The sequence below is a fragment of the Bubalus kerabau genome, chromosome 2 (assembly GCF_029407905.1).
Source record: "Bubalus kerabau isolate K-KA32 ecotype Philippines breed swamp buffalo chromosome 2, PCC_UOA_SB_1v2, whole genome shotgun sequence".
Lineage (NCBI taxonomy): Eukaryota > Metazoa > Chordata > Mammalia > Artiodactyla > Bovidae > Bubalus > Bubalus kerabau.
In genome coordinates this window covers 25,807,923-26,240,629 of record NC_073625.1, presented here as the reverse complement: position 1 = coordinate 26,240,629, position 432,707 = coordinate 25,807,923, and the positions used below count along the sequence as shown (strand labels likewise).

Here is a 432,707-nt window from a genome sequence, read left to right as displayed (position 1 = left end):
GGATCTTTCTGACCAAGGGCTCAAGCCCATATCTCTTGCATTGGCAGGCAGACCACTGAGCCACCAGGAAAGCCCAGGCATTATTATCCCCACTTAACAGAGCTGAGAACTTATGGATCTAAGATGGTTTGATTGCTTAACAATTACAAAACTAATAAGTAGGGGAACAAGGACTCAAATCCAAGTCTTCTGATGCAAAATCAAATACTTTGCATCCAGGCTACAGCTTCTGCCAGCCTGTGTCAGACACAGAAGATACACTTCAAGTCCACATGAAGCTCAGTTTTTTAGCTAAAGATATACACTAACCATAGATCTTCCCTGTACCTCAGATGGTAAAGAAGCTGCCTGCAATGCAGGAGATCTGAGTTCGATCCCTAGGTCAGGAAGATCCTCTGGAGAAGGGAATGGCGATCCACTCCAGTATTCTTGCCTGGAGAATCCCATGGACAGAGGAGTTTGTTGGCCTACAGCTCGTGGGGTCACAAAGAGTTGGACTCGACTGAGCAACTAACACTGCTACTGCTATCCACCAGCCATACAATCACAGAAATGTAAATAATTCTAAAAGCTGATAAGTAAGAAGGAAAAAATGTGTGACTGGGAGATGTGTAATAGGGAACCTGACCTGGTTCGGAGGAGAGGGGCCAGAGAAGTTTCCTGGAGGAATGAACTTTTTAAACTGAGAGCTTTTTTTGTTTCCTTTAATATGTTTTCATTTCTTTGGCTGTGTCGGGTCTTCGTTGCGGCATGCGGGATCTTCACTGTGGCATGGGCTCTAGAGCACAGGCTCAGTAGTTGTGGTGCAAGGGCTTTGTCACCCCTTGGCATGTGGAATCTTAGTTCCTCAACCAGGGATCAAATCCGAGTCCGCTGCATTAAAAGGTGGATTCTTAACCATTGGACCACCAGGGAAGTCCCTGAGATCTTTTCACTAGGTGTGTGTGGGGGAGATCATTGTAGGAAGAAAGAAATCCTTGTGTAAATTACACAAAGCAAGAAAGTACATGGAAACAGAGAGAGTATATTTGCTGCTGCTAAGTCGCTTCAGTCGTGTCCGACTCTGTGCGACCCCATAGACCGCAGCCCACCAGGCTCTCCCGTCCCTGGGATTCTCCAGGCAAGAATACTGGATGTGGGTTGCCATTTCCTTCTCTAATGCATGAAAGTGAAAAGTGAAAGTGAAGTCGCTCAGTCGTGTCCGACTCTTAGCGACCCCATGGACTGCAGCCCATCAGGCTCCTCCATCCATGGGATTTTCCAGGCAAGAGTACTGGAGTGGGGTGCCATTGCCTTTTGGTGATCCTTAATTCCTTAAACCAAGGTTTCTGCCGCCTAATATCTGTGTGAACTTGGATAGGCTACTTAACTCCGCTGAGCCTCAATAATCTCATCCATAAAGTGAAGATTATAACAGTGCCTGCCTCTTTGGATTGGGTTGAGGATTACATAAGTACTTAGAATAGTGCCTTGCACAAAACAGTCAGAAAGAAGTAGGTGTGATTATTAGTGAAATAGGCATTAGGGGACAATAACAATAGATGTCTTGAAATAATGAGTCACGTAAAGACGTTAAAATTAGTCGTACTTTCTCCTCTAAACGGTGTTTCCCAAAACAGTGTTTCTCAAACTTTAATGTCACACCAGCCACCTGGGCATCTTGTTAAAGTGATTCTGGGGCGGGGCCTAAGATGTGAGTTTAACAAGTTTCCAGGTGATGAATATTGAGGAATCTGGTCTAGGGATCACACTTTGAACCGTAAGTGTATACAGAACCATGGGCTTGCTTGGTGGCTCAGTGGCAAAAAATCTGCCTGCCAATGCAGGAGATTCGGGTTCAGTTCCTGAGTTGGAAAGATCCCCTGAAGTAGGAAATGGCAACCCACTCCAGTATTCTTGCCTTGGAAATCCCGTGGACAGAGGAGCCAGGAGGGTCCTGGGTCCATGGCACCGCAAGAGAGTCGGACGCGACTTAGCGACTAAACAACAAAAACAAGGAACTATAGTTCTGTGAGATAGTAATAGTTAATATAAGAAGAAAAGGGCTCTATCAAATGTATTTAGGAGATGATATAGTAAACAAAATTCAACAGATTTCTTCTCTTGAGTATTTCTCGGGTCCTGTAATACTCTTAAGTACATGCTAAAGTTCCAACAGGAACATACAGTCCTCCTCCTCTTCCCTTTCCAAGGTTTCAGTTACCCACAGTCAATCATGGTATGACCATTTTAAACAGAAAATTTCAGAAATAAGCTACATGTTATTGATAAATTATATAACTTCTGAGTAACGTGATGAAATCTCACACCGATCTGCTCTGTCCCTTGCAGGAGGTAAACCTTCCCTTTATCTGGAGTCTCTTACCTGTTACTTAGTAGCCACCTCAGTATCAGATCTACTGGGTATCACGATACTTTTGTTCAAGCGACCCTTCCTTTACTTCGTAATGACACCCTAAGTGCAAGGGTGGTGATGCTTGCAATTCGGATTTGCCAAAGAGGAGTTATGAAGTGCGTCCTTTAACTGAAAGGTGAAAATTCTCAATCAGAAAGCAAAAGAAGTCATATGCTAGAGTCGCTAAAGTCTACGGTAAGACCTCATCTCCTGTGAAATTGTGAACAAGGAAAAAGAAATTTGTGCTAGTTTTGCTGTTGCATCTCAAACTGCAAAAGTCATAGCCACAGAGTGTGGTAAGTGCTTAGTTAAAATGGAAAAGGCAGTAAATTTATACAATAAAATATTTGCAGGGAGAGGGAGAAAAGAGACCACGCTCACATAACCTTTATTAGTGTTCAGTTCAGTTCAGTTGCTCAGTCGTGTCTGACTCTTTGCGACCCCATGAATCGCAGCACGCCAGGCCTCCCTGTCCATCACCAACTCCCGGACTTCACTCAGACTCACGTCCATCGAGTCAGTGATGCCATCCAGCCATCTCATCCTCTGTCGTCCCCTTCTCCTCCTGCCCCCAATCCCTCCCAGCATCAGAGTCTTTTCCAATGAGTCAACTCTTCGCATCAGGTGGCCAAAGTACTGGAGTTTCAGCTTTAGCATCATTCCTTCCAAAGAAATCCCAGGGCTGATCTCCTTCAGAATGGACTGGTTGGATCTCCTTGCAGTCCAAGGGACTCTCAAGAGTCTTCTCCAACACCACAGTTCAAAAGCATCAATTCTTCGGCGCTCAGCCTTCTTCACAGTCCAACTCTCACATCCATACATGACCACAGGAAAAACCATAGCCTTGACTAGATGAACCTTTGTTGGCAAAGTAATGTCTCTACTTTTGAATATGCTATCTAGGTTGGTCATAACTTTCCTTCCAAGGAGTAAGCATCTTTTAATTTCATGGCTGCAGTCACCATCTGTAGTGATTTTGGAGCTCAGAAAAATAAAGTCTGACACTGTTTCCACTGTTTGCCCATCTATTTCCCATGAAGTGGTGGGACCAGATGCCATGATCTTTGTTTTCTGAATGTTGAGCTTTAAGCCAACTTTTTCACTCTCCACTTTGACTTTCATCAAGAGGCTTTTTAGTTCCTCTTCACTGTCTGCCATAAGGGTGGTGTCATCTGCATATCTGAGGTTATTGATATTTCTCCCGGCAATCTTGATTCCAGCTTGTGCTTCTTCCAGTCCAGCGTTTCTCATGATGTACTCTGCATATAAGTTAAATAAACAGGGTGACAATATACAGCCTTGATGAACTCCTTTTCCTATTTGGAACCAGTCTGTTGTTCCATGTCCAGTTCTAACTGTTGCTTCCTGACCTGCATACAAATTTCTCAGGAGGCAGATCAGGTGGTCTGGTATTCCCATCTCTTTCAGAATTTTCCACAGTTTATTGTGATCCACACAGTCAAAGGCTTTGGCATAGTCAATAAAGCAGAAATAGATGTTTTTCTGGAACTCTCTTGCTTTTTCCATGATCCAGCAGATGCTGGCAATTTGATCTCTGGTTCCTCTGCCTTTTCTAAAACCAGCTTGAACATCAGGAAGTTCACGGTTCACATATTGCTGAAGCCTAGCTTGGAGAATTTTGAGCATTACTTTACTAGCGTGTGAGATGAGTGCAATTGTGTGGTAGTTTGAGCATTCTTTGGCATTGCCTTTCTTTAGGATTGGAATGAAAACTGACCTTTTCCAGTCCTGTGGCCATTGCTGAGTTTTCCAAATTTGCTGGCATATTGAGTGCAGCACTTTCACAGCATCGTCTTTCAGGATTTGAAATAGCTCAACTGGAATCCCATCCCCTCCACTAGCTTTGTTCGTAGTGATGCTTTCTAAGGCCCACTTGACTTCACATTCCAGGATGTCTGGCTCTAGGTCAGTGATCACACCATTGTGATTATTAGTGTATCATTATTTTATTGTTTGTTGTTGTTTAGTCACTCAGTCATGTATGATGCTTTGTGACCCCATGGACTGCAGGACACCAGGCTTCCCTGTCTTTCACTATCTCCCAGAGTTTACTCAAACTCATGTCCATTAAATCGGTGATGCAATACAACCATCTCAACCTCTGTTGTCCCCTTCTTCTGTCCTCAATCTTTCCCAACATCAGGGTCTTTTCCAATGAATCGACTCTTTGCATCAGGTGGCCAAACTATTGGAGCTTCAGCTTCAGTGGCAGTCCTTCCAATGAATATTTAGGGTTGATTTCCTTTAGGATTGACTGGTTTGATCTCCTTGCAGTCCAAAGGACTCTTCAAGAGTCTTCTCCAGCACCACAATTTGAAGGCATCAATTCTTTGGTGCTCAGCCCTCTGTGTGGTCCAACTCTCACATCTACACATGACTACTGGAAAAACCATAGCTGTGATCTATACTGATCTTTGTCAGCAAAGTGATATCTCTGCTTTTTAATATTCTGTCTAGATTTGTTGTAGCTTTCCTGCCAAGAGGCAAATGTCTTAATTTCATGGCTGCAGTTACCATCTGCAGTGATTGTGGAGTCCAAGAAAGTAAAATCTGTCACTGTTTTCACTTTTTCCCCTTCTATCTGCTATGAAGTGATGGGACTGGATGCCATGATCTTAGTTTTTGAATGTTGAGTTTTAAGGCAGTTTTTTCACTTGCCTCTTTGACCCTCATCAAGAGGCTCTTTAGTTCCTCTTTGCTTTCTGCCATTAGAGTGGTATCATCTGTATATCTGAGGTTGTTGATATTTCTCCTGGCAATCTTGATTCCAGCCTGTGATTCATCCAGCCTGGCATTGTGCATGATGTACTCTGCACAGAAGTTAAATAAGCAGGGTGACAATATACAGCTTTGACGTAATCCTTTCCCAATTTAGAACCAATCTGTTGTTCCATGTCTGGTTTTAGCTGTTGCTTCTTGACCTGCATACAGGATTCTCAGGAGACAGGTGAGGTGGTCTGGTATTCCCATCTCTTTAAGAATTTTCCACAGTTTGTTGTGATCCATACATAAGTTTTAGCATAGTCAACAAAGCAGAAGTAGATGTTTTCCTGGAATTCCCTTGCTTTCTCTATGATCCAACGAATGTTGTTATTAATCTCTTAGTGAAGTGAAAGTGAAGACGCTCAGTCATGTCCGACTCTTTGCGACCCCCGTGGACTGTAGCCTACCAGGCTTCTCTGTCCCTGGGATTTTTCAGGAAAGAATACTGGAGTGGGTTTCCATTTCCTTCTCCAGGGGATCTTCCTGACTCAGTGATTGAACCCGGGTCTCCTGCATTGTAGGCAGACACTTTACCCTCTGAGCCACCAGGGAAGCCCGTTAATCTCTTACTATGCCTCATTTATAAATTAAACTTAATCATCAATATGTATGTATAAGAAAAAAAAAACACATAGAGTTCAGTATTATCCATGGTTTTAGGCATCCACGAGGGTCTTTGAACATATTCCCTGCAGATAAGCAGGGGAAACCACTTTTGTGTTTTTAGATCCAGTTAGGAGTGTGTTCCAACTGAGCGACTTCACTTTCACTTTTCACTTTCATGCATTGGAGAAGGAAATGGCAACCCACTCCAGTGTTCTTGCTTGGAGAATCCTAGGGACAGGGGAGCCTGGTGGGCTGCCGTCTATGGGGTCGCACAGAGTCAGACACGATTGAAGCGACTTAGCAGCAGCAGCAGCGAGCGTGTTCAGCTGCAAGATGTTAATCGCTTGATTATGGAAGTCCAGACAAACAGGGACATGTCCCTCTTATGTAACAAGAACTCAGGAGGTAGGAGGTTGCTGGCCTTCGTTCAGTGCTCTGCAGTGTGGAAGCTGATATCTCTGCCACTCACTTTGCCCTTCCTTCAGAATCTCAGGTTTTCTACTGCAGTTTCTGCTTTGAGTCCCTGTTGAAAGCAGGAAGAAGGGAGGATTTATTTATCTTCTTATTTATGCCTTATTGGCTTAATAAAGCATAAATAGACCTCAGTTTATGCCTTATTAGCCAGATTTGTGTCATGTAGTTATTCTCTCTGGAAGTAAGATCATGAGGGAGATTCTTTAATTTTATAGTTACTAGAATGTACAGGCAAGAGAAGTATCTGCCATGGTTCCTGAACTTTTTAAAACTAATTTTATTATAGTTGATTTACAGTGTTGTGTTAATTTCTGCCATGCAGCAAAGTAATTCAAAGTTATGCATATAGATACATTCTTTTTCATATTCTTTTCCATGATGGTTTATCACAGAGTATTGAATATAGTTTCCTGGGCTATATAATAGGACCTTGTTTATCCATTCTGTATATGAGTTTGCATCTTCTAATCCTAAACTCCTACATCCTTCCCCCATCCCACCCTTCCCTTTGGCAACCACAAGTCTGCTCTTTCTGTGAGTCTCTTTCATAGATTACTGAACTTTTTTTTTTTTTTTTAATGCAGTCTTGAGGGAACAGTGTTCCATAGATCATACTTTGCGAAGGTATAAATAATGGGGCACCAGTGGCAATTTAAAATATGGGTATTATTTGCTCAAGTAATGCATGAAGACCTCATGCAATTAGGAGATCAAAAGAAGAAAAGCTTTTAAAGGAGAGAAAAATGATTTTACAGATAAGTGGGAGGGGAGCTAAACAAGTGTCGTGTTACATAAATCTCAGTGTAATAATTTTTCAATGCAGAGGGAATGAAAAACAATTTTAATGCCATAAAAAGATGGAAGAGAAAGAGTTCTAATGAAAAATCTTTGGATATAGTGATAATGTTATTTAAACTTAAGTGTCCTTAGGCCCATTTCAATGGACTAGTCTGGGAGAATAGCCAGAGGGCGGAAATAAAAGCAGTTAGAGAAGGTAGGCCATTTGAGTTTAGATGTGAGAGAGGGAAATTGGACTAATTTACCTGAAGTCAGACGGTAAAAGCATCTGCCTACAGTATGGGAGAACTGGGTTCGACCCCTGGGTCGGGAAGATCCCCTGGAGAAGGAAATGGCACCCCACTCCAGTATTCTTGCCTGGAAAATCCCATGGATGGAGGAGCCTGGTGGGCTGCAGTCCACGGGGTCGCACAGAGTCAGACACGACTGAGCAACTTCACTACTACTACTACCTGAAGTCAAAACCCAAGAAATACCCCAGTCTAAAACCAATTCCTCAAAAAATTTACCATTAGAGAGTTATTTGCTAGACTTTACCACTTTTTAAAAATGTTTATTAATTTTTTAATTGAAGGATAATTGCTTTACAGAATTTTGTTGTTTTCTATCAAACTTCAACATGAATCAGCCATAGATATACATATATCTCCTCCCTTTTGAACCTCCCTCCCATCTCCCTCCCCATCCTAAAATTGCAAATATATTTTAATTTACATCAGGTGATTGTATTATGGCCAAGAGTTGTTTTGTTTTTTTAAATAAAGCAAAGTAGAAATAAAATGCAAGAATACTGAATACCTGACATCATTGTAGAAGAGTTTTCCACCAGAAGATGAATGATACTTTTAAGAAAAGGAGGGTAGGGAGGTGTTCCTTAAAGTACCAACTTCACAAGTTTGCCCAAGATCTATAATTTCAACAAGGATGTAAATAATAAAATTAAGATCCCTCCATACAGCCCATAATCTATGGTTCGGCCAGCACGAAATTAATCGGGAAGAAAGACAAGTCAACACACAGGCAGTTAGTCTACTCCAAGCGATAATCAAGATGGCTTAATGTTAAGCTGTTGTCCCAAAAGATTGCAATGTGACTGTCTGGAGTTTAAATTTTATCTTTGCTTTTTTCTATGACAAATTACATCTCTGTGCTGAGTGTTCTCATCTCTAAAGTATTAATAACAATATAGCTACCCTATAGTAGTGTTGTGAGGATTAAATGAGGTATGCTAAGTGAAGAGGAACTCAAAAGCCTCTTGATGAAAGTGAAAGAGGAGAGTGAAAAAGTTGGCTTAAAGCTCAACATTCAGAAAACAAAGATCATGGCATCTGGTCCCATCACTTCATGGGAAATAGATGGGCAAACAGTGGAAACAGTGTCAGACTTTATTTTTCTGGGCTCCAAAATCACTGCAGATGGTGACTGCAGCCATGAAAATAAAAGATGCTTACTCCTTGGAAGGAAAGTTATGACCAACCTAGATAGCATATTCAAAAGCAGAGACATTTTTACTTTGCCAACAAAGGTTCGTCTAGTCAAGGCTATGGTTTTTCCTGTGGTCATGTATGGATGTGAGAGTTGGACTGTGAAGAAGGCTGAGTGCCAAAGAATTGATGCTTTTGAACTGTGGTGTTGGAGAAGACTCTTGAGAGTACCTTGGACTGCAAGGAGATCCAACCAGTCCATTCTGAAGGAGATCAGCCCTGGGATTTCTTTGGAAGGAATGATGCTAAAGCTGAAACTCCAGTACTTTGGCCACCTGATGCGAAGAGTTGACTCATTGGAAAAGACTCTGATGCTGGGAGGGATTGGGGGCAGGAGGAGAAGGGGACGACAGAGGATGAGATGGCTGGATGGCATCACTGACTCGATGGACGTGAGTCTGAGTGAAGTCCGGGAGTTGGTGATGGACAGGGAGGCCTGGCGTGCTGCGATTCATGGGGTCGCAAAGAGTCGGACACGACTGAGCGACTAATCTGATCTGATCTGATCTGATGCTGGGCACATACTAAGTGGGCCATAAATATTTACTATGATAACAGTGGTGATGCTAGTGAAGACAAGGAAGATAAAAAAGGAATATGGGAATTTCCCTGGCTGTCTAGTGGTTAATACTCTGCACTCCCAATGCAGAGGACACAGACTTGATCCCTGGTCAGGGAACTAAGATCCTGCCTGCTCCACTGCATGCCCAAAAATAAAAAAATAAATAATGTATTTTTTAAAAGATAATTGGCAAAGTAATCAAAAGTTTTTTTTAAAAAAAGGAATGTGGTATTGGTGAACTAGAGTCCTGTGTGACCTTCACCTAAAGTTGAAGGTGTGAGAAGATAGAGGTTCTCCAGACAGGGTGTAGATAAAGTGAGTTATGTCCCTGGGTAAGTTGTATCTTTTTTTAAAAGCTCTGCAGTCCAGGTTCTTAATAGAATTTAAAATACTAAAAAGTGAGAGAATGAAACCTGGTTTACAGATTATCTGATCCAGTGGTCTCTACAGAGGGCTGGGGTGGGGAATGGTCTTTGATTTTGACAGTGTGCCTTGGGGTCACTTCAGAGAACAGGAGGTTTTCGTCTTTCATTTTTCATTCGACACAGCTGTTTTTTTTTTGTTTGTTTTTGTTTTTACTCTAGTCTCTGTATTTGGGTTCCACATAACACTTGGCTATATTTTATGTGGTTTTGTTTGTTTTCCCTGGGTCGGGAAGATCCCCTGGAGAAGGAAATGGCAACCCACTCCAGTATTCTTGACTGGAGAATCCCATGGATGGAGGAGCCTGGTGGGCTACAGTCCACAGGGTTGCAAAGAGTTGGACACAACTGAGCAACCTCACTTCACTTTGTTTGTTTGGAAAGGAAAGAAAGCTTATTGTCTCTCAAGCAAGGTTTAGATCTGTTCCTTTTTTTCAGATTCAGATGAAGAAGTTTACTGCATTTTGCAGAGGACAGGTCTTTCTGGGGAAGGACTTTGTTACTCCCTGGATTCAGATGAGTTAACAAGTATTATAATCCCAAGACTGCACCCTGTGTTCTAATGAATATCAGTGCTTCCTTTAGAACACTGCCTTCTAAAGCCTGTGCATTCAGTAAATACTACACTCTATGGTGGGCAAGTTCATGACAAGCTGCCACCTTTACAAGAGGATAAAAGAGCAAATTAGGCATTCAGTCATGCCAACTTGGTCTCAGGGAGAAAATGACACCGGGTATTGTCTTTTTAGCTTCACTCCTTGGGTGTTGGCACCGTTTGCAGTTTCTAGGCCTTTCTAATTATAGATGTGCTTCATAACATTGCCCCCACCTGCACCTCTAACAACAGTATTCAGCACTTTAACATTATCAAAGATCAATCCAGCTTGAGCTAATTAATTCATATAATCCAACCATCTGGGACAGATAGTACTGTTATCCAGGTTTTATAGACACAGAAAACTTCAAAAGAGGTTTATGCAAGGTCATATAGTAACTGGAATGAGGCCAGGAGTATATCTTAAAAGAACTAGTTTTGTAGTTCATTCAAAGACGACCTTACGCAGTTGGATTTAGGGGTAGTGTGATTTTTTTTTCTTCTTCAGGGTGTTGAACAGATACTCCTTTGTTGGATACTAGCTCACTCTCTGGTTTCTGCTGTGGCTTCTCTCCCAGAAGGAATGATTAAACCCTTAGGAATGATCATGCACGTCATAATTCTTTGGAATACCAGGTAGTTTGGGAGCTCTTAAAGGTGGCTAACACATGCCAGCTGTTTCATCTCTTTTGCTCTTCTCCTTTAATTACACCCACTCTATCTCTTCAGTTGAGGGATACTGAAACTTGGAGCTCTTGAAATGTAAAATGAAACCTCAGAAAAGTCAGCTAGTTATGAAGGCTTCTCTTTCCTTTTCTGGTGACCAGCTAACTAACTGAGATCCTTAGGAGTCTCACACTCTTCAAAGAAGGCCCTCAAGAGATAATACCATCTTTTTAATCATGAGTTTTTAAAAAAAGATAAAAATAACTTATGTTTTCCAAGTTAGGAGAAAGTTAACTGTGAAACAATACTAAGTAGTTCGCTGGTGGAAAATGATCATTCTCTTGCAACTTTTGTCTGATTCTGATGGCTGTGGTTTGAAAGAGTATTATATCCTCATGTATTCACTCATGTTGAAGAGGCAGGAAATAATATACTCAAAAGGAAAAACAGAAAAAAGTCTATTAGCTTTTGGCTGAAAAGTCAAAAGCTGATAGACTTCTATCTAGGCAATGATTATGCAAAATAATGTGTCAAATTAAAATAGAGCCCTACATGGAGTTCAGTGTTGCCTCAGAGACCAGTAGGACCAGAAAAATAATTACTCTGCAAACTTTCAGAATATGTAAGGAATTTGGTGAATATGAAGAAGAGCTTTTTCTCAATAAGGATCTTTGAAAGGTGGATTCAGAGAACATCTGCATACTGTTTGTATGTGAGTCACAGGTAGCAGGATGAGTAACTCAGAGGAACTAGACATTTGGAAGGACCATGTGTCTTATTTTCAAGGCTGTTTTTAAATATCAAGCTGTCATCCAGGGCCACTTACTTTTGAACAAGTTGCTTAAACAAATCTGATTCATCCTTCAGGGTGAATTTAAAGATCCTTGGAGTCTTTCCTCTACACTCTTCTCATTCAGAGAAGTTGAACTGTCTGACATCTTAGTCTTACTTCAAGGATAGTCTTCCAGGATGAACCTGAAAGCGATAAACTTCACTTTCCTGGAGAAAAGGAGAAAAGGAAAGTGATAGTATTTTATGTGAAAACCGGATCTATCATCTAGCACGGTTTTCTGAAACAGTGCAAGAAGGAAACCCCTCAGTGATGGTTACAGCGTGCTGATGGCTATCCGGTATGCTCTCCCAGTCCTTCAGGTACCGCTGGAGGATCAGATGCCCCAAAGGAGGATGCTTAGACAGCTGGAGAGCACTCCGCATTCATTCCTTCAGTCAATAAGCCCAGGCTGGCCAAGGCGGCGTGAATGTCAGCTGTCTCTCTCCTCATTTCATAATCTAATGAAAGACTGGTCCCTGAAGTCCGTCGGTCACTCTAGTTTTTTAATAAGAAAATATTCATCAAAGCCAAAGTTAGGGTGCCATAAGTCTTCTCTTTATACCATCCTTCGCCATCACCCACAACTTCCTGAAAGAGTCTATTTAGAGACTAAAACTTTTCCACACTGGATGCAAGCCCAGAGCAATTTTTTTTTTTTTTTTGGTAAAGTGTGGGGGCAGTCTATTTGACCAGTTTCAGTGACTCGTTTTTTCCTATATCCATAAATAAAACCCACCAAAACACAGCCTTCCATCTAAGATGCGACAAGTCCTCAGGACAGAATACTTTCTGGGCCAGAGAGTGCTTTAAAATGTAAAAATTTAAATATTTTATAATAAATACTTGCGTACGTTACCTGAAAAACAGAAAGAAAATGTAGGAGGGAATTTTGTGCAATAGTTTATTAAAAAAAAAAAGGCCCAGCAGTGGTGGGACATGAACACACTCTTGTTAGCTTTTTCTTTTTGCTGTTTATGAATTTGGCGGGAGAGGTGTAAAACAGACAGACCCGAGGCCCTTCATTGGGTGTGACCTGAGTTCCATCCTTCGGTGAGACACTGTGGCCGCTGTCTGAAGAATTGGCTGCAGTGTAGGCCGGGCCTCCCTGCCCAGACCATGTGGGCTCTGACAGAGTGACTGCCTCTGTCTGATTGCTCATAGGCTGCTTTGTGCGTCTGCTCCTGCTACTTCCCAGGCGGAATTGTACTGTTGATTCAGAACATGGCTTGCTCACCCTGCAAAGTGATAGTGACAAAGGATGCCTCCCAGAGACAACTTTCTTTGCAGATTAAATCCTAGGTGAAGCCAGGCTTTTCCTTCTCCTGTCTTTAGGCCTTCCTCCCTAAGGAACTGGCCCAGTGGGCTCCCTAGACATTGGCTGAGGCCTTCACGCCTCACCACTGCTTGGCATTCTCTGCCTCGGGCTCCTCAGGGTCTTCAGAGAGGCTCTGTGTATGGGCCTGGAAACAAACAGTCAATGGGAATTGACTGTCCATTCTTGCTCGTATCTTCTCAGGTGTTGCTTCACCAATGCCTCCTGAGATGTTAATAAGGAAGGGCTAGAATGTCTTCCCTTCTTCTCAAGTAATGGAAATGCCTTTCAGTAAGCAAGCAGCAGCTTTATTTATTTTGGTTGTAACTTTTCTGTTGGGAATTTCTGGACAGAAAGGAAAGGAAGTGACTGGATGCAGCCTGAGTCACATCAAAGACAGGGACAGCCACGTTTTCAGTGTCCCACATCGCCCCAGTGCACACAGGACTGCACTGAGGGAAAACCGACCTCATCATTTTCTACTAATTGTCACTTGGAACCATTGCTATCAATGCTAATCCGGAAATTGTATATCAAGTTTGCAAAATCCAGTAGAATTTAAGGTCTCGAGGTAGCTGTTCCTCTGTGTGTAGTACAGCAGCTGTTACCGAAGAAAGTATATTAACCAAAGGGCAAATAACAAAGGATAAGAAGGACATAAAAACCCAAACAGCAGAAATAGAACCATAGTCTTTCCGGCTCCCATATTTAGTTTAAGGTCAGAGTCATTGCAATCTCCTGAAAGGCATGCTGTTCTCTAAGTTTTCTTGGTCCAGATTGTGGGATGTCAAGTAACTGCCGATGCCGCAGAATTCACTGGAAGTTTCCAGCATCGGGTTTCCTTGGAACAGGTTTGCTCATGGCGTTAGTTTTCTAAAATTGATAACTTTGCCATGGTGGGTGCTGACTCTGCATGGTAATCCATTCATATCTCACATGATGTTTTCAATGGTTACACAGTGGGAGGCATGCACAGGGCATACACTTGGCTAAGCTACTAGGTTTAATAATCCCTTATCTTGATATTCAGTAGATTCAGGTTATACAACTCTTTATCTAGATGGTTTGGAACGCAAGCTTCTAGAAAAGGAGATGGGTTTTTTCATCTCTGTGGCCCCCTTCTATCAAAATTTTCATGTGACTTTATGGTACAATGATCTTTGTTAACTACAATGACCTTTAAAAAGCACTATAATGATTAATATAACATTTATTGAACAGACATGTTTATGTAGTAGATAAGTTGTTAGTCACTATAACAAATGATGAAAAATTCACCTAGGTAGAGTTCATAGTCAAATGCAAAATCACAATAAAATAATTAGAAATTAGAATCAAAGCACAATAAAATGATTAAAATACCTTTGTACTTTGGTAATAGCAGTCTATATACCAATGCCATGGAACCACCAAAGAATGAGCTGCTAATTAGACCTGTGTGGGGACAGTCACTTGGACAAAATTAATACAATATTATTCACAAAGATGATGTAGATACCAAAAAATAAGTTAGTTTGATCTTGGGAACTATTAGTATAAGTATAACATCTAGAATATAGAATAGTAAATATCAGTAGTAACTACTTTGAACTTTACCAGCTAGATATAGAATACTGGGTTCAATCTGGACCAAAATTAAAAGGATATTAAGAAACTGTAAGTTCACTGAGGAAAGACTGTCTACGATGGACAAAATTAGTAATACTTAGCTCAACTGGGGTACCCAGAGAAACTCATGGAGAAATATGAACAGTCAGTAAATGTCTGAAGTGTTTCTGTGGAAAGATGTTGTATTGTATTTATCCCCCCAAACTCAAGAGTAAAACAAGTAAATTAAATGCATGATGGATGCAAACTTCAAGTATGCTAATGTTGATTAAGTTAGGAGAAATCTCCTAAGAATCAAAGCTACCTAAAAGATAATATAAGCTGCCTCTTGTGTTGATACAATTATCATCACAGGATTTAACCAAAGCTGGAATTTTGGTAGAGGATATGGCTGTATATTGTCACTCTGCTTATTTAACTTATATGCAGAGTACATCATGAAAAACGCTGGGCTGGATGAAGCACAATCTAGAATCAAGATTGCCGGGGGAAATATCAATAACCTCAGATGTACAGATGACACCACCCTTATGGCAGAAAGTGAAGAGGAACTCAAAAGCCTCTTGATGAAAGTGAAACAGGAGAGTGAAAAAGTTGGCTTAAAGCTCAACATTTAGAAAACGAAGATCATGGCATCTGGTCCCATCACTTCATGGCAAATAGATAGGGAAACAGTGGAAAGAGTAAAAGCCTTTATTTTGGGGGGCTTCAAAATCACTGCAGATGGTGACTGCAGCCTTTAAATTAAAAGACACTTACTCCTAGGAAGGAAAATTATGACCAACCTAGACAGCATATTAAAAAGCAGAGACATTACTTTGCCAACAAAGATCTGTCTAGTCAAGGCTATGGTTTTTCCAGTAGTCATGTATGGACATGAGAGTTGGACTATAAAGAAAGCTGAGCACTGAAGAATTGATGCTTTTGAACTGTGTTGTTGGAGAAGACTCTTGAGAGTCCCTTGGACTACAACGAGATCCAACCAGTCCAACCTAAAGGAGATCAGTCCTGAGTGTTCATTGGAAGGACTGATGTTGAAGCTGAAACTCCAATATTTTGGCCACCTGATGCTAAGAGCTGACTCATCTGAAAAGACCCTGATGCTGGGAAAGATTGAGGGCAGGAGGAGAAGGGGACGACAGAGGATGAGATGGCTGGATGGAATCACTGACTCGATTGACATGAGTTTGGTAAACTCTGGGAGTTGGTGATGGACAGGGAGGCCTGGCGTGCTGTAGTCCATGGGGTCTCAAAGAGTCAGACACAACTCAGCGACTGAACTGAACTGAACTGAACTGAATTGTAAATACACACATGCATCAGCTGAGTAATAAGTGGAGTGATCTTTTTGGTTTCTCCTGATGCTAAGAGCTGACTCATTGGAAAAGACTCTGATGCTGGGAGGGATTGGGGGCAGGAGGAGAAGGGGACGACAGAGGATGAGATGGCTGGATGGCATCACTGACTCGATGGACGTGAGTCTGAGTGAACTCTGGGAGTTGGTGATGGACAGGGAGGCCTGGCGTGCTGATTCATGGGGTCACAAAGAGTCGGACATGACTGAGCGACTGAACTGAACTGAACTGACAGGGACAGAGGGAAGAAAGCACCTCTTTTTAATTGTTATTTCTGTAACAAAGCCCAAACTCAGGCACGATGAGTGAGGATTCAGGCATCCTCAGACTCAGTAATTAGAAAATAGTATGTCTTTCATTGGTCTTCCCTGGTGGCTCAGACGGTAAAGAATCAGCCTGCAATGCAGGAGACCTGGGTTCGAACTCTGGATTGGGAAGATCCCCTGATGGCAACCCACTCCAGTATTCTTACCTGGAGAATCCCCATGGACAGAGAAGCCTGGGGCGGGGTGGGGAGGGGGAGGGTGGAGGCTACAATCCATGGGGTCACAAAGAGTTGGACACGACTGAGCGACTAAGCACACAGCACGCATGTTTTTCATCTGGTTGATGGAGGTAAGTAGTGGAAGAATACTTATATACAATCTCAAAATGATGATCCATCACAGAAGCCTTCTTCTGCCCCTGATGCTGGAGGCCAAGATCATCTCTTGCTCAGTCCTTTCTCTGGATCCTAGAAATTTCTCCCTAATTTGGTACAATCAGAGTTGATTGGGGGAAGATCTTACTAATATTCTTATATATATATATAATTTTATTTATTAAAAGTTTTGACTGTGCTGGGTCTTCATTGCTGTGCTGGCTTTCTCTAGTTGTGGCGAGCGGGAGCTATTCTCTAGTCGCAGTGCACAGGCTTCTCATTGAGGTGGCTTCTCTTATTTTGGAGTACAGGCTCTAGGGAGCATGGGCTTAAATAGTTGAAGTTCCTGGGCTGTAGAACACAGGCTCAATAATTGCGGTGAAAAGGCTTCGTTGCTACACGCATGTGGAATCTTCCCAGATCAGGGATTGAACTCATGTCTCCAGTATTGACAGGTGGATTCTTTACCACTGAGCCACCAGGGAAGTCCACTAATATTCTTTATTATGTTGTTGTTGTTCAGTCGCTAAGTTGTGTCTGACTCTTTGCGACCCCATGGACTGCAGCGTGCCAGGCTTCCCTGTCCACCGTCTCCCAGACCTTGCTCAAACTCATGTCCATTGAGTCGGTGATGCCACCCAACCATCTTGTCCTCTCTCACCCCCTTCTCCTCCTGCCCTCAATCTTTCCCAGCATCAGGGTCTTTTCCAGTGAGTTGGCTATTAATACCTTATTCCCCATTGCTCCGTGGAAACTTCTGATTCTCCCTTCTGCCTACTTGGTAGGATGTATCCTTGAACCTGAGGGTAGGAGCTAACTGAATGAACCCTACCTTTACCAGTTGTCTGTGATACACTTCAGGTTAGTTTTACAGAATGAAGCACATGATACACTAACATATTGTCAATATTCACAGAGACATCACAAAAATTTTTACTTTGATAGATGAGAACTTTCCAAAAATTGTTAAAAGTGGGTTCACTAAAATCCTATATACCCTAATCAAACACCAGCCAGGGCCACTGCAGCAACGGGCAAGTGAAAGTCCAGGGCTGAAACCCAATTATTGCTGGCTACTTCCAGTCCAAATGCCCAATCTGTGTTACATTATGAAGGAAGGTGGAGAACTAGCCCATAGGGAATCTCAAAAATATCTAAAGGCATCTGTGGGCCTGAAGCATGTGTCATTTATTTATACAACTTGTATTTTAGAATGTGGAAAACCATAAAATCTGACAGAAAACCCCTAATAAGAGTCAAAGCCAAGAATCTGTGGTCAGCAAGGGGCGCCGTGTGGGAGAACAGGGGATGGGGGTGGGAGGAGAGGGGAAGGATTCCACACCCTCCTCCTCCAGATTCTGACTCACAAATTCAAAACAATCAATCAGAGTCAAGCCTTCCCCAACAAAAGGCATATTCATTGCATTTTAGTTTTTTCAGTATTCTCCCCCGAAATGTTCCACTGTTGCACTGCACACAATTTGGTGGGTAAAGTGTAATATTACCATGTCAATTCTATATTTAGCCAAGGTATTCTAATGCATGCTAAAGTTTGGGGAAAACATGCTTCAGAAGGGTTACTCTTATCTGTCTGACTATAGAATGTAAGCTGTTTCACTTATTAATTCACTGAACATCAAATCTTCAGAAACCATGTCAAAGATACCTGTCTTCTTTGCAGGCACTTGATTTGTCTGTTTATCGGACTACATAATGAACGGGAGTCAGATTTTAAAAATATAAATGGGTACCACAGGAGTAGAGATGCAGATGTAGACAACGGACTTGTGGACACAGGGAGGAGGGTGGGACAAATTGAGAAAGTAGCTTTGATATATATACGCCACCATGTGTAAAACAGATAGCGTGGGAAGCTGCTGTGTAGCACAGGGAGCCGAGCTCAGTGCTCTGTTATGAACTAGAGTTGGGGGTGGGGTTGGAGGGAGGCTCAAGAGAGAGGAGCTATACATATACTTATGGCTGATTCACCTTGTTGTACAGCAGAAACTCACACAACATTGTAAAACAATTATACTCCAATTTAAAAAATAAAAAAGGGCACACAAAGAAATTTCTCCTCTTTACTCCTGTCTCCTGGAGGCAAAGCAAGATGAATAGCTTGTTTTGTATCCTTCCAGGCTTATTTTATGCATACACCAGCAAATAGGTATATTCTTTTTTCTATACAAAATGTGGTACACCCTACTCACTGTTCAGATGTACTCAATGTATATGATGCCAACATTAAGTTCTATGGCCTTTTCTAATTTTGCATAAGAAGGTGTGGTTTATAGAAATTTCTTCAAATAGGGATTTGTTTTGCACTTACATGCTTCCATTAAACACAAATTCTCATGCTGTGTACTGCTGCTGCTGCTGCTAAGTCGCTTCAGTTGTGTCTGACTCTGTGCGACCCCATAGACGGCAGCCCGCCAGGCTCCCCTGTCCCTGGGATTCTCCAGGCAAGAACACTGGAGTGGAGTGCCATTGCCTTCTAGGGCTGTGTACTAGCAATGGCTTTTCTTTTTATTTAATTTTCAAATATCCCATTTAAATGATCAGATAGAGGTGTCATCATCACCAGGTACCATTTCCCCTAAAAATCGCATGCCCCCAAAGCTCCGCCTTCTACAAATGTCAGGGTTTCATCACATGTAACTGATGGAGTTTTCAGATATAGATTTGAACCATGTGTTATTCATTCAATAGTGCTGAGATGTATTCCAAATTATTCTAGAGGCCATTTGCTTCTAGCCTCCCATCAAGAGTTATATTGAAACTCCTTTTTGAATTTACTTCTATTTTGTTCTGTCTCACTTGGCATAATGCCAACTCACTTTTGGCTAGAAAAAACAACCATGTTCTCCTTCTTTATTCTTTTAGCCATATTGCAATCCTGACACTTGATCTCTGCAAACAATTATCTGGTTTCTTCAATTCTCCTTTTACTATTCTTTAAAGGGATTGAAACATTTTAAATAGTTCTTTGGTCTGTGTGAAAACATTCCCAGCTGTCTCAAAATATGGACCAAATTATTCCAACTTTATCTTTTCAAAATAAAGTTTACAGGAGTGATTCTACACTCCCTAACTTAGAGTTCACGACCAGCAATATTCTGCTTTGTTCAGACATATATTCCTTAATTGAGCTTTCAGCTCAATAAAGATTATGTTTTTTTAGTTTCCGGTGCCTTTGTGATGTATTTCTCCTTCCATGACCTCATGAAGACCATTGCCCATACTCGCCTTTCCACTTGACTGCAACCCATACGTCAAGTTTCCACCATGCTACGGAATGCCCGGATCTCTTAATGATGTTATTTTTTATTTGTAAGTGGGCATATTTTACCTTCTTGAACTTTACAACCACCCTCTGAGATAAAAGGTGTGAGCATGGTTATCCCGTGTTACAAATGAGGAAATGGAGGCTTAGAGGGCTTAATTCTTCTTCTGCACTGTTCTGTGCTAACAAGATTCTTCAGTCACTTGGCACCAGTCTGCACTACCTTGTAATACTATCTTTTTACATATTTATGACTTGTCATGACAGCTCAACCTTCTTAAAAGCAGATGGTTTGTCTGCTTCTTGTATTCTCCCCCTGTGACTTGAACAGGAAAGGAACTTGGTAAATAGTAGTTGTTTGACTAGTTATAATTAGAGAATCATAAAATTCTGAGCTAAAAGGGACCCTTATAGATCACTTCATGAGTGCTTGTGTTTCTCAGAAGTTTTGAGGTTTGTATAGCCCAGCCGGTAGTAGGTACAATGTCATTCATTTTCACTAGAAGAATTGAGATTAAAAATTACTTTAGTTTTAAATAAATACTGATATATAGTGGTGTAAAATTTAAGTACATTTTAAAGTGAAACATGAAACAGGTTTTTAAGATGAAACACGAGGGACTTCCCTGGTAGTCTGGTGGTTAAGACGCCACACTTCCAATGCAGGGGGCATGGGTTAGATCCCTGTTTAGCGAACAAAGATCCCATATGCCATGTGGCCAAAAGAAGCTGAAATCTGAAACTGTTACCAAACTAGGGCTCGCTTGCCTGCTGCACAGCAAAACCAATCTGCGCACACCAGGTTGTGGTAAAGGAAAGTACAGCACTTATTTGCAAGCCACCAAGCCTTTTGTGTGTGTGTGGGGGGGGGGGGGCGGTCATGTAGGGGATGCAGCACATGACGTGTGGAGTCCTAATTCCTGGACCAGGGCTCAAATCTGTGCCACCTGCAGTGGAAGTTCAGCATCTTGATCATTGGACTGCCAGGGAAGCCACTCAATGACTTTTAGGGAAGGGTTTTAAAAGGCAAATGTTTGGGGTGAGGGTTGCAACACACGGACTTTCTTCTGTTTGGTTGCTGGTGAGAGGAGGTGGTGTTTCAGGAACCTTCATCAACCTTTTGGTTCCAACCTGTCTGGGGTCTACATGCTTGTTGTCAGCGGGTAGTCATCATCCTCAGCCTGGGCTGGGGTCTTAGTTTCTGCCAGATAACTCAAAGATATGTGTCAGATTGTTATGTATCATTTCTTGAGGAGGAACTATCAATAGAACTCTGTTTTAGCTGCTGACTATTGTTTAAGCTGTCATTATTTTTCCTGCTTCTTTTCCTCTGTTTCTACATCCACTCACTTTCCTAATTAGTAACTGTTGAGTCTCTTCTTTGGACTCAGCTAAGGCCTATTTCTCGGAGAAGGCAATGGCACCCGACTCCAGTACTTTGCCTGGAAAATCCCATGGATGGAGGAGCCTGGTGGGCTGCAGTCCATGAGGTGGCTAAGAGTCAGACACGACTGAGCGACTTCACTTTGACTTTTCACTTTCATGCATTGGAGAAGGAAATGGCAACCCACTCCAGTGTTCTTGCCTGGAGAATACCAGGGACAGGGGAGCCTGGTGGCTGCCGTCTCTGGGGTCACACAGAGTCGGACACGACTGAAGTGACTTAGCAGCAGCAGCAGCAAAGCCTATTTCTACAACAAGAAATGGGGACACGGAAGGGCTTTTGTACTTGGGAGGGCCCCTCAGGGTCTTGCTTGATTTCAAAACTTGAAAGAAACTCCAGAGAAATATCAGAACTGTAATGGGATGTTTCAGGCAACCCTAGGCTTCTAGGGGTAATTTTTTTTTTTATCTTCTGCAGCTGGTTCTGTCTATTGAAAAATTTGAGAAACATGAAGTTGCAATACTAGTTAAGGCCTGGAGAGACTAAGCAAATTGCCTCAAATCACACATTAATTCAACCAATATTGATTCAGCATCTGCTACTAATTGTGCAAACACCAGAGCTAAAACAATGAGCAAAGCACACAAGGCTACTGACCTTATAAAGTTTGTATGCAAGTAGGGGTGAGAGGTGGGGAGTCGTTAAGTTAATATTCAATATGTGTAACCTATATAAACCAGCCACCCTCTTGGTTAGTCCAGCAGAACATATTAAATAAAAGCAACTCGAATCTTTATTGCAGGCTCTGCAGAAAATACCCGAGGGTGAGTCCATTCTTATTGCACAATAAAATATCTTTTATTTCCTTTATCTTAAATTCTCAATATGGCTCCCAGCCAGTGGTAAGCTGATGAAACTGATTTTCCCAAAGTTCTTCCTTACTCTTAGCCTGAAGAACTACCTCCTTGATCTCCCACCCTCTCTCTTTTTTCATCTAGTCTAGCCTCAATACCGGAGAAGGCAATGGCACCCCACTCCAGTACTTTTGCCTGGAAAATCCCATGGACGGAGAAGCCTGGTAGGCTGCAGTCCATGGGGTTGCTGAGTCAGACACGACTGAGTGACTTCACTTTCACTTTTCACTTTCATGCATTGGAGAAGGAAATGGCAACCCACTCCAGTGTTCTTGCCTGGAGAATCCCAGGGACGGAGGAGCCTGGTGGGCTGCTGTCTATGGGGTCCCACAGAGTCGGACACGACTGAAGTGACTTAGCAGCAGTAGCAGCAGCCTCAATACAAATGAAGTTAGCTTCTGGCAAGAAATTTCCATGCTAATGGTAGGGGAAAAAAAAGTAAAATCTTATTAATAGGTTTTTGTACCTTTTTTTTTTTTTTCCTCACAGTGTGGTAAATGTTAGTGCAGAGTACTTGATCTAGGCTGGGGGATTAAGGAAGATTTCTCTGAGAAAGGGAACTATTAAGCTAAGATCCAACTGTTAAATAAGCGTTAACCAAGAAAAGAAGGTCTGACTGAAAAAAAAGCACAACCTAAAAGTTCAGAATTATATTTTTATTCAAAGCATTGCTGAGGACTGTAGCCTGGGAAGGCAGCCTCTCATACAGATCTGAGGGTCTAATCAAAGAAATAAGGGAAGAACTAGGATATGTGGGAGCTTTCACTTGAAAAAAAAAAAAACAACCAACAACAGAGAAAACAACAAAAAAACCCCAAACTGCACAGCACATGTAACTGAACATCAAAAGATTACTTCTAACTACAAAAATCTAGACACCTCAAGTTAATGATTTTAGTGCTTGTCTACGTATAGGAAGAGTCGAGGCTTGTTGAAATTATTTCTTTAATATGTGTCTTCACTATCTTGGACCAATAGTCTGTTTTTCTTCACCCTGGATTCCCCTCGGGGCATACTGTGCAACGTTGGTTTTCTAGTGCAAAGAAAAGTAATATTTACACTAAAGCTCAGCTGGTAAAGAATCTGCCTGCAATGCAATAGATCCCAGTTCGAGTCCAGTTTTCATGGGCTTCCCTGGTAGCTCAGTCAGTAAAGACAGTGCCTGCAATGTGGAAGACCTGGGTTCGATCCTTGGGTTGGGGCGATCCACTGGAGAAGAATATGGCAACCCACTCCAGTATTCTTGCCTGGAGAATCCAATAGACAGAGAAGTCTGGCAGGCTACAGTCCACAGGGTCGCAAAGAGTCAGACAAGACTGAGTGACTAAGCACACACACACCCACAGGTGTGAGAGATTTGGAGAGAGCTTCTTGGTAGATGTCTGTTGAACTGAGATAGGGTCAGAGGAGATGGAAAAAAGAGTGAAAATTCAGAAGCTGTTTGGTAAGAAATGGTCAGAACTTAGTGCTTTCTTGGATATGGGTGCTGAAGGAAAGTGAGGTAAAGGATAAGGCCCAAACTTCTGGCTTAAGCAACTGAGTAGATGAGAATGACAGACTTTAAGACAGGAAATATAAGAAGACCAGATTTTGTGGAGGAATTTTGAGGGTTAAAATGGCTTGAAAATGAGACTGGGGAAAAAAAAAAAAGAATAGTGATTTTGGCCCACTTATTAATGAGCACTTGGGTTATTTTCAGTTTTTGATGCCTGTGAATGTTCTCGTTCATGCATTTTGGTGGATGTATGTTTTCTCTCCTCTTTGGTAAACATTTATGAATAAAATTTCTGAGTCATAAGGTAGATGTATGTCTATAAGAAATTGCCAAATGAATGAGGTTGGTTGCTGTTATTGTTGAGTTGCTAAGTCACGTCTAACTCTTTTCGACCCCATGGACTGCAGCACGTGAGGCTTCCCTGTCCTTCGCCCTCTCCCAGAGCTTGCTCAAACTCATGTGCATTAAGTCAGTGATGCCATCCAACCATCTCATCCTCTGTTGTCCCCTTCTCTTGTCCTCAATCTTTCCCAACATCAGGGTCTTTTCCAATGAGTCTGCTCTTGGCATCAGGTGACCCAAAGTATTGGAGCTTCTTCAACTTCAAGCTTCAGCATCAGTCCTTCCAATGAATATTCAGGGTTGATTTCCTTTTGGATTGGATTGACTGGTTTGATCTCCTTGCTGTCCAAGGGATTCTCAAGAGGGCATGTGGTTGTACTATTTTGCATCTCATCAGTAATATGTGGGAGTTTCACTTCTTCCACCTCTTGGCCTATATTTGGTATCTTCAGTGTATTTAATTTTAGCCATTCTAGTTGAGTATGGAGTAATATCTCATCATATTTGTATTTTTTTGCTTGTTTGTTTTTTGGCACTACCTTGTGAGATATTAGTTCCCTGACCAGGGATCAAACCTGAGCCCACAGCAGTGAAAGTTCTGAGTCCTGAGTCCTAACCACTGGCCTGAAGGCAATTCTCTCAGTGTAGTTTAATTTGTGTTTCCCTGATTATTAACAATACTGAGTTATTTATTGTGTACTTATTAGATGTTCACAAAGCTTCTTTTGCCATGTGTCTCAAAGTTTGTTTGTTTGTTTTTTAACTCCTTTTCTTTTGGGATTGGGCTTTCATTATTGAGATACAGCAGTTATTTTTCTATTCTGGGCACAAGTCCATCTTCCAGTCTGTGGGTTCCTATTCACTCTCTTAATTGACTTTTAAAAAGAAGATTTTTTAATTTTGAGAAAGCTTAATTTGTTAATTTTTTTCTTCTATGATTGCCTTTTCCTACGTTGTGCCAATATACTGATATTTTTACTTTAAACTCTCTATAGCTGTATCCTTTACGTTTAGGTCCATGATTTATCTTGAATTAAAGAGGTAGAAGTCATAGTTCTTTTGTTTCCATGTGAATATCCAGTTTTCCAGCATAATTTATTAAAGACTTTCTTTCCTCATTGAATTGCTTTGGTACCTTTTGTTACCTTTGTTTGAAATCTGGAATTGAGATAACGCCAGCTTTGTTGTTATATCTTAGGATTACTTTTATTTTTCCAGGTCTTTTCTGGTTCCACAGAAATCTTAGGATTGTTTCTTCTATTTCTGTGAGTTGGCATCTTTACCCAAAATGAAATAAACATATAGGTGCTGGCCTATTTCTGCTCTTCGTTCTGTTCTGCTGATCTATGTGTCTCTTCTTTTGCCAATTTCACCCATCTTGATTACTATAACTTTATATTTTAGGTCAGGAACTACATTTTATACTTTTTTTATACTCTGTACAGTGGATCTTTTAGAGTAGCTGCACATGGTACAACATATAGAGAACATAGCATCCATTTAGTAAATATCTTTGGATTAGCTATAATAAACAGCAAATGACACACCTTGAACTTGTACAGTGTTTTATATTAATTATATCTCCATAAAGCTGGGGAAGAAAAGAAAATGACTATTATTACATACATCCATATATTTTTTTCCATTATAACTGGCCCCTCAAATATTTACCACAGCAAATATGTAATAACATAAAACTATTTTGTTTAAATCCACTTTATGGAAGATAACACATCATCCACTCAAACCACAGAGGGGTCTCATAAGAACCTGGATAAATATGTGATAAGTATCTTGTAAAAAAAGCACTGATGCTTCATGAAAGGATTCTATAAATCACAAGTTCAAGTTTAAGCCAGTTGTATGTAAGTCTTGATAAAGAGCCTTCTTAGTTAAATAAAACTATTGAGTTCTTCCCCATAGAAGTCAGAAATATACCTGAAGCCCGTAAGTAACTTCAGCCTTCCTAAAGGCTCTTTTCTTCACTGTACAACTTCCTTTGAAAACAGTTGAACTCATGTCTGGAAGCATGCAAAGTGTCCCTGTTTCCTCTAATACTCTCGTAAGCAGATAGAGTTCATTTACAGTTCAGTACCATTTAGGGTCTTCACTGTTAATGAGAGTACAGACTAGATGGAAAAAATAAAGATCTAAGTTCTAAGATTCCATTTTTGAAGTAAGAAGAAAGAAATATATTTGCCAATCATGGAGTAAACCTAAATATATTTCAAAACTATTGAACCTACTGAAACCTTTTCCTAAAGACAACCCAGGCAGGAATCAATATAAAACAATAAAGTGACTGCTTTGTCTGCCTTCCAAAAAGCATGGCAGAAAATGAATATTTAATGATAGACGAGCCAGAATGCTGAATGGAATGAATAATGGCTTGGACAGAAGGATATTGTTACAGTGGAGTATCAAGTGAATTACAATTAGTCTAATGATGAAAATTTTAAGTCTTTGCTTTATGGCTTTTGTCTTGAAATACCAGTCATAGGTCTGTTATAAATCCTCCTTTCATGGGCCACAGAGCTTTACCACATGCATGCAGATAATTCATCCTTATAATTACCCATAAAGGGTCCTTGAAACTAAAATTGAATTTGCCTACTTCTTTTCTTTGGCTTAGCATTTCTACCTGGGGTACAAAACAGAAGACATATCAACAGTCTACAATGTTTTTTAAAAGCCTTTTCGTCTCCCAGTTTCCAGTTCACCTTGGTCTCTGAAAGATAAGGAATAATTCCATCAAGCAGTGACAAAAAAGTCTAACAGGTCAGGCTTACCTGGGAAGAGTCAACCTATAAGAAAGTTTGAAATCAAACTAGTTGGGAATATTTCCCCCTTTGAAAGTGATGAATTTGTTGTGGTTATTGACTTATACAATCATTGATTTCCTCATATATTTTGGGGAGAAATCTATAATCAGATTAGTGAATTTTATATTCTGTTGCATGAAAATTAAAAGTTTTAAAAGCATATTCAATTACTCTATTTTATTCCAGATAACAACCTTCATTTCTCCAGGGATTAGAAGAACATGTTCTCTCCACATCTGGGATAAATAAGCTATTCTTCAGTTTTTAAAAAATTCTTTTACTTTTTGATGCAGCTGGAATTTATTGTAGTGTGTGGTTCTCCTGTGTTTATCTAAAGTTGATTCTTTCCAAGTCATTAGCTAACTATTTGAAAGACAATGAATTAAGTGGTTATCCCTTGCCCTATATTTGTTTTGTCTCTATTATAGGTCAGGCTCATATTTCAAACTCCAATAACTCAATACCGTATGATTTTAATCACTGTCACAGTGAGTTTAGTTTTCCACATCTGCTAGGCTGAATCTATCCTTATTGCCTATGAAAATGTTTTGATGTTGTTGTTCATTTATTTTTCACCATTAGTTCTTGCAGGAACTAAGTAAGTTCTTCTTACTTGTACTGCAATAAATCTATATATTAAAATAAAAAAATATTGATGTCTTTAGTTTCTCTGAAAAAACATGCCCAATTCTTTAGTTATGTTATTTTTTCCCTCTTAGGATTTAATCATAAAAAGCATGTTTTAATTAAATTTACTTCCAGATACTTAATGCATTTGTTGATATGATGAATTCTGCTTTCTAGTTGTCTATAATAACTAATTCTTATTGAACTCCATTGAAATTTTCAGCATGCAACCAGGTAATATGCAAATTTGTTTACATTCTATATTTAGTGATGTGGTAAGGAATTACCTCATTATGTTTCTGTAAGTAAACTGACTACTGTGTGATCTGAATCTAGTATTTCTAAGAGATCCTTAACAACAGAGTATACAATTGTTCCTGATTCTTTTCATTTAAAACTTACCTTTAGTTTTAATGTAATGCATTATTTTTGAGCTATACATCTGCTGCTGGAATGCAACAGTAAATCTAATGAAGAATTATGAAGAGTTTGGTGCTTGGAGGTCAAACTGACCTGGGTTTCCATCCTATGTCCTGTTAATTATTAGCTATGTGACACTGGGTAGTATTTCTAGCCAGACTGGGTTTCAATTTTTAATTTATAAAATGGATAAAATAATACCTACTTAATAGGGTTGTTATGAGTAATTATACAACACATGTAAAATATAAAATGCTTATACTAGTGCATGGCACACATCAAACTTTGATATTATTATTTTTATAATCATAATTATAATATAGCTTCAGCAATATGTGAACCGTGAACTTCCTGATGTTCAAGCTGGTTTTAGAAAAGGCAGAGGAACCAGAAATCAAATTGCCAACATCCGCTGGATCATGGAAAAAGCAAGAGAGTTCCAGAAAAACATCTATTTCTGCTTTATTGACTATGCCAACGTCTTTGACTGTGTGGATCACAATAAACTGTGGAAAATTCTGAAAGAGATGGGAATACCAGACCACCTGATCTGCCTCTTGAGAAATTTGTATGCGGGTCAGGAAGCAACAGTTCGAACAGGACATGGAACAACAGACTGGTTCCAAATAGGAAAAGGAGTTCGTCAAGGCTGTATATTGTCACCCTGTTTATTTAACCTATATGCAGAGTAGTACATCATGAGAAACGCTGGACTGGAAGAAACACCAGCTGGAATCAAGATTGCCGGGAGAAATATCAATAACCTCAGATATGCAGATGACACCACCCTTATGGCAGACAGTGAAGAGGAACTCAAAAGCCTCTTGATGAAAGTCAAAGTGGAGAGTGAAAAAGTTGGCTTAAAGCTCAACATTCAGAAAACGAAGATCACGGCATCCGGTCCCATCACGCACGGGAAATAGATGGGGAAACAGTGGAAACAGTGTCAGACTTTATTTTTGGGGGCTCCAAAATCACTGCAGATGGTAACTGCAGCCATGAAATTAAAAGACGCTTACTCCTTGGAAGGAAAGTTATGACCAACCTAGATAGCATATTCAAAAACAGAGACATTACTTTGCCAACAAAGGTTCGTCTAGTCAAGGCTATGGTTTTTCCTGTGGTCATGTATGGATGAGAGAGTTGGACTGTGAAGAAGGCTGAGCGCCAAAATATTGATGCTTTTGAACTGTGGTGTTGGAGAAGACTCTTGAGAGTCCCTTGGACTGCAAGGAGATCCAACCAGTCCATTCTGAAGGAGATCAGCCCTGGGATTTCTTTGGAAGGAATGATGCTAAAGCTGAAACTCCAGTACTTTGGCCACCTGATGCGAAGAGTTGACTCATTGGAAAAGACTCTGATGCTGGGAGGGATTGGGGGCAGGAGGAGAAGGGGACGACAGAGGATGAGATGGCTGGATGGCATCACTGACTCGATGGACGTGAGTCTGAGTGAAGTCCGGGAGTTGGTGATGGACAGGGAGGCCTGGCGTGCTGCAATTCATGGGGTCGCAAAGAGTTGGACATGACTGAGCGACTGATCTGATTTGAATCATAATTAATTTTAATGACAGAATTTTAACCAAAAAACTCTTGAATCTATGCTCCCTATCAAGCTATGTGCTGCTGTTTAACTTTTCAAGACTATGTTTCTATATTTTCTTTTTACATTTTTTTATTGAATTATAGTTGATTTACAGTGTTGTGCCAATGTGTCTATATTTTCTGAATTGCCTGCTTTGATAGGATCTCTGTTATTAAATCCACTCCTTTTACATCTTAGAATGATATTTTCCTATGCTTTTTAAGTTTAGCTATGTCATCCTTTGTGTTTAAAAGATGTTCATAACCTTACTTTAAGATTCCAACCAAGTTTGACTAAAACAAAAGGACCTCACAAGGTTCTGTAATGCTGAGGCAGCTATCTGTACTCTGTCACATTTTTATCAATTTCTATTCCTTCAGAGAGATTAAGTTTCTCATAATTACAAGTGAAGTGAACATAGGGCTTATGCAGACCTGGGTTTAAATTCTATTTCAGAAAATTGTGGTGATGATTCAGTTCAGTTCAGTGGCTCAGTCGTGTCCGACTCTTTGCGACCCCATGAATCGCAGCACGCCAGGCCTCCCTGTCCAACACCAACTCCTGGAGTTCACCGAGACTCACGTCCATCGAGTCAGTGATGCCATCCAGCCATCTCATCCTCTGTCGTCCCCTTCTCCTCCTGCCCCCAATCCCTCCCAGCATCAGAGTCTTTTCCAATGAGTCAACTTTCGCATGAAGAGTGGCCAAAGTACTGGAGTTTCAGCTTTAGCATCATTCCTTCCAAAGAAATCCCGATTAGATTAATGCAAATGGAAATGACAGATATGGAAACTCCTAGCAAAATATCGCAGAGAAGGCAATGGCACCCCACTCCAGTACCCTTGCCTGGAAAATCCCATGGACAGAGGAGCCTGGTGGGCTGCAGTCCATGGGGTCACGAAGAGTCGGACACGACTGGGCAACTTCCCTTCCACTTTTCACTTTCATGCATTGGAGAAGGAAATGGCAACCCACTCCAGTGTTCTTGCCTGGAGAATCCCAGGGACAGGGGAGCCTGGTGGGCTGCCGTCCATTGGGTCGCACAGAGTCGGACACGACTGAAGCAACTTAGCAGCAGCAGCAGCAGCAAAATATCGAGCACATAGTCGACTTCAAGTAAAAGCTGGTTGCCTTCTGCTATGTTCTTTTTTTTTCTCTGTGGATCTCTTTAAGCATCCACAGAAGGCATCTGTCAGCCTGTATGAACATTTCATTCTCTGTGCTGTCAAGAAGTGCCTACCAAACAGGTTTTGTGGTGACCAAAATTTTTCATCTGATAGTCACTGTGTCTGGAAGATGGAGGGTCACCAATCTCTCCATAAAAACAGAGAATCACAGCACTGTATTACACACATCATGAAATGATTGTCACAATGTTAGTGAACATCTCACATAAATACAAAAGAAAAAAAAATTTTTTTTCCTTGTAATGAGAACTCAGGATTTACCTTTCATATATAACATGCAGCAGTGTTAATTATATTTATCATGTTGGCCATTACAGCCCTTGTTGTTATTCAGTAGCTAAGTCATGTCTGACTCTTTGAGACTCCATGGACTGCAGCACACCAAGCTTCCCTGTCCCTCATTATCTTGCGGAGTCTGTACTTTTGATCATCTTCATCCAGTTCCTACTCCCCCTCTACTTCTTAAGTGAAGAAGTGGCTTTAAAGGATGTTTATTTTATAAAATTTATTAGGTTACAAATTTGTTTCATGAAGTTTTGTGTCTGTTATGTTTTAAAATTAGACTGTGGTGTAACAAAAAATGTGTTAGGTCTTTGCCCCAGTTAAAGGCACAAAGATCCTAAAACCCTTGAAATTTCTCCAGTGATAGGTAGATCTTTCCTCATTGGTGGCTTCCCTGGTGGCTCAGATGGTAAAGCATCTGTCTGCAATGCAGGAGACCTGGGTTCGATCCCTGGGTTGGGAAGATCCCCTGGAGAAGGAAATGGCAACCCACTCCAGTATTCTTGCCTAGGGAATTCCATGGACAGAGGCACCTGGTGGGCAGTCCATGGGGTCACAAAGAGAGGGACATGACTAACACTTCCCTTGACTTAGAGATGCAGGAGACCTGGTTTGATCCCTGGATCCGGAAGGGAGGGGGAAATGGCAACCCACTCCAGTATTCTTGTCTGGGAAATTCCGTGGACAGAGGAGCCTGGTGGGCTACAGTCCATAGGGTAGCAAAGAGTGGGACATGACTGAGCATGCACATACACACACAAGGTCAGAAGCTCAGGTAACAACCTGGAATGGGGTGTGTCATCTGAAGTAAAGAGGTCTTGTGAGACTGAGCCCTCATCCTGTGGGATCTGATGCTATCAAAGAAGTAAGTTAAATTTGTAAGGCAACCTGTCAGTGTTCTCTGAGAATTGATATGTGTGTGTTGGAAAAAAACACAATGGAGAAGTTTAAAAAATTCACCCATATCTTTCTGGATAGAAGATAAATTAATTAAATTTATAGATAGACGTTAAATTAATATTTAAAGGGTTGCATCCAGGTACATTCATTTTAATGGAAACCTGTTGGTGTTTACCTAGAATGGCCAACTGTTAAAAGATGCGACTTTGGGTATTTACACTAAAAGTGGCGCTTACTTTTGCCTTTTAACTTGTCACCAGTGGAAAAGTCTTCTACATTAAAGACTGCTTAGGGAATTCCCTGGCAGTCAAGTGGTTAGGACTCTGTGCTTTCACTGCTGAGAGCCTGAGTTCAATCCCTGGTTGGGGAACTCAGATCCCACAAGCTGTGCAGCGTGATGAAAAAAAATTTTAATAAATAAATAAATAAAGGCTCTTAAGAGGAATGAGATTGTTTCTTGTCCCCAGAGGGTATACATTGGGGTGTGGGAAGAAAATATGAGAACTTTAGTTATCTATTTTAAAATCTGATCCGTTTCTATTTTTGTGTGTAGTTTATTGTGTACATAGCATCAGTACTCTGATGCTATACACAATGTATAAATAAGCAGATGTGGGCATGCACACTTAATTTTTTTTATAGATGGGGTGTATGGGGGAGTGGTTTGGAGGTCACTGGTCTGCTCATTTGAATATTTCAGGTGTGAAATGAAAGGCTAAGTGAGGAGGAATGTGGCAGGCCTCAGTAGACTGGAGGGGATGGTGTTGGGGCAGGTAAGCCTTTCCTTAGCTCAAGTTCACAGACCAATGGGAAGGGAAATGAGTGATATCAGTAATTCCAAACATACTTTGTCCTCACAAAACCCCCATGAGATCTAAAGAAGTAATTTTATAGAAGAGACCCTAAGATCTAAACCCGATCAAATCAATTAAAACATATCTATTAATAGGTATCAAAACTAAGTCTTATTTGTGTCCTTGATTTTGGAGTGATAATGTTTTATGGGGTTTTTTTGGTCTTGTGTTCTTTGGTCAAGCTGCACAGCATGTGGGATCTTAGTTCCCTAACCATGGATTGAACCCACGTCCTCTGCAGTGGAAGCAGAGTCTGAACCACTGGATCACCAGGGAAGTCCCAATCGTATTTGTTTGCTGGTTGTAGTGGATTTATTCTTCTATTTAAAATTTGCAGACAATGAAATTTTTTTACTGGATTAGATAACAAATATATATATGTACATATACACATATGTACGTATGTATATGGCAATTGGTAATTGTGTTGTAAATTATGAAAAACTAACCATAATTTTGTAGATACTCAAAAAAAGATAAAAAGTAGACTTATCCAAAACAGATAAATCTTGGTAGTGTTAAATAGCTATCATGGATTATCAATCTGACTTCTCAGTGTTCTAGAAACCCAGAGTTAAGACCACCCTGCTTTCCGGTAACTAACCAGGCACACTGACTTGACAGTGTTGTCGAAGAGCAGTGTGCAGTTTAGGCCCTTAGTGTGGGTCCTATTCACTGTATGAAGAGAATAACGAGGGTAGCATTTCCAGTGGCTCTATCCTGAATTGTCAGTCCATGTTTAGAGGAGCGGTTCTATTTTGAGGAATGCTTATGTAACAGCATGAGAGCTAATTGCTGTCATTGATTTAGTCTAGGGCTCTTCCTACATCATTATATTTTGGAACATTTGTTAGAACTTAGAACACTAGGCCTGCTGGACTGCATATCCTATGCAAGGCCAGAGGATCTCCAGGTCAAGTACGGATCAGGAACTCTGATCCCAAACCAAAAGCTGTAAAAGTTCAGTCGCTCAGTTGTGTCTGGCTCTTTGCGACCCCATGGACTGCAGCAAACCAGGCCTCCCTGTCCATCACCATCTCCCGGAGCCTACTGAAACTCATGTCCATCGTGTCGGTGATGCCATACAACCATCTCATCCTCCTTCATCCCCTTCTCCCACCTTCAGTCTTTCCCAGCATCAGGATCTTTTCCAGTGAGTTGGTTCTTCGCATCGGGTGGCCAAAGTATTGAACCAAAAATCAATCAGTAGATGAGGCCTGGACACAGGGTATAGGTCACCATGGAGCAACACTGAACCCACTGAACTCCACAGTGTGCACTCTTTTTTAGGAGATAACTGATCAATTATCAAGGCCTGAGGGAAATGGAGGCTAGTTGGAAGGTATCCCCCAGCCCTTTCAGGGCTTGTGTTTGGCCAGGAGCATAAGGCCAGAGGCATAAATTAAAAGCGTATTCAAAAAGTCTAAATCGAGACTATGATAGTCTCAAAGGTATGGGATTTCAGAGTCACAAACTTGTTATTATATTTTTCAGGAAGCAATAAATAGTTTGCAATTGGAAAGACATCCACTTTTTAAGAAAAGACTGTCAGATCAGAGCAAAGGCTAACCAAGTCCAACTGTGACACAGTTATGATTCACTGTCAAGAGTGGATTACGCACAACAGTAGTTTCTTTAGTCATGACATTTAAAAGAGTCCAAGTAAACATTTTCAAAGTGGTTTCATAACAAAGTGGTAGTGCTATATATTTTTTAATTTTTTCCTAATATGAAGTGGTCAAAAGCACAATTACAGAACAACTTGTTTGTACGTGAGCTAAAATAATTTTGGCATCATGCTATAAGAATGATTCCTTCTACCGAGTCTATAAATGGAATAAAAGGACTGTTGAAGATGCTTTCCATTTTATTAGAGGATGGAGAAGTTTCTTAGATGTTCTCAAGTCATTTTGATAAGAGAAAGCTATATTTCCTTATAACTGCTACAGCTCTGAACTCACAAGAAACTCTTTTCTTTCTTGAGATACTTTACTTATTAATCTGCAGACTTCTACAGTAGAACATCCCTAATCTGATCTCACCCTTTTGGAACACAGAGAGGGGAGTCCACTTGAGTCTCCAAGCCCACTGAAAAGAAGAATGGATAATTAGGAACCTAAGAATTATTTGTAAATAAATCAAGATCATGCACTGCTGTGATGATGTTTTCTTGCTCTGCAGTCATTGCTACAGTTGGTCAGTGTACACATTTGACTTTGCATGTCTCATGATCTTGGGATACAAGTAACAAAAGTCATATGGCAATTTGTAATGTACATCTTTCTGTTAACAAAAATAGGAAAAAAGTCATCTACAGCATTATGAAATTCCAGCATTCTGGGTCTCTATCACATCTAAGGGCTTTCCAGGTGGAACTAGTGATAAAGAATCCACCTACAATGTAGGAGACTCAAGAGATGCAGGTGTGATCCTTGGGTCAGGAAGATCCCCTGGAGAAGGAAATGGCAACCTACTCCAGTATTCTTGCCTGGAGAATTCCATGGACAGAGGAACCTGGCGGACTACAGTCCATAGGGTCAGACATGACTAAACCAACTGAGTATCACTTCTAATAATAATCAGATGACTGGCCGACTAGACAATTTCTGGAATGTTGTATAAACAAACATCTATCTCTAAGGTGAGGGATGTGTGGAGACATTAAAAATCTGGCTGTGAGTATGTTTGATTTTCTGAAGAATATAGTAAGGAACTGCAGTCCAGTTTGACACTGACCTGGTACCCAATTGGGTGAATACCTTTGTTGAGTTTCATTATAATACTTTGAGTTTTATTCAAAATGACTACAAAAATAACCACATAAAAGGTTCTTACAGTATTATCAACAATATATTATTGTTTTCCATTCAGTAGTCTTGACTGGAAATATGAGTGAAATTTTTTTTTCTTTGAATTCAGTGCTAGGAAACTCAGAGCTTCCACTGAGGAACTATCAGCCCCTTTTGAAAAATGGCTGTTATGTAAGTGGTTGGGACACTTGGCTACCAACAAGCTCACTGGCTTAATTTGTTACTCAGGGATATGTTTACTCTTAGCTGTTTGCTTTTCCTTGGATTCTATTTTACATTTGTAAATATTTATTTTAAAGTTTTACTGTGCCTGTCTTTGTGAGTTGTTCAGATCCCTTGTTCAATGAAGTGATGGTATGGTGTGTGTATTAGTTGCTCAGTCATATCTGACTCTTTGCGACCCCGTGGACTGTAGTAGCCCCCCAGGCTTCTTTGTCCACGGAATTCTCCAGGCAAGAATACTGGGATGGGTTTCCATTTCCTCCTCCAAAGTGGTGGAGGTCACTAGTCGTGTCTGACTTGTTTGCAGCCCTATAGACTGTATAGCACACTGGGCTTCTCTGTCCTCCACTATCTTCCGGAGTTTGCTCAAATTCATGTCCAATGAATCGATAATGCTATCTAACCATCTCGTCCTCTGCCACCCCCTTCTCCTTTCAGTCTTTCCCAGCATCAGGATCTTTTCCAAATTAAAAAACAAAAAGATATCAAACTTGAGAGTAAAATAAATGACTCCATGGAATTCCCACGGAATTATTTCCTCCGCAGTCAAATCAATGGTACTAGAATATCCCTCTTGGGAACTAGCCTGAGCTCCTTCTTTCATTTCTGATTGAATGTGACTTTGGGAAAATTAGCTGGAAGCTCTGCCCCAGGGAGATGTCACTGTTAATAAAATTCTGAGGAATTTGCTAGCTCATCATCTTCACCATAATCACAGCATGTTCGAATTTTATGTACGAAAGCCTTTCTCTTTAGATAAACTAGAGAACAAATAGTTTGAAAGCATCTATGAGAATTTTGCTGTTGCCCCATTAATGCATGAGAAATTTGATTATTTATTTTATCTGTAAGTTAAATTAGTAAGGAGGGAATCTGAGCCATTCCTGATGGCCAACTTCAAGTGGTGAAAAATTTTAAGTTTTGAAATGGGTACTATTATTTACATCATTCAAAATTCAAAAAGTACAAAATTATATCTCGTGCAGTTTATCTTCTTCAAATTTTCTGCAAATCCTGCCCTTCAGACACCCAGCTCCCTTCCCAAAAAGGAACCAATTTTACCAGTTTCTGGTATATCTTTTCAGAGACATATTATGCTTCTACAAACAAACAACGGTATGCAATTTCCCCTTTTTAATAGAAAATACACTATTACATAATCATTTTGCATTTTAAAATTTGTGCACATAATGGATCTTAGAGATCATTTCATAGAAATTTAAAGAGATCTCTTATTCTTTTTTTTTAAGCTTTCATAGTGTGTTAACCACTCAGTTGTGTCTGACTGTTTGCTATCCCATGGACTGTAGACCACCAAGCTCCTCTGTCCATGAAATTCTCCAGGCAAGAACACTGGAGTGGGTTGCCATTTCTTTCTCCAGGGGATCTTCCCGACCCAGGGATCAAACTTGGGTCTCTCGCATTGCAGGCAGATTCTTTTTACCATCTGAACCACCAGGGAAGCCCCCAGATGTCATTTTATGGCTGTATCAGTAATTTACCAGTCTTGTATTAATGAATGTACTTAAAAAATCTTTTGTTATAAAAAATGCTGAATTGGACAAGCTTATATACACCTGCCATTTCTCACGTGTGTTGTAAGATGAATTCTTACAAGTAGACTTACAGGCTCAAAGATTATGTGTCTTTATAATTTTGTTGCTAAGTCACTTCAGTCGTGTCCAACTCTGTGCAACCCCATAGACGGCAGCCCACCAGGCTCCCCCATCCCTGGGATTCTCCAGGCAAGAACACTGGAATGGATTGCCATTTCCTTCTCCAGTGCATGAAAGTGAAAAGTGAAAGTGAAGTCGCTCAGTCGTGTCCGACTCTTAGCGACCCCATGGACTGCAGCCAACCAGGCTCCTCTGTCCATGGGATTTTCCAGGCAGGAGTACTGGAGTGGGATGCCATTGTTGTGAATGGCCCTTGATGGAAATCATTCTAATTTACATTCATAATCTGCACTGCAACTGTGTTTCTCCACACTTCCACCAACACACAGAGGTTATCAAACTTTCTAATCTTTGTCAATGTCAATCTGATAAGTGAAAAGTGATTTTTCAGTGTAGTTTTAATTTGCATCTTTCTAATGGAGAAAAAAAAATGCTAATCTTTTTTTAGGACAAAGGACCACAAAGTCATGTGGTATTATCACCCTTTGTATTGTTCCTGGAGTCTATATTAGAGTTCAGAGATCAAGACCGTGGCAACATGCCCAGAACCAAGAAGGAAAGAAAAGGCAGCAGGCCCCAATTGAAGCATGTTTGCCTTGACAGAGACCCAGATGATGTCCCTAGAAGGTAACTTCTGTTTTTATGTGAATGCAATTAGAAGCTAAGTTTCAGATTCCTCAGTGGCCATAAAAGTTGCTTCTAAATACTTAGGAGTTTTTGTTTTGTTTTTTCCCTTCAATCTATACCACAGAAAAATGAAGTAAAACAGGTTCTATATTTACAGATATAACTAAGCCACACAATAGAACTGTAGGAGGTTGGACCAAGTCATCTGGGTCACATGAGGGTTATAAAGATTAAATAATATGTTTAACACTAGGAGTAGTCTGCTTAGGCAGGAGGCATGTTGCTAATTAGCATATTTGCCTCATGACCTGCAGAAACAAATGTTAGTGCTTTGTTTTAATTTGTGTTGTTTTTTGGTGCTTTTGAATAAGGAAGAACTATTCAATGGTGTTTAATGCTGTATCTCTAAAATAATCTCAAAGAACTGTCCTCCAGGTAATGGAATAAAAAGATTAGGAGTTAGGTCAGCTTAGTTTGTGCTAGCCCCTCCCTCACTAGCTGTGTGACCTTGAGCAAATCGCTTGACCTTTCTGAGCTTCCATTTCCTCACTTGAAAAATGGAGGTAATAATCTGACCTATTTATTACTTGATCTTGTTGAAGAACTAATGGAATACTGTATAATGAAAGGCTTTACAACAGTAAATGGCAATATACCTATTAGTTGATCTGATATTGACAGTATAGAAAACTTTGTCAATTACAGTATTATCAGCTTAATTTAAAAAAAAAAAAAAAAACCCAAACAAAAAACTCACTTCTCTTGAAAAGCTTTTGGGAAATCCAAACCAGGTAATTTAACATTTCAAAGAAATTTGGAGTCAAGTTGTCTGACATTTAATAATTCAATAACGTTATTAATACATCTCTTGTAGGTGGACTAGCCTCTTTGGAAAAGCTTTGTATTTAAAATAGGCCGATAAGGAAAATATTTTACGGGTCTAATAGCTATGGATGACATTTGTTCAGTTTAGTAAAAGGGACTTAATTTGTGTTTTGAGAGAAGTGGGTTGGGCCTCGTCTTCCCCCACCCCCGCCCCGCCGCGGGTCCTTAGGAACTCTTTTGGGTTTAACCTGTACTAGGTGTTAGCTAGTTAACCGCTTAGAAGCACAAAGATAATACCGATCTAGAGTCGGGACCCTCTGAAGACAAAATCACTGCTGCTTGCTCGCACACCTCCGCTCAGACAATTCTGCCTGCTTGCCTCTCCCACCCGCAGCCCGTCCCGCCCCCGCGGCCCTGCCCCAGGGCTAGCGGGAAGCCCGCGAGCTCGCACGGAAAACTCAGGTGACTGGAGGGGAGTAGGAGGTAAGATCCGCTCGGCAGCCGGCCAGGTTTAGGGGCGCGGCCGAGCTCGGGTCGCCCGCCGTGGACCGCTGTGGTCCCGGACCCGCGGTTCCGCCAGGTGCGCGGGCAGCAGCCGCGGGTCCCGCGTCGCACGTGGCAACAGGTGCATCTCGGCCGGAGCGAGCGCCGCGGGCGCGGGGTGGGTAGATACTCAGCTCGGGAGCGAGAGCCGGAAGCCAGCCCGTCCGCGGAGCCGAGCGCCTGGAGCCTGCGGGGCCGACGTCTTGAGGTTCTGCCTCGCGCGTCTTTCAGGTTTCTTGGGGAGGTGGGGGGCGCAGCCCCCTCGGCGGCCGCCCGGCCTTTGTCTCCTGCAGCGAGGCGCAGGCTGGGGCCGCCGGGAGGGGGCGGCGGGCGGGCGAGCGGGGCACAGGCGGCCGCGCTCGCCTATTTACAAGTTTCCCCAACTCCCCGCCCTGGCTCCACCCCCGGCGGCCCGGGAGGAGGCGGGGAGGCTGGGGGCGCCCCGGACTCGGGGTTCCCGCCTGGCAGCTGCAGCGGCGGCCGGCGTGCGGCCGGGGGCAGGGGTGGGGGACGAGCCCCGGGGTGCCCAGGTGCAAGCCCGGCCCTGAGTGCACGCGGGCCTCGCTGGTGGGCCTGGGGCGCCTCTGCCGGGGGTCCGAGGGGCGCCCAGGCTCGGCGTCTGGGTTGCGCAGCGCGGGGTCGGCTAGGCGGCGCTGCGGGTGAGTGCGGAGTTGGTGCCGATGCGCGGGGGTGCGGAGGGGATCTGGGCCGGGTGGTGGGGGGCGTCTTGGGACCTCGGGTGCAGGAGTTGGGGGAGAGCTGCGGAGGCTGCGGACGGCTGGTCTCACGTGGGGGCAGCGCGGCACCGAGGGAGGGACGGATGCGGATCTCCTAGCTGTCACCTTGAAAGTGACCGAAGGAGCTCCCAGGGGAGTCAGTTTCGCAGACTGACAAGTCCTCCGCCGGAAGCCGCCCACAGGACACTTGACCCTACTGGGCCGCTGGTCTCAGCCGTCCCGCTGGGCGGTTCACTGGGGCCCATTCTCAGCTTGGTCGATCCGGGCTGGAAATAGGGCATTCTTGGGGTTGCGGCAGTTCTCAAGGCCCTTCGCCTGGGTCTCATTACTTCCTGAGGTTCGCACGTGCTTCCCTAGCTATTTAGAAAAATCCAACTCTCAACTAAGGTCACCTGATTAACTGGAGTCATTGGTGGACTGAGGTGTTTACCTACCTTCAAGAAACCTTTCCCCTCTTCTTTTTCAGACTTGCTCTTTTATACTAAGTTATTTATTGATTTTTGGCTTGGACTCATTTATTTTGGACTAGGAATGAAGAGATTAATTCTTCACTTAGCCTACATAAAGTTTCACATTCTATTAACTATTTGTTTTAAGGACTCGGTGTACTAGGAAATCTGGTGTGGTTTTTTTTTTTTTTTTCCCCTTTGTTTGAATCAAGTCTTAGGCAAAACAGGGAAGATGAAAGTATTTGTGTTTAGCCAGGTGATAGGAATTCAATCATTGTCACATTAAACCTCGAGCCCTTGGGCTGAAGGGTGAGCCTGGTGTGTTAGGCCTGGAGGGAAGATGGGAGGGCAATCTAAGAGGCAGGAGAATTTAAAAAAAAAAGTCTCTCCTTCCTGGGAACCTTTGACCTTCTTAAGCAGTGTAGATAGCCCAGATAAGAGTGTGTGGTTAACCCTGAAAGGAATTACATAGTTGAAATTGCTATTCTGTAGACAAACTTCTTCTTCAGGGATAATTAGGGCAGGAAATGATAGGCAATTTAAGTTGATACAATGATGCCCTGTTTGAACAGTGCTTTACAATGTATAAAATGTTTTATTTTTTTTCCTTAAGTACAGTATTCCATAAGTTATGCAAAGAAATGATTAGATAGATGTACTCTTAAAAAATACTTAGGAATGGAATTTTGTTTATATAATATTTAACATGCACCAACTTTTCTACCTGTTTTTAAGATTAGCATTATATATATGGACAAATAATGCTGTAGAAGAACTGCATCTTTTAATTATGTATCAATAATTCAGAGGATTATACAGTGCTGGAGTTCTTTGAGTATTTCTTGGAAGTGAAGCTGCAGTTATTAGCCTTGAACATTTAAAAAGTGTGTCACTTAATAGCCCTGTTCTGTTGGCCTGGTTTGCTATGATTTCCAAGTAATGCATGCTTGCAGTATAAAAACGGTAGATTCAGAAAAAGGGTAAGGATTAAATAATTCCAGCATCCAAAGATAATTACAGTATTTTCTTTATACTTGTTAACATGTAACAGATTTATTTATTACAGTTTTATAGTTTATACAAAACTGTGTAACTGTAGTTAATAACTGTTGCATGATTTTTTTTTCTCTGCTTAACATGTGACAAGATTTCCATGTCGTTACAGTTCTATATATTATTACTGGCTACATAATATTACATTGTATAGATGTAACAATTTATGTAACCATTTCCTTATAGTTGAACTTTTCATTTATTTCCAGTTACTATTATTAAATATATACTGATGCAACAAATGCATGTATGCTCAGTCACTCAGTCATGTCAGACTCTTTGCCACCCCATGGACAGCCAGCCAGTCTCCTCTGTCCATGGAATTTTCCAGGCAAGAATACTGGAGTGGGTTGCCGTTTCCTCCTCCAGGGGATCTTTCTGACACAGGGATGGATCTCCTGTACTGGCAGGCAGATTCTTTACCACTGTGCCACCTGGGAACCCTGGTGCAACAAATAACTTTTGTAAAACTTTGTTTGTGTCTCCTGTGTTTCCTTAGAATAGAGTCCTCTGGAAGATAGTTGATAGCCCAAAGATCTATCAATACAGAGTGATCATTGCTTTCCAAAAAAAAAAAGTTTTACCAAAGTTTGTTCCCACCAGTTCCCACTATATGAGAGTATCTGTGTTACTATATTTTTGTTAATGTGGAAACTTATCCTGCAAAGGAAAAATAATTCTTGCCAGTCTTATAGGTGAACAGTGCTATCTCAGTATTTAAATTTAATTTCTTTGATTCCAAATGATGTTGAATATTAAAAAAATCTAGTTGTCTTCCATTTTTATTCCCTTTTAATTGAATGTAGTGACAATTTTCTTTCCTGGAGATATTAGTATTTTTCTGTGAATTCATAAGAGCCTTTTATGGCACCCCACTCCAGTACTCTTGCCTGGAAAATCCCATGGATGGAGGAGCCTGGAAGGCTGAAGTCCATAGGGTCGCTGAGGGTCGGACACGACTGAGCGAATTCACTTCCACTTTTCACTTTCATGCATTGGAGAAGGAGATGGCAACCCACTCCAGTGTTCTTGCCTGGAGAATCCCAGGGACAGGGGAGCCTGGTGGGCTGTCGTCTATGGGGTCGCACAGAGTCGGACACGACTGAAGCGACTTAGCAGCAGCAGCAGCAGTAAACTTTTGCCTTTCATAGTGCAAATATCTCTCCCCCCGTTTTGTCTTTGTCTTATAAAGACAAACAGCACACGTGTATAGTGGTTCTGACTTATAGTTCTTTCTGTACTTTAATATAGGCAAACCAGTTGACTTACTCAAAAACAAAAACGTTTAACGCTTCTGAATCATAGGCTAAGCATTATGTATGACACTGGCACAAGATGACTCTTGAGAGAATTCTCCAGAATTTTCAAATGTATTAGAATCTCCATGTCTTGGAGTAGAGACTGTTGCAGAACAGAGTGGACTGTTGATGAGGGAGAGTTGTGCATGGTATGTAACATTCAGAACAGCATCCTTTGAAATCAGAGAGGAAAGTTTTCAATTGCAGGGAATGAGCCTTTCAGATCTGTTCTATGATTATGTAAACTGGGGTCACAGCCTTATCTTCACTAACCCATTGATAGTAGTATTTTGCCAGAATTCTTCTTTTCATATCCATTTTGTTTTTTTATACCGAGTTATTGATTTGAGTCATTTCTTGATGTCTGATAAGATGTATATGTAATTCGAAAAATTTTCCAAGTTAATTTTTAACACCACTCATAGATTAAACTATTTATTCGAAGGTGGGGGGATAAAACCCTTCTGATTTCTGAAACTTGAGTTATCTTTCCCTACTATAGAAGCTTTAATATACCCTGAGGGTGTTAAAAGACCTCACTCAGACTGCTGTCCATAAAAGCCTGAGTTTCTACCTTTCATTTCCCATCTTTTCCAGCCTAACAATAAACCATAGGGCCATATATGAGTGTGAGGGGTGAGGTTGGTATGCGGTGTGTGTGGAAATGGGCCCAGACCTGGAGGTACGTGAGTCTAGAAGGAAGCGACTACTGCCCCTTAGCTGGCAGGTACTTGGGCAGCAGTGGCTTGTGGCCTCCACAGGAGATAAAGAGGGACCAAGGATGAGTGATCTTGCCTTGCAGGAAGAGAAGGATTGAATGGTTTGGTGTGACATTAGCCAGCCTGAAACGTGGTTCAGAAAAGCCTGCTTTGATTGGACTTCTCCAGAGTTGGCTTAGGATATCCAGTATAACCAGGAACTCAGTTTGACTGGCAACCTCTAAAAATTTGTTTCTAAGCAAGTTTTATGAAAGACTGCTCTCATGGTAGTTTCCTTTTTAAAATGACTTCAATGTTCTTTGAAATCAGCAGGTACTACTACTTATGTGGGTAGTTATTCTTGATCTTAATGCATGACTTTTTCTTGTTCATTTGGCTCAAGATGAAAAAGACTTTTCCATTTTGGGGATGACAGATTTGGGGGCTACTCTTGACTATGTACAATGAAGCTTCATTTTGTATACCATAAGTAATTTTGCAACTTGTGACTGTCCTGATGTCTAACTTTTATACAATCAAGGGGAAAAAAAGGGTTTGTTCCTCAACCTTACAGTGTAAACAAGGTTAAACCTAGTGGTATTTTGCTTAAGTAAATAGCATTCAAGCATTGTAGAAGTACATATTTGTATATAAATCTTTGATTCCAAAGTAACTTTGTTCATTAAAACTAGTAGGTTTTCCTTAGCCTTCAGTTTAAGCCCCACATCGAAGAGAAGCAAATGTGTATTAACTTAAAGATAGCCAATAGGCCCAGATCTAAATTAATAAATGTTCTTGTGTACACATTACTTACATGAGTAAAAGAAAAATCACACATCCTACCTTTAGTCTAACCTAAGAAAGTTTGTTTCACTTTGAAGTTATTAAACTATGTACTGGTAGTTTTAAAGGCAGTTAAAAGTTTCTTTTAAGGAGACGTTGACGTCTTCAGGGTTGATTCCATTCTTTGTGAGCAGTGAAGGAAGATGTAAAGTGAGTCCTGAGTTTCTCAAGTGGGAAAGGGCAGACGGTCGCGAAAAATTATTGGGTCAGCCAGAATGTTCGCTTGGCTTTTTCCATACTACCTTACAGAAAAACCTGAGTGAACTTTTCAGCTGACCCAATGCTTCCAGATGGTGTCATTTCGTCTGAAACTGTACAGGTTTTGTGTTTCAGTAAGAACTGCTGAGTGGAAGGGCAGGCCTGGCCAGGCCCCCCGACTGTGTGCACACAGCATAAGGAAGAGAGGACTGGGAACAAAACAGCGGGGAATGGGTCAGCCCTGAGTTAAGGAGTCCCGTTCTTTTGTTTTTAACTTTTATTTATTTTTGACTGCATGGGTCTTTGTTGCGGTGAGCCGGGGGTTTCTCTAGTTGAGGAGTACAGGCGCTATGTGTATGGGCTTTAGTAGTTGTGGCACAAGGGCTCAGTTGCTCTGAGGCATGGGGAATCTTCCCGGACCAGGGATCGAACCCGTGTCCCCTGCATTGGCAAGCGGACTCCTAACACGTGGAGTACCAGGAAAAGTCCCGGGGAGAGGATTTTTAAAGCCATTAAATTACCTTATCATTCTTTTAAGTTGTGCCTTGTCAACTTATATTTAAATTAAATGCCAAGAAAACATGAGTGTTGAGTTTGAGGGCCATTCATAATTACCCAAATCTTCTGCAATGAATCAACACATTTTGGGGCATTTTGTGTCCTCATTTGGCACTGAGAAAGGAACCCCTCTAGGAGAGAGTCATATATCAAAAGAGGAAGGAGGAGAGGTGAAGAAATATATATTCTTGTGTAAATTAACCTATAGCTTAACTCATGTTTATGGCAATGTTCATGGTTGGCTGTTGGTTGTTAGCTTGTCTTCCATGCTTTTTCTGCACTGGTGACTTGCTAATATTTAACTCAGACATTATTTACATACATCACAATTCTGAAGGAAAAACCAATATTTCTTCATCTTATTTCTGATAAGCAGGTCATATGATGTGTTTCTTATTGTTCAGTGACAAATGAGAAATTCTCTTTTATGTTTATCTCATAGATTTTCTTGATAGTTGGCAACAATTAATGATATCAAGTTGAAACTGCATCTTTTAAAAACATATTTCCCTTGGCTAGCTTCATGGAACAAAAATAGAAGCCGATACAGATACAGGCAGTCTAAGAGGCAACGTTCACATATGGACTTACCCTCCCTTTCCCAACCTCTGTCAAGTTGATTGAGTTATTTACCAGAATAAGTCCCAGTTAAATCTCCTTGTGCTATAAAAGGTCTGTTTTTTCTTGTACAGTAAACTGCTACACTGTAGTCATTTCATTCCTAGGTAGACTATTGATTTGGACCTTATTTGTACATTTCTCCTAACTAAATTGCCCATAATTCAGATGAGAACTTCAGACATCTTCCTTGGTGGTAAGAAATCAAGAAAGATGGGAGAGGGACTTCCTGGCAGTTTAGGACTGAGAACTCCCAATGAGGGGTTGAGAGTTTGATCCCTTGTCAGAGAACTGAGATCCCACATGGGGCTAGGCATGGTTAAAATTAAACAAAAAAAATGAGAGAGGGACTTCCCTGGTGGTATAGTGGATGGGAATCCACCTGCCAGTGCAGGAGACACAGGTTCGATCCCTGGGGCAGGAGGATGCCACATGCTGTGGAGCAACTAAGCCCGAGTGCCACAAGCTCAAGAGACTGCTCTGCAACAAGAGAAGTCACTGCAATCAGAAGCCCCCACATGACAACAGAGACCCAGCGCAACCCCAAATAAATAATAAGTTTCAAAAAATGGGAGAAATGGGTTACAAAGGGTAAATTTTTCTATTTACCAAGAAAAAATGCACCTGTTTTATTGGATCCTCTAGTTAGACTCTATATAGAATCAGGCCATCTATACATAGTGTATTGGAGAAGGCAGTGGCACCCCACTCCAGTACTCCTGCCTGGAAAATCCCATGGACGGAGGAGCCTGGTAGGCTGCAGTCCATGGGGTCGCTAAGAGTCGGACACGACTGACCGACTTCCCTTTCACTTTTCACTTTCCTGCATTGGAGAAGGAAATGGCAACCCACTCCAGTACTCTTGCCTAGAGAATCCCAGGGGCAGGGGAGCTTAGTAGGCTGCCATCTATGGGATCGCACAGAGTCGGACACGACAGAAGCGACTTAGCATGCATGCATGCATACATAGTGTATAGTTAGCATTATATTTCGATGTTAAGTGGTGGAAAAAAGACATGAATAACAATCCTTACTGTTGGAATCTTAAGTTTGATTTTCTTCTGCCTCAAACCATCTATTGAGAACTTTCTATGGGCCAAATATTGTATAGGGTAGATATGGAAAAAACAAAACTGGCTGCAGTTCTCATAGGAGTCAGTTCAAGAAAGCTTCCACCATTGTGAAAAGGGCTGTTTTGGAAATGTTAGTAAGTGTTCAGGTTCTCAGATGTGTTCTCTCGGGTCTCGAAAATTCTGCTTACTACCTTGACCAAATTTTGGTAGACATAAAGCTTCTTTGACATTTTTAATTACCTAACAACTCCTGATCCTTACTCACTCATTCTTTTCCTTCTTACCAAAAGATACTTAGCACTACAGTCTGTGGTTTCATTCACTTCCTCTGGATAATCTTTTTAGTGACCTTTTCCTGTATCTTTTTATTACATCTTGTGATGAACTTCTTGAAGATAGGGGCTAAACCTTATGATGCTGGGTAAAATTGTATTTTTAATAGTTATCTGTATCAGATGTAGCCTGGAGTAAATCATCCAGAGCTCTGAACTCTGATGGCATGGGAGTTTGAAATTCTTTCTTCAGTTAGTCATAGCTACTAGAGGATCTTTTAAGCCCAAGATATTAATCTCCTCACTGCTTTTCTTGACTTTCCTCCTTGTCTTCTCCTGGTGCTCCGTCCCCTCCATTCACTGTAATACACTCAGCCCAGCTCAACCTGTGGCTTTGTGACCCTCTGGAAGACTGTACCGTTAGGTTGTTGGTGTTCAGTCGCTATGTCTGTGATTCTTTGCAACCCCATAGACCGCAGCATGCCAGGTCCCCTTCACTATCCTGTATCCCCTGTCCTCCACTATCTCCTGGAGTTTGCTCAGATTCATGGCCATTGAGTCAGTGATGCTATCTGACCATCTCATCTTCTGCTGCCCCTTTCTCCTTTCGCCTTCAGTCTTTCCCGGCATCAGGGTCTTTTCGAATGAGTAGGCTCTTCGCATCAGGTGACCAAAGTATTGGAGTTTCAGCATCAGTCCTTCCAATGAATATTCAGGATTGATGGGTAAAATAGAGCGGAAGGTGTGTGGCTTCTGCTCCTTTGGAGTTGTAATTCTGTCTTATTATGTTCTCAGAACATCTGGCACACCCACGTGCAAATACTTGCACAGAGTTAATGCCTCCTGTGATCCTTTTTATTCCATTCTCCATTTGGGCAGACAGCCCCAAGTTGACAGTTTCTCATGAATAGACACTTGGACTGTTTCTTGTCTGGAGAAATACATATTTACATTTTGAAGAGGGATTTAGATGAATTTTCAGTCTGGGATTGTTTCTCTTACTATATTTAATAAGATTTGTTGCAGAGTAGTTTTGCATTTCTGTGGAACTTTTTGATCATTCACTAGAATTGCTGCTTATTGAACTTAATACTCTCAACTATTTAATTTTTTAATGCTTAATGTTCTGATGTTACTTTATGGAGATACTAAATATGACAACTATGCAGAAGGATTCACTAATTTGTTTTTACTGCAGTATGAGAAGAGTGGGTCTAGTCAATAAAAAGGGAATGGAGATAGGAAAAATCCTGCGTTTCTCTTTTTATGAAACACTTTAAGTGATTTTATATTGAAGATGTGACTACTGTGTTTGAAAATGTTGGTTATATCTTGTTACACTGACTATTTAAAGTTTATAACTTTATAGGTATATAATCAGGTGAAAAATATTTTCTACTTGTAGAAGCCTCCAGGCCAGGGTACTGCTTTTCTCTGCTTCCTTGTGTTTTTATTAAAATTGGGAAAATAAAACAAATAGAGGCATTTCAACCTCAAGCTACATTTTGTTCACCCTGACGTCCTTTATGAAACCTTGGGGGCATACTTTGTTATAGAACTGGAAAAAATGTTACTGATACCCAGAACATTTGGTACAGGGATGTAATAGAGAGGGTGCAGACTTGACCAAGTAGGGTTTGTGCCTGAGCTGCGAGGCTGTGGGTAAGTTATTCAATCGCCTTTTCACCCCAGCTGCCTTCTCCGGACGGTGGGGATAATACTCGCCACAGGGCCTGATACGTGGAAGGTATAAAGAAATGCTAACAATCTTCCTTTGCTTCTTATTTTAAACCTCTTCTAATTCATGACTAGGGAGTTTCATTCATTTTCTCCACTCAGCTTTGGGGGTGTTGCTTGCATCCTCTGGGGCTCTCTGTAGAGAATTAAATTCCAGGAACAGGAGCCTGAGGTAGCTTTCCCTCTTCCTTAAAAGAAATCCATTTGTACCGGTACCATCTGAGACAACTTATCCTTCAACACCATCTTTGTCACTCCTTGGTTTCTTGGAAGTTTGCGTTGAGTCGAGTTGCTAATTTTTTTTTTTTTTTGAGATGCCTTTTTTTTAAATTAGATACTTTGATCTTTGCAAAATCTGTTCATAATGTTGCCAGTTTGTTGTCAGCACGTTCTAAAAGCGCTCAGAATTGAGTCATCACTTTGAACCAGAAAAAGCACTTGTGGATTTTAAAGTACTGCCACCCTCTGATCTTTTTAACCTGTTACTTAGTCCAACGACAGTCATGTTTAAGGGTTTTAAAATGTTAGCAATCATATATAATTACTGAGGCAATGCTAAATTTTCATCTTTCAGAAAAGTGAAATAAAATGCCATATGTTTTTGGAAAGTAGCTTGTAGGTATGATAGTAAAGACATTTTCATTCAGTTATCACATCCACCCTGTGAGGTGGACAAGGCATGTGATCGGAGCTCTGTTTTTTTTTTTTTTACAGCCTCTAGACTTTAATGAAGATGAGGGAGTCAGGATCTTGGACTCATAGGAGTTCATTGTAAGGGAGGAGATTGGGGGCTGACCAGCATTGGGAGTGCACAGAGCAGAAGCTGTCAAATCAGGCTTTGAAACACCTTCATAAAATATTTTAATTTCTGTAAGTAATCAAAATTAGAGCAGATAACTACCCAAAATGCTTTTCCCCTCCTAAGAAGACCAATAGATTAGATCTGTACCCATTTATAAAATTAAGCTGGCCATTGTATACTTTTAAAATCTTATACTAACTCTTTCATCCACAGTTTTAATTTTTTTTTTTTAAATAATAGATAACTAGGTTTTAATTTTGAATGCACCTGAGGAAATCGAGAAGCAGAACTCTTTGCATAAATGTTTTGTGTTATGATGAGTAAGTTACGGAACCAGGACTGAGACCTGGTCTTCCCTCCTGGCGCATTCCCCGCTCCGCATATGATACTGCTACTTGACCACTGCTAATGCTGTAAGGTGTAATACATTAGTGTTGCTAGCATTTTCTTCACACTGCTGCTGAGATGGGATCAAAGGCACATGGTAGTTTGGATATGTAAAATTTTAGATGACATAGCTTAGAATTAGGATTTGTTCTTCCATTTTCTAGCCACAGAACATAAAACAGAATGTTAAGTCTTGTAAGCCATTCTGATTAATAGCACAAGTGGAGAATTTACAGTTGCAGATTATTACCATACTAGATCACATTTATATAAGAATTTATAGTTTTCAGGCTGCTTTTTTCAAAAAGAACCTAATTAGATTCCTTTGAACGATCATCTGAATCATTTGACTGTTCAACAATACATTGTAAAGTATACCCATTTTACAGATAGTAATGCAAGTTCATGCATGTTGAATAGGGACTAATACTTGTTTTTTTTAAGTCATTATTGAATTTATTATAGTATTTCTTCTGGTTTTATTTTACTTTTTGGTCTCAAAGCATGAGGGATCTTAGCTTCCCAGCCAGGAACCTCCACCCCCTGCATTGAAAGGCAAAGTCTTGATCACTGGACCACTAGGGATGTCCAATATTTGTTTTTCTGAAAAGTTTTTTCCCCCCATGGAAATTTTGAATCTTATTTCCTTATTTTAAGCTGTTTGGAGGCAAGTAAATCTTGGGCAGATGGAATTAATCCCAGATAGAAATTTAACTAGGAGGTAAGGCCTGTTGTCAGTCAGAACCGGGAAGAGAATGTCCCATAAAACCACAGTTTCACCTTGGATATCAGCCAGGGTTTTTAGCCCTAAAGGTCAACAGTTCTTATTACCAAAGTGACTTCTAAAGAATGCCTGGTGTTAGGACTTGGAGAGTAGGCTCCTTCAGGGAGGCTGGCTCATCCCGGGCCGCCCCAGTGAGTTAGATGTGTACATACGGGACGTTCTGTTTAAACACTCTTATTTGCTAGTGGAAAGCTCACCACACATTATCATTCTCCAGTAAAGGCTACAGGAAGCTGATATTTCATGTAGGTTGGAAGATAGCGACTTGTAAGGTGCCGACTTGCGTAACTGTGCACACATAATGACATTTTTCAGTTGGTCTTGGCGTGATTCAGATGGAAAATTATTTCCTTTTTGCCAAGTGAACTTTGAAGAGATATGGCAAGTGTCTGAAAGATTCTAAACAAGTCCCTATTCGTGGTCATTTGATACTTAGTTTTTATTTTTTTGACTCCTTGGCATGTGGGATCTTAGGGATTGAACCTGTGCCCACTGTGATGGGAGCATGGCTTCCTAGCCACTGGACTGCCAGGAAAGTACCATTTTTAAAATTAGTTAATTTTTTTGCTGCACTGCATTGCACGTGGGATCTTAGTTCCCTGACTAGGAATTGAACCTGCGTCCCTTGCATTGAAAGTGTGGAGTCTTAACCACTGGACCATCAGGGAAGTCCCTCATTTAATACTTTGAGGAAAAGATAATTATTTTAGCTTTGAACTCTGCCCTGTGCACCTGGTCTATCTTTATTTCCCTGAAACAACCTCTGCTATTTTCTGGTGGTAATTTCTTTAAGTAGCTATACATAATTTAAAAACAAAAAGAGTGCAGAGTTTTTACATCAAATCATTTCTCAAGCCCAATTGTACAAACCTTGCCAAGTGGCCCTTGATAGGCACTGTGTATAAGAGGTGGTTTGGTTTTAGTTACTTTCGTAGAGACAGGCCTTTCTGTGCTGGCTCATTGCTCCTGTGAAATTGACGTATTGTTTTGACTCGTTTTACTGATTTGGATGAAAAGGCTCACTTTTTGATGGGATTCTGAAAGTTATCTCCACTATGATGAAATTGCCACAAACCAAGAATTTAATTTCATTTACTTCCCTTGTCAGGAATACTTAGAAGAGTGCCTTATGTTTAGTTCTGTTCAGTTCAGTTGCTCAGTCATGTCCAACTCCTTGCGACCCCATGAACTGCAGCATGCCAGGCCTCCCTCTCCATCACCAACTCCCGGAGTTTACTCAAACTCATGTCCTTTGAGTTGGTGATGCCATCCAACCATCTCATCCTCTATCGTCCCCTTCTCCTCCTGACCTCAATCTTTCCCAGCATCAGGGTCTTTTCCAGTGAGTCAGCTCTTCGCATCAGGTGGCCAAAGTATTGGAGTGTCAGCTTCAACATCGGTCCTTCCAATGAACACCCAGGACTGATCTCCTTTAGGATGGACTGGTTGGATTTCTTTGCAGTCCAAGGGACTCTCAAGAGTCTTCTCCAACACCACAGTTCAAAAGCATCAATTCTTCAGTGCTTATCTTTCTTCACAGTCCAACTCTCACATCCATACATGACCACTGGAAAGACCATAGCCTTGTCTAAATGGACCTTTGTTGGCAAAGTAATGTCTCTGCTTTTGAATATGCTGTCTAGGTTGGTCATGATTTTCCTTCCAAGGAGTAAGCATCTTTTAATTTCATGGCTGCAATCACCATCTACAGTGATTTTGGAGCCCAGAAATATAAAGTCTGACACTGTTTCCACTGTTTCCCCATCTGTTTGCCATGAAGTGATGGGACCAGATGCCATGATCTTAGTTTTCTGAATGTTGAGCTGTAAGCCAACTTTTTCACTCTCCTCTTTCACTTTCATCAAGAGGCTCTTTAGTTCCTCTTCACTTTCTGCCATAAAGGTGGTGTCATCTGCATATCTGAGGTTATTGATATTTCTCCTGGAAATCTTGATTCCAGCTTGTGCTTCTTCCAGCCCAGCATTTCTCACGATGTACTCTGCATATAAGTTAAATAAGCAGGGTGACGGTATACAGCCTTGATGTACTCCTTTTCCTATTTGGAACCAGTTCTAACTATTGCTTCCTGACCTGCATACAGATTTCTCAGGAGGCAGGTCAGGTGGTCTGGTATTCTCATCTCTTTCGGAATTTTCCACAGTTTATTGTGATCCACACAGTCAAAGACTTTGGCATAGTCAATAAAGCAGAAATAGATGTTTTTCTGGAACTCTCTCGCTTTTTCAATGATTCATCAGATGTTGGCAATTTGGTCTCTGGTTCCTCTGCCTTTTCTAAAACTAGCTTGAACATCTGAAAGTTCACAGTACATGTATTGCTGAAGCCTGGCTTGGAGAATTTTAAGCATTACTTTGCTAGCGTGTGAGATGACTTTTCCAGTCCTGTGGCCACTGCTGAGTTTTCCAAATTTGCTGGCATATTGAGTGCAGCACTTTCACAGTAGCATCTTTCAGGATTTGAAATAGCTCCACTGGAATTCCATCACCTCCACTAGCTTTGTTCGTAGTGATGCTTTCTAAGGCCCACTTGACTTCACATTCCAGGATGTCTGGCTCTAGGTGAGTGATCACACCATCGTGGTTATCTGGGTCATGAAGATCTTTTTTGTACAGTTGTGTATATTCTTACCACCTCTTCTTAATATCTTCTGCTTCTGTTAGGTCCCTACCATTTCTGTCCTTTATTGAGCCCATCTTTGCATAAAATGTTCCCTTGGTATCTCTAATTTTCTTAAAGAGATCTCTAGTCTTTCCCATTCTATTGTTTTCCTCTATTTCTTTGCATGATCAGTTGAGCCCCCAAAATGTTGAAGAAATGCTGACTTAGACTGAGAGTTGATATTTTAGATTCTTGGGGACCTGTTGATTTGGGTTGTAGGCACCTAGTACATGGGCCTGACTTGCATTTTCAAGGTGACTGTTGAGGTCTAGACCTGTAATGCCCTGTAGGGTCATTGCCAGAGACTTCCTCCTCTAGGAAGTCTATGTAATATGATGGGAAGTTAACAGTAAAATGTAAATATCAGAATAAGTATAGAGCAGATTTGATGTCCGTGAGATCAGACCAAAAGGGTAGGAGGTGTTGTCAGCATTCATTTTTTTCCCCCTCTTTTTCATTTTTTAACTTATAAAAGTATGATAACATATTTACAGAGACTTGGAAAATTCCAAACAAAGCTACATATAGTTCCACTGTATATTACAATTATTTTTTAAAGTAAATAAATTAAGATATTTAGTGGAGTTTCAATATCAAATTCAAAAATTAATAGAATGAATATGCAGAAAAGTAGAAGGATATAGTAGACCTGAAAAGCACTATAAAGCAATTCAGCATAATTAAGATTTATACAGTTTACATGAAACAGTAGGATACAAATTCTATTCAGGTAGCATTCAAGTTTTCAGTTGGATAGGAAGGGTTAATTGGAGAGTGGATTATAGAACGAGAACCAGGAAAAGCATCATTTTTCCCCCCATGGAAAAGCATTTTATTTTAAATATAGCAATGTATACATGTTGATCCCAAACTCTATCAGTTCCCCTACCCTTCTTCCCTGGTAACCTTAGGTTTGTTTTCTAAGTCTGAATTTGTTTCTGTTTTGTAAGTAAGTTTATTTGTATCTTTTTTTTTCTTTTTTAAGATTCTGCAACTATGTGATATTTGTTATATCAACTATGTGATATTTGTGATATGATATTTGTTTTTTACTGACTTACGTCACTCAGTACGATAATCTCCAGATCCATCCATATTGCTACAAATGGCATTATTTTATTCTTTCTAATGGCTGAGTAATATTCCATTGCATATAGCTACCACATCTTCTTTATTCATTCACCTGTTGATGGGCATTTAGGTTGCTTCTATGTCTTGCATATTGTAAATAGTGCTGCAGTGAAAACTGGGGTGCATGCATCCTTTTAAACCATGTTTTTCTCTGGATATATGCTCAAGAGTGAGATTGTTGGATCATATGGTAGCTCTATTTTCAGTTTTTTTTAAGGAACCTCCATACTGTTTTCTCCATAATGGCTGTACCAATTTACATTCCCACCAACAGTGAAGGAGGGTGGAAAAAAGGAATAAACAAACAGCATTTATTGTTTGCAGATTTTTTGATGATGGCCTTTCTAACTGGTGTGAGGTCATACTCTCATTGTAGTTTTGATTGCCTTTCTCTAATAGCAACGTTGAGCATCTTTTCATGTGCCTTTTGTCCACCTGTATGTCTTCTTTGGAGAAATGTCTATTTAGGTCTTCTGCCCTTTTTTTTTTTTTTTTTTTTTTAATAAGCTACATGAGATGTTTGTAAATTTTGGAGTCTAATCCCTTATCAGTCATACTGTTTGCAAATAGTTTCTCTCATTCTGTGAGTTGTCTTTTCATTTTGTTTATGGTTTTCTTTGCAGTGCAAAATATTTTGAGTATAATTAGATCTCGTTTGTTTGTTTTGGGTTTTATGTCCGTTATTCTGGGAGGTAGATCAATGATATGGCTACAATTTGTGTCAGTGTTCTGCCTGTTTTTTATTGTATCTGGTCTCACATGTAGGTCTTTAATCCATTTATTTTTGTGTATGGTGTCAAAGAATGTTCTAATTCCTTTCTTTTTCATGTAGCTGCCTAAGTAGAGCAGGTTTGATGTCCATGAGATCAAGACAGAAATGGTTGTGGGTATAGTCAGCATTCAGGTTTTCAATTGGGTAGGAAGGATTAATCGGAAAGTGTATTATAGAATAAGAACCAGGAGAACATCTCTGTTCCAACCTGAATGAATGGATGTGTTCTGGAATACTTATGCTGTTTGTTGGCCATGTGATCTGTGAAAAAATTTTTTAATTGGGATAAAATTAAGTACCCTGAAATGGATTTAGCTTCAGTGCACAATTATGAGTTTTGACAGGTACTCATTTGTGTAACCAATCAAGGTAGAAAACATGTCCATCACTCCCAGAAAGTTCTTTCAACCATGTCAACAAGTTGCTAAGCTTTGGTCACTAGTAAAGTGAGGATTATAATAATGCTTGTTTTACAAGATTGTTTAACATTATAACAATAGCAGCCAGCAATTGTGTGTGAGTTAGAAAGTTTCTAAAACTTTCACAGAATTCTTTCAACAATCCTATGGGATGGAATATTCTTGTTGCATCAGTTTTTACAGATGAGGAAAATGTAGCCAAGATTATTTTTGGCTTGCTCGAGGTAGGTAACCCAGTTACTGAGTAAATGTGGGCACTCTCCATGAATACTGCCTGCCTTCAGTTCTAGGCAGCTATGGGTCTCTAGCTGTATTTGTTCATTGTTGTTCAGTCACTCAGTTGTGTCTGACTCTTTGCGACCTCAAGGGCTTCAGCAAGCCAGGCTTCCCTGTCCTTCACCATCTCCCAGAGTTTGCTCAAACTCATGTCCGTTGAGTCAGTGATGCTATCCAGCCAGCTCATCCTCTGCCACCCCTTCTTCTCCTGCCTTCAGGCTTTCCTAGCATCAGGGTCTCTTCCAGTGAGTCAGCTCTTCGTATCAGGTGACCAAAGTACTGGACCTTCAGCATCAGTCCTTCCAATGAATATTGAGGATTGATTTCTTTTAAGGTTGATTGGTTTGATCTCTTGTCCAAAGAACTCTCAAGAACCTTCTCCAGCACCACAGTTCCAAAGTATCAGTTCTTCACCCTTCAGCCTTCTTTATAGTCCAACTTGCACATCCATAAAAGTTAGTTGATTTTATTACTGTGAAAAGGAGAGTTTGGAAAGAGATTGAGGACACATTTGAACTGGCTTTAATGTCCATTACTATTTATTAACTCTGTTTCTTGGGCAAGGTACTGGATGACTGGAAGCATCAGATTTAACATCTGAAAAGGCTCGGGTTGGGAAGGAGGTGACTGTCATGGGACCTGTCTGACCCACGGGGCTATCAGCTGGGCGGATGGCTATGAGAACACATTGAGGACTTTCAAGTGCTGTGCACTGGTGTGTTATCTTGAACCTCGGAAGAGGTAGTGCCTCTCCCCCAGCTTGGCCGCACACACTGGCTGACTGTGGGCAGACAAGAAGGACTTGACAGTGTCAGGGAGAAGCAGTCCCTGCCTGTCAGTTTCTCCGTGTGCTGAACACTGTGTTTACACAGCCTTTTCTGTCTCACGTCTTCTGACATTCAAAAGCCTCCGTTTTTCAGCTGTTAGGTCAGCCTCACTCCACAATGCTTGTCATTTTATTTGAAGGGAGTCTTTAAACAGTTCTATTTTGATTTTCTTTCTGAAAAGTGCACCCCTGATACAAAACAGTTTGCGCTGGCTTGAGGTGGGTGAGTCCCTGAGTAATCCAAACTGCGGGATGTGTACCAGCCTGAATGGAATTCTCTTGTGTGTTCTTCCGTGTTCCTGAAGATGAGCCATTCCCATCATTAGCGTAGATGCCACTGATGAAATGTAGCCCAAACTTCAGGAATTAAGTTTGATCAGTGCAGGCATTTTCTCCAGGGCTGCTTTCTCTAGGATCGTTTTCCTCCCTCCCCAGTACACCCACTTCTGGGATGGTTCCTGGTCCTAGAGGAGCGTTACAGCATCATGTCGTCATAGCAACAGGGGAGGCTGTCTGGTCCAGGTCCTCCTGCCAAGCTCTTGGTCTCTGCAGAAGCCACTCATCGTGGACAGTCTTGAGATGCCTCTGGCTGCGTGGAGCCCAGGGGGCTTTTGTGTGTGTGCCAGCTTCTTGGTCTCTGTATGGGCTTCCAGTGGAGGGCTGGGGCATCCACTGACCCTTTTCGAGGGCTCCCAGGCCTTTCTGATCCACTGGCTGTCTCTGCAGTTTCTTTTGCATGAGTCTCTCTCTCTTGTCCTCCTCTTCGGTCATCTTGGAGAGTGGGCGTCAGCTGCCTGTGGCCCAGAGGGCACCCTCCCTCTTCTTCCTCGCTGCCTTTTTCACCGGGCTCAGAGGTGCCAAGTGAGGATTTATGAACCAAGTGTGCTTGGGGACAAAATGTCTACTATGAAATGATGAAGTGGAAAAAAAAAAAAAGGGACATACTGAGATTTTCATCAAGCTAATTCATATAGTCTAAAAGAATGTTCTACAATTATGTACACCTTTCACTTTGGTGTTAAAATGTCCTTTTATAATGTTGGTAGTAGTAAAAAGTTACTTTGTCTAAAGTCTTTAGGGGCAAAATTTAAAGCTGGCTTCCCCACGTTGTCTCTCCAGATCTTCAGAGAGGAAATTTTCACTTGTCCATGAAATCTGAAAGGTCAACCAGCACTTGCTGACCTGTTCCTTATCTTCAGCTCAAGCTTCCCCTTCTCCACACTTAACCATGCCCTCCATGTCCGCAGCAGCGGAGCCCATCCTCCAGGTTCCCTCAGACGGTGTCATTTTTGTAGTTTTTAGAAAACGTTTTTACTGTTTGGCCGAGCCGTGTAACTTCTAGTTCCCCACCAGGGATCGAACCCATGCCCCTCGCAGTGGAAGCTCAGAGTCTTAACCACTGGACCATCAGGGAAGCCCCTGCAATTTTTGTAATTATTTATTTGTCCTTTGCTTCGAGAACAGGGACTGTCTTCAACATCGTGTCCCTAGCAGAGCACCTGGTGCATGGTAGGTGAGTAACGTATTTTGTTGAATAAACGACAGCTCTTTTAGTAAAAGGTCACTTGATAGCCAGGATGAGGAAACTGGCAGGATGATGCGTGAAGTAACTAACTCTCACTTAGTACTGTTCTAGTACCCTTGTATGGGTTCTTTTATTTTTTTTAGTAGCTAGTTGAAGGCTTTTGAATATAATAAAAATCACATAAGAAATATTTCATGCTTGAAAGTCTCTAATAGTAAGAAAATAGTTGTAAGGAAATTGGTTAAGGTTTAGATTGCTAACTAAAATATCTTACATTTATATAATTGTGGGAGACAGAATTACAGAATTAGTCTCAACTGTAAATGTGGATTAAGTTCAACTATACTGCCCTCACGATGGTGTGATCACTGACCTACAGCCAGACATTCTGGAATGTGAAGTCAAATAGGCCTTAGAAAGCATCACTACGAACAAAGCTAGTGGAGATGATGGAATTCCAGTTGAGTTATTTCAAATCCTGAAAGATGATGTTGTGAAAGTACTGCATTCAATATGCCAGCAAATTTGGAAAACTCAGCGGTGGCCACAGGACTGGAAAAGGTCAGTTTTCATTCCAATCCCAAAGAAAGGCAATGCCAAAGAATGCTCAAACTACCGCACAATTGCATTCATCTCACATGCTAGTAAAGTAAGGCTCAAAATTCTCCAAGCCAGGCTTCAGCAATACATGTACTGTGAACTTCCAGTTGTTCAAGCTGGTTTTAGAAAAGGCAGAGGAACCAGAGACCAAATTGCCAACATCCGCGGATCATCGAAAAAGCAAGAGAGTTTCAGAAAAACATCTATTTCTGCTTTATTGACTATGCCAAAGCCTTTGACTGTGTGGATCACAACAAACTGTGGAAAATTCTGAAGGAGATGGGAATACCAGACCACCTGACCTGCCTCTTGAGAAATCTGTATGCAGGTCAGGAAGCAACAGTTAGAACTGGACATGGAACAACAGACTGGTTCCAAATAGGAAAAGGAATACGTCAAGGCTGTATATTTGTCACCCTGCTTATTTAACCTATATGCAGAGTACATCATGAGAAACGCTGGGCTGGAAGAAGCACAAGCTGGAATCAAGACTGCCGGGAGAAATATCAATAACCTCAGATATGCAGATGACACCACCCTTATGGCAGAAAGTGAAGAGGAACTCAAGAGCCTCTTGATGAAAGTGAAAGAGGAGAATGGAAAAAGTTGGCTTACAGCTCAACATTCAGAAAACGAAGATCATGGCATCTGGTCTCATCACTTTATGGGAAATAGATGGGGAAACAGTAGAAACAGCATCAGACTTTATTTTTTGGGGCTCCAAAATCACTGCAAATGGTGACTGTAGCCATGAAATTAAAAGATGCTTACTCCTTGGAAAGAAAGTTATGACCAACCTAGATAGCATATTGAAAAGCAGAGACATTACTTTGCCAACAAAGGTTCATCTAGTCAAGGCTATGGTTTTTCCTGTGGTCATATATGGATGTGAGAGTTGGACTGTGATGAAAGCTGAGCACTGAAGAATTGATGCTTTTGAACTGTGGTGTTGGAGAAGACTCTTAAGAGTCCCTTGGACTGCAAGGAGATCCAACCAGTCCATTCTGAAGGAGATCAGCCCTGGGATTTCTTTGGAAGGAATGATGCTAAAGCTGAAACTCCAGTACTTTGGCCACCTGATGTGAAGAGTTGACTCATTGGAAAAGACTCTGATGCTGGGAGGGATTGGGGGCAGGAGGAGAAGGGGACGACAGAGGATGAGATGGCTGGATGGCATCACTGACTCGATGGATGTGAGTCTGAGTGAAGTCCGGGAGTTGGTGATGGACAGGGAGGCCTGGTGTGCTGTGATTCATGGTGTCTCAAAGAGTCGGACATGACTGAGCGACTGAACTGAACTGATACTGCCCTCTTGTTTATAACAGCTAAACTAGGAAGTTAGTATCCCAAAAGAGTGGTGTTATTTTATGTAATTCTGATTAAAATATTTTATACAGAGTTGCAGTCACTTGGAGAAAGGCATGAGTAGATACTGGAATTCTTCACTTAAATTGGAATGTTGAATTTCACAAATACTATTTAGTGGAGCAATCCTCTCCTAATTTTTTTTTTTTCTTCCTTTAACCCCGGACTTCATTGTTTGCACATTTGCACCTATTAGTCTATGCACAAATTTTAATTCCTTACAAAATCTCTATATTCCATATGCTAGGTCAACGCACTCTCCATTTTATGCCACATTTCCATCAAGAGCTATTTCCCCAAATCACAGTCTGCCTGATTGTGTGTTGTTGTTCAATTACTAAGTTGTGTCCCCAACTCTTTGTGATGCCATGGACTGTAGCCTGCCAGGTTACTCTGTCCGTGGGATTTTCCCAGGCAAGAATACTGAAGTGGGTTGCCATTTCCATCTCTAGGAATCTGCTCCTATTTTTAAGTGCAGATTTTCATTACCTCCATCTCTGCCTCTTCAACTCCGAGCCAGCCTGTCTTGCCATCACGGGTCTGTGTAAAGGGAGGCAGGGGTCTTGGCCTCAGTCAGTTTACAGCATGTTGGCCACAACTGAGTTATGGGTTGCCATTGAGGCTGGAGTTATATTATTGAATTATATCTTCTGAGAATTGATTGCTGAGGATACTTATTGAGAGGTTTCTGTCTCGATTGACTCTCATGTACTGATGATTTTAAAGGCTGTCACAATCAGTCAGGCTGTCATTCAGTTGGGAGCCAAATTTGGACCATTTTCATGGAGCTGAAGACTTGGTATTAAACAGTTTGCTTTAGAAATATAAAGCTAAACAGACCCAAATTTGTGAATTTCCAAGTACTTCTATAGGACAACAGTTTGTTGTTGTTAAGTCGCTAAGCTGTGTCTGACTCTATTGTGAGCCCATGAACTGTAACCTCCCAGGCTCCTCTGTCCATGGGATTCTCCAGGCAAGAATACTGGAGTGGGTTGCCATTTCCTTCTCCAGAGGACCTTCCCAACCCAGAGATCAAACTCCTATCTCTCACATCTCCGGCATTGACAGGTGGATTCTTTACCTCTGAGGCACTTGGGAAGCCTTTAGCGCAATAATATGCATATTCAATGTCTTTTTTTTTCAATTACACTGTTTATTTTTCCAAGTTTCTGGAGGACAGAGTCTAATAATAGGCTCCCTCTACACTCCTGTCTGAGAAATGCCAAAAGTAGCCAACTGTGGAGCAGTGAGGTTTTGTTCTGCTTATGAGGGTAAAGGAGGGGATCTGGCTGGGTTTCTCACATCCTGAGGTTCATGTTGTATTATTCCTTTGTTCTCCTGGTGAATTCCCGCATTCAGCGGTCCTGGGACTGCAGGAGGGAAGGGTGCTCACCTGCAGGGCTGGAGACCCCCAGTAAGCAGATGCTAAGTGCCATGGCCAGGACCCCCAACTGACCCTTCTTTCTTCCCTGGACCTGCAGCTCAGTGTCAGGCTGCCCTGTTGTCTTCTCAAATACTAGAGCCTAACATGCTATTCTTAACATTTTCATGAGGTCTTCATTTAATGTTATCAGTAGAAATTTGAAGAGCAAATATTTAGCACTGTGGATTCAGAAAACATTCACATTTCTTTAGAACATCCAAGTTGGGGATGAATGAAAGAGATGAATTTTGATGAGGCCTGGTGTCCTTGCAGGAGAGGTAGAAGGTAAAATACAGAAATGTATTTTCCCCTGTGTTTTTTATATGTGTTCTCCCTTGAAATTTCAGTTGTTAAAACCTTCAAGCCTAGTTTGAAGTTTTTAATGCTTCATTTTAGCAGTGAGATGGAAAAACCAACCAAACACTTAGCTTGAAACTCATATTGCCATAGCTGTCTTCTATGGTGGTGTAGTAGTAAATGGTGCAGTCTTTTATCATAAGATATATTTAGTGTTTCTGGTAACTCTGTTCCAATTACAGAAGTTTTAGTATATGGTTATGTTTATAAATAGTGCAAAGGGATATTTAACTTACTGTGTCTTGGTATGCGATTCTTTTTTTGAAAGGTGACTAAAACTTTCTTAGAATATTTTTATCAATACCTACCTATTCCCAAGGCTGTTACACAAATCTAAAATCTCCAACTTGCTGCTTGCTGGATGTGATTATTTCAGGAAAAAAAAATCGTCACTGAGTTTAAAATTTCCTGGCACAGGGACTTCCCTGGTGGTCCAGTGGTTAAGACACCATGCTTCCACTGCAGAAGGTGACAGTTCAATCGCTGGTCAGGAAACTAAGATCCCACTTGCTTCATGGCATGGGCAAAAGATGTAAAAAAAAAAAAAAAATTTTTTTTTTTCCTGGCACATGTGTTAAAATTTTCATAAGAGTAGGAGATCTTTCGGAGAAGGAAATGGCAACCCACCCCAGTACTCTTGCCTGGAAAATCCCATGGGCAGAGGAGCCTGGTAGGCTGCAGTCCATGGGGTCACTAAGAGTTGGACACGACTGAGCAACTTCCCTTTCACTTTTCACTTTCATGCATTGGAGAAGGAAATGGCAGCCCACTCCAGTGTTCTTGCCTGGAGAATCCCAGGGACGGGGGAGCCTGGTGGGCTGCGGTCTATGGGGTCGCACAGAGTCGGACACGACTGAAGCGACTTAGCAGCAGCAGCAGCAGCAGGAGATCTTTAAGCCTTTCTTCTTCTTTTTAACCTGATGAAATAGTGGGCATTATGGGTTGCATGTTTGGAAAAGGAGCTCAGCTTTGGTCAGGCCAACTGAAGGCGGTGTTAGAGAGGGTTGGACTGTAAAGGTCATGACCTCGCTATCCTTGGAGGGCATTTGCCTTTTCAGGGCCCTTAGATTCTTGCTGCGTTAGCAGAGGAGTGTCCACTAATCCTCCTGAGACTTGCCTGGCTTCTGCAGGATTTCTGTCTAAGGACTTGGCCTTGTGATGATCCAGGGCCAAGTCCAGAATCAGAGAGGGGCTGCGGCCCTAAAAATAGTCCCAATATAAAAAAGAAGAGAGTCAATGGCACAGAGCCACTGCTGCCTTCCTGCTGCCAGGAGAAGATCCTGAAAGGAGCAGTCAAGGGGGAGGGTGTGTGTCTGAAGACAGGTGTGAAAAGTGTGGGGAGGGCGAGTGTTCTCCTGTTGACTCGCGTAGGCGGAGGTAGCAGTGTTAGTGATTGACTGCTTAAAAACCCTAGAAAAAGGGAAATAACAGAGGCTATCTTTTTATGAGGCTGGGCTTGGTGAGATATATTTCTTGATGTTTCTCATTTGTAAGAAAACACTTTGTATTTAATGTTAGTCACAGTAGTTTTGAGGAATGGAAACAGTAACGGGCCTTGTTTCCTATACTGCCCCGGGAACACAAAGCCGAACATTGTCTGAAAACTTGCAGACAACAGATCATTGAGACAAAGACCTGTACATTTTAAATGGAAGTTTCTGGGAGGATTATTTAACACGTTTACTCATAACTCTTTGCATATATATGGTGTGCATTTTATGTTGAAGTCACGTGAGCTTGAAGAAACTTCAGTCTCAAAGTGAGACACAGAAGACTCTTTTCAGAGAGGCAGCTGGTTTTTGTTTCGGTATGAAATATCCAAAACTTAATAGTTATTTTAGAGACTTCTATTTTTAATTTAAGGTGAAACCTGTATCACTTGACAAACAATCAGTCGTTTAAAGGCCAAGAACACCTTTTTCCTCCCAGCCTTCAGGTAATTGTGGAGGACTGAATGGTGAAGGGGCTTCCCTGCTGGTTCAGCAGTGAATACCAGGAGACGTAAGTTTGATTCCTGAGTCAGGAAGATCCCCTGGAGAAGGAAATGGCAACCCCCTCCAGTATTCTTTGCCTGGGAAATCCATGGGGTCAGAAAGAGTTGGACATGACTTAGTGACTAAAACAATAATAATGGGTGGTGAAGAGATGGAGAATATTTTGTTTGAAGACATACCTGTTGATTTAGGCTTTATTTAATTTCTTTTTAAATCATGCCACATGGCTTGGGGATCTGGTTCTCTGACCAGGGATTGAACCTGGGCCCTTGGCAGTGAAAAGTGACAAGTTGTAGCCACTGGCCCACCAGGGAGTTCCCCATACTGATTTAGGAATGGATGGTTATTTATTTTCAAGGATTCTTCCACTCTGTCTCAGAGTTGACTTTTTGTCACTCAGTCGTGTCTGACACTTTGCAACCCCATTATTTATAGCCCTCCAGGCTCCTCTGTCCATGGAATTCTCCAGGCAAGAATACTGGAGTGGGTTGCCATTTCCTTCTCCAGGGGATCTTCCCAACCCAGGATGGAACTCACTTCTCCTGAGTCTTCCTGAATTGACAGGCGGGTTCTTCATCACTGAGCCACCAGAGAAGCCCAAGTTGACTATTTAGACTGTATCATCTTTTTGGGGGGCCACAGTGAGAGCTCCCTTGCCTTCTGAAAATACTTCTCACGTTTAGCACAAAGGCTAACCTGTTGCTAGTTGTTGTTCTAGATCAGTGCGTCTGTGTTTCCACCTAAGTGTGATGAGAGGCCATAGAGAGCTTTGGGAGAAGATTTGCATAAGGTGACACATTCAGAAGGATCATTTTGGTCACTTTGTGCAGAATGTATTGAAAGGAGGCAAGAGGCTAATGATTTGCTCATTTGGTTCAGCAGAGAGACAGTAGTGACTTGGACCTGGGATAGTAGTGAAGGTGAGAAGCAGCTATGTTTGGGATGTATTAGGTATTTTGAAGGTAGCCTCTCTCCTCTTTAGGAGTGGCTATTGGGGTGGGAGGGGGGATGAAGGCTGACAACTGGGTTTTTGGCGTAATCAGTGGGGTTGCACTGTAGTGTCTGTACAGAGACTGGGGCAAGAAGGAAGCTGGGGGGAGGTCTACAAGCCCAGAGTTGTCTTGTAAGTGTAGGAAGCTTGAGATGCTTATTAGATAAGCAAATGTAGGTGTTGACTTGACAACTGGATCTTAAAATCTGGAGCTTTAGAGAAAGATCAGGACTAGAGATATATGCTTGTGGGAGTCATTATCCAACAGAAAGTATTTACTATAATAATACCATGAGTTGGGAAGAGAAGGGGTTAAGGGGCTGAGCCCTGCCTTACTCCCAACATGGGTGGAGGTTGGGGGTGTTGGTCAGAGAAGAATCCAGAAGAGGAATTTGCCAAGAAGCAGCCTGTGAGTTTCAGAGAATGCAGACAGAGCAATGCCTCTGAGGTCACGTGAAGGAGGTGTCTTGAATTTGAACCCTAGGGTGGGTGAAGAGTTGTGTTTACCAGACAGAGAATACTGTTGTTCACTTTTTGGTTAAGTTGTGTGTTTGTGTGTGTTTAGTTGTCATTTAGAATCTTTGATAAACTTCAGCAAACCATGGTCAAATTCAGCCAAAAGTAAAAACAAATACAACAAATTACTGTAAAGCACCAGAATACATGGAATCTAGAAAAATGAACCTATTTCCAGGGTAGGAATGTCAGAGAGGTGGCATAGAGAACAGGCTTGTGGACACAGTGGGGGCGGGAGAGGGTGGGGTGAACTGGGAGAGGAGCACTGACATGGATATCCTCCCGTGTAGAATGGATTGCTAGCGGGAAGCTGTTGTATAGCACAGGGGGCTCAGCGAGCTGATGTCTGACAGCCTCGAGGGGTGGTGTGGGGGGGGTGTGTGTGAGGGAAGCTCAAAGGAGAAGGGATATAGGCATACATATAGCTGACTCGTGGTGTACAGCAGAAACTAACACAACATTATAAAGAAATTAGACTCCAAATAAAAATCAATAAAAAAAAAACAAACACCAGAATCTGAGATTTAGTTAGGCAACCTCATTTCAGAGAAATGTATGCATTCTGTTAATCATTTGTGAAATGTTGACAGTGGGTGGAGGCACCGTAATTCTCTTTGAGGGCCCTTAAGTCCCCAAACACTTCTTTATATCAACCACTGACTGCCCTTAGTGCTGTTTTAAGACCTTCCTTTGCCTGGGCTCTTTCTTCAGAGGCCCCATTCTGCATCACATTGAAATATAACCACACTTGATATATTTAAACAGTTGCGTTGCTGTTGACTGCTGATAAGACACTACATTTAAGACTTTCCTGGGGACTCCCTGGTGCTCCAGTGGCTAAGACTTGACCGTCCCAGTGCAGGGGTCCCAGGTTTGATCCCTGGTCAGGGAACTAGATCCCACATGCCACAACTAAAGATCCCGAGTGCCACAACTGAGCCCCTGTGCAACTAAATAAATCAATATTTAAATTATATATATACATATATAAAGACCCTTTTTGTTCTTTGCCTCCTTCAGTTCAGTTCAGTTCAGTCACTCAGTCGTGTCCAACTCCTTGCGACCCCATGAACCGCAGCACGCCAGGCCTCCCTGTTGATTACCATCTCCCGGAGCTCACTCAAACTCACGTCCATCCAGTCGGTGATACCATCCAGCCATCTCATCCTCTGTTGTCTCCTTCTCCTCCTGCCCCCAATCCCTCCCAGCATCAGAGTCTTTTCCAATGAGTCAACTCTTTGCATGAGGTGGCCAAAGTACTGGAGTTTCAGCTTTAGCATCATTCCTTCCAAAGAACACCCAGAGCTGATCTCCTTTAGAATGGACCGGTTGGAATTCCTTGCAGTCCAAGGGACTCTCAAGAGTCTTCTCCACAGTTCAAAAGCATCAATTCTTCAGTGCTCAGCTTTCTTCACAGTCCAACTCTCACATCCATACATGACCACTGAAAAAAACCATAGCCTTGACTAGACGGAACTTTGTAGGCAATGTACTGTCTCTGCTTTTCAATATGCTGTCTAGGTTGGTCATAACTTTCCTTCCAAGGAGTAAGCGTCTTTTAATTTCATGGCTGCAGTCACCATTTGCAGTGATTTTGCCTTCTTAACCGCTACTAACTTTTCAGGTCTCACCTACACATGTGACTTGCTCAGAGACCCCCTACTCCTGTAATAGTAACCAGAATACCAATGTCTTTCTTCACTGACAACAATTTCTGACTGCATAGTTGTGTAATGTGTTTTTTTTGTCTATTTCGTTCACCCTTTTGTCTATTTGGTTCACACACCTAGCAGCATGTTTGGCATATGATGGGCACCTGACAAATTGGATGAATGAATGTCAAGAAAAGAGCTCTCTCAGAGGTGCGACCATAGCTTTGGTTTCCAAGCTCAGTATTGTATTTACTTTAAAGATAGATTTACTGAGGTATGATTTATTTATAGCTTGCTCAGTCCTGTCCAACTCTTTGTGACCCTGTGGATGGTAGCCCATCAGGCTCCTTTGTCTATGGGATTTCTCAGACAAGAATACTGGAGTGGGTTGCCATTTCCTTCTCCAGGGGAATCTTCCCAATCCAGGGATCAAACCTAGGCCTGCATTGGTAGGTGTGTTCTTTGCCATCTGAGCTACCAGGAAGCCATGCCTTTTTTTTATTGATGAGTGCTATTTCATTATATGGATGTACTGTAGATATTTTATTCATCTATCAACATTTGTGTATATTTATAATTTGGGGAAATTATTAAATTTTTCTTCCTGGTCTTAATAATAACACAGACATGATATTAAAACAGCATTAATAGCCCATAGCCCTGTACCCCCCCACCACATCTATTCATATATTCATCTCACATATATTCATCTTCTCATGTTCTTTTACTATATATTTTATATGACTGTAATCATAAAATGCACATTTTCCCTAGTTGTTTGTACCCTGCATAGATAAAAATGGTTGTATTTCATTGAATTACTCTACTATAATTTTCTTATCAGTCCCTGTTCACATTTAGATTGCTTCTAAGTCAGTTGTGGAACATATGCTAAAAATCCTCTGGCCTCCCCTATGACAAATTCTTGGCAACAGTTAACTAAGACTCTTAATTGCAAGTGATAGAAATCAATCCAGGTGAACCAAGGCAAAACCCAGATAGGCTTCATAAGGAAAGTTGTGGGAAGTTGCTCACAACTCAAATGTCAAGGCAGCTGTTGGGAACCAAGTCAGGTCAGTTCCCTCATTGCTTTCATTTCTGCGTTTCTTGGGACAAAGCTGCTTTTTTTCCTGCAGATCCTCGCTTCCTCTGCTGCTGGGTGCAGGGAGGAAGGGGACTAACTGCAAGGCTTGGCTTGATCGGCTTCTCTGTTCTAGGGAATTCCATGATCCACTCTGCCAGTCTCTTTCAAATCCGTGTGGTGGTTTGGAAGACAGAATTTGGCCCTGTTTGAGGGTTGGTGTCTCTACCAGGGCCAGTTCATAGAGTGGGGCCACTTCAGGAAGTCAAGGGAGCTGTTGTCAAAGGGGATTGTTGTGACCTGATCCCACCCTTGAAGTTATAGATTTCAAATAAGATTACATAAAAGCCATTTTCATCACTGTTGAAGTTGAATTCCAAAGGGAACTCTGCTCAGTGTGATGTGGCAGCCTGGATGAGAGGGGAGTTTAGGGGAGAATGGATACATGTATATGTATGGTGAGTCCCTTGGCTATTCACCTGAAATAGTCACAGCATTGTTAATCGGCTATACTCCAATATAAAATAGAAAGTTTTAAAATAATCCAAAACAGTTAATTGAAAAAAAATGAGGAGGCTGGTAGAGAGTTATTATATGTATGTTTTTTGTATTTGTGTTTGCATGATTAGTTTCTCAGTGGTGTCCAACTCTTAGCGACCCTGTGGACTGTAACCCTCTAGGCTCTTCAGTCCATGGGATTCTCCAGGCAAGAATACTGGAGTGGGTTGCTATTTCCTCCTCTAGGGGATCTTCCCAACCCAAGGATCAAACTCACATCTCCTGCATTGGCAGGTGAATTCTTTACCATTGAGCCACCTGGGGTGCTTGTATTTGTGTTTAGATTTTAAAAATAGTTGTTTGCTGCTCCTTGGCTTTGATCCATCTCTCTGAGGGATATGTAATGGATAGCTGAGAAAGTCTGATTTACAGCCAACATTTATTGAATGCTTACTTTATATAAGCATTGTGCCCAAGACGTGTGTAAAATACAGGTAGTTTATTCAGAGCGATTATTCTCTCAACCATGCAATCAAGCTGAGATTTGTTTAACCCTGAAGGAGTTTCTTTTGAAGTGGGTCTTGAGTGGGAGTGTTCCATGTAGAGGTAGTCATGTCAGCTTCGATCTGGAAATAATTCAGTACTGGTGCTGGGAATTTCCTGGTGGCCCAGTGGCTAAAAATTGCGCTTTCACTGCCGTGCTCCTGGGTTCATTCCCTGGTTGGGGAATTAAGATCCCACAAGCTTTGTGATGTGGCAGAAACAAAACCAAAAGAACCAGACAGTGATGCTGAAAGGTTTGGAGGCTCAGTAAGAAGCTAAGCACCTCCATTTATGGATGCCTGCCTAGAAGCCTGTTCCTAAGCTATGTGACCAGTTGGGTTGTGTGTCTTGTGCTGTCTTTGAGCTTTAGGCCCTGGCTGGAGTCTCCTAGGCTGATCAGGCCGCTTGTCCTGGAATCCCTGCCTGATCCCTCCGGGACTTGCCCAGTTGACTAGCTGCGGGTCTAGATGCTCCTCCGGCTTCCTCCTCCTCAATCTCAGACAACCGCATCTGAAAGTCTTTGTCAGCAGCATGCCCTGGTTACTGTCATGATTTCACTCTTCTCTGAAATCACATATCTCTTTTATGACTCTGATGTTGATAGGGTGAGGATTTAAAAGATTGTGACAAAACTTGCACACTTAAGGGTATCTGTCCACATGTGCACATGGTATCTTTCTGTGCGACTGTCTAGCCCAGAAGAGCTTCTGCCTCTCAGGTGTGGTGCCACAGTTGTCAGGGTGGAGCCCTGTGTAGACCCTCCCACTGTGGATTGAACACTTGGGATCTCAAATAGTCATTTGTTCAGTCGCTAAGTCGTGTCCGACTCTTTGTGATCCCATGGATTGCAGCGCCCCAGGCTCCTCTTTCCTCCACTGTCTCCTGGAGTTTGGTCAAATTCATGCTCATTGAGTTGATGATGCCATCCAACCATGTCATCCTCTGTTGTCCCCTTCTCCTCCTGCCCTCAATCTTTCCCAGCATCAGGATCTTTTCTAGTGAGTCTGCTCTTCGCATCAGGTGGCCAAAGTACTGGAGTTTCAGCATCAGTCCTTCTAATGCATATGCAGGGTTGATTTCCTTTGGGATTGACTGGTTTGCTCTCCTTGCAGTCCAAGGGACTCTCAAGAGTCTTCTCCAGCACCACAGTTTGAAGCATCAGTTCTTCAGTGCTCACCCTTTTTTATGGTCAAACTCTCACATCTATACATGATTACTGGAAAAATCATAGCTTTGACTGTATGGACCTTGGCATCCCAAAGTTCTAAGATACATGATATAGACTTTTTCACCTGTTTTGTAGATTGGGAAAGTTGAGATAGCAGTGAAATTAAGCCATCAGTTTGTGGTGTTATCTTTTTTTTTTTAAATTGTGGTAAAATACACGTAACAATTCATCGTTTTAACCATTCTCTTTTTTTTCTTTTAACTTTTTATTTTATATTGGGGTATAGCTGATTAGCAATGGTGAACAGTGAAGGGACTCAGCCACACGTATACATGTATCCATTCTCCCCCAAACTCCCCTTCCATCCAGGCTGCCACATAACATTGAGCAGAGTTCGATGTGCTGTATAGAAGGCCCTTGTTGGCTGTCCATTTTATTTATTTTGATTTTTAAAAAAATTCACTTGTTTTTAGTTGAAGGATAATTATTTTACAGTATTATGTTGGTTTCTGCCAAACATCAGCATGAATCAGTCATCACTATACCTATTTTCCCTCCCTCTTGAACATCCCTCCTCATCCCACCCCTCTAGGTTGCTACAGAGCCCCAGTCTGAGTTCCCTGAGCCATACAGCAAATTCCCATTGGCTCTCTGTTTTACATGTGGTAATGTATGTTTCCATGTTACTGTCTCTGTTCATCCCACTTAACCATTCTTAAGTATACAATTCAGTGGCATTAAGTACATTCACAGTGTTGTATCATCATCACCCTGTCTAGTTTCAGAATTTTTCATCATCCCAAACAGAAACTTTGAAATCATTGAGGAATAATTTCTCATTCAGTTTTCTCACTAGCTCCTGGTAACCTCTCTCCTACCTTCTGCCTCTATGGATTTTCCTGTTCTAGGTACCTCATGTAAGAGGAATCATACCATGTTTATCTTTTTCTGTCCTTTTCATTTAGAATGTTTCCAAGGTCCATCTGTTTGCAGCATTATTAAAATTTCATTTCTTTCTATGGCCAAATAATATTCCATTGTATTTACCTACCACATTTAGTTTATTCACTCACCTATGTATCCTTGGGTTGCTTCCACCTTTTGGTTACTATCCATAATGCTGATGTTGACATGCGTGTACAGAGATCTGTTCAAATCCCTGCATTGGGTCCATTTCGGCGTAGGCTTTGGAGTGGAATGCGAGATTGTATGGTGATTCTGTGTTTAACTTTGGAAGAACCATCAAACTGTTTTCCACAACCACTGCGGCATTTTACCTACCCGTCAGCAATGCAGGAGGGCTTCAGTTTCTTCGCATCCTTGCTGACATTTTCATCATGGCCATGCCAGTGGGTATGATGTGTTAACAGCAAAATGAATCAGCTATACATATACATGCGTGTATGCTCGGTCGATGAGTTGCGTCTGACTCTTTGCAACCCTAGGAGAGTAGCCTGCCAGGCTCCTCTGTCTGTGGGGTTCGTCAGACAAGAACTGGAGTGGGTTGCCATTTCCTCCTCGACGAAATCTTCCCAACCCAAGGATGGAACCCGAGTCTCTTAAGTCTCCTGCATTGCAGGTGGCTCTTTACTACTAAGAGCCATCAGGGAATTTCATGCATACACATATATTTCCTGTTGTGTTTTTTTTTTCTTCCCATTTAGGTCACCACAGAGCCTTAAGTAGAACTCCCTGTACTATGCAGCAGGTTCTCATTAGTTAACATAGTTTATACATAGTAGTATGTAAATGTAAACCCCAATCTCCCAATTCATCCCATCTTTCCTTTTCCCCCTTGGTGTCCATATATTGTTCTTTATGTCTGTGTCTCTCTTTCTGCTTTGCAAATTGGTTTATCTGTGCCATTTTTCTAGATTCCACATATATGCTGATATGCATTTTTTTTCTTTCTTACTTCACTCTGTATGACAGCCTCTAGGTCTATCTACATCTCTGCAAATGGTACAACTTCATTCCTTTTTTATGACTGAGTAATATTCCATTGTATATGTGTGCCACATCTTTACCCATTCCTCTGTTGATGGACATCTCGTGGTTGTGATTTCTATTTCCCCAAAGACTCATAATGTTAAGCATCTTTTCAAGGGTCATTTGCATATCATCCTTGGAGAAATGCCTCCTTCCTTGGAATGAAATTTCCTGCTCTTTGGCTTCAGTGTTTCACAGTCCTATATTTTAGCTCTCTTGGCTATGTGTATATATGTATTCTTAAGAAGATTGGATTGAAAGTGGGAAGGTTTTCTCTGTTTTAGCAGAAGATGTTGAAATATTACAGGTTTATCCTTTGAAGTAAAAATTTGCTTTTGGGATCTTCAAGTGGGTTGTGTGCTCCCACACACACAGAGCAGGTAGGCCACTCCACCTGTCTGATTGGAGCAAGAAAGGCTTAAGGCCTTTAACCCCATTTAGGATTGTAAAAGGAGGAAGAGGAGGCAGGATGGAAAATGAGATTGCCTCCCCTCTTGTTTCTTTGTGTTTTAGAAGGGAGAAAACTTTCTCCCATTTTTATTTTCCTAGCCCCTACATCTTCAGACTCTTGAGATGAAGATGGTGATAGCCAGGGTCAAGTAGGACAAGTAACTTCTTTGATTCTCTCTTTTTTTTGACCTGGAATGCATTTTTTTCGCATTGAAACAACACCCTAGCTTGTGTTCAGCTTCTTGGTCTTTGGACATGTGTTAAGGGCTAGGTCTAGCTGACCTAATAGGACTTACGTTATAAATTAAATTTGTTTCGGTTTGGGGCCAGGCTAGAATCCTCTTCCTCATGAAGAGCATTGCTCTAGGAAAATTAGTTTTGAGTTAAAATAAATTTTCAAATGAACTGTGGGTGGTGACCTGCTTATAAACTGGGGACTGCCTATACCAGCAGAGTAGCTGAAGGGTGTGTGATGAGCTGAGTGGAGTTGTGGAGGAAGCATGTGTACAGGGGCTGCAGAGAGGGGAACAGCACCCACTTGGTGCGTCTGCATCCCACCTACTTGGGTGGTGCTCTGGAGCCAAGTTTCTACCTCAGAAATGCCAGCTGTCGATACACATGTGCCTAGGGGTAATGTCTGTGTGCTGACTGACACATACAGAAATACTGAGAGAGACAGAAGAGTGTTTTTGGGAGAAGGGGAGGATCAAGCCATTTTACTGAGGGGCTTTAGGGGAGGATCAAAGGGCTGGGAGGACAATGAGATCTGAAGTCCTTCTCCTGGCTGGAGTTTCCCCAGCTTCACAGTTACTGAACCTGCTGGGTTTTGATGCTTCATCAAAGTGTAGCATCTTACCCCAAGTCTGGCAGCCCTAGACTTTGTTTTTGGTCTTTGTTGCCTTTCACACGGACATTTAAAACTGTGTCTATTCCTTGAATTCTTTTTTTCTCCTGCCCCCCCCCCCTTTTTTTTTTAATATTGACACCCTAGACTTTCCAAATGACTTCCAGCAGCCCAGCTTCCCTGGTGCCTCAGCAGTAAGGAACCTGACTGTCAATGCAGGAGACGAGTTCAGTCAGTGGGTGGGGAAGATCCCCAGGAGTAGGAAATGGCTACCCATTCCAGTATTCCTTCATGGGGAATCCCATGGACAGAGGAGCCTGGCAGGCTACAGTCCATGGGGTTGCAGAGTCTCAGAGATGGCTGAGTATGAAAGCTCCAGCAACCTCAGAGCACCTCTGTCTCTACTGATCGTGAGCTAGCATGGCTTTTACAGACTCTTCTCCCATGGCCCAACTTGAGTTTGGACTGAGGCATCAACAGTAAGCTGTTTTAAAAGTTTGGCTCAGAGATTCTGATTTCCAGTGATGTGTAATTGATTATTTTTTCCCCTTGGGATCTGGTTTCTAATCTTTCTATATAATTTTACAAGGAGAAATAAATTTTCCTCCACCCTTCTAGATTCTTCTGGCTGGTCTCAGAAGTAAACTGACATGAGACAGACTAGCAGGAGAAAATCACACAGAAGTTTAGTAACGTGTATACTAAAAAAGAGTATACATGTCGCAAAGAGTCGGACACGACTGAGTGACTTCACTATCACTATACATGGGAGGGACCCAGGAAAACGGAGCAACTCATCAAAACAGCCGAAATCCTCACCTTAAACACCATTTCAGCTAAAGAAAAAAAAGGATGTTGGGCACAATGGTGGGGCGAGGGAGGAAGGCAGTTGACACAAAGATAGAAAAGCAAATGTTAGGTAAATAAATGTTTGCTGGGTCAGTAGAGACAATGGGACACAGAGGATTTTAACAAACAGATTGCTAGATTCCCCGTGTGCATAGCTGGCTCATACCAGATTGTCTATGATGATGGCTCCCTTCCTGGAACAAGTCCTCTGTCTACATTCTTTAGATAGTCCATGTGTGTGCGTGCGTGCTCATTTGTGTCTGACTCTTTATGACCCATGGACTGTAGCCTGCCAGGCTCCTTTGTCCATGGGGTTTCCCATGGTAAGAATACTGGAGTGGGTTGCTGTTTCCTTCTCCAGGGGATCTTCCTGACCAAGGGTTCAAACCTGTGTCTCCTGCATTGGCAGGCGGATTCTTTACCACTGAGCCACCAGGGAAGCCCAGACAGTCAGTGGGGGAAGGTCAGAGTTTCTTTCTGAGTCTTTTGGGCTTGATTGTTTCCAGCTTGAAATAATCTTCATGCCAAAGAGAGATTTTAGGGTGGCAAATTTTGTTCCCCTACAGCTATATACCTTTATTCCTCTTGGAGCCTTACTGGTGTCTCAGAGAATGAAGAGAACTAGTTCTCAGCCTAAGCTAACTTTTCAAATCAAGTAGGGGAAAGGAGGGAATATTGTGTGCATGTTTGTTGCATTTGCTTGGAACCTGACAGGATGCTTTAGTTTTGGAGATAATTTCTCTTTCTTAGGAACATATCTTTGGAGGTTTAATCTCTTGTAGATTGATTCTTTTATATGGATTAAGTAGTTTTCTTATATAATCTTCCACAAGTTCCTAAGCTGCTACTTTAAAAAATTTTATTTATTTTAAATTATAGGATAATTGCTTTACAATGTTGTGTTGGTTTCTGCTATACATGAACGTGAATCAGCCATACATATACACATGTCCCCTCCCTCTTGAACCCCCCACCCCATCCCACCCCTCTAGGTCATCACAGAGCACCAGGCTGAGCTCCCTGCTCTACAACAACTTCACTTTAGCAATCTGTTTTACACCTGATACTGTCTAATTTTCAGTGCTACTCTCTCAATTTGTCCCCCCCTCTCGTTCCCCTAGTGTGTCCACAAGTTTTTTCTCTTTGTCTAAGTCTCCATTCCTACCCTGCAAATAGGTTACTTAGTACCATTTTTCTAGATTCCGTATATATGTGTGTGTGTGTGTGAATATATGATGTTTTTCTCTTTCTGACTTAAACGTCACTCTGTATAATAGGCTCTAGGTTCATTCACCTCATTAGAACTGACTAAAATGTGCTCCTTTTTCTGCTGAGCTGCTACTTCTTTTCATAGGCTCGCGTCCATCTCATTTCCCCTACCTCGTCTCCCCCTATTTCTTTGTGAAGTATCACAGGTGGTTGTACAGTTTCAGAAACTGGAAGAACTACTTTGGTTATTCAGTGAACAATCTGAACTGTGTCTACTAGATCTCCTTTATCATTAAGTGATACTGGATCACAAAAAAGATTGAACATACAGTGTTTAGTTTTTGGCCTAGTTTCCCTTTGTAGAAAAACAATCTGTTTCGAGACCGGTACTGAATGTACTGGTTTTCTTATCTTAATTGGCATTGGCGATTGTAGCCAAAGTGCTTCCTTGGTAGGACATCAAAAGATGAAGCTGGCCTCTTGTTCTAGGAAGCAGGTCCAGATCATTTTGTTTTAGCAGCTGTGCCTGGCAGTTGTAGTAAGAGTCCCTTTATTTAGCTCCTCTTTGGTGTAGTCACTGGGAGATTGAGGACAGTAGGGACTCAGGTTTGGATAATGCAAGTGAAATATTTACCCTTGCTCATTTGTAGCTTTGAGACACAGACTGTTTATTTAATACGTTACATTGCTGTAGACAGCCTTTAATATTTTTTTTTTAGTTGTTGTATTCTTTAAGTTTGTATCTAGTTTCTGCAGGCCTGGTTTCTTTTCTTTGAAGTTATGTTTGATCTTCCTAGTGCAGGATTAGTTTGTGGTACTTGTGCCATTTCACCTAAGGTGGTTAAATGCATATTGTTAAAGAGGATAAAAATTTAAGATAGGACTTTATTCTAAACGTACCATTAAATCATACTTTTATGAGGCAAGATGGTGGTGACTCTTAAGGGGCTGGAGGCAAGAGTATTTAATCTTGGTTCTGTCTCTAAATACTTGTATGAACCTGGGAGTCGTCAGAGCTGCTACCTTGCATGGTTCTTGGGGCACCATCACCACCATCCTTAATGTAACTCTACTGTTGGTGTTTCTTTTCCACAGAATATGTGTGAATGGTGACTCGTAAAGTTATGTAATCGAAAGCAGCACTAAAAACCGTAACTTATTTTCTCTAGACCACAGTTTTCTTACATATAGAATAAGTAGATTGTAAAGAATCTGCCTGCATTGAGGGAGCCCTGGGTTCAATTGATGGGTCTAGAAGATTCCCTGCAGAAGGGAATGGCTCCCCCGTCTAGTATTCTTGTCTGGAGAATCCCATGGACAGAGGATCCTCGCAGGCTACAGTCCATGGGGTCACATAGAGTTGGACATGACTGAGCAAGCAACGCTTTCATTTTCAGATTGGATTCAGTGAATCTGGACACATGAGCCAGTCATTAGTGTTCGTCAACCCCTCTTCCATGAGTGGGCCCTGTTCACAGGAGAATAGTAAAATTACCTTCCTTCATAAGAGTAGTCTGTTTCAAGAGAAGTTCATCTGTTGTAGTCTTTGGATTCATGAGTAAACTGCTCCAAGACTTCTTGGAATATGTTTCAGGTGTCTGAATTGAATGGTTCTATTGTCGGAATTGGAAAGGCATTTATTTAGGGACTACACTGACTGTTTTGTCAAGTCCGAATGTTCCTTGACTTACGGTGGTTCGACTTGATGGTGCAAAATAGTGTTAGTGCTTTCAGTAGAAGCCATATTTTGAATTTGGAGCTTTTCCTGGGCTAGGATGCTCTCCTGATGCTGGGCAGTGTCAGGCACCATCAGCCACGTGATCACAAGGGTAAACCACCGATGCACTCACCTTTCTGAATCCAGACAGCCATTCTGTTTTTCACTGTCAGTGCGGTATTCAATCATCTACATGAGCTAGTACATTATTACAAGTTTTGTGTTAGATGGTTTTGTCCAGCTGTAGGCTAATGGAAGTGTTCTGAGCAGTTTAAGGTAAGCTAGGTAAACTGTGATGTTTGGTGGGTTAGCTGTACCAAATGCATTTTCAACTTATACTGTTTTTAACTTCCAATGTGTCTATTAGCATGTAACTCCATCATAAGTTGAGGAAGATCTATAACAGCTTCGACACTAGTTATTCATGGTTTGAAGAGCAGATATGTTGACCTAAGATGTTGAATAAAGTGAAAGTGAAAGTGAAGTTGCTCCGTCGTGTCCGACTCTTTGCGACCCCCAGGGACTGTAGCCCACCAGGCTTCTCCGTCCATGGGATTTTCTAGGCAAGAGTACTGGAGTGGGTTGCCGTTTCCTTCTTCAAAAACCACCCTCCAAAAAGCTATATAAAGATGTACCAAAAAGTTGAACAGACACTTCACCAAAGAGGATCTACAGACAGCAAACAGCACTTGGAAAGATATCCAGTATCACTAGCCATTAATATTAATGTATCAGTATCACTACCCCATGAACTGTAGCCCACCAGACTCCTCTGTCTGTGGGATTTTCCAGACAAGAATACTGGAGTGGGTTGCCATTTCCTTCTCCAACGATTCTGAATAAATGACCTCCAAATCTTTAATTTCAGTTTTTATGCGAAAACAAAACAAAACAAAACACGGTGATCAAAGAAGTACAGTTTGTAAAGAATGTATTTTATTCCACTGGAATATAGATGTATCTTTATTATCTTGGTATTTAAATAAGATTCCAAAAGTAATTATAAATATTTAATAAAATGTGTAATACAAAGGTATAATGTGGCAGTCTCTTCTACACCCCTGCTCCAACCTAAGGGGATAGTGATAAACTCTTGAAATTATATCCTTCTAGAACTTTCTCTCACACAAATGTTAAGTTGAAAATTTCTGAGTATTCACCTTAAGTTTAAAGGATATGAAATGCCTAAGAATTTATTAGTATAGGAAGTGAGAAGTGAAATTGTAGGTAAATTAATGAAGATTATACCTTAAATCTAAGTTTTATATTTTGATATAGATGCTTACTTACCATCTTTTCTTCAAATATTTTGTTTGTTTCCAAATCACTGGAATATTCTGGTTTCTTTAATCCAGATGCAGTCACCCAGCAACGGTGAGTGCTGATTTAATCTGACAAGTGAAAGTAACTCCTGTTTCAGACCTGGTCTGGATAGGCCAGGAAGTTGCTTACTTCACAGAACACTTTGTTTTTGTTTTGAGTTTTACTGTAAGGGATGTACAGTATAGCCAAGAAACATACACGTTTTCTCTCCGTAAGGCTTAAAAAAATCTGTGATGTTTTGTTGGCAGAGAGCCCAAGGGAAATTCTTTACTTTGAAAAAAAAAAATTAGTCATTATACCCAGCCGAATTACTGCTGCAAGACCGAGCTGGTCTTTGAATAACCATGGTCCCTTGAGAGGATTCACTGTATGGTCTGGTGTGCATTTCCTTCAGTGTGGCTGTAGTTTCTGCACTGCGGTATGAAGAAGACAGTCCCTAAGGTGCAGCCAAGTATGCTTTTTTTTAAACTTGAATGAGACATCACTTGCTTATATTGATAGTTGTTGATTTTGATTTCTGAGAAATATAGGTAGGTTACCTTGATATGGTTGATTTGGGGCATTTAAGCAAAAATGCTAGAGTTAATTATGTTTTAGAAGTGGTACTTTAAAAAAATGCTTTTTAAGTCAGATACCCTTTTTCATCTCCTTCTATATGTGATATTTATCTTATTAAAATACCGCTATTTCAGGATAAATTCTAGAATGTGTGAAAGCCAAAGATTATTATGAACAAATGATGATATCAAAATGATCACTTTTTTAGAGAGGAAAAGAGTTCAGCCCCTGTGATGCTGTGTTTTGTGTTTAGGTTGCTAAATAAAAATTTCACACATTGCCTTATCAGAGTTCACGTTACCCAGTCAGTTTTTTAATATAATATATAATTTTATATATTGTAAATTTTCTATATTGTCACAACATGGTCATTTTATGTTTTGTTTTGTTTTTACACCTACAATAGCAAAGAGTATGGTAGGAGATGATTCCAGATATAGTTACTCTGTCATATGAAGTGCCTAGATCCTTGGTTATTTGGTCAGCTTTGCATTGTGATTCTGGTTATAACTCTGAGTCCGTGTGTGTGTGTGTGTGTGTGTGTGTGTGTGTGTGTGTGAGAGAGAGAGAGAGAGAGAGAGAGAGAGAGAGAGAGAACAGAAGAGGGTAGGAGGAAGGGAGGGAGGTGTGGAAGAAAGCTAGAACTACTGAAATATTTATGATTTAAAATGCTCTGAGCATGTTTAACCTGGCCATTTGACTTCCACGCTATCTTAGCAACAAGATAAGAGAATTATGGAAACACAGCTTGGTTGTTTATGCTGTTTGATATGTTTAAAGAATATAGAATGTCCTGAAATGTAGATATTTGTAAAAGGAAAATATTAAAACATTCTATTTAAGAGAATTTCTGACTAAGCTTTCAGGAATGTGGTTTTAAGAGTCTGTGAGTGTGTGGGGTCTTCCACATGCTGGTTTGAGGTTTTAGGAAATTCTTCAGCCAGAAAGTCTTGGAATAAAAGTACATTTTTGGAATAAAGTCCAGAGATCCGAATTCTTGAAGCTCAGGAGGTTGTTAACGGGCTTTGTGTTGACTCTTCTAGCAGATTCTTCTTCAGTGGTGGTGTCCTTATCCTAATCAGCCAGGGCTTCACTCTCCCTGCCTCTCTTGCAAGTGTTGTTTAGTTGCTAAGTTGTGTCCAACTCTTTTGCTACCCCATGGACTGTAGCCACCAGCTCCTCTGTCCATTGGATTTCCTGTAAGTGTGGATTTATCTAAAAAGGACTAACTATGCCACAGTCCCTCCATATCTGTGGAGGCTTGGTTTCAGGACCTGAAGACACCAAATCTGTGGATGCTCCAGTCCCTTGTATAAAATGGGTTTGTATTTGCGTGTAACCTATTATTAATGCTAAGTAAATGTAATAGAAATAGAATATTAATGCTATGTAAAAAATTGCCAGTGGATGATGGCACATTCAAGTTTCGCTTTTTTGAAACTTTCTGGAATTGTTTCCCAATGTTTATCTGATGTTGATTGAATCCATGGATTTAGATCCCACAGATATGGAGGGCCAACTGTATTGTGTAGTAATAAGTATAGAATAGTCTGTTTTCAGATGTCAGTTCTCATTAAGATGTGACCATAGATTTAAAATTATTTAACCACAAGGCTCAAAGACTATCAGTTAATCGTTTAATCTTTATTTATTAGTGTAAAAATGGTTTGTTTGTTTGTTTCCCCTTGGGATACTTCTTTAATTTTTCTGGTGTGTTTTGAGTGCCATCTGTTTACTCTGTTACCTGCTGAGAGTCTTATTACTGGGGTTATTTGAGGATCTTCTCTTAGGACAGTTGGGAATACTATAAATAGATCCTTTCTATAAACATGTTCTAATCAATGAAATAGAAGATCTTAAAGATATTTTAAATACAAACATCATATGGTTTTGGGCATGGATGGGGGATGAAGTGATATATTTTTGTTGAAGTAGTTTTGTTTTATCATGGCATTGAAGTAGTTTTGTTTTATCACAGCATAAACAAAGTTTCACTGGTAGGTTTTACTGTTGAGTAGTATTTTCACTTAAAAATTCTAAAGCTGAGATGATTTAGAAAGAAATGAATTAATTTTCCTTGAGTGATTAAGCAATATGTCCTTGTGCCTAATACCTTACTCGTTGTAACTTAGATCTTTTATTCATTCTGTGAATCTCTCATTTGTTGCTTGGAATGGTTAAAAAGCCTTTTTGCAGTTAGTGCTCCCAGAATCAATATCCTAAACTCATGTCAGCTTATTTAAAGAAAAATAGAAAGAATATTCTGAAATACGTAGAAAATTTGTACTGAATGCTGAAATCTTTTTTTTGCATCTACCCAGTTTTATTTGTGCAGTTTTTCAATATATTTGCTGTGACTTCCATCTTAAAAATATTAACACAAATGAAGTAGTCTTTTAAACTCATGTGTGTGTCTGCAGTCACGTAATTGGGTGCTTACTGTGCGCCAGGCTCTCTGCTGCAGAAAGCACAGAGGTGAACCTTTTTAAGCTCCATCTGGCTTTTTGTCTCCTTTTCATCCCGACACTGCTGTGCTGGTTCAGGTCCCTCCCAATATATCCTGCTGTCGCTCTTTGCTCACCGGGACATCTTCCCCTCTCCAGCCAAACCAAAGTATTAGTGTCTTCTTAACAGCTTTGGCAGACTCACACCATTCCCAGAATAGAATTCAAACTGTGGAACATTCCCAGTGGCTGTTCTTTACCCTTTCCATCTGTAGCCACTTTGAGCTTTGTAGTCTTCGCAGTCTTTCCAGCCCTTTCCTACTTTAGAGCCAGTTGGATTCCTTCTGCTGCATTGCCTGTCTTTCCATTTATACTTGATAGTTTCCCCCAGCTTCACTAGGCAAACAGATCTCTCAGCTCTGGTCTGTTCATCCTTCTGTTGTATTGGTCTGTTGATCTTTTCTTCAGGAAGGCACTCACCTTGTTGTTACATCTCATGTCCCAGACAAACGCCCACAATCAAGTCTACAGCAGCCCCAGAACCTGACTGCCTAGTACATGGGAGACAGGAAAGGCATGTTTCAAATAATATCCCTAATTGTATTCATCTTGTGATTTTAGTGGTCTTCAACTTTGGATTGCATACAAATTTTAGTCCAGGATCCAAAAGTACAACTGCCATGAATCACACTTCAAGTGGACCATTCAAGGAGTTTGATTCACGGAAAAGCAAAACCAGACTGAAAGTAAGCTTGATAGACCATCTTTAAGAAAACAGATTAAAATTTTCAGTTACATCAGGGCAGTTCAGAGTGGTCCACAAGCTTTGCTTAAAGTCTACAAGCCCACCTCCATAGCTCATAGATCACATCTATGTCGTAACAGATGCTTCCCTGGTGGCTCAGATGGTAAAGTGTCTGCCTGCAGTGCAGGAGATCTGAGTCCGATCTCCAGGTCAGGAAGATCCCCTTGGAGAAGGAAATGGCAACCCACTCCAGTACTCTTGCCTGGAAAATTCCATGGACTGAGGAGCCTGGTAGGCTACAGCCCATGGGGTTGCAAAGAGTTGGACACTATTGAGCGATTTCGCTTTCGCTTTCATGTCCTAACGGTGAAGATCTCCCCACAAGAACTTTTCCCCAGAGTCTAGCAAGGTACTCTCAGAAAGGATCTGAGATTGAGACCTCCTGGCTTCTAGAAAACCTGATTGTCTAAATACAGATCTAGTCCCTTGGTAGTGAAGAGTGTACTCTGTGGAGTGGAGCATGGGGCCTGTGGTTAAATGTGACAGAGGTGGCTGTCCGTCACTCCACTTCTCCCCATCTTTTATGTTTATAGGATTTTTAACCAGGTGTAGGTACGCTGTATTGGTGTCCATGCCTCAGCCTGCCTTATGGGCAGGTGTGGCCGGATGGTCATGTTTTGGCCACTGGCTTCAGTATGCTGTGTTATCTGGACTTAACTTTCATGTTTATTGCCTCTGGACCCTTTTGCCCTATTCAAGGAAACACAGATAATGCCATTTGGGGCCATAGGTTGAGGTCATGCACAGGAGAGGAAGGAGAAAGGTGGATCCCTGGTCCCTAACAGGTGGATCTCTTGACCCTGGACAACCTATGCAGGCTTTTGTCTGAGACAGAAATAAACTTGTCTTTTGCCACTTATTTGAGGTTTTCTGTCTGCTATGGCTGGACTTTGAATCCTAAATCCTATTGTATACTTTATGAGTCTGGGCAGGGAGTGTTTAGACAGGGGAAGTAGGAACTGCCAGGAACCATTGTACATTCTCTGGAGGGGCAGAGATTTGGTTGATTACAGCTTAAGAGGATTTAAATGTCAGATTAGTGTTAAGATTCCACAGGTCATTTTTAAGGTCTCTTGTAACCCTGAGAGTCAGTGACTTTGAAGTGTTGAGCTTTTAAATTATAGTATTTGTTCATTTCTAAGACATATGTTTTTGCATTTTAATGTTTCTGATGCAAGGATGTGTTTTACAAGAGGGACTACTTATTTATTTGACTGCACTGGGTCTCCATTGAGTGCAGGCTTTCTCTAGATGTGCTGAGCGGGGCTCCTCTGGTTGTGGTGGCTTCTCTTGTCGCAGAGCATGGGCTGCAGACGCTCGGGCCTCAGTAATCACAGCACATGGGCTCAGGAGCTGCGGTGCACAGGCTTTAGTTGCCCTCGGTATGTGAAATCTTCCCAGACCAGGGATTGGACCCATGTTCCCTGCATTTGCAGGTGGATTCTTGGCCACTGTAGGGGAACCTACAGCATGTCTGGGACTGTAGGGAAGTCCGAGGGACTCTTGGCTTTGAAATATAGTTAGAACAGCATCTGACATTTGACCTTGATGGTCTATGGGTGTCCTTAAGAGTGGCTTGAGTTAGCAGGACAATGTTGAAACGTGACTGCTGGCTTAAGGTGAGCAAAGACACTGTCAGGATAGTGCAGCAGCGAAGAAGTCACTAGTTTTAGGTTCAGGAAGAGGCCCCTTGCAGCTCAAGTTTGGGTTTCTTCTTGGAGTCCTGTCTGTAATCTCACTGGCTTCTCCTGAGGCTCAGCCACAGAAAAGCCAAGCTGTTGAGGGTTTTAAAAGGAACTAAGACAGCAGCCTTGTTTGATAAGAGGCTTCTTAATGGAAGGAGAAAAGAAGATAAATAGAAAGGGTTCAAAATAATTCTTTTACCTAACAGAGGACGAGATGGTTGGATGGCATAACTGACTCAACAGACATGAGTTTGAGCAAGCTCCGGGAGATGGTGAAGGACTGGCATGCTGCAGTCCATGGGGTCGCAAAGAGTTGGAAACAAGTGAACAACAAATTCCTTAACTTTTTATCAAATGTTGAGAGTTGAAGAAGATAAGTAGTGCTCTGCAGAGGCTTATGTAAAAGAACAGCCCACTCTGTTCTCGGAGACAGTCATGTTTCTTCTCTCCACTGTTTCTTGTGTTTCCTTTCATCTCTTAAATCAAAATGACTATGAATAGTATTTCTGTGATCCAACTGGCATTTTAGGATGTTTCTTTTTGTTTTTTGTTTTATAAAATAAAAGTACATTTTTATAAAGAAAAAACTCAATATTGAAGGCTCAGACATTTGGGGGATACTGGAAGGGTATTTTTCCCACTTCTTCCTCCCATCATTTGTGAAGGTAGGGTGACAAGTTTCTGATCGTGGAAGGAAGAGAGGGCAGGGAGACTTTCCTGCCTGAATGTCTGTCCTTAGGGGCTGCCTGGCTGTCAGTTGGTTTGTCTCTGTGCGCCCCTTGCCTGCCTTCAGCACCCTTGCCCAAGTCCCCTGCTGTGCAGGGGGCAACAGGGCACGTCAGCTGGCAAAGAGGCAGGTGATGATGGTGGAGGCAACAATCAATGGCCACATGCTGGTGGGCCAGCCAGAGGGAGTGGGTGATGTTTCTTTTTTATTATTATTATTATTAGTTTTAATATCTGGCAGAAACAGCTCACATCCTTCAAAAGCACTCTCACATTTCTCTCAGTTCAGTTTCTCAGTTAGTGCCAACTTCCTAAAGCTGATTAGCTCTGTTTTTCCCGCAGACATCCTTGTCAGACCACTGACTTCCTGCTGCCCTAGAGGACACAGCTGGCACCTGGGCTTTTCTGGAGAGTCCTTCCTTTTTTCTCCTCTTGGACTTTCTGTTTCCTCCATGATACCCCTCTTTGGTTTAATTCCTCACGATGGCAGCATTCAGCCTCTTGTAGATTTCCTGGGAAAACATGTAGGAGAGAGAAATGTGAGGCTTTGTGTGCCTAAAGTCCCCTTTATTCTCTCAAGTTGGATTCATGGCTTGCAGGATTGGAATTCCTATTTGAACGTTTCTCTCAGAACTTTGAAGATATCACTTCATTTGTCTTCCAGCTTTCAGTATTAATATGGTAAAGTCTGCTATTCTGATACCTGGTCTTCTGTAAGTCCTTTTTAAAAAAAAATATTATTTACTTATTTTAATTGGAGAATAATTAGTTTACAATATTGTGATGTTTTTGCCATACATCGGTATGAATCAGCATGGTTTTTGCCGTACATCAATATGCACCAGCCATAGGATATACTTGTCCTCTCCATCCTGTACCTTCCCACCTTCCTCCCCATCCCATCCCTCTAGGTTCTCACAGAGCACCAGCTTTGGTTGCCCTGGGTCGTACATCAAACTCCCCCCAGCAGTTTGCATATGGTATTGTGTATGTGGCAATGCTGTTCTCATGAATCATCCCACCTTTTTCTTCTCCCACAGAGTCCAAAAGTCTGTTCTGTATGTTTGTGTCTCCTTTGCTGCCCTGCACTTAGAGTCATCGGTAACCATCTTTTTAGACTCCATATATATGTGTTAATATATGATATTTGTCATTCTTTTTCTGACTTACTTCACTCTGTATAATAGGCTCTAGGTTCATCCACCTCATTAGAACTGACTCAAATGTGTTCTGTAAGTCCTTTTCATAGCATGAAGTGAAACCACAGGCATGACCCCAGACTGTCTAGGGTTGCCTCCTTCTAACTACACGACTACGGCAAGTTATGTAACCCTCTGTGCCTCAGTTTCCTCACGTGTGAAGTGAGGATAATAGTACTTGATGCCTCTGAAAGCTTGTTTGTGGATTATACAAGAAGTATGTTTGGTGCTTGGAACTGCTGTTTGTGTGTAAGAGTCGTATAGTGGCTGCTATTTGTCGCTAATCAGTGACATGCAGTGATCAAATCTTGTTCATTTATTGTGTAGAACAAACAATGCACCTCTTCAATCTGGAGGCTTTAGTTCATCAGCTCTAGGAAGAATTTGTATTATTTAATTATATTTTACTGCAAAATTTTTCTTTTCTCTCTTATAATACTATGAGTTGAATGCTGGATCACTTGGATTAATCTTTAATTTTAAAAAAATCCTTTTTCATTTTTGTGAAAATTTCTGAGTTAGTTACCATTCTGAGCTAGTTTGTTAGTTATGTCTTCTGAAATTTTTCATTATGACTTTCACATTGCTTTCTGAGCATTCTTATATCCTTATATTTTTAAAAATAATCACAGTTTTAGCATGGATATATATTTCAGGCTATTAATTACAGATTTTCTAATTTTTCTTCTCTTGCCAGCATGGCCTCAATTTCCTCTGATAATTTTTTTTTATTATTTGTTTTTCTTTTATGTCAGAATGTCCTCAAATATCGAGTTGATGCTTGGCTTCCTTGCATCAGGTTGATCCTCTAAAAAAGCTCAGAAAACTGTCTTCGGGGCAGGGTTTACCCTGGGAGGCATGATAATGTGAAACCTTTGGTGTCAGTATCTGTGGGTCTTTTTCTCTGTTCTTTCCAAGCATTGTTCTCCTGCAAATAACCTTATCCTTTGCCTGGGCTGTTTAAGCCTGGCAATGATAAGCTTTTTATGGAGCTGCGGGCAGGAAGTGCGTTGGTAGTCCTACCATCTTATAGGAAAAATTTCACCAAATTTCCCTGTTTGCACCCACCGTGCCTTATCCGCGCCCTCTTCTGGGTCTGGTGGCTCTAAATGGGGGTGTCTTGCGTGTTTCTTCTAAGATCATATGGCTGTTGCCAGAGTCGGGACAGTTGTCTAAATGTACAGGGTAGAGGTGGGGACCTGGGCAGAGGAGGTGTTTAGTGGATCCTTACAGAGAATTAAAATTCCTTATAGCTCACTCATTGGAAAAGATCCTGATGCTGGGAGAGAGTGAAGGCAAAAGGAGAAGGGGGCGGCAGAGGATGAGATGGTTAGACAGCACCACCCACTCAATGGACACGAATGTGAGCAAACTTTGGAAGGTACTGAAGGACAGGGAAGCCTGGTGTACTGTGGTCCATGGGTTCACAAAAAGTCAGACATGACTTAGTGATTGAACAACAGAGAATTACAGATAGTCTCCCCATCACGAGCACCGCCTGCCCACCTTCTGTTGTTTGTGTGTCTGATTCTTGGGTCCCTCTGGGTTTGTGCAGCCTGTCTGCCTTGCACCCTGCAGTATGTTCTTTGCAAACTTGTTTGACTTCTTTGTACTCTACTAAGTCGTTTCTGCCCTTAGATATTGAGGTTTGTGATTATCGTGTCACATAATAGTGGATTTTTTGTTATTCTTATTTTTTCCTTTGCAAGTAAACAAATATTTTAAAAGTTGACTATAATGATTTCAGACTAGGAAAAGGGTAAGCGTGCTGTATCAAAGTCACGTGTCTTCATATGTGGAAGGATGACTTTGTATTTTAGGGAGAACGGGGGAAGGTACTACTTGTGTTCATTTTTAGTTACACAATGAAACGTTCTTGGCACTGTTGCTTTGTTCATTGGCACTTGTACCATAACTTTCTGTGTAGCTTTTGTGTAATGGTGTGTGTGCATTGCTTTTGCTACTATCATCCTCAAGGTTAAGTTTGGCATTTGACTCTTTTATATCTGCTTGTGAGTTTCAGATGAAAAGACTTTGAAACTTTGAGCTTAAATAGGAGTCTGTTCTTTTGATTTTTTTATTGTTAAATTTATGTGGATTGAAATTCTAAACTGAGGTATTAACCATCGTATTTATCATAAAAAAGGTAAATCTCTTTCCACTGTTGCTGGACTTGTTAGTTGAATTGTTAGTTGCTACCTGGGTTAACTTTCCCAAAGGTAAAGATAGTTTTGGATTAAAACCAAGATCTTTACCTCAAATCATTTCTTTTCACTGCTACTCATCCTTGAAGTGAAAGACAGTTTAAACTTTTGCTGCCTTTACAAGCAGGGGGAGAAACATCTGGAGGAGCTATAGTCTTTCTTGTCACTGGCTATGCACTTGGAGTGCAGGTGTGTGTGGAAGAGGGCAGCAAGGATAGATTGTCACCATCTGGGCAACAGGGAGCACTTTGAGTGCTCTAGAGAGAAAAGGTATACTTATCTGGAGGCTGTGGCTATGGGAGAGGATTTGTGTTGCTGGCATGGGCTTCCCTGGTGGCTCACATGGCTTGATCTCTGTGTTGGGAAGATCCCCTGGAGAAGGGAATAGCAACCCTCTCTAGTATTCTTGCCTGGAGAATCCCATGAACAGCAGAGCCTGGTGGGCTATAGTCCATGGGGTTGCAAAGAGTCGGACATGACTTAGGGCCCCATGTCCAATGCTCACTGAATTTCCCATAATTCTGGGAGATATAGCAGTACTATTGGGCTGTGCTTATGCTCCAGGAAGGGTTAAAATGCCATCCCTAGGCTGCCTGGGAACCCAGTCATCACTTATGGGTGTGTGTGTTTAAAATAATGGAAACTGTGTTCTGAATTCCATACAACCAACCTGTAAAAGGACTTGAGTGATGCACTGTTTTTCTAGAACAGAGTTGTAGTAGTTTGTAACAAAGTGACACAAACGGGTTGGCTTAAATTGACAGAAACCTATTCTCAGAGCTCTGAAGGCCAGAAATTCAAAGTCAAGGTGTCACCAGGACCTGCCCACCCCGAAGCTTTGGGGAAGGGTGCTTCCTTGCCTCTTCTAGCTCTGGGTAGCCTCGCTTACTTGTCAATGTAAGTCTATAGTCTCTGCCTCCACTTCACGTGGCTGTCTTCACCCTGTGTCTCTGTGCCTTTATATGGCATTTCTCTCTCTTTGCATGATCCTTCTCTTATACGGACACTAGTCTAATGTTGAATTAGGGCCCACGCTAATGACTTTAACTAACTTGATTGCATTCATAAAGACCCTATTTCCAAATAATGTCCATTCGTAAGTCTCCTTTTGAGACACGCAATGCAACCTGTAACACCAGTTTAATAACAGGAGTTGATGTTGGGCCTGCTCCAACAGACTAAGTCAGTCAAGCTTCCCAGAGAAAAGGAAAATATTTTTCTAAAGCATGTGATCTTAAAGAGTGGGCTAAACAACCGTAGTATCAAAAAGACCAATTGAAAAATGGTAAAGGACTTGAATAGACATTTCTCTAAAGAAAATAAACAAATGATCAGTATGCATGTGAAAAGATGCTCCACATCATGAGTCATTAGGCAAATACAATTCAGAGCCACGATGATATATCACTTCATACACAATAGGATGGCTGTTATATCTTAAAAAAAATAAAAAGAACAAAGGAATATGTTTTGGTGAAAATGTAAAGTAAATTGGAACTCTGGTACAGCCCCCAGAATTCGGTTCTCCTGGTCACTGTAGGGCTGCCCTGGAGTGGGGGGTCCTGTGATCCCCACAGGCCAGCTCACTCCCAGAAGACAGTGGGCAGAGCTCAGCCAAGCCTGCCCCATCTACTTGTCCCCATTTTTCCAGGCAGATATAGTACCGTCCATCCTCAGGGCAGGATAAAGGTAAAGGTCAGATTGACACGGAGGATAGACTGAGCTTCCATGTGCAGGGAACAGATTCTCCTCCAGCCTCTCTGCTTCTGGGTCTCTTCACACATTGTACTTAGAATCTAACCCATGGTTAACCAGGGCCTTGCTCATACCCTCAAGGGACTGCTCCCCAGTGAAACCTTTCTCCTTTTGGGTATTTTTCTAGCACATCTGGGCAGAGAGTTTGGAGGCTCTGATGCTTGCATTAATTACATTGACTCTGGCCACTCTGTGCCTGGGGCTTAATTTTACTTTCCTCTTTCTAATCTCAGATGGTATAAAGCCATGTTGTCCCACAAATTACAGTGAGTTCCCATGACAGAGTTAAATTGCCAATAACATGTGTGTGTGTATATGTGTGCTTAGTCATATCTGACTCTTTGTGACCCCATGGACTATAGCCCACTAGGCTCCCCTTTCCATGGGATTTCTCAGGCAGGAATACTGGAGTAGGTTGTCATGCCCTCCTCCAGGGGATCTTCCTGACCCAGAGATTGAACCCACGTCTCTTGTGTCTCCTACATCGCAGGCAAATTATTTACCCCTGGGCCACCTGGGAAGGCTGCCAATAATATAGTGACGATGCCTAAATTTGATTATAAACCTCTACCACTGTCATGATTCTAGGGGAAAGTTAATTGTAGAATTGCCTAACTTTGCAAGTTAAAGTTGAAATATGTTACAGAAGTGAAAGTTCAAAGTCAAATTTTCATGGCCCTTTCATATATTCATTAACTCAACAGTTTATTGAAAATCCACTTTGTGTACTCTTCCAAGTACTGGGGATATTTTGGTGAATAAACCAGACCCAAGGGAGAAGAAATCCTGTCCTTATGGACCTTACTTTCTGGAGACTTTGAATTAAAAGACCAGAATTCAGTTTCATTAAATATCCTTACCAGTATCTGGGGCTTCCTAGGCGGCTCTAGTGGTCCAGAACCCGCCTGCCAATGCTGGAGACACAGATTCAATCCCTGGGTCAGGAAGATCCCCCGGAGGAGGGCATGGCAACCCACTCCAGGGTTCTTTCCTGGAGAATCCCACGGACAGAGGAGCCTGGTGGGCTACAGTCCATGGGGTCGCAAAGAGTCAGACACAACTGAAGTAACTTAGCACACGAGTATCTTACTCAGGTTCTGTCAGGCTAAAGAGGTCTCAGAATCTAGATGGACTTCATGTTCTTCCAGAAAACACGGGCTGAGTTCTTCGTAGTCAGGGCTGTCATTACTGCCGAGTTGTTAGTTCAGCAGCCAGAGTGTGAAGGACACACAGGTGACCCCGGTATCATCTTGTCCCTTTTCCCCCTTCCCAAACTACCACATATTGAAAACAACCCAATAGCCTAACCCTAAAATAGTAATACAGGGAAAGTTTATCTGAGCTGTAGTTTCTAAAATGGTTTTTAGTGTTTCTGAAGGTCACTGCTCTGCACTAGGAAAGCCCCCACCTATGACACACCTTAACCCTCTCTTTTAAGCAAACATTTTCATGTTTGTGCTGCTAACAGCTTATTGCTTATGCCTCTTTTCTGGATTTCTTAAATATAAGAAACCTGAGTCTTATGGAGGATTTACTTCTTAGTATTTAATTATCCAGTCAAGGAGGAATTGGAAACACTTTGGGGTGTGTATGTGTGTTGGGGGGCTGGTGGTGTGATTCTTGAAACTTCTGAAATCCCACATGGATTCCTGTTCACCAAAGCCCATCCACATTCCCACATTGTCTCGGAATGTGTTTGTTTGTTGTTCAATGGCTAAATCATGTCCGACTCTATGTGACCCCAAGGACTGAAGCATTCCAGGCTCCCCTGTTCTACACCATCTCCTTGTGATTGTTCATACTCATATCCATCGAGTCGGTGATGCCATCCAACCATCTCATCCTCTCTTGTCCCCTTCTCCTCCTGCCCTCCGTGTTTCCTGGCATCAGGGTCTTTCCCAGTGAGCCGGCTGTTTGAATCATGTGGCCAAAGTATTGGAGCTTCAGCATCAGTCTTTCCAGTGAATATTCAGGGTTGATTTCCTTTAGAATTAATTGACTGGTTAGAATGGAATTGGGGGTGACTTGTCTAGCGCCACCTGCCAGATCTGTTGCTAACAGTTGAAAGCCAGAAACATTCTCGTTTTCCATGGGGCGCACAGGAATCTTCTGCTTTGCTGTCATGAGCGAGGCATGTATTCTGTAGACCACCAATGTCTGAAAGGGCCGTCACGACTCTCTTCCCTACAGTTGTAGTTGAGCCTCACCCGAGCTTCCCGCCAGCTGTCTAGTGGGTCTGTTGGAGCCTCTGCTTTCGCCCACGTCTGCCAGGCCCGGTTCGAGGTCCAGCTGGGTGCCCCGCACAGAGAGGCTGCCTGCGAACAGCCTGTCCTCAGGCTTCCACCCAAGTGGCTTTGTTTCAGACAGGGGTCCCTGGCCCGGTTCTCTTCAAGTTGCAGACTTGTGCAGCCTCCTTCCGTGGAGACAGCCACTCTCCCATGGACCCAGCTCCTGTGAGCTGCAGCTGTTCACTCAGGTCAGAAGAATGTACAGTTTTAGGCTTAAAGCCTCTCGCCCAGTCTGTGTTATTTAAAACCAACCTTCCAGCTGAAAAAGTGAGCTGGATTACAAGATTGTTGTTGTTGTGTTACTCACTCAGTCCTGTCCAGCTGATGAACTGTAACCCACCAGGCTCCCTTGTCCATGGAGTTTTCCAGATGATAATACTGGAGTGGGTTGCCATTGGATTACAGGATAGGCAGTGCCTTGAGCCTAAGCACCTTCCACTTTGGCCAGGGCAGGAGCCCCAGTTTCCCCACATGGGTTTTACCCCCGCACACTTTACCCCTTCTTAATTTCTGATGGTTTGTTGCCTAGTGTGACATATTTACAGTTTTGAGAGGGCTAAATAAATAATACCTTGTTTTTTGAGACGGCTGTTCAGACTGGCTGAGCTGATGGTTACAGTATAGACGCTCTCCTGCAGTGGTTTGTGAAAAAGCACATTCCAAAGCCCCACGAGCTTCCTTGGGTTGCCGCAGCCGCTGCAGCCCTTCCTGGGGGATTCTGTCGCTGCCCCCTCACCCCGACCTCCCGCCACCCCATCCAGCAACCGGGGGCCCGGCTTCCTGGGCTATGCTCCAAAGCGTGGCCAGCACGTGGTCAGGGTTAGCTGCTGATTCTTGGATACGCTCCTCCTTCCTCTCTCTGGTTATGAACCATCTGAGAAATAGGAAAGAGAGTAAGATGGCTAGATGATTACAGGTGAATTACAATTTTAGGTGTCCCTCCACTGTAGGGACAGGGGAACAGAATAGAGCTTGTGTTCTCTATGGGCAACGGGGCTGAGACTAGGGTGAAGAGAGTGAGGCCAGAAAAACCTCGGTGATCAAGATAAATATTTAATGCGCTATTTTAAAATATCAGAATGTTAAGAAAAAAAGCATAAACAAAATCTCAAAATTTAAAATGAAGATGGGGTCAGCATTACTGACTTTTTCCTCGCCTCAGGCTCCAGTGGGGACTGTTACTGAGTCTGTCTTAAATTTAGTGCCCGAGGCAAATGCCCCCCTATCATTACTAGTCCTCACCCAGCTGGTTCTTCTGAATTTGTGGAATCCAGTCACATTCCTGCTTCTGGATGGAATGAGTAAAAGCACAGAAGAGGGGCAGGAATGTTGCATTAACTGAACTCCCTCCATGTGAAAGGAATAAACTCAAGTAGGATTTAGAAGCAACATAAACTCTGACTATAAAAAATTTTTCCAGTTATTTTCTATAGAGGGCATATTAGCTGTCTGAGCTGCTAGTTCACTTCAGTAGTGTCTGGCCCTTTGCGACCCTATGGACTGTAGCCCCAAGACTCCTCTGTCCATGTGATTCTCCAGGCAAGAATACTGGAGTGGGTTGCCATTCCCTCCTCCAGTGGATCTTCCCAACCCAGGGATTGAACATGCGTCTCCTGCATTGGCAGGCAGGTTCTTTACCACTGGTGCCATCTGGGAAGCTGAGAGGAAAGAGCAAAAGCATAAATTAAGGGTTCAAAAGTAGGAAATGTCTGTTTTGGAGAACAAACTATAAAGTTGGATGTGAGGCTAACTGCTTCTGACCAACGAGTTCCTGTATTGATCCGATTGACTCGGTGGGCAGTCTTTGCTCAGCGCACTCTGCTACATCCCTGCTACTCCAAGGATGGTCCATGGCCCAGAAGTTTCAGCATCACTAGGGAAATGAATACAAAATGCAGACTCTCAGGCCTCACCAGTGATCTACTGACTCAGTCTGCTTTTTTTTACAAGCAGCCCAGTTGATTTGTATCTCTTTTCTAAATTATTGAAAGTTCAGTTTTGTTGTGGAACATCTACTGTTTTCATTTTTTAAAAAAACTTTTTATTTTGTACTTGAGTATAGCTGATCAACAAAGAATGTTGTGAGAGCTGCAGGTGGTCAGTCCTGTGAAGGGACTTAGTCACACGTGCTGCATGTATTCATTCTCCCCAAGAGATTCCCAGGAAGTGGCAGAGAATTTGCCAGCGATGCAGGAGAAACCAGAGAAGCTGATTTGATCCTTGGGTGGGGAAGATCCCCTGGAGGAGGAAATGGCAACCCACTCCAGTATTCTTGCCTGGAGAATCCCATGAACAGAGGAGCCTGGCGGGCTATAGTCCACAGGGTCATAGATTCAAACACGACTGAGTGTGCGCGTGCACACACTTTCTCCCACAAACTCCCCTCTCATCCAGGCAGCCACATAACATTGAGCAGAGTTCCCTGTGCTATGCAGTAGGTTGTTGGTTATCCATTTTAAATATAACAGCGTGTATGTGTCTGTCCCAAACTCCCTAACTAACCCTTCCCCCTATGCGTCTTCCCTGGCAACCATAAGTTCATTAAGTCTGTAAGTCTCTGTTTTGTAAGTAAGTTCATTTGTATCTTTCACGTATAAGGGATGTCATCCGATATTTCTCCTTCTCTGTCTGACTTACTTCACTCAGTATGATACACTCTAGGTTCATCCATGTTGCTGCAAATGGCATTATTTCATTATTTTGAATCATAGCTTTCATTTTTAAATTGACTAAACCAACTCTAGATTCCTTCTGGAGAAGGAAGAAAAGCCATTCCTTTAAATGGCTTCACTGAAAACTGTTATGCTCTTACAAAACCAGCAAGTAGTAGGTATGTTGGTACTTGATTCCTGGATGTAAAGATGTTCTTTACTAAACTCAGGGCTTGAATGCATGTGTCTTTTTTTCTTTTTGTTTACCGTAAGTTGAACATTAGGTAATACTTTGGGTTTTAAAGCTCAGAGAACTGAACTACAGTTGTAATTAGTGAGTTCTTAAAAAGTTGACTGACACAATTTTATGATTTAAAGCTGTAAATTATAGCCATATTTGTATTAAACAACTGGTATGCTGTGTGTTAACATAAATAAGTAGTAAAGTTCTTTATGGCTACAAAGCAATGTGACTTGTGGGAACATAGTATTTCATAATTATATGGGATTCAAGTTTAGCCATATTAAGTTCAAACTATTGGATTCGATATTGCAGAGTCATTGGAAAACGTAGAAGATACCTAGCGATGTGTTAGCCTCTTCTGGGTTTATAGTTCAGTTGACAAATAAAACATATAACTATTGTGTAATCTAACAGTAAACTGCCATTAGTAACTAATTTGGTCCAGCCTTGTAGTTTATTTCTTAGAAGTGGTTTCATCATTTGTAAAATGAGGAAATTTGAATTGAATCTCTAAAATGTCCTCCAGTATTAATGATAATGAATTCAACTCTATGATAATGAATTTTTATCTTTGGGGAACTAATAGCCATTTTTCTTAAGCTAAGATTTAGAGAGCAACCTTATTTTTTTTCTAAAGATGCTGAAATTGCTCACATCTTGTACCAGTGGTACTTTTCATTGAACGTTTCTTTTACGACATATCTATCAATATTTGACCTTACAGATAATTATAGAAATTGCCCCGTGCTGAGATTCATGGGGTCGCAAAGAGTTGGACACAATTGAGCGACTGAACTGAACTGAATCTTTTTTTCAAGAGGAGCTCCCCTATTATATTCCCAAATCTTAATAAGTAGAGAATTTGTTCTCTCTCATCCAAATTGTTCTCGGAAAAAGATCTCCCTATTTTCCCAGATGGCTCTCTTAGAAAGGAGAGCAAAGTTTAATCATTCTACTTTGTTCTGATAGCTAATGCTACTGAAAGACAGCTTGGGAAATTAACTGTTTGGGTGAGAATGATTTAGTCCAACCTTTTCTCTCTCTGTTTTTTTAAGCATCTTTAATTTTGCCTTAGTTAAAAAAAAAAAAGTTCCCAAGGTAGTAACTTTAAAGGCTTTACAAATCACATTGTAATCATAGAAATATAAAGACATTTCTTCATGTGTCAGGTGAGATTAAGGCAAAGAACATGAGATTAGGTCCAAGAATGAGTTCTATGTGATAGAAATTTAGGTACTATTTTTTTTTTTTTTAAGATTTACTTTTGTTTGTTTTATTTTTGGCTGTGCTGGGTCTTCATCGCTATGCACAGGCTTTCTCTAGATGGAGCGAGTGGGGCTACTCTCTTGCTGCAGAGCACAAGCTCTAGGGTGTGCAGGCTTCCTCTGTTGTGGCTCCCGGACTCTAGGGCTTGGGCTCTGGGGTTGTGGTGCCGGGGCTTAGCTGCTGCCTCGAGGCATGTAGAGTCTTCCCAGACCAGGGATTGAACCTGTGTCACCTGCTTTGACAGGCGATTCTTTAACCACTGGACCATCAGTGAAGTCCTATTCTTTTTTAAGTTGAAGTATAATTGTTTTCCAATGTTGTGTTTCTGCTGTATGTCAAAGTGAATCAGATACAAGTATGAGTATATCCCCTCCCTTTTGAGCCTCTCTCCTGCACCTGTGCCCCATCCCACCCCTCTAGGTCATCACAGAGCTGGGCTCCGTGTGCTCTGCAGCAGCTTCCCACCAGCTGTCTGTTTCACACATGGTAGTGGGTATATGTCAGTGCTGCTCTTAAGGCAGGAAGGGAATGAAACTGGCCATAATACATAATACAAGGCTAACCTTTTTTTTTTTTTTACAAAATTCCTGAGGGAAGGCTGGTCAACTTTCTCCTGCCCAGGGCTCTATCTCTGTAGTGATGATGTCTTGAAGCTATTTTTTTCTTCAGTGAATGTTGAGGTTAATCTTCCAACTAACCCTGAAGCTGATAAGCTTACTGCAGAATTCATGTGGTATTCACATCTCTGTACCTCTAATTCTTTACTCTTATCTGCTCTTATCTATTCTTATCTAAAAGTAGGAAACCTGAAGTGAAGTAAAGTTGCTCATTGACTCTTTGCGACCCCATGGACTGTAGCCTACCAGGCTCCTCTGTCCATGGAATTTTCCAGGCAAGAATACTGGAGTGGGTTGCCATTTCCTTATCCAGGGGATCTTCCCATCCCAGGGATCGAACCCAGTTCTCCTGCATTATAGGCAGGTGCTTTTACCATCTGAGCCACCAGGGAAGTCTAAAGTAGGAAAGACTTCAGTAAATTGATTTCTTACCAAAAGTTTCCTAAAGTATTTCTTCTGAATCCATTTCTTTGTGGCTTCTTTCTTAGGGAGGTGGGGTGGGTTGGATTTTTTTCCTCACTGCATGCCTTCCGGGATCTTAGCTCCTCGACCAGGAATTGAACCCAGAGCCATAGCAGTCCTAACCACTGTACAGCCAGGGAACTCCCTGTGGTATTTATTTATTTGATAGCTTTGTTCACTGAGTTTGAGATTTTTTTTTTTTGTATCTGTGAATTCAAAAAATCATAAACCCAAGTGTGCTGAACAGTCATGTGAGAATTGATGGGTTCTTTATTTTCCTATTAGTCTTTGTAATCTACTGACTTATAAATCTAAAAAATTTAATCTTACCTTTAGTGGAATTTCACAACTGTTAGAAATATTTTTGTATTCCAGTAACATGGGAAAATTTTGGGGAGACAATGGTGAGCAAAACGCACAAGCTTTAAAAGAAAACTCAGGTTACATATGCATATTAATATGTATGTTATTAATAATCTGCCTTTTTTTTTTTAATGATTTGACAGACTATATCAAGAGCCTTAAAAAGTCACATCCTTTGACTCAGTGATGCTGTTGTTTTCAGGAAGTTTTTCCAAAGGAAGCAATAACAGGTAGTCAAAGATGGCAAAAATATTTCAGTTCAGTTCAGTCACTCAGTTGTGTCTGGCTCTTTGCAACCCCATGGACCGCAGCACCCCCAGCCTCCTTGTCCATCACCAACTCCTGATGTTTACTCAAATTCATGTCCATTGAGTCGTGATGCCATCCAAACTCATGTCCATTGAGATGGTGATGCCTTCCAACCATCTCATCCTCTGTCATCCGCTTCTCCTCCTGCCTTCAGTCTTTCCCAGCATCAGGGTCTTTTCTAATGAGTCAGTTCTTCCCATCAGGTAGCCAAAGTATTGGAGTTTCAGCTTCAGCATTAGTCCTTCCAATGAATATTCAGGACTGATTTCCTTTAGGATTGACTGGTTGGATCTCCTTGCAGTCCAAGGGACTCTCGAGAGTCTTCTCCAACACCACAGTTCAAAACATCAATTCTTTGGCTCTTGGCTTTCTTTATGGTTCAACTCTCACATCCATACATGATACTGGAAAAACCATAGCTTTGATTAGATGGATCTTTGTTGGCAAAGTAATATCTCTGCTTTTTAATAAGCTATCTAGGTTGGTCATAGCTTTCCTTCCAAGGAGCAAGGGTCTTTTAATTTCATGGCTGCAGTCATCATCTGCAGTGATTTTGGAGCCCCCCCAAAATAAAGTCTGTCACTGTTTCCACTGTTTCCCATCAATTCATGGCAAACAGATGGGGAAACAGTAACAAACAGTGGAAACAGCAAAAATATTTAGTCCAGTGCTATTTATAAGTAAATAATATTTAATAATAAAACTAGAAACAACATAAGCAGAGAATGACATGTAACTCGTGTTGTCCATTGGGGCTTCCCTGGTGGCTCAGTGGTAAAGAATCCGCCTGCCAATGCAGGAGATGTAGGTTCAGTCCCTGGATCTGGAAGATTCCCCTGGAGAAAGAAGTGGCTACCCAAGCCAGTATTCTCGCCTAGGAAATCCCATGGAAAGAGAAGCCTGGTGGGGCTATAGTCCATGGGGTCGGACACGACTTAGTGACTAAACAACAAAGTGGTGTAAATTATCCTCTGTACATTTATTTTAGAAATAATTTGAGATGTTTTTGACATACAAACCATTTTCTTTATTCTTTTGCAATTTTTAAATCATATTTTATATACTTTGGAAGAGGGAGCTCAGGAAGTGAAAGCTCCATCAGTTGACTTTAATGAATCTGTTTATACAGACAAATAACTTCTATGATTTGTGTTCAATTCTTCTGTTTCTAGCACTCCCAACTGCTTATACCAGGGTTTCTTAAATGAGTATTGGCCTTCATGGAAGCATAAAGGTGTAGCATATTTAGTGCTTTGTGAAATCACCGCCTCCCCCACTCCACACACAAAACTAAAATATGAATACACGGACTTCCCTTTTCATTTAGCTTGAACCTGTTTTATACTTGAGGATTAAAAATGTTAATTTGTGTTTCATAAAATCTTTTATTAAGGTGCTGCCCCCAAATTTATTATTTCAGTAATTTATTTTCTAACTAAGGAGTTACAGTGGGCAAAAAAGATATTTACATTTTCTATTAGTATAGAAAATTCTATTTTCTATAGAATTCTATTTCTATTTCTGTTAGTATATGAGTTATATAGCACTTATTTTGAGATCAGAGTCTCTTGGTTGCATGTGTTGGTATGCATGCACATGAGTGCTATTGAGATAAACATTGAGGCCTTTCTTCGTGCCCCCAGTAAAGGCTGGTTTCAGCATTCATGGCAGGAAACACAGAGCCCTGTTAGTGGAGATACTGATCGTTTCAGTTCTTCCCTTGTTCCTATTGTCCTGGTTGTATTTAGGTCACTGAAGTATGTTTGAATACAGAGGAAAGATTGAAAGTTAGAAAAATGAGATCTACTCTTAATTTACAATTTTCTAGGTTACAGAATGTCATTGTTTTCCCTGATGGATATTTTATTTCTTCAGAACAGCACCATGATACCCAATTGACAGTACCTACCAAGATGAGCAAGTCAGTTCAAATAAATGTCTATCTGTGTGACTTATTTGCAGTCTTAGCTTAAATATTTGGGCCTTTCTTAAGCACTTCAGTTTAGCCAAAAGCATAATAAGGTTTTAGTTATTTACAAAATCCTTGAATTTGAAAGCTTTCATGGGTTGTTTTTAACGGTTTTTTTTTTTTAAGTGTACAATTGAATTGTTTTAGGGTATTTACAGCCCTTTGCGACCATTACCACAGTCTTAACGTTTGTAGTTCATTACTTTGAAAAAGAAACACGCTCCAGTTAGCAGCCACTCCTGGTTCTTTTCCCTCCTGCCCCTTCTTAGCCCTAGAGGACCACCCATCTGCTTTCTATAGATTTGCCTATTCGGGACATGTCATGGAAATAGTGTCACATCATATGTAGTCTTTTGTTACTGGCTTCTTATACTTTGTAATTTTTGCTTATACTCTTCTTTTATTTATAATATTTGAAGTCTTAACGTTGATTCCATGTTGTAGCACGTACCAATCAATACTCCTTTCTCTTGCTGAAAAATATTTCATTGCATGGATATATAACATTTTGTTATCTGTTTACCAGTTAGTAGACCTGTGTCTTGCTTTCACTTTTGGGCTATTGTGAATAATGTTTCTATTGCAAATCATGTACTATTGTGTATAAATTTTTGGACCCAAGTTTTTCTTTTTAGTAGATATGTCAGAGTAGATTTGCTGTGTCACACAGTAACTCAGTTTAACATTTTTTGGTACTTCCAGTAGAATACCACTTTAACTATGAAGAATCAATGGCTTTTGTTTTTAATTTTGAAGTGCAGTATGTTTGAGATTCACACTGAAAGCAGGGGAAAGAGAAATGCTGGTGCCCTGAGTCTTCATCAATATTCAGCCTTTTTTTCTGTGCCTGCCTAGTCTATCTGGTAATCACCCTCCAAGGAGACAGTAGGGGGCCCTTCCAAAAGTGAAAAGGGCATTCTTTATAATTATGTTGGGACGATAAGCATAAATTGGGACCATCCTAGGCAAATTAGAACCAGTGGTCAACTCTGTCAACCAAAAAGAAAGAAAAGCTATTGTCAGATTTGGGCGTCCTTCTCTACTGCAGTGAGTTAGGGAGGGGACAGTTTTAACAGCATCTTGCCTCTGTCTTCCGTTTTGCCCATTTCCTCAAATGAAAGTGTGTTTGAAAAGAGGTTGAGTCTGTAGCTAATATCTTAATTACCTATGTCCTTAGTTGCAGGTTTTAAATGTAAAAATAAGGCAATTAAAATTAATCAAATAATGACTTGTTGATTTTTCTAATGTTCACTTGAATGTGAAACATTTTGTTTCTTCCAGGAAACAACAAACCATTTCAACTGCAAAGCATCTTAGACTGAGAAACTTTCAACTGTGCTGAAAAACCGAAGACAAATTTTCCTTCCCTCTCATTTGAAAGGAGTTAAAAAAGAAATAAAACGGCGGAGGTTTAAAGTTAATACTCAGGATGAATGATGATAATTCAGATGGCAAGACAGAAGATGAACTGCAATCCTTATTTATCTGTGATAAAAATGGAAACACATATGCATGCAAACAAAAATCACCACCTACCCAAAACGCTTCAACCAATAATGTGAGCTGGCATTGTGCCAACCCAGATGGCATGGTGGTTGATTATGAAACTGGCTCTGATGTGGACATTGGCGAAAATATTTCTTTAAACCCTCAGTGTGTTGAGGTACATGATCACCAAAAGTCCTCCAGTAACTTCATCAGTAAGGAGGCACTGGAGGCGCACACGGATCCCACGTGTCCATCTTTTGCACATGTTGTAAATGCAGCGGAACCCAAACATTTGCATAGCAGTTGTCATTCCCTAGGATCGTTGAACCAGAGTGTTGAGACATCTCTAACTTTTGTATGGAAAACTAACAGTGATGATTTGAACTGTACAGACAATCCTACTGCCTTGCTGCTCAACCAGACTTTTGACATAAAAGTGGATAACGTTAACGGTACCTTCGTAACACATGATACCACTGGAAAAAGTCAGTCTTTGCCTACCACTGCAAGCCTGCAGCCAAACAACACGAGAAGCATAAATACATCTTTATCCTGTTCCATTCTTCCATCTTCCCATTCTGATAAGATCCATGTGAGAGAAACAAGTTGTGATCGAGAGAGCTTTGAAAATTCTCAAGCTGCGGCATCACAGGCCCAGGACACAACTTACACAGTATTTTCTGACATGGTGATGCAAATTGATGTTGTTGTTCCAGATACTGAAAATCAGTGTCAGTGTTCTTCAGGAAAGGTTGCCAGTGAGTACCCAGATGGAGCACAGCAAAGACGAGGCACAGGAAAGGAGATACAAGCTCTAACACAAGTTTCTGATGGCATGGATGTTCCCAGTGGGTCTGTATTACAAGAGTTCTTTTGTCCATCTAAAGATGAACCAAATAGGGAGACACATTCACAGAGCTCATATGGGCAAAAGGAAATGGGCCAAAATGTAAGAGAAACAGTGTCCAATTGTCTTATAGATGATGAATGCCCTTTACTGGTGCCAGCTGTTAATAAAAGCAAAACCCAAGTGCTGGGCCCAAAACACCAAGTCACTGTGACTACAGACACACCAACTGCCTCCAATGAAAAGCATTTGGGAACCCAAAATCATACCATAGAACTGATACCGAATAGCCTGCCAGGACAAAAGGAAGCGCCAGTACTTGAGCTGACTTGGAATGCAGATGATATGGTCATCAGTACAGATAACAGAATTTGCATGTCCACGCCAGTCCTTGAACCTATGAATACAAGCTTTTCTGTCTCACCTGTTGAAGGTGTGGAGAAATGTAGCAAAGTGCCGACGAGTAATCGAGAGCTCCGATGTTTACCAAATTTGAAGGCGGCACCAATGATTGTGTCAAAACCTAACCTAGGAAAATCAACCACCAAAGCAAATAGCCCCCTAGGCAGCAAAATTAGAAAAACCAAAATTGTAAGTTACCCAAGACCAAACTTCAAGAACGTTAAAGCAAAAGTTATATCCAGACCTGTGTTGCAGCCCAAGGACCCTGCTCTATCAAAGGCTGCACCCAGACCTCAGTTAACTGGTGCCTCGTCTCCCTCATCAGTGTCTTCCTCAAGACAGTCAACAGGTTTAAGCAAAACAACAACATATGACTTGAATGCAGACCCCAAAGCAGAAATTCCAATTAACAAGACGCATAAGCAGCAATTTAATAAACTCATTACGAGCCAGGCTGTGCATGTTACAACTCATTCTAAAAATGCTTCACACAAGAAGCATCCAAGAACAACATCTGCCATGAAATCAAATCAGGAAGATGTTGACAAAGCAAGTTCTTCCAATCCAGCATATGAGACTGGGTCCGTGGCTGCGGTTTTTCAGATCAAAGATGAGCTCCCTGTGAAAATGGAAAGCACAGAAGGCTTGGAAGTGCCCTCTACTTCCCACATCGATAGGATTCGCCCTGAAAAGAAGGGTGAAGAAGAAAATGGGACACCAGTGGCAAAACAGGAGCTAAAAAAGGAAATCCTGAGCGAGACCTCTGACTTTGGTTCTCTGTTTTTGGTAAGTGAAATTTCTTCCTGCTTCAGAAGTGGTGGTGGAAACAGCGGGATGGATTAGCAATTGGTTCCCCTTTAATAGTGAATAAAATTGTTGAACTCTGTGTGCAGATTTGCCTTCAGGTATTGCGGTATTATTCATTAATTCTTAGTACATTTTAGGGTGTTCATTGGTTATATGCATATTTGAAAAAAAAATCTCAATTTCAGTATTTTATTTTGAGCATCAATATTCCTTTTAATAGTAAGCTGAAAGGACAAGTTACTTTAATGTTTTCATGTAATTAGTTGTTTGAAATTAGATATCTGGTTGGATTTTATATTTATTAAAAAAAAAAAAAACAACCATTTTTTATTAACTTTGAACTGTATCAGACCACAGTTGAGCAATGTCTCAGCAGTGCTGGTAAACAGAGTTAATATGAAAATAGCTCCTGGGCTGCTCTGAGGAAGCCACTCCGGGCAGTGGAGCCCCCTCTGGTGAACAGGAGGATTCGGGATGCTGCCTCTCATCAGCTAATGTGACTTCGGCCAAGTAGTATTTTGAGACACAGGGATGAAAGGATTGGGCTAGTAGCTGTCTGAGATCTCTTGCTGTCCTAACACATTGGCCCCTGATACTAAAGGAAAACCCACTGTATTTCATATGGTGAAAAGGCAATATGTTTTTATGGCACTTGGCAGATATTTGGGTGTTCGATTTAAACAGGAATTCATATGCAGTTCAAAGATTATTTTTCATTAAGCATGTGTATATATATTTACTTTAAACTTTTGATTTTATATTTGAGTATAGGTGGTTAACAATGTTGTGATAGTTTCAGGTGGACAGCAAAGGGACTCAGCCATAGACATTAAACATGTATTTAATTTTATGTAATTTTTGCCCAGAGCGTGAAGAAACTGGCTTTTGGAGTTATAGAAGCATTTCAGAGGCTAGTCTTGGGCTCTGTGTGTTTGTCCTTGGTCCTGTTTTTGACAGTGGGCACTGGCATACGTTTTCAGCCCATGTAGGGCTTTTTTTGGGCTTCTGTCTTGTGGGTCAAGAGTGGACGTGGGTGCCAGGTGCCAGGGAAGGAAGGCAGCTGTGAGTCATCTGTGTGAAGGACTCCCGTCTGAAGGAATGAAACATCTATGGCTTAAAGTGTTGAAAGGCTGTTGTGTTTTCAGGGCTTCCCTACTGGCTCAGATGGAAAAGGATCTGCATGCCAACACAGGAGACCACAGGTTTGATCCCTGGGTTGGGATGATGCCCTGGAGGAGGGCGTAGCAACCCACTCCAGCATTCTTGCCTGGAGAATCCCATGGACAGAGAAGCCTGGTGTGCTGCAGTTCATGGGGTCACAAAGAACCGGACATGACTAAGCATCTAACAATTTCACTTTTCAGGGTACGTCAGGAATTCTTAGGTTCTGCTAGAGAGAGTCTTGAGCTAGGTCAGCTTAGAGATGCTTTAGCTTTTATAATAAATCTTTTTAGAAAGAATGGCACACCACAGTGATCCCTGAACTACTGAGATTGTCCATTATTTCAAAACTCAGGTGTTTATTTTTTTAACTTCTTTTGAAGTCAAACTTAGGAAACTCATTGTATCCAATTTTTAATTTGATACTTTGCTAAATTAAATGATACACTGTTGTAATGTTAAGAAACAGTTTGCTATTTCTAGATACATATACATGAAAACAATAGAATTATTCCTCCTTGATTTATGGGAGACTTTTTAATTGTGCATTGATCACCAACTGCCTCCCAAATCCTAGCATAAAGTTTCTTTAAATAACATTTGCTTTGACTATAAATTGGTGGTGTAATTTTGAAATGAAAAGCTTTTCTGATCCGTGAATCAGGTAAGTCAGCATTTTATTTCCCACGTGCAGAAGGAAATCCTATTTTTCAGGGTGATGATGTGGTATAGAAATAAGGTGATAGAATCATCTGGATCCCAGTGTATCTTGGAGAAGAAGCACTTTTCATCTTAGAAATCTTGCAGTAGAATTTCCATATTTTTAGCACTGACATGTTTACTTACTGACAAATACTACAAACTCATTTCCCCCATGGTAATGTTTTATGCGCAGTTCTCTCCAATATCCCTGTTCACTGCTTACACATTTCTATGTGTCACAGGGCAGGAGCTGGCCAAACGGCCACTGGCCACAGGCTTTGTACTTACTATAGAGAGCTGAATGAATCAGCCTTTGCCTCATGCTGTAGGCAGACCCCTGTGTTTCTTGGTCACTTCGGCAGTACCTGAAGATTCTGGATCTGCCCTGGGTCCATGCTGAGACAGTGCTGGAGGGATATGCATTTTCTCTGTGCTCTGTTGGTTTTCAGCAGAATTAGTCCTTGAGTTTACCAAATCCTTAGGTTGCCTACAGCTTCACAGCTGTTTGAGTTGAGTGAGTGTCATTCGCTCAGTCATGTCTGACTCTGTGACCCCAAGGACTGTAGCCCACCAGGCTCCTCTGTCCATGGGATTCTCCAGGCAAGAATACTGGAGTGGATTGTCATTCCAGGAGATCTTCCCGACCCAGGGATCGGTCCCTGGACTCTTGCATTGCAGGCGTATTCTTTACTATCTCAGCCACAAGGGAAGCTGCTGCTGCTGCTACTGCTAAGTTGCTTCAGTCGTGTCCGACTCTGTGACCGCAGAGACGGCAGCCCACCAGGCTCCCCCGTCCCTGGGATTCTCCAGGCAAGAACACTGGAGTGGGTTGCTATTTCCTTCTCCATAGCAAGGGAAGCTAGTCAGGGCTTATCTGAAACTTCATAAAAGTTCTGTGTCAGAAGGAACTTGATTTTAATTTGATGCATTTGAGTGTAGCTATGCATTACAGAGGTTTTGTATTGGTGATAGTGTGTTTGATGAAAGGAATGGGGAATTATCTAAAAGCAAGGAAACACATATTTCTTCAGTGACTGTGCGAAACCCTCTGCTCTAGGCTCTTACGTATATTATGCCATTTAATTTTCCAGAATGTTCAGGTGCTTTATACATTATCATTTACTCTTTCCAGTAACAACAGGCAAGTTCTTGCTACAGTTTAAGGATTCATAGAGGTCACTTAAAACACAGAGACAGCCGGTAAGTTGTAAAAGCTGAGATTCAAACTCAGGTCTCCTGATCTGAATCCTGGCCCTTTCTGTTCCACACACTGGGCTTTCAGAATTTCAAGGAATGTTGACTCTAAAAGGCAGGGCAAATCTGATTTGTTAAAGATTTACTTTGTAAGTTGGTTAGAAGTTTGGGTTACTTTTTAAATGTTGTTCTCTGGGGAGATTACCTTAGCCAGTTTCACAATGGTGGGAGAAGATTTTTTGTCCTTTGCTTGCTTTTCTTGGCCAATTTTACGTTGCTTTCCAGTGTTCTCTTAGAGTATTGCCCTATGTAAGTTAGTTTTAAATTCACGTAGTGGATGTCATCAGCATGGACTTTATATCATTCTGTGGGAAATTATCTACTTCTGACTTACTAAGCAAGGGTCCTGCTGGGGAAAAGGCAGCGCAGAGGTTCATGGCACCGATTTTGGAAATCAACATGGTTTCACATGGTAGCTCCATCCATTCATTGGCAAAGAGGCATCAGGCAAGTTTCAGCCTCTGTGAGGCTCAATTTTTCTTTATATAATGGAAGAATATAAATCATGGCTTACAGTGTTGAAATTTGTTCTTGGAGTAAACCTCAGGCTCTCAGTTCCTGTGTGTACATTTATTGGGTGCCCACTGTGTGCTTTGGGGGGCTTCCCAAGTGGCTCAGTGGTAAAAGAATCTGCCTGCCAGTGCAGAAGACTTGGTTTCATCCCTGGGTTGGGAAGATCCCTGGGAGAAGGGAATGGCAACCCACTGCAGTATTCTTGCTGGGAAAATCCCATGGGCAGAGGAGCCTGGTGGGCTATGCAGTCCATGGAGTCGCAAAGGGCTGGACACAACTGAGCGGCCAACACGCACCGTGTGCTGTATATGGTGGTGATTGTTGGGATATAGAGATGGAAAGACCCAGCCCCTGGCCAAGCCTAGAGTCTAGTGCAGCGGGCATTAGAATGTAAAGAAAGATGGGCTGTCAGGCTCTCAGTTGGGGGTGTGTATGGCTGCTGTGCTGGTGGCGGTGATGGGGAGAGAGATCCAGGAAGGACGGCTTCTAGGGGGGAGAGCGCATGGATCACCAGCTGAAGCTTAAAGATCGAGGATGAGCTGCAAGGGTATTCTGGGTGGAAGGAATAACACGTGCCAAGATGAAGGCGCATTGTCACGCGGGGGTCACAGGGTAGTGAGGATGTCTGGAGCTGGGAGCGCAGAACCACGGGCGGTAAGGAACCAGTGAGGGGGAGGGCAGGACCACCACACCCCAGAGGCCTTTTATAGAAGAGCTGACTATCTAGGAGACCGAGGGAAGCCTCCTGGCCCAGTTTGGACTTTAGAAGAGATGGCCTGAGCAGTGGAGTGGGAGATGAATTGGAGGCGGGGGAGACCAGAACATGGTTCCAGGCATCCCAGAAATGAGGCAGCCTGTGCTCAGGCAGACCGACAGGGGCTACATCTGTCAGCATTTATGGCATTTAACATTAAACTAAGACGTTTCCAGAATATATATTCATTTGAAATAAAGTTAAATCCATTGTGTGTTAATGTAACATTTTAAAAACTAACCACATTTTCCAAAACAAAAATACTTAATGAGGAGACTGGCACTGTTCTACATTTTTGTAAATTTAATGTCTGACTTAATTGAAGATGGTTGGGTTATGCCTCTGTCTGCTGTGTTCTGTGTGTGTGGTTGGAATGGTGGTACAGAAACATACAGAAGTTAAGAAAGGAGACTTCTAGAGATAGCTTTCACTGTGTAGGTCAGGTGTCTGGGCACATGGTGGTGAATATGAGAAAAGCTAAGTTTTGAGATGGGTGGGTAAAATTCACCTGATTTTTAGAAACTGCTTCATGTTCTTCGGCTGTGAAATGGAGTATGGTGAAAGCATTCCTGAAGGGTTGTTAGGATCATGAATTGACACGTACATTTTGAACTTACTTTTCATTTTAAAAGGGCTGTATGTTGATTAGTAAAATCAACAATAATATGATTATTGTCAACATTATTGGGTCAAAGCACCTGAAGTATGCTAAGTGAGGCAGATGAAGAAAGAAATGAAGTATGTGGGGAACTCGGGAGAGAGTGCCGACTCAGACGTGAGGGCTTGGTGGTGGTTGAAAGAGTGGACAAGGTCATCTGGGGAGAGTATATGGTGAGAAAGTTTCCAGGGCCAAGTTTAGGACACTTGCGATGACCAGCATTTAAAGGCAGAGAAGAACAGAACCCAGAGAAGGAATAGCCAGACGAATAGAAGGGGATCCAGGAAAGAGCTCTGTGGGAGAAACCAATGGAAGATGGCATCATGGGGGCTGGAGACCGTGGAGAGGAAATCTAGGGAAAGGACTGAAAGCTATGAATTTAACTTGTGGTACCAGTCACCTTGGGCACAGTTTCCCTGATGGGACCCAAGGCAGATCATGGTGAGTCAAAGAGTAAACTATCAAGAGCGGAAATGTCTTCATAGTAAAAATGAAAAATATCCATCAGGCGTATCTGTTTAGACAGAGATTGTTTCTTTCCCATACCTACCACCATCAGGAAGTGGTGGTGTGGGAGTGGAAGGCGTGACCTGGCCTGACGTCTTCCCTCTTTTCCCCACAGGATTCCGCTTCCAAACCTGTAGGCATCTCAGGTGGGAAACCAGCTACGAAACCAGCTACGCCCAACCCCTCCATTCTGAGGAGAACACCTGGTCCGAAAGCCAGAGTGGGGCCTTCTGTTTCCTGTTTGAGGCGGAATAGTGACAGCAGAAATCTCACCTGCGATCGGGCCGTGTCTCCCCAGAGGATCAGGCGTGTGTCCAGTTCTGGTAAGAGTCAAATAATTCAGCTGTGCTTTAGAGCAGCTCATAAATGATTCAGATTTAAATCGGTCCCATCAGGAACCTGTCTCAGAGAGATGGGTTTTGGTTCTAGAATTCCAGTGCATTGTGTCACTAAAGCGTTTAATCTTTGGTGGTCCAGCATCTTGCACAGGGAAGGTGGAAAAAGAAGTCCAAGACACAGCTCTGATCCTTGAGCAATGCTGAAGTCTGGTTGGGGAGAGAGATGTGTATAAACTGACATAAAAGCTCTCCAGAAGCAGGCATGTCTCCATATCCAAGCAGGCCCTGGTCATACAGGAATCGTTTCACTTTCAGATGTTTTACAAACAGTGAAGTGCTTAATAATACTTGTGTGATACACTCCTTTCATCATGTGCCCTCATCAAAAAATGGAGAGACTAGTGTTTTTCTTGAATTTTACTGAAAGGTGTTTTATAAAATCTTCTAGGAGGAACGTCCCTGGTGGTCCAGTGGCTAAGACTCCACGCTCCCAATGCAGGGGGCCGGGGTTTGATCCCTGGTCAGGGAACTAGGTCCCACATGCCACAACGAAGACCAAACTCAGTCAAATAAATATGTTAAAAATCTTCGGGGATATGAAGGTGACGACAGAGTTACATTTTTCTAATACAAAGGTTGTTTATATTGGTTTGCATATTAGAAGTAGTGAAGGCAGATTTATAAAATTTGAGAGCTTCCAGAGCAGCTCTTAAATGTCTTTCTAAGTTTGGCTGAGGTTAGCATTTCTCTGTGTTACAAAATCAGAACAGGAAGTGGGGAAGGCAGCCCCTTTCAAAGAGATGAAGACAAAAAGCCTGCTGGCCATTCCAGTTGACTGAGAGCACTCTCCGCAGGGGTCGCCCCTCATTTTAGCAGGTATAGCACTGAGCAAATGAAAGGCATGTCAGATAGATTTAGAAGTGAGTTCCCTTATAAAAATAATGGCTGCTGTTGAATGGTCTAAGGGAGAAGGTGCCCCAAAGTTTCTGTGTCCTCCGATGTGAGAACATTCTGCAGAAACTTAACAAAACTAGTGAAATCCCCAGGGATCTCTTTACCTGTCTACACCTTAGGATTTTGAGGTTTTATTTTCCAATCCTATTATGAAGCTGTCGAGCTTCCTATTATGAAGCTGTTAAGTGAGAAGCTTATATAACACGCAGACAGGTTGTAAGGGTGATTTATTTAGGTCCAGGCCCCAATAAATCAGGGCTTGTGCATCCAAATCTTGAGGGTTGTCGTGAGGAGCAAACCCAGGAGGAGGAGGAGGAAGGGGGCTTTGCATGCATTTCCATTTCTACCCCCAGAGGAACTCTGGGAGAACAACAGTAAGAGGCGCTCAAGACGTTGGGAGAAGCAATAAACCTTATTCGGGATGTCGCCACAGTCTGGAGGGTGGGGCAGAAGTGAGATCAAAGCTTTGGTCCTCACCGCTGCTGCCGTCCAAGGCTCACGGATTTGCAGATGGGAAGCCCCTTTCCTGTTCAGGCATCAGGGGCCCCTGTGGCCTGGCGTCCGGGAGGGCCGTAGCCGCTGGCAGCCTGGCCTGTTGAGAGGAGCGCTGCCTTATGGCAGGGCCGTGGCCCCAGGGAGCTGCCTGAGCTAGTCATGTACCTTCCCCCAGCTTCTGTGAAGTGACAGGGTTTGAGACTGTCAGGCTTTTGCAGTCCTCATCTTTCTAGGGACAATGTGGAGCTCACCTAATTTTCTGAGTAGTGGCTGCTCGTATGTAATTCTAGCACATGGTGCTCAAATCCCAGAAAACCTGAAGCACACACATTTCTACAAATTAGGCCAGTACTCAGAATATATTGTAAAAGATGAGATTCTTTAATATAGGTGATCCCACCCAGGAGTGACATATTTTTGAAGTCCCTTTATTGTATGCTACAGAATGCCATGCCTTAAAGAGAGAAAAGTAGGTCTGCCTAGTCTTCATGAAAAGACAGGACATTTCTTGAGCTTTTATTAACCTGTGTACATAAGCTTAATAACAAAGTTATGCATTCAGAGTTTTCAATCCAAGTTAAAAACTCAATTAGGCAAAAACGGAATTTCTCACTTGGTAATTTTCCATATATAAACTCAAAAAAATGACTGTAGCCAGAAATTTTGTGGGTTTGCATTTGAGTTGAACAGTTGGAAGATGAACTTGGTGATGCTATGTTTAAAATGTGTTTATTTTTTAATAAAATTAATAGCAACTATAACTTGTTTGCACGCTGACAGTAAATTGAGAGGTGTTTGTCGTGGAAAATGGGAAAGTTAATCATCACAGAGTTAGAACAGAAAATCAAGCAGCAAAACAATGTGCCTTTCGATCTTTGAGAGCATGCTGCCGTTTGCCGTACAATGAAGTGTTTGTGTCTTCAAAAATTGAAACCAAATGGACATCCTCTGTGCTCATACAAAGCTGCTCTCCTGAAAGGTAACCAGCAGGAATGTTCCAGCCCACTTGGGGTTTTCAATAAATCCTTTCAGAGAACTAAGTAGAAAGCCAGACCTGGAGCTGTGAAATAGCCATTTTCTTGAAGCTATAAAATGAGTATGAGGAAGACTTGCGATTAAACCCAATGGAACTTTTCCATTTCACTTGTCAAAACTTGGGAATTGTAATGTACAGCATGAGAACTGTAGTTAACTCTGCTATATATTAATATATAGGAAAGTTGCTAAGAGAATAAATCCTGAGAGTAAGTCTCCTAACAAGGAAAAAAGTTTTTTAATTGTATCTATGTGAGATGATGGATGTTGTGGTAATCACAATACATGTAAGTCAGACAATTACGCTGCACACCTTAAACTTACACGGTGATGTATGTCAATCACATCTCATTAAAACTAGAAATAAAAAAGTAACTTCAATCTGGAAATTTATATGAAACCAGATTAGTGATTATAACAAACCATATGCAAGTCATCTTTGCTTCTTTGGAGTATGTATGTGTTTTAACCACTCAAATAAGATGACATAAGCAAGGAAAAATATTTCTAATAATAATCATAATGCCAATGGTAGCAGCTCACGCTTGTTAACAGGCTTACCAGGTTCCAGGCTTCGTCTTTATCATCTCACCTATAAATTCCTTTACTCCTCACAATAGGTCTGTGAGGCTTATCTGCATTTTACAGAAGAGGAAACCATCACACTGAGGTTGAATCATTTGTCCAGGTTGTGCAGCTAGAAAGTCACAGAGGTAACAGATTCTGACCAGTAACAGGGCTCAGAGTCCATGCTCTTCACCTTCATGTTATCATGTTTCTTCATGAAAGAAACACTTTCAAATTAACCGTGAGTTTTGGAAAAGTTCTTAGGCTCAGCTGAATACATTAGAAACTGTGGCATGTCTCTTGTCTTCACAATCTGTATCAATTTACTGTGATGTAAATGGTTTTATGTGGGCATTGCAGATTAATGGTGTTGAATAAAACAACTGCTTAGGAAATACCTCGAGATCGAGTGCCTTCAGAAACTGCCTGCTACCCTCTTTCAGAGGTAATACCAGTTCTTGCCAGGTTTTAGATTATAAATGTGTGTGTTCCTTCATAGCCACTTGTAATTGCCCTGCCAGGGGCCAGTCTGAGGTAGGCAGGATTACAGAAATAAAGCAGAGTATGCCCCTGCCGTGGGGCACCTTTTAACTAACTACCTGGCAAGGCTGAGAGCGAGTTCCTGCAGCAATCGCAGAGCAGCTCAGAGGGATCTGTAAGCAGTGTGCAGAGGGCCCTTGAGTGCTTTAGGATTTGGAGGAAAAGAAGGATGTTCAGGGACCCGTCTGATCATACCAGAGTCTGAAGCAAGGCCTCATGAAGGAAATGGTTCTCTTTCTCCAGAAGAAAACTAAAGACCGTTTCAAAAGGGTAAAACTTTGTGTTCATTCATCTAATGTGGGTTAGTAAAATAAATTCCTCTCAGACCAGGAGTACATCCCAAACCTGTAATGACTTGCCTACCCTTCAAGGTTTCCCTTCTTTCCCACTCAGTTGTTTTTGTAAACTGGCTTCTTGTTGATTTAGTGTTAGAGTGTTTTTTAAAATTGTCTCAGCTTACTTCTGTACCGTTTTGGCCTTTTCAAGGCAAGAGTTTGACAGAGATAGCAATCAGAATTATGAGAAATGTAGTCACGCTTGCAGAAGTACTGAAAGCCAGAAAAGATCATCTAATAACCATTCTAAAAGCAAACTTGAATATGTTGCTTATAGAGATGTTGTTTATTTGTATGTAATTAAACCACTCACTCACATTTTAAAGAATGTATCTTAAGGTTTTTCTCCATAAAAAAAATAATAATAGTGGTTTTTCTCCATAAAGAAATAATAGTAGTTGTTCTCCATAAAAAAAAAAAATAATAGTAGTAAGGTGTTTTGAGTGCTAACTGTTCTAAGCTTTCTAAATGTATAATTTAGATTGTAATTTCTAAATGTGTAATTTAATTTTCACAACTCATGATGTATACATACCATGATTATTCCCATCCTGCAAATAAAGATTCTGAGATGTGGAAAGTTTAAGCAGTTTGCCCGAATTGACATGGCCAATAATTGGTGGAGACAGGAAACAGGCCTGGGAGTCCCCAGCTCCGTGCCCCCGCCCCTTGGGTACGCGCAGTCGTTCAATAAGCCTCTGAGTGCCTGCTTGTGCTGGGAACTCCTCTAAGCACCGGGCATGAACGGGTACACAGAACAGGCAAATTTTTGCCTTTGTGGAGCTTAAATGCTAGTCAGAAAACCAAGTAGTGGATAAAATGTTGTGTGTGTAAAATGATAATGGCTAAGGAGGGAAATAGGGCAGGCTAGGGAGTTAGGTGTTTAAATAAGGTGACATATTTGAGCAGACACCTGGGGGAGGAGGAGGGAAATATCTGCTTACCAGGTGGAGAGAACACAAGTGAGAAGATCAAGGCAGTGGGGGTAGGGTCTGAGAACCAGGCAGCTGTCCTAGGGGTGTGTGTGTGTGTGTGTGTGTGTGTGTGTGTGTGTGAGAGTATGAGTATGAGGGACTGGGGATGAGGCCAACTAAGGAGGGCCTTGCAGACACCTCAGAGACAGTGTCTTGTCTCTTCTTTATTCACATCATCGCTGTGAATTCTTGGTCATTCCGCACCATTCTCACTTGGCAAGTAATTCTGGGGACGATCGCTTCACGCAGTGACTCACACACCGTGCAGTCTGTCTTGATTGTCCATTCAAGAAATGTTTGGCATGCCTGCTCTGTGCTGGGCGGTCTGCTAGATTCGCAGAATATAAACATGACTTATGCGCCCTATTAATGAACTCCCTAGTTGGAGGGTGAGGTGGGAAGGGGTTACGGAAAATCATTTGAACGCCACCTCTTCCTTCTTCACACCCAAGCTGAACTGTCCTGTTTTCTGTGATAACCTGCATTTATTGTGCTGGGCTATAGTTATTTTCTTCCATCTCCATGCCACCCATAAGGATACAGTCCAGGTCTTAGTTATTTTTATCCTTTCCAGCCCTCAGCGCAGTGTACCTATTGCACAACAGGTGTTCAAATGTTATCTGGCTTGACTTGCCTGGAAACTTGTATGAGGTACCGTGTGTCCACAGTAAAGGGAACACCACTAACTTAGCCAGAGGGAAGACTGGAGAAGGGTGGCCTTGGAATGTGCCCCTGGGGGGTTTCCAGGCCTGGGAGGTTGCTGGCATTCCCAGGGGTGCAAATGTAGCCTTATGAGGGGCCTGGGGTGTTTGGGGAACATAAAAGGTGGGGTCAGCCATGCTTCGAGCAGGCCGTGTGTTGGGGTAAGTGATGAGTGAGCCCCAAGAAAGGTCAAGGCAGATCAGTCCTAATAGTTTAGGCACAGACTTGTAAGAGTCACCCTGGTGTTTGGGAGTAGAGAGCAGAGTGAAAATAATAAAAATGTTTTTTCAGGAAGAGGGTCTGGTAAGCCCCACTGGCAGTGAATGATCCAAGTGTCTGCCCAACCTTCTTGTCTGAGTGGCCTTGTGATGGGAGACTTCCCTGGTGGTCTGGGGGTTGAGATTCCATGCTTCCATTGCAGGGCTGCAGGTTCGATCCCTGGTTGGGATCTAAGATCCTGCGTGCTTTGTGATACGGCCAGAAAAAAAGAGAGAGAAAATAATGGGTTAGTTTGGGGTCATGTTGAACTTGAAGAGGCTAAAGACTGAGAAAGCACCTCGAAGGGTTGTGTGTGTGTGTGTGTGTGTGTGTGTGTATTAAGACATTAAAAATGTAAGGATGGTGAAGAAGCTGTAGGGAAAGAGCTGGTACAGAGATGAAGGATGGGATGAGTGACAGCCAGGCAGGGGAGCACCCGTTTCCAGGGCACAGGCAGGTTCGTCTCTGAAACAGAGACAGAGATGCAGAGTGTGCAGATACAGACCCACTTAGAGAGTAAAAGGTCGAGGGGTTAAGAGTGAAGATTCAGAGCCCCAGCTGTGGAGAATGGGCGGCTTCGTCTTTTACATTTTCTGGCTCACTTTTGTGAGGTTAGGTGATTTCTTTCAGGGGAGCTTGTGCAGATTTTGTTGATTGATTTGTTTTTGTCGGCTTAGGAGGGGTAGCAGATTGAAGAGGGTTTTCCATTCTGAGTCTCTGTGACCTCAGTGTTGAAAGTATAGCTCTGCTTGTGGACCTTGGTTTTCAAGGAGCCAGGAGGCTCCCTACTGTGGCCTCGGCTCTTATTAGGAATTCTCTTGTGAGTAACAGTGAGATCACTCACAACCAGGGCAGTACATTTGCTGATGAACACGTGAAGACCCTTGTTCATCTTTGTGGTACCTGGAAAGCCACGCAACATTTCTAAGCCTTTGACTTACTACACCCTTAGCTATGGGGCGTGTGTTCTCAGGCCCGTGACGCAGGAAGTTATTTTGGTTTCATCTCCACCCGAAGCAGCAGGCATCTTGTGAACTTACTTGCAGGAACAGGTACTGACAGTATCACCATAAGCACTATGCTCCTGTGTAATTGGGGTCATCGTGAGAACCTTGTTTGTGGGATGTTCTTTTTTCTCTGTCAAACTACTGCCCTCTTAAGACTTGCTGTTTTTGTTGTGACTCACCTGTACTTCCTTGACTTTATCCTTTGAGTTTACTCTTAGTTGAGTCAGTCGTGTCCAATTCTTTGTGACCCCGTGGACTGCCGTACGCCAGGCTTCCCTGTCCATAGCCAACTCCTGGAGCTTGCTCGAACTCATGTCCATAGAATTGGTGATGCCATCCAACCATCTCATCCTCTGTCGTCCCCGTCTCCTCCTGCCTTCAATCTTCCCCAGCATCAGGGTCTTTTCAAATGAGTCAGTTCTTCCCATCAGGTGGCCAAAGTATTGGAGCTTCAGCATCAGCATCAGTCCTTCCAATGAATATGCAGGACTGATTTCATTTAGGATGGACTGGTTGGATCTCCTTGCAGTCCAAGGGACTCTCAAGAGTCTTCTCCAACACTACAGTTCCAAAGCATCAATTCTTCAGTGCTCAGCTTTCATTATAGTCCAATTCTCACATCCATACGTGACTACTGGAAAAACCATAGCTTTGACTAGACAGATCTTTGTTGGCAAAGTAATGTCTCTGCTTTTTAATATGCTGTCTAGGTTGGTCATAGCTTTTCTTCCAAGGAGCAAGCATCTTTTAATTTCATGGCTGCAGTCACCACCTGCAGTGATTTTGGAGCCCAAGAAAATAAAGTCTGTCCCTGTTTCCATTGTTTCCCCATCTATTTGCCATGAAGTGATGGGACTGGATGCCATGATCTTATTTTTTTGAATGCTGAGTTTTAAGCCAACTTTTTCACTCTCCTTTTTCACTTTCATCAAGAGGTTTTTTAGCTTTTCTTCGCTTTCTGCCATAAGGGTGGTGTCTTCTGCATATATTAGGTTATTGATATTTCTTCTGGCAGTCTTGATTCCAGCTTGTGCTTCATCCAGTCTGGCATTTCACAGGATATACTCTGCATATAAGTTAAATAATCGGGGTGACAATATACAGCCTTGACATACTCCTTTCCCAATTTGGAACCAGTCTGTTGTTCCTTGTTCAGTTCTAACTGACCTGCACACAGATTTCTCAGGTGGGAGATCAGGTAGTCTGATATTCCCATCTGTTTAAGAATTTTCTACAGTTTGTTGTGATTCACATAGTCAAAGACTTTGGTGTGGTCAATAAACCAAAAGTAGATGTTTTTCTGGAACACTCCTTGCTTTTTCGATGATCCAGTGGATGTTGGCAATTTGATCTCTGGTTCCGCCGCCTTTTCTAAATCCAGCTTGAACTTCTGATATTTCTCAGTTCAGGTACTGTTGAAGCCTAGCTTGGAGAATTTTGAGCATTACTTTGCTAGCATATGAGATGAAGGCAATTGTGCAGTAATTTGAACATTCTTTGGCATTGCCTTTCTTTGGGATTGGAATGAAAACTGACCTTCTCCAGTCCTGTGGCCACTGCTGAGTTTTCCAAATTTGCTGCTATAGTGAGTGCAGCACTTACACAGCATCATCTTTCAGGATTTGGAATAGCTCAACTGGAATTCCATCACCTCCACTAGCTTTGTTCATATTGATGCTTCCTAAGGCCCACTTGACCTTGCTCTCCAAGATGTCTGGCTCTAGGTGAGTGATCACACCATCGTGGTTATCTTGGTCATGAAGATCTTTTTTGTATAGTTCTCCTGTGTATTCTTGCCACCTCTTCTTAATATCTTCTGCTTCTGTTAGGTCCATACTGTTTCTGTCCTTTATTGTGCCCATCTTTGCATGAAATATTCCCTTGGTATCTCTAATTTTCTTGAAGAGATCTCCAGTCTTTCCCATTCTGTTGTTTTCCTCTGTTTTTTTGCATTGATCACTGAGGAAGGCTTTCTTATCTCTCCTTGCTAGTCTTTGGAACTCTGCATTCAGATGGGTATATCCTTCCTCATCTTCTTTGCCTTTCACTTCTCCTCTTTTCTCATCTATTTGTAAGGCCTCCTCAGACAACCATTTTGTCTTTTTGCATTTCTTTTTCTTTGGGATGGTTTTGATCACAGCCTCCTGTACAATGTCATGAACCTCTGTCCATAGTTCTTCAGGCACTCTGTCTATCAGATCTAATCCCTTGAATCTATTTGTCACTTCCACTGTATAATCGTGAAGGATTCGATTTAGGTCATACCTGAATGGTATACCCTTGAACTTAAGGAAATAGTCGTGGTTGTACAGAGGACAGTTTCTTTTACCCTACTGATATAATATTGCCTTAGCTAATTCAAGAATGTGGAATACTAAAGTCATATTTTGCAATATATAAATGTAGAATGCTTCTGAAATTCTGGATTTTTGTAGGCAGTTTGTGGCTTAGATGGTAAAGAATCTGCCTGCAATACAGGAGACCCAGGTTCAATCCCTGGGTTGGGAAGATCCCCTGGAGAAGGAAATGGCTACCCACTCGCATATGCTTGCCTGGAGAATTCCATGGACAGAGGAGCCTAGCAGGCTACCGTCCCTGGGGTCACAAAGAGTCAGGCAGACTGAATGACTCACACTTGCACTTCACTTGTTCCCTTGGCAGAGAGTTTGAAAGTGTGCACCGTGCAACTCTTACTCCAGGGCCTGAAGAATCATGGAATGGGTAAGACGTGATTCTTGGCCCATTCTTAGAAGGCAGCAATGGCAATTCATCCCTCATCACATCTATCCTTACAGCACTGTTTAAAAAAAAAAAAAAAAAAAAAGAGCTCTAGGGATTTAGAAGGGTATAACTTTACAAATATCAAAGTTTGTTGAATTTCTTTCTTGCAGTAATAATATAGATTATTCTCTAATATAATGGAGGTATACTTTTACATACATAAGAGTCTTGGGTTAGTGTTGATGCTCTCTGCTTTTTTATTTCTGCCCCTGAAATCCCAGAATTAAAAATAAGAAGGATGCATATGAATTCAAATTTTTTTAATACTTGGCTGGTATACTAGTTGCTGTTGCTGCATCGCTTCAGTCGTGTCCGACTCTGTGCGACCCCGTGGACTGCAGCCTACCAGGCTTCTCCGTCCATGGGATTCTCCAGGCAAGAACACTGGAGTGGGTTGCCATTTCCTTCTCCATGGTATACTAGGAAGTATCAATAAATGGGACGCTAGGGTTCAGAGTATAGAATGTAAAGGTCATGGGCAGTCAGTACAGAATGTGTGGACCAATTGAGGAGGGCAGGTAAGTAATTAGAGTGCAGTGCATTGGTGTTTAGTGAAAGTCGCTCAGTCTGACTTTTTTCGATCCCATGGACTAGACAGTTCATGGAATTCTCCAAGCCAGAATACTGGAGTGGGTAGCCTTTCCCTTCTCCCTCTTCTCCAGGGGATCTTCCCAACCCAGGGATTGAACCCAGGTCTCCCAAATTGCAGGCAGATTCTTTACCAGCTGAGCCACAGGGGAAGCCCAAGAATACTGGAGTGGGTAGCCTATCCCTTCTCCAGGGGATCTTCCTGATCCAGGAATATAACCTGGGGCTCCTGCATTGCAGGCGGATTCTTAACCAACTGAGCTATCAGGGAAGCATTGGTGTTTAAGCAGTCAGCAAAGATAAGGGGTTTGGACAGAGCCCAGGTCTGTCAAGGTCAAGAAAGGAGCATGGCAGGCATTGTCCCAAGCAAGGTAAACCTTACTCTGCCCCACTGTATCATGAATTTAACCCGGTATTAATGCTTTGAATATCACATCAGATTTCCAATGCCCTCTTCCCAGCAGGCTATTTAAAAAGTACATAGCCCTTTAGAAGTGGGAAGGAAGGAGCAAGTGGTAGAGTGGGGAACATCTTAATCTAATCAATGCCAGTGTTTACTTCATAATTTATAGATATTCACTAGTTTTTCTTTTTGCATATTATCATGCCCATATGCTTACATATTTCTGATGGGGAAAAACAATTTCTGAGAAAGTGTAAGTATTGGTTACTCAGTTGTGTTCGACTCTTTGTGACCCTGTGGACTGTAGTCCGTGAGTCTCCTCTGTCCATGGAACTCTCCAGGCAAGAATACTGGAGTGGGTTGCCATTCCCTTCTCCAGGGTATCTTCCCGACACAGGAATTGAAGCCGGGTCTCTTGTATGGTAGGCAGACTCTTTAATATCTGAACCACCAAGGAAAGTGGGTAATAAACCCCAAACATAACAGTCAGTAGGCACTTACTTGATTGAAATTCTTTTTCATTTTAAAAGGTGTGGTGCCTATTTTGGTAGACTTTTGAAGTTTTCATATATTTATTTTATATATTTATTTATATTTATATATATTATTTATTTTATATATTCTTTTTAAGAAATGACTTAAAATGACTCTGTTGTAGCCTAAATGTGTTGTGATTTGTTTCTCAGACTCCTTTGAACATCACATTGTTTCCAGTGTTTTTCAGTAGATTAAACAACTCTATACTGAAGGCCTTTGTATATTAGTACTTAAGCTGATCAGATAAATTACTTAGATACATTCCTTTAAGTGGAATCAGAGGGTGTGGGCATTTGTAAGACTTTGGATACACGTTGCAAGTTGCCCTTTAGGAACAACATGCAAGTCTGTGCTCCTGCTCTGACCCTGTAAGCATTTATCCCAGCACCCTAGCCAATACATGTTTTAAAATTTTCTTTAATTGAAGTATAGTTGCTATTCAATATTGTGTAAGTTACAGGTGTATAATGATTCATAATTCTTAAAGGTTATACTCCATTTATAGTTATTATAAAATATTGGCTATATTCCCCTCATTGACAATCTTGCCAGATATTCACTCTTTAGGAAAGTAAAATGTGTTATTTTAATTGGCATATGCTTGGTGCTCAAATATTTGTCAGATGACTGTAGATACCAGGGGCAAAGTGCTCAGAAATTGAAGTGAATACAAGGTCAAAATGTGCCCTCTGTGAGGTTACATTCTGGTAGGAGAGACAGGGCCTTCATAAGTGAAATATAAAGGATGTTTGACAACCTCCAGTACTAAAGAGAGAACAAATACTAACATGGAATAAGGGGAATGTGAAATGTTGGGGTTTGTGGGGGGTGGCAGAGAGAGGGACAGAGAGCGTGGGTCGGGGGATGGAGCCGTGGCTTTTGTGTGATGGCCTGTGGACCCAGTGCCTGAACATCTGGAAGAAAACTGTACCAGTGAGAGGAAACAGCAAGTGGGAAGGCCCTGAGGTGGTGTCTAACAGCTCCAGGAGTAGCAAGGAATGAGATAAGTGAGCCAGGAGATGAGATTTGACAGGTAGTAGAGAGCCAGATCACATACAGTCTTGAAAATCATAAGGACTTTGGCCTTTAACCTAAGTGACCTTGATTTTTTAAAATTTTATATTGGAGTATAGCTGATTAACAATGTTGTGATAGTTTCAGGTGGACAGCAAGGAGAATCAGCCATACATACACATGTATCCATTCTCCCCCAGACTCTCCTCCTGTCCAGGCTGCCACATCACACAGAGCAGAGTCCCTTGTGCTATACAGTAGGCCCTTGTTGTTTATCCATTTTAAATACCATAGTGTGTACATGTCGGTCTCAGAGTCCCTAACTAACAGTTTTGCCCATCCTCCCGAAGTGACTAATTGTAACAGAGCCACTGTGACAACTGTGGAGAGGATGCACTGAGTGGGCTGAGCGCCGCATCAGAAGGCTCAGTGAGGTTGCACTGTAATCACGGCAGGAGGCTGTGGCTTACACAGGGCTATGAGGGGTTGGATAGGGTTTTAGAGGGATCCGGATTCTAGATATACGTGGTGAAAATAAAGCCAGTGGGGTTTACTGATGGGATGAGGGGCAAGAGCAAAAGAGAGGAGTCAGAGATGCTCTAGTATTCCGGTATGAGCAGTGGCGGGATGCTGAGATGGGGAAGCAGGAATGAGACACAGATGCTGGGAGGTGGGTATCAGGATCTCAGTTGTACAAACACCATGTTGAGATGAATATTAGATACGTAAGTGAAGGTGCAGCGTAGAAAGGCAGACCAATGTCTAGAGTGTGAAGGAGGAATCTGGTCGAGGGAGATTAGTTTGAGATTCACCAACAGGTAGATGGTGTTTAAAGCCACTGAACTGGATCAGAGCACAAGAACAGGTCAAGGGTCCTTTAGGGAACTCTGTGGAGTGTGTGCGAAGTGCCTCTGGGGTCCTCCTGGCTTTAAAGGGCTGGAGGGAGGAGAAGGAGTCACAATAATGAGCAGGAAGGGACTGCAGAAAGGTAGGAGGAAGGAACATGTGGTAGTTAAGACAAAAACTGTTTTAGACCGAAACCCCAGTACTTTGGCCACCTCATGCAAAGAGTTGACTCATTGGAAAAGACTCTGATGCTGGGAGGGATTGGGGGCAGGAGGAGAAGGGGACGACAGAGAATGAGATGGCTGGATGGCATCACTGACTCAATGGATGTGAGTCTGGGTGAACTCCGGGAGTTGGTGATGGACAGGGAGGCCTGGCATGCTGCGATTCATGGGGTCGCAAAGAGTCGGACACGACTGAGCGACTGATCTGATCTGATCTGATTGTGTGTTTATTTAACAGAAAGCCAGAGGCAGGCAGTTCCTGGGTTGGTGATTGAGTATTGTCACCTCTTCTGTCCTTCCCCTCGTCCTGCCTCCGCACGTTGCTCTTGTCAGGGACTTTTCAGTTAAGTATGGTCGCTAAGGGTTCCAAGGTCCTGCTGCTGCTGGGCAGAGGCTGGGAGCGGTGGGCTGAGCGGACCGGCCTTTCTCCTGACATGTCTGCCTACCTTTATCAGGAAGGAAAAGTCCTACTGAGCACCTTGCCCCTGGCACTCTTACCTTTAAGTCTTACTGGCACACACCGGATCACATGGTTACCCATAACTTGAAGAATGGTTAGGAACGCAAGTATTTGGCTTATTTGAAGCTTTCTATAAGATGAGCAATAGCAATGGAGATTAGGAGTGCCAGTTGGGGAGACAGAGATATTAGACACGATAAGGTTAAATTGAAAAAAAAAAAGAAAAAAAACAAGAGTTCTATTTTAATTTATTCTTGTTTAGACCTTTTGCTATCTTGTACTGTTTTGGGGCATATGATGCTTTGTTACTGACTTGATATTATCTGTCGTCCTTTGGCTTGTGTTCCAGTGTATAAAATTTTCTGTTTTTTTATAGTCACATCTTGTAATTTTTCGTGTTTTTATGATTCACAACTGAAAGATATATAATTATTATGGTTAATTGGAATGGTTTTAGTTTCCTTTTTAATCCAATTTTATAAATATTTGTGGTGTATGATGAGAACTAGTAGCTGCTCTTTATATGCCACTTAACTATCTGCCAGTTGCTATTCTAAGCCCTTAAAATATAAACTCATCTAAATGTCCCAAGCACCTGTGAAATGAGTCCACTATAATCACCCACATTCTTTTATGCATGAGGACACGGAATAGAGGAACTGGGTTTAAACCTAGGCAGGGAAAGATTGAGGGCAAAAGGAGAAGGGAGCAGCAGAAGATGAGGTGTTTACATAGCATCACCGACTCGATGGACATGAATTGGAGCAGACTCCGGGAGATAATGGGGGACAAAGGAGCCTGGCATGCCACAGTCCATGGGCTCGCAAAGTTGAACACAACTTAACTATTGGACAATTCTGACTCCAGATTGTCAACTTTTACTTTAACTACACCATGCTGCTTCTCACTTTTAATTGTTTTTTAATTCATATATGTTAATATCACAAATAGGTGTCTTCACTGATTTGAAGTATCTCCACTATCTTATTCTAAAATTTTGTATTTCTGAGATTGACACACCGGTTTATTAATCTGTAAATATGTTTTTGCCATTACTAGACTGTTTCACTATTTTATACTGTAATAAACTAGTAACATTCCTTCTACGCTTTTAAACTTAAAAAAAATTGTAGTAAAACAAATACTATGGAAAATTTACTGTTTTAACAACTTCAGTGTACAGCTTGGTGGTGTGACGTCCATTCCCATTGCTGTACAGCCCCCACCACCGTCCCGTCTCCAGAGCTTTTCCTCTTCTGCACCTGAAACTCTGTCCAATAAACATCAACTCCCCAGCCTCCCCTTCCCTCAACCCCTGGCAGCCCCCTTTCTGTTCTCTGTGAATTTGACTGCTCCAGGCACCTCACATAAGACAAGTCATTTGTCCTTTGGAACTAGCTTATTTCACTTAGCATAAGGTCTTTAGGTCCATCTATGTTGTAGCCTGTGTCATAATTTCCTCCCTGTTTAAAGGCTGAATAATTATTTCATAGTAATTATGTATGTGCCATATGTTCTTTATCCGGGCATCCACTGATGGACACTTGGATTGCTTCCGCCTTTTGGCTATTGTGAATAAAGTTCCCATGAACCTGGTGTACTGGTATCTACTGAAGGTCCTGCTTTCAGTTCTTTCAGATGACTACCCAGAAGAATCATAAAGCAGTTCTGTTTTTAATTTTTTTGAGAAACCCAACATCCCATTTTCAACAGCAGCTATACCATTTTACTGTCCCAGCACCAGTGTAGAGTTCTAATTTCCTCACATTCTAACTGACAATTATTTTCTGTCTTGTTTTTATAATAGCCATACGAATAGATGTGAAGTGGTATCTTACTGTAGTTTTGATTTGCATTTCCCTAATGACTAGGGATGGTGAGCAATTTCTCATGTGCTTCTTGGCCACTGTATCTTCTTTTATGCAAGTTCTATTCAAGTGCTTTGCCCATTTTAAAATCAGTTTTGTTGTTGTTGCTGTTGAGTTACAATCCTCATTTTTATGTTCTAAAAAATTCTGACTATTCTTCCTTATTCTAGTTTAAATTGCTCTTTAAAAAATTCTCCCAATTTCCTCTTTGAAAATAATGACATATGATTTATCTAGGAATGAGTCAATATGTTAATTCAGAGAAGAATGAATGTGTATGTCCCACTTATTCAAATCTTTTATGCTGCTCACTTTTGTAATTTTTCATCATACTGACACTGTTTGACAGGTTTCTTCATAGAAATAGTATGTGTGTACATGTCAGTGTGTATAATTGCTTTTTGTTGCTAAAGCAAAGGATCTTTTCCTTTCTTCCCCTGGTACATCAGAAAGCTGTTGATTGCTGTACGGTATTTTGTAAGCAGCTTATCAGGTCTGTTTAAATAATTTTTAGACAATACTCTACCTCAAAGCAAAATTTTAAATATATGCATTAGTGTCAATGAGAGAATTTGGTCATTCCAGGTTGAGAGTGAGTCTGTGGCTGCAGTTTGACGTATGTATGATTTTTCTCCCATAACTGATTGTTAATTCTTTATTCCTTTGGGTAAGCATACTTTAGTTTCATGATAATAATTCCCAGTAATAGAGAATTACTCCAAAGCTCACTTCCTCTTTATAGTAGTGTTTAAAGAGCCCAAGTTACAATTACAGCTATAAATATATTCTCTTTTCTTTTTTTTGTATTTTAACTATCTATGTTGTATATTTGGTGTTTTCCTGGCTCTAGTAGTTAATGGACCTTGCATTCCTTAATAATAATTATACTTTCTATAGTAATTTATATTTTAAATTGCACATATTAATATGTGGCGTATATATCCAGGCTGACCTCAGTGATCTCCTTTTCACTGTCGTTAAAATCCCCATTGCCTCTAGCCCTGGCCAGCTTCCTAAGTGTTCCCCTGATTTTAAACTCTTCCCTTCTGTCAGCTCTTTACAGGGCTGCCCCAGGATCAAGTTCCGATGTAAGAGCTCAGAAAGCTGCAGAGCCCCCCTCCCCCCCTTCCCCGTTCACACCCCACCCGCATAATTAAGGTCTAAAGTTCTTAGCCTGGCATTAATGCCATCTTAAACTTTAAGCTACTTAATGCCAACTGTAAACTGCCCACCACTCCAACCATGTTGTTTTTCTTCCCCATGACGCCTGTGTTCCTGCTTAGCGAAGCAAATCACAGAATCAAACATTTTCATACAATGAGAAGTTAATCATTTTTCCTGAGAACGTTTGGTAGTGATTTCTGTAGAAAGATGTTTCCAGCACCCTCTCCATCTGCAGTTACCTTACCTTGTGTAAGCAAGTACTAAATACATGTGTAACACAACCCCTCGTGTGAATCCATTGTCTAAATTTTTGTTAAGATTATCTGTGTCTTCTAATATAGGGAATACAATAGGCAAGTTTTTTTTGTCAGCCAATTTTGTCAACATCTTCAAAACCCGTAAATTTCACCAAATGTAAAGAACAGCAAGTCATTTTTTCAGTGTGGAACAGTCTTGTGAAAAATACATTAAAGCTGAATTCATTCTTATCTCATTGAGAGTTCAGAGGTGAGAACTTGCTTCAACTGGTGGATGTTTCTGTGGCTTTGGAAACTGCTCTCATTTCTTTGAAGGTGTTTTGTGAGCTGTGTGGGACCCAGATTCTTTCCCAGGCTTTTCCTTAAAGAATGGAGGAGGCCAAGTTGGAGCTGAGAGAGGACACTCCATTCTGTGAAGCCTCTGGGAGCTCCTATTGGAGAATGCATCATTTAATATGAGTGTCAGAACAAAGGAGTGCCATTCAGGAGTTCATTCTTTGTCTTTAATTTCCAGTCCAAAGGAAACATACCATTATGGTTTTGTGAAGATTTTTCCAGTAGTAAAGTGGCTTTTCATTTTGACCACATAAAAGTGTCACTTATGGCATTGACTTTTTTGTACTAAAATTTAAAGAATTAAAGAGTACCTAATACTTATAGATGTACAGGAAAAAAAAGATTATTAGAATCTACTTACTTTAATTATTGGTCCAGTTTATCCATTTTTAGTTGTTAATCTGTTTTGTCTAGAGTATCTCTTTCTGTTTAAATGTTTGAGCCCATCGACTTTAATAATATTCTTTTTATATTATAAAAATAGACTTACGGTAAGAAAAAATTCACATGGAGTGACATGTAAGTATATAAAGTATGAAGGGAAAATTCCCCATTTCTGTTACTTTCTTCTCTTTTCCCCTATGTCCCTACCCCATAAGAGGCCCATAAAAATTTTCTATATCCTTCTGGAATTTTTCAACATTTAGATAAGTACAAACTTAAGGAAACTGGGTAATATTAACGCAGTCCTATTTTCCACTTAATAAATATCTTACAGATTTTCAGGTTTATAAGATGTTTCTTAATGATTTTTTGTTGTTGAAAGGCAGTATAATTAATCAGATTTTCCAAGGTGGTTTTCAAAGTGAATTGCTTATTTGATGAAGGTATGTTTCAAAACCAGTAGAATCTGTGTTACTGTCTAAGGCAAAGTGAAGGTGTTATTCTTTCCAGGTTTTCTTGGACAAAAGATGGTTATCATGATAGAATCAGAACAAATCTGTTGTCTCTAAGTAGGCTGATGCTAACAGCATGAGCTTAAAATAAACCACTAAGGCCCATGTGATATCTCTGTAGGAAGGTCTTAAACCTTTATGGTTGACAGCCGAGATAGGTCAGACGGCGCGACATAAACTGGTAACGGTCATCTTTTCAGAACTGGAGGAGCAGTCCTGTCTTGATTTCACTGTTGAGGAATTTGGTGTTTGGGTTCCTCCGAGATGGTCAGCCTGATGTTGCCATGTCTTCCCTGTAATATTGCTTACGATGTGTATGTTTTACTGCTTCTTTATCCAAGTCCAGTTGCAGGTCCTGTCAGTCAACTTTGTATTAAGTTAAACGTTAGGACGGTGGGTGAAGCGGTGAGGTGCCTTTGCTGGCCCTGCTGCTTTTAGCGTTCTTGCAGGCTCGTCTTCGAGCAAGGGGAGGGGCTCTGGCTGGTCTCAGGTACTGAAGAGGCAGCAGCAGGCAGGTGATGGACTGACCTGCGCTCGGCCCCTTTCTGTTGCTGGTTATAGGTGTGGGACCCCTAAAACCATTTAGCCACGTAAGTAGGTTGCTAATCTATAAACTGGAGGTGGCAATAGTAACGCTCTGTCAGGATGCGTCTCAGTTTCCTTGGGGAAATCCTTTGGTGAAGTGGGCATCGTCCCGTGTCCTCAGTGCCCGCTGGTCTGGGGTGACGGTGGAATGGGGAAGACTCAGGCTGGGACCGTAAACTGCCATTAGATGGAAAGGGTGGGGCTGGATGACAGAGAGACTTGTGAAAATGGGAGGGGCTGGTTCTCCGGAATGAGAATCAGGTTTTTGCGGGTAAGTTTGCTTCTGTGCCAGGCTGTGTGTTGGAATCAGAGGGTACAGGTGTGTAGTAATTCTGAGACACATGGAGAAGTGTCTATAAACCTTTGATGCTTTCAGAAACAATGCTGTGAGACAACCTGTTCTTAAAAAAAAAGGTTAATTTTCTAAACATGCTGAGCCTTGACTGCATTTCAGCGGTGGCCCAGAAATTTTTATCTGTCACTTACCCAGCCTTGTTCATTGTTTCCAATAATAACGGCTGATTAGAATGAATTTGCTGAAGGAGCAGCAATTTGGTAAATTTATATTGTAAAATCTGTTTATCCCTCCTGAGAGCAAGTAAAATCAGTGGCCAAAAATACATTAAAAAGTCAAATGGCTACTTGAATATCTGTTATCTGCTAATTATTATAAGGAATGTAAAAAAAAGTCCCCCTTTAATTGATAGAGTGAAGAGTCTATTAACGAAGGACAGCTAAGCTGATAAAAATTGATTAAGTGTTGAATGCTTCAGTGTAGATGGTGAGAGAAGAGATTATTAAAATTTGTCCTTCACTCTTGGCCTTTAAATTTTTTTTTATTTTTGGCCACACCATGCGGTTTGTTCCCTGTACAGGGATTGAACCCAGGCCCTTGGGCAATGAGAGCATGGAGTCCTAACCACTGAACTGCCAGGGAATTCCCCCTTAAAATTTTTTTAAAACTAGCTCTATTACTGTTATCATTAAAATTCTATATGAATTTTATGGCTTCATTGAGATATAATTTGTAAGATATTTGATTTATATACATATACATTGTGAAAGGATTGCTACCATCTAGTTAAACCTCATTCCCGCATGTATTTACCATGTGTGTATGAAATGTGTGTTCTACTCTCATAGCAATTTTGCTACAGTGATAGCACTATATATCAACTCTAGTCACCTTGTCTGATGTTATCCTTGGGCCTTATGCATCTGAGAGCCAACAGTCTGTGTCCTTTCCCAACTATTTTCCCCCCACCATACTCTTGGCCTCAAAACAAAAGTTCATTCATTTAGCAAGCATTAAGACTCACTCCACGCTAGATGCTTAGCTATGTCCTGAGCGGAATTGATTTCAGTTCTCTTCCTGATCTCATGGGCCATACAGACTAGTCTGAGAGGCACATTGAAACAGATGTTGTAACAGAAGTGTGGATCTGAGTAGGAAGGTGTGGTCCTTTGCCCTCAGACGGGAGTGTCCAGGAAGGAGGTTCAGTTCAGTCCCTCAGGCGTGTCCTACTCTTTGAGACCCCATGGACTGGCCCCTCCCATTTTCACAAGTCTCTCTGTCATCCCACCCCACCCTTTCCATCTAATGGCAATTTACGGTCCCAGTGTAAGTCTTTCCCGTTCCACCATCACTGTGGACCAGCACGCACAGAGGACACAGGATGATGCCTACTTCACCAAAGCACGCCAGGCTTCCCTATCCATCACCAACTCCAGGACCTTGTTCCAACTCATGTCCATCGAGTCGGAGATACCATCCAACCATCTCATCCTCTGTTGTCCGCTTCTCCTCCCGCCTTCAGTCTTGCCCAGCATCAGGGTCTTTTCCTATGAGTCAGCTCTTTGCATCAGGTGGCCAAAGTATTGGAGCTTCAGCGTCAGCATCGGTCCTTCCAATGAATATTCAGGACTGATCTCCTTTAGGATTGACTGGTTGGATCTCCTTGCAGTCCAAGGGACTCTGAAGAGTCTTCTCCAGCACCACAGTTCAAAGGCATCAATTCTTCGGTGCTCACCTTTCTTTATGTTCCATACCTCATATCCATACATAACTACTGGGAAAACCATAGCTTTGACTAGACAGACCTTTGTTGTTAAAGTAATGTCTCTGCTTTTTAATATGTTGTCTAGGTTGGTCATAGCTTTTCTTCCAAGGAGCAAGTGTCTTTTAATTTCATGGCTGCAGTTCCCATCTGCAGTGATTTTGCAGCCCAAGAAAATATTATTGATATTTATTCCGGCAATCTTGATTCCAGCTTGTGCTTCATCCAGCCCAGCATTTCACGTGATATACTCTGCATATAAGTTAAATAAGCAGGGTGACAATATACAGCCTTGACGTACTCCTTTTCCTATTTGGAACCAGTCCATGTTCCATGTCCGGTTCTAACTGTTGCTTCTTGACTTCCATACAGGTTTCTCAGGAGGCAGGTAAGGTGGCCTGGTATTCCCATCTCTTTAAGAATTTTCCACAGTTTGTTGTGATTCACACAGTCAAATGTTTTAGCATAGTCAATGAAGCAGAAGTCGATGTTTTCCTGGAATTCTCTTGCTTTTTCGATGATACATCAGATGTTGGCAATTTGGTCTCTGGTTCCTCTTCCTTTTCTAAATCCAGCTTGAACATCTGGAATTTCTTGGTTCAGGTACTGTTGGAGCCTAGCTTGGAGAATTTTGAGCATTACTTTGCTAGCATATGAGATGAGTGCAATTGTGCAGTAGATTGAACATTCTCTGGCATTGCCCTTCTTTGGGATTGGAATGAAAACTGACCTTCTCCAGTCCTGTGGCCACTGCTGAGTTTTCCAAATTTGCTACCATACTAAGTGCAGCACTTACAGTGTCATCTTTTAGGGTTTGAAATAGCTCAGCTGGAATTCTATCACCTCCACTAGCTTTGTTCGTAGTGATTCTTCCTAAGGTATATTTGACCTCGCACTCCAGGATGTCTGGCTCTAGGTGAGTGATCGCACCATTGTGGTTGTCTGGGTTGTGAAGATCTTTTTTGTATAGTTCTTCTGTGTATTCTTGCCACCTCTTCTTAATATCTTCTGCTTCTATTAGGTCCATACCATTTCTGTCTTTTATTGTGCCCATCTTTGCACTAAATGGTCCCTTGGCATCTCTGATTTTCTTGAAGAGATCTCTAGTCTTTCCCATTCTATTGTTTTCCTCTGTTTCTTTGCATTGATCACTTAGAAAGGCTTTCTTATCTCTTCTTGCTATTCTTTGGATCTCTGCATTCAAATGGATAGATCTTTCTTTTTCTCGTTTGCCTTTTGCTTCTCTTCTTTTCTCAGCCATTTGTAAGGCCTCCTCAGACAACCATTTTGCCTTTTTGTGTTTCTTTTTTTGGGGGATCACAGCCTTCTTTTTTGATCACAGCCTCCTATACTGTGTCACAAACCTCTGTCCATAACTCTTCAGGCACTCTATCAGGTCTAGTCCCTTGAATCTATTTATCACTTCCACTGTATATCATAAGGGATTTGACTTAAGTCATAACTGAATGGTTTAGTGGTTTTCCCTACTTTCTTCAATTTAAGTCTGAATTTTGCAATAAGGAGCTCATGATCTGAGCCAGAGTCAGCTCCTGGTGGTGGTTTTGCTGACTGTATAGAGCTTCTCCATCTTTGGCTGCAAAGAATATAATCAATCTGATTTCGGCACTGACCATCTGGTGATGTCCATGTGTAGAGTCGTCTCTTGTGTTGTTGGAAGATGGTGTTTCCTATGACCAGGAAGGAAAGCCTTCACTAAGAGGTGGTGATTCTCGTCAACTCACTTTGTAAGTCACTAGGCAGAGTTTGGGGACTGGAGGGAAAGAAGCCCATTGTATTCACAGGGATGGACAGAAGAGAAGAACAGAGTGAAAAGTCCTGGAAAAATAAAAAGATGTGTGTCTATGGGTGTGTGTGTAGAGAGGTAAGCGCATGTGAAGCACTCGAGAAAGAACTGGTTAGGAATCCACCCTAGAACTGCCTCTTATGTCTTTAAATTTAAATATTAATTAAGGGGATTAAAAATAATGTCATCCTGCAGATAATGGTGCTAACACTGGGTGGTGCTAAGTTGCTTCAGTCGTGTCCAACTCTTTGTGACCTCATAGACCATAGCTGGCCAGGTTCCTCTGTCTGTGGGATTCTCCAGGCAAGAATATGAGGGTGGGTTGCCATTGCCTTCTCCAGGAGATCTTCCTGACCCAGGGATCAAACCCACATCTCTTATGTCTCCTGTATTGGCAGGCAGGTTCTTTACCACGAGCGCCACTGCTGTGGGTCGTAGATAAAGGGGAATTACAGATTATAGGTTGGGTCCTGACCTTAGTTTTCACATTCAGAAGATCAACACGATGGAGCTGAAAAGGGTGGAAGGACAGAACTTTAAAGTCTAATACAGTTATTTAGGCAACATTTAAAGGAGTGGGTAAGGATTTGTAGCATTTAGTTTGAGAGGAGGAGAACTTTTTGAGAAGAAATGATGTGCCTGATGGATTGGAATAGCACCTCCCGGTGTCAGAGGAAAAACCAGGATGCCTGGAGCAGGGCTCACGTTGATGTACGAGGTCAGCCCAGTGTTGAGGCTGCAGACAGGAGAACTTTAGATGCCAGGCCTCAAGTACTTCAGTGCTTTCTTTTCTGTTAAGGGGAGATTTTTATAAGTGAAATAATTGGGACAAAGCAGTGAGCATTACTCTTTGGAAAACCTACTTTCCTCTCTTATGGCGACATTGGTAATATGTGACTCGATAATTTTGCAGCTAAGGTCTTTTTCAGTTCTTGACATTCTTCAGTTGTATGATCCTAGTGGTATTGAGAGACTTAATGTTAGATGATGTGAGAATCTGATGGGGGAAAAAAGCTGATTCCAATGTTTTGGGGGTGGGAAAAAGGAAAATTTAGTTACGATTAATGTTAGTAGATAGGAGGTTGTCTAATTGCCCAAGTTGCAACTTTCAGCAAGAAAATGAAAATGTGAGTGCCATTGAGATTCAGGAGGACAGAGCTGCAGGTGAGAATTTGGGCTTCATCGAGATAGGGCAGTGGTTAAAGTAGATAAAATAGACTCTCCTGGAGAGGCGGATATGTAAAAAGTTGGAGCCAAGGCATGGACTTAGGAAATGCCCATGTTCAGGTGGAAGCATCAGGATAGTGTGGTTTCAAGGATGCCACAGAACGGGAAGTGTCCATACATGTCATATAAAAGTGGATGTACTTGCTACAAAAAAGAGCTAGGAGTTTGAGTGAGAACCATTTAAGTTTGGCAAATAAAGAGTAAAGATGAAAGTGAAAGTCGCTCAATTGTGTCTGACTCTTTGTGATTGCATGGACTGTATTATCCATGGAATTCTCCAGGCCAGAATACCGGAGTGGGTAGCTTTTCCCTTCTCCAGGGGATCTTCCTAACCCAGGGATCAAACCCAGGTCTCCTGCATTGGGGGAAGAGTCAGGGAAGCCCAAGAATACTGGAGTGGGTAACCTATCCCTTCTCCAGAGGATCTTCTCAACCCAGGAATTGAACCAGGGTCTCCTGCATTGCAGGCGGATTCTTCACCAACTGAACAATCAGGGAAGCCCAAGGATGAAAAGGGCAGATGGAAAAAGAGTGCCAATAATATAGCACCACCTGCTGTTAGGCATTACGTATTTTTGAATTGTTTTTCTCAAATGGACTTCTTCCTCCCTATCTTGGTTGTTTTTTAGTTTTCACCTAGTTTTTATCTCGTAGCCTAGTGTGTGAACACACTAATTTGTTTACTTTTAAATCAACAGTATTGCGGGAAGTCATATCAATTTGTTTATCCCTTGATTTCAACGTTGCCAAAAGTTTCTGTCTCAAATGACTCTGTGTCACAGAAACATGTATGTTAGTCACTCAGTCGTGTCTGACTCCTTGCGGCCCCATGGAGTGCTGTAGCTCATCAGGCTCCTCTGTCTATGGAATTCTCCAGGCAAGAATACTGGAGTGGGTAGCCATTCCCTTCTTCAGGAGATCTTCCCAACCCAGGGATGGAACCCAGGTCTCCTGAGTCTCCCATCTGAGCCACCAGGGAAGCCCATGTCACAGAAGACCCGAGTTAATTCCTTCACTGTTATAAGATCACAGGAATCCTTCCTGCGTAATTCTGAATATTCATTTTACATCTTGACTCACTTGTTCATCCCTGGACAAGGAAATGGCAACCCACTCCAGTATTCTTGCCTGGAAAATTGCATGGATTGAGGAGCCTGGCAGGCTACTATCCACCGGGTCGTAAAGAGTCAGACACGACTGAATGACTTCACTTTCACTTGTTCATGTAGGAACTCGGGTTTACAAGCTTAGAGCTTTTGGAATGAATAGCCATGGAAACTTTTTGTCTTTTTTTCAACCCCCAAGGAAAACCTGCATCCTTGAAAACAGCGCAGCCGTCTCGTGTGAATCTGCCCAGATTGCTTCCTAGACCCAAAGCATCTGTGAAAAACCCTGCGCTGCGGAGGACAGAAAGCGCCTCCTCTGTCGCCAGCGTCCATAGCGAGCTGAGCGCTTACAGCAACAACTGTAAGTCAGTCTTACGTCAGACTTTGGAGCCTGTTGAAACTGTAGTTGTGAGAGAAATCTAATGAGCTACCAATTACCAGGATTTTTGATTCTGTGATTTAGGGGAAAATACACATCCCGCTTCTCCCTTGGAATTGCTAAAAAAAAGTTTGGCAGGAGAAGAAAGTTGTCTCAATGACATTCTCTTTTGATGAATGTGCTAGGAAACACTGACATACTTATCTGTTGAAGGCATGTGGGTGTTTTTTTGTTGTTGTTATTGGTGGTGGTGGTGGGTTGTTGTTTTTTTTTTTTTTTTGGTTTGTCTAAGGAAAGAAAGTGATCTAGGAACTATTGGAACCCAACTGGAAATCAGAAAAATAGATAACTTCAGTTTCATTTGGTTTGTAAACAGCTGCATTTTGTAGAAGCATTTGTTCGTTTTGTTTGTTTTTCCTAATCTTAAACTTTGGATGCTAGATTCAATGTAATAGGAGTGAATATTTTAACTTCAAGCTTAGTTTTAAATAATTTAAACTGAGAATATTTGGGGGATTTTCAATTAGTATGAATTTTGTTTTCTGTGTATAAAATGACATAGAGTTATTTTCTTAAATAGTAAGTTGAGTTATCCTTTTCATTCAAAAGATGTATTTGGTCTTAGTGTTTATTTGCTCATTTCCTTTTTCATTTCTTTCACCAGTAGCTCATGGATTAACAAATGTGAGGAATTTTGGAGTGCCTGCTGTATATAGGCAGCACTGTAGATGCTGGGAAGGATATGAGATATCAGAGAAATTGTCCCTCTGTGAAAGATAGTTGAGGATAAAGAAGATGTTTATGTGGATAACTAGAATATCAGATAAAACAAAGAATAAGGGAGTGGTGGGGAGGAGGGGAGTTCTCTCTGCCTTAGAGGGAATCAGTTTCTTCTTTCTGTGAGAGGACAAGGTCAGATTGGAGTCATGTTATTGAACCTTCTGGGTGTGGAGCACCATATAGTGTTACTGTACATACTTTCTCTGTTTTTTTCTCAAATAACTTCCATTACCCTGATTTTACATGCGAGGTAATTGGGGCTCAGAGAGGTTGTCGCTGGTCCAAGGGCACTCAGCCAGCATGTGACAGAACTGAGAAAGTTTATGGTTAAGACTTGGAATTAATGACTGAAAGAATGAGCACATTTCCAAGAGGTTACTTAGCAGCAGGATCTGGTCTCCTATGAGAGTAAATAGCTGTATATAGGAACTTTAGGGACCCTGGGATATGTTAGTTGCAGTGAAATGGGACTGTTATCCACTTTCTACTTGAAGTTTGAAGTCATGGCAGATGAGAGGGTTTGCGTTTATCTGTTGATTCTTGATTTGAAAAGGTCATTGACACGTGTATTCCCTTAAGGTCATTGCACTTGCAGCATTCTCTGTTTGTAACAGGAAATGTTAAAAACAAAACCGCCCGAACAGAAGCACCCAGGTGCTCTCGGGGGGGCTGGAGGGTTGTGTAGTGTTAGCGCTTGTGCCCCTGGCAGGAGGCGCGTCCGTAGAGCCACTGCCCAGCGTCCCCAGCGACAGCCATGTTGCCACGGCCCCGCTCAGGACTGCGTCTGACACTCCCAAGGAGGGTGTCACAATGCTTTTGTCTGTTCCTTTTTGTCTTTTAACAAAGCGGCTTCCCGTGGACCCACAGAGCCTGTCTACTGGCTGTGGGTCCCTGTCTCAGATGAAGCGTTCAAATCAATGAGTCTCTTTCTTAGATGGATCCACTAGCCGGTTTAATCTGTTCTGTGTAGTGCCTGGGAGCTTAGTTTTTTTTTTTTTTTTTTTTTCCCCCTGCTCCATTCTAATTCACTAAGAGCAAGCATGAGGAATAGGAGCGTGAACATGGCTGCAGTTTTCCTTGCTTGAGCTTGCTGTGATCCTTTTAAATGACTATACCAGGAGGATTTCGCAGCTGTACAGAAACGGATGCGTCTTCGAAAATATTTATCAATTCTACACTCTCCGCACCGGCCGGCTCAGAGAGGCACTACGATGCTACCTTATTGACATTGCTGGTCCTGGGATCCTACACCCTTTGTATAGTTCCTTTGTTAGCCACGTTTACTGGCAAAAGAAGTAGGTCGACGATTTCTGGTTTGATTCTTTCTTTGTAAGCATGCTTAAATTTCCTTCAATAAATTGACTTAGTATCTCTCGATTGCTATCTTTATAACTCGTAATTTGTTAATTGTGGTATTTCTCAGGCATGTTTATATTGAAGTTGTGAATGGTTCTTCATAGAACCAATTTTATTGTGTATTTTGTGTTTGGGAACTTGGATTAAATATAATTCAGCAATGTTGTCGATGTTCTTGGCACATGAAATTACTTTATAAAAGACTAGTTTAATGGTCTCATTTGTGATGAAACAACTGGTAGTTTTTGTTTACCCAGTTGTTGTGTGAGTATAGGAAAAATACTTTCCTAGACTTAGAATAAAATCATCACATTTTAGTGCTTTTACTTATATGCTATCTAAAAATATTTAAAATGTGTGTTTTTTTCAGAATTACCTTCAAACGTGAAAAAAAATCATTTTGAGCTGCAGTGTTTCTGATTCCTGATAATGATCATGGAACGATCATGATTTCTGGTCATGTTAGGAAACAACCTTTCGATCTGTGTTTTAAATTCTTCTGGGGTGAAGCCTTTGGATGCTTTTAAAGAATGTTTCCTTGCTTTGTTTGCTCCTCTCTTTGTGATGTGATGCTGTCAGTGCGGTTGCTTCTGAGATGGCAAGATGCTCTTAGAAAATTCTGGTTTGCCGTGCTTAAGGATGCTAGAGAAATAACATGGCCAAGTTCTAAAGCAACTGAATCAAAATGTATAAGACAATAAACTTTTCTTTTGTGGGGGTTCCAGCAGGTGCTTTGTGTGTGTTCTTTTCAGCATAGAAAATTTTTAAAGTTACAGTGTTGATTTTTTGTTAACATATATTAGTACAAAATTTAATCTGGTAGTTTCTGTATCACATATGCTCATTTTTAGAGGTTAAATGTTGTAAGCTCTTCCAGACTCAGAGAGCTAAGGTCCAGTTTTTAAGATCATTGGATAAATATACGTTATATAGTGTAGGTCTTGTAAAGAGGGGAAGGTTTGAGGGACCTTTGTGTGAGTGTAGAAGGCGGTCTCAGGGGAGTCCAGAATTTTGCCATATTAGCAGATATGAAGCCCAAGAGCGTCTTACACCTCCCAGTTTGGCTGGAAAAGCATGATGAGCACATTTATTTTTGAGAGACAGATGGCAAGGGGAAATGAAAGGTTGCACGCCCGAGCTGTCTGCACTGTGTGGGAGACGGAACAGGCGGAGGTACAGTAAAGACATGGAGCTTTCTCTCCCCTCACCTTCACGGCCAGCCCCGGGGCACGCGGCATGGTACGGTAGAAAAGAGCATCCAAGTTGGACTCCTGCAAGCTGTCTTACTAATTCATGGAAGCTGGACAGTCTCACACCCTCTTAGCCTCAGTGTTCTCACCTGATGAATGGGCGGGGAGACCCAGATTGTCCTAAATCCTTTCAGTGGCAAAGGCTTCTGCCTACCTTTAGTTTTCTTCATGATGATAATAAAATGGTACCTAACAGCTTGGAAGAAGGGTGTTTGGAGCAGGGATCAAGGTGATGGAGAGAAGGATCTGTCTCACTCGCCTTCAGTCCCATCCTCGTTGCTGAATGGCAAGTAGGTATTGTGTCACCTGCCAATACTGGTCAGTTGGTGAGAATCACCCGGACAGCAGTGAAAGTTTTCCCAGCTGCTTCCAGGTTCAGAGCAAACCCAGCGTGGGTTTGACCGCTGAAGCCTGCCTGAGGTGAGGCAGGCAGTGAAAGGCAGGTGGGACATACGTTGGCCCCGTGTTCCAGCACATACCCAGTACTTAAGCACATCCGAATGGACGATTGAATAAGAAAATACTATCATCTAGACTGGTGTTTTGTCTTCATTCTTTTCTGGACTGTGTCTGAGACCTTCCTGTTAGTACAGGGTTGGGTGATTTTGCGTTTGGAATTTGAAAGCTTGGACGTAAGTTGTGATTTGATTTGAAGCCAGGTGGGCAGAGGATCTGGCGCAGTGGGAAGTGTTAAGCTGATTCATCAAAAGTTCGGAAAACAAGCAGAAGGTTGGCTCCGTGTGTACATACATGTTTTTTAAACAAAAACAAAAACTAACGTGGAGCAGGCGCTAGAGTGTGGTGTGAAGTGTTAGTTCGCAAATAACAGTTTGGAACGGTGGAAGCCTTTCTCTAGCAGGGAAATCTTTTTCCTTGTGCTTGGACTTCTCTGGGAATCTCTTCATTTTCTCTGTAGACTCGGTCATCTCTGTCATTTCACTTGAACCACATTCTGCGTGTGGGGAAATGAAGGATTCACGAGCATCTGTTACTCTGGCATAATCAGGGCAGCTAAGACCAGGGCTGACAACAACATAGGGGCAGTTCTAAAACGGTGTGTATTAGACCTGGCCGAGGCATGGGCGATCACTCGTGGGACCTCACACGTCGAGTCTACAAACCAGCTATCACGGAGTGGCTGTGTCTCCTGGAGCACCGTACTGGGGAGAATTTCCACTGGGTGTTTGGCCTCAGAGAGACCCCGCACCCATTAGTGGGGGTCTGCACTGTCTGCACATTAGGGGTTCAGACCCTCTCCTGTGCAGACAGGTGACACGATTCAGCACAGCTGGGCAGTGGCCCAGTCAGGAGCAGAACTCAGATAGTACAGGCTCCATTCCCTTCCTCGACACTAAGGTGCTTCCATCATTCTGTTGGAACTTGTGCCGCTGAAGGGTTTATCATTGGGACATAATAACTCTAGACGAGAGGAAATGCAGACATTCTCAGCATACCCAGCCAGCTGCCCAGCTGAAATAGAAGGCAGGAGAAATATTCTCAAGGCATTGTGCCTTGTAATAAAGGTCGTCCTTCCAGTTGGGGTTTACTGGAAAGCGACAGGCCAGCTTAGAGGAGAGCCTCAGAGAACTGAGGGATGTGTAAGTGTTGGTCACAGGTCAGCACATTAGTAACATGGGAGAAAATGAAGGGGGCATGTATAGTAGATGATCAGAGAGAGAGAGATGTGTGTGTCTGTGAGTGTGTGCATATGTGTATATGTGTGTGTGTGTTTATATATGTCATATAAAAATGGAAGTGTGTGTGTTTATGTGTGTGCATATGTGCATATATGTGTGTGTGTTTATATATGCCACATAAAAATGGAAGTGTGTGTTTATGTGAGTGTGTGCATATGTGTGTATATATATGTGTGTGTGTGTGTGTTTGTACCCCAAGTCAAGCTTATTTTTATCCTTGTCGTATGGAATGTTGACCCTCATGTGTTAACACTGATGCGATCGCATGCCGGCAGGACTGAGCCTCCAGGGTGGCAGTGAGACAGCTGGCCCCCAGCGCCTCCTGTTCTGCACATGACTGAGTTGGGAATATTGTCCCTCGTGAGAAAAGACTTTTGCTTTCATGACAAATCCTCTTACCGAGTCCTTTGGAAACCGAAGGTCTTTATGTTCAAAACTTAGAAATAAAACATGTGGATTTACTATCATATGAATTTATAATATGTCTGTAAGTTAAATTCAGTTTTTCAAAATTTGAATAGGCAACTTATTTGCTGCTGAATATAGTTTTCAAAATGTGTCAAGACAAGGCAGACTCGGATCCAGATTGTTGTAATACATGGTTGATACCAATAACGTCATTCACTTCCCTTCATAGATTTTGATTTAGTGTAGGTGGAAATGATGATTGAAACCCAATATCCATTTTATATGAAATTCTAAAAGACATGCTCTGTGACACTTTGGTTCTATTTCTTTAAGACTATGAAGTCACTCCCCATCGGTTCTTTAAAAAATTATGTTGAATTTTATAGTAGTCAGATCTTTAGTGTTTAACATTTACGTTAGCTCCCTGTCAGCTTTGGAAAACTCTATGGCACCCCACTCCAGTACTCTTGCCTGGAAAATCCCATGGACGGAGGAGCCTGGTGGGCTGCAGTCCATGGTGTCGCTGAGGGTCGGACACGACTAAGCGACTTCACTTTAACTTTTCACTCTCATGCATTGGAGAAGGAAATGGCAACCCACTCCAGTGTTCTTGCCTGGAGAATCCCAGGGACAGGGGAGCTTGGTGGGCTGCCGTCTATGGGGTCGCACAGAGTTGGACACGACTGAAGTGACTTAGCAGCAGCAGCAGTCTCCACGTTCTAGGGAAGAAGGGAATTGGAAAGGATAGGAAATAGACAGAAACTTGTCAGCGGGAGGGAAGACTATGTAGATTGGGCCTGATATTAAGCGTTACCTGGGCACAGGAAGAACAAACAGATGGCTCCCTGTAGGGGGGACTTGACATTGATCAGGGCAAAGTGATGGCAAGTCTTCACCAGGTTCAAGTGTGACATCCTTCAGGACTCTTGTAGAGCTGGACAGTTTAGCCTAGGCAAAAATTTCTGTCTTCAAATTTATAAATATTAGTTAATAGGGTTGACATCTCATCCCTTTGCAGAAGTGTGAAGTGAAGAAAGGAATCAAGATTGGTGATAAAGACCTTTGTGATTGTAAGTGTTAATAATTAGAATGGAATTGGATGGTTAGAATTGGGTGTTGAAAATTATTTTGAAACAAATGATTAATAAGTCCAGTCTGGGTTGGCAGAGGGGGAAATTAAGCCTGGAAACCAGGTTGTGAATGATCAGACCTCCAGCCCAGTAAGTATATGGTGACATAAACATGCCGGTGGTTTGTATGGAGATGGATAAAAAGGTTAACTTTTATGGGAATTGAAAAAACTATAAAACTTTCTAAGTATTTTTCTTTTGATTTCTTTTCCCCCTTCTGAGATGTGGAGAGAAAAGGGCCAAGTGCTGTGTTTACACCCTTGGGCGTTATGTATAACATGGTAACCTCTCAGCAAGGGCCAAGCCAGTGCCGTTAAAATTCCTTGTAGGAGCCGAGCTCCTGGACAGTGAACTTTTTCAAAGATTATTCATTTCTGGAGAACTAAGAGGAGAATTTCAGAATGATAAGGACATACCGATGCCCTCCCCCTCTTAATTAGGTCACTGCTGCTGCTCTTCTCTCTGTTTTTATTACCACTTACTAAAATTGGAAACGGCCTTTTTGATATATGTAATTTTATGTGTTATTTTTGGCTGCATTGGGTCTTCGTTACCGCAGGTGCTTTCTCTAGTTGGAGTGAGTGGGGTCTACTGTTTGGTTTTGGCCTCGGAGGCTTCTCAGTGCAGCGGCTTCTCTTGTTAGGAGCACAGGCTTCAAGCATGTGGGCTTCAGGAGTCGTGGCTCTCAGGCTGCGGAGCACAGGCTCAGGAGGGGTGATGCACAGACTTAGTTGCTCTGCAGAATGTGGGATCTTCCTGGATCAGGGGTCAAACCTGTGACTCCTGCCTTGGCAGGTGGACTTTTAGCACTGAGCCACCCAGGCAAGTCTCTGAAACAGCTTTTTGTGTTATCTTTACATGCCGATACTATTGTTTCCAGACCTTTCCTTTAAGGTTTTGGACACTTAGCGCAATTCTGAAATGTAGATAACACTCAGCCAGAAACAGTGCAGTAAGTGATGGGGGTGCTGTTTATGTTTCTAAAGTTTCCATAGTCCTCTCAACCGTACCAGAGCCGGGAACACTGTTTCATGGGACCTCATTAAGGGCCCAGTGCACCTTTCCCAAAAATGCAGTGTGAAAATGCATTCTTATTTTGAATTCAGAGCACAGGAAATAGACCCTGCTCCTTCATTTCGCTTGCCTCTTCCCCTGCTCCTTATAAATCTTAAGGATACAATAGAAGATTTGGGTTATTTTTTTCAATCCAGTGGGAAGCTATATATGTGAAGAGAAATTTCTCATTTAGGGAGAACCTACATAAACATACAGTCTACCCAGTTGTCTCATGTAACTGAAAGATACTTAGTTTTTCATTGCCTGGGGCTCCAGTCATTACTGTGCAAAAGAAGAAATACAAGTAAGCAAGGCATCTGTTGAAGGCTTTGTCTACAGGTTACTCTGTGGTTTCAGATTTTCATTCTGGTAGACAATCAACGAATTACAAATTATTGATTTTTTTAAAGGTGTGTTTTTGTTTCCAAATGTCACTGTCTTTTGATAATGCCAAAATTGCCTTTAGGGTCCCAGTGAAGACAGAGAAGCAAAATCAGAGACTAGCAAAATAGCAGACATCCTTACCAGGACCCATTGACATATCAGACCTAGAATAGAGTATTTGGTTGCCTTCACTCTGACCTCTTCCTGGGAAATAATGTAGGTCTGCTTCTGCGGGAGCCTCCTTTTGCTAGTTAACTGTCATGGACTCAGAATTACATCACAGTCTAAGCACAGGTGGCTAGTCTCAAATTTGCTCCAAAAGTCCTTTATTCAGTTCCTTTAGCGCCTGGAAACGTCCCCTCGCCCCCAACCCTGAGTTAATTCCTGTGTGAGTGAGAGAAGAAAGGTTTGCATGGAATACAGGAGATGCTTTTATTATTTAGGTGGAATTCCATTTTCTGTTTCAACCCTGAGGCTTAGGCATCTTTGTTCTAGGGCAGATGTTGGAGTTTTAGCTTCTTGCTGCAGCGGAGAAGGGTCAGAACCTGATCTCATCTTCACAGCTACAGATGAGCTTGTGGATAATACTCATCCCTCGCTACCATGGGGGATTGGTTCCAGAACCCCCAAGGATACCAAAACACCTCCCAGGTTTCATGTGGGATGACAGCTTCCCTGGACCTGAGGCATGAACTTGGGCTGTGCCAGGATGCATGATCACCCTGGTTACGTCTTACCCTGCATCCCCGCGAACAGGAACTACCTGTTGTCTGTCTTTGTATCCCCACCACCCAGTAACAACTGGCAGGTGGTGTAGGTGCTTAGTGAACACCTGCTAATTCAAGGGGGACAGACAGGTCACGGAAGAGTCATACTGTGGTTATCCGTCAACTGAAATGCACTTTTCTGTTCTATTCTAGCTGGTAATGCCGCTGTCATCAAATATGAGGAAAAACCTCCAAAACCAGCATTTCAAAACGGCTCCTCAGCATCCCTATATCTGAAGCCCTTGGTACCCAGAGGTCACACGCACTTTCTGAAAACTCCTCCAAAAGGTATGGGACCTCCTGGTGAAGAGAAGAGGAAGATGAGGCTTTTAAAATCCTTGGCTTGTAGGAGGTTAAAATGTTGACAGCTTCACGGTATATCAGACTTTTATTTACAAAAAGTCTGAGAAATAAAGCCATAACAGATTTTACACTGAGAAAAGCTCTTCTTGTTCTGAGAGTCTGCTGGTTCTGTAGCTAAAACTTGATATACAGAAATCAGCAGATAGAGCAAAGCTATAAAGTGATAAGAAATAAAACTTCCAGAGTTAAATTATGTGAAAGTGGCGATCTATAGTAATGGCATAGAAATGCATGGTTTACTTCATACTTTGGGTCCAACCATGTTATCCTCACCCCCGCCACCTCACCGCTTTATCTATCTCTTTTATGAATCACTCACTTTGTAATTGCTGCAGCTATGAAGGTTAATATTCAGGTTTACAACATAAGTGGTATATACTTCTGGGGTCCCCAGCCTCTGGAATCTAATGCCTGATGATCTGAGGTGGAGCTGATGTAATGATAATAGAGATAAAGAGACAATAAAAGTAATGCACTCGAATCATCCCCAAACCATCTCTCCACCCCCCAACAACCCACCACCCTGCCCCCAGGTCTATGGAAAAATTGTCTTCTATGAAACCAGTCGCTGGTGCCAGAAAGGTTGGGGGACCACTGCTTATATGGAATGTTCTCTTGCAGCTTTATCACAGTGGAGCTGAAGCACATTAACAGTTGTTATTTGGTGAACTGAAAGATTGTTTAGCTGAAAGAATAATTGTGAATGAGAAGCTTGAGCTGTCGTATGTGAGGCATATTTATATTAGAGAGATTAAAAAACACAGAAAATTACACAGTTCTCCTTCATCCCATCAACCACGAATAACCGCTCCATTTCCTCCTGTTCGTTTCTTTTGCATGTGTAATCATTTTCCTTTTGTTTCAAGAAAACTCAGAGCATGGTATGTACACTCTCTTGTGATGCGCTGTTTTTTTATTAATTTAGTAGTATGTCATGAGAGCATCTTCATTTTAAATGACTATGAAAGTGTCTCCTGTTTTCTAATTCTGTGGTTCCTGAACACAATTTCTGATTTTCACTGTGGCACCTTTTACTGGGATGAACATCTTTGAAGGTGAACATTGTTCATTGCTTCAGATTCTAATTACATCCATGAGGTTTCCCTACAAGAGGGATCACTGAGTTAAACTGTATGAATCTTTGGGAACTTGTTATTATGTCATTAAATAACGTTCCAGAAAGGTGTTAGTCTCTCAAAGCAGTGTGTCTGTTGCTCTGCATCCTTCTCAACATGTGTGTGTGTGTGTGTGTGTGTGTGAGAGAGAGAGAGAGAGAAAGAGAGAGAGAGAGAGAGAGATGTATGTATGTGAAGGTTCCTGTGGTAACTTGAGGCTGATTACCTATTAGTATTTACCAACATTTTTTCTTTTCTATTGAATTCAAGAGAGAATAGGTACAGATACTGGCAGAAAGATTCTTCCAAGTGCCAACAGGTTCTCATCTGTCCAAGGTCTTAAATTAACTTCTGAGGCATCAAAAGACCCCTTGTTGGGATGACATCAGTTTATGAAATCTGTGTTTTTTATTGATGGATGATAAAGCCCCGTGATCTGCACACACAGATCACGTACCTGGAAAGAAAATGTCTAACTTTGAGACTAAGGCCACTTGCAGAGTTAGAATAGCTTGATTCCTCGGATATCTTTACAGAACAGAGAACCTCAGTATTCTAAAATGCCCTTTTATTGAATTTATGAGCTTTTGTATCACAGAGGTTTTACTTGAGTGGAAATCAATGCTTTCCATTTACAATGGCCACATATTTTAAGAGATTATCGTCTCTGTAAAATTCCACGGATAGAATGTGGCAACTGTTCTTACTGATCTGCTGGTGCTTTGCCCTAGAAACGACTCTATAATGTCAGGAAAACGTGCTCATAATCTCCTCGTGACTGACTTTTGTAGCTCTGTGCCTGTCACCACTCCTGGTTATATTTGTTTTTCAGCTTTATGGGTGTATAATTGACAATGAAAATTATAATAAATTTTATTTAATGCATATATACATTGTGAAAGAATTCCCCTGCTAACAATTTTATATCATATCCATTTGAAGGAAGAGACTTTCTTTCATAAAATCTGGCCCTTTTCCTGCTCTGTAAGTGGTGGAATAGCATAAAGTATGTAAGACACGTGTAAATTCAGTACTGTTGAATTTGAATTTCAGCAGTTCTTGAATTGAAAAAAAACTGTGATTTGTCCTAACATATTTAATTGATGACAATGAATAATATCACCATTAAACCATTAAACTACCATTTTGATCTTATTTGGAATGTCTTTTTATACTTGAGAGGGGGAGCTTTATTTGTAAAATGGTTTATTGTGTAATATTTCCTGTAAAATGTGTATCTTACAAATATTTCTCTTATATTTTAGATCCTTCAAGAAAAAGTCTATTTACAGCCTTGAATACAGGTAAGTGACCACTTTAAATATAGATAGAGGAAAAGAATCATTTTGTACAGTTACATTATCAAGTACTTAAGTGTATTCACAGTGATTTTTCACTAGTTGCTTATAAACACACTTTGTTTTGTGGCATAAACATAACTGCTTGTGACATTGGGTGGCATAGGGTTAAGACTTGGTGAACATGGTTGCTAAGCCTTCTGATGCAGAAGGATGTTTTATTAATCACAGATAATTTGCTTTTTTAAGTAATGCTTTTTTTTTCCCAAATGTGGAGCATATTTATTATTCAACATGTGGAGATATGGAGAATATACTTTTTCTAAGAAATACGCGATTGTAAAATGGATAGTCTTTAATGGTTAAATAATCTTGTGATCAGGTTTAATAGTATCAAGCACTTAACATTTTTCTTTTCCTTTTCACACTTCTATGGAAAAAAATCAACACCTATCTCTAAGACTGTCTCTGAACCTTTGAACATCAACTGGGACTTAAAAAACTTGGTCTCTTGAAACCAGAGAAGATTTTATAAACTGTACGCATTACAGTTTCTATGTTTTATCTATAGCTGGTTAGGTCCCTGTCCACTACTTAAATTCTCCTCTTTAATATGTGGTTATAAGACAGTTTTATGGCTTCTGAGTCCATTGAGGATTACAACAGTAAATCAAACGGCAGAGGCAGAAGGGTATTACTATGACACATTGATTACAGATTATCATGCTTCATGATAGCGCTGGGGCTAAGGATATAAAGGTGAGCCACAAATGAGTAAGGGTTTTGTCTTCAGAAAGGTTCCAGGAAAGTTTAAGGATTGCACAAATAAATATACAATCACAACTGCAATAAATTTTAGGAAGGCGCATTGCTGGTTCCTAGTTAAAGGCTATGATGTAGTGAGGAAAGCCTGAATAGGAGGTATAAATTTGTGGACACCACTCACCCCAACCCACTGTATATTAAGGAAAATGGGATGGATAACCTTACATATGGAATAACTTGATGCTTGAGGTGTGCTTGGTTTCCTCAGCTTAGGCAGGCAGGCAAGTTACAAGCTTACCTGTTACAGGCTCTCACTTACTGTAGAGCTAGAGAGGACCCAGCCATGCAGAGCAGTTTAAATTCTAAAGGCTTCCAAGAGCCCAAGTTTGAACATACATGTTTACCAAACCAATTTTTAAAGCCCAAAGGAAACTCTTCTGCCCACAATGAGATTTTATTTTCTTTCATTTTAAATTTCCAGCACATCCTAGGATTTAGAAGATAAAATATTGCAGGTGAATTCTTTACCACCTGAGCCACCAGGGAAGCCCAACATGCTACAGAATGACTACATGTTAAATCAGATAACTTTTATCTGAAAGCGAGGTGATAATTCTGGGTTTAACTGGGAAACTTCCCAAGTGTCTTCCAAAGTGACCGCACTGTTCTACATTTCCATGAGCTTTTCCACATCTTTGTCAACACTTGCTTTTGTTTGTTTTTAACTCATTTTTATCAGACTACAGTTGATTCACAATGCTGTGTTAGTTTCTGCTGTACAGCAAAGTGATTCAGTTATACATATATCCACTCTGTCTTAGGTTCTGTTGCCATATAGGTGATTAACGAGTATTGAGTAGGGTTCCCTGTGCTACACAGTAGGAATGAGTTATCTCTTTTATATACAGTAGTGTGAACACATGTTTTTGTCCACTTTTTTTTTTTTTAATTTTTATTATAGCTCGTGGGTCTAGTCTAGATCTAGTGTTAGTTGCTCAGTTGTATCTGACCATTTGTGACCCCATGGACTGTAGCCCACCGGGATCCTGTCCATGGGATTCTCCAGATAAGAATACTGAAGTGCGTTGCCATTTCCTCCTCCAGGGAATCTTCCCAACCCAGGGATTGAACCTGGGTCTCCTGTGTTGCTGGCAGATTCTTTACCATCTGAGATACCAGGGAAGCCCTATTCTAGTGGGTATGAACTGGTATTTCATTGTGGTTTCAATTTGCATTTCCCTGATGGCTACTCAGATGTTGAGCATCTTTCAGAAGCTTATGAGCCATTCATATATCTTCTTTGGGGAAACACTTATTCAAGTCCTTTGCCCATTTAAAAATTATTTGTATTATTATTATTGAGGTGTAGGAGTTCTTTGTGTATCCTGAATATTAGGCTCTTATCACATAGATGAAATCTTGTGAAATCATTTTCTCCCATGCTGTAGGTTGTGTTTTCATTTTCTTTCTTTCGTCTTTCTTAATATTTATTTGGCTGTGCCAGGACTTAGTTATGATGTGTGGGAACTAGTTCTCTGTCTAGGAATTAAACCTGGACCCCCTGTGTTGGGAGTGTGGAGTCTTAACCACTGTACCACCAGGATGTCCCTGTCTTTTCATTTTCTTGATAACACCTTTTGAGGCACATTTTTAATTTTCATGAGATCCAGTTTATCTATGTTTCTTCTTATGTTGCTTATCCATTTGGTATTATGTCTAAGAAGCTATTGCTTGTACAAGGTCATGAAGACCTATACCCATGTGTTCTTCCGAGCGTTTTACACTTTCAGCTCTTATACTTTGATGCATCTTTGAGTTAATTTCTGTATATGATATGAAGTAGGGGGATCCAACTTAATTCTTTTGTATGTAGATTTCTAGCTGTCCCAGCACCTTTTGTGGAAAACGCTGCTCTTTCCTCCACTGAACTATCTTGGCACCTTTGTTGAAAACTGTTCGCTGTGAACATGAGGATTCGTTTCTGGGCTCTCTAAGCTATCCCGTAGGCTTCCGTGGCGGCCCAGATGGTAAAGAATCTGCCTGCAATGCTGGAGACCCAGGTTCGATCCCTGGGTTGGGAAGATCCCTTGGAGGAGGGCATGGCAACCCACTCCAGTATTCTTGCCTGGAGAATCCCATGGACAGAGGAGCCTGACAGGCTATAGTCCATGGGGTTGCACATGGATCTACGTGCCGATCCTTGTCAGTACCACATTGTCTTGCTTACTGTGGTGTGAAGAGTTCTGAAATCAGAAAGTGCACATCCTTCAACTTGTGCTTTTTTCAAGATTATTTTGACTGTTCTGAGTCTCTTGAATTTCCATGTGAACATTGGTGTCAGCTTGTCTATTTCAGTAAAGAAGTTGGTTAGGATTTTGATCGATATTGCATTGAATCTGTAGATGCATTTCTGGAGCATTGGCCAGCTTTACAATATTCAGTATTTTGATTCATGAATATGGGGCGGCCCCCCCTTTTAGTTACGTCTCCTTTCGTTTCTTTCAACAACTTTTTGGTAGTTTTCAAAATACAAATTTTGCAGTTCTTTTGGGAAGTATTTGTTGTGTGACATCTCTGTGCTTTGGGAGCTGCTATTGATACTGGTCACAGTGAAGGAACTAGTTAAACAAGTCTAATATGCCTGCTCTGTGCAGCTTGGAAAGGCAGTCTTAATTTACATCTCAAGTCAGTGATTACATCAAGTATTGTAGGGCTTCCCTGGTGGCTCAGTGGTACAGAATCAGGAGATTCTCAGTGGTCAGTGCAGGAGACACGGGTTCAATCCTTTGGTCGGAAAGATCCCACATGCCACGGAGCAACTAAGCCTGTGTGCCACAACTCCTGAGCCTGTGCTCTGGGAACTGCAGCTCCTGAGCTCGTGCAGCAGCAGCACTGAAGCCCGCGCTCTCTATTGCCTGTACCAAGAGAAGCCACCGCAGTGAGAAGCCCACACGCCACAAGCAGAGTAGCCCTGGCTCCCCACAACGAGAGAAAAGCCCTCACAGTAACGAAGACCCAGCACAGCCCAGAATAAATAAAAATATAAAGCATTGTAAAGGATATTTGTTTTCATAGGCATAGCAATAAAAAAAAAAACCCTTCAATATATATCTCCTTTCTATATGCAGAAAAACTATTAGCGTTAGGCATTTTCCCTTGTCACATTGTGGGAGAACTGGGATGTCTTGTTTCCAAAGCCTATCACTGACACTTAATGTAACAGTGACCCTTGATAGGGAAGGTTATCACAATGGCAGATTAACAACTGACTGAGAAAAGAAATGGACAGTATAAATCACACCATGGTTTTGTCTGGCAAAGCCTCTAAACCATGGATTAGAAATAGGGCATAGGACAGAGTTTGAGAACGCCTGCCTTCAGTTAACCCTGCTCTAATAATTGCAGTGGGAGAAGCTGTATTTTAAGGGGTCAGCACTGTGATTTAATCTAGATTTTGAGTATGAACACGTATTTTCCAAAAATCATAAACCTGACTTTTCCAGGCTTCTCTGTTGGTGGTTAGTGATTATCATTATTTAAAACTGACCGAGTATTATGGTGAGCCTGCTCAGGAAAAGGCACAGTGTGTTGGCTTTGGGAAGAGCAGCTTAGAAACTGAGAAAGTGAAGTGTTATTGCCCAGTCACATCCGACTCTTTGCAACCCCATGGACTGTAGCCCGCCAGGCCCCTCTGTCCGTGGAATTCTCCAGGCAGGAATACTGGAGTGGGTAGCCTTTCCCTTCTCCAGAGGATCTTCCCGACTCAGGAATTGAACCCAGCTCTCCCGCATTGCAGGCAGATTCTTTACCATCTAAACCACCAGGGAAGTCCAGATGCTCAGAAGTAGTGTCCTAACAGCAGTGACTTTTTTGATGGATCATGTAACCTCTTAATACTAGTTTTCTTTTCTGTGTAATTGAAATGATTGATCCCTAAGGCTTCTCCCTGCTCTCTAAGCCTGTGATGGCAAAGCACATCGTCTTTCTGTTCTGCTTACAATGTCATCTTTTACATTGTACAGAAGACATTGCCTCTGCATACAGACATGCTCCTCTGAACATTAAATCTTATGGCTCTCAGATAGTTTTCTTTTTTTAAAGCAACAAACTGTGGTAGAGATGAAAACTGAGCAACTTCATATCTTTTCATTTGTGTACAGTAATCACTTGCCTTGAATTATAGCAGTTTGTGAAGTTCTAAAATGTTTAGCCTGTAAAGGTTTAGAAATCACCTTTAGTATTTTTAAATTTGTGATTTGAAATAAAATGTAGATGACGTTACTGTCATCTAACACAAGCAATCACTTATAATGACTATTACATTTAACATATGCAGCAGCATTTAACTACTCCTCTTGTGTACTTGCAGTACTTCTATATCACATTCACAAATGATCCTGTGATGAACATCTCTACAACGAATACCTTCAGAGGTTAGGGAAGTTTTTGTGATAGATTCTTTTCTTTAGTTAATTAGTATATTGGCTGTGCTGGGTGTTCGTCGCTGCACTTGGGCTTTCTTTAGCTGCAGCGAGTGGGGCCGCTCTCTGGTTGTGGTGCACGGGTTTCTTGCTGCGGTGGCTTCTTGTTGCAGATCACGAGCTCTAGAGAGCTCAGCCTCGATGGTTGTGACATGTGAGATTGCCCTGTGGCATGTGGGATCTAAGTTCCTGGGCCAGGGATCGAACCCCTGTCCCCCTCATTGGTAGGCAGATTCTCAACCACTGGGCCACCAGGGAAGTCCCCTGTGATGGATTCTTGTAAGTAGTAAAAACAAATCAAAACACATGCATATTTGTCACCACTTCGCTCAGCAAATTGTTTTCCAAAAGCTTCGTATCCCATAACTGACAACATAAAAGAGTACCGGCTTCACCATTTTTTTTTTTTTAATTTGACTAGTTTAGTAGTTGAAAGTTTTGTGTCACTGTTTTAGTTTCAACCTTTCATCAGTTACATCAAAGACAGCTCCATCACCTCGTGGGCAAAGGAAGAGGAGCAGAAAGAGAATGAACTTGGCCGGCATTGACTGTTGATGGACACCCTGGGATTGCCGCATTCCCCTGGTGTCCTGATCTTGGGTTCATTGCTAAGCGTCTCCAAAGGCTCAGATTTCTCACTTGGGGACACGAGCATATTTCGGGAGGACTTCCCAGTATAGATGTATTTTATGTAGAGTTGTTATATAAAAAGCTCTCAAAGGATAGCTGCTCGGAGACAGTGACGAGGATAATCCTTTTCATTGTTCTTATGATTCTAGTGACTTACTATTAGAGCTCTTTTCCAGGAGAATGAATTATTTTAAGTCCTTTAAGCAAGCAGGGAAAATCACTGAAAGTCAAGAACCACCCTCCTGGGGTCTAGCTGTTGTCATTTATTTAAAGATGATGATGCTGTAAGATTCTCACCAACACTGACTCTAAATAAAACTTGGTTTGCTGTTTATAAGGATGATGCCATGCATACCAGGTACTATTATTATGTGGTTCTACCCCACATTAAAGCTGTTAGGGATGCCAGAGCACCAGAGTTGTATTTATCCTGCTCTCTGATTATTTTACACAAGATCATCACTTTCAGGTGCCGTGGAGTCTGCCCGGGAAAGTAGAAAACGCATGCTCCTTCCACCTCCCCCCTCACTAAATCCAGCTCAGGAGGATCGGGTCACTCTCTGTACCCCCTCTTGCAAGTGTAGGGAGATGGTTGAGAATCGCACGCCTCCTCGGATGAGATGACACCAGCATGGCCAGTGTTTCTTTCACTGAGAGTAGGGGTGAGGCTGTCCTCCTCTGTGGTTTTATGATTATAACTGTCCTCTCCCACTTAAAAGGCAGATGGTGTTTGAGGAACGTGTGAAGTTTGGTATTCAAATCAGGGAAAGCATGGATTGTTGGAACAAGGACCATCTGTTTATCAGGAGCTAGATTCTTAATTCACACACCACATACAAATATATTCCAGACTGAAGTTTTAAACAAACATCAGAATGCGAGCATGAAAAGTAGACTTTACAGAAAAGACCTTTCCAGGAATGTCACTACGAAAGAAAGGATTTCTAATTATGACAACAAAAGGTTTAAACCTTGCTTTTGTCAAAGAAATTTTTCTAGGCATGGAGATGGATGTTAGCTGTAACTGGACTTGTGATTGTTTCACAATATTGACAAATAACAGGCATACGTCAGCAGTACCGCAGGTTCAGTTTCAGACCACCCCAGTAAAGTAATTCTCGTTAATTTTTGGTTTTCCATTGCATAAATGTTTACATTAAAGCTCAGCTGGTAAAGAATCCGCTTGCAATGCAGGAGACCCCGGTTCAATTCCTGGGTCAGGAAGATCCCCTGGAGAAGGGATAGCTATCCACTCCAGTATTCATGGGGTTTCCTGATGGCTCAGTTGTAAAGAATCCACCTGCAGTGTGGGAGACCTGGGTTCGATCCTTGGGTTGGGAAGATCCCCTGGAGAAGGGCATGGCAACCCACTGCAGTATTCTTGCCTGGAGAATCCCATGGATAGAGGAGCCTGGTGGGCTACAGTCCATGGGGTTGCAGAGAGTCGGACACGACTGAGCGACTAAGCACACATAGTGTATTAACTGCGTGATAACCGCATTATGTCTAAAAAAGGTACGTATCTTAATTTAAAAATACAAAACAAAAAGTGTGAAATTTTGCAAAAAGTATCACACAGTGACACAGACACATAAAATACGCAAATGCTGTGGGGAAAAATGATGTCGATAGCATTGCTCAACATGGGATTGTCACAAATCTTCTGTTTGTTTTTTTTAAAAAATAGCCCCACAATATTTATGAAGAGCAAAAAACAGGATTATGCTTATACCGAATCGTTACATTGTGCTCCTAAAACCAATGTCTATTATATCTCAACCGAAAGCCACTGTAAACAGTAGTAGGGGTCACACCACAAACTGGGACAACATCAGCAACCTGTTTACTCCAGTTCAGGCCATTTCAAATCAGGGTACAGACAACTGCACGTGGGAAAGTAAACGGATCATCAGGGAAACGCAAATCAAAACCTCAGTGAGATGCCACCGTGCACCTGTCAGAGTGGCCATCCTCAAAAAGACCACAAATAGTAAACGTTGGTGAGGATGTAAAGAAAAGGGAACCCTGGTGCGCTGTCAGTGGGAATGTAGATTGGTGCAGCGCTATGAATATGGAGTATGTTTTAAAAATAGAACTATATGATTTAGCAGTCCCATTCCTAGGTATTTAGCCAAAGTGAAGTGAAGTGAAGTCTCTCAGTCGTGTCCGACTCTTTGCGACCCCATGGACTGTAGCCTACCAGGCTCCTCTGTCCTTGGGATTTTCCAGGCAATGGTACTGGAGTGGATTGCCATTACCTTCTCCAGGGGAGCTTCCCGACCCAGGGATCAAACCCAGGTCTCCCACATTGTAGACAGACGCTTTACCGCCTGAGCCACCAGGGAAGTCCCTATTTAGCCAAAGATAATGAGAACTCCAATTTGGAAAGATACATGCGCCCCAATGTTCATAGCAACACCATATACAATTGCCAAGATATAGAAGCAGCCAAAGTGTCCATCAACAGATGAATGGATAAAGAAGATGTGGGTGTGTGTGTGGGTGTGGAATATTACTTAACCATAAAAAATGAAGAACTTCCAACCACATGGGTGGACCAGGAGAATGCTGTGAAGTAAGTCAGACAAAAAAGGACATACTATGGTATCTATGGCCATACTATTCTGAACACGTCCCATATCATCTGATCTCGGAAGCTAAGTAGTGCCAGGCCTGGTTAGTACTTGGATGGGAGACCGCCTGGGAATACGGGGTGCTGTATTTAGGTCTTTCCTGGTGGCTCAGATGGTAAAGAGTCTGCCTGCAATGTGGGAGACCCAGGTTCAATCCCTGGGTCGGGAAGATCCCCTGGAGAAGGAAATAACAACCCACTCCAGCACGCTTGCCTGGAAAAATACCACGGATGGAGGAGCCTGGCGGGCTACAATCCATGGGGTTGCAAAGAGTCAGACACAACTCAACAACTTCACTATTACTATGGTATCTAAAAAATAATGAACATCACAAAACAAAACAGAAACAAGACTCACAGATACAGAGAACAAACTAGTGGTTACCAGTGGGGAGAGGGTATGGAAGAGGGGTAATACTGGGGAAGGGGATTAAGAGGTGCAAACTATTATGTATAAAGTAAGGTACCAGGATGTAATGTACAGCACAGGGAATATAGCCAATATTTTATAATAGTTTTAACTGGAGTTTATAAAAATGTGAAATCACTATGTTATGCACTTGAAACTAACATAACACTGCAGGCAAATCAACTATACTTCACTAAAAAATGGTAAAAGAATTAGACACAAAGAGGAAATACAAAGGGCTAAGAAATATTGAAAAAGTTTACAAACTTTTTTTTTTACTTTTTATTTTATATTGGAGCATAGCCAGTTAACAGTGTTGTGATAGTTTCAGGTGAACAGCAGGGGGACTCAGCCACACATGCAATGTGTCCATTCTCCCCCAAACTGCCTGAACCCTACATCCAGGCTGCCACTTAACTCTGAGCAGAGTTCCCTGTGCTATACAATAGGTCCTTGTTGGTTATCCATTTAAAATATAGCAGTGACAAATATTATATTTCTAAGAGTGCTGGTGAAATGAGTAGGGACTAATTGTCTCATTCATATCACTGTAGGGGTGGGGGGAGGTGGTATAAGTTACTGCAGCCCTTCCTGGATGGAGGCATTTTGGCGACATGTGACAAAAGCCTTCTACCTCAGCATTCCATTTATCAGAACTGATTCTAGGAAAATGATTGACTTATTTATTGCTTTTCAGAACTGTTTAAAAGGGGGAAAAATTGGAAACAGTCTGAATGATTTAAACAGTGGGTATTGTTTATGTTCGCTGGCATTTCTATAACATTTTTAAAGCCATTAAAATAGTAACATAGAGGATTATTTAATGCCATGGAGTGATAATGGCATTATCATTGCCATTATCATTTTCACATGATAATTTTAAGTTTGACATTTTAAGGTTTAAAGAATTTTAAGTTTTAAGTGAAAATTTTAAGTTTAAAAATAACTGGCTACAGAGCACTATGATGTACAGATAATTTGAGTTTTTTAAAAATTCTACATTGAACACACTTTTCCCCTTCGTTTTTAAAAACACACATTGTATGTGGATAAAACATTGTTGCTTTTATTTGGGGCGACCAGCACTAAAAGGTAATGCCGCTAATCTTGGAGAATTTACAATCTTATGGGTTGGGTGGAGATTGAATTTTATTTATCTATTTGCTTTTGGCTGTACTGGGTCTGTTACTGAGCGAGCTTTTCTCCAGCTGCAGCGATCGGGGAGCTACTCCCTGGTTGTGGTGCGCGGACTTCTCATTGTGGTGGCTCCTCTTGTTGCGGAGCAGCGGCTCTGGGGCGTGCGGGCCTCCGGAGCTCTGACACGTGGGCTCCGGAGTTGCGATGCCTGGGCTGTGGCGCATGCTCAGTAGTTGTGGCGCGCGGGCTTAGTTGTGGGATCTTCCTGATCAGAGGTCGAAGCCTTGACACCAGCACTGAGAGGCAGATTTCTTACCACTGAGCCATCAGGGAAGCCCTTCCTAATCGTTTCATGTGAATTTTCTGATAGAGTGTGCCTTATAGACCTTCTTCTTACTACTAAGCAAGAAGATATTATGGAAGGAATGGAGGATTGAACTTAAAAAGGGCCATATATAAAAATAAAGAAAATCTGGCAATTAGGGCTATGTTAGGGAAAGGAAGGAAATATAATAAATGCTAAGACTGATACTCGTGCTGGAGTTCTTGGGAAGATTGGTTGAATAGAGATGCTTGAATCCCTGGTTAAACATTAATCTCCAGATTCTTAATGATCATTAACAATAACAAATAAATCTGTCCTAGTTGGATGTATTTCATAGCATCTGAGCAACCCTGCACAGCCTATGCTGGAACCATAGCATCATTGTTTTCTAATGTCAAGTCACTAATGAAACACACACACTTCTATACAGACCGCAGTGAGATCTGTGATTCTTGATGTTTGAATCTACTGTGACAGTGTAACACATTGACTGCCAAACACTTTTATCATCCATAACATACCTTCTGTAGTTTTTAAAGTCTTGCTGCTGATAAGTCACTTCAGTCGTGTCCGACTCTGTGTGACCCCATAGACGTCAGCCCACCAGGCTCTCCTGCCCCTGGAATTCTCCAGGCAAGAACACTGGAGTGGGTTGCCATTTCCTTCTCCAATGCATGAAAGTGAAAAGTGAAAGTGAAGTCGCTCAGTCGTGTCCGACTCTTAGCGACCCCATGGACTGCAGCCTACCAGGCTCCTCCATCCATGGGATTTTCCAGGCAAGAGTACTGGAGTGGGTTACTCTATACAATTACTTATTCATTATTTTTCTTTATTTGTGTCATTAATAGAAACTCAGTTCATATCATGGGCTTTTTATAAAGCTATTCTACCACTTAAACTTTTTTTTAAAAAAAAACTTCATTTTAATGACTCTGTGATCTTACTCTTAATTTTTATAACTAATTACATTTTTCTCATGTAAGTACTAAAAGTTCCTTAGATTTTTCCTTACCTCTTCTTAAATTAAGACTTTGTATAATTAAAGATGAACACTTTCTTATCTGTCTTATATTTCTATATTTGGTATAAATTCAGAAATGACAGTGTGTGTACACGTAACTGATCAAAGAAGTAATCAAATTATTTGCTCTTTCTGAACCAGTTTTAAAATCTGTGCTTCCCCAACCCCCTAGAAGTGTGTGTGTATCTATCTATCTATATATATAAAATAAAAATTGTTGTAACCCTGCAATTATTGCTGATTGATTATTTAAAAGAGTGCATGCATAAAAAGCGTTTAGGAGTGTGCCTGGCACATAGCATATTGTATGAGTTGGCTGTTTATCAATTGTCAAGGCTGCCTTTTTGCTTTGGTGCACTTGTGCTCAACCGCCACCAGGTGGCAGACTTGTGTTTGGGAAAGAATAGAAACCCTGCTTGAGCTGTTCTTAGTCTTTCCCTTTGTGTGTGTGTGTGTGTGTACACGTTGCTGTAGAAACAGGAACTACTCCTTCTGACTTTTGACTTTTCCTTTTGACTGGCACTGCTTCTCTTTATTCTTATAGTTCCTAGCTGTGCTGTTTTTTGGCTTTGGGCTTTTTGCCTTTGAAGGAAGAGCTCCCCAGAGGATGGGAAACACCACAAGCCTCCCAGGGCCACAGGGCATCACTCACAGGGAGAAGCAGAGAGCCATGCTCTGCTGTTTAGAAAGATCATTAGCAACATAACTTTTCATATATGTGGTGTAGATTAGGGTAGTTCAAGCAGACATTGTAATAAATATAACGAATTGATGGCATGTTGCTATTTTCTTCTTTTAGAGTAGTCCGGGCTAAAAGATTTCCCTTTCAACCAGGATAGAGTTTACTATTACTTAACTAACAAAAAACTAAACAAAACAAAAAACATTGAAAGAGGGTGGTGTCATGTCTATTTTTAATAATATCAGTGTTTAGTCTTCTATTTATAATTTTAATGCTGGTTTTTAATCTTAGTTTTTACAAGTGTTTTTTTCTTGGTGGGAAGCAGGAAGAACAGTTGGTTGTGGCAAATTAATTTGCTTTTTAATAAAAACTGTGATAAAGTGAAGAAGCAATACCTAAATGTAGCTTTTCCAGACTTTAATTCCTTGGTTAACAAGACCCCTCGTCTGTTTATGAATAGGTTGTAGCTTGCCCACAGAGGCTGGGTGGGGGTTGAGGGGGCGGGTGGGGTGAGTGCAAAGGGAGAAGGAATTACTCAGAATTTCCTTTCCTGCCTGTCTCCTCCACTCGTCACACCCTGAACACTCTAGAGAATTTCTGAAAGAGTAACTGTGTCCTGAACATTCTCATAGCATCTATTAGTTATTTATGGTCAACAGCCACATTCATTTCTGTTATCAAGCCTTGGAAATCTAGGAAACATGCATAGATCATTTTTTTTTACATATTGTTTTCTTATACTTTTCAAAATTAAAATCTATCAAGAGTTTGGGCTCTTCCTGGTTTAATAATATTAGCTTCACCTAAGTGAGCATTTTGCGGGTGCAATTCTCTTTTATGTCCACGCCTTTCTCCTGCAACTTCTTTTAGTTTTTGCCATCATATTTTAATGTACTTTTTACAAAGGACTCTACTCAAGTAAACATTTGCTAGATCTCAATTCTTACTGATACACAATAATCTCACCTTCCTGGTGTTCCTAATCTGAAAACACTACTATTCTTGAGAGGTCACCTGATATTCTGTAAGTGCAATGAGTCAAGCAGTAAGTGGAATTTAGAATACTGCTTGTCAGACTAATTTTTTATTCCTCTGGAACTATTAAATTACATCTGATAGAGGTATTGCATTAAACTTTAATTGTTGGTTATTAGTGAGGTCTCCAGAATATGAGTGGTAAAGTTGAACTTTAACCTTTCCTCAATCTCTCATTAATACAGTAAAAAGATTTTGTTTTAGAAATACAATGGACCTACAGTGCTACCTTAGCATCAGATGTTATAGTAGGCATCTTATTTAAAACTGTAACTGGGAACACTTTTGTCTCAGGTATTAGGTTTCTATATAGGTTTATGTAAAATATCTGAAAAAATGCCCCGTGTTACTACTAGTGTGTGTGTGTATATATAATTACAGTTTAAATTATAGATATAATTACAATTTAAAAAATCAGAATACAGACTACTATAATGAAGTCTTAATTCTTTATAATTACTAAATAAGTATTAGGCACGCCTCGAAGTAGTTGTTTCCCCTTAAGGATCCTCCAAGCCATCACCGAACCGGTGACATTATTGGTTGTTATATAAAGCGCCTAAGACCACCCACTTTCTCCTCCCCTTCACCATCTCTGATGCAAACCATAACAACCCCATAGCATGTTCAGTGTGATGTCACTCAGAGGCTGCTGACTGCTGGGGCTGCTAGGAGGAGTTGCTTCAGAGGAAGAGCATTGTTTCTGCAACATCTGGCAGTGGAAGCGGAAGCCAGAAGCACTTGGATAGCTCTGGGGCTTTTCTTTTGTGCGGGCGCGGTAAGCAGCGTCTGGCATGTAGGCATGTTTTCTCTCGCTCTGCTTCTTGGCCTGGGAGAAGAGTGCAGGGTTGGAAAAGACAGTATGTGAGAGCCCGTGTGGGAGCTGGTTCTTCTGTGACATTTTCTTTTCCACCTGCTCTGAAGACATGTTGTTGTCTCCCAAGTTCTCCTTGTCCACCATTCACGTCCGGCTGACTGCCAAAGGGTTGCTGCGGAATCTGCGACTTCCTTCAGGGTTTCGGAAAAGCACTATTATTTTCCACACAGGTTTGTCTGGCACACGCTCTCTCTGTACTGTTACACTGGGTGGGGGGGGGCTTCTTGGTTACCTTGCAGGTGCTTATCAGAAATTTCCTAAGGGGACAGATTATTGAGGAAAGAAAGCTCTAATGGGAGAACTGGGCATAATTTGTCAAAATAAGCCGCTTTCTCTTGTGCTTCAACACATGTGCCTAGCACTTTTCCTTGTCTGCAAGCTACTGTCTGCTTGGTTTGTTCGTTGAAACCCAAACTGTTGCCTGGATGCTCCCAGCTCTTTGCTCTGACACCAGCCAGATCTGGAAAAAAAATCAGCACCTGTTCAGTTACATTTTCCTTCACATGATTTCAGAGATGGGAGACAGGTAAATCAAGACAACTAGCTCTCTTTCCTTTAAAGAAGGAGATGAAAAGAGAGGGTTCTGTAGTTTTTCGTTCTGTAGTTCCTCACTGAGGTTGTGACAGGCTGGTTTGGTATACTAAACGATGGCTGTGTTCTCAACATGCTGAAATAAAGCATCATAATGCTTGTGGACAGGTAGGAAATGAACGACAAATTAAGTTTTCCAAGCTTCATGGCGAAAATGTTTGCAAATCACAAGAGACTGCCTCTGATCTTCTTGCTTGTATCTGCTTTTTATTTTCTGTGCCTAGAGATGGAAATGAATGCAGAGTATATTTTAGGCACATGTCACCTGCCTGCCCACTTTGAGAGGATTCATTTGCCTCCCGTCGCTGCCTGTTGTTTGGACATAATTGCAACTATGGTCAATTAAGTTGATTTCATGCTATAAACACGGGAGTGCTGATCTTTTGAATCTGGGCTGGTTAGTGGTAACCGTGCTAGGATCCTCTGAGTATGTAAATATTGAGTAGATGTTGTTTTGTTCCCCATGAATGCCGGCTCTTCTGGGTCTTGTTTTCCATCTCTGTCCCCAGTGATTTTTCTCAGCTGACTGCTTATAGTTTTCCCAGGGGCATCTCCCTGCCCTGTGGGATAATTCCCGTTTTTCTCCAGCAGCTCTTCCTTGTGTTTCATAACTCCCCTTGACCTGTCACCGGAATCTGCCAGCCTTTCCCTCTCGGTCTGAGCTGACAGCTGAAGGTAAATGGAACAAGTTCCGAGGGAAACAGTGGCTGTGTCTCTCCTAGCCTATACACCACTGTCATTTTTCTCAACTTTAAAGAATAAAAAGGTGAAAAATAAAGATAAAAGGGTACCCTGTATTTGTAACAATCTGTAATCTAAAATAGCTCCCAAGTGGCTTTTAATTTTAACTTAAAAAAAAAAAATCAATCCACATTCCAAGTTAAAAAGAAAATCAGACAGTGCAGAAGGTTGTACAGTTCCAGGTGAGTCTCTTTCTTACCCAGTCCCCGTGCCCTCTCCACAGAGGCAGCCACGCTCGTGGGGGCTTGTTTATCCTTCCAGTAATTTTTTGAGTCATGTGTAAGCCCATGTAAGCTTTTTTACCCCTTTTTGTTTTACAGAAATGGAAGCATAATATACACTCTTTTATAGCTTACTTTTAAGCATGGACGTATCTTAGGTTTGCATGTTAACACACTTATCTACCACGTGCGTTTTAGCAGTCATATAACATCCCGTTGCTGACTGAGCCATGATTTAAACCAATCTTCCATTAGAAAACATTGTAGGTTGTTTCTACTGTGTTTATAAAGCAGATCAAGGCAGCTTAAAGCTTTTATTACCAGAGTTTGACTAATAGTGACACTTGGGGCACATTTTTTTGGATTTACATAAAAATATTTTGAACCATTCCTTTGATGGCCATCATAGTTTCAGTGTACTTAAAGGTGATCTAGTTTATCTGATTTTACACCAGGAGGTCGGAGGCCCAGAGAATTAACTTGCCCAAGGACACATAGCTAGTGGCAGAGATGGAACTAAAACCTGGGACCTCTTGGTTTTGTTTTTTTGTTTTTTTTAGATTTTTTTCCAGCTGTGAATCTTGCTGTAATTTTGTTAGATCTAGTGAATAGCCATGGTGGAAAAAAGAGTTTTGCATGTAGGAAGCATTTTATAATTAAGTAAAGAATATAATTCTACTTACCCCAGTAAGAATCTTTTATGAGCTTATCCATTTTATGTAACTAGAGAGTCTGAGAAATCTTCCAATAAAAAATAGATTGGAGTAGTCAGATTTCTTCCTATCCGTCTGGGTTGTAAACAGTAGAAAAAGAGGTGGTGTTGCTATTGGTTGCTGCACTCACGGTGGTATCGGCCTGGATTCCAAGAGCCCAGGGTTGTAGCCTTGGTTCTGCTGGTAACCAAGGCAGTGACCTTGATCACTTAACCAAACAGGAATACAGAATAAAGGAATCAGACGAGATGATTTCCAAGGTCCCTTCAACCTCAAATTCTGTGAATTTCCTGGCTGCAGATTTAAAAGTCCTTGATGTGTTACTGACACCTGAAAATTATTCTCACCTGAAAATTATTCTTATCTAAATGAGTTCTCTGGTTGTTTCCCAAACTCAGCGAATACTGATTTCTTTCTCTTCACACCACCATTGTTTGGCGCTTAGTATGTCCTCAAAGCCCCCATTGTTCTTTCTCATTTAACCACAATTCTCGGGTTGCAAGAATCTATGACTCTGTCTTGTAAAATCCTGTTGTTTATACCCTCTATTCTGCAGGCATGCTCAGTCACTCCAGTCGTGTCTGACTCTTTGCGACCCCAAGGACTCTAGCCCGCCAGGCTCCTCTGTCCATGGGATTCTCCAGGCAAGCATACTGGAGTGGGTAGCCATGCCCTCCTCCAGAGGAGCTTCCTGACCCATGAATCGAACCAGGATCCCCTGCATTACAGGCAGATTCTTTACCAAGCTACCAAACTACCAAGGAAGCCCAGTAATATTGGAGTGGATTGTCATGCCCTCCTCCAGGGATCTTCCCTGAGTCTCTGAAGGCTCCTCCATTGGCAGGGGGGTTCTTTACCATTGTACCACCTGGGAAGCCTTCTGCCTACTCTAGTTCAGGCTTTATTATTAGGCTGAAGTATTTGAAATTGCTCTTCTTAGAGGTAAAAAACAGTCAAATATCAACAGTTTTGTTATCACCCAGTCTAATACTTTGGAACTTTTTGAAAGATTTTATAGTTTTGGTCTTTGCCACCAACCAGCCTTTCCCCTGCTTCCAGATTATCTTTTCACATTGCAGGGTCAAGTCATTCATTTCATAAACAAGTATTTGTCAGATATGTCCTGTGTGGCAGGTACAACGCCAGATGCTGATATTGTAGCCAGGACCAAGTCACAAGTAGCCCCCTGCCTTCCCACAGCCCACAGTTTACCACGGAGTCAGGCAAAGACCATCAGACAGTTATGGTACGACATGGACTAGGTGTCCAGGCAGCTCCCGGCAGGTGAGGCTGACTCCCCAGGTCTTCCACGGGAAGAGCCATGTCAGCTGGGGCCCCAGGATAGGAGGAATTAGCCAAGAAACAGAGGTTGTTCCAGGGAGAGAAAATAGCATGTGAAAGCCTGGAGGTGAGGAAATCCTTGAAGGTGAGCTCCTTCAAGAAAATGAAAGAATTTTAACACATTGGAGCATGGACTGTGGAGGGGGAGCTGCCAGCAGTCAGGTGGTGGTTATAGGGGTCCAGATGGAATGGGCCCTTTCACCAACCCTTGTGCAGGGCACTGTGCGCTGTAATATTAATGAATTGATTGGCAAAAGTGTGCTGTCCAGTCCAGGATACAGTTTCCTCTGTTAAACAGACGAAGGAATGAATGTGAATGTGTCAGTTGTGGGTGATGTTGCAGGACGTCCAGAGTAGGTGAAGACGGTAGCATCCCAGGAGGGCCCACACCTGCTAAGAGGGCCAAAGTGGTTTCACTGACTTCACCAAAGCACCCGGTTCAGTGTAGCTCAGAATTTTGCCTCAACGTATTCATTTCCATCTTACGAGTCAGCAGAGGGAAAGGAATCGTCTCTGTAGAAATACTCCTTGCCTCCAGTTCTGTTGGAATCTGGGTTTTCTGTGCAGCTGGAGATAGATACTTGTACTCATTATTATGAAAAGTGCCAGTTTGAACCTCAGAGTTGATATTCTCATTGACCCAAGTGAAGGCAATTCACGGCACTAAGAGAATTCTTTCTGCTGAGCTAGTAAGAGTAAAAGCAATTACGCTAAGCGAAGAGGGGAGGTGTGTATTTACACATACTCTGAGGAAAGGCAGGAGGAGTATTATCAATAACACAAGATATTTTCATTTACTTGAAGCCACACTAAAGAGAACCATTTTGCCTAGGTATTTGGTAAGAGTGAGGCTGAACAAGATTAAGTGTTTAATTAAAATGAAAGTCATTGTAGTGTTCTTATGTTTGGTGTTCACTTTTCAGACCATCCAACAGAAGTGCTTTCAAAATAGTTTTATTTATTTATTTTTGGCTGTGTGTGGTCTCTGTTGCTGCAAGGGCTTCTCATTGCTGAGGCTTCTCTTGTTGCAGAGCACACGCTCTTGGGCACCCTGGCTTCAGTACTTGCAGCATGTGGACTCTGAAGATGAGCTCAAGAGTTATGGTGCACAGGGCTTAGTTGCTCGGCAGGTTGTGGGATCTTCGTGGATCAGGGATTGAACCTGTGTTTCCTGCACTGGAAACATATTTACCACTGAACCACCAGGGAAGCCCCAGAAATGCTTTTAGGTGCAGTTTGTTAAGACAGCTCGACTTAGAAGGAGTTTATTTGTCTCACATAGCAAGAAGCAGCTCTTACCTTGTTCAGAGGCTCAGCAATGTCAGGATTAACACCTATGCTATTTTCTTAGCCTTATTCTCATGAATGTTGCCTCATGATCTCACAATGGCTCCTGCAGGCAGCAGAAACCAGACCCAGGGAAGGGGCAGTGCCATATCACTCATGCTTACATCTCATTGGCTAAATCTCAGTCACATGGCTGTTTCTACCTGCAAAGGAAGCTGGGAAATTGAGTGTTTCACTTCTCCAATCTCTGTAGTGCATGCAGGTAAAGAGAGATTAGAGCCCTATTATAGCAACTGCCACAGAGAAGGCAAAACTAATTTCTCAAAAACTAATACTGATAGCTTATAAATAAGGGCAGTATATCATTTAGCAAGTTGAATCTTGCAACACACCTCATCATTTCTTCTCTTTTAGGATATGAATTTTTTTTGGTAATGATCACCTAGTTTGTAGCTATGTTAATTGGACACTTTCAAGTTATTTTATCGTTTGGACATAGAGGTTAATAGTTGATTTTGCTCTCTTAAATGAATTAATTTTCAGTTATAGTACACTGAGAAAGAATGTTCTCAACATTAAATGTGGTTTTATGTATTTAAAATGTGTTAATAAAAGATATATTTTATTAGGAACATATGGTGGGGCTCCTAGTCATACATTAAGGTGATGCTAAATTTTAATTTCTTTGTGTTTCTCTCACACATTACAAAATATAGAAGCCAGTGAAAGCATTTTAGAAAGCTTCCATAAAATAACTATATATATTTAGAATTGTTTGTAAGAAATTAAGCTATTCAGTCATTTGTATAATGCAAAAAAACATCAAAAGGATCAAATTCAAGAACAATAGAAGAGAGATATGGCCTTCCACCACCTGCTTTGTTATCGCTTCTGTGAATCCACAATTTTCTTTTCAGTTTCCTGGAAGGCAGCTTTGAAAGTTACACTGGCCTCATGCCACATTGATAAGCATTTACTAGGAACTGGTTTTGTGAATGGCATTATGTTAAAAATGTCTTGGCATAGATTGATACTGAACTCTTTGATATGGCAGTCTTATAGCTTCAGCTTTGCTATGACATTAAAATGTGCCCTTTCATAGTTATTGCAGTCTATTTAAGACAGCAGTGATATGTTAAATGAATTTTTACTCATAATAGGTAATATTTTTGATAAGTCTTTAAAAGTTAGATGTAGAAAGAAAAAGGTAAAGTTTTAGCATGCCAAATTGTGCTTTAATGTGGTATCTGTTTTCACATAAACATAGAAAATAAACCATACAGTATAGTTTGAAGTTGGATTCAGAATGGGAAGGAAAACAGTGTTTTTCATCTGGAAAAAAATGGAAGAATGTGGCATGGGAAACATATATAGTAAATGCTTATTTAATTAGAAACATTGAAATATTTAGGTTGAATTTTAGATATTAAAGAATCACCCTATACATGAAATAATACAGATTATGGTACTTTTTATTAGCTCTAAAGTATGTTTCACAGCCAGTAATAGTGTTTTATTAATAGTATATGCACATTACTATTTTCTTAGGTAAAAAGACAACAGGTGTGTTTTTAAATGTATCCAAAATTGGACATTATTTTTCTTATTTGGCTTAGGTAATACTTTGGGTTATTTCAGTACCTGAGAAAGAAAGAAAGTGTTAGTTCAGTCATGTCCGACTCTTTTGAGATCCCATGGACTGTAGCCTGCCAGGCTCCTCCATCCATGGGATTCTCCAGGCAAGAGTACTGGAGTGGGTAGCCATTCCCTTCTCCAGGGGAATCTGCTCGACCCAGGAATCAAACTTAGGGCTCCTGCACTGTGGGCGAAATTTTACAATCCGAGCCCCCAGGGAAGCCCTAGCACATGAGAGTCCTTTATAAAATCCATCAATTATGTAGCTCTGGGTACCATTAATACCAATAAAGCTTCTTTTTGTGTGAGAGACTGGGCTTTTTCCTATTGTTCCTTGTTACTTGAATTTTAGACATCTCATACTCAAATTATTTTTCCATAACTGGTTAATATTTTGAGAACAACATTCTCTTTTTATTTATTATTTATAGTATCTGTGCTGTGCTTAGTCGCTCAGTCGTGTTGGACTCTTTGCAACCGCATGGACTGTATCCCGCCAGATTCCTCTATCCTTAGGGATTCTCCAGGCAAGAATACTGGAGTGGGTTGCCATGCCCTCCTCCAGAGGATCTTCCCAACCCAGGGATCGAACCCAGATCTCCCTCATGGCAGGCGGGTTGTTTACTGTCTGAACTACCAGGGAAGCCCATTTGTATTAGACAAATTCCTAATGTTGAATGTTTTAATTGGCTATTCTAACTTTTGTTTCTACTGTCTATTAAAGGTAGTCTATCGTCTTTAATTCACAATAAGGAGATTTTTGGCCCACTTTGGGGATTTATTTTCCCCGCTCAGATCTTTTGTCTGCATGTGCCTTGTCAGCCCTGCTGCTCTGCTGGGGGCCCTGCTAGATGAAGAATGCGTGATTGCACATGGCCACGATGTTAGGGACACCGTCTGTGGCTGTGGAGCACTGACCCACGGGGCCTGGCCTCGCTGGCACAATGGTGACATCACCTAAGCTGGCTAGCTCAAGGTGGAAAAGTCCAGAAAAGACAGTTTTTAAAAATCTGACAAGGTACATGTGCTTGCAGTGGATACAGCAAGAAGGGCCATGTAGAGTTTTGTTTGTTCTTGTTTTGGAAATGGTTCCTTGTGGTGACAGAGTGTTATTCTTGGCGCTGTGTTCGTCCATGTGGTAAATTTAAAGGGACGTCTTGGCGCATGCCATCATCGCTGAAATCAACAGCACAGCTTGGCTTTGTGATGCCAGGCATCTTCTCAGGTTCCTATTATGATTCTTCAGACAAAATGATCCTTCAGACAAAAACAAAATGAAAGTTCATATGAACAGTTCGCATTTAATATTTCCCGTCATTTGCCTTAGTAACAAAGAGAAAGAGCCAGTCCCGGAGCTGCTATCCTGTGGAGTGACACCTCAGTCACATATTTATCTTCCTCCTTGTGCTCTGAGGAGAGTGAAAGTGAAGGTTGCTCAGTAGTGTCTGACTTCTCTGCAAGCCCATGGAATTCTCCAGGCCAGGATACTGGAGTGGGTGGCCTTTCCCTTCTCCAGGGCATCTTCCCAACCCAGGGATCGAAGCCAGGTCTCCCACATTGCAGGTAGATTTTTTACCAGCTGAGCCACCAGGGAAGCCCAAGGATACTGGAGTGGGTAGCCTATCTCTTCTCCAGTGGCTTTGCCCGACCCAGGAATCAAACCAGTGTCTCCTGCATTATAGGTGGCTTCTTTACCAATGAAGCTACCAGGGAAAGACCTATCCAATTTGTTCATATACATTGTAAACAAGTATAATAAGAGATGTTTGTTCCTTATTTTAAGTTGAGATAAAAATTCAGATTTTCTTCCCCTACTATAAAATTCATGTTCCAGATGAAATTTTTGCTTGTTAGATGATTAAAAATATTTTCATTTGGCATCTTTGGAATTGCTAATGTTACAGGCATGCAATTTTACTACTTGCAGGTATTTTAGTATGCTCTTCTAGTCATGAAACAAATCCAGAAGCTTAACATATTAAGGTGAATTTCTATTATTTAGAAACAAATTGATGGAAAATTAGTCAACAAATTGACGGAACTGATACTTTCTTAAAAGTATTGCTGAAAAAAAAATTTTTTTTCAAATGTAATGAATTTCTGTTAACTTTTATTTACAGTTAGTAGTCCATTTTAAGAACATGAGAAATGTGCTTTTCTTTCCCTGCCAGCCACATGGAAAACGTTTAAGATCAAGTTTGGTTGGTTTTTCAGGAAAAGTTGTCTAAGCAATAATTATCCTGAAATAAGAGTATTTAATAGGAATATGCCTTCTATCCTGTAATCTACTTTTGAAATTAAAAAGTAAAACCATTTTACATGTGATACATGGCACTGCAGCAGGTCCAACAGTCTAGTACTATAAAATTTTAATAGGTGTCTTAAGGCACTCCTCCCCATCTGCCTCCAAAAGAATTAGCTTGGGTAATTTTAAAAGTCTAAACACTGTGCTTTGTTGAGCTTGAAATGTTCCACAGTAAGCAAATGCCATACCTACCTAGAAGTAGAAAAAAGCTACGTGTGGCTTCTACATTATGATTACTAAGAACACTTCTAGAGCAAACTCATAGTGAAAGGAATATTGAAAAGGTTTATACAAATTTAAACTAATGACACTGACTTGTTTCTTAGTTTGTTTATTTAAATAATGGTTAGATGCCACAAAGCAAGAGTCAGCACCTTAACTATAATATGCATGTTGTTGGGCTTGAGGGCTTCTTCCACTCTTGTCAAGGCGGATGCTAACTTCCTCCTTTCATACAACACTGAGTAATGATTTCTTATAAAATCTTGGTAAGACCGTCTAGATTTCGTGGATCTGCAGTTCATCAGACTGGGAAAGTGTGTGTTAGTAGGCTTGCACTGTGTGTGCTGTGTTTAGTTGTGTCTGGCTCTTTGTGACCCCATGGACTGTGGACCACCAGGCTCCTCTGTCCATGGGGATTCTCCAGGCCAGAATATTGGAGTGGGTTGCTGTGCCCTCTTCCAGGGGATCTTCCCAACCCAGGGATCGAACGCAGGTCTCCCGCATTGCAGGCAGATTCTTTACCATCTGAGCCACAAGAGAAGCCCTGGCTTGTATTAGGGGCAGCATCTGGGACAAGGGGAAGTAAAGAACCGGTTTGCTCCTGGGGAAAACACCCCAGCTGACAAGTCCGTTTGGAAAGCCTTACGGGGCTGGTGAGGCTAGAATAGCATCTTTTTGGAGAATGAGGAGCAGGGTATTAGAGTGTAGGATGACTGCCCACCGGGTCCCTCGGCCCTCTCTCTGATTCTCACGTGCTAATCAGCTCCTTTGTGTGTTACCTCTGAGCTGCAAACTATGAGTTATCTGGCACTCCTCTTGATCCAGGTGCTCTGCCTCATAAACACATTCGTCATTTCCTGCTGGTTCTCACTGCCCTAGCCACGAGTCCCTCCCCGACCCTGGGCCTCCCTTTGCTCACCCCCTCAGGTCTCCCCCTTGCCCTGCGTCTCCAGGCCCTTGCTCAGCACTGCTCTGGGTCTCCTACCAGGATAAACCTTGTATGGCACTCCTGTCTGGCCCCTGTTTCTACTTCCAGCCACATCCTCCTACTTTAACCTCAGGAGTGCTTTGCTGTCAGCACCAAACGTCAGGACCTCCAGGGCTCCCATACTTCTCCGCCTTGGTGTTTTCTGCTGTCATATCTGTCTGCCAGACGTGCAAACGTCCATCCACACTGTGTCTCCAGCACCCTTTCTTGTTGGTCGCAGATCCAGGTGTTCCTCCCAATCCTCTCACTGCACTGTGTACATAATTCTCTTTCCTAATTAGCATATGGCCATCGGCAGTGGCCTGTTTCTGTCTCTGCGGCGTAAAAGTCCGGGACCAACTTGCTAGAGGCACATCCAGCAGACATTTGCTGAATGCACAGGGGTCACGTGGATCATCGTTTCAGAACTGGATGCTCCCTCTTATCAGAGCACATATTTCCAGGTAGTCCACATTTAAGACCTCGTTGTCATGGAATTTCTCCCTCAGCATAAACTGCCATCCTCAATTGCTGAGCAAACACTGACTTTCAGAAAGAGCCTGTGGAGAGACAGGTGTCCCAAGAAGTGTTTTAGACGAGGAGGTTCAGATTAAAGTAGAAAGACGGGAACCAGTTGTCTGGCCAAGCTGCTGGCCAAGCTTGTTAGCTCACTGCTTGTGTTTTATTAACCCACAAGCCTTACTTGTCAAGGCAGTAATATAGCGGAAGGCACATGCCTGCCAGTGACCATCACCTTTGCAGATAGCTGTGTGTGTGAGTTAAACAGGAAGAGCTGACTATCAGACACAAGGTGTCTTCGTGTATCTTTGTAGGGCACCGCCAATGGCACCCCACTCCAGTACTCTTGCCTGGAAAATCCCATGGACGGAGGAGCCTGGTAGGCTGCAGTCCATGGGGTCGCTAGGAGTCGGACACGACTGAGCGACTTCAGTTTCACTTTTTACTTTCACACATTGGAGAAGGAAATAGCAACCCACTCCAGTGTTCTTGCCTGGAGAATCCCAGGGACGGGGAAGCCTGGTGGGCTGCCGTCTATGGGGTTGCACAGAGTCGGACACGACTGAAGCGACTAAGCAGCAGCAGCCCTCTTATACCTGCTTCCACCACCCCCAAAACACCAGGCAGGTCCACCTGCCCACAGCAAAGCCACACGGTAGATTTTGATAAACATTTGGTGAGTAAATGAATAAGAAATCAATAGATATATGAAACAAATGTTAGTTACTGAAGGCTACGTATAGTTTTTCATTCGAGTCAAGGCAACCTCTCCTCGTAGGTCTTGTCTCTTGCTTGATTTTAATATTCAGAAAGCAAGAAGATTCTGTCAGTGGCTTGTTCTTGCCTTAGGATGGTTGTATCCTCAGCAGCTAGGTTAGTCCCTGTCTGAATAGTTATGTCTTTCTCTCAGAAATAAGTGTTTTGCCTTTAGGGTGGGGGTCCATATGCCTGAGTGACTGAGCCTGAAACATGGGCCTGTTCTTCTTCCTTCAACTATTTTCTTTAAGAGGATGATAAATAAGTTCTTTAGGCTCGTTTGAAATTTTATTACATTGAGATTTCTGAGTAGAAAGAACAAAGAGAGTAAACAGTGTTATCCAGCTATTTTTCAAGTGAGCAAATGTCCTGGACTCAGGACTTTGGTTTTCCTGATGGAGGTTTCAGTTTCATTGGAATGAAGTCCAGGAAGGTCTGATCAGACACACAGTGGTAATTATCTTGTCAACATGCATCTGAATCTATGTGAAAGTTAACATTTAGTTTTAAGATTTCTGAGTAAGTTGATTCTTTACAATTAGATAGCCTCTTAATGGAGATAATAAATGAGATTTTTTTAGTTTTAAATGGTTGTATTATCAAAATGGTAACATGTTAATAAAGGTAACACAAGGGCAAAGTTTGGTTCATATTAAGCTAACTTGCTATAATAACGAATCCAGTAGGATTTAAGGGAAACTTGATTTTTGGCATTACAAAGTACTCTGTTTATGAGCACTGGGGCTTTGAGCATCACTGGAGATTTTTGCATGGTCTCGGATCTTCCGTTGGTCCAAGGGTGAGGAGGGAGGGAAGGATGCTCAAACTGGGTCATCAGCTGTCATGTGGTACAGCTGCGTCCTCAGGGAGCACAGTATATGGAGCGGAAGATTGAGGTCACAGCGTGCTTTTCCAGCTCTAGGTAGAGGGCAGTCTGTATGCTTATTTGCTCTTAGGTTAAAACTTGAAGATATGTAAATCTATTCTGAGAATTCACATTCAATAGAAGCTGCATTATTTAGATTTCTGCCCAGATTCCCCATAGAAAAAACATGGATTGACTGTTTGCTTGATGGTTAAGTGTTAAAGATTGAAGCTCAGAATTCATTTTAACCACCTTTAAAAAATATTACATTTTAATTTTGAGTAGGTAATATATTTGTTGTAGTTGTTTTAGTCACTAAGTCATGTCTGACTCTTTTTGTGACCCCATGGACTGTAGCCTGACCTCCTATCTCCGTGGGATTTTCCAGACAAGAATACTGGAGTGGGTTGCTATTTTCTCCTCCATGGGATCTTCCCAACCTAGGGATGGAACCTGAGTCTCTCACATTGTGGGCAGATTGGTTCAGTTCAGTCACTCAGTCGTGTCAGACTCTTTGCGACCCCATGGACTGCAGCATGCCAGACTTCCCTGTCCATCACCAACTCCCAGAGCTTGCTCAAACTCATGTCCATCTAGTCCATGATGACATCCAACCATCCCATCCTCTGTCGTCCCCTTCTCCTCCCACCATCAATCCTTCCCAGCATCAGGGTCTTTTCCAATGAGTCAGTTCTTCATATCAGGTGGCCAAACTATTGGAGCTTCAGCTTCAGCATCAGTCCTTCCAACGAATATTCAGGACTGTTTTCCCTTAGGATTGACTGGTTTGATCTTCTTGCAGTTCAAGGGACTCTCAAGAGTCTTCTCCAGCACCACAGTTCAAAAGCATCAATTCTTCAGTGCTCAGCTTTCTTTATAGTCCAACTCTCATATCCATACATCTACTACTGGAAAAACCATAGCTTTGACTAGACGGACATTTGTAGGCAAGGTAATGTCTCTACTTTTTAATATGCTGTCTAGGTTGGTCATAGCTTTCCTTCCAAGGAGAAAGGGTCTTTTGATTTCATGGCTGCAGTCACCATCTGCAGTGATTTTGGAGCCCCCCAAAATAAAGTCTTTAACTGTTTCCATTGTTTCCCTATCTATTTGCTATGAAGTGATGGGACTGGATGCCATGATATTAGTTTTTGGAATGTTGAGTTTTAAGCCAACTTTTTCACTCTCTTTTTTCACTTTCATCAAGAGGCTCTTTAGTTCCTCTTCACTTTCTGCCATAAGGGTAGTGTCATCTGCATATCTGAGGTTATTGATATTTCTCCCAGCAATCTTGATTCCAGCTTATGCTTCATCCAACCCGGCATTTCGCATGATATATTCTACATATAAGTTAAATAAGCACGGTGACAATATACAGCCTTGATGTACTCCTTTCCCTATTTGGAACCAGTCTGTTGTTCCATGTCCACTTCTAACTGTTGCTTCCTGACCTGCATACAGATTTCTCAGGAGGCAGGTAAGGTGGTCTGGTATTCCCATCTCTTGAAGAATTTTCCACAGTTTGTTGTGATGCATACAGTCAAAGGCTTTGGCATAATCAATAAAGCAGAAGTAGATGTTTTTCTGGAACTCTCTTGCTTTTTCAGTGATCCAGCAAATGTTGGCAATTTGATCTCTGGTTCCTCTTCCTTTTTTAAATCCAGTTTGAACATCTGGAAGTTCACGGTTCATATACTATTGAAGTCTGGCTTGGAGAATTTTGAGCATTACTTTGCTGGTGTGTGAGACGAGTGCAATCATGTGGTAGTTTGAGCATTCTTTGGCAGATTCTTTACCACTGTGCCATTAGGGAAGCCTGCAATGTATTTGCCTTGTGTTTTCAAAGTATTTAAAAGTGCACTAGAACACCTTTATATCGATCTGGTTCCTGTTGTCTTCTCTGAAAAGGTAAACACCGTTAGTACTTTCATATATATTATATGAAAGCTTTGTTATGAATTTATAAGCAAAAAAGTACATACCTCTTGATACAATGAGACACATCATCTACATTGCTCTTGACCGTGTTTTTTTCATTTAACACAGAGAGCTTTCTATTTGTGTGTTACAGCTGTGATGTTCCGTTGTATAAATGTACCATACATTTATTTAAGCACACCTCTACTTATGGACGGGCTTCCCTAGTGGCTCAGATGGTAAAGAGTCCACCTGCAGTGTAGAAGACCTGGGTGTGATCCCTGGATTGGGAAGATCCCCTGGAGGAGAACATGGCTACCAGCTCCAGAATTCTTGCCTGGAGAATCCCTTGGACAGAGGCACCTGACGGGCTACAGTCCATGGGGTTACAAAGAGTTGGACACGACTGAGCAACTAAGCACAGCGCAGCATGGCAGGTTCTGCTTTATTTGGGCTTCCTTGGTGGCTCAGCTGGTAAAGAATCTACCTGCATTGTGGGAGACCAGAGTTCAATCCCTGGGTAGGGAAGATCCCCTGGAGAAGGAGCGGCCACCCACTCCAGTATTCTGGCCTGGTGAAATCCATGGACTATATAGTGCATGGGATCACAAAGAGTCAGACACAACTGAGTGACTTTCACTTCACTTCACTCCTTATGGACGTTGGGGCTGTTTTGTTTTTGTTTTTTTTAATCTTTTCTCTGCAAGCAAGTTTGCATTGAAGTGAAGTGAAGTGAAGTTGCTCAGTCGTTTCCGACTCTTTGCAACCCCATTGACTGTAGCCTACCAGGCTTCTCTGTCTATGGGATTTTCCAGGCAAGAATACTGGACTGGGTTGCCATTTCCTTCTCCAGGAGATCTTCCCAACCCAGGGATTGAACCCGGGTCTCCCGCATTGTAGGCAGATGGTTTACTGTCTGAGACCCCTTATTAGGTGTCATTTTAACCCCATGTAGGATTCATAAGAGAATATATTCTTCCCTACTAGCTGTGACTCCAACAGTTTGTGCTAGGATGTGTTAGAGAAGCCTTATCAGCAGGTTTTATATTCTTAAACCTCCATCTGGGGGATGACACTATGCAGGCAGACATCATCAGAGTAATTTAAATGTCTGAATGAGATTCTCCATGGTAGCATTGAAAACTGCATCATGATGTCCATGATAATTTCCAGTGATTTCTATCACTTTCTGAGGCAGAGTGGGGTTTGAATTCTAGGTGTGGCGTTTGGGGTTTTCATGGCTGGACGTTTAGGAACTGTTGTTGGTATGCGAGATTTCCAATTTGAAATTCCAGTTCTACGGCCACTAAGAAAGCCTGAGAGAAATAGAAGCTGGTACCTGGAGACCTTGAGTTTTCCTGAGGTGGTGGCTTACCTGCCCCCCACTCCAATTCTCTAGTGAGGTGGAGTTAGCACCCTGACCCTGAACTGCAGCTGAAGGTGAAGCAGGAACCAGGCAAAGCACAAACGAGAAAGCAGCCAAGAACCAGAGACTCGCATGATTGGAATGCAATCACACTTGGACAGTTGATGTTTTCCAGGGTTGTTGTTCAGTCACTAAGGCTTCCAGGCTTCCCTGCCTTTTGCTGTCTCTTGGAGTTTGTGCAAACTCATGTCCGCTGAGTCGCTGATGCCATCCAACCATCTCATCCTATGTCACCCCTGTCTCCTCCTGCCCTCAATCTTTCCCAGCATCAGGATCTTTTCCAGGGTGTACGTCAGTAAAAACTACATAAGTTCATTCACAGTGATTTTAGCAGTGTTCCAAATATAGTATCAAGTCCTAGAGAATTTTCTAAAATTTCAAAAAACAGATATGCCTTGACACAACTTAACAGCTCCAAAATGCAACAAATAGGATTTTCATTAGCACAAGTGCCATATTGTGTGTGTGTTCATTTCTGCTGTACAGCAAAGTGACTGAGTTACATATATATGTATGTTCTTTTTCATAACAAATGCCATTTTGTTACCAAAAGCTAAAGCAACTGAAATATAATAAAGGAAATGTATAGATGCCAACTCACTTGTGGATCTAAGCCGTCTGAATTCAGCAGCAAACTCAGGAGTGGCTTACACTGTTGCATGGCCAGATCTGGGAGAACAAAAAAACAAACTATTAATAAGTGTTGGTTGGGCCTGGGGAAAGGGGATCAAAAGGTACAAACTTGGAGTTTAAAATAAGTATGTCGTGGAGATGTACAGAATGGAGACTAAAATTGAAAACACTGTATTGCTTTTTTACAAGTTGCTAAGAGAGTGTATCTTAAAAATTCTCACCACAAGAAATTTTATGTATGGTGACAGATGTTAACTAGATTTATTGTGGTGATCGTTTTGCAATATATAGAAATATATTGAGATATATTTGGTGAACCATGTTGTACACCTGAAACTAATGTTATATGTCAGTTATATGGGGAAAAATGTCAAATTAGATTTCAGATGGTAAAAAAAATTTTGTCTTGGGAATTTGAAGCCTTTAACAAAATTTAGCAAGGTAAAATACAAAAAATGTTGTAATGACTTCAGAAGCTTAATTCAACTCTTTCAATATTCAACTCTCAACTTTTTCAAAATATTGACAGATGCTGAACACAATGTAAATATATTATTTCAAAATCTATGTCCATTGAGAAACACTAAAGTTAATCTCTTTGAACCAAGAAAAGAAAAGTCAATCTCCCTATGTTTGAAATAGTGTTAGAAATGGAATTAACCATTCAATGAGAAAAACAGATAAATATAAAAGAAAGTATATACATATAACAAGGAATTTAGCCAAACAATGATACTAAGAAAATAATTTCTGTAGAGTTGTAAATTGAAAGTCTTGATAATCCAGTTAAAAATGTTTAGTTTCTCAAGGAGCCAAACATAAATATTAATACTTAGCTGCTGCCCAACTTTGGCATAAGAGATAATTTGAAGAACAAAAATTTTGGTGCTACAAAAAGAGTGCCTATATTTTCATCCTGAGTATAAAAAACAGTGCTTAATAAATTAATTTATATTTCATATTTTCCCTTAGAAGTAACTTATTAGCACATGACTTGTTAATACTAAAAACTAAGTAGGCAAGCAACTTAATGTTTTCTCCAAAAATGTTAATATAAAAGCTTCATTTCTTGATTTTATAAATATAACTTAATGGTTTAAGAACTGATATTGTATTACATAATAAAATTGATTAGCATAGAAATCCTAGAAACAGAATGAAATGTTAAGGATTTAAGAAATGGTAACTTCAGAGCAGTAAATGATAAATGAGTACATATTTCAGTAAGTACTGGGAAGACATAAGCTATGATATCAGTCAGGAAAGTGAACCTGTATCTACATATGTCACAGTGGAAGTTCTGGATGGTCAAGGATTAAAAGAAGTTTTTTGCTCTTCTGTTTGTTTGTATAAAAGTGTATAAAACAGGATATAAAAGGTAGGTATTTACCAGTATATAGGTTTATTGAAAAGAAGTTAGCAGATAATGGGCTTGGGTGAATTAAGTAACATGTTGTTAAGATTTCTGCGTAAATGTTTATATTTAGTTATGTAACAATATTACATCCCCACCCCATCTCCACTTTCTGAATGGGTGGGAACAGAAGCCTAGGTTCTTGTCTTGGAGTCTGCCCTATAGATGCTGCCTACACCCAGCTTAGGCCCTTCACATCCTTGAACTTCGCTTTGCTATGGAGGGCCACTGAGAAGATTTATTAACTCTGTTTTTTTGTTTTTTTTTAATTTTAATTGGAGGCTAATTACAGTATTGTAGTGGTTTTGCCATACATTGACATGAATCCACCATGGGTGTACATGTGTTCCCCATGCTGAACCCCCTCCCAACTCCCTCCCCATCCCATTCCTCTGGGTCATCCCAGTGCACCAGCCCCAAGCACCCTGTATCATGCATTGAAACTGGACTGGCGATCTGTTTCACATATGATAATATACATGTTTCAATGCTATTCTCTCAAATCGTCCCACCCTTGCCTTCTCCCACAGAGAAAAAAACAAAAACAGTGGGGGAAAAAAAAATCTGGAAAAAAAATCTGAAACAAATACAGCAAAATTTGAACATATATTTCATCTCAATTGTAGATAAAATTGCTTATTTTATGTGTACTTTTCTTATATTTGAAATGTTTTATCTTAAAAAATAAGTAAATAAATATAGAAATAATGACTGTCCAAAAAAAAAAAAAAAATGTCTGGCTGCACTGGGTCTCAGTTGCAGCCTGTGGAATCTTAGATTTGTAAATTGAAGGTTCTGCCCAGGGATGGAACCTGGGTCCCCTGCATTGGGAACCTGGAGTCTTAGCTAGTAGACCACCTGGGAAGTCTAAGTATTTTTAGACACAATATTTTAGTCATTTTAGAAGTGAGAATTATCAAGTGTTAATACAAATACGAGTTGTTTAACCGTGGAAAGCTACCATAGAAAAGGAGAGCCCTTTTCCTGTTTGTTTAACTTAAAGAATATTAAATGTATTTTCCCACTGGTTTTTGGGACATGAATACTGAGGTTTCTTTATTTTCCTTCTAGAAATCAGTTTCCTTCCTTCTAAAAAATTAGAGAAAGTAGTTACCATCTATAAAATGGTCTCAGGTTTGTCACCACAGAATGTAGACACTGTAGGGAATGCCTGTGAGAATAAAGAAATATTTATTTTTTTTAGTTTTTTATGACTTTATTTTTTTCAGATTTACATCTGATTATTTAGACTACTCATTTTAAGAAGTTAAGCAGCTTGCTTTCCTCTGTTTCCAATTCTGTTTGATGTTTAAAGTGGCCAAGACATTTGGAATGGTTCCAAGATGGAACAGTTTTTCTGTATAAAATAGATTCCCAGGGCCCTGTGACAGAAAGTGAGCAGTCACTTAGCATCTTAGATGGATTTGGAGTATTAGCATGTGCGTCTTAAAAAAAAATTTTTTTTTAAACCATATTGCTGCTTGAAGGGGAAAAAGAAACAACAAAGCTTGTGTTTGATAGAAAACAGAATAGTATAGTCAAGAGCATTATACTCAGGGCTTTCCTGGTGGCTGAGTGGTAAAGAGTCCACCTGGCCAGTGAAGGAGACACGGGTTCGATCCCTGGTCCGGGAAGATCCCACATGCCACGCAGCAACTAAGCCAGCGCGTCACACCTACTGAGCCTGTGCTCTGCCGATGCTCTGCCACAGAAGAAGCCACCGCATGAGAAGCCTGCGCAGCACAACAAAGACCCAACATAGCCCAAAATAAAAATAGATAAAAGTATTTTATGAAGCATATGAAGCTCTCAATGAATCATTTTGCTGTACACCTGAAACTAACACACATTTTAAATCAACTACAGTTCAAAATAAAGTAAAAAAAAAATTCTTTTTTCTAAGTATAGTACACTTGGCAGTGAATTTAAAGATCAGGGGTTGAATGTGAGTAGATTTTCACTGTATATGTGGTGATTTATCAGGGATTAGGAAATGACTCATGTACAGTATAAATCTTGGGAACGCACCAGGCCATCAGCAGGGAAAGGAGAGGAAGTTGATAGGAAACGTATAGGAAGAGGGAAAGGCATTAACAGTTCAGTCGTGTGTGTGTGTGTGTGTGTGTGTGTGTGTGTGTGTGTGTGTTCAGCCAGCCTGAATCAGAGCCTCCAGTCAGGGTACTCGTCACAGCAGATTTCTGTACCACTTTACCAGAAAAGTTAGAAACCATGAAGTCAGCATTATTTTTCACACAGTTTCCATGTTTCTGGATTGGTCAATCCATCTGCTTTATACCTCTCATTCTCTGACGCGTATACATCCTTTTAAGTCAGAACTAAAGCCGCCATCTGTGGTTCTAGTTCCAGACATACAGATATCTGATTAATCCCCATTCTCATCCATATGCTTTTCTTTATAAACATAACTGAAGCGCTCTTCTGTGGCTGCTCTAGTGTTTAGGGAACCCACATGGTGTTGGTTAGGAAAATGAAGGTCATGTGTTTTCCTACCTATATCCGTTCCTTTTGCAGTTGAAAAGGGCAGACAGAAGAGTCCCCGAAGTCTGTGCATCCAGACCCAGACGTCCCCAGATGTGCTGTCCTCTGAAAAAGCACTTGAGTTGGCTCAGTATAAGAGCAAATGTACGAAGCAAAGTGGAATTATCCTGCAGCTCAAGCAGCTTCTTTCCCTGGGCAACACCAAGTTTGAGGCATTAACAGTTGTGGCTCAGCACCTGCTGTCTGAGGTAAGGACACAGACCCTCTGAACAGCTTTCTCACTAAGGCGGGGGCGGGGGCGGGGAGGGTGGACAGGATGTGCAATGCCCATGCTCCTGTCTTGGGAATATCTTTAAGTGAGTGATCAGTAAGATTGGGGCTTCCCAGGTGGTGCTGGTGAAGAACCTGCCTATTTGCAGGAGACATAAAGAGATGGTTTCAATCCCAGAGTCAGGAAGACCCCATGGAAAAGGGCATGGCAACCCACTCCAGTATTCTTGCCTGGAGAATCCCATGGACAGAGGAGCCTGGCGGGCTGCAGTCCACGGGGTCGCAAAGAGTTGGACACGACCGAAGCAACTTAGTATGCAGCCACTTATGCTTTTGCCAACTCACCTGATACCTAGAGTCACTGTAGAGTCTAGATTTCTAGAAATCTGGGCTTGAAACATTTCTGAGCTCTTCTCTTTCTCCTCTGGAGTCTCTTAGCCCCACAACAATGAAAATATAATTGCCTGTTCAACTACTGTACACCTCTAGACTATATTAGCACTGCTGATAAAAAAAAATTCATCAGCCGATCTAAGAAAGAAACAACATTGTACTTGAGCCAAACTGAGGATTTTGACCTGGGAAGAGCTTCGCGGAAAGGTCGGAGAACTGTTCCACACCTTGCAAGTCGTGTGCGTGTTTTTTGAGACATCCTTGACAGTTCACACAATCCAGGTCTGCAGGAACAAAGTGGCAGGTCACGTGAGCCCTCGGGCTCTCAGGGAATGTTATCTTTGAGGAGTTGTCTTGCTGACGCTAGAATGGTGCTCTTTATAACGGCTGAGCAGGTATTTCTGCTGATGGGGGAGGTCTGGCCGATGCATAACACAGATACGCAATACACAGTGGAGGGAGAGAGAAGGCCAAAGGACCAAGAACATTTTATGTTCAAACTTTTCTTGTCTTGCCATACAATAGGACTTTTGTTTCACAGCATTAACCTTTTTTTTCACTTCATGTTTTATCGAACTATGTGTAGCTTTCCATATCACGCAGTGAGCTTAATAGTTTGAAAATGAGAATGATTACGGGTCAAATTTTTGAGATAACTCTCAGGGTTGGTCCAAGAATTCTTCAGAAGTTTCATCCATTCCTAAGATAGTGTGTGGTACAACAAACATGAAACAGATTTTCTTTGCTTACTGACTCTTCCCCTGATACGAGGATGTCAGTTCAGGAACTAGTTAAAATTCATTGAGAAAACCAAGTTTCTATGAACATACGCTACTGGCGTAGCAACAGAAAGTTAATTATTTAAGGGGAAATACTGGGTTGGGAATGTAACTTGAGCTCTCTAGGTATTTTTAAATCACTGTTTTAAAGACAAAGATACATGACATCTCAGGAGGAAACCTGTTCAGTTTGCCTGTTCTTTAGTTCAGTTCAATCCAACAAACTAGCACTTATTCTTAGGCTACTCTGATGTGATCGCCTGTCTGGGGCAGGGGAGGCAGAGGTGAATGAGACTTGTTCTGTGCCTTTGACAAGCTTCCAGGCTAGTAGACAGTTTAGATCAGTATTTAGTGAACATTTTACAGCCTTGTTCAAATCTCTCTCTCTCTCTCTTTTTTAAAATTTTTTTGAGGGACTTGCATGGTGGTCCGGTGGTTAAGACACTGCTTCCAATGCAGGGGGCATGGGTTCGATCCCTTGTCAGGGAACTAAGATCCCACAGTGTAGCCTATACACACACACACACACACACACACACACACACATATATATACACACACACACACACACACACATATATATATATATTTATAGATATATCTCTCTACATATACTCTATGTGTGTGTGTATGTGTGTGTATACGTACACATCTTTTTTTGAGATGGAGATGTAGACATTTATCTAGTTTTAAATTACAGTAGCATACAGTATTTTTCTGGGTTTTGGTGTGTGTCTAAATATTTATTTGCACAAATTTACCCCATTAGAGTTGTCCTTCAGGAACATTATGCCACTGATTTGAACAATAAAATGTTACACAAGTAGAATAATGTATATGGACCCACTAAAATGTAATGTGAGTAATTAAGATGGGAAATTGCCTTTGTGGTAAATATGGAGTGATGACACACTGAGAACATATCTGTGTGTTTAATTTCTAAGTGTCCTTTAAAAAATTTAAAACAATGCTTTCAGGTATTTCATAAATACTCTTTTAAAAAAACAGCTTAGGCTTATATTCTGCATGTCTCTCTGTCAGTTGTCTTCCTGTGAGCTCAAAAGAGTAGATATTTTAGTCATTATTATAAGATTTGGGAACAGAGCTACATTCTTTCTCAAGGCAACTTAGCAAGTCAGTAATAGGCACACACTAGAAGAAAAATCCTATTGTTTCCCTTCTGTGATACCCATGGCATTTAGTTACTATAGTACTTCACATATTTCTTATCATGCTGATAAAACCACTGTGGTATAATCAAGACATATGATAGTTTTCTCTTAGTGGAAGAAGAAACAGTTCTAAGAACTGAATAAGCTGTTCAAAATTTGTATACATTGTAACCAGTGATGGGAGAGCATGAATTCTGATTTCTGGTTCTATGCACTTTTTACTTTACCACTCAATACTTTATGCTATTAGACAAAAAGTTTAAAATGTATAGGTTAAATTCTATTTCATCTAATGGAACTCTGTTATTGTTATTAGAATCTTGACTTAACAGTACCACATGATTTTGAGTTAAAACTCATCTATTTTCAGTACTTTTGTTTTTCTTTATTATATAAGAAAGGAATTTGAGAGTTGGTTTATATAACCAAGTAAACTAAATTGGAAAGTACATAATTATTAAATGTAGGGAACAATTTGTCTATGTAGAGATAAGCCAATTATTTACTTTACTATATCCAGCCTAACAACCCCACGTTCCACTCTTCTGGCTCCCTTATCTTCCACATGAAAGCAATCAAGTCTGATGAGCTAGTTCTCATCCCGCTGTATCTCTCCCCTTCCTTCATCCTCTCTTTTCCATTTCTACCCATGCCAACCTTGTTCAAGCCCTGGATAAACTATCTGCTAGATTACGATAATAACTTGTTAACCAGTCTTCAGGCTTGCACTCTTTCCCCTATAATCCATCTCAAGCAATGCTAGTAGATTGATTTTTCCAAAGCACTCCTTCAGTGCCTCTCCATCGTCTATATGGCTGATCTGCCCAATATGGTAACCACTAGCTTGAAAACACCATTGAGCATCTGAAGCATGTTATTGTTGTTCAGTCGCTAAATCATGTCTGACTCTTTGCAATCCCATGGACTGACTGCACCAAGCCAGGCCCCTTTGTCCTCCACTATCTCCTGGAGTTTGCTCAAATTCATGTCCGTTGAGTCAGTGATGCTATCTAACTATCTCATCCTCTGCTGCCCCCTTCTCCTTTTGCCCTCAATCTTTTCCCAGCATCAGGGTCTTTTCCAAAGAGTCAGCTCTTTGCATCAGGTGGCCAAAGTATGGAGCTTCAGCTTCAGCGTCAGTCCTTCCAATGAATACTCAGGGGTGATTTCTTTTAGGATTGACTGGTTTGGTCTTGTTTGATTTGAAGTGTAGCCTGGCTGAATTGAGATATCCAGTCAGTGTAAAATACACCTGGGTTTTGAAGACCATATGAAATATCTCACTAATAATTTTTCTATTGACTGTATGTTGAATTGATAATTTGGATATACTGAGTTAAATAAAATATATTGTCAAATTAGTTTAACTTTTAAACTTAAAAGATGTGGCTACTAGGAAATTAAAACTACCTCCATGGCTCACATACTTCTTTTGAATGACTCCAGTATGTAACAGGGAATATAAAATTCTCTCTATAATTTGGCAGAAGCTGCCCATTTCAGTCCTCCCCTCACTGCCTGTGTGCTCCAGCTGTATAATCAGGAAGGTAGAGGAGAAACAGGAAGGGTTTAACATGTGTTGAGTATTTACTAAGAACCAGACATTCTCACTTATTAATAAGATCCTCTCCAAAAACACGAGTTGGAGATTATAAATAAGAAAATTGAGCCATAGAACTGTTAAGTAACTTGACTATCATCAGATAGCTGATAAGAGGAGGACCAGGACTTGAACCAAAGACTAGGTCACTGTGAACTCAAAATCCCCTACGGGGACTTCCCTGGTGGTCCTGTGGCTAAGACTCTGAGCTACCGATGCAGGGGGACTGGTATACTGAAGCTGAAGTTCCAATACTTTGGCCACCTGATGCAAATGGTCAGGGAACTAGATCCTGTGTGCCTCAACTAAGACCCAGCACAGCCAAACAAATAAGTAGTTTTTTTTTAAAAAAAAAAAAAAAAAGAGAGAGAGAGAAAGCCTTGTTCAAATCCTCTACAAACTTCCTCCCTTTTTCATCCTTTGTTTAATATCTTTACTGGGTTACCACCCTTCTCCCTAGTACCTATGTGTTCAGATCTTTCTTGTAGTAGCAGCCCATTGCTACCTGGATTTACTTTACATGGATTTGTTATACAAATTGCAAAGTTAAAAATGCAAATTCAATGATGAGGCCGTCCTGCTTTCTGCGCCCTGGTGAGCAAAGGCACAGGAGTGCTTGTGAGGTGGACGACAGGAGTCTCCCTTCACCGGTGTCCTCGGTCCCTCTGTGCCCCATGTGGCATGCCCCTGCCGCGCTCCATGTGGTGCCAGCATTCGAAGATACTTTCCTCCCACATGACTTGGCCCCTAAACGCAAGCCAAACATTCTGTCAGTTGCTCAGCTGCAGAAGGACTAGGTCCAGTACCAGAGGAAACATTTCACTGGATCGGGCACCCTGAGAGATGCTTTCATCCACAGCAGGGCGGACTCTGAGCTTCATGGCTCCCTGTGCTGTCTGTGAATTTCATCTTACCTCCAATTTTTTAAGGTCCTAATGCCTTGTGACTCCATTGAATTTCTTAAAATTCAGCTCAAAGACACTCTTTTATGAAGACTTTCCTGGTCCTTCTAGTTCTGTTTTTGTTGTTGTTGTTGTTATTTGTTTTTTAATTAAAAATTTTTTTCAATTGAACTATAATTGCTTTACAATGTTGTGTTAGTTTCTGCTCTACACTGTGAATCAGCCATATGTATACATACATGCCCTTCGTCTTGAGCCTGCCCCCCACCCCACCCCTCATCCCACCCCTCTAGGTCATCACAGAACACCATAGCTCTGTTTTATCTACTCTCTGGATTCTAAGAGCACGTACATTTCCCTGGCACACTCTACTTATTGTTGTTGTTGTTCAGTCGCAAAGTCATGTCTTGACTCTTTGCGACCTCATGGACTGCAGCACACCACGCCTCCCTCTCCCTCACTATCGCCTGGAGTTCACCCAAGTTCGTGTCCGTTGACTCAGTGATACAGTCCAACCATCTCAGCCTCTGCCGCCCTCTTCCTTTACCTTCAATCATTCCCAGCGTGAGTCTTTTCCAATGAGTTGGCTGTTTGTATCACCATTTTGCAGCTGTTTTTACTTTTTAAGATAGGAAGCTCACTGAGAGCAGGATCTGGGTCTGCTGCTTTCTTAGGAAACCACCCTGCTGCCATGGCAGTGCCTCATGCATAATAGACACAGTGGCGCTAGTGGTTAAGAACCCGCCTGCCAATGCAGGAGACACAAGTTTGATCCCTGGGTCAGGAAGATCCCCTGGAGGAGGAAATAGCAACCCACTTCACTGTTTCTGCCTGGAGAGTCCCATGGACAGAGGAACTTGGCAGGCTACAGTCCATAGGGTCACACAGAGTGGAACACAGCTGAAGGGGCTTAGCAGGCAGGCATGTGTATCTGAATGAACAAATAGGGCAATGAAGAGGGTGGGATCCCAGATGTAAGGTGAACTTATAAAGTCTTTACACAAATGTTCTTTGCTCTTTTCTAGCTCTTTATAATCAATCAGCAAATATTTACTGATTGCCTAATGTGTACAGGGCACTGTTAAAAATATAGTTGGGAAGGAAAGATACAACAAAGGGGGAAGTTAAGCATTTTTTTTCCCAAAATTTTTACTTAACCCTTTGGTTCTCTTATACCTATTATAGAAGTGATTGTTATATAGATAGATAGAGATCTGCATATACATATTTATCTTGTCATTGCTAAGTTTTTCTAAATAGTTTCGGAGCATTAAATTATATGTAAAAGTGGTTGGAATCCTAGAACTATCACTTATCCATCTGTTGCAAGTCTATTTAATGACTATGACTTTACCACTTTGGTAGTAGACATCATTCATTAGATATCATCATCATTTCCCCTGGAGGAGGGCATGGCAACCCCCTCCAGTATTCTTGCCTGGAAAACCCCATGGACACGGAGCCTGGTGGGCCTCAGTCCATGTAGTTGCAGAGTCAGACACAACTTAGCAACTAAACAACTACAACAATCATTCATCCCAGAGTAGAAGTTCCAATGCTTGTCTCATAAACCTGGTAACCAATACCACACTTTCTGTTTCTCAAAGGACACACTGTTGTTAGTTTTAGTTTGTTCTGATTCTTGGTTTATCCTTGCATAGCTATTAAGCGTTCTGTGCATACTGGCCAAGTGAAAGACAGTGTTGATGGCACTAATCCCAATTTCTCCATAAAAGTTTCCAGGTACACCCACCCCTCCCCCCCCACCTGCCCCCAGACATCTAACCAGTATGCAGTGTGCCTCCGATATTTTTGAAAGTGGAATCTAACCCAAAGTGGCACCTAAACAAAGATGAATTTTGAATGACACTAGCGCTCTAAAAGTAAAAATGTCTGAGACCCAGAAAAGTGGACACAATTCATTGTGTAGTAGTGGGGATGGAGGAGGTCACAGAGAGCCTACATCTGAGCCATCAGACCTGGCTCTTTGCTGCAAAATCCCTTGTGCTGTTGACTGCTCCCAAGCTAGCACATTGAGGCTCACCAATGGGACGACAGCCAGACTAAGTGCCTGTGTCCTGGGGAATCCTAATTAAATTATGGTGAGTTCATTCCCCATCCCCGCTTGGAGCACTTCATATCTGTAATGCATGAGCATAAAAGAATTTTTTTCCAACCAGATTCCCACCTCCCTCTCCACCCTCCCACCACATTGTGTGAAATTCTGCATATTACAATACAAAGACAATTAAATAATCTTGTTATCTGGACCATAAAGGTCTAAGACAGAAACACTGATATATGAGCAGCTAAACAAAAAGAAACAGGCAGTCAATATCTAAGTGACAAAATGCATTTTGTCATCTACAAAGGGTAAATGTCTTAAAGGGCAAGCTCCCAGGAGAGTCAGACAGAAACGAACACTGAACCTATGCTTATCATGATACGGGCACTGTGGTCGGCGTCTCACGTAGGATCAAAAGCCCTTTGTTTTTCCATTATCCAGTACGGTGGTCCCTCGTATGAGGTCATCTGCCTTGAATTATGGAGAAGGCAATGGCACCCCACTCCAGTACTCTTGCCTGGAAAATCCCATGGATGGAGGAGCCTGGGAGGCTGCAGTCCATGGGGTCGCTAAGAGTCGGGCAGGACTGAGTGACTTCATTTTCACTTTTTGCTTTCATGCATTGGAGAAGGAAATGGCAACCCACTCCAGTGTTCTTGCCTGGAGAATCCCAGGGACGGGGGAGCCTAGTGGGCTTCCGTCTATGGGGTCGCACAGAGTCGGACACAACTGAAGCGACTTAGCAGCAGCAGCAGCAGCCTTGAATTATGGGGCCTGGATGTTTTAGCTCTACATAGCCCCCAACCTTTTTTCAGACATTATTCCCATGTCTTCAACATTTTTCTTTATTTTCCCCAGCATCTGAAATGGTACTTCGTTAATTGGTACTGAGTAATAACTTGCCAACCAATTCAGAAGGATAAATGTCCTGTCTAGGCATGTGGGGGAAGGCAGTGGTATCTATGATTGACTGTTAGTATTCCCTGAAGGCTTATAAAATGGGTCAATTACAGAAGACCAGGCATTCCAGCTTGTAGAGATGGGATGTGCATGGCAAGCCCGACTCAGAAGCGGAGTGGGTTGTCTAAACAGGAGCTGGGTGATTTGAGGTTCATGGACGTTTGTTTTTTTTTTTTTTTTTAGTGAAACAACTGAAGTGTTTACTAGAAAAAGAGTACATTTGGATAGACACATGGGCGGGCTCAGAGAGTGAGCTGCCTCTGGAAGTTTATTCTTTATACACTCAATGGAGGGCTCTCATTGAGCAAGGATACTTATATGCACCAAGAATATGGGATGAAAATCTACTAATCCTCTGCAAAACAGTGTGGAGGAAGGCTTTCCATAGTTCAGGATGGGGTTGGCAAGGATCAGGATTAGAATGGAGGCAGTATTAATAGAAAATGCAATGGATTCAAGACACATTCAGAAGAAAGAACGGACTGACTTTGGTGCAGCCCATTAAAGAAGAGTCTAAAATGACTTCATGAATTGTTCTGTTATTATCACTGGGATTGCCAGAGGTTGGAAGATACCGATGACTTCTGGGCATTGTTTTCTTAATGTGGACCATTTTTAAAGTTTTTATTGAATGTATTACAGTATTGTTTCTGTTTTACATTTTGGTGTTTTGGCTGAGAAGCATGTGGGATCTTAGCTTCCCAACCAGGGATTGAACGTGTACCCCCTACTTTGGAAGGCAAAGTCTTAAACCACTGGACCACCAGGGAGATCCCAGCTTCTGGGCATTGAGGCAGGTTGAGTGCAGTAGAGTTGGGGGAATGTCCGTATGGGTACAGTCAACCCTTGGTATCTGCGAGGTTGGTTCCCGGACAGTCCTCCATCCGTGCACACCCCAACAACAGATGCCAGAATCCATGGACACCCAGGTCCCTCATATAAAATGATGTAGTACAGCTGGTCCTCAGTACTCACAGGTTCCACATCAGGGATCCAACCAACCTTGGATTTCAACTACTTGCCCCCAAGGCCCCTTTAATAAGCAAAAAGATTGCCTGGTAGATACTTGTGATAGGATGTGAAAATTTTCACAAAATTATCCCTGGAAATTTTATACCAACTTAATTTTGTAGTATAGATATTTTTATTCATCTCCCCATTTCATCCAGCTTGATTTCCCTCAAACTTTGATTTCTACATCAGGAAACTCATTCAGTTCAGTTCAGTTCAGTAGCTCAGTCGTGTCTGACTCTTTGAGACCCCATGAATCGCAGCACGCCAGGCCTCCCTGTCCATCACCAACTCCCGGAGTTCATTCAAACTCACATCCATTGAGTCGGTGATGCCATCCAGCCATCTCATCCTCTGTCGTCCTCTTTTCCTCCTGCCCCCAATCCCTCCCAGCATCAGAGACTTTTCCAATGAGTCAACTCTTCGCATGAGGTGGCCAGAGTACTGGAGTTTCAGCTTTAGCATCATTCCTTCCAAAGAACACCCAGGGCTGATCTCCTTCAGAATGGACTGGTTGGATCTCCTTGCAGTCTAAGGGACTCTCAAGAGTCTTCTCCAACACCACAGTTCAAAAGCATCAATTCTTCGATGCTCAGCTTTCTTCACAGTCCAACTCTCACATCCATACATGACCACTGGAAAAACCGTAGCCTTGACTAGATGGACCTTTGTTGTTCACTAAAAAACCTTGGACTCATTGAATTGTGTTTTCAGAACAACCTAATACTGCATTTTAAAAATCAAGCATTTAGAATACCATTAAGACCAAAATGTACTTAAATTCCAGTCACCATTAAATGTCCACAACAGTGCTAGTGTTTCGTTAACTTCCCTACCTTTTTAGTGAGAAACGACTACACAGTAAAAAACAAAACAAAACAAAAAAAATCATAAAATAGATCTGATCGCCAACTCTCAAATCAGCAGGTCACACTTCTTAAAATGCCAGTGGACCATGTTGTAAGCATTCAAGCTAATTTTTCTGGGGAAAAGCATTCATTTTACAATGTCACGTTAAATTCTAAGTCACAACACATGCCATTTGTCTCCTCTTTCATAACTCAGCACAAAGGTTTTGAAGAACAAATTTCCTTTTTCTATTAGCAAGAATAATCATCTAATGACCTCAATTAGAGAGGGGAATAAAAAAGGCGCACACATCTGAAAATAACTCCATTATCCACTGCAGAGGAGCTTGGTTTTTCTTTCCACTGGACCAGCTGATATTTAAGTAAGTGGCAATCGATCAGCCTAAGGTCTGGCTATGGTTTCTCATAAATGAAGGGCTGTGGCTTTAAGTAATCACAGGCTGCCGGTGCCAAAGGCAGAAGCTGCAGCATCAGCTCCTGGGAGGAGAGGCGTCCGAAGCACACACGCCAACCTGCAGGACGTGAGTAAGGCCGGGCAAGGACCAATGGCGCTCCTCCTGGCGGAGCTTTGAATGTAGACGGACCGGCCCGGTGGGTGGCGTGGCCACCTGTGCGCTTCTCGGCCGGCACTGGGGGTGGGGGGAGTTGGAGACTGAAGCTGGAAAATGGGCTGCTCAGGCAGCAAAATGTGCCTGTATCCTCCATGTGCGGCAACAAGGGTAATTCGGATTTGTTTCTAGCGGTTTTCTGGAAGAATGTCAGGGAGGCAGGCAGAGGTTGTCTGATCTTAGCAGGGGGAAATGCTCTGAATGACAAGCAACTCTTCCCCTGCAAAGGCCGGTCCCGTGATCTCGGTCCGCAGCGCGGACATCTAGCCTCGGCAAGGCGGCAGGAGCTGGGTCCTGGGCGGTCCCAGCAGGGGCATTTCCAGAGAGCTGTGAATTCTGCCTTCTTCTTCCTTAACACGCCGGTGGGAGGGAGTCTGCCTCTTAAGAAACTGTATCTCATTGCCGTATTCGTACAAGGATGTGTGTCTGTGTGCTTGCTGTGAGTTGCTGGTAACTTGAAAATTGTTCTTTTTTGCAAGACTGATCATTGCTTTTTTTTTTCTTTGGATTCTGAAAGAGCAACCTGGTTTTCTTTGACATGTTTCTCTAACATCTTAGAGAGCCGATCGGACATAGCATCATCCTTAGAAAATAATGTGGAGCAGAGTAAAAATTAATTTCATTGTGTCTTTAAAGGGTTATTGTTATTATTTTGACCAGAGGTTTATAACAGACTTGTGTGTCTTCCTTTTAGAAGTAAAGTAGTGTCCTCCTCCTAAGGAAAGTTTTGTATTTGCAAATATAGGACAAAGTGCATGAAGTACATATGTTTAGAACATTAAATATTTATCTTTCACTGATGAGGCCTTCATTGCCCTTGGAGGAGGAGAGTGCATTACGTCTGAAGTACAGTATGCATCAGCAGAAAGGTTCTGGGATTGGCAATGAAGCGTGGCTCAAAGTCAATATTTTTAAAACGGGCCATTCAGTGCAGAACCTGAGAAAATACAGACTTTTTGCAATGTGAATTTCCTTAACAACTAAGGGACATCTGTGTTTTTTTAACAACACAAACTGTTTAGCCTAAATGATTCATATCTTGGCTTCTCAATTTTGAGTCTCGTTTTCCTGGTGATAACGAGTGTGTGTGCTTTACTGAAAAGGGACCCTCTTGAAAACATTAGTAACTTGATGTGTGTTTTCCACAGCGGGAGGAAGCACTGAAACAAAACAAAACCCTATCTCAAGAACTTGTCAACCTCCGGGGAGAGCTAGGTAAGAGCTTTTGTTTTTTTTCTTTAAAGTTCCAGGGTTGAGGGGGAAATCGGCCAAGTTGGTTTTCTTCTCTGCATGGTGCCTGGAGTCGCACCCTGGCTGCGTTAGCCCCTCACTCTGGTGTCTGTGCAAACACTTCCTCCTATCCATGTTTCTGGTGAATCTTGGCAGCTCGACCTCAAGTTCACAGAATTCCGGGCACTGATCTGACTAAGCCGAGCAGAGTTTCTGATGACCAAACCATTTCTCTTCCTGAAAAGAGGGGCAGACTGGTTTTTGTAATTGTGTGAATTCCTGTTAAATAATTCCATCAGGTTTTGTTTATTTTTTTTCCTGAACCATTTTTCATGACAAAGAGTGGTGAGATAGTTCCTCTCCCATAGCCGTAATTGTATCACACTTCCTTGGGGGTGGTCTGTGAGGAGAGGGCATGATGTTGTTAGAAGGTACATCCTGGGCTAATCTTCCCATTGGACTCAGTTCCACGGGGCGCCAGGTGCCTCTCAGGTCTGTGGTACTCGCCATCACCCCGGGTGCCCCCATCCCCAGGCCGAACTGTCTTCTGGTTCTTTTCTGGAAGAGTCCTGGGTTCATGAGACAGAGGCAGTACTGCCTTTCCTTCCTGAGCCTGCGGGCTGGAGTGGGCTGACTGCCATGCGAGCCCCGTCCTCTGCAGCTCTAGACAGTCTGCTGGCGGCAGTCACTTCAGACTTTGCTGGAATCTTTCACTGAAAGACTGTATTCCTGGCCCTTTGCGGTTTTCCGTGTGTGTGTGTGTGTGTGTGTGTGTGTTTAGGTACGTGTATAAATAATGCAAAGGCAACAGCCAGCGATGAAAACGGCATTCAGTCTAGTTCCGGGAGAGATGGCTCCTTTTTCTGTGGACAGCATCAGAGTTTAAACAGTGTCAATATAATTTGCTGGCACTTAAACATACTTAAGTTCGCCCCCACCCTGCCTTCCCACCACACCCGGTCAAGGAGCAAGGAGCCGTGAACTTGGGGTGAAGCCTTGCCTCTGTATTCCTCTTCTCTTTTCACCTCCTGATGCAGAGCAGCACCAGACCCCTGGCTTACCCTGATGCCTAGCCTGGAGCATCATTTTCTCCTGACCTTAGGAAGGAGGACTGTCTATGGAAGAGTAATTGTAAGACAGATGGGACTTTGGGACCCCAAAGACTTGAGAGTTCTAGGAAAACAGTTCAAGGAAACCACAGATAAGAAACAACCCAGCTCCCAGAGACACTTGAGGCTCTCTGCCAGGTCACTGAATGTGACTGTTGCCCTTTTGATTATCCAGATGACCAACTTAACTTGCTTTTGTCTGTGCCTTAAATCATGTAATGGATATAGGGTCAGCAGATCAGGAAAGAGGCCTTTTGTGTGCATTTCAGGGTTCGCTCTAACCCAGTAGAGGTGGAGAGGAGCCTCCCTGGGGGTTCACGTTTCAGCCTCCTCCCACAAGACAAGGCAGACACACCAAGGGAACGCTGTTCTCATTCAGTCAGTTTGAATGGGGGAATCCTCTTTTCACCTTTCAGTGGATGGCACAATTCTGTGATCCCAGTGGACCCAGGTACTCAGCACCTCCAGTTAGTCACTTAGCCCGACAGGAAGTAGCTGTGGCCGTTGGCATCCACTCTCCATCTGTGATAAGGACCCAGTGCCCGTGTGTGGCTTTCCTGCTGCTCTTGGAGGGTCGGGAGGCGTGGTTGGCCGGTCCATATCGTCCGGTCACCCAAGGCTGGCCTCTCAGGAAGTGTGGCAATACTGCTGGTGAATCAGATAGAACTGCTCAAGTACCAGTGCAGAGCATCTGGGGGAGGGTTTTGGTTCCATGAGAGGAGGAGAGAGAAGCCTGTAATCTTCCTTCTGATGAAACAGTCCAGGAAGACTGCTTTTGAGGCTGCCAGTTTAACTGATGGTAGCATGAGCTGCAAGAGAAAGAAGTTAACGTAGCAAAGTTTACTGCTCAGTTTCAACATGTCAGTTCAGTGTAGTTCAGTCTCTCAGTCGTGTCTGACTCTTTGCAACCCCACGAACCGCAGCGCGTCAGGCCTCCCTGTCCATCACCAACTGCTGGAGTCCACCCAAACCCATGTCCTGAGTCGGTGATGCCATCCAGCCATCTCATCCTCTGTCGTCCCCTCCTCCTCCTGCCCTCAACCTTTCCCAGCATCAGAGTCTTTTCAAATGAGTCACCTCTTCACATCAGGTGGCCAGAGTACTGGAGTTTCAGCTTCAGCATCAGTCCTTCCAAAGAACACTCAGGACTGATCTCCTGGTTGGATCTCCTTGCAGTCCAAGGGACTCTTAAGAGTCTTCTCCAACACCACAGTTCAAAACCATCAATTCTTCAGTGTTGAGCTTTCTTTACAGTCCAACTCTCACGTCCATACATGACTACTGGAAAAACTATAGCCTTGACTAGATGGGCCTTTGTTGGCAAAGTAATGTCTCTGCTTTTGAATATGCTGTCTAGGTTGGTCATAACTTTCCTTCCAAAGAGTAAGCGTCTTTTAATTTCATGGCTGCAGTCACCATCCGCAGTGATTTTGGAGCCCCCAAAAATAAAGTCTGACACTGTTTCCACTGTTTCCCCATCTGTTTGCCATGAAGTGATGGGACTGGATGCCATGATCTTCGTTTTCTGAATGTTGAGCTTTAAGACAACTTTTTCACTCTCCTCTTTAACTTTCGTCAAAGAGGCTCTTTAGTTCCTCTTCACTTTCTGCCATATGGGTGATGTCATCTGCATATCTGAGGTTATTGATATTTCTCCCGGCAATCTTGATTCCAGCTTGTACTTCTTCCAGCCCAGCATTTCTCATGATGTACTTTGCATATAAGTTAAATAAGCAGGGTGACAATATACAGCCTTGATGTACTCCTTTTCCTATTTGGAACCAGTCTGTTGTTCCATGTCCAGTTCTAATGTTGCTTCCTGACCTGCATATAGGTTTCTCAAGAGGCAGGTCAGGTGGTCTGGTATTCCCATCTCCTTCAGAACTTTCCACAGTTTATTGTGGTCCACACAGTCAAAAGCTTTGGCATAGTCAATAAAGCAGAGATAGATGTTTTTCTGGAGTTCTCTTGCTTTTTCGATGATCCAGCACATGTCGGCAATTTGATCTCTGGTTCCTCTGCCTTTTCTAAAACCAGCTTGAACATCTGGAAGTTCACGGTTCACTTATTGCTGAAGCCTGGCTTGGAGAATTTTGAGCATTAACATGTCAGGCAGTGGTATAAAGTGGCTAGACTGTGTGGGCATACTCTCCACATTCAGATCTTTGGTAGCTGGATGACCTCGGGTAGGGGAGACATAGCCCACGTCCTCTGTCCCGATTTCTTTCTCTGTAAAACAGCAGTAACCTTGTCTGCCTTTTGAAGGGTGGCTGTGAGGACTGCATGAGGTGACTTGTTGCAGAGTCACTACCACCAAGTGTTATGGAAAAATTCAGAACTTTTTGGCCAACCGAATAAATAGTGAGATGTGTGCACTTGACGGCTGTGTAGTAACCGATTTGCTGTTTTATGAGGGCAGAGACTATACTGCAAACTAACCTATATAACCCCATGGACTGCAGCCCTGCAGGCTCCTCTGTCCATGGGATTCTCCAGGCAAGAATACAGGAGTGAGTTTCCATGCCCTCCTCCAGGGATCGAACCTGCATCTCCTGCTTTGCAGGCAGATTCTTTACCCACTCAGCCACCTGGGAAGCTCATACTGCAGAAAAGAGTAGTATTAGAAATCCCTTGGGTCAGGCTATTTTTTCTCTTGACTTTCAAATGGAAAAACGAGATGTGATGGATCCCTTCCCAATACATTACAAGTGCTTGGGATACACTTTGCCATTTTGCCTCCTGGTCTTCATATGCTCATGTTTAATGACAGTGGATCTTCTCAGTGGACAGAGCCTAATTTCATTCACCCCTTAAATAATGTCATTCTAAGGCTGTTATGGTCAGTTGTTTTCCTGTCCATTCTCATGGTTTCAGCTACAACCTGTAGGGTGATGACTCGGATTTTTTTTTCTAGTCTTCTCCTTCCCAAGCTGCAGATAACATTTTTCCCAGTGAAGAGCTGCCTCTAGAAAAGTCAGTCTAGTGTAATCAGGCTTCCTGACTCCCAGCCCCTCGCTTTGTGAATACTCTGAAGTGTCTCCTTGTTCAAACCTCAGTCTGTTCATCACCTTCTTCAGTGGATTGTTATTCACTTACCACCCAAGCTACCAACTGAGGTCATGATCCTCTTCCTCCATCCTCCACACGATACCCATCTGTGTTCTAAATGTTGTTCAGACTGGCCCCTCCTGACCGTCCTGATTTAAGCCCCATAATTTCTCACCTGCAGAGTATCCTAGTGGTCACCCAGCAGATCACCTTTTCTCCAGGCCTGCTTCTCTCTTCTCCAGATGCTACCAGGACTAGACTTGTAATAAGTTTCAGGTGTGTCATCTAGCGGACACTTTTCACAAACATAAGTAGACCCCCATTTGGGTTTGGGGATGAAGTACAAACATACTAAAGCCAACATGTGTGATGTGGCCGTACGTATTGGTGCAGCTTCATGGTGTCTGACCCTCATTCCCCTCTGCACACCTCCTTTTCTCTCCCTGGGTCCCAGCCACAGGCTCATTCACACCTCTTTTGTGCTTTTTAGCGTGCACGCCAAGTCATTTCAGTCGTGTCCAACTCTGAGACCCTATGGACTGTAGCCCACCAAGCTCCTCTGTACAAGGGATTCTCCAGGCAGGAATACTGGAGTGGATTATCTTGACTTTCTCAAAGGGTTCTTCCTGACCCAGGGATTGAACCCAAGTCTCTTCACATCTCCAGCATTGGCAGGCAGGTTCTTTACCACAAGCGCCACCTGGGAAGCCCTTTTGCTTCTTGGGCACACATCATCCTCTCTGAAAGGCTCTCTTCTATCTTCCCACTATCTTTCTATTTTTTGTCCCCCGAGTCCTCCTCATTATTTATTTTTAAAGTCCCAGCTAAAATATTTTGTCTTCAATTGTGTTTCACCCAATTCTTTCAAACAGATGAATTGCATCTCCTACTGTACTCTTCATACTGTTCATAGGGTTCTCAAGGCAGAAATACTGAAGTGGTTTGCCATTCCCTTCTCCAGTGGACCACGTTTTGTCAGAACTCTCCACCATGACCCATCCTTGGGTGGCCCTACAGGGCATGGCTCATAGTTTCATTGAGTTAGACAAGGCTGTGGTCCATGTGATCAGACTGGTTAGTTTTCTGTGATGGTGGCTTTCAGTCTGTCTACCCTCTGATGGAGAAGGATAAGAGGCTTTGGAAGCTTCCTGATGGGAGAGACTGACTGAGGGGAATACTGGGTCTTGTTCTGATAGGCGGGGCCATGCTCAGTAAATCTTTAATCCAATTTTCTGTTGATGGGTGGGGCTGTGTTCCCTCCCTACTATTTCAGTTCACTCTTAACTCTTAAGGGTGTGCCATTCAGTGACTGATAAGCTTCAGTTCAGTTCAGTTCAGTCGCTCAGTCATGTTGGACTCTCTGGGACCCCATGAATTGCAGCATGCCAGGCCTTCCCTGTCCATCACCAACTCCCGGAGCTCACACAAACTCACATCCATTGAGTTGGTGATGCCATCCAGCCATCTCATCCTCTGTCATCCCCTTCTCCTCCTGCCCCCAATCCCTCCCAGCATCAGAGTCTTTTCCAATGAGTCAACTCTTCACATGAGGTGGCCAAAGTACTGGAGTTTCAGCTTTAGCATCAGTCCTTCCAAAGAACACCCAGGACTGATCTCCTTTAGGATGGACTGGTTGGGTCTTGCAGTCCAAGGGACTCTCAAGAGTCTTCTCCAACCTGGAGCCAAACTATGGTGGAGGTAATGATGATAATGGTGACCTCCCTCAAAAGATCCCCTGTATGTACTGCTACAGTCTGTGCCCCAACCCTGCAGCAGGCCAACGCTGACCCACGCCTTCGCCGGAGACTCCTGAACACACACAGGCAAGTCTCCTGTGGGGTCACTGTTCCTTTCTCCTGGGTCCTGGTGCACAAGGTTCTGTTGAGCCCTCCAAGAGTCTATTTCCCAGTCCTATGTAAGTCTGGCAGCTCTATGGTGGGGTTAATGGCAACCTCCTCCAAGAGGGCTTATGCCACACCCACACCCAGAGCCTCTGTCCCTGCGGCAGACCACTGCCGACCCGGACCTCCACAGGAAATGCTCAAACACAGTTTTGTCTCAGTCTCTGTGGGCTCCCTGGGTCCTGGTGTGCACAAGGTTTGTCTGAGCCCTCTGAGCATCTCTGGCAGGAATGGGGTTTGATTCTAAATGCAAATTTGCTCCTCCTGCCGTCTTGCTGGGGCTTCTCCTTTGCCCTTGGACGTGGGGTATTTCCTCACAGCTGCTCCAGTGCCTACCATCTTACTGGGGTTTTTCTGACCTTGGACGTTGGGTATCTCCTCTCAACCACAATGCAGGAGACCCCGGTTCAATTCCTGGGTTGGGAAGATCCGCTGGAGAAGGGATAGGCTACCCACTCCGGTATTCCTGGGCTTCCTGTGCTCAGATGGTAAAGAAGGAGGTGGAGGTGATGGAGTTCCAGCTGAGCTATTTCAAATCCTAAAAGATGATGTTGCAAAAGTGCTGCACTCAATATGCCAGCACATTTGGAAAACTCATCACTGGCCACAGGACTGGAAAAGGTCAGTTTTCATTCCAATCCCAAAGAAAGGCAATGCCAAAGAATGCTCAAACTACCTCACAATTGTACTCATCTCACATGCTAGCACAGTAACTAAAAATTCTCCAAGCCAGGCTTCAGCAATATGTGAACCATGAACTTCCAGATGTTCAAGCTGGTTTTAGAAAAGGCAGAGGAACCAGAGATCAAATTGCCAACATCTGCTGGATCATTGAAAAGACAAGAAAGTTCCAGAAAAACATGTATTTCTGCTTCATTGACTATGCCAAAGCCTTTGACTGTGTGAATCACAACAAACTGGAAGATTCTTCAAAAGATGGGAATACCAGACCACCTGACCAGCCTCTTGAAAAACCTGTATGCAGATCAGAAAGCAACAGTTAGAACTGGACATGGAACAACAGACTGGTTCCAAATAGGAAAAGGAGTACGTCAAGGCTGTATATTGTCACCCTGCTTATTTAACTTATATGCAAAGTACATCATGAGAAACGCTGGGCTGGAACAAACACAAGCTAGAATCAAGATTTCCAGGAGAAGTATCAATAACCTCAGATATGCAGATGACACCACCCTTACGGCAGAAAGCGAAAAAGAACTAGAGCCTCTTCATGTAAGTGAAAGAGGAGAATGGAAAAGTTGGCTAAAAGCTCAACATTCAGAAAACTAAGATTATGGCATCCAGTCCCATCACTTCATGGCAAATGGATGGAGAAACAGTGGAAACAGTGGCAGACTTTTTGGGGCTCCAAAATCACTGCAGATGGTGACTGCAGCCATGAAATTAAAAGACGCTTACTCCTTGGAAGGAAAGTTATGATCAAACTAGACAGCATATTAAAAAGCAGGGACATTACTTTGTCAACAAAGGTCCATCTAGTCAAGGCTATGGTTTTTCCAGTAGTTATGTATAGATGTGAGAATTGAACTATAAAGGAAGCTGAACTCCGAAGAATTGATGCTTTTGAACTGTGGTGTTGGAGCAGACTCTTGAGAGTCCCTTGGACTGCAAGGAGATCCAACCAGTCCATCCTAAAGGAAATCAGTCCTGAATATTCATAGGAAGGACTGATACTGAAGCTGAAACTCTAATATTTTGGCCACCTGATGTGAAGAGCTGACTCATTTGAAAAGACCCTGATGCTGGGAAATATTGAAGGCAGGAGGAGAAGGGGACGACAGAGGATGAGATGGTTGGATGGCATCACCAACTCAATGGGCGTGAGTTTGAGTGGACTCCGGGAGTTGGTGATGGACAGTGAAGCCTGGTGTGCTACAGTCGATGGGGTCGCAAAGAGTCAGACACGAACAAGCACCTGAACTGACTGACTGACTGTACTCTGCAGTTCAGTTCAGTTTAGTTGCTCAGTCGTGTCCGACTCTTTGCAACCCCATGAATACTCTTCAAGGTACCTCTTAAAAGTATTTATTTATAGCCAGCATAGTCTGGAGCTGTGAGCACCTCCAGGGCAAGGTCAGTATGTCCTTCGTCTGTGTAGCTCTATCAGCTAGTACCATGTGCCTGGCTCTTAGTACTTCTGATGCTTAGTACATTGACTCAGAAAATGAATGAATGACTTCATTGCTGAGAATGGGAGCTAAGGAAAGTGGGTTTTATCCTTATAATATGCTAATACTTAATGGTTTCTGTGGAGAAGGCAAATGGCACCCCACTCCAATACTCTTGCCTGGAAAATCCCATGGACGGAGGAGCCTGGTAGGCTGCAGTCCATGGGGTCACGAAGAGTCGGACACGATTGAGCGACTTCACTTTCACTTTTCACTTTCATGTATTAGAGAAGGAAATGGCAATCCACTCCAGTATTCTTGCCTGGAGAATCCCAGGGATGGGGGAGGCTGGTGGGCTGCCATCTATGGGGCCGCACAGAGTCGGACACGACTGAAGCAACTTAGCAGCGGCAGCAGCAATAGTTTCTGTACATAGATATCTTCCTATAAACTGTTAAAAATAAGTTATAATGTAAGATGAGCTGTAATTCTCTTGGAAACATTTTGCATTATGCTTGACAATCCCAGTTAATCAGGTCATTTTGAAAATGTCAGCCCTTGAAATAAATTACAGTTCAATTTAATGGTCTACATAATCCACAGCAAACATTTGGCCTCTGAGATAGGGACTAAATGTGTCATTCTGATTCTTTCCAGGGTCATGTTGGTGTAATGGGGAGCCATAATTATGATCCTCTGCGGTTCCTATTATTTTATTAACCTTATTGAATGGAATCACATTTTTAATCTAAATTAATAACGGTTAGTTTGTATTTCACAAGTATTCTTTAACCATCAGAAATAATAGCTAACTCACATCTTGTTCTGATCGTTTTTATGTCATGATACAAATGAGATTTTAACACTTAATTCACCAGAGATTCCTGGGTTCTCATAACAATGGCATAAAAGACTAGTTGACTTTGCCTTCTGTGTGTAAAAATGATAGGTTTGGCAACAGCATTTATTGAGTGCCTGCTCTTTCCTAATATCAGTGTTCATCTCTAAATCTACTGGTTTGCATTTTATAGAAAGAAAAAAAGGAGAAAGAAGAAATTGAGGTTTAACAGTTATGTAACTTTCTTAATGTAGTATTAAAAAGCAAAGCCCCTGGATAAAAACCCAGGAGGACTAGACCACCAAACACCTGTCAATCACAAAAAAGAAGCCATGGTGCAACCAAATATTTGAAAGATTGGGAAATCATTGGCTATAAACCACCAGTCTGCATTGATAATTACTTTTGGAATCTTTTTATTCAAGTCAAGAGTTCAAGAAGTATTATTAGATGAGAAAATCTTGTTATGTACTAGGGAAAAGTGACATGGCTCTGCCTAAAGCACTGTACACATTGTCTAATCAACGCTTGACTGAGTCTGTGAACTTGAGTATCCCTCACACCTTTATGGAATGTGTTAATTATTTCACTAGTTTTGTGTACAGTTCAGTTCAGTCACTTAGTTGTGTCCGACTCTTTGTGACCCCATGGACTGCGGCACGCCAGGCGTCCCTGTCCATTAGCAACTCCTGGAGCTTGCTCAAACTCATGTCCATTGAATCAGTAATGCCATCCAGCCATTTCATCCTCTGTCGTCCCCTTCTCTTCCCACCTTCAATCTTTCCCAGCATCAGGGTCTTTTCCAATGAGTCAGCTCTTCGCTGACACAGTTTTGTGTACAGTCGTGGTTTAGCAAGGTTGTATATTTAGAATAATTTTAAAACTCTTTGACAGTTAAGTCACTTTCAGTTCAGTTCAGTTGCTCAGTCGTATCCAACTCTTTGGGACCCCATGAACCGCAGCACGCCAGACCTCCCTGTTCATCACCAACTCCTGGAGTTTACCCAAACTCATGTCCATTGAGTCGGTGATGCCATCTAACCATCTCATCCTCTGCCATCCCCTTCTCCTCCTGCCCTCAATCTTTCCCAACATCAGGGTCTTTTGAAATGAGTCAGCACTTCGCATCAGGTGGCCAAAGTATTGGAGTTTCAGCTTCAGCATCAGTCCTTCCAATGAACACCTGGGACCAATTTCCCTTAGGATAGACTGGTTGGATCTCCTGCAGTCCAGGGGACTCTCAAGAGTCTTCTCCACTTTAAGTCACTTTAGAGTTGCAGAATTCCAGAAGTAATTTTTGAAGTGGGCTTTAATGAAAAATATATTAATATATATAGTGAAAACCAACAGTATGCCAAAACAGAATTCCTTTTTAAAAATTTATTTAATTGAAGGATAATTACCATATTGTGTTGGTTTCTGCCATACATCAACATGGATCAGCCGTGAGTATACATATGGCTTCTCCTTCGTGAGCCTCCCTCCCACCTCCCACCCCATCCCACTCCTTTAGATTGTTACAGGGCCCCAGTTTGAGTTCCCTGGTCATACTGCACATTCCCACTGGCTCTCTATTTTATATATGTTAGTCTGTGGTTCCATGCTAGTCTCCATTTGTCGCACCTTCTCCTTCCTACCTGCGTCCTTGTGTCCATAAGTCTGTTCTCTATGTCTGCGTTTCCATTGCTGCCCTGCAAATAGGTTCATCAGTACCATCTTCCTAGATTATTATATTTGTGTTAATATACAATGTTTTTCGACTTACTTCCCTCTGTATAATAGCCTCTAGGTTCATCTACCGCATTAGCATTGACTCAGATTCATTCCTTTTTATGGCTGAGTCTTACTCCATTGTGTATATGTACCACAGCTTCTTTATCCAGTCATCTGTCAGTAGACATCTAAGTTGCTTCCATGTCCTAGCTATTGTATATAGTGCTGCAGTGAACATTGGGGTACATGTGTCTTTTTAAATTTTGGTTTCCTGAGGGTATATGCCCAGTAGTGGGATTGTTGCAGCATATGGTGGTTTTATTCCTTATTTTTTAAGGAATCTCCATATTGTCTTCCATAATGGCTATATCAATTTTCATTCCTACCAACAGTGCACGAGGGTTCCCTTTTCTCTATACCCTCTCCAGAATTTATTGTTTCTGGATTTTTTTGATGGTGGCCATTCTGACAGATGGGAGGTGATTCCTCATTGTAGTTTTGATTCGCATTTCTCTAATAATGAGTGATCCAAAACAGAAATCTTTATCTCACTGAGTTGGTTGAAGATGGAGTGGATCCTGTCTCATTCGTGGCTTGCTCTTTTTCTACCCACGTCTGTCTGTCCTGAACTTAGACTTGGCTGGCCGTATCAGTAAATGAACGGTTATGTTCTTTCACCTGTAACAATGCACAGTATTTACCAAGCATGTCTGTTCTGAAAGCCTCTTGAGTCTTCCTCCTTGTCCTGGTCTTCTTCCTCACTTGCCCTTGTTTAGTTCTGATATGTCCAGTTTTTCCTGATTTAAATCACTTGTCTGGAACAGTGGTTCTCAAACTTCACTGTGTAATAAAATAGGCCAGGTTAAAAAGCAGATTTCCAGTTCTGACTTGGGTGACTTGGGATGGAGGAGTCCATTTGTGATGGTCATCCCGGTGACTTGATGCAAGTGCTCCCTGGACCACACTCTGACAGCGCACTAGCTTCCAGCATGTTGTTTATTTAATGGAATATATATGTAAGACTTAAGTGAGCACAGTAAGAGAAGAATACCTGAGAGCTCCAAGTGAACCGAGTTCATTCTCATATTTAGGCTTCCAAATAATTTGTAGATCAGTAACTTTGACCTGCCCCTTTGAACTTTGACCCCTGAAAATATCAGGGAGGACAGGCAGAATAGTATCAGACTCAGCTTTTTATTAACACTTATATTAATTTATTCTTTTGTTAGAATAAAAGAACCTTTATTCTTTTGATTGAAATGTGATTTCCTTAAAGTCTTAACTCACTTGCCTCGGGCCTGAAGCTTGGAACATTTATGCTGGTTATATTCAGCCAGACTTTTGACTCAGATCCACTTTTCAAGCCTAAAATGTTTTGATTGGTCCATGGAATGTTTGCTAGTGTGATGATGAGAGCATCTGTTTTGCGGCATGTTGTTGGCCAGTGAGACAGTTGAAAAACAGCAGAGTCTTTTCAAACATTTATTGGCAGTGAGAGCCCCAGGCTCCATGGAGGCCCAGCTGGCACCTCTCTACTAAGATCTATGACTGGGCCAGACTGTCATCCTGCATGCAAATCAGATTTCATCAGGACTAATCAGTGTAGTGGGGTGGGGGGGGAATGTTGTTGTTGTTGTTGTTGTTTTTTACCTACCCTACCTTGCAGACCCTCTTGCTTCCACTAGAGAATTAAGCCTTTTTCCTCTGAGGTGTCCGTTGTATGAATGAATGAACTTCTCTTTTAATGCATTTCAAGTTGAGAAAATAGCCACTGCGATCAGGTTCCGTGTTCTGTACTCCAGGACCTGCACTGAAAAGGGCTGAGTGGATTGAGTTCTAGACCCAGTCTTGCCACGTCCATTCCCTCTCTGGTCTAGTAGAGTGAAATTTCAGATAATGCCTGTGTTATTAACTCAAGACACGATTATATTACCTGAAATAAGTTTGAAAGCACTTGATAAAGGATAAACTGAGTTTTAAAGGGAAGGTGGTATTATGTATGGGAGAATGGATTTGATGGTGCAGGCAGTTTGTGAAAGGAAATTCCTAGTAAGTTGTATGTGATTTGTGGAAGCCTTTTGAAATCAGTTCTTGTCAATTCATATCATTCCAAGAGCAATCTGAAAGCTCTTTGTTAGCTAATTTTGAAATTTAGAGACAGACCTTTGTCTTTCCCACATAGCTGCCAGATTTCTTGGTCTTGTGACAAAGCAGTGCCTTTGGGGAACAAAACCTGGGGCTTTCATGAGTAGATGATCTTTCTGCAGACAGTCTGTGAAGACTCACTCTACACAACAGAACGCTCTTTCACTCTGTCCTCACCAAACTCTCAGGTTAGCAGAGCAGGGGATATTTAGTACTACCTGGCACATCAGGGAGCCGCTCTGCAGAAAACTGGACATGCCAGTTGTTGATGGGGTAGGTCCCTGCCCTTCTGTAGTTCTGTGGACACCAGCCTCTCCACTAAGTAGCATATTACTTTTTAAAAAGGGCTACTTGGTAATCTCCGATTTGAAGCAGATTAAACCCTAGGCTAAGAGACTTACCATCATTGCCACTTGTCTAGAAGGGTATCATGAGCAGATTTCCCTTCAAAGAATGATGCAATGAAATAATCGTGCTACTGTGACAGAAGCCCATGTCCCCATTGATGGTTCTGGGGCTGGGGTACAGGAAGTAGGTTAAGATAAATGTTTCTCTTCTTTTTATACACAAGTGGCAGTGTATTATACATTCTGTTCTACACCTTGTTTTCTGCTTTGCATTTCTTAAAGATCAGTACACAGCGAACTTCCTCAGTCCTTTTTTAAACAGCGGTGAAATTATTTTGAGAATTAGTCCATTATATTATAATGGAATAATTAATTCAACCAATTTCTTCATGGCGGTCATTCAGTTATTTGTCATATTTTGCTCTTATTAAAAATTGCTCTAGTAAAGAGCCTCGTATGTCCCTCATTTTGTAGGTGTGGGAGTATGTCAGTAAAATAAATTCTTATTACTGGAATTTCTGGGTCAGAGGAATATGTAGGAAAAAAATGTCAGACAAGCCCAAACTGAGGGACATTCTGTAAAATGCCTGACTCTTCAAACTTGTCAAGATGATGAAAGGCAGGGAAAGACACATTCACAGCCTGGAGATGTGACAGGTAAATGCAATGTGCTGTCTGGGGTTGGAGCCTGGAACAGAAAAAAAAGGACACAGCTTGGAGTTTAGTTAATCATGTGCCAGTGTTGGTTTCTTGTGTTAGTCACTCAGTTGTGTCCGACTCTTTGGACTGTAGCCTGCCAGGCTCCTCTGTCCCTGGAATTCTCCAGGCAAGAATACTGGAGTGGGTTGCCCTTTCCTTCTCCAGGGGATCTTCCAGATCCAGGGGTGGAACCTGGGTCTCCTGCATTGCAGGCAGATTCTTTACCATCTGAGCCACCAGGTTAGTTTTGACCAATGTCCTGTCATAATATATGACGTCAGCATTAGGGGAAACTAGGAGAGAGGTCTCTGGAAACTAGTCTATCCCTGCAGGTTCTCTTAACATCTAAAATTATTCTACAAATGTTCATTCTTAAAAACAGGGGCATTAGTGGAAAAACCGGTGAAATCAGAATAAAGTCTGTAGCAGAGTTAACAGTAATTGCTCCAATGTTAAAACCTTACATTTGATGAATGTCCCATATTTAATAAGATGGTAACATCTGGGGAAAAGCAAAAAAGCAAAATGACTGTCTGGGGAGGCCTTACAAATAGCTGTGAAAAGAAGAGAAGTGAAAAGCAAAGGAGAAAAGGAAAGATATAAGCATCTGAATGCAGAGTTCCAAAGAATAGCAAGCAGAGATAAGAAAGCCTTCCTCAGCGATCAATGCAAAGAAATAGAGGAAAACAACAGAATGGGAAAGACTAGAGATCTCTTCAAGAAAATTAGAGATACCAACGGAACATTTCATACAAAGATGGGCTCGATAAAGGACAGAAATGTTATGGACCTAACAGAAGCAGAAGATATTAAGAGGGGGCAAGAATACACAGAAGAACTGTACAGAAAAGATTTTCATGACCCAGATAATCACGATGGTGTGATCATTCACCTAGAGCCAGACATCCTGGATTGTGAAGTCAAGTGGGCCTTAGAAAGCATCACTACGAACAAAGCTAGTGGAGGTGATGGAATTCCAGTTGAGCTATTTCAAATCCTGAAAGATGATGCTGTGAAAGTGCTGCACTCAATATGCCAGCACATTTGGAAAACTCAGCAGTGGCCACAGGACTGGAAAAGGTCAGTTTTCATTCCAATCCTAAAGAAAGGCAATGCCAAAAAATGCTCAAACTACCGCCCAATTGCACTTATCTCACAGGCTAGTAAAGTAATGCTCAAAATTCTCCAAGCCAGGACTTCAGCAATACGTGAACCATGAACTTCCTGATGTTCAAGTTGGTTTTAGAAAAGGCAGAGGAACCAAAGATCAAATTGCCAACATCTGCTGGACCATCGAAAAAGCAAGAGAGTTCCAGAAAAACATCTATTGACTATGCCAAAGCCTTTGTGTGGATCACAATAAACTGTGGAAAATTCTGAAAGAGATGGGAATACCAGACCACCTGACCTGCCTCTTGATAAATCTGTATGCAGGTCAGGAAGCAACAGTTAGAACTGGACATGGAACAACAGACTGGTTCCAAATAGGAAAAGGAGTACATCAAGGCTGTATATTGTCACCCTGCTTATTTAACCTATATGCAGAGTACATCATGAGAAACGCTGGACTGGAAGAAACACAAGCTGGAATCCAGATTGCCAGGAGAAATATCAATAGCCTCAGATATGCAGATGACACCACCCTTATGGCAGAAAGTGAAGAGGAACTAAAAAGCCTCTTGATGAAAGTGAAAGTGTAGAGTGGAAAAGTTGGCTTAAAGCTCAACATTCATAAAATGAAGATCATGGCATCCGGTCCCATCACTTCATTGGAAATAGATGGGGAAACAGTGGAAACAGTGTCAGACTTTATTTTTCTGGGCTCCAAAATCACTGCAGATGGTGACTGCAGCCATGAAATTAAAAGACGCTTACTCCTTGGAAGGAAAGTTATGACCAACCTAGATAGCATATTCAAAAGCAGAGACATTACTTTGCCAACAAAGGTCTGTCTAGTCAAGGCTATGGTTTTTCCTGTGGTCATGTATGGATGTGAGAGTTGGACTGTGAAGAAGGCTGAGTGCCGAAGAATTGATGCTTTTGAACTGTGGTGTTGGAGAAGACTCTTGAGAGTCCCTTGGACTGCAAGGAGATCCAACCAGTCCATTCTGAAGGAGATCAGCCCTGGGATTTCTTTGGAGGGAATGATGCTGAAGCTGAAACTCCAGTACTTTGGCCACCTCATGCGAAGAGTTGACTCATTGGAAAAGACTCTGATGCTGGGAGGGATTGGGGGCAGGAGGAGAAGGGGACGACAGAGGATGAGATGGCTGGATGGCATCACTGACTGGATGGACGTGAGTCTGAGTGAACTCCAGGAGTTGGTGATGGACAGGGAGGCCTGGCGTGCTGTGATTCATGGGGTCGCAAAGAGTCGAACACGAGTGAGCGACTGAACTGAACTGAACATCTGGGGAAGTGAGGTGAGGGGTATACAGGAACTCTTGGTACTGTTTGCACCTTTTGTATAGATCTAACAGATGAGGTGGCCAGAGAGAGACCTGGAGGAGGCAGGAAAGGCTGGACCAAGCATCTCCTGTCCCTGCTGGGTGGGGCAGAGAGGGGAACTCAGCTCAGGGAAGGGGCAGCAGCCACAGCAGGCCTGCTGGAAGCATCTAGAGAAGGTGCGGGCCCACGGCCAGAGGGTGATGTCATCTCGTTTTCCTGTTTGTTCTTTCTGTCACGGTATCTACAGGGCATCATAAAACTGTGTGATCTTCAGAGTGACTCTACCTCCGCCCCAGTTTTCTTTCCCCTTTTTCTCTTTCATATTTTATGCCCAATTTAGATAAAATTACCTAAAAGTTGGGGAAATTCTATGGCATATAATGTCAAGAACAATCATATAAGAAAGTGAACTTCTGAAGTGGGTGCGCACCCTATCCGGGGGGTGTGGGGGATGTGTGTTTCTGTATATCTTCTTTGAATACTAGACAAGCAATGCTACTTTGTAACTATCACAGTCTGTCTGCGACCCCCCAAGAGTGCCTGTCTTTGAGGACTCTTCCAACCCATTTGAATTGGTGGGCTTTTGCAATGCTAGTAATAGTAACATTTGCTGCATGCTTACTCTAGTCAGGCACCTGGCCAGGAGCTCCCATGTATATTTTATTTAATTGTGCAGGGAACACAGGCATATTATCTCCATCTTAAAAATAAGGAAATTCAGGCTTAGAAGGCTTAAGTGTTTTGCGCAAATCACACAGGAGCTAAGCGGTATGCGTCAGGTAAGTATTTTACTCTCGTCAGTTAAGACATCTTATTTGTGTTCCTGAGAATTAAAATATTTCCAGTTGTCTCAAGATGAAGCCTGCTGCTCAGATACAAAAACTAAGAAAACCTCTGTATCATTTCCAAAGAATACTAACAATTTAGAGCCATGGTTGTGTAATGTTTTTCTCTGTAAACAGTACATTCATCAGTCACCAAAGGGCAATTGGCCTCCATGAGATGGAAATAATACAAGCCTGACCTCTTCCTCTTAGATAAGGCTTCCAGGACCAATTAGGTAACAGCTGGACTTCACCCCTCGGGGTAAAGGGCTAAAGGACCATGATGAAACCAGCTCTGTTGTCAAAGGTATTTCTGGCATTGTGCCTTTTCTAGATGGCATCCAGATAATTGAAAAGGGAAGATTTCAAGCTTTTCACCATTTCTGAAATAGTTTTCCACGTGTTAAACTGTCAGGGGAGTGTCTCTCTGTTTTTCCTGTCCTGTCATTGGCCTTGGGTTCTTCTCTGGCCTGGTTCATCTCAGGTTGAAAATGTCAACTTCCAGCTTGTAATGTGGTGACATGTTCTAGGGCCCATCTTGTGAGTGAGTCCGTTTCTTTCTTTGTTTCTTGATGCTGAAGAATTTGTTTCTCATTTTAATGAGTAGATTGCCACAGGGGCTTTCTCATTTTACCAGCATGTGCACGATTTCTCTACAGGCAGTGGTCTCGTTGGTGCCCTTCATCACACACATGCTTTTAAAACTCGCCTAATAGAATAATTATAACAGCGAGGCCAAAGTGTTAGTCGCTCAGTTGTGTCCGACTCTCTGTGACCCCATGGACTATAGCCCACCAGGCTCCTGTGTCCATGGAATTCTCTAGACAAGAATACTGCAGTGGGTTGCTGTTCCCTTCTTCATGGGATCTTCCAGACCCAGGGATCAAACCCGGGTCTCCTGCATTGCAGGCAGATTCTTTACCATCTGAGCCACCAGGAAGGACAGAAGGACCACTTTGCACTGCGTGGATTTTCTGTCCGTGCAGTAACTCCATGAAAACAGTATCACCTAAACCTGTGCAAAAACTCCTTGCTTAGTCCAGATTCTGAGAGATTTATGTTTGGTTTGACTGTGTTGGGTGATTGACATACCATGAAAGGAATCCTGGAGAATGAGCAGGGAAGGGACAGGCTCTTACAGGGGTAAGAGGCCAGGTGGCCTAGGAATTGCTCCTAACCTGCAGTAAGTACAGGGAGAAGTACAGGATGGAAGCTGGAGACCCCCACTCCCCCCACGAGTGTGCGGTGGTAGAGTGTGTGGTGGTAGAGGGGTCGCGAGAACCCTTGATGCAGTGTTGACATGCGTGTCCTTCAGAAAAGAAGTATTTCATGAATCTTTATGCCAAGTAAATGCTTCCCCAGGAGCCCCGGCCAGTTCACTCAACACAGAGCCCTTCATGTGAGAGATGGCTTTATGAACCAGCTGCTCCCCACAGCTGCAGGCTGACGTCACCTGGGGTCGGGCCTGCCCTGTAACCCCGCTCCCCAGGGGCTTTCTTCCACTCTCCCCTTCCTTCCCTCCTGTCCGCTTTCACCTCACCCACAGAGGCCAACAAAGTTAAACACTATTTAAGCTTTTTTTTTTTTGCTTTTTTTTTTTTAAAAGAGGAAACACCCTGTTCAGCCACCAATGTGAGAAGATTTCCATCTATTTTATTTTTAAGTTAAACATTCAGACTGACAGTCATCTGATGACAAGCAGATGTGTTGAAATCCAGCAGGTGTTACTGCTAACTTCCCCACAGAAGCTCTTCTAGTTTTTGGTCCACATAGACATTTTATCTCAGATACAAGCATTCAGATGAGCTAGAATTTTTGTTTTGTTTTCTTTCGTATTTTGCTGATACGTGAAATCCCAAGGGAATTAAGTCAAAAGGTTGTGTGAAATCAAGAGTTCTCCAACTAGAAAAAGCTGTTCTTGATGCCTTTGTTGACAGCTTGCAGTTTAGGTTTCTGTTTCCTACTTTCATGTGAAGAACCTGGAATTCACACAAGGAGGCTTGTGGCCCTATAATTTGATTTGTATGATTTTGGAAAGGCAGCAGAAACAAATATTGGATTGGCCAAAAAGTCTGTGTTGGTTTTTCCATAAGATCTTACCAAAAACCCAAATGAGCTTTTTGGCCAACTCAGCTTTTAGTTCTTTGGCTGACATTTGTCTCCCTGAATCACTTCTTTGTCCTTTGATAATTAGTGATCTGGGAAGGGCATTCTGTAGCAATTAGCATGACCATTATCTTTTAGTAAATTCTTTTAAAGAAAAAAACCACTCCCCAAATTTAGTCCCAAGGCGTGATTGTCAGTGAGTGATGCCAACAGTCTATATAGTCTGATCTCCGTCTACCTTTTTGACTCTTCTCTCCAACTTTTCTGCCTCGCGAATGTTCTAGCTCCCGAGGGGTAATGTGCAGTCTCTCATCACTGCTCATGTGAAATACAGTTTTCACCCTTAATATCAGTTAGTAGTTCTCACTTTGTTTTTGCTATTCCTGTTTCCTTTCCCCTTCATTAAATATTTGTGGGCTTACTTGAATTTTTAGGGTTTTCTTTAGCAGACAGTATGCCTGTCATTGAAAGGTTCCCTAGTGGCCCAGTGGTAAAGAACCCACCTGTCAATGCAGGAGATACAAGAGACATGGGTTTGATCTCTGAGTCGGGAAGATTCCTAGGAGGAGGAAATGACAACCCACTCCACTATTCTTGCCTGGAAAATTCCATGGACAGAGGAACCTGGTGAGCTACAGACCATGGGGTCGCAAAGGGTCAGACAGGACTGAGAACACACACATGCCTGTCATTATTTCAGCATGACTTATTTTACCCCGGAGGAATACTGATGTGTGGGACAAGGGCTGGAATTTCTACTGCCATGTGGCATATTCCCAAGAAAACAAGTCTACATAATTGTCCAAAATTCATCCCAGGAGCCAGCCAATTCCCTTTACTTAGGTAGAATAATCATTGATGTAAACCTCCTTTTCTCCGTGAAATAATCTTTTTCCTTCCACTACTCCAGAAATACATATTCCTTACCAAAATAGAGGTAAGGGTTACTTTATAACAGACTTATCAGTACCCATTTTGTATGAGTCCGTGGGCACTCTGGGATGTGAAGAATGTATGTCCTCTTTACGGGTACAGTAGCACACCTTTCCCCATATCTAGTAGGGAAAGGAAGGCTGGAAAAGTCTAAACTTCCCGCAAAATGATTTTTTTAACTTTTCGTTGGAGTAGAGATGACTAGTTACCTGTTTGATATATGGTAGTGTATATATGTTAATCCTAATCTCCAAATGTATCTCCTTTCCTCCAAGTAACCAAAAATTTGTTTTCTATATCTATGACTCTGCTTCTAGTTTGTAGATATTTGTACCCCTCCTGTTTTTTTTTTTTTTAGATTCCACATATAAGTGATATTAAATGATATTTGTCTTTCTGTGTCTGACTTCACTCAGTATGACAATGTCTAGGTCCATTCATGTTGCTGCACATGGTTTTGTTCTTTTTAACTGCTGAGTAATATTCCATTCTATATATATATATACCACAGCTTCTTTATCCACTCCTCTGTCAGAGGATACTTAGGCTGCTTCTGTGTGTTGGATACTGTAAATAGTGCTGCAGTGAACGCTGGGGTGTGTGTATCTTTTTGAATTATGGTTTTCCCTGGGTATATTCTGGGTCATATGGTAGTAATATTTTTAGGTTTTTTTGTTTTTTTGTTTTTGTTTTTTTTTTTTAAATGTTCATACTGTTCTGTATGGTGGTTGTACCATTTTACGTTCTCACCAACCATGTAGGAGGTTCCCTTTTCTCCACACCCTCTCTAGCATTTACTGTCTGCAGATTTTTTTGATGATGGCCATTCTGATTGCTGTGAGATGATACCTCAAGGAAAACTAAGATCATGGCATCTGGTCCCATTCCCATCACTTCATGGCAAATAGATGGGGAAACAATGGAAACAGTGAGAGACTTTATTTTGGGGGGCTCCAAAATCACTGCAGATGGTGACTGCAGCCAGGAAATTAAAAGACACTTGCTCCTTGGAAGAAAAGCTATGACCAACCTAGACAGCATATTAAAAAGCAGAGCCATTACTTTACTAACAAAGGTCCATCTAGTCAAAGCTATGGTTTTTCCAGTAGTCATGTATGGATGTGAGAGTTGGACTATGAAGAAAGCTGAGTGCCAAAAAATTGATGCTTTTGAACTGTGGTGTTGGAGAAGACTCTTGAGAGTCCCTTGAACTGCAAGGAGATCCAACCAGTCCATTCTAAAGGAAATCAGTCCTGGGTGTTCACTGGAAGGACTGATGTTGAAGCTGAAACTCCAGTACTTTGGCCACCTGATGCAAAGAGCTGATTCATTTGAAAAGACCCTGATGCTGGGAAAGATTGAAGGCAAGAGGAGAAGGGGACAACAAAGGATGAGATGGCTGGATGGCATCACCCACTCAATGGACATGAGTTTGAGTAAACTCCGGGAGTTGATGATAGACAGGGAGGCCTGGCGTGCTGCAGTCCATGGGATCACAGAGAGTCAGACACAACTGAGCAACTGAACTGAACTGAATAATTAGTGATGTTGAGCATCTGTTCATGTGTTTGTTGGCCATCTGTATGTTTTCTTTGGAGAAATGTCTATTTGATTCTTCTGCCTATATTTTGATTGGGTTCATTTGATATGGAACTGCATGAGCTGTTTGTGTATTTTGGAGATTAACCCTTTATTAGTTGCTTTGTTTGCAAGTGTTTTCTCCCATTTCTTTCAGGATTTATTATAGCATGTGTGGGTATTTATTCATGTGCAAGTTCTGCAAGGTATTGTTAATAATTCTGTTCTGGGTAGTGGTAGCGAAAGGTTAGGATGGTCTGATTTTAAATTATGTTTATAAAATTACTTTGCCTTTTTTAAATGTTAACCTTTCAATTTATTCACATTGTAGTGTAGCTTTTCAATGTGTTTTCTCTTAAGTTTTTATGTTCTGATGATTTGTGTTCCATATAATCTAATATTTTATTTTTCTTATTGTATTTTTGAAGTAATGAGTCTAAATTGGCTCCAATCAGGTACAAGCTTAAAGTCTGTTTCTTCTTTGTGGTCTTACCTTCTCTGTTTCTTCTGTCTCAGCTGCCTCCCCTAGGGGCTGGCCTGCCTTAGACACCTCAGCCAATCAGAGCCTCTTCTCCTTGAGGCCCGTGCACTGATTGGTCACCACACGTAGGGGTGCTCTTCACTTAGGAACCGGGCTCTGCTCAAGAACTTCTCTTACTGCTTGATAGACAGTTGGCCTTTTGCTGCCAGAGACCATTTCCTCGCCTTCCCTTCACTTTACCCTTCACTTCTGCACTGTTATGGTTGAGAATCTGGTCCCGAGAATTGAGTACTGCTTTCCGAGTCATCACAGCTGTGTGTGAATGTTAGGAATGTAGGCCATTTAGCAGGCTGAGTGTCATCTTCCCTTTCCTTTTTCCATCTCTTTTCAGTCACTGTTTCAACCACCTGTGAGAAGTTAGAAAAAGCCAGGAATGAGTTGCAAATAGCTTATGAAGGATTTGTCCAGAAGCTAAACCAGCAGCACCAGACTGATCTAACAGAGCTGGAGAATCGGCTTAAAGAATTTTACACCGGGGAATGTGAAAAGCTTCAGAACATCTACATAGAAGAAGCAGAGAAATACAAGACTCAATTGCAGGAGCAGGTTTGTACTTTTAGAACCTGAGCATGTGCTTGGCCATTGCTGTTAATTTGAATTCTAACTGTTGTCTGATGAGGGTCTTCCTATGATGACCTTCTCTTTGTTGGATGTCCCTTGATGAATTTCATTATGATTTAAATAAATGAAACAATTTTTAAAGTAAATTTTTATGATCAAAGCAATGTATGTATGTTGAGTGAAAGATTGAAAGAAAAAAGATAGAATTTAAACAACCCTTTAAAATTTTTTTAATTGAAATATAGCTGTATAAGATTATATAAGTCACAGGATTACAATATAGTGATTCACAATTTTTAAAGGTTGAAAGTGAAAGTTAGTCACTTAGTCATGGGTGACCCCATGGACTGTAGCCCACCAGGCTCATCCATGGGATTCTCCAGGCAATAATACTGGAGTGGGTTGCCATTTTCTTCTCCAGGGGATCTTCCCAACAACCCAGGGATCAAACCTAGGTCTCCTGCATTGTGGGCAGACTCTTTACTGACTGAGCCACCAGGGAAGCCACTATATAAGTTACAGAATTACAATATAGTGATTCACACTTTTTAAAGGTTATACTCCAGTTATAGTAGTGTTAGTCGCTCAATCGTGTCCGACTTTTTGCGACCCCATGGACTGTGGCCCACCAGGCTCCTCTATCCATGGGGTTCTCCAGGCAAGAACACTGCAGGGGATGGCCACTGCCTTCTCCACACGATCCTCCTGACCTAGGGCTCGAACCCAGAGCTCCTGTATCGCAGGCAGATTCTTTACCATATGAGCTAGAAGGAAGTCCATACTCCTGTTACAGTTAGTATAAAATCCTGGCTATACAAAAAGAGTCACAGAAGTAGACGACAAACATAGTTACCAAGAGGAGTGGGGGAAGGAGGGTGGATGAATTGGAAGATTGGGATTCACAATTTTTAAAGATTATAACTGTGTTTATAGTTATTATAAAGTAGTGACTGCATTCCCCATGTTGTATAATATATCTTTGTAGCTTATCTTATACCTCATAGTTTGTACCTCTTATTCCCCTGCTCCTATATTACCTCTCTCCCTTCCCTCTCCCCACTGGTTAACGCTAGTTTGTTTTCCATATCTGTGAGTCTTTTGTTAAAGTCCCTAGTTTACTGTAATTTTTAGATTCCACATATAAGTGATATTATATAGTATTTGTCTTTATTTCACTTAGCATAACATACCTTCCAAGGCCATTCATGTTGCTGCAAATGAAAAATTTCATTCTTTAATGCTTCCATGGTATTGCATTGTTTGTGTGTATATATACACACACAGATGTACATATACATACATACATATAATACACACACCTCACATTTTCTTGATCTATTCATCTGTTGATGCACATTTTGGTTGCTCTCATGTCTTGGCATTTATAAATATGATAAATGTTTGAACTGCTGCTATGAACATTGGGGTTCATATATCTTTTCAAATTAATGTTCTTGGAGGGTTTTTTCAGATATATTTTAAAAAAATAAAATAAAACATCCCTTTATCCTACTACATAGAAATAATCCTTTTGTAAGCATTCTGGTACTGCTAAAACATTGGTTTGCATTTCTTCTTTTCTTGTTTAGTAACTTGTGTTTTTCACTTCGTAGTACATCCTAAACCTCTCTTTAATTTCCTTGCTCCCTTTTATAAAATCAAGTTTTCATTTCAGCTTTGCATGTGCCTGGTAGCCCTTTAGACTTCAATGCAACCTAATGTGTCACATCTCCTAATGTTGCCACCTATTATTCATTCACCTTAGGACTTGATTTTATTGGTAAACTGTTGTTTTGGTTTTTTCTTACAGTTTGACAACTTAAATGCTACCCACGAAACCTCTAAGTTGAAAATTGAAGCAAGCCACTCCGAGAAAATAGAATTGCTAAAGAAGGCCTATGAAAACTCCCTTTCAGGCAAGAATGCTTTTTCTCTGTTAAAATAGAATAAGAGCTCATGGAACAGCGTGGTGTGTTTTCACACAGAAATGATTCATAACTTCCCCTCCAGAGAATGCCCTGTGGTGTTCAGTTTTGGAGGGTTTCTTGGTTTCTTTTTGCATTGTTTATTGGGAGTGGCACATGCCCTTTCCCCTAAGGAGGCAGATAAGAGTTTTGTTTTGTTTTTAATAAATGCCAGTCTTTTAGGAAAGAGAGTGAACTTTTAAGGAACTTTATGGCTTTTTTGGTAGTAGCTGTGCTTGACCACTTCAGATCCTAGGAAGGATCTGTGAGTTTACATCCTGCCCTTAGTGAAGGGCCCACACCAGGCACTTCTGTACACTGGACTGTTGGGAAAGGTAGATGGCACTTGCTGGATAAAAAAATCATTTATTTCATCATGATTAGAAGAGGTGAAGTAAAAGGAAAAGAATACATACCAAGGAAACCAGAATTGAAAGAGACACGTGTGCCCCAGTGTTCTTCGCAGCACTGTTTATTATAGCCAGGACATGGAGGCAATCTAGATATACATCAGCAGATGAATGGATAAGAAAGCTATGGTACATATACACAATGGAATATTACTCAGCCATTAAAAGAATACATTTGAATCAGTTCTAATGAGGTGGGTGAAACTGGAGCCTATTATACAGAGTGAAGTAAGCCAGAAAGAAAAACACCAATACAGTATACTAACGCATATATATGGAACTTAGAAAGACGGTAATGATGACCCTACATGCGAGACAGCAAAAGAGACACTGATGTATAGAACAGTCTTTTGGACTCTGTGGGAGAAGGCGAGGGTGGGATGATCTGAGAGAATAGCACTGAAACATGTATTTATCATATGAGAAACAGATCGCCAGTCCAGGTTCGATGCATGATACAGGATGCTTGGGGTTGGTGCACTGAGATGACCCAGAGGGATGGGATGGGGAAGGAGGTGAGAGTGGGGTTCAGGATGGGGAACACATGTACACCCATGGCTGATTCATGTCAATGTATGGCAAAACCACTACAATATTGTAAAGTAAGTAGCCTCCAATTAAAATAAATAAATTTAAAAAAAAAGAAATTATCAAAACTGAAAAAAAAAGGAAAAGAATAAGAAGCCTTTTTTTTTTTTTTTAACAGAACATAAGTGCCCATGTAGCTAAAGCTCTTGCACTGAACCTGTTGCATCTACAGAGAAACATCTGGTGGTGGGAACTGGCCCTGCAAGCTTTGTCAGGGCCTTCTCACCAGAAAAACAGATGTGTTGTGTGAGGTCGGCGATGAGAACATGTGGAGTGACTGACCCAGGGTAGATGTTAGTGAACACTGGTTTTCTTGCTTTCTGTTGGAGATGGGTTTACTCTGAGGCTTCTGTTTGGCTCATAAAGAGCAACTAGAACAGAGCACAGAGACTCAGCCCGGGAATCTGAAGGCATTCTCTACGTTCCCTCAGATCTTCTGGCCTCTCTGAGCCTCTATGTTCTCATCCATAAAATGGGAATTAGCTGCCCTACTCACCTCACGGGCTAATTTGAGACCAAGTAGCTTGATTTATACAAAAGTACCATACAAATGTAAAGTAACATAGGTACAGTGCCTCACAGTCAACTCTCATACCCACGTGCTTTAACGAATGTAGAATGCAGTGATCTCATAGGGTGGTATTGACTCAAAAATCACTTCTTTCAGAAATCAAGAAAAGCCATGAAGTGGAAAAGAAATCCCTCGAGGATCTGCTCTACGAGAAGCAGGAATCACTAGAGGTAGGTAATCTCAGCCTCTAACGCACGCACACCCGGTCATCAGCCTTGAGGCTTGTGTGGTTTCGGTATGTTTCTGTGCACACATCTGCCAGGTTTCTGGTGCCGGCTTGCTTACTCATGTTCCACATTTCATTGTTTGTGTTTCAGAAACAAATCAGTGATCTGAAGAGTGAAAATGACGCTTTAAATGAAAAGTTGAAATCAGAAGAGCAGAAAAGAATATCAAGAGAGAAAGCAAATTTAGTAAGTTGTGTATGCTCTCCTATCACTATTGAATTTTCCTTCTGTTCAACTGTCTCTTAGAGTCAATTAAGTATTCAGCAGCTAGAGAAATAGTATGGGTTTGGAGTCCTTTTCATAGCCTGCAGTATGCTGTTTCAACTGTATACAGTGGCTTCTTTGGTTACTAGTGGGTCTTTTTTTTTTTCAATTCTAAAAACTGGCATAACAGATGAAATCCAATAATTGCTAGTGATCTATGCTAACACCTTCAGGAAGATAGGAAAAGTCTCAATTAGGGTCAGAGTTCTTTATGTGAAGACTTCACTTTTTAAAAAAATTAACTTGCTATATTGGGATATAATTTATATACCACAATAGTCATTCTTTAAAAAAAAAAAAGATCAGCAGTTCACAAGTTGTGCCTTGGTCACCAGGATCTAATTCCATTTTTATCACCCCCACCAAAGAAACCCTGCAGCTATTAACTCATCCTTCCCCAACCCACCCCCCCACAAAAAAAAACAAACAAACAAACCCAAACTCCCCGGCCCTCCAGGCTCACCTGTCTCCATTCCGTCTCTATGGGTGTGCCTGCTCTGGACATTTCACTGAAATGGAATCATGCTGCATGTGGCTTTCTGTGTCTGGCCTCTTTCCCTCAGCTTTTGTTTTCAGTGTTCATGCATAGTGTAACAGGTACAGACACTTCATTCCTTTTTCTGGCTGAACAATATTTCATTGTATGGCTAATCCTCACTTTTGGAAAAACATGAATTTCTCTGGTAAACTTAACTTTCTCTTCCAACTTGTATCCTTACTTTTCTGCATCCTCCCAGCTTTTTGGGGGTCCCTCAGTGAGCTCTGTGAAGCAGTCCCCACGGGCACCTTCCCTGATTCCCCCTAAGGGTTGCCCCAGAGCATTAACTACTGTCCAGAAGGAAAGTTCTGATGATTGACACCCATCACCACTGACTGCTTGTCTGAGGAATTCCCTTATTTACTATCTGATCAGAGGACTGTGCGCGTTAACTTGTGTCGTAGGTTACCTTGTATTCAAGGTTCACCTGCATTTCCATACTTAGGGCCAAGGAGTCAGGGAATCCACCCTGGTGGTGTACTCTCACAGGCTGTTCTTCCCTTACATAGGATTTATCTTGGATAGAATTTTCACAGTGCTAGGATGTCACTCACTGATGGGGCATTATTCTGCCCTAGAAGGACAGCCAGGTCTACACATGCCTATCATGGCAAACATCCGAAAGACTCAGGACGTGATTGCCAGAGAGCCCTATAAACACACTGCCCAGCTATTCCCCCTCAGTCACTGACTTAGGTTAGAGCGAACAATCCTTCCCTGTTCTCCCTCCAAACATACTCTGCAGCCAGAATTCTGTTTTGTATTGTAAGGTATGGCTTTCCTCTTACTTCCATAAAATATTTGATGCTACCAATATTTTTTTAACATATTAAGTTACTGATGGGTGAGTGAGAATGTTTTCAAATGTGGAATGCATTATATCGTTTTTAAGACCAAAGACTTTGAGATGGAAGTCATCTTATCTTAACCCTTCTTTTTAGCTCTTTCTTTGAACCTGTAAAAGAAGGTCAATGTCTCTTGCCACTTGTTTAATTTCTAAATCTAATCAAAGACGTCGTTGTATGAAGAACATGAACCATGCAGTTGTGTTCAATTGATCAGTCAGAGCCATATCCTGCTGTGTCTTTTCCAGAAAAACCCTCAGATCATGTATCTGGAGCAAGAGTTAGAAAGCCTGAAAGCCGTGCTAGAGATCAAGAATGAGAAGCTGCGCCAACAGGACGTGAAGTTAATGAAGATGGAGAAACTGGTAAGTTTAGTGCAGAGCCTCACGGAGCGGGGTAACACCTGAGGCCTCTGAGCTAGATCTATAGGGTTGTCTTCGTGTCTAGAGATGTTTGGAAACATGGGAAAGGTAAAAGAGGTTACATTTTCTTTTCTGTGTTAGCTTAAGGCTTATTCATTGCTGCCTTCTGCAACAGTTTTTGTCCCCCCGCCCAGATCAGATCAGATCAGTCGCTTAGTCGTGTCCAACTCTTTGCGACCCCATGAATCGCAGCACGCCAGGCCTCTCTGTCCATCACCAACCCCTGGAATTCACTCAGACTCATGTCCATCGAGTCAGTGATGCCATCCAGCCATCTCATCCTCTGGCGTCCCCTTCTCCTCTTGCCCCCAATCCCTCCCAGCATCAGAGTCTTTTCCAATGAGTCAACTCTTCGCATGAGGTGGCCAAAGTACTGGAGTTTCAGCTTCAGCATCATTCCTTCCAAAGAAATCCCAGGGCTGATCTCCTTCAGAATGGACTGGTTGGATCTCCTTGCAGTCCAAGGGACTCTCAAGAGTCTTCTCCAACACCACAGTTCAAAAGCATCAATTCTTCAGCACTCAGCCTTCTTCACAGTCCAACTCTCACATCCATACATGACCACAGGAAAAACCATAGCCTTGACTAGATGAACCTTTGTTGGCAAAGTAATGTCTCTGCTTTTGAATATGCTATCTAGGTTGGTCATAACTTTCCTTCCAAGGAGTAAGCGTCTTTTAATTTCATGGCTGCAGTCACCATCTGCAGTGATTTTGGAGCCCAGAAAAATAAAGTCTGACACTGTTTCCCCATCTATTTCCCATGAAGTGGTGGGACCGGATGCCATGATCTTCGTTTTCTGAATGTTGAGCTTTAAGCCAACTTTTTCACTCTCCACTTTCACTTTCATCAAGAGGCTTTTTAGTTCCTCTTCACTTTCTGCCATAAGGGTGGTATCATCTGCATATCTGAGGTTATTGATATTTCTCCCGGCAATCTTGATTCCAGCTTGTGTTTCTTCCAGTCCAGCATTTCTCATGATGTACTCTGCATATAAGTTAAATAGGGTGACAATATACAGCCTTGACGAACTCCTTTTCCTATTTGGAACCAGTCTGTTGTTCCATGTCCAGTGGAACATGCAAACGGAGCAGTCAGTGTTTAGAAAAATAACAGCAAAGGTCATTCATATCCGTGGTCTGGGGATAGCCACCTGCATAAAAACAATGTTTAAATAATGTAAAAGTGGTTATTTAATATACCACCAGCTCAAGGGCTTTCTTATGCTCAAATCAGTTGGGTCCTTAATCCCCTCAGAGCAATTCAATCTTGCTAAATATCTCAATTCTCCATCTTGCTTCATGGGAATTAGACTGTGATAAAAGAATTGCACATTTATAAAATTAACCTGGTTGGATAAGTAGCCAGCGCTATGAAAAACAGGAATAAAGTTTATTTTGTGGCCTCCAGGACAGACAGCTGACGTCAGCGTGTGGCGAGTCCAGGGCTTTGTAGGAGGTTGTCCCTTCTCCCCCTAACTGTAGGTGACTCAGTGTTGAGTAGGTGCCTCAGTCAAACCCAAACCAGCCCTGGACAATAGGTAGCATGGAAGGCACTCGTTACTCATTATTTTGTTTGTTTGTTTTGCTGTTTGGTTTTCTTCTAGAGACTATTACCTTTCAAGGGAGGTAGGAGCTAACCCCCATGTGCATACATGGATGCTTTGAATTACCAGGAAAGTTTGCTTTTGTAAAGGAAAGAAGGAGCTCATGGTCTCTAATGGCCCCAACCTGGTATATACCAGCTTCCGCCAGAGGGATAGGCCTCCCTGTTCCATCCGGTCTTGTGGCTGCCGGTATGGCTGCCAGCACTGACTCAGATAACCCTGATAGTAGCTGCTTGTCTCTATGCTGCCGCATCAGAACTTTTCAAGCCCTCATGTGCAGTAAGATCAGACTCTGCTGTAAAATTACTCATCCATCTTAATTTTCGTTGATCCACAAGTATTTCTATCCCTTGCCATGCCCAGGAAGTACTGGTCAGCTTGGCATGGTGTATATGCAGAAGGAGGGGTTGATATGATGACAGATAAGCCCACTGTTACCTTGTTTATTTGTAACCTCCATGCCTTTGTCAAAAATTACACACTTAGAAAGCAAAGAGGCTTTCTTCATTAAAACAAAACAAAAACCTATCCCTGCTGATCATTAGCTCTGAGAACTGGTTTCCAGGGCTAGTTTCCTCTCCAGTAAAATGAGGAATTGGAAGAGATACTATTTTAAGGCCAGTCACTACCCAATATTTAATTCCAGATTTCCCCACCTTGTGTTTTTATCTTGTGTTCCTTTATACTTCCTGGAAATTCCAAGCCTACCTCTATTTTACATGTTAGTCACATTTTGGGGATATTTCACCTGGTTGGCTTGTCCTAAGTTTTTTCTGGATAATAAGATGTTGGTGGTGGAAATGTAAATTGGTACAGTCACTATGGAGAACAGTATGGAGGTTCCTTAAAAAACTAAAACTGCCATATGACCTAGCAATCCCACTCCTGGGTGTATACCCTGAAAAAAATCACAATGCAAGAAGACATGGACCCCAGGGCTTACTGCAGCACTATTCACAGCAACTAAAGATCCATCAACAGATGCACGGATAAAGAAGATGCGGTACATATATACAATGGAGTAGTACCTCAGCCATACAAAGGAACGAAATTGGGTCATTTGTAGAGATGTGGATGGACCTAGAGTCTGTCACACAGAGTGAAGTAGGTCAGAAAGAGAAAAACAAAGATCATGTATTAATGCATATATGCAGAATCTAGAAAAATGGTAACGAACTTTCCTGCAGGGCAGGAATAGAGACACAGACGTAGAGAATCGACCTGTGGACACAGGAGGGGAGGGGAGGACGAACTGAGAGAGTACAATGCCATACGTACACTACCGTGTGTGAAACAGATCACTCATAGCAAAGCTGCATGGCACAGGGAGCTCAGTGTGGTGCCCAGCGATGACCCAGAGAGCTGGAGATCGGAGGAAGGCTCAAGAGGGAGGGGATATACGTATACAGAGAGCTGATTCACACTGCTGTACAGCAGAAGTTAACAACATTGTAAAGCAATTATACTCCAATTAAAAAAAAAAAAGCTTAGTCACAGGCACCAGTGACAAGGACTTAGCACGAAGTTGGACAGAGCTGTGATGTCTCCTCCAAGAGGGTAATGAAATCTTACCTTCAGAAAGTGAGCAGGAGTGTATTCAGCTCTTCATCATTAGCTGATTCAGTGTCTTCTGGGCTTTTCTCCTTTAATCTGGCAGATCAGTTTGCTTGCCTGTTGTCCTTCCCAGGCTAAACTTTCAAGGAAAACAAACATGTCTTTAGTTTAGCTAAGGAGGGGTGCCTTTTGTCATGCATTTCTTTATTTTGAGGCTCCACAGAGCTCTGTGGATTGCACTGTGTAGCCACTCAGAGGGACATGCTGGCGAGCCAGCAGGAAACCATGATTAAGGTCGTGTTAAACACTGCCATGAACTGAGTTTTCATCAAATGTGGGATTTTTTTTTTTTTTTTCCCCAAATTGATCATAAGAAGCTGTAGTGTCTCTGATAAACGTTGGCTGCCGGGCTGCGGTTTTCTTTATCACCGTGAAACTGAAAGAGGCACAGCCTCCAAGGGCAGGGCACCAATTCTTGGGAATTCTAAAGCAGCGTGACCTTGAGCAAATCAGTAGCCCCTGGGTGTGTGTGTGTGTTCACATGCCCTGGTACACATGTGAAAAGTAATACCCGTGTGCTCTGTTTTGCTGCAGTAGGTTCTTTCTCGCAGTGCGTCAGTGTAGAGATGTTCAACATACCATTCAGCTTTGCTGAATTAAGAGTAGCCATTGACCTATATACGCTACCGTGTGTAAAACAGCCAGTGGGAAGCTGCTTTATATAGCACAGGGAGCTCAGCTCAGTGCTCTGTGATGACCTAGAGGAGTGGGATGGGGGATCCAGGGGGAGGGGATATCTCTATACATACAGCTGATTGACTTCGTTGTACAGCAGACACTAATACAACAGTGTAAAGCAATTATACTCCAATAATAAATTTTTAAAATAAAAATACTGTTAACCTTGAAAAGAATTAAAAAAAAAAAAACTTTCCTAAATTAAATCTCTGTAGCCTACACTGATATCAGGAAGGTACCTCAAGGAATAAGGGGCCTTATGTAATTTTTAACGTATGAATGTTGACACTCTCATTTATGCCAAGGTGGACAATAACACAGCACTGGTGGACAAACTGAAGCGATTCCAGCAGGAGAATGAAGAACTGAAAGCTCGGATGGACAAGCACATGGCAATTTCGAGGTAATGGTGCCACTGTCCTGTTTGCCCCGAGCCCCTCCCTGCCTCACACATGAACCCTGAGTGTTCCTTTCTTAGCACGGCCCACTCCTGTCCCTCCTGGACTGAAGCGAGTGGTTAAAGAGGTTCTGATTTCTGCCTGGGAAATGACTGCAGCCCGTGGCGCCTTCACTTACCCAAGGGGCCTGGATAAAAGCCTGAGTCCTCAGCGGGCATGCCTTCCCTTCCCAGGGAAACCTGGCTGATGGAAGTGGAGAATGCTCTCAGAGAAGGATCATCACAACAGCAAACAAACCCCAAGCAGGAAACAGCCCCCCTCCCCACCACGCCCCTACCACCTACGAGGGTCCTAAGACACACAGCCTGCCTGTGGGTGCGTTACTAGGTCTGCTATGAAATTGCCTCAACGTATGGCTTTTCCTTTGGCTCCAGCTCACACTTCCCTGTTTCTCTGCCAGCCCAGGCTGTGTACAGTAATTGCTTTCATTCCAGAGATCATCTGGGGGCTCTCAAATTTAAACCAGTAATAATTTTTTTTCAGACTCTTAAAAAAAAACAAGACTCACATGATTTCTGGCTCCTTTCTGTCTGCCAGGCAACTTTCCACGGAGCAGGCGGTCCTGCAGGAGTCGCTGGAGAAGGAGTCCAAGGTCAACAAGCGCCTCTCCATGGAGAACGAGGAGCTGCTCTGGAAGCTCCACAACGGGAACCTGTGCAGCCCCAAGAGGTCCCCCACGTCCCCCGCCGCCCCCTTCCAGTCACCTCGGAACTCCGGCTCCTTCCCCAGCCCCAGCATCTCTCACCCGGATGACCTCCCTGGGAACCAGAGACAGACTGAAGGCGTCTCTGCAGGACTGACCCCGCCTGCAACCGCGCACCACCCGCCCTAGAAGTGGGAAGCCACAGCCCAAACCGGCTCCTCCCACGTGAGACCGGGCTCCGGAGGAAGGCATCCGACCCGGTCCAAAGATGCTATGGGAACGGATCTACACGGACACTGTCGCACAAAGCACTTACAGAACGGGAAAAACCTTGGTCATTGCCTTTTTCACCTATGGGTAAAGGGGAAAACTCTCAGGGGCCTGTTAAGATAAAGATTTATATAACCTTTGTAACCTTATATAACCTTTGTAATTTATATAACCTTCACCACAGACGCCTTCTCGTGATTTTTCTTTTGGTCTGACTGGGGCTGTGTGGATGGAGCAGATGGACCCGAGTGTCGTGTGTTGGACACTGCCTCCCTTGGTGTGTGTTGAGCTGAGCATCTCTGGAGACGTGTTCGTCAAGCAGTTGTCAGTGTAGACATCTCTGCAGAAGCCATGGAAGGAAGAGCAATAGTTGCTGGAGTTAGGATTCTTTAGTTAGGATTCTTTACTACCGGCCAGCTCGGCCCTCTGCCCTGGCGGGGAAGAGGGGGCCACAGCAACAGCTCTGATTTGCCTGGGTCTGTACCTTCTCTGCATCCCTTTGAGTAACTTGTTGATAAGCAGCCTTTCAGTGTTCAGCCATGTCAGTTGAAACTAGCTAGATTTTTTTTTAACTTACCCATGTGAACGTGAAATACTACAATTCATTTTTCTCAGGCTATGAGCAAACACAGAACCCTAATTTTGCATAAAAAGAAAAGAAAGAAAGAAATCTGTATAAAGAAAGAGCAGTACCCATGGATTGCTCTCTGCCTTATTTTTAGCTTGATCTGAGCTATTCTCAGTGATTTCAACTGGCTTCTTCTCTCCCATCCCCATCCCCCCGCCCCTCTCTTCCCCATCCAGAGCCACAAAAGCAAACCTTCCACCTCCTTCCTGCTTTTCTCTGGGACAGGGAATATGCTTTGCCAAAGCCAGCTCATCTTCAAGGTGCTGACCACTTTTCCAAATAAACCAGGGCCTGGTTCCAAAAGTACAAATTTGGGGACATCCCAGAGAGATTAAAGAACAAAAAAGGGTCAATAGCTGACAGAACTGGGGAAGACAGGATTCGGTGCTTATGGATGACTAGGAGCACCTTGCTAATAGAGCAGGCTGCGGAGACAATGCTAAATTTTCACATACCTTTGAAGAATCCTCCCGTCCTGGGAACGACAGCAGAATGGCTAGCCGGTGAGAGGAAAATGTGGCCTGTCCAGCTCATCTCCAAGTTGCATTCAGTCTCTTTTCAAAACATCACTTATTACCTCCCCCAGTTCTAATATGATGGGGGAAATAGAAGGAAAAACTGTGGCGTTTTTTTCTCCCTCTCTGCATGTTTCAAGCTTGTGCTGTCAGTATTTACTAATCAGCGTAGCTTTTATTCAATGGCTTTACAAATAACCCCTATAGTAAGAACAGGTTCAGGCCACTAGAGGTGGATCTTTGAGTTGTCACTTACACACACACACTACAAAGCAGAGCTCAAATTTCTCCAAGCTAGGCTTCAACAGTACATGAACTGAGAATTGGCAGATGTTCAAGCTGGACTTAGAAAAAGCACAGGAACCAGAGATCAAATTGCCAACATCTGTTGGATCATAGAAAAAGGAAGAGAATTCCAGAAAAACATCTACTTCTGCTTCATTGACTACACTAAAGCCTTCAACTTTGTGGATCACAACAAACTATGGGAAATTCTTAAAGAGATGGGAATACCTGACTGCCTTACCTGCCTCCTAAGAAATCTGTATGCAGGTTAAGAAGCAATAGTTAGAAGTGGACATCAAACAACAGACTGGTTCCAAATCGGGAAAGGAGTATGTCAAGGCTGTATATTGTCACCCTGCTTATTTAACTTATATGCAGAGTACATCATGAGAAATGCCAAGCTGGATGAAGCACAAGCTGGAATCAAGATTGCCAGGAGAAATATCAATAACCTCAGGTATGCAGATGACACCACCCTTATGGCAGAAAGCAAAGAAGAACTAAAGAGCCTCTTGACGAACATGAAAGAGGAGAGTGAAAAAGTTGGCTTAAAACTCAACATTCAAAAAGATCATGGCATCTGGTCCCATTACTTCATGGCAAATAGATGGGGAAACAGTGACTTTATTTTGGGGGGCTCCAAAATCACTTCAGATGGTGACTGCAACCGTGAAATTAAAAGATGCTTGCTCCTTGGAGGGAAAGCTAGCCCCAACCTAGATAGCGTATTCAAAAGCAGAGCCATTACTTTGCCTACAAAGGTCCGTCTAGTCAAGGCTATGGTTTTTCTAGTAGTAGATGTATGGATGTGAGAGTTGGACTATAAAGAAAGCTGAGTGCCAAAGAATTGATGCTTTTGAACTGTGGTGTTGGAGAAGACTCTTGAAAGTCCCTTGGACTGCAAGGAGATCCAACCAGTCAATCCTAAAGGAAATCAGTCCTGAATATTCTTTGGAAGGACTGGTGCTGAAGCTGAAGCTTCAATACTTTGGCCACCTGAGCCGAAGAACTGACTCTCTGGAAAAGACCCTGATGCTGGGAAAGATTGAAGGCAGGAGGAGAAGGGGATGGCAGAGGATGAGATGGTTGGATGGCATCACCGACTCAATGGACATGAGTCTGAGCAAGCTCTGGGAGTTGGTGATAGGGAAGCCTGGCGTGCTTCAGTCCATGGGGTTGCAAAGAGTCAGACACAACTGAGCAACTGAACTGACAAAGTGGACTGATATTCATGATGCATTGTTTGTTTTGTTTTACTAGTGATTGTGTCTACAGTCTTTTATCTCTGACACTTGACTATGTATGTAACCTTTCATGTTCATTTCTGATAAATGGGAACGTAGGTTCACTGCCACCTCCTGGAATCTCTCTCTGCTTACTTTCCAAGCTGTCCTCAACATCATTAGCCAAAGTGGGTTTGCCATCCATTCCCTGCACGTGGTAAATCTTATGCTGTTCCCTGTGTCCTCCATGCCATTTAGGTTCTGGTAATCGTTCTGACACAGTTAATACAAAACGTCTTCAGAGAATAGGAGACGATGAGAGAGGAAACAAAACAGAACTTTAACATTATCTTGAAAACAAATGTTACCACTTAGGATGCAAAATGTTGGCACATCATAAAAATACGAGTGTGGAAACAACCATAGTTGTGCTCAGTTTGGAGTGATGGAAAGTATTTGACTTTAATCAAATAAATAATGCTGGAATATTCAATATAAGGGTTGTATCCTCTGACATAGTTCACTCTCCAAAGTGTTATCTAGTTTGAACCATAGTTTCCTAGGAATTTCCACTGCAACCACAAAATTGGACATGAGCTGAAGTGTAGCTCCCAGAGCTAGACCTCAAGATTTTCTAAATTCAAAGCTATGGGTATTTGAGAAATAATAAGCTTTTACTGGTCTTAACAATAATTTCTGCTGTATAACATAAGAAAATTGGAACAGCTACAGTCTATATATTTTGAAGGTGGTAAAAATAAGCCTAAAACAAGTGGAATCTTCCTCAACCTGTGCATCTATTTTATATTGAAAGTTAAACATTTAAAAACACATGCTAGGCTTCCTTGATGGCCCAGTAGTTAAGAATGCACCTTGCAATGCAAGGGACACTGTCTCGATACCTGTTTGGGGAAGATCCCACATGCCGCAGAGCAACTGAGCCCATGCAGCACAACAGCTGGGCCAGTGCTCTAGAGCCTGTGAGCTGCAAGTACTGAAGCCCACGCGCCCAGAGCCTGTGCTCCGCAGTGACAGAGAAACCACCGCAACGAGAAGTCAGTGCAGCGTGACGAACAACAGCCCCTGCTCCCCACAACCAGAGAAGGCCCGCGTGCAGCACCGAAGACCCAGGACAACCTATATAAATAATCTTTAAAAAAAAACGCTGTTGTTCGTACTGTCTAATCTAGAACTAGTAATTCTGAGTGCAGCAGTTAAAAAACAAGTTTATATAATATTTTTTGATACTTCATATCATATAATAGTTCATGTATAGTTGAACTATATATATATAAAATCACTGCATTCTTAGATTCTCTCATAGCGTGGTTATGATACCAAAGGGAATATTAGGTATTGCCTCACACATTGCTGCCAATGAGTGCTTCCGGATGTACTTCAAACCGACTTAAACAACGAGCACTTAGCCCATTTTTTTTTTTACTTTTTACAAAAACTTGCTCCTTTAATAGAAAATGATTATATAAAGTTGTTTACATATATGCCTTCTGAGTAGAAACCCTAGAAATGCATATACGTAGGTCAGCAGTCAGAATACATGCTTTCTGCTAGGAGAGTTAGCACTTGTATAATTAGACCAATGACTTCCTTTTAGTTTGGAGGTCTGGGTCTGACTCACAAGGCAGGGCCTGGGGTTTGGCCCTGGCAAAGACAAAGAACCTCGGAGCCGGCTGTGGACACCAGTGGGCTTTCCGTCCACTCATTTAGACTTCATCTTCCAAGTCAGGAAGACTCCACAGTGGTGGCTACTGTGGTCTGTCCTTGGAGATTCTGAGCAGTGCAGATGTAATAACCTGCGTCAATGGTCTCAAAGTCTTCGATGCTCAGGACACTCTGGGAGATCCTTGTGGTGTGCCCAAGTCCTCTGTGGATCAGCCGCCAGGAGTCCTGAATCGTCACGGGCCTTTCATCCTGTTGAACAACACCCACGGGGACTGGAGCACAAACCACACGCTGCTCTCAACAGCTCCCATTCATCTGACACTGCTGAGTATCCCTTTCAAAGCGCAAAAGACATGCTCCTACAGGACTATTTGGTATGCGCAGCTCATGGGAGCTCTGATACTGTCTAGTCAGTTTAGGCTGCATTTTTTTTTCCAAGCAGGGCCTTGAATTTCATTATGCTGTTTGGCTCTCCCTGCCCTTTTCTTCAAGTTTCTACTTAATATGAATTTTACTCTTTTGGAACTTCAAGAATGTGGGGCTGGTATTAGGCATAAAGATACAGATAAATTTTTCCACCGCTCTGCTGTTGGCACTGCTCACGTTCACCCCTTGGTGCAGTGGTTCTTAATCACAGAACTTAGAAGCCTGAAGCACTCACCTTGTAAATGAATATGAGCTCGCAACTGCTCAGATTTGGGGGAGGGAGACACGATTAGTCCAATGTGCCCTAGGACTGCAGTGGGCGGAAAGCTGTGCCCGGGATGGATAATATTATACCCGAGGTGACTTCACTCCCTATTTCTAGAAAGTGAGATGGTCACTTCAGAGATGCTTCCTCCAACTTCAGTGATAAGTAGTGTCTTCTGAATTAGTTTAACACAATCGTAATATTTACAGTATTACTGAATTAATACCCTTTCTGCTAATACTTAGCAATGTAAAGAAACCAAAAAACCTCACATGCAAGCTATTAATGTTTTCTAAATGGGACAACACTTTAGAAACAAGTACCTAGCACTGGGAAAGCACCATTCTCCAGGGAGAGTTATCTTCCACCAATCACAGCCCTTCGACCAGAAGCATATTGGCTGCCAAGTACATCTTAGGATGCCAGATCCAGATCTCTTCTGGCAACAAGGGGATTGTTCCATGTTGGTAGCGAGGCTGTCTATTTTAGTGAGCAGAACAGGCCCATGGCTGCATGTGCTGGAGCTGCGTTTATGGCAAGTCTATTTTAAGATAATCTCGGCCTCATGGCACCTTTTCCAAGGCCTGGGTTTACATGCTGACTTGGTGGGTGTCTGCTCAGAGTTCTCTGCCCCGGGGACCAACTTTTACATGGAAAAGGCTAAAGGACTCCAGAAGGAAGGCAGATTGGCCTCCAACTAATCCAAAGTTAAGACTGCAAATTGAGGTTGGGGTTGAAGAAAGGAGGCCCCCTCCTTTCCTATTCATGCCCTTGTCCCTTCCTTCAGGTTCATGAAGAAAAGAGGGTACATTGACTAAATTACCTAATGGAACTCAGTCACTTTTTCCTGTTCTTTAAAAAAAAAGCCATTTATTGGCTTGGCCAAAAAGTTCCTTTGGGTTTTTCTGTAACAGGAAAAAACCTGAATGAACATTTTGGGCAACCCAATATAAACATAATTGAAACATTTTAGCAGCAAACCAGCAAGTTCTTGCCCTAGCAGGGCTCCATGCGTCTCTCACACATCTTAAGTGACCGTCCTCAGCACTGACTGGGGGTGAATAGGGAACTAGACACTAGAGCAGCTGGCCAAGGCCGGGCCATGCTTACCTTCTGCCCTGGGTAGGTCCACCTGAATTCCACCTCCACGTCTGGCTCCCCCAGGACTGTACAGAGGACACTCACATCATCCCCGCCCTTGACCTTGTTCGAGGATGCCAAGATGGTCGTTGACGGAGGGCCCCTGGGAACTGGAAGTGAGCAGAGGACAGCGATGTGAGATGCCATCCATGGGCAAGGGTGGCAGACACAAACCAACAGACGTGTCCTCTTCTCTGGGCAGATATGGGACATCCCTGCCTTTCTTCAGCTGCCCAACTAGTCTCTGACCTGCTCTGTCCACTACTTGGGGTTTTATGATGCCTCTTCTCTGTCTACCTTGGTGGTCCAGAATGGGGTGGACATCCAGAGACCCCCAGACATTCCACTTGTAATGAGACAAGCCCAGAAGATCTGCGAGGAGCTTGTGTGAATGAAAAGGTGGAGAGAAGGGGTTTGGGAGCAGAACAAGGGGAAGGAAGACACGGCGGTCTGGAGAGAGGACCACCGACAGGGGAAGACAGGTGTATGGCTCGGTAGCTTTAGGAGGAAGAGGAGCGAGTCAGGATCCACCAATGGGAGAGACACTTGCAGGAAAAGCATGTGGGATCTTGCCTTCACAGCATTGCAGAGACAACATTCTTCATCAGGCTCAGTCCACTCGAGTAATTTTGAGGGCAGCATGGATCCAGGAATGTGCTGGGAGAGGAGGCTAAGGCAGGGAACCAGCCAGACATGGTCTCTGAGCCCCGGGGCCTCCATTCCAGCAGAGGAGGTGCACCCTCAACAGGCCACTGTGTGGTGGGTTTAGAACCTGAGCTGTGGGAAGAATCGAAGGAGAAACCCAGAGTGTCGCGGAAGTTCAGGATGGTCTGGAAAGCATGAAAGGTTTCCTTAAGGGATGAAGGCCTGCAGGGAAAAAGGGAGGGACCAGCAGACAGGCCCTGAGGGGAGTAGAGGGGAACCCTGGGGAGGGCAGAGGCCAGCCCTGCAAGACCTTTCAAGCCATATGGAAGATTTTGACTTTGGTTCTAGGAAAAGTTCATTAGTTCAGAGGTTCATTGGTTCAGTAGTTCATTTAGCCCACAGAATGGTTTTAACTGGACCAATAATCAGTTACTGGGTAGAAGATAGAGAAAGTGTGGGCATGGAAGAGACCAACTGTAAAGGCACTCATGTTAGACCAAGGAAGAAGTGATGATAGTTGAACTCTTTTTGCAGTAGGATGGACAGCAGAATTCACGGGCTTTGATGGAATGAGTCAAAATGACTGGGAGGAGCTGGGAGTGTTTCCGGTTCCTGTACCCTGGAACTGCAGCGCCATTGCTGGGATGAGGGCAACTGAAGAACCAGGCCTGGGAGGAAGGCCCAGAGCTCAGGAAAGGGCCTGTGAGGCACCTCAGCGCAGGTGTTAGAGAGACAGTTGGGTACACGAAGCTGGGGAGCCAGGCCACATCCATTCCCCCCGGAGTGACTGGTACACAAATATGCAGCAGCGTGTGGCTATGGTCGAGACCACCCAGGAGGACCAGGAGGACAGACAAAGAAAGTGCCTGGGGGGAACTCCAACATTTAAAAGCTAGGAGAGGCAGCTCATTCTATGAGGCCACCATCACCCTGGTACCAAAACCAGACAAAGATATCACAAAAAAGGAAAAATACAGGCTGGTATTACTGATGAACATAGACATAAAAATCCTCAACAAAATACTTGCAAACCAAATCCAAAAACACATTAAAAGGATCATACACTACGATCAAGTGGGATTTATCCCAGGGATTCAAGGATTCTTCAATGAATGCAAATTAATTTGATAATCATATTAACAAACTAAATAAAAACCAAATGATCATCTCAATAGATGCAGAAAAAGCTTTTGACAAAATTCAATGCCCATTTATGATAAAAAACTGTCCAGGAAGTGGGCACAGGTAAGTATTATATTACCTCAACATAATAAAGGCCATATGTGACAAACCCGCAACTAACATCATTCTCAGTGGTGAAAAACTGCAAGCATTTCCAATAAGGTCAGGAACAAGACAAGGGTGCTTACTCGCACCACTACTCTTCAGCATAGATTGGGAAGTCCTAGCCACAGCAGAGAAGAAAAGGAAATGAAACAAATCTAAACTGAAAGGGAGAAGAAGTAAAACTATCACTGTTTGCAGATGACAAGATACTAAACATCAAAACCCTAAAGACACTACCAGAAAACTACTAGAGCCCATCAGTGAATTTGGTAAATTTGTAGAATTATAAAAATACACAGAAATCTATTGCTTTCCCATATACTAACAATGAGAGATCAGAAAGAGAAATTAAGGAAACAATCCCATTTACCATCACATCAAAAAGAATAAAATACCTAGGAATAAACTTACCTAAGGAGGCAAAAGACCTGTATTCAGAAAACTATAAAATGCTGAAAAGTGTGAAAGTGAACGTGTTAGCTCAATCATGTCCAACTCTTTGTGATGCTATGGACTGTAGCCTGCCAGGCTCTTCTGAACTTGGGATTCTCCAGGCAAGAATACTGGAGTGGGTTGCCATGCCCTTCTCCAGGGGATCTTCCTGACCCAGGGATTGAACCCAGGTCTCCTGCATTGCAGGCAGATTCTTTACCATCTGAGCCATCAGGGAAGCCCCATAAGATGCTGATGAAAGAAATAAAAAATGACACATACAGAAGGAGAGATATACCATGTCACTGTCAAAATGACTGTACTACCCAAAGCAATCTATGGATATAAATGAAATTTCTATCAAATTACCAAAGGCATTTTTCACAGAATTAGAATTAAAAAACTTTAAAATTTGTATGGAAACACAAAAGACCTTGAATAGCCAAAGGAATTTTGAGGAAGGAAAATGGAACTGGAGGAATCGGCCTCCCTGACTTCAGACTTTACTACAAAGCCACAGTAATCAAAATCATATGATTCTGACACAAAAACAGAAATATAGATCAATGGGATAGGACAGAAAGTACAGAGATAAACCCAAGCACCTATGGTCACCTAATCCATGACAAAGGAGGCAAGACTATACAATGGAGAAGAGACTGTCTCTTCAACAAGTAGTGAGGGAAAAATGGACAGCTACATGTCAAAGAATGAAATTAGAACACCTCCTAACACCACACACAAAAATAAACTCAAAATGCATTAAAGACCTAAATGTAAGTCTGGATACTATAAAACTCTTAGAGGAAAACACAGGCAGAACACTCTCTGACATAAATTACAGCAAGATCTTTTTTGATCCACCTCTGAGAGTAACAAAAATAAAAACAAATATAAATAAATAGGGCCTAATTAAACCTAAAAACTTTTGCAAAGGAAGCCATAAACACAATGAAAAAACCCACAAAATGGGACAAAATATTTGCAAAGTGATTGACAAAGGATTAATCTCCAAAACATACAATCTGTTCATGTAACACCTTATTAAAATAACAAAGAACCCAATCAAAAATGGGCAGAAGATTTGAATATGCATGTCTCCAAGAAGACATATAGATGGCCAAAAAGTACATGAAAAGATGTTCAACATCACTGTTTACTAGAGAAATGCAAATCAAAAGTACAATGAGGTATCACTTCACACCAGTCAGAATGGCCATCAACAAAAAATCTACAAACAAGAAACGCTGGAGAGGCTGTGGAGAAGGAACCCTCCTATCCTGTTGATGGGAATGTAAGCTGTTACAACCATTATGGAGAACAGTAGGGATATTTCTTTAAAAAACTACAGAACTACCAAATGATACAGCAATCCTACTTCTGGGCATATATCCAGAGAAAACCATAATTCAAAAAGATAAATGTACCCAGTTATTCATTGCAGCACTATTTACAATAGTCAAGATATGAAAGCAACCAAAGTGTCATTGACAGAGGAATGGATAAAGAAGATGTGGAACATATATATACAATGGAATATTACTCAGCAGTAAAAAAGAATGATGCCATTTGCAGCGAAATGGATGGACTTACAGATTGTCATACCAAGTAAAGTCAGACACAGAAAGACAAATATATGATATCACTTATATGTGGAATCTAGAAAAATGTTTCAAGTGAACTTATTTACAAAACAGAAATAGAGTCACAGATGTAAAAAAATAATCTATGGTTACTAGGGGGAAAAGGCAGGGGAGGGATAAATTGGGAGATTGGAATTGACATATACACAGTACTATATATAAAAAAGATAACTAATAAGGACCTACTGTATAGCACAGGGAACTCTACTCAATACTCTGCAATGCCCTATATGGGAAAAGAATCTATCTAAAAAAGATTGGATACATGTATACCTGTAACTGATTCACTTTGCTGTACACCTGAAACTAGCACAGCATTGTAAATCAACTATACTCCAATAAAAATTAAAAAAAGAAAAAACTTGCAAGAGGCAAAGAGCTGGCAAAGATAATGAGAATGCTGTGGCTGAAAAAGTAGGGGGATATGGCACCAGGGAAGAGGGGCGTTTTATGTAGGCGAAGTAAAAATCTAGAAGGACGAAGACAGAAAGTTGTCTGCTGAACTTAATGGCCTGGGAGGCCCTTCCGCCAAGCCTGCTTTGGCTGAGCTAAGGGAGAAGACTGAGGAGCCGGGTGGGAGGGAAGCACCCCGATCGGGCCGGGGAGGGCTCTTTCAGGGAGTCTGGCTGTGATGGAGGAGAGAGATGGCTGCAGCGGAGGGTGGCGAAAGGAGGCTTGAGAGAGTTATTTGACAGCAGTGTTGGAAGCTGTGGCCTCATGAATAAGCCCCAGGGCTGAGACCCAGAGTCATGAAGGAGCCCAAATTCTCAGAGAGCAGTCAGCTCTGGAGCCACCCATCCTATCTCAATGATGCCTGGGCAGGAACAGGGCTGCAGAGCACTCTGCCTCACACGAGGACCATCAACCGGGCTCATGTCAGAGTGCTCCAAGCGAAAACAGGAGAGAGTCCCTCCTCTCCTCCCTCGCAGGGCTGGCGAGTGTGCCTTCTCTCCTGGAGGTCGGGGGAGACGCCCCCGCCCCTGGCCCCGGCAGCCAGGATGGAGAGCGCAGGATGCCGTGGGGATGTGGGCCTGCTGCTGATCACGCACGCGGAGCCTGGATCAGAGAGAGCGTTAGAAGCTGAAGAGAAGGGAGCTGGGGGTGGGGGGAAATCATAGGCAAGGAAGTAGAGCATTCTAGAAATGACAGTGCTGCAGAGGAGCCTTTAAGGACAACCATCTGTGCCTCCTACTCTCCCACCATCACTGGGGACAGCCGTACCCCACACTGACCAGCCGGAAGGGGCTCGTGTCTCGCCCCGGGGGGGCTTACCCTCGGCGTAGAGCAGCTGGTACTTGACGGAAATCTGAGACTTGCCCCCCGCCTCTGCCTTGCAGTAGACCACCCCCTGGTGGCCGGAGTGAGGCTGCAGATACACAAAGCCTCTCTTCAGGTCGTAAACGATGTCCGTTCCGTTGGCCGGGATCTCCTTGGCCGGGAACTCCCTGTGGAGGGTGACCTTGGCCGACAGGACGGTCACTCGGCAAGGAACCACAGCCTGCCTGTCTGGGTTCAGGTAGACGACATCAAAGTGACTGGGAGAAGGTACGAAGAGTTCACCTTTCTCTGCAAAGGGAAAGACACGGGCTCATTTAGTCTGGAAAAACAGGGTGAGAACACTTAAAGTTATACTTACATATTCAGGGCACAAAGATGAGAGGGGATCGGCAGTGTACTTCAAACATGGAGTCCTTAGCCATTGAAAAGGCTATTTTAACACATTAAGGGCTTCCCTGGTAGCTCAGAGGGTAAAGAATCTGCCTGCAATGCAGGAGAACTGGGTTCCATCTCTGGGTGGGGAATCTCACCTGGAGAAGGGAATGGCAACCCACTCCAGTATTCTTGCCTGGAGAATCCCATGGACGGAGGAGCCTGGCAGGCTACCATCCGTGGGGTTGCAAAGAGTCAGACAGGACTGAGCAACTAACACTTTCTTTCACTTTCATTTTAATACATTACTGACCAGGGGATTTTTGCAGAAACTAATGCCTGTGGCCATCGATGTGGGTAACAAAAGACGTATTAATATGTCTCTGGTCAGTAAGTTGTTAAAAAAAAAAATGAGTTTCCTTTTTTTGGATGAAGGATATTACTGCCTGTCTTCTTCTTCTTTTTTTTTTAATTTTATTTTATTTTTAAACTTTACATAATTGTATTAGTTTTGCCAAATATCAAAATGAATCCGCCACAGGTATACATGTGTTCCCCATCCTGAACCCTCCTCCCTCCTCCCTCCCCATTCCATCCCTCTGGGTCGTCCCAGTGCACCAGCCCCAAGCATCCAGTATCCTGCATCGAACCTGGACTGGCAACTCGTTTCATACATGATATTTTACATGTTTCAATGCCATTCTCCCAAATCTTCCCACCCTCTCCCTCTCCCACAGAGTCCATAAGACTGTTCTATACATCAGTGTCTCTTTTGCTGTCTCGTACACAGGGTTATTGTTACCATCTTTCTAAATTCCATATATATGCGTTAGTGTACTGTATTGGTGTTTTTCTTTAGGAAGCAAAATCAGTATTAACTCAAGCCCAAATCAGGCCCACTGGTTTACCCCACTGAGGAAGCAGTGAAGGAGACTGGTTTCCTTGTGCTAAGAGCAGTTTTAACACCTAGGAACCGTCTGCCGTGTCTCTAGAGAGGTCAGCCCCACAGCCCTTGCTCAGTAACTGGGAGGGACTTCCCCACTCAGCAGAGCCTCTGAGACAGGCCCAGTGTGGTGCCGGTGTCTCCACAGCCCAGAGGACCTCATTTCTGCCCAAGGTCAGTGGAAAGAGGATTAAGCAGGGACACACAAGGAGCCAGCTAGTCTCGGGTTCTGAGCTCTGTTTTGGCGGCCATTGGGCTGGGACCTTGAACCTGTTTCTTACACTCTACCTGTTTCCTGAGAGATCACCCTGCGTGTTCTTTAAGCTCTCAATGGTGGCATTTTTTTTTTTTCCAGTTAAGGCATGTGGGGTCTAGTGCCCTGAGCAGGGATTGAACCCAGGCTTGCTGCACTGGGAGCGAAGAGTCTTAGCCACTGGACCACCAGAGAAGTTCTGATGATGGCATTTTTATTTTAGAGAAATAAGAAATGGTTTCCTTGTACTTTGCTCAGCACAGTCAAGGGACTCTGAAATTGTGGGGTGTGTTTTTTTTGTTTGGGGCATGAAACATTAAATACTTTGTTTTCTGGATCATTCCATGAAAGATTATAGTGATTGCTAAGAGAAATCATTGAACTGAATCACACCCCGACCTTTGTTAAACTGTCTATGTTTTCCAGCCATATTTCTGAAACAGTTATTCTTGGCTTGCTTCACCTGCCTTTGTGCCCTAGTTGTATGACTTTGTTTTTTACATTGAGAATAGAATTCCTGGACACATAGCAAATGCCGTCACGGGCCAAGAGTTCTTTGCCTAGAAGTATTATAATATTTTTAATAATACCAGCTTCTCTAACGTGGAATCATGGCTCAGGAAATCTCCACCTTTTGTAAGACTTTCCATCAGGCCAGGCAGTTGGCACCACTTCACAATATATTGCCTTTCAGGCTTAGGCAAGGCTACCTTGGTCAACATCTTACCTAACAGCCCTGTGTTCAAATGGAGTAAGTCCATGTGGCCTTGTATGTGTCACTTCATCTCTCTGTGCTTCAGTATCCCTGTTTCTAAAGAGAAGAATCTGGAGTATTTGTATTAAAGATCTCTTTGTCAGTCAGTTCAGTTCAGTCGCTCAATCATGTCTGACTCTTTGAGACCCTATGGATTGTAGCACACCAGGCTTCCCTGTCCATCACCAACTCCTGGAGCTTGCTCAAACTCATGTCCATTGAGTCCACTGATGCCATCCAACCATCTCATCCTCTGTCATCCCCTTTCCCTCCTGCCTTCAATCTTTCCCAGCATCAGGGTCTTTTCCAGTGAATCAGTTCTTTGCATCAGGTGGCCAAAGTATTGGAGCTTCAGCTTCAGCATCAGTCCTTCCAATGAATATTAAGAGTTGATTTCCTTTAGGATTGACTGGTTTGATCTTCTTGCAATACAAGGGGCTCTCAAGAGTCTTCTCCAACACCACAGTTCAAAAACATCAATTCTTTGGCACCCAGCTTTCTTTATACTCCAACTCTCACATCCATACATGACTACTGGAAAAACCATAGATTTGAGTATACAGACCTTTAAAGGCCAAGTAACGTCTCTGCTTTTCAATATGCTATCTAGGTTGGTCATAACTTTTCTTCCAAGGAGTAAGCATCTTTTAATTTCATGGCTACAGTCACCATCTGCAGTGATTTTGGAGCCCAAGAAAGTAAGATATCTTTTTAGCAAATATTTAAGGAAGGTGTGATTGTCAGATTCAGAAAGAACTTTTGTTTTAAGGTTTTGTATAGGAATCTGACCCCTTCATGGATCACAGCCTTGTCGTGCAAAGGCGTTTGTGTAACTCAGTGAAGCTATAAGCCATGCCATGTAGGGCCACCCAAAATGGACAGGTCATGGTGGGGAGTTCTGACAAAATGTGGTGCACTGGAGCAGGGAATGGTAAACCACTCCAGTATACTTGCCGTGAGAACCCCATGAATTGTATAAAAAGGCAAAAAGATATGACACTGAAAGGTGAGCCCTCCCAGGTCGGAAGGTGTCCAGTGGGCTACTGGGAAGAGTGAAGGACAATTACTAATAGCTCCAGAAAGAATGAAGCATCTGGGCCAAAGTGGAAACAACACTCAGTTGTGGATGTGTCTGGTGATGAAAGTAAAATCTGATGCTGTAAGAACAGTATTGCATAGGAACCTGGAATGTTAGGACCATAAATCCAGGTAAATTGGACATGGTCAAGTAGGAAATGGCAAGAGTGAACATCGACATCTTAGAAATCAGTGAGCTAAAATGGACAGGAATGGGTGAATTTAATTCAGATGACCATTATCTCTACTACTGTGGACAAGAATCCCATAGAAGAAATGGAGTAGCCCTCACAATCAATACAAGAGTCCAAAATGCAGTACTTAGGTTCATCCTCAAAAAACAACAGAATGATTTCAGTTCATGTTCAAGGTAAACCATTCAACATCACAGTAATCCAAGTCTATACCCCAATCACTGATGCTGAAGAAGCTGAAGTTGATCAGTTCTGTGACGACCTAGAAGACTTTCTAGAACTAACACCAAAAAAAGAGATGTCCTGTTCATCATAGGGGACTGGAATGCAAAAGTAGGAAGTCAAGAGATACCTGGAGTAACAGGAAAGTTTGGCCTTAGAGTACAAAATGAAGCAGGGCAAAGGCTAACAGAATTCTGCCAAGATAATGCACTTGTCATAGCAAACACTCCTTTTTAACAACACAAAAAACAACTTTACACATGGACATCACCAAATAGTCAATCCTGAAATCAGACTGATTACATTCTTTGCTGCCAAAGATATAAAAACTCTATACAGTCAGCAAAAACAAGACTGGGAGCTGACTATGGCTCAGATCATCAGCTCCTCATAGCAAAAATCTGGTTTAAACTAAAGAAAGTGGGGAAAACCACTAGGCCAGTCAGGTATGACTTAAATCCCCTATGAATATACAGTGGTGGTGATGAATAGATTCAAGGGATTAGATCTAGTAAACACAGTGCCTGAAGAACTATGAATAGAGGTTTGGAATATTGTACAGGAGGCAGCGAACAAAACCATCCCAAAGAAAAAGAAATGCAAGAAGGCAAAGTGGTTGTCTGAGGAAGCTTTATAAATAGTTGAGGAAAGAAGAGAAGTGAAAAGTAAGGGAGGACAGGAAAGGTATACACAAATAAATGCAGAGTTCCAGAGAGTAGCAAGAAGAGACAAGATGGCCTTCTTCAATGAACAGTGCAAAGAAATAGAGGAAAACAGCAGAAGGGGAAAGACTAGAGATCTCCTCAAGAAAACTGGTAATATCAAAAGAACATTTCATCTAAAGATGGGCATAATAAAGGACAGAAATGGTAAAGACCTAAAAGAAGCAGAAGAGATCAAGAAGAGATGGCAAGAATACCTAGAAGAACTACACAAAAAGGATTTAATGACCCAGTTAACCATGATGGTGTGGCCACTCACCCAGAGCCAGACATTTTGCTGTGTGAAGTCAAGCAGGCCTTAGGAAGCACTGCTACCAGTAAAGTTAGTGGAGGTGATGGAATTCCAGCAGAGCTACCTAAAATCCTACAAGATGGTGCGATTAAAATGCTGCACTCAATCTGTCAGCAAATTTAGAAAACCAGCAGTGGCCACCTGACTGGAAAAGGTCAATCCTCATCCCAATTTCCAAGAAGGGCAGTACTAAAGAATGTTCAAACCAGCAGACAATTGCACTCATCTCCCATGCTAGTTAGGTTATGCTCAAAATCCTTCAAGCTAGACTTCAGCATTATGTGAACCGAGAACTTGCAGATGTTCAAGCTGGTTTTGGAAAAGGCAGAAGAACGAGAGGTCAAAGTGCCAACATCTGTTGGATCATAGAGAAAGCAAGGGAATTGCAGAAAAACATCTACCTCTGTTTCATTGACTATGTTAACGTCTTTGACTGTGTGGATCACAACAAACTGTGGAGAATTCTTAAAGACATAGGAATACCAGACCACCTTACCTGCCTCCTGAGAAATCTGTATGCAGGTCAAAAGCAAACAGTTAGAACTGGACATGGAGCAACAAACTGGTTCCACATTGGGAAAGGAGTACGTCAAGGCTGTATATTGTCAGCCTGCTTATTTAACTTCTATGCAGAGTACATCATGTGAAATGCCAGACTAGACGAAGCACAAGCTGGAATCAAGATTGTGGAGAGAAATATCTATAATCTCATATACACAGAAAACACTACCCTTATGGCAGAAAGTGAAGAGGAACCGAAGAGCCTCTTGATGAGGATGAAGGAAGAGAATGAAAAAGCTGGCTTAAAACTCAATATTAAAATAACTAAGATCATGGCAAACGAAGGAGGAAAAGTAGAAGCAGTGACAGATTTCCTCTTCTTGGGCTCTAAAATCACTGAAGATGGTGACTGTAGCCATGAAATTAGAAGACAGTTGCTTTTTGGCAAGAAAGCTATGACAAACCTAGACAGTGTGTTAAAAAGAAAAGACATCAGTTTCCTGATAAAGGTCCATATAGTCAAAGCTATGGTTTTTCCAGTGGTCATGTATGGATGTGAGAGTTGGAGCATAAAGAAAACTGAGCACTGAAGAATTGATGCTTTTGAACCATGGTGCTGGAGAAGACTCTTGAGAGTACCCTGGACTGCAAGGAGATCCAACCAGTCCATCCTAAAGGAAATCAGTCCTGGATATTCATTGGAAGGACCGATGCTGAAGCTGAAACTCCAATATTTTGGCCACCTGATACAAAGAACTGACTCATTGGAAAAGACCCTGATGCTGGGAATGATTGAAGGCAGGAGGAGAAGGGGACGGCAGAGGATGAGATGGTTGGATAGCATCACCAAATCAATGGACATGAACTTAGTCAAACTCCAGGAGATGATGAGGGATAGGGAAGCCTGGAGTGCTGCAGTCAGTGGGGTCTCAAGGAGTCAGGTAAGACTTGTCAACTGAACAACAGGAATGTGAACCAGTGTGCAAACCCAGTAGAATAAGCAAACAATTTGAATTTCAGAACACAAAAGTGAGGCCTTACTTCCTATACTGTAATCCATATTTTGAAAGAAGGAACCACACCAGTTGCTTTAACCAATAGAAAAATAAAATGTATTTGCCAAGTGAATGGAGTAAGCAAGGCTGCAGGAAGAATAATGAATGAGTAAGCAAATTATTATCTATAAATTAAATCTGTCCAGTTTTCATTTATTCATTCCTGGACATTTATTGAGCATACACATATTTTTATTAATTCAACTGAATTGCTGTAACTTGATAAATTACAAAAATTTAATTTCTTTTAAAGTAAAAAAAAAATCTGCCATTAGTAGAATCCATGTACCCAAAAAAAAGTGTGTTCAAGTTTATATTTAAAATTATGGATCACAAATGCTTCCACAAATATGCTTGGTATCTACTCAAGTGGATGACACACATTGCTTTAAAAAAACAAAACACATGGAAACTTAAGATTTTTAAAAAATTAGTTAATAGGCGATAAACTAAAATCCAAATTATAACAAACTCCACACTTGGTAAAATGCTGGTTCATATGGTTTTACCACATGTGTAAATTGGAGCCCATGTCTCTTACTATGAGGAAGCCCTACTGCTGGTAATGTTTCCCTCCACTCCCCTGCCTTGATCTGGGAGGTGGTTACATGATCTGGGAGGTGGTTACATGATCTGGGAGGTGGTTAACTTGAGGATCAGTCACTGAGCTGTGACTGAGTTGTGATTTGTGTATGTCCCACAGTATAAGTCATACTTCAATACAAAGTTAGAGCAGGGGAGAAGAAAAAGTCTCTGAGAGCCTCCTGGATGAAGATTGAATACAAATATAACTTGTTCAGTTCAGTTCAGTCGCTCAGTCATGTCCGACTCTTCGAGACCCGATGAATTGCCGCATGCCAGGCCTCCCTGTCCATCACCAACTCCCGGAGTTCACTCAGACTCACGTCCATCGAGTCAGTGATGCCATCCAGCCATCTCATCCTCTGGCGTCCCCTTCTCCTCCTGCCCTCAATCCCTCCCAGCATCGGAGTCTTTTCCAATGAGTCAACTCTTCACATGAGGTGGCCAAAGTACTGGAGTTTCAGCTTCAGCATCATTCCTTCCAAAGAAATCCCAGGGCTGATCTCCTTCAGAATGGACTGGTTGGATCTCCTTGCAGTCCAAGGGACTCTCAAGAGTCTGCTCCAACACCACAGTTCAAAAGCATCAATTCTTCGGCGTTCAGCCTTCTTCACAGTCCAACTCTCACATCCATACATGACCACAGGAAAAACCATAGCCTTGACTAGACAGACCTTTGTTGGCAAAGTAATGTCTCTGCTTTTGAATATGCTATCTAGGTTGGCCATAACTTTCCTTCCAAGGAGTAAGTGTCTTTTAATTTCATGGCTGCAGTCACCATCTGCAGTGATTTTGGAGCCCAGAAAAATAAAGTCTGACACTGTTTCCACTGTTTCCCCATCTATTTCCCATGAAGTGATGGGACCGGATGCCATGATCTTCATTTTCTGAATGTTGAGCTTTAAGCCAACTTTTTCACTCTCCTCTTTCACTTTCATCAAGAGGCTCTTTAGTTCCTCTTCACTTTCTGCCGTAAGGGTGGTGTCATCTGCATATCTGAGGTTATTGATATTTCTCCTGGCAATCTGGATTCCAGCTTGTGTTTCTTCCAGTCCAGCATTTCTCATGATGTACTCTGCATATAAGTTAAATAAGCAGGGTGACAATATACAGCCTTGACGTACTCCTTTTCCTATTTGGAACCAGTCTGTTGTTCCATGTTCAGTTCTAACTGTTGCTTCCTGACCTGCATACAGATTTCTCAAGAGACAGGTCAGGTGGTCTAGTATTCCCATCTCTTTCAGAATTTTCCAGTTTATTGTGATCCACACAGTCAAAGGCTTTGGCATGGTCAATAAAGCAGAAATCGATGTTTTTCTGGAACTCTCTTGCTTTTTCCATGATCCAGCGGATGTTGGCAATTTGATCTCTGGTTCCTCTGCCTTTTCTAAAACCAGCTTGAACATCAGGAAGTTCACGGTTCACGTATTGCTGAAGCCTTGTAGCAGTTGCTTAATCAAAAATTGCACAAATTAACAGTCAAAAGCAGCTTCACAGTGTTTACAATCAAACTCTAGGAAACACACATGCATAATGGATGCCAGACGTTTCTCTGTGTGGGTGGTGGGGAAGCACACGTTCTGAGAGACTCCAGAGCCAAGAGCCTCCATAACAGCCCATCTTGGTTCTCTAATGCCTGAAAAGACAAATTGCTAAACCCTATTCTGAAAATTCAACTGGACTCTCAGTGTTGAGGAATAAGAAAACAATACAATCCATTCAGTCACAGCTCTGATGCAGGTTTTTTTGGAAGTTCAAATGTTGATTTTTCAGCCTTCCTGTGACACCCAAAAGGGCTTCCATAAATTAAGAAAGAGGATCCACCTCCAGAACTTAGAGAACCTATTACCCAATGAGACTTTCTGCTCCAAGTTAGGTCTTCAGTTCAAAAATCTCAGTTTTAATAACCATTATTTGGGGAAGACACAATAGTGCTAATCACAACAAAGAATTTTCATTCTGCAATTTGAAACATGGTATCAGTCCTTGTCCAGAATAACAGGTCCCATGAGTCTTAATTAATCTCCTTTCCACTGCTGCTTCCTAGTGTGGTACCATTCTATGGGCATGTGGTACCATTCTATGGGCATGTGGGCACTTCTGGGTGGTGCAATCCAGAATGAGGCTCAGAAGCAATGGCCATGAACACCTGTCAGCAATTCTGACGATGCCAGTTACGCTAGCTTATGTGTGTCTGTCAATCTTTCCATCACCTTGTCTTAAAAGTAGGTTAAGGGACTTCCCTGGTGGTCCAGTGGCTAGGACTCCACGGTCCTAACACAGGGGGCCCAGGTTTGATCCCTGGTCAGGGAACTAGATCTCATATGCTGCAACTAACAATTTACTCGCTGCAACTAAGACACAGCACAGTAGTCAATCACTCAACAAGTCAGTTGATCGATCAATCAATCAATGGGTTAAGGCAGTAAGAACACTGGATCCTGGACCAGAAAAAAGGGATCTGACTCTACTCTGCCACTTGAAGTCAAGGAATGTGGAACAAGTCACCTCGCCCTGTTGTATCTTAGCATCAGCATTATTATTTCTAGTGTGCAGAGTCGCTCAGTTATGTCCCACTCTTTGCAACCCTATGGACTGTAGCCCACCAGGTGCCTCTGTCCATGGGATTTTCCAGGCAAGAATACTAGGGTGGATTTCCATTCCCTCCTCCAGAGGATCTTCCCAACCCAGGGATCGAACCTACATCTCCTGTGTCTCTTGTATCGCAGGCAGATTCTTAACCCACTGAGCCATCAGGGAAGCTTCGCTGATTATTTCTAAAAAAGAGATAATTAGCTTCTGCTAATTTCCTCAGAGCTTTGTGGAAATTAAATGAGATGCACGTGTTTCCAGAATCACAGAGCACTCTGCTGATGTATCTGCTTGCCAGAGAGGAGCTCTTTGGGCAGGATGGGAGAACATGTGAGATTTTGCTGAAGTGTTCATTAAAGGTCAGAGCCTATGGTTATCTGAACTGTAGATCTGAGTCACGGGAAATCTAGAGGTACAACAGATGGATTCAGGATGTAGACAAACCTCATGACAGAGCCTACTCAGACACTAAGGAGGCCTCCTGGCTTCACCTGAAACGCCTCAGACACCAGAAGCACCAGGGCATGGCATTTGAAAGATTCCGGAAAGCTGTCCCTGACCTCTGAGTCTTGTTGGAGAACATCTTCCCCAAATTTTAGAATATAGAGAGCTCAGCAGCAGAAAAGGCTGGCAAGCCACTCTGCAGTGCCTGCTTCTCCAAGTGCAAGTTCCGCCTGGGAAACCTGGACCTGGCCCTGCAGGGGAGGAGAGGCCCCTGACCTGCAGTCTCAAGGACTGACACTTGGGCGCAGGTGTCAGGGTTGGAGCCACTCCAGCCTGTGGAACGCTGTCCCAAACCTCAGCTCATGGTCCTCACAAGGACAAACTCAAGGAGACCGTTAGCCAGGCATTCTCTGACAGTGGCAGTTCCAGAAAGGAGGTCACCAGAGATTGTGAGAGCGCAGGGACTGGACGTGTACAGCCACACCATGCAACAGAGCTCTCTGTGCTGATGGCTCTTCTGTCTCCACTGTCCAGGAGGGTAGACACTGGCCACAGGTGCCAATGAAGCACTTGAAACATGGCAACTGTCACTGAGAAACTGAATTTTTAACTTTGTTTAATTTAAAAGAATTTTAAAATATATTTGTATAGCCTTGGCATGGGAGAGAATTTTTTTTTTTGGTTGTGCCTCATGGCATGGTGGGATCTTAGTTCCCTGACCAGGGGTTGAACCTGCATTCAAAGCACAGAGTCTTAACCACTGGGCTGCCAGAGAAGTCTCGACCTTGTTTAATTTTAACTAATCCCCAATGACATTTGAATAGTCACACACGCCTCAACTTCAAACCCATAGTCTCAAATCCATGCCCATACCATCTTCTTTCCCTTGACATCAGTCAGTTCAGTCACTCAGTCATGCCCGACTCTTTGCGACCCCATGGGCTGCAGCATGCCAGGCTCCCGTGTCCATCACCATCTCCTGGAGTTTGCTCAAACTCACATCCATTGAGGCGGTGATGCCACCCAACCTTCTTGTCCTCTGTCGTCCCCTTCTCCTCCGCCTTCGATCTTCCCCCTGACGTAGCAGATCAGTTACTAAGGTTTTTTGTTGTTGTTGTTGTTGTTGTTTTTTTTTTTAGTTACTAAGTTTTATGTGAGTGTGTGCTTAGTTGCTCAGTCACGTCCGACTCTCTATGACCCCATGGACTGTTTCCCGCCAGACTCCTCTGTCCGTGGGGATTCTCCAGGCAAGAATACTGGAGTGAGTTGCCATTTCCTTCTCCAGGGGATCTTCCCAATCCAGGGATAGAACCTGCATCTCTTAAACCTCCTGAATTGGCAGGCAGATTCTTTACCACTAGTACCACCACATGTCTGCTGGCTGCCGTACTGGACAACGCAGGTACAGACTCTGGGACCACAGAGTTCTGGGTGCAAATTCTGGTCCAGCCACTTCTTACCATCTAACCTGAAGGACTTACTTAATCTCCCTCAACCTCAACTTTCTCATTGAAAAAAAGTACATTGTAGTACTTACCCTGAAGAGTTATTCCAAGACTTACATGAAATAATTGATGTAAATTACATGATAATTGATGTAAAGCCTGATTTTTCAGAGTCTGGGAAACAGGGAGTGTTCTCATTGTCCTTATCTGATAATCAGCAGACAGAGGGAACCTTTAATATGGGCAAGTCCAGAAGCCTGGAGAGTTCTGCCAATGCAGCCAGCCTCTTACCTGTGAAGAAGATGTAGGTGGAGCCCGTCTTGGCCTCGTCCCTCCTGCAGACATAGCCGGTGCAGAGCTGTCCCCAGCAGCTGAACTCACCCGTGTCGGCTGCCGTGGAGTTGACCAGGGTCAGCTGGCCGTAGCGTTCATGCTGCTTCACACTGTCAACAAGAGCACAGCCGGTCACCAGGGCCGGGACCCGGCACCCATCTCTCTCCGCTCCATCGCCCTCACACATGAAGCCCCGAGGCTCCAGGCAGAGGGCCCTTCTCAGAGGGCGCTGATGAATAAAAGGGTGTACTGGGGGGAAAGTGTGTTGGGGGTAGGTGAGGAGGCAGAGGGGAAAGCCTTTCTTAGAAGCAGGCTAAGACAATAACATTTGACATCAATGACAATGACATTTTCTCAAGAGAAGACATTCTCTTCGACCCCAGAACTGGGGTTTCCTTAAGTAAAATCACTGGTGCGTTGCAATGCAGCCGCACACATTCAGCCACAAAGACTTGGGTGGGCGTTTTGCCTTCAGCTTTGGTTTCTAATGAGTTTATTTAACAGCAGTCAAAGTGAATGAAAGCACACAGCATTATTCAGGATGCAAAACCTCTTTACTCAGTAAGAATAAGTCTCTGAACACAAGCTTGGAATCTTTGAGATGCTGAATTACTATATTTCAGATAAGAACTGCCCCTTAAGGAAATCAAACCAGTCCATCCTAAAGGAAATCAATCCTGAATATTCATTGGAAGGACTGAAGCTGAAGCTGCAATACTTTGGCCACCTGATGCAAAGAGCCAACTCACTGGAAAAGCCCCTAATGCCAGGGAAGATTGAGAGCAGGAGGAGAAGGGGATGATAGAGGATGAGATGGTTAGATGGCATCACCAATTCAATGGACATGAGTTTGAGCAAACTCTGGGAGATAGTGAAGACAGGGAAGCCTGGCGTGTTGCAGTCTGCGGGGTCTCAAAGAGTTGGACACGACTTAGCAACTGAACAACAAGGAAAAAATGCATTGGTTGCTAAGATGTGGAGCCCCAATCATGTACCCACCTTTGGTCAAGTATTTAGAGCTTTGGGGCACTTTTCCCCTGGCCTCACACTATTATTTTCTACTTTATTTCCTCATTTTTTATCTCTTGTATTTTTCTTGTGTTGCATGTGAATATACTTGCCAACCCCTTCAGGTCCTTGTTGAAATGAGGACAGAAAGAAATATGTATTATTATTATCTCTGGGATTAGCTGATTGTTATAATTCCCTGTATTATATTATGTTAGGAACCCAGATGTATCATCCTTGGGTTTGACCCCCTCCTCTGCCTACCCTCCATGGCCTCAGCCTGGGAGGATTCCAAAATAAATGGTCCTAACTGAGGATGAATCTCCAATACCCACACGTCTCACCCCTCTGGGATCCACATACTTTTCTGACACAGTCGAGATTTTTCGGTTGTAGGTGGCAGTAACATCGGTGGTTCGGTCACCACTTTAAATTTAGCACGCAGCACCACGTCTGGCTGGTTGGTCTTCAACACAGCCTGTTCTGGCCTCTGCGGAATGGCTGCTCAGCCCACCAGCTCTGCCAAGAGGTGCCTCTGTACTCCCACTCGGCCAGTCAACTGCTTCCTTTCAACTGAACGGAAATCTCTCCTCCTTCAGGAAGCTTCTAATTAGAACCAACTCAGGAATCGCCCTGTGTTCTCCCAGTGACGTAACCGGCCCCCTCCCGCTCACCCATCCAGTACCTCTGGCTTCCAGTTACTACAATGGATGGGGACAACTTTGAGGGCAGGGATTCCGCCCTATTTGCTTTGTATTCTCCGAGCAACAAATCTGTGCACAACACAAAGCAAAAATTCTCTAGAAACAAGGAGACTGAAATGAAGTTGCACAACAGTGTTGGAACTGGAAAGAACCTTTAAAAGCAGGCGTGCAGTTCCCAATTTTGTGAATGAGGAGACCGAGTCTCAGAGAGCAAACAGGACTTTCCTGAGACCCACAGCTGGAGAACAGCTGAACAAGACTGTCTTCCTTAAATCAATTAAGTGTGTGCCCGGTACCCACTCATTAGATGATAAATGCATTTAAAGCACTTGCTGCCACACCTGGTTCATTGTGCTATCCTAATTGTATCTTAATTACATACACGGGCAGTTTAATAGTAGTCACTGTGAATACTACAGATACACACACCCAAATTGGGGATGGCCCTCGGCACAAATAAAAGTGGCCCTCGAGGATATTACAACCCAGCTGAGGAGCTAAAACTAATAGTCACGAAGAGATCAGAGAGGAGCTAAAGTGATGCCCACAGCAAGAGCAGTAGGAATTCTGAGAAGGGATTCCTCACTGTGGGTGGGAAGGTCGAAGGCAGCTTTGAGGAGGAGGTGGGACAGGCTGGACTCGGAAAGGTGGGGTGGGGGGCCCGCAGGAGGCTGAAGGCTGAACTTGCCGGGGCTGGGAGGGACCTTCTCTGTTCGTATCACTGCATGTCCCTGGTGCGTGGTGGGTAGCAGGCACTTGATGACTTGGGGATTTAATCCACTAATCACAGAAGGAGATGGAGGGAGGGGGTGGCAGTCACAGGGCATGTGGTTGAGAACACTGAGAGGGTATACATGGTGCTCAGTAGGGAGCAGGGACCACCCCAGATTTGGAGGTGGGGAGTGAGGGCCCCCCTTAGCCACTCCTAGCAAGTGGGGAGAATAGGCCATGGAGAGGAGGGAGGAGGGAGGAGGGAGGAGGAGGGGGAGGAGGGGGGAAGAGGGAGGGGAGGGAGGAGGAGGGGAAGGAGGGGGAGGAGGGAAGAGCAGGGAGGGGAGGGAGGGGAGGCAAAGGCTCTTACTGGGATGAACAGCCAGTGCTGGGGCCAGGATGGGTGTCAGCAGTGGAACAGACGTGAAAACAAGACTTGTTTTCTTAGGGAAGATTCACGACAGACTGGGTATACAAGATGGAAGAAAGACACATGGCTAAAGACCTCTCAGTTTGTATTTCCACATGATGGAAAGAATGGGGTTTTAACTAAAATGGCATAGCTGAGAAGAGAAAGGAGATGGGGGTGAGCAAGTAATACATTGCCTGTTGGAGATTCTGAATTTATGGTAGTATGTGGGTCAGGTAAGTGTGGGTGTCGTGTGAATCACTGGAAATCCAGGCCAGGCACAGAGGAGTGAAACAGCTCTAGATTTCTTTTGGGGGGCACCATCTATGGGGCTGTGAGCAGGAACTAAAGGAATGAGTGAACTCAGTGAGGAAAAGTGTGGACAGGAAAGGGAAGGCTAAGGATAAACCAGAGACAAAGCAGGGGGCCAGCAGGAAGAGAGGAGGGGGAAGGAGGGGAGGAGTAGAATCAGGAATGAAAGAAGAGTCAGGAGGGGATCACCAAGGAGAAACAGTCAAGAATTGATGGTTAAACTCATCAGACGCTTTTCATTCTGATTCATGTCCTCCCCCCTCCACACACACACATGCACATGCACAGGCACACACACACACACACACACACACACACACACACACACATGCACACACACACTTCATCGGCAGAATGAAAATCTTGGCAACCAGAAGAGTAATTTCAATTGTGGGATGGAGTTTGACTTCAGATAAAAGAGGAAAAGCTGGAGACAAAACAGAAGTGAAAGCTCCCAGGTGAACCATAATATCAGGCCACAGCGCCAATATTTTGGCAACCTGATGTGAAGAGCCAACTCACTGGAAAAGCCCCCTGATGCTGGGGAAGATTGAGAGCAGGAGGAGAAGGGGATGACAGAGGATGAGATGGTTGGATGGGATCACCGACTTGATGGACATGAGTCTGAGCAGACTCCAGGAGGTGGTGAAGGACAAGGAAGCCTGGTGTTGCTGCAGTTCATGGGGTCACAAAGAGTCAGGCACGACAGTGACTGAACAACAAGATTCCCCATAGAGCTGTCACCTGGGGTACAAAGTCAGTAGGAGATCAATCAGTGTACTGAGCACCTTCTGTACACCCAGCAGGTACTGGTACGGTAGTGACAGAAATTAGAAGATGCCATTTCTACCAGGAAAGAACCTGGGAACATAAAAACGCAGCACTTGGGACTAACCCTAGCACCACGCTGTATCTTTAGCAGGACTGGGGGTGGAAGGAAGGAAATGCACTGGAAAACATTTCTGGATTTTTCCACCCCCTCTTCTGTGTCAACAATATAAAACAGGAAACGAATTATTTAGCAGGATTACAGTTTAAATGCCTGGGTATAGAATGTCCATTTTTACTAATGGGATCACACAGCCCATGCAGCAGGACATCCAAGAGGTTAGGATGTGACCTCAGGCCTCTGGGGGCAGAGTCTGCACTGAGTCCCAAAAAGCCCACTCCAAAGAGGTTTCAGTCACAGATCCTCCCTTCCTCCTGTAACCACTTCACGACCCCTCCAAAAAATGGAAGAAGTGCAAGATGTGAAGTTTGAGTGGAGCTTTTTTTTTTTTTAAAAAAGGCGCTGTGACAAGACAGACTCACAGACACACAGAACAGACGGACATGAGTTTGAGAAAACTTTGGGAGATGGTGAAGGACAGGGAAGCCTGGCGTGCTGCGGTCCATGGGGTCACAAAGAGTCGGATATGACTTAGTGACTGAACAACAACAACAGAAGCAACTATAATAAAGCTTAATTAAAAAACAATAATTAGGTTTAAAAAAAGGTGCTGCAACAAATCACATGCCCCCCCAAAAGTATATAGTTAAGCAAAATTTACATTAATTGGAGCAGCTCTGAATATCCCAGCACGTAGGCACACCCCAGATCTTTTTATTCTGGACTTTCAGGGGCTTCCCTGGTAGCTCTGATGGTAAAGAATCTGCCTGCAATACGGGAGACCTGGGTTCGATCCCTGGGTTGGGCAGATCCCCTGGAGGAAGGCATGACAACCTACTCCAGTATTTTTACCTGGAAAATTCCATGGACAGAGGAACCTGGTAGGCTACAGTCCATGGGGTTACAAAGAGTCTGACATAGACTGAGCTACTAAGCACAGGACTTTCAGACCTGACACACGGTGAACTCTGATGGACCGCTCCAGGTTTCAGAGAGTGTCCAAAATTTAGGACTCTGTGTGTGTGTGTCTTCCAATGGGCTCCCCTGGCTTTACATATACAGACCCTGTTTGTGAGGGTGGAGGCTGGAAGCTTCATGTATGTAGCCACCCCTACTCTCTTCTGGAGGGAACCAAGTCACGGGATGACACAGAGGAGGAGGCTGACAGAGCAAAGTCAGGGCAAATGTGCATCTCACCTGGGGCAGTGATCAGATGACAAAGGTGGGGTCCTTCACACTCCTGTCCTTCCCCCAGATTCTAGAAGACAGATGTGAGAGGTGAGCCCTGGGTTCCAAGATTATCAGTTCATTGGTCATATACTCAAGTAGTGTATATCAAGTGTGAGACTTGGGAGTGGAGAGGCAGGGACACAGTGATCTCTGAAGAGTTCCCTTCTGTCAAGCTCCCCTGTGCAAAGTGCCCTGGGGATTCCCAGGAAGCTGAGCAGGACAGGCTTCAAGACTGACAGTCTTGTGTGTGTGTGCTAACTCACTTCAGTCGTGTCCAGCTCTTTGCGACCCCATGGACTGTAGCCCATCAGGCTCCTCTGTCCATGGGATTCTCCAGGCAAGAATACTGGAGTGGGTTGCCATGCCTCCTCCAGGGGATCTTCCCAACCCAGGATAGAACCCACGTCTCTTACGTCTTCTGCACTGGCAGGCAGGTTCTTTACCACTAGCATCACCTGGGAAGCCCACATGTACCAAATAGAGGGTGTGTATTCCCCAGGGAGGTGATCCCCCAAAGGAGACAAAGGGCAAGTTGGGTGCATAACAGAGTTGGGCTGGAACACAGGTGGACAGAGGACTGCAGGGATAGGCGGCAGTCACACAAGGCGTGCAGTCATGGACTCTGGAGCCACACTGATAGGATTCAAATCCCACCTCCACCATGACCTTCTGATGCCTTAGCTCAAGCTTACACCTTCCAATCTGGCTACATCCACCTCTTCAGACTCCGAGTAACAAGAACAACCATACCTCATGCTTACAGAGGGCTGGGCATCATACTAAGTTCTTCAAGTAAGTTCAACACTTGGAGCAGAATATTTAAAATGGATAACCAACAAGGACCTACTGTATAGCATATGGAACCCAACTCAATATTATGTGGCAGCTGGGATGGGAGGGGAGTTTGGGGGAGAATGGATACATGTATATGTATGACTAAGTCCCTTCACAGTTCATCTGAAACTATCACAACATTGTTAATTGGCTATACCCCCATATAAAATGTTTCTGGTGTTTAAAATAATAATGATAAAAATCTTTTTAAAAAGTAAAATGCAGAAAACCATATATAATTTGATCTCATTTTTATAAAACAATTATACATATTAAAAAAAAAGACTTAGAACCTGGCACAGAGTCAGCGCTCAGCACAGCTTCGACACTGTTACTATGACGGGTTTCACAAGCACTTAGGGAAGGAGGCCCTATTTTTCCCTTTTTCCAGAGGAAGACACTGAAACTTACAAGAGTACTTGATTCAAAGTCTCCCAACTCTAAGCGATAGAGTTTCTAATCTAGTGTCATTATAGACTTGCTGCTGCCACTGCTAAGTCGCTTCAGTCGTGTCTGACTCTGTGCGACCCCATAGACGGCAGCCCACCAGGCTCCCCCGTCCCTGGGATTCTCCAGGCAAGAACACTGGAGTGGGTTGCCATTTCCTTCTCCAATGCATGAAAAGTGAAAAGTGAAAGTGAAGTCGCTCAGTCGTGTCTGACTCTATGCGGCCCCATAGACAGCAGCCTACCAGGCTCCTCTGTCCATGGGATTTTCTTAGGTCACTGATTTTGTGTGTGTGTGTGTGTGTGTGTACCATTTTTAAAGTCTTTATTGAATTTCTTACAGTATTGCTTCTGTTTTATGTCTTTTTTTTTTTGGCCCCAGACATGTGGGAACTTAGTTCTCTGATCAGGGGTGGAACCCCCAACCCCTGTATTAGAAGGCAAAGTCTTAATCATGGGGGCACCAGGGAAGCCCCAGGTCATGAACGTTTATAAATGAAAAGGGCACAGATTTCCATCCTACCAAAGTGAATGAATGGAAGGAATTTTGACTGAGAAATGATGCCCCTAGTGAGCCTGTAAATCTTGTTAAATATGGTCAGACACCCACACTCCACTCCCCCCTCGCAAAAAAAAAACCCAAACTCAGAAGATCTGATTAAACTATCTCATTATTATTCATAATACTTAATTTTCTATTCAAATGTACAACTAGCCATTCAGCAAATGACTGAAGGAATCAAAGGCAACAAAGCAACCAATCACTACAATTATAACTGAGAGCACCCGAGGTACACATTACTCTTTCTCAATCCCATAAGATGGTGATGATGAAACTACATACTCTAAGTGGTACTTAACATGTGGCAAGTACTGTTTTAAGCCCTTTGCACACTGGACTGATTTCATCCTCATAACAATACTGAGAGGTCAGTTCAGTTCAGTCGCTCAGTCGTGTCCGACTCTTTGCAACCCCATGAATCGCAGCACACCAGGCCTCCCTGTCCATCACCAACTCCCGGAGTTCACTCAAACTCACATCCATCGAGTCAGTGATGCCATCTAGCCATCTCATCCTCTGTCGTCCCCTTCTCCTCCTGCCCCCAATCCCTCCCAGCATCAGAGTCTTTTCCAATGAGTCAACTCTTCGAATGAGGTGGCCAAAGTACTGGAGTTTCCGTTTTAGCATCAGTCCTTCCAATGAACACCCAGGACTGATCTCCTTTAGGATGGACTGGTTGGATCTCCTTGCAGTCCAAGGGAATCTCAAGAGTCTTTTCCAACATCACAGTTCAAAAGCATCAATTCTTCTGGGCTCAACTTTCTTCACAGTCCAACTCTCACATCCATACATGACCACTGGAAAAACCATAACCTTAACTAGACGGACCTTTGTTGGCAAAGTAATGTCTCTGCTTTTCAATATGCTATCTAGGTTGGTCATAACTTTCCTTCCAAGGAGTAAGCAGCTTTTAATTTCATGGCTGCAGTCACCATCTGCAGTGATTTTGGAGCCCAGAAAAATAAAGTCTGACACTGTTTCCACTGTTTCCCCATCTATTTCCCATGAAGTGATGGGACCAGATGCTATGATCTTCGATTTCTAAATGTTGCGCTTTAAGCCAACTTTTTCACTCTCCTCTTTCATTTTCATCGAGAGGCTTTTTAGTTCCTCTTCACTTTCTGCCATAAGGGTGGTGTCATCTGCATATCTGAGGTTATTGATATTTCTCCTGGCAATCTTGATTCCAGCTTGTGCTTCTTCCAGCCCCACATTTCTCATGATGTACTCTGCATATAAGTTAAATAAGCAGGGTGACAATATACATCCTTGACATACTCCTTTTCCTATTTGGAACCAGTCTGTTGTTCCATGTCCAGTTCTAACTGTTGCTTCCTGACCTGCATATAGGTTTCTCAAGAGGCAGGTCAGGTGGTCTGGTATTCCCATCTCTTTCAGAACTTTCCACAGTTTATTGTGATCCACACAGTCAAAGGCTTTGGCACAGCCAATAAAGCAGAAATAGATGTTTTTCTGGAACTCTCTTGCTTTTTCCATGATCTAGCAGATGTTGGCAATTTGATCTCTGCTTCCTCTACTATTATTATTAGTTTGGTTAAGATATTTATTTATTCGGCTGCATCAGGGCAGCACACAGGATCTTTAGCATGCGAACTCTTAGTTGCAGCACGTAGGGTCTAGTTCCCTGACCAAGGATCGAACCCAGTCTCCCTGGATTGGGAACATGGAGTCCCAGCCACTGGACCCCCAGGGAAGTCTCAAGGTGCTATTATTTACCCATATTGTAGCTGAGCAAAATCAGGTTAGGCAACTTTTCCAAGTCAGTGTTGGAGCTGTAGGAGAAGTAGTTGAAGGTCAGTTTAAGTAATTTTCCCAGGGCCAGTTAGCTGTATGATCCCAGACATTCTGCCTTGCAGACTCTGTAATGATTTCATCGCATAAAACAGAAAGGTAAGGGAAGAAGGTGAAAACATGTCATCTAATATCCTTGCTATGCAACATGCCTTTCACATTCATGAATTATTTAGCTTTACCACATAAAAAGAACAGTGCAAGGCATCAAGGGAGATAAAGATTAGTGAGTATTTGCTTCAAGTACTTCAAGTGTGTGCACAGGCCTGTGTTTACTCTAAGCCTCCTTTTAAGAAGGTGTCAGAAAAGAATTGCTTCACCATATGCTGGGAATGGAGCCATATCAACAGAGTACAAATCCTGTGTAAGACATATCAAAGCTCAACAGTTTGTGACTTTAAAAAGATGAAAATAAATATGGATGAGGAACAAGTACAGAGCCAAATATGCAAACTGAGGAACTTCAAAGTGAATCTTGTTCCAATATCAGAAATTAAGCAATCTTCTGCCTCTCTCTCTCTCTCCAAGTTTGAATACTATTCAAGGATCTAGCCAAGCCATGAAATTAAAAGATGCTTGCTCCTTGGAAGAAAAGTTATGACCAACTATTTAACATGACAGCATATTAAAAAGCAGAGACACTACTTTTCCAACAAAGGTCCGTCTAGTCAAGGCTATGGTTTTTCCAGTAGTCATGTATGGATGTGAGAGTTGGACTATAAAGAAAGCTGAGCACTGAAGAATGATGCTTTTGAACTGTGGCGTTGGAAAAGACTCTTGAGAGTCCCTTGGACTGCAAGGAGATCCAACCTGTCCATCCTAAAGGAAATCGGTCCTGAATATTCATTGGGAGGACTGATGCTGAAGCTGAAACTCCAACACTTTGGCCACCTGATGTGAAGAACTGACTCATTGGAAAAGACCCTGATGCTGGGAAAGATTGAAGGCAGAAGGAGAAGGGGACGACAGAGGGTGAGATGGTTGGATGGCATCACCAACTCTATGGACATGAGTTTGAGTAGACTCCAGGAGTTGGTGATGGACAGGGAGGCCTGGCATGCTGCAGTCCATGGGGTCGCAGAGTCGGACACCACTGAGTGACTGAACTGAACTGAACAAGGATCTATGCAAAACCCTTGCAATATAACTACAATATTTCAATCCCAAGAGTGGTTTATGTGAAGGGATGTACAATGTGACTTGGGTCTTTTCTACTACATTGACGTATGTCAGATTTTTCTGTACTATTTATAAGGAAGTCAGGGACTTCCCTAAACCTCTGCAGTGGGGTGGGGTGGGGGGGGGTGCAGGTTCAATCCCTGATTAGGGAACTATGATCTAGAATGCTGCATGGTGTGGCCAAAGAATAAATAAAATTTTAAAATATACTTTTAAAATAAATAATTAAGAAGAAGTCATAGTCGGCATTTTTCAACTCTTTCACAGGAGCACACATACAGACGTCCCTCCAGCCCTGCCAGCCTCTCTCTTTCTCCAGTGTCCTGTCCTGGACACTGACTCCACTCTGACTGCTGGACTGGAATGTTCCCTCTCTCTTCTCATCCCCATCTCTCCCAGTCTGCTAGTGGCGTCTTTTCTTTTTGTCTCGCTTGCCAAACCATCTTATTTACAAAGGAAAAGCTCCCCTCCCGCCCTCAGAAAACAAGGCACAGATATCCCTTTAACCAGAAGCCCAAACGAGGCCTGACATGCCTGAGATGGACCACACAGAAAACCCTGTCAGGCCGTCTAGAATAACGTGCATAGCAACATGCTTAAAAGATAAGGCAGGGCTTCCCTGGTGGCTCAGTGGTAAAGAATCCACCTGCCAATGCAGGAGACGCAGGTTTAATCCCTGGCCCGGGAAGATCACACATGCCATGGAGCAGCCAAGCCCGAGTGCCACAATTGTTGAGCCTGTGCTTTAGAGCCCAGGAGCCACGACTACTGAGCCCATGTGCCCTAGAGCCCATACCCAACAAGAGAAGCCACTGCAATGCGAAGACAGTGCACCACATAGCCAAAAATAAATAAATAAAATTATATATATATATATGGCAACACAATATAAAACTCATCTCCAGACTTTTAAAGTACAAACCCTAACCCATGCCTGAGTACACTTTTAGAGAGGATCCATTCTGCAGGTTTTTTAAGTAGTTTAACTCATTTTCTTTTTCTTAGTTTTTCTCATGACAAAATAATACATGCTCATTTAATTTATAAAGTTAGAAGCCCCATGGATCAATGAAAAAAAAAAAAAGGAAGAGGTCATTGAAAATCCCAAGATACATACACTGTCAACTCTGTATTGGGGAGTCTTCCAGTTCTATAAATCAATCCTTCTAGAAGAGTGTTTCAGATGCTCTATTAAAAACCATCAAAAGTACTTTCCTGCAACTTCCCTGGTGGTCCAGTGGCTAAGACTCTAAACACCCAAGGCAGGGGACCTGGGGTTCAATCCCTGGTCAGGAAACTAGATCCCACATGCCACAACTAAGATTCTGTGTAGAAAATAAGCACATTTAAAAAGTACTTTGCCAAGGACCGCCCAGCTTTACAGCATGAGCAGCTCCCAGAAGCGAATGCCTCCATCTTGGAACCCACGGCACCTACGCTCTCCCAATGCCTCCATCAGGGACCATCCTCTCCACCCACCCCACGTCTTCACCACCCCAGACACATCAGCTTGTTTCCACTCCAGCCCTCCAGCCACCTCTTTGCCTGTGAAAGTTTCTCTTCTTTTTCCAACTGACCTAAATCGGCTTATTCTTTCCTGCTCTATTCTTAGGAAGACCTTTCATGGTTGGTGGTATTTGTAAACTGGCAGTTAAGAGCATACACGCAGTCAGATTTCCTTGGTTCAATTCTGCCTCTGCCACTTACTGACTCTGTGACCATGAATAAGTGACTTAATTTTACTGTACTCAGTTTCCTCATCTGAGACAGGGAGATAATAACAGTTCTTACCTCCTGGGTAAAAACTTAATTATGAGAATTAGTTAATAAATGTACATGATCCTGGAAGGATGCTGGCACAGAATAAGTGCTCAACACACGTTAGGGGTTATTGGGGTGCCCTAGTACACCCTAATCTAAACTTCTCATGCTCAGCACCTGATGCCTTTATCACTATACGCGTGTATATGTAGACACATGGTGGGCTTCCCCTGTGGCTCAGTGGTAAGGAATCCACCTGCAATGCAGGGGCCGCAGGTTCGATCCCTGGGTCAGGAAGATCCCCTGGAGAAGGAAATGGTAGCTGACTGCAGTATTCTTCCCTGAAAAATCCCCTGGACAGAGGAACCTGGCAGGCTATAGTCTGTGGGGTTTTCATAAACGAGTCGGACACAACCGAGCAACTGAGCACACATGCATGTAGACACACACACACACACATATGTCCTACTTTGTAGTATGTAATCTTTTCAACTTCCCATTATATTTCTCTAGTGAAATGATCTCTTCCTGGGCAGGAGGCAGGAACATGTCTCACGCTTGTCTGCGTCACCCACAACCTTCTACGTGGCATAATGTGAGGCAGACTGCAGTTACAGGTGACTGCGTGCAGAATAGAATTCATCGAGTGAAACTGAGCTGAGTAACTTGCCCAAGGGTTCTAACTCCTTGGCCTCCATGTCATATAACGTGAATTAAGTACAAGTTCCAAGGGTCATTTTGGAACCAGCAGGGACCTTAGAGATCACCTGGGTAGATGGAATGGAATCCCTGGGAAGTCCTGGAAAAGCATCCACCATACTTTCTACTGCGCACGAAAAGGAAGCATGTGTCTATTGCTTCGAATACATAACCAAATCCTGAGCAAGGGAGTGACTCAAAGCACGGGTGTGGGGGATGGCAAGAGAGAACTCAACAAATGTGCACTCACCATGTAGAGAAACTCACAGAAATAACAAGTGAATCGCTGCTGTCGTGTAATTTTGATAAGGTCGTCTTTTAAATGTGGCCACCGTATGATTCTGATTCTAACTTCACTGTGTAGAATAAGCTCATCGGCACTTCTTTGGGGTAGGGGTGGGGGGGCCAGGGAATAACCATCTCCCAGCCCTGCTGGGCTGAATGCTCATGGCCATGTCTTCAGGGAAGAATAGTCAAGGGGAGGAGGAGTGACGGGAGACAATGGAGCAAGCCTCCACCAGCCCATTCAGGAAAACAAGCTGTGGCTTACTAATGGGCTGGCACTCAGCCACAATGAGTGTGTTGTGGCCAAGTCATAATAGTGAATGCAGAGGCCCCATTCGTACCTGGCACCATGGACTCACAGCCCAGAGAGGTACACCCAATCTTGCACGCTGTCAACATATTCAAGGTGCCCATTCATGCTAGGGCCACTTAGGTGGCTTATCTTCTGAGCGAACATCAGAAACTTAAGAAAGAGACACCTTTTGGGGGGTGTTGGAACTAATCTATTTTCACTAAAAGCTTTGCAAGTTTGAGAAAGCCCCTTAGCCTCTTGGCAGGGGGGTCATCTAACCTAATCCCTCATAAAATGTAGGGTCCACGTCAAATCAGTGGTCCCCAAGCTGGCTGTATGGCACAGTCCCTCCAGGAGGTCTCTACTCTGCTCCTGGCTCTTCTTTCAGCATCTCCCCACCTTATGGCCAAGGCCTGGCCTGTAGTCAGGTAACGGATCATGCAGTGACTCAACCTGCCTCTCCAGCCTGTGCTGCGAGCTGCCTTCTCCCCACCGTGGGCAATCCCTCCTCTCCAGCACTCACAGTTGACCACGAGCTGTAACTGTATGTGGTGTGCATGGCATTCATTCCGCTAGTTCATAAGCCACTGGTGGGCAGGGCCACATCTGGTTTTCCTTCACACCCACCTTTCTGACACAGTGGACAGTCTTCCTGTATAAATTAGGCCAACAATAATTTCACCTGTCAATCCCAGGCTTCCTGCAGCTGCCCCTTCTGCTTTCGTATGCACAGTCCCTGTCCTCTGCCTCTCCCTCCACAATGCACCCCCAGCTGATGCCGCATCACAAGCCAGCCCATGAGCCACCTCCCTAAACGGAATGCACGAGAGCATGTTCTTTTGTGTCAACTTTGGTTGGCACCCAGGATTCAACATCCCTGCCTTGTCTGGTGACTAAGGCAAGTTCCTAAGGAGGAGCAGGGTTGTTACAGGGAAGGGGGAGCTTGCCCAGGGTGATCTCCCTTCGGGGCAGGTGGGGCCCCAGGTGGAACCTGAGTGCTAAGCGGTGGGTGGGGTTACGAGCAGAGCTTCAGGCTGTGAACAGCATGTGCTCTGAAAGGCAGAATCTGGGGCAAAGTCTGAACAGAGAATCTGATCGGTAACCAAACAAAGGGGCCTGTCAGGATCCTGAGGCCCCAGGGCAGAGTGAACAGGTTGGAAATGTGGGGTAGGAGTCCACACCCCATGTTCAGAGTCGATTCCCAAGGGCAGTGACCTCACACCTGCCCAGGTAGGTGGTTATCACTGTCAAGAGAGCCAAGCCCAGAAACTGGAGGCAAAACTCTGACATCATAGTTTTGCTTCCCTCCCCACCCCACCAGAAAGTGCCATTCTCTACAGCTATATATTAGGGGACATCAAGTTTCCCGTTTTGTATCTTATACTTTAATCCTCTTTTCCTGCTCCCTCCTCTGACACACCTTCCAAAATGGTTTTGTTTACATTTCGCCCATTTAAATACTTGGTGGAAATTAGCATGCTACAGCAACATCCATTTTCGTTTTTTTGCACATTAAATCTCAGACCTCAGTCCCATCCGTATGCATTTTTTTTAAGGCAGAGTTTCACTTGTAAAATACATGCAATCCCTTCATGTTATACTGTAAACAATGTTCCTTTTTGCAAGTTTCCAGAATTACCATGTATGGATGTGAGAGTTGGACTATAAAGAAAGCTGAGCACCAAAGAATTGATGCTTTTGAGCTGTGATGTTGGAGAAGACTCTTGAGAGTCCCTTGGACTGCAAGGAGACCCAACTAGTCCATCCTAAAGGAAATCAGTCCTGAATATTCATTGGAAGGACTGATGTTGAAGCTGAAACTCCAATAATTTGGCCTCTTGAGGTGAAGAACTGACTCATTGGAAAAGACCCTGATGCTGGGAAAGATTGAAGGCAGGAGGAGAAGGGGACGACAGAGGATGAGGTGGTTGGATGGCATCACCAACTCAATGGATGTGAATTTGAGTAAACCCCGGGAGCTGGTGATGAACAGGGAGGACTGGCGTGCTGCAGTCCATCGGGTCGCAAAGAATTGGACATGACTGAGCGACTGAAGTGAACTGAAGAATTACCATCAAATATAGTTTATGGCATTCCTGCAGTGTTTTTGGTTTGATGCATTGATGTTGTTATCATCATCTTACTCTATTTTAATGTTGTGCAGCACATCTGGGAAAATCAAACCTGGACTTAGCCAGAATGTTCAAGAAATGAAATGTTTCAGTTCTCTTAAAATAAGATCGGAGACTTCCCTGGCAGTCAAGTGGCTAAGACTCCACACTCCCAATGCAGGGGACAGAGGTTTAATCCCTGGTCAGGGAAATTAGATCTTGCATGCCACAAGGCCCAGTCCAAAAAAAAAAAAAAAAAAAAGATTAGGGTAAGATCAGAAAACATTTCCCACCTCCTCAAACTGAATAACGTACTTCAACCCGTTTCTCCACCATGATGAGCAGGAGCCCAAGGGCAGCTGCAGTACCAGGAGACAGGGAGTCCGGGCCTGAGTACCAATCCGCGTCGTCATGGGTGTCGAGAGAGTGTATGAGATGGAAACACATGCCTGAAACAATTTTTAAAAACAAGTTTCCTGAAAACCTGGCTGTTTTCTTGTGATCCACCTCCTTCGGGTACAGTCTTGGGAATAAAAACAGCTCCTCCTTATGGAGATGGCTTAGCACGTGCGCCCCTGCCTCACGTGTGTGACCTCATTCTTTCCCGCCAACATCGAGGCTGGCTCTATAAATGCTCGCTTCTTCCCCTGCCCCCACTCCCGCCCTGAATGGAACAGGCCGTGTTTTCCTGCAGCCTGAACGCTGCTGGAACAAGGAGTACAGCCGGGGAAGTCTCGCATCCCGTCCCGCCCCACCGATGCGTCTCTGGGGAGATGCTGGCAGGCCTGGCGCTGGAGCCATCAAGTCTGAGAAGAGAGGGCTCTATCTCTAGGGCAGAGTAAGTCCTTTGTTTAAAACCCAGTGGTTTCCTGGGGGGGTGGGGCGCTAGAAATTCATCTGAAGGTAAATATCAGAGCTTGGCTGAAACACAGACTTCCGATTCCTCCACAGCAGACTGGACCCAAAGGGGGCTTCCAGACAAGCGCAAAAGCAAAGGGGAGACACCAGGATTTTCAGGGAACCTCATATTACCTCATCTGTTCTCAGAAAATGAAGTGAAACGAGCACTGAAGGAACGTGAGTTTGAACTGAAAAAGACTCATGTAAGCATATAAAACAGATAACTGACTGGAATCTGCTGTCCAGCACAGGAAACTCTACTCGGTGCTCTGTGGTGACCTAGATGGGAAGGAAATCCAGAAAAGAGGGGATGTATGTATACATATAGCTGATTCACTTTGCTGCACAGTAGGAACTAACACAGCATTGTAAAGCAACTCTATTCCAATCAAAATTTTTTAAGAACGACACCTGCATGACAGTTTGAATGTATTCACTCCCACAGAACTGCGTATGCAAAAATGGTTCAAGCGGTAGATTTTGTGTTTATCAAATATAAATGTCAAATTGTTTGGCAAACGTAGAAGAATAAAATAAAATAAATCGAAGGGGGGAAAAATCAAACCAAAATAAACTGAAGGGGAAAAACAAAAGACCTCCTCCTCAGCGCAGGCCCAGAGTAAAAAGACAACATTTACTCAAGCTTGTGCAGATTCTTTCTCAACAGTGGGCTGTTTCTGAACACTTCTTAACATCTTTCTCTTTTGAAATGCCCCCAGACCACTCCTCCAGGCTGCTGGGAGCAGGATTAGACTGGCCGGGAGCCCACAGTCCGCTTCCTAGGTCCATCCTCCCTTTTTGTTGTCTGTGGGTGGATAAACCGCTGCTGACTTTGGCCAAGCCAACACCCAGATGCCTGCCCTTCTCTCCAGAAGCTATTTATTGTTTTCAGAGGAACCAGCCATCAAAGAGATCTCCTGTTCTCCACCCACTCCTCCGAACTTACAGTCCTTGACTGAAAAATGCTAACATCCGACCAGACACCAGAGACATCCTGAAAGCTGATGCCGGGACCTGATTTTCCAGACAGCAGCCTCAGCTTGCTTTATGAGTGCCCCAGTCAGCCTGTTTTCACTGCTGTGACCTTGCTCACTGTCTAGCCTAAATCTCCAGCATCTCCCCACTCCTACCCGGCATGGATGGTATCCCAGCCATCCTCCGCGTCACTTATCCTAAGCTGCTTCTTATTTTCTTCCTTGGCTCAGTATTGTGCCAAGAATTCCCTGGCTCTAAACTCAGGGAGTGTGTTTTGACAAGATTGCAGAAATGTTTCCAGAGAAGATGGAAATGGATGGGGTTGATCGCTCAACCCGAGGTTTCATCACACAGTCCAGGACATTCTTCTGTTAATGTTCGTTATATTATCAACAAAATGGAAGCAAAAATCAAATATATATTATATATTTAATATATATATGTGCTGTGCTGTGCTTAGTTGCTCAGTCGGGTCTGACTCTCTGTGACCCCGTGGACTGTAGCCCACCAGGCTCCTCTGTCCATGGGATTTTCCAGGCAAGAATACTGGAGTGGGTTACCATGCCCTCCTCCAGGGGATCTTCCCAACCCAGGGATCAAATCCAGGTCTTCTGCATCGCAGGCAGATTCTTTACTGTCTGAGCCACCAGGGAAGCCCATATATATAACAAATACATGTGAGTTCCAAGGGTATGTCTCTAGACCCCAGTTGGTGGAAAAGAGGTACAGGGTGCCTGCAGGGTGGATGGGTCCGCCTGAGCCTGGGCAGTGATGCTGTCTTTTCCTAGAAGACCATGAGACGGAAGAGCCCACACCCCATGCTGTATACCCTTCTGTGCTTTCTAAGTGTGTCTGTTTTACAAAGGCTTTAAGTTAATGGCTCACAATGGTCCTTAGACATCACACGAAATCCTCAGCACGCCTGACAAAGCCCTCCCTGGTCTGACTGGCTCACTGGGCAGCATCCTCTCGCCTTGCTCACCTCCTTTCTCCTCCCCTGGCCAGAGTGCCCCCATCTGTGCACCCCCGTTCAGCGCTCCTGGGGCCGCATGCTTTCTCAGCTAGAGGAAGCGCCTCGTGCTGCTCCCCCATTCTGGAACTTTCTGACATTCCTCTTCTAGCCCCTTTCGTTACCCGGTGAACTCTCAACCTTCACATACGAGCCCCAGTTTTCTCCTCCTGGATCCTGTACTTCTGCAGGCAAGGCATTCACACAGCTGTATGTTAAACTTGCTTTTTCAGTTTGAGATTAGCAGATGCAAACTATTATGTATAGAATGGATAAACAGCAAGGTCCTACTGAATAGTACAAAGGACTATATTCAATATCCTATGATAAACCATCATGGAAAATATAAGAAAAGGATGTGTGTGTGTGTGTGTGTGTGTATCTGAATCACTTTGCTTTACAGCAGAAATAAATACAATGTTGTAAATCAACTATACTTCAATTAAAAAAAGACTGAAGGCAAAAAATGTAAAATTGCTTTTTTAACAGTCTGTCTTCCTAGAAGACTAAAAGCTGTGTGGGTATAGAGGTTGTCTATCTTGCTCACCATCATACCTCCAGTGTCTGCCTAGCACGGGACCTTAAGCACCACAGAGGCAAAAAAATAATCCTTGTTGGAAAGGAGGAACAGAATTAATTAAGAAAGGGAGAGGTGGGAAGATGGATGGAAAGCAGGAGAGCTGGAAAAGGGTAGGGACGAGGAATCAGGAAACAGAGCAAAATGGTAGCAACTATTGTCAAAAAATATCTTTGCTGCTTCTGATCTCAAAAGAAGAGCGGAGATCTGAGCGGCTGGGATGGACTGAGTCAGAAACTCAAGTCTGAATCGGCTTCAGCACCTGGACATGCAGACTCTTCAGCACATTCCTCAAACTCAGAAGGACTCAGAATTGTCAATGAACTTATATGGTGTGAGTTTATACTTAACAAATGCCCACCCCTTTTTGTTTGTTGGAAAATTGAATTCTTTACTGATTAACATAGAACTTGAAACCGTGACCGCTGAATTGCCTGAAAGGATGACAGAACTTGTGTAAAGGCACAAAGAGTACAATTATTTCACCTAATCCCTCATTAGATCATGGCATCCCGTCCCATCATTTCATGGCATACAGATGGGGAAACAATGGAAACAGTGAAAGACTTTATTTTCTTAGGCTCCAAAATCACTGCAGACAGTGACTGCAGCCATAAAATTAAAAGACACTTGCTCCTTGCAATAAAATCTATGACAATAAAAGCTATGACCAACCTAGACAGCGTATTAAAAAGCAGAAACACTACTTTGCTGACAAAGGTCCATTGAGTCAAAGCTATGGTTTCTCCAGTAGTCATGTATGGATGTGAGAGTTGGACTGTGTAGAAAGCTGAGCACCGAAGAATTGATGCTTTTGAACTGTGGTGCTGGAGAAGACTCTTGAGAGTCCCTTGGACTGCAAGGAGATCCAACCAGTCCATCCTAAAGGAGATCAGTCCTGAATATTCATTGGAAGGACTGATGCTGAAACTCCAATCCTTTGGCCACCTGATGCAAAGACCTGACTCATTGGGAAAGACCCTGATGCTGGGAAAGATTGAAGGCAGGAGGAGAAGGGGACAACAGAGGATGAGATGGTTCGACTCAATGGACATGAGTTTGAGCAAGCTCCAGGAGTCGGTGATGGACAGGGAGGCCTTTGCAGTCCATTGGAAGGCAAAGAGTCAGGACTGAGCGACTGAACAACAAATCCCTCATTAGAAATGTCTCTTTTACTGAAAGGAAGAAAGTTGCAGCACAGCTCAATGGTTCCATCTAGTGGCCATTCCGATGACTTGCATTTGCCGATCTGAAGGAAGCCTCTTAGGAGAGATGCTTGGCTTCATCCACTGGGATGGTCAAAGTCCACCTTTTAGGAGGAGGCATCATTTATGGTCTTCTGACAGAGTTCTCTTCCTAAACATACCAGGATAATGCTTTAACTTTCTGATATCCAGAGTTATCCTAAATCAGTGTGAAATTTCAACTACACTCAATTCGAAGCTATCCCGGCAACACTCTGTAAAAGTATATCCTTTTCACTTCTGTTTTGAATCTTAACTTTATTAACTTTATTTATCCAAATAGACTTTTTTTGTTTAAAGAGGAAGGTGGGGGAGAGAGGGAGGAAAAGAAAAGTAGACAACAAATCTATGTTCTCTGAAGCTACAACCTCATTAAGTCAAGAGTGCCCTTCGGTCCAGGTGCCTCCCACCCGGCACATTTAAGCGCAGCGGCAGCTGTATGCTAAGAACAGAGAGGCCAGGGTTTAGACTCAGGCTGCCACCCACTGCCTTGTCCCTGGACCAGCCGTTATCATCTCAGATGGACAGTTTCCTTATCTTTAACAAAGAGAGGCTCAAGCGTGATCACCACTGAGGTCCCTTCTGGTTCTAAAGTTCAGTGGACTTGTTCCCAGAGTCACAGGTCTCACGACCACAGGGGCCTGATTTTACACCCACCCTGGGCTCAGTGCCCCCGAACCATTCTCCCACTGAAATGCTCTTGGATGAACTACAGGGCGCCAGGCCCTGAAGCGGGTGCAGGGGAAGCACCAGCAGGTGATCAGTGATCAGACACCATCTCTGTCGAGCTAACAGCCTAGCGAAGGACACAGAGCACACGATCAGGGAAGCAGTGACAGCATCGCCGGTGGAAAGGGCTCCGGGGAGGACGCCGGTGGGGCCTCGGTGACGGTGGGGGCTGAGAGCAAAGAGGGCTCCCTGGGCGAGCGGCCCGCCTGGATCTGGAGGATGGTGAGCAGCTACTCCTGTGTGTGAAGTACACGCAGGAGGACCCAAATGGGCCAAGGCCTCGGGCACCTCTGGGGATCAAAAACAGTCCATGGAGCCTGGTGTGTGGGCAACAAGAGAGTGATGTGAAAGGGGAGGGATGAAGAATGGATTGCAGGGGCCAGAGTAGGCACAGGCTTGTGGGCGTGTTAGCAGTTTCAACTCGATTCCTAGAGCAACGTAACTGCCCTTCTGAAGGGGTTAAAGCAGGAAGGCAACGTGGCCAGATATGCTTCTGTAGAAGACCTTCTCAGGGTCAAGACTGGGGCCACAGAGGTCAGTTGTGTGATGGCTCCTGTAAGTGAGACTTTGGGGCCCTGCTGCTGGGGTGGGAGGAAGTGGGGGAGATTCCAAAGATAAGGAAACGGGAGCATCAGTAGGGCACAGGAGCTGACTGGATGTGGAAGTATGAGGGAGGAGCCCAGGGTCATTCCCAGCCCCCTGGTCAAGGGCAGCTAGATGGAATTAGTGCCATTCACTGAAGTGAAGGGACACAGGAGGATGACCCGGGGTGGAGCAGTTTGTGAGCTCAGTGTTAGATGGTTATGTTTCAGAAAGGCTCAGGGAAGATCTAGGCAGGTGAGCAGGCAGCTGGGGACCCAGAGCTGAGAAGAAACATTTAATCTAATATGCGATAAATGGCAGGGGGAGGGGGCTTCTGGCCGCAGGTGGTGAAAAGAGGCGCAGGACCAACATCAGGTGTCTGGGTGTGTAGAGGATGCAGAGACAGAGAAGGAAACTGCAGAAAGGGGTCCTCAAGGTGACACCAGATGGGCAGAATATGATCCCAAGAAAGCCAAGAGGAGCATGTTCTCCTTTGCTGACTGGGGGTGGGGGCCAGACACATGGAGACTGAACAAGAGAGAGGATGCAGTTCAGGAACAAAAAAGGCAAACAACCTAATCAAAAAATGGGGGAAGACCTAAATAGACACTTCTCCAAAGAAGACATACCGATGATCAAAAAGCACATGAAAAGATGCTCAAAACCATCAATTAATGCAAATACAAACTACAATGAGGTGTCACCTCAAAGCAGTCAGAATGGCCATCATCAAAAAAATCTACAAACAAATGTTGGAGAGGGGGTGGAGAAAAGGGAACCCTCCTACACTGCTGGTGGGAATGTAAATCGGTACAGCTGCTATGGAAAACAGTATGGAGGTTCCTTAAAAAACTAAAAATAGAGCTACCATATGATCCAACAGTCCCATTCCTGGGCATATGCTCAGAGAAAGCTATAATTCAAAAAGATACATATACTCCAATGTTCATAGCAGCACTATTTAAAATATCCAAGACATGAAAGCAACTTAAGTGCCCATCAACAGAGAAATGGATAAAGATGTAGAATTTTTAAATACATATACACACACATATATACACAGAATGGAATATTAGCAATAGAAAGGACAAAAAAATTACCATTTGTAGCAACATGAATGGACCTCAGTTCAGTTCAGTTCAGTCGCTCAGTCGTGTCCGACTCTTTGCAACCCCATGAATCGCAGTACACCAGGCCTCTCTGTCCATCACCAACTCCCGAGTTCACTCAAACTCACGTCCATCGAGTCAGTGATGCCATCCAGCCATCTCATCCTCTGTTGTCCCCTTCTCCTCCTGCCCCCAATTCCTCCCAGCATCAGGATCTTTTCCAATGAGTCGACTCTTCGCATGAAGTGGCCAAAGTATTGGACTTTCAGCTTTAGTATTCCTTCCAATGAACACCCAGGACTGATCTCCCTTAGAATGGACTGGTTGGATCTCCTTGCAGTCCAAGGGACTCTCAAGAGTCTTCTCCAACACCACAGTTCAAAAGCATCAATTCTTCGGCGCTCAGCTTTCTACACAGTCCAACTCTCACATCCATACATGACCACAGGAAAAACCATAGCCTTGACTAGACAGACCTTTGTTGGCAACGTAATGTCACTGCTTTTGAATATGCTATCTAAGTTGGTCATAACTTTCCTTCCAAGGAGTAAGCGTCTTTTAATTTCATGGCTGCAGTCACCATCTGCAGTGATTTTGGAGCCCCAAAAAATAAAGTCTGACACTGTTTCCACTGTTTCCCCATCTATTTCCCATGAAGTGATGGGACCAGATGCCATGATCTTAGTTTTCTGAATGTGGAGCTTTAGGCCAACTTTTTCACTTTCCTCTTTCACTTTCATCAAGAGGGTCTTTAGTTCCTCTTCACTTTCTGCCATAAGGGTGGTGTCATCTGCGTATCTGAGGTTATTGATATTTCTCCTGGCAATCTTGATTCCAGCTTGTGCTTCCTCCAGCCCAGCGTTTCTCATGATGTACTCTGCATATAAGTTAAATAAGCAGGGTGACAATGTACAGCCTTGACGTACTCCTTTTCCTATTTGGAACCAGTCTGTTGTTCCATGTCCAGTTCTAACTTGCTTCCTGACCTGCATATAGGTTTCTCAAGAGGCAGGTCAGGTGGTCTGGTATTCCCATCTCTTTCAGAACTTTCCACAGTTTATTGTGATCCATACAGTCCAAGGCTTTGGCATAGTAAATAAAGCAGAAATAGATGTTTTTCTGGAACTCTCTTGCTTTTTCCATGATCTAGCAGATGTTGGCAATTTGATCTCTGGCTCCTCTGCCTTTTCTAAAACCAGCTTGAACATCTGGAAGTTCATGGTTCATGTATTGCTGAAGCCTGGCTTGGAGACTAGTGTGTGAGATGAGTGCAATTGTGTGGTAGTTTGAGCATTCTTTGGCATTGCCTTTCTGAAAACTGACCTTTTCCAGTCCTGTGGCCACTGCTGAGTTTTCCAAATGAAAGGACCTAGAGAATGTCATACTGAGTGAAGTAAGTCAGACACAGACAACTATCATATTTTATAACTTATACGTGGAATCTAAAAAAAGGGGCACAAATGAACTTATTTACAAAATAGAAGAAGAGTCACAAATGTAGAAAATGATTTTGTGGTTACCTAGGTGGTGGGGGGAAGGGAAGAAATGATAAATTGGGAGACTGAGATTGAAATATACACACTACTATATTTAAAATAGATAACTAATGAAAACCTACTGTATAGCACAGGGACCTCAGTTCAATGCTCTGTAATGAACTATATGGGAAAAGAATCTAAAAAAGAGTAGAAATATGAAATAGTATAATGACTCACTTTGCTGTACAGCAGAAACTAACACAACACTATAAATCAATTATACTTCAGTAAAAATTTTTTTTAATAAAAGAAAGAAAAAGAACAAGATAGAAAGCCCAGAGATAAACTCACACACCTATGGGTATTTTATTTTTGACAAAGGAAGCAAGAATATACAATGGGGCAAAGAGAGCCTCTTCAATAAGTAGTGCTGGGGAAACTGGACAGCTGCATGTAAAAGAATGAAATTAGAACACTTTCTAACACCACACACAAAGATGAACTCAACATGGGTTAAAAACCCAAATGTAAGACCAGAAACTGTAAAACCCTTAGAGGAAAACATAGGAAGAACACTCTATGACATAAATCACAGCAAGATCCTCTATGACCCACCTCCTAGAGTAAGGGAAATAAAAACAAAAATAAACAAGTGGGGCCTAATTAATTAAAAGCTTTTGCACAGCAAAGGAAACTATAAGCAAGGTGAAAAGACAACCCTCAGAATGAGAGAAAATAAAAGCAAATGAAAAAACTGACAAAGGATTAATTTCCAAAATATACAAGCAGCTCATACACGTCAATACCAGAAAAACAAACAACCCAATCACAAAATTGGAAAAAGACCTAAACAGACATTTCTCCAAAGAAGACATACAAATGGCTAATAACCACATGAAAAGATGCTCAACATCACTCATTATTAGAGAAATGCAAATCAAGACTACAATGAGATATCACCTCACACGGGTCAGAGTGCTCATCATCAAAAAGTCTACAAACAGTAAATGCTGGAGAGGGTGTGGAGAAAAGGGAACCCTTTTGCACTGTTGGTGGAAATGTAAATTGATACAGCCACTATGGAAAATGGTATAGAGATTCCTTAAAATTCTAGGAATAAAACCACCATCTGACCCAGAAATTCCAGGCCTAGGCATATACCCTGAGGAAACCAAAATTGAAAAAGACACATACATCCCAGTGTTCATTGCAGTACTATTTACAATAGCTAGAACATGGAAGCAACCTAGATGTCCATCAAAGGATGGGTGGATAAAGAAGCTGTGGTACATATGTAATGGACTATTACTCAGCCATAAATAGGAATGCATTTGAGTTCTAATGAGGTGGATGAACCCAGAGCCTATTATACAGAGTAAAGTCAGAAAGAGAAAAACAGATATCATATGCTAATGCATATATATGGAATTTATAAAGATGATACTGAAGAAATTATTTGCAGGGCAGAAGTGGAGAAACAAATATAGAGAACAGACTTATGGACACGATGCGGGGGGAGAGGTGGGATGTATGCAGAGAGTAACATGGAAACATACCGTATGTAAAAAAGACAGCCAATGGGAAGTCGCTGTATGACTCAGGGAACTCAACCCCAGGCTCTGTACCAACCTAGAGGGGTGATGGGGAGGCAGGTGGGAGGGTGGGGACATATGTGTACCTATGACTGATTCACGTTGATGTCTGGCAGAAACCAACACAATACTACAAAGCAATTATCCTTCAATTAAAAATTAAAAAAGAAAGAAAAAGATAGAGGGGGTTGGCCAGAGGGCACATGAGGGCCAAAGTAGGGCTTCTTCATATGGAAACTTACAGAAAGGACCTCATTTAGGAGTGAGGGGTCGGGGTAGGGGGGGATTGAAGACTCCGAATAGGAGGCGGTAACTGTCTTAAGGCTCCTGAGAAGGTTTGTAAGGGTGAGATCCAGGTCTCAGGGGGAGCTTCAGCCTTTGTCAAGAGGAGAGATCCCCCCTCCACTATAATCGTAGGAGCAGGGAAGGGGAAAGAGTGATGAGCACAGGGAGGCAAGTCTAGGGCTCCAATCTCTCAGGGCCTTGGCGAGAGTTGCACTAGCGGAGAGTGAAAGAGATGGGGAAGATCAGAGGTTTAAGAAGAGAGAAATCGTGAGCTCTCTAGAGAAACAGACGCAGCTTTGTCGGGCGTGGGGACGTGACCGCAGACTAACAGCACCCGTGGGGCCAGCTGTGCCGTTTCCTCCAGCTGTGCTCAGGGTTCACATGTTGACGAGGGGAGGGAGGTGAACAGGTTCATCTGGGGTTGGAAATTTCCAAGTGGGGATGAAAGAAAACCAGAGGGCAAAATAACTTACTGGGGACGCGCTCAAGCGTTTAGTAGAAATGACAGGCTTTGGAACCTAAGATGAAGAGAGAAGCGGAGACAGAGGGGGCAGGTGGATAAAGAGCAGGGAGATAGAGAGGGTCACCTGACTCCTGGCTCCTGGGGTCACGGGGCTGGATCCCAGTGGCTCAGCCTCCTTGACATAAAATAATGTTCACACTTTGTCGTTCCCTCCCCAGGAATGTAGAGACAAACATTGGCACTAAGTGTAATGATCTTAAAATGTGCAGTGAATGCGTGATTGAAAACTGACTTCTGACATGACCACTAAACCCCCGGGGAACCCAAACACTGTCTCCTGACTTCTGGTGTATGTCAGGCACTCTTCAAGGTGCCGGGAATCTGAGGATGAACCCATCAGATGTGGGATTTACCCTCAGCGGGCTTAGGATTTCACGGGGGAAGAGGGACACAGGCTCAGATTTCAAAGAATTGCTCAATTAAATCAAAGTGGGAAAGGCATGTGGAAACTTACCTGGATCCTCCGTATCAGAAGCCACATCAGCGGTGCACAGTTCCCTGACTTGTACTACTCCTGGTCAGAATGAACTGTTCCAAAAGATCACTTGGATTATTGTACGTGAGAAATATGCGTTGCCTAGTAACAATTAGGTACAACTTATTGAACATTATAGAAAATGGACGGAGGAAATGAAAATGCTCCTCCTGCCATGGACAGAGGAGCCTGGTAGGCTGCAGTCCATGGGGTTGCTAAGAGTCGGACACGATTGAGCAACTTCACTTTCACTTTTCACTTTCATGCATTGGAGGAGGAAATGGCAACCCACTCCAGTGTTCTTGCCTGGAGAATCCCAGGGACGGCGGGGCCTGGTGGGCTGCCGTCTATGGGGTCGCACAGAGGTGGACACGATTGAAGCAACTTAGCAGCAGCAGCATTGAACATTTACCATTGGGCCAGGCAGCATTTGGATCTCGCAGGTGGCGCTAGTGGTAAAGAACCCACCTGCCAATGCTGGAAACACAAGAGACACAGATTCAATCCCTGGGTTGGGAAGATCTCCTGGAGGAGGGCATGGCAATCCACTTCAATATTCTGGCCTGGAGAATCCCCATGGACAAAGGAGCCTGGTAGGCTACAGTCCATGGGATCACAAACAGTTGGACACCACTGAAGCGACTTAGCACGCAGGCAGCATTTACTAAGGATAGTATTAGTTCCCCAGGGCTTCTCAGGTGGCGCTAGTGGTAAAGAATCCTCCTGCCAATGCAGGAGCCACAAGAGACGTGGGTTCAATCCCCAGGTCGGGAAGATCCCCTGGAGGAGGGTAAGGCAACCCACTCCAGTATTCTTGCCTAGAGAATCCCATGGACGGAGAAGCCTGGTGGGCTATGGTCATAGGGTCGCAAAGAGTTGGACACTATTGAGTGTGCGCACGCACACACACACACACACACAATATATATTATTTCCACATTCCAGATGAGGAAACTGAGTTCTAGGGAAATTATTGATCAAAGATCACTTTGCAGGTTAGTGGGAAAGGTGGGATTCCAATTCAGCTGTGCCTTAGCCCGATCTGTTTTCATAACAAGCTCCTGCTTCTGGTCAGAAGATTAAATGAGGGCAAATGTGGTAGCCTGCAAACTTGGTTCCAGAAAGCCACCCAAATTGGTTAAAATGACCAGGCTTTCACAAAGCCGGAAAGAGCTCACTCCACAGGGAAAGAAAACACAGGTTGAATACCTCTCTATCCAAAGGCACCATGTCCCGGGAAAGATGTCAAGAGCTGATTAGATGAATCTCTGGTGTCAAATAAATCATGATTGTGTTGTTGTTTGATACAGAGTTCTGACTCAATGTTTTTCACATTTTTCACATTTTTCCATAAAGTCCTTGGGGGCCCACATCTGTCTTTATTTTCTCATAAAGCCCTAACTGTGCTTTGAATAAATCCCATTTAATGTGAAGTCAAACTTGTTTTTTTCAGTTCCAGGATAGTTCTCTTTGATTTACATCCATATTTACTTCACTTTGAGTCCTTAAAATGTTTTCAAACACATTTTGACTAATATAACTTTGAAAATACTCTTAGAAAACATGAAATATTCAAGGGCTAAATCATTGAGGTTTAGGATAGTTTGTGTAAGTCAAAGGCTAGCTGTTCAGAAAAATTTAAATCAGCTCAATTCTGGTTTTTTAACAAAGTGTGTAAGTTTGACTTTGGTAAATTAAGTCATTTAAAAGGTATATGGTAGTAAATCTTGGCTTCCCAGGTGGTGCAGTGGTAAAGAATCCACCTGCCAATGCAGGAGATGCAAGAGACATGGGTTCGATTCCTGGGTTGGGAAAATCCCTTGAAGAAGGAAATGGCAACCCACTCCATATTCTTATCTGGGAAATCCCATGGACAGAGGAGCCCGGCAGGCTACAGTCCATGGGGTCACAAAGACTTAGACACAACTGAGTGATTGAACACATACATACACACAATAAATCTTGCCAAATCTCTTCCAAGCAACACACACACACGTGTCAATTGTGGAAATGAAAATGAGAAAAACTATCTCATTCTCTCACCCTCCACTCCTTGTCTAACCCAATAATCTTTCAGGAAAAACTCTACATGGTCATACCACGTGAAGCCAGAAGGGTATCTTCAGAATAAAATGTGAGAGACGACTTAGTCCAAAAGGTTAGACAGATGGAGAGATATTTCTTATACACATACATTATTTATTCTCCAAGATATGTGTGCGAAAAAAAGGGAAAGATTGTCATTCAGTTATTCAATAGATAAAGCTAAATGCCAAGCATGCAGCTAAGTCTCAGTGAAAAACACAGATTAAAAAAAGGAGATAAAAGTGTGAAGAGTATTGAAAAAAAAGGGCATGTCAGGGGCCATGAGGATATAAACCCAGGGAGGCCTGACATGAACTTCCCGGAGGAAATCAGCCAGGTGAAGAGGGGCCGTGAGTGGTCCAGACCATGAAAGCAGCAAGTTTTAAGCCTCCAAGAGATTGGTGCCTTTGACCACGTCACAGGAACTTGGACCAATGAAAGCAAAGACACTAATCTAGAGACAGGTGTTGGGTGGGGGGGATCAGGGAGGGTCTCAGAGTCCTGTGAGGATGTTGAACTTCCTCCCCAGTGGAGGCCCACTGAGTGTTAAGCAGGGGATTGTCACAATCAGACGTGCATTTTTTAAGCATCACTCTAGGTGCAGTGAGGAGGATGGTGGAGGACCAGCCTGGGTGTGGTTACTGCAAGACTGGTGGTGATGAAGGGTAATGTGCCTGGGACTGGGGGAGTGACACCAGAGATGGCAAGAGGACAAATTTACGGCTCCTAAGAAAGTGGTGGTATTCCAAGCATCTCCTCTGACCACAACAGCATGGAACTAGAAATCAACCACAGGAAAGGAAATTAGAAAAAAATGATCACATGGAGACTAACCAACATGCTACTACAAAACCAGTGGGTCAACGAGGAAATAAAAAAGGAAATTAAAAAAATACTCTGAGACAAACAACAGTGAAGACACCACCCAAAATCTATGGATGCGATAAAAGGGGTTCTTAGAGGGAAGGTCATAGTGATGCAGGTCTTCACGGGAGAAATCTCCAACGACCTAACCTACCACTGGAAAGGGCTCGAAAAAGAAAGACAAGCAAAACCTAGCGTCAACAGAAGGAAAGAAGTAATAAAGATCAGGGAGGAAATGAAGAAAACAGAGATTTAAAAACAGTAGAAACAAATCAATTAAACCAAGAGCTGGTTCTTTGAGAGGGTGAACACAGCTGACAGCTCTGTGATCAGACTCACCAAGAAGAAAAGAGAGAGACCCAAAGAAGCACAATGAAAATGGAGCACAGAAAAAACCATAAGAACATGCTGTGAACAAATTTGACAACCTAGAAGAAATGAAAAAACTTTCTAGAAACATACAGCCCACCAAAATTAAACCAAGAAGAAATAGATAATTTGAACAGGTCAATCACTAGAAGTAAAATAGCATCTGTAATTGTTTTCTTTTTTTTATAATTCCCTATAAACAAAAGCCCAGGGACAGATGGCTTCACAGGTGAATTCTACCAGGGATACAAAAAAGAACTTACACTGATTCTTCTCAAACTCTTCTAAAAGACTGAAGAGGAGGCAACACTCCCCAAAACATTCTACAAAGCCACTATCACCCTGATAAAGATGCCACCAAAAAAGAAAATTATGGTCAATATCTTGATGAATATAGTTGCAAAAATTCTCAACAAAATATCAGCAAACCAAATTCCACAACATATAAAAATATCATACACCATGACTGTAAGGCGCGTGCAGAGACAAAGAGAGTGAGCCGAGCTGTCAGGCAAGAAAAGGAAATTTCTTAGAGGGAAAACGAGAGGGTGACTGGCCCTTGAGAAGAACCAGTGTCCTCCCTTTCTGACGGGGTCTTTCTTATACCCCCGCCAGTGAAAAATCTCTGAAGGGGTGGTTAATTTTTAGCCTGTAGCTGAATCCTGCAATCACGTGGCTGGAGGTCTAGAATCTGGTGTGGTCACATAGCCTTGAGAAGGTAGGTGCCAGCGGGAAAATAGAATGTTGTTTGGGCAGTTTGGTCAGTTCCAAGGGTCACCGTGACTTTATTCAACATAACGAGCCATTTCAACTATGAGCCCCCACGTAGGCCCTATCAATGACCAAGTGGGATTCATCCCAAGTTCACAAGGATGGTTCAATACATGCAAATTAATCAATGTAATATACCTCATTAACAAAAGAAAAGTTAAAAAAAAACACACGATCATCTCAATAGATGCAGAAAAAGCCTGACAAAATTCAACATCCATTCATGATAAAAATTCTTACCAAAGTGGGTATAGAAGGGACATATCTCAACATAGTAACAGCCTTTTATGACACACTCACAACCAATATAATACTGAGTGGTGAAAAGCTGAAAGCCTTCTGGCTAAAATCTGGAACAAGACAAGGATGCCCATTCTCACCAGTTCTATTCAACACAGTATTGGAAGTCATAGCCACAGCAATCAGACCAAAAAAAGAAAAGAAATAAAAGGTATCCAAATTGGAAAGGAAAGAGGTAACATTGTCAGTATATTCAGATGACATGATACTAAGTATAGAAAACACTAAGGACTCCACACAAAAACTGCTAGATCTAATAAATGAATTCAGCAGAGCAGCAGGATACAAGATTACCATTCAGAATCCATTGCGTTTCTTTACACTAACAATGAAATATCAGAAAGGGAATGTAAAAAAAAAAAAACAAAAAACCTTTAAAAATCATACCAGGACTTCCCTGATGTCCAGTGGTTAAAAAGCTGCTTGCCAATGCAGTAGACTTGGGTTTGCCCCTCTTCTGGGAAGACTTCCCATGCTGCAGGGCAATGAAGACTGCACCGCCACTACCGAGCCTGCATGCTGCAACTCGCGAAACCCGCGAGCCTGGAGCCCGCGCTCCGCAACAAAAGAAGCCACGCACAAGCCCGCACATCGCATCCAGAGTAGCCCCCACCCGCCAAAGCCAGAGAAAGCCCGCATGCAGCAACGAAGACCCAGCACAGCCCCAAATAAATAATTTTCAAGTAATCATACCAAAAAATAAAATATCTAAGAATAAATCTGACCAAAGAGGTGAATGACTTGTACATGGAGAACTCTAAAACACTAGTAAAGGAAATTAAAGAGGATTCAAAGAGATGGAAAGATATCCCACGCTCTTGAATTGGAAGAATATTGTTAAAATGGCAGTACTACCCAAATCAATCTATAGATTTAACGCAATTCCTACCAAATTGCCCATGAAGTTTTTCACAGAGCTAGAACAAATAATCTCCAAATTTATATGGAACCATAAAAGACCCAGAATTGCCAAAGCAATCCTAAAAAAAAAAAGCAGGAGGCATAACTCTCCCAGACTTCAGACAATACTACAAAGTTAGAGTAATCAAAACAGTGTGCTAACTCAAAAAGACACATGTACCCCAGTGTTCATTCCAGCACTGTTTACAATAGCCAGGACATGGAAATAACCTAGATGTCCCTCAACAGATGAATGAATAAAGACGTGGTACATATATACAATAGAATATTATTCCGCTATAAAAAGGAAAGAAATGGAGTCAGTTGGAGTGATATGGATAAATCTAGAGCCTGTCACACAGAGTGAAGTCAGCAGGAAAAAAACAAATATCATATACTAAGGCATAGTTATGGAATCTAGAAAATGGTACTGGGGAAGCCATTTTCAGGGAAGTAACAGAGGTGCAGACACAGAGATCAGAGTTGTGGACACGAGTGGAGGGGGAGGACAGGGTGGGAAGACTTGAGACAGTAGCACTAACATATGCACTATCCTGTGTAAAAGAGAGAGCCAGCGAGAAGCTTCTGTATCGCAGGGAGCTCAGCCCAGGGCTGCGTGATGACCTAGAGGGTGGGATGGGGGTGGGGGTGGGGGATGGATGGGAGGGAGTCTCAAGAGGGAGGGGATATACGTATAGATATGGCTGATTCACATTTTACAGCAGGAACTAACACATTAATGTAAAGTAATTACATTCTAATTTAAAATTTTTTTTAAATAAAAACCACCATATGATATTGATACAAAAACAGACATATGCATAAAAGAAACAAAACAGAGAGCCCAGAAATAAATCCACACACCAAGTTGAATTAATCTTGACAAAGGAGGCAAGAGTATAAAATTGGAGGGGGAAAAAACACCCAGTCTCTTCAGGTGGTACTGGGAATGTTGAACAGCTGCATGTACATCAATGAAGTTAGAACATACCATCACACCATGCACAGAAATAAACTCAAAATGCCTTAAAGACTTAAACATAAGACATGACACCATAACACTTCTGGGTGAGAGCACAGGCAAAACATTCTCTGACATAAGTCACACCAATGTTTACTTAGGTCAGTCTCCCAAAGCAACAGAAATAAAAACAAAAATAAACAAATAAGATTCAATCAAACTTGCAAACTCTTCCATAGCAAAGAAAACCATTAAAAAGTGAAAACATAACCCAAGGAATGGGAGAAAATATTTGCAAGTTATACAGCCGACAAAGGCTTAATCTCCAAAATATACAAACAACTCATACAACTCAAGAACAAAAAGTAAACAACCCAATTGAAAACTGGACAGAAGATCTTAATAGACATTTCTCCAAGAAGACATACAGATGGCCAGGAGGCACATAAAAAGATGCCCAACATCACTAATTATTAGAGAAATACCAATCAAAACCACAATGAGGTACCACCTCACACTGGTCAGAATGGCCATCATTAAAATGTCTACAAATAACATGTTGATATATGACAGAAAACCACAAAATTCTGTATGGCAATTATCCTTCAGTTAAAAAAATAAAGTGGCAAAATAAGTCTACAAATAACAAACACTGGGGTGGGTGTGGAGAAAAGGGAACCCTCCTACATTGTTGGTGAAAATGTATGTTCAAAAGCAATTCATCTCCGGTCAAATTCCTCATAGCAATCTCCCCTTCATCGGTTTTTTATCACAATTACTTTAACAATAACATGAAGCATTGAGTCCATTATTTTTTCCAATATGAATTCTTAAATGTCTACCTCTATACATCACAGTTTCAACTATCTGTCATATGGCTTCCTATAACAGTTCATTGTTTAACCAGTGTTGGTAGAATTTGCAATAATTTTAATGGGGTGAAGAAATAAAATCAGTGGCTTTTGCTCACTGAGCTTCTGTTTTTATAAACCACTAACACGAAATGGTAGATGTCAGACACAATGTGATATTAAACACGAGTATGAAACCAAATCCCTAACCCCAAAACAAGTTGAAAAAATAAAAAGGCCAGCTTCCCTGGTGGTCCAGTAGTTAAGAATCCACCTGCCAATGCAGGAGACACAGGTTCGATCCCTGGTCCGGGAGGATCCCACAGGCTGTGGGGCAACTAACTCCAAGCAACACAACTAGCGAAGACCGAGCACCCCAGAACACATGCTCTGCAACAAGAGAAGCCACTGCCATGGGAATCCTGAACACAGCTAGAGAGTAACCCCCACGCGAGGCAACTAGAGAAATCCGCACACAGCAGGAAGACCAACACAGCCAAAAATAAATGAGTATATGTCTGTTTTAACTATGGCTAAAAAAAAAAAAATTAAAGCTTACCTGAGGCGGCTGTCCTTAAAGGTGTCGAGGTATGCAGGATAGCTCCATCCAATTTTATTGCCTTTACATCGAAGCTCCAGAGTTTGCCCTGCCACCAAGCTCAGGGTAGCAGCGGGTTTCTGGAAGCGACCTTTATCCATCATTTGCGTCATTATAGACTGTGTCTTTGGTGTTGGATCAGCAGAATCCCTGTCCTTTATCTTAGGAATTTTGGGCTTCACCTTTTTGTTGGTAGGCTTGATCCTGTTCTCTCCTGGCTCCTTTGGACGCTTGTTCTTGGGAGGATGTTGGCAAGTAACTGGTACAAACATGAGGAGGGAACAAATGGGCGTTGGTGGCCAACATACTGAGAGTCTTCAACCCCCCAAACAGATCACTTTTAATATCTTTCTTCTCTTATGTTAAAGTTATTTTGTGGGAATAATCATTATTTTCTTAGTTCATCCTTTAGATTTAAATCAAATAGTAAATATAGATTTCAGCTTCAAAGGTTTTGTTCAAATTCAGCAAAGTATTTCACATATGAATGAACACTCACACTTCCCAACAAAACAGCCTTCCCCTGCAGCTCACACTCAGTCTCACCGCCTCCAAGGTGCTCCCCCAAAGGGCAGACCCACAGCCTCTCAAGGTCTGTTTCTAGTCTTTGGCATCTCAGCACTGTCACTGCTCATTTTGAACCCACTCTTAAAACTCAGGAATGTATCATCTCCAGGGAGCGGAGACACAGACTGCACTCCAAGTGCACTCAGAAAATTTCAAACCATCACCAACTTTCTTCCAAATGAATTCATACAGTGGCATCTGTGTGTGTTAGGATGGTATCCATGAAGGATACAAGGCTTAGTAAGAAATACATACTAACCCTGTGCTCTTTTAAAGCATACATTATATACATTATTAAAATTCAAAGGGAACTGCAGCCATGGTTTAGAACTTAGCCAACAAAAATATATTAGGGGGAGGAGTATTTTATCACCCACATTGTTGAGAACTGCTGGCAAACGGTGGTAAACAAGAACTGACCGCCTTTGAGTCATTTTTTTTTAACTTCTTATTTTGTATTGGTGTATAGGCGATTAACAATGTTGTGATAGTTTCAGGTGGACAGTAAAGGGACTCAGCCACAGATATCCATATCCACACATCTCCCCCAAACTCCCCTCCCATCCAGGCTGCCACATAACATTAAGCAGAGTTCCCTGTGCTATACAGTAGGTATATCCACTTTAAATATAACAGTGTGTTTTGAGCCCATCTTCTCACTGCTGTTTTCCCTTCCTCTACAGACAATGCTGCCTGCCCTTGGAATGATGCTGGGTTCCAGAAATCTCACCTGTCCACCCAGCCCACCTGGCCATGGGCTGTGTCCACCCAGCAAGGAGGATGAGACTAGGTGATTTGTTTGCCCCACCGTCTGCATCAGCTCCAAGGTGACCTCGCTTTAAGTCCACAGAATTATAAAATGTCCAAACTTACAGGATCCTCAGAGATCATTTAAGGTTCTTATGTTACAAATTTTTCAAAAATAATAAAGGAGGCCTTAAAAGCTACACACATCACACAAAGCTGATTAGTGGTAGAACGTGAGAGTAAACTCAGGTCTCCTGACTCCTGTTTCACTACCTGTAGATAAAGAGTCTGTAGATATTTTGAACAGACAACTACAGAAATCTTGGCTAATTGAGGGAATTACGGGGCATTTTTATAAAATGGGGAAATGTGATAAATCAGGAGAAAAAATGTTTGCCTTCTTTGATGTTCATATTTCTTTATCTAATAGTACCTTGGTGTATAAAGGGCTTGGGGGGTCAAGAGTGCAGACAGTCAAATTGGGATTAAGAGGTGGAAAAGGCGAGAGTTGCAAGCTCTTATACCAGAGGGCCCGGCAGGTGACAAAACAGGTGAGGGGTGGGACCTGCTGAGACCACGTCCTCCTGAAGGTGTAGCTGCCAGGGAGTGAATCCAGGGTCACAGGCCGTGGTTTCTCAAAGGATGGCAGAAATGCAGGTGGCCTGACTTATAAATATCAGAAACTTGGTTCTTTAGACACTTCATATCTCTATCTGTGAGGTGGGGAGTCAGCTGGTGATCTTCCTTGGAGGGATGGGGGTGACCAGGAGGGGCCAGGAGAGGGACCCTGTCTGGATGCGGGCTGCTTACGTGGGTGTGTGCAGTTGGTGAGCGCTGCATGGAGCCATGCACTTATGAAAGGGTTCAAAGTGCTAGTCGCTCAGTCATGTCCGACTCTTTGCAACTCCATGGACTGTAGCCCTCCAGGCTCCTCTGCCCATGGAATTCTCCAGGCAAGAATACTGGAGTGGGTTGCCATGCCCTCCTCCAAGGGATCTTCCTGACCCAGGCATCAAACCTGGGTCTCCTGCATTGCAGGCAGATTCTTTACCATCTGAAACTCGGGGGATGATTTGTACCAAAAACTCAGCTGACATGGACTCAACTGTGCGATGATGAACATGGCTTTTTCAGTATGCTGCCCTTTGTAACAGGAGCCCTTTGACCTCCACTCCTGTTTCAGCTCAGCCCAGACTCTGGAACTGACCCCACTGTGAGCTTGGGCTCAACATCCCGCTCCTCGGCTCGCTGCCTTCCTTGGGCTCGGCTGCCTTGCTCTGAACCCACTGTCCCATCCATGACTCCAGGTTCACTTGCGACCTCTCCTTACCCCGGATCCGAGACTCTTCTTATTCCCCAACCTTCCTCCACTCTCGTTCCTCTGGATCATGGACCCTGCTGTGCTTTCTCCGTCTTTCCAGGGAACAGAGCTGTGCCCTTAAGCCTTCATCTCCAAGGCACACCCCAATACCAGCTGTTGAACCTGCTGTTTGTCAAGACTTCTCCAGACCCTACGCATATGTTTACCCCGGGATTCTCATGCCGGATGGCGGTGGGCAGGGCCGCCCATGTACACATTTCCACAGCCTCCCAGAAGGAAAAGTGTAATTGTTGGGAACATATTAGACCTACAGAAATACACTAATGCAGCAATAGCAATTGTGAAGCATAAGCCTCAGTGTTGCAATAGGTGAAAGTCACTGTCTTTTTCTTAAGGCAGAAAATAAAAGCTTACCATTATGCTGCCCAAGCCATCTGTGCCCTGCAGGCGTTGCCACACTATGCCTCTGAGAGTCAGGGACCTCTGTATTGATATCTGATTTGGGGTGTTTTCTTTATCATGTAACAGGAAGTCAAGGTATTAGAAATAACAATTGTGTGTAAATTCCAGAGAATTCAGGCAGCCCATGTAATCTGCCTGATTCTAAGGCTCTCAGATCCTTTGTGGTGATGCTATTCAGGAACATTTGATCAGAGTATTATTAGTATACCTTTAAATATGTGCTATCATCCCTGAAAAATCATTTGACCTCTTGACCAAAGAGCCCCATCCATCTGTCCAGCTGTCTGACTGTGGAATCGGTCCATGATTGCACAGTGATGACTCTAAGGTCAAGAAGACTAGTGGCCCCACGGAGAAGCCCTAGGACTGAGTGACTCCCAAATTCCAAGTCTAGCTTTTTTAAAGAATATGACTCTTCAGGATGACTATGTAAATATTTTCGAAAGGCCTAAAGAATATAAGAATTTACATTGTAGACATGAGACAGGCCGGGACCTGGGGCCTTCAGCGGCCGTGCTGCAATGCTGGCATCTGACACAGCTCTCCAGCAACCAAACACAAAGAAACTAACTGTACGGGACTAAAAATAACTGTGTGCATGGGCAGCTGGCACAAGTTCTGGACAAAAGATACAAAGGGAGCAAAAAGCCACTGTTGAGAACCTGGAGCCAAAGCAGGGTAGTGCACATGCCCCCTGCACACATCGCCACCTAAGGGGCGGGCAAAACACCTAAGCTACCCCTCCAGCCCAACCCCTGGATGCACTCCTACGCTCACTCCGTACAAGGAACACGCTCACCCATCCACCTCCACAGGGAGCGAGTGAGCAAGTTCTCTGCTGCTGTTCTTGCTGCCCTCTGCTGCAGCAGGGGCCTGGATAAAGCCTTGCCTGAATTTCTTGTCTGGTCTCTAGTCCATTTCTATCAACTGGGGAAGACCAAGAACCCTGCTTGGTAACAGACTTCGAGACACTCAACATGGGGTACTTGTCCCCATCTGGGAGGGGCTCTGGGCACCTCCGGGACCACTGAACACAGCTTCTCTGTCTTCCTCCCTAAGTCCTCACCCCTGTACTCCCGTCCCCTCCATCCTACAAGCTTCTAGTTTGTGTCTTTAAGTTTTATGATTGGCATCTTTGTGTGTGATGTTAATTCCAACTTCTCCTGGAATTCTTTGCTGACATTGTATTTCAAGGCTGAAGTTCTCCACTGTGCCCACAAACAGCCCACACTGCTGGAGACTCCAGCCTTAGGTGACTTGGTGGGATTTTTAAAGAACAAAAAGAAAAGACAGGAGCTTGCAATGTCCCTTCCCCTGCATTTGCAACTATTCCTGCCTGAGCTCTCAGGAACTATCTGATTCATCTGTGGTCTCCCAGACTAAGGGGAAAAAAGGCGGGGTTGGGGGGGGCACATTTTCAATTCAAGCAAGAAAACAATGAGATCTCTGGTTCTGTCTTTATGTAAAAATTAACTTGCAAATGAGCTGCATTTAATTGGCATCAAGGAAACTGCGCACTTAAATACCTTCTCAGAAACATAGAAGAGGCTCACCAGAATAATTTTGGGTTCATGTGATCTGGAAAATATTCAATATTTAATTAATATCTGGTATTAAAGCTAGCTTAAGCTTGTGGATTTCATTAATACACTCTAATGACTTTAGAGTGATCAACATTAAGTATAATACTTTTATTGTACCTAGGGCTACTGAAGGGAGAAGGCAATGGCACCCCACTCCAGTACTCTTGCCTGGAAAATCCCATGGACGGAGGAGCCTGGTGGGCCGCAGTCCATGGGGTCGCTAAGAGTCAGACACAACTGAGCGACTTCACTTTCACTTTTCACTTTCATGCATTGGAGAAGGGAATGGCAACCCACTCCAGTATTCTTGCCTGGAGAATCCCAGGGATGGGGGAACCTGGTGGGCTGCCGTCTATGGGGTCGCACAAAGTCGGACAAGACTGAAGCGACTCAGCAGCAGCAGCAGCAGTAGGGCTACTGAAAGTCAACTAAGTGCATATTGCTTTTGTTATGAAATCTGTCAACAGGGAAGTCAACCTGATACAATTAAATTTTTGAGTAAGTGTGACTGGGATAAGAACTCTTTAGTAAACTCTATAGCAATAATTATATTTTGGAAACATCCATCTAAAACAGTCTCTCCAAATTTTGGTAAGTTGAAACCAACCTAAGTTAAATGACAGGAATTCATTGAATATCCAGGCCATTTGAACTAAGATAAAATATTAGGGACATTATTGCTGAACAGGTCTAAATTTCCCCTTTCTGTCTTGTTGTGAGAGAGAAACTAAAGATGTTTGGTGCCACCATGAGGTGTCCTTTACCAACCTATAGAATACTGGTATTAGTGTAGCAGACAGTTCGTGGTTGCTTAAGCAACATAGGATGTGTGTTCTCAGAAAAGAAAGTATGCGGAATGGAAATGTATTTTGTTGAAAGAAAAAAGGATGATTTGCTGGCTATTTCTGAATGGGGAGGTCTTCCCCGATAGCTCAGTTGTTAAAGAATCCACCTGCAGTGCAGGAGACCCTAGTTCGATTCCTGGGTCAGGAAGATCCGCTGGAGAAGGGATAGGCTACCCACTCTAGGATTCTTGGCCTTCCCTTGTGACTCAGCTGGTAAAGAATCTGCCTGCAATGTGGGAGACCTGGAGACCTGGGTTCGATCCCTGGATTGGGAAGATCCCTTGGAGAAGGGGAAAGGCTACCCACTCCAGTATTCTGGCCTGGAGAATTTCATGGACTATACAGTCCATGGGGTCACAAAGAGTCGGACACAACTGAGCGACTTTCACTTTTCACTTTCTGAATGGGGAAAGAATAAGGAACAAAATACGACTACAGAAATGGCAGGAGGTTTGCAGAAGAGGAACACTGAGAAAAGAATTTTGTATGTGGTCAGAGTCTCCTAAGGTTGGATTAAATTTAATCAGGTAAACGGATTTTTCTAAGAGTAGGCTTATGCAGGACTGAATTTGGCTTCTCTTTCTCATAAGAGAACAATGTTTTCCTGACGTACTTTTGATCTCAGACTGTGTGAGTTTCTATGTCATTAAGTGATCTGTATTTACTTTTTAAAATCTTTTTCTTCCCCCATCTTAGCTCACAGAATAAGCATTGTTTCATAGATACCTATGATCCTATCTGATTGGGTGCTTTAAAACTTTTAAAAATGTCTGACAGACTAACCCAAGGTCAAATACAAAGTTCTTTTGACCTCCAGCTAACTTTGGGGTGCTTCAAAGGGCTCCTGGAACTTCCCAAACAAAGATCCTAAACTAATCGGGTTATTCTGTAAGGAGAGGTTTGCCAGCTTCTCAGAGAACCCAGACAAGCTGAGGGATGAAGCTGCCAGGCTGGGGTTGGCATTCACTCTCACCTGGCAGGCTGCTGCTGCTTAGTCACTCAGTCACGTCCGACCCTATGTGACCCCACAGCCCCGCCAGGCCCCTCTATCCTTGGGATTCTCCAGGCAAGAATACTGGAGTGGGTTGTCATGCCCTCCTCCAGGGGATCTTCCTGATCCAGGGATTGAATGCACGTCTCCTGCTTGGCAGGTGGATTCTTTACCACTGAGCCCCAACTGGGAAGCCCCCACCTGGCAGGACATCACAGTTATTCTGGCCCACTATTGTACCTCGGATAAAAAGGAGCATATACTGAGAAAGGCCAGGGAACATGCAGTTGGCCTCCTGGCCCCCAGTTCACACTGGTCACCAAATCCACTAGGCGGGTGGCGATGCCATCCCAGAGCATGATCTACACTGGGACTATGCAGATTATGCAGGCCGCGGCTAGGATGAGACATATTACTTGTCTATCGGAAGGAATGAAAAGGTGTATGTTAAAACATGTAGATTACGGTAAGGTCCAAGGGGTTGCACAGGAAAAAGACGAAAACCCAGCAGTCTTCCTGAGCCAGGCGACAAAGGCATTCAGGAAGGACACCCACACAGACCCTGAGTCCACAGAGGGGAGGACACCACTGGCCATGCATTCTATCACCCAACCTATGCCTGATACCTGGAGGGAATTACAGAAGCTTGAGGCTGGGCCCCAAGCCCTGCTGTCAACCTTGGCAGAGGAGGCAGAGTCTGCACCAACTGGGACTTAAGGGAGGAAGCCAGAAAGGGCAAGAGGCTAAGAAAGGAAACTTGGCTTCTGGCCTCTCTGATTCACCCACCACCTCCAGGAGACCCTGGAGGGCCGAGAAGGCTGGAGAGACCACCAAAAAGCCGCCTGGGCCTGAACCAGGGTGCCTTTTGTCAGCAGGAGAGGCCCTGGAGGGGGGAAGGTCCTGAGCACCCCCAGGGGGTGCCGGAGGAGCCACCCCTACCGGCCCAGCTCCAATCTCTTGGACGAGAACTCCCCACACACCAACGGGGCTGGAGCGCCTGCAGGGCTCCAGATCCCACTCCATCCATCTTCATCACTCCAGTGGAGCCTCGGGTATTGGCAGGCAGGAGAACTGAATTTCCTGCAGACACTGTTCTGTTCTGACTTGGCCGGCCGGCTTCCTCTCCAACCGTGACAGAAGTTGATGGATGGCTTAAGGGAAGGCGTCTCCTCTTGCCTGTAGGATCAGGTCTATTATTAGTAGTTACAGTTCAGTCCACAAAATGTCATGTCCGAGTCTTTGAGACCCCATGGACTGTAGCCCACCAGGTTCCTCTGTCTGAGGAATTCTCCAGGCAAGGATACTGGAGTGAGTTGCCATACCCTTCTCCAAGGTATTGTCCCGATCCGAAGATCTAACCCAGGAATCCTACTTTGGAGGCAGATTCTTTACCATCTGAGCCACCAGGAAAGCCCTTTCACACATAGGCAAAAGAGCCACAGTGGACTGCTAAAACCTTTAAAATCATTTTCCAGCTCCTTTAATGCAAGATATGAAGAAGTTTCCTATCTCACATCTCTTTTCTGTTGAAAGAAATCTGATAGAGTTTTCCATCAAGAACTATTATTCTGTCTTAGGATGATTGTTGAAGCTGGTGGCCTCCCCATTTAGTATAAAAGTGATTTGTTTAGATAAAAAATGAAGTTAAGGTGGCTGTGAGCTCAGATGTCAGACATACAGTTGTTTACCTAGCTGTGTTAAAGCATATTTTAAACTGTTCTGCATAGTATGACAGGTTACAGGCTACTCTGGTTATCATTTCTTGAATAAACTTCTAAGTCCTTTTTATGAGGCACTATTACAGTAACTGCTGGATTACACAAGGGGAATAACAGTCATATAGAACAAAGGAGCAGAACTGAAGAGTTTTAAAACCCCACATAAGAATTATATCCCTTACTTTACCAGTCAGTAGCTGAGAAAGCTTCAGGTCCTATGTAACCATCTGTGAGCCTCTGTAATCTAGACACATGGGCAATACAAGAAAGGAGGGTTAGTCCTGTTACGGTATAGTGTTCAACCTAAACTCCAGGACAGCACGATTATTAGTACTCCTTCTTATATACGCCAGAATGCCCTGTCCCCCTCCTTAGGAGAGATCTGCTGAATAAGTTAGGAGCCAGTATGTTTTTTAGGACAGGGTGAAGTCTGAGGATGTCAAGAATCCGAGCAGAGAATGCATCTATCAGTAGCCCTAGAAGACCCACCTGTTGGGCATCAAAATATTGATGGCAAGACATGAGAGAACAGATGGAGCCTGCAGTTTGGGATACCTCAGTACCAGGAAGGGCAAAATGTGACCCCCCCCAATAATATAAGGTTAAGGCCTTGGGAAAATACCTCTGGAAGCAACAATATCCCTTAAAGCCCGAAGGGCCCTGAGGGGAATCCAACTGCTGCTCAGCAGATTCCTAAAACACGGGCTCATCAGCCCCTGCCAATCCCCTGCAACACCTCAACCCTCCCTGTTCACAAGCCTAACGGGGAGAGTCGGTTTGTTCAAGACATACGAGCAGTGAGTGAAGCCGTCATCCCTATTCACCCACTGGTGCCAAAATTGCACACCTTCCTCCCCAAGGTCCAGGAAGTGCCCAGTATTTCTAGTCTGGACTTCAAAGCTGCATTAAAAAAAAATTCTCTTTATCTAGACTCTCAATATCATTGTGCCTTTGAATGGAGAGACCCTGACAGCCTGGAGGTCAAAGGACGCACTGGTTAACTGGAGGAGGGTTAACAAGATACCAGGCCCCTCCAACGGCCGCCTCCAATTTACCTTAAAGGTGTGAAAGTAAAAGTCGCTCAGTCGTGTCCAACTGTTTGTGACCCCATGGACTCTACAGTCCATGGAATTCTCCAGGCCAGAATACTGGAGTGGGTAGCCTTTCCCTTCTCCAGGGGATCTTCCCAACCCAGGGATTGAACCCAGGTTTCCTGCATTGCAGGTGGATTCTTTACCAGCTGAGCCACAAGGGAAGTCCAAGAATACTGGAGTGGATAGCCTATCCCTTCTCTAGGGGATCTTCCCAACCCAGGAATCAAACTGGGGTCTCCGGCAATGCAGGTGGATTCTTTACCAACTGAGCTATCAGGGAAGCCCACCTTAAAGATATGTGAAACCCTAAACCCAGAAACTCCCAGTGGAGAGTAGAGACTTAGCACATCAGTGTAGAGACCATAGGACAAACTTACTCCAGTAGGTCTGATCTTCTAGATGAAACTCCTCACAGCCCTGAGGTCAGATGGTTTACTGATGGTAGCAGTTTTGTAGAAATAAGAACCCAAAAGGCCACGTATGCCCCAGTTAATCTAGATGAATAGAATAGGAGCCAAGGCCCTGCCACACCACACATCAGCTCAGAAGGCTGAACTAATTGCATTAATGAGAGCTTTACAATTAGGGAAGGATAAAAAATTAAATATGTTTACTGACTCCAAATACGGGTTCCACGTGCTACATGCTCATGCTGCCATTTGGAAAGAAAGAGAAAAGTTAATTGCTAAAAATTTCCCCATAAAAGGCTCAGATGGTAAAGAATCTACCTGCAATGTGAGAGACTTCGGTTTGGTCCCTGGGTTTGGAAGGTTTCTTGGAGAAGGGAATGGCTACCACTCCAGAATTATTGCCTGGAGAATCCCAAGGACAGAGGAGCCTGGCGGGCTGTAGTCCATGGGGTCACAAAGAGTTGGACATGACTTTGACTAAGACACACATACACACACGCGCGAGCACACACACACACACACACACACACACCTTCCAACCCAGGAAACAGTAACCCACTGTGGGGGCCATCAGAGGGAGGGATCTTTGGGGGGCAATGGTAAAGCAGAGCTGATCAACTGCAAAACAGGCCACTCACCTACAGGAACCTGAACAAGTTTTGGCTCTAATGATTAGGCCCCTGAACTCCCTAGACTCCCCCAGTATCCCCCACAGGAGCAGGAACATGTTGAGAAATGGGGCTATGAGAAGGGAAGTGCAGGCTGTATAAAAAGGAGGATAAGGTTCTAATTCCCGAGGCCCAACAATGGAAACTCACCCAGAGCTTGCCTGATGCCACCCCCACGGGAGGGATGCACTACAGGCCTTGATGGAAAAGACTTTTTCAGGGAAAAAGCTTAAAAGAACACTATAACTAGTAAAACTTGCCTGTGATTTATGTGCCGCCAAGAACCCACATACCCATCCAATCCCTGCTTCGTCACTCAGGCCAATCCAACACCAAGGGACATTTCCAGGGAGAAGACTGGCAGTTAGAGTTCACCCAAATGCCCCATGATCAGGATATAAGTATTTTCAGGGTGTTCACTGATAATGTCACAGGATGGGCTGAAGCCTTCCCCATCAGATCTAAATAGGGTATGGAAGTCTGTAGGTTTCTTCTAAAAGAAATAATTCCTCAGTTTGGACTTCCAGAGTCCCTCCAGAGTGATAACGGACCTTCTTTTAGAGCCCAAATCACAGAGGGGCTCACAACAGCCCTGGGGACAGACTACAGGCTCCATATCTCTTGGCACCCCCAGTCTTCAGGGAAGGTAGGGGGAAGGAACGCTACTTTAAAGAAATCCTTAGCAAAGCTCTGCCAAGAAGCTCATGAACCCTGGACCAACTTGCTTCCTCTTGCATTCCTCATGGTCTGCGTAGCACCCAGGAATGGTCTGAGATTTTAGCCCATTTGAAATCATCTCCGGGAAGCCCTTTCTTACTGCAGACATTCTACTGGGTGGAGGCCTGAACCAGGCCCTGAGATAGACTATTAATCGAGGACAAGTCCAGAAGGCGATCCAGGACTACGTCCACAAGACAGTTCCCACTAAAACTAGAGAGGAAAGAGCAGTCCTCAGAAATTAACCTCGGGGCTAAGTTGTTCTCAAAACCTGGAAAGATGGGTCCCCTGAAGATCAACTATTGTCAGAATGGAAGGGTCCCTATAAAGTACTTGTAGCCACTCCATTGCTGTCAAACTGCAAGAGATATCGAGTTGGGTACACTCGTCCAGGCTAAAGGTTTTACCTCCAGAAACCCCACAGGTCACAACAGAAGAGCAATACACCTGTGAACCAGTGGGAGATCTGAGACACCTACTCAGAAGACAGGCACCATCAACAGATGAGTAAATGAGGCCGTGGGTGGGCTCCTATGAGAAGCCTTAATGGGACTTGGGACCTCTTGTTTCCTTAGCCGATGTGGTTCTTGACAATCATCTGGGCCTCAAGTAACTTCTGGCAGAAGAAGGCAGAGTTAATGTGGTAACTATTGCTTCCTGCTGCATTTGGATCAGTGCAACAGGACAGGTAAAAGTTAATATTAAGGAAATAGACGCCCAGGCAGATTGGCTCCATAATTTTGGCAGGCGTGATACTGCCTTCCTTGTCTGGTTAACGGTTAAGGCAGCCCAAAGTTAACTTGGTTCCTTCCCTTTCTAGGCCTTTCAATGGCTATCGTTGTTGTTCTCCTTTTAGCTCTTGTTTGTTCAACCTTCTGGTTAAACTTGTTTCTTCCAGGCTCTAAGGGTTTGAAGTTCGGCTCATGATGGCTCAAGGAGTTCAGCCCATTGCAGTGGAGGGTGGCCCAGGTCCCTAGAGGTCATTGAACTGTCAGTGAGGAACTTCTACACCTTAGGGGCAGGCTAGGGTCTGCGGCCCCATCCAGCAGGAAGCAGTTTCAAACAAGACCTTCAGCCCCTTACTCCTTAAGAATAAGGGTGTAAAGTCTCCTAGAGTTGGGGTGGGGGATGAGACAGACTGGAATCTGGAACCCTTTGTGCAGTGATACAATGCTTGAACCTGGACACACCTCTTCACTCCTTGAGCAGCAAAATACAAAGAAACTGTATGGGGCTTAAAATAACTGCATGTGTGCCCAGCTGGGACAAATTCTGGACAAAAGATACAAAGAGACCAAAGAGACCCAAATGCCACTTTTGAAGAGCAAAAGCAGAGTACTGTGCATGGCCCCTGCCCAAACACCACCTAAGGGGTGGGCAAAACACCTCAGTCACCTCCCAGGCCAACCCCTGACACACTCCTACCCTCAGCCCATGTAAGAAGCAAGCTTAACACCTTCCCTCACCACCCCCCACTCCTTCTCAGGGAACCAGTAAGCAAGGGAGCGTTGTTTGTTCTCGCTTTCCCTGCTGCAGCAGGAGCCCCAATAAAGCCCTGCCTAAATTTTCTGTCTGACCTCTACTCAATTTCTATTGCTTGGAGAAGACCAAGAACCCTGTTCGGTAACAGATACATAAAAGTGAAAGTTCATTACCATTTTATTTTTGAGATCACGGTATATTTTATAGAGTAATGAATGATAAAAGTTTTTAAAAACCATTAAATATCATTATGGACTTCAGGTCCTAAAGCCATTATTCACTTTCCAACTGTGTCACATTAGGAAGTAACCCTCCTGGTTTCCTCACCTGTAAATTGAGAATTATATGGTAATAACGACTATCTCGGGGATTGTTTGGGGCATTAAATGTTTAAATTTAATTTTAAATGCTTAAAATGCTGAGAGACTAGTGTTGGAGACTGTGTTAATCAGCGTCTGCTCACTCGGGGATTGAAATGTATGCCTTAGAAAAGCATCAGCCTTCACAGTAAGTAAGTTGCAGTGAGCAGCTGCCTGTTGTTCTGTGGTTGTCTTATAATTCTCAGGTGAACTCCATGATAAGCTTGTGATGGAGGCAGAGAAGCTCACTATTTTCCATAACTTACAGGTGAAAAAATTGAGATCACCAACGCCAAGTGGCTAACCGCAGGTTACTAAGAAGTCAGTGAAAAACCAGGTCTCGTGTCTTCTCTGGTTCGTGTTGTGGCTTTCAGTTCACTTGAAATTAGCATTTTGCTTTATTTGCATGAATCGCACGCACAGCACTGCTAAGTGGTTTCTTTGTTTGTTAGGTCCTGGGCTTTGACAAGGAGTTCCAAGTCAAACAGAACCCGATGCCCAGGATGAGGGCACAACCCTTCTGGAAGGGCTGGAGATGCTTTTCCAAGGCATACATTTCAATCCCCGAGTGAGGAGACGCTGGTCAACACAGTCTCCAAAATGAATGAGCATTGCACAGCCAGAGGGACGCAGGACAAAGGACCATAGCTCTTCAGCATTTGCCGAGGACTGATTGCCATCAAAGCTTATTCAGTGAAGGTGACCTGACTATTAACCTCTAATTCGATCAGATTGTATGAGAGGAGAAAATAAATTCTTTAGAAGAATCCCTGACATGGACTCGTGTAGACACAGCCATTCACATGAAATACCTGTCACTGTTCACTTCTCTCTCCCCACGGGCTGGAAAATCTGACCCAAGAGCAGTCTTCTACCCAAACCTCCACATGATAAATCTGCTGGGTAGCGGAGGGGCTCCCCCAACCAGCTGTATCAACTGAGTACCCCACTTTCATTCTGCCATTCCCCATGAAATACCCCATAGGCACACATATACTTTTCCAAGAACAAATCTGAGCAGTTGAGAAGGCAATGACAGTAGGGAGATGAAAATGTAGAACCGTGAGAGCCTCTTTTTCTTACTCTGTCTGGAATCCCAATCCAAAATACCCTCCGGATCATTGCTTAAAGTACCTCTTTCTTAAAAAAGCAACTTCTAAGAATTAGATACTTCTGTTTCAGGATTAAAAAAACCTTAGCTCAAAACATGTTTTCTTCAGAGCATCCATTAGAACACAGTTTATCACACCTTTAAAAATGAGATGTAATTGACAGCTCAATTGAGATATTAGTTTGAGGTGGTGGTTTAGTCACTAAGTTGTGTCTGACTTGTGACACCATGAACTGTAGCCCTCCAGATTCCTCTGTCCATGGGATTTCCCAGGCAAGAATACTGGAGTGGATTGCCATTCTGTTCTCCAGGGGATCTTCCTGACCAAGATATCAAACCCAGGTCTCCTGCACTGCAGGTGGATTCTTTACCAACTGAGTCACCAGGGAAGCCTCATTAGTTTGCAGTATACAACATAATGATCCTATATTTATATGTAATGCAAAATGAGCACTCTCTCTTGAATACTTTATTTGCTGGGCTCCCAGGACATGGCGCTGTCTTGCTTCTCTGTCTGGCAGACTCACTCATCTTCCTTTTCAGCCTGATCTGAGTCTAAAGGGCTGAACCCTCACAACTCCTCCCCATCTCTAATGACACTCCATCTCTAAGCAGCCTCACCAGGTCCCCTTGGCACTATAAGCATTCCTATGCTGAGAGCTCCCTTGTTCCTGTCCTCACTTCACCTCTAAATCCAGATCTGAATATTCCATCGCTTACTCCACACTGCCACTCGGAAGGTAGCAGGTGTCTCAAGCTGGACGTGTCTGCACTGAACTCCAGATGCCGTTTCAAATCAGTTTCTCCCCTAGTGTGCCTTTATCGGTAAATGGCAGCTCTACTCACCCAATGGTTCAGGACGTAAAACTCTGAGTCACACACGATTCTCTTCATTCTGTCCAAAGCCACTTCCAGTCCAGCAGTGAATCCTCTGGGCTTTGCCCTCAGGATAGACCCCAAACCCAGGCTCTCCTCCCTGCATCCATGGCAAGCACCCTGTTTCAAGTCACTTTCACCTAGACTATTAAAACAGCCCCCTATGCAAGTTCCTGACTTTATCTAAGCATGCTAACCTTTGGAAATATAAATTAGACCATAAATCCTCCACTGGAGACCCTCCAGTGACTTGCATCTAATTTAGAATAAAGCCCTACAAGGCGGTTTACACCTCAAGTCCTTCAGCCACACGAGCCACCAGGACACCCACTCCCTTGGCTTCAGGGCTCTTTCAGACATGCAGCCCCTGCTTCCGCCCTCTCAGCTGGCCTCTGACCCTCCTACCCACACTGCCCTCCTCATCCCTGCGCATCCTCTTCCCTCATCTTACAGGGTGAACTGTGTCCCCAGAAAGATAAAATTGAAGTCCTAACCCCCAGTACCAGTGAATGTGACCTTATTAGGCAGTAGGATCTTTGCAGACATCATCAATTAAGATGAGGTCATTAGGGCCAAAAATCTAATCCAAAATATCAGTGTTCTTAGAAGAAGAGACCCACACACAGAGGACAATGCCAGACGAAGACACGCCAAGGGACAGGATGGCCAGGTGACAACAGAAGCAGAGGTTAGGGTGACGTGGCTGCAAGCCAAGGAACGCTAAGGATCACCGGCCGCAGCCAAAGCTCAGCAGAGGCAAAGGAGGCTTTGACCCAGGGTCTCCGGGGTAGCATGGCCCTGCTGGCACCCTGATTTCAGACTTCCAGCCCCTAAAATTGGGTGAGAATGAACTTGGAGTATCTTAGTTTGTGCTCTGGTACAGCAAGTCTAGGAAGCTAAAACACCCTGATCGCTGATTCTTAACATCCACTGTCGGCTCCTGAAATGTTACCTTTTCTTCATTACCCGTCCACCCCATTAGACAATGAGCCCCACTAGGTAAAGGCTTCACAGCCTTGCCCAGGGACAGCCATCCATCCCCGAGCTCCTCCTGCTGCTCTGGCCGGCGCACTGCATGGCCCCCAAACTTCTCTCTTTCTTTTCCCTGACCTCAACGAGTTTATCACATCAGAAAAACAGATCTAAATAAACACCCAAAAGAATGATTTTAATAGAAAGGTGTACAACACACTGCTGTATTTAAAATGGATAACCAACAAGGTCCTACTGCATAGCACAGGGAACGCTGTTCAATGTTATATGGCAACCGGGCTGGGAGGGGAGTTTGGGAGAATGGATACATGGATATGTATGGCTGAGTCCCTTTGCTGTCCACCTGAAACTATCACAACATTCTTAATTGACTATACTTTAATACAAAATAAAAAGGTTTTTGTTTTTTTTTTAAAAGAAGGGTGTACAAAGTATGAGGAATGTCCATTCACTTAGAATCATGATAAAGAAAATTAAACTTATCTCTTTTTTATCTCTAAGGATCAGAGATGACTTTGGATGTTAAACATGTAGGCTAAGATCCTACATGCTTCAAAACATTCATTATTTGCACTCAAAAACAATGAGAATTTTTATGATTCTTTTTTCATTGTAAGGCTTTTTGAACTAGATTTTACTCTTTTCCCAAGGAATAAACTGAGTCACAAAAGTGATAGAGTCCTGGTTAGGTAATCATTGTCAGTGTTGGCCCCCTAACTTTCTTAGAGATCTGGCTGTACTGCCCTCACATTATAAAGAATCTCTTTAGTTTTCTCAGAAAGAGAACCTTCACAGGACCAAAAATAAACCCACGTTAGACTGAAGATCTAATTAGAATCAATCGAGGGTCTGGCATGAGATTGACAAACTGCATATTTTTAATAATATTTATACTTCATTATTTGTTCCCAACATTGGATAAAATATGCAGTATCAAAAGTTGCTAAGTACCTGTGATCTTGTACTCTTTAATGTAAAAATAGCAGCACCATATCAACAAACACTATGACATGTATTCCATACAAATACTGAAGATCGGGTGTGGTGAGCCACATCTGGCTCTCAGTAAAATCTTGGGCTGTTATCTAACTGTTTCATGCCTCACTTTCGATGTTACAAAAGTGACACACCCTTCCAGCTCCTAGTCTTCATGAGAAGAAATAATATTACTTCTAAAAATTTAAAGTGTTTAAAAAGTTTCTCATTATTTTTTAAAGTCTATTGAATTAGTTACAATATTGCTGCTGTTTTATGCTTTGGCTATTCTTTTGGCCCGAGGCATGTGGGATCTTGGCTCTCTGATCATGGATAGAACCCTCACCCCCTGCAATGGAAGGGGAGTCGCAAGCATTGGACCACCAGGGAAGTCCCTAAAGCATTTTAGAATTAGGCCAGGCCAACCTAGCTGGGTTAGAGCAGATGTACACCCACTAAACGCTTACAGGGAATCCTTTTACTATTGGAAGCCTCTCCTAGAAGTGATGAACCAGATCGAAAGGCGGTGGGAGAAGCTGAGTCTAGGGCCCGTGCCTGCAGCTTGTACTTTGGGTTGACCCAGTAATGCACCATACCCCGACCCGTCAATCGGAGGCTGGCACCAGAAGGACTGCCCGCCGAGGCTACTCTCAGGGACCTTTCCCTGGTCCCATCCAGCCTCACGATAACTCAAACTTGAGACAACATAAAGGTTTAGAGAAACTTACATACTTTACAGAAGCAGACTCACTTTTCTAATTATGTGTTCAAAATTAAAGGACCATTGCAGGAGACCTGGGTTCGACCCCTGGGTCAGGAAGATCCCCTGGAGGAAGGAATGGCAACCCACTCCAGTATTCTTGCCTGGGAAATCCCATGGACAGAGGAGCCTGGTGCGCTACAGTCCATGGGGTCACAAAAGTCAGACACGACTTAGTGACTAAAAAACAACAATGTACATATGCATTAAAATAGGGCGGAAAAGCCAAAAAAAAAAAAGAAATGATACATTTTTCTCTTCTGTGTATCTCTATGCTTTCCAGATTTTTATGATTAACAAAAATTACTCATTAACATAGAAATCACTATGTTGAAATATTTACTGACTTGTATTTTATTTTCAAGAAGTGAAATGGCACATTAATATTTTTCATGGTCCATATTTTCAGGAATTTGGTCAGTTTTTCCTTGAGCCAAAACTAATGACATTTCTATGGTGTGACAAATACTAGTACTTTAAAACAGGGATAGCTAAATGCTCCAGTCTAGAAACAGGTGAAATTCATTCAGTTCTCATGCAGGAAGATGGAAAACAAAGACACTAAACAGAAGTGAAATCATCAGATTATAAACTATTTTACATTTCCTCTTTGTATACATATATGCCTTCATATTACAAATCTAAAAATAAATCTTTCCCTGGACTCCCTAAAAATAATGTGTTCAACATTTTATTCATAAGTAGTTTATACTATATTTTTAAAAGCAAAGCCACCATGCTCTCATCACACCTAAAATCTATCAATTATTTCCTATAAAATATTCAGTCTGTGTGCCATTTTTTTTTGATTGTCTCATAAATCTATATTGTTTGTATGAGTTACATTTGACTTAAATGGGTGCTAACAGATTTAAGCAGCTATTTGTAATCATGGTCTGGGCACACCCTAGCCAGGACAGATTCAGGAACCGGTGGCTGACCCAGCCTCCTGAGCCTCTGCAGCAGGCATTTTGGGTGAACTTGTAACCCAATAAATGGGCCATTTGAAATTATTTTGTCTGACCATCTCTTGCCCTATTCAAAAAGTGATACCAAATACTGCATTCCCATCGCTTCAGGGATCACAGGCAAGGACCTGGCAGGAGCAATTTAATATTACATTTTACTCAAGCCAACTGATCTGTAGGCAAAGAGGACTTGCTCCCCCACCCCTGCCCCCCCCCCCGAAGAAAAGCTCTGCCTACTCTTTATCCAGCCAGGCTCTAGGCTTAAGGAGCTTCACATTCAACTTTAAGTCCACAACCATTTTAGACTTTGCAAACCAAAGTGTGGTATTTTCTGGCAAATGTTTCTACTGTCACGGGGAAAGAAAGGAATTGGTCTGGACTAAGTAGTGGATAAAATGTGAGCTAGGGTGAGCTGGCTCCAGCCGAAGGTTGCATAACCGTAAAAGCGGCTTTTCAACCCAAACTAGCAAAAATAGTGACTGCAGAGCAGAATTCCAAGGGAAATTTCAGGATACCAGGATGTACCAGATGCAATGAACTCCAATGAAAAAACAACAGACCTCCCAAAACAATTAAATGCCAACAGAACCATAGATAACAGATGGAGAAACAGAACAATCAGTTCAGTCTGTTCAATGCCTCAGGCCTGTCTGACTCTGCGACCCCAAGGACCGCAGCACAGCAGGCTTCCCTGTCCATCACCAACTCCTGGAGCTTGCTCAGACTCATGTCCATCAAGTCGGTGATGCCATCCAACCATCTCATTCTCTATCCTGCCCTCTCCTCTTGCCGTCAATCTTTCCCAATAATGCACACACAGTCTGGCCCTGTAGTTGTGGGTCTACACAACAGGGTGGGCTCAGAACAGGCACACATTCAAAAAAGTGCAGTGGCACAAGGGCCCCCATATTGTCCAAAACCCATTTGCTTCATCCCCTCCCCTCCAATCAGATCAAAAGCATAACAGTTGTGGGTTTTTGAGAAGTTTGGGAAAAGGTTTGATACCCAGAAATATGTTGTAAAACTTAGGCATATCTTGGAGGATTTAAGCTCCTGTTGGTATAGAAAACACATCTAGGGCTGAAGATGGGGGAGGAAGACCCTTCGATTTTTGCAAAAGGCTCAGCTTGGGTGGTACCCCGCCTCACCAGCAAAAAACCCCGGGGCGAACGCTGCGCGCGCGCGCGCGCGCGCTGGAAGCGATCAGCCGCCCTGCGCCACCTCCCAGACCGACACGTTGACACTGGGGGCTGGACCAGGCGCTGCCCGGGGATATTCGGTTTGCCCGCTGCCCGGGGCTTTTCAGCAGCGCTGGAGCCGTTCTGGCTGGGATTCTAAGGGGTCGGGCCAGCTGCCACTGTTCCAGGGGCTCCGAGGGGAGAGAGCAGAGGGAGGTAAGGGGATCCTCCTAGGAGGGGGGCAGGTGCACGGGGCAGGAAGTGACTCCTGAGCCGGGAGGAAGACCTGCAGGACGACGGGGGATAGGGGACCCGGGGAAAAGTCAGAGCATAAGCCGGGATGCCGCCCACCCAGAGCCACTCACCATCCTCCAGGGCTTCATGCATCAGCAGAAGACCCAGCAGCAACCAAATCTTCATCTTCAGGGCGAGGGGTCGCGGCGGAGGCGCTGGGGACTGCGGGTTAGAGGCGCGCGGACAGCGTAGGTTGAGGGCAGGGACGCCAGGAGACGGGCGGGCGAGGGGCGGGCGCCTGGGACGCCGCAGCTGGAGGATTCGGTTTCAGGAGGAAGAACACAAATTTTAGGGGAAAGTTTGGGGATTTTTTTTTAAAATTCTCTATCTGTGTAATGTGACCTCTTCTGCCCCCTGGTGGAGCCGTGAAGCGCCGCGCTTTTTCCCGAGGCTGAGAGCGAAATGTCAATTACAACAGTCACTCGGCCAGTTCGAGGTCCCCGCGCGTTTTACCAAGTTTACCAACTTCGAGAAGGCTCGGCGTAATCCTGCGGTGTCTCATCTAACCAGAATTGTCCAGATGTCACCAGCGCTCTCCCACCAGCTCGGTATGGCCGTGATGCTCTGTAAAAAATGCCCCCTGCATATATTTCTTCATTCCCAGCAGGTCTCTTCCGTGCGCTCACCAACAAGACCATCGCCCTCGGAAGTCCCAACTCCGCACCCAGCCCTGTACCTGCTGGACGCGAGCCTCCCTTGCAGCTGAGACCTGGCAGCCCCCTGGGGCTCCCAGTGGGGAGGCTGCTCTGCCTTCAGAGGGTCCCAAGGCAGGCCAGCTGCTTCCCTGGGGTTCTGCTGGAGGGTTTGGAGAAACTTCTCCTTCCTCTCTTACGCAGCAGAAGCCCCACTGCCCTACAGAAGACTCAACTCGGTGTTCAGGAGGAACTGCGCCAGAAAAGAGATCCAAGTAACAGCACCAGGGCCTCCCGCGGGACTCTGAGAAGTTGACCACTGGCTCATCACTCTGGGCTGGAGCCTGGGGTTCCGGCTCCACCTCCTTCCCTCACTCCACGCCCTTCCAGGCCTGCTTCATCGCCCTACTGACTGCATCAAGGCTGCCCTTCTTGGCCATCATCCCTCCTTCTCTGCCCCAGCTCACAGCGTTAGCATGTGTCACCAGAAAGTGGCCACAGCCTCCTATCTGGTCTCCCTGCCTCTCTGTCTTGCCCCTCAGTCCATACTTCCTCCAGCTATTAGACTGATCTCCAAATACAATTCTAAACACACACACACACACACACACACACACACTAACCCAACTAACCCCCTCCAAAGGCTCTCCAGACCTCTCATGCCCGGTCAGGCCTCTCCAGCTCTCTCTCTCGGCACCCACTGCTCCCTGGCCTGCTTGCCATGCAAAGAGCATGCTCCCAGCACCCTCGGGCCAGCCAGTAGGGTGGGAGGGGGGCACCAAGGCTTCTGCTGCCCCTTTGGCCCCCCAAAGTCCCCTACCTTGTTCCACCACCTGCCAGCCCTCTCACCACTCATCCTACAAGGCTCGGCTCAGACCCTACCTCCTCCTGGCTGGGCCAAGCACTTCCCCAGTGTGAATCCTTTGTGATATCATAGCAGCCAAGACAAAATGCACAATTGAGCTGTGAATCCGGCTTCACCTCTTTCACCTGCTTTTTCCTGAGTTCAAGGGCAGGAAATATGTCTTATTGAATTTTGTACTCTACCATCAATTTCTGGAAAATCATATTTATTAGGAGCACACCATGCTCCACACAGAGCATAGAAACCTCACCACACATTTCTTGTTGCTCATATCAACAACCACCCAACCAGGGACGCTGTGTGGTTAGTATCAGCCCCATTTTATAGACAAGGCAGCCCAAAGTCAAACTTGAACCTGCACTCTACCTGTTACTTACAAAGCACTGTTGAAATCACTACCTGTGAAAGCTTTTCAACAGGGCTGGCCTGCCCCCAAAGTCTCCCCTCTCAAGCTCAGAAAATTGGAGGTGAGAACTTTGTGACTTCCCTGATAGGCTTGATAGCAGACAGCTAAGGTGATGGGGAGGCAACAGATAGACAGAATTGCAACCCATTCCATGAAAAAACGGGAAAACACGGTCTGTTGGTCTGTTGTGATCCACACAGGCAAAGGCTTTGGTGTAGTCGATGAAGCAGAAGTAGATGCTTTTTCTGGAATTCTCTTGCTTTTTCTATGATCCAATGGATGTTGACAATTTGATCTCTGGTTCCTCTGCCTTTTCTAAATCCAGCTTGAACATCTGGAAGTTCTCAGTTTGGTTCATGTACTATTGAAGACTAGCTTGGTGAATTTTCAGCATTACTTTGCTAGCATGGGAAATGAGTGCAACTGTGTGGTAGTTTGAACATTATTTAGCATTGCCTTTCCTTGGAATTGGAATGAAAACTGACCATTTCCAGTCTGTGGCCACTGCTGAGTTTTCCAAACTTCCTGACAACGTATCTTCTGCTTCTCTTAGGTCCATACCATTTCTGTCCTTTATTGTGCACATCTTTGCATGAAATGTTCCCTTGGTATCTCTAATTTTCTTGAAGAGATCTCTAGTTTTTCCCATTCTATCATTTCCCTCTATTTCTTTGCATTGATCACTGAGGAAGGCTTTCTTATTTCTCCTTGCTAGTCTTTGGAACTCTGCATTCAGATGGGTATATCTTTCCTCTTCTTCTCTGCCCTTCACTTCTCTTCTTTCTCAACTATTTGTAAGGCCTCCTCAGACAACCATTTTGCCTTTCCATTTTGCCATTTTGCATTTCTTTTTCTTGGGGATGGTTTTGATCACTGCCTCCTGTACAATGTCACAAACCTCTGTCCATAGTTCTTCAGGCACTCTAACAGATCTAATCTCTTGAATCTATTTGTCACTTCCACTGTATAATCATAAGGGATTTGATTCAGACCATATCTGAATGGTCTAGTGGTTTTCCCTACTTTCTTCAGTTTAAGTCTAAATTTGGCAATAAGGAGTTCATGATCTGAGCCACAGTCAGCTCCTGGTCTTGTTTTTGTTGACTGTATAGAACTTCTCCATCTTTGGCTACAAAGAATATAATCAATCTGATTTCAGTGTTAGCCATCTGGTGATGTCCACATGTAACTTTGTCTCTTGTGTTGTTGGAAGAGGGTGTTTGCTATAACCAGTGCATTCTCTTGGCAAAACTCTGTTAGCCTTTGCCCTGCTTCATTCTGTACTCCAAGGCTAAACTTGCCTGTTATTCCAGATATCTCTTGACTTCTTACTTTTGTATTCCAATCCCCTATGATGAAAAGGACATCTTTTTTTTGGTGTTAGTTCTAGGTTTTATAGGTCCTCATAGAACCATTCAACTTGAGCTTCTTTGGCATTAGCAGTTGGGGCATAGACCTGGATTACTGTGATATTGAATGATTGCCTTGGAAATGAACAGAGATCATTATATCATTTTTGAGATTGCACCCAAGTACTGCATTTTGAACTCTTTTGCTGACTATGAGGGCTACTCCATTTCTTCTAAGGGATTCTTGTCCACAATAGTAGATATAATGGTCATCTGAGTTAAATTCACCCATTCCAGTCCATTTTAAAATGTCAGTGTTCAATCTTGCCATCTCCTTTTTGACCAGGTCCAATTTACCTTGATTCACAGACCTAACATTCACGGTTCCAATGCAATATTGTTCTTTACAGCATTGGACTTTACTTCCATCAACAGTCACATCCACAAACTGGGCACTGTTTTTGCTTTGGCTCCATCTCTTTATTCTTTCTGGAGTTATTTCTCCACTCGTCTCCAGTAGCATATTGGGCACCTACCGACCTGGGGAGTTCATCTCTCAGTGTCCTATCTTTTTGGCTTTTCCTACTGTTCATGGGGTTCTCAAGGCAAGAATACTGAAGTGGTTTGCCATTCCCTTCTCCAGTGGACCACATTTTGTTAGAATTCTCCACCATGACCTGTCTTGGGTGGTCCTACACGGCATGGCTCATAGTTTCATTGAGTTAGACAAGGCTGTGGCCCATGTGATCAGTTTGGTTAGTTTTCTGTGATTGTGGTTTTCATTCTGTCTGCCCTCTGATGGATGAGGATAAGAAGCTTGTGGCAGCTTCCTGATGGATTTATAGTATATTTTGTTATTTGTTTGGGCAAGGGATGTCCCCATCATTGATTTCATGTTAACTATGATTATACATTTTCTCTTCCAGATGGAGTTTGAAATCACCTTGTCAACTTCCATAAAAACTTTGTGTTGTGACTATGACGGCATAGAGATTTTATTTGGGAGAAGAATGCTCAAATTTACAATATTAAATCATCCTATTCCAGAATGTATCATAATGTTATATACCATTCCATTTGTTCAAGTCTATTTTTATGTTCCCATTATATTTTATAATTGTTTAATGGTGGTATTAGGACAATAATTTTGGAATTCTTATTTATAAGAAGCGGAAACTTGGACATAGACACACACACAGAGGGAAGATCACGTGAAGATTCAGGGAGAAGACGGCCATCTACAAGCTGAGGGTCTGGACCTCAGAAGACGCCAATCTTGCTGACCCTCCCTTCACATGATTCCACAGTGCCAGCACAGGGAGGGGGGGGCCTCAAAACCTATTTCCCAATGCTAATCAAGCCAACAATAAATAATAGATAAATTAGATTTTAGACTTCCATTTGGAAAATATGTTGCTGTTTTAGCTTGGTTTTCAAGGCAGGCTAAATTCATACTCAAGTTTAATTCAACATGGTGGGTGTCCCCTTCCATTTATGGAAAAAAAAAAAAAAAGAACCCAACAGGAATTAAAAGTCTATATACAATGGCATTTCAAAATTAAAGAAGATAATTTAGAAGATTTGCAATTTTAACTAACTTGAAACTATTTCAGAAAACTGACTCCTCCCTCCCCATCAAAGGGTAAAGAGGGCTGAAGTTGATAAATATTTATTCACTATACAGTACAAAATTTCTGTTAGTTATAGATAACTGATCACCAGTTACTGAAAGCTATGATTTGGTCAGGAGCATAACAAGGAGCTTCTTGCAGACAAAAGCAATGTCAAAGAGACTGGTCCAATAAATAAATGGCAGTTGAATTGGTAGGACCTCAGATGTGTGGTCCTGGGGTGGCATGCTTCAGGAGCAACTAGTGTTGGGAATGTGTCATGAAGACTGAGTACAGTGAAGGACGTCTCTTATACGACTTGGAAGTTGTACAGTAGTAGGCTGCCCCGTGAGTATTCTTAACAACATAATTGTTTCCATTTAGATTGTACTATATTTCTGAGCTCTAAACTGGCCTAAATAAAAAAGCAGTTTAAATTTGGTAAGTGTGAAATGTAAGCTTTTGGTAGGTATGATACATATGCATACAACACTATAAGTCATATTAAAATTTATTTTAAAAATACATGGTTAGAAAGCACATATTACAGTGGTAAAGCAGCAGCAGTTTTTATTTATTACAAATTCTAAAAAATAATCCAACGTTATAAGCAAAAAGGAACACTGATTATCATCAAAAACATGTAAATTTAAAATTATCTACAATCGTACACACACACAAAAAATCTCTGTATTTGAGTAAGACCAAAGTATCTTTTGGTTTTTACAGACGTAGAATTTTGGTAGAGTTTTAGGCCCTATCAACGGTTTCTATTAAGTACAATGATAACAGAAGAAAACAATGAAACCAATGGATACCAAAGATGAAGCAGAGCCTGTTAACCAGGCACGGGCCAGAGAAACCTGCCACGGGGGCAATACAAGGTTCTTAACAACAGAGCCGTGGCCCGTGTGCTTCCCCCTGCAAGGATGTTGGTGCTGGCGCAGAAAGTGCAGGGGCCAGGGCCTATGGTGCAGTTCCAGGGAGCAGCCATCCTTCCCGTGAGTCGGAGAGGGTCCTTGGTCCTTGTCCTTTACCTTGTACTCATGGGATGTTTGTAGCTGTAACGAAGGACCCCAAACTACCTTAGTTTTTCACTTCATATCCTACCCTGTCATCCAAGACTCCCCAACAAAGGCAGCTATAGACACTCACACCGTGGGTCAGCCTGCCTGACCCACGGTCCTGGCTATGATCCCCATGGAGCTGCTGCCAGGGGTCGCCAGAGATAGCGGCAGTGGCTTCAGCTAAGGGGCATAAAAGCTGAAACAGTGCTGCTCCCAGGGTTGCTGACTGGGTTGAGCCGTAACAAAATGCATTTGAAATGAACAAGACTAAACTGTGTACATAAAAACAATAACGAATGTTACAAAAACCAACCCCTAAACCAACAACCACAACAACAGTAGATCTGGCCTTTCAAAATTCATAAACCAGAAAGCCATTAAAAACTGTTTAAATATAATTATACAAGGAGATAAAAAAAGAAACTCGGCTAAACAATTAAGTCAAACAATGTTATTTTCACACATCTATGTGTCTGAAAATCAATGATCTGTGCTGGCATTAGTTCCTACGTGAACTTTGGTACTTCTTCCCTTGATAGTTTAGAACAAGCTACAAAATGTTAGGTAGAAAATGTAGAGAGAAGGCACTACTTTGGCACTAGTCAAAAATCAAAAACAAGCCCCAAAAAGCTAATAACACCCCCACAAGACATTCACACAAAGCACGTGTATATTACTATTTCCTGATGCACACTCTAAACCCAATCCTTTAAAATCAGGTGGGACATTGTATTCATATTTTTGGTTTGAATTCTACTGTCACATGAAGCATATCAGCAGATACCCAGGCACAGAACATCATGGGCAACATCACAGAGAAGGAAGAGTTGGAATCTTGGCACAATTGCGTCTGAGGTTTATAATCTCAGAATATGCTGATCTAAGAGGAAACAGAGCTCAGACTAATCTAGTCCCTCCAGCATTATCAGCATTGGTGCGCAATTACTCTTCCTTATTCTCCCTGCTAAACAGTTACATACACCTTATTCTCCCTGTTAAACAGTTAAATACATTTAGAAAATAATTTGGTGAATATAATTTCTAATTCAAAAGATTGTAACATACTCAGGACTTAAAAATATTTGAAATTTATTATTTGAAATTTTAAAGTTTAAAAAATCCTGTATTTAGAAAAATTAAAAGAAGATTAGGGTCTTGTCTTTTAAAGGAAACAGATAATTCTGAAACATATTTTCTATCGAGTGTGGCTGACAACAGAAGGTTTTATAGATACAACATTAGTTTTTCATTAATGTATATATCTCAAATGATGTTTTGGTCTTACTTTTCTAAATATTTGTCTGTGGGGAAAATTACATTAGTTAAGCAATAATCTGTATTTCAGTATATATCAAAAGTTCTAATATAAGTAGTTTAAATAGTTTCAAAATTTGGAGTTGCATAACTACCTTGTTAAATGTAGGGTCTGTATGGCCTTTGTATCGTTATTCACAAATCATTAGAGTATAAAATAAAAGTGCTATTATAAGAAGTTTCTCACTGAAAATGTTCAGAGAGCAGATTTCCTAGTGCAAAAAAAGAAAAGTAATTTAAGCTGTTTTTACTCAATCACAATTAAGAGAATGCATATGTATTTTTTTTAATTTCTGGAAAGAAGTTTATATAAGTGTGTCTGATTACTAGAAAAATCTACACAGAACATTTTTGCAATCCTAAGAAAGCAAAAACATTTTGTTCAAAAGGTTGTGAATTCAAATGTAGTAACAGAAAGACAGAAAAAGACCTGGTAGTACTGACTTTTCCTAAAAAAGCGCAAACCAAGACAGAAATGTCAGAAAAGGCATAGCAGAAAAAAGTAAACAGAAATTCCCTAATGCCCCCACCCCACCGCATTTCAGATCATAAAGCACCTAATGTACTAGACTTCAGTGATTTCATATTAGAAACATTATAAATATATCTTTCTGAAAGAATCTATCTATAGAAAATATTATACATAAAAAATTGCCATATATTTCAAAATAGTTTAAAACCTAAACATTTTGCATAAGCATACCTATCAATACAAAACATTTTTTCTCTGTCAGTTGGGTTTTTAAAATCTAGACAACAGGATCATTTCCAAAGCCCATCATAAACCCAGCTGACTTAAACACCAACATTTGAAACACACAAACACACATATATACACATGTGTATATATTAACATATACACTCACACATACATATGAACAGATATTTGAGTTGTCACAGAAAAAAAGGATAGTCACGAACAAAGCATCTTTCATAGACAATTGTGTTTGTAAAGTGTTTCAAGGTGGAAAAATTATTTTTAACTCAATTCTGCTCCTAATTGAACACAGTGGGCATAATAGTTTTAGCTGCCTGTCATGTTCTAAATAAATTTCTTGATTGTGCTACAGTAAAAGGTTTAATATTCACACATGAAATTAATTCTTCATATTCCCATGTGAAGGGCCTGATTACTGAATCAAAGTGCTTCTCAGAATGCTGCAGTAACAGCAAAGATCTAGGATTAGGCCCACAGTAATGATTACAGAAATACTTTGCCTCTTGCACAGCCAACTCTTCCTCTCCAGTAAAACATGCAGTACTGGGCCTCAGATTTTACTATGTGCACCCTGGAAATTGTGGAATGTTAGTTCTGAATTCTAGATCCGAGATGCTACAACCCTGGCACCCAGACTTTCCTACCTGTTTACTGGATTTTCCATCACAAGAAACTCCTAAACAATCAAAACTTGCTTTTTAATGATGAAAATAAAATGGCTGATCTTTTGGAAGAGCTGTCAGAAAATCGGTGTTTTCCTTGCCTTTGTATTAAGCTGGTCACCTGGGCTTGATAATGTGCTAGTCTCATCTCGTGAACCATGTAATTATTTGTGAGAAAAGTAATTCATGAGAAGCGAACCATACGAAGATAAGTAGTCCACTTATTAGATAACCCTATAAAATGAAATACAGTAATTAGAGAATCATACATTTAAAAACAAATTACTCGTATAAAGGTTATTGTGTTTCTATGGCTTTAATTCAATTAGGTTAATGTTTTTGGCTTGACGTTTTAAATAATCATGTATTTAACTAAAATATTCTATTCCTCAACCACTGATGGGTTTTTCTCAAATACTGGAATTTGTATCACTAGTTTTAGTGTGGTCACTTAAAAATAAATGAAATTAAAAGTGCTGAACAATTTATGGGATAGAGGAAGAAAAATATCCCTAAGTGTTTCCAAAAGAAACATCAGAAGCAAATTAAATCCAAACCCCTCAAATTGGGCCAAATGCCCTATAATAACTGAACAGGCACTTTAAAATCAGAACAGGGGAATTTTCTTGTATTCCTTCATCGTCCCCCCTGCCCCCCACCCCGCCCCCGCTTTTTTGCATGTAGTAAAGATAGAATTTACTACTGGCTTAGGAAAAAAAACCCTAAATAAATTGTGAACTGTGATTATTTATTAACTAATGGAAAAAGGTATAAATCATTCCACCAATTACGTGACCTGGGAGGTTCTACTGGCTTATTTTAAGTGACTTTTAAAACAGGAGTGCTTGGGGTCTTAGCCAAGCACGTAACTACTCTGATCTTCAAATGCATCCTCCTCTCTGCCACTTACACGAGCTTCCTGCCCATGGGGACCACCTTCACTTTCCAGCACAAAGGGTCCCTAGGAGCTCACACTACCTCTCTCCAGCCCGACTGGACTGGGGCGGGATGGGGGAGTGGGGAAGATATCATTCACACAAGGTGAAGGCCTCACATTTAAGGACCACTGTCTCAAAGAAGACAGCCATTCAAGGGGGTGCCTGCCACCTGCTGACACAGAAGGCCGCTCCTGCCCTGTGGGGTACTGCAGACACAAGCACTCCGATTGGCTAAACTTTCAGCAAACTGTCATACCTCACAGAAGAAAACTCTGTGCTAAACCCACCGCCGACATTTGTAAGTTACAGAAAAGGCTAATTTCCTACCCCTCCCCTTACTCCAGACTAATGACAGAGACAATGATGGGTAAATGCAATTTTAGGATGTCTAACTTGACATAAAGTCCAATAAGGAAAAGCGACAGTTATTTCCCCAACCACACCTGGCACATTCAAGATACTTTTCTATTCAGCGATCACCTCCATTTTAGTGTGTGTAGTACAGGCTACCGATCAATGACAACACTGGAAAAATGCAATGCGATATGAGTAAGACACCAACAACTTTTAACATTGATATTCCACAATATATACAAACATGCACACACATGCCCACATTCCCACTATCTGGGGGATATTTATCACGGAGGAGCGAGCTCAGAGTGGTTTCCCTAGATGGAGTCGCCATCAGAGAAGGTGCTGTTCACGTGAGTAAGTGTAAATTAGGGTGAACTGTGTCTGCAGCAAATCCATGACAACCTGGTGTGGTGATGACATCGGCACGGATCCCTCCACGCAGACCATGTACGTGAAGACTGTGGACCAGTTCTGTCCCAGCAGGCACTAGCATTCGCTCGTTTTTTCATGGAAAATGAAAGGTAAGCTCAGGTTTCTTTGGTGATGGTCACCATCTTGCATGGCAGATTTTTCTTCTGTTGCTGCGTTAATGTTGTCTGAATACATATCTTCATCATCATCTTCTTCATCCCTTGGATTACCCTCCAAGCTGTGTCTAATGCCATAAGCGAAGTAAATCAGGAAACCTTTCAGAGGAAAAAGAAATCAGCTTTTGGTGTGATAAAATGACTTTGTACAGGGAAATTTTTTTTTTTTTTTTTTTTTTTTACTGGTGGACAATTGGTCTACAATGCTGTGTTGGCCACTGCCACACGCTGACATCAATCAGCCACTGGTATATATACACACACACACACACACACACACATATATATATATATGTGCCCCCTCCTGTATGTGGAAAATTTAATATAGAACATAATAGGATATTTTGTGCCTTCTCTTTCTGTGCTATTTTAGAAGGGCAGAATGCAAGTACAGCATATCCCAGGCAAGGTCGCTGACAAATGTCTTCCCAGTAGAAAGTGCTTCTTCATTTTTAATGTGTAATCTGTATATGCAATATTGCAATCCTGGAATGTGAAGTCAAGTGGGCCTTAGGAAGCATCACTATGAACAAAGCTAGTGGAGGTGATGGAAATTCCAGTTGAGCTATTTCAAATTCCAGTTGAGCTATTTAATTTTGGGGGCTCCAAAACCACAGATGATGCTGTGAAAGTGCTGCACTCAATATGCCAGCAAATTTGGAAGAGTCAGCAGTGGCCACAGGACTGGAAAAGGCCAGTTTTCATTCCAATCCCAAAGAAAGGCAATGCCAAAGAATGCTCACACTACTGCACAACTGCACTCATCTCACATGCTAGCAAAGTAATGCTCAAAATTCTCCAAGCCAGGCTTCAGCAGTACGTGAACCGTGAACTTCCAGATGTTCAAGCTGGTTTTAGAAAAGGCAGAGGAACCAGAGATCAAATTGCCAACATCCGCTGGATCATTGAAAAGGCAAGAGAGTTCCAGATAAACATCTGTTTCTGCTTTATTGACTATGCGAAAGCCTTTGACTGTGTGGATCACAATAAACTGGAAAATTCTGAAAGAGATGGTAACACCAGACCACCTGACCTGCCTCTTGAGAGACCTGTATGCAGGTCAGGAAGCAACAGTTAGAACTGGACATGGAACAACAGACTGGTTCCAGATAGGAAAAGGAGTACGTCCAGGCTGTATATTGTCACTCTGCTTCTTTAACTTATATGCAGAGTACATCATGAGAAACGCTGGGCTGGAAGAAGCACAAGCTGGAATCCAGATTGCCGGGAGAAATATCAATAACCTCAGATATGCAGAGGACACCACCCTTATGGCAGAAAGTGAAGAACTAAAGAGTCTCTTGATGAAAGTGAAAGATGAGAGTGAAAAAGTTGGCTTAAAGCTCAACATCAGAAAACTAAGATCATGGCATTCGGTCCCATCACTTCATGGCAAATAGATGGGGAAACAGTGGCTGACTTTATCTTTGGGGGCTCCAAAATCACTGCAGATGGTGACTGGAGCCATGAAATTAAAAGACACTCCTTGGAAGGAAAGTTATGACCCAACTAGACAACATATTAAAAAGCAGAGACATTACTTTGTCCACAAAGGTCCATCTAGTCACAGCTATGGTTTTTCCAGTAGTCATGTATGGATGTGAGAGTTGGACTGTGAAGAAAGCTGAACACCGAAGAGTTGGTGCTTTGAACTGTGGTGTTGGAGAAGACTCTTGAGAGTCCCTTGGACTGCAAGGAGATCCAACCAGTCCATCCTAAAGGAGATCAGTCCTGGGTGTTCATTGGAAGGACTGATGTTGAAGCTGAAACTCCAATACTTTGGCTACTTGATGCCAAGAGCTGACTCATTTGAAAAGACCCTGATACTGGGAAAGATTGAGGGTGGGAGGATAAGGGGAAAACAGAGGATGAGATGGTTGGATGGCATCACCAACTCAATGGACATGACTTTAGGTAAACTGTGGGAGCTGGTGATGGACAGGGAGGCCTGGAATGCTGTGGTTCATGGGGTCGCAGAGTCGGACATGACTGAGAGACTGAACTGAACTGAACATGCATGTTTTTCTCAATAAATATTTTTGAAATGTTTATGTAAAAAATATTTACCTCCTCAAAAGTTAACACGATACTTTAAACAAAAGGATATATGGGGCAAAGTCTCAAATACTCCCCAAATACAAGTGCTGGATTATTAGAGACACAGTCAGATATTTTGGAAAACATGTCCTGTGTGAATGGGCTTCCCAGGTGGTTTAGTGGGTAAAGAATCTGTCTGCGATGCTGGAGACCTGGGGTTTGAGCCCTGGGTTGGGAAGATCCCCTGGAGGAGGGCATGGCAACCCACTCCAGTATTCTCACCTGGAGAAGCCCATGGGCAGAGGGGCCTGGTGGGCTATAGGCCACAGGGTTGCAAAGAGCTGGACATGACCAAAGTGACAACACAGGCACACACCGTGTGTGCCATGGGTGCGCCTTACACACGTTACTGTCACCAGGAGAGGATGAATAACTATGTGCAAAGCAACTGTTTATTAACAACCACACTGACTGAGGATCAGAGGGGAAAGATTTTAAGTATTCTCACAGGATATGTAGGCATTTTTGCTGTGTTTTAGCTATAATTTTAAAAGTTGATTGAGAGTTTTGGGTTGATGTGAAATGCATTGTAATTTTCCCATGTAAACCATGGGAAGCAGCCCACCAATGTGTATTCTGGCATGTGCAGTTGTTAGAACGGATTCTACTTCCTCTCATGTCCTTAGAGGTTTGGTGAGCTAGCTTTTCTGTCATCAAATAAAGGTAGCGATACCACCATTTTACAAAGAAACCGAGGCACTTAGAAGCAGGGGTGGAATATGACCCAGGTGACAGGGCTAACAAACAGCAGGGGAGGACTGAAACAGGGGAGTCTGGTTCTGCGGTTCCCATTCTTCACCACGGTAAGCACACGACTGAGCTTCAGGGAGCTACAGCTGAGGAAAGAGGCAGTGGTTCTCGGAAAGGCAGGAGCATGGGGAAGCTCTCCACCAGAGTACAGTCTTCTGGGCTCTGAGGAAGCGAAGGAGTTCTGCTTCCTGTGCCCCAGGGTAAGGGCTCGGCTTCCTGGCAGCCCCAGGGGAGGTGGCGAGACCGCGAAGGAATGACTCTGTGGTTCATTCCGGAGGGCACAGCCAAGTCGCAGGGGGCTCCCATCAGAATCCTGGCCCTGATAAGACAGAGCTGCCTACCAGGAGCGGCCGCAGGGACAGAATGCCCCAGTGCAACCTGTGTGGATGGATAACCTTTGATCCACCCCAATTTCCTGGCACCGTGTCAGATCTCCCCCCAGAATGGGCAAAACTAGTGCGGCTGTGGGGGGAGGGGAGAACCGACTAGGTTAAACCTCCCATTGGCTCAAGGGGGTTGGTGGCTTGAGACTGAAATGAAGTTAATTTATAGCCAAAGCAAACACACACACACACACACACACACACACATGCACACACACATGCACACACACACACACCCACCCAACTGAGTGAGACTCATTATGCCAATGGGAGGACCATCAAAAGGCACAAACTCTCAAACTCCTCAGGCCACCAGTTATGACAGTTAAACTCTGAATTTACAAGTCAGCTTTCACACAGGACACTGATGAAGTCATGATGAAAACCGACGCAGTGTAGATGTAAATCAGCTCACTCACAGTATGTAAGGTCAAATTCCACCCCAAGGGTCTAATAAAAGACATTTAGGTATCAGAAAAGAAATTTCTTGCAATTAGCTCATTCAAAATGTTGCCAGAAATTCAATGGTGCTCTGGAAGGAACTGGCTCTGTAATCAGACTTTAGGGGTGCCATTTGCAAATTAGACCCCTTGATTTTTGGTGAGGGGGGCTTCATTTTTCTTACTCAAGACATTAGAAAAAATAGGATCTACAGAGTTCTACAGGGTTACTGCAGCAATTGAATTTTAAAAAGGTATTTGGAAAACATCTGGAAATGTAGGCATTCAGGTATTCTAAAACTTGGGAAAGGAGGAAACCAAAAAAAGCTTTTGTTTCTAGGGAGGGGTGGGGTGCATTTCTCTGGAACAGCACACGACATGGGAAAGAGAGAGCCCACGTTCAGAAAGTGAAAACAGGAGAAGACCCACCAAGCGCCATCCAGACGCTAAATCGGATCCAGGTGTCTGCACTCAACTGGACCATCAGGTAAATGTTCACCAGGATGCTGAAGGCTGGCAGGAACGGTAAGAATGGAACCTAAGGAGGGAAAGTATCTTCTTAAATATATTCAAATTTTAAAACACATTCCTCACATTGTTTTGACACGGTGGCAACTAACTTGACGTCAATACTGTCACAGTGTGTCAGTATGATTCTATTCTCACAAAAAGAACAACTTGAACAAAACCCACTTATCTAGAGAATGGGCTTCCCAGGTGGCTCAATGGTAAAGAATCCACCTTAATGTGGGAGACCTGGGCTCGATCCCTGGGTCGGGAAGATTCCCCTGGAAAAGGGAATGGCAACCCACTCCAGTATTCTTGCCTAGAGAATTCCATGGACAGAGGAGCCCAGCGGGCTACAGTCCATGGGGTTGCAAAAGAGTCAGACATGACTTAGTGACTAAACAACAATGTCTAGAGACTACTAAAAGGAGCCCCGTATTTCCCATTGTTTACTGCAGCCCAAAGCTACAGAGGGTTATCCAGCTGCTGTGTAACACCTGTGTTATCACCAAGATGCAGTAGGTTTCAGGGTTTAGTTTAGGGTTTACTGGTTTCATTCTGATATCGAGAAGGCATGCCACTGGAACTCTGACCACTCTTGGGATCTCAGGAGGATTCTTCTAGGAAGCCCTCTTCAAGCTAAATTCTGCTCTTAGTTCAAATGGACAGAATAACTTCACTTCACAGTGGAAGGGCTTTGGGTGTGGGGACCTTCCTGAATTTCTAAAATATTCTAGTTATTTTTCTGATGTTTTAGAGTATTGAACAAGAAATTTGTTTACTATTACATAGAATAATGTACTAGGAACACATTCAAGTTTTTGAAAAGAACACTTAAGACAAAAAGGAACATCCCAAAGGACCGTGACACTCTTGTTCACTGGTTAACATCATTAAAGTGATGTTAACTTTTTTTTTTTTAAAAGAAACAAATCACAAAAACTAACATACAAGAGAAAACATGCATAATATTTAGGATCATGAATCCTCATGACACATACCATAAAGGCTACTTTCTGCTGATTTTTTTTTTAAAAAGAAACAAATCACAAAAACTAACATACAAGAGAAAACATGCATAATATTTAGGATCATGAATCCTCATGACACATACCATAAAGGCTACTTTCTGCTGATTCTGGGGCTGCCTCCAGATGACGAGCACGATGGCAACACAGAGAGCGAGAAACAGCACCAGGAGAGCCAGGCTCCATGCTTCCAGTCTGGCGATGGTGTGGACGCTGTGCGTGGTCAGAACACTCAGGCCCAGGATGAGGAATGCTGCGGAGATGACATGCTCGTGAAACAAAACCAGCACGTGACCTTCACTCAGACCCCTTCATTCAAAGTCTATTTTGATAGCAAGTTCTTTATATATATATTCTGCCAAATACTAAGATTCTTCATTTCTATTTTGGAAAGAAATGCCTGATTTCCATGACTTAAGAATCCCACTTCGCTTACTCGTGACTGTCTCCTCCTTAGGAGTCAGCCTCCCCTCTGGACTCTACCATCCTGCCTTCCTGCCAGTCTCAGATGAGATCACTTGGACTGATGGAACGTTGTCCAGGGTGGCTAGTGCCCTTTTTTTCCAATGGGGAAAGCAAGTCTGTTTGTGTTCAGCTGTTGTAAACACTGTTCATGTAAACAAATAATACATGATCTGCACCTTTTCTTCCTATTTCAGAGAGTGGCATCACTGCCTACCCAGAAGATCTCTGATCATCAAGTCTGAATTAGGGGTCCCTCCCATGTGCTCTCAGAGAAACTTGTACTGCCCTTAGCTCACCACCAATGAGGCTGTCCAGTGAGAGCAAAGACCATCTTTCCTGACATCCCAAGTACCCAGCAGGGTTCCTGGCACATCAATAAATGTTGCTGAAAATACGCTTGATTATGTAACTGTGGGTGAGCAAGCAGGATCTGCAGTATGGCCTCCTACGCTCCCTGGGTCCCAGTTCAGTTACGGGCAGGTGTACTTCGCGTCCCACAGGAAGAACCCTCAAGGCTCACGAAATGGACCAATTCTGTACTTCTGCCACTCTCACCTCAGGGCAGCAGTTCCCAACCTTTCTGGCATCAGAGACCAGTTTCACGGAAGATAATTTTTCCATGGACGGTAGGGGATGGTTTGTGGATGATTCAAGTGTATTGCGGTTACTGTGCACTTTATCTCTATTACTATTACATCAGCTCCCCCTCGGATCAACAGGCATTAGATCCCAGAGGTTGGGGACCCCTGCCCTAGGGAATTTCTTCCTTTCTTCTTCAATTACCAATATACCATCGATTTATCCTGCTAACATAAGGAAGATCTCAATGACCAGTGACCCCTTAGGTGAACATTTCAGGACTGAGAGCAGTGCTAACATATTCTTTCATCCTCTTTCACATCATCCTGCTCCACCCACACACACCCACTGGGTCTTCATAAGGTATACAGTGAAGGGAACTTACCCAGGAATCCTACCAGAAAGCTGACGAGAGAAGCAGACTGTTTTGTAGGCAGAAGCGAGGGGTTGAAGAGGGTTCGCAGGCTGAAGCCCTGTCCTGGCAGCATGGTGACCTGAGACTTGCTTTTGGAGGTTCTGTTGGCGCACGATCCCAGAGCTTCTTTCTCAGAACAGTACTTGGGTTGCTCGTAAGATAAGCTGGGCTGGTACCTATTCCCAAGTAAAAGTGTGTGTCTTTATTCTCAAACACTTGGTCCAAATGAAAAAAGCACCTAAAACTCTAATGGAGACATTTCCATTCACAGCTGGTGCAGTAAATGCACACGTCTTGTGGCTGCAGCCTCAGGGTTGCTGAGCCAAGTCACACACGTGCTCAGCAAAATACCTGCAGCAACTCTGAATTTCCTGATTGCCACTTGATTAGAAAGTTATATATATTAGATGCCGAAGAGAGTTACATTTTAAAGTGTGGCACCTGTGATGATAAATGATTACTCTGGAATTATCTATGTTCAAAGGAGATGCCTTTCATGAAAACAGCAACCCTGTTAACAGAAACCCTGGTTAAATATCAGCTACAGGGTAACATGGGCTTCCCCTGTGGCTCAGCAGTAAAGAGTCCAACTGCAATGTAGGAGCCGCAGGAGACGCAGCTCTGTTCCCTGGGTCAGGAAGATCCCCTGGAGGAGGGCATGGCGATCCACTCCAGTATGCTTGCCTGCAGAATCCCATGGACAGAGGAGCCTGGCGGGCTACAGTCCATAGGGTCACAAACAGTCAGACACGACTGAAGCAACTTAGCACACATGCACGCACAGGGTAATATAATATGCAGCCTTCAGTTTGGTACTGGAAGGTCTCACTGCAGCCTGCCTCCCTGGTCTCCTCTCCCTCATCAGCCACCTCCCACCCATTCTCCTTTATTACTGATCCTCTTCCTCTTTGGCTGGTATCAAGATATCAGCCGGCTTTAGCTCCCAACATCTGCCCTGGTCTCCCCAGTGGGATCTTCTGAGAAGCTTTTGCTTAAACTTAAAAGTAATATTTGTCCCCCAACTAAAGAAGAAATATGCTCACTGTGAAAAAATGCACAAAAGCATGCAGAAGAAAATGAAAATAATCCATAACATTCAGTGTGAATCACTGTTGGCATTTTATTACAAATTCAGCCAGTTAAAAATGCAAATATGTGTATATATTTGCAAAAATCATTTTTTGTGTGCAAATGTATGTTAGTTAAATAAATTCAGATGCTACATATAGCTTTGCATCCAGAAACTGATATATCTCTCCATATAATTAAATATCATTTTATTTGCTGTAGAACAGTCTACTGTACTCTTATGTAACTATTCTATTTTTTTTAACTGAAGTATAGTTGATTTATAATGCTGTGTTAGTTTTTGGCGTACAGCAAAGTGTTTCAGTTTATATATGTGTATATATATCCTTTTTCATATGCTTTTCCATTATGGTTTATTATGGGATACTGAATATAGTTTTCTGTGCTATACTGCTAAGTCACTTCAGTTGTGTCCGACTCTGTGCGACCCCATAGACGGCAGCCCACCAGGCTCCCCCGTCCCTGGGATTCTCCAGGCAAGAACACTGGAGTGGGTTGCCATTTCTTTCTCCAACGCATGAAAGTGAAAAGTGAAAGTGAAGTCGCTCAGTCGTATCCGACTCTTAGCGACCCCATGGACTGCAGCCTACCAGGCTCCTCCGTCCATGGGATTTTCCAGGCAAGAGTACTGGAGTGGGGTGCCATTGCCTTCTCCACCTGTGCTCTACAGTAGGACCTTATTGTTTAATACTATTGACAGGGAAGCCTGGCGGGCCGCAGTCCATGGGGTTGCAAAGAGTCGGACACGACTGAGAGACAACTGAACTGACTGATATACTATTGATATTCACTTAGTTCAATTTTTTCACTATCATAAATTACCTTTTCCTGAACATCCTTTGCATATATCTATATGTACTTCTTTGATTAAATATTTTTATTTTATGTTGGGGGGCTTCCCTAGGAGCTCGGTAAAGAATCTGCATGTAATGCAGGAGATCCAGGTTTGATCCCTGGGTTGGGAAGATCCCCTGGAGAAGAAAATGGCACCCCACTCCAGTACTCTTGCCTGGAAAATCCCATGGACGGAGGAGCCTGGTGGGCTGCAGTCCATGGGGTCGCAAAGAGTTACACATGACTGAGCAACTTCACTATCACTGTATTATTTTGGGGCAGAGCCGGTTAGGGCTTCCCAGGTGGGTCAGTGGTAAAAGAATCCGCCTGCTGATGCAGGAGATGTGGGTCAGGAAGATTCCCTGGAGGAGGATATGGCAACCCAGTCCAGTATTCTTGCCTGGAATATCCCATGGATAGCAGAATCTGGAGGGTTATAGTCCATGGGATCCCAAAGAGTTGGACACGACTTAGTGACTGAGCACCAGCACAGCCAGTTAACAATGTTCTGAGAGTTTCAGGCGAACAGCAAAGGGACTCGGCCATACATATAAAGATTAAATCTTTAGCCTAAGAGCTTAGCAGCTGAATCACTAGGACTAAAAATACAGTATTCTAAAGTGTTTTTATACATTATGAGAATTTGTTGTTCACATAGATTAGGACAACCTATTGATAATTACCAACTGTATTTGTTTGCTTAAGGACCAAGTATGCTAAATATGCTTCATATTCACATTTGTATGCTCATGGCCTCTCACTTCTGAGACAGCTAACTCCATGAAAACAAGGCCTGCTGCTGCTGCTGCTAAGTTGCTTCAGTCGTGTCCAACTCTGTGCAACCCCATAGACAGCAGCCCACCAGGCTTCCCTATCCCTGGGATTCTCCAGGCAAGAATTCTGGAGTGGGTTGCCATTTCCTTCTCCAATGCATGAAAGTGAAAAGTGAAAGTGAAGTCGCTCAGTCGTGTCTGACTCTTCGAGACCCTATGGACTGCAGCCTACCAGGTTCCTCCGTCCATGGGATTTTTCAGGCAAGACTACTGGAGTGGGGTGCCATTGCCTTCTCTGGAAAACAAGGCCAGTGAGCCCTAATTGTCTTTCTTTCCCGGGCCTCAACGGACACACACCCTTCAGAACCTTCAGTTGGCAAGGAGGACAACTCACCTGAGGATGAGAACACAGGCCGCGACCAGAGAGTATGCCAGAAGTGTCCCAATGGACATCATGTCCACGAGGGCCTTCAGGTCGAAAAGGAACGCCATCACAGCTATTGGGGAAAAGAAAGAGGGGTACAGAAGAGAGCCCGTGAGAAAATTCCAGACAGCTGATGCCAAGTCAGAGATAAGTGATGCGAAATTTTTTGTTTTATTGCCAATGATAAGTCAAGTAAAGCTTAGAAAGTGTGTTTCTTAGAGTTAATAAGATGTTCCTTAGGTCATACACACTGCTAATAAAACTTAAAAACCCCTCAGCGATCTATCAAGTACGAAATACATCTACTTTGATTACTTAAAAAATATTGGCCTGACAAAGAGTGAAAATACCGTATGACAGAATATCCGCCTTTGATGTTTCAGGAGAAAAAACACTGCCAGGAAATACTGGCAGGCTCCTTTTAAAAAAAAATAAAAGAATTCAAATGGAAGAGCTTTCATTATAGATGTTACATAATCATTTTAATTTCCATCTGCATTGTGAGTTATATCTTAGACAGGATGAGGTCCAATTAAATTATGCTTCAGATAGAATATAAATCCTATCCTGATTAAAACCACACACTCTGACTAAATTTAAACTATTTGGGGCTACCTCCAAGCCCTAATAATGTTAAGAGGCAAAGTATACTTCACATAGTTGAATAGTTAACTTGCAGCTTGCAATTTTTTTCTCCGGTGAACCATTAAAATAGTGACGATATTAACTGGAATTTACCAAATAGTTGTCTTTATCATAATAAGTAGAGAACACCACACCCCACTCATGTGGCACTCCAGACACCTCAGCAAGCTTTCTATCTTTATGATCTCAATTTATCTTCAATTCAATAGTCCTATGAGATGGGGGCAATCATTTAGGTTCAGCTTTATAGATCAGCATTTGACTGTTTTTTAATAAAACCCCAGCAGTTTCACATGGTTTAACCTAATAGGGTCATTACTCTTTTTTAACAGACAGGCTAACTTAGCAAGGTTACAACCACTGGGTAGAAGTGGTGTGTGTGCGCGTTAGTCGCTCAGTGGTGTCCGACTCTTTGGACCCCATGGACTGTAGACCAACAGGCTCCTCTGTCCATGGGATTCTCCAGGCAAGAATACTGGAGTGGGCTGCCATGCCCTCCTCCAGGGATCCAACCCAGGGATCCAACCCAGGTCTCCTGCACCGCAGGTAGAAGGCGGCTCCAGCTAAACCAATATGGCCGTGACCTGTCTAAAATAGCACATTATTTTTTCCTTTTTTTTTTTTTTTTTATATTTTATGTGGACCATTTAAAAAGTCTTTATTGCATGTGTTACAATATTGCTTCCCTGGTGGCTCAGACGGTAAAGCGTCTGCCTGCAATGTGGGAGACGCAGGTTCGATCCCTGGGTCAGGAAGATCCCCTGGAGAAGGAAATGGAAATCCACTCCAGCACTCTTGCCTGGAAAATCCCATGGACGGAGGAGCCTGATAGGCTACAGTCCATGGGGTCGCAAAGAGTCAGACACAACTGAGTGGCTTCACTAATATTGCTTCCACTTTATCTTTTGGTGTTTTGGCCCCGAGGTATAGGGGATCTCAGCTCCCTGACCGGGGATCAAGCCCATGCTCCCTGGATTGGAAGACGAAGTCTGAACCACTGGACTGCCAGGGAAGTCCCACATTGTTTCTTTAAATACATCCCATGCCTTATTTTGAAGAATTTCCATTGCTAGTATAGCTATACATTAGATTACAATTTTAATGTCTTGTAAGAATCACAGATAACCTGTTTTAGGAAGCCAAAACAGAAGAAAATGATAAATTATCCATACAAGCTCTCTGATATAAGTTAAAAACAAGCAAGAGGTGAGACTACAAAATAGCAAAAGTATAATGTTTTAGTGCATTAAAAATGCTATAATTATCTTCTTTTAATTATTAATTTCAATATCTTATTATGCTGTCAAATTAAATTCCTCCTAAAGGAAGAAGGGTAAATTTTTAAAAATTCTGAATATATATAAGAGAATTAATGGGCAAGATTTTACAGGAAAAAATAAAAGCTTTTATGGAGTAAATAAAATGTTATCTTTGATCAAGATTTATGAACTTTCATTAATATCATAATGCATGTTTAATCATAAAGCGGGCCTTACATCATCTAGTGAAAACTTCCTTTTATAGGGGCAGAAATCTTAAGCACTGAGAAAATAAGTGTTTTGACTTCCCACCATACATCTTAATAAAGGGACAAGTTTATTAGAAAACATTTTATAAAGCACAGTTATTTAAGAAAATACTTAGATTCTGAAAGAATCCTATTTCATACATAATTAAGCATTAGTATTCTGTAATCAATGGTTTTTCCTGTGGTCATGTATGGATGTGAGAGTTGGACTGTGAAGAAGGCTGAGTGCCAAAGAATTGATGCTTTTGAACTGTGGTGTTGGAGAAGACTCTTGAGAGTCCCTTGGACTGCAAGGAGATCCAAGCAGTCCATTCTGAAGGAGATCAGCCCTGGCATTTCTTTGGAAGGAATGATGCTAAAGCTGAAACTCCAGTACTTTGGCCACCTCATGGAAGAGTTGACTCATTGGAAAAGACTCTGATGCTGGGAGGGATTGGGGGCAAGAGGAGAAGGGGACGACAGAGGATGAGAAGGCTGGATAGCATCACTGACTCGATGGACATGAGTCTGAGTGAACTCCGGGTGTTTGTGATGGACAGGGAGGCCCGGTGTGCTGCGATTCATGGGGTTGCAAAGAGTTGGACACGACTGAGCGACTGATCTGATCTGATCTGATTCTGTAATCTAATTTCCCAACAATTCACAGCCTCAACAAAATTCTCATCTTTGGTCTGAATTTATACTACTAAGAGTATTTACCATTTTATCTCTAAAGCTTGGTAAAGTCCTTCTCTTGCTCTATATAACAGCACCTTTAAGGCCATTCTCTCAATCTGCAAATTCTCTGAAACTTTTCATGTGGAATAGAATCTGGACAAAAGCATTTTGATGGATATTATGACATGCCAAATGGTAGGCATCTGGAGTTGTTTTTTTGAAAACATGATGTAATATCAAAGCTCTTGAAAGGAAAAATAGATTCCTAATGGGGTTTATGATAATATAGGTATTAGTAACTCTTAGAGAACTATGATGGGCCCAGGAAGTGGGGTTAGCCACCATACTGAGGGCAGTAATAACAATGGCCAAGTATAAATTATCTTTGATATTTCTTATATTTAATTAAGAATGGGTAAACTTTAGCTTTTCAAAAATCCTATGACCATTTAGCAATATTCAATTTATATCCTGGATAACAAACAAAATATTGAAGCATTTTTAATTAACAATTCAAGGATTAAGTAATCATTCTTTAATTAACATTCTGTATGTTGATAATACAATTTTATGTGCTTGTTTCATAGATCTGAAAAGCACTGACTACTTGATACATGATAAAGAACCACTGTAACCCACTGCACATTTGTTAGAAGCGCCAAAGGTTAAGGTAACAAAACGGTAACAAATCTCAAAGGGTCAGTTACGAATTTCAGTAGACCACTGTCACCACCATTTGCAGATGTGATCCCAACATTCATACGCTCATTTATCAGTGATTTTGTTTTCAACTTACATGCACAGCAAGCAGACCCACTTTATAAGTCCATGCATGAGCATAAAATGCTCAAGTCTAATGATGAAGAATCCTATGTTTGTAAAGCTTACCAGAAATGACCCCTGCGGTCAGTGTGGCAGCTACTGGTGACTGCCTCTTACTCACTCTGGCAAGAAATCTAAACAGTAAACCATCCCGGGCCATGGCAAACAGAATTCGGGGTAAAGGAAACATGGAACCCAGAAGACTAGAACAGAAAAATCCATAATCCACAAGTGAGTTATTACAAGTATTAGTCTAGACGAGTCTATACAGGTAAAGACTGGACACACTAAAGTACAGAACCTATACCAAAAAAAGGTTCAAAATAGGAAACATTCACTGAAAAGTTATTGATATTTATACATGTCAAAATAGAAAACCACCTAATTTTCCATTGTTTTCCCAGAATCCTTGATGAAAAAAGATCCCCCTTTACTTAATAAAAGTCAACTCTCTCTCACCTGCCACTGCACCCGATGATAAAGTAGCAATTATTGGTGTCTTCGTTTTGGAATTGATTTGAGCTAGACATTTGAAAAGCAACCCATCCTCCGCCATAGCATAGATTACACGAGGCATTGGGAAAATGGATCCAAGAAGACTGAATAAAAAGCAAACACATGCAGTATGGCAAACACATTCATGCAAGATTACATCACAGAGCTGCAATTAAGTCATTGTATAAAACTCAGCATCACAGCTATTTGTTATTTTTTAAATGTAATATGATTGGGTATTTAGAAATATTAACCATGGTGCAATTCATTATACTCTCAGAGATAATCTGCTCAGCACAATTATCAGACTAAAAACAATGCTGCAAAGAATTTGTGCAGGCCCATGATTACTACTGAATTACAACTAAGTAATTAAGACTTAAAAAAAATAATAATGTCATTAAGACATTTTTAACTTAGAAAATTTATAAATTGATAATTATAGAAAAGACAAGTAATTTGATTTCATAGTATCTAGTCACTTCATTTATTCAATAATTACACATTTTTACATATATTTTACCATTATTTTTTGATCAAATTTGAAATAATTCTCAGCATAAGATAATCAAGATAGAAAAAGGAAAAAAGATGAACTCACTGTAAATTTGGTACATAGAAGTAGCCTGAATTAAACATTAGTAAGAGTGAAGTTTAAGAAAATGATTTTTGCTGTAGCTGTTTTGAATTACTTGTGTGCTTACTGACTGCATCATTCCATACATGATTAAGTTGTAAAAAAATTTACAATTTAAGAGAAAATAAGTAAAATACACTTTTTAAACTCCATCTCCTTTATCTTTTAATAAAGCGTGGTTGAGCTTGGCCACAAATAAATCTTTGCCTTCTCTCTTTTAAAACTATGGTACAAAGTATCTTTACAGTTCAGATTTTTAAAACTATTCAGAATAAACCTTAATATTATCAGATGGCTGAGGATCCGAGAGGTAATTTGTAATTGCTGCTTAATACTATCTTGAATACAAAAAAAACAAAAGGGATTTTGAGGGGGGATAAAAGAGCTAGGCTGATTAATTATACACAAAGATTTATTTTTTAAATTTAAATTTTTTCAATTAAAAATTTTTTTTAATTTTTAAAATTTATTTTTGAAATTTTAGAAAAATTTCACTTCAAAAAATTAGTAATCAAGCAGAGATTAATTTTCTCTTTGTAACAGTGCTCTACAGTACAGCACTCAAGTGAAATATGATCACGTTAAGTTAAAATATGAGTAGCTCAGGAAACTTGAGAAATGAATTATAAAATATTAATATAAGCAGCTACTGAAAATCTGAATACCTGAGATTCAACTATTCTTATGACACAGATGTATACAAATCTCCACCATTAACTTGAGAACCGTAATTTCTATTTCTAGACCAAGTTCACTCTGATCAGTGCTAAGACAAAAAGTTTCAATGTTTCATAATAAAAAGCACCTTACACTTAACAATGCCACAGCATCTAGTTTTCACTCACACAGACTTGATACTATTTTAAAAAAACAGCAGAAAATGTCAAGTCTGCACATAAGGTCTCAGTTGTCTGCAGCACTACAATTAACACCAAAGCCAGCAGGGAAACATACTAGTATAAGTTCTGTCAAGTTTTACAATACATATATATGCAAATATGTATGAAATATATAAATGTGCATAAATGCCATATAGATCCTTGGAAGCTTGGACCATCATTATCTTGAAAAACTGACTTTTTTTTTTTTTTTTTTTTGAAAAACTGACTTTTAACAGCTCAGGGGGAAAAGATTTTATCACTTAAGATTTCGATACAGCAATTGTGGGTGAACAATTCAGAGAATATAGTTGTATGATATGTTTCTAATAGGATTGTTTTTAAAACATACAAAAGCAATTCTGTGGACACCAGCTACCTCTGCAGTAACCCACACAGCCCTGCCCCAAAGACAGTGCAATGTACCTCGTTGACAAAGCGCAGAGGGAGCCCGCTGCAACGACGTATTTGGCTGGCCCCCATCCAACGTACTCGAAGGCCACAGGAAGTGGGCTTTTCTCATCCAGGAGGTAGTACGGCATCATCAGTGTTAAAGCTGCCGAGACCCCAAAATAGGCCATAAAGCAAACGAGCAGAGAAGTCACAATTCCAATAGGAATAGCTTTCTGAGGATTCCGGACTTCCTCACCTAAGGAGACGTAAACAAAAGATTGCATATTTAATAAAACACAACTAGTTTATTGCAGCACTGTTTACAATAGCCAAGACACGGAAGCAACCTAAACGTCCATCAACAGAAGAATGGATAAAAAGATGTGATATACACACACAATGGAATATTACTTAGTATTAAAAACAATGACTTAATGCCACTTGTAGTAACATGGATGGACCTAGAGATTTTCATACTGAGGGAAGTAAATCAGACAGAGAAGGAGAAATAGCATATGACATCCCTTATATACAGAATCTAAAAAGAAATGTGACAAATGAACTATTTACAAAACCGGAAACAGACTTACAGGCTTAGAGAAAAAACTTATGGTTGCCAGGGGAGAAGGTCGGGGGCAGGGACAGTTAAGGAGCTTGGGATGGACATGTACACACTGCTGTATTTAAAGTGGATAACCAACAGAGACGCACTGCATACCACGGAGAACTCTGCTCAGTGTTATGTGGCAGCCTGGGTGGGAGGAGAGTGTGCGGAGAATGCATATGTGGATATGTATGGCTAAGTCCCTCTGCTGTGCACCTGAAATTATCACAATGTTGTTGTCTTTTTTTTTCACAACTTTATTAATCAGCTATACTTCAATACAAAATAAAGATTTTTTTTAAAAAACAAAACATGAATAGGTAAAACATGAATTCTTCTTCTGCTTCATAGTAATTCTACTCAGCTTCTGTCCTTTCTGTTTTCTCAGCTTGCTCCATCTATGCTACATGAAGTTCTCTCTCTTCTTGAGGGTCCTATGCTGTCATAAAAAGATCAAAGCCCAGAGGCAAGAAGAGAAAGCAAGATATCCTGCAAGTCAGTTTCCTGCTTCCAGAAAGAAAAAACATGCTATTCCAGCACCACATAATGTTTAGAGATAGAAAAGCAGTCTTAATCCATTTGGAAAATGATTCATCTGTGGAGATTAAACATGGCATTCTACAGGCCCTTAATTATGAAGGCTCCTATTTATATGGAGACAAACTTCTACTCAGTGCACTGATTTATATTAAATTTTAGTTTCAAAAAAAAATAGTACTTTGGAGATCTTTCTAATAAGAGTTGGCATTTGAAATACCCAAAATATGGTCAATTATAAGGCCCTGCAATACTGTGAACCCAGAGGAAGCACCAGGGAGTGACTGTAACATGATTACTTTTTGTACTCGATAAAGAGCAAAGAACGATCACATATATTTTGTCCTATTAGAGAAGAAACAATTTAAGAGCATGATCATCATTTGTTACTCATTGTGATAGCACTTCCAGACCAAAGATTAAAGGCAGTGATTACAACCAACATTTATAAAGTGGCTGACAGCTTGCACAGTATTTTTCATAATGTATTACATTTTGTTATTGTTTAGTCTCTCAGGTGTGTCTGAATCTTGGGGACCCCATGGACTGTAACCCACCAGGATCCTCTGTCTATGAGATTTCCCAGGCAAGAATACTGCAGTGGGTTGCCAGTTCCTTCTCCAAGGGATCTTACTGATCCAGGGATCAAACCCATGTCTCCTGCTTGGCAGGTGGATTCTTTACCACTGAGCCACTTGGGACATCCATACTATATCTTAGATAACCCTCATAACATCTGAGGGGTAGATTCTGCTCTCTTGATTTTACTAATGTGGAAACAAGCTCAGAGAGTTTCATTAAGTTTCCTTTCATACAGCAGAGGCCACTTCTGGGTCTGGAACAAGCCCTTATTACCCCAAGTTCCACTCTCTTCCCTTGACCTTCTGTTGTCACCCATGGGTACTCATGTGGTTCAAGGAACACTCTTGCCTTCTACTCAGGGCCAAGACTCGGCTCTTACCAGTTGTTGCAATGCAGTCAAATCCCACAAAGGCATAAAAGCAGGTTGCAGCCCCAGCCAAAGTTCCTGCAAAGCCGTAAGGCATAAAGCCACCAGCCCCATAGACGCTTGTTCCATTTTCAGAAGGTGGGTCCCTGAGGAGGAGGAGAAGAATCAGATTGGAATGTCATTTTCCTAGAAAACTGCTTATTCAAGAGATTTGTCTCAAACTCCATTCTTGGAAGGTTACTGAGTTCATCATCTCTTGGAAGCTAATGTGTACAAAACTAAAAGTAAACCCGGATTTTTTTCACCCAGTCCTAGAGGATGTGATGGTGTTCCCAACAATGGCTCCCTCACTAGTTGCAAGCTCTCAAACTGGAGACTGATAATAGCAGGAGCAGGAGGCTCAGATCCACTCTGGCTTGAACTTACAGCCAGGCAGGATTCTGAGAACAGAGATCCCACCTACGTATGGGCTATGATCTGAAATAAAGACAAGAGACTTTCTCTTCTCGTGGACAGTGGAGCAGACTGAACATTTGAAAAGTTTACTATAAGACGTGACAAAGTGAAATAAAATCCTCTAATCTTGATAAATAATACTGAAGTTTTATTACATGTTAAAAATTGTATAAAATCAGAAGATACTAAATTTTTGCCTCATTAGAATGGCGACAAACAACATAGGTAAATAAAAACATGTACAAGTACATCACTTCATGTAACAGATACTTCTGTAATCTTATTTACACATAGGAATATTATACTTAAATCTTAGGATGAAAACTTTCATTTGAAAATTAATTTTTTAGATCAAGTTTAAAGTGAAATGTATAGACAATTCTGCTTATGCAATCAATAACATCCTCAAAAAAAAAAAAAATCAGGCATGAAAATTACTACAAGGTTGAAAGAATGCAGTGGAATCAAATGGTGTCCCCAAAGGAAAAAACAAAAGGATGCATGATCCAAAATGCTCATTGTTATTTAAAAGTGATAAACCTTTGTGGGGAAAAAACATCCTTCCAATGGTTAAGATCTCTCATTTCTTCCCTTAAACCCAAAGTGAAAACTGAAGTTAAGAATCAGCAGCTTCACAGCTTCAAACAGCTGCTCAGTGGTGAACATACCTACACACTTGTGCTTTGGGGAAAACCTGGGGGAAACAGTCTTGAAATAGAATAGACCTTCACAAAGTTCTCTGAAACAAAAAGTTTGAGAACTGTTGTTTTGGAGGAAAATGTAACATAAGACAAGAGCAGGCAAATTTTTTTTTTTTAACTCAAAATAGGAGGGAAAAAACCCAAATATTTTACCTGGCACTTGCAGATATATTTTTGAGAAAGTCTTCACTAATCTTCCAGTTTGCCACATTTCCTTTCACAAACCCAGCTACCATAACAAAGAGAAGCACCAGGATATTGACAGCTGTGAAGACTTTATTCACCCAAGCAGACTCTTTCACCCCAAAAGATAAAAGACCTACGGAAAAGTAAAGGGTGCTTTAATTTTTACCTCACCTTTAGGAAAAGGCTACAGCAGTTTGAGACAGTTACAGGTTTTAGGATATTATTTCACCAGGATTCCCTTTCTATGGAGAGTTTTTACTCAGGTCACCTAAGTGTATACAGAACTAAAGATTTCAGAATGCAGACTGTGCTCATAGCCAGGAGATTTCACACTCTCCAATAATTGAATAAATTTAGGAACTGGGTATTATTACCAATGGGTGGGTAGAGGAGCATGCTAAGTCACCTCATTCGTATTCGACTCTTTGTAACCCCACAGACTGTAACCCGCCAGCCTTTGTCCATGGGATTCTCCAGGCAAGATTACTGGAGTGGGTTGCCATGCCATTCTCCAGGGGATCTTCCCAACCCAGGGACTGAACCCACCTCTCTTATGTCTCCTGTATTGACAGGTGGGTTCTTTACCACTAGTGCCACCAGGGAAGCCCTAGCGTTTCAGGCAGGGGGATGTGCCAGTAACTTCAGGAATCATTCACAGGTGGGCAGGGCCAGGTGGAGGTAAAGTAACTTAATTTTAAGGAAATGCTATTCTTAAAAAGCAATTTCAAGGTTAATGGCTGCAAAATTTTCAAAGAAAATTTTATTTCTCTTTTCTTCCTTTCAATCATATTTTCTGCCTCATACTTACTGAATACATTAAACAAAGTAATTCTTCAATTGTCATTTCAAAGATTTTATTAAATCAATTCTCTCTTTAATAGTTTTATTTTTATATTTTGATTGTAAAGGCAATTTCTGACTCAAGTAACTCGAAAACACAGGAAAAAAAGAAAGAAAATAAAGATCAAGTGTAATCTCTTTAGAATTTTGCGCACACACATATGCACACATTTTCATGTCAACAAATATATAATTTTATTTTTAACAGCCACATACCCTTCTACTCTATGGATACACTATACTTTACTCCTATATTTACAAACAGGTCATTGTTAGTTTCTTACAACTATAAATAGTACTGACCTAGTCATCCTTTTATAAGGATGATCCTTATAACATCCTTTTAACACCTTCTAATTATTTTTTTACAATAATTTTCTACAAGGTAGCACCATATCAGTGGTATACACTTTATATAAGACTTTTGGTTCATACTGTCAGAACAGTTTCCAGAAAGTTTGGCCAGTTGAAATTGTCCATTTTTTACCATTAGGTTATTCTTATTCATATTGATTTATAAAGCTTATTTATACAATAATGCTATAAGCTCTCCGTCTGTACATGTATACAGAATGTTTTTCCCAATTCATCATGTACTTTTTTTGGGAAAAGAAGACCATTATAATATTGCCATTTATTATCTAGATTCAAGCACGCTAGGGGCAAACACATGGGCAGTTCCTGCGTTGAAGAGGAAATCAACAGGCCACATTGTGGAAATCAACAGTCCAGCAGGTTATAATCTACTCCCCATTGCTATGTGTAGTAGGTTATAATCTGCTGGACTCCCCTTACCACATTAATTAACTGAATTATGCACTTAAATAATTTTTAAGTTCCCTTCTAGTTCTAAATTTCTACAATTTTGTATCTCCCAAATTACAAATATTAAAATAATGTGGTTAATTTGAAATATGGGCTAGCCTATTTCTCCAATAAAAGAATGACAAAGGTTTTGCTGAGTTTTATTTTACTCTGTTAAGATTCGAGATTCAAGAAGATTCAGTTTTTATGGCAGACACTGCTTGTGTTCTACCTAATTATCATGTAATAATTTTAATTTTAATCTTAGTATTGATAACACATGTAATAAAGTTTTATAATATAAATTTTTCCTCTTTAGTTTCTACCTCTAGAAAGATTAATGTCAACCCCAAAACATTCACCTTTGCTTCCTTCCAGTCCTTTCATGATTATATCTATCTTATTAATATCTTTAATCCATCCTGTATAAGGTATGAATTATGGATCAAAGAAAGTTTAGTTTTTACTGTTGGGCAATAAGTTTGATGAAAGGCTTATAATCACATATTTACTTGTGAACTTCCTGATGTTCAAGCTGGTTTTAGAAAAGGCAGAGGAACCAGAGATCAAATTGCCAACATCCGCTGGATCGTGGAAAAAGCAAAAGAGTTCCAGAAAAACATCTATTTCTGCTTTATTGACTATGCCAAAGCCTTTGACTGTGTGGATCACAATAAACTGTGGGAAATTCTGAAAGAGATGGGAATACCAGACCACCTATCTGCCTCTTGAGAAATTTGTATGCAGGTCAGGAAGCAACAGTTAGAACTGGACATGGAACAACAGACTGGTTCCAAATAGGAAAAGGAGTTCATCAAGGCTGTATATTGTCACCCTGTTTATTTAACTTATATGCAGAGTACATCATGAGAAACGCTGGACTGGAAGAAACACAGGCTGGAATCAAGATTGCTGGGAGAAATATCAATGACCTCAGATATGCAGATGACACCACCCTTATGGCAGAAAGTGAAGAGGAACTCAAAAAGCCTCTTGATAAAAGTGAAAGTGGAGAGTGAAAAAGTTGGCTTACAGCTCAACATTCAGAAAACGAAGATCATGGCATCTGGTCCCATCACTTCATGGGAAATAGATGGGGAAACAGTGGAAACAGTGTCAGACTTTATTTTTCTGGGCTCCAAAATCACTACAGATGGTGACTGCAGCCATGAAATTAAAAGACACTTACTCCTTGGAAGGAAACTTATGACCAACCTAGATAGCATATTCAAAAGCAGAGACATTACTTTGCCAACAAAGGTTCGTCTAGTCAAGGCTATGGTTTTTCCAGTGGTCATGTATGGATGTGAGAGTTGGACTGTGAAGAAGGCTGAGTGCCGAAGAACTGATGCTTTTGAACTGTGGTGTTGGAGAAGACTCTTCAGAGTCCCTTGGACTGCAAGGAGATTCAAGCAGTCCATTCTGAAGGAGATCAGCCCTGGCATTTCTTTGGAAGGAATGATGCTAAAGCTGAAACTCCAGTACTTTGGCCACCTCATGCGAAGAGTTGACTCATTGGAACAGACTCTGATGCTGGGAGGGATTGGGGGCAGGAGGAGAAGGGAACGACGGAGGATGAGATGGCTGGATGGCATCACTGACTCGATGGATGTGAGTCTCAGTGAACTCCGGGAGTTGGTGATGGACAGGGAGGCCTGGCGTGCTGCGATTCATGGGGTTGCAAAGAGTCGGACACAACTGAGCGACTGATCTGATCTGATCTGATCCCACCCATGTCAAATAAGCAAAATTATACAAGTAGAGATGAGAATGCTGAATTTCATCCCCAGAATTATACACGAATACAACTGTATTAGCAACATAAAGGAAAACTGTACGGTCAGTATAATTACGGACTCTCTCAGTATACTGACTGACTCTGCAATTGTCTGTCAGATTAGGAAACACTATACAACTACACACCCTGGAAATACACACAATACTGCTATAGACTTTGGAAAACAACAAAGCCACCTCCGTGTTTTGTTTTCCAGTACCCCAAGTGCGCTCTCGTTCTGAGAGCCCCAGCTCCCGCCAGTAGACTAGTCACCTCCTGAAATCCTGCCTATGCTTCCCTGTATCATTAATAAAAGCAACAGCCTCAGTTGATACGACAATTGACACTGCAATATGAATAAAGATTATAGCAGGAGATTTTGGTCTACAAAGTTTCTAAGAATAAAGCTAGCCTGTAATCTTGGCCTGTCCTGAAAGAAAGGCATGATACTCGATGAACTCAGGAGGTAAGATGCAAGCCAAGGCCTGAGTCTTGCCACGGAATTTAATGACGGGAATGGTGTCACAGCTACATGCTTCTCATCATTTAGAGATTAAAGCTGAATATTTAAGGTCACTGAAACCATCCCTAAATAAAGTGTGATGTAAGTAATTTAATGTTAGTAGGCTGTTGAGAAACCAAAACAAACAAACAAAGCCTATCACCTGTGGAAAAACCACTGATGCAATTTTTTCTGACATTAGGAAGAAAATATCAAATAATTAGGACCTATAAATTTTGTTCATGTCACTAACCCTGTCCCTACATAAAACATCAAATTAACGGCTAACATTTTAAGGGGCAATTTTTAATATTCTTAATTATATAATTTTTAAAATATGTTTTGATATGAACCATTAAAAAAAATCTTCATTGATTTTGTTACACTGTTGCTTCTGTTTTATGTTTTGTTTTTTTGCCATGAGGCATGTCAGATCTTAGCTACCCCGATCAGGGATCAGACCCTCAACCCCTGCACTGGAAGGCTAAGTCTTAACCACTGGACTGCCAGGGAAGTTCCTTAATTATACAATTTTATAAGGGAAAATTATAGAAAGAGAGGGAGAAAGTAGCTCGAGATAAGGTTGGACAGGAATGCAAGAGTATATCAAGCAGGAAGTAGAAACAAACATGACCTTTATTCTTAGTGCAGTGCTTGATGGGTTTAGCAGGAGTACAAGGTAGAATGACAATCAAAATAGAAAATGTTCAAATAATTAAAACCAGTATCAGGCAGGGATGAGCTGTGTCTACAAAATGAAACTGCCTGCCATCTAAGTGCTGACTATGCATCAAGCAAGAAGCCCGCACAAGATAAACACTGACATCCTCATTTTATGGATGAACAAACTAAGTCATGGAAAGATTAAGTCATCCAATGTTCCACAGATACGAAGCGGCAGAGTAGAACTGAAAACCTGGTCACTCTTGATTCTAAATCCTCTGCCTTTCTAAACCACTATGCTATACAACTGAGGAAAATGGGAAAATTCTAGCATCAAGTATGTTTGTTTACATAATGTCTGCATCAAAAAAATAACAGGTGGTTTGAATATGCTCCCATTCCAACCAGATGTCTACACTCTATAGGCATAAACAGAAAGACTGAATTTCTTCTACAAACAGTATGCTTGCAAACATCTTTAGTTGTAACTGAAAAGATGAAATAATGCTCCAATTTTACATTCTTCCTTATTTTGAAACTTTGTGGCCATTTCCGCAAATCTCCAATTTGTATTATAAAATTGATGTACCTTATCTGATTATTTGGTGCCTTCCAGGTATCATATATTTCAGAAGTACCAATTCTATTTCTACAGTTCTGTATAATTTAGATTTCTTTATATATATATATATATATATATATATATATATATATAATTTTAGTTATTTATTGGCTCTGCTGGGTCTTTGTCACTGCATGGGCTTTTCACTAGTTGTGGCGAGTGTGGGCTACTTTCCAGCTGCAGTGTGCCAGCTTCTCATTGCGATGGCTTCCCCTGTTGCTCGAGAGCATGAGGGCTCAGGAGCTGTGGCTCCCAGGCTCTAGAGCACAAGCTTAGAAGTTGTGGCAAATGCGGTTAGTTCTTCTACCGCATATGGGATCTTCCCAGACCAGGGATCAAACCCATGTCTCTTTCATTGGTAGGTGGATTCTTTACCACTGAGCCACCAGGGAGGCCCTAGATTTATTTTTGAAACACGCCTATCACATAAGACAAAATGTGATTCTAGGTAGTGACGAGGCCCACAGATCTCCAACAGTAACTTCTGTGTGTAAATATCTTGCCTAGCCCTGGCACTTCGGTCCAAAATTCAGCGGTAACCTTTTTTCCTGGGACAACAAATCTGGCTCACCTTAGGGAGAAGTGTAACTGGTTTTCTTACCTGCAAGAAGTAATATAAGGCACACAGCAAAAAAGTCTGGATACTCTGCAAGGCCAGTATAATTCATTTTGAAGTATGTGCGGAAAAATTGACCGATCTGCTTGCTAAGAAGTTCATCAAAAGTGCCACTCCACGCCCTTGCAACACTTGATGTTCCTTCCAAACCACAGAATATACAAGGTCAGTGGGAGAAAATTAATACCATCTTGTACTCCTCTATTCTAGGATAAACATGAGTTAGTTCAGACAGAATTGAACATTTTCAACACATATAACATTATCTCACAATAGCAAGCAAACGCTCAAGTCCGTAACTGTGGAATCAGGTAACTTTACTTGCATTAAATAACTGTTGTCTTTTAAGAAACAGATTTTTAAGCTCACAAGAGACATATTCAGGGAAAAAAGCAGAATCACAGAATTTTGCAATTAGGAGTCACTGAGTGATCAGAAAAATGAGACACACAGGGAGTAAGTGATATACTCAGATCACCTAGGCGCTAGTTAAAGCAGACCCTACACAGAACCCTAAGGCTGCTGACTCAGGAATGCTATTTCTACCAACCTAACCAATTAGGTTGAGTTTCTGGAAACATACCTATCACATAAGATAAAATGAGATTCCAGCCAGTGATGAAGGCCCACAGTTCTCCAACAGTAACGTAAGTGTACAAGTAGGCAGACCCAGTCTTGGGAACTCGGGCCCCGAATTCCGCGTAGCAAAGACCTGCCATCACGGAAGCCAGTGCAGCAATGAGAAAGGAGACCACGATGCTGGGGCCAGAATCCGCTTTGGCCACCTCCCCGGCCAGCACGTAGACCCCAGCACCCAGCGTGCTCCCCACCCCCAGGGCGATGAGGTCCATGGTGGATAGGCAGCGACACAGTTTGGTATCTTCTAAACTGTCCAGAGTGACGATTTTCCTCCGGACCAGACATCGGGCAAAAGACAGCGCTGCTCTGCAGGGAATCATTCTGAAGATGGCAACCTGAGGAAGAGAAGGGACGGTGTTAAAAGCTGGTCTGGAATCCTCTCTCCAGTTCCCTGCCCAGCTTCCCGGCAGCTGTGGTACCCGATTGCTTTTAACTTGATGCTGGAGGTGTGGCCTGGAGCAGTCCGGAGGGTTAAATACACTGTGTTAAGTCACTTTAGTCGTGTCCGACTCTCGCAACCCCATGAACTGTAGCACGCCAGGCTCCTCTGTCCATGGGATTCTCCAGGCAAGAGTACTGGAGGGGGCTGCCATTTCCTTCTCCAGGGCATCTTCCCAACCCAGGGATCGAACCCACATCTCTGGAGGGATCGAACCCGAGTCTCCTGCACTGGCAGGCTGGTGGTTCTTTACCACTTGTGCCACCTGGGACGCAACAAGCCCAAGCTGTGGTTTTCTGAGCACACTTTCATGTGGCCTTCTAGGGACTGCCACAAGTGGCTTATTTGGGGAGCAAAAGGATGGGAACCTTGGGCGATTAAAAGGATTTGCCATTTTTGTTTGCTATTGCAATTTTTTAATAGATAATTATATTTGAAAATTTAGTTAAAGCATGTTGGGATAGAAACTTTTACACAGGTTTTCGTTTGTTTTTGTGTCTTTTGTTTGTTTTGCTTTTTGGCTGTTTGGCATGTGGGATGCTAGTTCCCCAACTAGGATTCGAACCCACATTCCCTGCATTAGAAACATGGATCCCTAACCACTGGAGGGCCAGCGAAGTTCCTGTTGCTGCAATTTTTAAAGCTATGTCAATAGAAATAAATTCCAAGAGATATCTCACTTATTCTTGCAGCAAGCAAAGGGGTAAATCACCTCATCTTTTTGTTTCTGTCTTTTCTTCAATCATTTCTTGAACTCACATTTTTTAGGCCTTATTACACTCCAGGGATTGTGCTAAGATATGTCTAGAATTGTGTGGAACACAGGAATGGCCTCTAGCTTTACAGAAATTATAGTCTGCTGCTGCTGCTGCTGTTAAGTCGCTTCAGTGGTGTCCAACTCTGTGAGACCCCATAGACGGCAGCCCACCAGGCTCCACAGTCCCTGGGATTCTCCAGGCAAGAACACCGGAGTGGGTTGCCATTTCCTTCTCCAACGCATGAAAGTGAAAAGTGAAAGTGAAGTCACTCAGTAGTGTCTGACTCTTAGCGACCCCATGGACTGCAGCCCACCAGGCTCCTCCATCTGTGGGTCTTTCCAGGCAAGAGTACTGGAGTGGGATACCATTGTCTTCTCCGGACTTACAGTCTAGTTAAGGCCTAAAAGCAGGTAAAAACATCATCATTATGTGGTCTACAGCTTTATCAATTACTCATGAGCTTTGCTTTCATTTCATTCTGTTTTATTTAAATGTAGAGCCACTTGAACCTTTTAGAATTAAAAAATTTCCCCCAAAACATCTTATGTGCTGTACTGTGCTTAGTCGCTCAGTCATGTCTGACTCTTTGCAACCCACAGACTGTAGCCAACCCGGCTCCTCTGGCCATGGGATTCTCCAGGCAAGAATTCTGTAGCAGGTTGCCATGCCCTTCTCCAGGGGATCTTCCCAACCCAAGGATTGAACCCAGATCTCCCGCATCGTGGGCAGATTCTTTATCAACTGAGCCACCAGGGAAGCCCCAAACATGCTTAGAGATTTTTAAATAAAACTGCTATTCAATTATGCCTAAAGTATGTATTTGTAATCAGATACATGTTTATTTATATTTACTTGAAATCTCTAAGTAAATAAATAAAGCCAAAGTCCATGCCAAGTATGTTATGTTCTTTTTTAAATGGAATGAATGGGGTAGATAGAAAGTCTTACTCCCTACACCTTATAGCTCCCAATATCTAACATTGAAAAACAAAATATGGATTGAGTAAGGCGAAAAATACATATATTATAGTAAAAAGTCTGAAGCACAATATACCAAAATATTAATAGTAATGATCTTTGGGTGGAAGGCTAATTTCACTTCTATGTATTTCATACAATATGTATTATATTGCTAATATGTGTTTCTAAATTTATCTCCAATGAATATGTACAACTTATGTGCACAAGAAATATAAAAATTAAAAGGCCATATATGGCCTTGTCTAAGAAGACATGTAACTCAGCAGACTAGGAAACAACTGAAGAATAGGGAATATAATAGTATACGCAGCTTCTCGGCCAATAAAATGAAATGCATTTAACTTTTAGAAGTTCAGAGTCATGTTTACCAATTCTACTGCACAATGATCTACAGAGGTCAAACGCTATAATCTCATTCTAATCCCTGTCGATAACCTAAACTCACGCGATCACAGCGTGACAACTTCTCTGAGGAACTTGGAGTTTTCTATCCTAAGAAATAAACCTTGGAACACTCCTCAACTTAATCTCCATAAAAGAAAACTATTATTAAAACATATTTCATTTAAAAATACTAAAAATAATAAAATATCTTTTCTATTTGTGCTTACTAAATCACTTCAGTCGTGTCCAACTCATTGTGACCCTATGGACTGTAGCCCGCCAGGCTCCTCTGTCCATGGGATTTTCCAGGCAAGATACTGGAGTGAGGTGCCATGCCCTCCTCCAGGGGGTCTTCCTGATCCAAGGATCACACCCACGTCTCTCATGTCTCCTGCACTGGCAGGCGGGTTCTTTACCATTTATGCCACCTGGGAAGCCCCACGTTTTCTATACTGAATCTCAATGACTTGTGCTCATAAGAGAACAAATTTCTGGGATGTGAATAATCCAGTTTCATGCTAACTCTAGTATAAAAAGCTGACTCACTCAACATTATTCATTCATGAATATACATGCATGTTTGAAAGTTTGATGTTGAAAGTGGCTGATTCAAAGGATATAGAGAAAAAAATCAAAGAGAAAAACAAAAATGAGTGAAAAGTTCCTTGATGGTAAAAATAAAGTTTTACACATCAGCATTTTCCAAAACACCTGAAGGAGTGCCAAGCATGACATTTCACAAATAGCTGACATCTCCAATTTGCCAATATTTCTGCTTCCGAAGTCAAAATCTATCAAACTTCCATAAGTCAAATGTGTATCAATTTCTACCCATAGGTAGTCCTTAAATAGCTATTTCTATTGTAACACATCTAGAAGATAAGGAAGAGAAGTGTCTTGCTTAAAGAAAAATCAAGTAAAAAGTTGAAGTTATACAAAGGCCAACTGAGGTAGGAGGAGGAGAACTGAAGATATTTACTAAATGCTGACCTTCCATACCATTTAAGTGTTTTTACACAACAAGAGACATGCAAAGATCAAGAATTAGGAACAACTGCCAACTAAAAAGTACTCAGAAATGGAGACCCACTGGTGAATTTTAGTAATGATTTAAGATCATGTGAAAATTGGACAATTCATACACAACTTTAGGAAACAGCTGATACACAGAATGAGGCATACCTATTAGTCATTAACTAAACAAAACACAGGGCTTCCCAAGTAGCTCACACAGTATCCTTACTGCAATGTGGGAGACCTGGGTTCAATCCCTGGGTTGGGAAGATCCCCTGGAGAAGGCAATGGCAACCCACTCAAGTATTCTTGCCTGGAGAATCCCATGGACAGAGGAGCCTGGTGGACTACAGTCCAGAGGGTCACAAAGGGCTGGACATCACTGAGTGACTAACACACACACAAATAAAACACTCTCTTAATAAAGTGATTAATATCCAATATTATAAATAAAAGACAAAATTTAAAACTATTGCAAAGGAATTTGGAAGGAAGCCAAGAAAACTAAAAAGAGAAGGATAGGGTTGTAGGTGAGCTGTTATTTATTTTTAATCCCTTCTTTGGTAGTATGGTCACCATGTTGGTTTTGAAACTTCTAACTCTATTAAACACAAAATAACATAAACATAAAAAAGAATAAGCAAGTCAACCAATAAATAAACTTTCTTTGAAATGCTAAAAACAGGGAAAACGTTTTTTCAGTAAATTGCCCAAACTGAATAAGTGAATGATCCTCATCTTATCAATATAAAACTGAACTTAATTCACTCCAGATTACACAGGAAGCAGAACTGTTTACAGAGACATAAAGCTTTAATCAGTGAAGACCTGATTGCTACTGCCTCTCTCCAATTTCATGTTCAGTTTTCCTATGCTGCCCTGAGGGAATAAAACAAAACTGCCACATGTCAAGTATTCATTTGCTTTTCAGTAACAGAAATGCAGACGTCAGAAACTCTTCTCTGAGTTGACAGATTATGCAATGTTCTTTGCAAACAGTCTTAACTACGCACGACTGATAAAATACTGATTGCAAAAGCTAACTCAAAACCAACTTTGCAGAAATATAACAAGATGGAAAAAATACCAATGTAAGACTGTACTGGATCAATTTAATGAATCATTATTAGATAAACATTTATTAAATCCTAGCAGGTGTATAATATACTGCTTAGTCAAGAAAAAAAGAATCCCATTCTTTTGTAAAATCTGTTTTATGGAGACATGCTGATATAGAAAGTAGAGTGGCAACAGAGAAATGAGAAAAAATAAGATACTTGTGTCTAATGTAATATAATTTGATACTTTTGTTTTTTTTTAATTTAATTTAATTTTATTTTTAAACAATATTGTATTGGTTTTGCCAAATATCGAAGTGAATCCACCACAGGTATACATGTGTTCCCCATCCTGAACCCTCCCACCTCCTCCCTCCCCATACCATCCCTCTGGGTCATCCCAGTGCACCAGCCCCAAGCATCCAGTATCGTGCCTCGAACCCGGACTGGCGACTCGTTTCATACATGATAGTATACATGTTTCAATGCCATTCTCCCAAATCTTCCCACCCTCTCCCTCTCCCACAGAGTCCATGATACTTACTTTTGAAAATTTAATACCTTTCCCTTAAAATATTTTAAAAGATACGTTCCTGTTGTAAAATGGTTATGATAATCTTATTCTCATTTCTAGAAGGTTTTTTTCACTGATGAAAAATCCACTCATACTTGTTTTCTGACACCTGTCTGCATTTACTGTCCTTGCCGGGGCTCCGGTATGTTGTCTCATCAGCAAACAGATATGCAGGGAAAACATGCAGGGATTTTGAAGGTGATCCTATTTGGTCTGGAGGGCACACACTTTTTCCAAGAGCAGACAATGATCCAAACCAACATATCCACTGTCAGCTATTGCTATTAATACCAGTATTGGTACTGAGTATGAAACCTACATAAAATACAGTAGAGGACCACGATCCTAGACTTTGGGAAGGGGCCCCATATGACACTCATAACCATGACCTGAACCTTAGAATACAGAAGTCCTAATCAACATTTCTATGAGGTCACAAATGATTCTGGTGACACTAGAAACAGATATGTATTTTTCTTCAATAATTGCTTATTTTACTAATTTCTAAGACAGTCGCCTCTCTGTTATTCAGTTGCCAAGTCACATCCAACTCTTTGGGGCCCCATGGACTGCAGCACGCCAAGCTTCCCTGTCTTTTATTATCTCCTGGAGTTTGCTCAAACTCATGTCCACTAAGTCAGTAATACCATCCATCTATCTCATCCTCTGCTGCCCACTTCTCTCCTGCCTTCGATCTTTTCCAGCAATCAGAGTCTTTTCTGAAGAGTCAGTTCTTCACATCAGGTGGCCAAAGTATTAGAGCTTCATCAACAGTCCTTCCAAATTCAGAATTGATTTCCTTTTGGATTGACTAGTTTGATCACCTTGCAGTCCAAGGGACTCTCAAGAGTCTTCTCCAACACCACAATTCCAAAAGCATCAATTCTTTGGCACTCAGCCTTCTTTATGGTCCAACTCTCGCATCTGTACATGATGTGAGGCCTCAGTAGCGGCCTCTTTACTGAGGAATAAAATATGCACATACTAACTGAGATCTGAAAACTAGCCAGCGGAAAGGCGTAGAGAGCTCTGCAACAGCTTAGGCAGCAGTAATGTCTCTGGATTTAATGAGCCTGAGGATACAAGTCAGACCTTCCTGAGTCCCTACCCCCATTCCCAACCCTAAGCATAACAGTTTCGAGACATCTAACCCCCTGGTGGAGTCCCTATGAATTCTTGCCATAAAGCTAAATCCCTTCCTCAGCAACTTGGAATTATTCATGTACTTCTCAAACTTATTCCATCCAGGTTGTAAACTTGACCATGTAGAATTTTAGGTCAAGTAAATTCCCTACCCTGATAATATCACAATGCCATAGAGCAGACCTCATTTCAACTAACCACAGAAATCCTTCAAAAATGTGCCAATTACAGTTAAGAGTTGATCCTGGATTTTCACTTTGGTCCAAAAGTTTGATGCAGCACTGAGCTGCACAGAAGCGAATCTTTGCTCTCTTCCTCTAAATAAAGGGTAAAAATTCAAACTTAATCCTTGGTATCAGTATTACAGGCCCTGACAATAAATCTTACAGGAGAAAGTAGCTGTGGCAACCTGGCAGAACAGGCATTCCAGCAAATCCTCAACAAATTAGCTCATCCAAATTAGAACCAAATTTCCCTTCCTCATGTGAGCTGCTAGTTTCCTGGTGAGATATCAGTACTTTCTATTTTTGGCCTGATAGTAAAAAAGGAATTAAACCATGTAAGCCTGGGAACTTAGCCCCATTGTGTGTGCATGTGTTATGTGTTGTCTCTGAACTAGAGCTTTTAGGTTTGTAATCCCCAAACTCAACATCAATTATATTTCTATAACTTTAAATTGCAAAAAATATTTTCAAATTTTAGTGTAGGTTAAATAATTTAGTTAAAGAGAGGAAAAAAAGATACGGACATAATACCATGGAATTACTGATTTTTCTCTCATTTCTCTTACTTTTAAGAGATTAATTTCTCATAAAGATATGCCAAAAGTACAATGCAGGATAAAAGATAATCAGACTTCCCTGGGCATCCAGTGGTTAAGAATCCACCTTCCAATGCAGGAGAATTGAGTTTGATTCCTGGGTGGAGAATTAAGATCCCACATCCCACAGAGTAACTAAGCCTGAGTGCCACAACCAGACAGAAGCTGCAACGACAGCTTTCCCACGCCACGACTAAGATCTAATTCACTCAAAGAAGTAAGTATTAAAAAATAAAGGTAATCAGAAATGGTAACCGTTCACTCTGGTAGGTAAAAAACAAACAACAATAAACTTTCGCATTCAAATCTAAAACCTTTATTTTTCTGGAAAATGAAAACACGCTTTCACTTAAATTAGGTGCAGAACTTAGCTTTTCTCCAAATAAAAATTTCTAAACAGTATCTTCCTCCACAGTTTTCTCCAGATAGGTTGTTGCAGTCCTGTTGCTCAGTCGTGTCAGATTCTTTGTGACCCCAAAGACTACAGCACACCAGGCTCCCTGTCCTTCACCATCTCCCAGAGCTTGCTCAAACTCATGTCCATTGAACTGGTGATGCCATCCAACCATCTTGTCCTCTGTCATTCCCTTCTCCTCCTGCCTTCAATCTTTCCCAGCATCAGGGTCTTTTCTAATAAGTTGGCGCTTCACATCTGGTGGCCTAAATATTGGAGTTTCAGCTTCAGCATCAGTCCTTCCAATGAATATTCAGAACTGATTTCCTTTAGGATGGACTGGTTTGATCTCCTTGCAGTCCAAGGGACTCTCAAGAGTCTTCTTCAACACTACAGTTCAAAAGCATCAATTTTTCATTGTTCAGCCTTCTTTATGGTCCAACTCTCACATCCATACGTGACTACTGGAAAAACCATAGCTTTGACTAGACGGACCTTTGTCAGCAAAGTAATGTCTCTGCTTTTTAATATACTGTCAAGTTTGTCATAGCTTTTCTTCCAAGGAGCAAGCATCTTTTAATTTCACGGCTGCTGTCACCACCCACAGTGATTTTGGAGTCCAAAAAAATAAAATCTATCACTATTTCCACTGTTTCACCATCTATTTGCCATGAAGTGATAGGAACGGATGCCATGATCTTAGTTTTCTGAATGTTGAGCTTTAAGCCAACTTTTTCACTCTCCTCTTTCACCCTCATCAAGAGGCTCTTTAGTTCCTCTTCGCTTTCTGCCATAAGGCTGGTGTCACCTGTTATCTGAAGTTATTGACATTTTTCCAGAAATCTTGATTTCAGCTTGTGATTCATCCAGCCTGGCTTTTCGCATGATGTATTCTGCATAGAAGTTAAATAAGCAGGGTGACAATATACAGCCTTGACATACTCGTTTACCAATTTTGAACCAGTCCATTGTTCCACGTCTGGTTCTAACTGTTGCTTCTTGACCTGCATACAGATTTCTAAGGAGGCAGGGTAAGGTGGTCTGCTATTCCCAACTCTTTAAGAATTTTTCAGTTTGTTGTGATCCACACAGTTAAATGCTTCAGCGTCATCAATGAAGCAGAAATAGATGTTTCTCTGGAATTAAAATTACCTTGCTTTTTCTATGATCCAATGGATGCTGGCCATTTGACCTCTGGTTCCTCTGCCTTCTTTAAATCCAGCTTGTACATCTGGAAGTTCTCAGTTCACATACTGTTGAAGTCTAGGTTGAAGGATTTTGAGCATTACCTTGCTAGCATGTGAAATGAATACAACTGTGTGGTAGTTTGAACATTCTTTGCCATCGCCTTTCTTTGGGATTGGAATGAAAACAGACCTTTTCCAGTCCTGTGGCCACTGCTGAGTTTTCCAAATGTGCTGGCATATTGAGTGCAGCACTTTCACAGCATCATCTTCGGATATGAAATAGCTCAGCTGGAATTCCATCACCTCCACTAGCTTTGTTAGAGATAGGTGCACACAAGTAAAGACACAAGTGAGACCCACAACCACTACAGCAATAACACTTATGTTTTCTCCTCTTTTACATCAAATCAGTAATACCCAGAAGTTACACTGCTTCAAAATTTCTGACACAGAATCCAGATACAGACAAGCATCTTGCTAAGGACATCTAAGATGCAAACAGCTGATGGGGAATTCTAGTTTGTAAAGGCAGCTGGTGCTTTAAAAGATGTCAATCCATTTAGCTTTATTAAACACCAAACTACATGAATGCGGCTTACCTTGCTGTCTCATTGAAATAGGCACAGCACAATTTAAAGAACTGTGACCAAATTTGTCTTTAGGGTCGGAGAAGAGGGGAAATTTTTTGAAAAAGGAAAAGAGGACACAGAACCTTCAGGAGCTCAATAAACAGGGTATTACCCAGTCAGCACCCTGCTCACAGTCAAGGATCCTGGTGGCTCGCTGCAGCCCCAGGCACATGTTAGGTCCCATTAAGGCTGAGCAATCTTGGGCTAATAAATCACTCCAAATGCCAGAGGGTACCACCTGTTTCCACTCCCCAAGCAGCCACTGAAGAAGTGTCCTTGGCTAAGACCAGTCGCCGTATACATGCCATTGCAAATATGGAGAGATACCCTTTCCAAAGTTATTTCACACCCATCACTACTCTAGGAAGTACTATGGTAATAAAAATAGCTAATGTTTGTTGAAGAAAGTAGAGAAAACCACTACTAAGCCATTCAGGTATGATCTGAATCAAATTCTATATGAACATACAGTGGAGGTGATGAATAGACTGAAGGGATTAGATCTGGTAAACAGAGTGCCTGAAGAACTATCGGACAGACATTCCTATCAGTGTAGAGAAGGCAGTGACCAAACCATCCCAAAGAAAAAGAAATGCAAGAAGGCAAAGTGGCTGTCTGAGGAGGCATTAAAAATATCTGAGGGAAGAAGAGAAGTGAAAAGCAAGGGTAGAGGAAAAAAATATTCCCAACTGAATGCAGAGTTCCAGAGAATAACATGGAGAGAGAAAAAGCCCTTCATAAATGAATAATGTAAAGAAATAGAGGAAAACAACAGAACTGGAAAGACTTGAGATCTCTTCAAGAAAATCAGAAATACCAAGGGAAAATTTCATGCAAAGATGGACTCAATAAAGGACAGAAATGGTATGGACCTAACAGAAGCAGAAGATATTAAGAAGAGGTGGCAAGAATACACAGAAGAACTGTACAAAAAAAGATCTTCATGACCAAGATAATCACGATGGTATGATCACTCACCTAGAGCCAGACATCCTGGATTGTGAAGTCAAGTGGGCCTTAGAAACCATCACTACGAACAAAGCTAGTGGAGGTGATGGAATTCCAGTTGAGCTATTTCAAAACCTGAAAGATGATGCTGTGAAAGTGCTGCACTCAATATGCCAGCACATTTGGAAAACTCAGCAGTGGCCACAGGACTGGAAAAGGCCAGTTTTCATTCCAATCCCAAAGAAAGGCAATGCCAAAGAATGCTCAAACTACTGCACAATTGCACTCATCTCACACGCTAGTAAAGTAATGCTCAAAATTATCCAAGCCAAGCTTCAACAATACGTGAACCGTAAACTTCCAGATGTTCAAGCTGGTTTTAGAAAAGGCAGAGGAACCAGAGATCAAATTGCCAACATCCGCTGGATCATCGAAAAAGCAAGAGAGTTCCAGAAAAACATCTATTTCTGCTTTATTGACTATGCCAAAGCCTTTGTGTGGATCACAATAAACTGTGGAAAATTCTTCAAGAGATGGGAATACCAGACCACCTGACCTGCCTCTTGAGAAACCTATATGCAGGTCAGGAAGCAACAGTTAGAACTGGACATGAAACAACAGACTGGTTCCAAATAGGAAAAGGAGTACGTCAAGGCTGTATATTGTCACCCTGCTTATTTAACTTATATGCAGAGTATATCATGAGAAATGCTGGGCTGGAAGCACAAGCTGGAATCCAGATTGCTGGGAGAAATATCAGTAACCTCAGATATGCAGATGACACCACCCTTATGGCAGAAAGTGAAGAGGAACTAAAAAGCCTCTTGATGAAAGTGAAAGAGGAGAGTGAAAAAGTTGGCTTAAAACTCAACATTCAGAAAACGAAGATCATGGCATCTGGTCCCATCACTTCATGGCAAATAGATGGGGAAACAGTGGAAACAGTATCAGACTTTATTTTTTTGGGCTCCAAAATCACTACAGATGGTGACTGCAGCCATGAAATTAAAAGACACTCCTTGGAAGAAAAGTTATGACCAACCTAGACAGCATATTGAAAAGCACAGACATTACTTTGCCAACAAAGGTCTGTCTAGTCAAGGCTATGGCTTTTCCAGTAGTCATGTATGGATGTGAAAGTTGGACTGTGAAGAAAGCTGAGCCCTGAAGAATTGATGCTTTTGAACTGTGGTGTTGGAGAAGACTCCTGAGAGTCCCTTGGACTGCAAGGAGATCCAACCAGTCCATTCTGAAGGAGATCAGCCCTGGGTGTTCTTTGGAAGGAATGATGCTAAAGCTGAAACTCCAGTACTTTGGCCACCTCATGCAAAGAGTTGACTCATTGGAAAAGACACTGAAGCTGGGAGAGACTGGGGGCAGAAAGAGAAGGGGACGACAGAGGATGAGATGGCTGGATGGCATCACCGACTCTATGGACATTGAGTTTGGGTGAACTCCGGGAGTTGGTGATGGACAGGGAGGCCTGGCGTGCTGCAATTCATGGGGTCGCAAAGAGTTGGATACGACTGAGCGACTGAACTGAACTGAACTGAATGTTGATGTTAGGGGGTTATTTTTTGTTAAAAAAAAAAAAAAAAAGCAAATTTCCTAAAAGCACTTCTGCTATCTTATTAGTTCCATAAATACTTCAGTGCACACCGCCAGGTGTGAAACCACCTGAACAGGCTGCCACAATTCCTCCCCTCACGGCACTTACAGTGGGGTGGGTGGCGCACACAGTGGCCAGTTCAATATCATGAAGCAAAGGCTTCTGCTCAAGGGGAGGGGGGCCACGGAAAGGGTGGATTCAGCTGGTCACAAGTGCTTTCCTGGAGACAGCTGTGTCTACCCTGAGACCTCTGAAAGGATGAGATGGATGGAGCCATCTGAAGATGTGGTGGGAAGGAGGCTGGGGGGGAGTAGGGGTGATGATGAGTGCTCTGAGCAGAGGGAGCAGAAAATTCAGAGGCTCAAGAGAGTGGCTGTACACACACAGAGCTCAGGGGCTGGGGGAAGCTAGAGGGGAGGAGGGGTCCCCAGGCCTTGCGGGGAGCTTGGACTTGACCACAAGAGCACTGAAGAACTTTAAGTCAGATACACAGCCTGACAACTAGCGCTCTGACGGTGTTACATGGAAGGGATGAGCAAGACCAAAACTGGAGTTGAGGGGAAGGGCAAACAGGCCACTGGGATGATCTAGGCAAGAGGGTCTGTGACAGGCTCCAGGATAAAGGCGGCATCATGAAGAGAAATGGATGGACTACAGAGTCACTGAGGTGGTGGAGGACGCAGGAGCTGGGGATATGTGGATCTGTGACCCAGAGCTGCTGGACGGTTTGTGTGTCCTTCATTTAAATGAGGAATAAGCAAAGAAGGAGGTGCTTTCTGACCACTGTGATTTTAAGGAATGTGTGGAATTGCCATATGGTCTCAGCAGAGCTCAGCAGAGCCCAGAAGACGGGAGATCTGAGAAGGATCAGCATAGAGATGGTAATTACATTGACAGTATCACCCAGGGAGAGCAGTACAGGAGAGGGAAGGGAGTGAAACACCAAAGATGCACACATTTAAGGGACGGGCAGGGGGGAAGGGGAAGACAAAGAACAACATCACTGCTCCTGGAGGAAACGAGGTGGGAGAGGCTGAAGAAACCAGAAAAGATTCGACCCAAAACAAGAGTGAGCTTTCAAGAAGGAAGTGTTATCAGTGTCAGACAGTGCCTGAAATGAAGGAAAGAATATGATCTTGATAAAGAAGTCTTTGGCCACCTTGACAGGTGAGGGTTCTGTGGGCCATGGGGTGTAAGCCAGGTTGCAGGGGCTGCAAAATGATGAGCAGTGAGGAATTTGAAAGTGATACGGTCAGTAAGGATTCCGATTTTTCAAGCAAATGGCCTGAGGGGTCCATGAGATCGAGGGAGATCCTCATTAAGAAGAAATTTAATCTGTTTAGATGCCAATGGGAAAGAGCCAGAAGAGAAAGAGAGCTTGAAATCCAGAGCGGGGAGAATGCATAAAGCAAATTTCTTGAGATGTGGAAGACTGAGAGTAGTGTTGGGTTGAAGGGCTGCAGTTAGGAGAAAAGGCATCTCCACCTTAAGAATCAAGAAGGAGAATGGGAAGAGATAGGGAAGACAAATTTCTAGGTTAGGCAACTGACCTTTGAGCTCTTATTTGCAAGCTCCAAAATCCAAACCTTACATGGCGCATAGTTTAAAGATAACACAAAAAGGGATGAACAAATAATGTCAGAATGACTTCGGTATAACTTTATACATCGACAGTTTTATTTTGTTTTTGTTTTCACCATTTAAAACTTGCACTGCCATTCTAAATCCAAAAAAATTAAAAGTACCTTTAAATACATGCGTCTACAATGTATTTCCACATCAATCTCTTTGAACTGTCAGAAAACTAAACACAGGAATTCTAGGTGTGACATTTGCACAGAATAAGGTATTCGAGATGAACGTACTCTCTAGATTGCTGACGTTTAAGCCTGTAAATCTTTGACTGTTGTTGATCAAATTCTGCCACAATTCAGTGATCCTCCTAAATGCTACTGGATTTTATGGTGGCTGTCAGCTTTAGTACCAGGCATCCCAGCTGCTCATCTTTACAGGAAGATGATTCATTATTACTTCTCAAAAACAACCATTTAATAAACACTAATAAAATGTTTTGAAAATAAATAAATACTCACAATTACCTTAATAATCCACTGTCCACACAAATTAGAATCAACTCAAGGATGCCAAGCAAATCCAGATGACCTGGACGAACCCACACTTCTGTCAACTAAGAGCCATTGTTCAACAAGTTTATTTTGACTTATTTCTGGATTAGTAGCTAAATTTCAGATTAAAAATGCTAGAAGCAAATTCATGGGCTAGGAGGTATGTTAAAGTACAAGAAAGCTCTTTTTGTCTGAAGGCAAAGGACTGAGAAGCCCTTTAGAACACTGGTTTCTTCTAATTGGTCTCTTTCCAAACAGCCATAGTATTCCTCTCAATTCACTTACCCCTCATGCTCCTCAAAAAAACCTAATTTAGTTGTTAGAACTCAGCTACTTTTGTTTCAGTGCTACCCCAAATTCCTTCCCTCAAACTGTGGCAGAAAAGGAATTCAACCTGAATTCACATTCGTTTTTAATTCAAGTTCAAGAAATTTCGATGGATACCATGTTGAGTGTCCTCATCATTTATGGTTTTGTTTTTAAGTCATTCTTAAAAAATAGTCGTTTTTGAAACTATATTTTTAACTTTGAAAAGCATGTTCTGATTTTGTACTTTTTAAAATACAGAAACAATGTATCACCAGAGATTTTTATCCTTAGCATCTTGGCAGATGGTTGAAACACTGTTATTGGCTGAGAGGTTTGGGAGTTCATGTTGGCTTCAAATAAATCTGAATAAAACATTTCTATTATGTGCTCAGAGAAAGTAATTACAACAGTGCCAGCCCTTCATCATCAGGATTCAAAGCCTCTAAGACGTAAGTTTAGCATACGCAAACAAAGAGGAATTTTAAAAAGGAAAATAACTTGAAAATGGCTCTGTACCACAGTCTGGCAATGGTGCCCTTGAAGTATTAAAATAAGAAGAATGCAACAAGGAGAAAGAGAAACAAACACCCTTCAACCTCACACTCCTGCTGCTTCTTTGCAAAGAGCTGTTTCAGCTGACCTTCAGAATATTCCACACCAAGATGCAACGAGAGAAATAGCCGATATGGGGCTCTGATTCCTGCTGTGTCTGAAACTATTTCAAAAATATTTCAGAAACAACATAACACTGTTATTTCCCAATCCTGACTTTAAATGAAACCATGCCTTGCAGAGACTTGTAGATGAATTATTTTGGTCAAAGAGAGTTTAGTGTCTGTAATTTTAAAATGTGCTTGGAAATGTTTATAAGTATCAGTGGACTCCTAAGTAACAAGAGAATTATGAAATATGAAGAATGAACTGAATTTTTTAAAAATTTATTTATTTTAATTGGAGGATAATTACTTTACAATATTATGGTGGCTTCTGCCATACATCAACATGAATCGGCCACAGCTATACATGTGTCCCCCCATCCTGAACCTCCCCTCCCACTTCCCTCCCTACCCCATCCCTCTGGGTCGAAATGAGCTGAATTTTAACGCTTCGAATCTACTGTATCTAATCTATTGTCTCAGCCTCCTGTCAACTTCTCCAACTCATATGCTCTAGCCTGGGTTTCAAAATCACCCCTCTGTCCTCTGCTCCCAGCCTACCTTCCTTCGTCTTACCCTCGTCTACTCTCCACATGAATACTGTAAGCCAATTTGTCCACCGACTGCCCCTAGAACACTGCCCTCTTGTCCACACATAGGTGACAAGGTTTATTTCTGGTCGCTCCCTTGTTCCCTGGGGAGGGTTTGGTTCCTGGGCCTTCTGAGCCACTGCAGAGGCAGCAGGAAGGGTCTTTTTTTTGCCTCTTCCGCCCGCTCCTGAGCTTTCCTTTTGACTCAAGGAAGGAAAAAATCCACCATACAGCTGGCAAATGTAAAGCTAAGAAGCAGGCTGGTCTATGTAATAAAGGGCTGGGGGTAACAGAAGAGCCTACAGCCTAGAGAAAATCCACCTGGCAGAAGGGAAAAGTGGGGAGGAAAGGAAAGAGATTTTGAGAAGTGCTGATGCTGAATGTGAGTTGGATGTCCTTCAAGAGATACAAGTGAATGTGAAAATTCCTGTTAAATATACTTTTGTAGCTAAGACATGAAAGCAACCTAGATGTCCATCAGCAGACAAATGGATAAGGAAGTTGTGGTACATATATGCAATGGAATATTACTCAGCTATAAAAAGGAACACATCTGATTCAGTTCTAATGAGGTGGATGAAACTGGAGCCATTATACAGAGTGAGGTAAGTCAGAAAGAGAAACACCAATACTGTATACTAATGCATATATATGGAATTTAGAAAGACAGTAATGATGATCCTATATGCAAAGCAGCAAAAGAGACACAGACATAAAGAATAGACTCTTGGACCCTGTGGGAGAAGGCAAGGGTGGGACGATTTGAGAGAATAATACTGAAACATGTGTATTACTGTATGTAAAATAGATGACCAGTGCAAGTTTGATGCATGAAGCAGGGCATTCAAAGCCGGTGCTCCAACCCAGAGGGATGGGAGGGGGAGGTTCAGGATGGGGGGACGCATGTGCACCTGTGGCTGATTCATGTCGATGTATGACAAAAACCATCGCAATATATAAAGTAATTATCCTCCAATTGAAATAGATTAAATAATCTACTGTTAGCCTTCAAAAATAAATAAATAAATATACTTTTGGCAGCTGGTCAGAGATTCTTTGATTATGACCACCTTCCGCCCCCCACCAAAAGCAACTGGGTCCCAGGACACTTGGACACTTGTTCATGCTGTGTCCTTCTAAGTCAAGGAAGTGCAGCTGAGAGAACATCAGGAAAAGGAATAAGAGAGTTGTACCAAGGATGTGAGATGAAGGATAACTGTTGGAATAATAGCAGAGGGTCAGGAAAGGTAAATGCATCTAAATAATTCTGCCAATTTTTCTTTGATATATAACTGATACACACACACACACACACACACATATATATATATATAAAATTGGAAAAGACCTTGATGCTGGAGAAGACTGAAGGCAAAAGGAGAAGAGGGAGGCAGAGAATGAGATGGTTAGATATCATCACTGACTCAATGGACACGAACTTGAACAGACTCCAGGAGACAGTGCAGGACAGAGGGGCCTGGTGTGCTGCAGTCCATGGAGTCGCAACGAGTCAGACATGACTTTACGACTGAACAACAAATAATTGATACATAACACTGTGTTACAAAGATATTTTAAATGAATTCAGTTATTTAATAATCTCCCAGTGACATTTAATTTTAAAGCCCTTTTAATGCTCTTAAAATTTTAATTATAAAGTGTGAGGAAATGGACTTTAGATCTAAGCATCACATCTGAGCCCCCAGTGGATACTTCACTGGGTTCCCTCTTACCCTCAGATAAGGCTGGCTTCCTGCACAGGGAACCTTTGAGGAAAACAGTCTCCTCCTCACCTTCACTGCAGCATCCCTTGTATCCCGGCCGTCCTCCTCCGGCAAATAATTCTCAAGGCTCCTGCTCTCAACCTGTGTGGCTCCCACTGCTGGAAGACCTCCCTTTCATGGAGCCCTCCTATAACTCTTACCCATTGGTCTAACTCTGCCCGAAAAATAAAGGCAGAAAGTCTTCTGGTTCAACTAATTCCAAATGGCTATCATCCCAGGGATTTTGTCTATGCGGATAAATACAGTAATTCAAAGTACAACACTCACACTGATAAACACTCACTTAAAATATGGCCCTCCCAACAAGACAAAGCAGTCCGTATTCGGTCAAGCAAGCCCAGAGTCTCATTTACTGTCTTCTTCCATTCTATATACTTACTCTTCTTGTTTTAATAGTTGCCTCCACTATGGCAACACAATGCCCAGAGCTCCTCTGGGCCTGGCCCCTCAGTGTCTCTCAGCACGTCTCCCGCACCCTCCTGATGCCCTTGCTCTGCAATGAGTTTTAATTTCCCTGAACTCTGTGCCTCTTGCTGCTCCGGGCTTCCTGCATGGCTGTCCCTTCTCTCCGTGAACTTACTCTTTCTCCTCTTTGCCCAGAGAGCTCCCAGTCCTCCCTGACATCCTCCCCCAAGCTAAATTAGGTCACCCTACGCTTGTGCTCACAGCGCTCTGTATCTTTGCGGCACTTTTTCTTCATCATAATTCTATGCAACTGCCTGGATGAATATGTTTTACTCCTTGTGATGGGTTGAACTGTGCTCAATCTATTAAAAAGAAAAAAAAAAAAGATACGTTGAAGTCCTAAACCCTGGTACCTTATTTGGTGACTTTATTTGGAAACAAGGTCTTCACTAATGTTATCAGATTCAGGTGAAGTCATTAGGGTGAGTATTAAGCCAATATCAGAGGTGCCCTTAGAGAAGGCAATGGCACCCCACTCCAGTACTCTTGCCTGGAAAATCCCATGGACGGAGGAGCCTGGTGGGCTGCAGTCTATGGGGTCGCTAAGAGTCTGACACGACTGAGCGACTTCACTTTCACTTTTCACTTTCATGCACTGAAGAAGGAAATGGCAACCCACTCCAGTGTTCTTGCCTGGAGAATCCCAGGGATGGGGGAGCCTCGTGGGCTGCCGTTTATGGGGTCGCACAGAGTCGAACACAACTGAAGTGACTTAGCAGAGATGTCCTAATAAGAAGAAAATGCTGTGTGAAGACACAAATGCACATAAAGAATGCCATGTGATCACAGAGGCAGAAACTGGAGATGCAGCTGCAAGCCAAGACACACCAAAGACTGACGGCCATCACCAAAAGCCACAGAAGGCAAAGAGGGACTCTTCCCTCCAGGTTTCAGAGAAGCACAGCCCTGCTGCCACCTTGAGCTGGGCTTTCAGTTTCCAGAAATGTGAGCCAATACATTTTTTTGTTATTTTTTGTGTTTTAACTTGGCTGTGCTGGGTCTTAGTGCAGCATGCAGGATCTAGTTCCCTGACCAGGGATCGAACCCAGGTCCCCTGCACTGGAATCACTGAGCCTTAACCACTGGACCACCAGGGAAATCCCCATTTTTTTGGTTATTTTAAGCCACCCAGTTTGTGGTACTTTTTAATGGCAGCCCTCAGAAACCAATACATTCCTTTACACTAAGTTTCTGGAAAGCAAGGTCTGTATTTTATTGATTTGCTGCATTCCCAGTATACTCACAGTGATAGAAATAGAAAGGAGAGGTGTCAGTACACATATGTTCACTGAATGAATGACTCATACTTGGTTTGTAGCCAGCTAAAACCTTCAGGTCTTTTTTTCTCAAAGTCATCTACATCGACTGTCTTCATGATTCCATTTTGTTTCACTGATTACTTTCAAACCTCAGTTCAGAATTTTAAGTTTCATATTATTTGGGATTCTATGTAACACAAATCTATACATCAGAGTATCAAGCATCTTACCTATCTTCATGTCACTGCAAATTTAACCAGCATGACTTCTATCCTAATCCAAGTAAATGATAAAATGCGACAGGGCGAAGGACACAGTACCGTGGCACGCCACCACCACCGTCGCTCCGAGCCATTATCGACCCACTCAGCAACAATTTCAGTATACTGTGCAAACAGCTAGATATCCACATTTCTCTCCAGCTTAGCCCAAGGTTATCACAACACATGATATTCAATGCTTTGCCAAAATGCTAATTATCATGCTTAAACTTTTAAAATCCACCATTCTCATAACAGGTTAAAAAGTGGGTATGGAGTTTGTTAGGCATAACTGTTCTTGGTGAACTCACAATGCTTTTTGGGAAGTGGTCACTTTTTCTCCAAGAATGCACCACACAGTCCTAGAATTTCGCTGATGGACTGTATCCAGCTCCCTGATCTGTGGTTTCCGGATCTGCACTGGTCTCTGTTTTGAAGACAAGGGTTAGTGATTCTTTCCTTTGTGTGCTCCCTTTCTTGGAGTACAGGGTGCCTCCAAGATGACAGATGATCACTCCAGACTCATATCTACAAATTATTTTAATATTGCAAGATGTGACTCATCAAGGTCTGAAACTGTGAGCTACTTTTTGTTGTTGTTTTTTTGTGAGCTAGTTTAAAGCAGCTGCATTCTTTCTTACCCACTTGGGCCTCAGCTTCTTTTTGGGTATCTATCTTCTTTTCTTCTCAGAAAGCCAACTTTCTCCTGAACACAAAAGCACCTCTGCCTTCCCTCAGTCATCTACTGCTACCACTCCAAGGTCTGCTTTTCTTCTCCTTCCTGATTAAATATTTCATAAAGATTCAGCTCAAATGTTCCTGGGCTCTTTTCCACAGATTCATATGTTTTTCTCCCATCTTTGAAGTCTGAGCCCCTCGAACTCCTGCAACAATCACCGTGAACCTTCCTGCTGTGTGCCCTTCTCAGTCCTCACTCTGAGTATTCATGGTCTGACTAGGGTTTTGATTGTACAGTTGTCCATAGGTATCCTCAGGAGATTGGTTCCAGGACCAGCCACAGCTACCCAAATCCACAGATACACGAGTCCTATAACCCACCCTGCATATTCACAGGGTCCCTGTTCTTGGGTTCAGCATTCGTAAGTATAGAGGCACAACTCTATTTGCATTTCCTTCTTTCTAAATAGTATTACCTGTTAGGGTTACATACAGGCCATGGGACATCGCAGGTGGCTCAGTGGTAAAGAACCCACCTGCCAATGCAGGAGACATAGGTTCGATCCCTGGGTCAGGGAGATCACCTGGAGAAAGAAATAGCAACCTACTCCAGTATTCTTACTTGGAAAATCCCATGGACAGAGGAGCCTGGTGGGCTACCATCCAGGGGGTCACAAAGAGTCAGACATGTCTGGGCAATTAAGCAGCACAGTCCATGAAATTATTTTCATATTTTCTCTTGAGTATTTATAAATCTGACTTTTAAATACATAGACGGAGTCTGCTAGATGGTCATTAGGGAAAGTTCTAAGGTTTAAGCAAATGATTTCCATGTCACCAAAAGACAAACATTTTATGAATATTCCCAAAAAGTAGAGCTCGTGCAAATTCTTGAATTCCTTAAACTTGTACTACTCAGCTTCTCTATTTTATTTATCTAACGTCAACAAAGACCAAGTTTGTTTAAGAATCTTTCACAGGAAGGTTCCAACGATCCTGCTTGCGGGAAGGTCGCTGTTTGTAACCAGCAAAATGTTTCATCATCTTCAGCCCTCACACCATCCAGTTGCTTAATGTCCTCTGAACACAAGCTCACATGCATTCATTCCCTACCAGAGCGCACAGAATGCAGGATTCTACCATGATCATTTGAAGGTAAGCAGTTCATTGACAAGTTAAATCTGGCAAACAAATCTTTCTGGATTATCACTTGTGCCTCCCTCCGGACTTGCCACACTCCCACAGTTCTCCAAACTCATATCTGTGTAGTGTCCTTTGTCTAGGACAGCTTTCTGTGGGTGTAAAGATAATTTACTGAGGCATTAGAAAAAAAAATGCAACAAATACTAATAACAACAACCACAATTTTGGGCCACTTTCTTGTTTCATATTCTAGAGTCTGTTTATTTGGCTTTTAAAAAGACTTCTAAACATTTCCCTTTTCTTCAAATAGAGAAATGCTTCTAACCAAAATATTATTTCTAATGGAGCAGACCAAGGGCCTAGCACATAGAAAGCACTCAGTGAAGGATATTATTCAGCTTGAAAAATTAAAGCAAACTTCTCTGGTGGGCTGAAAGGATAACAACATAAATGGAGCAAAAATACGGGGGCGGGGAATACACAGAAACATGGTTCCATGCTGGGTTACAACTTTATCTAGGTGCAGGGAGAGAGTCTACTTCTGAGTCATCTTTGATCCTTGCCCCAATCAATAATTTTTGGTAATTTTTCCACTTCCAATAAAATGCTATTGCTGTACACAGCCAAGTAAGCACAGGACAACTTAACACATACGCCAAGAGCTTGTTCCTAGTGGCATCCTGTGGCTCTGAGAAGCCGAGAACCTAGTCTTGATTTCAGGTGTCCGTGTGTGCGCCCAGGTAATAACAGGAGGTGTTGAAGACAAACATCTGAGAAAATACGGTAGGACAGAGTAAGGATCCTGCCCCCTCCTGACCAACTACCAGGGCGTCAAAGGAGCGCAGAGAGCACTCAGTCCCAGCACACAGGCTCAGCCCTGCTTCTCTGCGGCCAGCAAGGCTTCTCATCTCTCGGGGCCCCGGCAGACCCTGGATCATTTGCATCCCCTTGCCCAAGAGGTTGTGTTGCTACCACCACAACAGTCTTTAGGGCACAGCCTCAACGATATTCTGTAGCTTCAGTTAAAAGGAATTCCAAACACAATTTCCCTGAGCATGGCCACTGGGTCGTATCTCCTGAAAGAAGGCCCCAGCAGAAAGCGGGGAAATGAAAGCATTAAGAAACGCACCCTCACATGTGGGTTTCATTTTGACCTTTCCTAATTGGCTACCCGCTAGCCCATGCATCATTCTGGGCAGGGACACAAAGTAAAAAAGCTGGGCTTGCTTCAAGGCTTCTCCTCGAGCCTTCCTCCTCAGCCAAACGTCTCCCAGCACTCTCTGGTAATGAAAGCTGTGCTGCCAGAGAGCCGGAGAGAGGCCCTTCGTTCCCCTGGCATCACCTCTGGGCTGTCTTCTCAGTGGGCAGGTCTGGCCCAGGGTCCTGGGACCCCTGGATGGGTGGCGATTCTGCGGGGGTCCAACAGCAGAATTCCCTCAGTGTGAGTCCTTAACCAAGAAGGTGACAAAGCTAACAGGAGGGAAACAGCATGCCTAGAGTGAACCGTCGAGAAACGATCCCCATCCTGACAAATTACTCTGGTGTGAACTATTTCCAGTCCTGCTTTCCTGTCAATCACAGAGAACAAACACGGGCCATTCACAAGCTCTTCTGTGCGTGCGGAGAAGCAGAAAGCAAGTCAAATCTTGCCTAAATTCTATAAGGACTTCTCTGCACTTTTTCTGAAGTTGTAAATATGTTTTCAGCCTCCCTCTATCAAAATGATACAATTTCATATTTGGAGTAAGTTTTTCCTAGAAGGTAAGGACTGTAAAAAGCTCAAGGAGTACAAAAAAAAGATAAAGAGGGGAAAAATGCAGTTACCTGGCATATATTAGCCTAATCAATAATGTCAACAAACTAGTAAGAGTAAATACCATCATGTACTATGTGTTTTCTTTCGAAATTAAATTGTATCTAAAACATGCTAAGCCTGAAATGGGTTTACAGTGGGTCATTTCGGTAACATGCATTTTGACTCCAGGTTAAAAATTTAAGTAACCTTTAAGCGGGTAACAGAATTGATTTGCTTTTAAGATACTGTAAATTTTTATATAGCACTTGTGTGCTCACAAATCAACAATGGAGTATAAAATAAACTAACATAATACTCTAAAATATATCCTCTTTTTTCAAAGACCTGGAATTTACAGATAAGAAAACACTAAGACTACTGCCTATGGCGACTTCACTTTTTTTGTAGTGGGGGACTTCCAATACGCTTGGTCACCTCAATTAAAACTTTCTGTGAACACCCTTCTTATTGCTATAACCTCAGTTCATTCATGGTTCTCACTTCACAGGAGCTCAATTATTCCTTCCTGCAATTCAGACACCTCACTTCCAACCAAATTACAAACTCTTTATCTCATCATCCACAGTCCAAACTATGACCCAATCTGTGTGTCCATCCTTCTCTTCTTTAGGATTAAATCAGTGCCTGGCACGCAGTAGGCGCTCAGAAACCGTGAGCTATCACTGTGATTCCTCTTCTCTGTCCTTTCCTGCCGCCTCCCATTCCCTTACATTCTATCTTTGGTCAAAGAGAAGTGTGTGCTCTTTTGCCAAGAGATCTCACACTTTTCAGAGTTCTTTGCTGTTTCCCCATCAAGAATGCCTTTCAAGCCTCAATCTCTGTTTGTATTGGGTTGGTTAAAACGTTTGTTTGGATTTTTCTGTAACATCTTATGAAAATCCCGAATGAACATTTTTGGCCAACCCAATACATATCCCTTTACTCCTTTCTCAAGATCCTTTTCAAATCCTGTCTTCCTCATAAAACTTCCTCATGATCCCCTCAAGCAGAAGAGACCCCTCTTTCAAGAGCCCACTATGGTCTGCTGACACATCCATGTCTCTGGACGGCATTCATCATCTATGCCCCGGATTGGTGCACTGCATGTATTTGGCTTATCACCCCATCCCCGACACATATGCATTTGATAAGCCTGCGAGGCAGAAACTTTGTGTTGTGTCATCACACAACCCCTCTGGGAATTACCGCACACGCTTGAACTGAAAAAGATGCTAAAATATGTTTAATTTTCTGAGGTGAAAGTAATTTCTGTTGAGAAAACCAAAGTTTAGAGAGGTGAAGTATCCGCTAGCATGGAGCAAAGTCAGGCCACTAAATCAAGTCTGACTCTCCACAGTAAGATATACTATAGGCATGAGCCTTTCAGAAGCAAAGGAATCAAGTCTCACAATGTTTCTATTTTGTTACCGCTGCTGAAGTTTTGGCAGCTTTGTGCCACCTATGGAGACAAGCGCGAAGCGTGTCTTCCTTTCGGAGCTCAGAGTTCCCATGCTCTCTGTCTCCTGCACAGAGGAGACAGTGCTTGGACGAGCAAAGAGCTCACCAACATGTCCTGCAGTGAAGCACAGGCAGTTCTCTGCCAACAAATAGTCCAGTTATGAAGTACACATTCTAAACTGAGATGAAATACTATCTAGAGCATGCCTTAAGGAAAGAAACTTGTCGCCACGGCTTGGTTAAAAGCCAAGGTTAGCTAACAATTACATCATGCAGCTCAAGATAGCTTGCTGAAGAGAACCTCAGAATCGACAGAGCTACGGGATACTGCTCCTTTAGTTTAGTTTTCCCCTTGCAGGGGAAAAAGAAAAAAAAAGGAGTCAACACTCGACACTATTCTCTGGAGAGAAAAAAAAAAAGAAAAAAACCCATTGAATAAGGACTTCATTTATAAGCAAGGCCATTTACCACAGGCTCTGGGAAATGAAAATAAAAAGTAATAATTGGGGTCATTCATTGCTCTATTATGTTCTGGGCACTTGACATACATTATTTAATCCTCATGACCACCTCAGAGGAAATGCTGTCCATTCACAGGTGATGAGACTGAGGCTCAGAGGTGTTAAGGAACTTGCTCAAAATCACAGAGCTAGATATGAAGCCAAGTTCTGCATAGCTCCAAAGCTCATGCCCGTTTTTTTTCTCTGCCATATAGCCACTTCTATATGAAGAAATCGGAGAAGGCAATGGCAACCCACTCCAGTACTCCTGCCTGGAAAATCCCATGGACGGAGGAGCCTGGTAGGCTGCAGTCCATGGGGTCACTAAGAGTCAGGCACAACTGAGCGACTTCACTTTCACTTTTCACTTTCACACCTTGAAGAAGGAAATGGCAACCCACTCCAGTATTCTTGCCTGGAGAATCCCAGGGACAGAGGAGCCTAGTGGGCTGCCGTCTATGGGGTCGCACAGAGTCGGACACGACTGAAGCAACTTAGCAGCAGCAGCATATGAAGAAAAGCAAGATTCCAGCTGCTCCCAGGCTCCTGGCAGACCATCTAAGTTAAGACCCAGCCCATGATGAAGGGCATCACCCAGATATCAAAAATGTATCTGGCAGGCTTTGGAATTTTAAAACCTCATCTCATCTCCAGTAGCATTTAACCTTCCAAATTCATGAACCACTACTACCTTAAGATTGAAACTGTAATAGTTATTAAAATTTAAGCATTGGGGACATTTTACAAGGACCGATGAACCACAGACGTATCATAACTTATGTCTGTATTTAAATTCTAACATATAGTAAAACTCATTACTTCTAGCTACAAAAAGTTCAAACAATCCCATAAAAAAAGGCTTCCTGAAAATTTTATGATTTTTATAAAAACATGCAACATTTTCTGAAACATTGTATTCATTTTGCAATTTATCTGGTTCATTCCTTATCCATCTCTTGGGTTCTCAAATATCTAAGATCCTTAGTTCTTCTCATATGTCTGAATTCAAAACGTATCCCAGAACAAATAAAGTCTTAGGCCCTACAAATCACATCTTTCATGTTTTCATTTTGCTTAGATTTTATTTCAAATGGCTTCTGATAATATCAGAGACCTTTCTCTCCTATTACCAAAAGTTGTTCTGTGATCTCATTTTGTGCCTGGAAATAAATTGGTATAATTCAGTAGAAGCCAACATTATTTTCTCAGTCCACAGAAGGAATCTGTTTGAAGGCATGGAAAGGGAGACACAAGCAGAGATACTATAATTCTTATTTAATACATCATTTTAAGTTTTCATATAGGTTTTTCCAGTAGTCATGTACAGATGTTTGAGAGTTGGACCATAAAGAAGGTGCCTAAGAGTTGGTGCTTTCAAACCGTGCTGGAGAAGACTCTTGCGAGTCCTTTGGACAGCAAGGAGATCAAACCAGTCAATTCTAAAGGAAATCAACCCTGAATATTTGTTGGAAGGACTGATGCTGAAGCTGAAGCTCCAATACTTTGGCCACCTGATGTGAAGAGCCAACTCATTGGAAAAGACCCTGATGCTGAAAAGACTGAAGGCATGAGGCGAAGGGGGTGACAGAGGATGAGATGGCTGAACAGCATCATCAACTCAACAGACATGAGTTTGGGTGAGCTCCAGGAGATGGTGACGGGCAGGGAAGCCTGGTGTGCTACAGTCCATGGGGTCGCAGAGTCAGAAATGACTGAGTGACTGAACAACAATAGAATTCCCATTTTACTTCTTAAGAGCTCAGAACCGGCTACTCCAATTCTCCAGTCCCGTTTCAAACTCCTCTTGGCTGCTGGTTGTGGCGGCAGGGGCCTGACTCCGGTTGGAAACCCTCAGAAGATAAGCTTCACAGGGGCAAGAATTTCATTTGACTGCTTTGTTTACTGGTGTACCCCCAAATGCCTAGGGAATGCCTGGTGCAAAGCAGTCACTCAAGTATTTCCTGAATGGATGGATACTTGTCTGTGGCCACCATCTTTTTCTTGAATGCTGGCCGAGTACATCCAGTGAAGAGTGACCAGGATAGGGTGAGGGCTCGGGAAACCATGTCATGACTTGAAGGGACTTAGAAGCACTGCAGGTGTTGAGCCATGATAAGCAGGGATGGAGAGGGGTCCCAGAGAGGGAACTCTGCTCTGAGTGTAGCCAGTTAATTCTGCGAGTTACCAGCCATTATCTGGGCAAGTCCCTGGATTCTCAGTCATCCCATCTTAGAAACAGATGTTACAGAAGTGATATAAAGTTTAAGTGAACAAGAAAAGCTTTGGGCAAAGAGCTTTAGAAATATAAGTTGGTCATATTTCCACATTTTCCTTTTTTTCATTCTTGGGGGGGAGTCTTAGAGAAGAGATGATAACTTTCTTCATATATGTGACTGGCTATGTGTAAGAAGACAAGGACTCTATCCATATTATAACAGAAGACAAAACTACAAATAAAGGATATACTGTAAAAAGTGTGCTGGCTTCCGTGGTGGCTCAGTGGAATCTGCTATCAATGCAGGAAATGCGGGTTTGATCCCTGAGTCAGGAAGATGCCCTGGAGAAGGAAATGGCAACCCACTCCAGTATTCTTGCCTGGAGAATCCCATGGACAGAGGAGCCTGGTGGGTTACAGTCCATGGGGCCGCTCAGTTGCATGACTGAGCAACTAAACAGCAACAATAAAAAGAGTAAGACACTACCCAATACCAGGCAGCACTCCCTACCTAACAGTGTTGCTACACATTAGCAGCTGCCTTCCAAGAAAGGTGTCAGGTTACTGTCATTTTAAACAGAGGACACATGATTCAGAATGATTCAGAAATGTGGGGAATCAGGTTTAGTTAAAAGGGTGTTAGCTAAATTACCTGGTCTGCCAACTCAGGTTCTATTATTAAATGATATAATTTCTTTTTTTGTGACTGATTAAGTTTCTCATGATTTTCTGCATAGGTATAAACCAATAGTCAGATAATAGGTAGTTATTTTATACCAAAGTCCATCTTGCCACAAACCTCCCACAAACCTCACCTTCTAAAAAAGTGATAATCATGTAAGTTCACAACGACTAGAAAAAAAAAAAAAGCCACAAGGCATGTCCTCATGATATAGATGGGGTATGACAGTATTGTCGTTCAGGCGCTCAGTCGTGTCCAACTCATTGTGACCCCGCGGACTGCAGCACACCGGGCTTCCCTGTCCATCCCCAACTCCCAGAGTTTGCTCAAACTCATGTGCATTGAGTGATGTCATCCAACCATCTTATCCTCTGCCGTCGCCGTCTCCTCCTGCCTTCAATCTTTCCCAGGGTCTTTTCCGATGAGTCCAATTACAGCATTACATATCCATTATTCAGATCAAATAACTATTGATTTGGTAAACTCTTAAGTTTAAAGGTTCACTATGTACAACAAATCTATTTTTGCATTAACAACTGCAATTCCTCTTTCTCTCCCCTCCCCCTTGTACTCCTATATGGAACATTTCATTCCAAGTAGCAAGTAATACAACGTCAACCAATGTAACTACCTATCATATATAAGGCAATCTTCCACAAGACTAGAAGAGCTCTATCCTGCACACACTTTGCCCAGAAAATCACAATAGTAAATGCTGGGAATATTCAGATCACACACAAACAGAAGATTTTTTTTTTCTATCTCATGCCAGCAAAATTTATCAGTCTCCACTATCTTTATCCTCATTACTGTTATGCTCCCAAGATTTAAGGAAGCTGTGATTCATAATTTGAAAAAATATCAATAGAATCTGTTTGGAGATGAGGCTTTAGTTGACAGTTTTCAGTTGAATATTTTTGGCTGAATGAAAGGATAGTGAAGCAAGCCTAAGAGATGAATATGAGATCCAAGAAACAGGGAAAGGACATTCAACCCCTGAGTTTTGCTTCCACTCCAAGTATCTTTAAGAGAATAGGAAAATGTGGAAAACCTAAAAATGTAGGTCATTCCAGAATCAGACAGTTGCAGGGAATCAAGTCCCATCAATAGCTGCTATATGAATATTTCCCAGTATTTCTCTATGTGTCTCTTTAAGAAAGGAAAATAGATTTGGAATTGCTATACATGCCAATGTTCTGACATATTTAAAGAGATCTAGAATACAAATATGGGTTTACTGGGCTGCAGTCTCATTCCACAATGCAACATTCTCACAAGGTCAGCAACTTTGCTCAGTTCTTTTTGCCTTTTGACTTTTTAAAAATAATTTTTATTGGAGTACAGTTGATTTACAATGTTGTGTTAGTTTCTGCTGTAGCAGAGCAATCGGTTATACATATACATATATCCACTCTTTCTCAGATTCTTTTCCCATACAGGTCATTACAGAGTACTGAACAGAGTTGCTTGTGCTATACAGTAGGTCATTATTTCATATATAGTGTAGTGTATATGTGTATATATGTCAATCCCAATCTCCCTATTTATCCGTCCCCACCCTTCCTCCCTTGGTAACCACATTTGTTTTCTACATCTGTGACACTACTTCTGTTTTGTAAGCCAGTTCATTTGTACCATTTTTTTTTTTTTTAGATTCCACATATAAGTGATATTATATGATATTTGTCCTTTTGTCTGACTTACTCGCTCGGTATTAGGCAATCTCTAGGTCCATCCATGTTGCTGCAAATGTCATTATTTTGTTCGTTTTTATGGCTGAGTAATACTCCATTGTATACACGACACATCTTCCCTATCCATTCCTCTGTTGCTTGGTTCTTTCTGTTTTATCAGTCACTCTTCCCAGCTCCCAATGCATGTCTTGGGGTATGTAGTGTTTTTAAAATTGACTGCTCTCTAGTTCACCACAGTTTTCAATCATTCCTTACTATGCTGCACTAACCTGTTTTACTCATTTGCATTACATGCTTGGACCTGGGGAATTGGGACCCAATCAATGGGAGACCCTGTGAGGTCAAGGGTGCCTCACGGATGTGCACAGCTGCTCTGCTCCCAAGTAGTCCTGCAAGGACAGCTCACATACTCTTGCAGGGAAGAACCAATACTATTATGTGTTTTTGATATTTACATGCTCTCTGTGGGTTGAGACAAGCTTGGGATTTTCCTTTCTGAACTATGCTGTTATATAGATGTACTGGGGATTCAGTCATTAATGACAAAATGCTGAATGTTTTCTCCACTTATAGATAGTCTCAATGTTTTGCTTTTAAATATGAACATCTGTCATTTATGATGCCAGTTAGGAAATTTTTATTTTCCTGCAGCAATGTCTGCACATGTATAACCTCCAGCTCACTCGTACACACACACCTGTGTGGAATGGTTAGGCATGGTTCTGCTTGAAACGAAGTATGGAGGCTTCTTCTGAGCTAGAATCTCAAGGCTTATTAAAACCAGCAATGCTGTAGATTATGCCTTTAAAGACACCATGGAAAATCCAATTCAGGAAGTAACTGTAGCACATGTTCCGCTGGATAGAATACTAGAGAAAAATGATTCTTCTCTGCCTTAAAACATTATTCTACCCACATCATTTTGGGGAGTGCAAAAAAGTAAGATTTTTGCACTCATTTCAGTCAACAGAAATTATACTTAATTCAATAAAATGAGCACTTTTCTTCCAATTCTTGCAAATAGTCTGAATTCTGATTCATGCATACAAAGTTAGAAGTGAAATTACATAGCTCAAACTTTCTCTGGTCTGATATGTAATGAATTAAAATCATAGGTGATGAAATAAAGGCCCATTCCTGAAACATAAGGGTCTTGAACTTTCAATTACTGTTGGTACAAACTACTACACATGTTCCCTGCACCCCTCGCTAGTCAAGCTACCTCCGCTTCACTAATACCCACCTTAAGTCTCCAATACCTCCACCCTTCCCACCACACAGAGGCATCAGCCCCCAGCGATGAACAGGGCTGGTGATGATGAATCAACAGAAAGTCAAATATAAGACTGCAACTGTTTATAATTCATAAAAATTAATCTGGTACTATGTCTACTAGTTCAAGGCGATAAATAGTGCCTTATGCTTTCAAAGTCGCTGGAACAATTCTTTTTGCAAGGAACAAACACAGAGTTAGCAATGCAGTAAGTATAGAAAAAGAATTTACAAGAATAACTTTTAAAATGATAATGGTAGGCCGTTTGTCTTTCACACTTCTTTTGCACTCAGTAGCAAAAAAGATCAGAATAATATAAATATGCTATTCATTATTCAGAAAGTTCATATGATCTGTTTCAATGAGATAAAATGCACTGTCAACAGAAATTTTATGCAGTCTGTTCTTTTTTTGTTTGGTTCACTGAACTAAGTGCAAACCATCTGTTAGCTATGATCAGAAAAAGTAAAAATCCAAACAGCTTTTTTTTTTTTTAAGATAGCAGAACAGCACTCCAAACAGAACTTGTTTAAAAAGTACCACTTACGAGGCAAAAATCCTAATGATGAGATGGCTGAAACCCTTGTGTAGTCTTTTTATTTTTAGGTTAAGATTACATTTGGGGGCTAAAATACGCTACTTAACAAAGCTGTTCACATCATAAACTGATCATTATTACTAAAATGTCTTATCAAATACGTTCATTTCTAAGAAATTTTAACATAGAAAAACTTTTAAGTTAAAATTGCATTTTGATCCCCATTTATAAAATTCCTACGACCTTAGTGTATTATAGTGATTATGACTTACTTTTATGAAAGCAGGATGCCCTGACAGAAATCAGTGCTTTTGTTAAGTCAAAACACTCGAAATCAAGTCTTACTCTGCCCCTAGCAGTTTTGACCTCAGATAAGTTACAACTCATAAGATCTCAGTTTCTTAAACTATTAAAAGTTCTAAAATGTCATTCTCAGGAGCTTACTACCCTTCTGAATCTGCCTAGCACTGTGCTTGGCACATACAGAGAGCAAGGAACTCAGTAACTGTCTCTGACCGGGGGAATGGGAGATGAAACCAAAGGAAACCAAGCTTTCCTTCCAAAGCTTCTGAAACTGCCCACAAGACAGCTTTCAGTGTATCGTTGAGAGTATGGAATACAAAACTAACTATCACAAGAGTGTCTCACCATCTTCACAGTGGTAGAACCAAACTTCCAGGATGCTGTGCCTTAATCGTGTATGATCATCTAATGAAAAACTAATTTTTTTTTAAGGTGAAATTCTAAGTTTTCAGAGTTTACAACAGGCCCCAGCCCAGGACATGTTCTCAAAGCTCTAGTACTACAAATGTTATCAACACCCACCACGGTGTTTCTCCACGGCCTGGAAATGCACTCTGTGCTATTTTCTTGATGAATACTGCACACAAATCCTACTCCGCCTACACACCCACTGTGTCACAAGCGTAATGCATTTAAAAGAGGGATTTTAGCAACAAAACATTAACGACCTGAACCACTTACAAAGCAAGTTTTGCAAAAGATAAGCATTTCTATACAGAAACCAACTTAAAAATTCTTCACTCTGCTTTGCTACTATTTAGAGAGAGAGAGAGAGAGAGGGAGGGAGGGAGGGAGAGAGGGGGAGAGGGGGAGAGGGGGAGAGGGAGGGAGAGGGAGAGGGAGAGGGAGAGGGAGAGTGTGTGTGTGTGTGTGTGTGTGTGTGTGTATGCGCATGCACTCAATTACTCAGTTGTGCCTGACTCTTTTGTGACCCCATGGACTGTAGCCCGCCAGACCCCTCTGTCCATGGGATTCCTCAGGCAAGAATACTGGAGTGGGTTGCCATTTCCTTCTCCAGGGGATCTTCCCCACCCAGGGATCAAACCTGCATCTCCTGTGTCTCCTGCACTAGCAGGCGGATTCTTTACCACTGAGTCACCTGGGAAGCCCATAGGCACCTTATTAAACAAATATAACAAGTAAAAGTTTTCAGTTAGTTATTTTATACTTTGAAAACTAACAAGGCTCTACAGTGATTTGTCTTTATTATGACCTCTTTAGTTCTATTAAACTATAACTTTATTAAATTTCAGATGTTTCCACAAGAAGATCCATGTCAGAATGATATTGAGCCATAAGGTTAGATTTTAAATGTCATGCTAAAGGTGTTACAATTTTAGACAAGCAAAGAGAGCACTGATTATTCTTGTTGCTGTTGTTCAGTTGATGAGTCATGTCCAATTCTGCGACCCCATGGACTGTAGCATGCCAGGCTCCATGGGGTTCTCCAGGCAAGAGTCCTGGAGTGGGTTGCCATTTCCTTCTCCAGGGACTCTTCCCAGACCAGGGATCAAACCTGTGTTCCCTGCATTAGCAGGCAGATTCTTTACCACTGAGTCACCAGGGAAAGTCAATTATCCATTCTTTTTCCTTCCCATTTGTGATTATAACTCATCAATGATCTAAGCTAAACTTAGAATCAAATTTATTTACTGGTTCATAGGTCCTAGTCCACAGAAATCTGTGCATTTGAGAACTGGAGAGAAGAATTCTGAGAATTCTAGAGGAATTTGATGCTGGTGACAATTCAAGTCCAAAGTATGCCTTCAAGTTCAGGGAACTGCTTCCACCATGGCACACATGGGAATGGTCATCACTGGGTTGTTGTCCAAGCTCCTCAACTCAGAGCTCCCCACGGCCACCCTGACCTCTGAGCCCTTTCTCAGCAGCCACAAGCAATGTTATATCAATAAGGGGAGAATGTGTGACCGAGAATGCCCCATCATGCCCCAAAGGCACTCTCCTAAGATAGTTTTCCCAGGGGCTGAAATGGGTTTTGAATTTCAGGGATCTTAGTCTGGATTGCAGGAACCCTAGGTGTCCACTTGGTGAAACTCAGGGATTCTTGAACTCTCAAGGGGTAGGGGCATTTCACATGCATGTGTGTGCTTTCTTCTTTCTTCTACGGAAGTATAAACATTATCAGAATTAAAAGAATATTAAAGGAAGAGTTCCTTCTCCATATATCAAGGAACTGTGTAGTTCAAATACAGTTCATGAAAATTGTATGAAACTTGTCATGAAGCCTTTCATTAGAAAAGACAGTAAGTGAATGTAATCTTTGCTTTTTCAACCTGAAAAAGCATTAGTTCTCCCACCTGATTCACTTGTTTGGTCTTTCAGGAGTTGCACAGTTATATTTCAGAGTCTGCTTATAAACAGCATGGACCTCACATCATAAACATTAATATGATTCTACAAAAAAGAATATGACCTTGGATTTCTCTTCCAAATATGTCTATGTACCCTTGTAATACAGATTAAAAAGCCAAAGAGAGGAAAGCAGTAACTCTGAACACCATGAAGCTCCATAGAGACTAAAGTAGGAGCCCCGCCCGCCTCTCATTCACCTCTTCAGACACATCCACACACGGCACACAGTTCATGGTCAGCGCTTACTCCAAGGGCTGAGACTCACTAAAAAACTCAGCTGCTGTTGCTAAGTCACTTCAGTCATGTCCGACTCTGTGCGACCCCATAGACGGCAGCCCACCAGGCTCCACTCAGCGGGGCCATTTAATTTCAAAGGGATGAAAAAACTCTCAGGAGGTTTTAGACTTGGATGAAGGCTGTTACTCCTATCAACTCCTTCCTGAAAGTCTAGATCAATGTAAAATGTCAAAAATTAAAAATAGAAACAGCAATCTCACTTTGCCAGATGAATTATAGTCAACTTACCTTTGTTTTCTAGCATAGGTTGCCTTGGGACAAAGGTAAATTCCTAATGTGTCCCAAACACTCTAGAATGCTGACGAGCCCTTAGGATGGAATATCAAAGCTCACCCCAGCCTCAGGAAAAGAATGTCTCCCAGACAATTGCTCAAATCACAACAGAATTAAAGAGGCCACTTAAAACTTGGCATATGGAAATACAAGTACAAAATTATGTTGTTTAATATGATCATTAAAGTAGATTAAAAATCTATACAGCATAGTCTGAAATTTTTGGATACAGGCTTTTCCCAGAGAACATCCTATCAGGAAGTTTTCATGAGGATTTTTAACAGGATAAGCACCTAAGTAAATTGCCAATATCCTGTGGACTATAAGCCCCCTGCAAAAATAATAAATACCCTTTGCTTCAAAAGATGAGGAACATTATGAGAGTGAATATATAGGAATTTTAGGAGAAAAAAAAAATCACTGTCTAAAGAAAGCTGTCCTTCTGAATGAAAAGAAAATTTCATTCAGTACATATGTGCTCCACTCGAAGGAAAAACCCAAAGGACACATTTGTGAAATTTTTATTTACTAATTTATTTAGGGGAAATTTAAAATTGTATTTATTCATATATTATTTTAAAATCGTAATACAGTGAGATTCCACCCATTGCCCAATCCAACGATCTAAAATGGGTAATATTTATTGGACATACATGAGCCTATAAAGGCAGGACCAAGTGTACTGTAAATAAAGAATTATGATTAAAGGAATTCAGAGCATTTGAGGTCCATTAAACAAAAACTCTGTGAAGTGATTTTTACCGAGGAGAAATAAATTCACTCCAAAATTCCTTTAAGTAAAGACTTGCCTATTAGATTGAGGATGTAAGTCAACTCTCTGCCCTCCACACACACACCCACTGCCACTCAAGAACAATTATCAAATTTTTTTTGGAAAAGGTACATTCACCAGTCTGAAACTCAGAAGGTAAAACAGTGGTACCCAGGTCCATGTCTTCATAGAAATTCTCCTTGTACAGTACAAGAGCTATGCTAAAGATGACCATAAATATATTTTCAGTTATATAATTTCTTTTAGAACATTCTTTCTTCTTCCAGGTCAATGATAGGAACTGAACTGAATGTGTTTCCTTTTAACAAAAGATCTCTTCCCTCTCTAACATGGAACTGAAAAGTATCTCTTCAGCTACCAGCATTTTTCATCAGTCCTCCGTCCAGTCTAAGCTGGCACCCACACCAAACTGCAGACAAGGACTGTTTTCCTGGACTTCAGAGGGACTCCTTCAGGAGAAGCAAAGTGGGAGTGATGGCTGAAGGCCTCTTGTGATTTTTATATTCCTGACAAGGTCCCTTATGGGTTTGCAACTCATTAAGTTTGTCATAAATGCAGCAAGCTTAACCAACAGAACAACTCAACTGTCAAAGTGAGAAGTTAGGATAATCTCATGTTCTTAACTCGACGGCTCTTTTGGAATGATTTTACTCTTCAAATTTTCCACCTAAAACATAATCTTCTTATGTGTTTTAATTTTCCTCTAAGACCTCTCAGAATAGTTTGAATTTTTAGTTAAAGATCACAACTTTCTTCAGTGTCAGGCTAATAAATGACAGGCAATTCTGCCAAATGATTTAGTTAAGTATTATTGCCTTTTCCCTCAAGCAAATTTTGGTGAATAAATGCTCAACCAGAACTCAAGACTAAGTGACTCACGTTTCACCAAGGAGTAACTGGAGGAAGAGTGATAGTGGTATTGACAGCAACAATAGTACCTGGAATTCATGGCGCGTTCAGTCTATGTCAGGATCACAACACATACTGTGAAAAAGAGAAGTTTAGAACAGACCTCTCCACCTGATACCTTCAGCTGTGTGTATGGCTCACTCTCGTCCCACTGTGTGTGTACTTATTAACCCTTCAGGGGTGGTCAAAGCCCAGGGAATAGGGACCAAGTCACTGATTTATTCTTTGCTTCACTACAGACTCTCGGGCTGGGCCATATGTAACACATACCTATCCAAAATGGATTAGCTAACTTCCGATTGTGGAAGACTCCAAATGGATTATCTTCTAGGATATTCTCAGAATCAAAGTCATATTTCCTATTCCAAGGGAATCCTTATGTATCAAACCAGTATTCAGTAATTTGGTTGCACATACAATTGCTAAAAAGTATAAAATTTGCATGATAGTTTCACAAAAATAAAACCCCACCAAGTGGATACTTTTTTTTTTTTTTTTTTTTTAAAGAAACCAGACAGGATGAATGAGGATTGTGGGGAGAACAATTCAAAGGATATACATATTGTGGGGGGAAAAAAAAACTTTGCATGTGATACAGAGATAATCTGCCATCCTCAACACTGAAATGTATTTCGAATTCTAGAGATTTTAGTATTATTTTTTAAAGTAGAAATTGAAGAGCATTCTGAATATCTGCTCCAAGTGCACATTGAGGGAGTAAATAAATAAAGCTGAACATGCAAAGAGAACCCATTCTTTCCTTATGGTTCAATATATAGTAACTATTCATTCCACTAGTGACTATCATCATTATCATCATTTACCAGATGACAGCTACATATCAGAGTCAAGTCAAGACAAGACCCTAACCAGTCAGCTTTTATCTTTCAATTAAGATCAAGTTACAAATCCCACATAACATTTTTTGCCCACAAAGGAGTAGAATGAACAAAAAGTGAGCTTGAAGGTTTATGTCATATTTGATTTCTTAAAGAGATAAACATATGTTATTAAATGGAAAGACCCAGTAAAACCTGGGGAAAAAAAATAAAGATGGGCAACAGTTTAAGTATGGGAGCATCTTAATTACAGTATTATTCAGCATCCCTGGAGACATCAAGGTCTATCCACTGTGATCACTAGGTCTCCACTGCAAGGAAGTGGGCTTGGACAGTGTAAACAGCCCTGTACAAGGTACGACTGTATGAAGACTTAGGGAGCCTTGATGAAGCCAGAGTGGGCTAAGGAAAGAAAAGAATTTTCTCCACAACTGAGGGAAAAACTAGCAAGAATCAACAAGGAACATAAAAATTCTTTGTTGTGTATTGTTCACAAACTATTCCAAAAATGAGTATAACACAGGGCTTTTTTTTTTTCCCCCAAGCTCCTGGAAGAAAGGTTATAAAATGGTCTTATCTCATCCACCTCACTGCCGAATCCCAGATAATACTCAAGTTCTGAACAGAGGTGCCAGTATGCAGCACAAGAATAGGTGTGGGCATGTAGGCTTTATTTATTTATTTTTCTAGTGGGATAAGGAGATGGCATAAAATTAAACACATGACATTTGCAGCACTAAGTCATCACATCAACCTTAGATGTAAGAAACTTCGAGATTTTTCAACCAAGTATTCATATTCATACACATCCAGAAAAACAAGAGAACCAGATTTTTCTGAGGCAAGATATCCAAAGCAAAATTCTAAATAGGAACAGAAGAGATGTGACCCACATGTTCAAATCCAGACTTGTAAACAAAAAACACATTAACTCAAAGCTTAAGTCAATACTGACTATACTTACCGATGAGAAGTTTAACTTAATGGCAGCAGAGGCTATTCTCAGAAACACTGAAAGTTTAAAACAGTCCATTAGCATGTGACAAATAATAGCATACTGCTTGCTTCCACAGATTAATATAAAATAGCTTTTACTAAACTGGACAAAAAAATTAAAAGATAAATCATGTTCTGATTAAGTCAGTTAGTTAGAGCCTGATCAACTAGGTAGAGCCTGGTGGAGCTGAACCCCCAACTGTTGCTTTGGTTTTGTCTACAGCATGTACAACATTTCCACAGATACCAGATTTTATAAGATAGCCAGAAAGACAATGAAAGGACAATGTAAGATGAGTTGGGACAAATTTGTTACTACCAGTAAAACAAAAACACCAACGCACATGTACTTTGATGACAGAATAGTAAGAAGCATCATCTTCATATTTTAGAGAATGTGTTCCTTGCTTGCTTTCTGGTGTAGACAATACTGAATTCATCTGTTTACAGGTGTTGTTACTTTATATAAAATGACAACAAAATTAAAAATTACTCTTAACATCCATCAATGGCGAGTTTCCGGAATGTAAAATGATTGTAGTATGCCTCCAAAATTGGAGCTACACATTACTTTTGGATATCTAAGGCTTGGTACAGAGTAGGGACTCAGTACTTTCCTTTGAAGACTGACATAACACCCTTTCTTAAAGTACTGAAATCAGTGGCTTTCATTCTACAATAAGAAGCACATGTTATGTGCCAGGCTTTAAAATGAAAAGCTACTACCACAGAAAACAATGAACAGAACAATTTCATTGTGTTCTTTTTCTTATCCAGGCTATATCTACATGGTTTTGAATATTCAGATAAAGGTGTAGGAATGAGTTGACCACTTAAGTTTTCAAATCATTTAGACAAGTGGCATCATGTCACTGTAATCTTAGTGAACTGAGCTTTTCGGAATTCAGTTGGGTGACAACATGGCCAAATGGACACACAGTACTAATTTCAGTAATATTCAACTGAAAATGTTGCTTTTGATCTAAATGTATGATTTGCAGTAAGTAGCCTACAAGTAGCCAGTCCATGAAATCAATGTATTCATATCCTGTTTGGGGAAATAATAAAACAAATAGCAACCTACGAGGTGTTTTCAAGGTTCTGTTCTGAAAGCTGGTCACTGAAGGGCATCAGGATAAAACCAGCAGATGGCTCTGAACACTTTAAAAATACATACATGTATAGAGAGATAGATATGGATATACAGAGCAGTAAGCAAATGTAACAAAACAGAAGTGAAGACAGAAACTAGGCTCAATAGAGAAGTCACCAAAGGAAATTAAGAGGAAGGGTCCATCTGAAAAATTAAGGCTAAAAATGAGAAGAAATGGCCATAGAAAGGCTTCATGTCTGGCCAGAAGAGACAGGAGAAACAATGATAAATGACCCAAGGCAGGCAGAGAAGAGAATGAAGTGGACACTCTAGAAAGGAGACCAGGCACCCCCGACTCAGAGAAGGTGAGGAGGTTTGCAGTGGGAAGCAAGAAACATGAACTTCAAAATCCTTCAGACAGATATGTCCCAATGATAAAAACATGAGCATACAAGACAAAAAACTCCAGAGTATTTTCAGACTTTCAGAACTCCAATAGCTACCATCTCTTCCCTTCCAACCTCTAAATCCAGCGATAATGATTAGAAACCTTGGAATCAAAAGGGCTTTACTGACAGGCTAAGTTAACTGAAGCCAAGGATTCTGGAAACTGAATCTCTGGAGACACCATGGTCTTCAAGGTTAAGTCACAAACCCCAAAAGATTAAAGTGCCTTAAGGTAATGAAGTTCCCCTACTCAAGGCACAGAACAGAAAGCAAATGAGGAGCAAGGGAGGAAATGAAAAACCCTAATAAATAATGTGGCTTGCACAGTCATCCAGGGGAGCCAAATAGCAACTTTTCAGGAGAGAAATTAAAAAATGCTTATGTTCTTCTGCACTGAGAAATCATTTCATGTTAGGCTTTAGTGCGATTAAAAGAAAAAAGGATTTAATATGACAAAAAGGGAAAACAACCATTAACACAAAATTAGCATATTCTTACCCTGTACATCCTCTAGAAGAATATCACAGGCACCAATGTTGGTAATTTCCTGACGAAATAATTTTTATGCTGAGGTGGGGAAAGAAGTGACAGAAGTTTTAAAGACTGCCTGGAGCAAGAATTAAAAATATTAAGGTATAGGTCACAGACACACTAAGTTCGTATCTCAAGTCCCCACCAGGATTCCGACAGCTCTGCTTGAATAAAATCTGACGATGCTGCTGCTGCTAAGTCGCTTCAGTCGTGTCCCACTCCGTGCGACCCCAGAGACGGCAGCCCACCAGGCTCCCCCGTCCCTAGCCCCCAGTTAAAAGGATGAATGTTTCTGAGAAATGATTAGATAAACCTTATTACCAGGCGTAAACGAGTCACCTAAACGGTTTTGAAGGCAGTTCTGCATAAATATTTGAGAGTTCGGATAACTGATAACTTTTACCCCTGAAATCTGGGTAGTTTCCACCTTAAACGACTCACGTAACTCTGAGAGCGGATTTCTTGTAAATATCGTTAAGATGCAGTCTCTGAAAAGTTGCAAAGTTCTCGGGTACTCGGAGGCTGAGTGAGTCCCTAAAACGTCAGGAAGGGTATTTGGAGTTCAAGGCTAAAGACGGCATGAAATAGGTTTGAAAGAGTCTAGCCCATCTCAAAAGGGTTTAAAACTGCACCCATATACTTAAAACTCCCTCAAACGGACACCACGACAGACCATTTTTACCTGTTCCACCAATTGCCGGCAGCTCAGGGTGTGAATGGATTTGCAGAGCTCGGAGCGGGGTCCTGTCGGTAACCCGAGAGCCTCCAGGGGACCCGTCAGCATGTAGAGCCGGCAAGGCCTGGCTGTCCCGCCACGTGGGGGTGGTGCCCAGGGACCCCCGAGACCCGAGCGGCCACGGGGACCCGCGGCTTCGCCGCGCTAGGCCACCCCCCGGCTTCCCCAGCACCTGGAACCGCGTGAGTCGAGGCGCAGCCGGGAACGCGGCGCCGGGACTCCCCGTCTCCGAGGAGCCGGAGCGCGGCCTCCCAGCAGCTGTGCGCAGCTGGACGCGGCCCGGGACGCCCCCGTCTTGGCTCTTTCCCTCAGGCCCGGGTGCCCAGGCCGCCCCTGCCGGCGGCCCCTCCGCGCCACCAGACACTTGGCAACTTACTGTGCTGTGCGAGGTCCGCGCCGAGGAGGCGGTGGCGGGCGAGCGGCTGGAGCGAACTCGGAGAGACTGAAGAAGCAGCTGCTGCTTCGCTTGGTCCGCGCGGAGAAAAGCGCCGGGGCTGCGGCGCCGCGGAAAGCGGGCTGGGCACGTGGGCCCCGCGGGTGTAGCCGCGCAGGGCGGTCCCTGGCGTTCGGGGGCGGTGCCTGGCCCTCTGGCACCGCCCCCTGCCTTCCCCTCCCCCGCGCCCGCCGACCACCGCCGGAGCCCTCCTCCCGCGCGCGCACCGTCCAGCCCGTGTGGCCAATCCGCGAGGTGGGCGGGTCCGGCCGCAGCGCCGCCGGGTCTGTCCGCGGCCGCGAGCGCTGGGCACGTGGGCGAGCGCTCTGACCCCAGCTCAGGCGGTGGGCGCGAGCGAGCGGGGCACGCAGAGCTCTGCCAGGTGGTGAATCCCTGCTCTCCCTGGAGGGCCCAGCCTCAGGGGCATCTCCGAGGCTACTTGTAAGCAGAGTTCCTCTAAAGTGTGATTTTTGTCTCCCATTTACTTTTTATGCTGAGAAGAATTTGCAGATAAGAAAATAATGATAATGACGTAAAACAATGACCGTGCTACATAGAACCCAGATGAGCATGCTTTGTCAATTAGTACTGCTGCTGCTGCTGCTAAGTCGCTTCAGTTCGCCAATAAAGACCGTAAACTGTTTATTGCAGTGTTTAATTGCTCTTTTGAGAATCCCAGTAAAGTGAATAGGTAGTCCGGATGATTTAGGGGTGGGCTGAAAAGAAAGCCATGCGTGTTTCCAAGAGCCTAAGAGTTACACAGCCAAGGTTTCTCACACTGCGCTATTGTTTACTTTCAGACTCTCTGATAAGATTAAAGACACAGTGTGAAACTCTATTAATTTTAATCCAAAAAGAGGAAACACTGGGATTGAACTGAACAGTGAGTGTATATTATTATCAGTTTGATGGAAAGGTCTACCGTATTTTGCTTAATATCATGGTAAACATCTTTATTCATCTATCAGTAATGTTCACTTTGACAAAGTGCCAGATTCACATTGATGCGTTGTTGTTGTTGAGTTGCTGAGTTGTGTCCGACTCTTTGCGACATGTAATTGGTGCATTACATGTACATTTTTCATGTGATACTCTAAACCGTCCTTAATTTCTTTAAGACATGTGTTCCCAAGATTACCAGATTAAAGGTTTAGGGCTTCACTGCAGAAACGGATCCATGTACAAAATCTCAGGGAAAGCGCACGCACCTCATAAAGCCGTTAAGAACTCCATTAAAGAACTGGAAATATAAACAGCAACATGGCTACAAGAGTATTATCTGTTCTAGTAAATGTCCTAAGCAATAGAGACTCTGATAATATAAACTTCTTTTTATGGTATATCACAGATTCCTTATGCAAATAATGATTAATGACTTTGAGGAAAATGATACCCATAGCCTCTGGCACCAAATTCTTTCAATCCCACAAAGGCTAGGAGGCATTGTACACAGGGAGAAAGACTCAAGAGAAGTTGTCTAATTTCTAAAGGGGAGGAACCCAATCTAAAATTTTGTATCTTTTTTTTTTAATGGAGGTTGCTATTTTTTAATTCATGAGATTATACCCACATATATTTTTATTTAAACACCTTAAAGGGACAGTCTGTAATTAGGTTGCAGAACAATGATTGGGGATAAACTAATCTTTTTAACATTTATAAACTTCGGATTTAGTCAGAATAGGAAGCTTTGAGTTTACATAGTAATCCTGCCCATCAAATTTTGATATTGAAACAATACATGTGTCCATGTGTGTGAATAATAAAAGCTATTTCCTCTTTAAGCAAAAATGAACAAGTATTTTCTAACAAGCATAATGTTTGATGAATATCTTGACACACTAGAAGTTTTGACTTAACATGTTCCTTTTTCTCTTTGAAATTATTTAACTGTGAACCCCACATCTCATCTTTGGTTATTTCTCAACTGTTACCATGTATTTAGATATAAAAAGAGTAGAAGATCCACAGATCTAGTACGAGTTTGTAAGACTGAGAGACACAGGAAATTAGAATAGAACATTTAGTAACAAAACATTTGTCACAGACTAAGCTCTTTTGACATCTTCATTTGCATTCCCTTTGGCACGACTCTATTCCTGCTACAGAGAACAGTCATCTTCTTGCTAGCTGAGTAATTCTTTTACCCACCTTGTACCTCACCCCATGAGGAGTACTATAAACACTTTACACTTTCATCCGTCAACCTTCCTCTTTAGGAATGAAAATCCAGCTTAGTCATTCTCAGCAGAAAGAGTAATCAAGGTTGTTGTCTTCCAAAGGTTTGTGCATTTCTGAACTCCTAAGGTTTTATGAAATTGCTGGGAATTTCAAGGGACTTTTCTAGCTGAGTAAATTCCACACCCTGTACTCTTACAGTTGCCAAATACAACTCAAGAGTAAATCGCATGTCCACAAATAAGTGATTTACTTTAACTGTCAAGACTGAATGAATTGATTCCTATTAGTACTAATTTTGACTCCATTATCCCCAAGATATTTCAGCAAAGAAAAAGCTAAAATCCCCCAATTTTTTCTCAAATGGTTGGATCCTAGCTAGTGAAGCTTGTGCTGCTATAATTGAATAAATAGACTTGAAGGAGAAGAAAGTATTGGGTCAGTATTCAGGCCACTGTTATTCTCCATTTCCCTTTCAAAAGCATGTGAAAAATTAAAGGCAACATTCCACTGAATACATTCCATATTTACCCACCCCTTAAGGTAAGCAATAAAATATTGAGGAAAAATACAATAAGCCCTTATAAGACAAATGATGAGTGTTTTTCTGCTGTCTTTTAACAAAGACCAAATAATGGTTTCACTATGGTTTCTAGCCCTGCACTGCTCTCCCTATGAATTTCCCTACATCCTGCCACTTGACTTGTTTCTGGGTTTTCTTTACATTGGCCATTAATCAAGAATCGCCCAGAGCTCCACCCGTTCTGTGCTTGTCTCTGTTCCCTTCAGCCAGGATTCCTGGTGGGACTACGGCTGCTGGAAAATTCCAACTTCTTAACCCAGACATCTTCAGTCATTTTGTCACTCAGAGGATTGAAAACCAGGCAGTTAGGAGAGAGTTCACTTGATGTAAATCCTTCTCCAGCCTGGCCAAAGGTTCTCGTTTGCTCCAGGGATGGCTTCCTAACCTTGTCCAGGGAACTGTTCTCAGTTTTCAACTCCCTCAAGTTCTTTCCTACTGTCTATCCTTTTCTGTGTTGAAATTGTTTTTCCCCTTGCCTTTCACGATCTCATTTTCTTCCTATACCTACATTTTATCTTCATCCACCATCACAATCTTAGTTGTTATACATTTTTAAGTCTCAGCCCACTTGATGACATAGCTCCCAAAAGCTACTTTGCTTTTCATCTTTGCTCCAAACTCTCCAGGAAGATGAACTTGCAAGCACTTGAAATTATATGATTCAAGAAAAATCCATCTCAGACTGATATCTCTCTCCAAGTTCCTTCTTACTATTCTCCTGGTCCTCTTTTAAGTTATGTATTGTCCTGATAATAACCTTAAATTTTTATTGACTCCTCTCTCCTTTACGTTTTTTATGTTTTATCAGAAACAAAGTTTTACTACTCTTCCTCCATCAATTCTGTATTACAGAAACAATCCTTTCTCTTGATCTCTTATCTCCCTAATCTCTATCCTTATCATGTTAAGACATGTCTTCTCAGCAACTCATGGTATCTTATCATTCTTTATAGAATCAAGTTAAACTCCTGTGTCCTAAAGACTCCATCAGAATATCTCAATTTACCATATAGACCCGTGCTGTCCACTTGCCACATGTGTACTTGGGCACTTGAAAAATGGTTACTCTAAACTGAGATGTAAATTGATAAGAGTAAAATATACACTGAATTTCAAAGACAGTACAATCAAAATCATGTAAAAACGACTCATTCATAGTTTTCTTCACATTGATTGCACGTTGAAATTGATTACACACACTGGTCATAATGAATACCCTCTTCCAACAATACAAGAGAAGACTCTACACATGGACATCACCAGAAGGTCAACACCAAAGTCAGATTGATTATATTCTTTGCAGCCAAAGATGGAGAAGCTCTATACAGTCAGCAAAAACAAGACCAGGAGCTGACTGTGGCTCAGATTGTGAACTCCTTATTGTCAAACTCAGACTTAAATTCAAGAAAGTAGGGAAAACCACTAGGCAATTCAGGTATGACCTAAACCAAATCCCTTATGTTTATACAGTGGAAGTGACTAATAGATTCAAGGGATTGGATCTGATAGAGTGCCTGAAGAACTATGGACAGAGGTTCATGACATTGTACAGAGGCAGGGATCAAGATCATCCCTGAGAAAAAGAAATGCAAAAGGGCAAAACGGCTGTCTGAGGAGGTCTTACAAATAGCTGTGAAAAGAAGAGAAAGGCAAAAGAGAAAAGGAGAGATATACCCATTGGAATGCAGAGTTCCAAAGAATAGCAAGGAGAGATAAGAAAGCCTTCCTAAGCGATCAATGCAAAGAAATAGAGGAAAACAACAGAATGGGAAAGACTAGAGATCTCTTCAAGAAAATTAGAGATACCAAGGAAACATTTCATGCGAAGATGGGCACATTAAAGGGAAATGATATGGACCTAACAGAAGCCGAAGATATTAAGAAGAGGTGGCAAGAATACACAGAAGAACTATACAAAAAAGATCTTCACAACCCAGATAATCACGATGGTGTTATCATTCACCTATCATTCACCTAGATATCCTGGAATGCGAAGTAAAGTGGGCCTTAGGAAGCATCACTACAAACAAAGGTAGTGGAGGTGATGGAATTCCACTTGAGCTATTTCAAATCCTAAAAGAGGATGCTGTGAAAGTGCTGCACTTAATATGTCAACAAATTAGGAAAATTCAGCTATGGCCACAGGACTGGAAAAGGGCAGTTTTCATTCCAATCCCAAAGAAAGGCAATCCCAAAGAATGCTCAAAATACCACACAACTGCACTCATCTCGCACGCTAGCAAAGTAATGCTCAAAACTCTCCAAGCCAGGCTTCAACCATACATGAACCATGAACTCCAAATGTTCAAGCTGGTTTTTGAAAAGGCAGAAATCAAATTGCCAACATCCGTTGGATCATAGAAAAAGCAAGAGAGTTCCAGGAAAACATCTGTTATGCTTTATTGACTATGTCAAAGCCTTTAACTGTGTGGATCACAACAAACCGCAGAAAATTCTGAAAGAGATGGGAATACCAGACCGCCTGACCTGCGTCCTGAGAAATGAGTATGCAGGTCAAGAAGCAACAGTTAGACTGGACATGGAACAACAAACTGGTTCCAAATAGGGAAAGGAGTACATCAAGGCTGTATATTGTCACTCTGCTTATTTAACTTACATGCAGAATACATCATGAGAAATTCTGGACTGAATGAAGCACAAGCTGGAATCGAGATTGCCAGGAGAAATACCAATAACCTCGGATATGCAGATGACACCACCCTTATGGCAGAAAGGGAAGGAGAACTAAAGAGCCTCTTGAGGAAAGTAAAAGAGGAGAGTGAAAAAGTTGGCTTAAAACTCAACATTCAGAAAACTAAGATCATGGCATCTGGTCCCATCACTTCATGTCAAATAGATGGGGAAACAGTGGAAACAGTGACAGGCTTTACTTTGGGGGCTCCACAATCACTGCAGGTAGTGACTGCAGCCATGAAATCAAAAGACGTTTGCTCCTTGGAAGAAAAGTTATGACCAGCCTAGACAGCATATTAAAAAGCAGAGACATTACTTGGCCAACAAAGGTCTGTATAGTCAAAGCTATGGGTTTTCCAGTAGTCATGTATGGATGTGAGATTTGGACTCTAAAGAAAGCTGAGCACCGAAGAATTTTGCTTTTGAACTCTGGAGTTGGAGAACACTCTTGAGAGTCCCTTGGACAGCAGGGAGATCCAACCAGTTCATCCTAAAGGAAATCAGTCCTGAATATTCATTGGAAGGACTGATGCTGAAGCTGAAACTCCAATACTTTGGCCACCTGATGTGAAGAACTGACTCATTGGAAAATACCCTGATGCTGGGAAAGATTGAAGGCAGGAGGAGAAGGGGATGACAGAGGATGAGATGGTTGGATGGCATCACCAGTCAATGGACATGAGTTTGCATAAACTCTGGGAGTTGGTGATAGATGGGGAAGCCTGGCATACTGCAGACCATGGGGTCGCAAAGAGTCAGACACGACTGAGCGACTGAACTGAACTGAGCAGTAACATGGGAAACAGCCACTGTTTCCACTGTTTCCCCATCTATTTGCCATGAAGTGATGGGACCAGATGCCATGATCTTAGTTTTCTGAATATTGAGCTGTAAGCCAACTTTTTCACTCTCCTCTTTCATGTTCATCAAGAGGCTCTTTAGTTCTTCTTCACTTTCTGCCATAAGGGTGGTGTCATCTGCATATCCGAGGTTATTGATATTTCTCCTGGCAATCTCGATTCCAGCTTGTGCTTCATTCAGTCCAGAATTTCTCATGATGTATTCTGCATGTAAGTTAAATAAGCAGAGTGACAATATACAGCCTTGATGTACTCCTTTTCCTATTTGGAACCAGTCTGTTGTTCCATGTCCAGTTCTAACTGTTGCTTCCTGACCTGCATATAGGTTTCTCAAGAGGCAGGTCAGGTGGTCTTATATTCCCATCTCTTTCAGAATTTTCCACAGTTTATTGTGATCCACACAGTCAAAGGCTTTGGCATAGTCAATAAAGCAGAAATTGGTGTTTTTTTGGAAATCTCTTGCTTTTTCCATGATCCATCAGATGTTGGCAATTTGATCTCTGCTTCCTCTGCCTTTTCTAAAACCAGCTTGAACATCTGGAAGTTCATGGTTCACGTATTGCTGAAGCCTGGCTTGGAGAATTTTGAGCATTACTTTGCTAGCACATGAGATGAGTGCAGTTGTGTGGTAGTTTGAGCATTCTTTGGCATTGCCTTTCTTTGGGATTGGAATGAAAACTGACCTTTTCCAGTCCTGTGGCCACTGCTGAGTTTTCCAAATTTGCTGGCATATTGAGTGCAGCACTTTCACAGCATCATCTTTTGGGATTTGAAATAGCTCAAGTGGAATTCCATCACCTCCACTAGCTTTGTTTGTTTGATGGTTTCTAAAGACCACATGACTTCACATTCCAGGATGTCTGCTAGAAAATGCTAAATTACCAATGCAGCTCACATTACATTTTACTGGACAGCACAACTTCAGACAGTTGAGAAGACTATTCTCGGCTAAACAAGATGCAACAAATTTAAAAAAAGAAAAGAAAAGAATAATCCACCCTTTCACAAGCCAAGTAGGGAGATAAGACAGTGAAAATCAATTATTAACACAACCAGTGGGCAAACACCAAATGACTGAAGAGGAAAATTAGCCCTGTGGAAGCTTAAAGGAGAGAAGCAGTCAGGAGTACCTTTTCTGAAGAAGCAGAATTTCAAAAGATGCTTGAAGGACAGACGGATTACTTTTCTGCAGCTGTGGAAGAAAGAGGAAGGCATTCTGGGACAGAGGAGGTGGGACAGCACTGAGTACGCCTGGGGTGAATGTGTAGACCATTGGGACTTCCCTTGGTGGTCCAGTGGTTAAGACTTAGCTTTTCAATGCAGAGGATCCGTGTTCGAAACTTGGTAGGGGAGCTAGGATCCCATGTTCTTCATGGCCAAAAAACCAAAACAGAAAGTAGAAGCAATATTGTAACAAATTCAAAAAAGAGCCTTTAAATGGTTCACGTTAAAAAAAAAAAAAAAAAAAAGCAGCCATTATCTCGGGTGAGTGCCATGCCCTGGAAGGGACTCCGGTGGTCATATCTCCTATGCCTCTATGCATGCCCTTAATCACCTCTAGAATGACTTCTTGCCTGCTTTTCATCAATCTCTGTCCCACTGCTTTCTTCCAGGTTTCAACATATTCAGGACCTGAAGCTTAAAAAAAAAAGAAAAAGGTACATGCATTTTGCCAGCCAGACTTGCTCTGCCTTTCAGAAAGCATGCTACAAGTGTATGCCTGGGACAGTGGTATAGCACGGTGTTTTTGCTGAGGAAACATTGTCTTGAACCAGAGAAAACTTTGAAAGAAGGGTCTTAGCCAAGTAAAGAACAGAACTCTGTGTTTGTTTAAACTGTCACCTGACTAGGTTGGCCAGCCATTCTGATTTGCCCAGCAGTATTTCAGTTTCATGGCTTCCCTGGTGCCCCAGCAGTAAAGAATCTACCTGTAATGCATGAGACCCGGTTCAGTTCCTGGGTTGAAAAGATCTTATAGAGAAGGAAATGGCAGCCCACTCCAATATTCTTGCCTGGGAAATCCCATGGACAGAGGATCTACTGTAGAATCACCCACCCCCAAAAGTTCCTGCACAAGTCTGAAAAAATATCTCAATCCCAGTTTCCACTCAGCAACAACTGGCGGGTTACAGTCTTTGGGGTCGTAAAGAGTTACACAGGACTGAGCCGCTAAACTACCACCATTTCAGTTTTAGCACAAAAGTACCACGTCCCAGGAAACTCTTCAGTCCCGGGAAAGCTGAGATGGTTGGTGCGTTTTACTTACTCTGCCATCTTCCAGGCTCTGACTTTGTTTTTCTTTTGGTCACTAGTCATTTACTCTGACAAAATGACAGAGATGGTACAATGGTGTTGAAAAGGAATGTGGTTGCTTTCTGTGGTCACAGCAGCGTTTCTTAGCCTTGGTTTTGTGATGTCCTGCTGCCGCTGCTGCTAAGTCGCTTCAGTCGTGGCCAACTCTGCGAGACCCCAGAGACGGCAGCCCACCAGGCTCCCCCGTCCCTGGGATTCTCCAGGCAAGAACACTGGAGTGAGTTGCCATTTCCTTCTCCAATGTATGAAAGTAAAAAGTGAAAGTGAAGTCGCTCAGTCCTGTCCGACTCTTCGCGACCCCATGGACTGCAGCCTACCAGGCTCCTCCGTCCGTGGGATTTTCCAGGCAAGAGTACTGGAGTGGGGTGCCATCGCCTTCTCCATGTGATGTCCTAGGGGGGTCACAGTTCTTTATGTTAAATTCATTCAATTTTCATTTTAAAAATATGTCACTGGATACACCCAATCAAACAGAGGAGGGATACTTCAGTTTCAAAAATTGGCAATAAAAGTCTTACTTGCAGGCAGCCTTTCTTCCTCATTGGAGCCTACTCATCCGAGTCAGTTCTCTGGTTCTTCCTCCTGAGTCCCTTCCAGGGCCGTTGGAAGTCCCATGCTTGTTCTCAAGGCCTGATAGCTAAAGGGCATCATTGATATGAAGGGGAAACACCTAGATGAGAAATTCAAGTAGCAGATTCAGTTCCAAGTTCTGGCAGTAAAAGGGTTGGTTACATGATTAAGAAGCCTTCTGGTTCCAAAGGAATGAAGCTACAGTGGTGAATGGGTAGGTGATAGGTTTGAACTTTGAAAATATTGACCTGAAACCTTTCATGTCAAACCCTCTATGCCATGTATTCATCAAGCTTAGCTACTATGGAATCACCTATCCCCAAAAATTCTTGCACAAGTCTGAAAAAATATCTCACCTCCAATTTCCACTCAGCAACAACTTCTTGCAGAGTGCTGTGAATTCCAAGTTGCAAAATTTGGGTCTTAAAATACTCATGTGGAAAATGTTACTGTCTAGCACCTTGAAGGGCTTCTGTGTAGCCTCATCAAAAAATTAAATACTGGAACTTCCTTGGAGGTCCAGCGGTTAAGACTTCACCTTCAGGGGAGGCAGGTTTGATACCACATGCCTTATGGGCAATAAAACAAAACAAAAAACAGAAGCAGTGAAAAAGTGAAAGTGTTAGTCGCTCAATTGTATCCAACTCTTTGTGACCCTATGAACTTTAGCCCACCAGGCTCCTCTGTCCTTGGGAATCTCCAGGCAAGAATACTGGAGTGGGTTGCCATTTCCTACTCCAATGGATCTTCCCACAGGAATCAAACCTGGGGCTCCTGCATTGCAGGCAGATTCTTTACTGTCTGAAGCAATGTTGTAACAAATTCAATAAAGACTTTAAAAATAGTCCACATCAAAAAAAAATTTAAATACTTTTAGATCAAACAATGAAAAGCAAATTAATCTCTGGTGGTGGGAGGGAAGGGAGAGGAACAGTTGGTTCTTTGCTTAGCATGACTTTGATGTCTTTCTATCTGGCTTGGGCTCTATCCCTTAAAAGACCCATCCCTTCAAAAGCTCTATGAATTGGTCCTAAAGACCTCAGGGGAGGAGAACTTCAGAGAGGATAGTTTTAAATCTCCTAACTGTTTTACTTTTATTTTTGGATTGGCATGAATTGGCATCTCTCAGCAAATTAAGCAGTCTCTCTTTTTTTTTTAACCTCTTGTGTCCTAGACAGAGAAGTGGAGTCTGGTTTAATGATGAGCAGTCTGGCACGGCCAAGTTTCCTCCTAACAAGTCAACGCTGGTTTCCTCTATCCCAGGACGAACACCTGGCTTCTTTCTCAGGTCAGAGTGGCTTGTCCCCTAGTCTTACCGTCAGATCTGACCACCCCAAGCCGGGCAACTGTGCATTCTGTTCAGAAACTTCCGAAGAAATTGCCCTTTTGTGCTTTGGGATTTGGAGAGAGCGTTTTTATAGCCAGGCTAAACCTGAGTAGGATCCTGGCTTAATCTGGAAGACACTTCAGTTCTGCCTGGATTTTCATCTTTCCCAAAATTTAATGCTGGGGAAGCAATCATGAACGGAGAAGAAACAATTGCATACAGATGTGCAGTTAAAAAACAGACTAATCCTACTGGTTGCTAAGGTAGCTAAGTGTATGATTTCGAGCGAAAAGTTCTCAGTTGCGTTTTTTAACTTTCTTTTTCCTGTAAAATAATATAATATATTCCCCAAAAGGTTGTGAGGTGATACGCAGGTAAGCAAAAACACTGTGAACAAGTTTGCTGCTGCTAAGTTGCTTCAGTCGTGTCCGACTCTGTGCAACCCCATAGACGGCAGCCCACCAGGCTCCCCTGTCCCTGGGATTCTCCAGGCAAGAACACTGGAGTGGGTTGCCATTTCCTTCTCCAATGCATGAAAGTGAAAAGTGAAAGTGAAGTTGCTCAGTCGTGTCAGACTCTTAGCCACCCCATGGACTGCAGCCCACCAGGCTCCTCTGTCCATGGGATTTTCCAGGCAAGAGTACTGGAGTGGGGTGCCATTTAGTCACTCATTAAAGTTCTGCATGGTTCATACCCCTATCAGTCTAAAATTCAGTTCCAAAAGCAATTTAAAGTTTAAACTCTAACTCTTATTTCTTGGGTTACACACATAAACAATGTAATGTAGCATTATCTTTAATATTACACTGAAACAAAGTTTTAACTAGCCGATGCTTTTAAGCCAGATATCTGTCCACACAGTCTTTCAACAATAGTTCTATCTTTGGTGTTATCTTCCCTGTGTCAGCAGCGCTGATGGCCAGACTGTGACCTATTCATTGGCTGAAAGGACCTCAGCTTGGTGCTTATACAGCTTTCCCTTCTGTTGGCCTCTGTCGACCTTCTTTCTCGTCTTCCTACAGTTCAGGGGAACTCAGTGCAAAAAATAGGAGAGATGGAGAAAATCTTGAAATTACCACACTTTCATTTTAAATTCTCATCACAGTCTATGAAAGTAAGTGATAATGCTTAAAAGGATATGAAAATATATTCCCATTTGCTATTAAACGCATCCCAGGATGGATCTTAGGAAAATCTCCTGGGTCTCCACGTCTAAAGCTGCAATCTCAGCCCCCCAGCAAGGCCAGGCAGGTGAAATCAAACTTGGACTCTAGCTGGGCATCAGACAATAGTGAGGTGGGGGGGAGGGAGGCTATAGAAATGAGAAAGCATTCAAGTACAAAACTTTAAACACTGGGGACTTCACTGGTGGTTCAGTGGTGAAGACTCCCTGCTTCCAATGCGGAGAGTGCAGGTTCCATCCCAGACTGAGAAACTAAGATTTCACATCTGAGTGGTGTGGCCATAAATATATACATACATACATAAATAGCAATAATCATTAAAAGTCATAAGAGAAAAAAAATTTTTTTTAATTTACACTCTGAGCCAGGTAGGCAACATACAAATACAGGCTCAGTTAGTCCCCAGGTAGGACTGCCAATTTTCAACATCTGTTCAAAAGGTTCCTTATATAACAGGGCAGTCAACTGAAATTATTTATTAAAATTATTTTTTAAACCACATTCACTATAGGCATAGTGAATATTCAATTTTCTGTACTATTCCTGGATGGTATTCCCTTTAAGGTACTGTTGCACATGCGTTGCCTTTTAAACAAATACAAAGTTCAGTGTAAATTTCTTTCAAAAAGTTACATAAGCATATTTCCCATGAGAAACTCCGCTTGTTCTTGTGGGAAACTATACAAAGGAGTTTATTAGCAATAAGATTGTGCACGGTCATCAGAATAACAAAGGAGTCTTTTTTAACTGAGTGCATATTCTAATCCTCTGTATGAATTAAAGTGAATAAAATCTTTGAAGTATTGTTGAGGAGGTAATCTTGGCTAGATGGAACGCGACAGTGCCTCTTTATCTAGTTCCAGCGTGATTAGACTGTGAGGCGCATATGGAATCATAGAGGGTGCTCACTTAGAATATGATTCAAAGTACATTCCAGCGTTAGCTAAAGCAACTCAGGACAATGAACACCGCATTGAATAAAAATAACTTCAACATCCACAATGTAACATTTCTTTTTAGGGGGCTGCGGTTCAATTTGATAGACTGTTTCACATCGCTTTATTTTTAAGAAAGTTTGGCAGTCATCTCCAAGGGGGTAAACATTCATTTCACAATTGTATGTTTTGTATCCATGAAGTCTGGCCAGTTGTGGCCTGCATGACCCCAAGAGGTACCATGCTGGTGAACAATGTGACAAGTATCCTTGGGATTCAGGCAAAGCACAATTTCAGTTCAGTTCAGTTCATTCGCTCAGTCGTGTCCGACTCTTTGCAACCCCATGAATCGCAGCACGCCAGGCCTCCCTGTCCATCACCAACTCCCGGAGTTCACTCAGATTCACGTCCATCGAGTCAGTGATGCCATCCAGCCATCTCATCCTCTGTCGTCCCCTTCTCCTCCTGCCCCCAATCCCTCTCAGCATCAGAGTCTTTTCCAATGAGTCAACTCTTCACATGAGGTGGCCAAAGTACTGGAGTTTCAGCTTTAGCATCATTCCTTCCAAAGAAATCCCAGGGCTGATCTCCTTCAGAATGGACTGGTTGGATCTCCTTGCAGTCCACAGCCTTAAAACAGCCTCACTGAGGATTGAAGGGATAAACAAGCTGTTCTGTGTAGGTATGATTCTCAAAGAGCAGAACTTTGTCCACTTACGTACCCAAATTTAAAGTGTCCATGTATGTGTATATAATTAAGTAAGCATTAAAAAAAATTTTTTTAATCGGTGTACAACATCCTAGATCCTTAAAGGGACAATGCAGATGAAATTTCTTACACTTTTGGGTCACAATTGCTGTTGCTGCTGCTGCTGCTAAGTCGCTTCAGTTGTGTCTGACTCTGTGCGACCCCACAGACAGAAGCCCACCAGGCTCCCCTGTCCCTGAGATTCTCCAGGCAAGAATTCTGGAGTGGGTTGCCATTTCCTTCTCCAATGCATGAAAGTGAAAAGTGAAAGCGAAGTCGCTCAGTCGTGTCTGACTCTTAGCGACCCCATGGACTGCAGCCTACCAGGCTCCTCTGTCCATGGGATTTTCTAGGCAAGAATACTGGAGTGGGGTACCATTGCCTTCTCCTTGGGTCACAATTATGAACATGCAAATAATAAGAACATTATTTATAATGTGGGCTACCTCCGTGCGCATGGCCATAGACTACTTTGATGATATTTTTTAAATGTTATGAATATGTCTCTAAAGAAAAAACAGTTTTCAAAGACTCTACCTGAGTTTGAATTTTCCCAGAAACCAACATGAGACAAGGATTTGACTGCAAGGAATTTATTTGGGAGGAATAAGTTAATAGGGAATTAAGATAGGGGAGGGAAAAAAGCTAATGAAAGGTGTTATCAAAAGCACCATGTTGACAAGTGGCACTTAGCCCTTTGGGAGACAGTATAGATAATGTGTTCCACAATTCTCTCGCTGAGGGAGAGGGAAGTGGGATATTGACACATCAAATCCATCAACTTGGATGCAGGGCTTCTCCTGGGGGCTATTAACTCTCCTAGAACACAAGCAAGCAGGCTACATGCCCGCACAAAAGCATACGCAGGACCTCGTCATCTCAGTCCTCATGATGTCGTAGCGACCCTGGATGCTCATATTGATCAGCATTTCTTTCTTTGCTTATTGGTCATCTGGAATAAGAAACTGAAAATGACAAGGGAGAAGATGTCCCTTAAGGTCCAGGGGACCCTTGCTCTGGCCCCTTGTAGGAGGAGCCCTCTCCTTTCAGGGGCTGGGACCCAGCACAGGCAAAGTGAATAGGAAGCACAAATTCCCAAGTCATTACCAGGATTTGTTTATTTTAAACATGGACAGTCTTGCAGGCTAACTTCTTTAAATTAAAATGGGAGGCGGGGGACTTCCGTGGTGGCCCAGTGGCTAAAACTCCTCTCTTCCACTGCAGGAGCCGTGAGTTCCCAACCCTGGTCAGGGAACTAAGATTCCACATGCTGTGCAGTGAGGCCAAAAAATAATAAATAAATAAAAGGATTTTTAAAATTATTATTATTTAAATGGGGTTATAACAGGGCTCACAGTCCCTGCATCCTACCAAGACATGACAATGTTCTTGATTTCTTATCATGGCCAGTGGAGGCATTTTCAGGAGACCTCCACTTGGCTTTTCTTAACAGATGGTTTGCTCTGCAGGCCGAAGAACTCATGTGAGCTGAGGTTCTGCCAGCTCTAAGCATAGTCATTTTGATGATGTCCTGGGGCTACACAGACATTTTTACTTAGGGGTCCCAAAGAGAAACTGGATTTCCTGTGAGGTGGACTTGGCCCAGGACTCCAGACTTCATTTATCATCTAGCCTCTGAGTAGCCCCTACTCTAAAAGGGGGCCATGATGTTGACTGATGTCCATGGGCAGGAGTGTCCTGCATCTTAATTCATGAGTGTCCTGGAACTTAATTCTGCTGAGTAAATGTAGCACATAGTCCACTTCCATCTGTTCTTCTACTCAGTACACTTATGCCCCCAATTAAGCATGAGACAGGAGCTATGATTCTGTTTGTTATTCCTTGGCCGCTCTCAGATCTCATATATCTGTCATCTCACTGCACCAAGTAGGACTTTGTGGCTTGAAGGTACATATACTTTGTACAGCGTGGTCTCTAAATGCAATCCAGTAACTCATACAATGCCAACCAAAGCAGAGATCTGTTCCAGTGCTGGAGAAAAATGGATCTTGAAATAGGTAAGAGATAGTTTGTCTCCTACATGGTGACTCTTGGTGTCCCAATACCACCATCCAGAGAGATTTCCACAGAGAATGTTTTTCCTTTGCCTTCATTTTACCCTATTGAACTTAACCCTTGACTATGATACAGTGTGGAGAAGGAAATGGCAACCCACTCCAGTATCCTTGCCTAGAGAATTCCATGGACAGAGGACCCTGGGGGGCTACAGAGGACCTCCATAGGGTCGCAAAGAGTTGGGCACGACTGAGTGACTAACACACACACACACACATGATACAGTGCCTTGTTAATATTTGCCTTCCACTGGTGTCATTTAGTAAAGAGATTTGGGGAGTAGCTAATTCTGTTTTCTCTCTGAGCATAAGATTTGCCTTCAATTTTGTAACTGGTTTTCTAGGCTTGTTGACACATCTGTGAGGCTTGCCTATGTTTTTCTCTCCAAAAGTACAACATTTAGTATCTTTAATGTGTGCTCTGTCTTTAGCAATAAAAGAAATCAATTTTTATACTAGAGGATAGTATTTTGTGCTTGTTCTGGAAATAGCTTCACCAGAGGTGTCATTGCACATTTATTTATTTATTTTTTTGATGGTATGAGAGCTTCCATGGCTTTCTGTTACTCTTGGACAATGTTTTATGATAAACAGTGTCCTGGGGACTAGTGGTGATGAGATCACTAGTCTAATAAAAACATTTTGAGATATTCTTCAGTTATCTATCTTATTCACTTCTCTTTTGTAGCTGCTTATACAAAATTACCTTTCAGATTCCTTTGTCCTAACACATACTGGTTGATATTCTGTATTCATGCTGGTATATTGTGTTCTTTTTCTATACTTAAGACTTGGAATTATACGTTTAAATTATTTTTAAATAAACCATTCTTGGGCAGCCCATCCATTTTTAGGGTTGATTGTAAGAAGAAGTATCATCATCAAAGAAGAAAAACCTGTAAAATCATTTTTTCTCTGACCCATCCTCTCCCATTGAACTTCACTGGTGACAAAAGAAATGAAATCTGCAACATTTTCAACACATTTGCAAGTATGTACCTATGTAAGAAGGGCTTCCCCAGTGGCTCAGTAGTAAATAATCTGCCTGCGATGCAGGAAACACAGGAGACTCAAGTTTGATCCCTGGGTCAAGAAGATCCCCCGGAGAAGGAAATGGAAACCCACTCCAGTATTCTTGCCTGGAGAATCCCACAGACAGTGAGCCTGGTGGGCTACAATCCATGGGGTCCCAAAGAGTTGGACACAACTGAAGCAATTTAGCACACACAGAGGCAAGCCTGTGTGAGAAGGTAAGTGGATATTCCCAAACATGAGTTAGATAACTTCCTAAGATTATTTTTATGCTTTTGCTGTACTATTGCCTCTAAGAAAAGAAAGCAAATGGCAACTCAGTGCATCACAGGATAGTGGGGAACCTGGGATATTTATTTTTGCTACTCACAAATATTTCAGCTCTTCAGTATTCTTTCTGTCCACTGGTAAACTCTGCTGTTCTCATAGAACCATTGAAAGCTAGAGTTGAGGTGGGTTTCTGGCATGACACAGCACAGCTATTTCATTCTTCACGAAAGGAAATAGGGACCTAGATAATTTAAATGTCTTTCCCTAAAGCCATAACCCTATTAGTGGTAGAGTTGGGGATGGGGGGATACCCCATCTGAATGTTATAATTGTTTCACTGTAATTTTGCTTCTCAAAACAAATCCCATGACTGTGTCTATATGTAATATAAGAGAGTTCTCTGGAATTTTCCCAGTCCAGCGGATGTCTCCACTCCAGGGAAGAATATAAATGTCAGGAGAGTTCCACCACTAAGGCATCACTGGTCTGGTAAAGAAGGGGGCAGGTGTCTGTAGGTCAAGGCTGAAGCAGTTGGCCGGAGAGCAGTACTTGACTCAAACACGCTTCAGCATTAGACAAATACAGGATTTCAATGCTTAGGACAACTTGTCCTATAACCTCGTGATTTCACCCAGAGATGTGAGTGGAGGTGGAGAGACAGCAAGACAATGACTTGGCATTTGTCAAAACCGTTTGTCAACTAGGTGAAATGTGTCACAAGCCTGTACAAACGCAAAAGATAAAGTATCGGGCTGGCCAAAAAGTTCATTTGGGTTTTTCCATAAGAGCTCTGTTGTTCCCGACTCTCTGCACTGCTATGGACTGTAGCCCACTGAAAGCTCTCTTTCTGTCCATGGAATTTTCCAGGCAAGAATACTGGAGTGGGTTGCCATTGCCTACCACAGAGGATCTTCCCGACCCAGTGATTGAATCCACGTCACTTGGGTTTCCTGCATTGGCAGGTGGATTCTTTACCACTGGCACCACCATCATGGAAAAACTCGAATGAACTGGCCAACCCAGTACAAGGGGTACATTATTTAGAAAAAGACTAGTTTTTGGACACTGCTTTATCCATCTCCAATAGACTACTTAATTTCTCTCGAAGGGACTCAAAATCTTCTCAATGGTTAGGAGAGGTTAGGTTATATCTCTATGGTTAGGTGAGGTTAATAGAGAATATTACACAAAAGGCAAAAGCTTGAGATAAAACTTTGGGGGGAAACAAAGCAAGGCTAAACAGTTGGATCACCTATCTCATCTGGCAGCCCTATTTGCAGGGCAGAAACAGAGACGCAGACCTAGAGAACGGATTTGTGGACACAGAGTGGGAAGGAGAGGGTGGGACGAACTGAGAGAGTGCCATTGACATATGTACACTTGCCATGTGTAAAATTAGATAGCTAGTGGGAAATGCTGGAGAGCACCGGGAGCTCAGCCCGGTGCTCCGTGATGACCTAGAGGGATGGGGGCAGGGATGGGGGTGGGGAGGGTGGGAGGGAGGCTCAAGAGGAAGGGGATACATGTATACATCTAGCTGACTCTTGTTGCTGTGCAGCAGGAACTAACACAACATTATAAAACAATTATCCTCCCCCAAAGAAAAAAAAGATGAAAATAAAGCAAGACGAAATCGCTGGATCGTCTTTCCCACCTGGCAGCCCTGTGATTAGTGCTGGCAGGGGGTGTGTGGAGGGGTGTGAGTGGAGAGCTGCAATCACTGCTTTCTCCCTGATGTTGACGTAGGTGTCAAAAACTGGTTGACGAGCTTGACATATTGGGCAACTCTTGTGATAACTTAGTTTAAGCTTCTGCTCTTAGGCAAACACCTAAGTGAAAAACAGACTGTCAGTGTCCACTGGCTGGAATGCACAGAGGCTAACCTGGCTTTGCTCCCTGTGTTGCATATACCTCATCCCAGGAGATGGTCAAGATGGGATGATGCGTGCTTTCTAATGCAGAAACCCCCTGGTGATGAATTTGCTGTCATTTAATGAGGTTTTGAAAATAAATGGTAGCTGCTGCTAAGTCGTTTCAGTCATGTCCGACTCTGTGTGACCCCATAGACAGCAGCCCACCAGGCTCCCCCGTCCCTGGGACTCTCCAGGAAAGAACACTGGAGTGGGTAATTAATGGTGGGCCAACATTAAATAATGTTTTTAGGGAAATATATTGGGAGTTTAACCATTTTCTTTAGATTCAATCTTAATAGTGGTAAACTAATTTTGTGAAAGTAGAAGGGAATGCTGTGATACCGCTACATGGGTTTTGAATGTAAAAATTATATTTAATCTGCTGTGACCATAGATTTACCTATAAAAATCACTTCAAGGACACTGTGTTTTGATATAATGTACAATGTGGCAAATATAATTAACATTAGTGAAAGTGAAGTCGACCCCATGGACTGTAGCCTACCAGGTTCCTCCCTCCATGGGATTCTCCAGCAAGAGTACTGGAGTGGGGTGCCATTTTCCTTTTCCAGGGGATCTTCCCGACCTAGGGATCGAACCTGGGTCTCCTGCATTCCAGGCGGATGCTTTAACCTCTAAGCCACCAAATTGGTTAACAATTAATAACTAACATTGCTATACGTTATCTATGGAAGCTGTTGAGACAGTGAATCCTAAGAGTTTTAATCACAAGAAAAAGTTTTTTTCTATTTCTTGAATTTCAAACCTTTATGAAATGATGGATGCTCACTGAACTTATTGTGATAATCACTTTGTGATGTATGTAAATCAAATCATTATGCTGTGCACCTTCAGTTTAGCCATACTGAATGCCAGTCGATAAAATAGAAAGAAAAAAATATGTTTTTACACTTCTCTGGGGAAAAAAGTAGACCTTTCTAAAAATAATAAAGAATATACATGCAAGCAAATTGTTTTTCCTTGTAAGTACAAATAAAATTTTATTTAATAAAAAGAGTAATGCTGTGCAGTTTTGAAGCACAGCTGATATATTTGGCAGTTAATAAAACTTAAACTTTGTAATAAAAGAATAATTATTTGAGTTTTGAGCTTTTTTTCCAGTAAGTGTGTCTTATAATGCTTTGAAAATTCTCTTAGTGTAATTGCATTGGTCATCATCCAGTTCATAGAGAAATATGGAGCTTCTTAAATACCATATAAGCAGATAAAATATACTCAGTCTGCTTCCAAGAGCTTTCAAGTGACAAGAACAGTCAATTAAATCTATATGTAGGAAAAACTGAGATATGAAACTGAACAGCAAACTTAGGATTAGTATAGCAAAATTCACATTCTTGCAATTTCATTTTTCAATACAATAGTTGATTTTATAGAAATAAAATTTTATATTCCCACCCAACCATTAATCTCTAAAGGAAATATATTCAACTTCTCTTCCACATAAATTAGCAAATCTGAACAGAGTCTTTTTTTAGTTTCATGTATTTAGTAGAAAGTGGCTTTCTTGATGGCCAAGCAGTAAAGAATCTGCCTGCAATGCAGGAGATGCAGGAAACATGGGTTTGATCCCTGAGTCAGGAAGATCTCCTGGAGGAGGACATGCCAATCCACTCTAGTACCCTTCTTTTTTTCTTTTTTTCCTTTCTAAATTTTATTATCCTCGTGCTTTCTTGTTTTGTTTTTTCTTTTTTAAAACAAATTTATTTATTTTTAATTGAAGAATAATTGCTTTACAGAATTTTGTGGTTTTCTGTCAAACACCAACAAGAATCAGCCATTGGTACACCCATGTCCCCTCCCTCCTGAACCCCTCTCCCCTCTCCCTCCCATCCCACCCCTCTAGATTGTCACAGAGCCCCTGTTTGAGTTCCCTGAGCCATACAGCAAATTCCCGTTGGCTAGCTATTTTACACTTGGTAATGTAAGTTTCCATGTTACTCTCTCCATACATCTCACACTCTCCCACTTCTCTTCCCCCTGTGTCCATAAGTATGTTCTCTATGTCCGTTTCTCCATTGCTGCCCTGCAGATAAATTCATCGGTACCATCTTTCTAGATTCCACATATATACATTAGTATATGATATTTATATTTCTCTTTCTGTTTTACTTCACTCTGTATAGTAGACTCTAGGTTTATCCACCTCATTAGAACTGTCTCAAAGACATCCCTTTTTATGTCTGAGTAAATTTCCATTGTGAATATGTACTACTGCTTCTTTATCCATTCATCTGTTGATGGACATCTAGGTTGCTTCCATGTTCTAGCTATTGTAAATAATGCTGCAATGAACATTGGGGTACATATGTCTTTTTCGATTTTGATTTCCTCAGGGTATATGCATAGGAGTGGGATTGCTGGGTCATACGGTGGTTTTATTCCTGGTTTTTTAGGGAATCTCCATACCATCTTCCATAGTGGCTGTACCAGTTTACATTCCTACTAGCAATGCAAGAGGGTCCTCTTTTCTCCACACCCTCTCCAGCATTTATTGCTTGTAGACTTTTTGATGATGGCCATTCTGATTGGTATGAGGTGGTATCTCATTGTAGTTTTGATTTGCATTTCTCTAATGATAAGCAATGTGGAACATCTTTTCATGTGTTTGTTAGCCATCTGTATGTCTTCTTTGGAGAAATGTCTGTTTTGGTCTTTTTCCCACTTTTTGATTGGGTTGTTTGTTTTTCTGGTATTGCCACTCCAGTACTCTTGCCAGGAGAATCCCATGGACAGAGGAGCCTGGCAGGGTACAGCACAGGAAACAAAGAGTTGGATGTGACTGAGTGACTGAGCATGCATATATTCAGTAGAAAATCATAAGCAATACAACAGTCATCCATAAAGTCCAAAATTTAAAATAAGAGATATCCTCCAATGAGACATTAAAATGAGCCAAAATAAAATTCAACACTGTGCCAAGTTTTTACTAGAATTTACTAAAGATGCAAATGCAAAAAGAATTTCACTGGGTTTGGTTGAGAGAAACACTGACCCAAGTTTTTTGAAGAACACGTTTTGACATGGCTGTGCTTGCTTGGTTTTTGAGTTCATGTGAATTACAAAACAAATGAAATCCATATGTTTCTGATTCACTCACGCTCAACGCATCAAAATGTAGTTGTAGGAGCTTCTTGAAGTCTGAGCAGCTTTGTCTATTCTTTGTCCTTATGAAATAGAACTCAAAGATAGAATTGGTTTGTATTCAACATGTAATTATTTTAAAACCATCTGAGGATTTTCACTGAAGTCAAGTGGCTTAATACATATTGTACTGTCTTATAGAAGTAAGCAAGCAGTACAGAACGTTTAGCCAAGTAAATCCTTACTATCCCTTCTTTCCATTGTTATTTTTGCTTTCGTAGTTTTTCCAGGAAAACAGAAGGAATTTAGCCTGCCAAGAGAAATCTGGTCTCTTCTCTCAAGGAACATAGTGTGGTTGATTACTTTACTCTCTAATTCTTCATGTAAACAATAATGATTGTCAACTGTGAAGTTCAGTCCTTCTCCTTCCTAGGTCTGTTGGACTTTTATTTGGGGAAATTTTGGATCAGTTTGATTATTGTTTACAATGACTTGAAGTGTTAGCTTGATGAAGATAGTGACTGTATTCGTTAGCCTTGAGCGAGGCTGTATTTGAGCCTCACATCTGGCATGTGGCACCAAAGACTCTGCTGAAGCAGTGGGCCTGGCTGGTCTTATCAAGGTGACTGGCACCCTGACCTTTGTCCCTTGCTCCTCAATAGAGGTTAAGTGGCGCTACAATCAATTTAAGTAAATGTGCTTGGGGATAATATAGAGATATAATGGAAATCTGATATTGGCTTTTGCAGAAAATTTGAAATATTTTAAGTGCCCAGATCACCAAGAATTCTTTAGGCAGCCTTTCAAAGCTGCTGCTCCTACTGCTAAGTCACTTCAGTCGTGTCCGACTCTGTGTGACCCCATAGATGGCAGCCCACCAGGCTCCCCCATCCCTGGGATTCTCCAGGCAAGAACACTGGAGTGGGTTGCCATTTCCTTCTTCAATGCATGAAAGTGAAAAGTGAAAGTGAAGTCGCTCAGTCGTGTCCGACTCTTAGCGACCCCACGGACTGCAGCCTCCCAGGCTCCTCCATCCATGGGATTTTCCAGGCAAGAGTACTGGAGTGGGGTGCCACTGCCTTCTCTGCTTTCAAAGCTACTATTGTTATAATCCAAATGGGGTTCGGAAGAGTTGCCAAAGAAAAAATCCAGTGGACAACTTTACTGTGGCATCAGGAACATCCCGTGCTACCTACCCCATGAGAGAAGTTCCTCTCCAAAGACAGAGCTTCTAGTGCTATGGGTTTCTCTGTCACTTCTTCACCTGCCTGGTGGTATTGGAGTTCAAACACAGCCATTGGTCCTTTGGAACGCAGACCTTGTGGGCAGGACTTCATGAAATATATACTTTACTAGTTTGGTCTCTTTTCTCCATTAAGCTTATTCCATAGATGACTCTACAATTATTTTCCAGTCCCTCTAAAGGAGATTTTGTCCTTACATCCTCTCCTCTCAGCAGGGCTTGAGGTGGCAGTGAGATACAGAAGAAAAAAAAGTCAAGACAACAAACTTCACAATGTGTTGCTGCTGCTGCTGCTTAGTCGCTTCAGTCGTGTCCGACTCAGTGCGACCCCATAGACGGCAGCCCACCAGGCTCTTCCATCCCTGGGATTCTCCAGGCAAGAACACTGGAGTGGGTTGCCATTTCCTTCTCCAATGTAAGAAAGTGAAAAGTGAAAGTGAAGTCGCTCAGTCGTGTCCGACTCTTAGCGACCCCATGGACTGTAGCCCACCAGGCTCCTCCATCCATGGGATTTTCCAGGCAGGAGTACTGGAGTGGGGTGCCATGTAACCCTCGGTAAATGGTTCAACTTCTCTGAATGTCAGTTTGGTTATTTCAGATGCAATTATAATAGCTAGCGTGAGGATTGCAATAAGAAGTATACACAGTACCTAGCACATAATTGGTTCCTATAAATATTCTTTTTTTTCTTCTCTACTCTAGTAGCCCAAAGAATATCCTACCTACTGGTGCCCTTACATTTATTATTTCAACTCATACTCATCAGGTACTGTGAGCTAGGCAGTCTGTTAGGTAACGTGGACACTGGAGTGAAGGAAAAGGATGTGATCATGTCCTCTTGGGGTTTCAAATCCAGTGAGAGAGGGACATTAAACAATTACACAAATGAAGATGTGTTTACAAATTGCAACATTCTATGAAGCGTAAGGAGAGTATACTGCCAGGCATGCATTTCTAGTCAACTGACTTGTTTTCAGGCAAATATCAGGATTTGCAACATCCAATGAATGAATGTTCATGATCTTAGCAGCCATCTCATGTGATGCCTGCAAATCATATTTGATTTTTATGTCATTGGGAGGGGTCAATATCTGTGTTTATCAGACATACAAAAACGTATAAAAAGTGTGGGATTCATGATAAAGCATTAATATAAAGAGAAGCTAACGTTATCATTAATGTTTATTTATTATAAACCACCAATAGATTTGCATCCAGAAGTATGATAATCTGCTCATATTAAGGATATCCCATAAGCAAGATTCTTTTTGCCAAAATAGAACAGATAGCAGCCATCATATTTTGTTGCCCAGGAAAGGGAGTGAGCTATTCATTTTTTTCCAAGTTATTGAGATTACTTTACTTATTAAAAATTGCTCCTATTTAATGCATACATTTTGATGAGTTTGGACATATGCACACAACTTGTGATACCATCACTACAACCAAGATAAAATAAACGTAGCTATCACCTCCAAAAGTCTTCTTGTGTTTCCTTGCTTGCTTCTTTGTTGGTTTACTTTGTTTTGTTTGGCAGTAATAAGAACATTTAGTAAGAGATCTGCCTTCTTGGGGGCTTCCCTGGTGGCTCAGTGGTAAAGAATCCACCTGCCAATGCAGGAGACATGGGTTCAAAGCCACCACAATGAGAAGTCAGCGCAAGGCAACTAGAGAGTAGCCCCCGCTTGCCACAACTAAAGAAAAGCCCATGCAGCAACCAAGATCCAGCACGGAAAAGAATAAATAATACGTAATTTTAAAAAAAAAGAGATATACCTTCTTAAAAAGTTTTTAAGCGCACGACACCATATGTTAACCATTGGTACTAGGTTGTACAGCAGATTTCTATAATTTATTCATCTTGTGTACCTAAAGCTTGGTACCTACTGAACAACTTCCCGTTTCCCCTCCCTCACCCCATCCCCTGGCAACCACCTTTTTATTCTCTGCTTCTGTGAATTTGACTATTTAGATACCTCGTATAAGAGCATTATCAGTATTTGTCTTCCTGTGACTGACTGACTTCACTTAGTTTAATGTCCTCTATGCCATTGTGAATGGTAGGATTTCCTTCTTTTTTAAGGCTGAATCAGATTTTGCTGTAGACATATAACATGTTTTCCTTATATATTCATCTATTGATGGATATTTAGGTTGTCTCCCTATGGCTATGGTATGGTAAAAAATGCTGCAATGAACACAGGGATGTAGATTTCCCTTCGAGACAGTGAATCAGAAGTGGGATTGCTGGATCACGGGGTAGTTCTTTTTTTATCTTTTGGAGGAAAAGATGTTTTCATAGTGGTTGTACCATTTTACATTTCCACCAACAGTGTCACAAAGATTCTTTTCAATAATTCAGCCCCCCATAGTTTCCTTGTAAAAACACCCTTGAATTTTTCTCTTCCTTCAGTATTCTCAAGCATCTTGACTCGGCTCCTACCTTTCCCTGTAACTGCTTGCATTAAGATCACGAGTGACGTCAATGACCGCATAGAAGACACCTGTTCACCCTCATATTGCTTTATGTATCTGCAGCACGTGGAGCAAGGAACTCAAGCAATTTTTTTAACTTCCTTATTGAAACTGTCTCCTCCCCTGCTTTCAGTGGAAAATCCTCCCTGGTTCTTTTATCAGCACCTGATTTTTTTTATTGTTGTTGTTACCACAAGTAGCACTGTGAAAATTTTCTTCTTGCCTATAGTTTTCTTCTCATTTAGGATGATCTCCTTAGGGGTCCCAAAAGGGAGACTTCTAAGTAAAAGGTTTGGGGGAAAATGTACCAAGTTGCTTTTCCAAAAGACTGTATCTCTTTGAACGCCCTCAAAAAGTGTGAGAGCACCAGTTGCATTTATTTTCTTGGGCATCTTGCCTATTAGTTTGTTTTTTAACTTTTTATTTTGAAAAATTTATAGATCCAAAAAAATTTCTAAAGAAATGAACAGAGAGTCCTGTGTAGCCTTCACCCAACTTCCAATGTTAACGTCTTGAACAACTACAACAAATTTTTATATGAGCACAATATCTGAACCAGATCTTCCCTGGTGGCTCAGTGGTAAAGAATCTGCCTGCCAAGCAGGAGACGCAGGTTTGATTCCTAGGTTGGGGAATATCCCCTGGAGAAGGAGATGGCAACCCATTCCACTATTCTTGCTGGGAAATCCCACAGACAGAGGGGCCTGGCAGGCTACAGTCCTTGGGTCACAAAAGAGTCGGACACGACTTAGCAACTAAACAACATCAACAAAATCAAAGTCAGGAAGCTTACAGTCATACAATCCACAAAGTTTATTCGAGTTAAACATATGTATGTGTTTTGCTATATAATTTTATTGTGTGTCTAGCCACCTGTAACCAACGCCAAAACCAAGATACTCTTCTATCTGTATGCCAACTATATTTCAAAAGAAGAAGGAGGAGGATAAGGAGGAGAAGATGAAGGAATTTTACTATCCCTCCTTTTACCCCTTTATAGCCACACCCATTATCCTTCCCCATTCCTAACTCCTGGTGTCCACAATTGTGCTCATCTCTGTAATTATACTATTTCCCCAATGTTACATAAGCAGAATGTTATAATATGTATCCTTTTGAGATTTTTTTTTTCCTAATTTTTTCTACTCTGCAGTAACTTCTTTGAAGTTCATCCAACTTGCTGCCTGTATCAATAGTTTATACCTTTCCTGGTGGTACACATATACCGGTTTGTTTACCCATTCAGTCAATGAAGGATGCTTGGTTAATTTTCAGCTTTTGATTACCGTGAATAAAGGTGCTGTAATCATGTATGTACAAAGTTCTTCATGAAAATAAGTTCCCATTCTTGGGAATAAATATTGAAGAGTAAAATTGCTGGCTTGTAGGGTATTTGCATGATTAGTTTTATAAAACACTGATAAACTGTTTACCCAAGTGACTGGGGCATTTATTCCATCAGCAATGTATGACTGAGCCAGTTTCTCTGTGTTCTCGCCAGAATTCTGTTATTACCACTTAAAATTTTTTAGCCTTCCTGATAATTTTGAAACGACATCTCATTATGGTTTTAATTTGCATTTCTCTAATGGGTAATAATATTGAACATCTTTTCATGTACTTATTTGCCATCTGTATACCCTCTTTGGTGAAATGTCAATCATATCTTTTGCCAATTTTCTAACTGGATATTTTTTAATCTTCTGTTTTGGGAGTTATTTATTCTAGATACAAGTCTTTTGTTGGATGTATGATTAGAAATACTTTCTCCCAGTTGGTAATTTTTATTTTTCATCTTTTTAAGAGAGTCTTTCAGAGAAGAAAAAAATTTAATTTTGATGAGGTCCAACTTATCAATTTTCCTTTTATGAACCAAGCATTTGTTCTCATTCCCAAAGATTTCTTGTTTTTTTTTTATTCTGGAAGTGTTTAGTTTTATATTTTACAATTAACTCCATGATTCACATCGAGTTAAATTTTGTATAAGGGCTGAGGTTTAAGATACAGGTGTTTTGTTTTTGGTTTTTTGCCTAAGAATGTCCACTGCTACAGCACCATTTATTGGAAAGGTTATATCTCCTCCATTGAGTTGCTATTGCCCCTTCATCAAAAATAAATTGAATCCATATTTGTGAAGATCTATTTCTGGTCTCTACCCTGTCCCACTGATATGTGTGTATCTATGTATCTGCCAGTACCGCAGTCTTGGTTACTGTAGCTATGTAGTAAGCCTTAATCTTGGGAACAGGGATTCTTTCCAGTATGTTCTTCCTCAAAATTATTTTAGCCATTCTAGGGCTTTTTCCTTTCCATATAAATTTTAGAATAAACTTGTCTATGCCTATGAGAAACCTTGTTGAGATTTCAATAGAAATTGTGTTAAACCTGTAGATCAATTTGTAAGAATTGACATCTTTATTATTTCAAGTTTTTCAGTCTTTGAATATGGTATGTATCTCTCCAAGTATTGAAGTCTCCATTGATTTCTCTATTCAATATATATATTTTTAATACTGAATATTTGGTATTTTTAAAAAATAAAAATTATCTAGTAATTTTCCATTACCTAGATCTAGTACATGTTTTCTTAGACTTTTACCTACGTTTTTCATTTTTTGGTAAGGGAGCAATCACCGACTTGATGGACATGAGTTTGAGCAGGCTCTGGGATTTGGTGATGGAACAGGCAAGCCTGGCCTGCTGCAGTACATGGGGTCACAAAGAGTTGGACACGACTGAGAGACTGAACTGATTGCATTTTTTAGTTTGGTTTTCACTTGTTTGTTATTAGTATATAGAAATAATTAATTTCTGTGTATTGGTTTGTATCATGTAACTCAACTCATTTTTAAGTTCTAGGAGTCTTTTTGCAGATTCCTTGGCATGTTCTATGCAGACAATCTTGTTGTCTACAAATATAGTTTCATTTCTTCCCTTGTAATCTTCTTGCTTTTATATCTCTTCCTTGCATTATTATCATGGCTAGAACCTCCAATACAATTTTGAGTAACAGTGATAACAGTATATACATCCTTGCCTTTTTCCTGTCTATGGGGTCGCACAGAGTCGGACACGACTGAAGCGACTTTACCATGTTCCTGATCTACAGGGAAAGCAATCAGTCTTTCATCAATAAATACAATATAAGCTGAGGATGTCTTACAGACGTTCCTTATGAGTTTAAGGAAGTTTCTTTCTGTTCTCACTGTCTGGAGAATTTTTACCATGAATCAGTGTGAATTTTGTCAAATGCTCTTTTTTTTTTTTTGCATCAATTAATATGACTATATGATTTTTCTTCTTTAGCTTATTGATATAGTAGGTTACAATGACTGATTTCCAAATACTGAACTGGCTTTATGTTCCTGGAATTAATTCTACTTAGTATCAGTGGCTTATTCTTTTTATACATTGTTGAATTGCTAAAATTTTGCTGAGAATGTTTGCATCAAACTGCATGAGACCTATCTATTTGCAATTTTGTGTATATGTTGTCTCTGTCTGTTTTGTGTATCAGAGTAGTAATGACCTTGTAAAAGGAATTGAGAAGGATTTCCTCCTCTTTCTGAAAGAGATTGGATGAAATTGGTGTTCATTATTTGAATGTTTGGTCAAATTTTCCATTGAAAACATCTGGGTCTGAATAGTTTTTTCTCAGGAGCAGTAAAATAACAAATTCAATTTCTTGAATACTTACAGCATTAGTCAGCTTATGTGTTTCATCTTGTCTGAATTGTGGTGGTTTGTGGAGTGCATAAAAGGGGCAAAAGAGAAAGCATTTAGGTAAAGGCAGTATTACCACAGTGTAAAGCAAACTACGCCTGGAAGTCAGCCCCCACCTAAGCACTCCCTAATACAAGGGACCCGAACATCCTGGCAACGGGCCATGTATGTACAGCAGGAGGTCAGCGGCAAGCTAGAGGATATCCTGAGATTGCTACAAAGGGACTGAAAGTCTGCTTCCATTTCCAGCATCCTATCTTTGTGAAGTAGGGTTTTCTGCAGTGACAACAACCTAAATGAGATTATAGAGTAGACTGGATGTAAGCAACACGCTTCAGGTGCCACTGTCTCGATGGGACTGTCTAATTGCAGGAAAACAAGTTCAGGGCTCCCACTGCTTCAGCATTACAGTAGTTGTATAATATTTCATTCTATATCACAATGTGATAATAATAGAAATAAAGTACACAATAAATCTAATGTGTGCTTGAATCAGCCCAAAACCATCTCCCGGGTCTAGCCTGTGGAAAAACTTTCTTTCTCAAAACTGGTCCCTGGTGCCAAAAAGGTTGGGGATGGCTGCCCTTACAGATAATGAAACTTGTACCTTTTCTCACTAATAGAGCTCCCAAGCTCACAGACTTTCTGAAGGGTCCAGTTTGGGTTTATCTCAACAGCACGTGCAACCAGTTTAGAGTGAGTAACTGTGGCAGTAGTTACCAGTCTATGTGTGTGGTTCAGAAGTCAGTATCTATTTTCACAAGTATGGCATGTGCTGATACAAGCTCACTACTGGTTTTATGACAGTACACACTTCAAGGCACATGCCCACTGAGTCACATGCAGGCGCTGGACAGCGGCAGAACACCCAGGCTTCCGTCACACAATGAGCTAAGGTAGAGGGGCCCAAATGCCTGTGAAACAAATAAGTGCCTTAAAAACCAACTCTGGCTTGCATGCTCAGTCACTTCAGTCGTGTCCAACTCTGCAACCCCGTGGGCTGTAGTTCCCCAGGCTCCTCAGTCCATGAGATTCTCCAGGCAAGAATGCTGGAGTGGATTGCCATTTCCTTCTCCAACTCTACCATAGATGCTCTTTATTTTCAGTTTGAGGATATCGATTATGAACAAAAAGAAGAAAAAAATTTAAATCTACTTTTCAGAGAAACTGATCTAAACGTTAAGGATCCTGCTGTTGATTATTGGGGAGGGGCAACTCCCCATTCTGTTTCACCTTTCAGCAATGTCAGAGCACCATGGCCAAGAGTTTCTTAGCACCACGCCCTAGGAACCATGATTGAGGCTTTTCCAACATCTCCAGTCTCTATGGCATCCGTAGCCTATAAACAGGGTTTAGTCACTCAGTCGTTTGGCTCTTTAATAATATAGTTGGCAAGGTTGCTATTGGCTGCTCACAAACAAATCTGTCTTTTTGAAAAACACATCTGTTGATTTAGGATGGTCTTTTCATATTGTATTTTCATGTTTATCACTTTTTAACACTTAATCACAGCATGGACACCCCTTTCAAAAACACATCTGAGCATCAACATTCACAAGGAATCAATTTTATTAAGTCAGTTGGGAGAACACAAGACCTAACAATGTCAACCAGAACCCCCAAGCCTGGTTAGGAGAGGTCATTAGACCATCAAATAATCAGGGACGCTGGCTGATCACAAATACCAGCCAGAACTACCCAGAAGTTATCCTGCCTCATATGACAGCCAGCTACCCATTACTAGTCCAGTTCGTGGCCAGAATATCTTTAGGAATAGACTGTAACTTTCATAAGTCACCATAATGGAGATTTATTTTTTCAGTTTCAGAAGAATAAAACACTGATGAGTATTGTAACTCCAGACTATATACATCCTGTAGGATTTTTATTCTATAAAACTGTACATTATAGGAATTTGGTCACCATATAAAAATTTACCAGACTCTTAAAATGTGTATTTTATTTACATTTCTACTGTTGTATTTAAGATTTTTAAGAAATAAGAATACTTAAATTGGGGATTTATTGCCAACATCCGTTGAATCATCAAAAAAGCAAGAGAGTTCCAGAAAAACATCTACTTCTGCTTTATTGACTATGCCAAAGCCTTTGACTGGATCACAACAAACTGTGGAAAATTCTTCAAGAGATGGGAATACCAGACCACCTGACCTGCCTCTTGAGAAATCTGTATGCAGGTCAGGAATCAACAGTTAGAACTGGACATGGAACAACAGACTGGTTCCAAATAGGGAAAGGAGTATGTCAAGGCTGTATATTGTCACCCTGCTTATTTAACGTATATGCAGAGTACATCATGAGAAATGCTGGGCTTGATGAAGCACAAGCTGGAATCAAATTTGCCAGGAGAAATATCAATAACCTCAGATATTCAGATGACACCACACTTATGGCAGAAGGCAAAGAAGAACTAAAGAGCCTCTTGATGAAAGTGAAAGAGGAGAGTGAAAAAGTTGGCTTAAAACTCAGCATTCAGAAAACTAAGGTCATGGCATCTGGTCTCATCACTTCATGGCAAATAGATGCGGAAACAGTGGAAACAGTGACAGACTTTATTTTTTGGAGCTCCAAAATTACTGTAGATGATGACTGCAGCCATGAAATTAAAGGACTCCTTGAAAGAAAATTTATGACCAAACTAGACAGCATATTAAAAAGCAGAGACATTACTTTGCCAACAAAGGTCCGTCTAGTCAAGGCTATGGTTTTTCCATTAGTCATGTATGGATGTGAGAGCTGGACTATAAAGAAATCTGAGCGCCAAAGAATTGATACTTTTGAACTGTGGTGTTGGAGAAGACTCTTGAGAGTCCCTTGGACAGCAAGGAGATCTAACCAGTCCATCCTAAAGGAAATCAGTCCTAAATATTCATTGGAAGGACTGATGCTGAAGCTGAAACTCCAATATGGCCACCTGATGTGAAGAGCTGACTCATTTGAAAAGACTCTGATGCTGGGAAAGATTGAAGGCAGAAGGAGAAGGGGACGACAGAGGATGAGATGGCTGGATGGCATCACTGACTCAATGGACATGAGCTTGAGTAAACTCTGGGAGTTGGTGATGGACAGGGAGGCCTGGTGTGCTGCAGTCCATGGGGTCGCAAAGAGTAGGACATGACTGAGAGACTGAACTGAACTGAAATTGGAAATTCACTTCTAATATGTTTATTTAGACAATCTTTTGTTCTTTTCTGCACAGATTGTCACACGTCACATCATGTAGTTGCTCAGTCATGTCCAACTCTCCCACCCATAGTCTGCCAGGCTCCTCTGCCCATGGCATTCTCCAGGCAAGAGTTCTGGAGTGGGTTGCTAGTTCCTTCTCCAGGGGATCTTCCCGACCCAGGGATCCAAGCCAGGTCTCCCACTTTGCAGGCAGATTCTTTACCACCTGAGCCACCAGAGAAGCCTGCACAGATTATACGCATATTTATATTTTGCTGTATTTTGCTTTACTGCCTTTCACAGATATTGCCCTTTTCTTTTTTTAAGTTAGAATTTGAAGCCTGTGGCAAAATTGAGTGGAGTAAGTCTATTGATGCTATTTTTCCAATAGCCTTTACTCACTTCACGTGTCTCTCAGATTTTGCTAATTCTTGCAATATACTAAGCTTTCCTATTATTATATTCTTTATAATTATCTGTGATTAATGATCTTTGATGTTACTGTTGCAAAGTTTATGACTCACTGAAGGGTCAGATGATAGCACTTTTTATCAATGAAGTATTTTTAAAATTAAGATATGCACATTGTTTTTTAGATAATGGTGAAGTGAAGTCTCTCAGTCGTGTCCAACTCTTTGCCACCCATGGACAGTAGCCTACCAAGCTCTGCCGTCCATGGGATTTTCCAGGCAAGAATACTGGAGTGGGCTGCCATTTTCTTCTCCAGGGGATCTTCCCAACCCAGGGATCGAACCTGGGTCTCCTGCATTGCTGACAGACGCTTTACCGTCTGAGCCACCAGGGAAGCAATGGTATTGCACACTTAATAGACTACAGTGTAAATCTAACTTTTATATGAACTGGGAAACCAAAAATTTGTGCAACTTGCTTTACTTCAGTAATCTGGAACAGAGCCCACACTATCTCTGAGGTACACCTGCCTGTATTTTGGTATTGTTTCATAAAATGAAAGTGAAAACAGGGAAACAAATGTCATTTAACTTTATGAATACATTTTATCAAATAAGCTTGCAACACCTTAAATTATTAAGAATATGTAGGAGTGATGACATGAAAATGTTGAATTCATCATTTTGCAGAATATGACAACTGAATGAGGTACTGTGGGTGCACACCCTGTGATTACAGCTGCCTAAGACTAACCCTGCAAGGAAATGGTGCAGTTTCTTCTTCCGTGAAAAACTGTTGCTTATTATCCTCCTCGCCTGCATTTTGAACTTCCTGAATCTTTTTCAGGACTGCTCCTCTGTCCATATTGTGATGCCCTTTTCTTTGGCTGCATTGGGTCTGAGTCTCAGCCCATGGGATCTTCTGTTGGGCAAGCGTTAGGCTTCTCTCAGTTGTCGCAGATAGGCTTCGTGGCCCCTCGGCATGTGGGATCTTACTTCCCTGACCAGGGATCAAACTGGCGTCCCCTGCATTAGAAGGCACATTCTTAACCACTGGACCACCAGGGAAGTCCCTATGATGCCCTTCTATTTCATTCTGAGAAGCAATAAGATCTGGAGTGGAAGGATGCCTCTGACATCCCCAGGTGAGAGAACACACCCACAACAAGCGTAGTTTCGGTGTTTTGTCATCCCCTAAACTGGTGCTCCCCAGCTTCTCCCCTCAGCTTCTCTCTGAGGATAGCAATGACCACAGCACTTGTTAAAAAAACTAATTCCCAAGTTTTGCCTCTCAAGTGTCTATTCTAGTTCAGTAAGCTTCTGGTGGGAACCAGGGAGCTCTCATTTTGATAAGCTGCCAGGATACTGTTATTATCAGGGCAGTTTAGGAAATGTGGAGTTAAAGTAGATTTTTTTTTGCACATTGCATTTCAAGGACCCTCTTTTAAGAATCAGGAGCACTGAAGGAGGCTGTGTAGATTGCATTCCTCCAGCCATGCTGGCTAGGAGGAGGTCTCTGGCAGGAGTGTGTGGAAAGGAAGAAATTTCACTCACTAAGAATGGTCTTTAATGTGGTTTCACTTGACTTCATATAGCAAGAGTCATATATAACACAGTAGCAGATCGAAAATTATCTTTAACATTTTAAAATTGCTTCCCAAGTGGTAAAATCACCTTGATTTTAGGGAAACTGTTGACTGGAGATGGCACAGCTGCAACCAATTTTTTATAAAGCCTATTATCTTGTCACAAAGATTAAATCCAGCTATGAGTTGTTTGTCTATGGTCATTAGAAAATGACCGTTTCTGAACGTGAAAGGATACTCATTTTATTTATTAAATGTTGTTAATGAGATGCTCCACTTTATTCAATTATACACCGTGAAGTTTTAGTCTTCTAAAGCAATTCATTTCCCCCTAGGATTTGCCTCCAGAAAACTGGGTTATGGATAGATGACTGCTGATTTTTCATGTGTCTTGAATGGACTTAGGTCATCACTACAGACTCTCCTTAACAATGTCAAACATCTTGTGACATAAATGTCCCAAAAATTGTGTTAATGATGCGCTTTCAGTTTCTTTGGGCATTGTTGTTGTTGCATTTAGTAGCTAAGTGTCTCTTTCTGACCCCATGGACTGTAGCCCACCAGGCTCCTCTGTCCATAAGATTTCCTAGGCAAGAATACTGGAGTGGGTTGCCATTTCCTTCTCCAGGGGATTTTCCTGACCCAGGGATCAAACCTAGGTCTCCTACATTGGCGGGGGGATTCTTCACCACTGAGTCACCAGGGAAGCTGGATCTTGGGCATGGAAGTCAATAAAGTGGATCTCCTCTTGAATCAGAAACACCTGATGATAGGCAAGTTTCCACACGTCATAAAAGGGCTGACTCAAGTGACAGGAATTACACCCCAGGTGGGGGATGACGTCTCAAAGGGAGAGGAAGCTTAAGCTACGTGCAGACAAGGTACGTCACTGTCATCAAAGGAAGGGAATAGACACAGGCAAACTGCAGATGGTGTTCTCTCTCTAGGCACCGTTTTCCAGTCTACCTGCTTCTTTGTATTTAAAGTGACCCAGAGAACACTTTGCACAGAGTCAGACACAACTGAAGTGACTTAGCAGCAGCAACAGCAGAGACCACTTTCGGTTAAAAAAGACTCTCTCTTTTATTTGCAAAACCAAACATATACATACCTCTGTCTCTGTATCCTTCTCTTCTCAGATAACTTGGCCAATATTTAATTGCCAGTGCACATTGTGGTAGCCTGTGTTGAGGGAGGGCTGGCAGTAGAAGACCGGGGAGCTGACGTAGATAGTACAGAGCCTGGCCCCTGGTTTTCACTCACTCAGCCCTTGTGTTCTGTATTGGAGAGAAAGCAAATCAGTGCTCTAATAATAAAAGCAAATCCCCAAAGTGCGGAATTCATAACAACATAATATTTCAAAACTAGGATTTACTTTTCGAAAGGGTTCAAAAGTGATCTGGCGCCTTTTTTTGTTGGTTTAAAGAGTTGGCCAGGAGACTGACGGAAGGGTTTTGGTTAAGAGGTTTGCTGGGCTAACGATCTCCCTTTTTTAAATTCAAAATATAAAGACATATCATCTCAGACCTTAGCGGGTGGGGGTGGGGAGGAGTGAAATCACGTGAGCCCATGCTTAGTGTCAGAGTTCAGATAAGAATTCAAAGTTTATAATAAGTCCGTAAACATCTGGAATCTCCCAAATCGGCCTGGCTGGGTGGCAAGAAAGGCTCTCACGAGACTTTTTGGAGTTATTTCCTGCTCTCAGCAGGACATCCATGCATAAATATCTTTCCCCAGTATGTCTCCACTTTTATTTCCAGGTAGAATGGGATGGGGAGGTATGATCAGAATGCAAAATGAGAAAACATACTTCATGTGTTTTAGTATTAGATGACTATTTCCATAACTTCACTCATAGGCCTTCAGTAGTCAATGAGATCTATCCGGCGATGTGTTTAAAATGTAATTTTCATAGACCTCACTACTTATGTACAGATTTGTATATATATATTTATGTATGAACACACACCAAATATATAGACAAATATAAACATGCACATGTATATATATACACACAAATACACATGTTTACTTATTTACTTTTTTATGTAAAATAAGAAAGTGTGAAGCATGGTCTTCAGAGATAAAGACACAAAAGTGCTACAATCTTTTTGTGTATCAGGAGAAAAACATGTGGTAGCACAATATATGAGGAGATATGATTTTACCTTTAGTAAAACTCACTCTAGGAAATTATAAGGCAGATTTTAAAGACTTCTTTCCCAGTGTGTCCAAAACACCAATATATCAACTGGCTTAATAGAGTAAAACATAGATTAAAAATAGCATTTTAAAATCTCAGAATTTCTCTGCAGTAAGGAGCACATGGTTCAAACCATAAAAAACTGCAAATACTAACATTTTTGGTTTACAGGGAAAGTTGGAAACTTACACCAGAAGTTTCATAGCCTGACTTCTGAATGCTGAGCCTTTGCCAATATACAACATTTATTTTTGGCTCCATGTGTGCTTACAGAGTTTGCTTATACCAAGTTTTATGTAGTCTTTGATTTTTATCCAAAAGATTTATTCAACACCCCTAATGAGCTCCCTTTTCAGACAGGTTAGTGGCCTCTTGATAGGGGCTGAAATGTTTGCACCAATCTAGCTCATTTTAAATAAACATATAAAACCAGGGATGGCAATGGAGAGAATACACAGGAACCCAGGGTTGGGGCCTCATGTCACAGCAGGAATGATTCATCAGTAAGGCAGTCAGAGTTCCCAGGGTAAATAATTTCCATTTCACCACTGGACTGGAAGATAAGGTTAGAGATAACTTTTAAAAAATTAAGTTTTAGGCTTACAGACTTAGAGAACAAACTTACGGTTGCCAGGGAGGAAGCATGGGAGGAAAGGATAGCTAGGGAGTTTGGGATGGATGTGTACACACTGCTACACTTAAAATGGATAACCAACAAGGACCTACTGTGCAGTACAGAGAACTCTGCTCAACCTTATGTGACAGGCTGGATGGGAGGGGAGTTTGGGGGAGAATGGATACATGGATATGTATGGCTGAGTCCCTTTGCTGTCCATCCAAAATTATCACAATGTTGTTAATTGGCTTCACTTCAATATAAAATAAATTTTTTTAAATTAAAATTTCCTACATCTTATATTTGGTAACATCTTAGAAATATATATGTATTAAACTCTATTCTTCCTAGTCCCTAAAATATTTGAGTTAGAGAAAGAACTTACAAGTGGAGGAAAACTCTCCATGAGGATAAAATATTACAAAACTTGATTATGAAGCCTAATCATATCTAGTTAATGGAGGACAAAGAAATTTCTTACAAAAAGGCAAAAGTAACCAAACTCTAATTTTATTTTAAATTTACTGAGTCTAGTAATTCAGTTTTTCTAGGGATAAGTCTAAAAGACCCTATACTTCTTAAATTTAATAAACAGTTAGTGAATAGTAGGTTGTGGTTAATAATTTATTCAACAAATATATCAAAGAAGTTCAAAAACAAGCAATCATGCTAATTTAGTTTGTTATCCAAAAGGTGTGGGGCTCATTATTCAAAGTAATGTTTCAATTTAGATAATAATCAGACCTCAGAATGTGTAACCCATCTATTAGACATGAGGGAAGTTGTACACAAGTTCTGGCCAAGCATTCAGTCATCAGCTATTAGTTATCTTATTTCTGTGGCAAGTACCATGCTAGGGAATGCATATGTAGAAATGAAAAGTTGAAACTAAGTCACTCATGGTCCAGTGAATGTCAGAATGTATAAAAGGTTATTGTATTATACCATGACAAGGGCCATGTCTCCCTAAGTGCCAGGCACTCTAAGAAAACACGGGAGTCATAAGACAGCAATCGCCTCAAAGAACTGGGAAAGGCCCCGAGGATGAGCTGACTTTCGAGTTGGGTCTTGGAGAATGAGCAGGTGTGTTTCTGATGAGGGAAGAGCTGGTCATTCTAGGCAAGGGAACTGCCTGTGCCAAGACTTGGAGTCTTAAAACCAGCAGATCTTTTAAGAAAGCTGAATGTTACTGAAGCATGTTGAACTTGTGCATGAGTACAAGGGCAGAAGATAGGATACGCGGGTAAATTCTCCCATGGTTTTCCAGTATCATCCTCATCTGTTCATTCCGTTTATAAAATAAGACTAAATGATCCCTGAGGTTCAACATTTTATGAGCCTATGAAAGGGAAAAAAATCCGATCTGAGTTGGAAAAAAGAGCTTGAGGGTGAATAAGGGTGTGGGATTGTTTCCATGAAAGTGAGGATTTGCAGCTGTCTCACACTAACTACATGGATTAAAAAAGAAAAAGAAAAAAAAAAAGAGAGAGACATTTTTCTGTTCTTAGTACATATTGACATATGCCTCCAGCACTGTTTGGAAAGGAAAGAAGATGACAATTTTCCTTCCCAATCACAGATACTTTTTGTTTTGTTTTGTTTTCATTTTTCTTTTATTAGACTCCCTCTGCAAATGGAAAGGTTTTGTCCTGGTCTCATTCTTAGACAGAAAAGTATGTATTTTACAACTAGGCAATCGACTTCTAAGAACCAGTTTTCTGTCATGTCCAGACAGGCACATATACAGGGAACCAGGGCCCAAGTTCTGGGCAGCACTGCTCTGGATCAAGGTTCCTTGTGGACTTCAGAAACTAAAACTGGACCTCAGGTTACTGCGATGAGAGAAAAAACCTGGAAACCTGATAGACTGTTGAGAAATGAAAGAGACAGAGAAAACTATTTCCCATGTGGTACATAATCTCAATGAAAAACATAGAAATTGAAAAAATAAATTAGGTTGTCAAATCCAAAGATATGGAATTTTTCTCACACATCCCATTGAAAATTACCAAGAACACTTACATTCAAGAGGAGAGAAATGAGTCTGTTGTTTATTTAAATAATTGAAATTTAATGCAAAACCACAGGGACTTAGTTTAAACTTAAGCAGTAGGAAAAGATGATTACTTTTCCAAATGATAGTCCCTGAGAATATAGTTTTACAAGTAATGGAAATCAGAAAAAAAAAATTTTTTTTTCTGATCTTTTAAAACTTGAAGTGTATCTATTTTTAAAAATTTTAGTATTCTAAGTCCTGAAGAATACCTGAGATGTTTCGCTTCTCTGAGATTCGTAATTAAAGACTACTGATGACTTGGACATAAGCAATTTCATCCTGTACTCTCAGATAGGAAACTTCTGCATTTCTCTGTTCTCATGCCTTTCAGAGTATGCTTCATTCACACTTTCATCCACCCAAAGCTTCAGTTCAGTTCAGTCGCTCAGTCATGTCTAATTCTTTGTGACCACATGGACTGCAGCATGCCAGGCCTCCCTATCCATCACCAACTCCCGGAGCTTGCTAAAACTCATGTCCATCTCATCCTCTGTCATCCCCTTCTCAACCCAAAACCCATGAACACTTACATTCATGAGGAGAGAAATGAGTCTGTAGCCACCTTTAAAAACTCGTAAAATTTTAATTATTTTTGGCTGTGCTAGGTCTTCGTTGCTGTGCATTGGCTTCAGTAGTTGTGGCACACAGGCTTAGGTGCCCCTTGGCATGTGAGATCTTCCTGGACCAGGAAATGAACCCATGTCCCCTGCATTGGCAGGAGGATTCTTAACCACTGGACCACTAGAGAAGCCTGCTTAAGCATCTTTTAAGATCAAATTCAAACCATCTCCCCTGTAAAATGTCTATTTGATCATCTCTGCTTGAATAGTTGTTTTCTGCTCAGAAATTCTTCATTGCGTATTACCCATCACTTAACTGGCAATTAACCCTGTGCTTGCTCTTTCTTTATGATCCTGAATCTTGTGTTGTCAACTCTCAGCATGAGCAGGTATTTGTGTCTAACTTCCTCAACAGGGTTCATTGCTCCTTGAGGACAGGGACCTTTTCTTTTGGCACCTTTACAGAATTGAGTTCAGTAAATATTTGGTGATTTGAATAATTGGTTAATTCACCAAACGTTTACCAGGCAGCCACCAAGTGAAATGAACTAACATAGACCCTGTGTCTTTTTCCAGCTTTGTCAGGAAGGCTGACAGTAAATCCACAATCAGTAAAATGTAAAGATCTTAAGCCTTATACATGAGTTGCTTATTTCTACAAATGAAGAATTCTGGGTCCTGACTTCATTTTTGTTGGTGATTCCCTCAGGCCTCACATGGACCCTCCAGGTTCACATTATGCTTATTTCCCAGCAGTCTTGCTGACATGAGCTGTCTTTTCTCTACAGTCCCTACAAAAATCTCATTTCACTTGGTTGGCTCTGATTGGATGATGAGAAAATTTCTACTCCTCCCCGTGTTTAAGTGATGGGACAGAATGAAAGAGGTGGATAGGTTTGGGTGGTATTGATAAAAAAACAAAAACAAAAAACTATTGTTCTGTTGACAGAAAAACAAACCATTGTTCTGTGACCAGGACAAATGTAAATTAATACTGAGTAACAAAATAACATATCTGCTATAACTTTCTGGCTCACTATGTAAAAGTTGAAACTACTCTCTAATGTAATGAAATTAATGGCTTTTCCTTTAAAAAGAAAAGAAACAGCTATGTGTCTTTTCTAAAATTTTTTCTTAGTAGTCACAAAACCCCAAAACACAACAGGAATAAGAACAAATGTACCAGTTTTGAGATGCTCTCAAATATGGAATACAAAAATATTGGTGTTTTTTCTTTGTAGCAATTTAACTTGTTTCTTAAAATTCATTCAGGACAACATTACCATCAATTAAAAGGCAGACTGTTTCAGGATAGGTGAAAAAAATTCAATACTGTAGCCATTAGCTACAAGTCACTATTCATATACAAATTACAATTAAATACAGTTGAAAATTCAATAGCATTCACATTCATCACATTGCAAGTATTCAGTGGCCACATGTGGCTAACAGGTTGGACAGTGCAGATGAAGACTATTTCCAAGGTGGCAGGACAGTCTATGTGCAACAATGATTTAAACCATGATACTTACATCCAGAATTTTATCACAGGTTTAGGACAACTAAATCACAGATTTAGGACAACTTAAACAGATAAAAGCGAATTCTGAGCCAGTTACAAAGAAAGACTTGAGATTTTTTACTTTTCTCTCCTTAGAATCTAGATGACTTCCAGTTTTCTGAGGTTGGCTGGATGCCCTTCAGTGGCTATTGTTAATTGTCCCATCCTGGTGCGACAGCTGAGTCCTTTGTGGCTGGACCCTAGGGTCTCCAGTGAGCAGTCAGTATTCATTCATCTCCATCTCCTACTGGAATAGAACGTTCCCTCAACTCATCTTTATCGTTGATTTGCTTTGCTGAAGCCACCATTTTGCACATATGTAGTTGGAGCCAAAGTTATTTGCTCCTGGGGCTTCCCAGGTGGTGCTAGCAGTGAAGAACCTACCTGCCAATGCAAGAGACAAAAGAGATGTGGGTTTGATCCCTGGGTTGGGAAGATCCCCTGGAGGAGGGCTTGGCAACCTGCTCCAGTATTCTTGCCTGGAGAATGCCATGGACAGGGGACCCTGGCAGGGCTACAGTCCATGGGGTTGCAAAGAGTCGGACACGACTGTAGTGACTTAGCACGCACGCACTGCTGCTGGGACCACAGGCACACAGTGGCTCTTCCTACTGCCACCATGGTCAGCACAGCTTTCCCATTGAATCTTTTTCTTTCTTGTGGAGATACAATTGAGGTACAACATTGTGTAAGTTTGAGGGGTACAACAGTGCTGATTTGATACATTTCTGTGTTGCCTCCCTAGCCTCAGTTCACACTTCAATCACGTGACACAATTATCACTTTTGTGTGTGTGTGGTAAAAGAAATTAAGACTTAGTCTCTTAGTAACTTTGAAGTTTATAAATACAGTGTTATTGCCAATAACACATTGAATCTTTTTGAAAGGGGCAGAAACAGAAAAATCAGATCAAGAGCATACACTTGGATAACTCTGGTCCCCTTTGTGCTTCTGGGCTTTTTAGGGAATGAGGCACGCCAGGGATCTCTGTGCAGATTTTCATACCCCAGACCAGGGCTTTGTGGTTGCTTTCCAGAGAGTGAGAAAGAAGAGCAAAGGAGAATACACTTTGTCCAAGAGAATCCCTTACTATTTGCCTGGGCGGGTGAGGGCTGGCTGAGGAGTGCAATCAAGCCCTGGAAGACTGGGAGCATGCTTCTGCGGTCAGTCAGTGCCTATATTTCTCCAATTCGACAGTCCAACCTACCAGTCCTGGATTCTCCTAGGTCAGCTTTTCCTTAGGAGCCCAATATTTCTTTTGTGTACAAATCGCCTGAGTCCCTAAAGACAAAGCCTTTGCATGCTTCACCTACAGCACACTTCCTGGCACCTGGTGACGCTGAAACACTTGGGACCTTTTGCTGACACAGATTTGCCTTTGAGAGCTCTCACTGTACCATTTTACATTTTCAGTCATCCCATTCAAATGTGTCAATGTCCTTATAAAGTGACTGCTTGAAGCATTTCCAAAAGTAACTTAACTCTTTTAATTTGAAAATATAGGATATAGGAAAAGGCAGATTTTCCATAATTGAATAAATTAAAATCATTTAAAAGGGATTTTGTATAACAGCTTCACTGAGTTGTAATTGACTAGCACTAAGGTCATTGTAATTGGCTAGTTCTATAGCTGGATAGGTTTTGACACATATGGAAACAACACAATCGAGAGTGAATCACTACCCACAGTTTCCTTGTGCCCTTTGTCATCTCTGACTCTTTTTCTCTCTACTCTCCTCCAGCTAACCCCCCTCCCAGTCCCCAGACAACCACTATTCTGCTTTCTGTCATTATAAATTAATTTGTATTTTCTCGAGTTTTATATAAATAGAATTATACAGTGTCTAGTCTTTGTGTGTATGTGTGTGGGTGGGTGAGAGTCTGGCTTCTTTCATGCAGCGTAAGTATTTTGACATTCACACATGTTGTATGAGAAAATAGCTCATTTTTTAAAAATTGCTGAATAGTATTCAATTGTATGGTTATGTTACAATTTCTATATCCACTCACCTGGCAATGGACATTTGGGTTATTTCTAGTTTTTGCCTGTTATAAATAAGCATGCTATGAGCATTCATGTACCAATCTTTGTATAGACATATTCTTTTGTTTCTTTTGGTTAAATACCTGGAAGTGTGTTTTCCTGAAAGTTTTACTTATGTTTTAGATTCGAAGGATTCTTTAACAAAAGAAACCACTTTCATCACACACAACAAACAAATTTGATATTTAATAGAGGATTATTTCTTAATTACAATATACAGTCATTAAGAGAAGAGAAATAAAAACAATAGAGAAAAGTAACAGCATATACATCGTCAAAGTGGGCTGAACAACATTCAGAGTTAAACAGCCCTGGGAAGTCCCTGGTTAACAGCAATGTGGAGTTCCAATCGGGAAATGTCCTGAGCAACGTGTCCACACCATGACAGACTTCGGATTGCAGTTTGGGGCACTCAGGCTTATAATCCCAGGCTGAAAACTGGTATCGTCATCAGTTTGTACGCAAAAATGCAGTTTTTTTTTTTTTTTAACTTTTACAATGCTGTTTGTTTCACCTTGTGAGTTGCAGGATTTTATTAGCCCCTGGGAGATTTGACAGACCTCTAGTTGCTCAAGAATTCTAAGACCCACTCCCTTTCTCTTCTAAAGTGCTGCCTGACTTGCTAAGCTTGCATGCAGGCACGGAATCAGGGTCAGAAGCCTGCTTTCCTGCTTCTGAAGCCTGAACAAGACTTCCTCCATTTAAAATTCCCTAACAGGGTGGAATAGCTGAGTCAAATGGAAGGTATATGTTTAACTATTTAAGAGATTACCACACTGTTTTCCAAAGCGTTTGCACCATTTTACATTCCCAATAGCAGTGTGTTAGAATTCTAGTTGCTGAACATCTTTGCCAACATGTGATATGGTTAATCTTTTGAATTTTAGCCATTTTTATAGGTGTGAGGTGGTATCTTATTATGTCTTAATTTGCATTTCTGCATTGACTAATTATTTTGAGCAAACTTTTATGTGCTTACTTGCTGTTCATGTATCTTCTTTGAAGTGCCTATTCAAAATTTTTGCCCATTTTAATTTACAATTTTTTCCAGTTTTACTGAAATACAATTAATATATAACATTGTATAAGTTTAAGGGGTTCAGTGTGATGATTTGCTTCCTGTCTATACTGTGAAATGCTTACTGTAATAAGGATAGTTATATCTTTGACTTGCTTCTGACCTTTGGGAGAAAACTTTCAATCTTTCATCACTGAGTATGACATTAACTATAGTTTTGTAGATGCCCTTTATCAAATGAATAAGTTCCAGTCCATTTCCAGTTTGCTGAGAGTTTTTTTTTTTAATCTGAAATGGATGTTGGATTTTGTCAAATGATTTTTCTGTATCTATTGAGATGATATTAAAAGGTTTTTTTCAGGGCTTCTAGCTAAAAAAGGCAAAATGGCTGTCTGGGGAGGCCTTACAAATAGCTGTGAAAAGAAGAGAAGTGAAAAACAAAGGAGAAAAGGAAAGATATAAACATCTGAATGCAGAGTTCCAAAGAATAGCAAGAAGAGATAAGAAAGCCATCTTCAGAGACCAATGCAAAGAAATAGAGGAAAACAACAGAATGGGAAAGACTAGAGATCTCTTCAAGAAAATTTGAGATACCAAGGGAACATTTCATGCAAAGATGGGCTCGATAAAGGACAGAAATGGTATGGACCTAACAGAAGCAGAAGATATTAAGAAGAGGTGGCAAGAATACACAGAAGAACTGTACAAAAAAGATCTTCATGACCCAGATAATCAAGATGGTGTGATCACTGACCTAGAGCCAGACATCCTGGAATGTGAAGTCAAGTGGGCCTTAGAAAGCATCACTATGAACAAAGCTAGTGGAGGTGATGGAATTCCAGTTGAGCTATTCCAAATCCTGAAAGATGATGCTGTGAAAGTGCTGCACTCAATAGGCCAGCAAATTTGGAAAACTCAGCAGTGGCCACAGGACTGGAAAGGGTCAGTTTTCATTTCAATCCCAAAGAAAGGCAATGCCAAAGAATGCTCAAACTACCGCACAACTGCACTCATCTCACAGGCTAGTAAAGTAATGCTCAAAATTCTCCAAGCCAGGCTTCAGCAATACGTGAACCGTGAACTTCCAGATGTTCAAGCTGGTTTTAGAAAAGGCAGAGGAACCAGAGATCAAATTGCCAACATCTGCTGGATCATCGAAAAAGCAAGAGAGTTCCAGAAAAACATCTATTTCTGCTTTATTGACTATGCCAAAGCCTTTGACTGTGTGGATCACAATAAACTGTGGAAAATTCTTCAAGAGATGGGAATACCAGACCACCTGACCTGCCTCTTGAGAAATTTGTATGCAGGTCAGGAAGCAACAGTTAGAACTGGACATGGAACAACAGACTGGTTCCAAATAGGAAAAGGAGTACGTCAAGGCTGTATATTGTCACCCTGCTTATTTAACTTATATGCAGAGTACATCATGAGAAACGCTGGACTGGAAGAAGCACAAGCTGTAATCAAGATTGCCGGGAGAAATATCAATAACCTCAGATATGCAGATGACACCACCCTTATGGCAGAAAGTGAAGAGGAACTAAAGAGCCTCTTGATGAAAGTGAAAGAGGAGAGTGAAAAAGTTGGCTTAAAGTTCAACATTCAGAAAATGAAGATCATGGCATCTGGTCCCATCACTTCATGGGAAATAGATGGGGAAACAGTGGAAACAGTGTCAGACTTTAATTTTCTGGGCTCCAAAATTACTGCAGATGGTGACTGCAGCCATGAAATTAAAAGATGCTTACTCCTTGGAAGGAAAGTTATGACCAACCTAGATAGCATATTCAAAAGCAGAGACATTACTTTGCCAACAAAGGTTCGTCTAGTCAAGGCTATGGTTTTTCCAGTGGTCATGTATGGATGTGAGAGTTGGACTGTGGAGAAGGCTGAGCGCCAAAGAATTGATGCTTTTGAACTGTGGTGTTGGAGAAGACTCTTGAGAGTCCCTTGGACTGCAAGGAGATCCAACCAGTCCATTCTGAAGGAGATCAGCCCTGGCATTTCTTTGGAAGGAATGATGCTGAAGCTGAAACTCCAGTACTTTGGCCACCTCATGCGAAGAGTTGACTCATTGGAAAAGACTCTGATGCTGGAAGGGACTGGGGGCAAGAGGAGAAGGGGACAACAGAGGATGAGATGGCTGGATGGCATCACTGACTCGATGGACGTGAGTCTGAGTGAATTCTGGGAGTTGGCGATGGACAGGGAGGCCTGGCGTGCTGTGATTCATGGGGTCGCAAAGAGTCGGACACGAATGAGCGACTGATCTGATCTGATCTGATCTGAGGGTGGCATAGTGGTAAAGAATCTGCCTGCCCATGCAGGAGACACAAGTTTGATCCATGACCCAGGAAGATCCCATGTGTCAAGGAGCAACTAAACCTGTGGGTCACAACTGTTTAACTTGTGCTCTAGAGCCAGGGAGCCGCAAATACTGAAGCCCGCATGCCCTGGAGCCGGTGCTCAGCAACAAGAGAAGCTACCACAATGAGAAGCCTGCGCTGAAACTGGAGAGTGGGCCCCAGTCACCACAACTAGAGAAAGGCCTGCACAGCAGTGAAGACCCAACACAGCCAACAAATAAACTAATAAAATTAATTTTTTTAAAAGAGAGGGTTTTTTTTTTTAGTCTAATACTATGGTGAATTACACTGATTTTTGATTATTAAAAAAGCTTGCCTACCTGGGGTAAATAGGGTTTTTATTTTTTTTAATTTAATTTTTATTTTATGTTAGAATTGATAGAGTTTTTAAAACAGAAATTAATCAAGTTGGGTTTGAGTTTAATCTACTTGACTGTTATCACAGCACAGTGTATTAACTCATGAAAGATTTTTTTCTAAGATTTTTTCAAAAACTCAAAACTTAATTTTCAGAGTGAAATAACCTTGAAATAGATAAATTTGTAATGATCATTAGATTGCCAAGGTTAAATGCAATGTGTTCTACTTTTCAGTCTTCTTAGAAATGAGAAAATATTAAAAGTGTCTACTTTTCATGAGTTGTTAGGCATTTCTGAACATACAATTTTTCCAGCTTACTGCTGCTGCTGCTGCTAAGTCACTTCAGTCGTGTCTGACTCTGTGCAACCCTATAGATGGCAGCCCACCAGGCTCCCCCGTCCCTGAGATTCTCCAGGCAAGAACACTGGAGTGGGTGGCCATTTCCTTCTCCAATGCATGAAAGTGAAAAGTGAAAGTGAAGTCGCTCAGTCATGTCCGACCCTCAGCAACCCCATGGACTACAGCCTACCAGGCTCCTCCATCCATGGGATTTTCCAGGCAAGAGTATTGGAGTGGGGTGCCATTGCCTTCTCCGTTTTTCAGCCTAGGGCCAACTAATTTGCAAGATTCCGTACATTTACACAACTCTCCTCCCGCCTCTATTTTGTAAGAACATTGGCTGGGAACCAGCGTAAACCCACTCCCTTTGGGAATCATTTTTCCTCCAAGGAGGCTGCAAGAACCCTGCTCTGGGTGTTGCTGGTAGTCCACAGGGGGTGACATAAAAAGATTAAACAGTAATATCACCCATTAGCTACTGCTCCCAGAGAGATGCACAGGAAATATTCACTATCAAATTTCAGTTGAAACTCAGAGCAGGAGATGACTGTTCTCATCAGAAGGGAATTAAAAGACTCCCCCAGGCCTCAGAGGCAGTAAGGCTGATGGTACCACTGAGCAAGTTGCCAAAGTGAGAAGGCAAACAATGAGCTTCCTGACTGGGGACACTGAGCCCACAGCCATCAGCTGTTTCGTTAACCAGTAAATCAGGCTAAGCAGGCTGGATGGAATCCAAGGCTTTGGAAGAAATGGCATGATCAAGACTTCATCCTCAGGGATGTTAACCAAGTACCTAAGCAAAGACTAGGAATATTTGCAGTACAATGGCTAACAGTGTAGGATTTCAGAATAGGGAGACAGTGTCCGAATATTGCCCACTCAATTTCTGACCTATGTCTCTTTCTATTTTCCTTCTGAGCCTCCTTCAGCTTTCTTGTTTGGGTTATTGAGAGGCAAGGTACAAAAGGCAACTAGCACATTACTGATGCATCAGTTCAGTTCAGTTTGCAACCCCATGGACTGCAGCACGCCAGGCCTCCCTGTCCATTACTCAAGCTCATGTCTATTGAGTTGGTGATACCATCCAACCATCTCACCCTCAGTTGTCCCCTTCTCCTCCTGCCTTCAATCTTTCCCAGTGTCAGGGTCTTTTCCAGTGAGTCAGTTCTTCACATCAGGTGGTCAATGCATTGGAGTTTCAATATCAGTCCTTCCAATGAATATTCAGGACTGATTTCCTTTAGGATGGACTGGTTGGATCGCCTTGCTGTCTACCCTCTCAAGAGTCTTCTCCAACACCACAGTTCAAAAGCATCAATTCTTTGGCACTCAGTTTTCTTTATAGTCCAACTTTCACATCCATACGTGACTACTGGAAAAACCATAGCTTTGACTAGATGGACCTTTGTTGGCAAAGTAATGTCTCTATTTTTTAATATGTTGCCTAGGTTGGTCATAATTTTCTTCCAAGGAGTCTTTTAATTTCATGGCTGCAGTCACCATCTGCAGTGAGTTTGCTGCTACTGCTGCTAAGTCACTTCAGTCGTGTCCGACTCTGTGCGACCCCATAGACGGTAGCCCACCCGGCTCCCCCGTCCCTGGGATTCTCTAGGCAAGAACACTGGAGTGGGTTGCCATTTCCTTCTCCAATGCATGAAAGTGAAAAGGGAAAGTGAAGTTTGGAGCCCAAAAAAATGAAGTCTGTCACTGTTTCCAATGGTTCCCCATCTATTTGCCATGAAGTGATGGGACCAGATGCCATGAACTTAGTTTTCTGAATGTTGAGCTTTAAGCCAACTTTTTCACTCTCCTCTTTCCCTTTCAGCAAGAGGCTCTTTAGTTCTTCTTTGCTTTCTGCCGTAAGGGTAGTGTCACCTGTGTACCTGAAGTTATTGATATTTCTCCTGGCAATCTTGAGTCTTCATCAGCCCAGTGTTTCTTCCTGCATGCATGCTGAGCTGCTTCAGTCATGTACAACATAGTTGTAAAGGAGGAAGATGCCATTCATCATCGAAGTGACTTCTAGGGATGGATTTTGTTCCATAGGAAGATTCTTTGTGTTGCCCGAGACTTTGTCAACAAAGGTCCGTCTAGTCAAAGTTATGGCTTTTCCAGTAGTCATGTATGGATGTGAGAGTTGGACTATAAAGAAAGCTGAGTGCCAAAGAATTGATGCTTTTGAACTGTGGTGATGGAGAAGACTCTTGTGAGGGTGGATAGCAAGGTGATCCAACCAGTCCGTCCTAAAGGAAATCAGTCCTGAATATTCATTGGAAGGACTGATGCTGAAACTCCAATACTTTGACTTGCAGAGCAAGTTGACTTGCTCTGCACCCCGCAGAACTTGGAATTCCCAAGGCAAACTGGATGTAAAGGAGTAGAGAAGTGAATGTAAGCGAGAAAACCAGAAGTAAGAAGTAAGGCTGGTTGAAGGGCCAGTGAGAACCCCTGGGGTGAATGCCCTGCACTTCAACAGCAGGAATGCCTGAAGTTTTAAGTAAAAATTTTATTAACCTTCCCTGTATATTGCACAGGTATGCAAAATTGAAACTTCATTTCTCTATAAGAACTAAATTTTGTGTGTCCTTTTTTTTTTAATGAACAGTGACCAAAATAATCTGATTCAGGGTTAGCTCAGTTAGGGTAAAATTCCATAGATGGTGGTGATCAATGATTCAATCATTTCCTGCATACTAAGTTGCTTCAGTCATGTCCAACTCTTTGCAACCCTATGGACTGTAGTCCACCAGATTCCTCTGTCCATGGGATTTCCCAGGCAAGAATACTGGAGTGGGGATTGTCATGCCCTCCTCCAGGGGATCTTCCTGACCCAGGGATCGA

The 432,707-nt window shown here is 42.1% G+C and overlaps 3 protein-coding genes, 1 long non-coding RNA gene, 1 other non-coding gene and 1 pseudogene across 19 annotated transcripts; 2 read left to right on the top strand and 4 right to left on the bottom strand.

Moving 5' to 3' along the window:
- The first annotated feature begins 39,119 nt into the window (after positions 1-39,119).
- MTUS1 (microtubule associated scaffold protein 1) lies at positions 39,120-227,121 on the top strand. Of its 8 annotated transcripts, XM_055567286.1 has the most exons (16): positions 39,521-39,538; positions 98,445-98,531; positions 101,861-104,102; positions 109,788-109,995; positions 135,230-135,391; positions 144,391-144,525; positions 146,981-147,019; positions 181,093-181,307; positions 192,837-192,903; positions 215,609-215,823; positions 217,649-217,754; positions 219,468-219,541; positions 219,689-219,784; positions 221,494-221,610; positions 225,871-225,968; positions 226,561-227,121. In XM_055567286.1, exons 3-16 carry the CDS (start codon positions 102,009-102,011, stop codon positions 226,853-226,855), a joined length of 3,921 nt encoding a protein of 1,306 aa, XP_055423261.1. In that variant the 5' UTR covers positions 39,521-39,538; positions 98,445-98,531; positions 101,861-102,008; the 3' UTR covers positions 226,856-227,121. The 8 variants fall into 8 exon arrangements, with proteins under 8 accessions (XP_055423260.1, XP_055423259.1, XP_055423261.1 ...); XM_055567285.1 differs by lacking the exons at positions 39,521-39,538; positions 98,445-98,531 and adding an exon at positions 39,120-39,270; XM_055567284.1 differs by lacking the exon at positions 98,445-98,531 and having other exon boundaries at positions 39,401-39,538.
- LOC129645194 (uncharacterized) lies at positions 155,496-155,614 on the top strand (annotated as a pseudogene).
- On the bottom strand, positions 170,179-170,302 carry LOC129645179 (U6atac minor spliceosomal RNA). Its single transcript, XR_008711267.1, has one exon. It is a non-coding gene; the product is annotated as a U6atac minor spliceosomal RNA (small nuclear RNA).
- On the bottom strand, positions 220,304-226,658 carry LOC129643132 (uncharacterized). The gene is made up of 4 exons (XR_008710102.1): positions 226,532-226,658; positions 226,142-226,202; positions 224,846-224,961; positions 220,304-222,820 (listed from the first exon to the last, which is right to left on the bottom strand). It is a non-coding gene; the product is annotated as an uncharacterized LOC129643132 (long non-coding RNA).
- Positions 227,122-227,275: 154 nt separating the features above from the next.
- On the bottom strand, positions 227,276-305,321 carry PDGFRL (platelet derived growth factor receptor like). Of its 2 annotated transcripts, none has more exons than XM_055567291.1 (6): positions 304,779-305,321; positions 284,550-284,847; positions 250,126-250,277; positions 238,381-238,674; positions 233,072-233,211; positions 227,276-231,519 (listed from the first exon to the last, which is right to left on the bottom strand). In XM_055567291.1, exons 1-6 carry the CDS (start codon positions 304,831-304,833, stop codon positions 231,331-231,333), a joined length of 1,128 nt encoding a protein of 375 aa, XP_055423266.1. In that variant the 5' UTR covers positions 304,834-305,321; the 3' UTR covers positions 227,276-231,330. The 2 variants fall into 2 exon arrangements, with proteins under 2 accessions (XP_055423266.1, XP_055423267.1); XM_055567292.1 differs by lacking the exon at positions 304,779-305,321 and adding an exon at positions 293,005-293,050.
- Positions 305,322-310,062: 4,741 nt separating this feature from the next.
- Positions 310,063-382,453, bottom strand: SLC7A2 (solute carrier family 7 member 2). 7 transcript variants are annotated; one of them, XM_055567281.1, is made up of 15 exons: positions 382,277-382,451; positions 381,606-381,698; positions 381,132-381,200; positions 379,062-379,108; positions 340,892-341,282; positions 340,294-340,449; positions 334,452-334,617; positions 333,154-333,287; positions 331,085-331,307; positions 329,108-329,247; positions 324,967-325,069; positions 321,847-322,052; positions 320,504-320,670; positions 319,312-319,420; positions 310,063-315,311 (listed from the first exon to the last, which is right to left on the bottom strand). In XM_055567281.1, the coding sequence occupies exons 5-15, from the start codon at positions 341,265-341,267 to the stop codon at positions 315,112-315,114; spliced, it is 1,980 nt and encodes a 659-aa protein (XP_055423256.1). In that variant the 5' UTR covers positions 341,268-341,282; positions 379,062-379,108; positions 381,132-381,200; positions 381,606-381,698; positions 382,277-382,451; the 3' UTR covers positions 310,063-315,111. The 7 variants fall into 7 exon arrangements, 6 of the variants coding, with proteins under 6 accessions (XP_055423256.1, XP_055423254.1, XP_055423257.1 ...); XR_008710101.1 differs by lacking the exons at positions 381,132-381,200; positions 381,606-381,698 and having other exon boundaries at positions 310,063-310,630; positions 315,028-315,311; XM_055567279.1 differs by lacking the exon at positions 381,606-381,698.
- Positions 382,454-432,707: the final 50,254 nt, after the last annotated feature.

Bases quoted from the DNA above. Each gene is read 5' to 3' on its own strand.
- MTUS1 (XM_055567285.1), top strand. From the start codon at position 102,009: ATGAATGATGATAATTCAGATGGCAAGACAGAAGATGAACTGCAATCC. The intron at 144,526-146,980 runs GTATGGGACCTC...CTTATATTTTAG, and splicing joins TCTGAAAACTCCTCCAAAAG to ATCCTTCAAGAAAAAGTCTA. The intron at 192,904-215,608 runs GTAAGAGCTTTT...ATCTCTTTTCAG, and splicing joins CAACCTCCGGGGAGAGCTAG to TCACTGTTTCAACCACCTGT.
- PDGFRL (XM_055567291.1), bottom strand. From the start codon at position 304,833: ATGAAGATTTGGTTGCTGCTGGGTCTTCTGCTGATGCATGAAGCCCTG. The intron at 284,848-304,778 runs GTGAGTGGCTCT...TGTTTGTACCAG, and splicing joins GCATGAAGCCCTGGAGGATG to TTACTTGCCAACATCCTCCC. The intron at 231,520-233,071 runs GTAAGCATGGCC...GTTGTTCAACAG, and splicing joins GGACCTACCCAGGGCAGAAG to GATGAAAGGCCCGTGACGAT.
- SLC7A2 (XM_055567276.1), bottom strand. The intron at 341,283-379,061 runs GTAAGTATAGTC...TCTCTTCCTCAG, and splicing joins TTAAGTTAAACTTCTCATCG to GTTGCCATCTTCAGAATGAT. The intron at 322,053-324,966 runs GTGAGTTGTCCT...ACTTGGGAATAG, and splicing joins GCCTGTGTTCTCATCCTCAG to GTACCAGCCCAGCTTATCTT.